Source organism: Lepidochelys kempii, chromosome 23 (assembly GCF_965140265.1).
Source record: "Lepidochelys kempii isolate rLepKem1 chromosome 23, rLepKem1.hap2, whole genome shotgun sequence".
Lineage (NCBI taxonomy): Eukaryota > Metazoa > Chordata > Testudines > Cheloniidae > Lepidochelys > Lepidochelys kempii.
The window spans coordinates 3,507,467-4,071,879 of record NC_133278.1 but is presented as its reverse complement, the minus strand read 5'-3'; the positions used below and the strand labels follow the sequence as shown (position 1 = coordinate 4,071,879).

Here is a 564,413-nt window from a genome sequence, read left to right as displayed (position 1 = left end):
CCTGGGCTATAGCTCGCCGCCCATCTCCAGACAGGTGGGGAGATGTGCAGCCAGGCGGGTGCCTGACTCACCCGGCTGCCGTGAGGGCAGGGTGGAGGAGGGAGCGGGACCTGTTAATGATTGATCAGCATTGGAGATGCAAATGGACCTCGGTTCTGGGGTTGAACTGCGGATCCAGTGGGCCACGGAGGATTAGAATTAAGCCTTCCGCGTATCAGGTACGGTGAGGGCAGCCGCTGGGCAAGGCAGCTGGCTGGAGCGCCCGGCATTACTGGCCCCTTCAATTGCTGGTCTTTCTGAGGCTGCTGCAAAGGGGAGGCAATTGGTGCTGATCTCACCTGGTCTCTGGGCTGCAAATCTCCATCTGTCAAAGCTGGGGCGGGGTGAGGAGGGAAGGGGGGAATAATGGGGACTCAACAGTCAGGTTATTGGAACAGGGAGTCTGTGTCTATGTAGCTCCCAGCACATGGGGTCCATGCAGCACCTAACACAATGGGGACTCCCCCCACCCCCACAGTCTTGGTTGGGGGGGGCAGGGTTGTGCTGTGATAGGTGCGGTGGGGCCCCGGTTATGATTAGGGTCTGCTGCACCTGGCACAATGGGGCCCTCTGATATCCGCTGGGGGAGGGGTCTGTGCTGCACTGATAGTGGGGGTCCCGTGATCTTGGTTGGGGAGGGGTTGTGCTATGCCTGGCACAATGGGGGCCCCTGATGTGGGGTGGGGGGGAAGGTCTGTGCTGTACCTGGCCCAATGGGGCACCAGGCTCAGTCGGGGATCTGTCTGGCGTATCGGGGTCCCTTTCTCAGCTGGGGTGGCAAGGTGGTACCATCATAAACAGCAGCAATGGAAACACGAGGCTCCATTCTTCCCTGGCAAAGCTGCCCCGACTCCCCTGGATTTAGGGAGTGCTGGGATGGGAGATTCCTGGCTGGGGAAGCTTCACCAGGAGCTGGATCTGAGGGGCCGGTGTGCACTCCACAGTCAATATTTATTCTGTCATTTTAACCCTGGCTGCCAGGTTGGAGACGTGGCCTGGTCAATGACAAAGTACAAAGTTTGTGGCTTCCCTGGGATTTACAGTATATCCCTGCCCGGGGTCAGGGGGCAGCATTACGGCACGAACTCCTGGAGCACAGGCTTAAAGGGGCGTGCTGCCAAATAGATCTGGCAGGATCAACGCCGGATCATGCCCGACAGTCCTTCTTCTTTGTATTCTCCTAGCATCTATAGGCTCCGGTTTGCAAGGAGCTGTATGTGATGGATGCGGCTCCTTGCCCGAAGAGCTCACTGCCTAACCAATGTAGCGTTAGCCCCACTTCCCAAATGAGGAAAGTGACTCACCTTTGGCAGAGCTGGGACTGGAAGGCAGGTCTCGAGGGCCCAATAACCACCTGGCTAGTTTCGTTTCCTGGTGGCTTTGCTGGCAGTCCCAGGTGCCCAGTGCTGGCAGGAGCAGGCCCTGCCTGCTAGAAAGGGTTTCACTCTGCTTTTTAGCTTCAAAGCAAATGTTGGGTTTAAACTTTTGTCTCTGGGACCCCAACCTAGCAGCCAGGGGCTGAGTGCCCTCCCCTGGATAAGTTGACTGATGTAATGTCACTCGCCCTGTGACGCTTATTCAACACTTGCTTCTGGTAGCAATGGAAATGCACTAGGTACAGTGCAAACGCAAGCCCTGAACCTGCAAACAGGGCCCTAGGAACAGACCCCGGGCCCTTCTGCTGAGCCCCGTTAACTGCATGGTCCACAGGGGGCAGGGCGACGCTAGGAAATTAGGTCTGCATAAGTGTTGCTCAGGGGTGTGAAAAATCCACACCCCTGTGCGATGCACTTAAACCAAACTAAGTCCCAGTGCGGACAGCGCTAGGTTGCCTGGAGAAGTCTCCAGTCGATATAGCCCGGGGAGGTAGGTTATCTATGTTGAGGGGAGAAGCCCTCCTGTCTTCATTGAGGTGCTACTTCAGTGCAGCTGCAGCATTTGAAGTGTAGACCTGTATCAAAGCTCATCCTCTTTGGGGCCCCGACCCCGGTCACTGCGTGTCTGGGCAGCGCCCGGCCCCGACGGGGCCCCGATTTCGGTTGCTCTAAGCTCCACTGTAATACAAAAACTAACATTAGAAAGATCATGATGTCTCCCTGTGAATTCAGCCGCCACCCATAGTGCGGGGGACCAAGTTGCCTTTCAGATTTGGAGAACTGGCGTTTGGCCGCTAGAACAAAAATAATCCGGTGTTTCTCTGGTCGCTGCCTTCCAGGGCTCGGCATCAGGATGGAAGCGTCTTCCTGAAAAACTCTTCATCTTGCCCCACTGAAAGGAATTTGTGGCAGCTCAGCAACCATCCTCCTGTCTTCCCACCGTGGAATCTAACCGTGACTGACAAAGGCTTCTGGTAAGATGGGGCTGGGGAGCAAGAAATATCCTGCTCTTATTTCTTATTCTTCAACAGATAAACTGCAAATTTAGTTTCTGGGACACAGAAGGAGGGGGAGGGAAGGTAATTACAATCCCTAGCTCTTATCAGTGGTAGACCTCAGAGTGTTTTACAAGGCAGGTCCGTATCAATACCCCCATGTTTACAGATGCGGAAACTGAGGCATGGAAAAGCAAAGTGCCTGCCGTCATCATTCGCAGCTGTGTAATCGCTGCCCAGTCAGAATGGTCGATAACAATTCTGATGGCCTCCAGCCTGTCTGCCCAATTCTCAGGAGCTCTCAGACCTTGTCTTCCCTCCACCCCCCATCCCCTTCCCACATTCTCTCTAAAATAGGGGCAGCCACAGAATTGGGGTCAAAGTCCAGGGTCAGAAGGATCTGGGATTTCCTGGTGGAGCCTACAAAGAGCAGGAATTTCCATAGACATGGGGGCCAGGGTGGATCAGAAAATCCCAAGTGGTTACACTTTATTTTATATCACCGTGGTGGCTAGGGGCTCTGTCGTGCCAAGACAGTCCAGCCCCAGAGAGCTTTCAATCTAACTAGACAAAGGGTGGGAGGAGAAACTGAGGCACAGTGAAAGGAAACCAGTGGCCTACAGTCCTTGGCGGAGCCAGGACTAGAACTGAGGTCTGTGGAGTTCCAATCTAGGGCCCATCCCACAGGATCACGCTGGATCTTTTGTCCGCATCCCTGTTTGTTTGCATATCTCCACCTGGTGCCCCCTAAACCCCAGTCCAGGGAAGGTGCTCGGCCAATGGAGACCCTGTGCTTGGAGCTGGGGAATTGCCACACCTGGTTTTCAATAGCCAACAGAGAGGACGCTTTGGACTCGGTAGCAACAGTGTGAGATTGGGGGGTGTAGGGCGCTTCAGGAGTGTAAAGGTCTGGGGGTCCTGGCAGCTTTATGTGCTGGGGAAGCTGCCTGCAGTGCTGGCTGTGTACACAGGGGACTGGGAAGGGCTCGGGGTTACTCTGATTCTCAGCTGCCCCGACCCTGCGTTCAGGGCATAGCTGAGGAGAGGTGGCTGTAAGTGTCCTCTTTGCATCCTGCCCAGCCTTAGCTCCGATCTGCCCCTGTGGGGCAGAGACTAGCCAAAAGCGCAGGGCTCCCCAGCCATGCCCCTGATCCTCCCTCTATGGGCCAGCCACGCCCCTGATCCGCACCCTATAGGCCCTGTGGGGCAGAAAACAGCCACAGAAAATAACCCAGTGCACCCTGGCCACACCCACAGATCCAGCCCCTACACCAGAGGCTTGGCACAAAACCTTTACGCTAACTCCATGCCAGCTGCAGGGGGCAGATTCTCAGGGGGGTTGTTTCCACCCCTGTGTAGCACAGGAGAGCCTCACCGTGATTGAGAACCGGGGCCCACTTAGGCCATCATTAGCTCCTTTGCAGGCTCACAGCCCCCCATGGGGGGCGGGATTCAGAATCGTCCCTGGGCAGGACGGGGGGGGGGGCGGCGGGGGTGGACTCTGGATCCTGAATGTGTTTGCAGGATTCTTGGTCTGTTTGCTCAGGACTTAAGGACTCCTCCAGCACGTTCATTTTCCAGAGGGTGGTGGTACAATGGAGTGGGAAAGGCCCATCCAGACAGGACATGCAGGGTGGTACTGAAAGCAATCCCATGTCATGCTTTTTATTAGGGGGCAGCACAGGAGGGTAGTGGGTGGGCCAGTACGTGCTGGGCATCAGGACTCCTTTCCCAGGTTCTCTTCCCAGTTATCAGAGGACAGTGGTGTCCAGTGGTTAGAGCAGGGAGGCCTGGGAGTTGGTCAGGATTCCTGGGTTCGATCCCTAACTCTGGCAGGGGAGTGGGGTCTGCTGGGTTAGTCAGGGACCGGGTGCTGGGGCTATGAACTGCTAAGCTTAGAGGGGCCAGGGCACAGTTCTGTTAAAAATTAAGCACTGTGGAGGGGCCATTCTAAAGCGTTCAGCGTAAGGGGCTGCGAGGCGGGAGTGCTGGGTTCTAATCCTGGCTTTGCCCCTGAGTTTTTTGCGCCTTCGACATGTGGCTGAAGCTCCCAAGATGACGGGAAACCCCCCCGCCCCCCCCCCAATTAAGATGCTGGGGTGTCGTCCATCCCCGCAATCTATCGATGCCCCGCCACTGTTCGCTTAGCCGGCCGTGCAATGCTGGGCCAGGGGGAAATCTTTTCCTGCGCCTCTTAGCGCTCGCCTGCCCCCCGAGGTTGGGCTGCAGCTCGCTAACGAAGCAGGTGGCCTGGAAACCGCTGAGCAACAATCGGGTGGGGCGAGTTATGGCCTCCTGAGCACAACAAACAAATCACGTGTTGGTTGGCACAAAAGCAGCCAAGGAACAAACCAGGAAACCTGAGGATTGGGAGGAGGGCGGTTGGCTCAGCCCGGGCTGGAGCCGACGACCTGCCGGGTTTGGCTTTTGGTTCTGCTGGCTGGCAGAGAAGGAGGCAGAGGAAAGGCGGTTCCCTGCTGGCAGCGGCAGATCCCTGGGTGGTCTGTTTTGTTCGGGGAAGGCAGGCAGAGCTGTAGGACCAGGATCTTTGAGCCAATGGGGAGGCAGGTGCCGCAGGCTGGAGTTTAGGGCTGGCACCGGTTGGGGGCTGGTAAGACCACTGCCTGTCCCACTGCCCAGCACTGTGTCCATGTGTCCCCCCCGCCCCAGTCTGTCTGTCTCCACCTGGTCTTGTATTTGGATCGGCAACTCTCTAAGGAGGGGACTGTTTGTACAGTGCCTAGCACAATGGGGTCATGGGCTGTTGCTGGGATGCCCTCTGGCCTACCGCAATACACCCAATTGCCATCAAAATGTACAGTGCCTGGCACAATGGGACTCCAGGCCAGGACTAGTACGCCTAGAAGCTACTGTAATGCACCCAATAGGAATGCAAATGTACACAATGGGCTCCTGGTCCATGACTGGGGTGCCTAGGCACTACCGTAATACACCTAGTAATACTAATGTTGCCCCTTTGGCCTGAGCCCCTTAGCCAATATTTTGGGGCCTTGCAGGGTTGTTTCCATTAGGAGGAAAAAAATATCCGTGATCACCAGGTGTTTGTTTACACAGAATGTGCAGAAAGTCCTGTTTTCCCTGAACACAATAGGGAGAAATAGCAGCAGGCAGCTTCCTCACTCAGAAATCTCCATGTCTGCCCCTTCAGTGGGCTCTGTGCCCAAAAAGTCCTGTCCCTCTGCTTCTTCTAAGGGTCACGCTCATAATACTTGCTTCAAGGTGCCAGTCAGTTGCTTGCAGGGTCAGGAAGGTGCCCCTGCGCCCCCCGCTCCTATGCACAGTTGTAATCTGGGGGCGGGGAGGGCAAATTTCACCTTCCTCTGAGGCATTGGGGATTGGCCACAGCAGGAGACGAGACACTGGATGGGTTGGACCAGCGCTCTGGGGTGGTCTTAGATGCCTGACTGGGGGGTCTTGCTCACATGCTCAGGGTCCAACTGATGCCCAGATTCAGGGCTAGGAAGGGATTTCCCCCAGCTCAGATTGGCAAGGACTTTGGGGTGTGGTTTTTTTGCCTTCCTCTGCAGCATGGGCCATGGGTCGTCTGCTGGGATCATCCGGGCATCTCTCACCTAATCAATTCTCTGCCATGGCATGGGCCTCGGGCCCTGCTGGCCCCTGGGTCTCTGCCTACGATTCACAGTTTGATCTCAGTTGAGCTCCGTGTCGGGGTATTTGGGTGGAATGGAATGTCCTGCTGGGCGCTCTGCAGGAGGCCAGGCTAGATGATTTAATGATCCCTTCCGGCCTGAAACTGTTCCCCTGGTGCTCTGCCTCCGCCAGCCATGCCCTACGACCCGTCTCCTCGCCCTTGTGTTGGCAACCATCCGTCCACGCTCTGACCTGCGAGTCTGGGGGCACCCCTGATAGTCGGCAGCTGCCTTCGCTACCTGAGGGGGCTTGGATGACTCCTTCGGGTGCTCCTGAAGGAGCGTGTGGGCCAGGGTGCTGGGGCTTTAATGAAATCTCAGACTGTCATGGGATGCAAGGCTCAGCTGGTGTTTGACAGGGACCCCTTTCTGCAGAGCAGCCATAATAGCAACAGGAGCCGTTCCATGACATGATCCCACAGCCGTTGAAACTAGACACATTCAGACTGGAAATAAGGTGTAGATTTTTACGGTGAGACCATTGGAACAATTTACCAAGGGTCATGGTGGATTCTCCATTACTGAACATAGGAATGGCCATAGTGGGTCAGACAAACGGGCCATCTAGCTCATTATCGCATCTTCCGACAGATGCTTCAGAGGGAGTGAACAGAACAGGTCATCATCAAGTGATCCAGCCCTTGTCATTCACTCCCAGCTTCTAACAGGCAGGGCATGGGGTTGCGTCCCTGACCACATTAGCTAATAGCCATTGTTGGACCTGTCCTTCCAGGAACTTACCTAATTCTGTTTGAATCCTGTTACAGTCTTGGCTGTCAAAACATCCCCTGGCAATGAATTCCACAGGTTAACTGTGCATTGTGTAAAGAAGTACTTCCTCATGTTTGTTTTAAACCTGCTGCATATTACTTCCATTGGGTGACCCCTGGTTCTTGTGTGATGTGGAGGGGTAAATAATACGTCCTGAGTCACTTTCTCTACACCAGTCATGATTTTTAGACCTCCCTCAGATCCCCCCTTAGTCGTCTCTTTTCCAAGCTGAAAAGTCCTGATCCTTTTTTCAAATTGAATTGACTATTTTTAAACTAGGGCTGGGTATTTTCCAAAGAGATTTGGGCTAGGGATTGTTTTGGGGCAGGACTTTGATGTTGTGAAGGCCAAGACTATAACAGGGTTAAAAAAAAAACTAGATTTGTTCGTGGGGGATAGGTCCATCAATGGTTATTAGCCGGGATGGGCAGGGAGGGTGTCCTTAGCCTCTGTTTGCCAGAACCTGGGAATAGGAGACAGGGGATGGCTCACTTGATGATGACCCGTTCTGTTCATTCCCTCTGGGGCACCTGGCATTGGCCACTGTCGGAAGACAGGACACCGGGCTAGATGGACCTTTAGTCTGACCCAGTCTGGCCGTTCTTATGTTCTCTGGCGCGTGCTACGTGGCGGGTCACGCTACTTGGTTACACTGGGCCCTGCTGGCCTTGGGTTTTACGAAGCAGGATCTCCAACAGGATCTATGGGGAACGAACGGAAGCCAAATTAAAGGGGCCTACACCCTATTTTGTTTTCCTTTGCTGGTAGGGCTACCCCCATGCGTCTGGGTTTGCCCGGACGTCGCCTCTTTTTCTGAGGCTCCGTCCTCCGACTGGGCGGATTTTTCAGATAACAGGCAACGTCCGGGATTTTTGTAGCGCAGCCCTCGCGTTTCAGAAAGAGCCCTGATTAGTGCCCTCCCCTGCATCTGCAGCTGATTGGTCCATTCCCCTGCAGCCATAGCTGCTGGATCCTGCCCACTGGGGTCCCAGCTCCCAGCTCTGGGGAGCGGGGGTCCCACAGGGAGGTGCTGACCGACGGCTGTTGCTGTGTCCCAGGCTTGCGCCCCCCGCTCACCCCCTCCAGTGAGTACCCCTGCGACAGGTACCCCCTCCAGGACCCCAACTGTACCCTCCTGTCAGTGTCTTTCTTTCTGGAAACTGAAAATATGGTAACCTTATTTGCAGGACGTCTTTAAAAAGTCTTCCCCTCTTCTCCAGCCACCTTCACCACGCCCCTAATACTACCTCCTCCCATCCTATGTTCAACACAGTCTCCCCAGCCACCATTCTGAGATTCCTGGGTCCAGGTCTGCTGCTAGTCTGATGTGCCTCAGCCATCCCATCTGCAAACGGAAGGGCTCCCGGACCTTGCTGGCAGGCCAGAGGCAGTGCAAAGTGGCGGCAAAGCCCAGCCACCTCCCCCACGGAATACAGGCCCTGATTGTCACTTGCCCCATCTGTCCATATGGGGCCACGGCTGGGTGCTTTAAACTTCCTTTGCACTCTCCGTATTCTTGGCCCTTTTGTGTCAGTTAGAGCAGCCTCGCGGCTGCTCTAAGTGAGTGGGGGGCAGAGAATAGACTCGGCGCACTGCGCTCTGGTCACACTCCTGATCCGCCCCCTATGGGCCCGGGGTGGGGGGGGCGGGGGAGACAGAGAATATCCACCGTGCAGTGTCCTCTGGCTACAGACCCAATCTGCCCCCTATGGGCCCTGGGGGGCAGAGAATAGTCACAGCGCAGTGAGCCCCAGCCACACCCCTGATCTGCTCCTAATGCCATCTCCATACTGCCTGGGGAGCATGGTGGGGGGAGGGGGGACAGATTTCAGACGAGTTTCCACCTATTTCGAAGCTCCTCCGTGCAGTGACACCCTTCCCTGCTCCCTTCGGGAATACCTCTGCCCCAGGGGCCTCCCAGCGTGGCTGGAATTTACGAGAGCGGAGCGTTCTCCCCCGGGGGTGGTGGTGGCTGGATTTTCTCTGCACCTGTTGCCCTTAGGAGTTCCTGTCTCCCCAGCAGGCCCCCCACCCCGACCCTGGGTTCTGGGTGGCCCTGCTGTGCGGCTCTCCCAGCACTAGCCGCGAGTGGCAGCCCTGTTATTCAGGTGAGATCCATTTGTGCCCAGACAGGATTGGCCGGACCCGCTCCCAGGAGGGGCAGTCCTGCGCCCCCTGCCGATGCCCAGGCTTTGTCCAGATGCCCAGGCATCCCCGAGACGCCCGCGGGGATTGTGAAGCGAGGGGGAGCCGGAGATGCAGGGGGACAGCGTGGCCCAGAGCTTCGGTTCGGCTCTTCTGAAGCCTCGGATGCTCTCCGTGCGCCGGGGGGAGGCGGTGGCCGGCTGCAGCCTCCGCACAGCCTCCGTGGAGAAACGGATCAGGTGAGGCCGAGATCCAGGCTCTGGTATTTGGGGAGGGGGGAGACCCCGCCCAGTATCAGGGCATCGGGGTGGGGGGGTCGGCCTTTCTGGGTCCCACCACCTGCAAGATGCCCAGTGACCTTCCCAGAAGCCTTCGAGGAAGCAAAAGGTTGTGGGGATTTGGGTGCTGGTGTTACTTGGGTTTTTTTTGGGGGGGGGGAAGGAGGTCATTTTGTGGGCAGCGGGAAAAAGAGAGGATGAAGGGAGCTGGGATGTGGGGGGAGGAGTGAGGGGGGGCTGGTGGGATGCAGTGGGGAGATAGGAGGGGGGACTGGGCTCTGGTGGGGTGGAGGGGGTGGGGGCTGGTGGGGGCGAGTCTATATTTTCTAGAGATGTCCCCCGCGGCTGTGCCAAGCTGCCAGGCCCTTGGCTTTCCCCGTCCCTGTCTCTGGTCCGTTCCAGTCGCTCTGTTGGCGCGGCAGGGGAGCAGGTGTCGCTGGTGTTCGTAACACGGGGGGGTGGCGACCGGGGGGGCGGCATGCCAGCGTGGGCGCTGTGAGGCTCCTCTCTGTCTCGCTGCAGGGCCGAGCAGGCCCGCCGGCTGCACGAGCGGGTCCTGGACTCCCTGTCCCGCTTCCAGGACTGGCTGCGGGGGGCAGAGCTGTGGGCCGCCTCCCCCGCTTCCTCCCAGGTGCCCTTCGCTGTGGCCAAGGAGGAGCTCAAAAAGTTCGAGGTGAGGATGGGGGTGGGGAGAGGGGCAGCGTGGCCCAGTGGATGGAGCATTAGCCTGGGACTCAGGGACACCAGGGTTCTATGCATAGCTCTGCCACCCTCCTGCTGAGTGGCTTTGGGCCAGTCCTGGCCCCACTCTGTGCCTCAGTTTCCCCTCCCACCTTTTGACTATTTAGACTTGGGGCAGGGACCGGCTCTCGCTGCGTGTCTGTGTGGCACCCAGCACAATGGATGGGGATGTGGGTGCTACCGGAATACACATAATAAGGCCCAACACAATGGGGGCCCCCCCATATCTGGAGGCAGATAGAGGTGCTACCGTAATATACGTAATAAGGCCCAGCTCAGTGGGGTCCCGATCCTGCATGGGGATGTCAGGGCTACCATAATATACATAATAAGGCCCAGCTGATGGGGCCCCAATTCTGGATGGGGATGTCGGTGCTACCGTAATATACATAGTAAAACAAGGCGTGATGGGGACGGTAGATGCTACTGTATTACACCTAATAAGGCTCCCCTTAATGGGACCCCAAACTCCAACCGGGGTTATAGGCACTACTGTAATACACCTAATAAGGCTCACCATGATGGGGCCCCAAACCCCGATGGGGACTGTAGATGCTATCATAATACACCTAATAAGGCTCACCATGATGGGGCCCCAAACCCCGATGGGGACTGTAGATGCTATCATAATACACCTAATAAGGCTCGGCACAATGGGGCCTAGATCCTGGATGGCGACCGGTAATGAACTACCGTAATGAACCTAATAGGGCTCAGCATGGGGACAGTAGATGGTAGTGTAGTACACCTATTAAATAATACCGGAAGAAACTGAACGATTTCTTCTGCGCACTGATGTTGGCACAGCCAGGGTAGGGCAGGGTTGGCAGGAAGTCTCTTGAAAGAGACCTCAGGGGAGACCCTCGGTAGCAGAGGAGTCTTTGAGTTGTGTTTATTGAAGTCCTTTTATTTCAAAGGTGGCAGCAAGAGCTGAATACACAGAAGATCAAACAAGGGGAACATTTATAACCCCCCAGTCCTTCCCCTTGGCAAGAGGCTAACGGGGTCGCCAGTTTCCATAGTCCTTCAAGGATCTCGGCTGCCTGTTGCAAACGTTTCATTTCATCTCATGTTTCTGCCCCCCTGAGCCGGGCCTTGGTTATTTCCATTTGACAGATAGGGAAACAGAGATAAAGTGACTTACAGCAGAGTTACATAGTGGGAGAACTGGGAACAGAACCCAGGAGTCCTGCCGCCAAGCCCTTTGCTCTAACCACTAGCCCCTACTCCCCTGCCAGAGCTGGGGACGGAACTCTGGGATGAGCTCTGCAGATCAGCACCGTGGGGGGCCTGTAACACATACTCACCAGAGAGTAACGACTGCAGTCCCTGAACACAGCACAGCTGCTCATGAATTGATCCTCACAGCCCCGTCCTGCCCCAAGAGAGGGGAGAATTATTCAAATTTAACAGATGGGGAAACTGAGGCACAGAGCGACACTGCGACGTCTATAGCAGGGGCCCAGCATCCAAGCTAGTCCTAGTCCAGGGCTACAACAACAAGGCTGCTCTTCCTCACCAGTGCTGGTGTCCCTTTCTCCCTCCAGGTGCTGGAAAGGCAGATCCAGGAGAAGTTGCACCATCTGGAGTCCTTAAACAGGCAGTACCGGCAGCTGGTTCAGGCCAACAGCATCAGTTTGCAGGGCCGGCTTAAGGCCGCGGTCCAGGAGAGCAATCAGCGCTGGGACAACCTCCAGAAACGAGCTGCTGCCATTCTCAAGAGACTGAAGGTACCAGCTGGTGGGTCCCTGGGAGGGAGGGAGGGGCACTGGCATGGTGGGGAGGCAGCTCAAGGCTCCATCTTTGTGCCCAGGAATTTGGGGTCGTTAACAGGCAAAGAAATGTGCCCATGGTGTCTCTCCCACTAATAATATTTGGGTGGGGAGGGAGACAGGATGGGCGTATAAACCTGCCCCTTGTTACACTGGATATCCCTTACTCGGCAGGGAGACACGGACAGTGAAACGGTTCAGATCCTCAGTTGGTGTGAATTAGAGCAACACTGATTTACACAAGAGGGGGATCTGGCCCAGAAAGTGAAATTGATCAGGCCCAGATTCACGCCACTCGGCTGAGCAAAATGCAAAAGAAGTAATTCTTCCACTCTACTCCACGCTGATTAGGCCTCATCTGGAGGATTGTGTCCAGTTCTGGGCACCACATTTCAGGAAAGATGTGAACAAATTGGAGAAAGTCCAGAGAAGAGCAACAAAAATGATTAAAGGTCTAGAAAACATGAGCTATGAGGGAAGATTGAAAAAATTGAGTTTGTTTAGTCTGGAAAAGAGAAGACTGAAAGGGGACATGGTAAGAATTTTCAAGTACATAAAAGGTTGTTACAAGGAAGAGGGAGAAAAATTGCTCTTAACCTCTGAGGACAGGACAAGAAGCAATGGGCTTAAATTGCAGCCAGGGAGGTTTAGGTTGGACATTAGAGAAAACTTCCTAACTGTCAGGGTGGTTAAGCACTGGATTGCCTAGGGAGGTTGTGGAATCTCCATCATTGGAGATTTTTAAGAGCACGTTGGACAAACACCCATCGGGGATGGTCTAAATAATACTTAGTCCCCCCATGAGTGCAGGGGACGGAACTAGATGACCTCTCAAGGTCCCTTCCAGTCCTATGATTCTATGAAAAAGAGCAAAGTTTCAGAAACTCAGGGGTACCACCCTAGCATCGGATTAATTAGTGTTGTTATTGATTCACCATTTGTATCGTGATAGCACCTAGAAGCCACAGGCATGGACCAGTACCCTGTTGTGCCAGGCGGCGTACGAACACTGGACAAAAAATCATTCTGCCCCCAAGAGATTCCTGTGCTTAGGACAAAAACAAAGAGGGGCGCCTAAAAATTACCAGCCACTTCTGCAAGCGTGTCTGTCAAGAATTCAAAATCCTGGCCCTTTATTATAATCATTAATAACCCCTAGCGTCATTAGTGCTAAGCAGAAGGACACTGAAGTGTGAATTTTCTGATGTCCAACTTCCTGCTAAACCTGCTGGCTCTATTTGATTTTTGTTTGTTTGTTTGCTTCTCCCCCCTCAGTATTTTGTTGGCCAGCGGGAGGAGTTTGAGTGGGAGCGGGAGACCGTGCAGGTGTGGCTGACGGAGCTGGATCTGCGGCTCACCGATGTGGAACATTTCTCTGGGGGCAGCTCGCTCGAGAAAATGATGGAGCTGCAGGTAAAATGAGAGCGTCCTCTTGGGAAGGATTAGGGATCGCAGGGCATGTATACATCGTATTGGCCTCTTGCAACTCCCAGATGCATCCGTGCAATGCACACGTCTGTGCAGCCTCATCTCAGCATGACCTTGCACAATGTGCGAGGGGCACTGGTCTGCAGGGAGCAGGCTGAGGGCTGAATAGCGGCTGCGCTCCTCTTGGAGTTGGTGTTGCACTAGGGGGCGCTGTGCTGCGGGGCTCAGTAGGGGGTGCACTCCCTTTGGAGTTGGTGCTGACCCCTATGCCCCAGTGGGGCTCTGGGGGGCGCCTGTTGCAAGGAGCCAGGTGAGGGCTCAGTAGCAGGGTGCTCTCCTCTCTGAATCAGTGCTCACCCCAGTGTCCCAGTGCGGTGGATAAGCAGCTGCCACATCCCACCCCAGAGGTGGCTGCATTTCTGCACAGGGTGAAGTGATCCTTGCATATTCTTCCCCCCCATCCCCTCTGATGGGAAGCAGGGAGGGCTCAGAACTCATGAGCTATCAATTAATGTCTGTGATCTTTGAATGGGAAGAGCAGCGAGTGAGCAAAGTCCATCGTTCTGTGGCCAGCAGGCGGGTAGCACCGGCGAAGAGCACGAGCAGAGACGCCTGTGTACACAGGCACACGCCTGATCATCTGTTGACATAGAAAACAGTAATGATTTCACCGAAGGGGAAATTTTATTTTTAGATAATGACGTACGGCCGAGCTGGTTTCGGGTGACACGTTTCACTTAACCTGTCAGGTGCTGAGATGTCACTACATCCAGAGAAACGGCGGCTAGCTCAGGGTTAAAACAATACACAGGCTCAGGAGGATAGCGTGGGGTTTTTTTGCCGGGGAATCAGACCAGGCTAGTTCCAGCGTGGGAATATCTTCTCCCGGTGATGCTCTAGCATCTGCCTTCCAAGGATCTCCAAGCACCTTCATAAATTCAGCCCCCGAGGGATACGAGTCGATATCTTCCTCTGAGTTTTATAGATGGGGAAACTGAGGCACAGAGAAGAGAAGTGACTCTGCCAAAGTCTTACAGGGAGGCTAGCTAGGAATAGAACCCAGGAGTCCTGACTCCATGTTGCTTCCTTCAAACACAAGCTCAGACCTCCCCAAAGCTTGGCGTCGTGTAGATCAGGGTAGGTTGGGTTGGTCTCACGTCAACTGGGAAGTGAATTCTTCTATCCCGTGTCATTTTTGTGCCTCCTCTCACTTTCTGCGCACGCACAGAGCAGGGCTCGTCCCCACCAGCAGGGGGCAGCAGACAGATGCCCCACCCCTGTGATCATAAACGTTACAAGTCCGTAAGGGACAAGGCGGGTGGGTTTTCAGAGAGGAAACTGAAATATTTGCTGCGATCACCTGGATCAAAGCGCTGTGCAGGGATGGATAGCTGCAGGCTCCCTGTATAAAACACTAAGCTGGGGCCTGGGGCCTTCCACCTTGAGGTCATCCGTTCCCATCGGGCCGTGGTCAATAGGGATTGAAACTTGATGAGTGTTTCCCCTGGATGGGCTGTTTGCTGGCCTGTGTGAGATGAGTTTGCCAGGCCTCAGGCCAGTGGAAAACTAGCTCTTCTTTTCTTCCAAGAATCCCTAGCTTTTTCCTCAGCAGATCTCAAAGCGCTTCCCAAAGGAGGCAGTATTGTTCTCCCCCTTTGACAGATGGGGAAACTGAGGCACAGTGTGGGGGAGGTGGCTTGCCCCAAGTCACCTAGCGGGCTACATCTCCCGAGTCCCACCCGAGGGATCTCAGTCAGCAGGCCGTATTCCACCCACCCCTTTATCCGTGTCTGTGTGGACTTTGTCCTTTGGTTGAAGGCACTGAGCAGTATTAAAATATCCCAGGGCTGATTAGTCTCCCAAATCCCGCCCCTCGCCTCCCGCTCTGTGCACTGGGGTCAGGAGGGAACAGGTGTTGATATGTATTACTAGAACTCTGCTTGCTCAAACCAGCCAGCCTCTGCCCGGAAGCCTGTGGGGACGCCAGATTGATACCGAGATTAGCTTATTGCTTCCAGTTCGCGATCGCACCTGTCCCTGGGCACGTAATAAACCCAGTGGCTGAGCAGCTGCAGCCCTGTGACCTTGGGCGCCGAGCCGCTCTGTTCTGGCAAGCTCAGCAGGGTCAGGAACTGGAGGGGCGACCATGCCCCGTAGGTGTTGGGATCGGCCATTTATTTGGCCTTGCCCTCCTCTCTGGGGCAGCATTGAGACGGTGGCACGAGGGGGCGCTGTGCTGCAGGGAGCACGGTGGGGCTCTATCGGGGGTGCTCTCCAGTGCAAACCCCAGTGCCCCAGCATGGCCGTAGGGGGCCCTGTGCTGATGGATAAGTTATAAATCGGAGACCATGCCTGCTAAGATTCCCGGGGTGGTTTGCAGGGAGCAAGGAGGGTCTAGCCCCATTGTCTTGGCTAATGTCTCCCCTCTGTCCCAGGAGTTCCAGGAGGCCGTGCAGTCCAACGCAGAGCGGCTCGACTGGCTGCTGGTGTCCGGTGAGCGGCTGATCCAGAGGAGCGAGCCGCAGGACGCCGAGATCCTGGAAGAGGAGCTGCAGGAGTTGAGCTGCTACTGCCAGGAGGTCTTCTGGCGGGTGTCCCGTTTCCGCCGCCGGCTGGTCAGCATGAGGCTGGTACGCGTGGGGCAGAGCCCGCGCCACGGGGCACTGCAGCTCAACCGTCACCGGGCCCCTGGGTGACCTTGTGCTGCAGTCCCAGCAAATCTCTCCGGCTGCGCAGGGCCAGCCCTGCCCAGACTATGGATGTGAGATTTACCAGAAAAATCCTCGGGGCCACAGGACCCCCAGGGTGGGGGATTCATTGTGGGGCAGTGCTCCCCTCTGTCAGTGCTGACTGTAATGCCCCCCGGTGGCACTAGGGGGCGCTCTTCTGCAAAGAGGGGTGGGGGCACAGAATGAGGCATGCTCCTCTTGCAGTCCGTGCTGGCACCAGGGGGCGCTGTGAGCAGGGAGTGGGGTGGGGGATCAGTAGGGGGCGCTGTCCCCATGCATTCAGTGCTGACCCCAGTGCCCCAGGGTGGCACTGGGGGGGATCTGTGATGCGGGCTGGGGGGGCACAAAGGGGAGTATGCGCCAGTCTAAGTCAGCTGATTCCAGCTGGCATGCTGCAAGAAGCAGAGCGGGGGCTCAGTGAGGGGGGCGCTCGCCAGACCCCAAGGCCCAGGTTTGGTGGCAGGGGCTGCATTGGTTGTGCTGGTGAGGGGAGAGGTCCAGGCACCGGGTGCTCATTGTGGTGTTTTTCTGGCAAGAGCTGGGCTACGAAACGCCTGGCTCGTGGCCACATTTCCTTGTGAACTGCCGCATTTTTACCTTCTTAGTCCGTCCCCTCCCCCCCACGTTTTCAGCTGGTTCAAGTATTCTTCTCTTCTGCTCCTCAGCTGTTGTGAAACATTGCTCTGCAGCTGTTGTTTGGCTGCCGCGCCCCACCCCAGAGGTGGCTGCATCTCAGCACCCGGTGAGGCAGCTCTGTGTAAACAGCTGCCACATCGTCTCAGCCCTGGGGGAGGGCTCTCTGGATAAACAACTGCAGCTGTAGCCACAGAGCTAGATGAGGTGATCTCTGGGAATCAGTTTCCAAAGTGTTTGGGGGTTGTCAGGCGAGATATTATAATTTACAAGCTTGTGTGTGCTTCACTCCCCTCTGCAGTTAGAATAAAAATGGCTTGAATGTGTGTCACAGCCCCTCTACTGCCAACAATGACTGGGGATTCTCCTTTAGCTCAGGTGTATTGGAATTGCCCCCTGCAGGATCCATTGCAGGAGGGTTAGTTAAAGGCTACTGAAGGCCTAGGGAGCCGCTGTCTCTTTCCTGCTGACCCTCCCTGCTCACCCACCAGGTCTTTGAGGACGAGTGGCTGTCGGACCGAGAGACCGACGTGGAGTCTGACTGCTTCACAGATGCATCACTGAAGCCTGAGGTCGAGGGAGAAGCCAGGGGGCCCCATCCCGCTGCTTGGATCTACCAGTCCACCCCGCACAAGGCTCTCTGCTGCCGGCGCTGCCATCCGTTCGGGGCTGCCTGGAGGGGCAGCCTGGACCTGGAGTGGGACCCCTCGGTGGACGTGGGTGGGTCCACGTCTCATGACGAAGAGGGTTCATCTTACTGCAGCGCCATCACGGGTACGGGCTGCGGTAGGTCGCAGGCTCTGGCTGCCCTGAATTGCAGTGGTGGGGAGAGGAGTCCTTAAAGGGGCAGAGCCCCCCCAAACTGCCCCCGATGATGGGTAGGAGGTGGCTTCTTGCCCCCCTCCCAGAGATGGGGATGGAACCCAGGAGTCCTGACTCTCAGCTCCCCCACCCTCTAACCACTAGACTTCCCTCCCCTCCAAGAGCTGGGGATAGAACCCAGGAGTCCTGACTGCCCCCACACTCCCCAGCTCTAACCCACTAGACAACACCTCTCTCCATAAAGATTCCTCCCGCCCCCGCCACATATGGCAGGGGTGGGCCACCCTGAAAGGGACTGACCCCCCACCCCCAACAATGACCCAGCTGCCACCTCCCTGCTGGGGCTTCGCTGTAAGGGCCTCAGCTCCTGGCCCTGGAGATGGGTTGGGGGTGCACAGACCTGCCCACCCCCCTTGCCTTAAAGGGGTAATCCCTTAAAGGGGGCAGCCGAGCTGGGCCAGCCCAACATTGCTGCAGCAGTTCCTAGGGGGCATGGAGGACATGGCGGATCTTTTAAAGGGGCCGATACCACCCTCCGCCGTTCCCTCTCTCCAGGTGTGGGCCAGTGGGAGGAGTTGGGTTGGAGGTGCAGCTGCCAGCCGGATGCGCCCGCCAGCTGGCCGGCCGGATGCGGGAGAGGCGCCGGCCACGAGGACCTGAATGTAGGTAGCTGTCTTAGTCCATCCCAGAGGGCTGAGCTTGATACAGGGGTCACTGGGTGACACGTACCAGAGGTCTGCTGGCCCCTGCTGGCCTTAAACCTAAAAGTACCAGCGGGGGCTTCCTGGGACTCCTCTGTAAACGGCGGGGGGTGGTGGTGGTTTCGGGTGTGTTGAAACTGACTCCTTCGGGGAGCATCGAAGCGAAGTCCTGGAAGGGGTTTTACGCAGCAGTGGCCCAGGGTGAGGGGTGGACAGCAGAAGTTGGGGGGCCCAGTCCCAGGTCACAGGGCCACCCCACCCAGTCACCCCACCCAGCTCCAGTCAGGGGCCAGCTGCGGAGGAGGGAGGGAATGCTTCCCCCACAGCTCCCCTGCTGAGTTCAGGTTCAAAAAGGGGGTGGGGAGAGGCATGGACCCCCATGTTTAAAAAGTGTATGTGGGGGACAGTCCCCTTTGGTCCCCCCAGACACTGGTACCTCTGTGGTGGCCCGGGGGTCTGATTGATTTCCGGGACCAATTCTCAGCCCTTAGGCTTGTGTTTCCTCCCTCCCCACGTAGGATCCGTCCGTGTCACGTAAGCCCCTCTCCGCATTTCATTATCTGCTTTACAGCAGCAGCTCCCGGAGTGAAATTCTGGGCCCCGTCATGCCAGTAACTGAGATCAGGGCCCCGTGGCTCCAGGTGCTGCCCAGACACCGTAACTAAGATCAGAGCACCAGACCAGCCGTGCCTCAGAGAACTCACAGGCAGAGTGGGACTCTCTCTGTTTGAGGGGTGGGGAAACTGAGGCCCGGTGAGATGAAGTGGCTGGCACAGGGTCTCACACAGCTGGGACTTGAACGCCGGTTTCCTGAGTCCCAGCCTAGCACCTTAACCGCAAGGCCGCTGCAGCCTTGGTCTAGCCCTAAACCAGCCGTAGCCTGATCAGTAGCAAGGTGAGCTTCCCTTGCCTAACACGATCCCCTGCTGCTTATGGGCTTCACTGGGAATCAGAGACAAGGTGATTCCCTCTTGTATTTGTAAGAGGGAGCGGGGTCCAGTGGTTAGAGCAGGGGGCTGGGAGCCAGGATACCTGGGTTCTATCCCAAGCTCTGGGAGGGAAGTGGGGTCTAGTGGTTAGAGTAGGAGGCTGTGGGGCTCAGGACTCCTGGGTTCTGTTCCAAGCTCTGGGCGGGGAAGGTGTTTACAGACACGTGCAGGGGGCGGGGAGGTACTGGGACTCCTGGGTCCTGTTCCCTGTTCTAACCCTGATTCACTGCGTGATCTGTGGTTGTGTCCCTCCGTTCCCTGTAACCCAAGAATGAGACTAACCCTGTCTCCTGGGGAGGAGCTGTGGCTATTATTAACAGGCCATTCCCTTTGGGGAGCTGGACGCAGGCGCAGCTGGGCTCCCAGGACAGGCCTTGTCTCTCCCTGGCGACCAGAAGGAAGGTGGAAATTGCCTGGGGCAGTTCTGGTAAGTAACTCGGTTCCTGGCCCGTCACAGTCCAGTCCAGCTGACCACTGCCTACCCGCTACCAAGAGAGCCCCTCGGTAGCTCACACTCACAAGTCGCCCCTCATTAGCGGGGTCATAAGAAAAGATGCTGGGACTGGTTCCCTCGATAATTGCCCTGTTCTGTTCATTCCCTCTGGGGCACCTGGCACTGGCTGCTGTCTAGATGGGCTAGAGTTGTGTGTTTGCCACCGGGGTCCTGTTGTGGTTTTGGTTTTTGCAACATGAACGAGTTGGCAAAACTGTCCCCGGTTTGCAAAACGTGCCGAATCTGCGTTTGTCACCGAAAACTGAAACACTTCTCCCAGCTCTAGTCCCAACCCCTCTGAATAGACTTCCTCCAGTCTGGCTGGAAACCGACCGGAGGGAGCCGGGTGATTCATAGAGCCTAAGGCCAGAAGGGGCCATTCGGATCAGCCAGGCTGCAGCCAGCCCAGATCTGGTGATTGAGCTAGAGGATCTGATCTCCGTGGAGAGCGATGCAGAATCCACCGTGTCTCCTATGGGGCTGCTCCAATGGTTAATTCTTAAATTATCCAGCTTCCCGTCCCAGCAGCTTGATCTCACTCTGCCTTTCTGTGCTCCTATAAAAGTGTCTTCTACGATCAGATCTCTCCTTCCCGCGTAGGTACTTACGGTGGAAGGTACTTTATGCACCAGGGCAGGGCTTTGGCCCTTTATGGGCTTGAATGTGGCCTTTGGTTGTCTGTAGCCCCGGCGCTATGGCTGTGCCGTGGAGCGAGTTGTGAGGTCTTAGTGCCTTTCAGTGCAGGACGGGTTTCTGCAGCATAAAACACCCAGGCTCAGGACTGGCGGAAGGTCCCGTGTGACCAGCCCCCGAGATCTATTTCTCAGCCGCTGCTCTGGAAAGACTCCCCTTTCGGGGATGAGCTCGGTCTCCAGGGCCCCTTGAGTTCTGGGCCCCTCTGCTGGGTGGGGGTGGGACACACTGGACTCCCCAGGAACTTGACTGAGACCTGACAAACTCATTTCACAGCAGGGAGACCACCCACCAGCCATGAGCTGGCAGCATGTACTGAGGTGGGATGGTATCAAACCAGCACCCTGAAGACAAAGGGCTGCATAGACCACGCCACTGGCTCTGCAGCCCCCCATTATTAACTCCTTTGAGCTACCTGCTGATGCCCCCCCCCCCGCATTACTAAGCCAAGTGCCTCACAACCCTCCTGTAAGGCTGGTATCCCCATTGCACAGAAGGGGAAACTGAGGCACTGAGGGGCTAAGTGATTTGTCCAAGGAGCTTGTAGCAAAGCAAGGATTTGAGCCCAGCCCTGCTCTCTCCCAGGTTGGTATCCAAATAACCAGGTCATCCTTCCTCCCCTGGGCTGGTGTCTCTCTGTTGTAGTCCTGCCCCTGGCAGTCACGCCTGCGCCATCCTCTCCTCTTAGGGAATGGCCCTCGGCAGGGCAGCTGGCATCCCCAGGGCCTGGCACTGGGGGGCGAGGCCTGCCGCCAGACAGAGATGGTGGGCTTTGACCCCAAGTGGATTGAAAGCTGGCTGGGCCAGACCGGCGTGGAGCAGGGCAAGCCGGAAGTGATGCAGGTGAGCACGGTTGCACCCTGAAGGGGGCAGGGAGGTACCCCAGCCTACCGACACCCCCACATCCCCCAGTGCCTACAGGGCTTAGATCTCTCCTGGCCCCAAGCTCCATGCAGCTTTCCCTTCCGTGCTGGGGATGGCAGTGCTGATCTGGGGGTCAGCCCCGTGACCTCTGCAGGGATGGGGCACCCTAGTGGGAGCTGATGCAAGTGGGATTTGGGCTGGGGCGGAGGTCCTCCCCTCTGGTCTCGCCCCTGCCCCTTTCTATCCACCCCCACCCGCAGGCCTCAGAGCGATGGGGCTGCCCACCAGTTTCCCCTCCCCAAGCAGCAAGGCCAACCGTGGGTGAGCTCAGCTGGGGTGCCTTGTGCTGGGATGGTGTCAGATTCCCCAAGCTAAGCAGGGACGTGCCTGGCCACTCCGAGGAGGGGAGGCCCCCTTGTACTGCGGATCGTTAGAAAGAGCGATGCCCGCCCAGTGCATGAACCAAGCATGGGGCTAGACATAACTCCCCTCCCTGGTGCTGGGGTAGGACCCAGGAGTCCTGACTCCCAACCCCCCGCTGCTCTAGCCCACTAGATCCTCTCCCTCCCAGAGCTGGGGATAGAGCCCCCGAGTCCTGGCTCCCAGCCCCCTGCTCTAACCACTAGACAGCACCTCTCCCGCTGTAAAGTTTCCTTCTCCCCGCACGAGTTAAGGAAGAAGGCCCCACGTGTGGTGGGCTTGGGGCTGGTACCTCGGATGCCCTGGCCATGCAGAGCCCATAGCTCAAGGGGGTGTTGGGCCCCATCCAGCCCTAGCTAACGGCCCCCCCTCTCCATCCTTCCTTCTGCAGCCCTGGGAGAGGAATCAGGCTGGTCCCGGCTCTGAGGACGTGGCAGTCGTCATTGAGAAGGGGTAGGAGGCTGCAGCTTTGAGCCACGGTGGGAGCGGGGCACGAATGACACACAGATGTCCTTTGCCCCGACCTCCCCCAACTGACCCCCAGGCCTGGCATCTCCCCACCTCCCAGCCCTGCCTTGCCACAGCTGCTTTCCTGGGAGTGGGGTGGGTTAGCATGTTGCACCAGTGCCCCCAGCCGTCTGTCCCAGGTCACCACCCCATGGGTCCTTGCCCACCTGCAAAGGGTTACGGAGAGCAAGAGCAGATGTGCCCAAGGGGTGCCTGGAGCAGTCCGAGCGCAGCCCGGTTGTGGCTGAGTTTTCCGGTCGGCCTGGGCGCATGAGGCCGAGACGTGAGGGGCAGGGGTGGTGCTGGGTGGGGACCTCCCAGTGGGCTAGCCATAAAGCCAGCCCAGCCTTTCTAGCGCCCCCTCTCCTTGTCTCTAACTAGCCGCCCGTCCTTTCCAGCCCCAGCCAGACCTGCCCCTTTCCCATGCCCTGGAGCAAAGGTCTCCATACTCACTTCTGTCTGAAACAGCCACCAGGCTCCCTCCCCACTCCACTGGCTTTGGTGGTCACCCCTCGGGAGGGGGCTTTGGTCCCCCAGCCAGGGGACAGAGCAGAGAAAGGGATGCAGGGAGAGGCGAGTCCCATGGGAGCAGCTCGCAGGGAGGGGGGTTGAGCTGCAGCGGGCCTCTTCCCTGGCTGTTCTCTTTCCCCCCACACCTGTGCCAACTCCAACCCTGGCATCTCTCCTGCCTCCAGGCCTATGTCGCAGCCCTCGGCTTTCCCAGATCAACCTCGCCTGGGCCCCAGGATCCTGGCCAGAATGAAGAGGCTGCTGCTCTCTGCGGCTGGGCTGCTCCTGCTCCTCCTGGCCAGCACCTCCTTTCTCTCCCTTGCTGAAACCCCCTGTTACACCCGGTCCTTCCATTTCATGCTGAAGTACGTCAACGGGCCACCTCCTACGTAGGCGTGGTGGGAAAATGCCACTGAGAGCCCACGGTTTCCCCAGTGGTCGGGGCAGCTCCAAGTGGGGAGGGGTCACTTCCCACCATTCAGTGCTACCCTCGGGTGGATTTTCCTTGGGCATCCGCTGTGCAACTCGCTTCGGAGGAAGGTCCCAACCTCCTGACGTGCCCAGGTACGCAAGGAGCCTGCCCGTGAAGGAAACACCTTTTGGATCCTTCCGGGGCCTTTGGAAGAAGCTCAGCGGTACCGCCGGAGCTGACCTGCACAAACCCAGAAGCTTATGGCTGGAAGGAACCTCAAGAAATCAGCTGGTCCCACCACTGCACCGATCAAGGACTGAGGGTGACCAGACAGCAAATGTGAAAAATTGGGATGGGAGGGGGGGTGGTAGGAGCCTCTATAAGAAAGAGACCTAAAAATTATGATTGTCCCTATAAAATTGGGACATCTGGTCATCTTACAAGGACCCCTTGTGTTCATTGTCCTTGGCAGGTCCACTGCTCCCCAGGGAATGGGGCTGGTTGGAAAATTCTCCTGTTCTCTGACAGCAAATCAGGACTCAACCCCCCACAACATGTCCCCGGGCCCACCCAGATCCGAGTCTCTGTAAATGCCAAGTTTAAGTAAATGTGTTGAAGTGAATTTATTCCTGTGCCATAGAAATGGTTTGCTGGGATCTCAGACCTTTGGTCGCTGCCCGTCCACCATAAATGGGGGCCCACCTAAATTTTCATGCCTGGCTATGCCACTGGGGAAGGCGTTGTAACTGGCACCGTTGGATCCATGTGGGAGGACGAGTGGATGTGTTAATTGGTGCCATGCTAGTCACCCACCATTGGGCCATGGGTACCATTGGAGCTCTGCAGCCAGGGACCAGGGCACCCTGGTGCCAGGTGCTGTACAGACACAGAACAAAAAGCCACCCCCTGCCACAAAGAGTTGGTAGTCAAACCATGCCCATGTCCCACGCCTTTACGGGGCCCTGATCCTTCCACCGTGGGGCAGATGCTGGTAGAAAGGATGGCCCAGGGGTGAGGATGCTGTTCTTGGACTTTGCAGACAGGGGCATGTGAGTGAGTCATTTAGCCTCACTGTGCCTCAGTTTCCTCTCTATGCAGTTGTGAGGCTAACTGCATTAGCGGGTGGGAGGTGGTCAGATATTGCAGTGAGGGGGGCTGTGCGAGTCCTTTGGTAGACAGACAGCACTTGTTTTAGCGAGGTGGGGGGCGTGCTATGAAGACAGGCCTTGTGCCTTCAAGAAATACTCACGCTTCCCTGGGTTGGTGCAGCTTCTCCCTTGCCTCGTCGTGGGTCCCTTTCTGGGTGCTCCCTTTCTGGGTGCTCCCTGCCTGCTGGACGCAGCCACCCCCTTGTGCCTAGCTCATGCCATGCTCCCGATCTGCCCCCCATGGGCCCTGAGCACAGTGTGGCCCCTGCTGCACCACCGATGGGTGGGGTCTGGGAGCACAGCCTGGGTAGGCGCCCTAGATGGCAGGGAGTCTCTGGGGGTCCTTTCCACCCTGTTTAAGGCCCCTGTGCCCTGCCAGGGGGGCACAGAGAGAGGGATCTGTGTCTGAAAAGGGAATCAGCCTCTGTCTTTATGGGCCTATCCTCTGGGAGCTGGGCTATAGCCCACATTTACATGGCTAACAAGAGCCTCCACAGTAGAAATACGCACCTGGGAAACAAATCCTCCTGTGTCAGGGTGTGACTCAACCTCTACCTGACCCGGGTCAGGAACAGACCTGTCCAGGGGGCTGGTTATTCCACCCCTGCCCCCCTGGGGGAGTCCTTCTGCCTTCCTGTGATGCAGCAGGTGCCCTCTGCCACTGGAGATGGGAAGCCGGGTACCAGGGGAAAATCCTGGTTTCTGGGGGTTTTCTCAGCTCTTGCCAGGGGAAGGTGGTTTCCGGGGAGCTGAGAGCCAGGGCTGGGTGCCTGTTGCTGCCTTTATGGGCTGAGTGCAGGGCTGGCCTAACGCATCCCTGGGCCTGAGGTGACCGTTGGGGGGGGGGGGTTTGCAGTGCCACTCAAAGTGCCGGCAGCTCTTTCTCATCATGACCCCAGTGAGGAGAGGAGGCAAGGGGGAATCAGGATGCCTGGGCGCCTTTCCTGGCTAGCTCAGCCACTGATTTGCCAGGTGGGCAAATGGTGCCTCAGTTTCCCCATGTGTAAGATTGTGGGGAGGTGATAAGAGTGACCTAAGGGAGGCCAAGGCCTTTAATTCATTGAGTTGGGAGCTCCACTTCCACCCTGGAGTGGGGGCTAGAACCCAGGAGTCCTGACTCTTAGCCCCCACCCCCCCCATTCTAACCACTAGCTCCCCCCATTCCCCTCCCAGAGCCAGGGAGTGGACCCAGGCATCCTGCTCTGACTCCTCTGCTCTATTAGACCATAGCACCGAGGGGTCCTGAGCCCCAGTCATTTCCCCCTCCCCCCAAGCTGTAACCATTACTTCAGCCTGCCCCAAGCACCTGGTCTGGGTCCTCAACGCTCCGGGGCTGGGAGCATCCCCCAGCCCCTGCCACATAGCGAGGCCTCAGCTGCCCCCCCACTCAGACAGGTTGCCATGGGAACACTGGGGGGGGTGCGCTTGGCAAAGTGTGTGTGTGTGTGTGTGGGGGACCAGAATGAAGCACAGTGTGGGGGTGGCTGGCTGGGGGTGGCCAGCTTGGGGGGGGGCAGGGGCGGGCGGGTGAGGGGGGAGCAGCTGGCTGGTTCCCAGGGCACCAGGCTGGCACAGTCCAGGTTGGATTAGAGGGACGAGCTGGTGCTGACTTGGCTGGGGAAATGGAGGCAGCCCCGGGTCATTCCCCCCCCGCCCCCCCCACGGGCGAATCCAGGCTGGTCCTGATCCCCATTCCCCCCACCCCTGTTTTGCAGTCGTAGGCAGGCTACGGGGGACTTTGCACCCAGTTGGCAGCTCAGTGATTTAGGGGGATGGGCTGTGGGGGGGGCCGGGAAAGACTGGCTAGGTCAGGACTCCTGGGTTCTCTATCCAACTCCATGTCGCTTTTTCACAGCTTGGCAGGGACGGGGGATCGTGCCTGGGGTTAAAGGGGAGATGTGAGTAAATCAAGACTGAGCTAGGAATTAGTCTGGTTCCTTCTGGCCTTGGCATCTACAAATCGATCCAGGGCTAAGTGCCACTGGTCCAACTCACTCGGTTTCTGGTTTCCCCAGCTGCTGTAGGAGTCACCCCCTCCCGGGCAGCTCTGCCCCCCAACCCGCCACAGCCCTGCTGCTTGCCCAGCCGAGGACGCCAGCCCCAGTGGCCTTCAACTGCCCCGGTGGGGGGGCCAGCCCTTCACCTCCGCTGGATTTGAAGCCCCTCTCACTGGGACCTGGGCCAGAATGTGCATACAAACGCTGTCGTGCCCTCTGGATCCCAAGGGGGGAGGGGGCTGAAATGGATGTTGGGAGCCAGGGGGTGGGGGGACGACGTCCCAGCCCAGCCCACGACGGCATCACCCCCATGCCCCTGGCTCATGGATCGGGGCTCCCGGCAGAGCCCGGGGGCAAACACCCTTCAGAACAGGCCTTCCTGAGCCGGAAGATCCGGATGCTGCAGAAGGGGAAGACGGGCTGGGAGCCTGGCACCGCCAGGAGTTGTCTGCCTGGAAGCTAACCACGAGAGCCCCAGCCAGGCCATGAGGCACCCGGCAGGACTCAGTGCCGGGGAGCACGGGCTCCTCCCTGCTCAGAAAACTGCTCTGGTTCAAGGCATTGCCTCCAGGGAAGAAGGGCGCCGGCCCCAGGCCCCTCGCTACCCTCAGCGGAAGCATGGAGCCCTTTGCCGAGTCTCCCCTGAGATGGTGGCAGAGGCCTGACTCCCCCAGCCCAGGCGAGACAGGCTCCAACCCCGGGGGCTCCTGGGCTCTCCGAGGTCTGATCGCCGCCAGGGCAAAGAGGAGAGCAGGGCCAGATGCCAGCGCCCGAGGCAACACCAGGGGCAGAGAGGGAAGGAGGAGATGCTGAGAAGCAAAGGGACCCCGGGGAGCTTGTGGTCCCCCCATGCAACACCCCCGTCCCAGAGGCAGGAGGCTGCAGCGTGGCCTCATTGGGCGCAGAGATGGAGAGAAACGCCGGAGCCCGGGGGCAGCCCAGAGGCTGTGGGGTGCTGCATGGAGGGCTGGGGGCCCAGGGAGGGGAAGGGCCAGGCCCCCTGCCTGCTCCCAGGCAGGGAAAAGAGGGGCAGATGGAGTCGGCTGCAGGGAATCCAGGTTGGGGGAGCAGGGGCTCCAGCCCAGGCAGTCAGGGCGGCTGTGGGGGGGGCAGCTGCTTGTGTGGAGGGCAACGCCCCCAAGCAGCAGCTGGAGAAAGGGGCCACGACCCTCACCCTGGGCACATTGGCCAGCTTGGCTGCTGCCGGGCCACCCCTGACCCCGCCTCACAGGGAGCTCAGTGGACACAGGGCCCAGCCCCCTGCTCCGGCCTGGGGAGATTCCCGCTCCAGCAGAGATGGGAGCTCTGCCCCACACCAGCCCCCAGCTGGACACCCCGGCACCACTGGGTGCCAGGAATCGCGACACCCCCTGTGCTCTGCAGGCCTAGCCTCTGGAGCCGCCCGCAGGAGGACACGCCAGCCCGGCGCCACGGAGCGCAGGAGGGGCCTGCCCCACCCACCTCCTTGGCACTGACTCCCACCCAGGCAGGCACCCTGGACTGGGCAGAGGCTGCAGGAGGAAGCGGCGTGGCCCACGCAGCTGGTAAGGGTGGCGTGTGCCAGCCAAGTGCGGGGGCTTGGCTGTGCTCCCCTGGTGCCAGGTGGCAGCAAGCCGGCCTGGGGGTCAGCGCCAGGGACCCCGAGGGGCAGGAGAAGCGACTGTTGTATGGGGCAGCGGCCGAGATCGTGGCAGCCGCCATAGACGCCGCAGGCAGGCAGGCGGCGAGGGACCGGCTGGGCAGGCAGCGAAGGGAGCCCGGAGGACATGGAAGGGCTCCATTGCTCATGAAGGAGGGGGGCTTGACCAGGCCCCTGGGGCACCCCTCCCCCCTCCTCTGGTGTCTGGTTGTTGAGCTTCTGCACTAATTACTGCTAATAAAACACCTTCCTGCTGCAGGAGCTCTGGTGTGTCCTTGCAGCAGGGGCAGCTCTAGGGGCCGACCACCCAGGCGCAGCCCAGTCGACATCCTTTGGAGACAGAACTGGACCTTGGTCATGGGATGGAGTCAGTATTATTACAGATGGGGAAACTGAGGCACAGGGCGGGACTGCGACTTGCCCCAGGTCATGCAGCAAGGCAGTGGCAGAGCAGGGATTGAACCCCAATCTCCTGCATCCCAGTCCAGTACACTAGATACTAGCTAGGAACAGAACCCAGGAGTCCTGACTCTCAGCCTAATCCTGCTCTAACCACTAGACACTACTCCCCTCCCAGAGCTGGGGATAGAACCCAGGAGTCCTGGCTCCTGGCCTTACTTTGCCTTCCCGAGCCGGGAACAGAACCCCGTGCCCAGCTGCGTTTCCTATTGCTAAGCTCCCCTGGTCTATTAGCGATCAGCACAGAAACCAGTGTTGAGGGGGTGCGGGGAGAAGGGAAAATCACAGGATATGGCCTGCATCCCTGCAGCGCCTGGCCCAATGGGGCCCCTACCTCGGCTGGGCCAAGGCCGGTATCTATGCAGTAGCTGGCCCCACGGGCCCCGCTCTCTGTCAGCACTATGCGGGCAGCGTCTTTCAGCCAGGGCACCAACGGGAAGCGGTGGGGCTGAAATTTCACTGCTGAAATTAAAAGCACACAAGGACGGTTTCAAATCGTGACTTCTTTTTACCATTAGTGGATGTAACACAGACAGAGTCCCCTCCCGGCAAAACAAAGCAATACACCGTGCTCCCCCCCAAAAAACGGCCCGTGATGGGGGCAGAATTTGCCCCGCCCGACAGCCTGGAAAGCATTTCACAGTTTAAAATTAAAGTAAGCGGGTGAGAGACCCTCCTGGCGCAGCCAGAGCTGGCAGGAATCGGGGAGACGGGAAAAGGAAGATTTCCCGGAGAGACATGAGATCGGGGAGGGATCTGCCTCCGGGCAGGTGAAATCAACGTAAACACAAAGCGGAGGACAGGGCACTGCTGTGGAAAATGTCAAGCGCGTGGGACTGGATGCAGGTCGGTGTGGAACGGGCAGGGGCGGTGGAGTGGGACTGGCAGCCCTTAAAGCAGGTCAAGCTGGGGTCCGGGGTCGGGGGGCGCAGGCTGGCATGTGGGAGGCAGAGGCTTACTGAATTTCAGTAGGGGGGTTATAGGACGAGGAGATGGTGGAGCTATAGGGAGAGAACATGCCAGGCTAATGGGGGGGAGGGGGGAGAGAAGAGAGAGAGTGTGTGTTTATAGGGAGAGGATGCCCAAGGCCATCAGTGTCAATTTCTGACGGCTCACAGAGGAGTCACCCCATCCCGACAGACTGGGGAGGGACGTGGCTCCACCACTCCCCGCATTTGCTGGAGGAAGTCGCAGCCCCCCTCGGAGAAGGGGCAGCGCCTGCAGGGGAGGGATTGGGGAATCGCACCTGCAAGAGGGAGCTGGGGGAGGGTTGCTCAGCGGTGCCCAGAAGTCCGGCAGGCACCCACTCACGTGGATCCACGGGCCACCCTCAGTCCCGCGGGGGCCCTCTAGCGGCCCAGGGACGGGGCAGGTTTGGTCGGGCTCCAGGGCTGAGTTTAGTGGCCCCTGGCACCCGCTGTTGCCATGTTAATGTCCTGTTGGCTCAGGAGTGAGGAGAGGGAGATGCGGGGGGGGTAAGATCAGACACAGCCAATCACAGCCCCCCTCCTGCCGGCAGAGGGCAAAGCAGCAGGCGAATGATTTTCCAGCTCGCTGGCTTGTCAGCACAACAGACAGCCGCCAAACAGCTGCTTAGCCGGGCGAGAGAGGCAGGCGACCGGGTGACTTGCAGGGCTGGGTGGGGGCTCCGGGTCCCTGGTTGTTACTGGTGGTGGTTACTTTCTCCTCCTCCTCCCAGTCCGAGCCAGGTCCAGTTTGGAGCCGGGCTCAGCCTGAAGCAAGCACCAGGCACCTGTTCGCCCTGGCAACGGGCACCGACCCGTGACCCATGTCAGTTCCAGAACTGGGGGCCCCGGCACAGATCAGGTGTCTCTCCTCTCGGGGCGTCAGCGGATCTTGGATGGGTCTCTCGGTGCGACCGCTGTGCCGGCTGGGAGCCACGTCGGAGAAGAGGGCACCGGCTCCGGGGCGGGCAAGCCCTGGCACTCCATCCGCCTCGGCGAGTGCCCAGCTGGGGGAAAAAACCCTGAGCGGCCCCCGCTGGAGTCAAAGAGGCTCAGGGAGGATGCGCTATGCCAGGCAGGTCCAGAGTTGCCGCCGAGCGGGATCCCAGCATCCACCGCAGCGTGGTGGTGTCCCCTCCCCAGCGCCCGGTGGCGGATGCACACGGCACGTGGGTTCTCTCCGGGCTGGAAAGAGGAAGCGTCCCGGTCTTGGCAGCAGAATGCGAGGGGTCCGGCGGTCCCAACTGATGCCAGCTCTGCCCGTGCAGGACCAGCGCGGCAGGGAGTGTCCCAGGACGCAACGGGGTACGGGGCGAGCCTTGCCTGCAGCCCCAGAAGAGCCAGTCTATCTCCCTACCCCATCACTGCCAGCCACCCCTCACTGCCATCTGCACCCAGCATGCCTCCCACCTTCCTTTACACACCCAGCCCCCACACAAAGCTCCCGGCCTGCCTTCCCATATAAAAGCAGCCCATCCCACTTACATCGACCCCCCTCGCCTCCTCCAGACACCCCCTAGCAGATCCGGGGCGGTGTCTAAAGGCCGGGTGTAAGATGGGCACCCCTGCAAGAACCCCATGACAGGCGCACCCAATACGCGTCCGCCTGTCACTCCCCACTCCGCCCAAGCCCACACCGCCACTCCCCCCGACCCATTAGAAAACCACTTGCACGTGTCCAGGCAATGCCGCTCCCCAGCGGGACAGAGGCCCGGAGCAGCCTAAAACCCTTTCCTTCCTAATCCAGTCCGAGAAAGAAGCCGATCCCGGTCGAGGTGCATCCTGGTCTTCCTCCGCAGGTGGGGGTGCTCTCCGGGGGCTGCTAGCAGGGGAGAGCTCCCCAGTCCGTCAAAGCCCGAGTATTAGAAACTTAAAGGTAATAAAATAATCTTTTAACCATATACAAATATATATATTAAAAGAAAAACCACCAACAACTCTCCTTCCCCAACGGGCCACGGAGGGAAGCCGGGCGCATCCTGCAGCGCAGCTGGGCGGATTCCTCCCTCACTCCATCTTGGACATTTCAAACTTCGTGGTCACTATTTCCTGGAGCCGGAGAGAAAAAAGGGCCCTTGTGAGGTCCCACGGGGAGGAGAAGAGTCACCCCCATGCCTAGGACGACTCCTTGCTGCTTCCAAGCTAAACGCTGACACCGAAAAGAGATCACTGTGTGTCGGCCACCTCTGGGGTGGGGCGCGGCAGCTGATGAAGGGGGACCGAGCTACCCAACAGCAGAGAGCGAAGGAAAACCCTGCGCCCGACTAAAGCGGGAAGGGGAGACAGAGGCAGAACGGAGTCACCCGGAGAACGCGGAGCTGGGTAAACTCCTGGCTCTTGTGAAGGGGTGGATGGGACCTTGGGTGACCATGAGTGGTCAGTGCCTCCGTTTCCTAGCAGGTCGGAGAGACAAGAGAACGGCGCCCCCTAGTGCTGCACTGCAAGGGGAGAGCGCCCCCTACCCTGCTCTCTGCAGCACAGCGCCCCCTAGCGCTACACTGGCTCCGAGGGGAAGAGACCCACTGCCTTGCCCTCTGTATACATAGGTGCTCTTTGGAGCGGGCAAGCTAAGAGCCCAGGATGGAGCCGCGATGCCACCTGCGGGTTCAGGGAGGAGAATCTCTGGGGCTCTAAATAGGAAAAGCAGGGTTACCTCATCGGAGTCCAGCAAAGGGGGTAGCACCCTGCAAGAGGGAAGAGAGGCAGGAAATTAAGGTGCTGAGAGCCGCAGGCCCTCTGAGGGACAGACGGATCTGCCCACAGCTGTTTAATAAAGCTCACACTCAAGGCATATGGGGTCCCAAGCGAGGGGGGGATCTTACCCCTTGGGGACGGGGAGAATCTGGACATTGTCGGAGAGGAATTCAGCCAGGATGCTGAAGCCATATATCCCAAATCCCACAGCATGGACCAGGGGATATTCCCGGAGAGGGTTTGGGGGTCATTTCTCATCCAGGTATTTGCACCTCCTGGTCCATGCCTCCCGGTACCGTACTGGGTCATTACGGACTCCAAGCAGAGAGCGCCCCCTACTGAGCCACCCATCCTGCTCCACAGTGCCCCCTGGTGCCAGGCTAGGGCAATGGGGTCATTACTGACTCCCAGGGGAGAGCGCCCCCTACAGAGCCACCCGCCTCACCCCCTGCAGCACAGCGCCCCCTTGTGCCACACTGGGGTCAGTACAGCCTCAGAGGTGAGCAGCCCCTGCTAATACCATTTCTCCAGCACTGGGCATTCCCCTCGGTGGTCTCCCACTCAGGGTCCAGCTCAAAACCCGGTTAGCATGACAGCTAACAGGCCAGGAGCCCAGCGCGGCACGCAAAGGCCCTGCATACGAACAGACCGTCCTCCTCACAGCATCACCCCACGGGGAAGCTCGAGGGACGCACGATAAGATCTTAGATTGCCCCGGCCAACGGAGGGAAGGGCCCGGCGAGCTCAGGGATCGCGCTCAAACCTACACGTCAGCCATAGACGACGGGATGTTTTCCTCCACCCATTTCAAATCTTCATCCTGCAAAGAAAGGTCAGGGGGGAACGACAGCTAGTCAGTGCTGGAGTCCAGGGGAGCAGCCCCCAGACTGGGCGCATCAGCCCGAAGTTTGCACCACCACACAGAATCCACTGAATGGGAGGGGACTGCGCCCCCTAGAGCCACTGGGTGGTGAGGGGCACCACAGCGCCCCCTAGCACTACCATGCAGGTGAACACTGAGTGTAAGGGGACAGCAGCTCCTCAACCCCGCTCCCTGGGACACAGCGCTCCCTAGTGCCACACGGGCGGACTGGGGTTAGCACCGAGACAGAGGGGAGAGCTCACCCCTTGCCACGGAGTCACCAAGGACAATGCCTGCAGTCTCTTGGGTCTCCCGCCCACGTATTAAGCGGGTCCGACCCTGCTTAGCTTTGCAGCTCCAAGAGGAGCACAGCCCAAGCTGCAAACCTTGCCTGGCTGCGCACTGGTGGAAGCGGTTCACCCTGACTCACCCCGCTGCAGCCACGCGCTCCTTCGGCTGGGCTGACAGGGGCCGAAAGGGCTCCGATGTAGGGCCAGGGCGGCACCCGATTCAGAGCCTGACCCTGGAGAGGTGGAGGCCCCTTTGGGGAGCCACGAGCCAGATCAGCAGCCCCTGCCCCCGACCCCATTCCTTACCACTCTGCTGCCTTTGAGGATCCCATTGGCTTCAGTTTTTGCACCCCGCATCTTCATCCCTTCTGCAAAACAGATAGTCCCCCCCCCGCCCCAAACCAGAGGGTCAATGGAGGAGCAACTAGGAGCAGGCCCTCACCCACCTCCTGCTGCAGCTGCCCAGAGTTCTCGCATTTCATGCACGATCTAGTGGGCCAGAGTCATTTCGGGGCCACAGCTGCTGCTCTGTTTGATCCCTCCCCTACCTGGCTGGCAGGGTACACAGGAGCCACTAGGAACAGAGGTTTTGGTTGGAAGCCACCACTGCCCATCGAACGGGGCCGAGCCAACCCCACCCCTGCACCGCACTCTTGTGTCTTTGATCGCAGGGATCTTGACACGCCACTTACCCTCACAACACCCCCCCCCAAGTGTTATCTCTACCTCTCACAGCAGGGGACATGACACAGCAGATCAGCAGCAGAGCCAGCCTCCCTTGTTCCAACCACTAGACCTCACTCTCCAACCAGCTCCAGGAAGAGAACCCGGGAGTCCTGACTCCCAGGCCTGTCACCACTCCTCTGACCCTTATACAGCACTGCCTACCTCATACTTACATACTTGGATTACTGTCCGACATCTTTATCTTTGTGTACAGGGCAAAAATAACCTTGCCCCCTATATATTCCCCTATGCACATACACACACAGTGCAGAAGCTATGCAGGTAGCCGTGCCAGAAGTCCAACCCTGCGGCTGGATCATTTCATGGTTCTGATCATTTAGAGCCCTGCTAAGTTAAGGGGAAATCAAGCTCATGCTTCAGGGAGCAGGGGTCAGGAAGGGCTTCGCTCACCCTTTCCTGCACACCCCACGTGAAGCAGGGCTCAATGGCCCAGGTGGGTTACAGGGTGGATCTGATTATTGGCTACCGCTGCAGAGCATGGTGGGTGCAATAACTGATTGGGGGATGCACTTGGTCAGTTGCTAGCGCTGGGATTATGTTTAGACCCCTAACTTGCTCTGACTTTCCCAGCCCTAGAAAATTTAAAGGGACAGGTACACCAGAGAACAGCCACCTGCCTAGCATCACTCAGGTACGGAACAGATCGGGGGGTGGGAGAAGGGGGTGTATGAGTACAAGCTAGCCACATGCCAGGGCACCGAGACAGCAGGGCGAAAGGTAAGGAGCAAAGGGAGTCACTTGAGCTCAGACCAGTTTCTTCCTACCCCGGCCCAAGCAACAGACACGGGAGTCCAGGGTCTGGGGGAGCATCCTGTTAGATCAGACTTACCGAAGGCCTCGTTCACCATACGTTCCTCTTCCTCGTCCTCTTCCTCACTCCCTTCATCCACCAGCGGCACAAACGCATATCTGCTGAGACAGCACAATGGTTCACAAATGCATAGATCCCATAGCCAGGAGGACAACTGTGATCATCCTCCTGGATAACTAGCCACGGCAGAATTTGATTCTTCTTTTCAATAATTTCAAAGAGTATCGATGTATGTTTAAGCATCCCCCCCCCCCCGCATTATTAGCTACAGTAGAACCTCAGACTTATGAACACCAGAGTTACAGACTGACCGGTCAACCGCGCACCCCATTTGGAACCGAGGTGCACGATCTGTCGGCAGAGACAGACAGAATATACAGCCCAGGGCTGTGTGAAACAAACTACTGCGAAAATAAAGGGGAAGCTGCATTTTCTTTTGGCACAGTAAAGTTTCAAAGCTGTGTTAAAGGCAATGTTGCGTTGTAAACTTCTGAAAGAGCCACCAGAGTGTTTGGTTCACAGCTACAAACATTTCAGAGTTACGAACCACCTCCGTTCCCGTGGTGGCTGCAACTCTGAGGTTCCACTGTATTTTCATTTTCACAGGTGTGCAAAATTCTGGGTTTTAAGCTTTTTTTTTTTTAATTTAAATTTTCACTGTTGTGGGAAATTATGGGGGAGTGGGGACAGCCAATTATTTAACGACAGATGCTAAGATTCACAAAGTGACATTTTTTGTAACCGTTAAAACAGAAACGGTCAGTATCACACGTCAGAACATATGAGATAAATAGCTTGAAATCAAAGGCTAAGAAGTTCTGAAGCAGCATTCGTTTTACTTTGCCCTGCTGTATATTTCAGTTCTCACAGATGGAAACATTTCTCTCGCTGGTTTGCCTATTTGTGGTGAAATCAATGTTTACTGACATTTACCAATCAAAATCGAATCCTTACTGGACCGTGTGTAATGCAGGCCTCAGGACTTCCCCAAAATAACTCCTAAAAGATCTGCCCAAGTTCAAACAGAAGGCCATGCCAATTGCAGGGATATTTTTAAGGGGGCATCACCTGGGGGTTTAATACCCCATGGGGCAGGGCGGGGGAAGCAGCCAGTGCCTGGGTGGAGATGTGGCTCCATCTTAGCCACCAGATCTGGGTTGGATGCAGGAACGGCTGGGCGGGTTATGCAGGAGGTTAGACCCGATGCTCACAATGGTCCTACAGCATAGTATGTGATGTATCTCCCCACTCCCCCATCGCAGTTCCCCATCTTGAAACACCCTTCCCCCAACAACTGACCCCTCCCATCCCAGCGGCCCTTCCCTGGCAACAAGCACCCCCCAAAGAGCTCCTTCCCTGCTGCCAGATACCATCCTTTCTAATGGAGGCTCATCCCTGGAAAATGAGCCAAGCGCAGCTCTCAGCCAAGCCCCAGTCTAGATGCTTTCACTGCCTGCTCTGCCCGGGTGATCTGCACTGGCGTTACAGATGACACCTAGGTTGGATCCTTCCATGCACCCCAGTCTCGAGCGCCAAGCGCGTGGCAGAGTATAGCCCGGAGGGGGCGGGGGGTCCAGGCACCTTTGGTTGTTGGCCGAGGGCCTCCACAGGAACATGATCACCAGCAGGATGATGGAGAAGAGGAACCTCCAGAAGGCGTCGTCAATCCACAGCTCCCGCCAGTCCTGGGAAGGGCAAGGGCAAGCGGGAAAGGGAGTGAACCAGGGGAGGCAGGACCATCATGGAAGCCCCATCATCCCCAGGTCGTCCTACAGCACCCCTGACATTTGGCCGCACAGCCTCCCATCGGAGGCAGGAGAGGTATGGAGCAACGGGGAAACTGAGGCACGGGGCGGAAGTGCCTTGCCCAAGGGCACCCAGTGAATCAGTGGCAGAGCAGAGAATAGAACCCAGGAGTCCTGACTCAGCATCCCAACAGTAGCTCCTGCAGACTCCGGCTGGTAGCACCCCAGGGGGTCGCAGCCAGCCAGGTGGGTGGGTTAGACGCTGCAGCATGGATCTGCAGCCCCATGCAGCCTCCACAGCCAACCTAGGCCCAGTTCCTCCCCAGGGGACCTGACCTCCCCCAGGCTACGCTCTTGTTCACTGGGTTACTGTGCCGGCCCGACTGCCCGGGGCACTCCTGGATCAGAGCCTGCCGGCAGCGCCTGGCTACTCACCGACTGGCACTTGGCAAGCCGGAAGGTCTTGGTGGTCCAGATGATGAAAATGACGGATGCTGGGGAGGAGACAGGCTGTTACCAGGGCGACGGCTGCCAGGCGGGTCCCCCCCAACCCCTCATTCAGCTTTACCATCACAACTGGGGCTGGGGGCATTCAGAGCCGCCTTGGGTACACTCCCCACGGAATAGGGGGTGGGCCAGAGCCCTCCAGGTGCATCCCCCGCAGTCCCCACCAGCACAGGGGGCAGAAGGCCCTCCCTGGGGCACCCCCAATTCCCCGTGGGCACTGGGGATCAGCCAGAGCCCCCCCAATGGGCACTGGCATCAGCTACCTGAACCCTTGGATTCAGCGGGTCATGGCCCCCACCCTCTGGGGAGGGCACAAGAGCCAATCATCCCTGTCCGGTCACAGACTGATCCGGGGGCACGGCCGCCCAAGAGCCGGGGAAGGGATCCCAGTGGCCTCAGAGACCTGCCCTGCAGGATCCTGCTCGCTGGAAGAGGGGGCCCAGCTCTCAGTGCACTCCCCCTCCCCCCCGCGTCCCCAACTCACCGATCACGGCAAAGATGAGGGTGTTGGTGAAGTGGCGGTACAGGGATAGCTTCACCATGTTGCGCCGTAGCTTCAAGAGCTTCATGGTCTGCACCAGGCTGATGAGGATGTGCGGCCCGTTAAGGGAAAAAAAACGGGGTACGCCAAGAGGATTGGTGGGGAGGGCTTCACCTCCTCAAAGACGCTACAGCCCTCCCCCACCCATTCCATGATGTCTGACTTGGGCTCCTCCCCCAGGTATGCCCCATAAAGCAATGGGGACTACTGCAAAGCATTCTGGGACACCTCAGATGGGGGTTGGGGGGGGTCAGGTGGGTGGAGACATCAGAATTACCTGTCTCAAGTACTTGATAGCACACAATGCACACACCCCCCCCCCCGACTCCCCAAGGGCCAGGAAATGGTTAATAAGCATCCTCTGCCACCTCCAGCCCCTTCCACCCCAAGAGGCCTGGGGGGGAGGGGGAGAGGGTCATGATCTCCATGTTAGAGACAGGGAAACTGAGGCACAGACAGGCTGCCCTCAATACTACACAGCAAACTCGACGAATACAACTCAGAAGTTGTGATCACTTCCCCCCAGCCGCACAGCTGGGGATAGAACCCAGGAGTCCTGCCTTGAAGCCCCCGCCTGCTCCAATCACTATATCAAAGTCCCTCCCAGAGACGGGAGTCCTGACCCCACGTCCCCTTGCTCTAACCACTGGACCCCCTTCCCCTCCCAAAATGGAGAATGGAACCCAGGAGTCCTGACACCCATCCTCACCCCGCCGCTCTAACCACTACATCCCCCTCCCTGAATGGGGAATGGAACCCAGGAGTCCTGACGCCCAGCCCCCACTGCCCAATCAGCCCATAACCTCACACTGGACAGAGCAGTCAGACCCGGACCCAGGCAGCGCTGGGGACCCGGAAAAAGGAGGATCTTAGCAGGTTAGAGAGCGCGAGGGGAGGGGAGGGGAGGCCGCGCGGACGAGCTCGGACAGACCCACGGTGGCACAGGATATCCACCAGCAGAGGGCAGAGTCAAGCATAGCCAAAGGGATGGCAGCCAGCAGCACCAAGTCATCCTGAGCCTGGAGAGGGGGAGAAGAGAAGCAGAGAAAGGTGAGCTGCGGGGGGGGGGGGGGGGGGAGAGGAGGAGGAGGAGACACGGCTAAGGGGGGTGGTGCGGGAGGACAGCACAGACAGCGACAGTCCAACCCGTGTGCATAGAGCGGGGGGTGGCTTTTTTGCGAGGGGGGGAGCTGGCCGTGGTTAGTTCGGGAGCAAGGAGGGATGCCCCCCCCAAACCACCCCCATATAGAACAGCTGGTTAGAGAAGAGGAGGCCCCCACCTACAAGGAGGACCAAAACACTAGCCCCACCTAGCCCCGACTCGCCCCTCCCTCCCACAGGGAACCTCAGGGCAAACCTCCCCACAGCTAGGCCCCGCCCCAAGGGAAATCCTGCCACAGCTAGCCCCGCCCACTGGCAGCAATCCCCAACTGGCCCCGCCCTCCCTCTCACAGGGAGCCCCAGGGCGACCCCCACAGGCTGTCCCTGGCAAGCCCAGCCCCACTCTGCGCACCCGGTGGCTGGGACCATTAGCCCAGGCTGAGGTCACTCCTGTCCCCACCTGATGAGTGTCAGGCCTGCCCCCCGGCTGCCCCTCCTCCCCCAGCGAGCCTGCGGTGGGGTGGGGGCCAGGGCAGGAGGATGGCGGCCCCGGGGGCGTAGGGTAAAGGATATCCACCAGACGATGCAGGAATCGACAAAGGCCAGCACAATGTCGCACACCAGGGTGGCCGTGCTACCCTGGTCCTGGGTGTGGGGAGGGAAGAGCCAGATGCTGAGGGATCAGGGAGCAGGGCCAGCCAACCCACCCGCACCGGCCCAGGCCATCCCCCAGCTCAACCCCCCTCCCCTCCCGCCCACACCAGGAGCCCCGCTCACAGTTCCCGCCCTCTGCCCAGTTTAGCCCCACCCCCACCATCCACCCCTCCCTGCAGGTTATGATGGTCACCCCCCAGCTGCCGTCCCACCAGCCAGCCCCTCCCTGCTCGACACCCACAGGGCCAGGGGCAAACCCCTCTGGGAGCTGGACCCCAAGGAAGTTCCTCTCCTGCGCATAAGGCTGCCAGGAGAGAGAGCCCTGCTCAGCAGAGACAGCTGTCCCCGAAGATGCCCCCTGCCCCTCCGCTGCACCCCCCCCCCTCCTGGCGCCCCCAGAAACAGCTGCCACCACAGCTGTTCAGAGGCACAGTCTCCCACCTGCCGCGGGGCAGCCGGTGGCTCCAATCAGGCTGTCACTGGGGCCGTGACTCCAGGCTGCCCATGGCTGGTGGTGCCCCCCTCCTCCCCCAAGGTCCCCACTTACCGATTTCACTCGCAGGATGCCCTCAATGATGGAGAAAAGCAGGTACATCAGCCCCACGCCCACCACCCGGTTCAGCAGGGCGCCCAGCCGTGGCCTGCAGAGAAGCACAGAGAGCAGGACCAGGGTCACCCACGGGGCGGGCGGGCCAGGGAAGAAAGGAGGGGGCTCGTCCACGAGCTGAGCCGCCCTCCTCCAGCTTCCCCCACCCCCTTCAGCTTCATGCAACCCCCCAACGCCTGGCATGGTCACCCCGTCCTCCCCACACATGGTCTGACCCATCTCCGACCAGGCCCCCGCCCCCCAATCGGAGTCTGCGCCGACCGCAGCCAAGGCATGGAGCCGCTCCCCACGACCCATATGTGAACGCGCTACCCTTCCTGCAGGGAGGGGAAGGTGAGCTCTCAGGCTTCAGGGCGTAACCGGTCATTGGCGGGGGCAGGAAGGAATTTAACTCCTTGTTCCTATAAGCAGCATTACCCAGGGATCATCCACCAGGGTTCATGGGCTAATCTGCCAGGCATCACTCTCAAGTCTCTTCCATTGGTATTGTCCCCTCCACTTCCCGATCTCCCCCACTCTCTCCGGGGCCCCAGCCCCAGGTACTCACTTGACAATGCCGTATCCCAGGCTGGCGATGATGACCAGCACTCGGGCCAGCATGCGCTTCACGGCGCATAGCACTTCGGCGAAGATCACGGCCCCTTGGACTGGAACGGGAGAGAAAAGCAACGTCACCCCAGGGCGGGAACAGGAAGGGTGGGGCGCAGCACTCCAGGCACAAACCATCACCCCCACCTCTCCCTGCCGTGCACAGATGCCCCCTGGCGAGCCCCGCCAGGCACAGCCACCTCCCAACCCCTCCTGCCTGCCTGCCTGCCAACTTAGCTGCTGAGAACTGGGAAGAAAGGGAATTGCCCCCCAAAAAAGGATCAGAAACCAGAGCCGGGTGCCATTTCGGACCCGTTACATCGGTCCCATGCCACCATGTAGTGGGAGCCGGACTGACGACGCAGAGACGGAAACAGACCTGGGGCAATCTGGGCTCGTTCCTGGCGAGAAACTGGGGTAGGGCTGGGGTCTGGCCTGGATCCAGCCCACAGGCGGTTCGCACGTGGCTGGCACGACCCTCAAGGAAGCTTCCAAATGGGAACCGAGCACAACTGATCCCGGGGCGTCTGGTGACCGCGTCGGAGGGGAAAAGCGACCCTGGCTCGCTTGCTGGAGGAGCAGTGCTAAGGCCAGATGACGCAAGGAAATGCAGAGGGGAGAAGAGAGGAGACAAGGAGGAGGCTGGTGAAGGGGGAGCAGATTTTCCCAGCATTTGATGCCCAGCGGGACAAAGTGTTCTCCTGTCGCTCTCTACACAACCCAGGGGGAGAGCTGCTGGGCCTGAGGGCAGCCAAAAAGGTCTGGGGTCGGCGCTGACAGGGGAGAGCGCCCCCTACTGAACCCCCCCCTAAAACCAGGTGGTGCATTGTAACCACGGACTGCGAGGGGAAAGCGCCCCCTCCTGAGATCCCCACCTGGCCCTGGCGCCTCCTCGTGCCTCGCTGGGGTCAGTGCCAAGCGGGGAGGGCGCCCCCTACTGAGTCACCCCCCGCCAGGGCTTCCACCCAGGTCCCAGCGAGGGCGAGCCCTGCTGGGTGGGAGCTGCGCCGGGGGCCCGCGCACTTACCAGACACCCCCTGGCCCTGGATGCTCTGGAACTCGGCGTAGAAGACGGCCTTCTCCAGCATGCCCAGCAGGATGACACCCCCGATCCAGAACTGGATGCGCAGGATGTCCCGCCAGTAGCAGGCCAGCAGCCCCAGCCACAGCACCCCGTAGAACACGTAAACGATGCACATGGCCATGTAGAACTGCGGGGGGCGGGAGAGCGGCGCAGCTGACAGGCCTGATCGCAGAGCCCCGGCCATGGGATTGGAGGGGGCTCCTGGCTGTCCAGCAACTCCCCCCCACCCCAATCACCAACGCTGCCCTGCGGCCTTGAGATCAGCCCTGATCTGAGGGGCTGGTGCCCCCCTAGCGCTGCACTGGGGCCTGCGATGGCTGTGAGGGGAGAGCGCCCCCTATTGAAGCGGCCACTTGCAGCACAGTGCCCCCTAGCACCATGCCGGGGAAGGGATGATTGCAAAAGGAAAGCGCCCCCTACCGGGCCTCCCAGCCCCTGCAGGTTGGCATCCCCTAGTGCCATAATGGGGCATGGGGGTTGGATGGGAGAGCGCCCCCTACGGAGCCCCACATTTTGCGGCACAAAACCCTCTCCAGTGCCATGATGCAGCACTGATGGGAGAGCGCCCCCTTCTGAGCACCCCACCCCGCTCTGCAGAGCTTCCTAGCACCATGCTGGACTCAGAACTGGCCCAAAGAGGCTACCCCCTATGTCCCTTCCTACAGCAGTGGGATATGCCCCAGCAGTCTCCCATCCAAGTACCAACCTGACCAAACCCTGCTTAGCTTGCAAGACCAGCCAGCATCCCAGCTCATGGTGCTGAAGGAGAATGCGCTCAGTGGAAGGCAGTGGGGTCAGGCAGAGCTGGGCCGTTACCCACAACGCTCAGCAGAGCTGGCAGGGGCTTGGCAGACATGCTCACCGGGAGGCCATGAAACGGCCAGCAGCGAGACGTGGCAGCAGCCCCAGGCCTGGGGTGAAGAGACGGGGGCCTAGCCAAAGCAGCTGCTGGTCTCCACTTAAAACTCCCGGCGTTCATGGGGAGGGGATGTTAGCACGGCCATGGAGACCGCCGGGCTGCGCTCCCCAAACCGTGCCAGCCCCGGGGGTCGGGTCCCTCCCCTGAGCCTTGACCCCAGGGCTGCTTCTGCTCACTCACCACCATGAGCGGCCACTCGGAGGCGGAGACATACTGGTAAAGAGGGTGCTTCATCCGGACGTCAACTGGGGAAGGAGACACACAGCTGGGTGCCGGGAAGCAGCCAGAGGCAAGGAGCCCGCCCGTCACAACAGCTGCTCTCCAACCGCGTTCGCCGCCCCTCTCCCCCCGGGAGCCACCTCCCTCCACCAGCTGCCCCCCCCCCCCATTCTCTGCCTCCTTCCTTCTGCAGGGATCTGTCCCGTTCTCCCCAACCCCGCCCCCCACCCTCCCTGGGACAGCCTCCCACTGAACCCCCCACTCACCCTGGGACAGCTGCCCCTCCCCCACATCACTCCCCTGGGACAGCTGCTACCCCCTCCCCCCGCCCCTCTCAGTGGGACAACCTCCCACCAAACCCCCAAATCCCACCCTGCCCCACACTCCTTCTCCCCCAACTCATGCTGAGACAGCTGGTCCTCCCCCAGCCCCAACTCCATGGGACAACTGCCACCCACCAACTTCACTGGGATGGCTACACCCTCTCCCTCTGGGACAGCTCCCCCCCCCACACCCTCACCCCCCCAGGACATCCACCCCCGCTCCATGCCCCCTTCCCCTGGCCTCTCTACCACCACCCTCACTCCCCCCTCCTACCCACACGCACCCCTACTTGCCCTCGGCAGCTACCTGTCTCCAGCCCAAACCCTGTTCACCTGGGACAGCCGGCCTCCCCCACCCCTTCCCCAAGGAAAGTCACTCCTCCCCTCTTCCAGACAGTCACCGCTCCCTCCCCACATCCCCTTCCCCTATGGCAGCTCCCCCACCCTAGCCTGTTCCCCAGGACAGCTCCCTCTTTCTCTCAGCTCCCTCAGGGAGAGAGTCACCCCTTCCCTCACACAGCTGTCCTGTTCAAGGGGCACCAAGACACCTGCTTCCCCAGTGATTCAAACCCGGGATGTGGGAGCGGAGAGGGGAGGCTGCAGCTACCTAGCTCAGGCTGTGCTTACTTGTGAGCTCCCAGTTTGAGGCAGCTTTTGGGTCCCTGTTCTGCCCCTCAATCTTCAGGATGAACATGTAGGGCCCGTCCTCCCAGGTCTCGGCTAAGGCATACAGCTGCAAAGAGACAAGCCCGAGTGACCCACAGGAGGCACTCTGCCCCCACAGGAGCAAACCTTCCACCCTCACCTGACCCCCAAACTGCAGAGCAGCAAACACAATCAGGGGTTCTCACTCCCTGGGATGGGCCACTCGTTAACCCACCCAGCAACAGCAAGAGTGGGGAAGAGGACCTAGGGTGTGGGCTGAGCAGCGTGGAGGGAGGAGCCCTATTGCAGCCTGGGGAGAAAATCCAAGCTGCAGACTACTCTCTCTTGATTTCTATGCTGGAGAAAAAAACCTGGGGCATGTGGTGGGTGGACAAACCTGGGATTATACATACAACTTTGGCTCAGCCAATGACATACTCGAGCGGTGCTGATTCTACCCAGTAGGGGGCAGCAGAGTGTACTGAGGAAGCCAAGCTAGGGCAGTATTTGCCAAGCTGCACCAGGATCGGAGGGCTACCTGAGCCTGGCTCCATCCAGTCCTACAGACACAAGCAGCTCCTTGAAAGCAACCCTAACCATGACGACAAGCACTCCAACTGGCTCCCATGGGATCTGCCAGCTGTCGCGGTCACCAACCTCCGACTTGTCCTGCCTCTCTGCTTTTGATTTCTTGGTTCCGTCAGTCTTTCCCGGGCCCAGTTTCTCCCCCTTGGTCTCGCTCGGCTTCCCTGCCGCCTCTGGATTTTTGCCAGGCGCACCGGCCAATTCAACAGTAGACGACTTCTGCTTCCCTGCGGCATCCTTGGCGTCATCCTTGGACTGCGTACCCACGGTCCTGCGCCGCTGGACCCTGGTCGGCTGCTGCAGAACGCAGAAATTGAGGGGCAAGAGTGTATGTTGGGGGGTGGTGGGGGGGGGGTTAGAAGATTCCATGGGGGGGAAAAATGGTGGTGTAGGGTGGCGGGGGGTATATGCTCTTTTCAGGGCATCTTTCTGATGGATAAAGGCCACCAAAAGTGCTTTTATTCTACTGCAGAAATTTCTTCTACATTAGAAATCCAGGTCTTCTCTAACTCAATTTTTTTCTCTTGGGAGACTAAGGACAACTGGAGATCGGTAGGGTTAGGACACTTGACTGAGAAAGCAAGCAGGTTTATTCAGACTGTTTCAAGTGTTGTTTCACATTTAAACTCAAACAGATCGAACAACTGGGAGAGCGACTCTTTGTTAAATACACCATTAATTGCCAGGAGAGCTCCCAGTCCAGATCTCCGGGACTTCCAAGGAGACATCTAGGGTAATTAAGACATAACTGCTATTTTTAGGGTACACATATACACTATTATTATTTAAATTGAAGACCCACTCCAAGCCCTTTTATCCCTCATAAAGAAGCAAGAAAAGGCATAAAGTGTGCTGACCTGGAAACAGATGGTCCGTCCCGTGAAAAATAAACACAGCAGGAAATAATTCATCCCAAATCGGGGCAAAATGCCCAATTTTCTAATTTTTTTGCCAAACAAAATTCTGGAAATAAAACGTTTTGAGTCAATCAAAATGTTTTGCTTCAATAAACTCAAAACATTTCGATGAAAACCCTTTTATACATAAAATAAAGGACATTTATAAACCGAAAAGTTTTGAGCTTTCGTTTTGAAACAGAACGTTTTAGAAAAATGTCAAAATCCCAAGTCTTTCTTCCTGAGGGGAAACATCGTAGAAACCTGTAAGATTTTGCCAAAAATTCCAATTTAATCAAAATGGCATTTTCCAACAGAAAACTCTTTCGATGGAAATTTTCCGACTGGTTCTAGGTACAAATCCCAGCTGGCTGGACTGGACACCATGAGGAGAGTAAAATCAGAGCTACCTACATGGTTTGTTTCAAAGCAGCTTCTTGCAACTAAAAAATACGGACAGAATGGATGGTGCAGATATTATTCAGTTATAGGTAGCGGGCAAAGGAATTTTTCTCCCTGCATCACGTCCCGCTTACAAGAAGCGAAAATATTATTCCGTTGCAAACAAGAAATACATATCAGCTCACACATTTAGAAAAGCAAGTGAGGAAGAATCGCTGCCCAGTTGAATTTGCAAGGGGGCAAGGTTCGGGAGGCAGAAGGAAACTGCCAACACTAGAATTCAGCTGGGGTGCCACGGCTAGCACACTGACTCTTGGGGAAAATGCCACTGGATCTACAATCAGCACGAGCGATCAAGACCTCTTACCTGAAAGATTGTCCCTCTAGGGACACGGTGCTGTGCTGGGGTCAGCAGGGATTCAGAGGGGAGAGGGCCCTTTACCAAGCCCCGCCCACCAGCAGCACTGCACCCCTTATCGCCAGGGCTGATGGAGGGGAAAGCACCTCTACCCAGTCACCCATCCTTCTTCCTGCAGCACAACGGCCCCTAGTGCTGCTCTGGAGTCACCACCCAATAAGGAATCAAACCCTGGTTCCCGAAGCGCGCTGGGTTCCCCATCCAAGCCTCAACCAGGGCCGATCCTGTTTAGCTTGCAAGACCTGCCAGGATTCCAGCAGCGTAGCTGCAGGACAGAACCAATTACAGAACCAATGACTACTCAAACCCAGAGCCACAGGACCTCATCAAGCCCCTAGATTAGAGCAAAGTGTCAAGCCATGAAAGGGTAGGTGATCAGAGCTCTTACCCCCGGGCCAGGGAAGGAGGGGCTGTCCCCTACATACCCCGCATCAGAGGGCCAGGCAACGCCAAGCAGAAAGCCCAGAGAGTGCCTGTGGTCCCCCCCGCAACCAGGAGTACCTCTCTCTCAGCCAGCTGGCCTCGATGACCGGCCTGAAGCCAGGGCTGTGGGGGAGAAGCGGGGCAGCCCAACAGTTGGGGTGACCCACCTGCAAGTCCTGGAGGCGATCCAGCCGGGTGGGAAGCTCGAAACTCTCCACATTCAGCTAAGGGAGGAGGGAGAAGAGAGTCACCAAGAGCAGCGGGCACAAAGCAGGATGGCGCCCCAGGGAACCCCACAAACATGGACCCCAGCCCCCCTCCAATGGCCAAAGAGCCCCCAGTTATCGCAATCCCCTCCTGTTTCAAGCAGCTGAATTAGAAAGCCCGCCCTCCGCCCCCCACCCTTGCATCGGCTCCCCACCAGGACACCCCCAAAGACTCCAAGACCCCCCTGCCTGCCCCCCACCCCGTCATCAGACCCACCCCCCTTCCTAAGAGCTCTGTTTGAATACATCGATCTGAGCTCCATTCTCTTCCTGGGCTTCCCAGCCCTCGGCCCCAGAGGGAACTCACCTCGAGGGGGACCGTGTGACTGCAGTTGAAGGGTTTATACGAGCGTAGGATGTACTGGCCAGAGCTCTTCGGTTCCAGCTCGGTCTTGTAATTTGTCAGGTAAGTCTCTGCTCTCTTCTCCTGCAGGGGTGGGAAGAGACTAGGTCTGAGGCTCAAAGATCTCCCCACCCAGGGGACACCGATCACATGGTTGATCCCAATAGCCCATCACCTGCTCCATACGCTCTAGCCAACAACCTAGATGGGGGGGGGGGGGGACTCCTCCCTGATTCCTCCCCACCCCAGGGACAGCCATGACATTGTGAATCAATGAGAGTCCAGGAGGGAGGGGCCATATTCCCAGCAGATGAGGAGGAGGAGGAGGAAAGAGATCACCCCCACCATTAGTTCCCCCCAAGGCTTAGTCTACACGTGGACACTAGGGAAAATTACTGTGAATTAACCCAGATTAGTTAAACCAGATTTATATAAGAACAGCCATATTGGGTCGGATCAAGGGTTCATCTAGCCCAGTATCCCGTCTTCCGACAGTGGCCAATGCCAGGTGCCCCAGACGGAATGAACAGACCAGGTGATCACCAAATGATCCATCCCCTGTCACCTATTCCCAGCTTCTGGCAAACAGAGGCTAGGGACACCATCCCTGCCCATCCTGGCTAATAGCCATAGATGGACCTATCCTCCATGAACTTATCTAGTTCTTTTTTAAACCCTGTTATAGTCTTGGCCTTCACAACATCCTCTGGCAAGGAGTTCCACAGGTTGACTGTGCGTTGTGTGAAGAAATACTTCCTTTTGTTTGTTTTAAACCTGCTGCTTATTTATTTCATTTGGTGACCCCTAATTCTTGTGTTATGATGAGGAGTAAATAACACTTCCTTATTTACTTTCTCCACACCAGTCATGATTTTATAGACCTCAATCATACCCTCGTTAGTCTCTTTTAGTTTGTACCGGGGCATCTTCGATCCAATGGCCCCCAAGCGATTTACACACAGTTAATGATGCCTCACAATCCCAGCTCCCACCGTCCTCTTGCAAGGTCAGCACCATCCTCGTTTCACAGAGGGAGAAACTGAGGTACGGACAGGGGAAAAGAACTTGCCCGGGCTTATAGGGAGTCAGTGGTACAGCTGGAAATAGAAGCCAGCAATCCTGACCCCACCCCACGCCCCCAGTCTCATGCACTAACACACTGGACTCCCAGAGCCAGGAACAGAACCCAGGAGTCCTGGCTCCCAGCCCCCTGCTCTAACCACTGGACCGTGCTCCCTTTGGGAGAGTGGGTGTCCAAAGCCTCTATGCTCAGAGCTCTCACTCCAACCAGCCTGCTTTGAATGCCTCCTCCATCCAGTTGTCCCCACTTCCTCTGCCTTTTCCAGGCCTCTTCTTCTTCCCCCACTGCCCAGGCCTTCCCCGCAATCAGAGCCCAGGCCGCAAGGACACGGAGGTGCTTACGTCTATGTAGACTTCGTTGTGACAATGGGAGCTCCGCAGGTACCAGGTCACGTTCAGGGTCACCCCCGGGGAGCACTCCTTTGCCAGCACTGCAAAGCAGAGGCACCATCAGCGCCCAGCCAACAGGCCCCCGAGACCCCAGCAGCGGAGCTGGAGTCACGACCGACAAGGGGCAATGCAGGCTGTTTGCATCCTCAGCAGGAAAAGCTGGGATGACATCAGCACTGGCAGGAGAAGTATGGAGACAGAACACGGACCCCTTCCCCCACCGCCAGGGCATGTGATGGTCTGATGGGGGTGGGAGAGGGAGACTAGACAGGAGTAGATAGACGAGGCAGTATCATTACCACCATTTTATGGATCGGGAAACTGAGGCAGGGACGGGACTTGACCTCTTCACTCAGCAGCTGAGCCAGGAACAGAAGCCAGCTCTCCCACGTCTCAGTCCAGAGCTCTAGCCACATGGCGTCTCTTTCGGAGAGAGAGTGATTTGCTTGGGTCCCATCAGCAGAGGCTGAATCTTTTGGATTCCGTAGGCCCAGGGACCTTGCTCAGTTTGAACGGCCAACCCAGGACTGGTCAGTTTTCCTTTGGGTTTCTCTCGGTTTCTCTCGCTTCCTCTCCAACATATAGGCACTAAGCAAAACCAAGCTGCATTCGGCTGCCCAAGAACATAAACCTTCAACATGATGCTGTCACAGTCCCACGTCAGCGAAGCCCCTGAGCACATGCCTAACTTGAAAGCACGTAAGCAGGCACTGCTGATATCTGATGCCTAAAGCCCCAGCTACTGGATTCACGTGATCAGGTGAGAATCAAGACAAGCCGGAAAATGGGACACCCCCTCCCCCTGAGAGTCTAATACTAGAAATCAAAACGCGAGTTGTGTTTTCACTCATTATTTTTTGAAATCTCGTGATCTGCCAGCCAATTGTATAATGCTGGGGGACCCAACTTGCACTTCTGAACCCCTGAGCTCAGCAACGCAGCACGGGGGTCTCACGAGCTTCAGCAGAACGGATTCCATGCTCAAAGCTTAGGTACCCTGCTAACTCAGGGCCGATGTTTCGTATTCTTTTGCAATCAAAATTGCTTTAAAAAAAAAAAAAAAAAGGGACACATTCTGTGATGCTTTGGAACATTTTCCCTGGGTCCTCGGAACAAGATGATAGATATATTTTGTGCACGGCACTAAGAAACATGTAACTGTCAATGTGTGACCTTCACTAGACACTGGGCTTGTTTTAAATGTAATCTCTCTCTCTCCCCCGGGAGGACTGCGTGTCGAGCTCAGTAGCTGCTTACATGACTAATAAAAAAGTTGTGTTTTGATATGATCCAAAGGGCTTTTTAAAATAACACGGTATTTTTAGATGCCCCAGCTCAGTGGGTTACAGAGAACATAAGAATGGCCCTACTGGGTCAGACCAAAGGTGCATCTAACCCAGTATGCTGTCTTCCGACAGTGGCCCGTGCCCCATAGGGAATGAACAGAACAGGTCATCATCAAGTGATCCATCCCGTCACCCATTCCCAGCTTCTGGCAAACAGAGGCTAAGGACACCGTCCCTGCCCATCCTGGCTAACAGCCATTGATGGACCTATCCTCCATGAATTTATCTAGTTCTTTTTTGAACCCTGTTATGGTCTTGGCCTTCACAACATCCTCTGGCAAGGAGTTCCACAGGTTGACTGTGCATTGTGTGAAGAAATACTTCCTCTTGTTTGTTTTAAACCTGCTGCCTATCAATGTCATTTGGTGACCCCTAGCTCCTCTGTTATGAGAGGCAGTAAACAACACTTCCTTATCTTCTTTCTCTACACCAGTCATGATTTTATAGACCTCAATCATATCTCCCCTTAGCCGTCTCTTTTCCAAGCTGAAAAGTCCCAGTTTTATTAATCTCTCCTCATACAGAAGCCATTCCATCCCCCTAATAATTTTTGTTGCCCTTTTCTGAAGCTTTTCCAATTCCAATAGATCTTTTTTGAGATGGGGCGACCACATCTGCACGCAGTATTCAAGCTGTGGGCGTACCATGGATTTATATAGTGGAAACATGATATTTTCTGTCCTATTATCCATCCCCTTCTTAATTATTCCCAGCATTCTGTTTGCTTTTTTGTCTGCTGCTGCATATTGAGTGGATGTTTTCAGAGAACTATCCACAATGACTCCAAGATCTCTTTCTTGAGTGGTAACAGCTAATTTAGAGCCCATCATTTTATACGTATAGTTGGGACTACGCTTTCCAGTGTGCATTACTTTGCATTTATCAACATTAAATTTCATCTGCCATTTTGTTGCCCAGTCACCCAGTTTTGAGAGATCCTTTTGTAGCTCTTCGCACTCCGCCTGGGTCTTAACTATCTTGAGTAATTTTGTATCATCTGCAAATTTTGCCACCTCACTGTTCACCCCTTTTTCCAGATCATTTATGAATATGTTGAATAGGACAGGTCCCAGTACAGACCCCTGGGGGACACCACTATTTACCTCTCTCCATTCTGAAAACTCACCATTTATACCTACCCTTTGTTTCCTATCTTTTAACCAGTTACCAGTCCATGAGAGCACCTTCCCTCTTATCCCATGGCAGCTTACTTTGCTTCAGAGCCTTTGGTGAGGACCCTGTCAAAGGCTTTCTGAAAATCTAAGTACTCTATATCCACTGGATCCCCTTGGTCCACATGCTTGTTGACCCGCTCAAAGAATTCTAGTAGATTGGTGAGGCATGATTTCCCTTTACTAAAACCACGTTGACTCTTCCTCAACAAACTATGTTCATCTATATGTCTGACAATATTGTTCTTTATTATAGTTTTAACCTGTTTGCCCGATATTGAAGTCAGGCTTACAGGACTGTAACTGCCGGGATCACCTCTGGAGCCCTTTTTAAAAATTGGTGTCACGTTAGCTATCTTCCAGTCATCTGGTACAGAAGCAGATTTAAATGATCGGTTACAGACGACAGTTAGTAGTTCTGCAATTTCACACTTGAGTGCCTTCAGAACTCTTGGGTGAATGTCATCTGGTCCTGATGACTTACTGGTGTTTAATTTATCAATTTGTTCCAAAACCTCCTCTAATGACACCTCAGTCTGGGACAGCTCCTCAGATCTGTCAGCTAAAAAGAACGGATCAGGTTTGGGAATCTCTCTCACATCCTCAGCCGGGAAGACAATCCTTTCCATTTATTGGATAGCTCTATTTCTCTAGATTTACTACTTCCCTCTCAGGAGAGCTGTGATCAAAGCTTTCAAATCTGGGTGCCTAAAACTAGGCTCCTTAAACTCCATATTTAGGCTCCTAATTAAGGACCGATCATGCAAAGACTGAGGCATGTACTTATCACAGTTTGTTGGAAGATCTTCTTTGAAACAGTTTCCCGTTGGAAAATACAAATGTTTTTCAAGGAACTAGATCAACCGAGACAAAGCTTTGCGCAAAACATTGGGAAAATGTTTTGAAAACGGCCAAACATCCCCCAAACGCTGTTTGGACTCTGACAAGCCCATCCCCATATAATTTAAGGAGCCCAGCTTTAGATATCCGGGTCTCCCTGTTTTGACCCAAACATATTGCACGGTTTAGCTGGAGGATTTTGTTGGGCTTGTCTTGAATATGCCCAATACCCGCTCCCCAGCCTTTCAACACATCTGAAGCTACTCACCCTGAAGAGAGATCGAGGAACCATTGAACATCGTCTTGGAGAACACAAACAGGTTCTTGGTGCTGTTCTGAAAAGGCAAGGGGGGTGGGAGAAGATCTGTTTCAGTCACAAGGTAAGAAAACACACAGGGAAGGGTTTTTTGATCCCCTAAACAAACCGATGCCAGGAAATGTGTACTAGTGAATCGTCATAAATGAGCAACTTGAGGCAAACAGCTTTGCATATAGCCTGGAGTGCAGAAAATTTTGCATGGCTGCTTCTGGGGAAGGGCAGAAGGGTTAAGAAACAGCAGAGGTTTATCCCCCTGGCTTGTCCTCAGAAGAGCCAACGAGAAAGGGCTGTATTAGGGGGCAGCATGATCCAGGGGTTAGAGCACTGATTGGGTACTAAGGAGACCTGTGTCCCATTCCCAGCTCTTCCACTTCTGTTTCCCTTCCCACCCTGTCATGTCTATTTGGATAAACTCTCTTGCTACGGGGGTGGGGGTGGGGTGGGGGTGGTAGAAAGTCCCTTGGGAGATGGCACACGGGGACTAGGGGTGATTAGTGAATGCAATGAGCTCAGCCAACAAAACATGTTATTGGCCGGGGATCAAGTGACCCAAGCAGGCCAAATTCCTGGCTCACTCCCACAGGAGGCCCCTCCAGGGCAGGGCTGGTGGAAGGGTCTCTGGTAGGAAGTTGATCACCTGGGCTGACAACTCAGCACATGAACATGGTTCCGACAGGGGGAAGTAGGCTGGGAAAAACCAGTCAAATCTGAGCACGCCCGGCCACTCTCAGTGGAGGATCTCAAAGGACTTTATGAACTAAAATTGAGTCTCAACAGCCTCCAGCAGCAGGTGCGCCCAAATCCACAGACCGGGAAGCAAGGTGATGTGTTACGCCCAGACACAGCGGAGGAGCCACAATGAGAACTGAGGAGTCCTGACTCCCAGTTCCTCTGCTTGAACAACAATGACCTCACTCCGGCCCAGAACTAGGCAGAGGACCCAGGAGTCCTGACTCCCATTGCTCAACGCCCCCATCCTACTTTGTGAATAGAACCCAGGTGTCCCAACGGCTAGATCCCAGCCCCATCCCACTGGAGGCCTAGAATCCATATGCTCCAACTCCCAGCCCCACTAGGCTAAGTAGGCTCTACTCCCACCTAAGGATAGATCCCCAGGAGTCCGGACTGCCCGCCCCCAAACCACACTCCCATCCAGGGCTGAGAATAGGATACAGGCACCCAGCCCTAAACACTGCACGCACTTTGTCTCAGCTAGGTCCTTATTTCTGACGTTCCGATGACGCTGTTATGGGTAGAGAGACGTCCCCACTATGCTAAGATCATCCCATTGTCCCTGGTACCTAGAGACTGTACCAGACATTGAGGATTTTCAGCTGTGCACTGATCCAATCAAGAGATCTTATTAATAAACTGACTGATCATAGGGCAACGAGCAAGTACTGTCTTCGTGCCCAGATGACTGTTAAGTTTTCGAGGTAAATATTGACCGAGGTACATTCTATTCGGTCAATATTCAGTTCTTCAATTATTCAGAACATCACTGATGTTGGCTCGTCAACACAAATCCATTGCCCTCTTTGTAAGGTATGTTCAGTAGCTCTCCAGAGGAAATAACCGGTGAATTTGCCATTACAGCCAGATCGCACCAGTGGGACAGAAGCAAGGAATATTTTGAATGGGGGATATTAATACACTTTTATTTCCTACCCTTTTCCATCCAAGGAATTCAAAGCCACTTACAGGTGTCAGAAAATTAAACCTCACAATCAACAGTGGAAGGAAAGTCTTTTCCCATTCCCTTTCCCCCATTTTACAGATAGGGAAACGGAGGCAGAGAGTGACTCATCAATGGCAGGGCCAGGCATACAACCCAGATTTCCCAGCTCCCTGGCCTTAATAGTGACACAAAGGAAAAAAACCCTGAGATTCTTTATGTTATATAAAGAAGGAAAGATTATTTCCTGTGTGTATTTTATACTAGGAATCCAGATGGTCGTGGGATTGAGGCACTGGACTGGGATCCAGGGGCTCTGTGTTCAACTCCCAATTCTGAAGTGGGTTTACTTTACAGAAGTCATTCTCTGGGCATCAGATCCCAAATGGCAATTTAGGGACCAAAATCCACCCTGTCTCCCTCTCTTTTCTATTTAAATTGGATGTTTTTCAGGACAGAAACTCTTTCACAGTCTGCACTAGGCCTGGCACAATGGGGCCTGGATCTTGGCAGAAGATTCCAGCCACTCCCACCCATCGTACAGTTATTTGTTAAATAACAATCAGGTCTTGTCTGACGCGGGAGACTTCACAGCGACTGGACTACCAGTGGCATTACGACATCGCAAGGCACTGAACGCTGCAGCAAGTCAAAGAGGGAGTGGATTTGTAAAGCAGACTGCTTAAAACTTTAGGGCATTTGAACACCCCTTGAAAACTAACGCACATGCCGGAGAAAGAACATCTCTGTTAAACGATTCGCATGCACTCCGTTAAAAGGCCAGATCTCACAGTACACCCGCCCCGATCCCAGGAGCGAGCCCATGCTAAGGACATTTCCCACCCCTGCCAACGCTGGAAGCCCAAGCACAACCAAGGCTCGCACACCAAGCTGCAGCAGGCACAGGGCTCCTGTCTACACTAGGGCTCCCAAAGTTGCAACAATGGGATATTTTGATCCCCCTTTCCCCAGCGGAGGCTGCAGGTGAAGCGAGGAAGCCCACAGCCCTTCCTGATGTTCCTCAGGAACAGGAGAGACCTAAAGGCTCATTTAAGGGCTCATTGGTTATGAAGAACAAGGCCAACAAGAAACAGGTGGGACAGCCCAGGTCCTGCACAGGAGGCCAGCCCTGCCCCTAGTCTGGAAGAACACAGCGGTCCAGAGCAGGGCACCCCCGCCCCCCACTCTATAGGGGCCGGGTCTCACCTCTATAGGGGCCCGGCTCGCCCCCTCCCACTCTATAGGGGCCCCAAACAGGGCACCTCCTCCTTCATTGACCCTGACAGACCAATCTCTATGTCTCCCACTCTATAGGGGCCGGGTCTCACCTCTATAGGGGCCCGGCTCGCCCCCTCCCACTCTATAGGGGCCCGGCTCGCCCCCTCCCACTCTATAGGGGCCCCAAACAGGGCACCTCCTCCTTCATTGACCCTGACAGACCAATCTCTAGGTCTCCCACTCTATAGGGGCCGGGTCTCACCTCTATAGGGGCCCGGCTCGCCCCCTCCCACTCTATAGGGGCCCGGCTCGCCCCCTCCCACTCTATAGGGGCCCCAAACAGGGCACCTCCTCCTTCATTGACCCTGACAGACCAATCTCTATGTCTCCCACTCTATAGGGGCCAGGCGCCCCCGCCCCCTCCCCCACTCTATAGGGGGCCAGAGCAGGGCGCCCCCTCCTTCGTGCTCCCCTGTACATAGGGATCGGTCTCCCCCCTCCCTAGGGGGCCAGAAGACTCTGACCCCCGACCTGGGGGGGGGGGCGCTACTGCGCCGAGGCGGAGCCGCTAGTGGGGGGGAGGGGGAGCGAGCCCCCCCGCAGGGGGCGGAGCCTCTGTCGCGACAGGCCCCGCCCCTGTCGCGCCGCCGCCGACTCACGCTGCGGGCGCTCACGGTCCAGCGCCCCGGCTCGGACCCCGCCCCGCCGGCCGCCGCGGGCCCGAGCGCCAGGAGCAGCAGGAGCGAGAGAGGCCGCGTCCCCCCACCGCCCCGCCGCGCGGCCGCCGCCATCCTCTTCCGGGCCCGGCACCACGTGACGCGCGGGCAGGGGCCGGGGGGAAAGGGCCAACCCCGGGGAGGGGCGAAACCCCCGCCCCGCCCATCCGGGAACCAGGGGCCGGGGGGAAAGGGCCAACCCCGGGGAGGGGCGAAGCCCCCGCCCCGCCCATCCGGGAACCAGGGGCCGGGGGGAAAGGGCCAACCCCGGGGAGGGGCGAAACACCCTCCCCCACCGCCAATCCGGGAACCAGGGGCCGGGGGGAAAGGGCCAACTCCGGGGAGGGGCGAAACACCAGCCCCAGCCAATGCGGGAAGCAGGGGTCGGGGGGAAAGGGCCAACCCCGGGGAGGGGCGAAACACCCTCCCCGCTGCCAATCTGGGAACCAGGGGCCGCGGGGAAAGGGCCAACCCCGGGGAGGGGCGAAACCCCCGCTCCCGCCCATCCGGGAACCAGGGGCCGGGGGGAAAGGGCCAACTCCGGGGAGGAGCGAAACACCCTCCCCCCCCGCCAATCCGGGAACCAGGGGCCGGGGGGAAAGGGCCAACCCCGGGGAGGGGCGAAACCCCCGCCACCGCCCATCCGGGAACCAGGGGCCGGGGGGAAAGGGCCAACTCCGGGGAGGGGCGAAACACCAGCCCCAGCCAATGCGGGAAGCAGGGGTCGGGGGGAAAGGGCCAACCCCGTGGAGGGGCGAAACACCCTCCCCGCTGCCAATCTGGGAACCAGGGGCCGGGGGGAAAGGGCCAACTCCGGGGAGAGGCGAAACACCAGCCCCAGCCAATGCGGGAAGCAGGGGCCGGGGGAAAGGGCCAACCCCGGGGAGGGGCGAAACACCAGCCCCAGCCAATGCGGGAAGCAGGGGCCGGGGGGGAAAGGGCCAACCCCGGGGAGGGGCGAAACACCCTCCCCGCTGCCAATCTGGGAACCAGGGGCCGGGGGGAAAGTGCCAACTCCAGAGAGGAGCGAAACACCCTCCCCTCTGCCAATCCGGGAAGCAGGGGCCGGGGGGAAAGTGCCAACTCCGGGGAGGGGCAAAAAAAATTTTCCTCCCCTTTCTGCTCATAGGGGCTGGGAGGGTGAGGACCCGCCCCAAAGAAGGGTGAAAAATTAGCTCCTCCCAACCCAGGGAATAGAGTCCCACCTTGAAGCTTTGGAGCCAGGGGAGAGCGCCCCCTACTGAGCCACGTCACCATATTGCGAATAAACTGGTCCCTCAGCCACTGCCCCCAGGCCGGAGCTGGGCACCCGGGGGGGTGGGGGGGAAGCCTGTGCCCTGCTCTGCCGTGAAAACTACAAATGAAGCTGCCTGCACTAAATGGAAACACTCCAGGTCTCTCCCCTCTCCCCCCTGCAGGCTGCATGATGCTGTATTAACCACCCCAAAGCAGCATCTGCTGGTGGATGTACCTAAGCCTTTGCTAATTCTGCCTCTTGGGCCGTAGGCAACGGGGCCTAGCGGACAGAGCATGGCATTGAGACTCAGCCAACCTGGGCTGGGTTCCAAGTGGCGGTGGGCAAATCGCTTCCCCGGCCCCTGCCTCAGTTTCCCCAGCTGTACAATGGGGATAATGATACTGCCCTCCTTTGCAAAGTGCTTTGAGATCTGGTGTCTAAGAGCATAATAAATCATCATTAGACAATCCTCAGTAGGGCCTGGTTCTCCAATACCTTGCACCTAACACCACTCTGGTCTGGGTAGCGTTTCCCACTCACTCTGCATGGTGTCAGTGATTGTGCAGGGCCAGAAGTGATGGAAACTCAGCCTCACCGCATATCTAGGAGGAACGTGATGCAGGATTGCAGAAAGCCCCATCCGGGAGCAAATGGGTCACTTGTGCGGCTGGAAAAGGCTCTGAAGCCAGATTTCCAGCCAGTGTCTATTGGCCTCGCTGAGCCAAATTCCCAGAGGTGGAGATTAACCTAACTGTATTAGAGTCAATGGGGCCAGATTCTCCTGCGGGTGTAAACCAGTGAGAGCAATTTACACCATTTGGCACCCAGCCCATTGTAACCAACTTTCCTCCTTGCCCATCCTTGCATGTTTTCAGAGGCTGAACTAACCCTTCCTAGAAGGGGTGTGCTGGCACCCTGCAGCCTCACATTCCAGGCAGCTGATTCAGAGCAAGGAGCTTCCCTCCCCACGCCCCTTTCCTGGGGAAAACCACAATAAATATTTGTACACTCTGCCTCACAGTTTAGCTGCAGGCCGGCAACTAAAGAGAGATAGCGGGGAAGGAGTAAGGGGCGGAGATCCAACTTCCTTAAAGAAACAGGATGTAGCTAAATCCACCCATGCCCCCACAACCTGTTGAGTCTGGGTGCTGGATTCTGATTTGCGTTTACACCTGGGGCAATCCAGAGTCACTCCAGGATCAGAATCTGTCCCTGGCGCTGAGCAGCCAGGCACATAAGCGCTGAGCATGGGTGATAATGTCCATGTGTCATGGGTCTGACCCCCCCCCCCCACAAGCCCAAGGGCCTCGATCCTGTGCAGGTCTATGCCCATGCAGAACCTCATTGGCTTACATGTGGCTCAGCTTGCAGGGAACTCAGCCCTCAAAGTCCTGATCCCCTGGGCACTGCTGTAGAGCGCCTCACGGGGGGGGGGGGGTTTCCTTGTCCACGACTGGGGCTCATAGGTGCTACCCTAATACCAGTAATAATCTAACCATTAGACTTCACTCCTCTCCCTGAGCTGAGAATTGGGCCCCGGTAATCTTGCTTCCCAGTTCCAACCAGGAGAGCCCACTCCTCTTCCCAAGCGGGGAGGAGAACCCAGGCGTCCTGACCCCTGGGAACTCCATCCCACTGTCCATGGGAACAGGACCCAGAAGTCCCTGAGTCCCACTCCCCCAACACTAACCACTAAGGCCATCATCTAAGAAGGAGTCCCTGGTGTTGGCTGTCTCTAAGATCCTACTCAGGCTCACGGGGAGAGCTGCCTGGAGGGAGTTTCCCAAGCCAGAGTGGCTAATTCAGCCGTGGAGGCAGGTGGGTCTTTCTCTGGAGTTGTGGGTTGGAGGCCCACATGGGGTACTTTTAGTTTTGGGCATCGATCCACCCTAACAATGGTTACACTGAATTAAGCCTGTGGGAGGGGCAGGGGGGGTGTCTATTGGTTGGGCTGGGGGAGTCAGGGATAGCCCTCCGGACTCCTGGGTTCTTTCTCCAGCTCTGGGAGGGGAGCGGGATCTAGTGGTTAGACCGGGGGGGCTGGGAGCCAGGACTCCTGGGTTCTCTCTGAGCCCTGCGGGCGGCACTAGGGCCCCGGTGGATCCGGGAGGCGCCTCTGGCCGCGGCTGTGGGGCCCGCCCCGCCGCAGTGACTCGCTCGGGCGTGGCGGGTCCCGCAGTCCCGTCCCGGCCGCTGGCAGAGGCCCGCTGCAGGCAGAGCCCGGAGTCCCGCATCGCCTCCCGCAGGTAGGTCCTGGGGGGGCCTCCCCGACTGGCCACCCCGTCGCCCGCTGGGTCCCCGGCTCCTGCCCCCAGCGGATCCCTCCGTGGCCGGCCCCCGTCCTGGCTTCCGCTGCCCCAGATCCCTGGGGCTGGGGGCCGCTCGTGCACCGGATGGATCCCCCGCTGCCCACTGGGTCCCCTCCCTTTCTGATCCCCATCCACTGAATCCCCTCCCCTTTCTCCGGGATCCCCTCCCGCCCCCTGGATTCCCTCCCTTCCCCCGGGAATCGCCTTCTGATCCCCATCCACTGACTCCCCTCTCCTTTCTCTGGGGATTCCCTCCTGCCCCCTGGATTTCCTCCTGGCCCCTGGATTCCCTCCCTTTCCCCTGGGAATCGCCTTCTGATCCCCTCCCTTCCCCCCGGGATTCCCCCCTGAGTACTGGATCGCTTCCCCTCTGGGGATCCCATTTTGATCCCCATCCACTAGATCCCCTCCATTCCCCCAAGATCCCCTCCTACCCCCTGCACAGTGAATTCCCTCCCTTCCCCCTGGGGATCCCCTTTCTGATCCTCATGCACTGGATCCCTCCCTTCCCCCCGGGATCCCTTTCTACCCTCTGAGCACTGGATCCCCTCTTTTTTCCCCCTGGGGATTCCCCCTCTGATTCCCTTCCTTCCCTGGGATCCCCTCCTGCCCCCTGCACACTTGATCCCCTCTCCTTCCCCCGTGATCCCCTCCTGCCCCCTGCACACTTGATCCTCTCTCCTTCCCCTGTGATCCCCTGCACACTGGATCCCCTCCCCTTCCCCCTAGGATCCCCTTCTGTTTCCCCCATGTGCATTGGATTCCTTCCTCTTTATCCCCTGGTGATTACCCATCTGCACTGAATGCCCTCCCCTTTCTCCACTGGGGATCCCCTTTGAATCCCCCAGGCACATGGGATCCCCTTCCTTCTGCCGGGGGATCCCCTCCTGCCCCCATGCATGCTGGATCCCTCCCCTTTCTTCCTCAGGATTCCCTTTTGAATCCCCCCACACTGGATCCCTGCCCTTCCCCCTGGGGGTCTCTGATCCCCTCCCTCTGGATCTCCTCTTTTCTTCCCTGGAGATTTCAGATCTTCACACACTGGATCCCCATGGGGCTCAAATTCCTTCCTTACTCCATTCTCTCTATCCTTTCCCCTTCCCTGGAGATGTGTCCCTCTGGGTTCCTCCCTCTATAGCATGATCCCTAAATCCCTACCTGGTAATCCCTTTGCCCCATTCGATCCCTTGAAATCTATCCTCCACTCCTACACTGGGGCCTTTTCTCCCCTCTGCTGTGGTTGTCTAACCCCCTTCCCACTCCATCCTTTTACACCTCCAACTTTCTGCTCTCTTTGGATTCCTCCCCTAGGATCTCTAGGGCAGTGGCTGTCCAGACGACTGTACCCCTTTTGCGAGTCTGATTTCTCTCATGCACCCCTAAATTGCTCCTTGCTCAAGAAGGATTTGCTGGCCAAACCAGACCTCAAAAGACCAAAGTGTCCCAGTGCGCTAATGCTGACGAATGGCCGACTTTCTCATTTTGACCAGAGCCTTATAAAAGAAATCCGCTGGAATAGCAATATTGTACTTCCATTTCAGTGCCTCGTCTATAGCGCAGTCTAAACGAGTCATTGGCTGTATGAAATTTGAGTTTGTACTGACCTCCCTAGTGCTTTTTATGCAGCCTGTTGTAAAACGAGGCGGAGTTGATGGAAGACCTCTGCGTAACCCCAGCGGTACGCGGTACCCGTACTGCTGGTTGGGAACCCCTGCTCTAGGGGATCCTCTTAGGACTAGAAGACCTCTGCGTAACCCCAGCGGTACGCGGTACCCGTACTGCTGGTTGGGAACCCCTGCTCTAGGGGATCCTCTTAGGACTAGATTCTCTCTTCCCCTTCCCCCCCCACCCCACTGGATTCCTCCCCCCTGGGGACAACTTGCTCTTCTTTACGCTGGATCGCCCCACCACCATCCCTCCTACTGGGATCCTTCTCCAGGGAGATCTCTTGCCACCCTGAACACTGGATTTCTTCCCCTCCACCTGGATTTCAGGGAATCTCCTGCTTCCTCTTTACACTGGATTCCTTTCCCCACAGGGATCTCTTGACCCCCTTTATGCTGGATTCCTCCCCCTCCACGGGGTTTTCAGGGAGTTTCTTCCTTCTCCTTTTTGCTGGATTCCTCTCACCCATGGGGAACACGGATACCTCTTCCCCACAGGGACTGTGTGTGTGCGTGCGTCTGTCCGTGCTCTGACCCAGCAAGGAGGGGATCTCTTCTCTTTGGCTCATGTCCCCCCATTAGCCCCCCACCCCCACCCCAGCAGACGGGGTGCCAACTGGCTTGCTCAGCCCTGGGCCTAACTAGGCTTCTTGCACACCGGTCCTGGGTCACTGACCTCCACCCCTTCGCCTGCCCCCCGGCTGGCTGGAGCCTATGAACCTGGTTTGGCCTCCCACCCTGGCTGCTCTCCCATGGAACTAACGCCCCATTGTCTCTCTCTTCGCCCACGCCCCCAGGCATCTGGCCTGGTGCCCAGAGGCCTCCCGCTGCTCTAGCATTGGTCTTTCCCCAGCTGACACCGCACCCAGCTCTCCTGCCCCCGGGCTGCTGCAGTTCCAGCTCTGGGGCGCTCTTCTCGCTTTTGTGTGGCCTGGAGTCGAGGCCTCATAGCTCCTGGGTTCTGCTCAGGGGTCTCAGGCGCAGAGGGAAGGCAGTGGGGGCTGGTGGTTAGAGCAGGGGGGCTGGGAGCCAGGACTCCTGGGTTCTCTTTACAGGTGGAAGAGGAGTGGGGTTTAGTGGTTCGAACAGCAAGGCAGGGAGCCGGGACTCCTAGGTTCTGGTCCCAACTCGGGGAGAGGAGTGGGGTCTGGTGGTTAGAGCAGGGAAGCGCTGGGAGGCAGGACTTCTGTTTCATTCCCCCGCCCCACTCGATTAAATGGAGAGAAAGGTGGGTGGCTGAGTCCATACGACTTTTACTGTCATACCCCGCTTGTCCTGTGAGCTAGCCTGGCCTCAGGGTGTCGCGTGCTAAAGCTGTCTTGGCAGAGCCCCTATTAAGGCCCAATTAAATCTGTTTGGCCTGCTAATCAAGCCAGCGGTCGACCTGGGAATCAGCTGGGCCCTCGCGATTCTACAGCCCCGGATGCTCATCTGGGATCCTGCATCTTGCGCATAAAGCGTGTTAGAATCCTGCTTGCTCTCCCCGTCTGCCCCGGGGCCAGTCAGTGGATGCGTTTTGCGGGGAGCTGAGATGGGGCCCGTTTAGCCCAGTCGGCTTCCCCTCCCCCCGCTTACAAATGGGCCGTAGGTGTAGACAATGCCCCAGTGTTCTCTGATTTGCATCGTCTGGGCTCCGCTGTTCCTGCAGCGCCGGCATTAAATCTTCCAAAGCTCGACCCGGTCTGCTGAAACTGGCTGGTGATTTCGCCCGCTGAAAACAGAAGAGGGGAAAATAGTCGCTAACGAAACAAAAGTTCTTTTGTGTCCCTCAGCAGCACCGGCCAGATTTTAAATGAACCCCGGCGGGTGTTCATTTAGTACCTGCTAGGTGGTTATGGCGGGTGTTTTCCCTGTTTCACAGCAGGGGAAACTGAGGCACGGAGCGAGGGCGTGAGTGGCTCGAGATCACATGGGACGTTAGTGGCAAAGCTGGGAGGCCTGACTTCTGGTCTCTCCCAATCCAACTTGGAATCATAGAAGATCAGGGTTGGAAGGGACCTCAGGAGGTATCTAGTCCAACCCCCTGCTCCACTCCAAGCAGGACCAATCCCCAATTTTTGCCCCAGATCCCTAAATGGCCCCCTCAAGGATTGAACTCACAACCCTGGGTTTAGCAGGCCAATGCTCAAACCACTGAGCTATCCATCCCCCTGTTGAGCTATCCCTGCTTGGGCTTAATTTTTAGGTCCGCCCCAAACCCAAATCTGAGCCGATCGAGTCATTTTCCGACCCAACCCTTCTCCCGAAACCTGCGGCATTGCCACCGGCATCTCCTGCCCGTGGGGTTGGCACAGCGGCGGCTGCGTGCCCTGCCCCGGCCATCTACCCGCTGCTGCGTCGTGTGGCGTGCGGGGGGGCCACAGGTTTCCCACCTGACGCAGACCCAACCCTTGTAGTCGGTCCTGTCGGTTCGGGTCAGGTTGCAGGGCTCTGTGTTAGACTGCATCCCACTGCCAGAACTGGGGATAGAACCCAGGAGTCCTGACCCCTCCCCGCAACCCGCACATCAGTCCCCTCCGAGCTGACTGCGTTCCTCTCCCAGAGCTCAGAACAGATGTACAGAGAGAGAGATTCCAGAGTTGTTGCTGCCCATCGCCCTTGTATCAGGGCTTTTTTCCACTAGCAGAATCCCCTGTGGATTTCATAGTCTCTCTGCCATGTCTCCCTCTTTGGGGAAAAAAAAATCCTGCCTGGGGTAGGGATTTGGGGTTTTGTTTTGCTATTTTTTATTCATTTCTCCTCTTTCTTGTTTGTTCTGTTTCTGTATAGTGGGTTGGCTGGGGTTCATTGGGTCGCAGGTGCCGTCTGTGTCAGCCTGATGGTGGAAAGGTTTTTGTCAAAGCTGGGGACTTTGAAGCGCGTTCAGAGCTGGGGCTAGAACCCAGGAGTCCTGGCTCCCAGCCCTGCTGCTCTAACCACTAGACACCACTGCCCTCCCAGACCTGGGAATGGAACGTCAGAGTCCTGGCTCCTAGCCCCTGTGCTCCCCTTCCAGAGCTGGGATTAGAACCCAGGAGTCCTGGCTTCTAGCCCCCCCCGGCCTCCCCACTCTAACCACTAGTCCCTGCTCCCCTGCCACAACTTGGAATAGAATGTGAGAAGCCTGGCCTCCAGCCCCCCCCCTGGCTCCCCTTCCAGAGTTGAGATTAGAACCCAGGAGTCCCGGCTCCCAACCCCAACCCCTGCTCTAACTACTAGACCCTGCTCCCCTCCCATGCAAAAGCATGGCACCAGATGCCCGTGGTTACTCTCCAGTTTGATTCCCTGTTTTGGCAACACCCCATCCAGATCCTGCTAGGTGCTGGGGCCCTACCCCCTCCGGGAGTTAGAGGGCGCTCGGTCCCCTGCAGGTGTGGGCCTTGAAATTGTCCAGGAGCTAACTAACCAGGTGCTTGTGCCAGACGCTTCCCAGAGCATCCTGCTTGCCCCCCTATGGGCCGCTTCTGCTGTGAGGCTACTGAGCAAACACTGCGGGTGGGGCGGAGGGGGCAGTTCCTCCTGGGCGAAGACCCCTGTCGTCTGTGCTGAAAACCCTCCTGGGAGAGACGTCGTCGTCTCCCCAAGGGGAAAAGGGTGGCCGCGCTTTGTAGCAGAACCACCGGTGGGTTGAGGGGGAGTGGAACTGACCAGCCCTTTGTCTGTTTTCTTTCCAGCCCATCTTTTTCGCAGATCTTCCTCCAGCTAGGAAACCGCCCCCATGTTCCTGGTCAAGAACTTCCTGGGAGGGGGAGGGGGAGGGGGAGGGGGCGGAAGCGGGGGCTTCGGCGGGAACATCGGGAACGTGATCGGAGGATTCCTGAGTGGCGGCGGTGGAGGAGGACGGGCTGGAGGTGAGGGATGCGGTGGCGGAGCCATGGGCATCATCGGGGGAGTGATCAGTGCTATCAGGTTCGTACGTAGCCTTGTTGTTGTTGGTTTTGCGCTAATGCCTGGGCTCCGTGACCGAGGCCGGGGCCTCGTCAGGGTGGGCGCCGCCCAGACGCACGGCGAGGGAGATCGGGGTCCCGCCGGGCCGGGCGCTGCCCAGACGCACGGTGACCGAGATCGGGGTCCAATTGTGCCGGGCGCCGCCCAGACGCACGGTGACGGAGATCAGGGTCCTTATCGGGCCGGGCGCCGCCCAGACGCACGGTGACGGAGATCAGGGTCCTTATCGGGCCGGGCGCTGCCCAGACGCACGGTGACCGAGATCGGGGTCCAATTGTGCCGGGCGCCGCCCAGACACACGGTGACGGAGATCAGGGTCCTTATCGGGCCGGGCGCCGCCCAGACGCACGGTGACGGAGATCAGGGTCCTTATCGGGCCGGGCGCCGCCCAGACGCACGGTGACGGAGATCAGGGTCCTTATCGGGCCGGGCGCTGCCCAGACGCACGGTGACGGAGATCGGGGTCCAATTGTGCCGGGCACCGCCCAGACGCACGGTGACGGAGATCAGGGTCCTTATCGGGCCGGGCGCCGCCCAGACGCACGGTGACGGAGATCAGGGTCCTTATCGGGCCGGGCGCCGCCCAGACGCACGGTGACGGAGATCAGGGTCCTTATCGGGCCGGGCGCTGCCCAGACGCACGGTGACGGAGATCGGGGTCCAATTGTGCCGGGCGCCGCCCAGACGCACGGTGACGGAGATCGGGGTCCCATCGGGCCGGGCGCTGCCCAGACACACGGTGACGGAGATCAGGGTCCTTATCGGGCCGGGCGCCGCCCAGACGCACGGTGACGGAGATCAGGGTCCTTATCGGGCCGGGCGCCGCCCAGACGCACGGTGACGGAGATCAGGGTCCTTATCGGGCCGGGCGCCGCCCAGACGCACGGTGACGGAGATCAGGGTCCTTATCGGGCCGGGCGCTGCCCAGACGCACGGTGACGGAGATCAGGGTCCTTATCGGGCCGGGCGCCGCCCAGACGCACGGTGACGGAGATCGGGGTCCCATCGGGCCGGGCGCTGCCCAGACGCACGGTGACGGAGATCAGGGTCCTTATCGGGCCGGGCGCTGCCCAGACGCACGGTGACGGAGATCAGGGTCCTTATCGGGCCGGGCGCTGCCCAGACGCACGGTGACGGAGATCAGGGTCCTTATCGGGCCGGGCGCCGCCCAGACGCACGGTGACGGAGATCAGGGTCCTTATCGGGCCGGGCGCCGCCCAGACGCACGGTGACGGAGATCAGGGTCCTTATCGGGCCGGGCGCCGCCCAGACGCACGGTGACGGAGATCAGGGTCCTTATCGGGCCGGGCGCCGCCCAGACGCACGGTGACGGAGATCAGGGTCCTTATCGGGCCGGGCGCCGCCCAGACGCACGGTGACGGAGATCAGGGTCCTTATCGGGCCGGGCGCCGCCCAGACGCACGGTGACGGAGATCAGGGTCCTTATCGGGCCGGGCGCCGCCCAGACGCACGGTGACGGAGATCAGGGTCCTTATCGGGCCGGGCGCCGCCCAGACGCACGGTGACGGAGATCAGGGTCCTTATCGGGCCGGGCGCCGCCCAGACGCACGGTGACGGAGATCAGGGTCCTTATCGGGCCGGGCGCTGCCCAGACGCACGGTGACGGAGATCAGGGTCCTTATCGGGCCGGGCGCCGCCCAGACACACAGTGATGGAAATCGGGGTCCCGTCGGGCCGGGCGCTGCCCAGACACACGGTGACCGAGATCGGGGTCCCATCGGGCCGGGCGCCGCCCAAACGCATGGCGAGGGAGATCGGGGTCCTGTCAGGCCGGGTGCTACCCAGACACACGGTGACGGAGATCGGGGTCCCATCGGGCCGGGTGCCGCCCAAACGCATGGCGAGGGAGAGTCAGGGTGCCGTCAGGCCGGGTGCTACCCAGACACACGGTGACGGAGATCGGGGTCCTTATCGGGCCGGGCGCCGCCCAGACGTGCGGTGACGGAGATCGGGGTCCTTATCGGGCCGGGTGCTGCCCAGACGCGCGGTGATGGAGATCGGGGTCCCATCGGGCCTGGCACTGCCCAGACAGACTTTAAGAGACAGCCTTTGCCATTTCAATAGATAAGGAAGGCTCATTACCCCATTTTCTAGTCGGAGGAACTGAGGCCCAGAGAGATCAATGTGCATCTTTTCCTCCTTGGAGACTTTGGACAGTTCGAGAGCGGGGGTCCGGGCACTAGGACTCCTGGGTTCTTTTCTCGGATTGGATTGGGGTTGGGGGGAGTGCCTTTGGATCAAGGACAGTGGGATGAGTTTGTCTGTGCCAGTCTCCAATAGTGGGAGGAGAAACCCCAGACAGGCTCCTTAATTGTTGTCTTTCTGTTTGCTGGCCAAAAGGGCTGGTTTGAATGGCTGGATCTGCAGGGTGGGCGCAGCATGGGGAGCTGCATGGTAATAATACTTCACTCTCATCTAGCATTTTTCATCTGTAGCTCTCAAAGTGCTGTGTTAACGAGGGCAGAATCACAGAGATGTCGGACTGGAAGGAACCTCGAGAGATCACCTAGTCCACACCTCCTCCTCCTCCCCCCTCCCTCCAGTTTACTGGGCCAAGTAAACCTAGACCATGCCTGAGAGGGGTTTTTCCAGCCTGTTCTTAAAAACCTCCAACCATGGGTATTCCACAACCTCCCTTGATCACCTGTTCCAGAGCCTAACTCCCCTGAGAGTTACAAAGTTTTTCCTAATACCTCACCTCAATCTCCCTTCCTGCCAGTTAAGCTAATTCCTTCTTGTCCTCTCCTCAAATGGATATGAAGAATCACCGTCCTCTTTATATCAACCTTTTACACGTCATTATCCCCATTTTACAGATGGGGAAACTGAGGCTCGGTAAGTGACGTGCCCAAAGTTGGCCAGCGGCTGGGTCAGTCTCTCATCCCCAGCTGCTGTGCCCTGCCCCGACCTGGAGGGACCTGCTTTAGAGGGTGAGAGGAGAGGTCAGCCCTGGTGGCTGCTGAGTGGCCGGGAAGGGTAGTGGATTATGTGTCGGGGGCATAGATCTTGCTAGGAACTGGACTGAATTTATTACAGGCAGGGGCCACCATACAGCCATCCAGGGTGGGGAGTGTAACAATTTTCAGCCAGGCCAGATTCGAACTGGTGAACTTGTGGGTGAAAGGCTCCCTAGCCTAAAGGCTCCTAAAGAGTCTGGCTGTGTCCCTGACGATACTGTTGTTGGCTGTAGGGGCCTGTTTATTGGTGTTCACGCTCTCCTCTGGACTTGCTTCAATGTGTCCACATCTTTCCCGAAATGTGGCGCCCAGAACTGGACACAATCCTCCAGCTGAGGCCTAATCAGCGCGGAGTAGAGCGGAAGAATCTCTTCTCGTGTCTTGCTTACAACACTCCTGCTGATACAGCCCAGAATGATGTTTGCTTTGTTTTTTTTTGGTTGGGCAAGAGTGTGACGCTGTTCACCCCTATTTAGCTAGTGGTCCACTCTGACCCCCAGACCCCTTTTTGCAGTACTCCTTCCTAGGCCGTCACTTCCCACTGTGTATGTGTGAACCTGATTGTTCCTTCCTAAGTGGAGCACTTGGCATTTGTCCTTGTTGAATTTCATCCTATTGACTTCAGAGCATCTCTCCAGTTTGTCCAGGTCATTCTGGATTTTCATCCTCTCCTCCGAAGCACTTGCAACCCCTCCCGGCTTGCTATCGTCTGCAAACTTTATAAGGGTCCTCTCTATGCCATTATCTAAATCACTGATGAAGATATTGAACAGAACCGGACCCAGGACTGATCCCAGCGGGACCCCACTCGTTAGGCCCTTCCAGCATGACTGTGAATCACTGATAACTACTCTCTGGGAACGTATCCCAGATCCTTCCGGGATCTGTTGTCGCTGGGGCACCAGAGGAGCGTGTGGTGTTTTGGGGTTCACCCAGGCTGGGCGAGGTGCTGGCAGGCTGAGACAAAGGAACTGAGCAATCTGATCTCTGTCTGGCCTGGAAATGCTGGACAGGAGACCGAGTCTCTGAGACGCTCGTTTTCAGTTTAATTCCCGTCTTGGCCTTTCTCCCCGTTACTTGGCATCACTTGACCCATGGGCCTTTGTGAATCAACTCACTTGGCTTTCATCTCGTAAATCACCAGCCGCTGATTGAGCTCCATCGAGGGTCTGCCTGATGGGCTGGAGGATCTGTAGTGGGGGCCCAGTGGGAGGGGCTGGTCCCTCCAGGGCGATTTTAGGGCTGGAGAGGTCTTGATTTCAGCTTGCAGGCTGGGTAAAGGCTGGTCGTTGAAGGCACCCAGAGTTTCAGGGCAGGCGGTGACCCATCCCCTTACTGGTCTGGCTTGAACCCCAGAATCCCATGGCCTCTTGGGGGAAGTGGATTCTCCCTTGCTAGGAGGTGTTGCTTTGAATGTGGTGCCCTGCCCTATTGATGGGGTGGCGGGGGGGGGGAAGGCTGGGGATTAGGGCTGGCTGGGCGGCTCTGCCTTGTTTTGCTTTTTAGTCAGACTGGTTTGTCCACATAGTGGGAACTAGCTAGAGGCCCAGGCCCCAGGAAAACCCTGACGAGCGCAGGGGAGAGTTCCCGTTTTCTCTGTCCCCGCCTCAGTTCTTCCCCTGATGCTGGGCTCTTCTGTCATCACTGATAGTCCCCCCAGTGCTTTCCATGCATAAGATCCCCAAGCACCTGGCAAACCATATACGCAGGGATCCCTCACCCAGCACTGAAATGCAGCCACCTCTGGGGGTGGGGTGTGGCAGCTGTTTATACAGGGATCTACCTCTAAATTGGAAAGTGGTTCTGCAGTTTATCATGCCATGTATTGTGTGTAGGGGAGGCAGCGTGGTCTAGTGGCTGGGACACTGAACTGGGAGATAGGAGCCCTAAGTTCTGTTCCCAGCTCTGCTGTTTTCTCTGTGTGAGCCTGGATGTGACTCTGTGCCTCAAGTTTCCCCCTCTGTATAGCAGGGAGGTGCTCTTCCATGTATTATGGTGGCACGCTAGGAACCCCAGGTGCCAGGTGCTGTACAGACACACAACTAAGGGGTGGCTCCTGTTTCAGGTGCATCATTTCACTTGACAACAGCCGGATCTTCACTTCTGGGATGCTTTTGTCTCAGCCACCTCTCTTCTATAGCACTTGAAATATTAAATACATTAAATATTAAGGAACTGGACTGGGACTTGGGGAATCTTGGTTCAATGCCTGGCTCCATCACTTGGCTCCCTGTGTGATCTTGGGCAAATCGCTGCATCTCACTGGGCCTCAGTTTCCCCAACTGTAAAACTGGAATAGTAACTATTCCCTTGTCTATGCAGATTGGAAGCTCGTGGGATCAGGTACTGTCTCAGTCAGGTTCTGTGCAGCGCCTGGCACAGTGGGGCCCTGATCTCGGTCAGGGTCTGTGCAGCGCCTGGCAAAGAGGGGCCCTGATCTCGGTCGGGGTCCGTGCGGCGCCCGGCGCGAAGGGGGCCCTGATCTCGGTCGGAGTCCGTGCAGCGCCTGGCACAGGGGGGCCCTGATCTCGGTCGGGGTCCGTGCGGCGCCCGGCGCGACGGGGGCCCTGACCTCGGTCGGGGTCCGTGCGGCGCCCGGCGCGACGGGGGCCCTGACCTCGGTCGGGGTCCGTGCGGCGCCCGGCGCGACGGGGGCCCTGATCTCGGTCGGGGTCCGTGCGGCGCCCGGCACGACGGGGGCCCTGATCTTGACTGGTGCTGCCATAATGCAAATATATAATAACTTTACCAGATGGACGTGTGTGTATAAAAGACCCTTCATAATTGTTTCCTCTTTCTTTCCCCCTCTGTTTCACAGTGAAGCAGCAGCTCAGTATAATCCGGAGCCACCGGTAAGTCCTGATTACCGTTCTCCTGTTCTAGCCCTGCCTGTCCTGCGTCTAACGACTCCTGTCAGATATTAACACCGGCCCTGGACAGGCTGAGTCTGTAGCAAAGCACGTGGGGGAGGGTTTTCTGGCACGGAGCCCCACTGCTTTTGTCGGGGTAAGCTGCGGGAATGCAGGCGTCCGCCCAGGAGTAAGTGTTCTGGGGTTTGTTTTGTTTTTTAAAGTGACTTGCAAAGACGAGTAAATGGGGCTCATGTCCTTGGCTGCTTGTTCACGGAGCACAAAGGCAGCCCAAGGTGTTGTGTCGTACGTGAGAAATTCAGGTCTCCTGATCCCTGTTTGTCCTGGAGGACGCTGTGGACGACTGGAGAACTGGATCGTGCCCTGCAAAGAAAATCTTATTGACCGGAAAGGGAGGGGAAAGTGGCTTTTATTCATTCAGGTTGTCTCTCTTTGGGCCAGATCCTCCTCTGGCGGTGTAAACTGGTTCTCTTGAAATCAGTGCCCTGGCGGGGGATCTGGCCCCATTGACTCCAGTGGCTTGAGACTCATTTAGACAGGCTGGGGATCTGACACCGGTGGAGTGACGCCCATTTACCCCACCGGCAAGCCTGTCTCATTCCTGATTTACACCATCTGAGTATCTGTCCCTTTGTGGGTTGTCAATGTCCAGCCCTATTTAACTCAGGGCACTCTTGGGGGAAAACGCTTTCTGCTAACGATCCACCCCAAACCTGCTTATAAAATATCCAAACCTGCCTTGCAATGAGCTGAAAGTCTCCTGCTTTCCTTGTCTATCCAAACAAGAGCTGGGTTCCCTGCGTCCGGGCTGTCCAGATATCCACTCCTCTTGGACTATGTCTCAGTTTCAGATACTTAAACGTTTTTTGCTAAGGAATCTGCACCTGCCAGTGGAGGACTGAAAATCGCTCTAGGGTCCTGGTGCTTCCTCTTTGGGTCATTGGAGAGACGTATATATGTTTAAACCACCCTGGCTATTTATATTTTGTAACTTTCTGTTTATTTCTGCCCCCAGCCCCCTCGCAGCCACTTCTCCAACGTGGAAGCGAACGAGAGTGAGGAAGTACGCCAGTTTCGGCGCCTCTTCACGCAGCTGGCTGGAGATGTATGTATTTTCCCGTCCTCTCTCTTTGCATCCATCAGAAAGGGTCCCCGGCCCAGCCCTGAGGGCATCTCGCTGGGCCAAAATTTTCACTGAGGGCCTCTGATATTTATGTTAGGGGGGGCTCCGAATCGAGACTCCTCGGGCCTGACTCCCAGCCAATTCACAACCCCTTTGCAAATCAGGCCTCTGGTTACCCTGTGACCTTTCCTCTCCTATGACTTTCTCTCCGTAGATAGCCCTGCCCAGAATCCTCTGCAGCATGGGACTCTAGTGGGTTATGGGTAGGGCCCTACCAAATTCACGGCCATGAAAAATGCATCACAGACTGCAAAATCTGGTCTCCCACCGTGAAATCTGGTCTTTTGTGGGCTTTTACCCTATACTATACAGATGTCACGGGGGAGACCAGCGTTCTCAAATTGAGGGTCCTGACCCAAAAGGGAGTTGTGGGGGGTGGTGGTCACAAGGTTATTTTAGGAGTGTGTGGTATTGTCACCCTTCCTTCTGCGCTGCCTTCGGAGCTGGGCGGCTGGAGATCAGCGGTTGGCGAGGTGCCCAGCTCTGAAGGCAGGACCCCCCCAGCAGGAGCACAGAAGTAAGGGTAGCAGTATCGCAACCCCCCAACATTAACCTCGCCCCCCCCCCAACTCCTTTTTGGGTCAGGACCCCTACAATTACAACACCGTGTAATTTCAGATTGAGATAGCTGAAATCATTAAATGGATGATTTAAAAAATCCTATGACCGTGAAATTGACCAAAATGGACCGTGAATTTGGTAGGGCCCTCGTTAAGGGGTGAAGAATGGGTGCAAGGAGGCAGCCGCCTCCATCCTGGAGCAGCTGGGAGGTGGCTCCCTGCAGGGTGATCTGCTCCAGAGAGACCAGGCAGGGCGAGAGTCACTCCAGCCCCGTGTGACGTCCCCCTTGTCTCTGTGCTTTGCGGCAGGATATGGAAGTGAGCGCCTCTGAGCTGATGAACATTCTCAACAAGGTGGTGACCAGACGTAAGTGGGGCCCGCAGTCCGTTTAAATCAAACCCTGCCTCGGTCGATTCATTTACGAAATGGTTAAAAGGTCCGGGCCGGCTGGACCCTGCCTCCCAGAGCATGGCTGTCCTGTGGTGCTTGGTAACCGTTCGTCCTGATGCTACAGGAAACCTAGGGAATGCCAGGACTCCTGGGTTCCATTTCCGGCTGGCTCGGGGTTTGACCTCAGGCAATGTGCTTTGGTTTCCCAGATTCATTGGTTTTAAGGCCAGAAGGGACAGTTGTCACGGAGTGTGGGGGAGTCGGGGCTCTGCACCCCACACTTCCTACGATTCACAGTGATTCTCAGCCAGCCAGTAAAACAGAAGATTTATTAGGTGACAGGAACACAGTCCAAAACAGAGCTCGTAGGTACAGGAAACAGGATCCCTCAGTTAGGTCCATCTTGGGGGGTAGGGAGCTCCAAACTGATACTCCCTCCAGCCTCTCCTCCGGCCATTGTCTCTTTCCCGGGCAAGGAGGCCACCTGATCTCTTTGTTTGCCAACACCTTCAGCTGGCACCTTGCAGGGGAGGGGCCCAGGCCATCAGTTGCCAGGAGACAGGGTGTTGTCTGCGTTCTCTGTGCAGACAGCATCACACTGTCCCTCTGCTCTGCAACAATCACACATCCTTATCCCACCACCTTGATACTTAAGAAATGCACAGGGGACTTTTGTGATCATCTCGCCTGACCTGTATAACGCAGGCCAGGGATTCCTGCATCCAGCCCATATCTGGTGGCTGAGCTAGCCGGCTGCCCTCTCTGAACAATGGGGGACGATGCTGAACTTCTGGTATCTCCATGGCACTGAGATGCCTGGCGCTGGACCCTGCGCCCCAGATGCAGTAGGTGCCATGCAGAGCTCCGTGGCCTGGTGCCCTGTCGTATTTACTCCTCCCGCATCATCTGAAATTGCCCAAGCCTGCTCTCTTGCCTTCCAGATCCTGACCTGAAGACAGACGGGTTCGGGATTGACACCTGTCGCAGCATGGTGGCCGTCATGGATGTATCCTCCTCCAGACTGATGTCTGCGCCCAGGAGCCTTTAAAGATACCAGGGCCCGATTCACAGCTCCCGTGTCTTTGTTCTCCCTATATTCTAGGCCCTGCCCAGCCCCTGCTATCGGTCTCCGGGCTGCCCTAACTCAAACTTCACCCCCTATGGGCCCTGGGGGGCAGAGAATAGCCACAGCTCAGTGCGCTCTGGCCATGTCCCTGATCTGCCCCCTATGCTGGGGCCCGTATGCCCAGCTCCACGCTGGCTGGGGAGATCCCCTGCATGGGTGAGAGTCTCAGGGGGCTGTTTCCACCCATGTTGAAGGCCCCTGTGCTGCTGGATCCTCTCCCCGCGGCTTGGCAGGGCCCCGGGTGGCTTTGGCCGACGTCTTTGTTCCTTGACCTCGAGCGCTTCAGAGCGACACGACCGGGAAGCTGGGCTTCGAGGAGTTCAAGTATTTGTGGGGGAACATCAAGAAGTGGCAGGTAGAGAGATCGGGGGGAGGGGGGCGGTTATCACGTGTGGCTGAGACCCGACTGTACCCCCCCTCTGGTGTGGGAACAGGAGTGGGAACGAGAGACCTTGGGGCTCCCAGTCTGGGGGGGGCCTTTTCAAGAGCGCTGGACTCCAAGCAGCCTTCCCGGCTGGAATTGACATGCGTTACTTTCAGCCCTGCGTGTGTGTGTGTGTGGGGGGGTGTCACGGAGTCCCTGGGCGATGCTCTGGAACTGCTCCCCATGAAGCCAGTCAGGACTCTGGGGTAGTCGCCTTTCTGTGAGCAGCCTGTCTTCAGGACACACAGCTCACACAGCTTCCACCTTCCTGGGTCTGGCCTCGGAGCATTCAGCATCCTCTGCCCCTCCGTGTGCTTCCCCCCAGCGAGTCCGCTCAGGCGGGGCTCCTGGGGAAGCCAGAGGGTCCTGCCCCCCAACTTCGCAGTCAGACGTGACTCTCAGCCAGCCAGTAAAACAGAAGGTTTATTAGACGACAGGAACATGGTCTAAAACAGAGCTTGCAGGTGCAGAGAACGGGACCCCTCAGCTGGGTCCATTTTGGGGGGCCGTGAGCCAGACAACCACGTCTGCACTTCACTCCATGTCCCAGCCAGCCCCAAACTGAAACTCCCTCCAGCCCCTCCTCCTCTGGGCTTTGTTCCTTTCCCGGGCCAGGTGGTCACCTGATTCCTTTGTTCTCCAACCCTTTAGCTCTCACCTCGCAGGGGGGAAGGGCCCAGGCCATCAGTGGCCAGGAAACAGGGTGTTGGCCATTCTCTGTGTCCAGACCCCTGCACACACCTGCCCTCTAGGGCTCTGCAATGATCATACACCCTTACCCCACCACCTAGATACTTAAGAACTGCATAGGGGAAACTGAGGCACCCCCACACTATTCGGAGGAAACATTAAGAACAGGCCCACTTCGTCACATCTCTCCCCCCTTCGAGATCAAACTGAGCGGGGTCACTTTACCCGGTGACCTGGGGAAGTTCGAAGCCACCAATGTTCCCATGGATGCCCCAGCATCTCTCCCATTCCTTGGTAGGAGTTACACCAGGCCCTTCCAGTTTCACGCCCTCCCTTAGGTCGGGGGTGGTCGATAGCACTAGCAGGCTGCATGTGGGAAGGTTTCTGCAGCCCATGCCCTTTGGCCACCCCAAAACCCCAGGGGGTCAAACTGGGATTGGGTTTTCTCCGAGTGCTCCAGTCTGGAGGGCTGCAATTCGGGCTCTCTTGGTTAAGAGCCCCCATCTTGACCTGGGCCACATACTGTTCACTTACAGAACTAGCATGGAGACATCCCTTTCTCCACAACCTTGTCTCCCAACAAGCTGGCCAAACACAGCCACTTGCTTATAGGACGGTATACCTTTCTTAACAGCTTTCACTTCATCTGAGACCTTCTCAAAGCTATCCACACTGGATCTTTCAACAGGAAAGTCAGTGGATCCATTCACAACAGAAAATTTCTGGCTGTTAGGAACTGAAACTTTCTTGATTAAATCATTTTCACACCCTTCAGTTGCAGTAAACTGCTTGCAAAGACTCCATGAGGATTCCTTTCCCAAGGGCTTTTCTATGCAACAATTCACCCCTCCCAGAAATTCTGCCCTTACCCTCTTTACCTAGGGCTTGCTCTAGGGGAACACTTTCCTGAGCAACAACAGACTCTTTCTGGGTCTCCCTTACATCCAGAATCATTTCTGGCCCATCAGGAGGATTCCTACATAATCCCCTTTGAGGCAAACTTACAGACTTCCTAGATAAAAGGTTAGAAGCCTTCTCCTTCCCTTTGCCACACACAAGTTCAGGAATCTTTTCCTTCTTGCTACAGGTTTCCACACCCTCAGTAGGTAACACAATCACACACCTTCATGCTCTCCTTGTGCCCTGGCTAGGATCTCACCCTGATTAGACAGAGTTGCTCCACCCTTTCCAACAACACACTAGCAACCGGCAAAATACAAGCACCAGAATTGTCTGGTCTCTGGGATTTTACATAGACCCTAACTGGATGCGACCTAGTTACAGGGCCATTCTCCCGAGCAGACAGAAACTTAGGACCCTTCCCTTCCTGGGCTTTAGCTGAATCCAGAACCAGCTCTGAGACAACTGCACGACCCTCAACCATCACAGGCTGAAAGGCCCGTTCTGTTAGCTCCACAGACCAAGAAGAGCCGGACACACTTTCTCCTTTACCAGACACCCAGGTTGGGATCTCTTTCCCTTTGTCCCAGCACACAAGGCTGGTCACAGACAACTGCTTGGAGATCAGGGTAGCTCCCTCCATAGGCAAGTCAATACCCCTGACAGACAGAGACCCATTTCCTTCACTGTCCCAATTCTCCACCCAGCTAACAGGTAAGGTCCAGGGACTCTCATCTTCCACTCTCCTCGCCTTCCCACCCTGCTGACTGGACACAGCCATCAGATCACAAGGCTGCCTAGGCTCATCCAAACTTTCCTTACCAAGCACCTTGCCACTCCCCACAGATCCCCTGCCCTGCCTGTGTCTCCCCCCACTCTGCTGGGGTCTCAGCTCCCACTGTGCTCAGCGCTGCCCTGGCTGTCCCAGTGGGGCAGGCCACTGCTTTCCTCAATGCATCAGAGCCAGGGAGAGTCCCCACTCTTGTGTGCAAGGGGGCAGGGAGCATCTCTCTGTCCCACCCAGCCCCAGGGGTCTGGTTACAGGCAGGCAGGTATCCTGAGCCTAGCGGCTCCTCCCTGCTGCCAGCCAGGTCATCTGCATTTTCACTGACCATTTCCCTCTCCGCCGATTGGTTCCCTGGATTCAAATTCAAACCCTTGGCAGTTACAGGAACAGGGCCTGGATCCTGTCCCAAAGAGACACAGTCACCCCATAACAGGGTCTCGCAGCTGGTGTCCTGGGGCACCCCAACGACCAGCCAGCCCCACTCCTCCTGGGTCTGCACAGGGATCTGGACCATAGGGAAGGCGAGGGGCTTCGTCCCTGGGACCCTCACACAGCTCACACAGCCCCTCAGCATCTGAGGCTGCACCACCCAGGGTCTGACACCAGTTCTCTCTGTCCCAGGATCTCGCCACCCCAGGAATGTCTCCCCATTCACCATCACCTTCTGCTCCCACTGGGGGTCTGAGGGGCCTGGCCCAAGGAAACTCCACACAGACATATAGGTTGGGGTCAGGAGTGGGAACCTGTCCACCTCCCCACCCATCTGGCTGACGGAGTCTATGGCCTTGGGACCCAGCAAGGGAGCTAGACACCGGGGCTTTTCCGTAGGGTCCCCTTGGTTCAAATCGCCAGCCTGCTCAAAGGCAGTGAGGTGGGCATCCACACCCCCCCCCTTAACTAGGGGCAGCAATTTAGTCTCGAGGTTCCCTGCGGAACTGGCCCCCCGGGGTCTATCCCCACTCACCCCGGGGAGGTCCCCTAGGCCTCTCCACCCCACCACCGCCAGTTCATGCTGCTGCTGCTTCTGCAGCTCTTTCTCGGGCTCTCGCTGTCTCTCACAGTCCTCTTGCTCCCTCGGACTCAGCTCCAATCCCGTCCGTCTCGATCCCCCGATGGGGAACCCGATCGTGAAGACCCCCATCTGGTCGGGGACAGGAGTCTTGGCGATGCCTGGCTCCCACTCCAGCTGCTCCCAGATCCTGCTATAGCCCCAGTTGGGGTCAGGAATCTGTTCCTTAGAGCGGTCATCCTCCTCCAGCTGCACGATTAACTGTGCTTTGGTGAACTTTCCAACGCTCAACCCTCTCTTTTTGCACAGGGTTACAATGTCCTTCTTAAGGAGACGGGGACAGACCATCACTCCGCTCCTCCCAAGTTGTTGTGGACTCACAGGCCCGTGTGTTCTCAGCTCCCCACGGTTTCCAGGGAGAACCCCTAGTGTGCCAGCCCTTCTCGAGGTCACCACCTCTTTGCCAGGGTCGAGCTGCAGACTCCTCCGCCCCTTGGACTGCTCGCTGCAATCCCCAGGGGAACCCTGTTACTGCAAAAGTCCTTCTCTCTCCCCGGGCCAAGCTGCAGGCTCCTCCGCCCCTGAGACTGCTCACTGCAGTCCCCAGGGGGACCCCATTACTGCACAGTCCTTCTCGCTGGTCACACACTCCCAGGGGTTAACCGCCCCCCGAAACCGCTCCTCTCTGAGCCTTCAGCAGGCCTGGTCCTCGGCAATCCCCCTTCGTGTTACTGCTCCCCAGTCACTTACTGCAGGAAGCGCCATCCACGGGGTGCAGTACATCCCACCGCTGCCACCAGTTGTCACGGAGTCCCTGGGCGATGCTCTGGAACTGCTCCCCATGAAGCCAGTCAGGACTCTGGGGTAGTCGCCTTTCTGTGAGCAGCCTGTCTTCAGGACACACAGCTCACACAGCTTCCACCTTCCTGGGTCTGGCCTCGGAGCATTCAGCATCCTCTGCCCCTCCGTGTGCTTCCCCCCAGCGAGTCCGCTCAGGCGGGGCTCCTGGGGAAGCCAGAGGGTCCTGCCCCCCAACTTCGCAGTCAGACGTGACTCTCAGCCAGCCAGTAAAACAGAAGGTTTATTAGACGACAGGAACATGGTCTAAAACAGAGCTTGCAGGTGCAGAGAACGGGACCCCTCAGCTGGGTCCATTTTGGGGGGCCGTGAGCCAGACAACCACGTCTGCACTTCACTCCATGTCCCAGCCAGCCCCAAACTGAAACTCCCTCCAGCCCCTCCTCCTCTGGGCTTTGTTCCTTTCCCGGGCCAGGTGGTCACCTGATTCCTTTGTTCTCCAACCCTTTAGCTCTCACCTCGCAGGGGGGAAGGGCCCAGGCCATCAGTGGCCAGGAAACAGGGTGTTGGCCATTCTCTGTGTCCAGACCCCTGCACACACCTGCCCTCTAGGGCTCTGCAATGATCATACACCCTTACCCCACCACCTAGATACTTAAGAACTGCATAGGGGAAACTGAGGCACCCCCACACTATTCGGAGGAAACATTAAGAACAGGCCCACTTCGTCACAGGGGGACCTTGCTGCTGCATTGCCTTCTGGGTACCCAGAATTCCCAGCGCCGCACCCCTGCCTACCTGCCAGAGGTACTGGGGGTGCCCGGCAGGGGGGCAGCTGGGATCCGAGCAGTCCCCTCCTTGGGGGCAGAGTTAAGGGGCTGCGTTGCCTCTGATGTCCCCCTCCCTGCTCCCTCCGTCACCCAGCGCTCTAGGGAGGGGCTGCCGTTTTAGTCGGGGGGGGCGGCATCTCGTGTCCCTCATGCCCCCCATGTGCCACTTGAGCGGTGGGGTGGTGGTTTCTTATTTCCCTCCCCTGCTCTGCCATTCTCCGGGGGGTGGATCTCGGCTTCTGTCCCTTCCCCCGTCACCCATATCTGCTATCTCTCTGCCTGTGGTCCCCCTCCCTGCCCAGCCCCAGTCTGCAGCTGGGTGTTCGTGCTGGGGGGGGGACTCTCTTAGCCCATAACCAACTTGTCTCCCCCCCCACCCACCCCCAGTGTGTCTACAAACAGTACGACACGGACCGATCCGGCACCATCGGGAGCAGCGAGCTGCCAGGCGCCTTCGAGGCAGCGGGTAAGGAGCCGCCGAGGGGTGGGATTGGTGGGCGGGGGAGTGACTGTCTCAGATCGATGGGGAGTGACTGTCTCTGCCCCCCACCCCCAGGCTTCCGGCTGAACGAGCAGCTGTACCAGATGATCGTGCGCAGGTACTCGGAGGAGAACGGCCACATGGACTTCGACAACTTCATCAGCTGCCTGGTTCGCCTGGACGCCATGTTCCGTAAGTGGCCTGTGGGTCGGTCCTGGGGATGGGGGGAGGGTTCTGGGGTCCCGCCTCTAGTGTGGGCTGGGCCCCTCCCATCTGGGTTTAGCTCTGTGTTTGTACAGCGCCTGGCACAATGGGGCCTGGTCCATGACAGGGGCTCCTAGGTGCTCCCGTAATCCACCTACTAGCAATAAAAATGTACAGCGCCTGGCGCATTATGCTAATGCAAGACATAATACAAAAAACCAACAGCAATGGTTGGTCTGGCACCTGAGCTGGTTTCTCTCTCATCCCGACCCCTCTGCCCTGGCCTCTGGCGAAATGGATTTCTGTCAGTGACTCGGCGCTCCAGCCAGAAACCGAGGGGTTAATCCTAACCAGTTCATGGGAACCCCCTGGTTCTGGACCTGTGAGGTCAAGGGGGTGGGCCACCGGCGTTTGCCTTGGAGAGAGGATGGCTCGTTAGCGATTGGAGCACAGGGATGGAGGTCAGGACTCCTGGGTTCTATCCCCAGCTCTAGGAGGGGAGTGGGGGCTGGTGGTTAGAGCAGGGGGTGGGGGGGCTGGGAGCCAGGACTCCTGGGTTCTATCTCCATGATCAGGGGATAGAGATCGGGGCGGCTCCTGCTGTGCCAGGCGCTGCACAGACACGTGCTGAGAGACAGTCCCAGCCCCCGATTTAGACAGTGGGGGAGGGAGAGAGAGGCAGGATTATCACCCCCCACCCTGGCTCACAGGTCGCTCACAGATAACTGAGATCTCCGGAGTCCCAGCCCACTGTGTTAACCATGAGGCCGCCCTTCCCCCTCTCCTCTCTACTCCTACAGGTGCCTTCAAGTCTCTGGATAAGGATGGGGACGGGCAGATCCGGGTGAACATCCAGGAGGTGAGTGAGGTGGGAGGCTGGCTGCCCCCTGGCCTTTACCTTCCTGCTCTCTAGCAAGGGACCCCGATGTGGTTCCTGCCTCCCTCGCAGGGCTGGCCAGGAACTCCTGGGTTAGCGGGTCCAGCCCGGCTTCCGCAGGCCACTCCTGGTGGAGCGGGGGCCGGGGCCAGGGACCTTCCCAGCTGCGTGAGGAGCGGCCGCAGCCCCAGCAAAGCCGCAGCATCCTATTGGGGTCCATGGGGAATGGCCCCTCTGCCAGCCCCGCACCCCCACCCCATTGGGGTCCACGGGAAATGGCCCCTCCCCTGGCCCTGCACCCCCACCCCATTGGGGTCCACGGGGAATGCCCCCTCCCCACTCCACCTTAAAAACAGGGGCCAATCCTCTCCCGCCCCTGGGTTCTGCGAGCCCGTCTGACGCCTGGGCGGTCTGTATTTCGTATTGCCCGGCCCAGCTCTCTCCTGACCACTCTTCCACTCTGCCCTGCAGTGGCTGCAGCTCACCATGTACTCCTAAGAGCCTGTGCGCCAGCCTGGACCGACGGCCCGGAGCGCGCCCCCGGCCTCCCCGGGCTCCATGCTGCGACCTGGGCCCCTCCACGGCAGCTGCGATCCGCCCTTCTCTTCGCTTTCTGATTTCCAACCCTCCCCCCGCTCCCTGGAAGACCAGGTGTGCCCTCCTCTCCATCCCCCACCTTAGCCGGCTCTGCTCCGGGACGCCCGGCCGCTCAGTCTGGTGCTGTGTACGGTCTGGGGGGTGGGGGGGGGCGGCTTCCGATTTGGAGGTATGTTTGCTGCCATGTGATCCACGCTTCAGTGATCCCTCTTTGGGCCCCAAGGATCTCCCAGCTCCGGCGGGAGGGGGGGGCAGAAACGAAGCCAAATGCAGCCATCCGTGGAGCTCTTTACCCCTCCCCACACACACCGGCAGATTTTAACTTCCCGATCGTCTGGGATTCCGGCTCCCTCCCTGGCTGGAATTTCGTCGGTGGAATGGGAGCCCACCAGGCCAGTTCCTTTCCCTGCATGCAGTTTCTCCGCCCAGGCCCTCGCGAGGCTGGGCATGGGGCGGGGGCAGGTGGCAAAGCTTTTGACTGTAGCAGACATGGCAGCCCACCTGGCTCTCCGTCTTCCTCTAGTGGCTAGGTCATGTATAGCGATTTTATCCGGCTGCTGCAGGTAGAGGGTTGTGCTTTTTAGGTCCGGAGGTGCTGGGTTCGATCCCCCGCAGACCACCCAAGCCAGGGAAGGCATCTGATGGGCATCAAGTGCCCCCCGTCCCCAAGGGCATCGGGTGAGGCCGCTGCCGAGCTGGGGCATATGCCAGTCTGGGGCTGCCCTGCTCGGTGGTGGCATTTTGGAAGGCAGGAGGGATGCCCGGGCTGTTGGGGGTTTGCCCTGGAACGTACCAGCTGTATCTCTCACTGACGCCCCCCGTGTTTTCTAAAGCTCAATAGAAACGATAATAAAGTTCTATAATAACATGTCACCAGAGCTCGGAGGCGTCTCTTTTCCGCCCCTGCCCTGCGTTCCAGCTAAACGTATGCTCCCTGCCAACCCCCTGTCTAGGAGCTGTCACTGTTTTCATACTTCATGCCTTCCCCCCTCTCCCCTGAAGCACTGACAGTTTAGGTCACTGCAATGCAGCTGCCTCTGGGGTGGAATGCAGCGGCTGTTTTTAACACCACACAACAGCTTAACTGGCCTTACTGTGGTGCTTGTGTGGGCCCCCTTGTCTGAGCACCTCACATTCTTTAATGTGTTTAGCCTCACAAGGTAGTCCAGTGCTACTCTCCCCGTGCACAGATGGGAAAATTGAGGCATGGAGCTGCAGTGACTTGCCCAAGCTTACTCAGAAGGAGCAGGGAATTGAACCCAGGTTTTGCTGAGTCCCAGGGTGGTGGCCAAAGGGGAAAATTTTAGGGATGCAGAATTATCCAAACTGGGATTTAACCAGTTGGATGTTCAGTTGCAAAAGGGTCAATGGAAAAATAAATGGGCCCAAATTTAAACACCTCCCATCTGTAAATCCACATCTTGACATCAAAGGACTTGCACCGGATTTCAGCTGGTGTTAACTGAGAACAGACTCTGACCCCAACGCCCTGAGCTCTTACTCTGGTTCCAGACTCAGTCGTTACATGCTACCGTGTCAACTGCCTGTCTCTGCCCTTTTTGGCATCCCTGCCTGAACTGGGGACGCACTATTCAGTGTGGGATACCTGGTGCAGATCAGCCGTCATGTTCCACCCCAGAGGTGGCAGCATTTCACTGGTGGTTGAGTGAGTCCCTCGGGAGGGAGGTCTGGAAAACACATTCCTCATCGGAGTTGGGGGGAAGGTACTAGGTAACAAGCAGGTATAGTGCTACTGGTAAGGGTTAGGGATGGGGAGATGGTCCCGTCTCTCCCCAGATGCAGCATGGCCTAGTGGCTAGGTTGGCAGACTGGGACCCAGGAGATCAGGGGGTCTGTTCCTGGCTCTGCTGTTTCCCTGCTGGGGGACTTGCTTCAAATCACTTCTCTCTGCATCTGTTTCCTCTCCTGCTGTCTGTCAATTGAGGCTGGAAGCCCTTCGGGACAGGAGCCATCTCTCGCTAGGGGTTTGTGCTGGCCTAGCACAATGGAGCCTGGGCTTGCAACGCACAGTGAGTGCTTGCCTGCCTCAGTTTCCCCCTCTGTAAAATGGGGATCATATTTATTACTCAGTCAGTCAGCTCTTTGGGGCAGTGTCATAGAATCATAGAAGATCAGGGTTGGAAGAGACCTCAGGAGGTACCTAGTCCAATCCCCTGCTCAAAGCAGGACCAACCCCAACTAAATCATCCCCGCCAGGGCTTTGTCAAGCCGGGCCTTAAAAACCTCTAAGGATGGAGATTCCACCACCTCCCTAGATAACCTGTTCCAGGGCTTCACCACCCTCCTAGTGAAATAGTGTTTCCTAATATCCAACCTAGACCTCCCCCACTGCAACTTGAGACCATTGCTCCTTGTTCTGTCATCTGCCACCACTGAGAACAGCTGGGCTCCATCCCCTTTGGAGCCCCCCTTCAGTTAGTTGAAGGCTGCTATCAAATCCCCCCGCACTCTTCTCTTCTGCAGACTAAATAACCCCAGTTCCCTCAGGCTCTCCTCATAAGTCATGTGACCCAGCCCCCTAATAATTTTTGTTGCCCTCCACTGGACTCTCCAATTTGCCCATATCCCTTCTGTAGTGGGGGGTGGGGGGACCAAAACTGGACGCAATACTCCAGGTGTGGCCTCACCAGTGCCGAACAGAGGGGAATAATCACTTCCCTCGAGCTGCTGGCAATGCTCCTACTAATATAGCCCAATATGCCGTTAGCCTTCTTGGCAATGAGGGCACACTGCTGACTCGTATCCAGCTTCTCCTCCACTGTAATCCCCAGGTCCTTTTCTGCAGAACTGCTGCTTAGCTAGTCTGTCCCCAGCCTGTAGCGGTGGCTGGGATTCTTCCTTCCTAAGTGCAGGACTCTGCATGTATCCTTGTTGAACCCCATCAGATTTCTTTTGGCCCAATCCTCCAATTTGTCTCGGTCACTCTGGACCCTATCCCTACCCTCCAGCATATCTATCTCTTCCCCCCAGCTTAGTGTCATCTGCAAACTTGCTGCGGGTGCAATCCATCCCATCCTCCAGATCATTAATGAAGATGTTGCACAAAACCAGCCCCAGGACTGACCCCTGGGGCACTCCGCTTGATACCGGCTGCCAACTAGACACTGAGCTGTTGATCGCTACTCGTTGAGCCTGACGATCTAGCCAACTTTCTATCCACCGTATAGTCCATTCATCCAATCCATACTTCTTTAACTTGCTGGCAAGAATACTGTGGGAGACCGTGTCAAAAGCTTTGCTATAGTTAAGATCTATCATGTCCACTGCTATCCCCATATCCACAGAGCCAGTTATCTCATCATAGAAGGCAATCAGATTGGTCAGGCATGACTTGCCCTTGGTGAATCCATGTTGACTGTTCCTGATCACTTTCCTCTCCTCCAAGTGCTTCAAAATGGATTCCATCATTTGTGTCCATCTTTTGTGTTCGGCGTTTGCACAGCACCTGGCACAAGCGGGGCCTGGCTCTGGGCTGGGGCACCTAGATGCTACTGCAGTACATGTAATAGCAGTACAAAAAGTCCAGTGCCTGGCCCCACGGGGCGCTGGTCCACGCCTCAGCCTGCCAGCTACCATGGTGCACCGAATAGCATTCCTCTCCCAGGGGAGGGGTAAGAATGAATTAGTGTAAGCGGTGAATTGCACATTGCATGACAATAAATGTGAAGTGACAACCCATTTCAAACTGTTATTCAATAGCAGCTGAACCGAGGATCTCTTGAGCAGTTGCCAGCACCCCCGCCCCTCCTCTTGTCCCATTCTCTGGGGCAGAGGCAGGGTCAGGGCTTAAGGCATAAAGCAACTCTACAGTGATCTGTGAACTGAATAACCTCGGCACACCCAGCATGTAGAGGAGCCAGTTCGGTCGGGGCCTCGAGCAGCCCGGTCACAGTTCAGCTGGCAGGCTGGGACATGTGGGGCTGCCTGGATCACACCTGCTGCACAGGGAGTTGTTCGCAGTTCAGCAGGCGTCCCCATGAGACTGTTACGCCTTGGGCGAAGAAAGCGCTAGGCTTGTTATATCCACAGCCTGTTACCTTCTCTCCTGTGGGCTCACTACAGCCCCTCATCCCACCTAATGCTGGCCAAGAGCCTCTGACTGTTAGCCCCATGGAGTCCTGGCTCCCAGCCTCCCTGCTCTAACCACTAGCCCCCACTCCCCAGCTCGGAGCAGAACCCAGAAGTCCTGGCTCCCAGTTCCCCTGCTCTAATCACTAGGCCCACACGCCCTTCCCAAAGTTGGGCATGGAACCCAGGAGTCCTGACTCCTCGCACTCTGCTCTAACCACTAAACCCCACTTTTCTCCCGGTGCTGGGAGCAGAACCCAGGAGTCCTGACTCCTAGCCCCAGGGGTGCTGGAACACTTTTTATAGTGGGGGTGCTGAAAGCCAGCGAAACCACAAAGCCCTATTTTTACCTCACCCCCACCCCTGGAACTGGGACCAGGAGCAAAGCAGTGGCTCTGGGAGGCGGGGAACACAGACAGGGGGAAGGGGGCCAAGACGGGACATCGCTGGAGGTGGGCATGGAGCCCCAGGCGTGGGGCCGGCAGCCTGAGCCCCGTGTAAAACCTGGGGGTGCTGCAGCACCCCCTGCTTCCTATGCCCAGCCCCTGCCCCTGTCCTAGCCACAAGACCCCACTGCCCTCTCAAAGCTGGGAGACGAACCCAGGAGTCCTGATTCACTGCCTGCTTAAGACAGTCACACTGTGTGCACAGCCCGGCCTGAGGCCCTATTACAAAGGGCCCTGTCATGTTGTGGCAGGTGCAGAGTCATGGATGAGAGTGAAAAGCTACAGGGCTCTGCCAGCCATGGGCCTGTCAACTAAGCCCCGCCCTGGCAGCAGCTGCGATAGGCCCCCCCTCTCCCCCCCCGGTGGAATCCATCGCCCCCTGCTGGATTATCCTCAGCCAGGCAGCTCCCCGCCAAGCACCAGTTCAAGCCACGGCCCTTTTCCTCCTCAGGGGCGCGGGATTGAAAGGGCCCAAGCGAGTCTGGATGCCACGTCGCTGCCAGGCTGCCCAGTCGGCTCCCAGGAGCGCGGCCCAGGTTGCCTGGGTTACAAAGAGGCCCATGTTACCAGGCTAGGTGCCCAGGTTGCCTGGCGCTATGGCCGGTGGTTCAGGTTACCACGCCAAATTGCCCAGGTTGCAGTACCAAGCTGCCTAGGCGAGTTGGCCAGGTTGCCATGCAAGTTGCCGGGCATGTTGCCCGGGTTACCATGCCAAGTCGCCATCTCCGGCCTCACTGCTCCCCAGCTAACGTCATAGGCTGGAGGTTGCCCCTGGTAACAGCATCCTCAGGTGGGTGGGTGGGTACCAGCCTCAGGCTCTTAACCCACCCGGTCCTGACCCCCCTTTTGCTGGCAGCCAATGGGAAAGCATCCTGAGCTGCCAGCTAGGCCAACTGTCCAATGGGAGCCCCCTAGAGGTGGGGCCAACCGTCCCCCCCCCCACCTCTCAGAGGAGCAGACAGAGACTCTGAGCTGCTGTGACTGGAAACAGAACAGGGATCCTGGAACTGAGCTAGCAACAGGTAAAAGGGGAGGGAGCCGCTCCTCTGGGGCGAGGGCTGCAGGGGGGGTGAGGATCCTCCGGCCCTGGGATTGGGGGCAGGTCTGTAAAGGGGAGGGTGGATGGGGCAGTGGGAGGGGATCTGGGCAGGGAGTGGGAGGGTCTCTGGAGGAAGGTCTGGGTAGGAGGATGGAGAAAGGAGGGTCTGGTCTGGAGAGAATTGGAGGCTGCAGGGAGGTCTGGGGGAGGCTTTGGGGGGGGTCTGAGCAGATGGGGTCCATGAAGATTCCAGACAGAGGGGGTGGGGGTCTGTGGGGTGGGGCAGTCTGTGGCTGGCAGGAGGGAGGGGGGCTGGTCAACCTATCTCTCCACCCCCTCCCAGCCTCACGCTCCCATCTGGATCATTCCTGGGACTTTCCCTGCCTCTGGGCTGGTCCTTTTCAAACCCCACCCCCGCCTCCCCCCCTACTGCCAGACCTTCGTCTCCATCTGGGGTGCCAAGGGCAGCAGGTGTTGGATCTGGGAGTGGAAGACCGATGGCTTCTGGCAAAGAGGGGCCAACCTGGCACGGCTCTTACCAGACCCCCATTGTGTTAGGCGCTGTACATTTGTATTGCTATTAGGTGTATTACGGTAGCACTTTGTCATCCCAGTACTGGACCAGTCCCCCATTGTGCCAGGCGCTGTACAGACACAGAACAAAAAGATGACCCCATTATATTATACTATCATTTAGAGCTTTTCTGTTTACTATTCCCATTTGCGCTGTCATGTTTGGACGGGATCAAATCTGTCCCAGAGGGTCACTTTGAAGTTTCCAAATGGACGTGTTTGGAATTGTTATTCCGTGAACAGTTTCAAATGTTCGGCTTTGGGGACACAGCCCAGTGCCTGGATTTCCCGTGGTCAGGGCAGTCCCATGTTCTGAGGGGCTCTGGCCACATGAGATGGTAACTCCAGCTTCCCCAGCTCCTGATCCTGCCGTGGGCCCAGCATCCCCCACTCTGCCCAAGGCTCGTTGATTTCAGCAGGAGTGGAGGGCCTCTCAGCACCACCCAGGAGGTACTTGGCACCAGTTAGAGCAGGGGGGACTTGGCACCCAACAGGATCAAACCCTAAATGTGGCCATCTACAAAGGAGTCCATCTGGTTAAGCATGAAATGGACCCATGCTACCGGCTGGGAGCCAGTCCGTGGGGCTGGGAGATGGACCCCAGAGAGAGGGAGTAACTTGCCCAAGGTTACGCGGTGAATCAGTGGCAGAACCGGAACCAGGCCCTTAGCCCTGGTCCTTCCTGGGTCCTAATGTTGTAAGCGGATCATAGGTGCCTCACAAAGTCTGGTCTGGCCAAAGCACAGGGGGGCCTAGCTACATTTCAGTTCTGGGGTTTATAAAGGTAGTTTCCTTAGTTTGCAGACCTGAGTAAGAATGGTCTAGCCTAGTGGTTAGAGCCGGTTGGGGGATTGGGAGTCAGGACTCCTAGGATCTACCCTCAGCTCTGGGAGGGGAGTGGTGTCTACTGGTTAGTACAGGAGACTGGGAGCCAGGGACTCCTGGGTTCTTTCCTCAGCTCTGGGAGGGGAGTGGTGTCTACTGGTTAGTACAGGAGACTGGGAGCCAGGGACTCCTGGGTTCTTTCCTCAGCTCTGGGAGGGGAGGAGTGATCTATGAGTTAGAGCAAGGGGCACTTGGCCTCCTGACTCCCCGGTTCTATTCCTTGGCACTGCCACTGGCTGGCTGTGACCTTCCTCGCTACTCTGTGCCTCAGTTTCCCTCCCTGTAAAATGGGGACAACGATCCTTCACAGGCGATTCTGAAGTGTTCTGAGATCCCTGGATGATGGTCGCTGCGGCACGACACGACGGATAATGTGTTCGGCAGAAGTTACAGTGCAGGGAGATGGACCCCAGACCCCTGGCGCTGCTCATCCAAGCAGCGCTGAGTGCCCTGACGGCAGGAACGATTGCATCCTCCCAGCTCCGCCCAGTGCTATACCCCCCATATTATGAGGCAGCTGACTGGGAGGGGAGGGCGCCCCCTGCCCCACAGCGCCCCCTAGCACCGCACTGGGACTGGCACTGACTGCCCGGGGAGAGCGCCCCCTGCTGAGCCCCCACCCCGCTCCCTGCAGCACAGTGCCCCCTGGTGCCCCATTGGGCTCAGTACTGGGAAGGAAGAGCGCCCCCCTCTTGATACACCCCCATCACTGTTTGCAGTGTGGGGCTTCCTGGGCAGATCTGAGGATGCCTTTCTCCAGGCGCTGCCTCCAGGCCGTACGCCCCGGCCTCAGAGCCTGGTTAGTAATCCCGCCGGGGAGGCACAGTCCCGGGGCTGACACCCCCTGTCATCCTGCCCCACCTCCTCTCCCGGCACCGGCCACAGAGCCCTTATTATGAGGCAGCTGATTGCTGCTGCTCGCTTGCAGCTCCCCCGCCAGACTCCCAGCGAGGCATGTTAAAAATAAGCTGTCACTGGTTCCCCCGTGCCCCCCAGGAAAGGGGGGTGTTGTGAGTGTGGGTGGGGAGGATACTTGGCAAATCTCTCTCCATACGTTAGTAGAGGTGAAGTAACAGCTGAGCATCTTGGGATAACACGAGGCCGTAGGGGCGCTGATTTAGATCTCGCAGCGAGGGGGCAGGGGCCTGGGGTTCTGGCCTGGTTCTGACCCGTGTCAATGTTGTGGGTTTGGCCCTAGCAGTATTGGGGTCTGCTTTAGACAGGGGGTGGGGGGTGAAACTAAATGAAAAAGACAAGGTCGAAAATCAGATCAGGGACAACGAAAGACAAATACGGAGGGAGCATGAAAGGTGCTCTGAGGAACGATGGGACGCGGGAGATCTGGAGGCCATTCCTGGCTCTGCCGCAGACTCCGTCGGTGACCATGGACTAGTCACTGCGTTGCTCTGTGCCTCAGTTTACCATTTGTCCGTTTAGACTGTTTAGCTCTTTGGGGCAGGGACTGTTTCTCGCTCTGTCTGTGCAGCGCCTGGCACAATGGGACCCTGATCTCAGTGAGACCTGTGCAGCGCCCGGCACAATGGGGCCCTGATCTCGGTCGGGGACTGTGCAGTGCCTGGCACAGGGGGGCCCTGATCTCGGTCGGGGACTATGCCGTGCATGGCACAAAGGGTCTTGATCCCTGATCAGGGCATCTAGATGCTAGCTGAACATAGGAACTGCAAGACTGGATCAGACTCAAAGCCTGGTCTCCCGTCTCTGACAACTCCCAGCACTGGCTGCAACAGAGGAAAGTATCAGAACCCTGCAGTAGCAGACGTGGGACAGTTTGCCCCTCACCCCGACCTCTCACAGAGATCACAGGAGGGAGGGGTAGCTCAATGCTTTGAGCATTGGCCTGCTAAACCATGGGTTGTGAGTTCAATCCTTGAGGGGGCCATTTAGGCATCTGGGGCCAAAATTGGGGACTGGTCCTGCTTTGAGCAGTCAGTCGGACTAGATGACCTCCTGAGGTCCCTTCCAACCCTGATATTCTATGATCAGCATAAATCCTGAAGCAGGAGATTTCTCTCCCTGTCTGGATTTACAGCTTCCCAATGAATCCTTTCCTTCTAAGGAATAGAACCAAACTCAACTCTTTATGGTGGGAGCCATTTCAAATCAGTGAATTCCAGGGAGGGCTGTGAAGGACACCATGAGAGAGAGAATTACAGAGTTTATTTAATATAAAAATCAAGAGGGAAAGCACACAGCCACTACAAAAGAACCAGCCCCTGTGTGGATACTCACTGGTCCCGGGCCGAGAAGAATGGACAAAAAATCCATTTGGTAACAGCACCCCGATGCAGATGCATGCTCTGCTCTAAAACTGGGGTACTGCCCTTTCCCTAGCCAATTATAACAAGACCCCTTAATTAATGAAACCTGCCTTTGACCTGATCTGTATTTTGGCGGCTGCTGTATTTAAGCTGGGCCCCCAAACCCAAATGTTGTCTACTTCTTTATTGGCTGTTGTCCAACATGGCTTGAAAGGTCGTTTGTGTCGATGCAAATTCTGCAGTTGCTACTCTTCTGAGACACCTCCAAATTCCCCTACAACACCGGCCGGAAACCCCCCGCAGATTTACTACCTGACCCAAGGTCACGCCTTGCCTCATTTCTATTAATCCCTCTTGTTCACACTTAGCTTTAATAATATGGAGCCTAAAGCCCTGCTCTGTACTTGCATTTCAGCACATTTCCAATTAGCAGATGCCTATGTGACCCCATAGGTTACACTGTCTTCTTAGCCTGCCCTGGCAGATTCTTGTTCTCCATATCAAAGTCCGACCCCCTTTTTGACTCTTGCCTCTGTGACTTTCGGTTGTCGGCAGCGAGGCTGGGACCTGCGACTTCTGGATCTCAATGCGTGAGCCTCTCCGTTTCCTGTCTGAGCTAAAAGTCCCTGCTCACTTAATCGAGGCTGTAGCAGGCTCAATCCCCCTGTATGTGACCATCACTAGAGGGAGAGAGAGCGCCACCCAGGGGCGGTGTTGGTTGCATTAAATTCCCATCCTCAGCGGCATCCGGTGGCCGTCGGTTCCGCAGGCTGACGCCTCGTGTGGAAAAGCATTTCCTGGTGTTGAGTTCGAATCCACACGTTCAGTTCCATTGCCTGTCGCTGAGTGATGAGATGGGGTCCCTGCCCAATCTCCCTTCTCTCTCCTGGGCACAGTGTTTCTCACGTCCCCTCCTATTCACGCCTCTCTAATGTAACACTCCCAGTCGTTTCAGTCTCTCTTCATATGTTTTTTTTTGCCCCGGATCTTTCTCCATCTGTCTGTGACCCCCGCTCCATCCCTCCCACCCCAGCACTCCCCTCCGTCCCTCCGGGCACCCCTTCTCCCCCCCAGCACATCCAATCACTCTCCATCCATTCATCCATCCATCCAGGGCACCCCCCATCCATAAATAAACGCCAGTCCCTTCTAGCCCTAGGCACTGTGCTGAGCTCTCCAACCAATAGGGTTTGTATAGGTTTGTAGGCTCCACAGCCTAGGGGATTTAGACACCCCATCATGAGTGATGTATCTAAGCCCCCTAGGCTGGAAATCTCAGCCTTCGTCTGCCGCTTGCAGGGCTCTGGACACTAGCGCAGTTGCTTTACGTCACCCCCTGCAGGTGATCCGGGAGAGGCTGTAAGCAGAGCCCATCCCCCGTGTGTTCCCGAAGGCACTCGCCCTCCGCTGGGGAGCCTGCAGGATGGCAGCCAACGGCACTGTGGGGCCCGAGTCGCAGGAGGTGCAGCGCCGCGTGGATCAGATCACAGATGAGGTGAGCAGGGAGGAGGGTGCTGGGGCCATCTCTAGCATCCCAGGGCGCCTGGCGCTGGGGCAGGCTTGTGAATACCCCCACTGCGGAAACTGAGGCACCGAGAGAGGAAGTGACTTGGGCAAGGCCACACTGCAAGTCAGTGGCAGAGTCCTGACTCCAGCCTGCCTGCTCCAACTCACTAGCCCCCGCTCCCCTCCCAGAGCGGGGGAGAGAACCCAGGAGTCCTGACTCCAGCCTGCCTGCTCCAACTCACTAGCCCCCGCTCCCCTCCCAGAGCTGGGGAGAGAACCCAGGAGTCCTGACTCCAGCCTGCCTGCTCTAACTACTGGCCCCCGCTCCCCTCCCAGAGCTGGGGAGAGAACCCAGGAGTCCCGACTCCAGCCTGCCTGCTCCAACTCACTAGCCCCCGCTCCCCTCCCAGAGCTGGGGAGAGAACCCAGGAGTCCTGACTCCAGCCTGCCTGCTCTAACTACTGGCCCCCGCTCCCCTCCCAGAGCTGGGGAGAGAACCCAGGAGTCCCAACTCCAGCCTGCCTGCTCTAACTACCAGCCCCCCTCCCCTCCCAGAGCTGGGGAGAGAACCCAGGAGTCCTGACACCCAGCCCCCTCCCCCCACCCACGGGAAAATGCTTCCACCTAGGGGAACAGGGGAAAGATGGGGCCAGAGAGAACAAAGGGATCCGAACCGCCTTGCGGGGACGAGAGTGAGGCCCAGGCGGAGGGGAAGGAAATCCCAGCCCTTGCCCCCGGTGGCGACGGGTGGGGTGAAAATGGCAGCTGGGGAAGTGGCAGCTCCTGAACCGGGCGCTCAGTCACTGGGAACCATCCCCTCCCAGGGCACACACAGTGCAGCGGATGGTCGGGGGGAAGCCAAGGGATTTGGGTGCTGTCCCACGGCAGGACAACCGCTGGTCGAGAGCTCATTACAGGGGGCCCGGAAGGGGACAGATTCAGTGAGCACAAGGCAGGTGCCTCCCTGGGTCTCTCAATGCAAAGCCCACACGGATAGATTATTACAGTAACAGCCACACGATGGGGATCAGGGCCCTGCCGGGCCGGGTGCTGCCCAGACACACAGTGACCGAGATCAGGGCCCCATTGCGCAGGGCGCCGCCCAGACACATCGCAAGGGCCTAGAGAGCTTTCAGTCTAAATAGACAAGGGAAGGATTATCATCCATCTTTTACAGGTGGGGAAACTGAGGCACACTCACTCACCCAAGGTCTCATGGGGAATTGGTGGCCGAGACTGAAATCAAACCCAGATCCCCTAAGTCCCAGCGTAACATCGTAACCACGAGGCTTGCGGGCCAGCCTGCCTCCCCCGCATAACATCTCTCCCCCCGACACCACACTGCACCCCATCCCACCCCACTTGCTCTCCCCCAGCTATGCAGGCACTTTCTGCAAGAAGCCTTGCTGTGGTTTTGTTGCGCTGTTGAAGGGCCGTGCCCCAGAGGTAGCTGCACTGTACTGAGCTCCTCAGCGGCGGCACGTACGCTCTGCCGATGGGAGTGCCGGGCGGCGTTTCTTGTACCAACACCCTGTTCTCTGTTCTCCCCTGCAGTCTCTGGAGAGCACCCGTCGAATGCTGCATATGGTGGAAGAGGTAAGAGCTGAGCAAGGACCCCGGGGGTGATGGGGGGGTGGTCCCTTGGCACCCCCTTTAATACAGAGCTGTGCAGCAGCTGATGGCAATGGCAGCTGTCCCTTGGGGCTGGAAAACTGGAGTCCCAGCTGGAACTGATCAGGGCACTGCTGTGGGGAAGTTCACAGCATCAGAGGTCCCAGCCAGGTACGGGAAGGGCTCTGTTGTGGGGAAGTTCACTGCACCAGAGTCTTCAGCCTGGTACTGGCAGGGCACTGCTGTAGGGAAGCTCACAGCTGTGGAATCCCTGGCTGGGCACTCTTGTGGGGAAGCTCACAACACTGCCATTCTGTATGGACACTGCTGTGGGGAAGCTCATGGCACCGGAATTCCTGGCAGAGCACTGCTGTGCGGAAGCTTGCAGCATCGGTGTTCTTGGCAGGGCACTGCTGTGTGGAAGCTCACAGCATTGGGGTTCCTGGCAGAGCACTGCTGTGGGGAAGCTCACAGCCTCTGGCATCAGAGAGCTGTTCTGAGGTTGGTGTCACCGGGCAGCGGCTGGGCCGGGGTTTGCTAACACTGCCCCCCCTCTCCCCACTTGCCTCCTCTCCCACCGCAGAGCAAAGACGCTGGGATCCAGATCTTGGTGATGCTGGATGAACAGGGAGGTGAGAAAGAGGCTGGGGGGTGGGATGGGGGGGGGAGGCGGGAGGAGCAGGACACAGCCAGTGTGTGCCTGGGGGGGACACTCCCAGACCCCCCCCCCAACCACGTCGCTCCTGTCACAGACCCACCCGGCTGGATCAGCACCAGCTCCAGTTTAAGGCTGGACCCCCCTGAGTTCTGCTGGATCCAGGCCAGGTCCCGGATGGACCCGGTTCCTGAGACGCCAGTGCCCCCACCCCCAGCCCTTGGCTGTGCGGCTCCCAACTCCCATGGGCGTGGGGGGGCATCAGCGCTGAGGAAGGGGCTGAGCACATGAGAGAGCAGGGGTGGGAGCTAGCTCCAATATCCCCCCCCCCACACACACACACAGTAACTCACAGCCATGGTGGCTGGAGTCCAAGCTGGAACTGGCCAGGGCACTGCTGTGGGGAAGCTCACAGCACTGAATTCTCAGTGCCGGGGGTGGGTGGTGCTCCCCATTGGCTCCCCCCCCCCTTCCTCTCAACTGGGAGGAGCAAACCCCAACCCCGTAGGTTATTTGTACCCTGGGATGAACCTCAAGACCTGAACCCCCCTGGTACCCGCAACTCCCCATTACCCTACCCTGGGTTCATGCCTCCTGAGACAGCCCCGGGCTCCTCCTGACTGGGGGCAGGTCCAAGTGAAGACTCAGTCCACTGCCAACCTAGAGCCTGCCCCCACCAGGGGCTCCCCCCAACCCCCCATAGGCTCCCCCAGCCCTACGGCCTCATCTGCCCCCCAACACCCTGCCCCATGGACTCCCCCAGCCCTACGGCCTCATCTGCCCCCCTGGCCCCGGCACTCACCTGCCCCTCCTCCCCTCCAGAACAGCTGGACCGGATTGACGAGGGGCTGGATCAGATCAACCAGGACATGAAGGAGGCGGAGAAGAACCTGACAGACATGGCCAAGTGCTGCGGCCTCTGTGTCTGCCCCTGTGCCAAGTAAGCCCCCCCGCCCCCTGCCTGGAAGGGGAGACACCCCTGTAATCTGCCCCCCTGTCACCTCCATCCTGCCGGTCCCATCCCCATGTGACAACGCAGCTGCCCCACACCCCTGCATCTCAGGGTACCTGGGGATGCCTGGGGCAGCCCTGTGGGATCAGACATCAGTCGGGTTTTGGGGGGCAGCTCTGTGGGATCAGACCCCAGTCATGTGTGGGGGCAGCTCTGTGGGATCAGAACCCAGCCGGGTTTTGGGGGGGCAGCCCTGTGGGACCAGACCCCAGCCGGGTGTGGGGGCAGCCCTGTGGGATCAGACCCCAGCCGAGTTTCGGGGGGCTGCCCTGTGGGATCTGACCCCAGCCAGGGAAAGGGGGGAACCTGGCTGCCCTGGTGGGCGTCAGACCCCCCCAGGCCTGTGTCTCACCGGCTCCACCCCCTCCTGTTTTACTGAGGCTGAAGAACATCAAGGCCAGTGAGGCGTACAAGGCGGTCTGGGGCAACACCCAGGACGGGGTGGTCTCCACACAGCCCTCGCGGGTGGCAGACGAAAGGGAGCAGATGACCATGAGCGGGGACTACATCCACAGGTAGGGTCAGCAGGACCCACCCCCAGGCGCCTCCAGGGGGCTGAGTCCAGCTAGGCCCCCTTGGTCTGGGAGCCCATCTGCTGATGTCCCACTGGAAGCAAAGGGAGTGGGGTGGGTGGTTCAGGAAGGGGTGCTCTCGCCTGGGTTATTATCCCTTAGGTTATTTGCATCTGGGGAGGGGACCTCAAGACCTGACCCCCCTACCCCAGGTTCTTGAGACAGTCCTGCGGGGTTCTGGACCATCAGGGACTTGATGCTCCAGCGCGGTGCTAGGGGGCAGGATCGGGGGCTCAGTAAGGGGTGCTTTCCCCTCAAAGTTGGTGCTGGCCTCCATGCCCCACCGGGGGGCGTTGTGCTGCAGGGAGAGGGGCTCAGAAAAGAGGGCCTGACTGGGGAACCGCCATGAATGGGGAAGCAGCGGGAATCCAAGGTCTAATAAAGTGGCTGCAGCGGCTGCAGCCTGCATAGAGGATAATAGCCTGCTACTGCCCCGTCGCAGAGGGAGCTACTCCCTTAGCCTAGGCAGCAGGGAGGCTGGTGCTGTTAGTGTTTAGGGTCGGAGCAGGACGCTCCCCACCTTACGGGAGGGGCGGGGGGAGGGGCGGATCTTCCAGAATAACCAATGACGCACGGGAGGACGAGATGGAGGAGAACCTGGTGCAGGTGGGGAGCATCCTGGGCAACTTGAAGAGCATGGCTCTGGACGTGGGCAACGAGATCGACATCCAGAACAAGCAGGTGGACAAGATCATGGAGAAGGTGAGCGCTGCGCGGCCGCACGCCCGTCTCCCCACCTGGAGACTGAGCCTTTGGGCAGGAGCCTGGTTGCCTGCAGGGGGTGCCAAAGGAGTGGGATGCTGTAGGGGGCTGGAGATGGGGCAGTGTCTTGCCCCATTAAGGATCCGGGCTGAGAACCCCCCTCCAGCTCGGTTCACTGCTCGGCCGTCAGCTGCTCCCCTGCCTAAGGAGGGTGTCCTACCAGCTGAACACGCTCACCCGGTGCCACGCACTTGTGAATCGTGCGCTGCATCCCGCTCCAGCTGGTGGATAACAGCCCAGCTACTGCAGCTGGCCGAAGGAGCGAGTCCCTCCTTGAATTCAAGGTGCGGAGAAAGGCGGCGAGGAGCGTGAGGGGAAGGGAGGAGTTGAGCAGGCTGAGCGGGGAGCTGAGGGCTGTCTAGAAATACCCCAGGAAGACGAGCTGTGAAAGCTAAAGGCATCGGAAGAAGTGGGATTAAATTGGGCTGTGATCGGCTGAGGTTGGCGGGGTTGGCAGGGGATGGGATTCGAGGACCCAGCGACCCCTTTCCGGTGCCATGTTCAAGTGGGAGAGGGCTGGGCTTCCGAGCGGTGGAGTCCTGGGTTCGAAACCCTCTAGCAGCAGCTAGCGAGGGGATAGACCTGCACCAGCAGGTCCGGCGCTCCCGGGTAGCCCCCCGCCCGCCTGCTCGGGAACTAGGTGCTTAGGTTGCTGCGGGAGGGTTTGCAGCCCCTACCAGGGAGCCGTGGCCCCCCGCAGAGTTGTCTGCGTGAGCGTGGTCCACCGCCGGCTCCTCTCCCCGCAGGTCACCGTGAACGAAGATCGCATCCAAGAGGCCAACACCCGGGCCAAGAAGATTCTCAAAAATGCATGAGCCCCGGCCCCACGTGCTCTCCCGCTTCGCTGCCCCCCCACCCCGGCTCCCGGTCGTCCATCTGTCCGTCCCTGCTGTCCAACCTGCCCTGGAGTCTCCAGCGCTGTGTGTTAGGTGGAGCCCCGGATGCTTGGGGGCGGGCGTAGGGTGTGCGCACTGCCATGGCACTTAGCGGATAACAGCCCTACTATTGCAGCCAGCTAGGGGAGCTCCTTCTGTAGCTCCAGTGGGAGAGGGCTGTCCCTGGGAGCTGAAGGTTGCAGGCTCAGTCGCAGCTGGGAGGGTGGAGTATGCTACAGACATAGTGGCTCCATGTGTTGTGGGCGGGGGGAGGAATCTTTATTTCCTCTTGGGGGGGTACACACGTGACCCCCCCCCCCGCTATAGGGAAGGCAGACCCTAGTGCATCCTGCCCCAGTGCAGTGACTCAGAAGGAGGAATCTGCATGGAACTTTCTCCCAGTCTGGGGGAATTTTTGGAGCGTGACGTGTGGATATTTGGCTCTATTTTCAAACTGCCACAGCCCTGCCTCCTATGGGACCCGAATCTCCCTCACCCCTCCTGTTGTGATTGGGTCCTCATGCCCCCCCGCCCCCCATGACCCTACCCTTGAGGCTCCTTCCCCTGGCTGAGATGGGTTTTCCCAGGGGCAGATAATGAGTGCCGGGGGAGGGCCAGTCAGATGTGGGATTGGGCAGTTCTCTGCCCTCTGGAGAGAAATGGGGGTAGGGGAGGGGGTGAGAGGGAGACAGGAATTTTCTTGTGCATTATCCCAGCCAACTTTGATTGAGAGAGGTTCCGAGCAGCCTCTGATTTTATGAAGCACGTTAACCTGTGGAACTCCCCACCACAAGATATTAATAATCCCGAGATTTTATCATCCATAAATCTCAAAGCACTTTACAAAGGGGAGTGATGGTGTCAGCATCTCTATCCCCATTCTACAGATAGGGAAACTGAGGCACAGAGAAGGGAAGTGACTTGCCCAAGCTCACCCGTGGCAGAGTTGGGAATAGAACCCAGGTCTCCTGAGTCCCGCTCCAGTGCTCTATCCACTAGGCCACACTGTTCTGAAGAAAGCCCCTATATCAACTGACACAAATGCTTCAGTAGCTAAATGAAGCCAAACTGGATTGACAGGACAGCTGAATCAGAGAGGGTCAGGCCAGAGACTTGCCTGGTTCAATTCTCCACTCCATCCTTCCCTGTTAACCTGTGGAACCCCCCACAACAGGATATTCCTGAAGCAAACATTTCATTAACTAACTGAAGAGAAACAGGAATGATGGAAGAGATGAATCAGAGAATGGGGACATTGGAGATTTCCCTGGTTGAGTTCCACCTCCATCCTTTCCTGGTAACCTGTGGAACTCCCCACCACAGGATATTCCTGAAGCAAACATTTCATTAACCAATTGAAGAGAAACAGCAGTGATGGGAGAGATGAATCAGAGAAGGGGGACATCAGAGATTTCCCTGGTTCAGTTCCCCCTCCATCCTTTCCTGGTAATCTGTGGAACTCCCCACCACAGGATATTCCTGAAGCAACTATTTCATGAACTAAATGAAGGGAAATAAGACTGATGGGATGGCTGAATTGGGAGGTGGGGCGCATGCCGATGACTCCCTGGGTTGTATCCCTCTGTGTGTGTGTTTGGTTTTCAAACGTAATCTGTCACTGTGACACCGAAGCCCCTGTCTGTGTGAGGGGCCCTCTTCATTTTTATCCGTGATGTAAGCGAGGTGATTTTTTTCTTCCAAAGCATAATACAAAAAAAAGCAAAAGCAAAAGTGCCTTTTTCTTTACGATAAACTCAAATCCGTGTCCATTTCGCCAGCTGGTAAAAGGCTCCAGAGGAGGGGTGTGTGCCCGTCCCACAGCATCCTAGGAACGTTGGGCTGAAAGGGACCTCCCCGGGTCAGCTAATCCACCCCCTCTGAGTTGAGACAGGACCAAGTAGCCCTGACTCCCCCTGGAGTTTCTACTATCTCCCTTGCTGCGGGTTAGGACAATTCCTGCTTGGCCTACCCACAATGGAGAACAGTGGCTCACCCTCCGCTTTATGTAGCTCTTAACGTAATTGACGACTGTTCTCAGGTCTCCCCTCAACCTTCTCTTCTCTAGACTAAACCTGCCTCCTTCTTTCAGCCTTTCCTCCTGGGTCAGGTTTTCTAAACCTGTCCTCGTTTGGGTCAATTGCCTCCAGTTTGCCCTGAGGCTGCTCAGCCTGACTCTGAGGACCAGGCAACTGATAGAACCCAGGAGTCCTGGTGGCTCCCAACCCCCTCTGTTCCAATCACTAGACCACTCATAGCTGTGAGACCCACTGAACTGGCCCCTGGGCAGCATGTTTATTCCACTGCCATCCGGCCCTGAAGTAACAACAATCCATAGCTCCAATAAAGGGCTTACAAAGGGCATCAGTAGCATTATGCTTATTTTGCAGATGGGGAAACTGAGGCACAGAGCGGTGATGTGCCTCACTCACTAAGCAGGCCAGTGGCAGAGCCAGGAATCAAACCCAGGTCCCTGTCCAGTGCTTTGCTCACTAGCCCACGCTTTCTCCACCAAAGCAAAGGCTTCAGTAAATAAATGAAGGAAACATGATAGACGAATTGGGGAAAGGGGGCATCAATTGCGGCGTCAGTGCCTCCTGCTGTCCATCCCTGTTAACCTGTGGAACCCTCTGCCACAGGATATTCCTGAAGCAAAGGCAGTGCGGGGTCAGCGGAGCTGGGAATCAGAATTTCTGAGTCTTACATCAAGCCCTGCAACTGCTGAGAGTCATTCCAGTATTTGGAAAGAAACAAAGCTGGTGCTGGATCCCCTCATTGTGCTCACTTTAGACCTGCCCCACTCACCCCCTGCCCCCCAAAGGGGGGGGTGTCTTACCCTGACACAGTTTTTAAAGGTGCTTTTTATTGATTTCTGACGGTAGGGGTTTTCTTAAAGTACATGGCTGTCTGCTCTCTGCTTCCAGCCCCAAACAGGCCCCTGTGGAGCAGGGGGAGAGGGGAACCAGCTAGTCCAGGCTGCCATCTCATTTATTCTTCTGGGGGAAAGCAGCTCTGACCAGCGAGAAGACGGAGTAACAGGAGCCTGGAACAGCAAGAGAATGACTGGTAGGATTCTCAGAATAGAAAGAGAGGCCCAAGTCCTCAACCATACCCCCTAATGCACACAGAACCCAGGAGTCCTGGCTCCCAGCCCCCCTGCTCTAAGCACTGGGAAATGCTACAACACCCCGCCTCATTCACAGCAGCAAAGCACATCTTTCCCCCTCAATACCTCTGCGAGTCCCCAAAGGGGCTGATCTCAAATCAAAAGGGAAATGGACTAGAAAAGGATCATTACAACAAGGAGCAAAATAGGCTTCGATCAGTTTCATTTCTCTGTCTGGCCTGAAACACACAGTCTGGCCTGGGCTTTTATTTTAAGAGCTACCAGGGTTACATTGATGGCGGTCTCTCCCAACCCTAATATTCAAGGATTCAGATTGTGCTCATGACCCGGGGTGGGATTTGCTGCAGCTCCATTAAACAGCTAATAACTGAACCCAGAAGTGCTGATTCCTAGCTCCCTGCTCTAACCACTAGTCCCTGCATTAGAGCTAGAACCCAGGAGATCTAACTCCCAAACCCGCCCCCCCAACCACTAGACCCTAGTCCTCTGAAAGAGCTGTGAATAGAACCCAGGAGTCCTGACTCCCAGCCCCCAACCTGCTCTAACCACTACACCCCACTCCCCTCCAGGAGCCAGGGCTAGAACCCAGCCATTCTGAGCCGGGAGCAGCACCTACCAAAGACAGTAATGGCCATTGTGAGTCGATACAGCAAGCCATCCATGATGCCCCCTTTCAGATGCACGGGCAGGCCATTATCCGCCTAGGCACAGAAAGAAAACCGGGGGGGGGGTCAGGAAACCAGCCCCCACCCCCCAGTAACTGCAAGGGTCCCTGCACTTCCGAGCAATGGGGCATCCTTTATGCAGAGAATGGGACAAATTCAGAGAGTCTTCCCAGCCAGGAAAGGGCCGGTTGGGGGTGTGTGTAAAGGGGTGGACTGCGACTTTAAGGGCTAGAGGCCCAGAGCCAGCCAGCCAGCCCCATCCCCTTAGCCCTGCCCCCACTCCTGGGCTGGGGTGGGGTTAATTGGCAGAACCAGCTGGGTGCAGGGGAGCTGCTGTCCCTATAAAGAGCAGCAGGATGCCCCAGAGGGGGCTGACCAGGAAGGCAGCCCTTAGCTGGGATGGTTGCAGGCCTGGGTGAGCCCTGGGGGAGAGATGAGTGGCATGGACTGGCTGGAGGTTTAAGCATTGGATTTGGGGTAACAAATCCAGCCCCAAGGAGGGTGTTGCTGACCCAGATAAGAGTTTGCTCTCAGTGTGATTGAGGGAGCCCTGAGAAGTGGAGAAACTGAGGCAGGGATGCTATAGAGTGACCTCAGGCTCTGAGGGGGTGCACAGGAGGTAGCTGCCCCATTCTAGTGGGGGTCAATGTTCCATTTTTCTCTCCCCATTCCCCTCATTCATGCTGGGATCCCCACACCCTAACCCTACCAACACCCCCATGTGGCTACCATCCCTGTTTAATGGGTGGGGAAACTGAGGCACAGATAGCTGAAGGGACTTGAATCCCTACCCCCAAGATCCATGGCAGAGCTGGCAATAGTGCCCAGGAGTCCTGACCCCCCCTGCTCTAACCACTAGACCCCACTCCCCACCCAGAACTGGGGACAGAACCCAGGAGTCCTGGCTCCCACCCCCAACCCCCCCCCCGCGCTCTAACCACTAGACCCCACTCCCCACCCAGAACTGGGGACAGAACCCAGGAGTCCTGACTGCCAACCCCCAACTCTACTCCATCCCCTGGCTCCTCCCTCTCCCTTCACCTTTCTTAACCCCCAAGAGCCAAGCTGGGGTCTGTCTCACCTGAAAGAGCTTCTGATGTTCGGGGACTTTGTTTTTCATCTGGTGGCGGGTGGAGGTGGCGAAGGAGCGGAGGGATCTCACGTGGGAGGTCTGTGACACGGCCAGGGGAGGGAGGATGGGGTTGGGGAGGACAAAGGGGATGAGGAACCTACAGAATAGAGTGAAATCAACCCCTCATCCCCCTAGGTCCCAGCCCCTGGTAGGAGATGGCCCAGTCCGGCTTGGTCCAGTTGTCTTGGCATTGATACCAGGGTAGTCACTCCTGGTTTACACCGGGCTGGGCGAGAGGGGAATGAGCCCCAGGGGAGTCACTCCTGATTTACACCGGGCTGAGTGAGACTAGAATCATCTTGCTGGGTTCTGGTTTCCACCCTGCTTTGCATCTAATGCAGGCAAATGCCAATACAAGGCCCAGGCCAGCAGAGAATCGGTCCCCGGTGTCACAAACCCCGGCTGAGGATCAGGACTCCTGGGTTCTGTTCCCGGGCTGGGAGGGGAGTGGGGTCTAGTGGGATAGAGATGGTGGGGAGGGCTGGGGGTCAGGACTCCTGGGTTCTGGGAGGGGAGTGGGGTCTAGTGGGTTGGAGCAGGGGGCCTGGCTGTCAAGATTCCCACATGCCAATCTAGAAGGGTTGGGCTGGATCAAGGGAGGGTGCAGGGCTGGGTGGTATAACAGACGGCTGGGTGCAGACCCGGGTTGTATAGTGGAGCCTGGTTCAGGAGCTCCCCGTCCTTCCACCGTGTGACACCCCAGGGCAGCTTCTGTTTCCTGAACAGGCAGAGTGAAAGCAGCAGCTGCTTGGAGCTTTCCCCTGGGGACGTGAAAGCACATGTGAAAGTGGGGCTGGCTATTGAGGCTGGGACAGCGAGACAGCCAGTGGGGACGAACAGCACCCAGGGTCTGCCTCATGGATTTATACTGCTGAGTAACGGGGTTCAGGATCTGACTCACGCTGCAGGATCTGGGCTGCCAGGAGCACGTGTGCATCTGATGGGGCCATAGTGAGGACCCGTCAGTTTGCTACAAGATTTCATGGTGCTGCAGAGGCTGCGAAGAAACTCTCAGAGTGGCAGAGGGGTCCAGATTTCCCAGGGCAGCCTCCCTAAGGCCACTGCTGGGAGAAGGACTGGGGATCCCACTGCTCACACCAATAGATCTAAAGTCACCTTGGGAAAGTGAAACTGCAGCTGCAGAGGCCTTTGTGCCCTTTCCTCTCCCTCCACCCCACCTCTGAGGTCTACCCCTCTTTACTCCCCCTTATCTATACCCTTCTTCTGCTTAGCCCCTGAAGCAGCTGATCTAATCCACCTAGAAAACATCCCTGCAGCCCACCAGGGACTTCGGAGGATTAACATCCACCATGGCATTTCAACACCCAAGCCTACTGCCCCACTCACTCCTCCCCCTTCCAAACTCTCTGCTCCCTGGCTCCAAAGCGTCATTTCCTACTGGGCAGGGAACATTTATTTCTACTGAGCTAGCCACCCCATGCAGTATTCTTCTTCTTTGTACACATAGCGACCCAGACGCCTTGATGAATCATAGAATCATAGAATATCAGGGTTGGAAGGGACCCCAGGTGGTCATCTAGTCCAACCCCCTGCTCAAAGCAGGACCAATTCCCAGTTAAATCATCCCAGCCAGGGCTTTGTCAAGCCTGACCTTAAAAACCTCTAAGGAAGGAGATTCTACCACCTCCCTAGGTAACGCATTCCAGTGTTTCACCACCCTCTTAGTGAAAAAGGTTTTCCTGATATCCAATCTAAACCTCCCCCACTGCAACTTGAGACCATTACTCCTCGTTCTGTCATCTGCTACCATTGAGAACAGTCTAGAGCCATCCTCTTTGGAACCCCCTTTCAGGTAGTTGAAAGCAGCTATCAAATCCCCCCTCATTCTTCTCTTCTGCAGGCTAAACAATCCCAGCTCCCTCAGCCTCTCCTCATAACTCATGTGTTCCAGTCCCCTAATCATTTTTGTTGCCCTTCGCTGGACTCTCTCCAATTTATCCACATCCTTCTTGTAGTGTGGGGCCCAAAACTGGACACAGTACTCCAGATGAGGCCTCACCAATGTCGAATAGAGGGGAACGATCACGTCCCTCGATCTGCTCGCTATGCCCCTACTTCTACATCCCAAAATGCCATTGGCCTTCTTGGCAACAAGGGCACACTGCTGACTCATATCCAGCTTCTCGTCCACTGTCACCCCTAGGTCCTTTTCTGCAGAACTGCTGCCGAGCCATTCAGTCCCTAGTCTGTAGCGGGGCATGGGATTCTTCCGTCCTAAGTGCAGGACCCTGCACTTATCCTTATTGAACCTCATCAGATTCATGAGATCAGGGCACCGAGTCAGAGTCAGCTCCTGCCTTGAAGGGCTCCCAGTCTAACCAGCCGAAGGAAGGCTGATTATCCCATTTTACAGAGGGGGAACCAGAGGCCCAGGGAGATGCAGTGACTCGCCCCAGGTCACACAGCGAGTCACAGCCCAGGCCACCCTTCCTCTGCCAGGCAGCCCTCTATCTAGCTGCTTACATGCCAGTCACTCTACCTAGCACCCATCCCTCCCTCTACTCACCATACCAACCCACCTGTCTACCGAATCTACATGCCAAAGCACACTGAGCGAGGTGCCAGGCAGATCCATTCCTGGGCGTGTTTCTCACCCCCTTTTTTTTACATTGCTTTGCAGTTTCGGGGGCTTTTTGTGCCTGCCCCTTCCCAGACACGTGACAACGCAGCCCAGTGGTACTTGAATTGTTTCCAGTTTGTGGGAATCTGTGTCTGTGTGTATATGCATGGGGCGGGGGTGGGGAGAAGAAGAGCTCTGGTTTGGGGGGTTTCCCAGAGTCATTATGGGATGGATCAGAAAACCAGAACCGGTAGGATCTGGTGAAAACGCTAAATGGACCAAAGCTGGAGTCTGGGCCTTTAATTGGGAATGTTCCCTGGCGCTTCCCCTGTCCGCCTGCACCTGTTGTCTTTGTCTTATACGCAGATGGGGAGGGCCTTGGGCCAGGCGCTGTGTGAGTTCGCAGTGGGGGCCTGGTCTGTGAGGGGGGCTCTCGGCACTACCGTAATACACCGAAGAGCCATAAAAATATACAGTGCCTAACACAATGGGCTCGTGGCCCATGTCTGAGGCGCTACCGTAATACACAATAAGTCTCGCAGTGCCTGGTCAAGCTCTTGCTTACCCAAGGTGTAAATCAGGAGTTGCTCCCAGTGTTTACACTGGGCTGAAACTGCAGCACAGCAGAGGAGGGTCAGGGCCTCACTATTTAAAGATACCAGACTGATGGGTTTAAAAAACCAGACTACAAAGGCGAAAAGCCAGTGCCCATCAGGGAGCAAAGGTTAGAGGCAGAGGCAAAGCGTAGGGGAGCAATTCACACACATGGGCTGCACCTGAAGGGGGCGGGGGGGGGTTTGAATCTTGGAAATGTTTAGATCTGGGGGGTTGGACCTGCTTGGAGCTGGGGGTGTCTGGGTTGTGAGGGGGTGTGTGGATCCAGGGAGAGGTTAGAGCTGAGGGGGTGCTTGGATTTGGATCTGGGGGGGGGGGGGTTTGGATCTGAGCGGGGGTTGGAATGGGGGCTTAGATCTTGGTGGGGGCTGGATCCATGGGGGTGTTTAGATTGGGGGGTGGATCCACAGGTGTGTTTAGATTGGGGGGTGGACTTGGAGGGGGGCTGAATCCACAGGGGTGTTTAGATTGGGGGTGGATCCACAGGTGTGTTTAGATTGGGGGGTGGATTTGGAGGGGGGCTGAATCCACAGGGGTGTTTAGATTGGGAGGTGGATTTGGAGGGGGGCTGGATTCACAGGGGTGTTTAGATTGGGGGTGGATTCATGGATGTGTTTAGATTGGGGGATGAATCCAGAGCGGAGCTGGATCCATGGGAATGTTTAGATTGGGGGTGGATCCACGGGTGTGTTTAGATTGCGGGGGTGTCTGGAGGGGGGCTGGATCCACAGGGGTGTTTAGATGGGGGTGTCTGGAGGGGGGGGCTGGATCCACAGGGGTGTTTAGATGGGGGTGGATCTGGAGGGGGGCTGGATCCACGAGGGTGTTTAGATGGGTGGTGTGTGGAGGGGGGCTGGATCCACGGGGGTGTTTAGATGGGGGGTGGATCTGGAGGGGTCCGACTGGGGACTTGCACCCTGATGAGGGGGCTGGGGCTGGCGGGGTGCTTGGGCCGTGGGGGGGGGGTGGCTTTGCGCTGCGGAGGTTGGGGGCGGGCTGGAACTTGTGCCTGTTCCCAGTTAGTAAGGGCCGGGGGGCAGGGTCTGAGAAGCCAGGTCGGTTGGACCCCGCGGGCCCCGCGAGGGCTCGGCGGTCGTTACCAGAAGGGCCTGCATCGTCCTGGGCCGGGGCCGCGCTCTCCTCTCCTCTCTTCTCGTCGCCTGTCTCCGTCTCTCCTGGCCCCTCTGCCCCTCGCCCTCTGTCCCAGCCTTACAAGGACGCTGCCTGGCGGGGGGCTGGCTCGCTGCCCGTCCCGCTGCCAGACTAAGGGCAGCAGCTGAGCTCAAATTGCACGCTGAAGCCGAGAGACCTTGGCACCTTTCCGGGGCCATGGACTCCCCCCACGGCCTCCTCGGGGGGTGGGGAGAGAGGACAGGGAAGGTCCCAAGAGGAGGGAGAATAGAGGCCTGAGGCTTAGGCCCTTGAGGAACAGGAAAGAGCCCCCCCGAGAACCCACCCCCCCAGGGCCCATAGAGGGCGGATCGGGGGCATGGCCGGAGAGCCCTGCGCTGTGACTGTTCTCTGCCCCCCAGGGCCCATAGAGGGCGGATCGGGGGCATGGCCGGAGAGCCCTGCACTGTGACTATTCTCTGCCCCCCAGGGCCCATAGGGGGTGGATCGGGGGCATGGCCGGAGAGCCCTGCGCTGTGACTATTCTCTGCCCCCCAGGGCCCATAGGGGGTGGATCGGGGGCATGACCGGAGAGCCCTGCACTGTGGCTGTTCTCTGCCCCCCAGGGCCCAGAGAGGGTGGACTGGGGACATGGCTGGAGCGCCCTGCTCTGTGACTGTTCTCTGCCCCCCAGGGCCCATAGGGGGCGGATCGGGGGCATGGTCGGAGAGCCCTGCGCTGTGACTGTTCTCTGCCCCCAGGGCCCATAGGGGGCGGATCGGGGGCATGACCGGAGCACCCTGCGCTGATTATTCTCTGCGCCCTGGGGCTGCTCCTCTGTAATCCCTGGTAGGCACCTCCTCACCTGAGATGATCTCCCCCCATCCTCTCCCTTTACTGAGTATGGAGTAAGAGGAACATCCATCATGGATCCACTTTGGGCAGCTCCCCAGATCCCCCCTCCCAGCACCCACCCAGCCACCGAACTTCCTGATGGTGGCAGCTGAAGGCCCCCACGGTCCCCAGACATCTGTGCTCGAGGGGCGTGTTCTGCTGCATGAAGAAGTGAAACCAGCTTGAGGGGTTTCCATTTTTGGCTCCCCGGCTGCTCCACCCTTCGGCCTGGCAGCTTCTCTCTCTGGCGCCAGCCGGATCGGACCGAGCAGGGTAAGCTGGAAGTTTGTGAACTGAGCTTTCCAAGCCCAGATCCCTCCAGATTCCCGACTCCCAGCCCCCAGCATCCTCCTCCTAGTGCGCCCCATTAACTCCCCCGGGGAGGTAACCGAGAGGTGCCGGATCCAACCCAGGGCTCCCACCCTGGGGTGCTGGCTGTGTGTGGCAGTTGCCCAGCGCACAGACCCAGAGATGTCTGGCCGAATCCGCCCCTGGGCAGTGACTTCCACCAAGGACGGGTGCCACCCCGGGGGGTTTGGCAGGACATGGCCCGTGCAGTACGGGGACAACTGTGGCCGCCGTTGCTCCCCCGTGTCAGTGGTTTGGCGCTTGCCTTGCAGGGACGATGGTGCGAGGGGCTCTGCTGGTGTTCCTGTGGCTGGCCGGAGCGGAGATGCTCCGGGAGGAACGGGTGGAGCGAATCGGGTAGGTGCCACCGGCAGTGAGTGCTCCTTTGCATTGGTGCCCACTGGCTCCAGCCCTGGGGGGGGGCAGAGAGGGGTCCAGGGCCCCCGTTCCTATTCTTAGGGACCAGCTGAGAGCTCGCTGGACCTGTAGGCACACTGATCCCCATCCCCAGCCGGCTTCAGACGGGGATTCTGGGGGGACTGACCCTAGATTACAGCTTCGAGTCCCCACCTGCCCTGCAAGCAAGTTGCAGAGCATTCCCTAGCTAGGGACTCTCCCCACTCATCCAGGGGGCAGGGAGGAGGGTTTAGCATTGGTGACCGTGTGGAGTGCAACGTCTGGTTAAGAAACACAGAGGTAGGAGCAGGGGAAAGCCCCTTGGGAATCTCTCTTCCCACCTTGCAGGGGGTCTCCCAGCGTAGGAGGTGGGTTGGGGACATGGCCGGAGCGCACTGGGCTGTGGCTATTCTCTGGCCCCCAGAGGCAGACCGGGAGCGTGGCTGGAGGGCCTTGTGCTGTTCCTATTCTCCACTCCTAAGGGGACAGAGTGTGAGTTAGGGCTGCCCTGGCAGGGCCAAGAATGGGGATGGCGGGGGAAAGGACAAAGGGGGCTTAAAGCCACCTTCCATCCTGTCCCTGTCCCAAGTGCAGAAAGGGGGTGACTCCAAATCAGCTCCATATTTTCCACTTCCTGTCTCTCTTAGCTACTTGTGCAGCCCCCCATTGCCGCAGCATCTCGGTACCTCAGTCTTTGGTACTTTTAGCCTCACAACCCCGCCCCTGCCAGGCAGGGCAGGGCTAGGCTATCACCCCCATTGTACATATGGGGAAACTGAGGCACAGACTAAGTGACTCACCCAAGGCCAAGGAATCTGTAGGGAGCTGGGATTTGAAGCCACCTACCCCTAGGCCACCCTTCCTTTCCGCTTCCCCATCTCCTTCCCCGCACCCGCCCCAGCCCCTGTGTGGTCTCTGCAAAGCTCTGCTCTGCCTCTCTAGGTTTTGCAGCTGGAAGTGCATGAAGTTTGTCCAGATGTGGCCGGGATCATTCTGCGTGGTGAGTGCCCGCTGTCCCACCCCCAAACCTTCCCCCCTATATCTGATCCCTGCCCCACAGCACCTCTGCTCCTCCAGCCCCCATACCTGGCCGCTGCTGCCACCTACAGGTAGCAAGTGGAACATCCACAAGCACAGTATGAATTACACATTCGGGACTTAAAGCAGGGGTGGCTGCTTGCCAATGCTGGGCCCGTGGTCTGCCCTAGGGCAGGGAATGTGGGGCCAGCTGGGCCCGTGGTCTGACCTAGGGCAGGGAATGTGGGGCCAGCTGGGCCCGTGGTCTGACCTAGGGCAGGGAATGTGGGGCCAGCTGGGCCCGTGGTCTGACCTAGGGCAGGGAATGTGGGGCCGGCTGGGCCCGTGGTCTGACCTAGGGCAGGGAATGTGGGGCCAGCTGGGCCCGTGGTCTGACCTAGGGCAGGGAATGTGGGGCCGGCTGGGCCCGTGGTCTGACCTAGGGCAGGGAATGTGGGGCCGGCTGGGCCCGTGGTCTGACCTAGGGCAGGGAACATGGGGCCGGCTTGGTCTGTGGTCTGCCCTAGAGCAGGGGATGTGGGGCCGGCTGGGCCCATGGTCTGACCTAGGTCTGAGGACGTGGGGCCAGCTGGGCCTGTGGTCTGACCTAGGGCAGGGAATGTGGGGCCGGCTGGGCCCATGGTCTGACCTAGGTCTGAGGACGTGGGGCCAGCTGGGCCTGTGGTCTGACCTAGGGCAGGGAATGTGGGGCCAGCTGGGCCCGTGGTCTGACCTAGGGCAGGGAACATGGGGCCGGCTGGGTCTGTGGTCTGCCCTAGAGCAGGGAACATGGGGCCAGCTGGGTCTGTGGTCTGCCCTAGAGCAGGGGATGTGGGGCCGGCTGGGCCCATGGTCTGACCTAGGTCTGAGGACGTGGGGCCAGCTGGGCCTGTGGTCTGACCTAGGGCAGGGAATGTGGGGCCGGCTGGGCCCATGGTCTGACCTAGGTCTGAGGACGTGGGGCCAGCTGGGCCCGTGGTCTGACCTAGGGCAGGGAATGTGGGGCCAGCTGGGCCCGTGGTCTGACCTAGGGCAGGGAATGTGGGGCCAGCTGGGCCCGTGGTCTGACCTAGGGCAGGGAATGTGGGGCCAGCTGGGCCCGTGGTCTGACCTAGGGCAGGGAATGTGGGGCTAGCTGGGCCCGTGGTCTGACCTAGGGCAGGGAACGTGGGGCCGGCTGGGTCTGTGGTCTGCCCTAGAGCAGGGGATGTGGGGCCGGCTGGGCCCATGGTCTGACCTAGGTCTGAGGACGTGGGGCCAGCTGGGCCCGTGGTCTGACCTAGGGCAGGGAATGTGGGGCCAGCTGGGCCCGTGGTCTGACCTAGGGCAGGGAACATGGGGCCGGCTGGGTCTGTGTCTGCCCTAGAGCAGGGGATGTGGGGCCGGCTGGGCCCATGGTCTGACCTAGGTCTGAGGACGTGGGGCCAGCTGGGCCTGTGGTCTGACCTAGGGCAGGGAATGTGGGGCCAGCTGGGCCCGTGGTCTGACCTAGGTCAGGGAATGTGGGGCCAGCTGGGCCCGTGGTCTGACCTAGGGCAGGGAACATGGGGCCGGCTGGGTCTGTGGTCTGCCCTAGAGCAGGGGATGTGGGGCCGGCTGGGCCCATGGTCTGACCTAGGTCTGAGGACGTGGGGCCAGCTGGGCCCGTGGTCTGACCTAGGGCAGGGAATGTGGGGCCAGCTGGGCCCGTGGTCTGACCTAGGTCAGGGAATGTGGGGCCAGCTGGGCCCGTGGTCTGCCCTAGAGCAGGGAACGTGGGGCCAGCTGGGCCCGTGGTCTGACCTAGGGCAGGGAACGTGGGGCCGGCTGGGTCTGTGGTCTGCCCAAGAGCAGGGAAAGTGGGGCCGGCTTGGCCCATGGTCTGACCTAGGTCTGAGGACATGGGGCCAGCTGGGCCCGTGGTCTGACCTAGGGCAGGGAATGTGTGGCCAGCTGGGCCCGTGGCCTGACCTAGGGCAGGGAACATGGGGCCGGCTGGGTCTGTGGTCTGCCCTAGAGCAGGGGATGTGGGGCCGGCTGGGCCCATGGTCTGACCTGGGTCTGAGGACGTGGGGCCAGCTGGGCCTGTGGTCTGACCTAGGGCAGGGAATGTGGGGCCAGCTGGGCCCGTGGTCTGACCTAGGGCAGGGAATGTGGGGCCAGCTGGGCCCGTGGTCTGACCTAGGGCAGGGAACATGGGGCCGGCTGGGTCTGTGGTCTGCCCTAGAGCAGGGGATGTGAGGCCGGCTGGGCCCATGGTCTGACCTAGGTCTGAGGACGTGGGGCCAGCTGGGCCTGTGGTCTGACCTAGGGCAGGGAATGTGGGGCCAGCTGGGCCCGTGGTCTGACCTAGGGCAGGGAATGTGGGGCCAGCTGGGCCCGTGGTCTGACCTAGGGCAGGGAATGTGGGGCCAGCTGGGCCCGTGGTCTGACCTAGGGCAGGGAACATGGAGCCGGCTGGGTCTGTGGTCTGCCCTAGAGCAGGGGATGTGGGGCCGGCTGGGCCCGTGGTCTGACCTAGGTCTGAGGACGTGGGGCCAGCTGGGCCTGTGGTCTGACCTAGGGCAGGGAATGTGGGGCCAGCTGGGCCCGTGGTCTGACGTAGGGCAGGGAATGTGGGGCCAGCTGGGCCCGTGGTCTGACCTAGGGCTGGGAACATGGGGCCGGCTGGGTCTGTGGTCTGCCCTAGAGCAGGGAATGTGGGGCCGGCTGGGCCCATGGTCTGACCTAGGTCTGAGGACGTGGGGCCAGCTGGGCCCGTGGTCTGACCTAGGGCAGGGAATGTGGGGCCAGCTGGGCCCGTGGTCTGACCTAGGGCAGGGAACATGGGGCCGGCTGGGTCTGTGGTCTGCCCTAGAGCAGGGGATGTGGGGCCGGCTGGGCCCGTGGTCTGACGTAGGTCTGAGGACGTGGGGCCAGCTGGTCCTGTGGTCTGACCTAGGGCAGGGAATGTGGGGCCAGCTGGTCCCGTGGTCTGACCTAGGGCAGGGAATGTGGGGCCAGCTGGGCCCGTGGTCTGACCTTGGGCAGGGAATGTGGGGCCAGCTGGGCCCGTGGTCTGACCTAGGGCAGGGAACATGGGGCCGGCTTGGTCTGTGGTCTGCCCTAGAGCAGGGGATGTGGGGCTGGCTGGGCCCGTGGTCTGACCTAGGTCTGAGGACGTGGGGCCAGCTGGGCCTGTGGTCTGACCTAGGGCAGGGAATGTGGGGCCAGCTGGGCCCGTGGTCTGACCTAGGGCAGGGAACATGGGGCCGGCTGGGTCTGTGGTCTGCCCTAGAGCAGGGGATGTGGGGCCGGCTGGGCCCATGGTCTGACCTGGGTCTGAGGACGTGGGGCCAGCTGGGCCTGTGGTCTGACCTAGGGTAGGGAATGTGGGGCCAGCTGGTCCCGTGGTCTGACCTAGGGCAGGGAATGTGGGGCCAGCTGGGCCCGTGGTCTGACCTAGGGCAGGGAATGTGGGGCCAACTGGGCCCGCGGTCTGACCTAGGGCAGGGAATGTGGGGCCAGCTGGGCCCGTGGTCTGACCTAGGGCAGGGAATGTGGGGCCAGCTGGGCCCGTGGTCTGACCTAGGGCAGGGAATGTGGGGCCAGCTGGGCCCGTGGTCTGACCTAGGTCTGAGGACGTGGGGCCAGCTGGGCCTGTGGTCTGACCTAGGGCAGGGAATGTGGGGCCAGCTGGGCCCGTGGTCTGACCTAGGGCAGGGAATGTGGGGCCAGCTGGGCCCGTGGTCTGACCTAGGGCAGGGAACATGGGGCCGGCTGGGTCTGTGGTCTGCCCTAGAGCAGGGAATGTGGGGCCGGCTGGGCCCATGGTCTGACCTAGGTCTGAGGACGTGGGGCCAGCTGGTCCTGTGGTCTGACCTAGGGCAGGGAATGTGGGGCCAGCTGGGCCCGTGGTCTGACCTAGGGCAGGGAACATGGGGCCGGCTGGGTCTGTGGTCTGCCCTAGAGCAGGGGATGTGGGGCCGGCTGGGCCCGTGGTCTGACGTAGGTCTGAGGACGTGGGGCCAGCTGGGCCTGTGGTCTGACCTAGGGCAGGGAATGTGGGGCCAGCTGGTCCCGTGGTCTGACCTAGGGCAGGGAATGTGGGGCCAGCTGGGCCCGTGGTCTGACCTAGGGCAGGGAATGTGGGGCCAGCTGGGCCCGTGGTCTGACCTAGGGCAGGGAACATGGGGCCGGCTTGGTCTGTGGTCTGCCCTAGAGCAGGGGATGTGGGGCTGGCTGGGCCCGTGGTCTGACCTAGGTCTGAGGACGTGGGGCCAGCTGGGCCTGTGGTCTGACCTAGGGCAGGGAATGTGGGGCCAGCTGGGCCCGTGGTCTGACCTAGGGCAGGGAACATGGGGCCGGCTGGGTCTGTGGTCTGCCCTAGAGCAGGGGATGTGGGGCCGGCTGGGCCCATGGTCTGACCTGGGTCTGAGGACGTGGGGCCAGCTGGGCCTGTGGTCTGACCTAGGGTAGGGAATGTGGGGCCAGCTGGTCCCGTGGTCTGACCTAGGGCAGGGAATGTGGGGCCAGCTGGGCCCGTGGTCTGACCTAGGGCAGGGAATGTGGGGCCAGCTGGGCCCGTGGTCTGACCTAGGGCAGGGAACATGGGGCCGGCTGGGTCTGTGGTCTGCCCTAGAGCAGGGAATGTGGGGCCAGCTGGGCCCGTGGTCTGACCTAGGGCAGGGAATGTGGGGCCAGCTGGGCCCGTGGTCTGACCTAGGGCAGGGAATGTGGGGCCAGCTGGGCCCGTGGTCTGACCTAGGGCAGGGTACATGGGGCCGGCTGGGTCTGTGGTCTGCCCTAGAGCAGGGGATGTGGGGCCGGCTGGGCCCATGGTCTGACCTAGGTCTGAGGACGTGGGGCCAGCTGGGCCCATGGTCTGACCTAGGGCAGGGAATGTGGGGCCAGCTGGGCCCGTGGTTTGACCTAGGTCTGGGGACGTGGGGCCAGCTGGGCCCGTGGTCTGACCTAGGGCAAGGAATGTGGGGCCAGCCAGGTAAGTGGTCTGCCCTAGAGCAGGGGACGTGGGGCCGGCTGGGTCTGTGGTCTGCCCTAGAGCAGGGGACGTGGGGCCGGCTGGGTCTGTGGTCTGACCTGAGGTGGGGGAGAATACCAGGTTAGACTGGTCTGGACCTGGTGGGGCTGGGGGTGGGGGATCCCAGGTTAGATGGGCCTGTAGCTCCGACGCAGGGGTGCAATGCCAAACTAGATGGACCCATTGCTCTGATCCTCTGGCTGGCGTTATGGAGCGTCCGACCCCTGGGTAGGAGCAAGGTGACAACCTAGCCCTCCCCGGCACCGTGAGACACTCGCTGCCTGACTGGATATTGTCATTTCAGTCGGACGGGTCTAAACAACCCCTGTGGGTAGACGGGCGACCATCTGAGCGGACTCCCCGGGGTGCGTCAGGGCAGGGTAGCCTGAGCTGGAACATGTGCTCCCATGGCTCCCCCCCCCCCCACCTCCCCGTTCTGGGAAGGGGTCCCCAGGTGGTATTTTTTTGGTTTATAACAGCATCAGGTTAAGCTCACACCCTGCCGCCCCCGGCTGGGTAGGTGGTGGTATCACCGTGCTACTGATGGGGAAAATGAGGCACGGGGAGGGGGTGTGATTGGCTCAAGGGCAGGCAGGGAGAGCCAAGACTGGAACCCTGTCCCCTTGCTCTAACCACTAGACCCCACTCCCTTCCCCGAGCTGGGGATAGGACCCAGGAGTCCTGATTCCAGTGGGAATAGCTCAGTGAGGGGTGGTGGGCTAAACTGGGACGTGACCATTTCCCCGTTCCTTTGCCTGGAGGCTCTAGGGCCGAGGTTCGACTGTGTCATCCCGGAGTCTGCCGACAGCTGGACCATCCACGGGCTCTGGTGAGAGACGCCCCTCGAGGCAGGTGGGAGGCGTGGGGTCAAAGTGGCCTTTCCCCTGACTCTGTGCCCCTTGATCCCAGGCCCAGCAATGTCATGAACTGCTGCAGCTGCTGGCAGCTCTTCCCCTCTGACCTGATGGTAAGTGATGCCCTGCTGACCCCACATCCAGACGTCCTGATCCAACCACAGCAGGGCTGGGAGCCAGGACTCCTGGGTTCCCTGCCCAGCTCTGGGAGGGGAGGGGAGGGGAGGGGAGTCTAGTGGTTAGAGTGGGGTGGGTGTTGAGAGCCAGGACTCCTGGGTTCTGTTCCTGGCTCTTCCACATACTCCCTGTCTGACCTTGGGCGGGCCAAGTCTCCCCCCCGGGTGCCTCAGTTTCCCCATGTGTGAGAGAGGTACTGGTGTGAATGGATGCAAAGCCGTGGGGAATCTAGTCCCTTCTCCTGGAGTCTCCTTGGTAGCCGTGGGTAAGGGGCCAACTGCTCCAGACCCTGAATCATATACGGGCAGAGCAGGGCTGAGGGTTAGATCTGCGGAATGGAAAGAATAAATCCCCCCTTATGTGACTCCACCCTAGGGGTACGTGGCTGAGAGACTGGGGGGGGGGCTGCTGCCTCCTCTTGGAGTCCTGGCAGGGGGGATGGGGAGGAAGGGGTGATTCCCCGGCTTGGGGGGCACTGATGGATTGTGGTCTCATCTCAGAGGGGATGGAGCTGGAGTGCAGCCTGCTGGGATCTGATGTCTCCTCTGTACAGGGGAGGGTGACCCTGGGCCAAATTGTGGGACCCCTCTCCCCCCCCGGCCCAGGACAAGGGAGGGGCCTCTCAGCCTTACCTGCTTTTCTCTCCTACGCCAGGATCTGCCCCAGCAGCTGGCCCAGCACTGGCCCAGCTTCCTCAACGCCAGCAGCTTCAAATTCTGGTGAGTGGGGTGGCCGGGGAGTGTTGGGGGGGGAATCTCAGGCCCATCAGGGGGAGGAGTGGCTGGGTTGGTGGTGGAGGGGAGGGGATCCAGGGGGGAATCCGCTGTGGACATGTGGGGGGAGGTTAGAGCTCAGACTCGGGGTGCGAAATGGGGCAAGCTGCAGGGAGAAAACGTGGGGGGGGCACTGCAGGGGAGGGAGCTGTGGGGGGGGGGAAGCTGCAGAGGAGAAAGTTGGGCGGGAGGGTAGTGGGGAGGCCGCAGAGAGGATACTCAAGAGGCCATAGGCACAGGTGGGTGTGTGGAGGCTGCCCTATAGGGTCGGGTGTCATGGCTGGCAGATCCCACTGCCCCCCCCCCCCCCAGTCTGGATTTCCAGCATGGGGCCTGGAGGGGGGGATGTGACTGACTCATGGGCATTTATTTCCCCCCCACCACCATAGGAGGGAAGAGTGGCAGAAGCACGGGACCTGCGCTGGGTGCATGGAGGCCTTGAGCTCCCCCAGCAAGTACTTCGGGGCGGCCCTCGGCTTGCGCACCACGTACAACGTCGACGGGTGAGCCAGGCACGGGGTGAGCCGGGCAGCCAGGCCGGATAGCAAGGGAGAATAGCCCCCTGCGGGGGGGGGGGCACACTTCCAACGCCCACCCCACCCCACCCCTTGGTGACAGCAAAGCTCCCACCGGGGCAGGGGCTTGGTCGTTCACTGGCTTTGGGTTATGGGCTGCGCGACTGGGATTCCTCATGGGGGAGATGGGGATCTGCCACAAGGTGATCTCTCATGAAGGGATCTAGGGGGTGGAGCTCTGTATGGAGGGGATCGCTCAGTGTTGGGGGATCTATAGTGAGGGGATCTCTCAGTGCTGGGGGATCTCTCAGTATCGGCGGATTCATAGAATCATAGAATATCAGGGTTGGAAGGGACCTCAGGAGGTCATCTAGTCCAACCCCCTGCTCAAAAGCAGGACCAATCTCCAATTAAATCATCCCAGCCAGGGCTTTGTCAAGCCTGACCTTAAAAACTATTATAGTGAGGGGAGCTCAGTGTTGGGGATCTATAGAGGGGGGATCTCTCAGTGTTGGGGGATCTGTTGTCAGTAATCTCTCAGTGTTGGGGAATCTGTAGTCGGGGGGATCTCTCAGTGTTGGGAAATCTGTAGTTGGGGATCTCTCAGTGTTGGGGGATCCCTCAGTGTTGCGGGGATTCTCTCAGTGTTGGGGGATTATAGTGAGGGGAGCTCAGTGTTGGGGATCTCTCTTTTAGGGGGCTGTACAGTTTGGGGTTGGGACAATCTGTAACAGGGGTCTGGCTTTCTCTCGGGGATCGATGTACAGTACTGGGGTCTCTCGGGGGAGCTACAGCAGGGCGATCTACAGTTCAGCACTCTCTCTCTCAGGGGGATGTTTATGGGGTGAATAGGGTCTCTGTCGGGGGGGTGGTTCTGTCTATGGGGAAGGTGGGGCTCCCTCTCTTCGGGCAGTGCTCTATGGGGTGGGGTCGGGGCTCATGGAGGAGGCTGGTGTTCTGGTGGCACTGCAATGCTGGGGGTCGTGGGGTGATTTTACCTCCCCCTGCCCCTCCGTCTGACCCCAATTCCTTTCCCTTTCGCACAGAGCATTCCAGAGAGCCGGGATCCTCCCGTCCTGCAATCACAGCTACCAGGTACCCTGAGCGCGCCTGCCCCACAGACTCCCTAGGGCTCAGTTCATCCCGCCCCTTGGGATCCCTGGCCTTTTCCAGCTGGGTTTGCCCTCGGCGGAGGATGGTTTGTGGAGGGGGGAATTCCCTCCCCCATCACCCCTGCAGCGTCCTGCTTGCTGACCTGTCCCATCCTGCCTCCACAGCTCCACACCCTCCAGGAGGCTTTGGTGCCCATCCTGGGGAAGGAGCATGAGCTGCAGTGTGTGACCGACCACCAGGTGGGTGCCTTTCTCGCGCTCTCCAGGGGCCTGTGGGCAACAGCTGTGGGGTAGGGTAGGAACCACCAGGGATTCTGGGTAATAAACAGTGGGGCGCTGGGTGAGAGCAGAGCCTATGGGGCACTCTGGAAAACAGAGGCTGAGGTGCTGGGGTTGGGCAGAGCCCCAGGGGATACTGGGTAACAGAGAATGGGACATGGGGGTTGGGCAGGGAGATTGTGGGTGCTGGGGCCGAGCAGGGGCTTGGGGTCACAGAAAATGGGGCCGTGGGGCTGGGTAGGGCTGTGTGTTTTTGTTGAGCCTCTGGGGCCTTCTGCTGAAGCTATGAGAGGATCTGGCCCTCCTGCAGCAGGGAGTTTCGCAGGTCACTGCGTGGCAAAGCTTTTACTTCTGCTCCTCAGTTCTATGCCTCACCACCCTTCTTCCCTCTCACTGTGCCACAGGCCCGCCAGGTCCTGGTGCAGCTCAAGGTCTCGCTCTTCAGCAACTTCTCTGCTGGGTGCCTGGAGGAGGGAGCCTGGGATTTCTCCCCCTACCGGCCCTGCGAAAACCAGAGACGCGTCTTCTACTTCCCTCCGAACCAGAAGAACCCACGGGACCCCTGCCCCTGACTGGTGGTGGGGGTGTGGTTGGAGGGTCTTGTGGCTCAGCAGCAGAGAGCCCCAGGGAAAGCTGGAAATCAGGGGCCCTGTCACCAGAATAAAGTCCTTGGGAAGGAGCTACTGAATCTCGTGCATGCGATTATTTTGTTAGCATGGCCCCTGCTACAGAACCATGGCTGCTGGCTACACGGGACCCAGGCATCCAGGACCCAATGTTGTTAAAAGGGGAACAAATTCCATGGCGGAGGGGGTAAAGGGAGAGTGCCCCCTAGAAGGCATCTGCCTCGCTCGTCTGTACCTGGCACAGACAAGCGGGGCAGTGAGGAGGTGGGGGTGACAACGGGAATGCCTGGCCCTCAAGGCTGAGCTTACCAACCCAGCCCCCCTGCTCTAACCACTGGACTCCACTCCTCTCCCAGGGCCAGGAATGGAACCCAGGAGTCCTGACTCCCAGCCCCCCCTGCTCTAACCACTGGACTCCACTCCTCTCCCAGAGCCAGGAATGGAACCCAGGAGTCCTGACTCCCAGCCCCCCCTGCTCTAACCACTAGACTCCACTCCCCCCCAGAGCCAGGAATGGAACCCAGGAGTCCTGACTCCCAGCCCCCCCTGCTCTAACCACTGGACTCCACTCCTCTCCCAGAGCCAGGAATGGAACCCAGGAGTCCTGACTCCCAGCCCCCCCTGCTCTAACCACTGGACTCCACTCCCCCCCCCCAGAGCCAGGAATGGAACCCAGGAGTCCTGACTCCCAGCCCCCCCTGCTCTAACCACTGGACTCCACTCCCCCCCCCAGAGCCAGGAATGGAACCCAGGAGTCCTGACTCCCAGCCCCCCCCTGCTCTAACCACTGGACTCCACTCCTCTCCCAGAGCCAGGATTGGAACCCAGGAGTCCTGACTCCCAGCCCCCCCTGCTCTAACCACTAGACTCCACTCCCCCCCCCAGAGCCAGGAATGGAACCCAGGAGTCCTGACTTGTGCAGGGGGAGCTCTGGGTGCTCCCTAAAGCGACTGCTCCTCCTGCCCGCCCGGTGGGATTGCCAGCACTTTCTCTCTTGTGTTGTGTAGACTCAGAGCAGCTGCCAGAGGCCTATTTCCTGAGCTCTCTAGCCACAGGTAAGAGCCAGGCTGGGATGGGGCAGACCTGTCTGGCCCCACTGGACCTAGTCCTGGGGGGGGGTCCCCCTAACCCATCTCCCCCAGCCATGTCTAGGACTGGGCATCCCTGTCCGAGCCCATCACACGGCTCCCCATGCCACATGCCCCATCTAATTCTATTACATCGCTCAGAACCCTGCCCTCTCCCAGGCCTCCTCCTCTGGGCCTGTCATGCCACATGCTTCCAGGCCCTGTTCCTGCTCCCATCCCCTTCCCAGATTTCCATGGTGCCTCCCCCCCAGTCAGACCCCGGAGGACAACTTCACCAGCTAGGAAGTGAACTAGCCCAGGAGGGTCTGGCCACCGATCCTGCCAGGAATACTCAAGATAACTGGCCCAGGAGAGGCCTGGAAGGAGTAAAATCTAGACACGCTTGCAAATTTAGAGAGTTGGGGTAGGGCTCTTAAGAACATGAGAACGGCCATGCTGGGTCAGACCAAAGGTCCATCTAGCCCAGCGTCCTGTCTTTCGACAGTGGCCAGTGCCAGGTGCGCCAGAGGGAATGAACAGAACAGGGAATCACCAAGTGATCCATCCCCTATCGCCCATTCCCAGCTTCCGGCAAACAGAGGCTAGGGACACCGTCTGTGCCCGTCCTGGCTAACAGCCACTGATGGACCTATCCTCCATGAAATTATCTAGTTCTTTTTTGAACTCTGTTATGCTTTTGGCCTTCACAACATCCTCTGGCAAGGAGTTCCACAGGTTGACTGTACGTTGTGTGAAAAACTTTGCCATGCTGCATGGGAGAGGGGCCAGGGCTGGGCCAGTAACAGGCTGGTCTGTAACCAATGGCCACTTTTCATTGGAGTGGGCTTTGCATTGCCAGGGCTGTAGCGTTCCCAGTGTGGGCTGGCTGGTTCAACCCTGTCAGCACACCGCAGCTGCCAACCTCCCTGTACTGATTGCTTCGGGCACCAGATTGGTGTTGTGCCTTGCCCTCCTGCCCGCCGCCACCTCCAGGCACCCGCGTGGTGTGTGTGAGGCTGTCCATGACTGAAACACTTGCCCTTGCCCCGTTGGCTTCCTGTCCATGGCCTGCTCCGGCAACTAGATTCAGCCATAAGAGACTGAAGCCGGAGACGCTGGCCCGGCAAGTCCTGGTTCGAGCTAGAGGAGAGCGATTGGAGATGTACAGCTGGGGCGGGAAGCGTCCGAGTGAGAGACACGCCCCCCACAAGTGCAGGGAAGCGCGTCCAACGGTTATGACACTCATCCAGTAGCTAGATTGAGCTGTTGTCTCTCAGACAGATTTTACACACCTGGGGTCGTTCTCATGGCTTGTTGGAAAGGTCACCGCGTGTCCACAGCCCTGCTGAAGGGCGACCATCAGAACAGGGCTTCAGATGGATTGCCCCCACGGCTGCATTGAGAGGTACCACCCCCCGTCCTTGCTCCTCCAGGCTCACCCCCTTCTCCGTTCACCTACTGTGCCCCGCCCATGCTCTGCACCAGCCTGTGCGATCGTCTGCCACCCGGCACAGCGAGATCGCCGGTGGCTGCGGCATGCCTTCGCCTTTCTGGGGCCTTCGCCGGCCCATTGAGCTGCTGGTAATGGTTGCAAGCCAAAGTATGAGCCATCGCATTGAATATGGGGGCACCGCTGCCCGTGCTCAGAGGGCTTGGCCTGGCTCCTGGAAGGGATTTAGGTGCCTCATTCCCATTGAAATTAATAGTGTGTGTGTGTGGGATGCTAGGGGGGTGCATGGCTCTAGGTTGGGGTGACACCAAGGAGCGGTGTAGATGCCTGTAGACCTTTAATGCGGAGGGCCGGGGGCCTTACACAATCAGCTGCTTTGGACCAAGGTTAAACTAAACAGTACCGTACAGCCTGAGCGTCGTCTCTCTGTTCCCTAGAGACATTAAAGGCTCACAGCTGGCCACGCAGTGAGAGCCAAACTATTTTAGGTCACCTGGTCCCCCAGGCCTGTGTCTCTGTGAGATTTTTTGGCTCCCCGTGGTTGTCCTACGTCCCGTTCCTCAGCTGTGAGCGACTCACGTGACTGGCTCTTCCAATGGCTCACCACCCATGGTGTTAAAAACCTGCACCCCGATTTCCAGCTGACTCCGCCCAGCCACGGGATCTCACTCTGGATTAAACACCCATGGTGTTAAAAACCTGCACCCTGATTTCCAACTGACTCCGCCCAGCCACAGGATCTCACTCTGGATTAAACACCCATGGTGTTAAAAACCTGCACCCCGATTTCCAGCTGACTCCGCCCAGCCACGGGATCGCACTCTGGCTTAACAAGGCCCCTGCTGTCAGAAATCGCCTTAGAGACCCGGCTCGAGTCGCCTTTCCACCCAAGCTTTGAATTTTCAAGCCACTCTTCAGTCTGGAGCTGACGGGGGAGAAATTCAAGCATTCACGTTTGGGCATGGAAAAGACGCTAATTTGGCACCAGACTCCCATGAGGCTGCGTTAAGAGGGGAAGCAAACTACGGCGCTTTCCGCTTTTGTCCTGGGCCTCACAGCACAGTTCCTTGCTGCTCGGTCTGTGGCTGGGTCCTCTTAACGAGAGGCCACTTCCTTCTCCACGCAGGAAGGCGTCGCACGTCCTCCAGCATTCGGGGGACTCCTTCCCGGGCCCGGCTCCGTTCGGAGCAGCTTGTGCCCTTCCAGAGGCCTGAAGGGTGCAGAGCAGGGCGGGCTGTATGGCCATGCAGCGGGGAGTCGGGAATGACGGGGGGAGGGGAAGATGGATCTTGGAGTAGCGGAGCCAGCCGGCCAGTAGCCGGCCCCGAGTGTCTCTGGGCTAGCGAAGGGGGAGGGTGCACCCACGGGGTTGGAGAGGGATAAGGGGAGCTGGACCGCAGCCTGTAAAAATCTATTGCAGATAAATAGGGTGCTGCAAAGGGCCCCCCCCCGCCCAGCAGTCCTGGCCCCCAGCCGTAGTCCCAGACACGGAGAAGCTCCCCACCACGGGGTAGGTGGTGGTGGTGGGGGGTAAACCCCCTCCCTAACAGCAGCCCGCACCTCCGTCGCCGCCCTCCCCCGCGCCGGCCCGGCCCTGCCGCAGGGGGGCGCTCTGGATGCGGGGGATGGGCTGGCGGCTGTCGCTGTGGGGGAGGCCGCTGCCCACCCGGTTCTTGATCTCGGCCGCCATGGTGACGAAGGCCTGCTCCACGTTGGTGGAGGTCTTGGCGCTGGTCTCCAGGAACGGCACGTCCAGTGCGTCCGCGTACTCCTGCCCCGGGGAACACGAAAGGCCACGGTTAGTGCCGGGCAGATCCTGCCCTCTCCCATGCCTCAGTCCAGGATCTCTGGGTTTTTCACCGGAGCCCTCCCCCCCGGTGCTTGTGGGCTGGTGTTTAAGTGTGCATGAGTGTGCGACACGTGCACTATTCTGCCCCTCCTCCCCCGGTACTGACCTTGGCCGTGGTGTAATCCACCACCTTCTTGCAGGTCAGGTCGTTCTTGTTGCCCACGATCAGCTTGTTGACGTTCTCGCTGGCGTAGCGGCCGATCTCCTCCAGCCACAGGTGCATGTTGCTGAACGAGTCCTGCGGGGAGCGGAGATGGGAGAGGCTCCGAGAGCGGCGTCTCCAGGGGCCCAGCGCTTCCCTGATTCCCTCTGGGAAGACCTGCTCCCAGGGGATCAAGGCAAGAGCCTCGCCTGCAGTCTAAACCCCACCTACAGCTGGGGGCAGGCCCATCAGCCTTCACCTAGTCCATCCCCAGTCAGGGTGGGGATACAAGTCAGGGGAACATGGCAACTCAAATAAAGGGCACCTTGCCATCCAAACTGGACTGAGACCCACCAGCTTCTGTCACACCCAAAGCGGCCATTAATTGGGAGCGACTCTCAGGCATTACTCCCCTGAGTGGGGCTTGAACCCACAGCCTGGAGGGAAAGGCTCCATAGCCCCGCCCCCAAGCAACAGAGCTAGCCAGTCTTGGAGCAGCTACCCTCTTAAAGAGATACAAATACTCCTGGCCAGGTCTGTATCTACTACACACAAGCCAAAAAAAGGGCAATTAATGTAAACACCAAATCCCCATGCAGATACCATTCAACTTTCCTCTGCCCTTCCATTGGGATACTGGATTCTCCTTCCCTTCCCGCCTTAAAATGCTGCATAGTTTCTATACTGCTGTTGAAACAGCTGCCACATCCAAACGCAAGGGTAGCTTTATCCCTCCACTAGGTGACATGATCCCTGTATATAGAGCCACTGTGCCCCACCCCAGAGGTGGCTGCATCTCAGTGCGGAGTGACATGATCCTGGCACAAACAGCTGCCACGTCCCACCCCAAACCTACAGATCTAGGTTGTGAAATATTTCAGGATGAAGAACACGGATAAGTGCCAGTCATTTATAGCCAAGGGCTATAGCAAGTCCATACCTAGCAAAACGCCCTCCCTTAGGAAGGGCTCCGTGGTCAGACTCACCTGGTCCGTTACATCATACACAATGATGATACCGTGGGCACCTCTGTAGTAACTGGACGTGATCGTCCGGAAGCGCTCCTGGCCGGCTGTGTCCCACTGCAGGGCAGGGAAAGAAAGACACATAGACCATGCTCCTTCCCACAACTAGAAAGGGAACCCAGGAGTCCTGGCACCCAGCCCCGTGCACCATACGGCCTCCAAGAGCCCGGGATAGAACCCCAGAGTCCTGGCTCTGAATCCTCTGCCCGGTTAGCCCATAGAACCCAGGAGTCCGGACTCCCAACCCCGCAGCTCTAGCCTCTGGCCAACATTCCTCCCCAGAGTCAGAAATAGACTCTGCTTTCAGCCTCCCGTGACTGGGAGCAGGCCCCTTTTGCCAGCCAGCCGGGGAGGACCCCTGCGCAGGGCGGGAGGGGAGTTTCAAGGGGCCATTCTTGGCACAGAGGGGCTGGCAGGTGAGAAAGATTGGAGTCCTGTGCAGGGGGGACTGGCAGACGGTGGATCAGCAAGGAGCCTTGGGGGGCGGGGGGCCCCCACTGGGGAACGGGGCTGGGATTGGAGGGTGGGATCAGCTGTTGGACGGATCCTGCCGCCCACACAGTCACAGCTGGTAAATGGCTGCTCCCGGTCAGCTTCACTTCAGCTGGGCTCTGCTGTGGGGCGTCTGAACGGAGCAGAACAGGACCCATAAGGGTTGAGGGTGGAACGGAGGCTTCCTTCCCACCCCGGGATGAGCCCCACGGGGCAAAAGGGGAAAATCGGCCTCAGCAGGCTGGTTTGTAGTTTATTAAATGCAGCTTCTAAAAGGCAATCACACACACCCTGTGCCCCACACTGATCCTAGATCTCCTATACCCCACAGCCCCCCACTCTGTACCCCCCAACCCCCAGCCCTTCCAGCTTGCATTCCAGCTCCTAGGCCCCACAGAACCCAGGTCCCCTATCCTGGACCCACACAGCCCCCCACTCTGTACCCCACAGCCCTGCCAGCTCACATGCCAGCTCCCAGGCCCTACAGAACCCAGATCCCCTATCCTAGGCCCACACAGCCTCCAGACCCCCAGTTGACGCTAGTGCTGCTTGCACTCCAAAAGGGACCCCAGATGTCCTTCCCTGTGCCCCCATCCCCACAGGTCCTCGATGCCCTGCCATGCACCCCACAGACCCCACCCTCTCTTGTACCCCCAAAACAGACCCCAGCTCCCCCTCATGCACCCCCGTTGAAGAGATCATAGAACCACAGGGTCAGAAGGGACCGCAAGGGACATCTAGTCTAACCCCCTGCCAAGGTGCAGGATTTGCTGGGTCTAAACCACCCAAGACAGATGGCTCCAGCCTCCTTTCAAAAACCGCCAGCGAAGGAGCTTCCACGACCCCCCGAGGCCTCCGTTCCATTGTCCTGCTGCTCGTACAGCGAGGGAGTTTTTCCTGAGATTTAATCTACATCTGCTGGGCTGTCGTTTGAACCCACTGCCCCTTGTCCTGCCCTCTGTGGCAGGGGAGAACGACTTTTCTCCAGCTTTCTTACGGCAGCTTTCCAAGTATCTGAAGACCACTACCGCGTCCCCCTTTCCTCTCCTCTTTTCCCAGCTAACCATAGCCAGCTCCTTCAGCCTTTGCTCATACGGCTTGTGTTCCACCCTCTGATCATCTCTGTTGCGCGCCTCTGGACCCTTTCCAGTTTCTCTACGTCCTTCCTATACAACGGACACAGGTCTCCAGGTGAGGCCCAGCCGGCGCCGAGCAGAGCGGTACTGTCACCTCCCAGGACTTGCAGGAGGTATTAATGCAACCCAAAATTGCATTTGCTTTTTTGGCCACAGCATCGCATTGCTGACTCACGTTGGGGCTGGGATCCACCACAACTCCCAGCTCCTTCTCAGCCGTGCTGCTGCCAAGCTGGTTACCCCCCATTCCGCATTTGTGCGTCTGGTTTTTCTTCCCTAACTGAAGCACCTTCCATTTGTCTGTGTTGAATTTCAAGCCCAGTTCTCCAATTTATCAAGATCCCTCTGAATCTTCGCTCTGTCCTCCAAAGCGTTGGCAACCCCACCCCCCGCCAGCTTTGTGTCACCTGCAAATATGATCAGTCTCCTCTCTCTTCCTACATCCAGGCCATTAATAAAGATGTTAAACAACACCGGACCCAGAACAGATCCCTGGGGAGCCCCACTCGAGACCTCTCTCCAATCCGACATCGTTCCATTAATAGTTACTCTTTGTTTGCAGCTGTTTAACCAGTTACGTATCCACTTAATGGTAGTTCTGCCGAGCCGCATCTCTCCAGCTTAGTTATCAGAATGTCACGTGGGACTGTGTCAAAAGCCTTGCTGAAGTCCAGGTGTAGGATGTCCACCGCATTCCCCCATCCACCAGACCAGTTACGCTGTCAAAGAAGGGAATCACGCTGGTTTGGCAGGATTTGTTCTTGGCAAACCCATGCTGGCTGCTAGTGATCACCCCTTCAGCCTCCCGGCATTCGCCAGTGGAATGGTTTATACCTGGCTCCAGTAGCTTCCAGGTATCGAAGCCAGGCTGACTGGTCTACAGCTCCCCGGCTCCCCCTTTGTAAAGATGGGCTCCACGCTGGCCCTTCTCCGGTCTTCCGGGACCTGTCACCCAGGTGTTTGTAAGTATTATCGCCAGTGGCTCCGAGATTTCTTCAGCTAATTCCTGCAGTAGCCTGGGTGAAGAGCATCCGGCCCTGCTGATTTGACTTCATTCAGATTGGTCAGAAGATCTGTGATGTGTTCTTTACTTATCCCGACCTGCCTCCCGTCCCCTTCATTGTCTGCGGTAATTTTGCTAGTCGTCCGGTCACATGTTACAGACTGAGGCGAGGTAGGCATTGAGCAGCTCTGCGTTCCTACCATCTTCCGTTCCCAGCTCACCTTCTCCAGCGAGCCCACACTGTCCGTGATCTTTCTTTTTCATCTGACTTATTTGAAGAACCCCGTCCTGTCGTCTCTAACCTTCCTTGCCAGCCGTAACTCATTCCTTGCCTGGGCTCTCCTGATTTTGCCCCGACACGCTCGCGCTATTTCCATGTATACTTAGAATCATAGAATATCAGGGTTGGAAGGGACCCCAGTAGGTCATCTAGTCCAACCCCCTGCTCAAAGCAGGACCAATTCCCAGTTAAATCATCCCAGCCAGGGCTTTGTCAAGCCTGACCTTAAAAACCTCTCAGGAAGGAGATTCTACCACCTCCCTAGGTAACGCATTCCAGTGTTTCACCACCCTCTTAGTGAAAAAGTTTTTCCTAATATCCAATCTAAACCTCCCCCACTGCAACTTGAGACCATTACTCCTCGTTCTGTCATCTGCTACCATTGAGAACAGTCTAGAGCCATCCTCTTTGGAACCCCCTTTCAGGTAGTTGAAAGCAGCTATCAAATCCCCCCTCATTCTTCTCTTCTGCAGGCTAAACAATCCCAGCTCCCTCAGCCTCTCCTCATAACTCATGTGTTCCAGTCCCCTAATCATTTTTGTTGCCCTTTGCTGGACTCTCTCCAATTTATCCACATCCTTCTTGAAGTGTGGGGCCCAAAACTGGACACAGTACTCCAGATGAGGCCTCACCACTTCCTTGGTGCTGGGTCCTTCCTTCCATTCCCTGCGTGTATCAGATGCAGCAACACCCTGAACAATTTTAAGGTCTCCCCCACCGTCCTCATTGGAGTGTTGAGATGGGTCAGAAAGCAACTTCAGATCCACCCCAACTTCACTTTGGGTTGGGGCCCGATCTGAACCCAGCTCCGGCTCAGACTCTGCACTGGGGCAGAGTCTGTATCCCTTGGTCTGGGGCAGCTGAAATCTCCTGAGAACGCAGGGGAAATGCCAGGAGATTTTAGCCAGTCAGGAAGGCGGGAGCGTCATCATATCTGAGTCATGGCCTCAGCTGAGTCTGGATGCAACCTCCCAACCTCATGGGTGGGGGCGAGAGGTGGGGTCAGGAGCTGGGGGAGGCTTCTCACTTTTGCAGCCGGGTCTGTATTTCGTTCAGTGTGTTGAACCTCTGACCCTGGCTCCTAAATCTATCCACAAGACCTCACACTCCCCTCCCAGAGCCCACAGAACCCAGGAGACCAATTCCCAGCCCCGCCCCCCCGCTCTAACCAGTAGACCACACTGTCCTCCCAGAGCTGGGAATGGAACGCAGGGGTCCTGATAACCCCGAGTGCCATGAACTCACTATCTGGAGTTTGATAGTTTTCCCCTCCAGCTCAATGGTCCGGATCTTGAAGTCCACCCCAATGGTACTGATGTAGCTGTCAGTGTAATTGTCATCCTGGGGAAGAGAGGAGGGACAGCGAGTGATGGGGCAGGGGGGAGCCCAGCAGTGCCCCCCAGCCTTCCGCAGACTGAGTGCTTCCCTCCTGCCCCCACAGCCATCATGGTGCCCCTGTGCTGCCCGCCCCAAGGCCCCTAGGAACTTCACAGCAACAAAAGGCTTAGAACCTGCTTCCCCCTGCTCCAAAAGCCTAGCCACCGGAGCTAAAGGAGAATCCCCATCAGCTCGTAGCAGCATAGAGGCTAGGACACACAGATGAACAGTTCCAATTCCATCCTGGAGAGGGCAGTAGCTTTACCCCAGTAAGATGTACAAGCCCTCAACCCTCTGGTTCAGGCCTTATGGTATTTTTATCACATCACAGACAGGGAAACTGAGGCAGGGAACGAGGCACCAACTTGCTCAAGGTCGCACAGAGAGTGGCTGACTGAGCTGTAAAGAGAAGCCAGGAGTCCTGATTCCCAGTCCCTCTCTCCCCCTCCACTGCTCCCACCCCTCCCCTGGCTCTGTCCCACTAGACTGTGTTCCCACCCATCATTCTTGCTCCCCCCACCTGATGGGAGAAATTCCTTCAGCAGGACCCTTGGCTTTCTCTCCCTCCTTGGGCCTGGAGCGGGGAAGAGCTGTTAGGGTCAGGCCTGTTCATGGGCCCAATGGGGTGGGTGACCTGGCTTCTAGGCACTACCGTAATACACCTAATAGCAATACAAATGTACAGCACCTGGCACAATGGGGGGCTGGTCTGTGAGCAGGTTGCCTGGACACTACCGTAATACACCTAAGAATTAACCATCTCGGATACTCACCGCGAAGCGCAGCAGGAGACAAGATTTGCCAACCCCGGAGTCCCCGATCAGGAGGAGTTTGAACAAGTAGTCGCTGTTGGGGAGAGGGGAGGGTGACGCCCTGAAATGCCTGGGGGGGCAATTCTAGCCGCTGAGTAACCCCCCGCTTCCACTGCAGCCAAACGGCTGCCAGCAGGGATCCAACGACGGACCCAGCGTGGGAGCCGCCAGCCCCCAATAGTGGCTCTCTGGTCAGGGCGGGTGGTCGCAGTGGCTGCGGGTGGCCAACAGGGAGCGACATCATCCTGCTCATAAGCCCCAGGACCTCAGCAACCACCCGCATCCCTTCTAATGTCTGCCAGGAGAACACAGGGCTCCCCCCCACACCCGATATGCATACAGACACCTCCCCCCCAACTGGTCCTGTTCCCTTCTCTGAGAGATCTGTGCTGAGACCCACCCAACTCATTGCACACAAAAGCCACCTTTTGCTCAGCATCCCTCCCACCTCCTGCCAGCCATGCGATGCAACCCTTGGTTTTGGCAGCCCAGACTCACTACTCTGGATTGATGGTCGACATGACGGTGCAGGGGCGTCAGGGTTTCCGCTCAGAGATGGTGCTGTTTCAAGGGAGGGGGGCAGGGGATCCCCAGGTTCTTGCTGGATCCTGCAAGGCCTGTGACGGGAAGAATGGGGGTGCAGGAGAGAGACAGGAGGGATTAATTGGTGCAGTCTAAATCCCCCACCCAAAATGGGATGGAGGGGGTTATTTCCATTTTACACATGGGGAAACAGGCACGGAGAAAGGAAGTGATGTGCCCAAGGTCAGGGAAACTGGTGGCAGAGCTGGGAATGGAACCCAGAAGTCCTGCCTCTCAAGTTGCCACCGCTGCTCTAACCACTAGACCCCACTCCCCTCCCAGAACTGGGGCTAGAACCCAGGAGTCCTGGCTCCCAACCCCCCTGCTCTACTCCATAATAATGCATTGTGCTTCCCTGGCTCCTCTCATCCCAGAATCTTCACACACCAGTGAATTACCCCCAGCAACCCATTCTGGAAATCAGGTTTTCACCCCCACGTCACTGATGGGGACACGGAACTGTGGAGAAGGGAAAGGACATCCCAAGGTCACACAGGGACTGAGGGGGCCCCAGAGCTGGAACAGAAAATGCACACCCCAGCCCACAAAGTCCTGGCTCCCAGCCTTCCCTGCTCCAACCACTAGACCCCCCCGCCCTCCCAGTGCCAGGAATAGAACCCAGGGGTCCTGCCTCCCCACCCCCAATCCTATTCCCCTCTCAGAGCCGGGAATACAACTCCGGGGTCCTGCCTCCCCACCTCCAATCCTATTCCCTTCTCAGAGCCGGGAACAGAACCCAGGAGTCCTGCCTCCCACCCCCAATCCTATTCTCCTCTCGGAGCCGGGAATAGAACCCAGGAGTCCTGCCTCCCACCCCCAATCCTATTCCCCTCTCAGAGCCGGGAACAGAACCCAGGGGTCCTGCCTCCCACCCCCAATCCTATTCCCCTCTCAGAGCCGGGAACAGAACCCGGGGTCCTGCCTCCCACCCCCAATCCTATTCCCCTCTCAGAGCCGGGAACAGAACCCAGGAGTCCTGCCTCCCACCCCCAATCCTATTCCCCTCTCAGAGCCGGGAACAGAACCCAGGGGTCCTGCCTCCCACCCCCAATCCTATTCCCCTCTCAGAGCCGGGAACAGAACCCAGGAGTCCTGCCTCCCACCCCCAATCCTATTCCCCTCTCAGAGCCGGGAACAGAACCCAGGGGTCCTGCCTCCCACCCCCAATCCTATTCCCCTCTCAGAGCCGGGAACAGAACCCAGGGGTCCTGCCTCCCACCCCCAATCCTATTCCCCTCTCAGAGCCGGGAACAGAACCCAGGGGTCCTGCCTCCCACCCCCAATCCTATTCCCCTCTCGGAGCCGGGAATAGAACCCAGGAGTCCTGTCTCCCAGCAACTCCTCCACCCCACTCCCATCCCTTAGTTGCCTCCCAAGCAGCAGCCCAGACAAGATTTAGGGGGAGGCTCATGGCAGGAGCTGGCCAGTTTAATCAGGATGAGGGCGGCAGGCGGGCAGGTGGGGGGGGGGGGAGTTTACCCCCTTCCCACATGGGCCAGCTCCCCGGGGTGCGGGAGGAATTGGATACTTGGCAGCTAGGCTGGGCCTGGAGGCATCTCTGGGTGGGGGGCACAAGGGGCTCCATTCTAGGGGACACGAGAGGCTAGACCCAGGAACCCCCCCCCATTCCACCTCCCCAGCCTCCCAGCAGGCTCAGCGAGGCTGCCCCATATCTGCACAACTGTTACCCCAGCCCTAGGGGTGTAACCCCTGCCCCCCCCCACCGTTCCCTCCCTCAGGCAGCTGCAGGTAATGCAGCCTGCCCCCCCCAAAAAAACTGCTCCCTCTCCCCGAGACCTTCTCCCCCCTATTTCCCCCAGTTCCTATACCCCAGCGCCCCCATTCCCCCCTGAAGCCTGTCCCCCGTGCCCATACCCCAGCCCCTCCCCAGCAGCCCCCCTGCCTGTACCCCGATCTACTCCCTCTGTCCCCCCCCTCCACAGCCGCAAGGGAAGCAGCCCCCCCAGCTCAGGCACCTTGAGCCGGACAGGAAGATGCAGTAAGATGTCTCCCAGGCCCGGACTGCAGCATCCTCCCCGCTCATCCGCCCCCCCAGGGCTGTAGCACCCCCAACCCCCGAGCCCAGCCTGGGGCGGGGGGGGGAGCGGTCCTCAGTATCTCCCCCAGGTCGCTAGAGAGAGCAAAAGAGCTGGTACCTGGGTGCGGGGGGGGTCCCCCTTCCAGCCCGATCGCTCCCCCCTGCCCCTAAGCAGGTGCAGCGCCGATCCCTTTCCAAAAGGGGAGGGGCGATCCCGGCGATGCACCCCAATCCCGTCCGGGGACGTGTCAGCAAAGACACCTCCCCCCCCGCTGCAAAACCCCAGCGCACAGGCACAAGCCCCGCGCGATTGGCTGGCTGCTGGGCTAGCCACCGCCAGAGACGGAGGCGATAGGCTGAGCCCCTGACCCAAATCTGGGTGGGTTTTTATCTTTTAACCCTACAGAGGCTGGAGGGAGCCGGTAGAGCTGGGAGCTGGGAGCTGCCCCCCCCCCGCGCCCCCCCCCGGGTGTGCGTGTGTAGGTAGACCTGGGAGCTGCCCCCCCGCCCCCCCCGGGTGTGGGTGTGTAGGTAGACCTGGGAGCTGCCCCCCGGTGTGGGTGTGTAGGTAGACCTGGGAGCTGCCCCCCCCGCCCCCCCCGGTGTGGGTGTGTAGGTAGACCTGGGAGCTGCCCCCACACCCCCGGGTGTGGGTGTGATGCGGGGAGGGACACGAGCCAACCAGGATTAGGAGTCAGAAGGGCCCAGTGTGATCACCTGGTCTCCGCCCCCGCCCGCCATAACTCGGCAACCCCCGGAATTGAAGGAGGGAAGATTTTCCCAGGCACCGCATTCAATAAACTTAAAGAAATTCAAAGAAACTTAAACGTTTCTTCTCTGGCCCCGACACCTCCCCAGCGGCCAGGATCCCGGAGAGCTCCCACGCTGGATCCCGCTGGGTCTGTCACTGTGTGTTATTTATTCGGTGTATTAGGGTGAAACGTTTTTCTTGCTATTAGGTGCATTAAATAGCACCCAGGCGCCCCAGCCACGGGCCAAGACCCTATTGCACCAGGCGCTGAACATTTTGAATGTTATTAGGTGTATTACGGTAGCACCTAGGCGCCCCAGCTATGGCGCAGGACCCCATCGTGCCAGGTGCTGTACGTTTGTATTGCTATTAGGTGTATTACGGTAGCACCTAGGCGCCCCAGCTATGGCGCAGGACCCCATCGTGCCAGGTGCTGTATGTTTGTATTGCTATTAGGTGTATTACGGTAGCACCTAGGCGCCCCAGCTATGGGGCAGGACCCCATTGTGCCAGGCGCTGTATGTTTGTATTGCTATTAGGTGTATTACGGTAGCACCTAGGCGCCCCAGCTATGGCGCAGGACCCCATTGTGCCAGGCGCTGTATGTTTGTATTGCTATTAGGTGTATTACGGTAGCACCTAGGCGCCCCAGCTATGGCGCAGGACCCCATCGTGCCAGGCGCTGTACAAACACGGAACCAAAAGGCAGTTCCTGCCCCAAAGAGCGTCCAATCGAAGGCTAAGACAAGAGACGCCAGCTGGGGTGGCACATGTGGCCAGCGTGATGGGCAGTGCACTCAGCTCACCAGGCAAGCTTTTCGCAGGCATCACATGGACGTTCCAAACTGGGCCAATCCTGCCACCTGCTTGGTGGGGCTGGGGTCCCCCCTGCCCCACCAGCAATCAGGGGCTGATGCAATTCCCTTCCCCCCGCCTCCCTGAAAGACACTTTGCAATGAACACAGGTGGGAGGCTGGGCTGGGAGAACCGGGGCTGTGTCGCAGGGAGGCGGGTGGGCAAAGAAAGGGAAATGTGTGTGTGTGTGGGGACGCCTGGAGTTAGGGGTGTGGATACAGCAAAGAGGCCAAGGCCTACCGAATAGGGCACTGGCCCAGGACCTGGAAGAGGTGGGTTCTAATCTCAGCTCAATCACTGGCAAGTCATGCTCTCTTTGTGCCTCAGTTTCCCCACCCATAGAACTGGGCTAATGATACCAACCTCTTTGGAAAGCCCCTTGAGATATACTAGGGCTGATTATGATTAAGGCCTGAGCTTGCTGGAGGAGATGAGTGCGTGGTGGGACATTTTATAGGGTGCAGTGGGGAGAAACAGAGAGAGATCAACTGCACCTAAGACGGACGGACGCTGTCCAGCAGGCCTCTGGAGCTGGGCACGAGCAGTCACAGAGAAATCCGCACCCACCGGGGAACCACTGGGCAAGAATCCACCCCGTGAAAATTTCCCCCCACTCTGATCTGACTTTAATGTCATCGGTGCGGGACGAGCCATTTTCCCAGGCCCCCTAGAACTGCTTTGTGGCCTCATGGGTGTGACAAACAGGGCAGGTCTCAGCTCAGTAAGATGGATGTTCACAGCCTACAAGAGACACCGGTATAAATGCCCTCTCCCGACCCTGCTGGTAGCCTCAGTGGAGCGTCAGCGTTCCCCCGAGCCATCGGTTTCATAGCCCATGCTTGACAGGGCATCACAGGAGCCAGCTTTGGGTCAGACCGCCTTTGGATCAAGGACCCACGTGCTTCTGGGTGCATGGGAGGGGGCCTTCCCGTGTGAGATTGAGGGAGACTCTAACCCACCAGATTATAGTCAAATGCCGCAACCACTTAGCCACCCCACCGTGAAAAGGCCAAGGAGTAAATGGGACCCTGGGGCCTGAGCCCCCTACTTTCCCTTGGAGGTGGGGTGATCCCTCCAGAGCTGGGATAGATTGGCTAAGGGGAGCTGTGTGGCTGGCCACACTGCCCCAGGGACTCGAGTTGGTGGCGGTGGGGGGTGGCATTTTCTCCCCGGCATTAAATGCAGATGGAAATTCGACGATTATTTTAAATCCGAGGACGAGATTTTTCATGGTTATTTTATTTTTTTACAAACAGACAGAGTTGAATCCGAGCGAATCCAGCCCCGATGGCAGGAGATTCTAGGCCCAAGTCTCAGGCACACTGAGCCCACTGGGACGGCAGCGTCGCCCTGAGAAGCTTCCCGCGCCTTGACCAGTGAGAGCGTCCCCGGCTGCTGTGCATAAGGGCCCTGCTTCCAGCTCCCGGCACAGGGGGTCGATTGGGGACATAGCTGGAGCGTACGGCGCTGTGGGTATTCTCTGCTCCCCAGGGCCGCTAGGGGGTGATGTGCAAGTCAGAGCAGCCTCAGGGCTGCTCTAATTGACACTGGGAGCTGGGCAGGGCCCAGAATAGAGGGACTGCAAAGAGGGCTTAAAGCACAAGAACGGGAAGTGCTGTTTGTAGGTTGTAAGTCTCTGATCTGCAGTAAACTGACCAGAGGCTCTACTATCCCCTGCCATTGGGGGGCATCAGAGTCCCCCAGTTATCAGGGGCAGCGCTGGGGAGGGGAGTTAGCTTGGATCCCATTCCCTTGGGTGCAGGCACTTGTTATTTGGAAGGAGTGACAGCCATCATAGGCCAGCTTCACAGCAGGATCCGCTCTTTGTCAGCAATGCAATCTGACTGGATGCAGCCCCTCTTCAACTGGATCCATCACAAGACAAGGGGCAGAGGTGAAATCTGATTGGACGTAGCCCCTGTCAGACTGGATCCTTCCTGAGGTGAGGGGGCAGAGATGAAATCTGATTGGGTGCAGCTCTTCTCTGTCTGGAACTATGCGGAGCGGAGGTAGGAAGGCGGAGCTGAAGTGTGATTGGATGCAGCCCCTCCTTGGAGGGATCCATTGAATGATGAGAGGGCGGAGCTGAAATCTGATTGGCGGCAGCCCCTCTGAGAGTGGATCTTCCCCGTGCTGGGTCGGGGGGAGGAGCTCTCTCCAATCCTGATGGGTCACTTCAGCAGCCGGAGGCTCATTTTCTGCTCTATGTTCAGCTTCTCCACTGACTGCGGGGAGGCGAGGACGTCGGAAACATGGCCAGCCCCGGGCTGTAACCACTTCCCACCCAGACAGCCACAAGAGGTCCCTGCGGGCGGGTGGGCTGACCATGTGACTAAAGCCCTGGGCTGGGACTCAATTCCCAGCACTGCTCCAGACACCCTGGGTGACCTTGTGTCCAACCAGTTAGCCTCCCCGTGCCTCAGTTTCCCTTCCTGTTCAGTGGGGATAATGGTCCTTCCTTGATCCCGCCAGACTGTCTCTCGCTCAGCTGTGGCCCCAGGTGCTATCGTAATACACTTAATAATCCATCCTCCACCCCCTCCACCGGGCCTCACCGCTCCCCTCTAGACAATCAACCCCACCCCTTGCCCCCCAGCTCTACACCCTGCCCCCCTGGACCCTGCCAGACCATGGCAAACTCCTCGAAGGAGATGGCGCCGTCACCGTCCTGATCGGCCTCCTGGATGGTGCGCTCGGCGATGCACGCCAGCTGCTCGTCCGTCACCTGGATGCCGACCATCAGCCGCAGCACCTGGAGGGGAGGAGACAGTGACGGCCCCGCCCCTTGCCCCACCCACCCCGGGGGGCTGCCACTGCAGGAGGGGAGGAGGGATTCCACCTCTGGGGGCCCTCGGGAGGAGGCCGGCCTCGCACAGCCACCTTGCACACTCGCTCCCCAGCCTCGTGCGCATGCTCACCCCAAGCCCCTTCCCCTCACTCTTTGCACACTCCCCAGGCCTTTGCACGTTCGTGCACGCTCATTACCTGCAGCATCTCGTCCCGGGAGATCTTCCCGTCGCTGTCCTGGTCGTAGAGCTGAAAAGCAACTATGCAACCCAGATTGGTGTCAGCAATGGGATCGGGGCAGGGAAATGATCCCCCCGCCACCAGCCCCAACCTCCCCCTGTCCCCCTTAAGCCTCTACATGTCCCCCTAGCCCAACACCCCTCCATATGCCTGTGGCCCCACTCTGCCTCCTCCCCATGCATGCTCCCACCCCAGCACCCCTCCCCATAGCTCTGCATGACCCGCCCCTCAGTTCTGTCAGTTCCACTCCACCTCAGCACCCCTCCACATGCCCTTGGGTGCCCCCACCCCACTACCCCTCCCAGTTCTCCACACCTAGCACTCCTCCCACGTGCCCTCCTCACCCCCCACTCCCAATGCCCTCTGGCCAGAGGCCAGTGGTACCTTCCCCTCCCATGCAGGCCCCATAATGCCACAGCCCCTCATCTGGGTCCTCCTCCCCTTGTCACCAAGGGGCCCCAGTGACTTGCCTTAGCAGTGGGGCATGGGGGGCAGTCCACTAGGCCTCCCCCCCAATGAGTCCTGCCACCAGCCCCACTACTCACACTGCAGCTTGCTTTGTCGGCTGTTCATGGGCTCCGGGCGACCAGTCTCCTTGGACTTTCCTTCCTCCATGGGCCGGAAACGGGCCAGGACCCGGATGAAGGATCGGAAATCGGTGAGCTCTTCCCTGCGGTGGAAGACGGGAGACTTGACTAATAATCAGTGCAGCAGTGCAGGCTGCCAGACAAGCCACAGCTGTTTATACAGGGAGCCCTCGCCCAGCACTGAGATGCGGCCACCTCTGGGGCGGGGCGCAGGGGCTGTGTCCACGGGGATCCATGCAGCAGGGAGCGAAGAAGGACCACGCATGTCTCTGCCACAGAGGCCGCACTGCTCAGCACCCTGCACCATCCAGTCCCCGTCGGGCTCTGCTGGGGTCCCCTGCAATGCTCCGTGGCCGGTGAGCTCTGGCGCCCCCCAGCGGCGAGTGAGATAGCCTGCACCCGCCACGCTGCAGAGCCAGGCCGCTGGAAGTTCCCTGCCCCCACCGTCGATTGGGGCTGGGGGTGACGCTCGTGGAGCAGACTCACCCCTCCTTGAAGAAGGCGTTGATGATCCGGTCCCCCAGGGGGTTCACCGCCAGCTCCCCGATCCCCTGCAGGTCGTATTTGCTTTAGGGAGTGAGACAGGGCAGAGGTCATGGCATGGCCTGGCTGGTTCAGCTCTGAACTCTTGGGGGCCTCAACCCCTGTGTTCTAGGCGCAAGACTGGTGGCTGTCGCCTCTGGGGTGGGGCATAGGCAGCTGTTGATATGGGGATCTCTCCTCCAGTGGTGAGATGCAGTCACTTCTGGAGTGAGGCCCAGCAGCTGTTTATACAGAGATCCCTCTCTCAACGCTGAGATGCAGCTGTCTCTGGCGTGGGGCATGGCAGCCGTTCCAGAGGAAGGATCTTGGATACCCGCAGCTCACTCCCCTGGGGTTACTCCAGATTGATGCCAGACTCTGGGCCGCCATGGGCAGCTCCCATTAGCTGCCCAGTGCATCCCTGTTGTGGGTCCCTCTTAGTAGAGAGTTGGCCCCCTCGGAGAGCCACTGGGCCCGATTCCCCTCGCTGGGGGAGGGGGTGTGGACAGCATTCAGGACACCTGGGTTCTATTCCGGGCTCTGACCTTGGGCCCCACTCCGTGCCTCAGTTTCCCCTCCCAGCCTTTCGTCTGTCTCCTTGGGGCAGGGGCCTTTCCTGCCAATGTCTGCGGCACCTGAGGCAACGGGGCCCGGATCTTGGGGGCACTCTCCTTGCCCCAGCTAGGTGCTACCGTAATACCCATGATAATCGCTCCACCTGGAACCCCAGAGCTGACCCTGTATCCAGGCATCGCCTGATCTGTTCCACCCTATATGGCAGGGATGGGCAAACTACGGGCTGGGGGCCGCATCTGGCCCTCCAGACATTTTAATCTGACCCTCGAGCTTCCGCCAGGGAGTGGGGTCAGGGGCTTGCCCTGCTCTGGCGCTCCAGGTGGGGAGCGGGGTCGGGGGCTTGGCCTGCTCTGTGCGGCTCCTGGAAGCAGCAGTGTGTCCCCCCTCCGGCTCCTACATATAGGGGCAGCCAGGGGGCTCTGCACACTGCCCCTGCCCCAAGAGCTGCCCCCGAAGCTCCTACTGGCTGGGAACCGCAGCCAATGGGAGCTGCAGGGGTGGCGCCTGCGGACGGGGCAGCGTGCAGACCCGCCTGGCTGCGCCTCCGCGTAAGAGCTGGAGAGGGGACATGCTGCTGCTTCCGGGAGCCGCTTGAGGTAAGTGCCGCCTGGAGCCTGCACCCCTGAGCCTCTTCCCACGCCCCAACCCCCTGCCCCAGCCCTGATCCCTCTCCCGCCCTCTGAACCCCTTGATTCCAGCCCGGAGCATCCTCCTGCACCCCAGACCCACCCCAGAGTCCACATCCCCAGCCAGAGCCCTTCCCCACTCCCGCACCCTAACCCCCAGTTTTTTGAGCATTCACGGCCCGCCATTCAATTTCCATGCCCAGATGTGGCCCTTGGGCCAAAATGTTCGCCCATCCCTGCTATACGGTTTCCTTTGCCATGCCCATCACCGAAGTGTCCGAGCTCTTTGCACCCAAGCGTTAAACCACCTTAATGCACCAGAGACTGTAAGTGCTGTCATAATGATCCAATGATAAAGCAGCCAGAAGGGCCCAGGGAGAGACACCCGCTTTCCCCCTACCTCAGGTAGCCCTTCTGCTCCTTGTCCAGGGCCTGAAACCGGTCATAGAGGCGGACAACGCTGGCCTGCGAAACTGGACACGAGAGAGCGAGACAGTTTTAGCCGTTGACAAAGATTCGCCCTTATTGCAGGGGCCAAGGCAGGTGAGGGTTTAACAACCCTGCGATGGAATTTTTAGGATACTGGTGATTAAATCTGTTCCCCTTCCCCTCATCTGATTAACATTTAATAGCAGATTTAATTTCATGCCAGGGGCCTGGGCTGCTCAGGGGGATTGGCTCTTTCCCTGGGTTTTTTGTCTGGAGACCTCAAAGTGTTTTACAAAGGAAGGTCGGTATCATTTTACAGATGGGGAAACTGAGGCACGAGGCAGGGAAGTGATTCACCCAAGGTCACACACAGCCAATCAGTGGCATTGCTAGTAAGAGAACTCATGAGTCCTGACTCCCACATTCCCCTTTGCTCTGACCACTAGACCCCAGTCTCCACCAGCGTTAGGAAGAGAGCTCAGGACTCCTAGCTTCCCTTGCTCTAACCACTAGAACTTACTCTCTTCCCGGAGCTGAAAACAGAACCCAGGCGTCCTGATTCTGAGTCCAGCACTCTAGCCATGGGGCTATTTTATCTCAGCGCCCCCTTGCCAATACACCCTGCAGGGGTCCCCCATTTCCTGTGCCCCATTCAATCCTGGGCCTGTTAGCCAAGGTTGCCAATTAGGACCAACCACAGGGAGGCTGTTCTGTGCCACGGGCGCCCATCCTGCTAAGCCCTGAGCTCATATCACAAGTGGGGCCACCAGCAGTAGCCAACTCAAGTAGGCTTTCAGTCCCTACCCGCCAGGGCTGGATTCGAACCAACGAACTCGAGGTGATTCCCAGCTGGGTTCAGAAAGACCCAAAGTGCCAGGGCTGGGAGAGCCACACTCCAGGATTCCCCTTGCTGGGACACCCGTTCAAAGCTTCACGCCCAGTAAGTCATAGGGCCTCAGTCAGTGGCTCTGAAATGCACCCAGAGGCGGATCCTCTCTCACACTCCGAGCCCCCTGGGGTGGGAAACGGCACCCGAGAGTCCTTCTCCACACACTGTGCTGTGGCCATTCTCTGCCCCGCACCCCCAGGGTAGATGGGGGACAAGATGGAGCTGTTTGGGGGGTGAGCTTGCCTCCTTTGCCAGCCCCTCCCATCCACCCACTGTCAGGGCACCTTGCAAATTAACCAGGTAGGCCACTTTCCCAAGGATCCAGGTCAAATGGGGGAAACCGAGGCACAGGGGGGAGGGGGGCGTTGGTGACTTGCCATGGGACTGTACAGCTAGTCAGTGCCAGAGCCAAGCAGGGAACCCAGGAGTCCTGCCTGTAGGGTGACCAGATATCCCAATTTTATAGGGACAGTCCCAATTTTTGGGTCTCTCTCTTATATAGGCTTATATATTACCCTCCACCCCATCCCGATTTTTCACATTTGCTGTTTGATCACCCTACCTGCCTGACTCAACAACCTCTGCTGTGATCACAAAACAACACCCTTCCCCAAGCTGGGGCTAGAACCCACGCCCTGCTTCCCAGCCCCACCCTGCTCCAACCCACCAAGCCCCCCTCCCCAAGCTCGGAATAGAACCCAGGAGTCCTGACCCCCCCCCAGGCCTTTGGCAGAACCACACACACACGTTTCTCCCTCCCCTTCAACCAGAGGCCTCGGAAGGCAGGTATTTAGGTGCAGCGCGGTCCGACTGCCCAGCCCTGTACAGCGCAGGGTCCCTGCCCCACATGGCCTGCAGCCCCAGGACACCAGCCAGTGCGACCACCCCTCCCCGCCGTCCCCTTTTGCTCAGATTTAACTTGCCAACTTGAGGGTTACACAATCCCCCCCCACACACACACTCTGCTGAGCCCTTACAGCCGGTTTCCTCCATGATCTCCTCCAGCTCGGGGATAGCGGACGGGTGGGAGCTCTGGCAGCCCATCTCTCATGCCGTCAGGCCTCGCCGGGAATCTCTCCCCCTGCAGCAGGGCGCCCAGGGCAACCGGGAGTCTGGAGCCAACTTTTCCAAGAAGCCCATATGGGATCTCGAGTGACTGGCCGGATGGCCAATCAACCCCGGGAAAGGAAGGCTGGGCTGAGTTCCTTTAAGGTGGATCTTTCCTTCTCCCCGCCCAGGCAGTAAAGGCTGGGACTGGGAAACAGGGAAGTGGCTTGTTTGTTTGGTTTTCCAAACTGTCAAGGTTTTCTGTGGGGAGGGGTGGTTGGGGGTTGAGCTGCTCTGAGCACGTCCCATGACAAAGCCTTTCTACACAGATTGATGGTTCTGCACAGAGCAGCCACCAGTGGGGCAGGGCATGGCAGCTGTTTGTGTGGGGACCTTTCATCTAGCACTGAGATGCAGCCACCTCTGGGGTAGGGCGTGGCAGCTGTTTATACAGGGACCTTTGATCTATAACAAGGCTCCTTGGCCCAGCCCGGAAATGTAGACCCCTCTAGGGTGGGGCTTGGCAGTTGTTTATACAAATATCCCTCACCCAGAGCAGAGATGCAGCTGTCTCTGGGGTGTGGCACAGCTGCTGTTTAACAGCCAGACTCCAATTCTGCATCCCAGTTTGAGGCATGAAAAGGAGGCCACCGAAACGGAATCCAAGCGAAAGCGCAGGAATTTAAGGAAGGCCGAATCAACCCTGACTCCAAGGGCAGTGGGTCCCTTTCTGAATCACGCCCCGCCCAGCTCCCTGCAGCAGAGCGCCCCCTGGGGCGAGCAATGGGGTCAGCACTGTCTGCGAGGCACCCCTTAGCGAGCCCCTGCCCCACTGCCCGCGCCCCCTCAGACAGGAGGGCGCCCCCTATTGAAGCACCCGCACCTCCGACCCCCGAGCTTCCTTTAGCGGGCTCGTAGCCAGGCCGGTTATTTCCCCAGGCTGCTGGGAGATAAGGTGTGACACTGCGCAGAGGCCTCGGGGTCACGTTAACCCTTGAGTTGCCTGGCAGAAGTACAGCACCAGATTGTAGTAACCCCACCCGTCAGCACTCAAGACCCCCAGCAGTTGGGCTCAGCACCTTAAAAACCCTTCCCCTCCTCTGGGTAAGAGCAGGACTGTAACAACACACACACGTTCACCTCAAGGGGGCATCCATGCGCAGGCATCAGGGCATGCAGGTAGGGTCAGGAAGGTTAGCCCCGGGTAGCACCACACACTTGCTATTGCAAGGGTCGGCCCAGCTTCTTACGGACCAAAGGGCTGGCTGGGACCTGCAGAAGGCTGGGCCCAGAGCCCTGGTGGTCAGATCTGCTGGGACCCAGCCTGGCTGGAACAACAGGCTGGTCATTCCATGGTCTGCGGCCTGAGTTACACAGGAGGTCAGACTCGATGACCCCAAGGGGTTCCCTCGGGCCGCGGACTCTGTGCATCTGCTACCACAACAACCCGCTGCCTTTATCCAGCGCTTTTCAGCTGCAGAGCTCAATGGGCTTTACCAAGGAGGGAGCCCCTGACCCCACTCCCTGGCGGAAGCTCGAGGGTCAGATTAAAATGTCTGGAGGGCCAGATGCGGCCCCCAGCCCGTAGTTTGCCCATCCCTGCTGTATAGGGTGGAACAGATCAGGCGATGCCCGGACACAGGGTCAGCTCTGGGGTTCCAGGTGGAGCAATTATCATGGGTAATACGGTATGATGCGGAAACTGAGGCACAGGGCAGGGCAGTGACTTAGAATCATAGAATCTCAGGGTTGGAAGGGACCTCAGGAGGGCATCTTGTCCGACCCCCTGCTCAAAGCAGGATCAATCCCCAATTTTTGCCCCAGATCCCTAAATGGGCCCCTCAAGGATTGAACTCACAACCCTCGCTTTAGCAGGCCAATAGCTCAAACCACTGAGCTATCCCTTACCCCTCTGTTGGTTCCGAGCCAGGAATAGAACCCACGCCTCCCGCGGGCTGGGGGAGTGCTCCACCCACTAGGCAACGCTGCTTCAGGATAAAGTCCGATGCATCAGGCGTGGCCCATGGCTGGAGACAAGACGCCAAACTAGCTGGCCACAGGCTCAGCTGAGCCGTTGATAGCTGGGAGCTGTGGAGCCTCAGTTTCCCTTTCCTTTCTATTGCAGCTGCCCCCCCACTTCTGTGTCTCTCCTCACACCATCCTCTGCTCCCCAGCACTAGGGGCAAAGCTAGTGGCATTTGTCCCTGCTCGGGGTCACCCCCAAAGTCACCTGGAGAGGAGCTCAGAGCAGCCTTACCAGCAACCTGCCGCCAGAGGGCGCTGCCGGACTGCAGGAGTCGACTAGATTTAGGGGAGGCCTGACCCCCAGCAGGCCCTGGCCTGAACCAGACAGCCCCGTCTCAGGATCTAGGGTGCAGCTCTGGCCCCTTGGGGGTCACAGAGGGGAAAGGCCCCATATCCCTCCCTCACACAGCTAGTCTCCCTGCCTTGGGCTGGCTCAGAGCTAGCACCCCCCAGGGGGAAGCCCCAAATCCCATTCTCTGCCCCCTTGAGCCAGCCACTCGCCTGCTGTGGGGCCAGATCATAGCCTGCGGCCCCTAGAGGGGAAAGGCCCCCGTGTCCCACTCCCTGAGAAAATCCGCCCTTCCTCTCCCCGTCCCGACTCCTGTTTGCGGGAGTTGCTCATGCCAAGGCTCGGGAAGGGTCTCTGGGAGCAGGGGGGGGGCAAGGCTACACCCAAGGGCATCAGCAGGATGCAGGCCGGAGAGGCAGAGCCGCTTCTGCACAGCTGCCCCCAGTCCTGGCCAGCTGTGTCAGGACAGGCGAGCCGGATGAGTCTCCTTGGGCGGGGGAGGAATTCCCTGCGCCCCCCCAGCTCCAAGGGGGTGCAGAGAGCCAGGCAGATGGGGCATCCAGCTCCTTAGGGGTGTGTGTGTGTGTTGGGGGATGCTCAAAAGGAGCAAGCATCTTGCAGCCCAAGATACCTGTAGGGGCCTGGAAACCCCCTCCTCCAGTCCCCTCCCATCACCAGTGCCCCCCCCTTTAAACCAACACAGAGGGGGGGCTGGTCGGCCAGCCACCTCCCTTTAAACCATCTCTAAGACTCTCCCCTTCTATGCAGCCAACACCCCTTTGCACCTGCCTTTAATTAGCCTGAACAGCTGATTGCCTTTGCTGGGAGGGGGGAAGGGGGGGTTGTCTTAAAGGGACAGCAGCTCATTTTCGCACCAAGGCTGGATGAGTGACTAGGGTCTGGATGACGCTGGTTATCTGCCCCTTCATGCAGAGCTGAGCCAGGCCAAGCTAAGGGGGTCCCCGGTAGCTGGGGGGCCCCGAAGGCGGAAGTGAGGGAGGGAGGCCGCCTTCCTGGAAAGGACTTTCGAGGCTCGCTCGCAAAGGAGCCTGGGAAGTGGCCGGTTTGTTAATGGGAGGTGGGCCCTGTTGCCAACGGGGGCCCCTGACTGGCCATGCATGCAACGAGTTGGGCAGGTCTCAGCCCAGCCCCATATGCTCCCAGCGCACAGCCATCCATCACCGCTGGCCCGGACTGGCAGTGGCCACCCCATCGCTGGCAGAGAACTGAATGGGCCACGGAGACCCCCCCCATGCTGCTTCCTAGAGCCTCGATGGGGCTGTGGGATTGGGGGCGCTGTATTTAAGGGTTGAGCTTCTCAACCTAGGAGTCCTGACACCCAGGTGCCCCCCCCTCTAACCACTAGATCCCACTCTCCCCCCTGTGCCAGGAATAGAACCCAGGAGTCCTGACTTCCAGCCCCCACCCCGCGCTAACCACTAGATACCCCGCTCCTCCCAGAGCTGGGGAGAGGACCCAGGAATCCTGGGCTGGCAACACGTCAGCACTGTTTCATGCCCGTATCTGTGTCCCGCTCCAGGGGGGATGCCCAGAGTCTGGGTAGGTTGCTGCGCAGGGCGAGGGGGAACCGGACACCAAGCCGAGCAGAGCCCCTGAAGCCCTGAGCGACTGCTGACCAGCAGGGGGCAGGGATGAGTCGCTTGGGAGGTGGATGGATTTGGGTGGCGGGTAACCCCCCCTGGCCGTGCCCACTCTGGGGACGCCCGATGGAGCCCAGTCCCCCGGCAGGGCACATCGGTCACTTTCCCCGGCATGAAATTGATGGGTATTGAAAAGGGAGGATCTATGTCCCCTCCTGCTACCCCCAACTCCCCAGCTCTGCTGCCTGCGGCTGGGGAGGGCCCCACGGTGATGGGCAGGGAATCCGCAGCAGAGCCCTACAACCCGACCCCACGTGTCAGGTCTGGGCTGGGGGGCTGAGAACAACCCGACCCCCTTGGGGGGTCTGACCACCTCCTCCTACCCGCATGGGGGCGGCCCGGCGGAGGCTGCTGTATGCACACAGCGCAGCTGTGGGCCACGCCAACCCCATGGGCGGGAGGTGGCCAGCGATGGATTGCGGGCATGGGGACCCCCCCCAGGCCGAGCCTTGAGAACAAGGTGGCACTGGCAGGGTTGGCCCAAGGGTGGGGGGAATGTTGTCACGACCAGGACGTGGGCAGCGTGGCCTAGCAGGCAGGAACAGGCATCAGGCCTGAGGTGTGAGCTGAAGCCGGAAACCAGGAGTCTAACCAGGGACAGGGATCAGGAGCCAAGAGCCAGGGGGTCAAGCCAGGAATCCGAGCCGGAGAACAGAGCCCGACCCCAAAGCAGGGGTCGCAACAGGCCGGGGTTGCGCCGTCAGCTTCCTGCAACTCCAATCTGCGGCCACGGAGCCGGGGTGCTGCCAGCCGGGTCTTGGCACGCCGGGGCCGCCCGGTGCCCCCGGGGTTTATAGGGGCTGGCTCACAGTTCTGCCACGGCGGGTGGTGTGGACGTTCTCCGGAGCCTTCCACTTTGGGTCTGAAATCGACAAGCTGCTCTTGCGCTTGGGTCAGGCTTTCGAAGGGGGCCCAAGCAGGCCCGTGATCCACAGCGGCCTGGCGGTGAGGCCGGAAGCTCTCTGGGGCCTGGGGAGATCGACGGCAGAGAAGCGCCGTGCTAAGAGCACCTGGCCCCAGCTCACCAGCACGGTGCTTCCAAGCCGCCCCCGCAGTCCTCCGCCAGGCAGCCCAGCTCCACCTAAGAGCGCAGGCGGTGGGAGTTCAGGTCGCGGAGTCCCGGCGGCGACTGCCGGCTCCAGGGGGGCAGAGTTAAGGTCGGGGAGGGGGCGTTTCCCGTGGCTCTGAGCTTTGCAGAATGCGCCACGCTGGAAGGGCCCGAACAATTGCCGGGCCCCCTTAACTCTATGTTAACGACAGATTTTGCTGTCAGCTCAGCCCCCGCCCCCAGCTGTGTCCGGGGGCAGACCCCCCAGGCGAAGGCAGCGCTAGAGGGTGCCCCATCTCTCCCCCCCACGCCCCCCTGGTTGTTATCGCTCCCTCCTGCATCCTGTTTTGCTGGGCAGGCTGAAGGCCAGGAAGTTTACACGTCTCGATGCACGAGCGGTTTGGTTCGGTCACTTGCACCTGGATCGGTGCCCTGGGAGGAAACCCATCCCCCGCCCGTAACCCCGACTCACGGCGACAGCCAGGGGAGCAGAATTCAGCCTCTTTCTCCTCCCAAACCTGCCACTGCCTGATCTCAAGTAGTGCAGTGTGGGGGTCTATGACACACAGTGGAACAGTTCTGAGGCCATGCAGCAGACAGGCGTGTTGAACACACACACTCTCTCCCCCTCCAGACCTGGCAATAGAACCCAGGAGTCCTGACACTCAATTTATCTAACCACTAGACCCCACGCCCCTCCCAGAGCTGGGATCGAACCCAGGAGTCCTGCATTCCAGAACCCTGCTGCTCAAACCACGAGGAATAGAACCCAGGCATCCTAGCTCAGCCCCCACCTCTAAGCAGCAGAGCACAGCCATCCCCAAGTGAGGCCCGGTTCTCATCCCTGCCCGCCACCCCCTGTGGCCCTACGCTGGACTGACCCTAGATCTGCTGTGGGGTAGCATCTTAGCCATGTGTTGACAGCTGCTGGCTGTAAAGCGCTGCCCTGGGGGCCAGAATCAGCTGCAGCTTCCCCATGGTTTCCTCATTAACACTGGGCTGTATGGGGTCAGGGAGGTGAGGAGAGCTGGCTCCATGGGGAGGAGCCGGGGGAGGTAGGAAACCTAAACAAGAGGATCAAGGGGGTCAGGGGCAATTATGCTGCATGGAAATTGAAGGAAGGGACCAGGAAAGTCTGGGCATCACCAGTGCCAGCCCCAGAGCTGGGCAGAGTACATCAGCCTCACCGTCACTACTCCTGCTCTAACCACCAGACCCCACTCCCTTCCCAGAGCTGGGGTAGAACCCAGGAGTCCTGACTCCCAGCCCTCCCTGTTTTAACCACTAGACACCACACCCTTCCCTGAGCTGGGTGTCCTGGCAGGTCTTCTGCATTGTTTCATAGTAGTATGTCTGCCCCCCCCGCCCCACCCCAGCCAGAAGGGATTCCCATTTGCCTCTGCCCCAGCTCCATAGCTTCAAAGGCCAGCAGGAGCTCAGTGACTTTCCCACAGCGGGGAGGCGGGGGGAGAAGAAAGACCCCAGCCCTGCAATCATCTGATGAACAAGCACCTTCCCTCCCACCCTCACCTGGCGGACTCATTACCCTTCCACCGGCCAAGATCAAAGGAATATTCCCACCAGCTGCCTGGTTCCCACCGGGCCTCGGTTTCCCTGCATTATGGAGCCCAGCAAGTCATGGGCAGGGTTGTGTCTTAAGCAGCACCAGGCTAAGCAGGTCAAATGCCACCCCCCCCCCCCTTTCCATTTCCCCCTGGCCCGTGAGATCACTACACTCTAAGCCGGGGTTAGAGTGGGGCTCAGAACAGAGGGGCAGGCTTGATGCGTTAATTAATTAATTAATAAGCACCCTAATTCCTACCCCACCTCTGCTCTAACCACTGGATTCACTCCCATCCCAGAGCTAGGGACAGACCCCAGGAGTCCTGGCTCCTAGCCCCCCCCCGCACGCTCACCACTTGGCAGGTGCTCTGAAGATCACGCAGGCAGGAGGAAGCAGCTTCTCTTCCTTGTCCCCGCGGCCTGGCTTCCCGAGCCTGCTCCAGGACGGCCGTGGGTGTTTGCGAAGGGTCACGTAGCCGCTTCCGCCACCTCCCCTCCGGCCCCCCCCGCGCCACCAGAGGAGGTCAGTGCGAGGTCCCCCCCGGCGGGGGGTGCTGAGAGAGACGTTGGGGGCCAGGCAGCAGTCCCAGGACTCCTGGGGTCTGAGCCAAAGAGGCCTCAGCCAGAGCTGGGCCGCAGGATCGGGGCCAGGCCAGGATTGCCCTGCCTGAGGTTCCAAAGGGAGCCCAGACCCGCTGGGGCTGTTCCCTGCCTTCCCGAGGGATGGGCCTAAGAGCCGCCAGCCCTTGGCACTGGGCCTGGCATTTGTCAGCACCGACGGCCCGGGTTCTTGTCCCCGGGCACCGAGGCCTCGAGCGACGGCAGCTGGGCCTCTCCCCATGGCCCTGGAGGGTCCCAGCCCCTGACCTCTGGGCCTCTCCCCGTAGCACTGGGGGTGGGGGTCTCAGCCCGACCTTTGGGCCTCTCCCCGTGGCCCTGGCGGGTCCCAGCCCCTGACCTCTGGGCTGCTTCCTCGTGGCACTGGGGGATCCCAGCACCCACCGTGGGCCGTGCCCCAAGGCACTGGGGAATACTGGCTCCATAGCCCTAGCCATGCCCCCACCACACTGGGGTGGGGGGGGTTTCCCAGCACTTTCCCCTTGGGGTCTGGACCCCCATGGCACTGGGGGGATGCTGGCCCCCTGGGGACACCAGGCTGATCCTGAGCGCATGAATCTGGCTGGCCGACCGTGTGCACAGAGCACCCTGCCAGACTCCCGGGACACCTGCCCTGAGAAAGGGCCACTCCTGGCAGAACCGGGTGGCTCCCCCTGGCCCTGGGGGCCTGTTTTTTCCTGACCGCGCCCCAAGGTCTCTGCCCTGACTTTTGTTCTGCGGCCCCCGGCGGCTTTCCTGTTTTCGGGGCCTGACTGTGGGAAAGTGGAGCTGGGAATGCGGGGTCGTGTGTGTGTGTGTGACCGTCACCTTCACACAAATAAACACAGGCGGATGTGTGGGGGGGTGGGGGGGGAGACACAAGGGCACAGCTGGAGAAACCCACTGAAGCCGCGATGCTCACACTGGGGTAGTTGCTTTTCCATCAAATGCCTTTTTGCACGGATGTTAGACCTGGGCAGAGGGGCCAGGCTGAGCCCCCCGGCCCCTCCCGCATGCACCCCTGCCCTGAGATTGAAGTTCCAGTTTAGGCAAGTTCCCACAAATACACGAGCTGCCCCCCACCCGGCTGGTGGCCGGTGGAGGGGCTGGGTGTCTCTGTTTTGCCAAAGGGGGAAGCTGGCCCCGGGAACCACACTGAGACCCCCTGCAACTCATTACAGGGATGGGCTAGAGAGTAGCATGAATTTTTCACCATCTGGGTGTTGGCAGGGGTCAGCTCTCACTGCAAGGGGCCAGCCCCTCCCGCACTGAGCCCCCACCCTGCCCCCTGCAGCACAGCGCCCCCTAGCACTGCACTGGGGTCAGCTCTGCCTGCAAGGGGAGAGCACCCCCTATTGAGCCCCCATTGGCTCCCTGCAACATAGCGCCCCCTAGTGCCACACTGGGACATGGGGGTCAGCCCTGACTGCCAGGGGATAGCGTCCCATATTAAGCGCCCACTTCCTGCAGCACAGCGCCCCCTAGTGCCACAGCAGGTCTAGGGACTCAGCACTGACTGTGCAGGGAGAGCGCCCCCTACCGCGCTGGGGCCAGAACTGACTCCAAGCGCAGACCACCCAGAGCTAACCCCACGCCCAACAGCGCCTTGCTGGGCTCGCGTCGCAGCACTGAGCCGTGCAGACCCCAACAGACTCCCAGCTTTGCCTGCCCCCCCCCCCAAGGCGGCCGTTGAAGAGAGCCGGGAGCGGGATGGGGGGTGGGAAGCAGCTTTGAAGTGGGGCTGGTGCAGCTTTGCCCTGGGCGCCTCTTGCAATGTACCTGCTGCAGGGTGGCTCCGCGCCAGGCTGAAACTGATGTGGACAATGGGCGGAAATCCATGAACCGGCTGCAAAAAACCAAAAAACCAAAACGAGCCTCATTTTGTGCGCCTTGTTTGTCTGCGGCTTCCCCAGGGCGCCGGGATCCTGCGGGCGAGCCCTGCCCCACCCCTTGCGTGGGATCAACCCCCCAAACAAAGCCACGCGTGCCCCTCTGCCCCCAAAACACCTCCATCCTCTAGCAAAAGGCAGCTGCAGCAGCCATGGCGCCCGGTCGGTGACGAGACCAGTGACTGAGCTGCCCCCCTCCAGAGTGGGGGAATTGGCGGGGAAGATGGTATGTGGGTATGATGCAGGGAAGACTGCCCTGCCGCCGCCCCAGGTAGTACCCGCTCTGGGGCTGCCCTTTCCCCGGCGCTAAACCCACAGCGTGTGGTGGGGAGGCAGCAGGCCTGGTTGTTTGACTCAGACCCCCATCCCAGCTGGGCGGAAGGGCAGTGCCATTGGAATGGAAGGCACTGTGTCATGGGCACGGGGGCTGGCCTGGCAAGGACTGGGCCTAAAGGTGGTGCCAATCCCTTAACAAGGCACCGATGTGGGGGGACCAAGATTGGAGGGCAAGGCCCCATCTCAGGGCTGTGCCCAGATGCACCTAGCGGGGCTGTCAACGCCTCTGGGAGCCCCATCTGCCCTAGGTGGCCGATGGCAGTAATCGTCCTGTCCCTCGCACAGCAGCCTCTCCCCAGAGCGGATGCTGGAATCCCACCACGTGGCCCCCTCCAGCGCATCCCCGGATGCTTTGGAGGTTGCCAAGAGCCCCAGGGTATATTGCTGAGAGGTGCTGCGCGTTTCCCTGCTTTCAGTTACAGTGAGGCAAACACAGACTAACTCCACAGAGAGTTATAGTTCTGAGACCAGGGGCCCATCAACCCTGGTATCCGGTCTCCAGAGTGGCCAGTCCCCGCTGCTTCAGAAGAAGGTGCAAGACACACCCCAGTGGACAACAAAGAGACAATCTGCCCAGAGAGGATTGCTCCCAACCAATTACTGGGTTGTATTTTGCCCTGAAGCATGAGCACATAGGTCTGTGTTTTAATCCTTCCTAACATAACTGGCTATTCCCATTATTCACATAAACCTCAGATCCTGGTTTGAACCCTGCTAAACTCTTGGGATCATTAATATCATGTGGCAGTGAGTTCCACAGGCCAAATCCTTTTGTCGGTTTTAAATCGGTTGCCTCTCCATTTCACTGAACAGCCCCTTGTTCCTGAGTCATGGAAAAGGGTGAACGAAAACACTGTGTCTACCTTCCTAATCCAGTCACGGTGTTCTGTGGCTTTAACATCATAATCCGTCACTCTTCCTCAGTAAATCTCAAAGCGCTTTAGAAAGGAGGGCAGTATCATTATCCCTATTTACAGATGGGGAAACTGAGGCACAGAGGGGCAAAGTCACTTGTCCAAGGTCACCTGGCAGCTGAGCCAGGAATAGAACCCAGTGCCCCAAGTTCCAGTGCTGTATCCACTAGGACACGCTGCCTCCCATGTCCCTCTGTTATAGATCTCCTCTCTAAACAGTCCCCATCTTTTCAATTTCTCTTGATAGGGAAGTTCCAACAACCTCCAATAGATTCCACAGATAGATTCATAGATTCTCTTAAGGCCAAAAGGGATCACTGTGATTATCTAGTCTAGCTTCCTGCATAACACAGGCTGGATATTCCCCAGCCCGTGATTCCTGCTTCCAGCCCATATCTTGTGGTCGAGCTAGAACAGATCTTTTCTAAACAGACACTGAATGCTGATGGGAAGACTCCAGCTGATGAAGAATCCACCCCCTCCCTGGATCAGTTGATTAAAGGCTTAATCTCCTCCTCCTCCTATCTCAAAATTTGTGCCGTGTTTCCAGTTTCCATTTGTCTAGCCTCAACTCCCAGCCACTGGATCTTACACTGCCTCTTGTTTGCAAGATTAAAGGACCTTCTAGTATCAAATCTCTTCTCCCCTTGTAAGTGTTCGCAGCCTGTGATCAAGCCAACTTACTGTGGTGTAAATAACAGCAGAATTGGCCACTCAACCTACTAGCAGCGGTAAAGTAAACCAAAGCAGATCCGTCAGAAAAACAAAGCATCAAACTGTTTTTTTTTCACTGAGCAAAATAGATATTTTATATATTTCTTTTGAGAGAAAATGGGGACATACAAAAAATGTAAAAGGAAAAAAAAATCCGGGAAACAGACAGGGATATATGTACAGGACACTTCTTATAAATATACAATATATACAATTTAAATATGTATATAGAGTATCTCCAAAAAGCTTTTTGTACACGGCACTTCTTTTGTTTTAAATTAAAACAAATGCAGTTTTCAAATAATAATAATAATAATAAAAAAAATCATTAAAGATTTTTCTCCCCCCCCACCCCCCACCTTTGTAACACTTTAAAGAGTCGTTCCTATCCCCTCGCGCCATTGGTTCCTGAAAGCAAAAGAATCCATTAGTGGAGCGTCCCGTCTAACCGCCTCCCTTCCAACCCATCTCTGGCACATAAAGGGCGTCGAGAGCTTGCAGCCATGTGGTCTCAGCGCGTGGCCCCGCCCCTTGCATGGGGGAGGGGCTTATCCCCATCCACCGCTCTGATTGGCCAAGTGGCAAGGGGCGGGGCTTCCTTCCTTCAGCTCGACAGGGAAGCAGTCTGAGACAAAACCACAGCATTAAAATAATAATAATAATAATTAATAATCATAATTAAAAAGCCAGGGCAAAAGGAACAAGAATCCATTCCTGGCAGCCCCCTGCTGGAAAAGGACCGGCCTTTTCTGACTACTGCTCTACCGTCTTCCTGATGCATCTCCAGTGCAACATCCCCCCTCCCTCTACTCTCCAGCTTCCCCCCCAAAACAACCTCCCCCCTGCCAAAAGAGACATCCGCACCCCCCCACAGCCAACTTTCCACCTTCCCAACCTTCCTCCGTTCCTTTGGTCCCCTCCCACCCCCCAACTCACATAGCAGCAAGAATAAATATTAAATATTTTTCTCTTTAGAAAACAAACAGGAGTCGATATTTATCATCTATAGATTAAAAAATAACAGTACGTCGTCCGCTGCTGATCCAGGCGTCCGAGGAGGCATCTCTGTAAACATTCTTTAGCGGGGCGGGCCGGGGGGGGGGACGACGGAGCCACAGGTCCGAGGTCAGGGGGCCACTCTTAAACCTAGAAATGAACAAGAGCGGGGGGACAAACAATTAGGGCAGACGGTAACCGGCTGGCAGTCAACAGGCCCTTGCCCCGCCCCCTCCCACACCACCCTGGCCAAGGAATCCAGCCCAAGCGTGGGGTGAGGGGGTCTTTGTTTGGCGGAGACCCCGGCCCTGCGCACCTTGGTTCGTAAACGTGCCGGTTTACGGGGGCTGGTTGCACCCCGTCCAGATGTTGGGTCTTAGGCACAACCAAAGAAGTGACTCTCTGATTCAGAGAATCATAGAAGATCAGGGTTGGAAGGGACCTCAGGAGGTATCTAGTCCAACCCCCTGCTCAAAGCAGGACCAACCCCAACTAAATCATCCCAGCCAGGGCTTTGTCAAGCCAGCCTTAAAAACCTCTAAGGATGGAGATTCCACCACCTCCCTAGGTAACCCATTCCAGTGCTTCCCCACCCTCCTAGAGAAATAGTGTTTCCTAATATCCAACCTAGCCCTCCCCCACTGCAACTTGAGACCACTGCTCCTTGTTCTGTCATTCCTGCCTTCCCATGTGAATCCTGTCCCAGGATTTACACTGAGCCCAATTCAGGACTTCAATGGAGCACTGCAGATCTACACCAGCTGGGGATGGGACTTTACGTGTGTGCTACGGGAGTGGAGCAGAGCTGATGGGTTCAGCAGAGGGCCATTGACCTCCCTACAGAGTCCCAAAGCGAGATGCTCCCATGTGTCGGCGTTTACACCCACACAAGGTGAGAGTCAAATGCTCCCGCTGGGTAAGTTGGGGTGCCAGGAAGGGCGTGGGGCAGGGGAGATGGCGTGGAATGGAGGCTGGAAGTCACCCGAGGACAAGCCACAGCCTGGGTGACTGGGCACACGAAACGCACACAGAGCTGTGAGTGGCGGAGAGGGTCAACAGCTCGTACTGAGAAACAAGGAGGCACTTAGAGGTATTATAGTACAGTCCAGCCAACAGCTGGGCCCTGCTGGGCCCGGTGCTGCTCACTCATGCCCCTGCCCCAAAGAGCTCCCAGGCTAAGCAGACCCAGGGATGAGTCTCCCCCTTTTACAGCAAGAGAGAGGAAGTGATTTGCCAAGGATCATTAATGGAGTCCATGGAAGAGCTGGGGAGAGCAACTAGATCTTCCTCCACGTTTGCAGCATGTGATCAGACCCCTTGGAAGCCCTAGGGGGCACCCCTTCCACCTACTCTGGCTCTGTATAGCACATCGCGCATGGTGAACTTGCTTAGCACACGCCCAGGGACATTGTCTCTGTAGGTGTCTGTACAGTGCCGAGCGCGGTGGGTGCCCTAATGGATTGGGACAGTCGGGCGCTACCATTGTGTCAATAATAACAATAGCACCTTTTGTCAGGAGGCCTGAAAGCCCTTTACATATGGGAAAACTGAGGCACAGAAGGGGCAGGGGAGTCACTTGCCCAAGTTCACTGTGACCCCAGGAGTCGCTCAAAGCCAACTATACGTCGTATCAGGCATGACACATTCATCACCCCAACCCACTGTTGTCACAATATATCTCTAAAAGGTGTCAGGCGAGGTACCATATGTAAACTGGTGACACGCTGGGCCCCCAAATCATGGGGCAATGTATGTGCCAAGGCTTATAGCTGTGTGCTGGTGGCATGAAAGTACATTTACATGTAAGGTAAACAAAACCATCAAGCTAACAAGCGGTGGAGAAGAACATGCCGGGGGACAGAATCTGCACCCCAAGAAGCCTCCCTGCCTCTTGACGCAGAGACAATGCCCTTCGGGTAATATAAGGGGAGCAAAAAGACATTTCCTTTATCTGTTGCTTAGGGGACTGAGGGGCTGCAGCCCGTGAGCCTGTGAAAGTTGGATCCTCTTGACCTGAAGGGCAGGAGATGCTGCTAACGTGCTGTGAGACATTCATTTAGGCAAAGAAATCACTTGCTGGAATTCACGTCTACTCACTAGAAATCATATGCTGTTTGTACCCAGATCTGTCTCTTTTTCTCTCACTTAATATCACCTAAATCCTGTTTGTTCCTAATAATGTTGTACTCTAAACCAGAAGTTCTCAACTGGGGGTGCGCGGGCCCCGAGCAGGTTTCAGGGGACCCGCCAAAATGTATTAGAGAGCAGGGCCAAAGTTAGACAGGGCAGAAAGCCGAAGCCCGAGCCCTGCCACCCGGGGCTGAAGATACCCCCGCGGCTTGAGCGAATCATTGAACAGCAGCAGCAACAAGCTTGACACTATGTACATTTTTTCATTGCAGGACCTCCAGTCTCCTTTTCTTTTTTATATTCTAGATGTGTGTGTGTTTCACTGTATAACGATCCATTTCACAAAGCTTTTAATCTACTGGACACATAGGCGCCGACTTTTTGGTTCCTGGGGGGTGCTCGACTCCCGCTCCGTCCCAGGCCCTGCCCCCTCTCCACCCCTTCCCCTAAGCCCCCGCCCCACCTCTTCCTGCCCCCATTCCACCCCCCGTCCCTCTCAGTGCCTCCTGCATGCCACGGAACAGCGGATCGTGGCGGGTGGGAGACGTTGGGAGGAGGGGAAGGTGCGATCCGCAGGGCTGCCACTGTTTTTTTCCCATGGGTGCTCTGGCCCTGGAGCACCCACAGAGTTGGCGCCTATGACTGGATGTGCCAAAAAATGGTTCTTGGGGCACAGGTGAGCACTGGAGTTTTTATAGCATGTTATGGGGGGGCTCAGAAAGGAAAAGGCCGAGAACCCTGCTCTAACCCATCTCAGGGCCGTAATATTCAAATAGGCGTGAATCCAACAGGCACTGTCTCTTTGGAGGCAGCGATCTGAATTTCCCTGAGTGCCACCGTGAGAGGGACTGGCCCGGCTTGCTAACCCCTAATGCTGGCCCTGGCTTTTATATGCAGAAAACCTGTTATTGTGGCACAGGTGGGCCGTGGAGTTTTTATAGCACGCTGGCGGGGGCCTCAGAAAGGAAAAGGTTGAGAACCCCTGCCCTAGAGATCTGCCTACCTTCATGGTCCTGGCTTTAATGCCCTTGGAATCGGCATGGGCGACATCTAAACAAGGTGGGGCATCTACTGGAGCTGTCTTAGGGCACTGCCAGCAGCCCAAGACTCAGGATGCTTGTCTACTGACCTGCCCCATTTGGGAACAGTGTCACCAGAGCTTCCAGCCTCGGCGCTCATCTATGACTCTGCTTCTTTCCTTCTCCCCAGATCCAGCATTGGCTTCCCTTACAATCCACCCCTGTCTCTAGCCCTTGGTCACCTCTCACCTTGACTTCTGTGACCGCCTCTTTTCTGACCTCATTGCCTCTTGATCCCTCTCCCTTCCAATCCATGCTAACTGGAGATAGCCTTTCCTCATCTTTGAATCACTTCCACTCTTTTCATCAAATGTAAGGCCAGAAGGGACCATTAGATCACTGATTCTGACCTCCTGTATATCACACACCTGAGAATTTCACCCTGTTTCCCCTGTATCGAGCCCATGAACTTGTGTTGGACTAAAGCATCTTTTCCTATAAAACATCCAGTTTGGATATGAAGACATCAAAGAGATGGAGAGTCCATCAGTTCCTTCGGCAGTTTTACCTGCACTGGTAAAACAAATTGTGCCTTATTTCTAATTGGAATTTGTCTGGCTTTGACCTCCATCCATTGGTTCTTGTTCTCCGCTAGATTAAAGACCCCCCCTTAGTACCTGGTATTTTCTCCCCATGAAGATATTTAAATATTATATTCAAGTCACCTCTCAGTCTTCTTTCTGATAAGCTACACAGACTGAGCTCTCTAAGGCCTGGTCTACACTACAGAGTTAGGTCGACGCAAGGCAGCTTCCATCAAGCTAACGCTGTAAGCGTCTACACTAAAATATAGCTCCCACTGATGTAACTCGCCCGCTGTGCCAACTTAACAACTCCACCTCTGCAAGAGGCCTAGCACACGGGTCAGCGCAATCACAGAATCATAGAATATCAGGGTTGGAAGGGACCTCAGGAGGTCATCTAGTCCAACCCCCTGCTCAAAGCAGGACCAATCCCCAACTAAATCAACCCAGCCAGGGCTTTGTCAAGCCTGACCTTAAAAATATCTAAGGAAGGAGATTCCACCACCTCCCTAGGTAACCCATTCTAGTGTTTCACCACCCTCCTAGTGAAAAAGTTTTTCTTACGTTGACCGTTACTGGCTTTCAGGAGCCGTCCCACAGTGCCCCACTCTGACAGTTCAATCAGTGCAAGCGCGCCTGGTGAGGATGCACACCGCCGACACAAGGAGTGTCGTGTGAACACGCAAAAGTGATTTAATCACCGTGGTGGCTGTAGGTCGACTTAATTTTGTAGTGGAGACTTGGCTGAAGTCTCTGACTGCAAGACCTTTTCTCTAGCTTGGAAGTCATTTTTGTAGCTCTTCTCTGGCCCCTTGACAATTTTTCAATGTCCTTTTTAAACTGGCGACGGCAGACCTGGAGGCAGTATTCCATTATCAGTCTCCCCAATGCTGTGTGGAGGAGGCGCCTGTCCCTCGAGCTGTACTCGCTGCTCCCCTCATTATGTGTCCAAGGATCCCATTAGCCTTGTTTGTCACAACATTGCACTGGGAACTCTCGACTTCAGGCTGGAATGACTCGCTCCAATCAGCTGATGTTTACCAAACACCCTGCTTCTCGAACACAGAAATTCATGAACTTCCCAGAGATAATGACCACAGGCCGCTGTGTGTCTGGGTCTGGACTGCAGCCACTTGCAACTTAGCTCAATGGGGAAGGGACTGTGAGGAAGGACGTGTATGCTCTGTCCAGTCACTGTGCCAGACCCGACACACCCAATGCATTGAGTAGCAACACTGGCATGGTCAGTACATCAAATAGCAATCCTGTCACGCTCAACGCAATCAGTGCAAAGCTGCCATGCCAAACTCATCGAGTAGCGAAGCCATCACTCTCAACTCATCGAGTGGCAATGCCAGGGCGCCCAACTCATTGAACAGCAATGCCATGGCGCCCAGCTCACTGGGTCACAATGCCATGGCGCCCAACTCATTGAATAGCAATGCCATGGCGCCCAGCTCACCGAGCAGCAATGCCATGGTGCCCAACTCACTGGGTCACAACGCCATGGCGCCTAACTCATCGAGTAGCAATAGCGTCATGGCCAACTCATCGAGGCGCAAAGCGGCCACTCTCAACACATGGAATAGCAATGCCAGTATGCCATCATGACCAATTCATCAAGTAGACAAGCTGTCCCACTCAATGCGTGGAGTAGCCATGCCGTCATGACCAACTCATGGAGTAGCCACGCTCACCATGGGATTCCAGATCAGCTAGTCACAAATAAATGGCCACAATTCACAAATGGCTCACTTAGAACATTCTCTTTGATACGTCAGTTCAAGTGCACCCAGCCCAACCTTCACGACCCACAGTCACACGGGTCAGCAGAAGAATCAATGCAACGAGCAGAGACCTTGATTTTGAAATATGGAGGGGTCCCTATTGAGCACCGATAGAATATCGCCATGCCTGCTGCAATGCTTTGGTGGATCACCAGATCAGAAACTCAGGAGCGGAGCAAACACTCCAGGATCTGCGTATGGATCATTTGAACCCAAACCTTTGCCTCTTCTCGCATTACTCCACACACGCCCCATTAAGGAATTCCTCTCCCTCCCTGCCCCTAAGGCCCTTCAAACCTTTGAAAACTGCTTCAGGGCACAAGGCAAGCTCCAACTATCGGATGAAACTTTCCCCCTGGGCAGGTTATTCCAACATTGCTCATCAAGGGGTGTTCTAGCGTCTTCCCCTGAAGCAGCTGGGATTAGCTAGACGGGTGTCTGGCCTGATCTGGCAAAGCAACTCCTACGTTCCTACATTTTGCCTGACCCTCAGTTGTTGCTTAGTCAGGTTGTCCATATTTAGCTCTTTTAATTTCTCTCTCATCGATCCCTTGAGCCCTCCGAACTTCTCTGGATTCCCCTCCAGTTCAGCAAAAATCTTTCTTGCTTCGTAGCATCCACAGCAGGACCCGATATTCCAGGCATGGGCAGATCTGGGTGGCTTCTCTGTCTCTCTCACACAAATTTTCTATTGACAGTATGGAACTAGGGCCTTAGCATTTGCATTCTTCCAAAGGAGTGGCAGGGTCTGGGATTTTCCAGCTTTAAAGGACTCGTTCAATGGAAACATGAACTGGGGAAAGAAAAATTAGCTCCTGGACTCTTCTGCACAACATTTATCTTTGGTTCCAGTTTCCTAGTTTTGTTTATATACAGCTTTAACGCCGGTGCAGGCGGGGGGCGGGGGGAATGGTTGATTTTCCCACCAGAGAAAAAGGGAAATTTGCATAGAGGAATGCTTTCTACTGCAATAGCGGAAAGTTATGATTTTGTTTTTCCAACTGCAGAAATCTTGGAACATGAAAACCTGAGCGGCTGTGTAGCCTAACAGAATGGACAATGCTTTCCTGAGACACAAGGATTTGGTTCCAGTTTGCAACAAACTAATCTGCTCTTTACTCTGAACCCCGATGTGTCTGGGGTCTCTTCCAGGCCCAGCCTCCTCTACATACCCAGCCCAACTACACTATGCAGAAACCAAACTCACTCTCCCCTCCCTAGAGTTTGGCTTTATTAAAACAACAATCAGGTACCAAAGTCGAACTCAAACGTTCTCCCTAGGCCAAGCTGCCTCCTAGGGCTCCTCCCCAGGACTGCTCAGCCCACACCCTAGGTCCTCTGTCCCCAGGAAATCCCTTCCTCCTCCCTTGCCTCCAGGGAGGGTAAAAGAGCCACCAGCAGCAGAGAGTCAGCAGAACCCATCTGACCCTTTCCCAGCAGGATCCAAGGTTTGTGTGACTGCTACTGCTGAAAGGAGTACTTGTGGCACCTTAGAGACTAAATTTGTTAGTCTCTAAGATGCCACAAGTACTCCTTTATCTTTTTGCGGATACAGACTAACACGGCTGCTACTCTGAAACCTGCTACTGCTGAGTTAATCTCAAACGGTAGAGACTAGCTCCTAAATCCAGAGGTCCCAGGTTCAGCCCCTCCAGATGGCCCATCCTGGGGTGTTGTCCCATGTATACATAACCTACCCCAATGGGGCCCTGCTCTTCGGGAGTTACCGTAATAACAGTGCAAACCTCTGCCCGTCTGCTAGTGAGCAAGCTCAGTCCCTCAGCCACCAAGTCCCATATGCTCATCCCTGAGAGAGGACACAGCGCTGCTCTCCAGGGAGTGAACATTTCAGCCCAGGTCTCTGCAAGGCCAGGGTCTGCAGGGGGTAAAAATGGAGGTGGTGGGGGCGTGATCAAGGAGGGTCTAACCTCCCATTGCGCAAGCCACTCCATATCTGGTGCCCTCCAGGCTCCGAAGAGAGCCCTGGGCTGACAGGTTTGCCAATACGGACCAATGAGTTTACCCAGCTCCCCAGTGTGTGCCCCGGGCAGAGATCAGAGAGTAAACTCTTCCCCATGCAGGGTGTGTGTGTGTAGGGGTGGGGGGGGAGGTGTGTGGGGGGGGGCGGGGGGTGAGGAAAGGAATCATCCCCTGGATACAGGTCCTGGCAGCTGAGCATTGCAGGACCTGGCCGTGATCTCTCTCCTAGCCTTTGACAGAGGCCAAGCTCACCTTCAGCACTTCTAAATTTGTCCCCTTCCCACCCTGCTGCTGCTAAACCCTGCTGGGTCATCTCCATAATCTCCCTGCTCCTGCTTGTTCTTTGGGCTAAAGGCCTTTGGCCAGACCCAGACTGATTCCTGCCACGTTCTCCTCTAGGCCACCAGTAATGCATCATCTCCGGCTGGTTGGATCCCACCCGGCTGGTCCTCAACTCCATCCTTCCCTGGCATCCTCCCAGATCCCTGCCCACTCCCTCTCTCTCTGCTCTTCTTGGCCCTTGCTCTGTCCAAGCTGCAGGCTAACCACCCTCCCCCTTCCCTGTCTAGAAGCCCCGAGCCTCTGCTCTGGCTTTTGGTTGCTTCCTGCATCTCTCCGCTAGCTAGTTGGCCTGAGAGCTGCTCAGGGGGGGGGGGGGGGGGAGGATTAATCTCCATATTTGGCTGGGGTGGGAGGGCTGAATCCTCAAACTTTGCCATAGGATGGTGGACTCCAACACATGGTGCCTGGTCTTATCTGTCTCCTATGCTGGGCTGCTTGGTCCCTGCACCTGGTTTCCCTGTCCAATCTCCAGGACAACTCCCTCGCCAGTAGCCGGCTGCTCCAGTCCCAGCAGGCAGTTTCTCTCCTGTTATGCAGTAGCCCCGAGGATTGGCTTTCTCCTCTTTGTCTCCAGTCGCTGCTCCAGGCCTCCAGGCTCTTCTTTGCCAAGAGCAACCCGGGCACCTGTAGCATGAGCTGGAAGCAGAGAGCAGGAGCCAGTACTTTGGGGAACAGCCAGTCCCCTGCAAGTGCCCTGCCATGGGCAGCCCACACCTCTGGAGAGTCCTGGGCTTCATCAGGCACTCCTGCCTTGACCCCCAAAACCTCCTGTACCAGTTTAAGGGTAGTTTGCCCCAGGCCCCTGTTTGAAGGGCCCCGAAATCAGATAGCGTTGAGATCTGGTACATGGGGATGCAGGGCCATTCGGGTTTGGCCAGGCTCTGCCTCCGCCTCCAGAGGGACAAATTTGAGTGGTGTTGAGACCCCGAGTGCTAGGTTGCAATGCCAATCAAATTTGGCCCATCTGCTCCTCAGACTCAATCTATGGTGGGGCAGACGCGTCAGACCTGAGTGGGTTGCACCCTGCTTTAGCCCCTTCAAATGTCGGGAAGAATGGTGCAGCCCAGGCAAGGACCATGATTGTGCCAAGGACTTCCCTCATTCAAAATGGCTGCCACCGCTTCCTACTGTTCCCAATGGGAGCGAGGCTAGGGGCTGACCTTGTTCAAAATGGCCACCACCCTCAGAAGTGAGAACACGGGTGGACCTTGTTCAAAATGGTTGCCATCATCGCATATTTCTCCCAATGGGTGTGACGTCACAAGATGACCTTGTTCAAAATGGCCGCCATCGCCGCCTACTGTTCCCAGTGGTCCATCCAGCCCAGCACAATTGTCCATCTAGTCCAGTATCCTGCCTTCTGACAGTGGCCAATGCCAGGTGCTTCAGAGGGAATGAACAGAACAGGGCAATTATCTAGTGATCCATCCTCAGTCATCCACTCCCAGCTTCTGGCAGTCAGAGGTTTAGGGACACCCGGAGCATGGGGTTGCATCCCTGAGCATCTTGGCTAATGTCACGGACCTGCCGTCCGGGAACTTATCTCATTCTTTTTTGAACCCAGTTATACTTTTGGCCTTCATAGTATCCACTGGCAAGGAGTTCCACAAGTTGACTGCATGCAGGGTGACAAAGTACTTCCTGTTGTTTGTTTTCAACCTGATGCCTGTCCATTTCACTGGGTGACTCCTGATTCTTGTGTGACATGAAGGAATAAATAACACTTTCCCTAGTCACCTTCTCCACCCCAGTCATAATGTTATAGCCCTCCGTCATAACCCCCCACAGGCGTCTCTTTTCCAAACTGAACCGTCCCAGGTTTGAAAATCTCCCCTCATGTGGAAGATGCTCCATCCCCCTCATCATTTTTGTTGCCCTTCCCCCATTTCTAATAGATCTTTTTTGAGATGGGAGCCACCAGATCTGCACATAGTATTCAGGGCGTGGGCATACCATGGCTTTATATATAGGCAACATGGTATTTTCTGTCATATTATCTCTCCTTTTCCTGATGGTTCCTAACAGTCGGTTTGTTTTTTTGACAGCCCTGCACATTGAGTGGATGTTTTCAGAGAACTATCCACGCCGCCGTCGAGATCTCTTTCTTGAGTAGTAACAGCTAATTTAGACCCCCTCATTCTCTCTCCCGCAATGGAAGCAAGGCTATGGGTCGACCTCATTCAAAATGGCCACTACTGCCTCCTATTGTCCCCAATGGAAGCAAAACTATGGGCTGACCTTGTTCAAAATGGCCGCCATCGCCTCCTACCACTGTCAGTGGGAGCGTGGCTATGGGCTGCTCTTTCAAAATGGCTGCCGCCTCCCCCCTCTCTCTCTGCCTAGGCGCTTATCATCCGGACTCAGCCCCCTGGTATCTGAGCCCCACCCGGCCACGGGCTGGATTTGTGACAGGAAGTGGCACCAGGGTGATGCTGCTGCGACCACTGACATTTTGGCTGGGGCGGGGGATTGGAAAGGAGACGAGAGCTTGCCCCAGGCAACTCCTCTCCTCTTCCTCCCACATTCCTTCTCCCTTCCATCCTCCCCAGCCCCTCTTCTCTCCACCCGATTTCTGGGCTAGTCACCCCCCTGAGCACTGCTTGTCTCTTGCACTGTACTGGAGGGTGTTCCTTCCCGCCAGGCCAGGCCTGAGGCAGGGGTGAGGGACAGGAAGGCAGGAGAGAGATTTGAGGTGAGGGATTGCTCAGGGCAAAGGGGTGGGGCTATTCCTGCCGAGCCAATTGGCCCAGCCTTAATTAAAAGCCTCCATGCCTAATCAGCACCCCCTCTCGGTGACCCCCTTCCCCTGCAGTAAGGAGGGGGAACCAGGGTGGTTGTGGGAGGACGGGAGGGCTAGGCACAGAGTTATCTGGGGCGTGGCGCCATCAGGATAGGGTTGCCACCTCGGCGGTACAAATAACGGGGACAACTGCCTGCCCCACCACACCCACCACATACACCCCGGAGTACCACCGACCCCTCACCCAGGGCACTGTCTCCTCAGCCCCTGTGGGCTCCTGCTCCCTGGCCTGCTGCGGGCACCAACCTCGCCACGCAGGACGGAGCCTGCCAGATCCACCCTGCTCCTGCCCAGCAGTGGCCCCCACAGCCGGTACCTGGGCACTGCTCGTTCCGAGCCGCCCCATCCCCGTGGCTCCCAGACGCTCCGGAGCTGGGAGCTGCTGCCCCATGTCTCCCCCTACTAGAGCCATGATAGGCTGGGGGAGCCAGCGGTGCTGTGACTGACAAAACTCAAGACTTTTAATGTCCTGGGAAGATATAGATTTACCAGGATAGCCACCTAAATATAAAAAAGGGACAATCCTGGGAAAACCTGGCCAGGGAGAGGAGTGAAAAGCCAGCGGACTGGCTCAGTTTGCCATCCAAGATGGCAGCAAGGTTGGCACAGCTGTCCTCGCTGGGGAGAGGTCTCTATCCATCCCAGAGGCAGTGGGACACAGCCAGGGTATGACTACACTGCATTGTAAACCTAGGTCTGCGGGTCCTGCATCAGGTTTACAATTGCCGGGCCTGGGTCTCATAGCCAGGGTTAATGCATCCACACTGCACTGCACCGACCTGCTGACTCGGGTCCACGGCTTGCGCTGCGTCCACATTGCAAAATGACAGGGCTTGGACCGGAGTCTGAGCTGGACTTGGGTTCTGACCAACACCCTTGGGTGGGTCCTAGCTCCAGAGTATTTATTGACCTGGGCTAGACAGATTTGTGTGGGGATGGAAATGAGGTTTGGGCTCAAACCTGAGTCTGAGTCCAGGTTTACACTGCAGTGTAGACACACCCCTAGAGGTCTTACAAGGCCTCCCATCAGCATCCATACCAGACCCTCTTCCCTTTACTAGAAGGTACAATTAAACCCCTTTCCACGAAGGGTGGAGGGAGAGTCATGGGCTTCCCAAGGGACCTGGAACTCCCCCCCAAAACAGCCCCCCCCAGATTCCTTCTTCAACTCCCAGCTCCTCTGCTCTAACCACTAGACACCAGAGCTGGGGATAGAACCCAGGAGTCCTGACACCCAGCTCCAACCTCTAGACCCTACTCCCCTCCCAGACCTGGGGATAGAACCCAAGAGTCCCATCGGAGGCTCTCACAGCTCTTTACTCTGAGTTACTCAACCTCACGTCATCAGCCCCAATGAATCAGGTGAACATTATTTTCCCTTTACAGCAGGGTAAACTGAACCCCAGAGAGAGGAAGTGACTTGCCCACAGTTCAGTGGCAGAGCTGGGAAGAGACCCCAGGAGTCCTGACAGCCAAACCCTTGTTTTCATTAGTAGACCTCACCTGTTTGCAGAGCTAAGAGCAGATTGAAGGAGCCCCGGGTCAGTCCCTTTGCTCTAATCTGTAGAATAAGAGCTAGGGATTAACATCAAGCACTTTTTTATTAGTAGATCCTAAAACACTTCACGAAGGAGGCGCAGTATCATTATCCCCACTTTACAGGTAGGGAAACTGAGGTACAGAGCAGTGAAGAGACTTGTCCGAGGGCTCCCAGCAGCAGAGCTGGGAAGAGAACCCAGGTTGCCTGAGACCCAGGCCAGTGCTTGATCCACTAGGTCACACTGCTGTGAAGCGAAACCCCTTCTTTCCATGTGCTGTGACTAGAACCCAGGAGTCCTGACTCCCAGCCCCCTGCTGTGCACTTCCTCCCATTGGGACTGGCCCGCCTCTAGAGAGGGCACCTGGATGAAGGGAGGATGTCCATGTACCAGCAGCGATCCTCCTGCCTCCTCCACCTGTCAGGATAGGGTCCAGTCGCTTTCTCCAGCATCACCTTGATTTTGTTGCATCTCTCTCAAACACACGTTCTGCATCAGCACCTACCAGGCTCCCCAGGTATCTTCTAGGGCCATCGGAATGTCACGGCCATGTGACATTTGCCGCCAGCCATGTTGCTATAGATATATTGACAGATGCTAAATGAGATCTAGGTATGGATTAAGGGAGTCAATGCAAAAGCCTACAGGCTGCGAGCCTGTAACGAACCTAGCTCAGCCGAACTAATGAAGGTCTATGGCCTAAAGACTTGACACATGTAACTAAACCTATCTCACAAGATGTCACGAGACAGAGTGACGTGAGAAGACTGCTGACAGGTAGCCGCAAGATGCCAATTTGTATTGGCTTTAGATCGTTGAAGCTGGGAACGTCGATAGCTGTCCGAATCCAAAAACGCCATGGTAGCTAATTGACGTATATGCTAATAAGCTTGAAGTAAAAGGGCGAGTAACTTAGGGCAGAAGAGCCCCCCACCAAGAGTAGGGTGAGGAAATACAGATAAGGAAAAGGGGCTGGAACCCCTACCGAATATGCATTAGGCATAGTGGGGGTCGGCGTGACACATTATAAAAGCCGTATCCCGGCCTGTGTGCCATGGGAAAGGCCAGGATGACGATCACTGGTGATGACTAACATTTTGGGTTTCTCTGCAAGGCACGGTGTGAACTATGCAAATGTTAGACCTCACGTCTTGTTCTCTCTCTCCTTGATCAGCTGGCAGTGTGCGTACTGTGGGTAGGTTGGCTAATTAAAGTAATTATCACAGACAGAGCACTGGATAGTCTCTATTCTGCACCCTTCCACTGATAACTTCTCCACTGTAGTCTAAGTAGGTATAAACCCTCAACGTGGGGTGGTTAAGTAGTCAATGGGACCCATGACGGTAGCTCAGGCTACATGTTTGAGTCACAGAGGACAGACGTTGTTGTCACGCCAGGATGACACAATATCACAACAGGAGACCGTGGATGTAGCGACACTCAACTTTGCCCAGGAGGCCAAGCGGTTAAGGTGTCATCCTAAATGGGGAGGAGACGTGGAAATGTGTGTGGTAGGACATCACTTCTTGGGGAGAAATAGTCAATGGAGTAGCAAGAGCATATGTAACAAACACACAGCGGCGAGGAGTTAGGATATTTTGAGGCTCAAGGTCCCGGGAACCCCAGGACAGACAGACGGACACAGACACACACAGACACACGGCCATCAGGATGTTACAGGACAGAATGTCTGTGTTCTAGGCTCCACCAGGTTTGTAAGTGACAAGCCCAACACACCTCCTCTTGGGGTGAAGTTTCCTGAGCTCAGTGGCTCTCAACTTTTCCAGATGACTGTACCCGCACCCCTTTCAGGAATCTGATTCGTCTTGCGCACCCCCAAGTTACGCCTCACTTAAAAACGACTTGCATGCAAAAGCAAGACAGAAAAATACAAAAGTGTCCCAGCCACACTGTTACTGACAAATGGCTGACTTTCATCATTGTTACCGTCTAATTATAAAATAAATCAATTGGAATATAAATATTGTACTTACATTTCAGCGTATCGTATGTAGAGCAGTATAAACAAGTCATTGTATGAAATTTTAGTTTCTACTGACTTCGCTAGTGCTTTTTATGTAGACTGTTGTAAAACTAGGCAAATATCAAGATAAGTTGATATACCCCTGGAAGACCTCTGCGTACCCCCAGGAGTACACGTACCCCTGGTTGAGAAACACTGTCTGAGCTAACCTCGGTTATAGCGAATTAAAAATAACGTGGCCTTTCTCAAGCTCTCTCCATGAGAGGATCTCAAAGCACTGTAAAAGCATTAATTAGAGGGGCCTCATAACCCTGGTGGGAAGTCCTCGCCCTCTTTACCAATGCAGAGAAGGGTGAAGTTCCTCAAATGCTATGACAGCATGGGGATGACTTTGATGTAACACCCTCGATAGACAGTCACCCATGGTCACACAGAGAATGTGGTGTAACTGCCCCTCCGCCACCAGACCCCTCATTTGCAGAATCCTACAAGAGTCCATTCTCTCTGGTCCTATCCACCAACTACATGAAAGTGGTAGGAGAACTGGTCACAGGGGCCACAGATATAAGTTGTGTGCAGATGACACACAGCTCTATGTATCCTTCACCACACAGGACCACACTACTACCACCAAAATGGCCCAGTGCTTGGGTGCGATCAACTCATGGATGAAGACAAAGCCCTGGTTGGGATGATTGAGTCGGGGTTGGTCCTGCTTTGAGCAGAAGGTTGGACGAGATGACCTCCTGAGGTCTGTTCCAACCCTAATCTTCTCTGAATCTATGATTCTAAGATCAGCTGAACTGTATGACCCAAGAACCTCTTAATGCCAACTGACGGGGAACAGAGGAGCACAGGCACCTCTTGATTCTGGTATGTACATTCTGGTTCACCAAAGACTGCCATGTAAGGTCTCAAATGAAAGCAGGAGTCACGCTGGTTATCAATATAGCTGTGAACTGTCTGTACAGGTACGATGTAAGAAGTTATTTATGTGTACTGGAAATACATTCTTAGCATCTGTATCAAGATATTAGTCACCAGCAGAGGTGAAAAACAGGCCCTGTTGGGATGTAAATTAAGCACTGAAAGCTATTGCCTATTTACATAGGAAATCAGATGTTAACGAAGAGCTGTGACAGCAACAGGGAAGCAGCACACAGGGAGAAACAAGCCCCGGGGGTGGTGAACTTTGGGGGTACCCCTAGGAGACAAAGACGACAGCCCTTGGTCCTACACTTAGGAAGCAAATGGACAGCACCTTTCTGTTCATGAAAGCAGGGCCTTAGCCAACCCCAGCTGGAAACGCTGCAGGACTTGGGGTGAGAAACTTCTTTAGCCCGTGAAGTTTAGTCTCTAAAAAGAAAAGGAGTACTTGTGGCACCTTAGAGACTAACCAATTTATTTGAGCATGAGCTTTCTAACACGGCTGTTACTCTGAAACCAGTCTCTAAAAAGCGTATGATGATTCCACTTGCGATGTCACCTTTTGTTACTCACTATCCCTTGAATCTTTGACAACAAATGTCTTGAGCTGAAGCTCCCAGGCTGGTGTGTGCTGTTCCTGTGGTAAAGCAGACACAGCCCCCGGGTCAGGGGCTGGATATAACACAGGAAATGCTTCCAGGGACCTCAGGAGCTGGGGTGCGCCTGTTGTTCACCTGCAAGGCAAAGCAAAGGCTGGCCGAGCCCAGAGGAGAGGGCTTGTGCGACTGATGTCCCGCTAAGCACAAGCAAGACTGCCTCACGCTGGAGGCAAGAGGGGTGACTCACAGCCCTGGGCACCCCGAGAACCATCACAAACCCAAGCAAGACAGAGGGGCTGCTGGCGGGCAGAGGTGAGTGTCTCAAGGTGTTTGCAGCCAGGGCGCACACCCACAAAGGGTCAGGGCAGTCCGTCACTTGGGAGTGCTCTTGGATTCCTGGTTGCAGCATCCACACATCGCATCTCTGGCTGGCCAGGGGGCTCTGTCCCATCCTGGCGGACAACGACCAAGCCTCGGTTGTTCATGCCTTCACCAGCCCTTGATCGGACTACAACCAGGAGACAGACCTGGGCATGAAGCCTTCAGCACTCAACAAACTCCAAAGAGTACCGAACACTGCTAGAGCGAGCCAATCTCACTCATCCTCCACTCCTTACGCTGGCTTCCCACAGAACCGAGGCAAGTGCAAGGGCTCGGTCCTTATCTTGCGCCCGCGGTATGCCTACGCTGCCCGTGGCACCATACCTCCCAGCCCGGATTGACAATCCCAGGCTAGCACGGCTTGGGCTAGCCCTCGAAAAATAGTTGGGTGGATGTTGCAGCTTGGGCTCTGAAGCCTAAGGAGGGGGGTCTCTCTTGTGCTGGGCAGCGTAGACATACCCATAGAGGCTAACGCTCTGGGTTGGGGACCCTGGTCGATAATTCCGCTCCTCTAGCATCAGGGGACTTTCTGCCAGGAAACAGCAGGGCAGGCACGTCCCCAGTCTGGGGAACAAACTCCACGGGGGCACTAAGGCCCGTCCCCACTTTCTGCTCCCAGTGCAAGGTGCCCCCCTTTGCCCAGCCGTCGCTAACACAGAGCTGCATGGACATTTTAAAACAATAACAAAACCCTTCCTAAACAAACCACCCTACTGCACACACAATTCTCCCCCTGGGGAGAGGATGTGAGAACAAAAGCACACATGACAAATGTTAGCCATGTTGCTCAATGCACAACTGGAAGGCGCCCAGATGCTGCGGGATAAGAACCTATGTAGAACGTCAGTGGCAGATTTGGGACCAGATCCCAGGAGACTGGGCTCCAAGTCTCTCCAGACGAATACAATGGGCTAGCCCAAGCTCAGGGAGTCAGTGGCAGAACCCAGGAGTCCTAGTTCCCAGGTCTCTCTGCTCTAACTGGTAGAACGCACTGCAGAATGCAAGCCACTGGCCACGTGATCCCAAGGAGCTTTGAGGAGGTATCCAGTTAGTTCATTCAAAACTTGATTAGCCCCTGGGGTTGCTCTAAATCAGTTCAAAGCCAGACCTAGAGATGACCTCAGCTAGAGGAATGCAAAAAACATCTTTGGATGAAACAAGGTCCATCCTGGACACGATCCTTTTTGTAGGGGTTGAAAATGGGTTGACCTCCCCCCGCCCCCCGTCCCACGTTACTCACTGTCACTGCCTCTGAGGCTGGCGGGGTTACATATGCCACTAGCAAACTCGAGGGAGGCCCACTGCAGCTGAATGAGGACTGCAGGTGTTGAGTTAACCAGGGGAACGTGGGGCTTTAACAACTCTCTCACCTAGAGGGAACGCAGGGCTGTTAACAAAGCAGAAGGGGTTTGCTGTGGTCAAAAAAGCGAATGCGATTTTAAGATGTATCAACAGGGGAAATGTGAGTCGCAGCAGAGAGGTTATTGGTCCTCTGTATTTGGCACTGGTGTGACCAGCTGGAATCCTGCATCCATTTCTGACTGTCCACAGTTCAAGAAGGATGTTGATAAATTGGCGAGGGGTCAGAGAAGAGCCACAAGAACAATTAAAGGATTAGAATTCACAGGTCACAGTGATCGACTCAAAGAGCTCAATCTATTTAGTTTAACAAAGAGAAGGTTAAGGGGTGATTGACAATAGCGTATCAGTACCTCCATGCGGAACAGGTATTTAATAACGGGCTCTTCAGTCTAGTAGAGATCCAGTGGTTGAAAATTAGACAAATTCAGACTGGAAATAAGGCTTACATTTTTAACAGTGAGGGTAATTGACCACTGGAACAGTTGACCAAGGGTGGTGACCCAGGGTGGATTCTCCACCATTGACAATTTTAAAATCAAGATGGGATGTTTTTCTAACAAATCGGCTTGAGGAATTGTTTCGGGGTCGTTCTCTGGCCTGGGTTGTACAGGGGGTGATCGCAATGGGCCCTTCTGACTTTGAAATCTAGGAGTCTATGAACTCAACAAGGACTCCAACGTGGTGGAGGGAGACTGGGCTCCTTTTTGAGGATCTTGGGCCAATCAGAAGGTGAGACCTCAGCGTTAATAAAGGTCCTCCGCTTGTGCAGTGCCACGGACTCCAATGGAGTGTTGGCGAATTCATCCCAGCTGGGGATCTGTCCCTGTCGACTCCAACGGCGTGACAGGCGATTTACCCCAGCTAGAAATCTGGCCCTCTTGTCTCTAACAAGGAAAATACAACAGGAGAGGCGTGGGCAACTTAGTGCTAGAAGATGCATCCTTTATACGTGTGAATTGACGTCGATAACCCTAGTAACGTGAGTTTGTTATAGCCGGTGTCGGCAAGGCTTGCATACTTTTAGCCCTTAGGAAGGAATAAAGATCTTTATCCAAGCAACTGGCGATAAAGAGCAGGCAGAGGGGACCTGGAAAAGCTCAGTGTGTAAGAATTAGCCAGTCTGGATCAGATACATCTTAAGGAATTAGGCCCAGATCCTCAGAAGCATTTAGATTCCTAACTCCCATGGGAGCTAGGTGCCTAAATCCTTTTGAGGATCTGGGCCTTAGCTGCTATACTCCAGCCTGGTCTACACACAGATTATAGGCTGGTTAGGTGGGCTGAATTTTTTTGTGGGTACGGTTGTATCAGTATGATCCCTCATGTGGATGCAGTTATACCAGGATAAAGGTGATTTATGGCTTATTCCCCTTCCCATATTGGAATAAGTTATTGTGGTATAAGCATTTTTATCCCAGTATCACTGTATCCACACTAGGTGGGGTTGTGCCATTTTCCCCAATCTGGTATAGAGACAATGGCACGACTTTCTCCTAGAGACAAAGCCTTGGGAAACTTGGGCCTTTGTTTCTGAAAAAACAGAAGACAATTCTAATTGTCTTCCGCTTCACATATGACCCAGGAAGCGGAAGACAATTAGAGAAAAGCAAATGTGGCACCAATCTTCAAAAAAGGAATGACAAGTGATCCTGGCAATTACACTCCTGTGTGCCCAGCCTCTACTCCTTGTAAAATTTCCCCCATGTTCAAAAACACCTTGAACTCAGAGTTAGGGTCACTGGTAAAATTCATACAACCTCCATGCATGGTACAAAACTGGTATTTCAACAGTGTAACACTGTTGCAAAAAAAGCGAGCCTCATTCTGTGATGGATCAGCAAGAAAGAAGGTAGTAAGCGCGACACGAAACGCGACTCTACTCCGCACTGACACAGCCTCAACTGGAGTGTTGCGTCCAGTTCTGGGCACCACGCTTTGGGAACGATGTGGTCAAATTGGAGAACGTCAAGAGGAGATCAAGAAAAATGATTAAAGGTCTAGAAAACATGACCCAGAAGGAAAGACTGAAAAAACAGGGTTTGTTTAGTCTGGAGAAGAGAAGGTTGAGGGGTGACGTAATAAGTCTTCAAGTGTATAAAAGGTTATGATAAAGAGGAGGGTGATAAATCGTTCTCCTTATCCACTGAGGACAGGACAAGAAGCGATGGGTTTAAATTGCTAAAAGGGAGGTTTAGGTGGGACATTAGGAAAAACCTCCTGTCAGGGTGGTTAAGCTCTGGAATAAATTGCCTAGGGAGGTTGTGGAATCTCTGTCATTGGAGGTTAAGAACAGGTTAGCCAAACACCTGTCAGGGATGGTCTAGTTCATATTTATCCCTGCTTCAGTGCAGGGGACTGGACTAGATGACCTCTCGAGGTCACTTCCAGTCCTACATTTCTATGGTTCTACGATCTCCATTCAAAAATCCTTAAGCATCAAAGCGTCAGGAAATGTTCATCTAGATACAACACTCATCTGTATGAAATCAGTTTACACATTCTAAGATCAGCTTTAATTCTTACCCGCAAGGTGTACTTATGAACTTTAATAGTCTGTATATACATTGCTATTTCCAAGCAGATATGATTTATTTTATCCGCACCCAGCCGTGCCTATTTTGAAAGAATTCAAAAGCATTTCTTGGGGATCAGACTTAAGGTTGCCCATTTTATGCAAGGCTTTTTCCCTTGTCAGCTGTCATTCACCTGATGTATGCGCTGCAAGGGTAATAAACTGTGTATGCACAATCACCTTTATTCTACTATTCATTCAGCTAATGATGATACTGAGAAGAGAAAATTCATCTTGTATATTTCAGCAACCGCCTTAACTACAACCCACTGATGACCTCTTTCAGCTTATACATCATTGGCAGGGTTGATCAAATATTTAATGTATGTAAACGTAACATTAATGATCGATACAGGTTAGTATAAGATTACTGTCATTCAGAACTCTAACCGGTATGTTCTGTGGGTCAGAGTTAAGGGGATTATTGTGTTAGGCGAATGCCCACTTGTCAATCTTAATATTGGCCAGCTGTATGAGCTGTAAGAAGATGTATACAAAATTCCCTTCCACTAACCCTTCTCTTTTAAAATGGCAGCTGGGTTCTGTATTCTGTATAAAGGTCATGCAACTTACTACTGTAACCTTAACTCTGTTTCAGGTACTTATCTATCCGCACAACCACCAGTGCGGTAGGGCAGCCCTGTTATCCCCGTCTCACAGCTGGGAAATGGAGGCAGAGATAGGCTAAGGGTAGGTCTACCCAGGAAAAAAAGGACTCATGGCAGCTAGTACCAGAGTGTGGGCCAACTGATTTGGGCTGCGGTGCCAAAAAGTGCAGAGTGGACGTTCAGGCTCCGGCTGGAGTCCGGACTCCGAGATCTCCCTTCGCCGGGTTTCAGAACCTGCCTGAGCCCGAACTGCGATACTGCTACTTTTACCTCTGCAGCGTGGGTCTCACAAGCCAGATTCAGTTGAGCTGGGGTCTAAGACTCACTGCCACGGGGTTTTTCCCACTGGGTGGACGTACCCTAAATGACTCGCCCAAGGTCACACACGAAGTCTGTGGCAGAGCCCAGAGGAGGGACTTGAACCCAGGTCTTTCAGATGAACCACTAGCCCATTGTTGTACTCCAGTGTGTGCATGATATTCCAGCTAGGAACGTTAACGTAATGGAGGTTCTTTTCACGGGGGAGTTTCCTTTAAAAGAATCGCAAGGGAGGATTTAAATCCGGCTGGCAAAGGAAACTGGAGCCAAAACTGACCCTCTAAGCACCCAGGTCTAACCAATTTCACCCTGCCCAGGGTCCCCCGTTCTGCACCCCCTGCCTGCCCCAGGGTGCACAGGCCGCACAGAAGCAGGGCTCTCCAGCTCACCTTTCTGCAGGAAGGAGTTTCCTTCTAGGACATTTTTTGGAGGGGAGCCAAGTGGGAAAGGTTCCCAGTACCGCAGAACTCAGAGCCCCCCTTTCTGAAGAAGGTGCCTGCCCCATTGTGCTCTTCAGTGGGCACATGCGGGAATGCAGCTTCTACTGGGCATAGCCCTCGCCAGACTGGGTCAGAGCCGAGATCCGTCTCGCCCAGTATCCCATCTCCACTAGTGCTCAACACCAGATGCAATGGAGGGAGGTGGAAGACATGTGACAGGAGCAGATGTGGGATAATCTGCCCTCTGCGTTAGGGCGTATCTGAGAATCTAATAGACAGAGATTGGCACAAGTTCTGGAGCAGGAATTCTGTCAACAAGGGCTCTTCCTTTCACTCACCAAGGGCTCAATCCTGAAAGGTACTGAGTATCCCAGCCCCAGGTGCTTCATTGGATCAAAGTCCTCAGCCCCCAGAAAGAACTGATGGCCAAATTGTAGAGTCCTTACACATAAAGACAGACCCTTAGCTATAGTGGGGCCATATGGCCTAGTGGATAGAAGATTTTGGCCCTCAGGAGACCTGGGTTCTATTTCCACCTCTGCTGCTGGGTGACCCTGGACAAGTCAGGTCTGCGCTTTGTGCCTCAGTTTCCCCATCTGTTCAATGGGGAAACTAACAACACGGACCTCCTTTGTAAAATGCTCTGAGATCGACAGAGGGGACGCACGAGAGACTATTGCAATTGGAACCAATGGATTATGGGGCCCCGATTCTGGAAAGCACTTAAGAACATTTCCATTTAAGCACATGCTTCCGCCCTCTACTGACCTGGATGCTTTTCTGAATTGGAACCTGAGTGAGCGAATGACTGCAGCGTGGTCCGTACCATTTCCTTACTCCCGAGAGTTGCAGCATAACACTTTACATTTCTGCATTGGCCAATAGTGTTTTTTTTTTTATAGGCCTATGGTGTAAAGGCAGGTGACTGATGCTGATAGATGTCTTTTCTAGCTAGGCTACACAGGCGACTTTGGATAGATTTAAAATGTTTTTGAAACAAAGCAAAACCAGCTTTTGATGAGCCAAAGCGAGGGTGGGAAAATGACAGACAGCAGGCTGCCAACGCCTTTTTGTTTACAGCTCCTTAATAAGCGCACCGATGTACGGGTAACTCTGCAGAAAAAACAATGATTCGAACTTTCCCTCCAGGAGAGAGCAGTGGAATTTTCCTTATGATCAACAGCTGTTTCCATGGATCCGTTGTGATCAGCTAGCTTGGCCTCCTGTATAACACAGACCACAGGACTTCCCTGCATTCATTCCAGTTTGAACTAGGACTGATCTTCTTAAAAAGCATCCAATCCTGCTTTTAAAATGCCCAGGGATGGAAAATCCACCACGACGCTTGGTATGTGGATCCGGTGATTAATTACTCTCACTGTTTAAAAAACCAATGTCTGATTTTCCTTTCTTCCAGCTTCAGCATCCAGCCATTGGATCTTGTTAGACTTTTGTCGGCTAGATGGCAGAGCAGAGAGCTGGTGGATAATCAGCTGAACACGAGCTCCCTGGGTGATGCTGGGGCCAAAAAGAACCAATGTGATCCTGGGATGTATAAACAGGGGAATCTCGCGTAGGAGCAGAGAGGTTCTTTCCCCTCTGTGTTTGGCACCGTGCGACCGCTGCTGGAATTCTGTGCCCAGTTCTGGTGCCCACAGTCCAAGATGGATGTTGATAAATTGAACCGGAGGAGGGTGTGTGTGTGTGTCAGAGAAGAGTCGCAAGAATGATTAAAGGAGTAGAAAACCCGCCTGGTAGTGACTGACTCAAAGAGCTCGATCCAGTCTGCTTAACAAAGAGCAGGTTAAAGATCACTTGATTACAGTCTGTAAGTACCTACACGGGGAACAAATGTTTAATCATGGGCTCTTCAGAGTAGCTGAGAAAGGTCCAACATGATCCAAAGAAGCTAGACAAATTCCGACTGGAAATAAAGCATGAATTTTTAACAGTGAGAATAATTAACCATTGGAACAATTTACCAAGAGTCATGGTAGATTCTCCATCGTGGACAATTTTTAAATCGCAATTGGATGTTTTTCTAGAAGATCTGCTGTAAGAATTATTTTGGGGCAGTTCTCTGGTCTGTGTTCTACAGGGATCAGACTAGATGATCACAGTGCGTCCTTCTGGCCTTGGAATCTATGACTCTATGGAAAAAAGAACAGTAATTCAATCACATCAGTGAGCAATTACAAGGACAGACCCACTGAAGGAATGGAAATACTCTCTCACCAGTACAGCTGGTCGGAAAATGGATTTTCCATCCTGTTAAACATTTCGAGAGAATGGAATCCCCCCCACTCCTGTCAAACTGCGATGAAAACCAAACTTTCCAAACTTGTTTGCAGAAAGAAAATTTTGTTTTGGGTCAAACAAAACATTTCGTTTTGATCTCGACCATTTTTAGGGTTTTTTTTTTAAATATATAAAAATAAAGGAAATTTCAAAACAAACAAAAACCAAATCAAAACTTGGTTCCAAAAATCTTGAAACAGGGGGTTGACATTTTCAAAACCCTTTTCTCTCCCCAATTTTCTTCCAAAACGAAATGTTGTCCAAAATAATGATAAATAATAATAATTTTCACAAAAACATTGGGTTGAATTGAAATTACATTTTCCGTTGGGAAACTGCTTTGATGAAAGTTTTCCGAGCTGCTCTGCTCACAGATCCCTAGCCACTGTGGTTATGTAGCATTGCACCGGCCTGGTTCCTGCAGCCAGCCCCTAGCTTGTGGTTGAGCTAGTTCTCCATCGAAAGCTCATGGATCAGGGCTAGAGGCACAAAGGATTTAATCCTCATCGCAGCCTAAGCATCGTCTTAACTCTGGAGTCTCTGCTGACGCTGAAGGAAAATGGCCAAAATAACAATAATCAGATCTCTCATTCTTGCTCATGTTGGCGAGGTGCAGTAGCCTTGTCTACACTAGGAATGCTATGACCAGATCACTGACCAACAGAGCTATGCTATAGTGTAGACATGGTTTACTCGGCAAGTAGACCCGCTGAACTCAGTGTGACTGCTCACCGAGTAAGGTACGACTCAGCGTGGGTAAGAAGTGGGGAAAGGCTGGAGCTAAGATTATCAACGCTTGGTATCTGGGTCATGATTTTCAGAAGCCACTCCCAATTTTGGCGCCCAGCCAGGGGCACTTCAAAGAGGTCTGATTTGCAGAAAACGATGAGCACCCAGCCCTAGAAAAAACAGAAGATCTCAGGGCAGACAGTCCCCAAAATGGAGGCACCCGAAAATCACTAGTCACTTTTGAATAGCCTAATGCTGCGGGATGTGGGTAGCAAGGAGCACTGGGTTAATCCACAGATTATTAGTACTGCCTGCCTGCCCCCATGTGCCAGGCCCTGTACGTTTCAATTGCTATTAGGTGTATTATGGTAGCGCCTAGGAGTCCCAGTCATGGGCCAGACCCTACTGTGTGAGGTGCTGTACAAACACAGAATAAAAAGACACCACCTTCCCCAAAGAGCCGACCGTCTCAATTTTACAGCCCAGCTGCCATTGCATCAATTATGCAGTTAGTTAGGACTAGACTGTGAAGTAGTTGGGTGCCAGCTGCCATGTTACAACACCCATAATAATCCCTAGCTCTTCTATCTGGCTTCCTAGCCAGAGTGCTCAAAGCACTTTACACATGAGGAAACTGAGGCATGGAGAGGGGACATGTTTTGCCAAGGTCACCCAGCAGACACAGCTGGGAATAGAACCCGGATCTTCTCAATCCCATGCTCTATCCACTAGGCCACACCGCCTCTCCTTATCTAATACCAGAACTTAAAGCACGAGGGCTTGTCTACACTACAAAGGCTTTACCGTTATAGCTACACCAGCAGAGCTATCTCGCCAAAGCCCCCTAGTGGATACGCAGATTATCCTGACACAAGGAGCGATTTTGCTGGTATAATTAAACCAGCTCCTCAAATGACATAAACTTGGGCCCTTTTGCCGGTATAGCTGCGACTATGCTGGGGGCTGAAACCCCCCCCAATGGAACGTAGGCTCCTGAAAGTCGGATTTGTAAAGCTTTTTAGGTGCTTAAAGAAGCAGACAGACGTGCAGGGGGGTCGTTCAAGATCCTACTAGACGCTTACATGCTTTGGAAAATCTGGTCCTTTTTGAAAATGGGACTTGGGCACATTGGGCCGCGTGTTTCAGGAATCGGGCACTGCCCCAGAGCCAGCCTGGCATCGGGGCATGCTGCGGAGCCAGTGTCCGGGCCACCTAACAAGTGCAGCTGGCCTGCCGCAGGCTGCCTAATTGGCTACACTGCCTGATTGGTAGGAAGAGTCAGAAGCCTGGCTCTGAGCCCCGCAGCAGCTCCGCGGCTGCTTGATTCACCCATGACCGCATTCGCGTCTTGTTCCAGCCCTGCTTGTGCCTGGACCCAGCTGTGCCCCGACTTGCTTTGCTCCAAATATCCTGGCTCCAACTCTCCTCCAATTCCTGACTTCGGCTCTGACCCTTGGCACTGGCATCCATCCGGTCTGTGACTCTGGTTCTGATGCCAGGTTCCTATTCCTGGCTACTGAGTTGACTTCTGCTCTAACCACTAGGCCCAACTGCCCACACCCCGGTCTTGGACCACATGACCTTTACTCTTAGAGGTAGTCAGACTGGAATGGATTCCAGCATTGGCAAATGGAAAACAGGCTGCCAACGGCTGTTCTCAGGAGAATCCAACAACACTACTTACTCTTGCCCCCTATAAGAACATAAGAATGGCCCTACTGGGTCAGACCAAGGGTCCACCTAGCCCAGTCTCCTGTCTTCCGACAGTGGCCAACGCCAGGTGCCCCAGAGGGAATGAACAGAACAGGTCATCATCAAGTGATCCATCCCCTGTCACTCATTCCCAGCCGCTGGCAAACAGAGGCTAGGGACACCATCCCTGCCCATCCTGTCTAATAGCCATTGATGGACCTATCCCCCATGAACTTATCTAGTTCTTTTTTGAACCCTGTTATGGTCTTGGCCTTCACAACATCCTCTGGCAAGGAGTTCCACAGTTTGACTGTGCGTTGTGTGAAGAAATACTTCCTTTTATTTGTTTTAAACTTGCTGCCTATCCAGGATTCTCTTCTTCTGAAGCCCCATCTCCTGCAGTCATGGGACCGCAGGACAGTTGCAGCTTTCATTCACAATACAAAACAAGTTAGCATCTAGCAGTTGTGGCTGCGGGCAAACGCTAGAAAATGTGAGCGGAAGGCGAATAAAAAGGAACTGGTATTTTTAAAAAGATCTCATGATTTTTGGCCTCTTGGGGTCAGCAATACAGCTCAAGGGCATAGCAGAAGCGTGTCTTCAATGCATCAAATGCATTGACGGACACTGAGCATATGAAGGCATCTGTGGGGTTCTGCCGGGATTGGGATCAGGTCTACCCTTATAGCTACTTTAATTGAAGATCTGGGCAGATGAGAAGGGGGAAAGCGTCATATTAATAAGAACCACATGGGTGATCATAGAATCATAGAATCACAGAATATCAGGGAAGGAAGGGACCTCAGAAGGTCATCTAGTCCAACCCCCTGCTCAAAGCAGGGTGATGCTGAATCAGGGGGAGCTGCCAATGAGAACAGGAAATCCTCCAAACAGATCTAGAGAGAATACAAAAGCAAGCCAGAAATAACCCAGTGAGAGTCATTTTGGGAAATGCACCGACTACATCTCGGGGAAAAGTAACTGGAGAGGCAGGAGACCGAGCAGGCAGCAAAAAGGACATGGGTTAGTGATGAGACATGGGGTCAAAAGACCACTGGGACACTAGGTTGTCCGCCTAGAAGACACAGATCTCAGGGCAGGGAGCAAATCTCTCTGCCTGTCTCTGGCTCCAGAGGCAGCATCAGGAGAAAGATATTGAGAGGAGCAACAGGAATGATGAGGAGGCAGGGAGGGTTTAAAGGACAGGACAGAAGGGTTAAATCGGGCCCAGTGGGGATGGGAATAACGATCTGAAGGTACCACCAAAGGAAGAGGTGAAAGGTCAGATTTCCCAGTTGGTGAAAGTCAGCGTCGGTCCAGTGGCGCCAAGGGAGCCAGATCCCCAGCTGGTGCAGATCAGCCCAGCACCGTTAAAGTTGACGGAATGACCTGATTTGCACCAGCTAATGGGAAGCATTCAGGGTGGAATCTGAGGAGCCAGGCTGGGAATTCCTAAAAGGAAAAGGTTGCGTTGAACATCGGGAGAAGCTCTGGACCGGGGCGGGGGTCTGTGCCAGAGGGACCAATTGCGCCCTAGCTCCCAGGGATACAGATTGGACGGGACCACGTCCATCCCGAGCCTCCACAGCTCCAAAAGGAAGTGGCTGATGCTCAGAATTCCACGCCTGGGTCTGTTCAGGGGAGCGTCCCAGCCATGTTCTGCAGACCCAAGAGCTAAGGACGATCCACCAGCCATGCGGTTCCAGCCCAAACCTCGGGGGATTTGCCCAGCCTGCTTAGCGTGACCAACCTTGAGGGAAGGGCTCTGGCTACTGTTTCAAAAGCTCCAGATCACGTGAATCCTTAGTGGCGTTACACCCGCAAGGAATTTGGCCCCAAATCTAATCCCACCATGCACCACTCCTCTCCCCAACAGCTACAAACCCTGGAGCCGGAATCTGGCCTGAGAAAGCTTTACAGATCCAGCTCCGAAAGCTTCTGCCAATCCCACCCCTGCTGCATCCCTGACTGCCAAGTTATTCCAAAGCGTAGGAGAGGAGCATCATTCCCATCTTCCAGAGGGGAAAAACCAAGGTGACTTGCCCCAGAGGCCGTACGCCAAGTCAATGGCAAAGCTGGGACAGAACCCAGGAGTCCTGACTCTCCGCTTTAAACGCAACAACCCTCCTTCCACGCCCATAAGGTGGATCTGGCTAGGAGAGGGGTTTCTAGGTGGGAGCCACCCAGACATCGACCAGTGATTTCACCACGTGCCATCGGAACGGACGACCCCCCCCGCCCCGAGGCATGCAGTGGATCAGCACCTGGAGCCTTTTGGACCCCTCTTTCCCAGAGCAACGCTCTGCCTCAACCTCAATTCAAATGGGCTCCGTGCGGGAATCCCTGGGTGAAGTTCTAGAGCAGGGGGTCGGCCTCGGAGGTCGTAATGGTCCCTCTAGCCATAATCCGCGACTTCTAGTGCAACCGTATCAGGATAAAGGAAGAGGCAAAAATGGTAACTTGGATTCCCGCAGTGACTCTCTCTGTCTCAAATGTTCCCAGTCCATCTCGCTGAGCTCACAAAGGAAACGAGGACTTTTCTAACAGCTGGTCCCCTCTCCGGCTTCCGACATCGCCGCTGGCAGTAAAGACTTAGCTGAATGTTTGCTGACGACATGCAACCGACTCCAGCCCCTGCAGCTGAGTGGGCTCTGCAGAGTGGACAGGACTATGAACCTCGGGTCCGCCCCCCGGCGGGAATCGCTTGGCGCAGCCCCACTGACATTCATGTGGATTGATACCCGCCAAGGCTCTAGCCCCTGGCCAGCAGCAGGCGTGACTTGCGGGAACCCAGCGGCCTTCTCCCCAGGCTTGCACTTTGTGGTGTAAAGCGCCACCGTGGGCCAGTCTGCTTGAGTCTGACACCCACCTCGCAATGATGACGCATGATCCAAAGCCGCAGACAGTGTCAGACCCACGGACAACAGAGATCAGGGATGACAGTGACCCCGCTCAGATCAACACAGTTACTCTGGTTTTAGATGGCTGGACCCAGGCTGCATGGCTAGCTTCAAGGTGCTTCTTACCAGCTGCCAAACACAGAGCCTTGCCCTTAGAGTTGGTCTAGACCCATGCTTGCTCCAGTTTAATGAAACTGGTGCAAAACCCAGTATACAGACACTTACACCAGATTCAGACTCATCACAGCGGTTTAGTTTGCTCCCATAAACCCGAGGGAAGGGCATAAACTGACGCAAGATTGTCCACACACCACGTTAACCAAATCAGTTTCAGATCACACCATGCTGGGTTCAGTTCTTCTGCAACCTGAATACCCTCCCACCTGGGACTTGCGTCAGGAGCGCCTCCCCGTTTGCAACTGGGGTTGTGGCTAGCGAGACTCCAGAAGATCATAACCTGCAAAGAACGATCCCAGGGTGTTTCACAGTGCAAAGGGGAACAGACCAAAGAAAGAGAGGAAAACTGACCTCGTGGTGAATGAAGGCACTGGATTGAAACACAGGTGAGCTAGATTCTGTCGCTGGCTCTCCCGCAGAATAACCTGGGGCCCGATACTTTCTCTTTCTGTGCCTGAGGGCACAGGGGCGCCAAATGAATTAACGGTGCTCAGACACTACCAGCATGGGGCCTGTAGCAGGGTGGCAGAGAGCCTGGGGCTAAGCCAGCCATGATTACAGGCTGAGCCACACCAAGGTTGCATCAAATTATCCCACGATAACAAAAAAGAGCAGCAAGTTGCAAGCTTGGGAAACTGTAGCGAGGTCTGTGGGTACTGCAGAGTGCAAGAAAAAAGATCCCTGCAGGGTCCCTGAGTCAATGGGGGGAAGGGGGAAACCAGTTAAAAAAGAAGGAGGGAGTGGGGGTGGGGGGAAGCTGTGTAGGTAGGGAAGCCTGGGAGAGACCCTGGAGAAGACTGAGTCTGTGTTATTTGGGGTTAATCATGACAGAGACACTGAACTGCTTGGGGCCTAGAGGACCAGTACGTACCAGTGGACTAAATAAATGAGACCCCTTGTGAGAATTATTTAACCACCTTTGAACTATGAGTTCTTAAAGGGCCCTGAAGAGAGGAAAAAGAGAGGCAGGGGGCTGTAGAATGGCCTCTGGCCACAAGGGGGTGCTCGGTCAGCGACAAACAGCAGGGGCCCTAGATAGAAGAGTGGTTTATCTAGTCCTGTAACTGATGCAGGATTCTGCCTAAACCCTCCATGCAACACTGCGTCATAAGAGGAAATCCCTTTGTAGCAGGCTCATCAATCCCGAGGTAGCCCAGCCGCCACCAGAGGGGGACAGAGCGCCACACCGCGTGGGTGTGGTTTACACCTTCCTGACCTCCAAGCCAGGAAGCTGCTGAAGCATGATGGTTAGTAATTTATTAAAGCTGGCTTGTAGTTTCCGCCTGCCTGCCACTTTCCCTGTTTTCAGCCGCTGTTGGAAATAATTTCCCTAACAAGTTTAGTCGGGTTTACCATGACTCAGCTTTGCACACAAGCATTAGTTCAAAGGCCGGTTGGTGTTGGTGACATCCAGATTACAAAGATGAGCAGAGACGCACTTATGCTCTATAGCCTAATTATAACACGGTTACAAGCATTGGCTAAAATACTTGCCAATAAATACCAGGCCCCAGCTAAAATACTTGAAAATAAATACCAGGCCCCAGCGGTCCCACCCTATCATGGCATGACTCCGAGGAGTAAGGAAAAGCTCTGACAAAGAACCCATAGAAAACTTTGCTTTTTATACACTATAACAAACAAGTGATGGCATTACCGGTTATCGGAACTTCGCGAATGCCCGATGAGGCTTTACTTGTTAAACACACCGATACAGCCACTTACTGCCTGCACCTGGCATCCAGTTAATCATATTTTCTTGATTTCTGTTCCCTCAAATAAGATAAATGCTGGTACTTCCTGGATGACCATAAGTTTAACACAAACAACTCTTCTTTCTCGTGAGCTTTTCGGTCAAACGCTCTGGGCCGATCACACTAATGTTCAAACTCAACGTAGAACCATGGTTCACCCAGATCAAACGGGGGCCTGTAACCCTACGGTGACGTATAACTTTGCCAAACAAGCCGTTCGGGCCGACATGTCCCAGGCTGGGTGTCGACCTCGGGTTGAATTTTTGGGGCCAGTTTCAGGCAAGCCCCGGTTCAGCCGTTTGCAAGAATCAGAGGAGGGGACAATACGGTGGTTTGCCCAGGTTGAAAAAAACGCAGAACTGTTTTGCCAACCAACTCTAGCACCCCCCGTGGTGGAGCAGGGACTTCAGTTTGCATAGACCTGGGCACTAGAAGGGGGTGTTCTGTTTAGCGCCCCATGATCAATGGTGCCAATGCTCACTCCTAATTCCGGTGGAAATGTCTGCTAGCAAACCCCCGTTGCAGAGCTATCATAAGGTATCTAAGCCCAGACTTCCCCTGCAGGGAGTGTAGCTAAGGGGAGGAGCGTGGCCAGAAGGTTGATGCCTTATTGGCTAGTCTCTTAAGCTACTTTCACCTTCTGGGTCATTATTAGCCAGAATGTAAATAAGAGCAACTCTGAGGCTCTTTCAGTCCAGATGATACTGTCGGCTGGGCTGGGAATACAAAGGGGGCAGAGAGCCCATCCCCACCGTATCTAGGCTGGAGCTGAGAATCACACCGTTTATTGTGTGCACTGCAGTAGCACCCAGAGGCTGCAAATGAGCTAGGCACTGTACATCCCCATAGAAACACGCCGTGCCCCACAGAGCTAACAAGACAAAGGGCGGGAGGGGAAACCGAGGCACCGAGTGGGACGCCCAGCAGAGCAGTGGTAGAACGGGGAAGAGAACTCCTGTGTACCAGTCCAGCACCCCAACCTCACCTTGTTATTTTTTGGCCCATGCCTAAACTCACACACAGCTGGGTCTCTCCTCATCAGCGCTCTCCCGCTGTGAGGAGACCCAAGTGTTTGCCAAAGACAAGATGCTATTCCGAGCCGCGCATGTTTCTGGGCAGCAGCACGTGGACCTCACAGGAATTCCCATGTACACCCACCCCGTTACAAATTGGCCCTCCTTTAGTTTCCCTTTATAGCGATCCTGCAAGCCGGGTCTCTGCGTTTTATCCACATTACATCCAATCAAACAGCAAGCCTGTCCGCTGGCATGGCCACCAATCCAACCTCCCAAGTCAGTGGGAAATCAACCCCTATGCCCAGCCCAGAGGATACGTGCCACCCGGGCCCATGAAAACTGGGCTTTAAATGGCCACGCTCTTTGCCCAGGTGTCACTTTCACCCTCATTTCTCCCACCCGGTAGGAAAAACAGCGGGGGAAACAGACAACTCTAGTGGTGCAGCAAATCCAGGGGAAAAAGGCCAGACCTAATGCCCTGGTGATGGCCAGACACAGCTGCCTTAGGTCATATAGGGCTAGTATCTAAGGTCCTCCACATATTTATCCCTACAAACCTTCGGGAGATAGGGAAGGGTTGTCAGCCCCATTTCAGAGAGTGACTAAAAGCCAATTTTTTTAGGTGTTTAAACACGTAACCCCCATTGACATCAAGCCCCTAAATACCTTTACGAACCAGACCCCGGCTCTCACAGGGATGCCTGTGGCAGACCTGGGAACAGAACCTGGCTGTCCCAGCTCCTAGGTTAATACCAGGGAGAGAGGAGAGCATCCCAGGATTCAAACCATCATGGGTGTTAGGTCAAAGCCCAGCAGCCCCCCAAATCAAACATGTTATTGGGCTCGATGCATAGAGGCCAAGGCCAGAAGGGACTGCTGTGATCACCCGGTCTGACCCCCTGGATAACACAGGCCTGAGAACTGCTCCCAAATAATTCCTAGGGCAGACCTTTTAAGAAAAAAAACCATCCAATCTTGATTTAAACGTTGTCAGCAATGGAGAATCCACCACGACAGTTGGTAAATTGTTCCAATGGTTCATTAATCTCCCGGTTAAAAACCGGCATCTTATTTCCAGTCTGAATTTGTCCAGCTGCCACCTCCAGCCATTGGGTTATGTTAGACGTTCCTCTGCTAGAATGAAGAGTCCATAGTTAAATATTTCTTGCCCCATGGAGGTACTGAGAGACTGGAATTAAGTCACCTCTGAACCTTCTCTTTGTTAAGCTAAATAGATTGAGCTCTTTTAGTCTCACTATAAAGCAGGTTTTCTAATGTTTTAATCATTCCCGTGACTCTTCTCTGACCCCTCTCCAATTTACCAACGTCCTTCTCGAATTCTGGGCACCAGAACTGGACCCAGGATCCCAGCAGCGGTCGCACCAGGGCCAAACACAGAGGGGAAAGAACCTCTCTGCTCCTCCTCGAGATTCCCCCCTTTATACAGCCCAGGATCGCATTGGCCTTTGTCTTTCCCATAGGCTATTTTTGAATAAAACTGGCCTAAATATAAAAATGACCAGGAATAATTACTCCAGGTTTGTACAGTGGAGTGACACCCGAGTCACTAAGGCCACGTCTACACTACATGTACCTATGCCTTGGTAAGGCCATAGTGTAGACGCAGACTACAGCGAGTGAAGGGTTTTTCCAGTGCTGTAGAGATTCCACCCTCCCGAGCAACGGCACCGAGACAGACAGAAGCATTCTCCCATCAACCTCACTGCCTCCACACTGGGCATCACGTCAGCAAAGCCGAGCGCTCAAGGGCGTGGATCTTTCACTAGGCGGTTTTAAGCCACACTGTCCTGTTTTTTCCTAAGGTTTGTCCCCCTCTGGCAGAGTCATAAAACGGGCCGTGGCTTTGTCCGGTACCATCATGGACGCGTGGAGGACGCTGTTTTGTACAGCGCGCCACCCTGCGAGGGTTGCCAATTTTGGTTGGCCGTGTTCCCGGAGGTTTCATCCCATGACATCATCTTCATTAAAGATTCATCTCTAATGCCTGAAGACTCCCAGGCAATCCTGGAAGGTCGGCAAGCCGCCCCGCCGCCCCCGCTGGCGTGACCTCTGTATTCTATGTCGCCCGAAATTCGGAGGCTAGATCAGGCCTTACTAGTGAATCACACCCACCCAGGCTGGTGCGACCCCGCCCCTGCCGGCGTGATCACGGCGGACACCAATTTTGCAGAGTACGTCGCCCCGCCCTGCCGGCACGAGCGTGCGAGGTCCCGCTGGCGGGGGCGGGGCAGCATGTGCAGCAAAGTGGCGTCCTCCGTGTGCCCACTGGGACACCGGCTAAAACTGGATGTGGGTTTGGAGCTGTACGGGATGGGGACAAACCTGACAAAAACGGGACTGGCCGGCTTCAAAGCAGACAAATGGCCTGCCTGTGCCAACAGCCCCATTGGTTTCCATGCAGCTAGCTGTGCTGGGGGGGTGGGGGGTAAAGCCCCTCACACGCCTGCGTCTTTGCAGGATCAGGGCCTACCTGGGCACCAAGTGGCTGGCCTAACGTCTATTGAAGTCAAGGAGAGTCCAAGTACTGGGTCAAGCCTTGCAAAGTAAAAGGCCCAGGAGCCACCGAAAGTCAGCGAGTCTCTGAAGAGCGGAGGGACGGGCGGGCAATGTTCATCGGCAAAGCTGCAGCAAGCTGGTGGCAAAGCAGCCTGCGTGCCCGTGGCACGCCATAAAGCCAGCGATTCACCGATTGGGGAGGCCAGAAGGGACCATGTGCCGCTGATCTGGTCTGACTTCCCGCTTCACCCAGGCCTGGGAACCTCCCCCAGGGACCAGCCCAGGACCTGTGGTCGAGCGGGAGTGGAAGCACTAGAAAGAGACACCCAGTCTCGGCTTTCAGAGGGCACGTGACCGGATCCACCCCGTCCCGAGGTCAACTGTTCCAGCAGTTAATTCTGTTCCCTGTTAAAGACGGCCCCGTATCTCTCGCGTCAGCCGCTGCATTTCCGCCTGCCAGATTAAATAGCCATCTGCTGTCTCACAGGCCTGCTGAGGGTCACAGCTCAGCTGCTGTCTCGGGGAGACCTTCGCCCCACTAGTGTTCAACACTCCGATCCTAGAATCATAGAGTGTCAGGGTTGGAAGGGACCTCAGGAGGTATCAAAGCAGGACCAGCCGTAACTAAATCATCCCAGCCAGGGCTTTGTCAAGCCGGGCCTTAAAAACCTCTAAGGAAGGAGATTCCACCACCTCCCTAGGGAACCCATTCCAGGGCTTCACCACCCTCCTAGTGAAAAAGTTTTTCCTACTATCCAACCTAGACCTCCCCCACTGCAACGTGAGATAATTACCGATGCAGTGTCCCACCTTATTATTTTCATCTGCACAGCCCAAAGTGCTTTCCAGGGGAGGTGAGTATCACGTCCTGCATTTTATAGAGCAAAGGGGGCCCAGAGAGAGAGGTGAAGTAACTAGCCCAAGTACACAGGGTCTCCTCAAGGCCAATCTAACACCCGCCCCTTATCCACACCGCCACCTAGGGAGAAACTCCGCTCCTTCGATCACTAGGCTGAGATTTGCAAAGTCCTATGCGCAAGCTGCACTTCCGGAAATCTACGGGAACGGCGCGCCTCCTTTGCGAGTTCTGCCTTCGGGCCAGAGAACAGCAGAGCCACGGGGGAATGTCTTGTGATTTTGAAAGAGGCTTTCACAGCCACATGCTTCAAGGAAATGTAAGACTGAGCAAGACTTTAACACGTGGGCATGTCAGATTGCCCCGAGACTAGCTGGAGATTATAATGAGAGCTTGTTAGGAAATCCAAAATGGCAGGTTTTTCCCCTCCCCTCCAACTGCCCCAAAAGTAAAAACCCCAAATAAACAAACTATGGGTTTTTAGTTGCTGAACGTTTTCGGTTGGCAAAAGCTGATTGGTAGATTTGGGTTTTTTAGCACTAGAACCCCTGAATTTCTTGCATTATGTTTTTAACCAGAAATCTGGAAATTGTCACTAAAAATGGAAATTCTCCACGAAACTGTCCCGTTGGTTGGGAAAAAGCCATTTCTTCTTGGGAAACCATCTGGAGGGAAAATGTTTCAGACAGCTCGAACAATCGTCACCCACACTGAGGCCTTGTCCAGGCAGGGGGCCTGATTTGCTATTCCCCCCCCCCCTTTGAGAGATGCGTTGAGGCCTGGACTGATCTTATTCTGCAGGAGGTAGTGTGGGGCAGTGGCTAGGGGTGGATCTACACTGCAGAGACTAGACTGGCATAGCCCCATAACGCAGCCATAGCCTGCACTGACAGGAGGAGTTTTCCTGTCTGCGTAGGAACAACCCCTTCCTGAATGCTATTTGCTATGGGTTTGTCCACACCACAGCTTCTACAGCAGGGGTTAGGCTGGCTGCTCTGATGCTCAGGGTACAACGTTTTGCACAGCCCGGAGGGACGTAGCTTGGTGGATCTGATTTTGAAATGCAGAGCAGGTGTATGTCGACAAAGGGATCCTTCCGCCAACACGGTTGCGTTTGCACCCAACCGGCTCATGGAACTACCAAGTGTGGGCGGAGCCTAGAAAGCTCAGAAATACAGGATCTGGTCTCACACTCTTGTGCAGCCGTTGGCGCCCGTGCAAAGTGAGTGTGAAACACCAACCGTGCTAATCCGGTAGTGACCAACAGCTGCTGGTGCAAATGACTCCACAAGGTGCAATGGCAGTTGAGAATCAGACCCTGGGATCTAACTGCTGGTGCAAAGCCCTCCGAGAGACACAGAGGTCACTAGTGTAGGGGGAGTGGCACTGGTGTAAACTGTGTCTGCACAAGGGGTTCGCTCCTGTGCAATGGCTAAAATCCCAGGGTCGCTAAAGATCTAAGGTTACTCCTGGGGCTTTTGTTCCGTGATCAGAGCTGCACCTTTGTAAACCACTGCTGTGCTAGAACTAAGAAACTCAGACGCTAGCCGTCAAATCATGCTTTAAAAGCATGAACGAACTAGGCCACGCAACCCTGCCTTGGTATTCTACAGATGGGGAAACAGAGGCACCGATTCTTGCCTGAGGTCACAGAGTCAAATTCTGAGCTGGGAATAAAACCCAGGAGTCCTGACTCCCAGCACCCCATGAAAATCATCAGACTAAAGTCTTTCTGTACCGTTGTTAAGTTACTTGATGAGGCCACTTTACTCCAGGCAGGTTTCCCTCTTCCTGTCCACAGCAATCTTATTAACCTTCCCCTGATGGGGACCCCGGCAGGAGTCCTTGAGGTCAGAGGGAGCCCTCTCTTCCTCTCCCCTGGGTTTAGATTTGCCCCGATTTGAGGCTTCCCAGTGGTCTCACTACCCCATGCCAGGGACCCCCAAGAACTCCCAGGGAAGTCAAGCTTTTAAAGCAAGCAGTGCCTGGTGGGAGGAGGTTCTCCATAGCTGCAGGATGCAACAGTGTGGAGAGGAATGAAGCCAAGAAACCCAGCCTCTGTAAAGACCTTGTTTGGCTGGTTCTTGCTCCAGCCAAGAGATAGCATAGGGCAGTGGCTGGAGGGATGGATTTGGGATCCTATTCTCGGACAGCTGTGTGTCCCCTTAGGCAAAGTCACTGCCTTGCTCTGTACCTCGGTTTCCCCATCTGCAAAAACAGGTCAGATGACACTGATCTTACTCAGTAAAGAGCTTGGAGATCTCTGTGTGAAGACCCCCATATGGGTGGGGTGTGCTGCTGAAAACAGTCACACAGGGAGGGGGTGAAGCCCCCCATGTGAGCGGAGCATGCTGCTACTCACTGATAACATAGTCACAGAGAGAGGAATCGGGACCCGGGATTGGAAGGGCACTCTGGGGTCACTGAGTCCAACACCTGCTCTCATAGGTACCCCTGTCAGATCACCCCCTCCTCAAACTCCATCTTCAAACTAGTTTGGTTATTTGCTCCCCCATGGCACCTATGGAGGCTGCTCCAGACTTTCCCTCCCCTGACAGTTAGAAACCCTCATCTCATTTCTAGTTTACATTTAATTCCTGGCCAGTTTTTCCCCCATTTGTTCTTGGGTCAACACGGTCCTTCAGCTTAGTGGATGGGCTGAACAGTTCCTGGCATTCTGAGGTTAGATGCCTCTTGGGTTCCACTCCCTGCCTCCAGGAACACAGGGTTTCTCAACCCGGGGGCTGTGACCCAAAACTGGGTTGCCAGAATGTGTCTAAGGGTTGTGTGGGAGGCCCCCCACTTACCCGCAGCGGTGTCTCCTCTGGGACTGGCTGGACGTGGCTCCCCGCGACCTGGCCAATGCCAGCTCAGCACCCCTCAGGTTTGGCCCGGCCACCTCTCCACTGTCATGACAAGGGGCCGGCCAGGCCAAATTTGCGTGAGTGGTGCTGTGACCCCATGCACCAGGTTGAGATGCCACTTGCAGAAACTTTACCCAGCCATTCCCCCCAAAACATGAGCAGCCCTGTGACCCCGGAGGTCACAACGACCAGCGCAGGGACCCGAGCCCAGTCAGACCTGCAGGACAGAAGCCGCTGCTATGATATACATGGCATACTTACTATGTTACTGTGTATATTTCTTACCCATGATATACAATATTTAGTAAGCCACAGCATTTTCACACTAGTAAGCTATTTACTGGGTCGCACCAGGCCATCACGGTTTACAGTGGGTCCTGATCCCCAAAATTAGAAGCACCGATCTAGAAATTAAAGCAGAGAACAGCAGAAGCCAGAACTCCTGGGTTCTTTTCCCAGCACATGCACCGACTCCGGTAGCCTGGGCCTTTAACAATATACATATATATTGGCCGCGAGAAGCCAAAGGTGCTCAGAGAAGTGCAACCATCCAGCGTCCCAGATGGGGCCGGCTTCAGAGGAAAGATTGCCAAAGCTAAGGCCAAGGGCGTCAAACCCAGCTGCCTAAAGTTGAGTGGCCCAGCCCCGCTTTACTATGCAAGCAGTCTGATTTTCCACCACGCACATTGAGCTCAGAGGAATGCGTGGGTGACGGGCGCTTGTGTGTAGATGCGTAAAGACAACTTCAGACTAGAAGGAAGGCACATTTGTGATGGTGAGGGTGATTAACCATTGGAAAACCTGAACCAGGGCGGGGCTGGATTCTCCAGCAGGTGAGGTCTTGAAGTCAAGACGCTCCGCTCTGTTCCCACAGGAGGCATTGGCCAGATGCATGAACTGGTGGGGGAGGTCTCTGGCCCGGGTTGGGTAGGAGGCTCGAGAAGACGATCACAGTGAGTCTCTTCTCATCTTCAGAGTCTGAATCTAAACTGGAATTCAGGTCTGCGAGCAGGTGCCTTTCCCATCACACCCTGGGCCTAGTTCTCCTCTCCCTCACCCCGGTGTGAATCCAGATCTCAAGGGAATTCCCACAGGGCGAAACCAAGTTAAACGAGCACACCAATGACCCTCGCAGCATAGAAAGAGTCATAGATTCCAAGGCCAGTCTGACCCCTTGTATAACACAGGCCAGAGAACAGCCCCCGAATAATTCCTAGGGCAGATCTGTGAGAAAAAATATCCAATCTTGATATAAAAATTGTCAGTGATGGAGAATCCACCACGATCCTTGGCAAATTGTTCCAATGGTTAATTGCGCTGACTGTTAAAAACATATGCCTTATTTCCAGTCTGAATTTGTCTAGCTGCAGCTTTGAGCCACTGGATCATGTTAGACCTTTCTCTGCTAGATTGAAGAGCTGATTATTAAATATTTGTTCCCCATGTAGGTACTGACAAACTGGGATCAAGTCATCCCTTAACTTTCTCTTTGTTAAAAGTTCTAACTCACGCTCATCGTGGGGTTTAACTAATATTGTGGGAAACCAACACTTAGATAATAAATTTCAGCTCAGACCTTTCTCCCAGGCTTGGCTGAATCTAGGGGTCCTCCTCAGGGCTACTCAGCCCACACCCTAGATCCTCTCTCCGCAGACTCTTATAGCTGGGTAAAGTTAATGAGCCGCCTGCACCAGTGAGTCAGCAGAACCCACTTAACTCTTCCATGGCATGATCAACAAGGTGGATTCCTCTCTCCCCTCCACCTCCACACAGCAGACATTGCTTGCCTCTTCTGTGGGGCTGAGCTTTGGCCCCCAAACTCTGAAAACACTGGCATTATTATAAACACAAATGCACCCACTCTCATTGCCTGGCTAAGTGATGACTAACAGGGCAGGGATATCATCATAACTTACACCCACTGGGGAAAAGAGAGGAATTTGATGCCATTCACTGGGGGATAGGGGATGAGATCTAGAGAGGGAACATTCCAGCTCTGCCATTGATTCCATGCGTGACCTCAGGTGTGGGATGTTATCGCTCTGTGCCTCAGTTTCCCCGTCTGTGAAATGGGGATACCAATCCTGCCTGTGTCAATTTAGACTGTGGACTCTTCACAGGGACTGTCTCTCACTATGTATCTGTGCAGCCCCTGGTACAACAGGGGCTGCTGGGAGCTACTGCAGCATAAATATTAGGAAGGAAGGAACAGGCTTCCTGACAGCGAGATCTATCAGCCTGTGGACCCACCTCCCCCAGGGAAGCCCCACTGTTTGGGGGATTTAAACCTACAGCATGAAGCACGGTCCAATGGGGAAGGGTTCCGCACTGGCCCGGGGGGAGATGGGAAGAGACGAGGTCAGAGGACTGCTCCCACCTCCACTGCTAGGAATTCCCACAGAGTGTGGGTCAGAGCCTGGCGTTGAGGAGCTGCCCAGGGGCATACATGGCAGAACTGGGAGGATGGGCATAGCAGAGCTGTGACTGATCTCTACCTCCAACTTTCCAGCCCCCTTTCTCCAGGCTCTGGTCGGGCATCCCCAGCTTGGTCCCTGATCCAGCACAAGCCTAGCTTCGGAGCAGTCCCATTGGAGACCAGGCCAAGGGCCGTGGCACTGATCAGGGAGGTGGTACAACAGGACCTCTCAAGATTTTCACTCTCTCCTTTCCTCACCCCCATGCTCATCTGCTTAGGAGCAGCTCCGAACGCCCGATCCCCTTTGGAACCCAACCAGACAATTTCCCAGGGCAGCACATCCCACTGAATCGCAGCATGTGGACTTGGGACACAATGGCCAAGATCGGTTTTGGGGCTGCCCAACGCCGGGCACCTGAATGCATTCGTAGGCCTGGGCTTCAAAGAGGGTGAGTACCCTGCCACAGCACCGTCTGGCTCCCATGCAGCGGGTCAGCATTCAGACCCCTCTGGAACAGCTTGGGCGACTTGGAATCAAAAGCCAAAATAACGGGATGCGGGTGCACAAGGGGTCAGGAAATATTGGTCAATATTCCATTTGATCTCTTTTGAATCCTCTACCCGTAAATCACATGGATCCTTTTATCATGTATTTTCCACTGAATGCATCCAATGAAGTGAGCTGTAGCTCATGAAAGCTTATGCTTTCAATAAATTGGTTAGTCTCTAAGGTTCCCCAAGTCCCCCTTTTCTTTTTGCGAATACAGACTAACACGGCTGCTGCTCTGAAACCTTTTATCATGGTTATCCTTGGGTTTTGGAAGGAAGCATAATGTAGTAGCTAGAGATACTGGGTATCTAGTAGACTTGGGTTCTAGTCCCAGCTCTGGGAGAGGTGTGTGATCCTGTGTTTAGGGCAAACTGGGAGTCAGGATTGTAGGACCTATTCCCAGTTCTGGGAGGGGAGTGGTGCTGAGTAGTTGGGGGGGGGGCGCTGGGAGCCAGGACACCTGCGTTCTATTCCCAGGTCTGCCAACAATTCTCTTTGTGACGCGTGGCAAGTCGTAGTTAGCTAAAATAGATGGTTCAGTCTCAAGACAACTGAGGGGGGACCTGATATAAAGAGGATGGTGTTCAGTTGTTCTCCATGTCCACTGGAGGTAGGGCAAGAAATAACGGGCTTACTGCGCAACAGGGGAGGTCGAGGTGAGATATCAGGACAAACTTTCTAACTCTCCGGGGAGTGAAGCTCTGGAACAGGCGTCCAAGAAAGGTTGTGGGATCCCCGTCACTGGAGGTTTTTAAGAACAGCTGGACAAACACCTGGTCCTGACTCACCACAGGGGGGGATGGATTAGATGACCTCTGGAGGATCCTTTCCAGCCTGACATTTATGATTACCATAATATCTGAGCCCCTCACACCCATTAATGTCGTGATCCTCAAAAGTCCCCAGGGAGGCAGGGCTGGGCTCTTCTCCCTATAGTACAGACGGGTAAACTGAGTCACGGAATGACTCAATGACTTGCCCACGTCTGGGGCGGAATTGGGAACTGAACCCAAGTCTCCAGCCTGCCTCGCCGTGCCTCAGTTTTCTCCAATCATAAAATGGCAAGCCCTTCTTGAGAAAAGTGCTTTGACAGCTCTGATCAAAGGGCTGCTTCTTAGTGACTTTGTGGCTCCTGATGAGCACGGGGGATGTTTTGTTCAGAAAGGAGGAGAGGAAGGGGAGATGCCCAGTGAGAAAGACAGACAGACGGACCCTGAGATCTGGCTCAGCCCCCAGGTCCCCCAGCAAGAGGCGAGAGCTGATGCCCTAAGACAGCCTGGCTTTCCCACTCCTCAAAGCTGCTAATCATTTCCCCTAGAGGCAGGTGAACTGTGCTCCTTGCAGTAAGAGATGTGATGCACTGTATACAAGAAGGAGAAAGGGCGCAGACTTTGGGGCTGGGCTTTTCAAAGCTTCAGAGCACCCACAACTGCCTTTAAATCAAAGGGAAACAGACATCTCTGAAAATCAGGCCCTGCGGGGTGCTACCCCAGTGGGTAGGAGATTTGAGGCCAATTTAGCCCAGCCCACCAGTCGCTCCTGATCGGTTTTCTGCAACTGCTCCTTTAAGGCTCCATCAGTTGCTTGAGGTGATCAGTCAACTTAGGACACGTGGCCTTGCTGCTGATTGGATGGCAAACTTTTATAAGCCAAGGGGATGGCTCGGATGAGAAAGGTCACTTCCGTCTAGAACCCCTAGGGTGACCAGATAGCAACTGTGAAAAAACGGGACGGGGGTGAGGGGAAATAGGAACTATATAAGAAAAAGTCCCCCCAAAAGGGACGGTCCCTTTAAAAACAGGACATCTGGTCACCTTAAGAACCCCCATCTGCAGCTTTGCACTGAGATGGAATTTGGGAGACTTCCATTTTCCATGGAAACACACCACACCAGTTCCTCGCGTACCCCCCTGGGTGGAAAAGGAAGAGAGAATGGCCAGCGGTGCTGGGGGCTTTGGTCAGTTGAATACTTCCAATAATCTCTTGCCCTACTGGGCCAGCCGTGATTTTTATTCCTCTTCCTTGGATCCAATGGGAAAGTTTTGCAAGAGTAACTCCCAGTTTTAAGGGCCTCGGTTATTGGGTGTTGCATTTGAGGCCCCTGCAGCCAGATTCCCTTTGGTGCTGAGAGCACTCAGCGACTCTGAAACATCTGATCTCCACGTGGGCGTCCAACAACCGGCACCCCCAAAGCCAACAGCCGCGTATGAAACTTTGGCCCTGTACATTTCTGAGATCTACCCACCTACGGCACGTAGACAGCTCTGACCACCAGAACGTCCAGGTGCAGAAAAGACTTTGCGGGGCGGTGGAGCCCATAACATAACACTAGTTGCCATGTCCCACACCAGCCGCAACGGCCTTTCTGAGACGAGAAGACAAGGACATCCCGTGGACTTCTGTGACAGCACAGTACTCTGGGGCCACTGTTGGGTTCCACCTCCTTGCCAGCGCAGGGCTGTTCCCTACTCCGCATTAGCCAGGGCTTTGGCCAGTTCGACTCGTCTGAAGAGCCTGAAATGGTCTCCGACGTCTGATTGCGTCCCGACTTCACTGAGACTCTGCAGGAATCAGAGAGACCTTCGGCCTGTTTTCCAGAGGGGCCTGCAGCTCTCATTTGATCTCGTGGCTGGGGGCTCAGCACCCCCTAAGATCAGGCTCTCCATCTTTCAATGAGCTGTCCATAAGGGGAAGTAGGGTCTTTTCCAGCAGAGCTTGACAACAAGGGATAATACAGGAGACGTCCTTCTCTATCAGCGTTCTCTACCCACCAGCACTGCTGATGGGCTCACCAGCCGATTGGACCGTATCCCTCTCTTCGTGCTCCAGTACCTCCTAGGGTTCCTTCTCCGCTATGCCATCTTTCGGGGAAACAGGAAGACAATTTCCCCTCCGGGCCAGTTATGCCACCGTTGCTCACAAGGGGCCGACTTGCGCCTTCCTTCAAAGCAGACGACACTAACTCGCCATCGGCGCTGGGATACCAGGCTAGATGGGCCCCTGCTCTGATCCGGTCTGGCATGTCTCAGCACTGTGGACCCGGACCGGGTGAAGCAGACTGGGGAACGAGGTGGTAGCCCCGGACTGAGGAAGGCACGGAGCTTTACAATCCCTAAGGGTTTGGCAGAGGGGGAGAAAGGTATGCCTCTCCCCACACTGAGGCATCCCTAAAAGCCTGACCAATTGGGGGCGTATCTGAGCTGACTTCATCTAAAAACTGGCCACCTCCCCACCCGGGGGGAACCCAACAAAGTCAATGGAATGAGGCCAATTGACACCAGCTGGGGATCTGGCTCAGCCCCCCTTAATTTCTGCTTCCGTGAGTCCTCTCTGGGTTGAATCCTGCCACCCTGCACCTTGGGGAGCCATTTACACCTGTGTAAAGGCACCAGTCAGCTCCAGTTGCATCTGACACCCCCTGTGCACATCGCAAGGTGCCAGGAGGAATCAGGCCCGCTTTCATCTCCGGATCGGCTTCAGCTGATGGAACCATGCTGTAGGTATCCTGGGCTGAACCCGGGAGCGCTAGTTCTGAAGACATAAACCTTCACAGCTTGAGCGGATGGACGCAGCTCTTTGCCAGGGCTGCAGCAGGCTCAGCTGTTGCGTGGGGCCCAGCCATCGCTAGAGGGGGAAAGAGTTCCACACGGGCCAGGGTTGGGTTATCCTACCCCTTGTGATCAGTGGATGCTGACGGTGGGACACTCAGTTGAAACTAACCCCTGTCTAGCATGGAGGGAAGGGACCCATCCCCTCCCCGTTCTCTTGCCTCCAGCAACCCTGCGCGTCACCCTCTGCCCCTGTTCCCGCTGGGCAAGGGGATTTAAAAGAAGCATGCTCCAGAGCCATCTGGATTCTGCCAGCCTCTCTCACCCCTTTCATCCTGGGTATGGAGCCCGTCCTGCATTCCCTGCCCAGTGACCACCTTGCGGCTGTGTCCATCCTTGCTGAGTCGCTGGCATCCAGTCCCAGCAGGGCTGGGCTGGCGGAGAGCTGGGGCACCGGAAGAGGTGCAAGGCAGATGCACCCTCGTGTGGGGTGCTGCCGGCTTCTCTGCCACCTGGCTGCTAGGGGAGAAGGTGTGGGGGAGTCTCTGGATCCGCAACATGGCTGAGAGCACGCTGGGTGAATGACGTCATTCAGAGATGGTCGATCGCAAGGCCAGAAGGGCCCACTCTGATCATCTGTATTGCATAGGCCAGACAACGGCTCCAAATCATTCCTAGGGCAGAGCTTTTAGCAAAACATCCCAGCTTGATTTCAAAGCCGTCAGTGATGGAGAATCCACCCTGATCCTGGGGGAACTGGACAAGAGACGCACGTGATGCTGGCAGCTTTGTCGGGGGAAGAGCCCTGGGCGGAGGCGACAGCAGCTACGTGTCCCCTCCACAAAGCACAATTTACACCTGTGATCCGGGGACGCTCCCACATTCCCAGGCAATGGCCATTTTTCTACCTGTCTCCCTGGGACGCAGCTTCATCCTCACCCGTCCCCAGGACCCTGAGATCAGAGCGAAACGTGGCCCCGCCGGGACTGCTTCCTGGACTGCCGGCGTTCTGCAAAGCGCGCCTGTAGGAAAGGGGGCTCATGCTTCCCCGCAGGTTGGGAGGACAAATACGCCACAGGTTGTGAAGTGCTTTGAGATCTGCTGAGGAAAAGCGCGAGACGGGAGGCAGGCGGTGTGAATTCTTCTTGCAGTACAGGGCCGGCAAGGCAATCCGCCTCGGAAGCTTTGGGGCAGCCGCGCCCCGGGTGCAGAGAGCCTGTCACCCCCAGGCAGTGTTGAGCGCTGGGGATCCGTCCTTCGTGCTGGGTAGGGGTTAGTGTCAACCGAGACTCCCACCAGCACCCACTTCACCAGGGATCCACCGGCCAGGGATCACCAGGGGTCGGGGAACTCGTTGCCGGTCACTGCCGAGGGCAATCCAAGGCATGCCTGGCTGATGCACGGGTGGTTTCCTCCTCATCGTACCCCAGCGCCACAGACGCTCCTCCGCCCAGCTCCTCCGCCCAGCTGTTCCGTCGCCATGTGCAGCCAGAGCCTCCACCAGTGCCTGGCTCCAGTGGTTTCAGGAGCACGCCACCGATTTACCACATCTGTGGGCACTGGGCCGCAGCTCAAATCTGGTGCCCTTCCTAGCCCTGTCCAGGCGCCTAGGCCCTGCTCTTAAACAGCTCACAATCAGACCGGTTTACCATCATCTAGCCAGGGAGGCTAGACCTGCTCCGACCTGGACCAGGAAACTGAGTCACACTGGCATAGGGGTGCCCGGCCAGTTGCAGACCCAATGGAGATGGGGCCTCAGGACACACCTCACCCCAGCTTAGCAGGGATGTTTGGGGGCAGGGCCCTGCCCCCGAGGGGGAGCTAACCTAGCAATGAGTGCTGGGGATGGGGGTGGGGGGTGGGAGGAGTTTGCAATGCAGCATGAGTTTGTTTTTCCTACACTTGCCACCCTCACCCCGGTGCGGGGGTGAAGGGCTGTTGGATTTGCCAGGCTGGATCAGTCCGTTCACTCTGGTAGTGTCTGCTCCAGAGGAATCACCAGTCTGGATCAGAGCCAAGGCCCATCTAGCCCAGTATCCCGTCTGACAGTGCCCAGCTGCGGGGCAATTTGCTCCCCACCCCATCCTGGGGTCGAATAGTTAGAGACTGGCTTGAGCCCTGAAACAGGAGGTTTAGGAGAGAAGGCGGCGGGGGCCAGGGGGAATTCCCCTTCCTGACCCTCTGTGACCTTCAGCCCTGAAGCATCAGATTTACTCAGCGGCTCCTGACTTAACAAGCATCATCATTCTCAGAGCCAACCAGCCGCAAGCTCTGATTCCACGAAGGGGAATCGCTCTGGCTGGCTGGCTGATCCCTTGGGGTTGTGGACCCGCTGAGCCCTGGTAGGTTTCTAACAACGATTCCATGCACCTTCCCTCTCAAAGCACTTTGCAAAAGATGGGCAAGCTCCATTTCACGGAGGGGGGAAACTGAGGCACAGAGCTGGGCAGTGACCTGTGGAACATCACACCGGGGGCCTGTTGCAAAGCCAAGCTTTGAATCCAAGATTCCTGACTGCTATTTCCCCTGCTCTAACCACTAGACTCCACTCCCCTGCCAGAGCTGGGGATGGAACCCTGGAGTCCTGACTCCCAGCTCTCACCACGAAACCCCACTGCCTTCCCAGAGCTGGGGAGAGAACCCAGGACTCCTGACTCCCAGCCCCTGCCCTTCTCTAATCACTAGATTTCTCCTCCCTTTCCAGCAGCGTGGGATAGAACCCAGGTGTCCTGACTCCCAGCCCCCCCCCGCTCTAACCACTAGACCCCACTCCCCTCCCTGAGCCAGGGCTAGAACCCAGGAGTCCTGACTCCCAGCCCCCCTGCTCTAACCACTAGACCCCGTGCCCCTGTTAAATCCAGTTGTAGAACCATAGCTGCTGCCTCTTGCTCTAGACGTCAAACCACACTTTCTCCTTGTGCTCTCAGGTCGAGCGACAAACATTTTGGGCCATCCTAGATAAGAGCCCTGGAGTCCCCGATTCCCTCACTCCTGTTCCTTAACCTCTAGCCAATGCTGCCGCTTTGGCCCTTGTGGTCTGATACCTAAACCCCAGGCATAAGATTTTGTTAAGCGTCCAGAACTTTTTTTTTTAACTGCCTTTTGGATTTTCCTGCAACATTTTCCTGCCCTTAGTTTTAAATGATTAAAAATAAACAAGCAAGCAAAAAAACCAACAAACTTTCCTTGCACCTTCTAGCCACACACCACGGAAACAGAACAACCCCCCTCCCCAGGGGCTTTCCAATCAAACCAAACCCTGCACTAGGCAGACAAGAAAGAGAGTCTTTTTGGGGACGGGCGCTAGTCCAGCTCCTGGACTACTAACCAACGTTTTAAGTAGCCACCTCTCACCCCACACCACGCAAATCTAGAGCTTGGTATTTATTTACAGGGGTGGTGGGTGGCAGGGGGAAGGGGATGCCTTGCCCAGTGCTGAGTTGCAGCCATTTCCGGCCTGGGGCGGCGGGTGGGTGGGGTGCAGCAGCTGTTTATACAGGGAGCCTTCACCCCGGGATGAGATGCAGCCACCTCTGGGGTGAACAAGTCCGCTGTTTAACAGCACACAGCAATGCTCCGCCGCAGCTTAGGGGAGAGAGCGAACTCAAATACTCCTGTATCCAGCTGAAACGGCAGAGGGTGGGGGGAAGCAGAATGGAATGACCGGTGCGGGATCTAGACACAAGCAGACATGTGGAGGCATGTGCAGACCCATGGACGACTCCCCTCCACCTCGGCCTCATGGGTCAGTTATGCCAGCCAAAGGCTGGGCTCACTTTCTCACCTGCACCGTCCTCCTTTACTGTGCCCTGGTAGGGTCATGCTTGAGCCAGGCACGCAAAACGGATACGGAGCTCACATCAATCCCGTAGGACCATCGCAGGGACTTGGAAAGCGACTGCCACATTGTCACCATGCTGCCCTCGCGGGAATTTCATGCCCTTCGGTGAAGCAAGAGAGACCAAACCAGGGGCATGTCCAAGACCCCGACTGCAGGGACGCATTGCACCACCCAGCAGGCAGAAATCCAGAAGGAGCTCTGCCGCTGAAAATCCCTTACGGCAGGGAATGCCGAGCGCACGGCTCCTCCAGAACAATTCCTCCCTGGCACGGAGCTCGCATGAAAATACCGGCAGAGCAAGAGCTGGGCTGGCAGAGATTGGTGTCGGTCACAGAAATGGCTGGAAAGGATCTGGTGAGGTCATCAAGCCCAGCTCCCTGCGCTGAGGCTGCACCAAGTAACCCTAGACTAGGGTGAGCAGATGTCCCGTTTTTAAAGGGACAGTCCTGGGTTTTGGGACTTTTTCTTATCTAGGCACCTATTGCCTCCCACCCCCTGTCCTGTTTTTTCACAGTTGCTATCTGGTCACCTTACCCTAGACCAGCCCTGACCGGGGTTTGTCCAGCCTAGGGTGACCAGATGTCCCGATTTTAAAGGGACAGTCATGATTTTTGGGTCTTTTTTTTATATAGGCTCCTTAACCCCCATACCCTGTCCTAATTTTTCACATTTGCTGTCTGGTCGCCCTAGTCCAGCCTGTTCTGAAAAATCTCCAGTGACGGGGATCCCACAACCCCTCTGGGGAGCCTGTTCCAGAGCTTCACTCCCCGGAGAGTTGGAAAGTTTGTCCAAAAATATCTCACCTCCATCTCCCTCGCTGCAGATTACGCCCCTTACGACTTGTCCTGCCTCCAGTGGACATGGAGCACAATGGGTCCCCGTCCCCTTTGTAAGAGCCCTTAATGTATTTGAAGACTGTTCTCACGTCCCCCTCAGTCTGCTTTGCTCCAGCAGACTAAATGTGCCCAGTTTTGTTAACCTCTCTCCTAGGCCAGATTTGCTAAACCTTGGATCCTTTTTGTTGCTCTCCTCTGGGCTCTCTCCAATTTGCCCACGTCTCTTCTAAAGCCCAGGATGGACCAAGCGGAAGCTGAGGGACACCCCCGGATGTGAACGTGGAGAGCCCAGGTGGACACTTGAGCGAGGCTTGATGCCGTGCTCCGGGTCAATGCCCCGTCCCCTGCGAGGAACAATTCGCGTAAGCGACGCCCCCCAGGGTTGGGGCTGCGTTTTTGGGGCAACAGGTTCTGACGACGACCTCCTTTACGCTATAGTCACGGGAGAACCTCCCCCACCGATATGCTTCAGACATGACTGCTTGGGCCCAGCATGCCCACTTTAGGGATCCATTATTAGCCCCCCCCAAAGCCAGTGGGGTGCAGATCCTGCCTAGGGTGGAATTGGGGGAGGGGGACCCCCATGTTGCAGACCCCTTCTCCAAGCGAGAGACAGAGGCCGCCGCTGTGCTGCTTCCCCTGAGCCCCAGCCGGGGTGGCGGTTTGTGGGAGGGTTTGCCAGGGCTGTGCCTGGCATGTGATGCCAGACTGGGTGCAGACCGGGCAGCGTGGTGCTCAGCCAGAGCTGGCAGCTGCAGAGGGCACCGCCTCTGCCCCACACCGTGCACCCTGGCACGATGCCGACGGAGAGAAAGGAGCAGCTCAGCAAAGAAAAGGGAAGCGCTTTGCCTCTGCCCATCTGCCGAGCATCCCTCCCGAATCCAACATGGTCCTCACCCACAACTACGACTGCATCTCTCCCTGTGCCCACCCCCACACACGCCCCTGCGCCCTTGCCAATGCCCATATGGCCCCCAGCCAACGCTCAGGCCTGCCCCAGCACTCCACATTCATCACACACGTGCATGGACGTTTTGGCAGATATTTCTACAAGCCGCACACGTGCCTCGGTTTACCTGCGCACTACGTAATTGCTGCTATCCACCAAGTCTACGGCTGCGCTGGAGCTGCAGGTGTCATTTGCCTGCTTGAGGAGATGTACCTCAACGGGTAGTGATCAATGGCTCCATATCTAGTTGGCAGCCGGTGTCAAGTGGAGTGCCCCAAGGGTCGGTCCTGGGGCCGGTTTTGTTCAATATCTTCATAAATGATCTGGAGGATGGTGTGGATTGCACTCTCAGCAAATTTGCGGATGATACTAAACTGGGAGGAGTGGTAGATACGCTGGAGGGGAGGGATAGGATACAGAAAGACCTAGACAAATTGGAGGATTGGGCCAAAAGAAATCTGATGAGGTTCAATAAGGATAAGTGCAGAGTCCTGCACTTAGGACGGAAGAACCCAATGCACAGCTACAGACTAGGGACCGAATGGCTAGGCAGCAGTTCTGCGGAAAAGGACCTAGGGGTGACAGTGGACGAGAAGCTGGATATGAGTCAGCAGTGTGCCCTTGTTGCCAAGAAGGCCAATGGCATTTTGGGATGTATAAGTAGGGGCATAGCGAGCAGATCGAAGGATGTGATCGTTCCCCTCTATTCGACATTGGTGAGGCCTCATCTGGAGTACTGTGTCCAGTTTTGGGCCCCACACTACAAGAAGGATGTGGATAAATTGGAGAGAGTCCAGCGAAGGGCAACAAAAATGATTAGGGGTCTGGAACACATGAGTTATGAGGAGAGGCTGAGGGAGCTGGGATTGTTTAGCCTGCAGAAGAGAAGAATGAGGGGGGATCTGATAGCTGCTTTCAACTACCTGAAAGGGGGTTCCAAAGAGGATGGCTCTAGACTGTTCTCAATGGTAGCAGATGACAGAACGAGGAGTAATGGTCTCAAGTTGCAGTGGGGGAGGTTTAGATTGGATATTAGGAAAAACTTTTTCACTAAGAGGGTGGTGAAACACTGGAATGCGTTACCTAGGGAGGTGGTAGAATCTCCTTCCTTAGAGGTTTTTAAGGTCAGGCTTGACAAAGCCCTGGCTGGGATGATTTAACTGGGAATTGGTCCTGCTTTGAGCAGGGGGTTGGACTAGATGACCTTCTGGGGTCCCTTCCAACCCTGATATTCTATGATTCTATGATTCTATGATACCTGTGCTAAAAAATAAAGCTGCAGTGGGGAGAGGGTGCAGCCCTGAGTACGTACCCATCCAAGACGCTAGCTACGTACCCGGAGCGGCCAGCCCTTCCTGTCGGCACGGCTACACTGTATTGTTAGCACGGGTATGTCTCAAGCTGAAAGATACACCTCCCACACCAAGTATCGATATACCCGATGGATCAATGAACTGAAGGCACTGCCCTGATGGCCAGGGCACGGCCCAGACCCTGTGAATCTGTGACGACTGGTGGCAGCGGTGGGATGCTGAACCGCACAGGAGTATTTCGTGACAAGTGACGCGCAGCAGTAAAAACAAGGTGGGTCAAAGGAAACGCCAGGAACGATGGTGTCTAAGCCTAGGAGAGCGTTCTTGGGCTGTGCAGAGAGATGGGGTCAGACACTGGAAAGTTAAACAAGGCGCTGCTGGTAGAATGGCTACAGAAAGACGATTGGGCCAGGAACCAGGATCCAGACCCAGGATGACAGCAGGGGATCTTCATGGGCCGACTCCCTGCCTTAAGAGTTGGGGGAGCACAGGATGCAAAGGGCTATGAATGGAGGAACAGGGGCTGCAGTTCGAAAGCCAGAAACTAGCAAAAGCCACGAGGAAAGACGATGGACATATGGCCTGGGCACGGAGGAGAAGCAGGGAGTGACCACAGCTTGTTCTCCCTGCCAGGGCATCAATGTTAAATTATTGCTCCCCTGCACAGAGGGAGATGATGCAAAAGGTTGGTGAGCTGAACCCAATTCCCCCTGGCTGCTCAGTCTCACTCGCTCACAGGGCCCCAGAGACATTGGGCCTGTCTACACTGTGATTAAAAACCCGTGGCTGGCCCAGAACAGCTGACTCGGGCTATGGGGCTGTTTCACTGCAGGGTAGATATTCGGATTCAGGCCGGAGCCTGGGCTGTAGGACCCTGCAAGGCGGGAGGGTCCCAGAGCTCGGGGAAAAGGAGTTCAGGGGAGCTGGCGGGTTTTTGAAGAGACATTCTTAAGGACGCAAGAGCAAACTATTCCAATGCGTGGGAAAGATAGACACCACCTGGCTTAACCAGGAGATCTTCGACGACCAGAATCTCTGAAAAGAGTACTACCAAAACACCAAAACAAAACTAGGTGAAATGACAAAGGATGACTAGGAAAAATCAACACGAGCATTCGGGGAGAAAATTACAAAGCCCAAGCCTCAATTCTGTGAGGTGTGTCCACCTGACCTCAGAATATGGGGAGTGGATCAGGGGCTGTTTGGCAGACGAGTCTGTGGATAATACGTCCTGTTCTGAAGACAGCCCCAAAGTGGACTGGCCTTCACATGGGTCCTGGGATGGGGAACCAGGGGAGGCACCCCAGAACTGGCATTCATGTAGATCCCAACCAGGGGGGACAGCTGATGCAGGCAGACCCCCACCAAGGGATCCCAAGACCTGAGAGGCACTATCTGTAGAAGGATGGGGCATAAGGCCCAAGATTGGGTTCCTGGGGGTTTGGCTAAGAGGTCACAGGTCCGACTAACCCATCCTGTGCTCAGCCCGGAAGCCAGCCTCTACGTCGACCTCAGAGCGAAAGGTGCGACTGAACCTTTTGGAAGAGAGGAGTCACCCAGCCATCTCCTCTGGGGCATGGCATGGACTGGCAGAGGAGTGCCCACCCCCAGGCACCGGCGCCCACATCCTGTTGTAGTCCTAGGGTATGTCTACACCACATGGCAGCGAGTCGCCAAGCAGGATCAGCTGACTTGGACCCATACTATGGGGCTGAAAATAGCAGCTTGAGCTGGATCCTGGGTTCTGAGACCCTCCCCACCTCCAGGGTTCAGAGCCCAAGAGGAGTGTCTACACTGCTATTTTTAGCCCCAGCTCTGAGGGTTTTTTTCTTGCAGTGTAGACATACCCTCACGGCCTTAGGTCTCGGTGGCAGCTGGAGGGGAGACATTCCTGGGGCGGAGGGGTTCAGGGACAGAGAGGACTTTTGGAAAAACCCATGTAACAAAGTTGTCCAGTGTCAAAGCTATTTGCCCTGCCTACGGCTCAGACCCCTGGGCAGGCCCAGGAAGGACGGGGTGGGTGGTAGGGGTGCTATCTAGGTCTGATATACTGCTGGGAGATGTTGAGGCTCACCCGCGTCCTTCCCCCTGTAAATGCCAAGGGCCTGGGTCAAGTGCTGACAGGGAGCTCCTGGGGCTGAAAGCATGAATCCAAATGGAGTGGCTGGCGGGGAGAGAGGGGTGCAGGGGGATCCCCTTCCCCCACACTGGGCCTCCGTCCCTCTCCACCCAGGAGGTGAGAGTCACACCGGCTCAGGTGTAAACTCCCTGAAGCCTGAGGCCAAGAGCAAGGCAGTTACCTCCCTGCCTGCCTTTCTTGGGGAAACTGAGGCAGAGCCTTGCTGCGACTGAGACCCCAGCTGCGCCTGGGCAGGGGACGAGCACTGCCAGACCTGTGAGCCCTGTCTCGGGGTGAGAAAAACCCCAGAGAAGGGTAAAGCAGCTTGACCAGACCCTGGGAAACCACAGCCCCAGAGTTACAGCTGGGTTAAGTCCAGCTCTGCAGAGTTTTACCCTGATTCCCCCAAATACTCAAAGGGTCACCTCCCACCCCACCCTAGGGCAGGGACACCTCAGGCTTCAGGCAAGATGGCTGACACCTGGAGGAAGGGGGGTTTGCCTCCCTCCCCATCCCCTAGGAGACAAAAGGGAGGAGGTGGCGGCAGGACCCCATCCCCATTTCAAAGCTGAAGGTTTCGGGATGGCAGACTCCCGCGGTGCCCCCTGCTAGTGGGATTTAAAGGAGAAGACACGTGAGGCAGAACGGAAACTGCCCTATGCCGCTGCATGAAAACGGTGTGTTTGGAAGCTGTATGGTATACGTTTTGAAAACGCCTGGCAGAACAGCTCGCCCGGGGACTGGAGACGTTTGCCCTGCCACATGCCGATAACAGTTGTCGTATTAGCTGAGGTCGGGAGCGCGGTGTATTGAAAACTGGGTTAAAGTGACAGGCTATCCCTTTAAATTCTCAGGGGGGTTCCTGGTCCTGCTGGCAGGCTAGGGGGCTCTGTAGGGAAGTGTGCAATCTGGGTCTAGCACCAGGCAAAGAGCCAGCCTTGAGCATGGTGGGGTGAGTTAAGCCCCTCTGCCTTAGTGAGCAGCCTGCTTTGTCTCTCTCTGTTTTGGGGTTCCTGTGTGTTAAGGTTCTGGCATGTGCCAAATAAAGCTGTGTCACGTTGCTGCCTTCCAGGAAGAGCCTTCTCTGTTTGTCCGGTGTGGAACATAACCGGGGGGGACACAAGTCCCAGCTTAGCAGGGAGGCAGATCATGGGGCAGCGACCCCTCTCAGTTCACCCTTAAAAGGAGAAGAAATGTGATAAACGTGGGAACTGTGGGTAGCATTTTTTAGGCAGGACTGAGCGTCGCCCCCTACTTCCTATTGCTACCCTCTGGGGGAAAGGACCACAGCTGGAACCAAAGGACCCAGGCGTTCTGGGCCTAGTTGTAAGGCTGCTGCTGCGAACAGACAGGACCTACAAACCAAGAGAGCCAAGGTGGCAGATATGAGGGGAACGGGGCATTGCCGCTACCGGCCCGGACTCCGATGTGAGCTGGGCCGTATTTCAGGAGCCAGCTGATCTTGAACAGGCTGCCAGACTCCCAGCAGAGTCCCAGTTTTCATCGCTCCCTAAGAAGGGAACGTCTCTCTCAGGGGCCTGACTTCAGCTGGACTCACTGCAGAGAGCCATGGCGAGACGCAGGGGCAGCTGGAGTGCAGCGGCTCCGGGTCAGCGGCATGGGGCTGCATGACCCGCCTTGGGTAAAGCGTGGCCCCTTGGGGTCTGGCACGCTGACGGGGTTTAAAGGCAGGAGCGTAACCCAGACCCTGTACATGCGTGAAAATATACCCACGCTAGTGCGTGTACACACCAGTGTGAATGTATGTAAACACACACACACACGTGCACGTATCCACAGACACACAAAACCAGTGCTCCAGCCACTGCTCCATGCTTTCACCAGTACTCCAGCCAACGCCCGCTGTCCCAGACGCTGCCATCTCCGGGCACCTTCTGCTGGCCAAGCAGGCCCAGATAGGCCACAGCCTTGCCGTCTCCAGGAGGGGCTCAGCAATGATGCCCCCGACACCTATTTCCCATCGAAAGCACCCCCGTGGCAGGTTGATTTCTTGCTATTCCGGCTAACTCTTCCCCCAGCCGTAAAGCAAACCCGGTTCCCGGGTAAGCCTGGTCCTCTCATAGCCCCTGGGCCTGCCTTCAGCGCACGGGGCTCTCAGCACCTTCCCCTGCCCTTCTCCTTCCGTTATCGTTAACGGGAGCTCCCGCCCTTCTCTCTCCAGGCCTTGCCCAGGGCTTCTCTCCCGGCCCCTTCTGCGGCCCTCAAACACGCGGTCGCCCCAAGCTGGCTGCACCCGCCTAGTCATGAACGGAGCTGGCCCCACGGCACGTAAAAGGGCCAGCCACGCCGTGACACGCATGCCAACGGCCTCGCCCACGCCCGCCCCAGGCCCACCTCCGTGCTCACGCCCCCACCGGTGTCCGTGCTCATGCACACGCCTGTACTGGGTGCACACGCCCGCCCCGGGGCCCATGCTTACACACACGCCTGCATCGCTTCCCGTGTCAATGCCCACGCCCGCCCCAGTGCCCACACCCACGCCCGCCCCAGTGCCATGCTTACACACACGCCTGCATCGCTTCCCGTGTCAATGCCCACGCCTACCCCAGTGCCCACACCCACGCCCGCCCCAGTGCCATGCTTACACACACGCCTGCATCACTTCCCGTGTCAATGCCCATGCCCGCCCCAGTGCCCATGCTTACACACACGCCTGCATCGCTTCCCATGTCAGTGCCCACACCCACCCCAGTGCCCACACCCATGCCCGCCCCAGTGCCATGCTTACACACACGCCTGCATCGCTTCCCATGTCAATGCCCACGCCCGCCCCAGTGCCCACACCCACGCCCGCCCCAGTGCCATGCTTACACACACGCCTGCATCGCTTCCCATGTCAATGCCCACGCCCGCCCCAGTGCCCACACCCATGCCCGCCCCAGTGCCATGCTTACACACACGCCTGCATCGCTTCCCATGTCAGTGCCCACGCCCGCCCCAGTGCCCACACCCACGCCCGCCCCAGTGCCATGCTTACACACACGCCTGCATCGCTTCCCATGTCAGTGCCCACGCCCGCCCCAGTGCCCACACCCACGCCCGCCCCAGTGCCATGCTTACACACACGCCTGCATCGCTTCCTGTGTCAATGCCCATGCCCGCCCCAGTGCCCATGCTTACACACACGCCTGCATCGCTTCCCATGTCAGTGCCCACGCCCACCCCAGTGCCCACACCCACGCCCGCCCCAGTGCCATGCTTACACACACGCCTGCATCGCTTCCCGTGTCAATGCCCACGCCCGCCCCAGTGCCCACACCCACGCCCGCCCCAGTGCCCACACCCACGCCCGCCCCAGTGCCCATGCCCACGCATGTCCCTAGCGATGCCCATACTGGCATCTTCGCCCAGACCCCAGCGACTGCATATGTCTCTATCTGTGCCCTCCACTTGCCTCTGTCAGTCACTGCCCCCACCCACATCTGTTGCCCTGGCAGCAGCCCTGTCTGTGCCCACCGAGTGCCAGCTGGGATGCAGCGGGCCCCGCGTGGCGACACTGGGCAGGGTGGGCAGGGGAGCTGCCGTGCCCGAGAGAACCCCAGCTGCGTCGGGGGCCGGCAGGGACCCTGGTTCTTCTCCTCCACCACAGGCACCACCCGCGCCCGAGCCCAGTGGCAAAGTGATCCCGGTGCTGCTGGGCACAGCTGCTGCCCTCCGGCCCCAGCCCAGTCTCCAAGGAACCTGGGTAAGCTGGTTCCAGCCGCTCCTTCCCCTCTCCGTGCCGCATGCAGGGCGGGCACCGTGCCCACCCCAAAGCCCCTTTCACTCCTTGTGCCGGGTCCATCCCCCCTCCCTCTGGGGCTCTCTTCCCTGCCGAATTGTGCCTCCAGCCTCCATTTGTGCCCCTCCCCCACACCATAGAGTCGGGCCCTCCCCCAGCGCCTCCTGGCACTGCGGCCCCCCACAGTGCACCATGGCACCGCACCCCTCCCCCCAGCACCCCCGTGGCACGGCACCCCTTGCCCTCAGGGCCCCAAGGTACTGCACCCCTCCCCCCAGTGCCCCAAGACACCATACCCCTTCCCCTTAGTGCCCCATGGCAGCACAGCCCCTCCCCCCAGCACCCCAAAACACTGCACCTCTCCCCCTCAGTGCCCAATGGCAGCATAGCCCCTCCCCCCAGTGCCCCATGGCACAGCGCCCCTCTCCCCAACACCCCATGGCAGCACAGCCCCTCCCCCCAGTGCCCCATGGCACAGCGCCCCTCTCCCTAACACCCCATGGCAGCACAGCCCCTCCCCCCAGTGCCCCATGGCACAGCGCCCCTCTCCCCAACACCCCATGGTAATGCACCTCTCCGCCCTCAGAGCCCAAAGCATCGCACCCCTCCCAGCTCCCCATGGCACCACACCCCCTGTCCCCCACAGCAATGTATGGGGGAGGGGAGGAAATTTGGTGGTTTGGCTTGAGAGGGGGACTCTGCCCACCCCTGCCCCAACATGGGGGGGGCGAAGGGGGAGCTGTCAGCAGGCAAGGATTGAAAGGCACGTTTCCCTGTGGACAGCCGGGGGCGATCTCACTGGGTGCCTCCCCGCAACGGGCCCCTCTGGGGACCATGCAGAAGGAACAAGGGTCCCTTCTCCCTTCTGCTTCTACCCCATTCCCCTCTGTGCCCTCCTCCCCACCCAGCCCACCAGCAAACAGCCTTGTCCCAGATGGCAGACTTCAGCCCCTGCCACGTCCCATAACGACTACCCACCGGGCCCTACCGTTTCCCTTCAGGGGAGCGCAGAATGCTTCCCAGGCCCTGAGCCCCACAAGTAGCTGTCGTCGCATGTTACAGAGGGGGGAAACTGAGGCACACGGAGGGAGAAGGACGTGCCCAGGCTGTGAGTCAGTGTCAGAGACCGGCATAGAACCCAGGAGTCCAGACTGCAGATCCCCACTGGCATTACCCGTGTTCCCTAATCCCAGAGCCACCCGCAGAACCTGGAAGGTCCAAATTTGCCCCCCATTCTGCTCTGACCACTAGACCCCACGCCCCTCTCAGAGCTGGGATAGAACCCAGGAGTCCCGGCTCCCAGCCCCCCTGCTCTGACCACTGGACCCCACTTCCCTCCCAGACCTTTGCCCCACGACAAGGCCCCAACCTCTGTAACAAGTTACTGACTCGGTGACCCAGACCCTGGCAGCTCTCACTGGGGTGGCTGCTCTGTGGCTCCCGCTGGCCCTGGGCTCGGAGTCTGAGACCAGGTTTAAGCTCATGCCATGGAGCCAGGCTGGCAGAGGGAAGCTCCAGGCACAAGGGGGGTTGATTGCTTGACCAGGACTCCCGGCCTGACCCCTTGTCCTGACTGGCTGTGCCCTTGGAGCTGCTGAAACGGCGCCCACCAGAGTCCGAGCGAGGAGCCCGCTGGGCCAATCACCAGGTGCACGAGCCAGGATCTCTCCGCCTCCTGACGGCTCGGGCCGTACGGGTAGAGGGCCTGGAGTATCATAGAATCATAGACTATCAGGGTTGGAAGGGACCCCAGAAGGTCATCTAGTCCAACCCCCTGCTCAAAGCAGGACCAATCCCCAGTTAAATCATCCCATTGTGTCATTCCCCAGACTGTATTGAGCACTGATCCTTTTGTGCTCTGTATTGGGCAGGTAACTGCCAGATCCCTCTGGGGCTCTCTCCCCCGGTCCGTACAGCCCAGCTGGTTATACCATCTCCCCTGATCTTTCCCTCCTGGGCCAAATAGACCATCCGGTTGCCGTGCATCATCTGTGTCCTACACCATCCCCACAGATCCTTCCCTTCTGGTCCATATAGCCCAGCTAGTCACAATACATCAGCTACACTGCCCTTCCAGTCCATACAGCTGAGTGGGTTGCAAGGCACCATCTCTAATATCCTGCCCTTTACTGCCCGCCTGGCCCAGATGTTTCACAATCACCCACTCCACGGCTCGTCAGCAGAGTTCAAACCTGAGACCTTCCCCACCAGAGACTGCTTGGGGTCCATCTACCCTGCATTGCAAACCGGGGTCTGTGGCACCCGGGCTTGTGGACTCGGTGGTTGCAAACCTGTTCTTGAGCGTCCAGACTGCTTTGTGGACCCGGGCTTACCGTTGCTGGAGCGGGGTCTTACAGCCGGGTCTACGCTGCACGATGCAGCCCTTCTGACTCCGGGGCTTGGCCCCGAGTCACAGCAGGATTCAGGCTCTGACCCACCCCCTAGCAGGGGCGTAGCGCTTGGTGCCCTGAGTCAGGCTGGTTTGTGTGTGGACGGAAAAGGGGCTTAGGCTCAAACCGGAGTCGGCACCTGCAGTGTAGACATACCTGGGCAGACCAGCCACTTGAGGGCTGTGTGTGTGTGTCTTACATCCGGGCCTCTTTCTCCCAGGCCATATGCTGCCGATGGCCGAGCCTCATGCATGAGAAACAGGGTTTCTGATTTTCAGTGTGAACCATTAAACACCCATAAAACATGCCCAGTAGGGAAAAAAAACCCCTTGGTATTTACCCAGTAAACCCTGGAAATGGTAACTTGTATCTAAGAGCACGTCAACACGGAGCCACGACTTGGACCACAGTGATGCGCTGGGCGTGGATCGGTCTGTGGAGAGCCCTCGGTGCGCACTGACGGGTCCCAGGCGCACCCAGTGTGGTGCTGTTTGACAGAACACGCGAGGGAACATCGCAAAGAGATTACACACCACCGCAGATACGTCACTCGCCGCACACAAAGAGACCCCCCCCCAGGAGTTCTGACTCCCAGCTCCCTGCTCTAACCCCTAGCTCCCACTTCCCCTCCCAGAACTGGGTCTCATACCAGGCGTCCCAACACCCAGCTCATGTGACAAGCCCATTCTACCCCATCGGCTGCTCTCTCCTGGGTCATTCTAACTTTACAGGGTTGTTCTCTTTGCTTTTTAGCCTCGTCCCTCTCGCTTTCCCCGCAGCAGCCCCTCCGCCTCCCGAGAGCCTGGCCTAGACAGGATGTGATGGGGACTCTAACCCTTCAGCTGTGAAAAGCCTCCACAGGACACAGCCAGATGTGTCTCCCAATTCCAAGGGGCACCCTCCCAGCCACCCTATGTCTGCACCTCCGGGCAATGCCAAGGAACCGGGGCTGGGGGTTGTAGGGTGGTTTGCAGGTGAAGATCTTGATCCTCAAGGGTCTACGATTCTAGCAATCTAGAAGACCTGGGTTTGATTCGTACCTCTGCCATAGACTCCCTGTGTGACCTTCGCTGAGTCACTCCCCTGCTCCGTGCCTCAGTTTCCCCCAAATGGGGCAACTCATCCTTCTGGCTTGTCGGTTCAGACTGGAAGCTCCCTTTGGCGCAGGGACCATCTCTCACTTTGTGTCTATGCAGCACCCGGCACAAGGGGCCCCCGCAGCGCCCGGCACAACGGTGACATCTGGCCCAGTTGGGTTCTGTGTGGCACCCAGCCGTTGGGGCTCCCAATCTCAGCAGGAGCATCTGGGGGCTACCGTCAAGCAGGGCATTGTGGTTCTGTGTGATCACAGGAGACGCCAGCACTTGGTAAGTTGCCAGGTTCTTTGTCGGCACCATTTCCAGGTATGCTGCTATAAACAGATGGCCTGGTCACCGCAAGGGCATAGGGGCTGAGGGGAATGACACTAAAAGCCAGATCCAGCATGGTCGACACCGGTGGGAGTTGGATCCAGCCCCAGGAGGGGTGGGATTGTCTCATGAATGGCAAGTACCAGGTATGTGGATAGTTCTCTGGGGCTTTGCATCTCGACAGGTCGCAAAGTACTTTACAAGCCAACAAGTGACTTGCAACCTCCGCCTCACTCATCACTGAAATCCAGCCACCTCTGGGGTGGGACTTGGCAGCCGGGGTGAAGTTCACCGCTGTGGAGAATGCTCTCACTAGTCCTGGGATTTGAACAGCATATAGGGATGAATTGCAGCCAAACACACAACGGTAACAGTACTGTCCCGCTATTTTAGGTACTTCTATAGCCCCTACTACTGCGGGATATGAGCATCTTACACCCCTAATGCACTTATCCCTCGGCATTAGGGCAGTGCTGTTATCTTCGTATTACAGCTGAGGAACCAGGCATAAAGGTTGTGTCTACACTACACACAAGACTGGGCTCTGATTCAGGTTTGAGCCCACTCCCCGCCTTCTGTCCACACACAAATCTGTCGCACTCGGGGTGGGTCAGAGCCCGGGTCCCGCTGTGACTCAGGGCCAAGCCCCGTCATTGTGCAGCAATTCAAGCTGCAGCCCCACAGCAGAAGGGCTGTGCCATGCAGTGCGGACACGCGAGCCCGGCTGCCAGACCTGGGTCCAGCAATTGTAACGCCAGGTTTCTACTGCAGCGTAACATTGAGACCACAAGCCTGGGTTCACAGTGCAGTGTAGACAGACCCAAAGAGATTGACACCCATGCCTAATTCCCAGAGAAACCAATGGGAGTTAGGTGCCTAAACACCTTTGAGGATCTGGGTCTAAGTGACTGGCCCAAGGTCGCACATGGGGAGTCAGTGGCAGAGCAGGGTCACCCGGGTTATAGACTTGTGCCTCAATTACTGCACAATCTTGCCTCTTTATGTCATAGCTCAGCGTGGGGAAGGGAAAACACTGACCCCAGGGGCCGGGGTTTAGAGAGCAGGATGCAGACCCTCCAGCAGACACGGGAGGGTCTGACCGAACGCACAGCAGGATCCACAGCGGCTCTCCGGCCCCACGCTCAGATCAGCACCGACCCTGTCAGAGGGGGCGGCTGAGGTGAGCTTCACAGAGTGATTCTTCAGCTCTGGGGGGAGGTCCCCTGACCCGACGAAGAGCTCTGTTCAACTTGCACCTTCCTCCAAGAAAAGACAAAACCTCCCTCACCTGGTCTCTCTCGTAACCTGGGACCAACCCGTCTACCGACCTGCACAAAAAGGGATTTAAGTGGGTTTTTTGTTGTTTTGCCTGAGCAAGTAGTCCAACCTGAGCCCCGGCCGTTGCACGGGCACATTTAAAGGTTCAATTGCGTGCACTGTTTTGCACGCTGCCAATTTCAACAGCTCGGGCTCAGCCATTCCTCCTAGGGCCAGATTGTTCCCTACAGCGCATTTGCTAAGGCCTCCCCCAGTCTAACTTCCAAATCACAAGCGCTGGACCACCCCCGTTCTTGCAGCCAGGAAACTTCTCCTCCTACCTAGCCTCAACTCCACAGCATCCCATTCCTCCTAGTTCTACCCCATGTGCTGGTCAGAGAGTCCTCTGGGCCTGCAAACAGGTAAATAGACTCCTCGCGATTATGACCAGAAGGGGCCACCAGATCTTCTAGTCCGGCGAACAACCCCATGCAGCACACGTACACTGAACCCAACAACAAAAATTAGATCAAAGCAGCATAGCTCTCCGCAGACAAGCCTATTATGTGCCAGAGGGCACCGTGGGGCACCAGTGCCCGAGGCCCCCGCAATGGCAGGGAAATGGTTAAGTAAGATAGACCCAGATCATCCTGGCGAGTGACCCGCACCCACGCTGCAGAGGAAGGCAAAACTCAAATTCCTTCCAGACGCCACACATGGTGATCAGATCACATGAGCAAGAACCAGCCAGCCAGGTGTGATGAAGTGGGACTGTTCTTAATGTTTCCTCTGAATACTGTAGGGGTGCCTCAGTTTCCCCTATGCATTTCTTAAAGTCTCTAGGTGGTGGGATAAGGGAGGGTAATTGTTGCAGAGCAAAGGGCCAGGGCACATAAATGGCCGACACTCTGTCTCCTGGCAACTGATGGCCTGGGCCCTTCCCCCCTGCAAGGGGAGAGCTAAAGGGTTGGAGAACAAAGGAATCTGGTGACCTCCGGGCCTGGGAAAGGGACAAAGCCCAGAGGAGGAGGGGCTGGAGGGTGAGTCAGTTTGGGGCTGGCTGGGGATGAGGAGTGAAGTGCAGACATGGTTGTCTGGCTCACTGCCCCCCAAAATGGACCCGGCTGAGGGGTCCTGTTCTCTGCACCTGCAAGCTCTGTTTTAGACCATGTTCCTGTCGTCTAATAAACCTTCTGTTTTACTGGCTGGCTGACAGTCACGTCTGACTGCGAAGCTGGGGGGCAGGACCCTCTGGCTTCCCCAGGACCCCGCCTGGGCGGACTCGCTGTGGGAAGTGCATGGAGGGGCAGAAGATGCTGAATGCTCCGCGGTCAGACCCAGGAAGGTGGAAACCGGGTGAGCTGTGTGTCCTGCAGACAGGCTGCTCCCAGAGATGAGACTTCCCCAGAGTCCTGCCTGGCTTCATAGAATCATAGAATATCAGGGTTGGAAGGGACCCCAGAAGGTCATCTAGTCCAACCCCCTGCTCGAAGCAGGACCAATTCCCAGTTAAATCATAGGGAACTGCTTCGTAGGGAGCAGTTCCATAGCATCGCCTGGGGACTCCGTGACACCAGGCACCTGAGAGAGATTGCTCAGCGCTACCCCAGAGCCCTGGCCCTACCCACCCAATGTCCCATTTCCAGCCACGGCCGTCCCTGAGGCTTCAGAGGAAGGAGACAAAAATAACCCCAGAATACACGGGGGGAGGAATCCCTTCCTGACCACTGCAGGTGACTGCCTCAAGCCTTGAAGCGTGAGATTAGTTAATAAAGTACAAGCAGAGAGCGCTCCAAAATACATAGCACAGTTCCAGGACTGCCAACCCCCAGCTTTCAAATAATCTCAAATCAGGCCTCAAAATAATCGCACGATTGGTTTAAAAATTAAATTAAAAAGTAATAATAAATATTGGGTTTGTTTTATCCATCTTCTGGTTCCTGAGCCTCAAGGGGGCATTTGGGGCATGTTTTAAGCTTTTCCCACTATCGTGGAGGCTGGAAACTGACTATTAAAAAACAGAAGCAGAGGTTGTCCCTGAATCACATGACCCCAGAAGCTGGGGCTCAAAGAAAGACCCTCCTGTCACGAGCTGTGCCATAAAATCATGAGACTAGGCAACACTGCACAGTCCCTGGGGTTTGTGGGACCAAACAAAATGTATTGTGTCTTACCAATAACTTCCATCGGCTCCGCCTTAAATAATCCCCTTTTCCCCCCCACACGCCACACCTGTCGATAGCCCTTCTCCTCCACCCAGATACTCCTCATAGCATATTCCCAGAGCCTTGGATCATTTTGATGGCTCTTCTCTGAATTGCCTCAGTCTTTCTGCGCAAAGGTATTTCGATGCCTAACTCCCCTGGGATGTAGGACGTAGAGCCCAGAACTGACCGCAGTGCGGGCCCAGTTCCATGCCCTGTAGCTTTACACCCATGACGGTCTCTCTGTTGAATCCTGATTGAGTTATTCCCATTGGGTCTACAAGGGAGCAGGGGTGGATTGGAGCCAGTGTTTAAATCCCCAGATTTCTTCCCTTTTCAGCTCATAGATCCAGCCCTCAAAAGCACTATCTCCTCCTGAGGGCAGGTCATGCTCCCAACTCATAGCTTGCTGCCCTGCTACCACACCGAGGTCTGCTACAGGCATAACCGCTTCCACCACCTTGTTACTGAGCACGTCCGGTTTATATTGCCCCATCCCACAGAGAATCTCATTTGGCTATTTCCTGCCTGTGTTTCTCAGGCCTCATCCACACAGGAGGATTAATTCAGATTAATTAAAAGTGTGACTTTAAACCAGATTAGTTAAACTGGATTAAACCCCTGTGTGGACACTCTTCTTCGGAATGTGAGTGGCCTTCATTCAGTTTACCTTAGTTTGCTTCCAAAGCAGAGTCATTATTCTGGACTAAAATCTCTTTTATTCCAGAATCAAGCCTTCCCACATCAGGAATAGTGTATTCTGCAATTGCTGTGCCGGTCTATTTCCCTCTGATCCTGTTGGAGCCGATTTCTCTGTCCGCTCGGAGAGTTTGCAACACCTCCACATCAGCAGCAAATTTTCATTAATAGCCTAGTTCTGGGGTGGCCAACCTGAGCCTGAGAAGGAGCCAGAATTTACCCGTGTACGTTGCCAAAGAGCCCCAGTAACACGTCAGCAGCCCCCCGTCAGCTTCTGCCACTCCCAGCGCCTCCCGCCCACCCTGCCGATCAGAGCCTCCCCCGCTCCCCCCGATCAGCTGTTTTGTAGCTTGCAGGAGGCTCTGGGGGGCGGCGGGGGGAGGAGCGAGGGCACGGCTGGCTCAGGGGAGGGGGCGGGAAGGGGTGGAGTGGGGGCAGGGCCTGTGGCAGAGCTGGGGGTTGAGCAGTGAGCCCCCCCTGGCACATTGGAAATTTGGTGACAGTAGCTCCAGCCCCAGACTTGGGGCCGGTACAAGGAGCTGCATCTTAACGTCTGAAGAGCCGCATGGGGATCCGGACCCACAGGTTGGCCACCCCTGGCCTACTTGCTTTCTCCTAGTACCCGATCCAAAGCGAACTGCAGTCACTGGGAATCTTTCCATAGGCTGCCAACAGGCATCGGCTCTGGGTCCTACCGCTCTCGGGAAGATATTAAAATAAGACCACAGCTAACACTGATCTTTGTCTCATCCTGCTCAACACCTGGTTCACGGGCACAGGCCAGGCAGGAGCGCTGATTTGGATCAAGAGGAAGGATAGAAAGCTGGCTAGATTGTCGGGCTCAACGGGTAGTGATCAATGGCTCCATGTCTAGTTGGCAGCTGGTATCAAGTGGAGTGCCCCAAGGGTCGGTTCTGGCGCCGGTTTTATTCAATATCTTCATAAATGATCTGGAGGATGGTGTGGATTGCACCCTCTGCAAGTTTGCAGATGACACTAAACTGGGAGGAGTGGTAGATACACTGGAGGGGAGGGATAGGATACAGAGGGACCTAGACAAATTGGAGGATTGGGCCAAAAGAAATCTGATGAGGTTCAACAAGGACAAGTGCAGAGTCCTGCACTTAGGACAGAAGAATCCCATGCACCGCTACAGACTAGGGACCGAATGGCTCGGCAGCAGTTCTGCAGAAAAGGACCTAGGGGTGAAAGTGGACAAGAAGCTGGATATGAGTCAACAGTGTGCCCTTGTTGCCAAGAAGGCCAATGGCATTTTGGGATGTATAAGTAGGGGCATTGCCAGCAGATCGAGGGACGTGATCGTTCCCCTCTATTTGACACTGGTGAGGCCTCATCTGGAGTACTGTGTCCAGTTTTGGGCCCCACACTACAAGAAGGATGTGGAAAAATGGAAAGAGTCCAGCGGAGGGTAACAAAAATGATTAGGGGACTGGAACACATGACTTATGAGGAGAGGCTGAGGGAACTGGGATTGTTTAGTCTACGGAAGAGAAGAATGAAGGGGGATTTGATAGCTGCTTTCAACTACCTGAAGAGGGGTTCCAAAGAAGATGGATCTAGACTGTTCTCAGTGGTGGCAGATGACAGAACGAGGAGTAATGGTCTCAAGTTGCAGTGGGGGAGATTTAGGTTGGATATTAGGAAAAACTTTTTCACTAGGAGGGTGGTGAAACACTGGAATGCGTTACCTAGGGAGGTGGTGGAATCTCCTTCCTTAGAAGTTTTTCAGGTCAGGCTTGACAAAGCCCTGGCTGGGATGATTTAATTGGGGATCGGTCCTGCTTTGAGCAGGGGGTTAGACTAGATACCTCCTGAGGTCCCTTCCAAACCCTGATATTCTATGATTCTATGATGGCCTAATGGTTAGGTTAGATTTGAGACACCTGGGTTCAATTCCCAGCCCTGCCTCTCTGAGAGACCCTAGGCAAGTAGATTAGTGGCTGTGTGCCTCAGTTTCCTCATTTGTATAATAATAATCCTGCCCTACCTTACAGGGATAAATACATTCAAGACTGTGAGATGCTCAAGTTATTTGGTTCCAGGACCATTCTAGTACTTAAAACAGGCAATTACCCCAGAATGGATCTTCAACAGAACCTTCAGCACCGAAACACAGACCGCTACCACTTGAGCCAAAAGGAGAGATTCCATTAGCTAGCAGCAGTAGTGGGCTCTTATCCTGCATGTGGCCAAGCCCCTGGGGGTGGGGGTGGGGTACAACACATCTTGTCAGTGCAGACTCCTTTTAAACCTGGAGTTGTGCTGATTGTTTGTAAAGCGGAGTGGGAAATCCCATGAAACTGTTGACCCAAGCGACAACCCTTTGTGCTTTGCCCCAGCGTCTCCTAGAACGAAAGTTCAGGGGGTCCCCGCACTCGCCTCTACCAACACGTGGACTCGGTTAACTTAGCTCGCCACTAGCCCAGCCAAACCTCTGAGTTACACCTGCAGAGCAGTTACCAACCCACCTGCCAGAGCTGCCACATGGAAACCAAGACAATTTCATTTTGCAAGCAAGATGTTTTTGGCGGAAAAAAAACACCCCTTGCTACCATCCAGCTGTAATCACACCATTAGTATTCTGTGCATTGTGGTAACACCTCAGAGTTCCAGTCATGGACCACTATTCCACCACTGTGTTAGGTGCTGTACATTTTTATTACTATAAGGTAGGTTTGGCAGAATTAAATTGTTTTTAAAATAATGTCAATGGATAATCTTGATGTTGATTTTGAAAATGTTTTAATTGATTTAAATGTTCAGTGATGCAAAATTATTGAGGGATCAGCCAATGGGGTGTGTGTGTGTGTTGGGGGGGGGCGGGGAGTCAGCCAATAATTATTTAATGACAGTCGACGTTGAGGTTCAAGGAGTTAAAGTTTTATAACGGTGTAAACACTTGTCATGATCTCATGTCAAAATATACAAAGGACATAGGCGTAAATCAAACTCCAGTGAGTTCTAAAGCTGCATTTTTCTTACTTTGCCTGTCTGTAAATGTTGATTATTATTGATAGAGACAATTTTTTTTTGTCGGTTTGTGTGCGCGCGCTGAAATCGATGTTTACCGACATTTACTGATAAAAATTGAATCCTTCCTAGTCTCCTGTTAGGTGTATTACAGCAGTGCCTAAGAGCCCGTCATCCATTGTGACAGATGCCGTACATTTTTATTGCTAGTAGTATTTTATGGTCTTGCCCAGGAGCCCCAGTCACCAGCCAGGACCCCATTATGCCAGGTACTGTACATTTTCATTGCTATTAGGTGTATAACAGTAGCACCTCTGAGTCCGTCACAGACCGGATCTCCATTGTGCCAGGTGCTGTACAAATCTCTTCAGTCCACGAGTTACCACGGCTTTGCTCCCTCCTTCCCCCTTAACTTTGGTTCTGTTTACTGCTGGAATGAATTTACCTAGGATGATTCATCCAGGTTCTTTATCCTGGTCTGTTCTTTGCTGTCCCCTCCCCCAACAGTGCTCCATTATCTGTTAGTTGTTTGCGATTCGGGACCTAGTGGATAGTGCACTGGACTGGGCTTCTGAAGACCTCCTGTTCTAATCCTGGCTTTGCCATGGCCCAGTCCCTGCCCCTCTCTGTGCCTCGGTTTCCCCACCTGTACAATGGGGATAAGGAGACTGGCCTCCTTCGTAACTGCTTTGCTGATGAAAAGTGGTAGGCGATTTTATTATTATAAGCGAGTGAAATTAGTTTCTCCCCGACATTGGCTCCCAGGGTCGCTCTTCTTGCCCTTCTGGGGAGACCGGGCCCACCCTGGCTGTCCCCCACCCATGAAACAACCCCGCTCTCACTCCAGTTCCCCAGCGCTGCGTGTAGCTGTCGGCCACGCAGCCCATCTCGTCGGTCATCGGCTCTCGGGCCACGCCGACACTCGGGGTGCTGCAGCGGCGCAGCTAGGATGCTGCCAACGTGCCGAGGTTGCGCCGTAGGGTAGGCGCTGGCTCCATCACCGGAAGGGGTGTTTCCGTTGCTGTAGGTAACCCCCCTTCCCAAACACCGGGAGCCAGGTCTACACCAGGGCTTGGGCTGGCCAAGAGTCCTGGGATGTGAATTCTTCATACCCCTGAGCGGCGCGGCTAGATGGAGCTACATTTTAGGTGAAGACCAGGCCTCAGATCTGCCCCATTGCCACCAGCCCAGAGCAGATGTGAAATCAGAGTGGAAACATTTAACACCCAGAAAGGTACGTCCCCTGTCCTCCAGTCCCAGCTTCTGGCAGTCAGAGGTTCAGGGACCCCAGGAGTATGGGGTTGCATCCCTGACCATCTTGGCTAATAGCCATAGATGGACCTCTCCTCTATGAACTTCTCTCATTCTTTTTTGAACCCGGTTGTACTTTTGGCCTTCACAACATCCCCTGGCAAGGAGTTCCACAGGTTGACAGTGCACAGGGTGAAGAAATACGTCCTTTTGTTTGTTTTCAACCTGCTGCCTATTGATTTCATTGGCTGACCCTTGGTTCTTGTGTGATGTGAAGGGGTGAATAACATGGTCGCCAATCACTTTCTCACACCAGGCATGACTTTATAGACCGCTCTCCTATCTCCCCATAGTCATCTCTTTTCCAAGCCAAACAGCCCCAGGCTTTTCAATCTCTTCTTGTATGGAAGCTGGTCCAAGCCTGGGTCTGGAGGTGCTTAGCCGAGGCCACCTGTGAGCGTCCACACACTCTTACGCCACACCCCAGGCACACCTATGGTGGTTTCGCTCTAATCCAGGGGAGATGCTAGGACTGCTGGAGACAAAGCCCAGGGTTCTTTGCACCGTACAATGCCGCTCCGCTTCAGAAACAGTTTTGCAGCCGAGTGTGGGAGAGCTTATCTTGCCTCTATGCAGAAGCGTTCTTAGCCTACCAAGCAAAGCACTTCTGGTTTGCCGGGCTCTGAGTTCCTGGCCGGATGGGGCTATGATGACAACAGTCCAACCTGAGCCCCCACGTAACCCAGAGAATTGCAGGCAGGGTGCCTTGTCACTCGAGATAACACCTCGTCTGCACCAGCCTATTTGCATATATCCAAAATTCTTTCCTCCCACCTGCCTGTTAATGACTACTTTGTCCACATCATCACCAAGTTTAAGGCCAGGAGGAGAGAGAGCTCTATAGCCCAGTGTTTCCCAAACTGTGGGTCTCAACACCTGTGGGTGCGTGTGTGTCATGAGACCCTCCTGCTTTGAGACTCCTCTCCCATCCAGGGTGAAGCAGCTCCTGTCCCATGTGGCTGGCTGGGCTTGGCTCCCTGATCCAGATGTTGCATCCTGGCCCCTGGGGCAGGGGGATGGGGAGGGGTCGGGCCAAATTTGAGGGAGGCTGCCATGTCTGCTAGGGGCCAGGTTGCAATATCTGGAGCCAGGAGCAGAACCCAGATAAGCAACCTCGTGGGACAGGAGCTGCTGCTTATGGGGAGAGCTCACTCTGCAATCCCTGCCCCCCTGTGCCTCCCAACACTTGGGGGCCGCACCCCACGCTAGGGACAAAGGGGGTCACAGCATGAGAAAGTTGGGGAACTGTCAGTGGAAAGCCACATACAGGAGGTGGGCTCCTGGTACTCCAGTGATGGGAGAAATCAGAGCTGCGGGGTGGGATTCTCCGGCCTGCGTTCTGCCAGGGTCAGAGCGGGATGGCCCTAGAAATCGAGGAGGAGATGCCACCGGGGTCTAGCTGCTGATGGCTCCCCCTGGACACAGCCCCGCCCAATATGTAAAGCATACATCTTTGTAAGCCCCTGGGGGGCGGGGAGCGGGGGTGGGAGGGAAGCATCGTCCCCATTTTTACAAAGGGGGAAACGGAGACACGGAACAAATAAGTGACTTGACCAAGTCACACAATAAGTCAGTAGCAGGACTTGAACTCAGCTCCCCTAAGGCCAAGCTGTGCCCACTAACCACTGGGCCATCCTGCTTCCATCTGAGTCCCCCACCCTGCCCTTCAGCTTCCTGACCCTTAATTATTAAAGGGTCTACATTAATCAGTAATAACAGCAGTTCACAAATTCCCCCACCAAAAGCGGAGAGGGCATATTGTGGGGGATCCTCTGTCATCCTATCCCATCTGCCTCCTGCCTGCTCATCCTCCCTCTCTGAGATCGACTGCCGCGGGGGCCCCCTATGTGGGGGACATGTGGGGGTGGGGGAGAGGCTTGGTAGGGGGCTGGGATCTCACATTTTCCCCTCCCTGCCGTGAGACTTTTATGCTTTCTGCGGGGAAATGGTCAATTTCAAGGCCTCCTGGGGCCCATGCTTTGCAAGGAGAGGAGGGATAGGGGGCAGAGCCTGCAGCCCAAGGAGGGGGTGGGGCTTGCACACCTGTGGACCCGCTGGCAAAATCCCTGCCCACGATAAGTGGAGTGCAAAGCCTTAGAACTGCATTAATAGCCCACGGGGCCCTTTGGGGGTGGGTAGAGAATCTATCCAGGCCCCTCCCCTTCTTGCCTCCAACCCCGAGGTTTTGCACCAGGATCGGGGGTATCTGGCCTGAAAACAACGGTATTGACAAAGCTGAGCCCAGAAGGACAAAATCAATAACCAAGACACAGTTTAGAAGCCCCGCTAGGGGCGCACACCCTGAATACTCCTATCAGACCCAAACCTCAAAGCATGCCAGAAAGGGGATCAGTATCATGATCCCCAATTTGCAGATGGGGAAACTGAGGCACGGGGAGGCGATGCAACTTGCCCAAGGTCCCCCTGCAGTACGTAACTGCAGGCCCCCAGGTCTCCTGAGTCCTAATCCACTGCCCTATCCCAGCGGTTCTCAAACTGTGGGTTGAGACCCCAAAGTAGGTCGTGGCTCCGTTTTAATGGGGCTGGCGTTAGACTTGCTGGGGCCTGGGTCCAAAGCTGAAGCTTGAGCTCCACCGCCCAGGGCCAAAGCCAAAGCCCGAGGGTTACAGGCCCCCTGCCTGGGTTGACACCCTTGGGCTTCAATTTTGGCCCCCCACCCCCACCCAGGGCAGCAGGACTCGGACGGGCTCAGGCTTCGGTCCCCGCTCCTGGGGTCGTGCAGTAATTTTTGTTGTCAGAAGGGGGTCGCGGTGCAGTGAAGTTTGAGAACCCCTGCTCTAGCCAAGGGGCCATGCTGGCCCCACACTGGCTGCTCCCTGGCAAACCAGGGGTTCACACCAGGTGATCTGGGGCTGGGCTATGCATTGGGTGCTTGGGGAGAGGGGAGCAGAGGGACGAAGGGGGATGTTTGGGGGAAGGGAGGGTCCTTTCTGCTCATGCCATATGATTTCACCCCCTGGCTGTAAATGCTAACAGATAGACGGAGACTCCCCCCTGGTACCCCTTCACTGCCCTATTGGAAATAAAGAAATAGTGGAAGGGAGTGACTCTAGGCCCGCCCAAAGCTAAAGACCCTCCCTCAACAGAGTGGGAGGAACCACTAAATCCAGGCTACAGTTAATTGCGGGCGGGGGCGGGGGGGGAGGACAACAAAGGAGAAAAGGCATCTGGGGGTATGGACTGTCTGCAGTAGCTACTCAGGAGGAGCGTCTTACATGGATGGTCTCCCCTGGAACAGAAGTGACTCCAGAACAACGACTCCACTTTGGAAGTGAACTGAACCAAACCCAAGGAAAGCCACTCTTATCCCAAAGGATGTCTTAATCCGGTTTACATTCACACCTTTGGTTAATGTGGATTGATGCCCCCCCTCTCCCACGCAGACAAGCCCTAATTCTTGCCGAGCTGTTCCAGCTGTTCCCCAACCCAATCAAATTCAACCCGGGCGATCTGTACAAAAGGAGGGGAAAACACGCCCAGGGCTCGTCCCCACTTGAAACTGCAGCGGTTCAGCTGCAGAGCTTCAGTGTAGACACGACCTACGCTGGCAGGAGGGGTTCTCCCATTGGCGCGGGTAATCCACTTCCATCCATCTAGTGCTGTCTACACGGGAGTTGGGCCGGCTTAACTGTGCTGCTCAGGGGTCTGATTTTTCACACCCCTGAGCAATGGAGTCGGGTCGACCTAACTTTTCAGTGTATACTGGGCCCCAGGAGAATGCCCAAGGAGGGCCCAGTAATTAGAGCATCAGCCCAATGCTTAGCAGATGTGGGTTAATTCCCCGCTCTGCCACAGACTTCCTGGGTGACAATGCCCAAGTCACTGCGCCTCTCTGTGACTCAGTTTCCCCATCTGTACAAAGGGGAAAGTAGCCCTGCCCCACAGGGGGTTTGGGAGCATCACCGGGTGTGAGGGGCTCACAGGCTACCGTGATGGGGGGTCAGATACGGACTGCAGGTTTTCCCACGGCTGTCACTTTACACTAGTGCGCCGTGTGTATCGTCAGCAGATCACAGTGCTGGTGCACGTTCTGCAGCGGTGCAAAGGCCAGCTCCACACATGGGTTTTGCACCTGTAGGATTATGTGGGTTACGGAGGTGACTTTTTACTGCTCTAGGTACAGACTCCTGGACATGTCAGGCTGGAAGGGACCTCAGGAAGTTAGCCAGTGCAGCCCGCTGCGCTGAGGCCGAGCCAAATAAACCTAGCCCAACCCTAACAGGGGTTTGTTCAGCTGTTCTGAAAAACCTCCAGTGATGGGGATCCCACAGCCTCCCTTGGATGCCTGTTCCAGAGCCTCACTCCCCGGAGAGTTAGCAAGTTTGTCCTGATATCTCACCGAAATCTCCTTTGCTGCAGATTAAGCCCATTGCGTCTCGTTTCATCTACAGCGGACCTGGAGAACAGCTGATCCACATCCTCCTCATAACAGCCATTAACATATCTGAAAACTGGTCTCAGGACCCCCCCTCGGTCTTCTTTTCTCAAGACTAAACCTGCCCAGTTCTTTAGACCGTCCCTTATAGGGAGAGCCCTGCAAATCTGCGGCTATCTGCTTTCTAGCAACGGACCGTGTTTGCGGATCGGGGATCGGATTTTGTATCCACGCCGAGCTTTAAACCTCCGGTCATTTTTGTTGCTCTCCAGTTTACCACTACCACCCCTAGTAGGGACCCAGTTATCCCGGGATAAAGGGGACATAACTAGTATCGCTTATTCCCCGCCCCGTATGGAAGAGCTATACTGCCATAAGCCCTTTTATCGCAGTATGAGTGTGTCCAGGCTGCAGCATGTGTGTGTGTGTGGGGGGGGGAGATTAACTATCTTGGTCTAGTTAAAGAGATACAAAGTGGGACAACTTGTGTCTCTAGACAAGGCCAAAATAACTAAGGGAGTTGCAGAACCATGGAGAATTGGGCCCTTGGGGTTTTTATAAACTGAGGAGAGATGGATTGTGGGAGAGCAAGTGGGGATGCGAGTTCCACATCCTACAGAGCCAGGAACAGAAGCCAGGAGTCCTGGCTCCCAGCCCCCGTCCCCCCAGCTCTAACCACTAGACCCCACTCCCTTCTGGGAGCTGGGAGTGGAACCCAGGAGTCCTGAGGCCCAAACTACTGCCCCCGCTATGACCACTAGACACCACTCCCCTCCTGGAGCCAGGAATAGAACCCAGGCATCCTGATGCCCAGCCCCCTAGCTCTAACCACTAGACACCTCTCCCCTCCCCAAGCAGGCAGCCCAACCTTCTTCCATACCACAGGAAAGCTGCAATCAGACTGCTAGCTCAGGATGCTGTCCCTTGAAGGTGAATGGGGTAAGAACATAGGTACTGGACGGGATGGGTGACGAGTGTTTCTTTCCTAAATGCATCGGAGGGATACGCCTTCCTCAGCCCCGAGACAGCACTAGGTGCTTTCCCTTGGCCTGTATTTCTTCCCCAGGGGAATGATCAAAGCAGACAAATGCCGACAGGGGCTAGCTCAGTGGGTCAAATTGAAGCCGCTATTGGGCCCCCACCGTCAGCATGGTAATTAAGGATGTGTCTAACTTTAACAGGTCTGCAGTGGGACTGCCCACATACTAACATACTGTAGTCTACCAGGGCTTTAACTCCAAACCTCTTCTCTAGAACTGACCTGCACGGGTCAAATCCTACCGTCCTTACTCAGGCAAAACACTCACAGAAAGTCAGCGGCAGAACCAGGAACAAAATGCAGGAGTCCTGACCTCCGCCGCGCTAACTACTAGTTCCCACTCTCCTCCCAAAGCTGGGATAGAACCCAGGAGACCTGACTCCCAGTTCACCTTGCTCTAACCACTAGACACCACTCCCTTCCCACAGCTGGGATAGAAACCTCCCCCATTCACAGTTTTTAATGTATTTATGTTTACAGCACTGGCAGGGAGGGCAGGGCAGGGCTATTCTTCTCATGGGGAAACTGAGGCACAGAAAGGTTAAGTGAGTTGCCCAACATCCCACGGGAAGTCTGGCACAGCAGAATGTTGCCCCAGGTCGACCACATTCTAGGCTAGTGTCCCTAACCATGGGGCCCATGTGAGGCCTGGATCTGGTACTATTATTTGTATTCATGGCGTGAGTAATGGAGGGGAGAGTACGCTTATAATGTTTGTGGACGACCGCAAGCTAGGAGGGGTTGCAAGCACTTTGGGGGACAGGGACTGGAACTCAAAACGACCGTTGCACACTGGAGAATTGGTCTGAAATCAAGAAGACGACATTCAGCCAAGGCAAGTGCAAAGTGCTACCCTTAGGAAAATCACAGGCAGAACTGCAAAGTGGGGAACAACTGGCTAGGGGGTCAGACTGCTGAAAAGGATCTGGGCTTTAAGAGTGGATCACAAACTGAATATGAGTCAAGCATCTGAAGCAGTTGAAAAAAAAGGCGAGAATCGTTCTGGGCGTATTGAAAGGAATTTTGCATATAAGACAGGGGAGGTAATTGTTCCGCCCTTCTTGGCTTAAGCTGGAGTATGGTCTCCAGTTCTGGGCACCACACAGAGAAACGTCGGCGGCTAAAGTGAGACACAAGAAAGCTTTTGGAAAGGTCACTCAAAGCATATAGAGCTTTGAATAACAACTACCCCAAGCTCTCATCATCAGCCGATCTCAAAGCACTTTACAAAGCAGGGCAGAAACATTCTCTCTGCTGTACACATGGGGAAACTGAGGCAAAGAGCGAGGCAGTGACTTGCCCCAGTTCACCCAGCAGCAGCGTCGGCAACAAAACCCGCATCTCTCGAGTCGCAGTCTGCTGCTCTAGTCTCTGGGTCACGCTGCCTTTAATGTCTAACTCCTCTCTGCAACGAGTGCGGGGAGCCAACAGCCAAATTGATCACCACTGGCTACCTTTTCTGATGTGCTTTGTGGTAGTCAGGGACCCGGCTGCCATTGTGTTAGATGCCGTAAACACACAGAACAAAAAGACAGTTCCTGCCCCCAAAGAACTGGCAATCTAAGTTATAAGAATCGAATTGTAAAACCTGCTGCACTCCCAGATTTTGTCCTTGTGTAACAATGTGCATAAGGGGGCTGATTTTTTACCGATCTCGTGCTAGCAGGGCAACCCCTACTGTGGATGCAGTTATACCCAGATAAAGGTGCCTTATCCCAGTGTATCTTATTCCCCTTCCTATATAGGACTACTCTATATAGCAGAGCCCTTGGTGTGAGCTGCTCCGCTCGGGGGGGAGGGATAGCTCAGTGGTTTGAGCACTGGCCTGCTAAACCTAGGGTTGTGAGTTCAATCCTTGAGGGGGCCATTTAGGGATCTGGGGCAAAAATTGGGGATTGGTCCTGCTTCAAGCAGGGGGTTGGACTAGATGACCTCCTGAGGTCCCTTTCAACCCTAACCTTCTATGATTTCCAGCATCCCTAAAGTTAGGCTCTTAAATCCATATTTAGGCTTCTCAATCAATGTGATTCCCAATACTGGTCTAGATTTTACCACGAAAACTTGACTGCAAAAGTATTAAAGACCATTGGGGTGACAGCGCCCAGCAAACTGCACAGAAGTTATGGGGAAGTGGAAGCAAGAGAGAGAACAAATCAAGGCTGAAATCTGCGGACTTGGGCAGGTTTAACAGTTTGGAAGGGATCTAAACCCTTATGCTTCAGGGCATAAACCAGCCTCTGATTGACATGGGTCAGGAAGGAACTTCCCCTCAGTGCAGGTTATCCCATCATTGCCCACTAGGGTTGACTTGCACCTTCCTCTGAAATAGCGGGCCCTGTACACTGGTGGAAATGGGACACTGGAGTAATTGATCCCATCGTCTGATCTGCTCTGGGAATTTCTGCCTAAACTTATCTTGGCACCAAATCAAAGTGTACTGAGCATCTGCACCTTCTAGTGAGGTTAATTCTTTGCCCCTCGGGCAGGCATTTAAATAGTGCAAAGTGGAGTAAAGTGCTGCCCAGTTAAACGGGCCCATTTTACAACTGCTTTGCACTGGGGTAATGATTATAGAGAATCAGGCCCCAATGACTTCAGCTGGATTTGTGGGCACGCAGCAATCCTGGACTTTGGGGCAGCTTGTATTCAGGTGATTATTATTAAATGTGTTATGGCAGCATCTAGGAGCCCCAGGCATGGAGCAGGGCCCCATTGTGCCAGGCGCTGTGCATTTTTATTGCTATTAGGGGTATTACGGTAGTGCCTAGGCACCCCGGGCATGGATTACACCCCCACTGTGCCAGGAGCTGTACAGATGCAGAAGATCAGGATAGCCCCTGCCCCAAAGAGCTGACACGCATGGACTTAAGGGGCTTGCTTTAGGCTCCCCCACCCCAAGTCTGAAAAAAGCATTGCCCCTGGATGTTAGCAAAGAACTTGATCAGGTAGCTCACAAAATTAATATGGACGGGACCAGGGTTTTCATCTGGCTACAGGAACAAAAAACACTGGGGGCGGGGGGGAGGGGAGCCTCCTGACTGGTGAATGACTTGGGGGAGGGAGGTGCTAGGCAGGGGGTAGGGCATGAGAGTGGGATGGGAGGTTCCACAGGGGGCGCTCTCCCCTTGCTATCGGTGCTGACCCCCCCATGTCCGAGCTAGGGGGCGCTGTGCTGCAGGGAGTGGAGTGGGAGGCTCCGTAGGGGGCGCTGACCCCCATGTCCGAGCTAGGGGGCGCTGTGCCGCAGGGAGTGGGGTGGGAGGCTCCGTAGGGGGCACTCTCCCCTCGCAGTCAGTGCTGACCCCCATGTCCGAGCTAGGGAGCGCTGTGCTGCAGGAAGTGGGGTGGGGAGGCTCAGTAGGGGGCGCTGTCCCCTCACAGTCGGTGCTGACCCCCATGTCTGCGCTAGGGGGCGCTGTGCTGCAGGGAGTGGAGTGGGAAGGCTCAGTCGGGGGCACTGTCCCCTCGCAGTCGGTGCTGACCCCCATGGCCGAGCTAGGGGGCGCTGTGCTGCAGGGAGTGGGGATTCAACCTGGGAAAATTGCAGCTGATACACATGGGGCAGGAACTCACCTGAAACATGGAGACTCGACGGGAAAGAGACCAGTGGGGTGACAGTAGACAGCAAATGGCGCAGGGGTTTGCCACATGGCACCAAAAGGGGACACAGAGGGAAATTCCTCCCACTGTGCACAACCCAAACCCCACAGAAATCCCACTCAAGCCTAGTGGGGCACCGGGGCACCTACGCCATGTGTTGGTTCCTCTGCACCACAGGCAGCTGGGAGAGCACTGGACCCCAGTTCCCAGCTCTGCCACTAGGTGTCCTCAGGCAAATCAGTCTGCCTGTGACTCAGTTTCCCCACCTGTAAAATGAAGATAAGGATACTGTCCTTAAAGCACTTTGAGATCTGTGGGTAAGAGCGAGGGATTTTTGTTACTATCACCCACTGTGATTTGGGGGTGCGTGCTCAGAGGCACCAGCGGGGTGAATCAGAGAGTTATTAGGACTCCGCGGGAACACAGTGGTTCAGGACCAGAAAGAGGGGTCTGCGTCCTCCAGAGATGAAGGAAAGAGACCTGGAGATTATCAGGGGGCTGGTGGAGGGCTTGCTTTGCCAGGGGTGAGCTAAACGTCAACCAGCTCTGCTGGCCTGGTGACAAAGGGACAGCAAACAGTATCATCGAAATGTCGGGACCTCGAGAGGTCATCACGTCCAGCCCCCTACACTGAGGCAGGGCCGTGTAAACCTAGACCAGCGCTGACAGGGGTTTGTCCAGCCTGTTCCTAAAATCCTCCCATGACGGGGATCCCACGACCTCCCTGGGGAGCCTGTTCTGGAGCTTCATTCCCCGGAGAGTTGGAAAGTTTGTCCTGATATCTCACCTCAATCTGCCTCGCTGTGGATTAAGCCCATTGCTCCTTGTCCTACCTTCAGCGGACATGGAGAAGAACGGATCCCCGTCCCCTTTACAACAGCCCTTAACATGTCTGACGACCGTTCTCAGGGCCCCCCCTCAGTCTTTGCTGAAGCCGAAACATGCCCCGTTTCTTTTAACCTCTCCTCCTAGGAAGATTTTCGAAACCTTGAATCATTTTTGTTGCTCTCCTCCAGGCTGGCTCCAATCTGCCCATGTCTTTCCCAAAGCGCGGTGCCCAGAACTGGCAGAAGCCTGCCAGCCTAGGCCTCGCCAGCGCTGAGCAGAGCGGGCAAGGACCTCCCGTGTCATATACCCCTCGCTCCTGTTAATACACCCCAGAACGATATCTCAATTGCATCACGGTCTCGATTCACATTCAGTTTGTGGGCCACTCCAACGCCCAGATCCTTTTCGGCAGTACGACCCCTTAGCTGGCTGTTCCCCACTTTGTAGCTGTGCGTGTGATTTTTCTTCCTGAAGGGAAGGATGGCGGAAGGCTGTAAGACTCAGAATTACTGGGTGGGGGGAGGAGATTTACAGGTGTTGTAACTGGGAGCAGAGGGTTGGAATTAAGATCACGGGAGCTGAATCGCAAGACAGACGTCCTGCTAACGAGACAGACTAACACAAGCCCGAGGGGAAGGGGAGGGATGGTTAAGAGAAGGCGGCTCTGTGCCGGAACGGCGGCTGCGATGCAATGGGCTAGCTGGCCCCTAGCCGGGCTTTTCTAGCTCCGGTGTCTTGGATTCCAGGATGCTCCGGGATAATCACGAGCGGGAAACCAAGGGTGGTGGCCACGTGGTTCCCCAGCCGTTATTTTGGAGCAGGGACTCAGCAGTGTGAGGGGCAGCATGGCCCTGAAGCGGGCGGTGCTGGGCGGGAAGTGGGCATGGCTAGGTGGGGGGGAGATTCGGCACATTCTCTCGCAGCAGCCCCAGCCCCAGCATGTCAGAGTCCTGATGGCAGGGGGAGAAACAGGGGCAGTGATACCCCATCTTGTGGGTGTCCCCCCGGCCCTGCTAGGCAGACCCGGACAATCCCGGACAATCAAGGCCCGGATTGGTGCAGACAGAAGGGGCTCTCATTTCCAGAGCTCGAGAAGAATAAGAGGGCTTTCCCCAGCTCTGATTTCAGCAGGTCTGAAATGAGTTTGCCAGGTCTCAGCCAAACTCTGGGCAGGAACCGCAACCGGGCCCCTTCATGGGGAAAGGATTGGATGAGCCTGTGGAGGAGCTGGGGAGAGAGGGGGCAGCGAGGTGTGTGTGCTTGGATTGGGCTCTGCCAGTTCTGGGGGTATCCAAAGGGCTCGGTCTTGTCAACCCCAGCCCTTTTCCCCAGCAGGGAGAGTCAGACAGTGACAATAACCCAGGCAGAACAGACCCCAGGCCGGCGTCCTAGGAGCAACCGCACTGGACTGGGTAGGTTCTTGTCCTACCTGGGGTGAGATACGGCCCCAGCTGTAAAGCAGGGCTAATGCTGTCCTGTCTCACATGGGTGGGGTCAGGCTGCGGTCAGGTAACTGAGGGATGTGACTGTAGGACGGGTAGGCTTTAATCTCGCTAGCACAGTTGCCTGCCCAGTGTAGGCGCGGTGGCACTGGCCCCCATCCCCAGGGCTCTCTTGCGGCTGGCATGCTCTCACGTCTTCGCTGCGATCGTCACGATCTCTGCTAGCTAGATTGATGCTCGCGTGAGTATCTCGCCCTGTGCTACCATCACACCGTGATGGTAGCTGTGTGTAGACGCAGCGTGTGTAGACGCACCCTCTCTCTCTGTCTTATGCCTCTCTATTCCATGGGGAACACAGGGCCTTCACTACGGCCGTCCATCTTTGCCCGTCTCCTGCCGCAGATTTAGCTTCTTCGCTTCTCATTTTGATAGCTTTCAGTTCTGCTGCTCTTGGGAATTTCTGTGTTATCTTTGGTCTGTCTCGTCGCCTCTTGCTCTGGGAGTTCTTGTTATGCTCCCCGGACCTTCCCTCCGTCTATGTCCCAGCCATCTGTTTTCATTCCACAGTTCCCGGTCAGATTCGGTTTTGCCACAGTCCAGAGTTCTTCGTTTGTGATTTTTTCCAGAAGAGGGAAAGCCGGGCATGCTTTTTGTACCTCTAGTGAGGAACTGGAGAACAGAAATCTTGCCCTCCAGACTAAACCTCAAATATTTAACATCACCCCACTGTAACATCAGTGTTACTGCATGGCCCCGAATCATGGAGACTGACGAAAGCCTTGCTAGCTAAACCCTGCGTATTCAGAAACGGCTGCCTTAGGCCAAGCCTCAGTATCAGATGGCCAGAAAAAAATCTCCAATGCGGGGTAGCTAATCTACTTTACATTCAAACCTCCCGTTAATTCGGAGGAATTTTCCCGAGTGTTCCCATGTAGACATGCCCAGAGAGTTAATTGCGCTGATTCAGAATTAAAGTGGCCTTAATTCGATTTAGCTTCACTTTGCAAATAAACCCTTCATTCACCTTGGAAGTGAATTATGTTAAGTTGAATTCAGGCCACTTTAATTCTGAAAAGGAGCGTCCACACAGAGGTGTAATGCAATTTAACCAATCCACTTTAAAAGTTAATTCAGAGGAAACTTTCCTGAGTGTCCTCATGTACACAAACCCTAAGGGTAAGTCTACACTGAACATGAAGCCCGGGCTCTGACTCAGGTTTGAGCCCCCCCCCTTTCTGTCCACACACAAATCAGTCTGACTCAGGTCAGCAAGCACTCAGGACCCAGGGCCGAGGACTCACTGTAACGCAGGTCCAAGCCCTGTCATTTTGCAGTGTGGATGCCGCTCAAGCCGCAGAACTGAGTCGGAAGGGCTGCACGGCACAGTATGGATGCGTTGGACCAGCGTTGAGACCCGGCGCCAGCAATTGTAAACCCAGGTTAACAATGCAGTGCGGATGCTCAGGCGTCGGCTTGGAAACACCGAGTTCACAAGCCCGGGAGCCACAGGCCTGGGTTTACAACCTAGCATGGACATCTCCGAAGGAGCATGCGGGTACGGTTGGCAAACCGCCATCCGGCCTCTGGTGTGCTAGGGGATACCCAGTGCCAATAGATGGCTACAAGGGGCTCAGTTGCTATAGTCAAGAGGGGCTACGACAAGAACCTACATAGAATAAAATCCTCCCTGTTTTACAGCTGGGGCCCAGAGCAATTCAGGTCCCATGGGGAACCCATGGCAGAGCCAGACAATGAGCCCCGGCCTCTTCCATCCCAATCCATGTGGTATAGCAAGGACTGTGTTGGAATTGCAAGCTATCGCTTTAAGAGTAAAGGGTTTCCTGCTCCTGTTTGCAGGCTAGGGGGCTCTGTAGTGGAAGCCTGTGATCTGGGTTGAGCAGCAGTCAATCTGCAGGGAGCCGGCTTAGAATTAGAGGGAGGAGTTGGGCCTTTCTGCCTCTGGGAGCAGCCTGCTTTGTCTCTCTCTGCTTTTGGTTCTTGTGTGTTAGGATTCTGGATTCTGAGAATACAATCGTGTTACATGGTGACCTTCCAGCCCGAGTATTTAAATTTTTATCTAATTTCTGTGTGTCTCTGCTGTGAACACAACCTTTCCTACCTCAGTATGCATGGCTAGAAAAAGGGGTTTCAGAGTAACAGCCGTGTTAGTCTGTATTCGCAAAAAGAAAAGGAGTACTTGTGGCACCTTAGAGACTAACTAATTTATTTGAGCGTAAGCTTTCATGAGCTACAGCTCACTTCATCGGATGCATACTGTGGAAAGTGTAGAAGATCTTTTATACACACAAAGCATGAAAAAATACCTCCCCCCACCCCACTTTCCTGCTGGCAATAGCTTATCTAAAGTGATCACTCTCCTTACAATGTGTATGCTAATCAAGGTGGGCCATTTCCAGCACAAATCCAGGGTTTAATAAGAACGGCGGGGGGGGGGGGGGGGAGGAAAAAACAAGGGGAAATAGGTTACCTTGCATAACGACTTAGCCGTGGCTGGAAATTCCAGGATTTGTGCTGGAAATGGCCCACCTTGATTAGCATACACATTGTAAGGAGAGTGGTCACTTTAGATAAGCTATTACCAGCAGGAGAGTGGGTTTGTGTGGGGAGAGGGGGGGTGAGAAAACCTGGATTTGTGCTGGAAATGGCCCAACTTGATTATCATACACATTGTAAGGAGAGTGATCACTTTAGATAAGCTATTACCAGCAGGAGAGTGGGGTGGGAGGAGGTATCTTTTTATGCTTTGTGTGTATAAAAGATCTTCTACACTTTCCACAGTATGCATCCGATGAAGTGAGCTGTAGCTCACGAAAGCTTATGCTCAAATAAATTGGTTAGACTCTAAGGTGCCACAAGTCCTCCTTTTCTTTTTTTTAGAAAAAGGGGACGATCTTTCAGCAGCCCCGTCTGGTTATTTTCAATACTCATCCCCCTCCAAAATATGACTAAGATTAAATATAAAACCCTCCACCCCCTCGTGCTGAGCAAACGTTGAAAGAAGAAGGAAGCTGTTGTCCCATGCGGGACACTGGTTGGGTTGCTCCTGGCCAAGAACAATGAAAGAGTTCGGGCTTGTGCCCACAGAGTTAACTTGAGTTATAAACCAAGCCCCGTCCACATACACATACAAACCCTTCACTCAGCGCAGCATGGCTTTTAACTCAAGATGGCTGGCCAGCTGGCCAGGGGGAACCTGCTCCAGGGAGCATCGCTCACCAGCTGCTAATGCAGCCGCTCCATGCAGTTCCCGGGGTATTCGGAGCACGGCTGCTTTCGCTCCAGCTAGGCCAACCCAAGAGGCGTTAACTCAAGTAGAAACAGCACCAGCTAACTCTGCAGTGAAGACAAACCCTTAGAGTTGGAAAAAAATGATCGGGGAGCCTAAAGGATTTATGAACAAGGGTCCAGGTGAAAGTCAATGGGGCTGGGTCATTCTTTATAGGTACACACACACACACATGGGCTCATTCCCTCCAGCAGGGGCTGGTAGGGAGATGCACACCCACACACACCTGGATACCAACTGTGATCCTTCCCCTACCTCCCGTCTATTTATTTCACTCGCTTTACATTGTGATCTTCTCAAACTAGAGTTCACACCTTCTTTGCTGTTCAGAGAGCGTCTATTATTATTTATTATTATTATTATTATCTATATTAGCATCACACCTCAGAGCGCCTAGTTATAGATCAGGACCCCACTGTGCAAGACGCTGTACATGATTATTGCTATTAGGTATATTACAGTAACACATGGGTGCTCCGGTCATAGAGCCCATCGTGCTAAGCACTGTATATTTCTATTGCTATTAGGTGTATAACAGTAGCACCTAGCCACCCCAGGCATGGACCAGGATCCAGTTATGCAAGGCACTGTACATTTTTATTGCTATTAGGTGTATTGCGGTAGCCCCTAGGCTCCCCAGTCACAGACCAGGACCTCACTGTGCCAGGTGCTGGGCAAACAGAGAATGATCAAAGAGGGTCACTGCAGCTTTGGGTTAGTGCATGAGGCTCCCCGAGTGAAACGGGCTAGAAACCCGGGTGGAAGTGACTCTTCCCTCAAGCGGAGCAAAGCAGCCAATGGCATGGAAGGCCCCCAGATCCAGCAAGAGGAACCTTTACATACATGAGTGGCTCTGCTCAGCTCAGTCGCAGCTGGTCATGGTATATGAAATGACTTGCGTGAGTAAGTTGGTACTGGTTATGTACCTTGCGGGCACCTGGTATGTTCTAGGTGCTTTCTGAATGTGGAGGAAGACACAGATCCCTGCCCCAAGAGACGGAGAAACAGACATCGAAGAAATTATTTTGTAAATTCCTTCCGTTTTAATAACCGACAGACTCATTTGGAGCAAGGCCATTTTTACCCCGACACTGTCCCTTTAAGGAACTGTTAACCCTTACAGCGCTGAAGACAGAATGGACCAAACAACTGAGGCTTCCTGTCTCTACAGTAGGACTTGTCCTCAGTCCCAACTCAAATCCTTCTTCCCCCTTTTCCAGCGGGCCGCCTCACCGAGACTTGGCAGCTACGCCCTCGCACCTCCTTGTACTAGTGCCAATTTGAAGGATTTGTAGACTTAAAGGCCAGCGGGTCACCTAGTTTGTTCTCCCGTCTATCCGGGCTTGGAAAGGCAAGATCTTTATCGATAAAGGTCGATAGACATCGATTTCATCGAACACACACAAACCAACGAAAAATATTTCCATCGGTAATAACAGAAATTTACAGCTAGGCCCAGAAAGAAAAACACTGCTTGCGACTTGACTTTTGACGTAAGGCTACTGACAAATGTGATTTACGTTCCGATGGTTATAAAGCTTTAACTTTTTGCACCTCAATATCCGCTGTCATTAAATAAATATTGTTTGACCCCCATCCCTCGTCTCTGATTCCCCCCCCCCCAATTTCCTGCAACTGTGAAAATGTAAGTGGACAAAAATTATTTTTAAAAAATGCTTCAAGCCCGACATTTTGCACAACGGTGACAATGTCACTGGATACAACATGCTTAAAAATCAACACTGATATTGTCCATCGAAATTAGAAAAAAAATAAAATCGAATCCTGCCAAGCCTATGGCACGGGCCATTCATTTTCACCCCATTCCCTACCCCTGTATTCTGTCCAAAGACAGACTAACGCATTTCAGTCATCGGGAGACTGTCTGCCACAGGGAGAGACCAAGGGGCCACAGACGCTGGAGAGGAAGGCAGAAAACCCCCAAAGGTCACTGCCAATTTGAGTGCAAAGGTTGGGGAAAACAATCACACAGCTTCCCCCTCCTCTTCTCCCTCCAAAGCCATCTTCTTGGTGCTAAGCCACCAGCCGGCTTGCTCAGGGTTCACCTGCCAACGAGCTAAAGGAAGCCAAAGGACGAGAATGTCATTTTTCTACCTGCAGCTGCTGTCAATGGCCGTGATATTCCAGAGACACTGGGAAGGGTGGCCATTCCGGTTTGCCTCTCCTGCAGCCCCTCAGATTGAGCCTAATAAAACAGGGTGCTGCTGAACAGTGGGATGCCCCTGCCGTCACGACAAAATGTCCGTGTTAGCAGGTCAGCACTCACCTGCAACCCTACAATAACAATCTGGGGGGTGCGGCAGAGTGTTTCCAAGAGACCCTACAACAGGGGTTCTCAAACTAGGGGTTGGGACCCCTCAGGGGGTCACGAGGTTATTACATGGGGGGTTGCGAGCTGTCAGCCTCCACCCCAAACCCTGCTTTTCCTCCAGCATTTCTAATGGTGTTAAATCTATAAAAATATGTTTTTTAATTGATAAGGGAGGGTCGCACTCGGAGGCTGGCTATGTGAAAGGGGTCACCAGTACAAAAGTTTGAGAACCACTGCCCTACAATAACAAGCCAGTGCATGCAGCCCTCACGCTCCCAGGGAACCTAGAAGAAATAGCAAAGAATCATACAAACATCAGGCTGGAAGGGACCTCAAGGTTCATCGTGTCCAGTCCCCTGTGGTGAGGCCGGATCACGTAAACCTAGACCAGCCCCGATAGGGGTTTGTCCAGCCTGTTCTGAAAAACCTCCAGTGACGGGGATCCCACGACCTCCCTTGGACGCCTGTTCCAGAGCTTCACTCCCTGGAGAGTTGGAAAGTTTGTCCTGATATCTCACCGAAATCTCCCTCGTTGTGGATTACACCTATTACGCCTTGTCCTGCCTCCAGTGAACATGGAGAAAAATGGATCCCCGTCCTCGTTATAACAGCCCTTAACGCGTCTGAAAACTGTTCTCAGGTCCCCCCTCAGCCTTCTTTCCCCCAGACTAAACATGCCCACTTCTTTTAACTTTTCCTCCTAGGGCAGGGTTTCTAAACCTTTGCTCATTTCTGTTGCTCTCCTCTGGGCTCTCTCCAATTCATTCACATCTTTGCTAAAGTGTGGGGCTGGCAATTAGAGACAGGACTCCAGGTGAGGCCACGCAGTGCAGGACAATGACCTCCCATGTCTTACTCACGACCCTCCTGTGAATGCACCCCAGAATGATATTAGCCTTTTTTCACAACTGCATCCCATTGTCGACACACATTCCATTCGTGATCCAACAGAACTTCTGGATCCTTTTCAGTAGTACGCCCCCGCTAGCCAGTTATTTCCCATTTTATAACCGTACATTTGGTTTTTTTCTGCCTAAGCGATGTGCTTTGCATTTGTCTTCCTTGAATTTCATCTAGTTGATTTCAGTCCAATTCTCCGATTTGACCAGGTCGTTTTGAATTGCAACCCTCCCCGCCCCCCAGCTTGGTGTCATTCACAAATGTTCTAAGCGCACTCTCCTCTCCATTATCCAAGACGTTAATGAAAAATATTGACTAGTAGCAGGCCCAGGATTGACCCCTGAGGGACCCCACTAGAGACGCCCTCCCAGAGTGACAGAGACCCGCTGGTAACTATTCTTCAAGTACAGTCTTTCAACCAGTTGAGCGTTCACCTTCTAGTAATTCCATCTAGACCACATTTCTCTAGTTTGCTTACGAGTGTGTCATGTGGGAGTCTCAAAAGCCTTAATCGAACCGAGATACACCACATCGACAGCTTCCTATCCACCAGCCAGTAACCCTGGTGAAGAAGGAATTGATTTGGTGATTTGTTCTTGACAAATCCATGCTAGCCATTCTTTTTAACTCGAGGTTATAATATCCTCTAGCTGCTTACAATCTGATTGTTTAATCATTTGTTCCAGCATTCACATACAGGCCCATTGTGATCATCTAGTTTGACCACCTGTATAGCACAGGCCAGAGAACTGCCCCCAAAATAATTCCTAGAGCAGATCTTTCAGCAAAACATCCAGTCTTGATCTGAAAATGGTCAGGGATGGAGAATCTACCATGACCCCTGGTCAATTGTTCCAAAGATTAATTACTCTCGGTGTTAAAAATTCACACCTTATTTCCAGTCTGAATTTGTCCAGCTTCAACTCCAGCGGTTGAGGCATGTTCGACCTTTCTCTGTTAGAAAGAAGTGCCCATTATGAAATATTTGCTCCCCATGTCGGTACTGAGAGACTAGGATCAAGTCACCCCTGAGCCTTCTCTTTGTTAAGCTAAATAGGTTGAGCTCTTTCAATGTATCACTACCAGGCAGGTTTTCTAACCCTCTGATCATTCTCGTGGCTCTTCTCTGACCCCTCTCCAATTTATCCACATAGTCCTTGAATTGTAGGTACCAGAACTGGACGCAGGATCCCAGCAGTGGTCACACCAGGGCCAAACACAGAGGGGAAAGAGCCTCTCTGCTCCTACGCGAGATTTCCCTGTTTATACAGCCCAGGATCACATTGGCTCTTTCGGTCCCAGCATCGCACTGGGGGCTCCTGTGCCGCTCATTATCCACCATGACCCCCAAATCTTTTTCAGAGTCACTGTTTCTCGGGGTAGTGTCCCCCAGCCTGTAAGTACAGCTGATATTCTTTGTTCTGAGATGCATCCATTTACCTTTAGCCATATTAAAATGCATAGTGTTCCCTTGCACTCAGTTTACCAAATGATCCAGATCGCTCCATATCAGTGACCTGTCCTCTGTCCTCTTCATTATTTGCCACTCTCCCAATTTTCATGGTGGTGATTTTAAGTTTTCTTCCAGGTCATTGATAAAAATGTGAAACAGTGCAGGGCCAAGAACCAATCATAGAATCATAGAAGATCAGGGTTGGAAGGGACCTCAGGAGGTATCTAGTCCAACCCCCTGCTCAAAGCAGGACCAATCCCCAACTAAAATTATCCCAGCCAGGGCTTTGTCAAGCCAGGCCTTGAAAACCTTTAAGGAAGGAGATTCCACCACCTTCCTAGGGAACCCATTCCAGTGTTTCACCACCCTCCTAGTGAAATAGTGTTTCCTAATATCCAACCTAAACCTTCCCCGCTGCAACTTGAGACCATTACTCCTCGTTCTGTCATCTGCCACCACTGAGAACAATCTAGATCCATCTTCTTTGGAACCCCCCTTCAGGTAGTTGAAAGCAGCTATCAAATCTCCCTCACTCTTCTCTTCTGCAGACTAAACAATCCCAGTTCCCTCAGCCTCTCCTCGTAAGTCACGCGCCGCAGCCCCCTAATCATTTTTGTTGCCCTCCACTGGACTCTTTCCAATTTTTTCACATCCTTCTTGTAGTGTGGAGTCTAAAACTGAACACAGTTCTCCAGATGAGGCCGAACTAATCCCTGCGGGACCCCACTGGAAACAGACTCACTCAATGATGATTCCCTGTTTATAGTTATATTTTGAGACCAATTAGTTAGCCAGCTTTTAATCCATTTAATGTGGGACATGTTACTTTTATATTGTTGTTTTTTTTATCAAAATGTCGTGAGGTACCAAGTCAAACGCCTTAAAGAAGTCTGAGTATATCACATGACGCTATTACCTTTATCAACTAAACTTGTAATCTCATTAAAAAAAAGAGATCAAGTTAGTTTGACAGGATCTGATTTCCATAAACCCATGTCGATTTACATTAATTACATTACCCTCCTTGAGTTCTTTATTATTTGAGTTCTGTACCAGATATTTCAATATCATGGCTGGGATTGGTGTCAGGCTAAAAGGACTATCATTACCCAGGTCATCCCATTTATCCTTTTTAAAAATTGGCACAATGCTAGCTTTTTTCCAGTCTTCTGGAACTTCCCCAGTGGGCCAAGATGTATGGAAAAAAAAATCAACATTCACGGTTTGGCGAGCTTCTCAGTCAGCTCTTTTAAAACTCTTGGATGCAAGTTCTATGGACCTGCTGATTTTAAAATGCCTAACATCCTCCAGAGACACCAGTGGAATGGAAAGAGGGTGATCACCATATGATGAGACTCTATCATCTGTTCCCCCCACCCCCATAAATACAGAACAGCTTTACAAATACAGGCAACCCTGCAATAACAAACAAGTCCAGTGTGGCAGACCATTGCTGACCCTGCAACAACAAGCTAGCTAGTTAGCTATTACTCGCACGCAACCCGCCAAGTCCGGTGCGTGAAGCCCAGCTTCCGCAGCAACCCTGAAATAACCAATCAGTATCCAAAACCCAAGGTGAAGGAGCAGCCCTACTGTAACAGAGTAGCACAACAGATCCTGCAGGAAACAAACAAGGGTGCTCATAAGGAGAGCTATGTTCCCATAGCGTGTTCTGGGAATACTTGGAAAAGATTACTGTTTAGACAGCGGGTCAAAAAAAAAAAGAACGGGAAACACTGAATATCTTCCAATCAGCGAGAGCATTCAGTAATTAATAACTCAACTTACCGCACCCCTGACTGTTAGTTAGGAAAGTTATAAGACCCCTGTGGACTGGAATAAAACAAATATGGTGCCGACTTTCAAAGAAGGAAATGAGAATGATCTCGACCATCACAGCCTTGTTAATGTCACGTCTGTTAATTAGCAAAGTAAAGGTTGTGTATATTAAAGGGAAGAAAACAAACAAAGAAACAAACAAAAAAACCCCACACACCCTGCTGCACAGCTGGAACCATGAGGATGAATTAAGAATAATTCAGAATAGCTTCCACCAGACAACGAGGGCTTGATTTGAAAAACAGGACGTGGAGTTCTGTGTCTGGACAGCACCTGGCACAATGGGATCCTGGACTGTGAGTGGGGTTCCTAGGTGCTACCATGATACATCTAATAGCAATTAAAACGTACAGCGCCTGGCGCAATGGGGATGTAGGCCATGACATGGGGTCCTAGGCGCTACCGTAATACACCTAATAGTGATAAAAATGTACAGTGCCTGGCGCAATGGGGGCCTGGTCCATGACTGGGGCTTCTAGGCGCTACCATAATATAAAAAATACATAATAATACAGGATAGGCGGATGGCAAATTAAGTGGCAGGTTTTCGACAAAGCATTTGATGCAGCAGCCAGTGAAATCTGTCTCTCAACTTTAATTCGGATCGGTTCCAAAGGCTGGACTGAGAACTGAACACCAGCTGGAGGAATGAAAACACAGGAGGGAGGTACTGAATTGGGTGTGGGATGTTCAGTGGGGGATCAATATCTGGTCTGGTCTCAGGGCTGAAATTGACCAGCATGGCTATGCCAAAATAACTCATAGTTTCCTAGAGTTTATGGTCGGAAGGGACCATTAGATCATGTAGTCTGGCCTCCTGCATACCTCAGGCTATTGCTTTTCAACCAGATCCCCCTGCGTTGAGCCCAATGATGTTAGTTAAACCAAAAACACCTGAGTCCTCAGGAGACGACCAAGGCTGAGAACAGGTGCCACCAGTGGAAGCGGAGTAATTAATCCAGATTAAAATCACTTTTATTTCAGACTAGAATGATGGAGGAGTTATAGATCTAAATACAACGGGGTAGCTGGGCCAGTCAATTTCCCCATGGAAACAAGACCCTACTAAAGATCTTCATTCTGTCATCTGAAAATAAGATTCTAGGTGTGAGAGTGTGTGTGTGTGTGTGTGTGAACACTGCAAATCCCCCCACACACACACACTTTCAATCAGACCCTGGTTCCTAAGTCCCTTAGGTGTTGCTAAAAATATATATATATAATAAAAAATCCTCCCCCCGTTCCTCCCGATCCCCGGGCCCCATCCAGAACGTGCTGAAATCCAACAGGAGTCTTTCCAGTGCTACAAATGGGCCCCGGATCAGGCCCTGCAGTGGACAGGCAGGAGGACTGAATTAGGATCCTGGGCAATAAAAGAGCTGGGGCTAGCAAGGTTGGCAGGGGGTGGGGAATAACCCGTAATCCTGCTACTCAATGGGGGAGGCGAGCGGCCCCAACCGACGGGTGAAAGCCACGGGACACAGCATCCAGCCACCCGGGCAGGAGACAAAGGCCAGTGGAAACCTCCAGCCGGGATCTGTGGGCTGTGTGTCAGACCTCATGTCTTGGGATCAGCGACCTCCTTCCCTGAGGTTTTGGGGAGCTCATTCCCTGCCCCCGCCCCCACCAGCTTCCTTTCTGGGCACTGCAGGCAGCGAGAAGGGGAGGTGGAAGAAGCTGGGAAGGGCTGGTTTGGGTCCGCAGCAGGACATGATTACGCCCTGCCTCATATCAGGGGGTTCATCACTGAGAAGGGGAAGGAGCAAAAGGAAGGAAGGGGAAAATGTCACCTGAATAGCAGGAGAGTGAAAGCTATGGGGCTGGGGAAATCGCCCCCGCGGGGGAAGGCCTGGGAGCCCCATTGCTCCCCAACAGGGAGATGGATACAGCTGGGGAACCGTTCCCCTATGGGGAAGGGCATAAGGTAGGGAAGAATCCTGCACTGGAAGAGAGATGGAAAGGAGAAGACCTACAATAACAACATCTCGCGCGTGCTGTGGACTCTGCCCTAATCTGGTGTCTGCTGCCCGCGCTCCCGGATGACCTATATAACCCCACGAGTTCCTGCAACTGCATGCCCCCCCAGTCCCAAACCAGCTAGCAAAGCAACAAGCCTGGCCGCAGCCTTGATTTTTCAAGACTTTTTATATGCAGTTTTGGGCCCAGAAGAACCAAACTCATGCACTGAGGAATAAAAACACCCCTGGTCTTTGGGCCTCTGGGTCAGACCTCGCTGCCTGCTGGCGTTTGCATCAGCCATTCACTGTGGATTCAGGCCCGACGGCCCCAGGTGCAAAATTTCACCCGCAAACAAGTGGGACGCTGGTCGGTGGCCCGGTTGAAGATGACTCACTCCTACGTGCAGCCCTACAATAACAAACCAGCAGGCCCCAGCCAGCGCTGACAGTAACCAGAATAAGGCGGTCAAGTTGTCAGAGAGACCTAGACAAAAAATGCTAATGAAGCGCAGACTTTAGTGCATTAAATGTTCGCTGAGCTCACGGGAATTTGTGATGTTACCCTGGGGAAACTGAGGCACGGCGCTTTGTGGCTTAGCTAAGGTCACATAGTGGCACAGCTGGGAATAGAATCTGGGAGTCTTGACTCTCAGCATCCCCCATTCTCTGGTCACTACACCAATGCTCTCCCCCTTTGGTAACAAAACAGTGTTCACTAGCCCCCAGTGCACACTCAGCCCCTTTGTTTACAAGTGACCCTACAATATCAACCATAAGCCACAGCCGCAGGGAAGGGGTGGGAGAATTCTGCCAGCTCCCAGGTGATCACTTTGAACCACAAGAGAAGGGATTAAACCCTTCCGCTGCTCCCTGCAGTGAAAACACTTCCACCAGCCAAGGAGGTGTGCACATGGCAGGTGCTACTCATCCAGAAGGGGGCGCTGAAGACTCAGGCAGAGGCTTGCCATCTCTAGCACGCCTGTTTCCCCAGAGGGGGCTGGGACCAGAACTTCTGGTCCTCTACCTTCTGCCAGTTGGTTTCCCCAACAGGAGCGGCAAAGACTCATAATCTCCATTTTTTATCATCTGTAGCTCTACAAAGCAAGGGCCAGTACCCTTATCCCCATCTTACAGATGGGGAAACTGAGGCCCAGAGCAGGGCTGTGACTTGCCCAAGGTCGCCCAGCAGGCCCAGAGCTGGGAATAGAACCCAGGTCTCCCAGTCCAGACAAGGCCACGTTGCCCCCCATGAAAGCAAGGGGATTCTAACAGCTGCTGAAAAAGAACCCAAGAGTCCTGAGTCCCTCAAAGGGGCGATAGTCAGATGTCTCCTAATCGTGAAGTGAGCCAATAGTTTAGGCGGGGAGGGGGGACAAGGGTTGGAAAGAGTCCCATGCCCCAGGAAACTTCCCCCAGCAAGAGCGGGGTTCTCTGCCCACTATTTTGGCAGGATTCAAGCTTTTATTTGGGGAGGGGGGGAAGTGTTTCTAGCCCATCCCTGCAACTGGCGTGCGATCCACCATCTGCCTGAGTCTGCAGACAGGCAGCCCCCGCGCCACCCCGGCTGCTCAGAGCTTTACACAGCCCACGGCTGACGCAAGGAACTAGAGCACAGCTGCTAGCGATGGGCGGCGGAGATCCTGTGGAGGCAGGTTTACTCCTGGGGGAGGCCCACCTCCCCAAAGAAGGAGAAACCCCCTCCCGAAGGACAGAGTGGGTACAGCCGCAGAGATGCCACCCCTACCCCCTCAGTCCGGAGGCTCTGGGAGAGGGGACCTTCCCGCACGTAGATCCCCATCTATTGGACACCTGCTCAGCAGAGGCTCAGATGCAAGGTCCAAGCTGTATCTAGGGCAGCCTCCCACCAGCTAGGGGGCATGGTGGGGGCAGGGATGGGACAGCCAGGCTCCCCAGAAGGATCCACCCTGCCCTTGTCTTCTGCACCCACCCTGGGCTAATAGGTTTAGTGCCGCGGCTAGTAGGGGTGGGTGGATGTTTTACAGCCCATGCATGGCCCCTCTCTCACCTCCATACGAGCTGCAGCTTTCGTAGGTTCGCTCCAGCTCTCCCGGCACCCACGGGTGCCCCCTTCTGGTGCTGCACCTGCCCTGCACCTGGTTAGACGGTTCGGGCTGGGCCCTCCGCATCCCCCTAAACTTGGCACCATAGCTCCCTTTGCAAATCCCAGCAGGAAGCTCCAGGGCTAAAACCATCACTCTCCACCACAGAGGTCACAGGTCACCCCACAGCAAGCAGAGGGGCCGTTTAGGGGCCCCGTATGGAGGCCATAGGGTCCCACTAGGGTTAGGGACAGAGTCGGTTGCTATTGCAGTGAGGCCTTGTTTTCACAGCTCGCCGTGGGGCTGGACCTTCAGCCCCTCCACCCTCAGGGCTGCAGCCCGGTGCTGGGGTTCCCGGTCTCTCCTTCATTGGGCGTCCTGGCCGGTGGGGCCCTGGGGAAGCCAGGCGTGGCTTGCCAGGAAGGAGACGCGGGCAGGGGCACGAGCCGCTTTGCAGACCGGGGGTTGGATCCGGAGCAGATCACCCTGTTTTCTCCTCTGACCCCATCCTGCCCCGGGGCAAGGGGTGAGTGCTGGCTGCCTGGGGCTGGAAGACATCCCCGAAGGACAGGGTCAGGTCCATGGGGGCTTTGTGCACCTTCCTCTGACACTGCTGCTGGTGGCTGCGGTCAGAGATGGGCCCAGGGGCTGATCCGGGGCAGCGGGGAGGTGCGGGGACAGGGGTCCAACTAATTCCCGTCCCTGTTGAGGGGGGGTAAACGGCATCTCTCTGCTCCAGCTGGTTCCCTTGTTGAGGGTTCTGGATGTCCCTATGACCTGTGGGAGGGATCCGTGACCCCCTCGGGGCTGCAGGAACCCACCAGAGAGGGGTCCCGGCTCCAGATCATCATCCTTTCCCTCCCAGGGGGCCTGGAGTTGCAGAGACAGGTGCTGGCTAAGCTGGCCCACAGCACGAGATGCAATGACTGTGCAGGGCCTGGAGACCCGTCTGCAGCCAGGGCTGGCCCAGCCCTTGCCCAGCTCCTCAGGGGTGTGTGTGCAAGGAGCCTCTCTCCTCTTGCTCAAGGAGACCGGGCAACAGCGCACAAGGATGACCCCACCCACCCCAGATCTCAGTCCCTGGGGGCACAGGCCACCCCTAAAACCAAAGGGAAGGGTGCCAACCCTGCCAAGGCTGGGGAAGATGCAGGGGGCATGTGAGTCCACCCTAACCAACCCCTGGCACCATCCAGGGCCCATGGACTGGCTTCCTGGGGTCTTTCCTGGCGGGGCACTGGCTTCCCAGCCCCACAGGGCAGGCAAGACAGCAGGACGGTCCCCCAGCCACATCCCCCCTGAACTGGATCAGCCCATGGGACATGCCATTGGGATGCCATTGGGATGCCTGAGGTTCAGGGTGGCCCAACTGGCTCACACCCACTACCCAAGCCGGGAACTCTGACTGCGCATCTCAGCTTTGGCCCTAGCCTTGATTCCGGCTCTCCCGACAGACCTGGGTTCAATTCTTGCTCCACCACAGGCACCGAGAGCTTGGGCAAGTCATTTAGCTGCTCTGTGCCTCAGTTTCCCCATCTGTACAATGGGGATAATAGCTCTGTCCTACCCCACAAGACGTTAGATTCGAAGGGGCTCAGATACTCCAGTGATGCAACCAGAGTTAGGCTCAGGGGGTTGTGGGAGAGGCACTGAAAGATTCTAGTGTTAGCAGCAGATTTGGGATGGCGTTTGCCAGCCTGGGCGGTACTGTGTGCCTGTCCCCTTTGCTGTATGGGGGGGGAGAGGAACCATAATAAAATAATGAAATCCTCATGGATGGAGTCAGGACTCCTGGGTTCTATCCCCAGCTCAGGTCCTGACTCACTGCAAAACCCCGTGCCTCAGTTTCTCCATCTGTAACATGGTGACTGTGTTACTGACCCTCCTTCCCAGCTCCAAGGGGCACAGGGCTCAGAGATGCCCCTCTAACTGCACTGAGCGAGGAAGCTGGCAGCCCCTGGCCATGCAAGAGCAGATCAAATGAGACCACCACCCCACTAGTAAAGAGGGGCAAAGCAGGGTAAAGACACTTTGCACAGGTCAGAAGGGACCGCTGTGATCATGCGCCCAGATCTAATGCGAGCACCGTTAGAGAGTCATACAGATCATAGAATCATAGAATCATAGAATATCAGGGTTGGAAGGGACCCCAGAAGGTCATCTAGTCCAACCCCCTGCTCAAAGCAGGACCAATTCCCAGTTAAGGGCCCTTGGGAGGTCAACAAGCCCAGCCCCCTGTGCTGTGGCAGGACCAAGTAACCCTAGACCAGCCTTGACATTCTGGGCGCTTGAATCCCAGAAGCCTCAGATTAAAAGCCGGAAGCGTCAGCTCCTGCCGAGACAGACGGAGAGACCCAGCCGCTCTACTTAATGCCATCGCACAGACCACCTGCATCCCCCTCCCGGTTCCATTGCCAACTCGACCGCTGTGTGCCCCCGTCCCCGTTTCTTTGCAAACTCTCCTCCCCAACCAGCTGGTACCATTGCAAAGAGCACCTGCGCCCCTCCCTTCCCATTGCAAACGCCACCTGCATCCCACCCTGCTTTCCTCTGGCCCGGGGGGCGTCCAAATCTCTGGTAAAAGTCAGAACCTGCCGCGATTGCTCTCGTAGTAGTTTTTGATTGGGATTCCATTTCCATAGAGGGTCCAGTCCCGCGGCTTAGCGTAAAGGTCTGAACCCCTCAATAGCTGAGGGAAGCGCACTGCACAAGGCCGGGGGGCAGCAGGCAGCTCTGGCCCAGGGATGCAGCCTGCAGGTGCATGAGCAAGCTCTTGTAACTGGCCACAGGGCAAAGGGGAAAGGTACGGGGGAGGGTCCCTTTTGTAGCCACTTGCAGCACATCTGACCGCTCCATAGAGTCCAAGCCAGAAGGGACCACGGTGATCATCTAGTCCGACCTCCTGCGTAACACAGGCCAGAAGTTGCCCCACAACAATTCAGATCTTTTAGGAAAACAACCCATCTTGATTTAAAACTTGCCAGTGATGGAGAATCCACCACAACCCCTGGTCAACCGCTCCAGGGGTTAATTACTCTCACCACTAAAAATTTAGGCCTTATTTCCAGTCTCAATTTGTCCAGCTTCAACTCCAGCCACTGGCTCGTGTTAGAACCTTCCTCTGCTAGACTGAAGAGCCCATTATGAAATATTTGTTCCCCACGGAGGTACTGATAGCCTGGGATCAAGTCACTCCGTCACCTTCTTTTTGTTAAGTGAAATAGATCGAGCTCCTTGAGTCTCTCACCACCAGGCAGCTTTTCTAACCCTCTGATCATTCTCGTGGCTCTTCTCTGACCCCTCTCCAATTTACTGACCTCCTCCTTGACTTGTGGACACCAGAACTGGACACAATATACCAGCAGCAGTCGCACCAGTGCCTAACACAGAGGGGAAAGAACCTCTCTGCTCCTACGCGAGATTCCCCTATTCATACCTCCCAGGGTCGCATTAGCTCTTTTGACCCTGGCGTCGCACTGGGTGCTCCTGTCCCGCTGATTATCCTCCATGACCCCCAGATCTTCTGTAGAGTCACGGCTTCCCAGGAGAGAGTCCCCCAGCCTGTATGTCCTACCTTCTTTGTTCCTAGATGTCTCCATTGCCATTTGGCTGTATTAAAAGTGCCCACCTTACCAAGCGATCCAGATCGCTCTGTATCAGTGACATGTCCGCCTCATTATTTACCATCCCCCCAAACGTTATCAGGGAGGATTTGATGTTCTCTTCTAGGTCATTAATAAAAATTTTAAATAGCGCAGGGCTAAGAACTGATTCCAGCAGGACCCCACTGGGAACACCCCCACTCCGTGACAATCCCTCATTTAGTTACATTCTGAGACCTTGGCAGAGTTATAGCTGCGTTGGTCCCAAAGAAAAATGATAAAAAAAAGACAAAACCAGCATATCGCCCACGGGTGAACACTTTTCACAAAGGGATTTCTCCATATGTGATCTTTCAATACTTGTCCTCAAGGGAAACCTGCCCAACACCTTCCAGAGGCGAGCCTGGGAACTTAAATTCATAACTCTGCCAGACACCAAAAGCCATGGGCTTAAAACAAGGACACTGGTTTTATGGCTCATTACCACAATCTGTTTCGCACCCCACTGCCTGCTACCTTTAATTGCCCACTTCAAACTCTTTACGCGGAGCAATCTAGCCTCCAATGACCGACTTCATTTCAACGGAACACCTCCAACATGGGTCACCCCTTCTGCTCAATTTGTACTGAGCTCACACACTGGGCTTCCTCCCCCAAAGCTGAAGGGGAGCTCTGTGTAGCTCGGAAGCTTGTGCCTTCCACCAACAAAAGCTGGAGATGATACTCGCAAATGATACAACCTTGCCCACCTTGTCGCTTTCACTCTGAGACTTATCCGTGAGCCAGTTTTGAATCCATGTAACATCTGCACCCTCTGAGGCCACTGAGCTCTGCCCACAGACGCTGTGTGGAAGGGCAAAATCAGGGGGCTAGACGGTTGGATCTGTCACGACAGAGGCATTGGCGGTGTTTGTAACGTGTTCGACCCCAAGTATACTGCCTGGAAGGGATATCGGGGCGCCTTAGGGAAATTGTTCAGAGGGGAGAAAGAAAAGGAGTACTTGTGGCACCTTAGAGACTAACCAATTTATTTGAGCATGAGCTTTCGTGAGCTACAGCTCAGCTCATGCTCAAATAAATTGGTTAGTCTCTAAGGTGCCACAAGTACTCCTTTTCTTTTTGCGAATACAGACTAACACGGCTGTTCCTCTGAAACCTGTTCAGAGGGGGTACCTAGAGATAAGACGGTAGATGGGTGGAACAGACACATCTTTGAACAGGGACAGACGTAGCCCGTCTTGCACCTTCAGTAGCAGATTCTGCAAGGTAACTCATTGCTTGAAGCAGGGTAGAAGAGGACCATCATCCATGTCACACTGTTATTATGTGCAGAGTTTCATTCAGCTGAGTGCCAAAGAGTTTAAGGCCACCGGATTGCCTGGTCTGACCCATCTGTCACAGGCCACTGACCCCACCCAGCACCCGCACGCAGCCCCCAACAACCGCCATGAGACCAAGGCAGACTAGACTCAGAGAATAGAATGGCAGAGACTGAGGGGCCCGCAGTGAAAGGATTAAGTGAGATACGCCCAGATCATCCTGGCAAGTGACCCGCTCCCCCACGCTGCACAGGAAGGTGAAAATCCCCCAAGGTCCCTGCCAATCTGACCCGGGTGGCGCGGGGGCATTCCTTCCTGAGCCTACATATGATGATCAGTTCGACCGCGAGCAAGAGCCAGCCAGCTAAACCCCTGAGAGAGAGAACGCTCGATGCCACCTCAAGCCCTGACCCTCCCACTCCGTGTCCCATCTTGGAGCACAGCCAGACAACTGAGGTTTCAGAAGGAGGAGGGGAAAAGACTCTCTCAGAACACATTGCGCCGGGTGGGGGAGGGGGATCCCTTCCTGACCCCTGCTGGTGGCCAGCTGAGGCCCTGAAGCCTGAGCGTTAGGAACATAAGACATAAACCGTACGCGAGCCCCAGGGCTCTAAGCCCTGCCCCACATCATCCCAAGCAGCCCCTTCCATACAATCCCACTCGTGAATTTGTCTGGCTCACTCTTAAAACTAAGTTGTTTGCCCCCCGCCCCCCCCCCATCCCCAACTCCTATTGGGAGGCTAATCCCTAAACTCACCCCTCTGATGGTTAGAAACCGTTTTCTAATCTCCAGCCAGAGTTGGTGCCAGGCCAGTTTGTAGCCCTTTGTTCTTGTGCCAACATTGTCCTTTAGCTTAGCTAGCTCTTCACCCTCCGTGATATTCCCCTAGCAGATTTATAGCCAGCAGTCAGAGCCCCTCTCACCTCCTTTTTGCTAGCTCAAGCACAAGCCACTAGTGCTGTGTGATAGGAGCTGGATCCACCAGAGATTGCCACGACTCAAAGGGGCAGAGGGGGATTAAGGCGCCTGGAGCAGGATCTAATGTGGGACTGGTTTCGACATTAATCTCCATGTATTTGAACTCGCCGTCCCCTTTCCAATGCACCATGCTCTTGTTCATCATAACTGCTTTGTCAGAGTTGCTGGGTAAGGGGGGGAGGGTGTCACTTTTGCCACCAGAGAGCATATGGGAGTCTGTCTGGGCACGCAAGAAGAAGATGATCCTTGTTCCCCATGCCAGCTCCCCCCCACAAGCCCAAGGTATCCCCAAGAACACTTGGTATGACGTTGGCACTGAAACAATCAACAGCTACAGAATTCATAGCACCGCTCACCTCTGATCATCAGTAGGGTTCAGAGTTAACACCCCGCCCCATTAAGTCAAACAGGGAAGGGCAGTTAGTGCTTGTTAGGGAAGCTCGCTGCAGACTCAGGCAGTCATTGCTGAACGTGGGTCACTGCGGGAAGGATTCTCCCTGCAGGGGTGAAAGCTTAGACCCTGCCGCACAGTTCTGCGGCAAGGCGGGATGGATCCACAAAAGGGACCAATCCTTAGCTGCAGCCAAGCAAGGTGGGACATGACTACAAATTGCATCAAGAGGGTGACCTTAGCAGAGATCATTGCGGGGCTGGGAATGAGCAGAGAAAGCAGAGCTGGGCATGCTGATCATGCAGGAGACGGTTTCAGAGCATTCTGTGATCACAGGACACGCACTGAAAGTTAAGGGGCAGATGGCAGGAGCTGTCATTTGTTCAATAATCTGTAAACAGCTGGACCTGTTCTCTCCCCCACCCCCCTCCAACTCCTCAGTTGGGGTAAGCCTCAGCTGAATTCAGTGCTGATTTACAGCAACTGAGGGTCTAGCCCAGGGTTAGAATCATAGAATAACAGAGTTGGAAGGTTTCAGAGTAACAGCCGTGTTAGTCTGTATTCGCAAAAAGAAAAGGAGGACTTGTGGCACCTTAGAGACTAACCAATTTATTTGAGCATGAGCTTTCGTGAGCTACAGCTCACTTCATCAGATGCATACCGTGGAGAGTTGGAAGGGACCTCTGGAGGCCATCTGGTCCAACCCCCTGCCCAGAGCAGGACCAATCCCAACTAAATCATCCCAGCCAGGGCTTTGTCAAGCCTGACCTTAAAAACTTCTAAGGAAGGGGATTCCACCACCTCCCTAGGTAACGCATTCCAGTGTTTCACCACCCTCCTAGTGAAAAAGTTTTTCCTAATAGCCAACCTAAACCTCCCCCACTGCAACTTGAGACCATTACTCCTTGTCCTGTCATCTGCTATCACTGAGAATAGTCTAGATCCATCCTCTTTGGATCCACCTTTCAGGTAGTTAAAAGCAGCTATCAAATCCCCCCTCATTCTTTTCTTCCGCAGACTAAACAATCCCAGTTCCCTCAGCCTCTCCTCATAACTCATGTGTTCCAGTCCCCTAATCATTTTTGTTGCCCTTCGCTGGACTCTCTCCAATTTCTTCACATCCTTCTTGTAGTGTGGGGCCCAAAACTGGACACAGTACTGCAGATGAGGCCTCACCAATGTCGAATAGAGGGGAACGATCACGTCCCTCAATCTGCTGGCAATGCCCCTACTTATACATCCCAAAATGCCATTGGCCTTCTTGGCAACAAGGGCACACTGCTGACTCATATCCAGCTTCTCGTCCACTGTCACCCCTAGGTCCTTTTCCGCAGAACTGCTGCCTAGCCATTCGGTCCCTAGTCTGTAGAGGTGCATGGGATTCTTCCGTCCTAAGTGCAGGACTCTGCACTTGTCCTTGTTGAACCTCATCAGATTTCTTTTGGCCCAATCCTCCAATTTGTCTAGGTCTCTCTGTATCCTATCCCTACCCTCCAGCGTATTTACCACTCCTCCCAGTTTAGTGTCATCCACAAACTTGCTGAGGGTGCAATCCACACCATCCTCCAGATCATTAATGAAGATATTGAACAAAACCGGTGCCAGGACCGACCCTTGGGGCACTCCACTTGACACCGGCTGCCAACTAGACATGGAGCCATTGATCACTACCCGTTGAGCCCGACAATCTAGCCAACTTTCTACCCACCTTATAGTGCATTCATCGAGCCCGTACTTCCTTAACTTGCTGACAAGAATACTGTGGGAGACCGTGTCAAAAGCTTTGCTAAAGTCGAGGAATAACACGTCCACTGCTTTCCCTTCATCCACAGAACCAGTTATCTCATCGTAGAAGGCAATTAGATTAGTCAGGCATGACTTTCCCTTGGTGAATCCATGCTGACTGTTCCTGATCACTTTCCTCTCGTCTAAGTGCTTCAGAATTGATTCCTTGAGGACATGCTGCATGATTTTTCCGGGGACTGAGGTGAGGCTGACTGGCCTGTAGTTCCCAGGATCATCCTTCTTCCCTTTTTTAAAGATGGGCACTACATTAGCCTTTTTCCAATCTTCCAGGACTTCCCCCAATCGCCATGAGTTTTCAAAGATAATGGCCAATGGCTTTGCAATCACATCCGCCAATTCCTTTAGCACTCTCGGATGCAATGCATCCGGCCCCATGGACTTGTGCACGTCCAGTTTTTCTAAATAGTCCCGAACCACTTCTTCCTTCACAGAAGGCTGGTCACCTCCTCCCCATGCTGTGCTGCCCAGTGCAGTAGTCTGGGAGCTGACCTTGTTCGTGAAGACAGAGGTAAAAAAAGCATTGAGTACGTTAGCTTTTTCCACATCCTCTGTCACTAGGTTGCCTCCCTCATTTAGTAAGGGGCCCACACTTTCCTTGGCTTTCTTCTTATTGCCAACATACCTGAAGAAACCCTTCTTTTTACTCTTAACATCCCTCGCTAGCTGCAACTCCAGGTGTGATTTAGCCTTCCTGATTCCATTCCTACATGCCCGAGCAATATTTATATACTCATCTCTGGTCATTTGTCCAATCTTCCACTTCTTGTAAGCCTCTTTTTTGTGTTTAAGATCAGCAAGGATTTCACTGTTAAGCCAAGCTGGTTGCCTGCCATATTTACTATTCTTTCTACACATCGGGATGGTTTGTCCCTATAACCTCAATAAGGATTCTTTAAAATACAGCCAGCTCTCCTGGACTCCTTTCCCCCTCATGTTATTCTCCCAGGGGATCTTGCCCATCAGTTCCCTGAGGGAGTCAAAGTCTGCTTTTCTGAAGTCCAGGGTCCGTATTCTGCTGCTCTCCTTTCTTCCTTGTGTCAGGATCCTGAACTCGACCATCTCATGATCACTGCCTCCCAGGCTCCCATCCACTTTTGCTTCCCCTACTAATTCCTCCCGGTTTGTGAGCAGCAGGTCAAGATGACCAACACCTAGTTGGTTCCTCCAGCACTTGCACCAGGAAATTGTCCCCTACAGTTTCCAAAAACTTCCTGGGTTGTCTGTGCACCGCTGTATTGCTCTCTCAGCAGATATCAGGGTGATTGAAGTCGCCCATGAGAACCAGGCCGTGCGATCTAGTAGCTTCTGTGACTTGCTGGAAGAAAGCCTCGTCCACCTCGTCCACCTCACCCACCTTCAAAGGATTTTATTACTAACTCAAACAGCAACAAACAAATGTTCTGTTCAGCCTAAATCTACCTTCCTAGCTTGGCTGGCCTTCACATTTCCCTGCACGACCGCCCCTGCGCTGGACCCCCGCACCCTCTGAGCTGTGACTTCATCCCAGAGATAACCAGTCCAGCAGGAAATCAGTCAGTAGGATTCCAGCCATGGCTAGCCAGCTGGGTCCAGGGTTAGAGCATCTGGCAGGCAAAAGGAGGCAGAAGATGGAGCTGAGGCAAGAGACGGGGGCATTTGGGCCATGGATGCCAATCGAGGTTCGGAGCAGAGGCTGTGACAAGTCCCCCTAGCCCTGCTCAGGGCATGAACCTCCCAGGGCCACACCCCATACAGGGGTCTGCAAAGAACGTGCCCCCCCCAATACTCCAAGGACCCCGGTCCCTCCCCTGGCTGGGCAGTTCCATGGTATAGGCGTTGCGTGCTGGATGGTGCTCTCTGGGCCCTGGCTCTGCGGCCCAGCATGGAGCTGCGAGCAAAGTCGGGCTTCTGAACGTCCCCCATGACCATGCCTGCCACACAGAGCTGCTGGGCCCCCTCCTTGGGAAAATTCAGGTTGCGCCCTGAACTGTCGGGGAGGAGGACTGGAGGACTCACTCCTCATGGCTAGCGTGGCCACCTCGTCTTCTGCTGAAGGAACACAGCAAAATGTACAAGTTAATAGAAAAGTCTGAAACCCACTGGAGCGCTTCTGGGGCTGCAGAGGGCCCCTGCTAGACCTCCCGGCAATGGGGGGCTTGTTCACAGCAGGGTCGATGCTTTGGAGGTCTCTGCCTTCGCACCCAATCCTGGAGCCTCCATTTGGGCATCAGGGCGCAGCATCTTTCCCGGATCCGGCTGACGGCTGTCCGCTGTCTTCAGCGGAGCAAGAACCTGGCGGTTCGACAGCGGGACCATCTCCGAGGGGTGCGTCGTCAACGGCAAAGCCTGCCCAGGTGACTTCTGGATGGATGTCGGACGGCCGGAGAGCTGCTCCAGCCACCCAGAACGCTCGGCGAGGAGGGTGAACAAGGCAGTCAAGGAGTGGGAGCTTTCGGTTTGCAAGAGTTTTCTCGTCTCCCGCCAGACAGCTGGAGGAGGGACGTCTGTGACGCCTGGAAGCCAAGACAGTGGAACAGGACTTCACAGTACCAGTTACAAGCCACATAGCTGCCTTTAGCTGGATAAGGACGAGGTCCATATGTGCGCTTCTACCCCCAAGCAGACACGCAGTCGAACAAGGCAAGCCCAGCTAGACCCTGCTAGCTCTTGGAGGGTATTGATGCATCTCTTCGTTTTACGGCTCCCCTCTGTCAAGTGGCGTTGATCGGTAAGGCTGCGATTGAGGGTGACTCCTAGGCAGTGGAGTTCGGATCGTGGGCGGTTGCCTCACCTCAAAAGTTTACCGCGGAGCAGCCCCTGACGCATCCTCAGAATACAGGATATCCGCTGGGTTACATGAACTTCTGGAATGGGGCGGACCCAATCCCGCCACCATGACGCCACCCCGCCAGCATGACCTCACGTGCAAGGTCACCCCAGCAGGGACAGAGCAGCACACTTGGCAAAATGGCCTTCCCCCTGTGCGATACCGGACAGAACCACGTCCAGCGCTGGACATGGGCAAACCTTACAGAAGTAGGACTGTCCGGTTTAAAGGCTCTGCCTTGCGGAGACACTTCCACCAGGGCGCCACAAGCGAATCGGCGAGTCCTTCGCACTGCGCGAGGCGCAGGACAACCCAGAGGCGTGGGCCACAGCATTCGTGCTCTCAAGGCAGGGGCGGGCAAGTGGACAGAGCATGAGCCAGGGGAAACAGGCTGCAATCCGGAGCTAGGCCCCTAGCTGGTTTGAAGCGGTGTGGCTCTGGGGATGTGGAGGGAGCTACGCTGATTTACACCTGCTGGGAATCTGGCCCTGCAATCCCAGCCGGCAGGTTGAGTCTAAGAAGAGGGATGTTAATGCCTAACGGGACCTTCTGGCTATTGATTGCCGGGCATGCCACAGAGGCGGGTCGGGATGGAGGAGGCCATGGTAGAGCTGGGAACAGGGGAGCAAAATACAGAGTGAGGAGATCTAGAGAGTGAAGAAGAGATCAGGCTGTTTTTTTAAATTGCACCTAAAAAGACACAGAGCAAGCACCTGCCCCAAAAAACTCACAATGTAAATAAATTAGGGGAAACTGGGGCCCAGAACGGTGTTGTGATTAGACCAAAGTCAGAAGAAGGAACAGAACCTGCATCTCTGAAGCCCCAGCCCAGTGCTCTAACCACTGGGCAAGGCTGCTTCTAGCCCAGGCAGGCTTTCACGGCTAGTTTATTGATGAGGCCAGTGGGTTGCACTCTGGCGGTAAAGGGCAGGGACGGGGGATCTCTGGGGGGAAGGACAAAGGGGATGTAAAGCAAAAGATGAAGCCCCCCCGCAGGCCTCTGGGTCTGGAGCCCAGGGTTAGGTGGACTTTTGTCCTACTCCAAACCCAGAGGATCTCACGCCTGTGGGGAACTCAAGCTCTGCAGAGAGCAAATCCAGCCAGGAACCCGACGAGCTCCCCTGTTTTTCAGAGGGCAGCTTTACGATCCAGGGAGCGGAGCTGCTGGCTCCAACAGGCAGCATGGCCTAGGGGACTGGGAGGGTCCTGGGACTCAGGGCCCCTGCCCCTCTCGTGGGGGTCCCACGTCTACACTGCAACATTACAGCCCCGCAGCTCGGGGCCTGGGGCTGGGGAAAGGACCTTGTGTGGAACAAGGAAATCTAGCAGGTGCAGAGTGGTGCGGGGGTGAAACCGCCTCTGCGCTGCACGGCGAGACATTGCATCCTCGGCACTGATTTACACCCACCGGGGATCTGCCCCCACTGACACCAACAGAATGATGCCCGTTTACACCAGCGGGGGACCCGCCCCCTCCCCCCACACCTGGTGTTGTGACTGTCTACAAGGCCTTTGGCCGATATAAGCAAAAGAAGAATCCGTGCGGGGTGGCTCAGGGAGCCGGAGCCGGAACCCGTCCCGGGAAGAGAGAAGCGGAGAAGTAGCTATACGGGAGAGAGCCCCGGGGGTGAGGGGAGCCCAACCGGCAACAAGACGGGATTTTCCAAATAAAACGGGGAGGCGCCGAGAGCAAGTTGGCCAATCAGGGAGCTAATCTGCGCCCTGCCTCTGCACAGCGCCCCCTGGCGGCAGGGGCAGAATTTGGGGCTACACAGCCCTGTGCAGCACAGAGCCTGGGGGTGAGGGGCGGAGTTAGTGCATAGGTGGGGGTGGAGGAGCCTTGCTAGGGAGGTCACTTGGTCCAAGCCCAAGGGATGTCGACGTAGCCTTGTGGCTGCAGCTTTAGGGTGGGCTTCAGAAGATCTGGGTTCGAGTCCCAGCTCTGCCCTTGCCTCTCTTAATTGCTCTGTGCCTCAGTTTCCCTGCCGGTATAAACAGTGATGATCCCCCTCCCTGCCAGTGGGGTGCTGGGAGGATCAAGTATGAGGCTTCCAGATACCATGGTGTTGGAGGCAGTATGAACACCTCTGTAGACAGGAAGGATCCACAGGGGCACCTTCTGTATTATAGTCCTGGGTGGCAGAATTCCTCCTTCATCCGCTTGAGCCTGGATCGAGGATTTGCCCCGTGGAGGGTGGAGATATGGCATCAGTAATGTCTGAGATGCTGAGCTCCTCTTGGATGGCGGAAGAGAAGTTTGGGCAACTAGGAAATAAGACGAGAGCCTGGGGAAAAGAGGTATCACTGAATAGCAGGGAAGGGGGTAGCTGGTTCTGCACCGGCCAGCCTCGATGGCAGGCAAAGGTAAAAACAGTCCGATCTGAAGCCTGGTGAAACTCCAGAGGCTTTGGATCAGACTCAGAGAGAACTAAAGGTCTGTAGCATGTGAGCGGTCTTAGTTTGTACAGCACCTCGCACGAGGTGGCCTGGCTGGGGTCCTTAGACGCTACCGCGGTAGACACAAGAGGATGGGAGGCAAATAAATGTGGTATTTGCTTTCCAGAAAGGAAGGAAGAGCGATCCTGACAATTACAGATCTGTCAATCTAACATCTGACTAGAGAGTGCCACCCCCTTCCGTGGGATCAGCCGTAGGATGGGATGAGGAGAGAGGTGCTGGCAAGGGGATATGGCAGCAAAGAGGGATGTATAGGGAGGGGTTTGACAGAGCAGGGGCTCTTCTGCAAGTGCCCCGGACTAAGGCCCTCAGTTACATGCTCCGGAAAGATATTGACCGACTAAGCAACAGGCAGGATCACAGGGCTGGAGGGACGGAGCTGTGGGGAGCGATGGAGGGTGGAATCTGGCTCCCATGGTTGGGGTGGGGAACAGCCTGCCTGCCGAAGCCGCTCGCAGGGAGAGGAATTATTTAAAGGGGAGTAACTAACACACAAAAGGATCTGCGAATCAGGGGAAGCGCCACCCCAGGGAAGGGCTGGGAGTCCCAGCGTTGGGACATTAGACTGGACTGGATAATAAGCAACCAGCATCCCTGGCTCTTTGCATTGGTAGATCTCAAAGCCCTTTACAAAAGGGGTCACAGCATCACCATCCCTGATTACATCACCATTCTCCATTACTGATGGGGAAACTGAGGCACAGAGCAGGGACGTGACTTGATCAAGGTCACCCAGCAGGCCAGCGGCAGACCCAGGTCTCCTGAGTCCCACGCCACTGCTCTGCCCACTAGACCAGGGCAAAGGCCTGGGGGCGGGGATCAACTGGAGGGAGAAACTGGATGAATTCCTAGAATGCCAGCATGCCCCACCCCATTGGCTGCACCAAGAGCAGCCACCCCCAAAACACACCCAATGAAGCAGGCTCGGGAGGGGCACGCGCCCCCCCCCCCCTCCCGCCAGTCTACCAGGCTTAAGGGATGGGGAGCCCCCACTGCCAACCCCGGCAGGCTCTAGGGGGTGCTTGTCAGCCTGGCCCCACTAATGCATCCTGCCCCCATACATAGGGGCAGCCAGCATTTCTCTCTCTCATACACACACAATCCAGGCTCAGGGAGCCATCACCTCCCCCATCACCCCCACTTCCTAGGGTGGGGCATCTGCTCTGCAAACTAGCCCTGAATAGCAGGGCAGTCAGCAGCCCCTTCTTACTTGAGTCAGGGGGTGTGAGGAGGGTGGGGATCTTAGCCCCCTCCCCAATCTAGCCCGGCTCAGGGGCACATCTAACCCACAACTCGGAACTTGCTCTGTCTACAAAGCCGGCTCCTGCTGCTCTCAGCCCTGGGCCAGCGGCGGGGACATGGGGAATTATTAATAATATCGCAGGGGATACTGCCTGAGGCTAACAGCACCATCAGTTCCTTTATTCAGTGCAAAGGGGGGTTGACACAAGTGCTCTGCACACGCCGAACAGCCTAAGCTCCACCCAGCACGACCAAGAATTCATAGCCATGGGATCAGGATACTTCCCTATGGGCCAGACCTGGGGAAACCGTCTCCCCTGGCGTGTTCACCCACGGTCAGGGCGGGTGGCACCAAGAGCCCTCCCCTCCGTATCTCTTCTCAGACCCTTTCCGGAACAAGCGAGGGCGGACTCCTGCTGAAAACCAGTTTGACGCAGTTCCCCCTCACTTCCAGCCTTTAGAGACTCGCAGACTTTGAGGTCAGAAGGGACCGGCTGTGAACATCTAGCCAAACTTTCCTTCCCCTCTTCCTTGCTCACCGGCCACACTTAAGCTAATTCTAATTCGAATTCGTTACGTTCATATTTATCCTTCACCATGGGAGCTCCCCCCCATAAGAGCCCCCACCTGTGTGTCCTCCCGGCCAACAGGAGATCGGGGGGAAACCTTGATTTCATACAGCAGGGTATACCTGATATAACAGTTCCTGAGCCAGGTGAGGGATGCTAAACGTTGGGACCCAATAAACCCCCTCACTTCAGCTTGCATCTGCAGCTTGTCCTAGGAAATGGCTGGGATGGAATCCCACCTTCCTGCCAGGCCAGACCTCAGGATCTCTCTCCTTCCCTGTCTCCCGACCTCCCTTCTCGCAGCGACTTCCCTCTCAGCAGGTCTCCCCGCAGGGCTCCCCTCCACGCCCTGTCCCCTGGGTGGATCCAGCTATTGTGGCCCGAACAAGGCCTCCCAGATCCGGCCCTTTTAACGGCAGCAGTCGCGCCCCCGCCCCCCATCCAGGCAGGATGCCTGGCACCTCCATGCCCCACACATGGTGCCCGCATGGATGGCAAGTCTGGTGCATTGCATGATCCCAATCAAGAGATGCTGCCTTACTCACCAAACCAATCCTGGGGGACTGGAGAGCTGCCCACGGCACCAGGGAAATCTCTGCAGGGGTAAAGTGGTCAGCAAGCCCAGTGGCCCTGGGACGAGGTGCCTGGCCTAGTGACTATGCCACCTGAATGGCAGCTCAGGCTGAACTGTGGGAAAGTGCCCAGGACCCGAAGAGGTAACAGCCAACCCCTCGCCTTGCACCCTGACACGCCATGCTCCAGAATCCTTGCAAATGTGCCACCCAGTCTGCATGAGCAAGCTCCTCCAATCAGTCCCAGCAAGGCACTGCAGGGATGCACCTTCCAGGGGGTGCTGCCTGCCCCCAATCGGGACAGGACACAGCCCACTAGCCACCCAACCCTGGGTCGTCAGCGGGGATTGAATCCAAGATGTTTGGTGTCAAAGCACAGATCTCTGCCAATGAGCCAGATCCTGAGGGGTCGCCAGCAGCAGATAGGTCCAGGATTGGCATTGCAGTCCCATCAAGCCCCCGTCAGACCCCAGATCCCTGCCCTGACCGGTCCGTCATCCCCACAACACCCCCGCCCCTCGCTTTCAAAGCTCCTGCTCGCCTTTCGTCCTGCTAACCATGCTTGGCTTACTACAGTTCTCCTCCAGCTGGTAGCTGCTGGGGGAAACTGAGGCACGGAGCGGCAAAGCAACTGGCACCTGCTCAGTGGCTGAGCCAAGAATGGAACGCAGGAGTCCGGAGGCCCAGCCGACCCCACTCCCTCTCCAGCCATGCTCGGTCCATGGTAGGCTGGTGACGCTGCAGCATGAAGTGCACCTTAAATATGGGACGGCCGCTGCCACCTAAAGCCGGCGAGGTCTGTAATAAACCTTGTAGCTGGCGCAAGCTGCCACCTGGGAATCGCGGCAGCTCCGGGATGAATGTCCCACTGCCTCTTCCAGTCTCCTCTCCCCCCAGCCCCCCCCACCCCCCCCCGTGTCTCGAACCACCTTCTGTGCTTCCTACTTCTCTCCACCCCGCCTCTGCCACCAGCTCCCCGCCCCACCCACCTGGCCTTTCACTTTCCACGCTCCAGGCCACCCCGGCTCCCGCCCCCTCATCCTCCTGCGGCCCCCAGTTCCATGCTTCGGCGGCCGACGGGGATCGCTGCTGGACCGGGAGCTGGGCCCCGGGGGCGCTGCATTGGACAGGTGCATGGGGTTAGCTGGTTAGTGGGGCGCTAAGCGGGAGCGGGTCTGCTCAGTTTGAAGAGGGGAGACTTCAAAAGAACAGGAAAGGTGCTGCAGGGGGCGTTCTCCTCTTGCAGTCAGTGCTGACTCCAGCACCCTAGGGGTGGCACTAGGGGGCGCTGTGCTGCAGGGAGCAGGGCCGGGGGCTCAGTCGGGGTCAGCACGAACACCAAGGGGAGAGCGCCTCCGACTGAGCCCCCACCCCACAGCACAGTGCCCCTCCCTCACCGGCAGCACTGGGGTTGACGCCCAGGGGCAAAGCGCACCCAATACTCTCATGCGGCACTAGGGGGCGCTGCGCTGCAGGGAGCAGGGCCGGGGGCTCAGTCGGGGTCAGCACGAACACCAAGGGGAGAGCGCCTCCGACTGAGCCCCCACCCCACAGCACAGTGCCCCTCCCTCACCGGCAGCACTGGGGTTGACGCCCAGGGGCAAAGCGCCCCCAATACTCTCATGCGGCACTAGGGGGCGCTGCGCTGCAGGGGTGGGGACCCCATGAGGAGCACTCTCCTCACGCAGTGTGTGCTGACCCCAGTGTAATGATCGGGGGGGGCTGTGCTGCGGGGCGGGGGGGTATCAGCAGGGGGCGCTCTCCCCTCGCAGTGGCTGCTCACCCCAAAGCTCCCAATTTCAATGTGGGTAATTCCAGCCTGTGTCTCTTAACATTTTCCCCGCAGTTGCAACTGGACTCCGCTTCCTGTCCTAAACCACTGCTTGGCTGCTGCATCCCACCCAAGAGGGGGGCTGCATTTCAGTGCGGCGTGAGCAATCCTTGTATAAACAGCTGCTGCGCCCCACCCCAGAGGTGGCTGCAGCTCAGTAGCGGTTGAGGGACAGTTCATACAAACAACCCCACAGCTGAGGAAACGTGGCGTCATTATGATCAACGGTTTAGCTACTGACGAAGTTGCTTTGTCTGTCTCTCAGCTGCTGAGAATTGCTCCCTCCTGCCCAGGTCACTAGATGCCAGCCGAGCGACACAACAACACAATACACACCGCAGCCCGATTTACAAGCACACACGGGAGAGCTGAAGTGCCAAGAGCGGAACACGAATCAGGAGCACCCAGTAGATGCAACAAAATTCTTCCAGTCAGAGATTTAGCCCCGGGTGGGTTCCCAGATGCAAAGTTTTGCATCTGGATTTCAGCAGGGCACCAACCCCAGGCTGTGACAAAGCAAGTTCTCCTTGCCCCCGGCAGGGAACGTTCATCCCAAAACTCAGCATTCGGCAACAGTTCGAATCCCCAGGCAGGCCACCCTTTGTAACGACCGGCCACCCCAAGACAAGTCATGGGCAGAGACTGAAGCTATGACCTTTGAACCTCTGATCTGTGAACCCAAGACCCTGGATCGCAAAGAATGAGCCAGGAATAAACCTGGATCCCAGTCCCATCCTGTGGGCCAGGCTCTGGGCAGGTTATGAATTAGGCTTGCGCAGTGTGAAGACTGTCTTCAATACTACAGGACGGCAGCTGCCACCTCAAGCCCACGAGGTCTGTAAAGGGCTAAGAACATCAGAGCTGCCAGATCGGGTCAGCGCAATGGCCCATCTAGCCCGGTATCCCGTCTCCGACAGTGGCGTGTGCCAGAGCTTCGGGGGCAGTGCACAGAACAGGGCAATTATTGGGTGATTCCCCCCGTCTTCCACTCCCGGCTCCTGGCAATCAGACGTTTAGGGTCACCACAACCATGGGGTTGCATCTCTGCCCATCTGGGCTAATAGCCATCGATGGACCTGTCCTCCAGGAACTCATCTAGTTCTTTTTTGAACCCAGTTATAGTTTTGGCCTTCACAACACCCCCTGGCAAGGAGTTCCACAGGTTAATGATGCATTGGGCAAAGAAATACTTCTTCTTGTTGATGTTAAACCCGCTGCCTATTCATTTCATTGGGTGACCCCCTCGCTTATGTATCGTTGGAAAGAGCAAACAACACTCCTCTAGGCACTTTCTCCACATATTCACGAGTTTATAGACCTCTATCATAGCCCCTCCTTTAGTCGATTCTTTCCTAAGCTGAACAGCCCTCTCTCCTCATATGGAATCTGTTCCGTGCCCTTGATCATCTTTGCTGCCCTTCTCTGAACCTTTTCCAGTTCCACTCTCCGCGGGATTCAAGGTGTGAGCGCACCATGGATTGATACAGTGGCATTATGATATTTTCTGCCTTATTTTCGATCCCTTTCTTGCGCTGCTGTTGAGGACGTGGACCGTTTAAGATAAAGAGTCAGCAGCAGGAGCAGGCTTGGAAGTCTCTCCAGCGTGGGGGCAGTCCTATGGAATTTTGATTTGAGCCCAACTCTAGGGGAAGACATGCCCGGTTTTAGGCTCTGATACCCGCCCCCGGTGATCGGGTCACTTGGGGACGGGAAGGGCTGTGAGGTCACGGGTGGGGGGGTATCACCTGGCAAGGAGTAACTCAGCCGCTGGAAGTCAGGGTGAGGCCTTTATGCTTGTGGTCAGAGCTCGGAGCCATCACAGCCCCAAGGCCCCCCCAAGTTACAGGGCCAGCCTGTGATTGAACCTCTTACTGCTCCGGGCAATCCTCGAAACGTCACAGCCACGGGCTGGAGACTGAAGTTCTGGCCCTTTCAATTGAGCGTCAACCTGCTGCTGACCCCACCGGAGACCGAATCCCGTAGCTGGCCCCAGGACAGGCACTCCCTCGGACCCCACCTACACGCCCCAGCCCTGCCCCAGCCTCTGCTCCTCTCCTTCAGGCTCTCGGCTGAGGTCTGTTGGGAAACTGAGCTGGGACCCAACAAACTCGCTTCACGCCAAGGGGCCCCCATATAGGGCTGGCACAGTCAATGGTCTAAAGGGGACGGAGAGGTTTTTGAGTGGAGGAGCTATGCCTCAGCCAATCAGGATGCAGGGGGATTTGCATACGCTCTCTGATTGGCTGCAGCCCACTGTGAGCACCTTGGCATCACTTCTGACCTGCCAGTCACCTGCCTGCTCTTGTGTAACTCTTGATCAGCAAATTGCCAAACCCGATTTAGTTGGGGTTCTGTTCTTGGGGGGCTGGGGAAGACCATGGCCTGCAAGAACCAGGCCCCGGAGCTGTCACTGCAATTGACTGCAGGGCCACGGCACTCAGAAGCTCCGGAGAATCAAAGCATTCACTCACTGCAGTTTTGCACCCCCGGTTTAGTTCACGCACATGTCCCTGAGTTCACCCCACCTTACAGAGCCCCTGACTTCTGAGGGACAATCCGGGCCCTAGACATGTAAGGGACTTGGAACAGGGGTGTACTTTTGTACCCCTGATATTTGCACCTTGGGGGAAAAAATATAGGGAAGGCTGGAGCTGAAAATTTGCCCCAACATGTATTTTTTTAAAAATAGGAGGGCTGGGGGCTGGGAATGAAATTTGTGAGCAACGCACTGACCTAGTTTTGCACGTAGCCTTCAGCAAATAGCCTCAGAGGTCAAACAACAAACAGGGGACCTTCCCCTCCAAAGCCTTTATAGACACTCATCATTCATATCCTCCCAGCCAGAAGACAGAGTTGGCATCTTGGGGACAGCCTGGAGCTCGGGGCCCCAGTACAATCGTCCCTCCTTCCCCATCCCACCTCTGTCATCGCCCCTGCTTTTACAGAGAGGGGAAACCGAGGCACAGATCAGTGACTTGCCCGAGTTCACCCAGTAATAGAACCCATGTCTTCCGCTCTGTCCACAAAGTCTCGCTCCCTTCCTTCCCACCCCTCCTGTTCGCCAACGACCTGCATGACACAACCGGCTGTGACCACCCATTTATATTGTGGGAGGATTGGTGCAAACATACAGTTCGAACTGACACAAAACTCTGGCGTGGGCTCTACAAACAGATTTTGGCCTTGTATATCTAGGTCAGGTCAGGGTGCGATTTTTTTTACCGATATTGCTGTACTAGTACAATCCATAGTGTGGACACAGTTATACCAGCACAAAGGGGCATTATAGCAGTGTGGTTTATTCTCCTCCCCCTGCAGAAATACTTATGACAATAGAAGCAGACTTGGCAAAACGCGATTTTTATTTTTTTGATAAGGTTGATTAATAATATGGATGTTTATTCTGAAGCGTTTTACAAAATTGTTTTGATCAGTTTAAATGTTTACAGCTGCGCAAAACGTACGAGGGTTGCAGACAATGGGAGGGTCAGATGATAATTACTTAAGGACAGCAGACGCTGAGATCCAAAAAGTTAAAGCTTTCTGACCGTTCCACAGTGGTTCTTAACCAAGTGTACGCAGAGTCTTCCAGGGGGTACATCCGCTCATCTAGGTGTTTGCCTAGTTTTACAGCAGGCTACATAAAAAGCACTGGTGAAATCAGTACAAACTAAAATTTCATACAGCCGATGACTTGTTTATACTGCTCTACGTACTGTACACTGACATGTAAGTACAATATTATGATTCCAATGGATGTATTTTATAATTAGATGGTAAAAATGAGAAAGTCGGCCATTTGTCAGTAACAGTGTGGCTGGGACACTTTTGTCTTTTTAGGGCTGATTCTGTCAGCAAGTCGTTTTTAAGGGAGGTGAAACTGGGGGTGCACCAGACAAATCAGACTCCTGAAAGGGGGACAGTCATCTGGAAAGGTTGAGAACCCCTGTGTTCTAACACACATTGCCAACGTCACGTCAAAAAATAAAATAAATATCCTTAAATCAAACCCTACTCATTTCTCAAGCAGCGTTTTTCTTACTTTGCCTAGCTATAAGTATTGATTGTTATCAATGGAGAGATTTTTTCATGGGGGGGGAGGGGCGCGTGTGTGTATGGTGAAACTGACGTTGATTGAAATTTACCGGTAAAAGTCAAATCCTTCCATGCCTAGGTACAAGGCGCCTTTACACCAGTATACGTGTGTCTAAGCTACAGAAGCCGAACTGCTTTGACCAGACGGGGATAGTTAAAGTGGGACAACCTGGGTGCAGAGACAAGGTTTAAAATCCACGCAGTCCAAAGCTATTTGACTTGGCTGCTGGACATAGGCGTCGTTTGGCTTCTATATTTTGGGGGGCAGTGCCAGTCAGGCCAATGGGCCTGCCTGTGTGTGGGGGGCAAATTCCTTGCCTGCCCGAGGCTTGCAGCTGCCCTCCCAAACTACAGCCATGCGTCTGGTGAGGGTTCGAGGGTCTGCTTCCCTGAAGGATAGAAAGAGGATTTTTTTCCTCACTACCTGGCTCTGTTCCTTTTTGGGAATGATTAAAATGCTACTGGGGCTTTTTCGTTTTGCTGCAATACCCATCATTCATCCAGCATCTAGAGCGATTTTAAAAAAAGTAAGAATCAAATTGAAATTAATCAATTAGAAGCAGCCAGGCCTAATGGACAGAGCGCAGGTCTGAACGCCGGCCACTCTGCCCCTTGCTTTGCCCATTGCTTCATCTCATTGCCCCTAGTAGAAATTCCCCTAGGTTTTGCATCCATGTCACGAGTCTGTTAGTCCACTGGTCCCTAGAGCTCCCATCTCTTCAGCAGAAACCCAGAGACCCGAAGAAACAAAGTGGCATTCTCACTCCAATGTAACACAGGGGAGAGCGATGTTTACCTGCCTCAGAACAGGGTTTGAGGGGGGTTAAGAACACATCAAGCGTCTTCCCTGAGGATCTGCAATCCAAAGAGCTCCAAGCTCTTGCCGAAGTGGGGCAAGTCCATGTTACAGAAAGGGGGAGGGGGCTCCTTCTAGCTGCCCGCGCACGGACCTGCCCCTGCCACCCCAGAGCCGAGTCAGGGTTTACCTCCTTGGACCCCCTCAGTACATCTGTAGATGGAATGGCGGCCCCGACGCGGCATTGGTAGAAATGACCTTGCGCCCGTGCGAAATGCCCCACCCCAGGGTACACAACCCCTTCTTAACTCGCTGTATTTCTGGAGCGCCTAGATCGGGCCCTCATCATGCTGGGCACTGTGCACACATGGAGACCCCAAAGAGCTTCCAATCTCAAAAGACAAAGGGTGGGGGAAGGGAAACTGAGGCACAGAACTGAGAAAATGACTTGACTACCCAGCACTCATATAAGGGGGAGTTTTTACAAGGCCAAATTCTGAAGTCCTTATGCAGGCAGAGCTGATGTTAACTTCACTCAGAGGATTGTCCCGGCTCTGAATCCTGCTGACGTCCGTGGCAAGACTCCAACTGGCTTAAATGGGAGCAGAACCAGGTATGTATGGGGCTCAGGATCAGGCCCTAGAGCTACACCCTATTGGACAGCATGGGTAAGAATAGAGTTGCTGGGTTGGGTCAGTATTGGGTGGGGGTGTTCAGGCTTGCTAGAGCCAGGGAGATGCCCAGCCTGCGGGTTGTGACTCCCCTCCCCCCACCATGAAATCCTGTTTCAGGGGAAATCAAGCCCCGCCCCCAGAAAGAAGCTTCCAACAAAAGTCTGCCAGTAATCTTGCCTGGTTTCGTCGCCACCATCAAATCCCCAGACAAGGCAAATCTCCCCCAGATCTGGGGTGCGGGAGAGGTTTGCTCAGCTACTAGACAGCGACCCACATCTGAATGCCCTGGCAGCTGGGGGTTCAAATGCAACAACCTCCCCCACATAATGCAACAAGGTGGGTAGGATGGAGAGAAAAGGTGGCACTATGGGCAAGGTGCCAACCTAGGCTTCTAGTCCCACCTCTGCCACAGAGTGACATTGAGAAAGTCACTTCCCTGCTCTGCGCCTCAGTTTACCCATCTGTGAAATGGGGATAATGACACTCCTAGACCTTGGCCCAATCACTTTTAAGCAGGTACGAGCAGCCTCACCCGTCACAGCCGGGAGCAAGCCACGGCCAGCACCTGGGTGCCGCTCTGCATGCCAGGTCCACAACTGCTGGCTGCTACCAAAACCACAGCAGATCCTCCCCATATTGGGGACTTGCCAGCAGGGAGAGGTAAGGTCAGGAGCGGGGTAGGAGAGGTAGGGGGTCCTGGGAGGGGGTGGAAAGAGGGCTTCCTTAAGGGCTGAGGCCCCTGGGAGTGGGTGGGTGTAGGGGCTCATGGGCTGAGGGGGGGTGTGATAGGGGGAAAGGATGGCACAATGTGACCGCGATCCCGGCTGTGGTCTTGAAGTGTTACTGTAATACACACAGTGATCCAGCTTTGACTCTGAACTCTTTCAGTTACAGGTAACCTGCCAAGGGGGAAAAACTGCATCTGGGGCTTTTTACTCCTGGACAAAAAACCCCCCAAAAAACCGGGAAAAGAACTTTTTCCCCCCTTACAAAAAAGATTTGTTCCTGCCTATATTTCACATCAGAAACTAGACTCTTGTCTAGCTCTGCTTTCCCCTGGAAGATTCTCTGGAGGACTGGAGAACCTAGGGTTTTGTCTACCTGTGGGAAATTCACACCACAGCCACGTGATTGGATTACATCCTCACCGGTCCCAAAGAGGTGAAACCCCATTGACTGAGAGAAGGAAGTGGCTCTGAGCCAGCGTACTTGAATCTGGCATTTGCTTTCGATCACACACTTTTCACTCATAATGAACAGATGGGAGAAAAGCCCTCTCTGTTAAACAGCCAACAGCCTCTACTCCTTTCAGTGAAGGGTGGAAGGAATCGACATCACTGGGTCATCCAAGGAGATCTCCAAGGAAAACAAGATTTGATGGCTCTAAGGTGCAAAACAAGCAGAATTAAAAAAAAAAAAGTCCAAACCAAGCCATTCAGGCCTTGTTTTAACCAGAATAAAGGGCACGCACCACACTGCCACCAGCAAAACCTCATCTCGAGGGCAGCCAGCACTCTGGTACAGATGCAGGTCAGCCGTGACACATCACGCCTATTGAAACACGTTCCAGCAAGGGAGATCACACCACACTTGAACCTGGGACCGTCAGCCCCAAAGCACAGTCCTTGGCCACTCCAGCTGAAGGGGTGGGGGAACTCTGTGCCCCAACAACAGTAGCAGGCTGTTCTCTGGCGGACCAGCCGCGAAGGGCAGCGTGGCGTGCTTAGGAATTGCCGATGGGGGGAAATTGACCAGCAGAGCCACGTTACAAGCAAACCAGTGGTTTGGCCTAATGAGCAAGGGCTGTTTCTGCTGAATTCCGGCTGGGATTTTCAGAGCCAAGGGAGTTAGGAGCCTGATTCCAGATGCCACAGGCCCCTTTGGAAGGGCTAGCCCTAAAGCCCAATTCTCTGAAAAGCAGCCGTACAACCGTGGCCCCCTTGTCACCCCATTCAGCTGCTCTCGGTGCCTCACGTCAGATCTACCGCTGGCAATAAGAGTTCGTGCCGCTGGGCCCACAGAGCCAGCCCGGCTCTGGTGGAGAGAGTTGAATTCTGTGCTCTCACGCTCCAGGCAGCAAACACAGGAGATCTGGGTTCCAGCCCTGGGCCAGCTGGGTGACCTCAGGCCAGTCCCTTCCCCGTTCTGTGCCTCAGTTTCCCCTCCCACCCTTTGTCTATTTAGAGTTTGAGCTGTTGAGGGCAGTGTCTGTGCAGCGCCTGGCCCAACAGGATCCTGAGCTCGGTTGCGGGGGGGGGGGGGGTCTGTGCTGGGGGTGGGGGAGTTGCATTCGTGTAGATACCCTACTGCAGTCAGGGCATTTCTTCCAGCCACAGAGTCTTCATCAGTGACGCACAAGGCAAACCCCCCGAGATCGCAGGGGGAGTTTCAGGCACCAGCTGCTAGAGAGGACCCGGCTGATACTACACCCGTCACCCTCAGCAGCCATTCACACCTGGGAAAAGCCACTTTGTCTGTGCTGGGGCCCAGGTCATGGAGAATCAGGCCCCCTGGGCAGCAGGGAATTGGGCTCAACCTCCTTTTACTGGTAGACCAAATATATTTGATCTGGGGCCCCTGAGATACAAAAAACCGGGGATTCCCACCCTGCCAACTCCCCCTTTTTTACAGTTACTTTCCAGAGTAGAAACACACTTTTCATTTATTAGGTGTATTACGGTATCAGAGATGTGCCGGGCACTGTACGGACAAACAGCAAACCCCAGGGAGACAAGAGAAGGGCCCTGTATTCAGAGGGAAGGCACTGGGCTCTCTGTCAGGGCAGAATCATGCCGCGATCCGCATTCAAGGCCCTGGGAGCAAGGCGCCCAATGCCCTTTGGAGTGGAGCCTCTAATTCCCCTAGTGCCCAGGTGGGATCCCAAGGCACCCAGGGTTTGCAGCTCAGGAAGGCGTCCATGATGCAGGCCAGCCTGGCCCTGAGTAGAGGGGAGACGCAGGCCGCGGGGAACGCTCCCGTCCCAGACTGGCAGTGGGGCTGGCGTTCAGGGATTAGGGGCTGGGCCAGGGAGAGGGGCCGCCCAAACTCACCTCGGCCAGGGGGCTGACAAGAACCTGGGCAGAGCTGCTAGATTGGGGGAGAGCTGAGACTAGCCTGCTCCTCAGCTCCCTCTTCCCTTGGGCTCCCCCATCTGTCTGTCTCTTGTCTTTCAGTCAGATGGTCAGCTCTTGGGGCAGGCACGGTCTTTGTACAGCGCCTGGCACAAGGAGGGTGGGGCTTACCGTGATACACCTAATAGCAGTAAAGCCATATAGTTCCTAGCACCGTGGGGTCCTGATCCGTGACCGGCTCCTAGGTGCTACCGTAATACACCCAATAGCAACAAAAATGTACAGCACCCGGCACAACGGAGTCCTGGGCCATGACTGCCACAATCCACATCATTAATCCACAACATGTAGGAAGGCACCAGCCCCTCACGCTACAGCAGCTGCCTCTCAAAGTGGAACGATTTGGGTCAGACCCCACACAACCGACAGGGATGGATCCGGGTTGGGGGGAGACATGTCTGAATCTGACAGCACAGCACAAAGACTGGGGAGCGAGGGGCTGGTTTGGGGTCAAGCCCCGAGTACGTTGAATGTGGCCAGGAATGGCATGTATTATGTGTATTACGGAAGAGGGGGGTCCCACCAAGCCGGGCACTATGCAGACTCGGAGAGGGCCCCTGCCCTGCTCCCAGGCTCACTCGCCCCTGGGCTGGCTCTCTGCCCCCCTGTACCAGGGCAAAGAGCCTCTGCTCCGAGTCACACGCCCGCTCTGCCCAGTGTTGGTGGTACCACAAGGCGGGTGGACGGGGATTCAAGCCCCCGGTGGTGGGAATCGCGCCGACCCGAGGGGCTGGTGCAGGGCAAGCACCGGGGGGGCTAAATCTCCAGGATAGATGCAGCCTGAAGGGTGATGGTGCTGCCCAAAGGGTCGATTTCAAAGGCCAAATTTAAAGCAGCAAAAAGGGGGAGCAGAGCAGAGGCTGGATGGTGTTACCTCCCCGCCCTCTGCAACCTTTCATCCCGTCCCATCTTACCCTCACCCCTCCTGCGCCCAGCTCCCTACTGCACAAACAGAGCCACACGGTCCTGATTCATCACCCTAGGAGACGGCAAAACGACCACAGGGCCAGGGAGATCGCAGAAGGGTTGACGCAATCTATGCTCTGAGAAGGTGCTGCGGGTCGGGATGGAGGGACGAGCCGTCACTGGGGCAGGGCGTTATCCCTGCCTCTCGTCAGAGGTCTCACTTATTCAGGACCAAGCAAGCTCTGCTACAGCCCAATTTCAACCCCCTCAGCGCTATGGGCCTGGCCCCCCCGGCCTCATTGAGTGGGGCACAACTGCCCGCTCAGAGCGCTGGCATTTCACCCTCGGCCAAGGCTCCGGCTGCTGTACCCTCCGGCCACCCCTGGGCGACACGGCCCTGGAGCGGGCCCTGAACCCAAAGAGCCGAATATGCCCCGGTGACGTCTGCTCCAGCTCCCCCTGACTGGGCCTGGATCGCATTTACCCGAAGAGACTGGCACCAAAATGCTGGATCGACTCGGAGGATGGGCAGCCCCCAGGTCTGCTCAAACCGTAGGAATTGCTTGAGAGAGAGACACCCCCCCTTTGCCTTCCCCTTCCCCCCGCCCAAGCTCCACCCCACAGCAGCCGCAACGCCCCTCCCCGACCCTTGGGCATCTTCCCCTATTCAGGCCCTTCTGTGGGTGCAGACCCGACCTCCCCTCCTCCCGCGAGCTGCCCCATCCATGATGCTAATGAGACATTGGTGGGGGGAAAGGCCCTGATCTCACCTCCCTGTAGCTGACACCAGTCCCGGGCAGTCCATCCCCCACGCCCCAGACAGGACCAGCTGACGCAGAGACTGGCTGGCAACTTAGAGGAGATGCTCTGCAGACAGTAGGGTTTACCCCCCACCCGCTCCGCCGGGGTCCATGCCCAGACATGCCCAGCACCACCCCCCTGCACACAGACTCATGCTGCAAAGAGACAAAAGACCTGTTTCTCAGCTTCCCCTTACCCCCCCCCCACCACACTCCTCTTGTATTCGGTGCAGGGATGTGGGGGCTTTAAGCCCCCTTTGCTCTCCCCATCTTTTGGGGCGGGCCCTGATGTCAGAGCTACGTCCCTGATCCCACCCACTTGCACCCCAGAGGGTCCTAAGCATGACTGGCAGTCAGGCCCTGGGTTACTATAACGACAATTCTGAGACTTAGGGACCTTTTCTGCTCTCATTATACCAGGGACATGTCACTGACTCCCACGGGGTGACTGCTGATTTACACCGGGGTGAGTGAGAGGGGAATCAGGCCCCGACTCTCAGACACAGGTCAGCACCAAGTAAGTTCCACCCTGACCTTTGTGCAGGGGGCTAGGGGCAGAGTTAAGGGCATCTGGAGCCTGAACTGCATTTCCCGAGTTCCCCTCAAAATCGCGGCTTGCTTGGTAATGTCACCATGATGCTAGGGATGGGGCACTGGTGGACCCAGGGCCAGCTCATGCCAAGGCCCCCGGGTCCCTGCTGAACACTGAAAATACATGGCTGGGACCAGCCTGGCTCACCTGTATGTTAGTATAATTAAAACAGGTGTTGGGATGATAAGAATGTGTTTAGACTTTAGGGAATGCTGCTGGTATTCATCTGACTTATAACATCTGTATCCCCTATCATAAGGTAATATCTGAGTGTTTGCATTATAAGCCTCTGTAAATCACCAGAGAGGAGAGGGACATTAACCAGTCTGAAATGCTGGTCTCCAGCTCAAGGCGTTATGTCCCGCCCAACAAGGAAGGCCCAGCCACACCAGATGGACTATTGGGGAACGTTAAGGAGGACAAAATACTGTTTACTCTCCTCCCCGCCTAGTGAAGATGAGACTTGCAAATGGATTCCTCCCATCAGTGGAGTCTGCAGCTCAGAGCAGAAGCAGGGAAGGGAATAAAAAACCCCTAATCAGAAGGAATTGGATCTTTATGTGGCTTGGACTCTGGCGGGGCAAGGATTACTAGGCATAAGCAAGAGATCCCCAGTGCTTAGCCTAAGGACACACAGAGCTTGCTTATTATAGGAACTGTTATTACTTTTTGAAATTTAAGATTGGAACTCGCTTGCGTGTGTGTATGTTCACCTGCTTTAACCTTGTAAAGAACTCACTCATTTCCTTTGCTTATGTAATAAATCTCTAGATAGTTTATTACAGGACTGGCTATGAGCATCATCTCTGGTGTGAAAGCTAAAGTGCAATTGACCTGGGGTAAGTGACTGCTTCTTGGGGAGTGGAAGTAACCTGAATATTTCTGGGATTCTCGGTGAAAGGGACCATCTATTACTCAGGTAGGCCCACCTGGGTGGCGAGAAAGATCGGAGGACTCAGAGGGACTGCCTGTGAGTCCATATCAAGGCAGCGATGGGGCCTGAGGAGTTTACACTTGATAGTTGCTTGGTGAGATCTAGGTATAGCCAATTTGGAGGGGGTGCCCTGGTTAGGTAGACAGGTGGATAGCCCCAGCACCGGTACCATTTAAACTTGACAGTGTGAGTTTTAAACTCGACACAATGAGGGAACCCCAGTCAGAGGAGGGTGGTCTGAGAGCAGACCTTGAACAGTGATGTCTGGAGCGGGGAAATCCCCGAAAGAGAAAACCCCCATTCAGGAGCCGAGAACTTTGCTTGTAAGTTTTGATCAGGCGCCGGGGAAGGAGAGTTTATGGAGCCCAAGGACCCGCCGGCCCCCGGCTCGAGACCATCGCAGTCGAAGGAGCCCGACTGCAGCACCACTGGCGGACTTGCCGAACAGGGAAACTGAGGCAGCAGTGGAGCGATGCAGTCAAAGCCAGCGAAGAAGCTGAGATGACGACCCAGGAGGCAGAGGGAAATTCAGACCATGCCACTCAAGTTACATGAGCCGTAAAAAGGAACTTTCCCAACCGGTGAGTGCATCCCCTACAACACCCGGGAGTGGGAGCGTCTGCCCGCTTTATACAGAGACTGACTGCACAGATTAGCGAGGAAAGCCTGCCAACTTTTTTATGCTGTGGAGGAGCAGAGACGACTGGTACCACCTCGGGGGGTGGGGGTGGGGGACGACAATTTAAAGATGTCTGCCCCGAACTCTTGAGTCACTCCAGCCCCCAGGCATGCCCCCCTCCCTCTTGCCCTTAGCGGCCTCTCCTTGCAGCTCCCAGCTGTTTGCGGTTGCCTCTCTCCAGTGGCCGCAGCTTGAAGCTTGCCAGCTCCAGGGGCTGCCGGAAAGGGAGGGGGCCTGGCCAGCAAACCCTGGCAGAAATCTGGGGAAGGCACGTGACCCCATGTGTGTCTCCCCCCCGCCACCCGCATGCATTGCCTCTGTGGAGAAAGAGGATGCTAAGATGTATAAGAAAAGTAAAGGCAATGGACTGAAAAGGTTTCGGATTCCCCCGAAACCTACCGCTCGCAGCGTAGACACCTCTGAATGTTGGACAAGGTCACTTGTGTTGCATATGTAAAAATGTGTAAGTTTGATGAGAAAATGGATACGGGTCTGGGCGCCGAAGGTGACTGTGGAACGGTTTGATCTGACGGTCCAGGAGCAATTGTTAGGGGTAGTTACACATGAGAGGAAGGCAGTTGTCTGTGACAACAAACCATCCACAGTTTTAGAGGCTGTAGAAATTGCTGATGAGTATGTTGAATCAAGGGCCCACGAGGGATGGGGGGCAAATCCCAGGGGAAGGGAAATACCCCTGTGCCCCAGGTTAAGAGAAGCGGCTGGAAATAAACTGATCCCCAACTCTGACGATAAAAAACCCCAAGAGAGCCCAGAGTTTAAAGCCCCTACCAAAAGGACAGGCAGGTATTCCGTCATCACCCTGGGGCTCCCGGCCATATAAAACCAAATTGCCCCAATCTTAACCCCACCCGCCCCAGTGAACGCCACTACAATCACCCCAGAGGCAGCAGTCGGGCAGGAGGAAATTGAATCAGGATCGAACCTTGGGAGAGGAGTGAAGGATTTATTAAGAATGCTAAAGGTAAATGACGCAGGTTGTCAAGGACCGGAGGGACACAGCGGCTCCAGCCACTTTGGTCAAGGAAAGTTTGGTAAGTGAGGAAGACCGGTTTCCTGGTGAGAGTTTAACTATCTTAGCTTTGGCTGAAGGCCCCGGGACTCCCCCTTTCGCCAAGATTTACTTCCAGGTTGAGGACTTTGAAGGTGATATCGGTGTGGGTGTTAGGAATCTACTTCCCGCTGCTGTTTTAATAGGTAACGATACTGTAGCCCTGCTAGCAGGTTCATATCATAACTCGCCTCTGGAAAGAGTCTGGCTCTGCCATGGCTATGGACAGCAGGGGGCGCTGCAAGGGGCGGGGGGCGGGAAAACGCCCTCGGTCCTCTTATCAGCTGAAAGGCAGAGTTTGTCCCCAGAGGATGGGTTGGGAGATTGCCAGAGAATCTGCTTTTGAGTTCATGGAGGCTCACCAGGACAAGGAGAGGAAGGCGGCTCAGAAAAACACCCTGGCTGGGGGAGAAAAGGGGAGATGGTTTCTAGGAGGTGGTTGGTTGCACAGGGAGACCTCCACAGGGAAGAAAAAGAGCATCCTGGTGAGGTTTACAAGCAGGTGCTTGTGCCGGATGAGCGGAGGACGGAGTTGCTCAGGATTGCTCCTTTGCTGGACAGCTCGGCAGGGAGAGAAGCCGCGCGACACTCAAACAGAATTGCGAGTGGCCTCACAAGTTGGCGAGAGTAACAAGTTACCGGCAGAGTTGCACCTTACGTCAGAGGTGTAGGAGGTTCCAAAGGACCCAACAAGGGACTTCTGCAGGCATTGCCCATCACTAGGATGGCATGATGTTCATGAATGATATAAATGGCAGTGACTTACTTGACTCGTGATTGCTGCCCAGAGGGTGCCAAAGGGTTCCCATGCTGCTGGGGCAGAGCAGGAGGTGAGGGGTGTCACGTAACCATCTGGGGTTGTTAAAGGGACTGGCTAGAACCGACACAGATCAACGGAGAATCCAGAAAGACAACGGGCACCCTCATGGCGGGATGTTCACATCTAGCAACCCCCAGCCAAGAGGCAGGATATTTCCTTCCACCTCTCTGCAGGGACGCAGAGCACAGCCCCAACCGGAGAACGAAGAGGTAAAGTGTCAGATGGCAGGGTTAAAAGCCGGGCCGCTGCGGAGAGACAGAGCGCTCACTCGGGACGGACAGACAGACAGCGAGAGGGAGATGGAGCCAAAACACGCAAAGGAGGGTGTTTGCCAGAGGGTCTGGTCTGTAGATATTGTGGGATCCCTACCCGGACCTTCCTGGAACGGAAAGAAATATATGGACCGGTTGCGGAGGGTCCTGCCAGCAGCTCTAATATAAATGCTGAAACCGGCTAGGATCCTAAGCACCGTTTTAGCAGAGTACATTTTCCCCAGGAAATCTTGTCAGGCTCTGGTACAAATTTCATGCCTGTGGTTTCCAAGAGTTTTGTGGAGCGAGCGATATGGAGGCTGCTCCCATCAGCCAGACGTTAACGGTCTGGTAGAAAAAGATTCAACAGGGGATGTGTGTTACGTGGTGGGAGAACGACTGGGGTGTGTTGCTCCCGTATTTGTGTACCGGAGTATACCCCACGAATCTATGGGGTTCACCCCCTTTGAGCTCCTTTATGGGAGACAAGCAAGGGAAGCCCAAGATTCAGTGCAAAGCTCTCGGGTGGGTGGGACAGAGGAGACAGGACAGCCTGTAGGGGGGTGAGCATGTCACTTTGCTTTAAAGAGAATTTTAAGGCTGTGACGGATTGGAAGGATTTGGATGTCTCAGATGCTCGGTGTGACAGGCAGGCTGCAGAAAGGCCTTTCGCCCTCGGTGACTTGCTGCTAGTGTTGATTCCAGTGAGGAAGAACAAGATGCAAGATCACTGGGAGGGACCTTTCTGGGTGACGGCGCGTGAACGGCTGATGATGTAAGGAAGCTGCAGGGGACCTGTGCAAACAGTGTCTGTCAACAGGTTGAAAGCTTCCCACAAAAGTGTGGAGGGGGGTACTTGATTTTCTGTGCTGATGAGGGAACATTTCCTGCCCCTTTAATTGATCTGGTCAGGGAGAGTAAAGAAGAGACCCAGCTGGAGAGCAGCGAGATTTGGGAGGGTGTTAGACCCAATATTGGAAACACCACAGCCGGGTACTTTCCAACCAGCCAGGTTTAACTAACAAAGCAGGGCCTTCCACTGAAATGACAGGGCCCATTGTGCCAAAGGAACAGATCCGGGAGGAAGTGGACCGCAGGCCAGACACAGGAGGGATGGGGGCGTCTCCCATTGTGACGGTACCTAAAAGGGATAAAACCAGGAGATGGTGTGTGGATTTTAGAAGGGTGGACCCCATTCACCCAACCTGACCTTGACGCCACACTCTGGAGAGGGGACCTAGTGGAGGAGGGTGCAAAATTCATAAGCACTCTGGCTTTGACTCATGGCTATTGGCAAATTCCCGTAGATGCTGTGGCCTAGGAGAAGTCAGCTCTCATAGTGGGCTCTGGCCTAAAGGTGTTTATGGTTCTGCCTTTCGGGTTAATCAGTGCAGCGGTTCCCTTTCAGAGGCTCATCAAGGAGATGTTGCAGAGTTTGCCGACCTTTGCCAGGGCCGATGTAGACGACTTGGCTATTTTTAGTGGTTCCTGGCAAGACCACCTGAGCCACGGGGGAACTGTACTGCAGAGGCTTAGAGAAGCCAGCCTCACTGGCAAAGGGTCCAAATGCAAGATGAGAGGCCACAGGGGTATGTCACAGAGGACACAGGGCAAGCAGCAGCTTTGCTTGCCCTGACCTTTTAAAAGTAGAAGCATTCGGAATTGGCCTGCCCCGCAGACCAAGGAGCAGATCATCATTACCAGAGGACTGGAAAGGGCTCTAGTGACACTGTGGCCCCAGAACAGACCTTACAAAAAAAGGGGGAAGGCAGATCGGGTGATAGGGACCGAGGCCTGTAAAAAACCGATCCCCCACTGAACAGAACTATGCTGTCCTGGAGAGGGAACGTTAAGCAACTTGGGCGATTAAGCAACTTAAACCTTAACTGTAGAATAGAAAATGTAAGGTTTTAATCGATCACTCCCTGTTAATATGGTTGGACTAGATGACCTTCTGGGGTCCCTTCCAACCCTGATATTCTATGATATTCAAAGGGACCAATCCCAGACTGAGCTCTGCCGGGGTATGACGTGGAAAAAAATCTGTATCAAGGAAAAGAAAATGTAGTGGCCGATGCCTTGTCAAGAACAGAGGGACGCTGAAGAGTATGCAGGAGAGTCAGTGACACCCCTTCCTACGAAGTGTTTGCATTGGGGGAGTCATGCTGCCATGGTTCCCATTGAACACTGACAAATACATGGCTGGGACCACCCCTGCTCACCTGTGTGTTAGAATCGATAAAACAGGCATTAGGAGGATCAGAATGGGTTTAGTGTTTACTTTCGGGAATGCTTGTGAGCTGCTGCCACCATTCATCTCACTTATAACATCAGTATCCCCTACTGTAAGGGAATATCTTGAGCCTTCGCATTATAAGCCTCTATGACTCTGTAAATCACCAGAGAGGAGAGGGACCTTAACCACTGGGAAACGCTGGTCTCCAGCTCAAGGCGTTATGTCCTGCTCAACAAGGAAGGCCCAGCCACATCAGATGGACTATTGGGGAACGTTAAAGAGGACAAAATACTGTTTACTCTCCTCCCTGCCTAGTGAAGATGAGACTTGCAAATGGATTCCTCCCATCAGTGGAGTCTGCAGCTCAGAGCAGAAGCAGGGAAAGGAATAAAAAACCCCTAATCAGAAGGAATTGGATCTTTATGTGGCTTGGACTCTGGCGGGGCAAGGATTACTAGGCATAAGCAAGAGATCCCCAGTGCTTAGCCTAAGGACACACAGAGCTTGCTTATTATAGGAACTGCTATTACTTTTTAAAATTTAAGATTGGAACTCGCTTGCGTGTGTGTATGTTCACCTGCTTCAACCTTGTAAAGAACTCGCTCGTTTCCTTTTCCCATGTAATAAATCTATAGCTAGCCAGTCCTGTAATAAACTATAAGCATTGTCTTTGGTGCGAGATCTAAAGTGCAATTGATCTGGGGTAAGCGACTAGTCCTTCGGGACTGGGAGTAACCTGAATTTTGCTGGGATTTTTGGTGTCAGGGGCCATCTATCACACAGGTAGGCGCACCTGCAGGGCGAGAGAGACCAGAGAACCCAAGAGGACTGTCTGTGACTCCATATCAAGGCCGTTACAGCACCTGAGGAGTTTACACTTGATGCTTGGTTGGTGAGACCGAAGGATGGAATCACAACCAGTACAGGGCCTATGCCCTGGTTCCTAACAGTCTGCACTGAGGTTGGTATCATGCTCTTGAGCCACTGCAGGACAGCTTGACAAAGGGATTGGGGGGTAGCCCGAAAACGATTCTGACCTCAGTGTGGGCCCGATCCTGACATCAGCTGCATCTGGAGCTAGATACACTCCCTTACACCTGGGGTAAATCAGATGTAGCCTTGTCAGAACCAGGCCCCTTCCCTCCATGCTTCCTGGGCTTCCCCAGGCTCCTGGGAGCTCGTTGGTTGAACTCTCCTGGCAGCAAGCAGCCTGGGCCGGCCTTAACAAAGAAATTAGGGCCCCGATCTAGCCTCACTGCCCTGCTGGACTCTTTGGCTCGAGTGCCCTGGGCTCCTTGATGATTCCCCTCCAGTGCAACCCAGATCCCAGCTGGATTTGAGTGGAGGAGATGCTAAGAGAAGCCCAAGTTAGGCTCACACCCACCAGGGAGCATTGCTGCTGGAAGTCAGGGAGGTGCTTCCCACACTAGGCCCCTAGCAGGGCCAGCCCAGATGTTATCAGCAGAACCCCTGTCCCTGCTGGGCCCAAACTGTGTCTTCAAATTGAGGGGAGGAACCCCAGAGCCCTTTCCGTGCAGCCTGGGGCTGAGCACCCCAGCAAGGACACCTCCGGCTATGGCCTTGCCCCACCCCAGCAGGCCTGGCGGGGCCCCCCCCAATAACTAATGATTGGTGCAGGTTACTCCCCCACAGCCTCCCCTCCCAGGAGGCAGTACAGGTGTATTATGCCCACAGCTCTGCAGCTGCACCTACTGCAAACCCGCCCAGCCCGGCTCTGGATCCATAATCCCCGGTGCCCCACCGAGCCTGTCTACAGAATGAACCAAGAGAGCCCTTGGGACCCAGGGACCCCTTGAGGCCAGCTGGCAGTCTGAAGTCAACGGGAGAGGTGGCAAAGGAAGGTCTCTACTGAGAGCAGTAACACATTGGTCGCCCTAACCGGCGCGAGAGGTGCGTAAGGATGATATTTAAGCAGCTTCATGTGCATCTGGTGCCATTACAAAGGGATCACGGCCAGTCCAGCCTGGAGTTTAGCTCACTCAGAGCCAGACAGATAACGCTGTGCCTTGTTAGTTCAGTCTGGCAGGCAGGTTACGGTTTTATTTTACCCGTAACCAGTGGCTTCCAAGACTTCTGCTCTACTTGCACCTGCTACGTAAATTGATCCTTGATTTCACTCCAAACATACCTAAGGGCTGGTCTCTTTCTCCAACAGGTGTTGGTCCAATAAAGACGTCTCTCTAATAGCCTGAGACCAACACGTTACAGCCACCCTGCAAATCTCCCAGGGTTGGAAGTGAAGCAGCGATTGGAGGTGAAGCTGGTACGCCAGGGGTGCTGTCTCTTTGGGACCAGCAGATCTGTGAATTCTGCGAGGGGCCAGTGGATCAGGGGATGGGCCGGCCACGGGAAAGCCTGGGGGCAGGCGTTGGCTGGCGCCAACCTGAGCGGGCTAAACAGGGAGCGCTCACGTTGCCGGTGACCCCCCAGCAAGTACAGACGAAGCTGTCTGACGCTAAGTGGGGGTGGTAGTGAGGTGCTGCACAGCTCGGGGGACCTCGGGAAGCATCACAGGCTGCCCTGTGGGATCTTTAAGAACTTGGGTCTCCCCGAACTGACTCCAGCAGCTGATCGGCACAGCTGCCTCCCTGCAGAGGGGAGGGGAGGAGAGACCCTCATTCTCACTGGGTTTCTCCCTCTCTCTCTGCAGCCAGCTGCTGGACGAGAGCTCAGCACCACCAAACCCATGCTGGAGTGGACGGCAGCGCCGGGCAGCGTGGTGCCAGGGGGAGTTTTTACGTGTTAAGGATGGAGCCAGAGCTCAGCGAATCAGGTGTGACTCCCACCCACCCCAGCACAGACCCTGTTTTTTTATCAGCAGCTCCCACATGTACGCACACTGCATCCGCCACCCAATGCTGCAAAACCAGGGGCCACTCCACAATGGGGGAACACCCGGAGCCCCAGAGCCCGCATCGACACCCCCTCCCCCCATTTGCTTGGCGTGGCAGCCCCCATTGTAACTCTGGCATCAGTCAGAGTGGTTCCATCTCTCTTCCTGCAGGTGCACCCATGGGGGTGTTTTAAGGGTGTATGCAGGCCGTCTGGGTTGAGCGAGCCTAGCATTCAGGGTGGGAGAAGGGTAGCAAAGCAGCCCAGACGCCAAGCGATGGGGGGAAGAGGTGGGGGAGAGGCTGGCTCACACACTGGAAGCTCTTAGCGTGATATGGACAGAGACCTGACCCTGTGGGGTGGGGAATACAGACTTGGGGTGAAGGCAGAGTTCCTACACACGCTGGCCCCTCCCCAGGGCCCAACACCCCAAAGGGGAGGTTACCAACACTAAACATGGGCTCGACTGGTGCTGGCGAGTGCTCACTCCCCACAGGGCCCCTGGGGGCAATATGAGGATATAATGCCCCCAGCTACAATAGCTCCACCCTTGCACCTGCTCCAGGCGAGTGCTCGCTCCCCACAGCGCCCCCTTGGGGCATGAGGGGACATAACACCCCAGGTACCATAACTCCAGTTCTGCACCTGCTCCAGGCGAGTGCTCACTCCCCACAGCGCCCCCCAGGGGCATTAAGGGGGTATAATGCCCCAGGTACCACAGCTCTGCTGCTGCAGCTGCTCCAAGCCATCCCAACCCGACCCATGGGATTCAGCAAAAGCAGCCGGCTTTGCGTTCTGCCCGAAAAACACCTGGAAAGGAAAGTGATGAGCTTATACTTGGCCGCCCGCAGGGGGCGCTGCTGCCAGCATGCAATGCAGCCGCTCTAAAGCTGCCTCAACAGCCCCCCGCCTCCCCCATGGGTAGACACTGCTGGCAGTTCCTACCCATTGCAATCACCCACCCCACACACATACACCCACCCACTGGTCTTAGCTTCATGCACTTTGGGGTCATGCATGTTACCCCCACCGCCCCAGAGGAGCGGGCATGCGGCTCAGGGTGGGGCTGGGGCGGCAGGAAGCGCGCGCTATGGGTTTGCAGGGCTGGCTGGGTTAGGGAGTGGCAGGGGTGGCGAGGAACAAGCGGGAGAGGGGAGGTCGCAAGCGCACCGCGTATCTTCATTACCTCGGTGGCAAAGATGCACGGCTCTGTCTGGTCCGGGATAATATAAATAGGGCGATAGGGGCCGTCTTTGGGGTACCCAGCAGGGGCACGGGAGAAGATCGGCTCCGATTTCTTACTGCAAGAGAGACAGAGAGAGAAAAAAAAACCAGCATGAGTGATGGGGGGGAGTGGGGGTAAATCCTGACCATCAGGAGGCGATATGTGGGCAGCATCGTGAGGTCACGGCCCGTGGCCCCCGTTTGCCTGGTTAAAAGGGGAAATCAGAACCGAGCAGGGAGCCTGGAACCAGCGGCAGGATCCAGTGGTTGGAGCCCGGAACAGGGAGCCAGGACCTGCTGGGTTCTCCTCCCAGCTCGCTGCGTGACCTTGGCTGAATCAAGCGGACTCGGGGAATTATGTACCCAGCTTCCATTAAAATGATCATATGGACGGTGGTAGTACCTAGGTGCCCCAGGGATGGAGCAGGGTTCTAGGCGCTGTACATTTGTATTGCTATTAGGTGTATTACAGTAGTGCTTGAACCATGGGATCCTGGTCCATCCTTGGATGCCTAGGTGCTACCATAATTCACCTAATAGCAGCTCAAATGTCTTATGGTAGCACCTAGGAACCCCAGTCACAAACCCGGCTGCCACTGTGCCAGGCGCTGTACAAACAGAGAACAAAAAGGATGATCCCTGCCCCAGAGAGCTTCCAATCGAAGTATAAGACAGGAGACGACAGCTGGGGAGACGCAGATGATAGCACATGAGGAAACAATCAGGGAAAGATGGTCAGTAAGATGGGCTGGGCATGCTGGCAGGGGGACGGCAAAGGAGAACAATACAGACGTTTAAAGAGAGCTCCTTCCAACTGGGCTGCTGTCCCCGGCCTGACTGCTAACCCAGCCCCGAATCCCTGTGCGGATCTCCAGTGCGCATCTGCTCAGCATCCAGCCGGCCTGCGTCCCAGTCTCTCAAACCAGACAGGAGCTGCTATAACTCATCAGCTTAGAAAAATCAAGCTGCCAACATCTCCAATAGGGCAGACAACTCCCCCGCCCAAAATCCCAGGTCACCTGCTCCACAAAAACACACCTGGCTGATCTCTGCCAGGGGAATAAGAGGACATATACTCAGAGCTGTCCGGACAAGGGTACTTCCATCCCGCGGGAAACTCCGATTCTTTCGTTTTGGGGGAAGGGAATCAAATTTCCGCACAATGAAAAAGTTCAACCCTGAAATGGTGGGGTGAGGAGGGGTAGGGAAGGGAAGAGTCAACATTTCTGAAAATAGTTACTTTGAATTGTCCTGTGGGAAAAGTCACTAAAATTTTACAATTTTACAAACCAACCAACTAAACCAAACCAAAGCACACCAATTTCACCCACTCCCCTACATTTTGTCAGGAAAACATTTCATTCAACCAGATCTGTGGATGGGGGAAGAGGAATTACATTCTACAGAAGGAGCTACCTTCGACTCAAAGTTTGCTAGCCCCCGCTTCTCCGCCAGGAAAACATTCCCAAAACTTAATGGCAACACAGACAACTGGCTAGAGCATCAAAGGTATTGTTAGCCATATATATATTAGGCATAGTATACACCATGTTAATGGGCATTATGCACATGGTATTAACATACATTATACATGCATGTAAGTATTGGGAAGTTATCCATTACGCTCTCCCCACAATTCGGTTCACCCATGTAAAGAATCCCACCATATGCTGCAAAGCGGAGGCAGGATTTGGCTTTAAAAATAGGAACCCTGTCAAAGCCAAGACACGTGAACCGTGTGTCCCAGCACGGGGTAGGATTTACCTCCACGCCCAGCTCTTCTGCCAGATAGGATCCAAACCAGACATAAGCCAAGTGCAGAACACCACCAAGGTACGGAACTGTTCCAAACCAGTGGGTGGATTTTAGCGATGGATACAGAGTTTTGTAACTTGTAAAATCAGACTGTAAATACTACAGGCTGAAATGCAAATCTTTGAAGCACACCTTCTGCGTGAGGTGAATACACTTCTTTTCGTATTGTACTACTTTGTCCTTAGACAATAAATCGAACCAAGTTTGGTTATTTGGGCTCTTGACCAAATAATAACAAACCTTGAGTGCAGGGTGGATTGAAAAAAATGATTTGGGGGGGGGAATAAAAATAATCTGATTTTTATTCATTGCAATTACAAGGTTTTCTTTTTTTTAAGAAACAAAATCTGAATTGAATGCAAAATATATGTTAACGCCTAAATTTATAATCTCTTAAAACATTTAAATACAAAAATTAAATATGCTGAATCCACAAGCTTCTATTAAAATTACTGAGTTAGGGGCTGCTTTTCCATATAAAGAAAGAATCAAGGGAAAAAACGTTTAACTTTTGAGGTCAAGCTTTATAAATATGGCATGATAGGTCACGTACTGTATTAAGGACTTGTTTAATTTGATACAAATAAATTGTATCTGCCATTGCGCGTGTTTAATTTCATTCCAGTTACCACCCTAATGCAGTTTGACAAATCATGAGCAAAAATAAAATTATCTAGCAAATAAGCAAGATCACTCACCACTTTCCAACATACTAAAACTGCACAACTAAGAAGAACCTGAAAATACGAAGCTACATAATTGCTTAAATAACTACATATGGGTACAGTGTACCCTCCTAGATAGATGTACCAAATCTAGTATAAAGGCTCTTTCATAGATATTTAGGTCAGAAGGGACCATTACGATCATCTAGTCTGACCTCCTGCACAACGCAGGCCACAGAATTTCACCCACCACTCCTGCGAAAGACCTATCTCCTATGTCTGAGCTATTGAAGTCCTCAAATCGTGGTTGAAAGACTTCAAGGAGCAGGAGAATCCTCCGGCAACTGACCCGTGCCCCATGCTACAGAGGAAGGCGAAAAACCTCCAGGATCTCTTCCAATCTGCCCTGGAGGAAAATTCCTTCCCGAACCCAAATATGGCGATCAGCTAAACCCTGAGAATATGGGCAAGATTCACCAGCCAGATACTACAGAAAATTCTTTCCTGGGTAACTCAGATCCCACCCCATCTAATATCCCATCACAAGCCATTGGGCCTATTTACCATGAATATTTAATTACCAAAACCATGTTATCCCATCATACCATCTCCTCCATAAACTTATCGAGTTTAATCTTAAAGCAGATAGATCTTTTGCCCCCATCTTTTGCTCTAGTTCACTGTAAATCAATGTTTTTAAATGGTTCTATCAAGCAATGAGAAAGTCCCTTTGTTTAGAAAATAAAGGCACTGCGAATGGCTGAGATGGTTAAATCGAGGATTTAAATGCAGCGTTCCGCTTGATGATTTCAAATCAATCCACCCTACACGAGTGGAGGCAGATGACTGGCTGCACCTTTTAATCAATATTACTTAGGCATCTAATGATGCCGGCAGGCCCCAGCAAAACTGTCAGAAGCACCTAAGTACCTAACTCTCATGGGCACTTCTGAAAATCCCACCTGGTGTTTACCTGCGTCTTTAGGTGTCTAAAGGCCTTTAGACAATCTGCCCCCCTGTTCATAAGAACAGCGTTTTCCCCTTTAACGTTACAGTAGAAACAGGAAAATTTCCCTTTTCCGCAATGGCAGGCCCCGCGGTGCAGCTGCGAGAACCCGAGCGCCGAACGAAACTCAGAACCACACCGTGTAACTAACTAGTCTAAGGCTTGGCCGACACTCTAGAGTTAGGTCAACCCGAGGCAGCTTACATCAACCGAACTCTGCAAGTGTCTATACTGAAATGTCGCTCCCACCGATTTAACTTGCCCACGACACGGGCTTAACACCTCCTCTGCGAGAGGCGTAGCGCGTAGGCCGATGTGAGCAACGCAGAGTCTGCGCTGAAATTACATCGATTCTTGCTGCCTTTCAGAAGCCGGCCCGCAGTGCCCCACGCTGGCAGTTCAGTCGGTGCAAGCACGCCTGGTGAGACAAGAAGCGTCGTGTGGGCGTGCGGAAGCGATTTGGTAACTGCAGGTGGCTGTATGTCGCCGTAACCGAGGTCTCATAGACTCATAGACTATCGGAGTTGGAAGGGACCTCAGGAGATCATCTAGTCCAACCCCCTGCTCAAAGCAGGCATAATCCCCAATTTATTTTTTTTTTTTTAATTTTTTTTGCCCAGATCCCTAAATGACCCCCTCAAGGATTGAACTCGACTTAGTTTTGAAGTGTTGACTTGCTCTGATAAAACTGCCCCAGCTGAGGCAAACTGTGGAGGAAGGATTTAAAACACACACAGCATCACCAGCCCAAGCAAGTAAGCAATACCAAATCACGAGTTGGGCCCTAAAATCAGGAGATCGCGCATGCTTTGTCTAAAGACAAAAGCTGACCCAATTTAACTACCCCGGCTTAGTCAGAGAGGTACAACTGGCGTGTGGTCATAGAAATAGGGTATAACAATATTCGCTAGCTCTTCTACAGCATTTTTCCATCAGCAGGTCTCAAAGCTCTTTGCAAAGAAGGGCGGAATTATTATCCCCATTTTACAGATGAAGAAACTGAGGGGCACTAACTTGCCCAAGGTCACCCAGCAGGCTAGGAGCCAAGCCGGGATTAGAACCCAGGTCTCTGGAGTACTCTATCCCCCCCAGGCCACACTGCCTCCATCCAGGGAGGGGAATTATCTACCGTGATAAAAGGCAAGTCTATCCTGGTACAACTGAGTCCACACGAGGACTTGCACCAGTAGAACTGTATTAGGGTTACCATACATCCAGGATTTCCTCCAACATGGCCTCTTTTTTGATCCTCCGCCCTCTGTCCAGGCAAGATTTTTCAAATAAGAGGAAATATGCAGGATTTTTGCAGTGCAGACGCTGCAGCTCAGAAAGAGCAGTCTCCGCACCCGGATTGGTCCCTCCCCTGCATCCACTAGATCCTGCCCACCCTGGCCCGGCCCTCCAGGTAAGAGGAGCCACCAAGCGCCTCTCGGCCGGGCCACCTGCCTCGCTGTGGGGCCTCAGAGTCCAGCTGGGGTGGGTGACAGGGCCACCCTGGCTCCCTGCCCTGGGGAAGGGGAGAGGCCTGCAGGGAAGCCCTGACTGATGGGCTGGAACTGCGTCTTGGGCCTGCACCAGCCTCCCTGCCACTGCCCCCCACCGCGAGAGTGAAGCCGCAGGTATCCCCTCCAGCACCCCCAAATATCCCCTCCAGCACCCCCCCCAAAAATGGAAGCGGAAATTCTCGCCGAATCTTGGGACACCTGGAGCTGGGTTTCTGAGGATTAAAACCACCAAATATTGCAAGACTTGCAATCGAATTGCAAACGTTGCTAACAGAAATGGACTTAAAAATAACGAGACGTGACAGGATAATTTTTTTTTTAAAACGTTCCCGTTTTAGTTGATTGCAGCCAACACGTTCTAGAAAGGTTTGATGTGTGTCCATTGCTGGATGCCGGACCTGTGAAACCTTGAGCTAGTCTTTCCAAGCAGCTCAGGGTGTTGGGTCCTGAGCGTTGTTGAAAATCCGGTTGCGAGTGTCACAGTGGGAGCTGCTGCGAGGTTTTGCAAATCGGCCTTTTCTGTAGGTAGATCTGCGGGAGCAGAAGTCTGGAAAACAAACTGCATGCCCAACTGCGTGTGTTAAAAGCTACACGGTGGGGTCTGTACCAGCATCTCCAAAAATCATAGATTTGTAGATTTCAAGGAGAGAATGGACCACGGTGCTCATCTAGTCTGAACTCCTGAGTAACACCGGCCGGAAAACGGCTCTCAATTAATCCTGTCTGGTCTAGAGCAGATCCTTTAGAAAACTGTCCAATCTTGGTTAAAAAAAGAAAACTGCCAATGCTGGAGAATCCACCAGGACCCTTGGCAAGTTGTTCCAAAGCTTAATTACTCTCACTATTAAAATTCACACCTTCTTCATAAGGCATAAAATCTGGTCAGTGGCACCTTGGAAACCGAGACATGGAAAGCCCTGAATTCTGCAATGGTTAGACATACGCTCTGCCTTAAGCTTGCAAATTGTCCCTCTGCTGTCAAGGAGGGACCACAGTGTCAGGCTGGAAGGGGCTCTTGAGAGATAATCTAGCCCAGGCCCCCTGCAGCCCTGACAGGGGTTTGTCCAACCTGTCCTTAAAACTCTCCAGTGACGGGGATCCCACAACCTCCTTTGGATGCCTGTTCCAGAGTTTCACTCCCCAGAGAGTTAGCAAGTTTGTCCTGATATCTCACCTCAATCTCCCTTGGTGCGGATTACACCCATTACGTCTTGTCCTGCCTCCAGTGGTCATGGAGAACAGCAGATCCCCGTCCTCTTTACACCAGCCCATAACGTATTTGAAAAAACATATCAGGTCCCCCCTCTGTCTTCTTTTGTCAAGACAAAACCTGCAACGTTTTTTAGCCTCTCCTCCTAGGGCAGGTTTCCTAAACCTTGGATCCTTTTTGCGGCTCTGCTCTGGCCTCTCTCCAATTTGCTCACATCTTTCCCACAGTACGGCGCCCAGAACTGGACACAATACTCCAGCTGAGGCCACACCAGCGCCGAGAAGAGCGGGACCGTTACCTCCCACGCCTTACATACCACAACCCCGGAGCAATATTAGCGTTTCTCACAACAGCAATACGTTGACTCATTCAGTTTGTGACCCACTGGAACGCCCAGATCCTTTTCAGCCGTACGACCCCCGAGCCAGTTATTCTCCATTTTGTGGTGCTGCATTTGATTCTCCCACTCCCCCCACACACACAACCCCACCTTCCTAAGTGCAGCACTTTGCACTTGTCTTTATTGAATTTCCTCTTGTTGATTTCAGACCAAATTCTCTAATTCTCACGTGCCTGACATTAAGCATGTGTCTGACGTTCCAGCAGTACCAGGGCCAAAATCAGCACCCACTTTTAAGAATGTTGGCCTGTGCCATCTAAGGCACCAGATGCCATGGTGATGGGTGCAGCATGTGGATATGACTTTCACAGCAGCAGCACGGGTCACGAATCATAGACAATCAGGGTTGGAAGGGACCTCAGGCGGTATCTAGTCCAACCCCCGGCTCAAAGCAGGACCCATCCCCAATTTTTGCCCCCGATCCCTAAATGGCCCCCTCAAGGATTGAACTCGCAACCCTGGGTTTAGCAGGCCAATGCTCCAACCTACTGAGCTACCCCTCCCGAGTAAGAACCCAGGACGTTAAATCCTTTGTTCGAGAAGTGTTTTCTGATTCTCAGAGGGGTGCGATAGAAGGATGAACTCTAGAAAAACTGGGATGCTTTTAGGCCAGATGGAGCCATTTGATCATCTCGTCGGGTGGGGAACAATTGGTCCTTAAAATTAAGACACACCTCAAAATGCGGCACAAGGGAAAGCTTTCTGTAAGGGTTTTCAAACATACGGTCGGACTCTAAGTGAATGAGCCCCTCAAAGTCCATGTTCAAAGTTGACCAAAGAAAAGAAATGCTGACAAAAAGGGTCATCATGTTTTCCATAGCCCCCTCTCACCACTCGAATGAAAACTGGGTCTGATCATTCAATGTGCGTGTCTCAGAAAAGTGAAGAATTGCTAAATGGTACGATCGAGAGCTTTGTTCGTTACATTTGAATAATTTATCATTACGGACAGTGAGTTTTGATCACGTCCCTCGTGCCAGAAAGGCCTTGCCTGGGGTTTTGCCACCTCTCCTTTTATACGGAAGTGGATAAAACAATGTTATTGCTAACAGGACAGAAGTACCATATTGTGCCGAACGATTTTAGTAAGCAATACCCAAGCCGTAATGACCCGAAGCCCTTTTTACTGGGAAAACCCCAGCGGCAGAATGCCATGCCGCAGAACGACACTGAAATGGTCTAGATACCAAAAATCGTGCAAAGAGAAACTCTCGCCCACGTACTGCCTGGGTTACTTTACATGCTTGAAGCTGATTGGAGGAAGGTTGAGAAATACACAGTGAGGACAATGTATGAAAAGACTCAAGTGAACAAGGCCCAAATCAATGAACCACAAGGCCAGAAACTGAAGGAAGGGGACTGAAGGACCAGACCAGGGATCAGAGCTGGCTATGTCCTTCATGAACTCCCTGTGCCCCAAAATGCTGTACTCTTCTTAGTCTGTCTCATCTGTTTATTGTCTGGCATAAAATGTGCATTTGGACACCCAAAGTGACAATAATTCTGTCTGAAACTGTATTAAATAAAGACAAAAATCGATGAAGCCTAAATTGGGTGGACTGATGCCTCAGTTTCCCCACCTTACTCTCCCAACAAGCCCAGCCTCCGGCATAGCCCAGGCCAGTGACTATCTCCCGGTTGCACAGTGGTCTTCGGATTTGTCTGAAATAGCAGCCAAAGAAAAAACAGCTGATCCCCGCAGGGATCGAGGATATGAATCTGAAGGCATCGAAGAAATTTGGATCCTCTTTCGAAACACATTTGGATAAAACACTGACCCCCACCCCAAGAGGTCTCAGAGAATGGCCAGACCTGCATTCCACCTAAACGGGAAAGGGGGGGAGGGTTTATGTACATTTTTTCTTAATTCCCATAACTCCCTCCCTAAGGGGTTGAGTCCTGGCAGCATTGTTCGGTCTTGCAGCTTTGATAAGTTGTAAAACTGCATAATTCTACCGGAGCCCCATGAAGGGGGCGGTATTCAGGAACACATATGCTGTAAGTCGTTTAACTTTCATGTTATTGATTTTTACATTTTAAAAAAAAGAGACAAGTGAATCCCAGGTTTGCCCCCAGTTAGCTCTGTACTGAGCCCAGTGACTCAAGATTATTATTTGATATCCTACTCCTTTCTCTCACCCCGCTGCCCATCTGTTTTCAGATCCCCTCTGATGCGTCTCTTCTCCATTTGCTTATACCTTTCTTATATGCCCCCCAGAATATTTTAGGGTTCAGTTGGTAGGGAACAGACTTTGTACATACCTCATGGTCTGCACTAATGGGCCAACGCACAATAGTCAGCCTTGTAAGGATTGATACAGCATTCAGATCAGTTACTGTACAATGAAGTCACAGCATAATTTAATTAACACGTGGTCTTTCTTAGCAGAGTCCCACCTAACAGACAGTTCTAATGACAATGCTTCCTTGAGCACAGTTTAGTGGTTATAGCAAGGGATTAAGGAGTCGGACGCCTCGGTTCTTTTTCCTGGATTTGGGTGGGGAGTATGTCTAGTGGTTAGAGCAGGGAGGGCTGGGAGTCAGGACTCCTGGGTTCTGTCCCCAGCTCTACCACTAACTCAGTGTGTGACCTGAGACGATTTATGTCAATCGCTTCCTCAACCATAAAACGAAGACAAAGCTGGCTGAGAGGGGTCGCTCTCAGATGGCTGGTTCTGAGGAAGGGCAAATGATTCCTACATTTAAAAACTCTTCACGTGATCTGGATCTGGTCCTGCCCCCACGTGACCCCTGCTATACACACATGACCCCCTTACTGAAGTCACCACAGAATCTGGCACCACGTGTGTCTTTTGCAGCATCAGATACATTAGAGCCGGATGAAACATTTTTCCCCCCGCTGAAAAATAGTGCGACTAAGAAAGTTTTCAGAAACCAAACAAAAGAATAAATTTAGCTTCCCACTTCCCATCTCTCCTCTTCAGCCGTACTATTTCAAGGAGGAAGGGAGCAAGGGATGGAAAAAGAAAAAAAGTTTTGCTTTGTCTTTCTTTCTTAAGAAAAAAGAAGATCCCACAAAAAAAAGTCAAAAATGTCTCACGTCGTTTGAAATTTTTCCACAGAGACTCTAGAGCACTTTTTCCCCAGCTCTAAGACAAACTGAGATGTTTAAAGCAGAGACCTCTCTTCTCTCACTCAACTCTGTTCGTACCCGTGACAAAGCATAAACAGGAAGCTGATCTTCGTCTATTATGCCTTCCTACAGGATGCAGATCAGAGTCTGTACAACACAAGTCGCAGCTCGCCGTGTCAATATCACTGTCTGACATGTGATGTCATCATGTCCGAGCAAGCATCCATCCCAGTATGCTCCACAAACACAGCCTACATCTGAGAGTTCCTCTTTCCAGACTGCTCAGCCCACCCCCTTGGTCCTCTCTTCCCAAAGGGCTTTTATATACAACCACCTGCCTCCATGAGTCAATAGAAACCACTTAGTTCTTTCCCAGAAGGCTCCAAACCTATTAAAAGATGTTCCAGGCACACAGGCAGACAGACATTGTTGTTATTATTATTAAGTTGCTCTGGGGCTATTGTTATGATCCTCTCATTCAGAATTTCAGCTCTTTCCTAAGTGGCTGAAAAACAGTCTCCCCTAAAAGAAAGTTTGAGAGTTTATCAAGCCCCGGGGAACAGACTGTAGGAGAAAACACTCTGTCGGATCTAGCCAGTGTACCTGTAGTTAATTATGGCTTTGCCTAGCAGTTCCAACTGAGATCGGGACTCCCATCATGGCGGAGGCTAAGTGAGAGACAGTCCCTGGCCCAAACAGCTTACAAACTAGCTTGATGAGCAAAGGAAGGGTTATTCCCTCAGATGGGGAAACTGAGGCACAGAGAGACCTGCCCCAACGCAGGGTAGCCTGTGGCAGAATTGGGAACCAAACCCTGGCTTCCCACATCCCAGCCCCGTGCTTTAACCACAAGGTAAGACTGCCTCTCAGCTGTAACTTCTATAGCCGGACCCCGAACGATCCTTTCCTAGGCCAAGCAACTCCACACCCTTCCCCGCAAGCCTCGCTCCTAATGGCACGGCTCCCCTGCTCTGGCGCTGGCTCTGCGCCCCGACCGCTGGAGACAGGAACGCAGCGGGATAATGGACCAGGCAGACACAAAATTCACTAGCAACTCTGGCCGCCCCCATTCCTAGCAGGCAGTGCATCCTTCCCCAGAACCGGAGCCAGTCTCCCCTCCCCTCCACTCCCTTCCCTCTGCCTGGGGAGGGGGGAAACGCATGAAGTTCAGTGAAGACTCGGTCCTGGCTCAATCAACCCCCCAAGGGCGAGTTTCACAGCTGCCCTATGGCCCCCTTGAGCCAGCTAGGCCGGTGGATAGCATGGGAGGGGCAGGCTCACATAAGCGCCGCCCTCTCTCTCAGGTGCAGATCTGGCGCAGAATCCCCTCCTCCCACGTTGGCATGGAGGGGCACATCGAGGTGGCAGACTGGGTCAGATGGGTGGGTAGGGACGACTGCAACATGGATGCAGGCTAGGGCAGCCCCATAGCAGTACCACCAGGCAGGGAGGACCTGAAATGGCCCAAGCTACCTCCCCCGTGCCCCTGCCTCAGCCCTTGTGCCCCGATCTCCCCATCCCCCCCCCCCCCCCCCCACTCCTGGAAGAGAATAGGGTGGAATTCCCTCTAGCTCAAATGGGAGCCAGGGATCAAGGCCGTCAGCACAGATGGGGCCGGGGGTGGTGGTGGGGAATATCTAATACAAAGCATTCGGGTTCAGGGAGCTGGGCGGAGGGGGACTGGACGGAGCTGCCCAGAGCTGGATGGGAGTCCATTTGCAAAGCAGCACCTCCTGCTGGGCACAGGGGATTCTGGATCCTGCCCCCCTCCGCGGGCCCGGTAGAGAGGAGAAGCCAAAGGAAAAGGGGGAAGTTGAGGTGCTGTCAGACAACTCAGGGAAGCTCTGGCAGGTGTTTAAAGGAGCTGCCGTCTGGCAGAAGCAGCCTTCGAAAGAGGTGCTGTGTTTTCCAAACAGGGGAGTCCTCAGGGGGGTTAAATTCACTCACCAGTCCTCCCCGCTGCTCAGCAGGGTCTGGAAAGCCAGGTGCATCCCCGCCACGCCCCAACCCAGGCTGACAAATCTTGGGAGACCCTAGGCCTGTTGGCACGGAACTGGGCCACAGGGAGAGCTTCGAGGCCTGTTTCACCATTGCCCTAGTGCCCTGGTTCCTTGCACGATGATCACCAGGTGCTACCGTAATACACCTAATAGCAATACAAACATACAGCACCTAGCACATGACTCAGGTGCCCAGGTGCTACCGTAATACACCTAATAAATAAAAACAGTAACTTCAGCTGCTGCAGCCCAGGTGGGGCAGCCCTGAATGGGATGGAGACGCGTGGGGGTGAACTCCCAATCAGTGACAGCAGCACCAGGCCCCTGGGACTGGGGATGGGTTTAACACGCCCATATCCTCGCCCGCGTGCCCCACCCACTGTGCACGTAAGATCAGCTTTCCCTCCAGCGGCAGTGTAAACACACTAGCTGCCCCGCTGGTGGCCAGTCTGGGGGGAGGATAACAGCTCACTACTGCTGCCGGAGGCTGGGAGGGGAATGCCATGCATCAAGCGAGTGTTATATCCCCTAGGGGTGGACAGTGTTTCAACATCCCCTCCCCACTCCACCCCCACCGTTGTCCTTTGGGCCCAGTGGGCACGGAGGCTTCACATCACACAGGAACACCTCTTCCGCCCTATTAAAATCCCACAGGAGAGGGGCTGGGTCTCAGGTCTGGGAGTTGCAAGCCCAGGGACCCCACCGTCCTCCAGACTCCCAGTCAGCCTCTTCTTCCCTGGGGAAGACTCTTCCCCCCAAATACAGATCCCACCCACATTTAGATTTCCCCTAGGGGCCAGGCTGAGCTGGTCTCAGGACTGCCTCCTGCTGGGCTGGGCTGGGCGTGCCAAGGCCGAGCCAGTCCCAGCCAGAGCTCGCTCACTCTCCAGCCGTCACACAAAGCACCGACTAGCCGGGCAGTCGTGGGCTCTGCGCTGGAGCCAGTGGGAGCTTTTAGCTGCCACTGAGCTGGTGGAGATGCCTCTCCCACCCATTCCCCGCCTCCCTACCTGCAGCTGTGGCCCCCCTTCCGTTCCCTTCCCACCCCCGCTACACTCCCCCAATCCTAGCACACGCCCCCCCAGCTGTTCTCCCTTTGACCTCATAGCAGGCAGCTCCCCTGCCAGGCGAGATGGGTTTCTAGGAAGAGGATTGTATGGGAAACACATGCCCATGGGGAGGGGAGGATGTCCCCAGGAACCAGGGGGATGCAACTCCTGATGGGATAACGGCACCCACAGCCACTTTCCAGCACTTCCGGGGTTAAACGGTTCGTGCAGCACTTGGCTGTGTGTAGGGAGAGCACAGGGCGGGTGAGACCTCAGGGTCCCCTTGGCTCTCTGGGAGGAGAGTGGGGTCTAGTGGTTAGAGCAGGGGGCTGGGAGGCAGGACTGCTGGTTTCTATTCCTGGCCCTGCCCCTGATTCTCACTCTGGTCCTGGGCACGTCCCCTCCCCTCTCGGTGCCTCAGTTTCTCCATGGTGCAATGGGGAAGTAAAGCAAAGAGGAGGCTCTCTTGAATTGGTGAGCTTCTCACAGGACTTATCTTCCCCTTCCAGCTCAGGCCTGTTTTGTACAACACCCCCCCTCCCCGCTCTCTGCCCTGCACAGACCCAACGGGGCCCCTTTCAGCCCAGTGAGCTGGAGTCGTTAGCTCCTGAAGCCTCCAAGAGTCAGTATCATACTGCTGGTGGGTAAACTGAGGCATAGAATGGTTGTCATGAGATCACCTAGTGAATCACAGAAAGAGCTGGCAGTAGAACCCAGGAGTCCTGCCTCCCTGCTCTGACCCCTAGATCTCACTCCCCTCCCGGAGCTGGGAATAGAAGCCAAGAGTCCTGTCTCCTAGCCCCCACCCTGCTCTAACCCCTAGACCCCACTCCCCTCCCAGAGCAGGGGAGAGAAGCCAGGATCTCTGACTCCTGCTCCCCTTGCTCTACTCAGTGGATGACACTGCCTCATGTGCAATACCAGAAATGCTACATTATTAAAAAGTCCTCACCTAGGCAAGACCCCCCACTTACTTCATCAAGCACCCTTCCTCTCACGGTGCCTTGCAGGTCTAAGCTCCAGCAGGGAAGCTGTGCTCCCAGGTCGCCCGGCTGCGGTGAAAGCAGCTCTCGTCTGCTGCGGGGACTGAACCAGCAGCCTCTGGATCCAAACACGCACACCCCGCCTTGCCTGAGCTGAAGGGGCAGCTCCAGGAGGCGGTAGCCAGTGACAGGCCCACAAACCACTCTCCCTGGTTCAGCGATTAGCGGGGGACACAGGCCCGCGTTGGGTTGATAGGGGGTTTGCCCCGAGCCGTCTGTCACCCCTTTTTGCCAGAGGACAATGGGGAATCCCCTGAGACCAGCTAGTTTGAGCTGCCACGGCCCCCTCTCTTTCCCCTCCCCTGCCAGAGCCAGGCGACCTAAGGCTGGGCCCGACTCGCTCAGGCCAGTGCATTGGGGTCTGCCTAAAGGGGAACCTCAGATTGGGGTTAGAGACGGGCTCGCAGATCCACCCACCCCATGGAGCAACAGACCTGCAGAGAAGCGAGGCAGGATGGGATTGGCTCCAAAGGGGACGAAAGTCTCCAGGCTGCTCTGGACCCAGACAGACCCTGGCTTTATCTCAGTTTCTCCCACTCCCCAGTCTGTGCGGCCCACTGTCACCACATGGGGCATCCCTCAGGCCTGCCACTCACAGCTCCATCTAGATTCCCATTGCCAAGAGGTCCTGGTGGATCTGGCTCTGGGGTATCATTTGGGGGCTCTTACGCCTTGCTTGAACTTGCCTTGGCTCTTATCATTTGGGGGCTCCATACGCCCCAATACAGGAGCTTGCGTATCCCCTCTTAGCCCTTCTGGGCCTTACAGCAGCAGGGGGAATAGCCGAGTGCAGGAATACCCCAGTCACGCCGCCCCCTTGTACAATTCTCCAGGGACCCTGCCAGGGGGCTGTATCTAGGGGTGGGTAATGAGCCAGCTCTGTGCCTGGGGGAAAAGCCCCCCACACCACTGGGGTTCCCAAGGATGAGGGTGGGGGAGGGGGGGTTGCAGCTGCTGTATGGGCTCTTTGCACCAGCTATTCCTTAGGATAATGGAGTTTCCAGCCCCAGGACGGGACGGGGGATGGATCAAACTGACCTCTTTCCCAAAACCAGCCTCTCAAAGCATTTCAGGCACTGGTGGGAGGCACTAATCCGCAGGCCCCCCTTTTCCCCAAAACGGCTCGGGGAAAGGGGTCTGGGAGAAGGGCGGAGCTATTAGACTAATCCCCGCCCCCACAAGCCGCCCCGGCATTCCTGCAGCACTGAGACGGTTCGAAATCCTTCACTGCTCTACCTCCTGGGCTGGCTCAAAAAGGGGCCGAGCACGAGACTGTGGCCCGGGTTCTAGGCCCAGGTCTGCCACTGGCCTGCTGGGTGAGCTTGGGACAGTTGCTGCCCTGCCCGGTGCCTCAGTTTCCCCTCATATTCTACCTAGATTTGAGGGTAGGGGGCTGTCTGCACAGCGCCTAGCACAATGAGTGGCCTGATCTCAGCCAGGGTCTGTGCCACACCTGGCACAACAGGGGCACTGAGCTCAGTTGGTGCTCCTGTCGTAGGTCTCTCTCAGTTGTGACAATATCCTGTTGCTGGCGATAAATCTGGTTCTGAAGGCACTCCAGATTTACCCCAGCCAGCAGGATTCAGGGGCTGGGGCCTGAAGGGAAGCTCAGTATCCCTCTAGCACCGCTGGGGCTAATGCAAAGAAAGCCGACCTCCAATTCAAATGCCAATTCAGCTCCGGCTATGCTGACAGCATGGGGAGCCCGGGTGCAGAGCAGCAGGATGTGGTGTGAGCACTGGGTCTTCTGGCTACACTAGCTGCCCTTAAGTGGCTGCATCCCTACCCCTTTTGTCATCAGTGGCACCTGCCTTGAAACGCTGCTGGAGCGGAGCGGGGTGGGGACATTCTTAACTCTTCCCCCCCCTCCCCGACCCTGCATAGCCACACTTTGGAAATACACCGGAGGGAGGAGGGGGTGTTAACCAGCAGGGGAAAGCGATGCAAAAATGCCAATCAGACTGGGCATTTTGCACCCGGTGTAAACAGCTGCGTGTGGCACCAGGGAACCTGACCCAATGGGGCATGAGAGAATATTCTGGCTCTGAGATGCAACAGAAGCAGGGTGGCGGGCCCTGCTGATCCCTCCACCCCCATCGGGAGTCAGACCATGTCAGGCCCCTGCCTTGTGAATTTTTATCACCTGCTTGTCTCTTGGCTTGGACCTAACTTGAGCCCAGGGGCAGGAAGATGGCGGCAGAAGCAGAAGAGAGCAGGATCCCGCGCTCACGCCCCAGTGCCGAAGAGGCCTGGATCTAGGCACCCTCCAAGCCCTGCCCCAGTGCGTGTGACATGGGCGTGAGATGAACCCAGGCGGGAACGGCCTTGTGGTCTCCAGTCGCTTTGCCCTAGTGCGAAGGGGGCCCCGAGGCGCCGGGTGACGGAGCAGCCCAGCTGGGACTTGCACGTCGTGGTCAGCAAGAGGCACCGGGAGAGGAGCGTTCAAAAGGGACAGAAGATGCTGCGCTTGCCGGACATCTGCAAACAGGGCAGCTGGCTAGAATGGCAGGTGAGCCATTAAAAGAGACATTAGCCACCCATGTGGAGGGAGGATGGCCAAGTGGTTAGGATGCTAGCCTGGGACTCAGGGGACCTGCATTCAATGCCTCTGCTCTGCCCTAGATGTCCTGGCGAGTCTCTCAGGGCTGGGTTCTTTAAAAGGTAAAGGAATTGAGCCCAGGCCGCCTGCTGGTGCTCTAACCCATAGGCCATCCTTCCTCTGGATAGGCCAAGGGAAGACAGCACCAACAAATGCAAATGGGGTAACTGGGAAGGGTTTGGAAATAGCCATTCCTGAAGGGAGCAGAGTCAATCACTTTCACATGTGAATTTCGGAGGGTAACAACCTTCAGACACCTCCAGGCCAACAATCAGATTTGAACAGGCATCTTGAGCCTTGTCTATATGACCTCAAAAAACAGATTTCCCACTGGGTCCACTCCCACAGAGGGGAAAATGACCAGCGGCAAAATAGTTAACAAGCCTGGACATTTAAATCCATCATCACTAAGGTTCAGAGTTAATATGCCCTAATGAGAAACCCACACATCTCTCATAACTATAGCAACAAGGGGAATACAAGCTTAGAAAAAAATATTATCACCTTCCATGGTTATAATGAGAAGTTCAAATCCCTTCCAGGTCTCAACTGCAGCTGTTAACTCTGAACCTTAATGATAACAATTTTGACTGTTCATTTTGTTCCCTCTGTAGCAACTGATCATTTAACCCTCACGGGGGAGCTGAACCAGTGGGGAAAATTTGAGTGCTGTAGATACAGCCAAATGCTAGGCTCTGTATCTTCCAACCTTAGACTGTTTTGTTCATAGATTCCAAGGCCAGAAGGGACCATTGTGATCATCCAGTCTACCCCCTGTATAATACAGGCCAGAGAACTTCCCCCAAATAATTCCGAGAACAGAGCTATTAGAAAAACAGCTACTGTTGATTTAAAAATTGCCAGGGATGGAGAATCCACCATGACCTTTGGTCAATTGTTCCAATGGTTACTTACTCTCATGTAAGAATGTACACCTCATTTCCGGTCTGAACTTGCCTAGTTTCAACTTCCAGACATTGGAGCATTTTATTTCTTTCTCTGCTAGATTAAAGAGCCCATTAATAAATATTTGTTCCCCCATGGAGGTACTGATAGACTGGGATCAAATCACCCCTGAATCTTCTCTTTGTTAAGCGAAATATTTTTTGCTCCTTGCATCTCCCGCTACCAGGCAGGTTTTCTAACCCTTCGATCATTCTCATGGCTCTTCTCTAACCCCTCTCCAATTTACCAACATCCTCTTTGAATGGTGGGCACCAGAACCGAACACAGGATCCCAGCAGCAGTCGCACCAGGGCCAAACACAGAGGGGAAAGAACCTTTCTGCTCCTACGCGAGATTCCCCTCTTTATGCATCCCAGGGTCGCATTAGCTCTTTCGGCCCCAGCGTCACACTGGGGGCTCATGCTCAGCTGATTATCTGCCATGACCCCCAAATCTTTTCACAGTCAAAATCCCGCCCCCATCCAGTAAGTACAGCCTGCATTCTTTGTTCCTAGAAGTACGCATTTGCATTTAGCTGTATTCAGGAGTGACGGAAGGTCCCTAAAAGTGGGGGGGTCAGTGGCGTCACCCCTTCTCCCTGAGGCCCTGCCCCCTGCTTGCTCCTCTCCACTCCCCGCCTATCGCTCGCCCTTATGGCCAGTAGGAATTGGGAGGGCATAGTCCCCTGCCCCCCGCCCCCCCCAATCCAGTGCCCTCAGTCATAACAAAACACACATTGTTTGCTTGTGCCCAGTTTACCAAGCCACCCAGATTGCCCTGAATTCATGCCCTGTCATTTTTGTAACTTACCGCTCCCCCAAAGGCTGGGTTACCTGCAAACTGACAAGTGATGTAGTCGTGGGAGAGAAAATATTTTAGGCTATTACAGAGCCTGCTCTACACCAGCTTTTACACCGCTAAACTCGACGTCCATTAGGGGGGTGATTTTTTTACCCTTCTGCTTTTACCAGGACAAGCCCAGGTGTGGAGGAAATTACACCATCCAGGATAAAGGTGCCTTATACCGCTATAGCTTATTCCCCTTCCCGTACGGGACTGGGGAAAACACACACCTTGTGTGTTTGGACAAGTCCTTAGAGGTGGAGCAGCTAGCGAAGAGAGGCAGATCGAGACTCACTGGCTGGAAGTTGACGCCAGATAAACTCAGGCACAAATGTGTGTTTAATCACCATGCAGCTGACTCGCCCTTGGAATCAACCTCTTTGGATGTCGTCAGTTCTTGACTGGCTGCCTTTCAGGAAGAGACACTTCAGCCAAACTCGAGTCACTGGGAGATCTGGGTGAACCTGAACAGCCCGGGCTCTGCAGGATGGCAGATGAGATGATTTAATGGCTTTTCAGGCCAGGAAGGATCATTAAATCAGCCAGTCTGACCCCTGGATAGCTCAGGCCATTACACTTCGCCCAGAGCGCCCAATATTGAGCCTCATGACTTGAGTGAGACAAGACTGCTTGATAACCTGGGAGCAAGCAAACAATATAGGGGTTTGATGCCGCTAAATTGAAGACGTATACAGCTGGGAACACAGAAGGCAGGCCCTACTTACAGGATGGGGGACTCTCTCCTGGGAAGCAGTGACTGAAAGATATCCACTCCCAAATGGCCAGCTGATCGTGAGATCCCAGTGCGTCGCTGGGGCCAAAAGAACTGATGCGACCCTGGGATATATGAACAAGAATCTCGTGTAGGAGCAGAGAGGTTCTTTCCCCTCTGTGTTTGGCCCTGGTGTGACCGCTGCTGGGATCCTGTGTCTGGTTCTGGTGCCCACAATTCAAGGAGGATGTTGATAAATTGGAGAGGGGTCAGAGAAGAGCCATGAGAATGATCAAAGGGTTAGAAAACCTGCCTGGTAGTGAGAGACTCAAGGAGCTCGATCTAGTTCACTTAAAAAAGAGAAGGTGATGCGGTGACTTGATTCCAGGCTATGAGTACCTGCACAGGGAACAAATATTTGATCATGGGCTCTTCAGCCTAGCAGAGGCAGGTCTAACACGACCCAATGGCTGGAAGCTGAAGCTAGGCACATTCAGACTGGATGTAAGGCGTACATTGTTAACAGTGAGGGGCGTCAGACTAGATGATCACAGTGGGCTCTTCTTGCTTGGGAATCCATGAAAAAAAGCACCTCAGATCTCAGGAGACTAAACTGATGCACACCCAAGGTGGAGACAGGGAGGTCCCACCAATTCCCAAGCAAGCCAATGCTCTCTTGTGGTCCTACTTTCTATCAATTTATGCTGTGCGGATCAGGAAAGAGATGCCATGCCAGCCTGATCACAGCCAGCGTGGATTCAAAGAGAATCTAGCCCAGGGGTTCTCAAACCGGGGGTTGGGACCCCTCAGGGGGTCGCGAGGTTATTACCTGAGGGGTCGTGAGCTGCCGGCCTCCACCCCAAACCCTGCTTCGCCTCCAGCATTTATAATAGTGTTAAATATATAGAAAAGTGTTTTTAATTTATAGGGGCGGTCGCACTCAGAGGTTTGCTATGTGAAAGGGGTCACCAGTACAAAAGTTTGAGAACTACTGATCTAGCCCAAAGGGCTGGTTGGAAAAGGGGGAACATTTTCCAAAGAAAGACTTGGAATGAGACAAAAGATATATCTCAATAGATTTAAGATGAGGATGGTCCCTTCTGGCCAACTAGCCTGATCTCCTGCATGTCCCAAGCCACAGAACCTCTTCCACCCACTCCTGTACCCTCTGGCTGAGCTACTGATGTCCTCAAACCTTGATTTAAAGGCTTCAAGTTACAGTGAATCCACCCTTTACTCTAGTTCAAACCAGCAAGTGGCCCATGCCCCATGCTGCAGAGAAAGGCAAAAAAAAAAAAAAAAAAAAAGCCCAGGGTCTCTGCAGATCAGACCTGGGAGAAGATTTGTTTAGTTTTGTTTAGTTTTCCAAGGACGTTTGTTTGGACAGGGCTGTTGGGTTTTTTCTTTTGGTTTTGTTGTGGTGGGGGGTTTTTTTTTGTGAATGAAATTAAACCACATTTAGTTGATGTTTTCCTTTTGGGGTTCCCTGAAAATGAGGGAAAAGAGGGTGAAAAATGGGACTAGGGGAACCACCCCTGAAAAAAACCCACCCTGAAAATGTGTTGGCCATTGGAGACCTGGACAACAACGGTCATTTTGGCTGAAAAGTCTTTTTGGGGGTAGGCCAAAAAAAGCTGTTTGGATGGAAATGTTTCCACCAGTTGTAACTAGCACCAACCAGAAAGATCTTGAGCAGGGAGTCCCATATGTTTCCATGCCATGACCGTACCAGGGAACTCCTGGCCCCCCCTTTATCTACCCAGGACTCACCCTGCCCCACATCAAGTTGAGTTTTAGGGGCTCCAAAAAAGATCTAGAGAGGTCCATGAATGGCTATTAGCCAAGACGGTCAGAGACATAACCCCATCCTCTGGGTGTCACTAAACCTCTGACTGCCAGAAACTGGGACTGGATGACAGGGGATGGATCACGTAATAATTGCCCTGTTCTGTTCATTCCCTCTGGGGCACCTGGCACTGGCCACTGTGGGAAGACAGGACACTGGGCTAGATGGACCATCAGTCTGACCCACCGTGGCTTTTCTTATGACCCTCTCCCCTCCTCATTCAGCAATATGTGCAGAGCAGGGGAGTGGGTTGCAGTCCCTGGTCTGACTGATGCTTGATAAGTCAACAAAAACCACCTAATGCCTTAAGGCCACGTTTTTCTCAGGGCAGCCTCTCAATTTTGGGGTATCTTCAGTTGTGGGACCCTAAACGGGGGACATCTGAGCAGAGGAAGCAGGAGTCTGGCTGTCACAAGTGCCAGGCACCTCCAGCTGGTAAACGGGAACCACCAGCATCCTCCGAAAACCAGGCCCCGAGTGGTCTCAGGTTGGGGTCCCCCTGCCAAAATCACAGCACCCCCCCCGCCGCCAAAATCAGTGGCTGCTTTTGGAACAGATCAGCCCTGCAGCATATGGTCGGACCATCCGCCAAGCCCCCCCCCTCATACACAAACCCCACCCCTCATCTGCATGTAGGCCCCTCCCCTTATCTTGGGGGCTGAATTCAGCCAACCGTCATATAAAGGGCTGATCCTTGGTGAAGCTTGACATGCGGAAGCCAAATTCCCATTCGGCTGGATGGGAATTGGATCAAAATCTAGGCAGCTTCGGTAGGAAAAAAAAAAATCCAGTTGTCCATTCCTCTTCCCCTAACCTCTTTCTATTTGTCTGTCCTTGGTCGATGACCATGCCAGAGCTCCTGCAGCCTTTGAGAAGCCCCTATGACAGAGCAGGTGCTACCATAGCAAAAATATCTACCCATCCATAGGGGTCTGTGCTGAGGAACCAGATCGGCGTTCAAGCCCCTTTCCGAAGAGACACCATCTAAATGGCACTGGGGGTTATTGGGTGTCACCTGGTGCAGGTCAACAGGTGCCCAACTGACAAGCAAGGTAATGTGGGGGTGGATCAGTCCCCCCTGCCTGGCTTTTTTATCCCTAGGATCTGAGAGTCAAGCTGGGTTCTTTCCTTCCTCTGTAAAGAAGGCCCAGCAGAACCAGCCACTGACCTGGATTGAGAGTGGCGCATGCAGTAGCCTCATGTGACTGTGTAAATGGGGGCAGATTCTGCTCTGGGATCTCAGCTCTTCGGCCTGATTCTCCTTTACCATCACTACTGCTTTTAAGGCCCATTGATGCTGCTAGAGTGGCACAAAGAGCCCTGCGAACAAGACTCGGCCCCTCACCTCTCTAGCCCTGATGGCTGTGGAAGTGACCCTTCAGGCCGGGAGCCAGGTAGCAGCCCATGCCTGAGTCTGCACAGAGCCTGGCACCATTGCTCTGAGAGGCACAAATTCCTTCCGCCCTTCTAAATAAGGCATTAACTCTGAAGTCTAACAACTGCCATGTAAATTAACCGTTTCACTGCTGATCCTTTTAGGAGAAACAGCTAACTAATGGGGTTGGATGCACTGGCAGATCCTGAGCAGGGACGGCAGCCGGTAGCGATTAAGGGATGCTGGAGGTATCAGGTAATTTGAACGGTCATTCCTCATGGAAAGGTGTGGGGAGAGGAAAAACAAACAGCCCCTCCCTGTCTGTCAAAACCCCCATCAGTCATCTGCCCCCGCCCTGGGTGCCCAAACCCTCAGTTCCTTCCCCTCCCATTGATACCCCCAAAGTGCCTTGGAAACTGGTGTGTCGAGTAAAACAGACTAAATAGAATCAAGACACATCAGTAATGACAAGGGACTCTGCACTGGTTGGCGTGGCTAGGAGAGGCAGGGGGCTGTAGCGCTGCATGAATTCTAGGGTCCACATCAGCGCCGATCTGATGGGACATGGGGCCATTGCAACGGTGCAACCCCTCTCTGCTCCCCACCCCGCTCCAACAGGCAGAGCAGGGCCACGCAGCCTCCATTGCGTCACAGCCCAGCCCTTCCAAGCGCCGGCCTCAGGTGGGTGAGGCATCCTCTTCATTGGACCAACTTCTGCTGGTGAGCCCCACCGAGCGCTGCTCTGGGCCCCGCTGTGGGGAGGAGCTCTGTGCAGCTCTAAGGCTGGTCTCCTTCACCAACAGAAGTGGGTCCACTAAGAGAGATTCCCTTACCCACCTTGTGTCTCTAATATCCTGGGACCAACATGGCTATGACAACCTTGCGAACTCTAAGCCGTGCCCATCCATTGCCACACACACACACCCCTATCTGGACTAATTTTCCCACACTGCACCCCTCAGATTAGCTCCTGCCTCCGCCCCCTCTTGGCCCCTTCCAATGACCTGTAAGTGGGAGAGGGGATCCTTTGGTCTGTGGCACCTGGCGCCAGTTCCCCAGTTTGTAGGCCCAAGCTGGACTGTCAGAGCCCAGGGAGCATTTGGAAAAGGAGCAACTTGTTTTTAACTCCCCTCCCAGAGTCATGCAGTCCTGCCCTTCCCTGCCCCCTCTGACACAGAGAGACTTCCATGCCAGGGCTGCTTGAATGCAGAGGCACTCAGGGCCCATGCCTGGGGCCCTGGCTCCCAGAGTCACAGAAGAACCAGCTTTCATTCCAGACAGCAAGCTTCTAGCCCTCGTGATCGTGAAGAAAAAGCTCGAAAAGCTGACCTGAGTGTAACTGATGGCACAAAGCCTGCCTGAATCTGCAGAGACCCCAAGCCCAGCGCTCCGAGACGGAGCTGGCTCAGAATCCCAATGGGGTGTTAACACCAAGCCCCACCTCTATGGGGCCCTTTGCCATTTCCACCCCAGCCAGAGTTGCTGGTGGGGGGGCCTTTGCTGCCAACCCACAATCATGGCTGTGCTGGGGATGGGTGTCAGCAAAGCCCCCTCCCCTCCTGAGCCCTCCACCCAGGTGTGGCAGAGTCCTTCCCCCCTCCGGGACACACCCCAGCCCACATGAAGGCAGGGAGCGACATTCGGGGGAGACGTGGGTGTGTGTGGGGGGGCTGGGGGGGTGGGACCTGCCACTACACTCCCTTGATTTCTTTGAGCTGGAGCAGCCCCACCTCCCAAGTCCAATATTATCAGTATTAAAGCAGAACCTGGGCCGGGGGCAGTTAGGGGTTAGGGCCCACACTGTGCTAGGAGCTGGACAGACAATCCCAGGGCAGCCCCATTAGCAAAGGTGTGTCTGTCTGTCCATCTTCTGCCCCCTGCTGGAGGGGATGAGCCCTGCTATCGGCGGGTGGGGGGGGCGGTGTCTATCCCTGCTGCCTCCTGGTGGAGGGATTGAGCCCTGCTGTGGGTACGTCCCTGTGAGTCCACCCTCCAATTCCACACCTCTGCCTCCTCTCCATCTACCCCCTTCTGATTTCACAGCGTCTATGTCTTCTGCTAAGGCCAGAAGGGGCCGTTAGATCCGCTCGCCCGACCTCCCGCAGAGCGGGGGCCATTCAGTTTCACCCAGAGCCCCCATGCTGAGCCCAGGGATTCGAGTCAGACCAAAACGTTTGAATGCCTGGGAAATGTGGGGAGACAAAGACCAGGCGAGAGCACGGCGGCACAAACGCCCCAGGCCCCTGCTGCGGCAGGGAACTGATCGGAGGAGATCTGCCCGTGGGATGACCACAGGCGCCCCACGCCGCAGAGGTACCCAAGCAGCCTCTTCCTCCTGATCTAACCTGGGGGAGAATTCTTCCCTGACCCCACATGTGAGACCAGCCAGACCCTGAGGATGCCAGCAAGACCCTTCAAGCTCAGGGGAAGAATTTGCTAGTATTTCGGGGTCTGGGAGCACTAGGCCCTTCAGGGACCGTCCAGGCATTTGCCCCTGTTTCACCCCCTGGTTACAGCACTATCCGTGCTAAACCCCAGTGCATGGGCCATCAGGGAGCCATGGGCAGCCATGCTCTGCACCGCTGCAATTCTCCCCACCTGCACCCCCAGACATGCTGGGCCCCTGGGAACGCAACCAACTCCTGCCCATCACAGCATCCTCCTCCCCCGGCTTGGGACCCAGCTCCACCCATCCACCCACCCCAATGTGAGGTCTCCTTTCTCTGCAGAGCACCTGGGAACGTCCCCTCCCTGCTCCGGGGCAACCATGTCATGCTGGCCCCGGCCTGGACTCATAGACTTTAAGGCCAGTAGGGACCATCATGACCATCTCAGCTGACCTTGTGCACCTCACAGGCCACAGACCCTCACCCACCCACTCCTGTAATAGGCCCATAACTTCTGGCTGAGTTACTGACGTCCTCAAGTCTTGATTTAAAGTCTTCAAATTACAGAGAATCCAGCATTTACTCTAGTTCAGACCAGCAAGTGACCTGTGTCCCACACTGCAGAGGAAGGTGAAAAACCCCAGGGTCTCTGCCAATTTGAACTGGGGGGAAGATTCCTTCCTGACCCCAAATACAGCGATCAGTTAGACCCTGAGCATGGGGGGATTTGATAGCAGGGGGGATTTGATAGCAGCCTTCAACTACCCAAAGTGGGGTTCCAAAGAGGATGGAGCTCAGCTGTTCTCAGTGGTGGCAGATGACAGAACGAGGAGTAATGGTCTCAAGTTGCAGTGGGGGAGGTCTAGGTTGGATATTAGGAAACACTATTTCACTAGGAGGGTGGTGAAGCACTGGAATGGGCTACCTAGGGAGGTGGTGGAATCTCCATCCTTAGTGGTTTTTAAGGCCCAGCTTGACAAAGCCCTGGCTGGGACGATTTAATTGGGGATTGGTCCTGCTTTGAGCAGGAGGTTGGACAAGATACCTCCTGAGGTCCCTTCCAACCCTGATCTTCTATGATTCTATGTTAGCTAGTCCCACCAGCCAGATACCTGGGAAAGAATTCACCGTAGTGACTGAGAGCCCTCCCCTTCTAGTGTCCCATCTCCGGCCGCTGGAGGTATTTGCTAATGGGCCACATGCCATTGTGGGCCACCTCAGCAGACCATCCCCTCCATGAACTTGTCAAGCTCAGTCTTAAAACAAGGGTAGGTTTTTTGCCTCCACTGCTCCCTTTGGGAGGCTGCTCCAGAACGTCTCTCCTCTGGTGGTTAGAAACCTTCATCGAATTGCAGCCTAAATGTGTTGATGGCCCGTTGATATCCATTCATTCTTGTGCTGACATTGCCCCTTAAACAACTTCTGTCTCTCCCTCGTATTTATCCCTCTGATGCATTTAGAGAGAGCAATCTGATCTCCCCGCAGCCTTCAGTTTGGTTAGGTTAAACCAGCCAAGCTCCTTACGTCCTCTTGTAAGGGAGGGTCTCCATGCCTCAGCTCACGCCAATAGCCCTTCTCTGCACCTGTTCCAGTGTGAATTCCTCTTTCAGCACCGGAGACCAGGACTGCACATGGTATCCCAGAGGAGGTCTCACCAGTGCCTTGTATCATGTTACTGGCACATCCCCCTCTCTACTGGAAATACCTCGCCAGACGCCTCCTAGGACTTCATTGGCCTTTTTCACAGCTGCCTGACATCGGCGGCTCATCACGATCCTCTGATCGGCCAGTATAGCCAGGTCTTTGCCCTCCTCGGGCATTTTCAACAGACACGTTCCCAGCTTATAGCAACGAGTCTTGTTAGTCCCCAAGTGCATGACTTTGGGCTGTTACGTTTCATCCCTTTTCTCTTACTCCCATTCTCATGGTTGTGCAAATCCCAACAGCCTCTCCCCTCTCCTCACCCACCCCAGGGCCTCAGCCGCTGTGGGCCACCCCAGCCACCTGACCTTCGCCCAGGATCCTTTGCTGGAGTCGCCAAGGCTCTTCTCGGCACGGTTTTGCTTGTACCCAGCTGTCTCTGACAGGGAGGCAGTGCGGCCTAGTGGATAGGGCACCAGGCTAGGCTAAATCGTCCCAGCCAGGGCTTTGTCAAGCTGGGCCTTAAAAACCACTAAGGATGGAGATTCCACCACCTCCCTAGGTAGCCCATTCCAGTGCTTCACCACCCTCCTAGTGAAATAGTGTTTCCTAATATCCAACCTAGACCTCCCCCACTGCAACTTGAGACCATTACTCCTCGTTCTGTCATGCAGGAGGGTTGGGTTCTAGTCCCAGCTCTGCCCTGCTGGGCGACCTTGGGCAAGCCATGTCCCCTCTCTGTGCCTCAGTTTCCCCTCTTAGCTGTCCAGAATGATCTCTTTGGGGCAGGGACCATCCCTCACTCTACGTACAGCACCTTGCACACTGGGGCACTGATCTCATCTCTGTATGCTGCCTTTAAGCCTGCTGAAGTCTCACCACGCATCCTCCGCTGTATGGGGGCCTGCAGGCCTCAGTTCTCCTTTCTTGTCACGCTGGGCCAAAGATCCTTGGTTTGTAAAACTGCTATGTCAGGGATCAATTCGGCCTCCCCCCTCCATGCATCCTTTTCTGCTGACCCCTCCTCACCCACCCTGTAATATGAGAGCAATTCTACTGCCGAATCCCATCTACCGCTAGTCACGTGACGTCCCATTGCCGCAGCCGGAGCTCCGCCTCTGCCTTTGGTGACTCCGCCTCCCCCTCTGCTTGTACCCGCCCCCCAGTACTCCATTCCTTCCACCAGCCACCGCAAGAGTCTCCTCCTCTGCATTGTCGTAGTTCTAGACCCACTGGCCCATAGCTGCCAGGCACCAGCTGAGGGCACAGGCCCCAGTTGAACTCAGGAGAGATCCACCAGCAGGGGGCGCCGTTGCCAAGTCCTCAAAGTCCGTGGGCGCCTTTTCGCTAACAGAGAGGGGAACCGGGCCTCGCGCTGGGAGTGGGCTGAAACGGATGGCTTCTAGACCACTCACTGAGCCACAAGCTTTATATCATGGTTTATTTGTATTGCACTCGTGCCTAGAGGGGGCAGGCTCGAACCAGGCCCCCATGGTGCCGCTAGCTGCATAGAGTCACCTAAATGTCATGCTTGACGGGACCTCGAGAGGTCGTCCAATCCAGAGCCCTGCACCGAGGCAGGACCAAGTAAACCTAGACCAGCCCTGACAGGTGTTTGTCCAACCTGCTCTTAAAAACCTCCAATGACGGGGATCCCACAACCTCCCTTGGGAGCCTGTTCCAGAGCTTCACTCCCCTGAGAGTTAGAAAGTTTGTCCTAATATCTCACCGAAGTCTCCCTGGCTGCGGATTACGCCCCTTACTTGGGGCATCTCTCTTGAAGTCTTTAAACCATGATGTGAGGACGTCAGTAACTCAGCCAGAGGTTAGGTGTCTATCACAAGAGTGGGTGGGGGAGATTCTGTGGCCTGCAATGGGCAGGAGGTCAGACCAGATGATCATGATGGTTCCTTCTGGCCTTGAAGGCGATGAGTTTCAAGTCGGGCATTGAGAAATGGAAGCACGTCAAACCTCTCCTGAAAACGTTGGCTGCAATTGACTAAAACGGGAACATTTAAAAAAAAAAATCGAGTCACTTCTCGCTACTTCTAAAGCCATTTGCACTGGCGATGCCTGTGAGTCTTGCAATATTTGGTGTTATCCTTGAAGGCCCAGTTCCAGGACTCACGTGATTAGGAAGATTAGCTTTCATTTAAATAAAGAAATTAATTTTTTTTTAATCTTTAAAAAGATAAGTACCAAAAGTAGTTTTTTAAAAAGTGAAGTAAATGTTTTTTACAGGTAAAACACTTCTTAAAGAGTTAAAGACAAAAAATAAAAGGGAATTTAAAGGTCACTTTCCAGTCCTTGAGGTTCTAGTGAATAGGTTGAAATCATGATCCAAGAGCATCCCAAAAGCTCAGGAACTGGAAGGCAGATAAAAATAACCCAACAAACTTTGTTTTTAAAAACCTCCTGACTACGAAGCTAATCTCATTGTTGTTATTAATATGAATTATGTAGGTGTATTAGGTAGTACCGAGGAGCCCCAATCACAGAGCAGGCCCCCCACGCTGCCAAGATGGCCATACCCCCAAAGAATCTAACCTGCTCTACCCAGAGATTTTGCCCCGGGATAGCTAGTCCGATTAGAGCTGTTAGTTATTTTTAACTGATACAGTTCTAGTGGTGTGGACGCAGTTATATCAAGATAGCAGCTTTTGAAAAGCTGTTATCAGGCCCCACCCCCGGTCTTCTTTTCTCAAGACAAGACATCCCCAGATTTTTTTAAAACCTCTCCTCCTGCTCAAAGGTTTAGAAAACCTCACCTACTTTTGTTGCTCTCCTCTGGACTCTCTGTAATTTATCCACGTCTTTCCTGAAGTGTGGCACCCTGAATTGGACACAGGACTCCAGCTGAGGCCTCCCCAGTGCAGAACAGAGCAGGGTAATTACCTCCTCTGTCTTACATACAGACATTAGCCTTTTTCACAACTGCACCACATTGGTGATTCATATTCAGTTTGTGATCCACTCCAACGCCAAGCTCCTTTTCGGCAGTACGACCCCCTAACCAGTTATTCCCCAATTTTGTAGTTGTGCGTTAGAGTTTTCCGTCCTGAATGCAATAGTCTGCACTGTCTTGACTGAATTTCCCTTTGTTGATTTCAGACCTATTCTCCAATTTCTCAAGGTCATCTTGAAATCCAGTCCTGTCCTTCAAAGTGCTAGCAACCCCTCCCAGCCTGGTGTCATCTGCAAATTTTATAATCACATTCTCCACTCTATTACCTGAGCCATTAGTGAAAATATTGACTAGAACCAGAACTGTCCCTTGTGGGGCCGCACTAGACACACACTCCCAGTTTGACAGCAAACCATTGATAACTACTCCTTGAGTAGTCTTTCACCCACCTTATAATGATTTCATCAAATCCATATTTCCCTAGTTTGCTTATGAGAAGGTCATAAGAACGGCTGTACTGGGTCAGACCAAAGGTCCATCTAACCCAGGATCCTGTCTCTGACGGAAGCCGGTGCCAGATGCTTACAAGAGAATGAACAGAACAGGTCAATTACCACGTGATCCATCCCCTGTCATCCAGGCCCAGCTTCTGGAAGTCAGAGATTTAGGGACACCCCAAAGCATGGGGTTGCATCCCTGACCATCCTGGCTAATAGCCATTGATGGACCTGTCCTCCAGGAACTTCTCTCATTCTTTTTTGAGCCCAGTTATACTTTTGGCCTTCACAACATCCCCTGGCAAGGAGTTCCACAGGTTGACTGTGTGTTGGGTGAAGAAGTACCTCCTTATGTTTTAAACCTGTTGCTTGTTAATTTCATCGGGTGACTCCTGATTTCTGTGTGATGTGAAGGGGTAAATAACACTTCCCTGGTCACTTTCTCCACCCCAGTCATGACTTTACAGACCTCTCATATCCCCCGTTAGTCATATCTTTTCTAATCAGAACAGTGCCATCCCTCTTTAATCTCTTCTCCGATGGAAGCTGTTCCATCCTCTTAATACTTTGCGCTGCCCTTCTCTGCACCTTTTCCAATTCTAATATCTCTTTTTTGAGATGGGGCAACCAGAACTGCCCACAGTATTCAAGGAGTAGGCATACCATGGATTTGGGGGCCCGAGCTGACTGCCACCTATATCCACAGCTGGAATCAATCACGTTTCCAGCCTAAGGGATCATTCAGCCGCCAGGCTGAACCTCCAGTATAGCACAGGCCAGAGAAACCCAGCAAGGGATTTCTTCATTCAGCCCCTATCTGGTGTTTGAGCTAGAGTGGGTTTTTTAGAAAGAGCTGGCCAATCACAATTCTGTCCCTGGGAAGCTGCTCAAATGGTTAATCCCCCTGCCTGTCACAACCTTGTAGTTCGTGTTTGTATGGTGCCTAGCACAAATGGGTCCTGGTCCCAGACAAATAATAATTTCCACTCTGAATCTATCTAGTGTCCAACCCTCAGATGCTGGATCTCCTCTGCCTAGGTCTAGCTCGGTCACAAGATATGGGCTGGAAACAGGAATTCCTGGGCCATATTCTCCAGCCCGGGTTATGCAGTAGGTCAGACTGAGCAGATCAGAAGGTCCCTCGTGGCTGCACATCCTCCATCACCCCAGAACTCGTGCAGTGAATCAAGTGCAAAGGGCTACCCGGGTCAGAACGGCGGCCTGGCACACCCACTTCACCCTGGCATACGTGATGGTATGGGGGAATGGGCCTGATTGATCAATGGGCGTCTCTGTCCATCAGACCAGACACCCGGAGTGGGGGCAGGGTAACAGAGGGCTTTTGAGAAGGAGCTAGAAGGACAGACAGGAGGGTGGCCCAGGTGGCAGTGAGCTGAGCAGAAGCTTCTCACACCCAGCAGCTGTAGGAAGGGGCAGGGAGAAGCAGGCTGGGGGCAAGCAGCCATTCCAGCTGAGCCCTGGGGCAGGAAGGAGTCCTCTTTGAGCCTGCCTGGCCCCCCCAGACATAAGTCAGAGCAGCCTCAGGGCTACCTTAACTTACACTTTGCACGACTATAGCCCTGCAGGGACATTTAGGCAAGTGAGAATAGCCAGTGTGCAGCCCTTCCCCCCAGTGCAATGGCCCCATGGAGCTACTTTGCAGGCCTGTGCTCTGCCACCAGTGACCCAGGGAATCGTACCTATATATGAAGGTTTCAACCCCTTCTCTTTATTAGATCTTCCACACCCCACCACTACTGGGGAGCCCCACTTTTCATAGGCTTATTTGTTAGTTCTTCTGAGACAAGTTAACATTGATGTCATTGTGCTGGGCATCACAACATGGGGAATAGATGGCCAGCCCTCTGTGGAGAAAGAGGTGGTTAGGGACTATTTAGAAAAGCTGGACGTGCACAAGTCCATGGGGCTGGACGAGTTGCATCCGAGAGTGCTAAAGGAATTGGCGGCTGTGATTGCAGAGCCATTGGCCATTATCTTTGAAAACTCGTGGCGAACGGGGGAAGTCCCGGATGACTGGAAAAAGGCTAATGTAGTGCCCATCTTTAAAAAAGGGAAGAAGGAGGATCCTGGGAACTACAGGCCAGTCAGCCTCACCTCAGTCCCCGGAAAAATCATGGAGCAGGTCCTCAAAGAATCAATCCTGAAGCACTTACATGAGAGGAAAGTGATCAGGAACAGTCAGCATGGATTCACCAAGGGCAAGTCATGCCTGACTAATCTAATTGCCTTCTGTGATGAGATTACTGGTTCTGTGGATGAAGGGAAAGCAGTGGATGTATTGTTTCTTGACTTTAGCAAAGCTTTTGACATAGTCTCCCACAGCATTCTTGTCAGCAAGTTAAAGAAGTACGGGCTGGATGAATGCACTATAAGGTGGGTAGAAAGTTGGCTAGATTGGGGAAGGGCTGGAAAGGAGAGCGGAGGCCAGCTGGAGCGTGGGGAACAGGGACGGCCAGAGGAGGGAGCTGTCGGAGCAAAGGCAGGAGGACGAGGCAGAGGTCACTGCGGGCAGAGCACAAGCCAGAAGAACCCAGCCAGGGATTTCTGTATCCAGCCCCTATCTGGTGGCTGAGCTAGTGTGGGTCTTTTAGAAAGAGCCAGCCAATCAACCCTGAGTGATGGAGAATCCACCCCGTCCCCTGGTCTGGGTCTGGATCTGGGGGCTTGTGCGACATGATTCCTTCCTGTTTGGGGAGTTGAGTTTATCTTTGTGGCTTCCAGTTTCTTGCTGTCTCCTGTTAAGGGGCAGGGGTAAGGCGCGGGTAGGAAAGGGATGTTAACCCTTTGTCTCCCACTAAGGAAGCCCACCCTGAGGCCAGCCTAGCTAGTGGCTTCCACCACGAGTCCCTCGCAATCCTTGCCCCTACCTGGCCCCTCTGGGAGCCCTGCTGCCAGCGAAAGGGGGCGGCGCTGACCCCAGAGTTAGAGTGGGCAGGACTCCCCCTACAGGGGGCACTGGCCCCAGATTTTCCCCCTCCCCACGAGCTAGGGTCTAGCTCGTGCTTCGGGAGGCTCAGCAGGGCCCCAGCAGTCACTGGGCCAGTCCCACTTGGATCCCTTTGGGATCCAGCACCCCAAGGGGGTGGCTGGACAGGGGCCGGAGTCACTGATGGCAGAGGACAGCAGGGTCACTTCAGGAGGGGCACTGAGAACCCAGAAAGGGCAGCTAATGGATAGGGGTACAGCACAGCAGCCCCTCAACACACCCAATCTCCTCCCCAATCCCAGCCCCCTTCTTCTCCCACTCCACACCCCAACCTCTCCCAGCCCAACTTCCCCATAACATCTTCTCCCCACCGATACCCCTTCCCCGCTCCCGCCACCTCCTCTCCAGGTCCTGTTTCTCCCCATCTCCTCCCCACAACCTGTCCCCTCCTCGCTTCCCTTCCCCCCCCCCCAATTTGTTGTGTCCCCTCTGTGGTCTGTGGGCTCCCCGTCGTGAAGCGTCCGGGACGCTCCATTAGAGCAGTAACCAAACAGCCGGAGCAGGACTGGCAAATTTGCATGCACACCCCCATCCCAAGTCACCTGAGTGCAAAGGGAGAACCCCCATCATCTAGGAGCAATGGAGGGTCTATGACACACGGTCAAGCAGTTTCAATGCCATCCCGCAGAGGGTAGCAGTAGGCACGCATGCCCATTCCCGGCAGCGTCTGGGAGCGTTTAACCTAGTGGTTCTAAAACTTTTGTACTGGTGACCCCTTTCACATAGCAAGCCTCTGAGTGCGACCCCCCCCTAATAAATTAAAAACACTTTTTAATATATTTAACACCATTATAAATGATGGAGGCAAAGCAGGGTTTTGGGATGGAGATTGACAGCTCACGATCCCCCCTTGTAATAACCTCGTGACCCCTTGAGGGGTCCCGACCCCCAGTTTGAGAATCCCTGGTTTAACCCTTGCTGCTACAAAATGGCTTTGCTAGAATCTATCGCTCCCCAGGGCCTCTTCCAGTCCCAATGCCCCAGCTAAACAAACTTCCCCTGCAAAGATAGGGACTTCCCCCACAAAGCACAAGCTTCCAGCCCAGGCACAAAACCCCCACTCCCCTTCTCCAATAGGCCACCCCCTCCCCAATACACTGGGGAGGAGTGGAGCCCACCGAGGTTGGGGTACAGCAGCTGGCTGAGCACAGGATTGGTGGGGGGAAGGGGATGACAGATCAAGTCTCGCATCCCCACACAGTCCTGAACAAACATCCCCCCGTGGCCGTGGCCCCCTGGGAAGCTAGCCGGCTAGCAGGCTGTATGCACTGGAGGACTAGTCCTTGGGCTAAGGGCTAGCGTACTGGTCTGGGATCTAGGCCAGCGCTGGGAAGAACACATTAAAACCAGCTGAACAGTCCCAGAGTAATGGGGCTGGCGGAGACCTTGCCTGGGTGAGTTGGGCTAAAACTACAGGGGGCTCTGACCAGAGCCAGAGGCTGGACCAGAGAGGTGGGAACGGAACAAAGGAGAGCTGGATGCAGGGAGATGTTCAAGGCCTGGGGAAAGATTCCCTGGATGAGACGTCTCCATGAGGAAAGACGGGGCACAAGCCCAGCTCAGGACCAGACAAGGAATGACAGACACAGGGGATCGTCCCACAAACACAACACATGACCCCCAGGCCCGATGGGCCCCCGACACAGCCCAGAGGGAGCCAGGTTTTTCACTACCCACCGGCAACATGTAGCAGCATCACCTCCCCAGTCTGGCTTCAGACTGCTGTAAGGTTGCCAGTTTTAGGGGTGTAGGACACATGGTGGAGCAGCTCAGAGTCTATCCAGCAGAGGGCAGTGATCTCTCTCACACACACATACATAAGTCATTTGCAAAATGAACAGAAGGACGTGTGGCACCTTAGAGACTAACAAATTTATTTGAGCGTGAGCTACACTACACTAAATTGGTTAGTCTCTAAGGTGCCACAAGTCTTCCTTTTCTTTTTGCGGATACAGACTAACATGGCTGCTACTCTGAAATAAGTCATTTAGGATACCAGTTTAATATTGAAGGGGAAAAAAGATCTGAGTCCAGCCCTTTGTGCCATCTGCTGCCAGACCTGGCACTCAGGGTACCAATGCCAATTCCTCAGCTCACGGTTACCTTGCCCTTGTCTCTGGTGTATCCATCTCCGGGCTTGGGCTGGAAGTTCTTTGGGGCAGGTCCTGTGTCCGACTCCATGTCTGTGCCCCAATCTCGGTTACTGTGTGTCCAGGCACTGTCCTGATCTCAGTTACTGTGTCTCTGTGCAGTGCCTGGCCTGGTTACCGCCTGTCTGTACAGCCCTGATCTCAGTCAGTGAGTGTCTGCAGCACCTGGTGCGACGGGGCCCCGATCTCGGTCACTGTGTGTCTGGGCAGCGCCCGGCCCAACGGGGTCCTGATCTCGGTCACTGTGTGTCTGGGCAGCGCCCGGCCCGACGGGGCCCTGATCTCGCTCACTGTGTGTCTGGGCAGCGCCAGGCCCGACGGGGCCCCGATCTCGGTCACTGTGTGTCTGGGCAGCGCCCGGCCCGACGGGGTCCTGATCTCGGTCACTGTGTGTCTGGGCAGCGCCCGGCCCGACGGGGCCCTGAGCTTGGTCACTGCGTGTCTGGGCAGCGCCCGGTGTGATGGGGTCCTGATCTCGGTCACTGTGTGTCTGGGCAGCGCCCGGCCCGACGGGGCTACGGTTGCCAACTTTCTAATCGCACAAAACCGAACACCCTAGCCCTGCCCCTTCCCCAAGGTCCCGCCCCCTGCTCACTACATTCCCTCTCCCTCAGTGGCTTGCTCTCCCCCACCCTCACTCACTTTCACCAGGCTGGGACAGGGGTGCGGGAGGGGCTGAGGGCTCTAACTGGGGGTGCGGGCTGTGGGGTGCAGGAGGGGGCTCCAGGCTGGGGATGAGGCTGAGGGATTCGGAGTGCGGGAGGGGGCTGCGGGTTGAGGCAAGGGGGTGGGGTGTGGGAGGGGGTGAGGGCTCTAGGGTGGGGCCGGTGATGAGGGGTTTAGGGTGTGGGAGGAGGGTCTGGGTGCAGGATGGAGTATAGGTGCGACGGGGCCCTGATCTTGCTCGCTGTGTCTCGGGGAAGCACCCAGCAGAATGGGGCCTTGATTCTGGTGTGACAGAAACGGTGATTTCCTGCAACACTCTGGACAGTCCTTCCTGAATTAAGTTTAAGTATCTTAGGAATTCATTGTATTAAAAATGCAATTGTTTATGTACCATTGTGGGATTGTGGATGACTTTTCCAGGCGGAGGCATGACTAATGGAAACTCTGGCAAATGTTATGAGCATCAAAGAGCTGTTTGAAACAATGGTCAAGACAAGAATGAACTTTTAAAGCATAAGACAATTTCCCAGAAAAGCCCTAGGCTGAGAAGTATGGAAATACACCTACTTCAGTTATGCCTGAATTTAGCCTTGTGATGCTTTGCCCTGGGAAGGTGGGAACTAGATCCCCTCTTATTGGAGGGCAAATTAGAGCCGCAAAAGCCATACAAAGAAGTAGCTCAGAGATTCATGGTAGTGCGCTGAGCCAAAGCTATGATAAATTTGTGACCACAGAAAAGCCCCTGGGCAGAACCCTTGTTGGTGGATCTCTGGTAAGCTTGTCAGCAGGCGGGTAGGTTCTTTGATTGTTTCAGTACGTTTTCTCTCTAATGCTTTCACATTACAAATACATGCGCTTGCTTAGAAAGGGCAGGTTGGTAACTAAACTATGCGCAGTTACACCGTTGATAGGCTCAGAGGGGGAAGCAGTCTGTCTTGCTAGGGAATATACAGTGTAGACAGGGAACAGTGCAGCATGGGAAAAAAAACCCTCAGAAGGGAGAGGCACACAGGTCTGTGCCCAAGAGAGGTGATGGCTGGGGAAGCAGAAAGCTAAGAAGCTAGGCAGCAGTTCTGCGGAAAAGGACCTAGGGGTGACAGTGGACGAGAAGCTGGATATGAGTCAGCAGTGTGCCCTTGTTGCCAAGAAGGCCAATGGCATTTTGGGATGTATAAGTAGGGGCATAGCGAGCAGATCGAGGGACGTGATCGTTCCCCTCTATTCGACATTGGTGAGGCCTCATCTGGAGTACTATGTCCAGTTTTGGGCCCCACACTACAAGAAGGATGTGGATAAATTGGAGAGAGTCCAGCGAAGGGCAACAAAAATGATTAGGGGACTGGAACACATGAGTTATGAGGAGAGGCTGAGGGAGCTGGGATTGTTTAGCCTGCAGAAGAGAAGAATGAGGGGGGATTTGATAGCTGCTTTCAACTACCTGAAAGGGGGTTCCAAAGAGGATGGCTCTAGACTGTTCTCAACGGTAGCAGATGACAGAACGAGGAGTAATGGTCTCGAGTTGCAGTGGGGGAGGTTTAGATTGGATATTAGGAAAAACTTTTTCACTAAGAGGGTGGTGAAACACTGGAATGCGTTACCTAGGGAGGTGGTAGAATCTCCTTCCTTAGAGGTTTTTAAGGTCAGGCTTGACAAAGCCCTGGCTGGGATGATTTAACTGGGAATTGGTCCTACTTCGAGCAGGGGGTTGGACTAGATGACCTTCTGGGGTCCCTTCCAACCCTGATATTCTATGATTCTATGATTCTAAGAGTGGTTGCCCTTGGGGACCGGAGAGGAGGAATACAGACGCAGGCAACCTGAAATATGGCACTCAGTGACCTTGTGTCTGAGCAGCACCCGGCACGACGGGGCCCTGACCTCGGTCACTGTGTGTCTGGGCAGCACCTGCCACGACGGGGCCCTGATCTTGGTTACTCTATGTCTGTGCAGTGCCCAGCTCAATGGGGCGCAGATCTCGGTCACTGTGTGTCTGGGCAGCACCCGCTGTGCTGGGCACTGCAAAAACACAGAGCAAAGGTCAGTGCCTGCCACACAGAGCTCACAGAGTAAATAGACAGAGGGTGGCAGGGGAAACTGAGGCACAGAGCAGGATCAGGGATTTGCTCAAGTTCACACAGCAGGTCTGTGGTGGAGCTAGACATGGGACTGAGACCTTCTGGCTCCTAGACCAGTGCTCTTCCCACACTGCGTCCCCCCACCACATGGGATCTCTTCCAGAGAAAGGGGTACAATTAACTTCAGCTTTGTCTAGGGTCCGGGTTTGAGTCTACGGTGCCCAACGTGGTAATACACATAAATATCCCCCCTGGGCCTGGTGCCAATGGCCCTAGCCACTGACATCTGCCTTTGACCCCGAGCCCCACTTCGGAAACCCACCTATCTCCCCACCCCCGCCACACGCTCTATCGCTTCCCTCGGACTGCACCTGTCTCCTGTAGGGGGAAGAGGAGCAGAAGCAGCAAGAGGAAGGGGGAAAAGAAGACCCCCCACACCCTCCCACCTGCCCATTACAGCCCACAACCCCAGCCCACCGTACACCCCCTCCAGCTCCCGATCGCAGCCCACCACACACCCAGGACCGGCTCCGGGCACCAGCAAAGCAAGCACACACTGGGGGTGGTACATTGCCGGGGGCGACATTCCGGCCACCCCTTTTTTATTTTCGGGGCTCTGGCGCTCTCGGAGCTGCGCCGCTGAGAGGGCGCCACGCCCCTGGCCGCAGCGGGAAGGGGAAAGCCCCAGCCCCCGGGATGCTGAGCCGCCAGGGCCCCGCCGCTACCTGGGGAGGAGAGGGCGAGTCCTGCCGGGGAGCCGGGGCTGCGCCGCCTTGTGCCACCCCTGATCTCGGGGCTTCTCTGCGTGGCCGGGCAAGGGTGGGGGGGAAGCCCCTGCAGGCGCTGGGAGAAGGTGACATTGCTCGTCCACTTCCAGCACCGCCTGCGAGCCCCAGCCCCGCCCTGCACGCACCCCTCCACCCCCTCCTCCCAGCCCACAACACAACGCACACACCCGCTCCAGCCCCAGTTAACGGTTGCCGACTCTAATTGCACAAACCGGAACACCCTTGCCCCGCCCCTTCCCAGAGGCTCCCCCTGCCCCACCCCTTTCTTCGAGGCCCCGCCCCCGGTCACTCTGTGTGTCCCCCCCTCCCTCTGTCACTTGCTCTCCGCCACCCTCACGCACTTTCACTGGGCTGGGGCAGGGAACTGGGGTGCGGGAGGGACTGAGGGCTTTGGCTGGGGGGGTACAGGTTCTGGGGTGGGGCCAGGGATGAGGAGTTTGGTAGGAGGCGGCTCCAGGCTGGGGCCAAGGGGTTCGGAGTGTGAGATGGGGTGCAGGCTCTGTGAGCGACTTGGGGGGCGGGAGAGGGCTCAGGGCTGGGGCAAGGCATTGGGGTGAGGGAAAGGGTGACAGGGGTAGGCTCCAGCTGGGCAGTGCTTACCTAGGACGGCTCCCGGAAGCAGCCAGCATGTCCGGCTCCTAGGCTCAGGGGCAGCCAGGCAGCTCTGCGCACTGCCTCGCCTGTGGGCGCCACCCCTGCAGCTCCCTGCGCCTAGGAGCCGGACGTGCCAGCTGCTTCCGGGAGCTGCGTGGAGCCAGGGCAAGCCCTTAAAATCTCCCAAACAGCCTTTAATAGTCAGCGGGAGATTGAGGCCAATTCCAGCGAACAGCCGGCCAATCTGGGAGGGTTAGCAACCCTAGCCTGGACCCCAGCCCACGACACAACACACACACACACCCCTCCAGTCCCTGATCCCAGCCCACGACAACACACATACCCTCCAGCCCCCAACAAAACACACATCCCTCCAGCCCCCAATCCAAGCCCATGACACAACATACAGTCCCTCCCGCACCCAATCCCAGCTCTCGACAACACCCCTGCCCCTCCAACCCTTGATCCCACCCACGACACAATGCACACACCCCTCTAGCCCTGATCCCAGCTCACTACACAACGCACACACCCCTATGGCCCCCAATCCCAGCCCATGACACAATGCACACACCCCTCCAGCCCCCGATCACAGGCCACGATAATGAACACAACCCGCCAGCCCCCAACAGAAAACACACACCCTCCAGCCCCTAATCCCAGCCCGCAACACAACGCGCACCCCTTCCAGCCCCAAGCCCAGCCCTCAACAGAACACCCCATGCCTTTGGCCACAATCCCAGCCCACGACACAATGCACACACCCTCCTGCCCCAGATCTGAGCCCACAACTCAACACACACATCCTTCAGCCCTAGGGTTGCCAACCCTCCCAGTTTGGCTAGGAGTCTCCCAGAATCAGGCTCAATCTCCTGGAGGCTATTGAACCCAATCCAGGAGAATTTAGGCCGGTAAGAGTCTGGCGTCGCAGTGGGGCTAAGGCAGGCTCCCTGACAGCCCTGGCTCCGTGCCAGTCAGCCATCATATTCATCCGCAGCTCCTAGCCGGAGGCATGGCCGGGGGGGTCTCCATGCACTGCCCCTGCCTTGACCACTGCAGGGGCGGTTCCTGAAAGCAGGGGCAGTGCGCCCAGCCACCTGGCCGCCTCTGAGCTGAGGAGCTGCTGCCAGACATGCCATCGCTTCTGGGAGCCACCCGAGATAAGAGCCACCCGGCCGGAGCCAGCACCCCTCACCCCCTCCTGCACCCCAACCCCCTGTCCCAGCCCTGAGCCCCCTCCTGCACCCAAACTCCCTCCCAGAGCCCACACTGCTCACCCCCTCCCACCCCCCAACCCCCTGCCACAGGCTCCGCAAGGAGCACCTTCCCACACCCCGAACCCCTTGGCCCCATCCCCCAGCCCAGAGCCCACACCCCAGCCCCTTGCCCCAGCTCGGTGAAAGGGAGTGAGACTGGGGGAGAGTGAGCAACGGAGGGGGAGGGGTGGAGTGAGCGGGGGGCAGAGCCTCGGAGAAGGGGCAGGGCAGGGGATGGGGTAAGGGTGTTTGGGTTTGTGCGATTAGACAGTTGGCAACTCTATCCAGCCCCAATCCCGACCCACAAGACAACACACACACACCCGTGAGCCCCTGATTCCAGCCCAGAAAACAACACAGACCCCCCTTCAGTCCCGATCCCAGCCCACAACACAACGCTCACCCCCTTCAGCCCTAGAGTTGCCAACCCCCTCGGTTTGGCTGGGAGTCTCCCAGAATTGGGCTGGTTCTCCCAGAGGCTACTGAAGCCAAACCGGGAAATTTTAGGCTGGTAAAAGTCTGGCAGCGCAGCGGGGCTAAGGCAGGCTCCCTGCCTGCCCTGGCTCTGCACTGCTCCCGGAAGTGGCCAGCATGCCCAGCAGCAGCTCCAAGGTAGAGGCACGGCCAGGGGGTCTCCGCATGCTGCCACCGCCCCAAGCGCCGCCTCCGCAGCTCCCATTGGCCGGGAACAGGGATGGGGCGCCATTTAGGGGGTGGAAGCCCCCCCAAATTTCACACAGGAGGTGTGCAAGCTCCCAGGTGGAGGTCTTAAACGACAGCCCAGCCCAGAGTTCGTGTGAAATGTAAGTTCTGCAGAGGAGAGGTGCCCTTGGGGCGGGGAGTCAGTATTTTGTTTACAGAGGCAGGGTGATTAAGATAAGAAAGAAAAGGAGTACTTGTGGCACCTTAGAGACTAACCAATTTATTTGAGCATGAGCTTTCGTGAGCTCACAAAAGCTCATGCTCAAATAAATTGGTTAGTCTCTAAGGTGCCAAGTACTCCTTTTCTTTTTGCAAAAACAGACTAACACGGCTGTTACTCTGAAACCTGTCATTAAGATAAGAAAGGGCTGGTGATTAAATAAAAGATCTGGAAGTTTAGCCTGTAAAACAGGAATCCCTCTGTGGAGAGGGGGGAGGGATTGTTTTAGAGGGAACGCAGGGGGACTCAGAAAAAATACAGCCAAGCCCTCTGAGCCAAGGTTACATTCAGAAAAGGGGGGAGATTTGGGGGCACAGGTGAAAAGAAGGGAAGGGCGAGCAGTGCATAGAGAAGTGCCCACTCTCCCCGTGGTACTTCTGTGGCCCCATCACCATAGTATCTGAGCGCCTCACACGGTCTAACCGATTTCTCCTCCCAGCCCCTCAGCGAGGCCGAGCCGTGCTGTTATCCCCATTGTACAGATGGGGCACTGAGGCACACACAGACTAAAGGCCAGATTTTCAAAGGCATTTAGGCAGCTCGTGGGATTTTCAGAAGCGCCGAGGGTAGGTGCTTGGTAAACCCCACTAGATGCCTAGCTGCATCTTTGGGCGCACAGGCACCGACTTTACAAAGTGGCAGGGGGTGCTCGAACCCCCCCCCCCGGCTCTGCCTCCACTCCATCCCTTCCCCCCCAGACCCCACCCCCCACTCCGCTTCTTCCTGCCCAGTCCCGCCCCCTCCCCCCCCCCCAGCATCCTCCCCTCCCAGCCTCCCGCACGCCACAAAACAGCTGTTTGCGGTGGGCGGGAGGCACGGATCTGCGGGGCCTGCCGTTGGGCAGGAAGAGGTGCCAAGAGGGAGGCTTGCCAGTGGGTGCTAAGCACCCATCAGGTTTCCCCCAGGGGTGCTCCAGCCCCGGGGCAGTAGAATCATAGAATCATAGAATCTCAGGGTTGGAAGGGACCCCAGAAGGTCATCTAGTCCAACCCCCTGCTCAAAGCAGGACCAATTCCCAGTTAAATCATCCCAGCCAGGGCTTTGTCAGCTTTCTACCCACCTTATGGTGCATTCATCCAGCCCATACTTCCTTAACTTGCTGACAAGAATACTATGGGAGACCGTGTCAAAAGCTTTGCTAAAGTCAAGAAACAATACATCCACTGCTTTCCCTTCATCCACAGAACCAGTAATCTCATCATAAAAGGCGATTAGATTAGTCAGGCATGACCTTCCCTTGGTGAATCCATGCTGGCTGTTCCTGATCACTTTCCTCTCATGCAAGTGCTTCAGGATTGATTCTTTGAGGACCTGCTCCATGATTTTTCCAGGGACTGAGGTGAGGCTGACTGGCCTGTAGTTCCCAGGATCTTCCTTCTTCCCTTTTTTAAAGATTGGCACTACATTAGCCTTTTTCCAGTCATCCGGGACTTCCCCGGTTCGCCACGAGTTTTCAAAGATAATGGCCAGTGGCTCTGCAATCACAGCCGCCAATTCCTTCAGCACTCTCGGATGCAACTTGTCCGGCCCCATGGACTTGTGCACGTCCAGCTTTTCTAAATAGTCCCTAACCGCCTCTATCTCCACAGAGGGCTGGCCATCTCTTCCGCATTTTGTGATGCCCAGCGCAGCAGTCTGGGAGCTGACCTTGTTAGTGAAAACAGAGGCAAAAAAAGCATTGAGTACATTAGCTTTTTCCACATCCTCTGTCACTAGGTTGCCTCCCTCATTCAGTAAAGGGCCCACACATTCCTTGGCTTTCTTCTTGTTGCCAACATACCTGAAGAAACCCTTCTTGTTACTCTTGACATCTCTGGCTAGCTGCAGCTCCAGGTGCGATTTGGCCCTCCTGATAACATTCCTACATGCCCGAGCAATATTTTTATACTCTTCCCTGGTCATATGTCCAACCTTCCACTTCTTGTAAGCTTCTTTTTTATGTTTAAGATCCGCTAGGATTTCACCATTAAGCCAAGCTGGTCGCCTGCCATATTTACTATTCTTTCGACTCATCGGGATGGTTTGTCCCTGTAACCTCAACAGGGATTCCTTGAAATACAGCCAGCTCTCCTGGACTCCTTTCCCCTTCAAGTTAGTCCCCCAGGGGATCCTGGCCATCCGTTCCCTGAGGGAGTCGAAGTCTGCTTTCCTGAAGTCCAGGGTCCGTATCCTGCTGCTTACCTTTGTTCCCTGCGTCAGGATCCTGAACTCAACCAACTCATGGTCACTGCCTCCCAGATTCCCATCCACTTTTGCTTCCCCCACTAATTCTACCCGGTTTGTGAGCAGCAGGTCAAGAAAAGCGCCCCCCCTAGTTGGCTCCTCTAGCACTTGCGCCAGGAAATTGTCCCCTACGCTTTCCAAAAACTTCCAAAAACTTCCTGGATTGTCTATGCAATCCAGAGGTAGAGGTAGAACCCAGGTCTTCCAGAGCTAGCTCCCCATCCACTAGCCCAGCCTAGCTCTGCTGCAGGAAAGGAGGACTCGGCTTGATGGGAGCAAAACCAAGGGGCCCAGTTCTCAGACGCCAGCGAACGGTCCCGGGAGGTCGGGATGGATCGTCGCGCTCGACAGCCTGAAAAGCAGCCCAGAGGTCAGGAAGGCTGGAGAAGGCGCGTCTGGTGGAAAGAGATTGCTCAGCTCCCAAGAGGCGGCCGGTTCTGACCCAGGCTGGGATGCAGAGCAATCGGCTGCCGTGCAATTGTGCAGTTTAGTTTGTTTGGTCATTTTCTGTTCGGTGTTGGAGAAAAGGAAGGAATCGGAAAGTGTCATATCAGGATCGGAGGGGTTTATGCCTCAAATTCTTAGGGTTTCAGCCAGGGTTCCCTCGAACTTTTCCCCACCCATGTGCAGGGTGAATTTTGTTAGGTGCACCAATATGGAGGTAAGGTGCGACACGGCCCTGTGTGCCACATCACCTCCATATTGGTGCACCTAACAAAATTCATGGGGCAGGGGTGGGGCCGAGGGGTTCGGAGTGTGGGAGGGGACCCAGGGCTGGGGCACAGGGTTGGGGTGCAGGGGTGTGAGGGCTCCACCTGGCAGTGCGGGCTCTGGGGTGGGGGCGGGAATGAGGGGCTCAGGGGTGGGGCAGAGGGTTGGGGGACAGGGTGAGGGCTCCGGCTGGGGGTGCAGGCTCTGGGGTGGGGCTGGGGATGAGGGGCTCAGGGCTGAGACAGAGGGTTTGGGGTGGGGGCTCCGACTGGGGGTGCAGGCTCTGGGGTGGGGCCGGGGATGAGGAACTCAGGGCTGGGGCAGAGGGTTGGGATGTGGGGGGCTGAGGGCTTCAGCTAGGGGTGAGGGCTCTGGAGTGGGGATGAGGGGCTCAGGGCTGGGGCACAGGGTTGGGGTGCAGGGGTGTGAGGGCTCCACCTGGGAGTGCAGGCTCTGGGGTGGGGCCAGGGATGAGGAACTCAGGGCTGGGGCAGAGGGTTGGGATGTGGGGGGCTGAGGGCTTCAGCTAGGGTTGAGGGCTCTGGAGTGGGGATGAGGGGCTCAGGGCTGGGGCAGAGGGTTGAAATGTGGGGGGCTGAGGGCTCCAGCTGGGGGTGCGGGCTCTGGGGTGGGGGTGGGGATGAGGGGCTCAGGGCTGGGGCACAGGGTTGGGATGTGGGGGAGTGAGGGCTCCAGCTGGGGGTGCGGGCTCTGGGGTGGGGATGAGGGGCTCAGGCAAAGGGGTGGGGTAGAGGGGTCAGGACTCCGGCTGGGGGTGCAGGCTCTGGGGTAGGGCCAGGGATGAGCAGTTTGGGGTGCAGCAGGGTGCTCTGGGGCTACAGCAGGGAGAGAGGACTCCCCCCCCAGTTCTTTCTCCCCGCAGCAGCACCTGGGCTGGGCTGGGGGGGAGTCACCTCTCCCCGTCACCGCAGCTCCGGGGCTGGGTTTGGGCCGGGATGGGGTAGCCACGGCAGGTCCGGGGCTGAGTTGGGGCCAGGGCACCCCAGCCATGGCAGGTCTCCGGGGGCAGGGGGTGGGGCGGAGTTGAGTTCGGGCTGCCCCTCCCCTGACCCGGCGGGTTTCCTGAGCACCTGTGCGGCTCTAAATAGGCTGCTTCACGGCCGCCTGGCTTACAGGAAACTTCGGTTTCACCTGTATCCAGGCCAATTCCAGCACAAAGAACAACTACATCCACCGAGTCCATAAAGTCGACAATTATGGTCATGCTTTGTATTATTCACTGGGCACCACCTGTGTGCTCAGCCCTGTTCAGAATATGCCAGAAAATGTCATCCCTGAGCCAATGCGTGTAAAATATGTAGCCCTGGAGGAGAGATGGCTCCGATATTTAACTGTAAAATGGATAGTTCTTGAGCTCACGTTAATCTCTGTGGGTGGAGGTGCCCATGGCCCTAGAAGTTTTACTGGCATAAGGACTAGAAGATTTGACCCTCCAACTTTCTTTCAAGTGGAAGAGCTGCCCAGAGCTCCTGTGCTTGTTTATTTTCCTTTCCTGCCTACAGTGGCCCTGACGTACCTCAGAAGTCTCCCTTTTTTTCCCTCAACTTCAAAATGTGGGATTTTCTTGGTGTTTGGTTTTAAATATTCTCCTGGGAGAACGGCAGTTCGGTCACTGGAGTGCTGTGGTTAAGAGCCTTCTGGAAAGCAACGAGCCTTAAAACAAAAGTGAAAGGAATGGTGCCAACTCTCGTGATTTTGTCATGGAGTCTCCTTAAAGCCCCAGCTCCTGGAGTCCAGGGGAGACATGATGATTGCAGCCTTCATTCTTAAAGAAAAATGAAGTTTCTAGCCCTCGTGGCTGCAGAGAAAGCTTCAAAATGCAACCCCAGGGCACCCTACAGGGTCGAACAGCAGGAGGCCAATAAAAAGAACCCCAAAGCCCTTATTTTTACATCATCATCTCATGATTTTAAAGCCAATCTCGTGATTTTTGGTGCACCTGATTCATAAGTTTTGCACATTTGGGATGGGCAACACTGTGAAAGTGACTTGAAAGCGTCCCTACGTAAAAGGATAAATGGACACAAGTCAGACATTAGGAATGGCAATATACAAAAACCTGTAGGACACCACTTCAACCTCCCTGCACACACACTAGCAGATGTAAAGGTCGCCATCGTGCAGCAAAAAAACTTCAGGGCCAGACTTCAAAGAGAAACTGCCGAGCTTCAGTTCATCTGCAAATTTGACACCATCAGCTGAGGATTAAACAAAGACAGTGACTGGCTTGCCAACTACACAAGCAGTTTCTCCTCCCTTAGTGTTCGCACCTCAACTGCTAGAAAAGGACCTCATCTTCCCTGATTGAATTAACCTCGTTAGCCTGAGCCTGATTCTTGCTTGCATATTTGTACCTGCCTCTGGAAATTTCCACTACATGCATCTGACGAAGTGGGTATTCACCCACGAAAGCTTATGCTTCAATACGTGTATTAGTCTATAAGGTGCCACAGGACTCTCTGCCGCTTTTACAGATCCAGACTAACACGGCCACCCCTCTGATAGTTGAAAGTGTCATTTTCACTCCTGTTTAAGGTCAGTTGCAAGTCTTATTATTTGTAGTGAGGTAACAGCCCTAGAGCCCCAAGCAGGTGCCGTATAAACCCCACGGGGCCTTGCCCGAGGAGGATGTTTCAAAAGTTAAACTATCTGTTCCAAGCTTGGTGAACTGCAAAAAAGCGACAGAAAGTCATCAAGATTTTTCTGCAATTGTTTCAATGGTTGTATTCAAGAGTTCGTAGCAAAGTAAGAATATAGACTCAAATTTTAAACCTAACCAGTGTCCCTTAAGTGACTTGACACAAGACGTGAGAACATGTTAGTATTAGAGCTGAGTGGGTCTAATATTTGTTGAATTCTCTTTTTTTATATATAAGAATTAGATACAGTACTCCTATCAGCTAATTTCTAAATTATTATCTGAAAAAAAAACCCTAGAGTTTTCAGGTGCCTAAGTAGCCCCTGGTATCGCAGTTAAAGTTGCCGCCCTTCCCCCCCCAAAAATCTGCAATGGCGCCCCTGAACAGGGAACCACAGCCAATGGGAGCTGCGGGGGTGGTGCCTGCAGGCAGGGTCAGCGTGCACAGCCACCTGGCCGCCCCTGAGCCAAGGAGCTGCTGCCAGACCAGTCACCGCTTCCAGGAGCTAACCAACATAAGCACTGCCCGGCCGGAGCCTGCACCCCTCATCACCTCCTGCACCCAAACCCCCTGCCCCATCCCTGAGCCCCTCCACACACCCAAACTCCCTCCCAGAGCCTGTCTCCCATGCCCCTTCCCACACCCCAAACCCCCTGCACCAGCCCTGAGCACCCTCCTGCACCCAAACTCTCTCACATGCCTCTCACCCACTCCCGCACCCCTCACTCCCTCCCACAACCTAACTCCATGCCCTAGGCTCAGCTAGGAACGCCCAGCACTTTCTGAACCTCTCAACCCTACCCTCCAGCACAGATCCCGCACCCCCTCCGGCACCCAAACCCCTTCCCCAGCCTGGAGAAAGTGAGGGTGGGGGAGAGTGAGCGACGGAGGGAGGGGGCTGGAGTGAGCGGGGGTGGGGCCTTGGGGAAGGGCTGGGGCAGGGGGCGGGACAAGTGTATTTGGGTTGGTGCAATTAGGCAGTTGGCAACCCTATCCTGCCCTGATCCTGGCCCGCAACACAACACAAACCCTCCAGCTCCCAATCCCAGCCCACTACACAACACAGACCTCCTCCAGCCCCTTATCCCAGCCCACAACACAATGTCCACCCACTCCAACCCCAATCCCGGTCCATAACACGACAGCCCCCACCCCCACCCCTTCAGCCCCCAATCCCAGCCCGCAATGCAAGACACACACCCTCCAGCCCCGATCCTGGCCACAGCTAAGGTGGCCAACCCTCCAGGATTGCCCTGGAGTCTCCAGCAATTAGAAATGAATCTTTTAATTAAAGATGATGTCATGTGATGAAACCTCCAGGAATATGTCCAACCAAAATTGACAACCCTAATCCTCTGGGGTGGATACATGCCTAATAATTCACCAGAGGGTGGCGTGTGAGTCTCTGCCAATAGCCAGTAACCTATTGGGCATCGAAGTCATTGCCAGATATACGCAAGGATAATATTTATGGCATTATGTAGCTATACTGGAAATTACGCTCTTAATGTCTTGGAGTGAAGGGAGGGCGCCAGGGGGGTGATGTACCTCGGAGATGTTCCTTTCAGGGAGGAGGTAACCGGTTCCTATGTCCCTGTCCGGCCATGTGTCTTGTGCGTCGTACACAGGCTGGACACAAGGCTTACACTTTTGGCGGTGAGAGTAATTAACCCAAGGGGCAGGGTGGATTCGCCGCCACCGGCGATGTTTAAATCAAGCCGGGATGTTTTTCTAAACGATCTGCTCTCGGAATTATTGTGGGGCATTTCTCTGGCCCGTCCGATACAGGAGGCCAGCCCAGATGACCACGGTGGCCTTGGAATCTAGGCCTCACTATGGGGGCCAGTTTGCGTACTAAGGCTAATCAAGAGATTGCGAAATCGACAAGAGAGGAAATCTACAGCAAGGAACGATTAGCACGGGGTATGGGGGGGGGGGCTCTGTTCCCAAATAAGGACGAAGGATGGGTCTGTATATCTAGGGGTGGCAGGGGGACCCCCTGGATCCTTCACCAAGGAGGCCAACTGGCCACACAGTTCTCTCACAAGCACTAGTGAGCCCAATGTTATTAGCCAGGAGAGTAGCTTGGTAATTACGTCTAGGCTACAGACTACACCTTGTGATTTTATTTGAAGCGTAGCGGTTTTGTTTCCGATTCTTCCACTTGCTGCTCCTTGAGCCTCTAGGTTTGCTAAATAAACGTATACTCGGTTTCACAGAACATCGGCCCAGGGGACGGGTGGGGTAGAGTTGCCAACTTTCCCAAACCGGACGCCCCTGCTCTGCCCCCAAGGCCCTTCCCCCTCCTCCGCCCCCTCCCCTGAGGACCCGCCCCCGCTCACTTCTCTCCCCTCCAATCAATCAAACCACCACCACCTAAGCCCCAAAGCAGGTATTACTGAGGAAAATGACACGTTCCCTCCTACCCCTCTTTCAATCTTAACCATTATCACAACACGGTCTGAGGAAAGGAGGGAGGTGAAGATTTGCTGCAATAGTGGGGCGACCAGACAGCAAGTGTGAAAAATCAGAACAGGAGAGGGAGGTTTAATAAGTGCCTATAGAAGACAAAGCCCCAAATCTCAGGGCTATCCCTATAAAATCAGGGCAGCTGGTCACCCTATGCAATATTTGTCTGGGAAGTGTCAAGAAGTTGCTCACAACTGTTGCAATAAGTACCATTACCTACATCCCTAACACTGCACCGAACCAGAGATGCTAGAGCAAAGAAGAGGGAAGAGACTGCTCTCACAACAACCCTTCAACAGAGAACTGCTGGGATACTGATAGTTACTACACAGGGTACTGGCCCCATACTTCGTACTGGACACAAATCAGACATCAAGAATTGTAACATTCAAAAACCAGTAGGAGAGCACTTCACTCTCCCTGGACACTCAATAACAGACTTAAAAGTGGCAATTCTTCAACCAAAAAAACTTCAAAAACAGACTTCAACGAGAAACTGCGGAACTGGAATTAATTTGCAAACTGGACACCATCAAATTAGGCCTGAATAAAGACTGAGAGTGGATGGGTCACTACAAAAAGTAATTTTCCCTCTGCTGATACTCACACCTTCTTGTCAACTGTTGGAAACGGGCGACGTCCACCTTGATTGCGTTGGCCTTGTTAGCACTACAAAAGTAATTTTCCCTCTCTTGATATTCACCCTTCTTGTCAACTGTTGGGAATGGGCCACATCCACCCTAACTGAATTGGCCTCGTTAGCACTGACCCTCCACTTGGTAAGGCAACTCCCATCTTTTTATATATATATACATACATATACATATACATATACATACACACACACACACACACACACACACACACACACTGCTTACTGTATTTTTCACTCCATGCATCTGATGAAGTGGGTTTTAGCCCACGAAAGCTTATGCCCAAATAAATGTGTTTGTCTCTAAGGTACCCCAAGGACTCCTCGTTTTTGCTGATACAGACTAACACGCCACCCCTCTGAAACCTACACAAGGCACTGTGCAGCATGAAATATCCAAGCAGAAAATGCATTTCAGCCACAGAAGCCTGCTCTGATTCCCCCTCTCCCCTCCGTACAACGAAAGCAAAACATGAACTTTGGCAGGCTGCATTTTCATTTTGGCTGAAAAGTCCAGTCTTGCCCCCTCCTCTATTCAAAGAGCCAGTGCCTGAGTCTCACCTTCACCAAAACCGCACTTCGATCCAGTGAACCGTTCCTCTCGACCGAGATCTCAGTGCTGGACAGAGAAAAGGTCCATGGCTCAAGGAGGCAAGTCCCGTAAATAACCCCAATCAGGCAGCGGGTATTTAGGACCCTCTTTAAGATGCATCAGGGAGGGAGGAGGGACGAATGCAGGGAGAAGGAGAGATACTGACTCTACTGAGCTAAATCTCCAGTGTCCCCCCCCCCAAAAAAAAAGGGTCCTCAAAAAGTTAGAGCTTTAAATAAGATCCAATACTGACGCCCACAGACACATATACACACCAGAGGCCAAGATGCAGCACATAGTAATTCCAGGCTGTTGGGATTTTGGGGGGCGGGGGGGGAGATTGTGGTCTTCGTGTTTCTCCTGGGGAAATGAGAGGGAGGGGAGCTGGCTCTAGATCCTACGGCGGGAGGGGGAGGGTTGCTCGGGCAGGGTGCATGCCTGGCAAGGAGGGGTGAGGCTTAGAGCCAAGCTGGCCCCATTGAGTGTGTGGGGTTTTGCAGCCGCAGGGGATGGCTGGGGACACAGCGGCTCCAGGCTGTGCGCGCAGGGTCAAAAGCGAGGTGAAACACTGCTTGCAGCCTGCTCTCCCTGCCAGGGGGCCAGTGGAGCCCCTGCACCTGGGGGAGCAGGGATCCTCCTGCCAGGGCTGAGTGGGAACCCCCTTCCCTGCAAGCTGGCCCGGGCACTGGGCACAGCAGGTGCGCAGGGAGGGCATGCCCTGACCCAGCTACTCACCCATGCAAGGTGGGAGCTGGCAGTGGGAACCCCCTTCCCCGCGGGCTGGCCCGGGCTCCAGGCAGGGGGCACAGCAGGTGTGCGGGGAGGGCGCGCCCTGACCCAGCTACTCACCCAGGCATGGTGGGAGCTGGCAGTGGGAGGGTGGGGGTGCTGCTCCTGGGCGCACTCTCGCTGTCCATCCCTGGGGTTGCTGCCACCGCCGAGGTGGCTGCCGCTGGAAGAGCCGGAGAGGGTGGCTCCGGCGGCGGGCGCACACTGGGGGGAGGATTGTGGTGGCTTGGCCACTTGCTGCCCCCCACTGTTGGCTCTGTGCCATGATCCTCTCGCAGCACCTCCCTGCCTGTCATCCGCTTCCTCGACCCCAGCTGTTCCGGCGCCCCGGCAGGCAGTAACCGGACTTTGGGTGTCCGGTCGGTTGTTTCTGACTGGACACGGTCAGGTGCCCTTTTCGACTGGACTTTCCAGTCAAAAACCGGACACCTGGCAGCCCTAGTGTGTGGAGCGGCGCAGAGAACCGAGGCGGAACCAGCAAGCTGGGACGACCTGTTTCTTTGGGAGCAGAGGAGCTGTAAATACTGCAAGTGTCCAGCGGACTGGGGGCTGGACTCTCCAGGGGGGTGCGCGGAGGGCTCAGGGCTGAGCACAGGGACCTGCAGAGGGACGGCAAGCGCTTGAGTTGCCACTGGCCGGCGGAGTCGGGGACTTGAGCCCCGGCAGGCCCTGACAATGCTCCCTCGCACTAAGCATGAGTAGTAGCGAGGTGCCGCACAGCCCTGGGTACCCCAGGGAAGCCTGGTGGGGGGGCTCCTTAGGGGACGCTTCAACGGAAATAAAGCACCCCCGCTAAAACTCACTGTGTGCCCCGAACGCTCGGTCTTTGCAGCATGGCTGGAGGAGGAACGGAGCCAGCTCCGGGGGGAGATGAATTCTAGGCCTGCAGAGAATGCCGATCCCAGGCCGTCCCAACGAGCAAGCCCCAGCCCGGCTGCCTGCGTAGCCCCAGAGAGCCACGTAGCTCACACGCTGCTTAGAGACGCACAGGAACAAACCACGGGCATCAGCTCAGCCCCCGGAGCCAGGTGCTGATGGAGAGAGGCTGGCCTCCGTGGAGGGCTGGTCCAAAGCTGACAGGGAACCACCGGGGGTGGCGGGGCTGGTGTCCCATCAGGCCCCTAGCAAGACGCTGCTTTGGGGGCTGGCTCGAGGCCAGCTCCAGGCGCCTCACCCATGCTCTCTAGGCACCCGGTCACAAACGCCCTTTGAGCACCCCCTGGCCCCACTGTACAGACAGGAAACTGGGACATGCGAAGAACGTGACTTGAACACCATCAACCGGGGACTCAGAGGCAGAAGAGAACCCAGGAGCTCTGATTCCCAGCCCCCCTGCTCTAACCACTAGACCCCACTCCCCACCCCAGGGGATAGATAGATAGATAGAACCCCAGGGTCCCACTGCACAATGCTCCCTTTCTTAAACATCCCTGCTCCGTGCTTCGGCAGACAAAGCTGCTCAAACATCTGATGGTGTTGCGCCTTCTGGGGCTCAGCCGTCCAGCATCCATCATCTCCACCCTGCATCCCGGGGGACCCCCTGCCTTATACTTTCTGCTAGCAGAGGGCAGAATCCCGTCATGGAGGCTGGGCACACAAACTGCCCCTGGCCACCCATCTGGTGCCTGCTGCCAATATGGGGGAGCAGCCGGGTAACCCCCACTGGCACAGCCAAGCTGCCCCACTCCTCCTGCGGCTCCCGGCCCCAGCAATTCCCTCTGTCGCTGCATCGCACGTGGCTACGACCGCCAGTGGCACAGGCCACAGGCTACTGCCGAGGAGATACAAGGAGATGCAGCCCAGCGGCAGTCTCTCCCCCCCTCCCCCAGGGCTACAAGGTGGCAGAGAAACCTTGGCTGGGACAAACCCAAAGCGTTTGGCTTTGAACATACCTTTCCCAGAGGAGCAAAGCCCCAACGAGCTCAGCACACAAGCCCTCCTGCTGCTCAGGGCCCACAGAGAGGGGTTCAGGGATATGGGGGAGACACTCCAATGCTGCCACTTATTTTAGATCCAGTGCCCCTAAGCATCAGGATCAAGGATTCACATCTCTCTCAGTCCGATACAGCGGCCAACCTGCCAGCGTTGATGGATGGAGGGTCGCAGCGCCCCCAGGAGGCAGGGGAGCATTGCTATCCCGCAGGTAAACCGAGGCCCATGGCGACTGCCACTGATTTGTCTGGAGCAACTCAGAGGCAGGAAATGAACCCAGGTCTCCTGTGTTCCAGGCCAGCCTGCCTTCCCCTTGCGGGTTGAATCGGGACTCTTAGACTAGCAGGAGCTGGGGTCGTTTGGCCACAGTGGCTGGGAAAGGACCTGCTTCCTTGTCATTCCCAGGCAATACACAAGAACCCGTGCCGCTGTTCTTCTCGGCCATGTAATTCCAGCAAGTCTGCCAAGTAAACCCCTGTCTGGTTACAGCCTCGTGGGAGCATCAAAGCTTCACGCTTGGACCTTCACAGGCACGCAGCTCGGACCCTCCTGCTCCACAAGCCCAGCTCTGCCCCTGCCCCTCTGCGCTGCTCGGCCTAAAGGAGACGCTCTGCATGCACTAGAGGGTTTATGACCCACGGCTGGGCAGCTCCGATTGCATCCAGCAGGGGGCAGGGCTGAAACACACTCAAGGATGCAGATTGCGCAGATGCTGCCGCTTTCGACTGGCTGGAATCAGAACAGCTCTGCTGTGTGTCATAGACCCCTATACCACTACTAGGGATTCTCCTTGCGCTCAAGGAGTGATGGGGGGTGCTCTCAGAGCAGCAATTGACTTGATGGGCTTCTAACATCTCTTAACTACTATGCCTGATATTTAAGCCCCATTCAATCCACATCCCTTAGCAAGTGCAGGGTCCCTCTATACCACGCATTCTCCAAGCCTGTGTCCAGCGGGATTTTAATCCGCACTCGCACCCCATCCATTATGAAGCCCAGTCCCGGCCCAGCGGATCTCAGATTCAAGCAGCTCGTCCTGAGCGCCAGCTTATCATTTTGCTTTCCCCCGTCTCATCCCGTCAATACTGCTGCCCAGGACAGAGCTGCGGTGAGGCCATTCAGATGCACTCCTTCACCAGACAGAAAACCCCCACGCCTTGCTCTAAATGTCAGTTATAATTTGTATACATAGACCAACTCTTTTTACATGGCCTGAGACCTTCCACGGCTGCTAGAACCGATAGGCAAAATTCCCCCATGTTCATTACAAACGTCTCATCTGCCCGGAGAGCCCTCAGCCCCAGTTGCAAACTCTGCAGGTGATTCCCCATGCACCAGACGGCCCCGCAATGTGCAGAGTTGCAACAGGGGGAGGACTTCGCTGCTGCGTGCCGATTTCAGCCCCCACGGGGCAGAGATCCGAATGGCAAGGGACTGAATTCACGGGCCAGTCAATCAATAGGGCACTGCAGTCAGTATGCCAGTGCAGATCTCAAATGCAGTGGAGTGATTCCACTGAGTGCAGTGCCATGCTGATTGCACAAGGCAGTGAAATCAGCGCACTGCAATCAAGATCTGCACTGGCCTGCAGTGCAAATACTGAATCACCACCCTACACTGCAGAGAACACCCCACGGAGATCTGCAGTGCCCGATTCCCTGCCCCGATTCCAGCTGAGCACGCCAGAGGGACATAGTGCAAGATTCTGTCCTGGTGCAACTCTCATTGACATCAGCGGAAGCTGAGCCCTCTTACACCAGGGCTGGATTTGACTCAGGCCGCTAGATCCTGATTAACAGAAGTGCTGACCACCTGGACCGCCCCTTTATTTCAGCTCGAGTTGGGAGCACCCAGCCATTCTGAGCGCCAGGCTTTGGAGCATGGTGAATGACTGATGTCTGTGAAGATATCTGGAAATCCACCCCAAATGGCCAGCAACTGCAGCATGGCCACTGAATTGCACTGAGTTGCCAAAAGAAAAGGAGGACTTGTGGCACCTTAGAGACTAACCAATTTATTTGAGCATGAGCTTTCGTGAGCTTCAGCTCACTTCATCGGATGCATTCAGTGGAAAATACAGTGGGGAGATTTTATAGACACAGAGAACATGAAACAATGTTTCATACACACCATACACATACATGTTTCATACACACCATAACGAGAGTGATCAGGTAAGGTGAGCTATTACCAGCAGGAGTGCGGGGTGGGGGGGAGGGGGAAACCTTTCGTAGTGATAATCAAGGTGGGCCATTTCCAGCAGTTGACAAGAACGCCTGAGGAACAGCAGGGGAGGGGGAAATAAACATGGGGAAATAGTTTTACTTTGTGTAATGACCCATCCACTCCCAGGCTTTATTCAAGCCTAAGTTAACTGTATCCAGTTTGCAAATTAATTCCAATTCAAATCTCCCCACTGTATTTTCCACTACATGCATCCGATGAAGTGGGCGGTAGCTCACGAAAGCTTATGCTCAAATAAATGGGTTCGTCTCTAAGGTGCCCCAAGTCCTCCTGCTCTTTTTGCGGATACAGACGACCACGGTGGCTGCTCTGAAACCAGCCATTGGGTGGCCAGCGATGGCAATGCAGGTGCTGAAGCACGCCGGCTTCTGAAACCACGCACTGCATCGCCTCCGCGGCTTTCAGAAATTCATGCGCCGAATGGCTGGCTGATTTCAGAAATCACGCAGATTGCCGCCGCCCGCCCCACTGGTTTCAGACATCACGCCTTGACTTGCCAACAACCGCACCGCACCCCCTGATTTGCACCGATTCGCCGACGCCTGCCCCGCACCAAGCCGGAGTCGCCGCGCTGATTCCAGCGAACGCAGAACCCGCAAGCACCAACCGGGGGAAGGGGAGCTGGGCCCAGACCCGCCGGGAGATGCAAGGGAAAGGAGCTCCCAGGTCACTTACTTCTCCGGCTTCTTCTTGCAGGCGGCGTCCCCGCTGAGATCCAGCAGCTTCCGCTTGCAGTTGAACTTGTCCCGGAGGCCGTCACTGCCAAACTTGGGCTCCTTGTTGGGCACCTTGAACCGCCCGGGTGCAACGAGGAACCCTTCCCTCTCCTTCAGGTTGTTGATGGTGTCCAGGTCATTCCGCACGGTGCCCTTCACCACCTTGCGGCCCTGCCTCATCTGCCGCAGCACCGCCAGGGCTGCGCACACCCCCAGGGCCAGGGTCACCAGCCCCAGGGCGAAGGAGACGGCCAGGGCCATCGGGAAGGGGTCGTCGACCGCCAGCCGCCGGCTGCTGGCCGGGGTGGGGCTCTGCACCTTGAACTCGCAGCTGGGGCCCATGTAGCCGGCGGAGCACTCGCAGACGTGGCCGGAGAAGTGGGCGTAGCAGGTGCCGCTGTTGAGGCATGGGCTGGAGCCGCAGGCGTCCACACGCACGCTGCAGTCCTTGCCGCCGTAGCCCAGGGTGCAGGAGCAGCTGTAGCTGTTGGCCCCGTCCAGGCAGGTGCCGCCGTTGACGCAGGGGTTGCAGGCGCAGTCGTCAACGTTGCGCTCGCAGCGGGTGCCGGCGAAGCCCGGCCGGCACTTGCAGAGCACCCGGCGGCCCACGTCCAGGCAGAGGCCACCTAGGAGGAAGCGACGGAGCGAGTCAGGGGGGTGGCCCGGCCCCGGCCGAGCCTGGGATAGATTTGGCAGGCACGGGCACGGGCATGGGGCCAAAGGCAGGGGGCAGGACCATGGATGCCCCAGGGTCAGACTCTTCTAGCTCCAATCCGGGATCAGGGCCCCGTTGCGCTTGGAACATGGAGTGCCGCCACCCACCCCGGGCACCTCCCACCCAGACCATTCCCCCCCCCGGCAGGGACCCGGGCACTGTGGGCACCTCGGACTCTCCTGGGCTCTGCCTTCGGCCTCCCGAGGCCTGAAATGAATCAGTCTCACGAGAGCTATCGGGGTCAACTCCAGGGGTCCAAAGGGCCCGTGCTCCACGGGAGGCCAGACTAGGTGAACTCGCTCTCCCGTCTAGGGTCTGGGCCTGGTACACAGACATTAGACCCAGATCTCAGGCGAGCTGCTTTCCCCGATCAGAGGGAGGGAACAGGAAGAACGGTTAGCGACTCACCCAAGTCCCGCAGGCGCCGGGGCTGGGAACAGAACCCAGGAGTCCTGAGTTCCAGTCCACTGCCTGAGCCGAAATTTCCCCCACAAAATGTATGAGCTTCCCCCCCCTTCCCCTGCCCCCCCACAGCCTGCCCCATCTGCCCTCTCTGGCGGGAAGCTCTGGCTCAGGAGTCGTGTTGCCCACAAGGGAGCCCAGTTCATGCCAAGTGGATTCCCGTGTCCTGCGCACTGAGCACACTGCCAAACGGCCGCCCCATCTGAGCCAGCTGGAGGGGAAGGATCCCACTTCACCCACCAACACCCCTCCAGCCAACCAGCCCGCCGCTTCCCTGGCTTTGAGGGGAGGGTTTGCTCCTTCCCAAAGGAGTGGGAAGCTGCAGTGTAAGGACCCAGGAAGTGCTGTCCCGCCCCGTTCCTTCCTGTAACCGAGGGCAGATGGGGTCTAACCCCTGCCCCGATTCACCCCATTGCCACCTAATTAGGCCGTAACATCCCACTGGGAGAAGAGGAATCTTCGCCTCTCCCTTGGCAGCCCACCCCTGGGAAAGTGACCTGATTGCACCCTAAAGCACAAAAACCTTCAGAGTCATCCGCCACCAAACATGCCCCTGCCTCTTGCTGAACTGTCCAGGCCGGAGCCTCGGCTGATGTAAACCGGCACAGCTCCACTGAGCAATGCCGATTTACACCAAGAGGGGATCTGGCCCCATTGTCTCCAATGGAGCGACACTGTTTCGTACCACCTGCGGATCTGGCCCCAGCATCCTGCAGCAATGAGTATCACTGGTTAACGAGGCACCACGGATGTAATACAAGCACTTCTATTTTTAAAGGACTGGCGTGGAGTGCTGCCTTGGGTAGAATACAGCCAGACAAACCCCCACCAGGGACTTGCAGGCAACACCCAGACAGTGCCAGGATCCGCAAGCCACAGCCAGACAACCCCCTGGGATCCGCAGGTCACAGCCGGACGGCACCCCCAGGAGCAACGAGAAAAATCTCTCCTGGCATTGGCTCCCCCAGCCACACAAGTGACAGGGAGCTGGAGACACAAAGGTAATTGTTACTGTGATCCCAGCTCACCGCAGAGCAGGATGTGATTAAGGGCAGAGACTGTGTTTTGTTCCATGTCTGTAAAGCGCCTGGCACAATGGGGTCCTGGGACACCTAGCCATTACCGTAATACACCCAACAGCAGCAAAAATATACAGCACCTGGCACAATGGAGCCCTGGGCTATGACCGGGAGGGGGTGGCCCTAGGCATTCCAGTAATATACCTAATAGCAATCAAAATGTACAGTGCTTAGCACAATAGGGGCCAGGGTCATGACTGGGGCTCCTCGGTGCTACTGCAAGGCTAATTATAATGTTAAATGGTCGTGTGGCCTAGGGACTCTAGAGTCTTGTGTTCTGGTTCCAGCTCTGCTTGCTGGGTGACAGGCAAATCAGTTCCTTTTGCAATTGCTCTGTGCCTCAGTTTCCCCATCTGTAAAATGAGGATAATGATACCAACCTTCTTTATAAAGTGCTTTGAGATCAGATGACGGAAAGAGCTAAGGGGAATGATTATTAGTAGAGCCTGATACGGTGCCTGATCCTGCTTTGGGCTATAAATCCAGGGCATTTCACACTGGGTCCTTATTGGCACTGGTGTAACTGCTTGGGTCCCAGATCAGTCCCTTCTGAGCCCCCAGAGCAACCTCTCTGGTTTTGCTACTTCTCATTCCTGGTTGCTGGATTAGCCGGATTCTAGTCCAGCTCCTGAATCGGCATCTCATCACCACCATCAAAGGAAGGGTTAGCTCTGTTCCCAGCACTGGAGCAAATGCTGCTCCTGGTTACCCCTGTGCAATGCCTGGGTGTACATGAGAGCAGAATTTGAGGGCACTGAGCCCTAACACAGGGCTGAATCTGAGCACAGTGCAGGAGGAAAAAGAGAAGAATGGCTGGATGCTGCTCTATTTACAACCCCCACTCCCAGCTCCAGATCTTGGGGCTGGCTGATCCCCAGCAGAAGTTAGAGCAGCTCCAAGGCTGCGGTAACTTACAGTCATTGGCCAAGCCCCCGCCAAGGGAGAATCCCCAGCCAGCTGTGCTTCTCCCCAGCCATGCCCCTTATGCCAGGGGATAGAATTCTGTCGCAGTGCTTCTCATTCATAGGGCCTCAGATGCCAAGGCCAAAAGGGCCCATTGCGATCATCTTGCTCCCCTGTGTAGCACAGGCCATAGGACGTCACTGAATTAATTCCTGTTTGAACTCGAGCCCGTCTTTTAAAACAAAAATCCAGCCTTGATTCAAAAATTGCCAGCAAGGAAGACCCCACTGTCTCCCTCAGCAAGTTGTTCCCATGGTTAATCACTCTCACAGTTAAAAATTGACACTTCATTTCCAGCCTGAATTGGTCTAGCTTCAGCTTCCAACCACTGGATCATGTTTGACCTTCCTCTGCCAGACTGAAGAGCCCAGGATCAAATTCTTATTCGCCATGTGGTTACGGCTAGGCTGGGGTCATGTCACCTTCTCTTTGTTAAGCTAAAGAGATTGAGTTCTTTAAGTCTCTCACTAGAAGGCTTCCCAATCCCTTGATCATTCTTGGCAAAGAGTCCTGTGGCACCTGACACATGTCATGCATCTGACGAAGTGGGTGTTTACCCACGAAAGCTTCTGCTCCAATACGTCTGTTAATCTATAAGGTGCCACAGGACTCTTTACCGCTTTTACAGATCCAGACTAACATGGCTACCCCTCTGATACCTGATGATTCTCATGGCTTTTCTCTGACCCATTTGCCATTTACCACCATCCTTCTGTGCCACACCTCCAGAGAGATCCTGGACTGAGTAAACAAGCAAGGGCACAATTTGGCTTGCTGGATCCTTACTTTCCCAGTCACGCCAGAGTCAGGAAGAGCCCAGAGTGGCTCTCAGCTCCCGGGGAGGGGGGGTCTCTTTCACGTATAGCTTGTTTGCCCCTTGGGACTCTCCTCCGTATGTATAAGCAGCTTCCCGTCTAAGCATTTGCCACATTAGACTTCAGGGCCTTTTTGACGAGCTTCCTCGCCCTCTTTGAGATCCCCCTTTCGGAAGGTTAGTGCTAACTTTTGGAACGATTCTTGCCGACTGGGGCTGTTCAACTTCAACCTACCAGCAGAATTCCAGCACCAGCTACAGGCTGCATTGTGCCGGGCGCTGCCCAGACAGAGAGACAGCCCCTGCCCCAAAGAGCTGACGATCAAATACACCAATCAAGACTGGATTTTTCTTTTCCCCTAGAAGATCTGCTCTAGTTCAAACCAGAAATCTGATGAGGTTCAACAAGAACAAGCGCAGAGTCCTGCACTTAGGACGGAAGAATCCCATGCACCGCTACAGACTAGGGACCGAATGGCTCGGCAGCAGTTCTGCAGAAAAGGACCTAGGCATTACAGTGGACAAGAAGCTGGATATGAGTCAGCAGTGTGCCCTTGTAGCCAAGAAGGCTAACGGCATTTTGAGCTGCATTAGTAGGAGCATTGCCAGCCGATCGAGGGAAGTGATTATTCCCCTCTGTTTGGCACCGCTGAAGCCACATCTGGAGTATTGCATTCAGTTTGGGCCCCCCCGCTACAGAAAGGATGTGGACAAACTGGAGAGAGTCCAGCGGAGGGCAACGTAAAGCATCAGGGGCCTGGAACACATGACTTATGAGGAGAGGCTGAGGGAAATGGGCTTGTTTAGTCTGCAGAAGAGAAGAGTGAGGGGGGATTTGATAGCAGCCTTCAACTACCTGAAGGGGGGTCCAAAGAGGATGGAGCTCGACTGTTCTCAGCGGTGGCAGAGGACAGAACAAGGAGCCATGGTCTCAAGTTGCAGTGGGGGAGGTCTAGGTTGGATATTAGGGAAAACTATTTCACTGGGGGACGGGGGTGAAGCACTGGAATGGGTTCCCTAGGGAGGCGGTGGAATCTCCATCCTTAGAGGTTTTTAAGCCCTGGCTTGACAAAGCCCTGGCGGGGATGATTTAGTTGGGGTTGGTCCTGCTTTGAGCAGGGGGATGGACGAGGTAACCTCCTGAGGTCTCTTCCAATCCTGATCTTCTATGATTCTAAGAACTAATTCAGGGCAGTCCTAGGGCCTAGGTTATACAGGAGGTCAGTGAAAGATGATCACAATGGTGCCTTCCGGCCTTGGAGTCTCTGAAGTGTGGGAGGGGAAACTGAGGCACAGAGTGAGGACAGGCACTTGCCCAAGGACACGCAGCAAGGCAACAGCAGAAGTGGGACTAGAACCTAGGTCTCCAGAGGCCCAGTCCAGTGCTCTGTCCACTAGACCACATTACCTACTAAGCGACTCCTCTCCAACGTGCGGCATAGGACTGCTGCTTCTATGATGGGAGCACTTAGGAGCCCCAGCCAAGGAGGGTCCCTATTGGGCCAAGGGCTGTAAATTTTTATGGCTATTAGGCGTATTACGGTAGCACCTAGGAGCCTGTCATGGCCCATTGTGTTGGGTGCTGTATGTTTCTATTGTAATTACACGTATTACAGTAGCAGCTGGGAGCTTCAGTCATGGACCAGGACTCAATGCTGCCAGGTATAGAACATTTTTATTGCTATTAGGTGTATTATGGTAGCTCCTAGGCATCCCAGTCATTGACCAGGACCCAATTGTGCCAGGTGCTGTACATTTTTATTGTGATTTAAGTGTATTACGGGAGCAGCTAGGAGACTCAGTCCTTAGACACGGTGCATTTTTTGTTGCTATTAGGTGTATTCGAGTACTGTTGAGGCAGGCCCACCCCCCAGCCCTGGACCAGGCCCCAGTTGTGTCAGGTGCTGTACAGACACGCAAAATACAGTCCTCTCTCCAGAGAGCTCTTAATGTAGGTGTCAGGAAAGACATCAGGTGGGCGGCAAGGAGGGGGTGGACCAGGAGAAACTGGTTGTAATTTTTCATCAAACAGATCTTTCAATTTATCAAGGTGTGAGATATTCTGGGGGGGTGGGGCTTCAGAGCTCCCTCCAAAGAAAAAGGGGAGATAACAAATGAAACACCCCCCAAAACGGTCCTTTTTGGGGGCTTCTTTTCTGAATTTTTGGCAGAAAGTATTTCCCTCCCTTTTCCAGGGGCACTCTCAGGAAAACCCCAGCCACCTTGGTGCACCGCACTCCACCTTTCCAGACTACTGCACCCCTTTTAGGAGTCTGCCTGGTTTTGCGCACCCCCAAATTACACCTCACTTAAAAACGACTTGCTTGCAAAAATCAGACATCAAATTACCAAAGTGTCCCAGCCCACGGCTTCTAGGCAACTGCTGGCTCTCTCATGTGGTCGGAATGAAATTGCCGTTTGTACTGACTTCACCAACGCTTTTTACGTGGCCTGTTGTAAAACTGGGCCAATCTCTAGATGAGTTGACGTACCCCGGAAGACCACTGCAGACCCCCAGGTGTACCCTGGGGGAGATCCACTGAACTCTGCCCACTGAGGGAGGATGGCCCTTGCTCTGGGTGTGCCTGAGAGATGGCTAACCCCCACCCCCATCCCAATCCTTTGGGGTGCCAAGAAACTGCTGCCCTAAACCTTGCCCCAGTCTCCTTAATTGCGAGCAGCCACATGGGAAGCTATTTCAGAACAGTGCTAACATTTCAAATCCAAAGCCTGGCTTGTCCCAGAATAGTTCTCTACGTAGAGAAGGCCATGCCCTAAGAGTTTACAATCTAAATAGACAATGGAAGGATTATTACCCCGTTTTGCAGATGGGGAAACTGAGGCACAGTCTAAGTGACATTCTCAGCGTCACACAGGAGATCAACGGCAAAGCAGGGAATTGAACCCCGATCCCCACCATGCCTCTGCTTTGGGCAGAGGCATATTCTAGTGTCTTGGGGATCTGCATACAGGGGATCTATTCCGCTCCATTCAGGGATTTTCTGGGCTCGCCCTGGGAAACATCAGGGGATGGCGTAGAGATTCCAGCCCACTTCCCATTCAGAGCAGGGCTGCCGGGGAAGCCATCCTGCAGCGAAGCCCTGGGCCCTGGCTAAGTGGGGTGAGACCCACCCAATGGCTTTCTGTCACTGCCAGCCCAGAAGCTCAGGAGAAGAGAGCAGGACGGCGCAGCAAACACAGGTTCCCCCCCAGTCATGCCCAGGCCTGCGTGCGGCCTTCACCCGCGCCCCCCCCGAGAGAAGAAAGCAGCGTGGCCCTTACTGTTCAGACAGGGGTTATTGGTGCACCGGTCGATCTTCTTCTCACAGTTGGAGCCGTGGTAGCCCAGAGGGCAGTGGCAGGTGTAGCCGCCTGTGGGCTTCTCGGCGCAGGTGCCTCCGTTGAAGCAGGGCCCGTCGGCACAGGTCATGGCGCTGATCTCGCAGTTCTTCCCGTAGAAGCCCTGGGGGCAGGTGCACTTGTAGTCATTCTCCAGATCCTGGGGGCAGGGGGAGGGAGAGAGAAAGAAGCGACAGGTTACAGATTTAAATCTGTAACCAGCGGGGGAGGCCGGGGGGGGGGGGGGGGGGGACGAGGACCAAATGGATCCAGAGAGCTCATGCGGACAGGTGCTATGAACATTACACCGCTGAAGATCCCGGCTCCTCGGCAGGAGAAGGAAGCTGGCCTTCTGGGGGAGACGCAGTGCCGAGGCTCGGGGCTTGTCGACGCTACGGGGGCTGTCCTGGAAGAGCTTCGGAGCAGCCGCAGCTGAAAGCGACGGGAAGGGGATAGGAAAACCACCTCCCCGAGCGGCCGTCGCTAGCCTGACGGAAGCATTCTTCCAGCGCAGGGGGGTGAGGTGGGCAGAGCGGTGGATTTCACACGCCCCTGAGCACCGTCATGACATCAACCTAATTTCTACGTCTTCGGGTGGTCACCGCGCTATTCCCAGCTCGGCTGCAGACCCCCTGGACAACTCCTTGAGGCCCACGTCCTCAGAGGTACGCAGACTCCTAACCCTCATAGGAATTAGGCACCTCAGTACCTTTGAGGACCTGAGTCTTAAAGCTCTGTGAATGCACAAAAAATTGTCCTGCTCCAAGTACTTCGCTTGGCAGCAATTTGGGGCAGTGGCTGGCTTCTTGCTCTGCCTTTATACAGCCCCCGGCACAGTGAGGGCTCAGTACATGACTGGGGCTCCTAGGGGCTACCGTAATACACCTAATAGCAATACATAAGTACAGCACCTGACAGAGTGGGGTCCTGCTCCATGCCTGGGGTACCTAGGCGCTACCATAATACACCTAATAGCAATAAAATGTACAGTGCCTGGCATAATGGGGTGAGGCTTTTGGTCCATGACTGAGGATCTTAGGTGCTATCATAATACACCTAATAGATAACTTAGTCTTGTTAAAGCTGTACAACCCCCAGAGCGGATGCAGTTATAGTGGGATAAAGATGCTTGTACCCAAACAGGAAGGGAATAAGCTACACTGGTATAAGGCACATTTATCCCACTATAAATACTCCACACTATGGGTTGATGCAGAATAACTACATCAGGTTAAAAAAACAAAACCATACCCCTAACTGGCATTGTCCACACCGGGACAAAATCCGTGTGTAGATCTAGCCTCAGTCCTCAGTGGCTAGCGTTGATGCAGGAGGCTAAACCAGACGACCAAAGAGGTCCCTTACCAATCAATAACCCCTCTGTGCCTCAGTTTCCCTTCTGTAAAATCAGGAGAATAATTCTAACTCTCTCTGTCCTGTCTATTTCAACTGTGCTCTTCAGGACAGGGATTGGCTCTCACTCTGTCTGGGCAGCACCTGGCGCGACGGGGCCCCGATCTCGGTCACTCCGTGCCTGGGCAGTGCCCAGCGCAACAGGGCCCTCATCTTGATTGCGGCTTCTAATTCCCCCATAATACACCTAATAGTAAATGTGCAGCAGTGGCCAGAAAAAGCAAAAGGTTAAAGTGATGAAAGGAATGAGACGGGAAACAGCAGAAAATATTTGAGTGTGTATTATATAAGGACATTCTGGCTTGGGCTAACTGTGTTCCATTCAGGTCACACCATGGAACACAGCAATGACACACAGGGTTTTCAGAGATAGGCAGGGAGACCATTAGAGGTCTATATCATTACTTAATATTTATTAGGTGTGTTACGGTAATCCTCATTCCACGCTCCTGGCCACAGTCTTTTTGGAAGGGTGTTTCCTAGTTGCAGCGACACCCCCGGACCCAGTCCTGGCCCAGAGCCCATTGTGCCACGTGCTGTACAATAGTATTGCTATTAGGTGTCCTATGGGAGCACCTGTCGTTGCTCAGGACCCCATTGTGATGGGCACTGCACGGACCCAAGAACAAGAGAGATTGAGAAGGCTGACGGGGCCGGGGGGGGGGGGTGTAGTTTAGAATGGAGACTTACTCAGAGAGAGGATGGAGATGGTAGATCGGGGGCTGCTCTTCACCCTGGCTCCTAACACAAGAGCTGCAAGGCAGCACGTTTAAAGCTGATGACTAGATCATTACACAAAGCACCACTGGCCTGCGGAACTCGCTGCCTCATGATTATTGTCACCACTGAAGTCAAGAGCTGGGCAGGATTCAGACTCAAGGGTTGGATATTGGTGCAGAAAATGGGCCTATCCAGAATGATGTGACAGAAGTGTTTTGGAAAGGAGCTAAACCCGCACGCTCCAGTCTCTACCTAACCCAGATCATGGAAGCAACTTCCCCTCTGGGCAGGTTATCCCATCATTGCCCAGTAGGGGGTGTGTCTTGCACCTTCGTCTGATACAGCTGGGACTGGCTGCTGTTCAAGATGGGATATTGGGGTAGATGGGGATCCGGTCTGATCCGGTCCGGCAGTTCCTATGGGCCTAATAATCGAGCCTCCAGCCTCTGTTTGGTGAGGCTGCCTCAGAGGCTCAGAGAGGCAGCCATGATCTCAAACAACACGTGGGGTTGGAGAAACTGGGCACAGCAGGAAGCTGGGCTGGTAGTTCAATAGGGGGAACGCTCCCCTCGTGGTCAGTGCTGACCCCAATGCCCCAGCGCAGTGCTAGGGGACGCTGTGATGCAGGGAACATGGGTCAGTAGGGGGCAATCTCCAAGACAGGGCCTCAGAATTGAGGCCCTAATGATAGGTGCTTGCTAGGAGACTTCCCTGGCACACACCCCTCCACCCTTGGGTCTGCACTACCAGGCGTACCACCTGCCAGTGGGCAGAGGGCCCAGGGGTGCACATAGGTTCTAGGGGTGCCCTAGGCCTGGTATTTACAGACTAGATTACCAAAGAGAGTCCTGTGAGGTCTCTAACTGAAGCCCGCATCCGTCACACAGCCCGTGATCAGCTTTGTGAAATGTACGTGGGGATACTATGTAAGGAGATCCGTATATCGATTGGAAATCCTGGTCTCAAAGCCTTGTCATTACAGGTAGGAGACCCAGAAACTGGCTCCACCAGACAGGAGATAGAGACCTCTCTCTTGGGCTGAACTTGGGGTATCTTACAACGAGGGTGTATTTGCTCATGAAGAGCTTGCAGGGACTTCAGGAGAAAATTAACAGGAAGAGATGAACAGCGCGGGGGGAGAGGGGGCTGTTTTACAGGTGAAACAACATCGGGGGAGACAAGCTGCCCCCAGGCTTGATCTCACAAAAGGAGGAGCTCAGCCATCCTGGTTGAAAAACATGGGGAGAAGGACTTAGAATCATAGAATATCAGGGTTGGAAGGGACCCCAGAAGGTCATCTAGTCCAACCCCCTTTTGGGGGGACTTTGACGGGAGCAGGACTTATTAGACAAGAGGGCATCTTGTATCAAGGGCAGGCTCTAGTATACGAGTTCGGACTTGATTTTATAGGTAACCCTGGGATCCACGCGTAGATTCCCTTGGTTTCCTCTGTTTCGGCTCACAGCCATTCGAATCTCTGTTTGATGGACGGATCCTGGCTTTCTCTACCGACAAAGCGAAGTGCTGGGCGTTAAGCGGTGCTGTGGGAGTGTGGACCCAGTAAGCCGGCGTGTTCTTCTGGGAGCAGCGGCTTTGGGAATTCTGCGAGCACAGCGGGGCGCAGAACAAGGAGCAATGGTCTCAAGTTGCAGTGGGGGAGGTCTAGGTTGGATATTCGGAAACACTATTTCACTAGGAGGGTGGGGAAGCCCTGGAATGGGTTACCTAGGGAGGTGGGGGAATCTCCTTCTTTAGAGGTTTTTACGGCCCGGCTTGACAAAGCCCTGGCTGAGATCATTTAGTTGGGGTTGGTCCTGCTTTGAGCAGGGGGTTGGACTCGATGACCTCCTGAGGTCCCTTCCAACCCTGATATGCTATGCTAGGACGCTCGGGGGGCACAGGGGGTTGGTGCGTGTCTGGCTCTAGTTTGCACGAGGGACAGCGGACCCCATGCAGGTGTAGGAGTTGGGGGACTGCCTCCCCGGCAGGCACTGACTCGTTATTTTTAGTTCCCCGCCGTGGATCAGCACCGGGAGAGGGGAAGGAAAGGGAATCCCTGCCTCTGCCTCTGCCCAGCACCTGCCTTCACTCTGCAGGCGTGAGAGCCTTCTGCTGTGCAGCTGGGCCAGCTGCCACCTTGACCCCCCCCCCCCGCTTCAGATCTCAGGCTGTGATGGCCAGGGTCCAGACTGGAACTCGCCTTTGTCCCCCCCTCCCCCAGGCCAGCGCTCTGATCACTGGGCCACCCTGCCTCTGTGTTAACTCTGCACCCACTGGAGACAGCTGCATTGCGGGGGGGGGGGGGGCAGTTACGGGAAGGCCCTGCTCCTCTGGGGGCACAGAGGGCCTACAGGACAGCTGAGGCATTTTGCAGGGCACGAAGGGGGCATTTTCACAGCCGCCAACCCCTCCCCAGCCCCGGATCTTTCCGGAGGGGTGTTTCCTAGATGCAGTGATACCCCCTCACCCAGCTCCCTGCACATGGAAAGGAGACATCGATGGCTTCGCCCACCACCATAGCATCCAGGCTGCACGGACCCCGGGGCTGGGGGAAGGAGCACTGACCCACACCGGGGGGGGATCTAGCCCCCTAGACGGATGTGGCCGCTGCCTCCCATATTGCAGGGGCAGGGGGGTTAAGGCTCATCATCCCCACCACCCCTCCCAGCAGCCAGCGCCCAGGTCCTCTGCTGTGCACGGCCATGGACACCCCCTCCCCCCCGCCGCTGCTGGTGATGGGTGGGGGAGATAAGGGGGAGGCTGATGTTGCAGCTGCTGCCGATCTAGTGGTGGAGGGGCAAGTTGGGGGTACATTGGGGTGGGGGAGGTGATAATGGGGGGGGTGATACGGACATTGTGGCTGCCTCCATTCTAGCGGGGGGAGGGTTAATGGAGGGTGCAGTGGGGGGGGGTGCAGTGGGGGGATGCCGTGGGGCAAGGGAGGGGAGATACAGATGTCACAGCCGCCTCATTCTTGAAGGGGTTGGGGGCCCTGTGGAATCTGGGGGGGTTACAGTGGTGTGGGGTAGGGTAGGGGTCCCGGGGGGTTACGGTGGGGTGCAGAGGCTACAGAGCGATGAGGGTGGGGTGCCATGGAGCGGGGCGGGGGGATACGGACGTCACAGCTTCCTCTGCTCTTGCAGGGCTTGGGGGAAGGGGGTTGCTATGGGGGTGGGGTTGCTGTGGGGTGGGGCTGCAGTGGGGTGTGGGGGTGGGGGGATAGTGATGTTGGGGCTGCCGCTGCTCTTGCAGGGGTTGGGGGGGTCACGATGGGGTTGGGGGTGCTGTGGGGCAAGGGGCATCGCAGGGGGGTGCAAGGGTGGGGGGACACTGACGTCACAGCTGCCACCGCTCTTGCAGGGGTTGGGGGGGTCGCGATGAGGTGGGGGGTGCTGCAGGGCGGGGTTGGGGGTCACCGTGGGGTGCAAGCGCGGGGGGATACTGACGTCACAGCTGCTGCCGCTCTTGCAGGGGTCGCGATGGGGTGGGGGTGCTGCGGGGCGGGGGTGGGGGGTTGCGATGGGGTGCAAGGGTGGGGGGATACTGACATCACAGCTGCCGCCGCTCTTGCAGGGGTCGGGGGGGTCGCGATGGGGTGGGGGGTGCTGCAGGGCGGGGCTGGGGGGTCGCGATGGGGTGGGGGGTGCTGCGGAGCGGGGCTGGGGGTTGCAGTGGGGTGCAAGGGTGGGGGGATACTGACGTCACAGCTGCCGCCGCTCTTGCAGGGGTTGGGGGGGGTCGTGATGGGGTGGGGGGTGCTGCGGGGCGGGGCTGGGGGGGGCCGCAGTGGGGGGGGCGGGGGGATACTGACGTCACAGCTGCCCCCGCTCTTGCAGGGGTTGGGGGGGGGGTCGCCATGGGGTGGGGGGTGCTGCGGGGCGGGGCTGGGGGGGGCCGCAGTGGGGGGGCGGGGGGATACTGACGTCACAGCTGCCGCCGCTCTTGCAGGGGTTGCTGTCGCACTCGTTGGTCTCGATCTCGCAGCCGGCGCCCGTGAAGCCGGCCCGGCAGCTGCAGGTGTAGCTGCCCTGGCCCGTGTTGGTGCAGGTGGCCCCGTTCCGGCAGGGCCGGTGGTTGGTGCAGTAGTTGAGGTCCTGGTTGCAGAAGAGGCCGCCCCAGCCCTCCCGGCAGTTGCACTGCCAGGGCTGGCTGCAGGTGCCGTGCAGGCAGCCCGGGTAGCGGACGCACTCGTCGCACAGGCCCCCCTGCCAGCCGATCCGGCATTTGCACTCCCCGGGCCGCTCGCAGTAGCCGTGCCCCTCGCTGCAGCCCGCCAGGCAGACGGCTGGAGAGTTGAACAGAGGGGAGAGAGAGGGGGTGGGGGGGCGGAAGGGAGGGATGGGGGGGGGAAGAGGGGAACAAGGTTTGCTGTACAGATTTAATGTCTTTAACCACAGGTGGCACCTGCCCCCAATCCCACCTGCCCCAAAATGCCCCACGGTGCTGGATATTTTTGTGCGGGGGGCGGGTTCCTGTCTCCATCCCCCTCCCCTGACCCTGGGGCAAAAGGAGGGGGCTGGGAAGAGGAGGCAGCCCTGACCCACTCCCTGATTCAGCCTCCCCCCTTTCCCCGTAGAGCTGGGTGTGGGGGCAGCTAAGTGGGGAGGGGGCTCGGGGGTAGGGCAGCTTAGCGGGGGGGGGGGTTGGCCATTTCCTTGGGGCAGGTGGGGGGGGGTGCCTTTCGAGGATGACCCCCATGCTCGACAGGGCTGATCGGGGCAGGGCGGGGGCAGCTAAGCCAGGGGGCAGGCCCTCGTGGCGAGCGACCTCAGTTCCCAGTGGGGCACAGCGGAGGCGGGGGTTTTGGTCACTTATGGTGGGTGATCTCCATGCCTGAAAGGGCCGGCGAGGGGTGGGGGTAGCGAGGTGTATTTGGGGGGGCGTGAGGAGAACAAGGTGCGCTGGGGGCCTTGAGGCTAGCGCAGCGTGTCGGGGGATGAGGCGCATGAGGGGGGCGAGGCGCATGAGGGGGACGTGAGGGGCACATGGCACGTGGGGGGGTGCGAGGGGGCGAGGCACGTCAGGGGGCGTGAGGGGGGCAGCGAGGTGTGTGAAGGGGGCATGAGGGAGGCGAGGCGCGAATGGCACGTGAGGGGGGGCATAAGGGAGACGAGGTGGGTGAGGGGGACGCGAGGGGCGCATGGCACGTGGGGGGTGCAAGGGGGTGAGATGTCGGCGGCGTGAGGGGGGCAGCGAGGTGTGTGAGGGGGGCGTGAGGGAGGCGAGGCACAAGGGGCGCATGGCACGTGAGGGGGGCGTAAGGGAGACGAGATGTGTGAGGGGGGCACGAGGGGGATGTGATGGGAGCAAGGCGTGAGGGAGGCAAGGCGCACGGGGGGGGCACAAAGGGGACGTGATGGGAGCAAGGCGTGAGGAGGGGCGTGAGGGAGGCAAGGTGCACGGGGGGGCACAAAGGGGACGTGATGGGAGTGAGGCCCATTGGGGGGGCGTGAAGGGCGCGCGGAGCGAGGTGTGTGAGGGGGACGCGAGGGGGCGAGGGGCGCATGGCATGTGGGGGGGGCGTGGGGGTAGCGAGGTATGTCGGGGGGCGTGAGGGAGGCAAGGCACGTGAGGGGGGCACGAGGGGGTAGCGAGGTATGTCGGGGGGCATGAGGGAGGCAAGGCACGTGAGGGGGGCATGAGGGGGACATGATGGGAGCGAGGCGCATGGGGGGCGTGAGGGGCGCACGGCCCGGGGAGCGAGGTGTGTGAGGGGGACGCGAGGGGGCGAGGGGCGCATGGCATGTGGGGGGGCACGAGGGGGTAGCGAGGTATGTCGGGGGGCGTGAGGGAGGCAAGGCACGTGAGGGGGGGCACGGCGTGAGGAGGGGCATGAGGGAGGCAAGGCGCGTGGGGGGGCGCGAGGGGGACGTGATGGGAGCGAGGCGCATGGGGGGGCGTGAGGGGCGCACGGCACGGTGAGCGAGGTGTGTGAGGGGGGCGTCAGGGAAACGAGGCCCATTGGAGGGCATGGAGGGAGCCAGGGACAGCGGAAGGAGTGAGGAGCACATGTGGCGGGGAGGGGCACAAAGTGCGTGAGGGGGCCATGAAGGGGCATGAAGGGAGTGCGGCGTGTGGGGGCGCGTGGTGGGGGCACGAGGGGAGTGCAATGCGTGAGGGGGGGGCGCAGCGCAACGGGGGTACTGCCAGGAGTAAGGCCCTTAGCTGCACCTGCTCGGTACTTCCGACGCCCCAGCAAGGCTGCTGGACAGACCCCCTGCTGGACTGGGCTCCTTGGCTCTCCAAGCCCTGCCTCTGTTCTGCTCCTCCACTGTTCCAGGCCAGATCCTGCCCTGCCCCAGCCTTGGTCCCATCCTGTCCCAGACCCAGAACCAGCCCTGGTCCCGCCTTTCCTGACAATCCGGGTCCGACCCTCGGCTCAGCCCTCGACTCTGGCATTGAAACTGCAACCACTAGGCCTGATGGCCTACCACCCACTCCGCTGACGGTTTGAGCGGCCCAAAGTAAACAGAGGGGAACTGGGCTGACTAAAGGTCCAGACCAGTGGCTCATATGGATCCTTTCCCAGCCAATATTCCCTTGCTGGAGACATGGGGTGCCTTGCTGACCCCATACTGCCAGTCCAGGTCGCTGTCCTATGGACACAAGCAGGCAGCACTGCCCCCAACTCTGCCCCTTGGTCCATGTGAGCCAAAGATTTCCCTGCCTCATAAGTTTAATGGTGTTCAGGGAACATTTCGGGGGTTGGGAGGGGGGGAAAATCAATACTGGCTCCTACTTCTTCTGTGCCCATAGTTGTTCCCCACTGACCAATGCAGGGTGGGGCTGAGTATCAACCCGCTGACTGAGGAGGCTCTGACCTGGGCATCCCCACTGCTGCAGAAAGCAAGCCCACTCCTGGCTGTGATCTTCAATGACCCTAGTCACGAGCGTACACGTGAGGCCGCCCTTTGGCGGTCGCGGCAGGGACGCCGGCCTGTTGCTAAATATGCCGTGGTGTCCCGCCGCTTGGTAGTGGCTACTGCATGGAACGAGGCCACACTGCATTATCATCATTTCCACTTCGGCCAAAAGGGTGACATCAAAGACAAGCTGGTGTGAGTGGACTCCCCACCCACTCCGGACACCTTGATTGACCTCAGTATCCAGGTTGATAACTGCCTGATGGACCACCACCAAGAGAAAAATGTCAGCTTGCCAATGCCTGCCTGTCCTGGCATCTCCAGCCCAACCTTGGGCACCTTCCCATGCAGCCGGACCAAGTCCAGCCCCATCTCACCAACACAGAGAAAAGGCGACATCGGGCACCGGGGCTATGCCTATACTGTGGAAGAGCAGGAACTTTGTGTCAGGCTGCCCTCCTAAGCTCCAATCTGCACCCTGGTCAGGAAAGGCCAAACCCCAGTACCTGATGTGTGGATCCAGGCTGGGGTGGCACTCCCTGCCTCTCATCAAACACCAGCACCAGTACCTGTCTGATGGTGATTCGGGTGCCTCAGGCAACTTCATGGATCAGGACCGTTGCATGAATATATCACATCCCCCCCTCAACCCAAGGATGCTTCAGACTTGTTGAAGTCTATCAACGACTCACTCCTCTCATCAGGCCTGGTTCCCCACCAGACCGAACCCCTTGAAAGTTGTGACTCACCGAGAGACCCTTCAGTTTGAACTTATCCAAGCACCACACTTTCCAGCAGTTTTTGGCATGCCCTGGCTCACTACCCATGGCCCAGGTGTTTGTTGGAGGACAGGCAGGATACAATGCTGCTGCCCACCTTGACAACAATTCTGTCTCCTGCAACGTGACCATAGACTGGGAACCCTTCAGGGTTCAGCCTGCCTTTCTCGAGATTCCAAGTCTGAACAGGAAGTCTCGTTAACCTCTGCGGTCCAGTCCACTGCCCCCGCGTTACCACTTAAATACAAGGACACTCTGCCACCTGAGTGCAGCTAAGGACTATCCCATCTATCTCCCACCTGGAGCAGAAGTCCCTTTTGGCTGCATCTACGCCCTTTCAGAGCTAGAATTTCAGGCTCTCCATAACTGCCTCCAGAAAAAGAAAAAAATAAGAAAAAAAAAAATCTACAAAAGGGGTTAATCCATCCTACCACATCTCCAGCTGGGGCTCCAATTTTCTTTGTAAAGAAAAAAAAGACAGATCACTAAGGCTCTGTATTGACTATTGGGCATTAAACAGAGTCACGATTCAAAAATCAATACCCTGACCCTATCATTAATGAGCTTTTCAAAAGACTCCACTCCACAAAGGTTTTCACTTAGCTGGAGCTTCACACGGCCCATAGCTTGGTGATTAGCAAGGGAGTTGAGTGGAAGACTGCCTTCCATACATAGTGTGGACACTTTAAGTACCGGGTCATGCCGTTTAGTCTGTGCAATGCCCCAGCAGCATTCCAGCACTTCATAAATGACATCTTCAGAGAGGTGTTAAACCGCTATGTAGTCGTCGTCTTCTTCTTCACCTCGTGTGCTTGCCACACACTAGATCTTTTTCTAGAACTGTGCACAAGTGATGGGTCTTTCCATCACTACAGGGAGGTCCTCCTTCTTACAGGTCTCCCCAAAGAATTGGCAAACAAGCAGGTGCTCCATTGTCTGCTCCTCACTGCACTCACATATATTTGTGTCATTAGAGTAGCCCCATTTGATCATATTAGTCTTTGATCTGCCAGTTTGCATACACAGGTGGTTCAGGCATCACGACGTTGACTGGTCTATATCGGCCCCTCTGAGAAGGTCCTCCTGGGGTTCCAGATCTATTTCAGTGCATCCAACTGCACGTATTCCATAACCTCAGTCATGCCTTGCCAGCTGTCATATCCAAAAGGTACAACGTTGGTTATAAAACGCTTTTGCGATTTAAGGCATTTGATTACTCCTGTGTGACCATATAATGGATGCCTTGGATCTTCCATGATCTTTTCCTCTGGCTTGCTGCCTTCCTCCTGAGATCAGGTGGTACAAAGCCAGCCAGTAAGTACAGGTTGTCCTTTGGTGTTGGCTTTCTCCTGTTATTCCAGGACAATTGTTTAGAACAGAGTCTAATTCCTTAGCATGGACAGATCGTTCCCACACTGTACATGCATACTCTGCTATGAAGTAGCACAAGGGGATAGCATTAGTTCGCAAAGTAACTGTATTGGCTCCCCACTTGGAGGCGACCAACTTTTGGAGGAAGTTGTTACAGGTGCTAACTTTCCCTTTCAACTCCTTGGAAGGAAAAAGTGTCCGGTCCAATGTCACCCCAAGGCAGACAAGGTGTGGATGATTAACCTGTGGGATTCCACCCCAGGTGATGTTTAGTTGCCACTTGCCTTCTTGGTGGCGTAGGTGAAAGGCCATCACCTGTGTCTTGGTCAGGTTGGCACGAAGCTGGTTCTTACTGTAATAAATTGTGAGGTTGCTCAGTCCAAATGTTAGTTCATTCTTGACAGCGGAAAAGTCCTCCTGTGATGTGATACATAGATCATTGGAGTATATAAAGCTCCTCCTATTGCTGTGTATGGGCTGGTCACTGGTATATACGTTGAAGAAGGTTGGGGCTAGATACACTGTCTTGTGGGAGGCCATTTCATTGTTGTCTCTAGCGGCTCCGTTTCTTGCACAGTTCTACATAAAAACATCTGCTCTCCAGAAGAGACTGTGTTTGGTTGCAGTCGTGTTATTTTGTAGACTTTGGAAAGCAAGTTTTGGTGGTTGACTGTGCTGTGTAATCATATGTAGTATCTGGACAACATCCTCATCTTTTCTACCGATCAGGCTTCTCATGATCAGCAAGTCTGCAGCATCCTACCACTTTGCCAGCACCATCTATACGCGAAGCCCAAAAAATGCAAGTTTGATCAGGATCCGATATCTCCCCCAAGAGATTAACCATGCACCCATGCAAGGAGGCGGCCATTGCCAACGGGGTCACACCGAAGGATACCTGTGGGGTCCAACAGTTCCCAAGCTTCGGTAACTTCTACCAGTGGTTCACGGAGGGATTTTCCGGCCTAGTTGCTCCTCTGACTGCCCTTCAGCCAAAAGGAGTCCAGTTCACCAGGGTCTTTGGAAGCCCAAACTGCCTTTGATCAGCTAAAAGAGTAGCTCACTACAGCACTCATCTTGGTTCACCCAGATCCTGCTAAACCATTCGGGGTGAAGGCTGATGCAGCCAGTTTCGCCCTGGGTGCAGTACTGCCCCAACTGGTGGGTCCTGTCAGATGACTTCACCATGTGCCAATTACTCTCGCAGGATAGCCCCACAAGAGAAGAATTATGATAACTGGCATAAGGAACTCTTAGCTATCAAGGCAGCACTTGAGGAATGGCAGCACCTTTTAGAGGGGGCCAGGGTCCCTGTCCAAGTGCTCACAGATCACAAGAACCTGGAATATCTTCCAACAGCCAGACAGCTCAACCAACAACAGATCCACTAGTCCCTCTTCTTCACCTGGTTTGACTTCATAGTCACCTACCACCCAGGAGCAAGAAATGGGAAGGCTGGCGCCCTGTCTCATAAGGCCAAGTGCCTGCAAAGAGCACTTTACGATTCTAAAGGCATCCAACTTCAGCAGCCCAAAGGAGTCCATTCGTACCTTGTTACCCAACGACCCCGTCACTGCTCAGATCCTCCAAACTCTGGAGAATGGTGACACCCCATTCTGACAGCCCCCGGGTTCAGGTTCCAAGACACGGAAGAGGACCCCAAGGACCATAGCTATGTCTGGAAATGGCATGTCATGACGCACCACTTGCGGTGCGCTTCTGCCACCTCAAAACCTGGAGCCTAATCACAAGGAGTTTCTCGTGCCCAGGCTTACGCAGCTTAAACAAGAGCTACCTAAGATCAAGTGCCCATGCTAAAAACACTTGGCCTTTTCCAGTCCATGCCTATTCCACCTCAACCATAGGCTGCCATTTCCACTGGCTTTATTGTGGAGCTGCCGCCTTCCCAGGGACATACAACGATCTTAGCCATGGTTGACCTCTTAACCAAAAGGGCACATTTTGCCCCCGGTCGCGCCATCCCCCTACCTCTGCCTAGAATACATTTTTCAGCTCCGTGGATGACCATCAAGTATCGTGTCAGACTGTGGTTCTCAGTTAATTTCCCAGTTCTGGCGGGCGTTTCTAAAACTTCTGGAGATTGAGCCTCTCCTCTCAACTGCCCACCCACCCACCGATGGACAAACGGAGCAGGTCAACCAGATTTTTTTACCAATACCTGCTCTGCATCTTCAACTATGATCATGACAACTCCCATTTGCCGAGTTTGCTTACAATAATGCCACACATGCCTCTACCCAGCAAAGCCCGTTTTTTGCCAACCATGGTGTTCACCCTCTGCTGTCTTCCGGACGTCCCCATGAACTCTCCAGTACCAGCTGTCACAGATCTAGCTACCCATCTCCACCAGGTACACCAGGAACTTAAATAGCACTTACAAGGAAGCCTATAAACATCATTTTGATTGGGACCGCCCAGCTGTCCCTGACCTTTCCATGGGAGACAAAGTCTGGCTGTCCACCCACAATCTTAAATCTGCTCACACTGCAGCCAAACTGGACCACCAGTATCTGGGCCCTTTCAAGATTGAGGCACGAATCATCCCAGTAACATTCAGATGGCAATTACCCAAGTCCCCGAAGATCTGCCCTGTATTTCATGTCTCCCCTCTGAAGCCATACAGGGAGAACCCCTCCCCACATCACTCCAGCCCTCGGTCTCCCCCTGCCCTCATAACAGTCCAAGGGCATGACGAGTATATAGTTCGACAAATTCTTGACTCCTGACTAGTCAGAGGGAAGCTCCAGTAGTTGGTGGGCCAGGCGGATAACAGCCCAGATGAGCAGTCCTGGGAACTGGCAAATCACATCCATGCCCCAGATCTATTGTGGGCATTTCACAGAGACCACCCTGAGAAACCAGTCCTGCTGGTACCTAGAGGGCACCCTCGATGGGGGTGGTACTGCCAGGAGTAAGGCCCTCCTCTGCTCCTGCTCAGTACTTCCGATGCCCTAACGAGTCAACTAGGCTGCCGGACAGACCATCCTGCCTGATTGGCTAAGGAATTCAGCAGTCCGCTTCTTAAACGTAGCAGCAGCCGCTCCTCACTGGCTACTCAACACACGTGCCCATGGTCTCTCTGCCTCCCTGTGCTCCTCTCTCCAAACCCTGCTCATGCTCTGCTCCTCCACCGCTCCAGCCCAGACCCTGCCCTGCATCCAGCCTTGTTCCCATCCTGTCCCAGCCCTGCTCCTGCCTTCCCTGACTCCTGGTAATCCCGTTCCGACCCTCGGCTCAGACTCCAACTCTGCCTTGACCCTTGGCTCTGGCATTCAGACTCCAACCATTAGGCCTGACCGCCTAAGACCTGGATCACTGACAGCATGTGGGGAACGAGGTGTGTTTGGAGGGGTGGGGGGGCACGTGAAGGGAGTGCGGGGTCTCAGGGGAACAAGGTGCATTGTGGGGCATAAGGGGAGCGAGTTTTGTTTCGGAGGTGGGGATGGAGGGAGATGGAGGCATTGGGTGGGAGCGAGGTGCATTGGGAGGCGAGGGGAGTGAGGTGTGGAGCGAGGTGTGTTTGTGGGGTCCTGAGGGGAGGAAGGTGTGTCAGGGGGCCTGAGGAGGAAGAGGTGTGACAGGGTGGTCTGGGGGGAGCGAGGTGCGGCAGGAGGCCTTGGGGTGGGGTCAGGTGAGGGCCTGCGGGGAGCGAGGTGCGTTAGGGAACATGAGGGGAGCGAGGTATGATTGCAGGGGAGTGAGGTTGGGGCCCGAGGGGAGTAAGATACATTAGGAAGCATTTGTGGGGCACGAGGGGGAAGTGAGGTGTGTTTGCGGGGAGGTGTGGAGTGAGGGGAGCGAAGTGTATTCGGGGTGTGGTGACGTTTATTGGGGGTAGACAGTTGAATGGGATGTATTGGGGGACTGGGGCAAGGCACATTCCGGTTGGGGGAAGTGAGCTATAATTGGGCTAGGGTATGGGTTAAGGTGTATTGGGGAGTGGGGTGAGGTGGGTTCGGGGGAACAAGGTGTGTGTGACACACACATGCAGGTAGACACATTACACACCTATGTCCGACCCTCCTCTCAATACTGCACCAACAGGGGGCAGGGGTCACAGGGGGTCTCTGCCAAAAGCCAAGAACTAGCTGATCATCGTGGTTCTTGCAGGATGTTTATAAACTATTTCCTGTAAAAGGTGGAAAATGTCGAGTAGCATGTTCCAAAATCGCTGGAAATGGGGCACCGCACCTGCGGCAGGGTGGGTCGCAGCCACCTCAAATCATGAGTGCAAACAATCAGCATCTTTCAACCCAGCCCAGCCCTGTGTTTCCAGTCCGGACCAGACGTAGGCCTGAGCCTCGACAAAGACAAAAGAACCCTGAGGAAAGACTCTGAACAGGGGGCCCTCGGGGCTGAGCTGAAGTTAACTTAACACCTTGGTTATGAGAAAAGACCAAAAGTCTGGGACTGTATAGGAGAAAAAGACAGGGCACAAGATGGCATCCATTACAGAAGAAGCAACACTCGGCCAGCACGAGTGTCTCTTACAAAGTGGACCCCAGCTCTCTGGATCGACTGACCATTGGGTGAGAGACTGGAGGGAACTTGGTAATAAATATAGACTCTAGATTGGGTTTTATATTTTTCCTTTATCTGTAACCGGAGGTTCTTGGAGACGCGTGGTCCCCAATCTGTATTCTGTATCTGGGTGCCTGTGGGCTCCACGCTCCTGAAACTGGAGATTTGTTCCCAGCAGAGTCCACACCTGTGCAGTTGCTTGTCTTGCTCCGATCCGAGGGTATAAAGGGCAGTGCTGACCGATGTCCCCCCAGTTCGTTCCTCACTGCAAAAATCAGATGAGGTCCACAGCAGAGGGCAAGTGGAATACAGACAAGGACCACATTCTTGGACAACCTCTAGTTACAGGTAAGTAACATCCATTTCTTCTTCGAGTGCTGGTCCCAATGTGTATTCCACACTTGTGTAACGAGGGTGCAAAGATGAGTTGGTCCTGATGTCTGTAACACCCCTGTCCCACCAGCTGCATCTGCAGAAGAGGCTGCCTTTCAGAAGCATAGATAGGTACATCTCAAAGTGATGATGCTGAATTTGCCCCATCTGGGGAAGGGCGATGTGCCAACTGGTAGTGAAGGAGGAAGTAGCCAGCAATTCACTTTGAGAGTTTCTGAGCAGATGTTTGTCCCCGGGTTCGTTCTGCTTTACCAACAAACACCCAAAGCGGTTTTCTAATTGCTGTTGTTGTTCCCTGCAGGTGGAATGCCAAAGCTCGTCTGATGTCAAGAGTGGAGTCTCCCATCTTCCTCGGAAGCATAAGGTTTAGGAAAGAAAACTGGTGAACGAACAGGTTGATTCACCAGGTGGAACTCATGTTAGGGATGAATTTCAGATGGAGGCGAAGGGAAACCCTCTTCTTATGAAATTTGGAGAATGGCGGGTCTGCCGTAAGAGCTCCTAGTTTGCTCACCCTTCTGGGACAGAGACTCAGAAGGTGACCTTCATGGAGAGGTAGGACATGGAACAAGTGGCCAGTGGTTCAAAGGGAAGTCTGGTAAGCCTGGAAAGCACAGGACTGTGGTCCCAATGCGGTGTGGGTTTCATAACCAGCGGGAAGGCTCTAATGAGTCCTCTTGGAAATCTGACTGTTCCATTTTTATACACCAAATAGCAGGAGAATGGAAGGCACTAATTGCTGCAGGTGGACTCACAGCGAGCTGAAGGATAGGCCTGACATCTTGAGATGAAGGATGTAGTCAAGAATAGCAGGAAAACCCACCAACCCGGAGGTCAAATGGTTCCATTGAAGAAATGTCTCCATTTAGCCAGGCAGCATTTTCTAGTGGACTCTTTTCTGCTTCAATTAAGAGGAGATTGGATGTTTTCCGAACATGAACATTCTAGGTCTGAGGCCCATCCAAATACCAGGCCGTAAGGTGGAAGGGGTCTGGGTTGCGGGACATCTTGCTGTGCCGTTCCACTGGGTCAACAGGTTGGGGAAGGGGTGGATGCTGATGGGACGACGGGCTGCCATTTGCAGAAGGAAGCTGTCTGGGGTCCACTGGGTGCAATGAGAATGATTTGAGCTTTGTCATAACATATCTCTCTCAGTGCCTGTGGTAATAGCGGGAGGGGAGGAAAGGAAAGGTGCATCTCAGGTGGGAGAAGGGTGTTGCTCTTGCAGCCCTTGCCCAGAGCGGCCCTGGAGCGATATAGGATGAATTCCTTGTTCGTCTGGGATGCCCACAGGTCCCAGGATGGTATTATCCACTGGGTGACTCTCTCGTTCAGGCTGGAATCGTGTAAGTCCCATTCACAGTCTGTGGAGACGTGTCTGCTGAGATTGTCCTCCAAAGAATTCTGTGCCCCGGTAGGTATGTCACCAAGACCATTGTGCAGCTCCTGACACACCAGTTCCATTAGTTGATGGCCTCTACACACAGAAGAAGGGATCTTTCTCCACCTTGTTTGTTTACGTAGGAGACAGTCATCATGTTGTCTGATGTTATTTGGACATGGCTGGATTGAATCAGTGGGAGGAATGGATGGCAGGCTAGGCAGACTGCTCTCAGCTATAGGCAACTGATATGCACTCTGGCTTCTCAAGGGGTCCATGTGCCCTGTGTGGTGTGATTGCCCATGTGCGCTCCCCATCGGGTGTGAATGCAACAAAAGGGACTCCCTCACGCACTGGCTCTGGGCTTGTCCACCAGGCCAGAGAAGCCTTGAGCTTGGCTGGAACTTAGGCCAATAAGTTTAGGCTTGAAATTAAAGGCAGGCTTCTAGGCATCAGAGCAGTGAAGTTTTGGAACAGCATCCCAAAGGGCAAAAACCTTAACTTGTTACAAGACTGAGCTTGATAAGTTCACGGAGGGGGTGGTATGAAGAGATTGCCTACAATGGCATATGGCCCTGCTCTAAGTGCTATTAGCAAATATCCCCAATGGCTAGAGATGGGACACCAGATGGGGAGGGCTCTGAGTTACTACAGAGAATTCTTTCCCAGGTGTCTGGCTTGTGGGTCTTGCCCACACATTCAGGGTCTAACTGATCGCCATATCTGGGTTTGGGAAGGAATTTCCCCCCAGGTCAGATTGGCAGAGATCCTGCAGGTTTTTCCACCTTCCTCTTTAGCATGGGGCATGGGTCACTTCCTGGTTTGACCTAGAGTCAATGGTGGGCTCTGTAACTTGAAGTCTTTACATCAAGATTTGAGGACTTACAGTAATTCAGCCAGAGATTATGGATCTGTTACAGGAGTGGGTGGGTGAGGTTCTGTGGCCTGTGAGGTGCACGAGGTCAGCCTAGATGACCATAATGGTTCCTTCCGGCCTTAAAGTTTATGAATCTGTGAGAACTGTTACCCTGACGTTCATGTTGTCAGATCAGAGACAGGACTGCAGACAACAAGTAGAGCCTGGCAAAATGGCATGACTCAAGTACATGAAGCCTTGTGGCCTAATAGAGAAAGACAGCCTTTGACTGCAGTTCATGGTTTAAACATGACTTTTCTTATCAAGTTGAGTTTCTCTCCACTGGCAGGCAGGCCCTTGGTGAGCTCCAAACTAGGGTAGCCCCCATCAAGTCTATTGTTCTTGTGGGAGGCGAAATGGACTTTTCTTTGTTTACATACTCTCCTGGCATCCTCCTGGGAGTCTAAGAATATGATTGGGGACTGACCTCCTGACTGGATTTGCCTGTTAGTAGCCACTCATCCCGGTATGGGAAGGCTGTGTAACTGTTTTGTCTCATCTGGGCCGCCATCACTGAGAAGACCTTCGTGAAGACACGCGGTGCTCTGGTTAGTCCTGAAGTACTCTGAACTGGCAGCGTTCTTGCCCTACCAGAAACCCGAGTGACCTTATGTCGTGCTGATACGTGTCCACAGGAAAGTAAGCATCTTTCATGCTGAGAGCAACAAACCACGCATCCTCTTCTAAGGGAAGGATTATTGATGCCAGCGTAACCATTCGGAGTCTTGACTTGCTGTTGAAGATTGAGAATGGGCCTTCAACATCCATTTTTCTTGGGAGCAACGAAGACTGGGGAGTAGAACCCCTTTGCCTCAAGGCTCCATGAGCAGCACCTGGTGAAGAGAACTCAGCTGCTGGTGGAGAATCTCCTTGTGACAGGGAAGTGGGGCAAGAAACTCAATACCGTAGCCCAAGTGGATTATCTCTAGCACCCACTCATCTCTGTTGTTCCTGCCCTCCAGTGGTGTGCAAAGAGGGCGAGACGACCACCAAAAGTTTGAGGGAGGGGAGGGACTCGATAGAGCTACCCAACGATAGAGTTATCTCAAGCCTTCCATCAAAAGAAGCCCTGGTTGGTGGGTGGGCTTCAGCAGTGGCAGCTGAGGTGGAAGAAGCCGGCGAGCTCTGTCTGTGAACCCTCTGTTGTTTACATGGCAGTTCGTAAAGGTGCTGGGGCGGGGGGGAGATATGGCTTGGTCTGGAGCTGTGTTTGGGGTGTTCCCTCTTTGGGGCTAAGGTCCAGGGAGCAGAGGATTATCCTAGAGTCCTGAAGGGAGTGAAGTGACTCATTCATCTTCTCATTGACAAGATGGTTTATCTTTGAACCCCACCAATGTAGCGCAGTTTGTGAAATCGTGTTTTGCCAACAGGGGCTGGTAGTTAGCGCTTCAAACTTGGAGGCTGGTTGATGAAAATAGCTTCCGCCCTAAGAGGCTAAGGCATTTATCACCCTGGTCAGATGGAGCTGGCCTGGGGAACGGCCATCCGGACGGCTCTCTGGCTGTCTGTACCACCAAGGAGTTCGGCACTGGGTGGGTGAACAGGAACTCGGCCTCTTTCAGTGGAACCAAGTTCTGCTTTTCTGCCCTGTTCAGGGGATGGACGCAGGAGGGCCTCGCGGGCTCCAAAATGGCTTCCTTCCAGGAGCCTACACTGTGCGTCATGGACCTCCTCGAGAGGGATCTGGAGCTCGGTCACGGGCCTCTGTAAAAGCTCCTGGTACTGCCTGTAGTCATCAGTCAGGAAAGGGGATGATGGCGCATTTGCCTCATTGTGGGAGGAGGAGGACACACCCGTTAGAACCGTCGCAGCCAGTTTGATTTCCTCCTCCGCACGCCCCGACGGAGCCTGTGGTACCATATAGGGGGAGGTGATAAGTGCAATTCCTGCACGGATCCAGAACAATTCCTGCATGGATCTCAAGAGCCCCAGTGAGGTCAATATGACAGGTCAACTGGCTGGGGGAAGGGGAGTCTCCCAAGGCATTGGACACCATCGGTCCCTTTGGTAGTGTTGTCTGAGAGGAGGATGGCTCCTAGAGGCTCTGCCTGGGCTGATCTCTCTCTCCGAGGGGTTGAAGTCTTGTCCAGAAGGTCAGAGTCCTCTGATGAAAAAGTCATCTCATGTTTTACCAGCGGTACCGGAGGAGGAATGCTCCGGCCTGTAGCTGTAGTAGGGTTTTCAAAGTGATTTCTTCTGGTGTAGAGATGTCTCTGAGGAGAACTGGACTGATAACAGAGGAGACCGCAGGTATATAAAGGCAAAAATACTTTCCGGAGTAGTAAAGGTCTCAGTTTAAACTGGAGTACGGGGAGTACTGGAGGTTGGTGCTGAAAGATCTGGTATGCCCGAGGATGGATCCATCCTAGACTGAGGCAGTCCTGTGGAAGGGAAGTCCAGGGTGGAACTCCCAGATGAAGCCGTGGGATGCCGGTCCGTCAGTCCAGGAGTTGGAGCTGGTACCGATGGATCCTTCCCCTTTCACGCCGTCCCTTCTTGCATGGAAGATTTAGGCAGCTCTAAGTACTTAGGACCCGCACGCAAGGACTCTCCCGACATGGACCGAGTAAGGGAGGGATCTTTTCTTTTAGAGGCTTTTCTGGAAGGGAATCCGCCGTTGTGTCTACTGCAGTCCTGAGTTTCTGAAGTACTGCTACCCTGCCCTGCCAGCGTGACCTCTCAGCGAGGTCGCACTGTGTGGAGGACACTCAGTGTACTTTACAAAATGGCTTCCTCCATGTGACCACATGGAGGAAACCATTTTGTTTTTGTACAAGTGGCTCCATGACACCACTGATGGCCAAGCCCCTTACCCTCATGAGAGGGTTTCTTGGGCTTCACAGACCCTGCCTCAATCACGGAGCTCAGGTGGCCTCTCACACATTCCTGGAATACCAGGCATGCCGGTACTTCTGGGAACGGCATGGGCCCGCCACCACCGGTGTGACCTTGCACGCAGTGGTTCCACATGGTGGGGTGCCATTTTGAGGTGTGCACAGCCCCACTCCTGCTGGTGTGACCTCACACACACAGTGTGTACACAAGATCAGGCTGCGTGAGGGGTGCCATTTTGAGGAGCTCATTGCCCCGTCCCCGCAGGTGTGAGCTCCCATGCACCGTGCTCCTTAAAATGGCATCCGCCATCCAATACTGACTTTTCTCAGTGTCGGATGGGGGGCAAACCCCAAAAAGAGGTTCAAAACCAGGTGGCCGGCCTCCCTACTAGGAGCTTGTACTCAGAGGGGCGTTTCCCAGAGTCTGAGGCTGCTGCATGTGGGCCTGGGTCCGATTGCAGTCTCCTGGCCTTCAAACATTGTCGCTCCTTCCCTCCCCAAAGAAGGGAGCTAACGCTGCACTTGCTGAGTGTCTCCAAAGCCACGAAGGCAGCCCTGGTGTTCATCGCTGCTGGAGAAGGAACGGGGGCAGGCAACCCGGTTCTTAAATCCCAAGACTCTGGGCATAGTCCCGCTCTGCGGGGAGAACTAGACTATGAACCAGTTAACTAGTACGGCTACGAAACGATGGACGCAATCTATACCTGCAGGTTCTGAAAGAACAAGGATCGCTACGGATACGGAGACCACCACATGGCCTGAGTCGGAGTCAAGGAGAAAGTGGAGGGGCACCGGTCCACGCCGCCCTTTGTGCCCTGGGGTCCGAGCGCAAGGAGGACAACGGCGTGGGTGTCAACCAACGGACACCGCTTGCTGCCAGCCTCCGATGTCAGCCACATGTGGAATACACATCGGGGACGTCAACACAGCGATGCAAGATCATAGAATCATAGAATATCAGGGTTGGAAGGGACCCCAGAAGGTCATCTAGTCCAACCCCCTGCTTGAAGCAGGACCAATTCCCAGTTAAATCATCCCAGCCAGGGCTTTATCAAGCCTGACCTTAAAAACCTCTAAGGAAGGAGATTCTACCACCTCCCTAGGTAACGCATCCGTGACACGGCCGTGGCTGGGTTTGGGCTGCAGGGCTATAAAACTGCAGTGGAGACAGTTAGGCTCGGGATGGAGCCCGGGCTCTGAAATCCCACGATGAGGCGTCTACACAGCAATGTTAGCCCGAGCCCCGCAAGTCTGAGTCAGCTGACCGGGCTCTGCCACGGGTTTGTTATTGCAGTGTAGCCGTACCCATAGGGACCAACCTGGCATTGCCAGTCTTGTTCCTTGCACCTATTCCGGATCTTTATCGTAAGCGGCGTTCAACAAGTTTATATGTGGTTTAGTTTTAGTCTGGACACAGCCAGGCGCTTTGCACTCAGGACACTGTAGAGCTGAGGGGAGGCTGGCAACCTGGGTCGCCCTCCGTTTCCACACAGACAGCAGGTTGGTGCACTGGGCTAAAACAAGGGGCGGGTTGGTGGGGGTGCAAATTGCTAGCCTGCATTGGGGGAGTGCGGGGCTCGCGGAGCCCAGAGCGGCTTGCCATGCTGCCAGCGGGCGGCAGAGATGGAAGGGTTCGCCCTGGTGGGCGCGGATAGGCTGTCATGCTGTGAGCAGGTGGTTGAGCGGGGGTGGGCAAACTACGGCCCACGAGTCGCACCACGTGGCTTGGCCCTGCTCTGGTGCTCTGGCTGGGGCGCTGGGTTGGGGGCCACATCATGCGGCTCCTGGAAGCCGCAGCGTGGCCCCGCTCCACCTCCTACGCTCTCCAATGGGAGCTGCAGGGGGTGGTGCCTGTAGATGGGGCAGCATGCAGAGCCGCCGGGCCGCGCCTCTGCCTAGGAGCTGGAAAAGGGACATGCCACTGCTTCCGGGAGCCGCTTGAGGTAAGCGCCGCTTGGAGCCTGCACCCCGAACCTCTCCCCATGCCCCAACCCCCGCCTCAGCCTGGAGCACCCTCCTGCACCCCAAACCTCTCATCCCCAGCCCCACCCCAGAGCCTGCACCCCCCAGCTGGAAACTGCACCCCTGCCTCAGCCCTGATCTCCTTCCTGCCCTCTGAACCCCTCAATCTCAGCCCAGAGCACCCTCCTACACCCCAAATTCCTCATCCCCAGCCCCACCCCAGAGCCCACACCCCAAACCCAATTCTGTGAGTGTTCATGGCCCGCCATACAATTTCTATTCCCTGATGTGGCCCTCGGGCCAAAACGTTTGCCCACCCCTCTAGTAGAAAGTCACCTGGGCAGCTCGGGTAGCCCTGAAAAGTGTCCCAGTGAGGTACATGGGGGCGGGGGGAGAAGAGGTCATGGCTGGATTGAGGTGTGTTGGGGGAGCGAGGTGTGTTGGGAGACAGGAAGAGCAAGGTGTCTTTGGGGGAAAGAAGTGTATTTGGGGAAGGTTTGGAGGCGTGGGGGACAGAGGCGTGTTTGTGGGGACGACGACAGGGGAGCGAGGTGTGTTGGGGAGGTCAAGGTATATTGGGTGAGCAAGGTGTATTCAGTGGGAGCGAGGTTTATTCAGGAGGGTTTGTGGGGAGAGAGAGAGGTGCATTTTGGGGGGGGGACCTAGGGCAACATGTATTCTAGGGGGGTTGGGGCAGAGCAAGATGCATTCTGGGGGGCTAGCGAGGTGTATTTAGAGGGGTCCGGGGCGGGGGGAAGTGTGGTATATTCAGAGGTCGGGGGAGGGGGGAAGAGCATAGTATAGTCAGGAGTCGGGGGGGTTTGAACAAGATGTAATTGGAGAGGTCGGGGGGTGATATATTCCAAGGTCTGGGGGGGGGGGGGTCGTGGTATATCCTGGGCGTGTGGTGTATTCAGAGGTCCCGGTGGGGGGGCATGGTATATTCAGAGGTCTGAGGGGGGCGTAGTGTATCTGGGGGGTGTGGTGTATTCAGAGGTCTGTGGGAGGGGCGTGGTGTATTCAGAGGTCCATGTGGGGGGAGGGGGAAGTGGTATAGTCAGAGGTCCACCGGGGGAGGGCAGCGTGGTATATCCAGGTGTGTGGTATATAGTCAGAGGTCTGCCAAGGGGCATGGCATATCTGGGGGGCATGGTGTATTCAGAGGTCCGCTGGGGGCGGCGGGTGTGGTATAGTCAGAGGTTTGCTGGGGGGGGGGGCAGCATGGTATATCCGGGGGCGTGGTATATTCAGAGGTCCGCAAGGGGGGTGGTGGTATATCCGGCGGGCGTGGTGTAGTCAGAGGTCCACCGCTGGATGGGGCATAGTATATCTGGGGGGCATAGTGTATTCAGAGGTCCGCTGGGGGCAGCGTGGTATATCCGGGGGTGAGGTATAGTCAGAGGTCCGCTGGGGGGGGGGGGGTGAGGTATAGTCAGAGGTCCGCTGGGGGGGGGAGGTGGTATATCGGGGGGGCATGAGGTATAGTCAGAGGTCTGCTGGTGGGGGGGTGGTATATCCGGGGGGCGTGGTGTATTCAGAGGTCCGCCGCTGGATGGGGCATGGTATATCTGGGGGGCGTGGTGTATTCAGAGGTCTGCTGGGGGCAGCGTGGTATATTCAGAGGTCCGCGGGGGGGGCGAGGTATAGTCAGAGGTCCGCTGCGGGGGGGTGGTATATTGGGGGGGCGTGGTGTATTCAGAGGTCCGCCGCTGGATGGGGCATGGTATATCCAGGGGCATGGTGTAGTCAGAGGTCCACCGGGGGCGGGGTGTATCCCGGGGGCCGTCACTCACTCACCCTCGGAGCAGTACTCCCCCCTCCAGCCGGGCAGGCAGATGCGGGCGCCCAGCTCGTCGCAGGCGTAGTGCCCGAAGGCGTCGTCGCGGGGGCGGCAGTAGTCGGAGCAGCCCTCGCCATAGTAGTGCTCGTCGCACAGCACATGGTAGGAATAGCGCAGCTCGCTCTGCTCGCCCAGCTGCACGTCCTGGGACCAGTCCTCACCCACCGCCAGCCGGCGCCGCGTGGCCAGGCGGCTGATCAGGTTCTGGGCGTCCTCTGATGGGGGGTCAGGGAGGAGAAGAGGAGAAACGGGCTGTCAATGAAGAGCCTGGGAAAAGCACAATCCTTCCCCCCCCCCCATGGGCAGGGCCAAAAACCGGGACCTTCAGCACAAAGGGCCCGAGCCAGACACCACTGAAGTCAAAGGGCCTCGGGACGAGGCATAGACATTGCTCACTTCAGCTGAAGGAGGAGCTCTGTTAGAGGATAAAGGCCTTACTACTGCTGCTGGCTATGTGGACCAGCCACTGGAGGGAAACACATAATACTGACTCAACAGGTGACATCCCCGCCCTGTCATGCAACAGGAATGCATTGAATGCCTCTCTCCTCCTGCCCAGCCCTGCCCTGGGTAATGCCCTTTGCTCCCTACCCAGAGGAGGGGTCACTCTTAAAGGGGTGTGGGCCAGGTCCAAGGACAGGAGGGACCTCTGTGATCATCCAGGGTGACCCCCCCGGTGTAACACAGGCCAGAGAACGTCCCATCAGAGCTAGAGCAGATTGTTTAGTAAGACATCCGCAGTCTTAAGTTTAAAATCATCAGGGATGGAGCCTGTGGGGAGCTGTCCCAAGGGGCAATGCCCCTCACTGTTGAAATTGTGCATCTGATATCCCCATCCGAATATTTCCAGCTGCAACTTCCAGCCACTGGATCGCGTTTTAACCTTTTTCCACTAGACTGATGAGCCCTTGATTAAATATTTGTTCCCCCTGTAGGTGCTGATAGATGGGGATCAAGCCACCCCTGAACCTTCTCTTTGTTAAGCTAAACAGATCGAGCTCCGTGAGTCTCTCACTACCAGGCAGGTTTTCTAACCCTTTGATCATTCTCTTGACTCTTCTCCGACCCCTCTCCAATTTACCAACTTCCTTCATGAAGAACCAGACCCAGGATCCCAGCAGCGGTCGCACCAGAGCCAAACACAGAGGGGAAAGAACCTCTCTGCTCCTACGTGAGATTTCCCTGTTTATACAGCCCAGGATGGTCAGGACTCTTTTGGCCCCAGGGTCGTACTGGGAGCTCATAGTCAGCCAGTTATTCAGTTCCCCCACCCCCAAAAAGTCTTTCAGTCACTGCTTCCCAGGGGAGAGTCCCCTAACCTGCAGTCTTTCCTTTCTAATCTCCATAATGAACTTGTTGCACCAGCTCCCCCTCACTCCCCTGGTTTAAATCCCAGCCCCCAGCCCACCCAGGATCCCTTCTCCATCCGCCACCCCACTCAGTGCCCCCCGCCTGCCATGAATCTGCCCAGTTAGCAGCTGCTTGCCCTCTGCCCAGGCAGACAGAATCATCACAATGTGGGGCCAGAAGGAACCTCAAGAGACCATCTAGTCCAGCCCCCCTGTACTGAGTCTGGACCAAGTAACCGTAGACCAGCCCGGCCAGGTGATTGTCCAGTGACGGGATTCCCTAACCTCCCTTGCAAGTCTACCCCAAAGCTTCCCTTCCCTGAGAGCTCCGAATATCTACCTTCAGTCTCCCTCGCTGCAGATTACGCCCATTACGTCTTGTCCTGCCTTCAGCAGACATGGAGAACAGCTGACCCCCGTCCTCTCTCGAGCAGCCCTTAACATCTTTGACGACTGTTCTCAGGTCCCCCTCCCAGTCTGCTTTGCTCCAGCCTAAACCTACCCTCTTCTTTTAACCTCTCCTAGGGCAGGTTTGCTAAACCTTGGATCCTTTTTGTGGCTCTCCTCTGGTCTCTCTCCAATTTGCCACGTCTCTCCTAAAGCACGGCGCCCAGAACTGGACACCGCGCTCCAGCTGAAGCCTCCCCAGTGCTGCACAGAGCAGGGCAATTACCTCCCGTTCCAGACATACGGCACTCCTGTTAATACACCCCAGATATTAGATTAAACCTGCGTCACATTGCTGACTCCTATTTGGTTTCATATCCGCTAGATCCCCTAGTTTATTTTTCAACAATATTATCCCCTGGCCAGTTATTCCCCGGGCATTTGATTTTTCCTTCCCAAGTGAAGTATTTCACACTGCTCTCCACTGATTTTCCTCTTGTTGATGTCAGACCAATTCTCCAATTTGTCCAGGTCGTTTTCAATTCCCCTCCAAAGTGTTGGCGACCCCTCCCAGCTCGGTGTCATCTGCAGATTTTATAAGCATCCTCTCCACTCCGTGGTCCAAGTCGTTCGTGAAAATATTGAATGGGAACCAGCCCCAGGACTGACCCCTGCGGGACCCCACCAGTTACGCCCTCCCAACTGACAGCAAACCATTGGTAACTCCTCTTCGAGCGCACCCACCTGGTCGTCATTCCATCTAGACCCCCGCTTCCCTAAGCTGCTTAGGAGAATAAAGTGGGAAGGTGTCAAAAGCCTTCCTAAAAATCAAGATACATCATGTCTAGTTTTCCCACACACACGCCCCCCGACCCCAACTGAGTAGGCCAGCGACCTTGCACACGCCCCACAGATGGGGCCAAGTAGGTGTGCCCACAGCACATGCCCCACACCCAATTACACCTTCTCCCCCCAAAGCACCCCCCCCTCCATCCACCTGGGACCCCACCTTGTCCCCGCTCGGTGACACTAGTGCCAACCTGTAAGGGAAAAGAACAATACCCCCTTCTTGCCCCACATGTGTCAGGGAGGGTCCAACCCAGTCAAGGCAGGAAGGGGGTCAGGCGCTGCCTTTGGGGGAGGGCCTGTGTCCATTTGCTGTTCCCCCCCCCCGTGCCCGAGTTCCCACTGCACCCCCTTCTCCAGCACTTGCGCTCCTGCCTCCAGCGCCCCCACAACCCACACCCCTCCTCCCCACCCCACCCCTAACCCCTACCCTGTCCTCCCCACCCCACCCAATTCCCACACCCCTCTCTGCTCCTGCACCTCCACCCCCACCCCCAGCACCCTGGGGAGAATGTGGAAATGTCTTGTAACATTTTAAGGAACAGTGAGAGACTCGGTTTACCCACTGCCTGGGAAGGGGTCTGTGCCTCCTCTGGGGATAGGGAGTGAGGCACATGTGTATAACAGCTCTTCCTGAGGCCAGATCTACCCTGCAGAACCTAAACCGGCATAGCTCCCTAGTGTAGACACAGCATATGCGACAGAAAGAGCGCTGACCTGTATGGTAACACCAGCTCCCCGACCGACAGTAGCCAAACCCCCAGAAGCACTCTGTCTCCCCGCTGACGGCTGTGTTGGCATAACTAAGTTGGCTAGGGGGGCAGTGGCTTTTGCACTCCCCCAACTGACAGAGCTATGCCAGGCTACGTTTTACGACTCTAATGGGGCCCAAATGTGCCGTCAAGAACTGAAGGGAACCCACGCAGATGAATAGCAGATCCAAGGACTGGCACAGGAACCCTTCACCCCCAGCCGCCCAAGAAAGAGAAGAGCAAGGTTGCAAGGGTGCAGACAGAGACGTAGGAGATACCAGGCCTAGGTACAGAGACACAAGATAAGACGCCAGGAGAGCATGGGATATCAGGGCAGCTGCTTCTGCCCCGATAGACTCGGTCTTAAGCTTGGCTTTTCCATGCAGACCTCAGCACTCTCCGAGGCTAGATTCCTGATGACTAATCAATGCTCCATTGTCCTGAAAAGGTTGCCTCGTCTCACCAGGCGTACGCCTGGGTGCCCGGCTCCCTGGAGGGGTACAAGGGTCTATAGGAGTCTGAACTCGGCTGGTCTTCAGTAGAGCATCAGGACAGAAACAAGGTACCAGAGTTTTGGGAAAGGCTATGCTCAGGGCAAGGCAAGACCTAGTGGTCCTTTTAAGACAGTGGTTTTCAACCGGGGGTATGTATACTCCTAAGGGTACACAGACATCTTCCAGGGGGGACATCAACTCATTTAGATACAGTATTTGCCTAATTTTACAACAGGCTCCATAAAAAAGCACTAGCGAAGTCAGTACAAACTAAAATCTAATACAAGGACTTGTTTATACTGCGCTATATGCTATACACTGAAAAGTATGTTTATATTCCAATGGGTTTATTTTATAATTATATGGTAAAAATGAGAGAATCAGCCATTTTTCAGTAATACTGAGCTGAGACACTTTTGGGTTTTTTAGGTCTGATTTTGTAAGCAAGTCGTTTTTAAGTGAGGTGAAACTTGGGGGTATGCAAGACAAATCAGACTCCTGAAAGGGTTACAGTAGTCTGGAAAGATTGAGAGCCACTGTTCTAAGGGACTGGATGAAGGCTGGAGCAGTGAACCCATGTTGATCCATGACAGCTGGTGGCAGCAGTGGGATTTTGGATGCACCAGTAGTATTTTGCATCCAGTGACCACAGCAGAGGAAAAAAACCAACCAACCAAGGTTAGTGAAAGGAAACGTTAAAGCAAATGGCATGGAAGACTGTAGAGCTGTACAGAGCGGGAAGGCTAAATGCTGAACAGTTAAACGAGGCACAGATGGCTGCATGGCTAGAGAAGGACAATTGGGCAAGAACCATGGTCCAGACCCAGAAGGGGTTCCAGGTGATCGACTCAGCTTGAGAGCAGAGAAGAGGGGAGAATTGGAGAATGCCCCAAGGGAGCCACAGAGACTGGGGCTGAAAGCAAAGGAGCGCCAAATGGAGGCACCAAAGCTGGAGACAGCCAGGTCCAGCACACTGAGCAACAAGATGCGCAAGCATGTTGCAGCCAAAACGTGAGTCACGGCAGAGGGACGCAGGAACTAGAAATCAAGGTACCAAGGAGCAAGAGGCCACATGGAGCCCCAGCTGGGGAGATCTACTCCACAGATACCACCTTACTGCCCCACTTGGAGGACGGTGGGGACAGAGAGGCCTTCCTCCCTGCCTTGGAGTAGGCTAGTAATTTGAATCCAATCCCCCCTGCAGATGGGCTCCGATGTCTCACTCCCATACCGGGGCCTAAAGCCATCAGGCGTCTAGTCAAACTGATGGGGCTGATACTGGGGACTAGGTGCAGTGCAAAGGGGCCCTACTGCTTATGTCTGAATTGACCCCTGTGGCTTCTAGGACAAGGTTTCGGGGTGTAGGGGTGCAGAAGACCATGGGAGGGACATATACGGAAGTTGCCACCCTGGTGGGAGAATAGCTCCACCAACAGGGTACTGAAGGAGGAGTCACTTCTCTGGATGCTTTGTTGGGTTAGAACAATTCCACCCAATGTGGAATTTAAAAGATTGGATGGTTTACAAGAAGGTGGGAGGCTTTTTTGGAAAGACCCTGCTCCAGGGAGTCTTTTGGGGCCATCTTCTGACCTGCGTTGTACAGGAGATCAGACCAGATGATCACAACGGTCCCTTCTGGTCTTGAGATCCGTGAAAATATGATTAGTGGATCAGAAGTCTAAGGATGTCAGTCACAGGCTGATCGACAGGTGAGTTTGTGGACAATATGTCCAGTTATTAAACAAGACCCAAAGGGGATTGGCCTAGGCATGGGGGGAGGAAGTGCCCCAGATGGGGGATTTGGGTAAACCTAAACTGGGAGGGGGCAGCTGACCTGGGTAGCCCCCGGATCCCAAAGATCTAAGCTGCAATATCTGCAGAAGGATGGGGCATAATGGAGTGTTCTGCCTGAATCTCCATTTCCTGGGGCCTGCTCAGAACCGAAGGGTTAATCCATCATCTGCCCAGCCAAGAAGGCAGCCGGTACATTAGCTGTGTGAGTGACCATGTGGGAGAAAATGTTACCCAGCCAGCGCCTCTCGTGGATACGATCTCCTGGTAGAGAAGTCCCCACTCCGCACACTGGTGTGCATGCCCTGTTGGACTCACCTGGCCCCAGATCCAGCTGATCCCCAAAGGGAGCAAAAGGTGGGAGCTTACAGGAAGATTTTCAGGGGACAGCGGGACACTGGAGCCAATCCCCACGTAGTAAAGCCGTGTCGAACACTGCAATCTGGGGCAGGTTCCGAGTACGAAACCCATGGTACACCCAGCAGCACAGAGTTCTGGGCAGACTCCGGCAGCGCTGTAGGTGGGGATCCTGGCTGAGACCCCTTTTGCATTACTTCTTGGAAGGGACCCTGTAGCGGTGAACGGTTGCAGCATTCTTGGAGCCGTGTCAGTCCCAGGATACAAGACCAGCTAGGTGAGGTAAATGGAGCTTTAAGGCACAGTCCAGCCCTTCTCTCAGTACAAGCCAAAGGCCTGGGGCAAGCACTGAGGGGAGCCACACGGACAGGCCTGGAGGTGTCAAGCAGGTCACCCAAGGGAAACGCTGGTAAGCTCACAACACCTCCCCGTCTGTAGACGGATACCTGACCTGGAGTGGGGCAGAGGAAGGACCCCCACCCAGCAGGCAAGAGTCTAGGGTGAACTCCCTGAAGCCTGCATCTGTGACCAAGGCAGTTACTTCCCTGCCTGCCTGCACTGGGTAAACTGAGGCACAGCTGAGCCTTGTCGCGGCTGAGTTCCTGGCTGAGCGTGCACGGGGAGAGGGACTGCCAGAAGCGTGAACCCTGTCAGGGGGTGGGAAAAGCCCCAGAGAAGGGTAAAGCAGCCGAGAGGCCACAGATGATGGCAGAGACATCTTTTCACAGGGTGGCCACGGCCATGGTACACTCTTTTAACCAAGAGGCCCTGAATAACATCGGGGAGCGGGAAAAGAGACAATGACTTCTCTGCAAGAGAGGAAATGGGGTCCTGGCATACGCACAGCCCCGGGGTGGAGACAACTCCAGAGGGAGCCTGCCAACGCTGCACCCGGGACACCCAGAGCCCCAGAGTTACAGCTGGGTTATGTCCCCCTGTTGAGCTGGGCTAACCTGCCCTGCTCCCACCCACAAACTATTCAAAGAGGCACTTCCTAGCCCACCCTAGTGGGAAGGACACCCCAGGCTGCAGCCCAGACAGCTGACACCCGGAGGAATGGGAGGAGGTAGAGGCAGGGCCTGATTACAGCCTCAAACCCGAAGGCTTTAGGATGACAAAGGGGTGTAGAGGGGAGGGCATGAAAGCTCCCCATGTGGCCCTTGATAGCGTGACCCTAAAGGAGAAAACCTGTGGGATGGATTTGAAACGGCTCTATCCTGCTATATGACAACTGCATGTTGTTTAATGAGTAGCAGCTCTTCTGTAAGACCCTAGAGATTATCTGGAAGAAAAGTTCTCCAGGGAATTGGGGACGTTTGCCCCGGCAGGTTCTGATCACTGTTGGGGTTTCACTGAAGTAGGAGAACGCTAAGCTGGGGGGAGAGGTAGATACGCTGGAGGGTAGGGATAGGGTCCAGAGTGACCTAGACAAAATTGGAGGATTGGGCCAAAAGAAATCTGATGGGGTTCAACAAGTGCAGAGTCCTGCACTTAGGACGGAAGAATCCCAGCCACCGCTACAGACTAGGGACCGAATGGCTGAGCCGCAGTTCTGCGGAAAAGGACTTGGAGATTACAGTGGATGAGAAGCTGGATATGAGTAAGCAGTGAGCCCTTGCTGCCAAGAAGGCCAACGACATATTGGGCTGCATAAGTAGGAGCATTGCCAGCAGATCAAGGGAAGTGATTATTCCCCTCTATTCGGCACTGGTGGGGCCTCATCTGGAGTCTTGCATCCAGTTTTGGGCCCCCCGCTACAGAAACAATGTGGACAAATTGGAGAGAGAGTCCAGCGGAGGGCAACGAAAATTATTAGGGGGCTAGGGCACATGACTTAAGAGGAGAGGCTGAGGGAACTGGGGTTATTTAGTCTGCAGAAGAGAAAAGAGTGAGGGGGGATTTGATAGCAGCCTTCAACTACCTGAAGGGGGGGTCCAAAGAGGATGGAGCTTGGCTGTTCTCAGTGTTGGCAGATGACCGAACAAGGAGCAATGGTCTCAAGTTGCAGTGCGGGAGGTTTAGGTTGGATATTAGGAAACACTATTTCACTAGGAGGGTGGTGAAGCACTGGAATGCGTTACCTAGGGAGGTGGTGGAATCTCCTTCCTTAGAGGTTTTTAAGGTCAGGCTTGACAAAGCCCTGGCTGGGATGATTTAGTTGGGGTTGGTCCTGCTTTAAGCAGGGGGTTGGACTAGGTGACCTCCTGAGGTTTCTTCCAACCCTGATCTTCTATAATTCTATGAACGTGGAGTCCCAACTTCAGAGGGGGTTCAAACGTCCTTAGATCTCTGCCGGGGGGGAGGGGGGAGGGCAGCGATCTCACTCTGTTCTGGAAGCGAGGTGAAGAACGGGGGAATTGCTTGTGATCTTTTTATGAACGATGCGTGACTCAGTTTACCAACTGAGTGGAAAGGGGCCAGTTCCTACTCTGGGGAGTGTGGCAGGGCTGGATGTCACGCAGACAATGGCGGTCTCTGGGATGGACCTAAAAGAACCAAACGGATCTTCCATTCATCTGTGTGGATTCCATTCATAAGCACTTCGCCCCAGCCGCTCAGGAAATAGAAGAGCTGGGACTCAGAGGAGTTGCAGGGGTGAGGACAGAGACCCCGGTGCCTCCTACCTCTATGTTAAGAACTAGGACAAAGACACAAGGTGGACCCAAGGAGAGCATGGGATATCAGAGCATCTGCTTCTGCCCATATAGACTGTCTTAAACTTGGCTAAAGACTCTCCAGTGCTGGATTTCTAGTACTGATCAATGCTCTGTTGTTCTGAAAAGGCTCCTGGTCTCACCCCACGCATGCCCCAGGTGCATGGCTCCTTGAATGGGTACAAGTCTCTACAAGAATCTTATCTCAGCTGCACTCTCAGTAGAGCACCAGGACAAAAACAGGGGGTGCCAGAGATAAAGGTCCAGTCTGGGAGTCGGAGAGCTGCAGAATTCATCCTCGGGAAAGGCTATGTGCAGGCTTGGCAAGAAATAGGGGACTTCTTAAGAGACCGTATGAAGGCTGGAGCAATGATAGCTGTAGATCCATGACAGCTGGTGTCAGCGGTAGGACACAGAATGCACCAGCCACCCAACCCCCACGCCTCCCAGCAAACAGCTCTCATAGGAATCGCCAGAGGACTCTGGATCACAGCCGAGGCCCACCCAGCTTGGTATCCTAGTTCTGACAGCACCCAGTACTGGATGCAACACAGAAAGGTGTAAAGACTCTGCAGTAGCTGAGGGGAATAATCTGCTCCCCACACAGATCTCACCCTGGTCTTTACCAACTACAGATCTTAAGCCTTGGAGCGGGAGGTTTAGCTCCCTCCTGTACACACTCTAACCCTGCATATTCTTGTTCTCTACATGAATGTCCAAGACCTTTTTCTCTTCTGCTACCAATGTGGTACCCATGGGTGGGTCAGCAGCAGTAGGGATAGAACTGGGGACCTCTGGATTTAAAGGCAGGAGCTTTTCCTGCCCAAGCTATGAGACCCAGCTCCCCGATCAAGGCTACAGCAGGCTCTTCCACCACTAGGGGTATGTCTACACTGCAAAAAAGGTGTGTTTTTAACTCACGTTCTTAATTCGCGTTAGCTAACCTGGGTTAAAACAGCAATGAAGACCCAACCAATCGGCTGTAAACTCCAGGCTTCTCTTAACTCCAGCTGCGAACCCGAGTTAAGAGGAGAATGAGAAATCGCTAACCTTGTACAGTGACTGGAGTTCAAGCTGCGTGGTCCAGGTGCACATTCGAGTGGGTGGGGTGCACACACAGCGGTGGAGTTCGGAGTCTTGTGGCCAGGAGCGTCCACACGGCACGTCCGCATCCTGGTAGCTCTTCGCCTTTAGACACCCTTGCGGAAAACCATGGAGCGCGTCAGCACGCTCCGTTCCTCTTCACCACAGAATCAGAGTTAAAGGGCTCCTGGCATGTGCTTATGGACGACATCTCAGCGGCTCAAAGGAGAAGTTACAGCGGTTCATTGTCTATACGCACATTATATTGATGCTGACTCCAGTGCATCGAGTCTAAGAGAATAAAGAGACTCAAGTATGGGCCTGCTGAACACAGCTTCCAAGCTGGAGACTTCAGTGAGTACCTAGTGCTTAGTGAATGAATGGATAGCGCCCCAAGTGGCTGCCCTGCATGTGTGCACATTCTTTAAGGAGGCTGCGATGGAACGAGTCTCAAAAAGGATGGGGGAGTCCTTTGCCACCTCATAGCAAGTCCTCATATCGTCAGAAATCCACATGGACAAAGGCTTTGCCTCTCATCCTTCCTACGACGGCCACAAAGGGGCTAAGTGAAGATCTGCATGGCTTCTTTCTTTGTAGATAGGAAGCCGGGATTTGTTTGACGTCTCAGGTGCGAAGAGCTGGAAGCACGAGGCTTAAGATAGAACACAAGTAGGTGGATTTGCTGGTTCAGATGGAATTCTGTGACTACCTTTCGGCAAGAACTTTGGATGGGTTCTTAAAGACACTGGATAGCCAACTACAGAATGAAGGAGTAATGGTCTCAAGTTGCAGTGGGGAAGGTTTAGGTTGGATATTAGGAAAAACTTTTTCACTCGGAGGGTGGTGAAACACTGGACTACGTTACCTAGGGAGGTGGTGGAATCTCCTTCCTTAGAAGTTTTTAAGGTCAGGCTTGACAAAGCCCTGGTTGGGATGATTTAGTTGGGGATTGGTCCTGCTTTGAGCAGGGGGTTGGACTAGATGATCTCCTGAAGTCCCCTCCAACCCTGATATTCTATGATTCTATGAAGGAGGGCCAGCCAGCCATGCTTGACTCTCTCCTACTCTCCTCACCAAGGTGATAGATACCCTGAATGACATTTTCAGAGACAATTGCAAGAGAGCACAAATCGCCATTAGCTTGAACGGAGGGTCCATCAGCACTGAAACAATCAGGTTGAGGTCCAATGGGGAAACCAGAATAGGCGGAAACTCACTGATCAGGCCTTTTAAAAATGTCAAGACCACTGGGTGTGAGAAGGTAGATTGGCCCTCTATAGGGGGAGGAGGTTTAGAGATCACAGCCAAGCATAACATCAGTGAGAGCTCAGAGACAAGTTAAGCCATTTGAGTTCCAGTCGATAATCCAGGACCACGGGCATGGATGCCTTCTAAGCGTTCAGAGATTTTTTTGACACCACCAGTGAGAAAAATCTCAGCCATTTTGCAAGGTAAGTCTGTCTTGTAGAGTCTGTCCAGCTGCCAACCGGGATATCCCAAACGGCCGAGAAGCAGGACTCTCAACAACCATCCAGCAGCCCAGCTGTGAGATGAGGAGACTTCAGATCCAGATGAAGGATTTTCCCCTTGTCCTGTGACATTAGGTCTGCTACCAGAGGTAAGGTCTTGAGCCAAGTCTCGGAAAATGTCAGGATGTCAGAAACCAAGACTATCTCAGCCATGCCGGGTGCTCTCAGGCCGAGACTGTGGCCAAGACCATCTTGATTTCTGGACATCCTGAAGGCGTTTCATCTTGCAAATGGCTGCATCCCTGGGTAGCGCCAGTCTGAGAAGATGGCTTGGAAAATGGAGTCCTTGAGTTCCCACTTGTGGTTCAAGGAGATGTACCTGCTCCAACAGTCTGCTATGGTGATCTTCAGACTGGGTAGATGGACAGCCGAGAGGGCGATCCAACATCTGATGCCTCAGTTCCATAGCCAAATGGTTTCTTGGCCAAGCGGGTTGGATCTGCCACCTCCCTGGCTTGTTGAGGTAGAACATGGAGGTGGTATTGTCCGTCATTTATCTGGCTGTGCTGTCGTGCAATATGACTCAAAGAGGACTCTCTGGGCTTGAGCAGCACCCTGAGCTCTCAGAGGTCGATGTGCATCTCTGTCCCTCAGGGCACCCACAGGCCCTGTGTCTGCAGGTTGTCCATATATGTTGCCCATCCCGAGAGCAATGTGTCCATCACCCTCATCCTGGATAGTTGGGGAGGTGCAATGGGGCATTCACTGGGTCTTTCCACCAAGTCAGAGATGATCGACCCAACGGGGGCATGAAGAGGGCCATATCCAGATGCTATTTGCCTGGGGTGCAGATAGGCCTCGGCCAGCCCTCCATGCAAGGGAGGTGGTCCTCCTAGCCTCATGTCAGACTACAAGAGCAGCAAGGAAAGTTCTCTCAACTAGAGAGTCTCACTCCTCCACCACCACCACGAGATCAGGAACGAGAGATTCTTGAACCTGTCCCAAGGTAGGAAGTCCATGGGTTTGAGCAGTGCACCCATGAACTCCAGGTTCGGCACCAGGCTGCGGGTATATTGAGCAGCCTTTGAGACCCAGCAAGGAGACTTTCCCTGAACCAGCCAACCGTCCCGATGAGGGAATACTAACATGCCTTTCTTGCTTCGGTGTTTTGCTGCAATCTCCGGAGCTTTAGTGAATACCCTCATGGTCTGGATCTCCTGGCCAACCCATCAACACAGGTGTTTCTAAGGAGGAGGGTGGGACAGCTGGGTCAATGAGGCAGGCTGCCTTTCTCCTGCAGAAGCGCTGTTTCTTCCTGGAGGGGTTCTATGAACCTGTGGTGAAAGAAGGGTGCTCAGGATTGTTCTTTGAGGAGCAATGGTGAAGTTCACCACTCCGGGGTGACATCACAATCCTTCGGTGTTTACACACCAGCTCCTAGAAGGAAGCATTTCAGAAAGCAACGACCAGAGCACGCCCACCACCATGGCCATGGAGCGAGAGGCAGCATCGTCTGCTGCAGCCAGCGCAGCTTGCAGATCGCTTTTCATTACCGACTGCCCCTCAGCGATCCCAGGATTGATCCATCCCGCCACCGCGGCTACACTGCTCTTTTTAGCACCCTGGCTCGATCAGGGCAACACAGGTATGTCTACCTCAGCCGGAAACTACACCTCCAGCTTAGACACATTGTTCCATTGTCCTACTGCTCGTACAGCGAGGGAGTTTTTCCTGAGATTTAATCTACATCTGCTGGGCTGTCGTTTGAACCCACTGCCCCTTATCCTGCCCTCTGTGGGAAGGGAGAACAACTTTTCTTCAGGCAGCTTTCCAAGTATCTGAAGACCGCTATCGTGTCCCCCTTTCATCTCCTCTTTTCCCAACTAACCATACCCAGCTCCTTCAGCCTTTGCTCATATGGCTTGCATTCCCATCCCTCTGAACATCTTTGTCGCTTGCCTCTGGATCCTTTCCAGTTTCTCTACTTCCTTCCTATATAGCGGTGACCAAAACTGGACACCGTACTCCAGCTGAGGCCCATCCAGCACTGAGTAGAGCGGTACTGTCACCTCCCTTGACTTCCTCCATGGGTAGGAGCACCACCATTGCTCTTCTCGTCAAGAGGTCTTGGAACCCGTTAGCCTCCAAGAGGTCCCCGCGCAGCTGATGAGAGAACTTCGGGAGCAGTGTCCGTTGTGCCACGCCACGAGGCGAACCCCATCCGATTGTGGGGCTGGGGCGAGGGGCACCGCTGCTTCATCTGGAGAGGATGAGGATGACAACGATGGCAAAGCACCTGGTCCTGCTGGATCTACAAAACCATACTCTGAAGAGTCGCTGGCCTCTGTTTGCCAGAAGCTGGGAATGGGCAACAGGGGGTGGGTCACTTGATGATGACCCGTTCTGTTCATTCCCTCTGGGGCACCTGGCATTGGCCACTGTCGGAAGACAGGACACCGGGCTAGATGGACCGTCGGTCTGACCCAGGATGGCCGTTCTTATGTCTATTAGAGGAAGGAAAGTTGTCCTTGCTCCTCCACTCAGCTAGAAGAAGGCTGAGCTGGTGCCAATGGAGTTGCTGCAGACGTGGTTGAAGGAGCCCTTGGCGTACAACTCCTGTCCAGGTAGTCCCGTCTTCCCATGAGATGGACACGCCCCCCCCATGCCCCCAAGAGGGCCACATGGGCACAGAGGGGAGCAGACCATGGAGTGATGGGGTCCCAGTATCCATCCCTGGAGTGGTCCATAGAGCTCTGGTGGGAGGTAGAGGATGGTGGTGGCCCTTGGAGAGTAGCTGTGCGGTTATCACCCAGGGTCACCAAGGAGAACGAATGCACCTGGTTCACCGTGACTCCGAGCATCACGGGCAGCTTGGTGCCATCTCGGGACTGTCTGGGTGAAGTCAGGAGAAGCAGCACATCAGGTTCCTGTAGGACTGAGAGGTCGCTCCACGCCATGAATCTACCCAGTGCTGGTAGATGTTGCGGGCGGCCCAAGTTTCTCCCCCGGGAGGAGGCTGCTCCCGGTGCTGCTGACACAGTCTGCAGCAGTCGAAGTCTGTAACCCAAGCCAAGGGTCAGGGCTGGAATGAGTCAGAGACCAGGGGCAGGGATTAGGAACAAGGAAGGAACCAGGAGCACCGCAGGGCAGGGAAGCAGGAACCAGGAACCGGGGGGAGACGACCATCGGTAACGAGCCTGAGCTCTAAGAAGCAGAGTGACACAGAGTGGGGCGTGGGCGCTCAGGCCTAGTGGTGGGAGCCAGAGTCAAAGCCAGAGTCGGGAACTGAGCAGAACTGGAGACATAAGAGCACGTCTCTTGGTTCCTCCAGCCAACCTGGCAGGCCTGGAACAGATGCTGGCCCAACGGATTTGTGTTGCAGAAGGATCTGCCGTCTGGCCTCGCCATCCTTTACGGGTCTGGGACATCAAGGAGTTGCATATTTTCTAATCACACAATAATGAGCCGAGCCGTCATGCTGCTATACGGGCACCAACCATTCTGTCGCGATGCTGGGAGGTGGTGGAGAGGAAGCGATGGTGGTTGGCTTTTCCCTTGGCTGAGGAGGCCCAGTGGGCAGGCCCACCACATGAACATTGCTTGGTAAAAGACCCTGAGCTGGAGGATGGGGGTGAGCGGCCCCATTAATGAAACGTGCGTGTGGACAAACACTCAAAGAAGACACATTTTGCAGTGTAGGCATACCCAGACACTACTAGAGGAGGACAGAGTGCCGCACTGAGCTGGTGTCGGTGACTCTAGGTTCCCTTGTGGCAGTGGGTTCCACTGGTTAATGACACAGCAGGGAGAAAGCATTTCCGGGTATTGGGTTTGAATTTCCCACAATTCAGTCTCATTGACTGTCCCCTTGTCCTTGTGTGAGGAGACAGGGGGAGCAGGCCCTCCTGATCTCCCTTCTGTCCCGGGGACCAGGGTGTTAGAGACATTTATCACATTCCCTCACTCACCAACAATTGAGATATTCCAGGTCCCTGATCATTCTCCACCCAACCAAGACCCAGTCCCCCCATTCCCTCTCCATCCCCTTTGACCCACCACCCATACCCTCCATCCCTCCTGCACCCTCTGCTGCCCCTCTCCAACCCCCCAGCCTCCCCCCTCCAGCACCCCCCTCAACTCCCCTGTACTCCCTCTCCATCCCCACCCACTCCATCCCTCAGAGACCCCCCTCACTTCCCCTGCCCACCGCTCTCCAGCCTTCCAAGACCCCACGCTCCCTCCCTTCTCCATCCCTTTGAGACCCCTGCTCCTCCCCTGCACTCCCCCCTCTGTCCCTATGGGAGCCCTGAGCCCACTCCGCACTCACTACCTCAGAACTGACGTTACCTGTTACCAAGTCACTGAGAACATGGAGGAAAAGGATCTTGAACGCTTGTGGGTCCACGTGCAACCAGCTAAATCACAAGTTGGGCTAGTCGGAGGTATGTGCTACAGACCCTCAAATCACACGTGGGAACAGGCTGAGGGGCTCCTTACACAACTCTCTACAACGTGGAGGTGAGCGGGGGAAAGAGGGGGCCATTTCAGCCCGAGCGCCATATGCGGGAGGTCTCAGGTTACCGGTCCCAAACCATCCTCGGAATGGCTACAGACCGCAGAGAACAAAATTTCCTACCTCAAAAAATGGTTGCATCCGAACCAGGGGGAATTCGATGTTAGACCTCGTCTCAACCGATAAGGAGGAACTGCTCACAGAAGAAGTGACTCACCCTGGGCTCTTGGAGATGCGTGTCCCTAGGGATGCTCCGTCGGAGGTGGTCCCCGCACGGCTGATGAGAGGACTTCGGGAGCCATGTCCGTTGTGCCACGCCACGAGGCTAACCCCCACCCCAGTTCCTTCTCTACCGCAGAGGCATAGCCAGACGCCGAAGTAGAGGGGAGGAGGGCGGGTCATGGAGCACCCCACAGGGACACGCATCTCGAAGAGCCACACAGGGCGAGCCGCTTCTTCTTCGAGTCACGTCCCCATGGGGGCTCCATTGTAGGCGAGTCCCAGGCAGTATCCCCCGGGGAGGGCTGGGACTTCCGACTCAGATGGGCCACGGATGAAAGTACTGGGGAGCCAAATAGGGCAGCAGAGACAGCGTCCTTGGTGATCCCGTAACGTTCTGCCCAGGTATGGCTCGTCGGCACAGCTCCGAGACGGGGCCAGGCTTTAAGAAGGCAAGAGCGGAGGAGACCAAGATGGTCTGGAGGGGCCATGTCGTGAATCTGGCTGCACTTCGAAAGTCATTGGGCTGACCGCACTGAGCCATTAGACCTTCCTGCCATAGAGAGACACAATCCAGGGGACCTCCTGGAGGCCTTTGTCCTAGCGAGGTAGAACGCGAGGGCTCTCCTACCACCTAGGGTGTGGAATATGGCCTCCCTATTGTCCCGGTGAGGCGGGAAGGTGGATAGACTGGTTCCTGTGGCACGAGGCGGCCACTTTAGGGATAAGCCCCAGACGCTGCCTTAGCGTGACCTTGTCGGGGAAGAATACCGTGTACGGGGGGGGGGGGGGGGGGATATCTCTCCTATCCTTAAAGACAGTTTGCGTCGACAGAGGAGATAGTGAACAGGTGGCCAGGGGCTCAAAGTGGGGCCGAGGCCACCCTTTTAATACTAAATTACAGTCCCAAAAGGTGGAGGGGGGACGGGGACAGGGACAGAAGACGTTCGTTATTCCTTTGAGGAACCTTTCTGTGGCGGGGTGCGACAGTATGGAGGACCCCGTATATAGAGTGGTGAAAAGCTGTAATAGCTGCAAGGTAGACTCTGAGACAGCTCAAGGATAACCCCGATTTCTTAAGGGTCAGAGCAGACTCCAGAATCTGGAAAAAAGAGGTGGGGGCTCCAGACAGATTTGCTGGGACGTGCACCAACTCTGGAACCTGGACCATCTCTGTCGGTAAGTGCGCCGGGTGGAGGACATCATGCGTGTAGTAGGAACTCCTGTATGTCCTTTGAGCATGAGCTCTCAAGAGGCTCAATCCACGTCGGAGACATGCTTTGAGTCGGAGGATCCCCAAGTTGGGATGTATGGGGTGCGTCCCTTGTCTTGTGTGAGGAGAGGCGGGGCGGTTGGGAGGGAGATCAGCAGGTACACTGCAGGCTGCATCAGGTAAGGGTACCAGGTCTGTCTCGGCCAGATAGGGGTGATCATAATTACATGATCCCCGTCCCTCTTTATCTTTAGCAGGATCTTCAGCAGAATAGGAAAAGGAAGGTGTAAAGAAGGTCCTTGTCCCACAGGAGGAGGAGGAGCAACAGTATTGCCCAGATTGCGCCGTCCAATCCCTGCCCTGGAACAGAACCATGGACACTTCTTGGTTTGGTAAGTGGCAAATAAATCCGTGGATGATGTTCCCCATGGTGCGAACAAGTCCTGAAGTATTGACGGGTGCATCTCCCATTCTTGGTCTAGCGGGAAGGTGCGACTGGATTTGTCCGCTACCACGTTCTGCATGCCCGGAAGGTAGGCTGCGGATAAGGTGGTGTTTCGAGAGATGCAGCAGTTCTGGCCCCTCCTTGGCGACAGACATAATACATTCCGGCTATGTTGTCCGGCAGGACTTTGGAGCCTGCTATCAGCGGGAGGAAAGTGGCTCACGCGTTCCTGACTGCCCTCATTTCGAGAGGACGGATAGGAAGGGAGATCTCCGCCAGAAACCATCTGCCTTGCGTTGTGACCCCATTTCAATGCGTGCCCCATCCTAGGAGGGATGCATCCGTGGTGAGAAGTAATGAAGGTGGTCCCTAGAGGAAAGGGGATCTCTTTGCATGCATTGACCAGGTCTTTCCACTGGTCTAGGGAGTTTTTGACCCTGGTTGGTAGTGACAGGGGTTTGGCCAAACTGTCCCTGTTCGATCTGTACCACCGCTGTAGGCATCACATGTGAAGTTTGGCATGCGGAGTCACCGCCGTGCCGGCTGCCATATGCCCCAGGAGCTGGAGACAGGTTCAGGCTGGCACTTGAGGGAGGGAGGATTGGATGGTTTTGCTTCATAGCGCATCTAGGTCGGCCCCTATGAATTCCAGGCATTGCACAGGTGCAAGGGTTGACTTCTGGGAGCTGATCTGTAGCCCCAACTCCGTGAACAAGAGCATCGTAACTTTGGGGGCTCGACAAGCTTCTTGGAGGAGACCATCGTCTAGGTCAGGGTAGATCCTGATCCCTGGAGATTTTAAATGGGTGGCCACCATGGAAAGAATGATGGAAAATCCTCTCTGGGCTGAGGAGAGACCGAAGGGAAGGACCCCGGATTGGTAATGATCGTATCGCAGAGTGAACCCGAGGAAATGTCTGTCAGCCGGTAGTATGGAGATGTGAAATATAGGCATCATGTAGGTCGAGGGCCGAAAACCAGTCTCCCAGTTCCAGTGACAGAAGGACCGTCGATAGCATGACCAACTTGAACTTCTGAGCTTTGATGAAATTGAGAGCTTGGAGGTCCAGGATGGGCCTCCAACCTCCCTTCCTTTGGGGTATCAGGAAGTAGAGAGTAGAACCCCTTGCTTCACAGATGTTGAGGTACTAGGTCTATGGCTCCTAACTACAGGTGTGGATCTATCTCCGGCTGTAGAAGACACATGTGAGAAGGGTCCCTGAAGAGGGACGGGGAAGGGTGTGGTGGAGGCGGGGGTAGTGATGCGAAGTGGATGGAATATCCAGATTGGACGATCTCTAGGACCCATCTGTCCGACGTTACGTGCTCCCGAGCACTGAGAAACGCTGGCCAAATAGGTGCAAGGTTACAGGTGGTAGCATGGAGTGGTCTTGGCCTGTCAAAAGCGGGGTTTCGGGGCAGGTAGTTGGGTTGAGGCCTGGGAGCCCAAGGGCTTCTGCTTTGAGAACCTCCCCCTCTTTCTTTGGGACTGATAGAGCCGCTGCGCCAGGAATTCCGCCGAATACGGTCTGTGCTGGTACCGTGGGCTGACTTGTCTCCTTTGCCCTGGTATATTGATTCCCAAGGACCCAAGAGAGGCCCTGGAGTCCTTCAAGGAGTGGAAGGAGGCGTCGGTCTTCTCCCCACACAGCTTCACCCCTTCAAAGGGGAGGTCCTCCACCATCGTCTGCACCTCCTTCGGGAAACCCATGAGGCACAGCTACGACACGCGTCTCATCCCCACCGCAGCGGAGTTGTGTCGAGAGCCGACTGCAGGGTTGTTTTTGCCACCAGTTGGCATTCCTGGAATCCCGGGAGCTGTCTGGCACCTTGTCAATAAAATCCTGTAATTGGGGGAGTCATACTTTTCCAGAAGCGCCTGGTAGTTTCGTCTGCTCCCTTGCAAGGCGGAGCCACCGGGGCCGGGTTTTCCCACACCCCCTTAGCAGGATCTAGGTTGGCCTCACTGAGCAGGAGGGGGATTTTAGAGGTAGAAGAGGTGTGGAGGATATCAACAAAGTTGGTGACGCATATCCTTCTCCTCCTCCAATGGTGCATAGAGGAGGTCGGCCACCATCTTCGCCAGCTCCTGGAATAGGCAGAAACCATCCGCAATGGAGGGCGGTGATGGCATGACCCCCTCGTTTGGAGAAGAGGGGGATGTGGCCTTGGGTGCGATCCTCTCCTCTGACTCCATCTCCTGCTCTGCCACTTCTAAGGGTTCTGAGGCTCACGGTGAGGCCTCTGGTGACACGTGGTGCCCTGGAAGGAAGGCTGGCAGTGCACTGCCCGGGGGTCCCAATACAGCCACTGCGGTGGCATGAGCCCTGGTGGTATACCCATGGGTGAGCCCATGGGTGAGCCCATGGGTGAGCATACCAGGATGGCGGCAGTACCATCTGGTGGTATATTCCTGGACCCTGCGCTCGGAGAGCTGCCTCCCTAAAGATGATCTTCTGGTGAAGCTCTCAGTCTGTGCGGGATCTCTGTCGAAGTTGCTGGCAGAGGGAACACTTTCATTGGATGTGGCCCTCACCGAGGCAGTAAACACATTGAGTGTGCTTGTCCGCAACGGGGATTGCCTCGCTGCAAGTGCGACATTTCTTGAAGCCCAGAGAACCGGGCATAGCCTTGTCCGGGGGCCGATTTGAACAATGAACTCTTTTCTTTCTTGTTTTTTCTTCTTCTTCTTCAGTCAAAATAAAGATAAAAGAAGGCTAAAGAGCTCTTGGAAGCTAAATATTAACAACTGAAAGAAGAGTTAAGGATCTGCAAATGGACAGGCAGTAGAGAAAGAATGGAGGACGGGTAGACTCATGGCGCAGCACGAAGAGAGACAGCACAAGTGTGAACCCAGCGGACACGGCTGCCGAAGTTCTCTGACCAGCGGCGCAGGGACGCAGACACACCTCAAGCGGAGCACCCATAGGGACACGACTCAAAGAAGAACTAAAAATGAATAGTAACTTTGGAACAAGTGCTCATGACTTGACCACATTTGAGCTGGGCAAACAGAATAAAGTGCAAACCAGTAATACAGGGCTTTAAAAGGACCAACTTCACAAAAAACTTTAAAACAATTATAAGCCAAATCAGCTGGGAGGAAGAATTTAATCAGACACATGTGAATGTTAATTGGGAATTATTCAAGAAAACTTTACTACATGCCTTAAAAGCCACAACTTGAGAAAGAAGACTGCATTGGTGGAAAAAACAATCTGGCATAGAGGGGAAGTGAAAGCAGCTACTATATATAAACAGACAGAATACAGGGGAAGTTCATAGTAATGAATATAAATCTGAAGCTAGGAATTGTAGAAAACAGATAAGGGAAGCAAAAGGAGAACTTTATGGCCAGCCAAGTTAAAGACAATAAGAAGGATATTTTAAAAGTATATTAGGAAGAAAAAGAATCCTAGCAATAGTGTTGATCCATTACTACATGGAAATGGTAGAATTGTCAATATTAATTCAGAAAAGGCAAAAAATGTTCAGTAAATATTTATGTTCTGTATTTGTGAGGGTGGGAACAAATTATATAGTCAGATCATAGGATGATAACACTTTCCATTCCACTAGTATCTCTGGAGGATGTTTAAAACAGCAGCTACTAAAGTATCAGCAAGTCCAGATAACTTGCACCCAAGAGTTTTAAAAGAGCTGGCCAAAGAGCTTGCTGATCCATTAATGTTGCTTTTCAATAAATTGTGTAAGTCAAGAAGTTCCAGAAGACTGGAAGAAAGCTACTCTTGTGCCAATATTCAGAAAGGATAAACAGGGTGACCCAGGTAATTATAGGCAGTCAGACTCACATCAATCCCAGGCAAGATAATGGAGGGGCTGATATGGGACTTGATTAATAAAGAATCAAAGGAGGGTAATATAATTAATTTCAAGTAAAATGGGTTTATGGTTTATAGTTTGGTTGATAAAGATAATGGTGCTGATGAGATATACTTAGATTTCTGTAAGGCATTTGACTGGATAGTACACAACATCTTTATTAAAAATTAGAAAGATACAAAATTAACACGGCCCACATTATATGGATTAATTACTGGCTAAGTGACAGGTCTCAAAAGGTAACTGTAAATAGGGAATAGTCATCAAGCGGGTCTGTTTCTAGTGGGGTCCCGCAGGGATGAGTTCTTGGCCCTTCACTATTGGATATTTTTAACAATGACCTGGAAGGAAACATAAAATTATCACTGATGAAGTTGCAGATGACGAAGATCGAGGGAGTGGTAAATAAAGTAGAGGACAGGTCACCAATACAGAGCAATCTGGAGCACCTGGTAAACTGGGCGCAAGCAAACAAAATGTGTTTTAATACAGCTAAACGTAAGGTGATTTATTTTGGAACAAAGAATGCAGGGCATACTTACATGATGGGGAACTCCATCCTGGGAAGCTGTGACTCTGAGAAAGACCTGGGAGTTGTGCTGGATACAAAACACGAGTTCCCAGCATGACGCTGTGGCCACAAGGGCTAGTGTGACCCTGGGATGCATCAACAGGGGAATCTCAAGCAGGAGCAAAGAGTTTATTTCCCCTCTGTAGTTGGCCTTGGTGCGACCGCTGCTGGAATCTTGCGTCCAGTTCTGGAGCCCACAATTCAAGGAGGATGTTGGTAAATTGGAGAGGGGTCGGAGAAGAGTCACGAGAATGATCAGAGGGTTAGAACACCTGCCTTGTGTGCGAGATTCAAAGAGCTCAAGCTATTTAACTGAACAAAGAGAAGGTTCAGGGGTGACTGGATCCTAGGTGATCAGTACCTACCTGGGAACACGTTGATAAGGGGCACCTCAGTCCAGCGCAGGGAGGTCTAACAGGACCCAGTGGTTGGACATGGAAGCCGGGCAGATCCAGATGGGCGATAAGGCGTGCATTTTTAACAGCGAAGGCAGCCAACCTTTGGAACAACTCACCCAGAGTCACGGTGGATTCTCCGTTCCGGACAATTTTTAAACCCAGATGGGATGTTTCTTTTTTCCCCCTATAGCGCCACCAGGAATTAACGCAGGGCAGTCCTGTGGCCGGCTTTCATCAGGAAAGCCGATGAAATTATCCAAGTGGCCCCTTGTGTCTTTAGACTCTATGAATCCCCTTGCGGCCCAGGGACCTCCTGATGGCCATTGGCAAAGGGCCCAAGGGAGGCAGAGGGGTTTACAGGGACCACAAGGTCTGAGGTCTACATAATAGCGCAGCAAAGGTGGGGCATGAGAGGTCTCTAACGACATCGTCCTACCCAGCCCGTGACGTATGTACGGACGATATTTAAGGAGTTATGTATCTATACGTTCTAAGGTGTGTAGGTTAGACCAGGTCACCAGGTGATACACAGGTTCCGGGCAGGCAGGCAGGGTAGGAGACGCTTCTCTTGCCCCGACTGACCATTGTGTATTGCGTGTCTTACAACGGGAGTCTCTCTGCACACGGCGCGTCCAGCTAATCGAGACCACAAAGTCGCCAAGAGAGAACAAGATCTACAGGCATGCACGGCCTCGCGGTGGGGGGCGGGTCCTGCTTATGACTAAGATCAAAGAAGAAGCCTGGAGAATGCGGAGAGACACCCAGGAACCAAGCTGCCAACAGGTTTGTCTTAGGAATGGAGGGTGCCAGCCGGCCTGGCTGTTAGAGGCTGGGGGGAAGGACATGGGGGGAGCTGGTCTCTGGAGAGAGGTGAGTGTCTGGTAACTGCAGTCTGGGCTCTAGTTCTGGTGTGGACGTAACTCATTGTGTCCAATCATTCTACCTCCCTGCTGTTACTTGAAGCTCTGGTCTCTGCGAGATACACCTGAATTCCCTCTGAACGTGGCTAAGGCCTGGGGGTTCAGGGAGCTGAGGTGGATCCGGGAAGCCGGGCTGGGCTGTTCCTTTGGGAGCAGCAGGGCTGTGAATGTGGCGAGTGCCAGGTGGAGCAGGGGCCGGGTGCTCCAGGGGGATGCTCATGGTGCGGGGGGCTGCTGGTAACGTGCAGAGGGCCAGCAGGGCCTGCCTAGGCTGGGAGGGGAGCGCTTGTGTTCCCCAAGCCAAGGAAGCTGGGGAGCAGAGCCCCGCCAGGCCCAGACAGGGGTTCCTCATGCTAAGGGCAGGTGGTGGCGAGGTGCCTCACAGCCCTGGGTACCCCAGGAGCGTCAGACCCTTCCTCCATGTTGTCCTCCCCATTCAACCCACCCTAGAGTGCCCCTTCCTTCCCCCTGCACTCCCATGGCCTCCTGCACCCCATATTCCCTGCCTCATCCCCACCAGAACCCTCATTCCCTCCCCCCTTTATTCCCCCTACCCATCCCCTGGGACCCCCATTCCCTTCTCCTCCCCCCCCCATATTCCACCCTGGGACCCCATTCCCTTCCCCCCCCCATATTCCCCTCTCCATCCCTCTGGGACCCCCCCCACTCCCAGCATTCTGCCACTCCCCACCCCCTCCCCTCAGCAGTTCTCCCCCCAAGTCAGAGCCCCCCTCTTCCCCCCCCACACACACCCTGTCCTGGAGCCTGCAGCTTTGGCCCCTCATCCCCCCATCCCCTCCCCCTCAGAGTCCTGCATCGGGGGAGGGGATGGGGGGAATTAAGGGGGTTGCTCCTCCCCCCAAAGCGTCCAACCAGCCAGCACTTGCCCCGCCTGCGCCTTGGCTCCTCACACCCAGCCTGCTCCAGCCACACAGCATGACCACTGGGCCCCTGCCCCCCCGCAGCTGGGGGCCCCACCCCTCCCCCAGCCAGCCACCCCCACCCAGTGCCAACCCACCCCCACCTTCTTCCCCCCTTCCAGACGGACTCCCCCATATGCACCATCCTAGCCCCACCCCGCTTCCAGCCAGACTCCCCCGCACACACACACACCATCCCTTCCCACCTGTCACCCAGCCAACTACCCACCCCCAGACCTCACCACCACCCATTCCTCCCCCAACCAGCCTTCTCCCCCCCCCCCACTACCCATCCCCACCCTGCCCCTGCCCAGTCGACCCCCCACCCATCCTCCCCTTGCTACAGGATCCGGTACAAAGAGGATCGAATGCTCCAGCCCCAGCAACAGGGTTTGTGTGGAAGGGCAGGGGATGGTTCCTCTCCCCAGCACCCAGCGGTGTGACCCCCTCACTGGGATCACCACCCCCCCCGGCACCAGGATCCTCTGCCCCCACCCCCCGCTAGCATCCCCCACCCACCCCCGGCACCTGGCTCCTCTGCCCCCCACCCTGCACTGGGATCCGCCCCCCTCCAGTACCCAGCTCCTCTGCCCCCCATCCTGCACTGGGATCCCCCCCACCCCCAGCACCCAGCTCCTCTGCCCCCCACCTCTGGAATTCTCCCCATGCCCCCAGGGGCTGACATGGTCCATCCCCCCCCTCAACCCTCCCCTGATCACTAGCACCCAGTGTCTCCATCAGCTGCTTTCCCTCACCCCTGCTGGCTCTAGTACCCATCATGGATATCGGTGTCCCCACTTCCGCCTCCTGGAGCCAGGGACCCGGAGCTGAAGGCTGTAAGGGAATTGGGGTGGGGGATGTCCCAGGAATTTCCTCCCCATCCCTGCATCCTGGCTACAGCTGCTCAATCCCACCCAGGGAAGTGCCTGCTCCCTCCCCAGGTTTGCTATTTCCCCCCCGCAAAAGAAATCCCACAATTCCCTAGGGCTGAGCCTTGCTCCGCTACTGTGTACTTCAGCTGGGAGTGGGTGGAGATGGGGGGTGACTGGGAATGGCATGGCCTGGTGCCCGAATCCCAAACCCTGCTGCCGGGCACCCTCAGGCTGAGGGGAAGTTTGGATCCAGGCCCCAGCCCTCTACGCCGGCGTCACAGGGATGCAGAAGAGGGTGGGGGCCACCCTGGGGGAAGTGGACGGTACAGGGTCGACATGTGGGTGGATGCCCGTCGACACGGGGGCAAAGGGCTAGTGGGTGCCCATCCCGGGGGAGGCCAGGGGCATGGAGCTGACATGCTGGTAGATATGGGCAGCATGGGAGAGATGGGCTGGTGGGTGCCCGTCCTGGGGGGCATGGGCGGTAAGGGGGCCAAGTGCCAGTGTAGGGCTGTTCCAGGGGTGCATGTGGGGACAAGGCAGGGGCATGGCCCGAGCACACTGCACCCTGCCCGTTCGGCCTGCCCACATGGGGTTGGGGCTGCCGCGTGTGAGCTCGAGCCGCCCAGGAGTGGGCGTGTCGGGCTGGGCTGCCCCGGGACAGTCCCAGAAGGCTTCAAGCTCCACATCTTTGGAGGAGGGAGGAGCACAGGAGCTGGCTGGAGTGGAGGAGTTGGGGTGGGTTGCGGGGCCGGTTTAAGGCATGTGCACACAACAGGCCTGGTGGGTCCCAGTTCCAGCAGTCACATGATCCCAGCAAGATCCCCGGCTCCATGCTTCAAAGAAGAAATTCTCTAGCCCTCGTGATTGGGAAGAACGGGGTCTGGGGTAACCAAAGCAGTGACACTGTCTGGGTCTGCAGAGAGCCTGAACCTGTTGCTCTGTGAGGGGACAGCTGCCTCAAGCAATCTGAGTGGGCTTTTTATTGCCAGCCCCATTACTTCACCCTGCGAGCCTCACCCCAGCAGGGAGCTCTGCCTGGGGCAGGAGGGGCACAGTGCATCAGGTCCAGCACCTCCCCCTACCCCACCAAGCAGATACATCCTGGTTGCAGAGGTAAGTACTGGGACCCCCCACTGCCACCCTGCTTCTCTGGCGGAGGGGGTCCCTGCTGTCCCTTAGGGAGTCAGACTCACAATGTGGGGGGGAGCCATAGGGGCTTATGATGTGATGTGCCAAGGGGCCAGCGTTGGCATCATCTGGCCCTAGTGAATTGGGGGTGGGGAGGGCAGACCCGGGAGACCAGGTGCAGGACCGGGGAGAGGGGGTGTCCCATCAGTCAGGGTTCTGTGTGAGCCTGGGGTGGCCCCCCAAAACAAAGTTCTCCAAAAAGATGGGGCTGCCCACACACCCCACCCCCACAGCACCCCCTGGTGGCGGCTGGGGTATCTCTCACCTGTGGACGGCTCGCCCGCTTCGGCTCTCCACGTCTCGATGATGAGGGAAAAGGTGCCCTGGAGCGGAGAGAGAGCAGAGCGCGTGAGGGGGTGGGGTGGAGAGGGGAGGCCCGGGACAGAGATGGGATGGTGTGATGGATGGGGGGGGGGGGGGGAGAAGGTGCACAATAGGAGGAGAACTGGGGTGGGAGAAACAGAAGGCTGCCCTGGGGGCGCCTAACTGGGGGCGTTGGGAGGAGAGGGACGCTGCGCATGTCTTACCTGGGGGAGGGGAACTTGAGGGGTGGGGCAGCGTAGGAATAAAGTTATAAACTCAGAAGGGCCCATTGTGATCATCTAATCTGACCCCCCTGGACAGCACGGGCCAGAGACTTGCCCCGGAATAATTCCCTGTTAGCAAAACATCCTGTTGGCACTTTAAAACGGCCAGTGCTGGAGAATCCACCGCGCCCCTCGGTCAGTTGCTCCAGTGGTTAATTACCCTCCCTGTTAAAAACGAACGCCTTCTTTCAGTCTGAATGCGTCCTGCGTCAACTCCCAGCCGTTGGCTTATGTTGGGCCTTTCTCTGATAGATTGAAGGGACCTTGATTAAATATTTGTTCCCTGGGCAGGTGTCGATAGCCTGGGATCCAGTCACCAGCTCATCTTCTTTAGTTAAGCTAAAGAGATCGAGCTCCGCAAGTCTCTCACTACCAAGCAGGTTTTCTAACCCCCTGATCATTCTTGTGACTCTTCTCTGACCCCCCTCCAATTCATCAACATCCTCCTTGAATGGTGGGCACCAGAACCGGACACAGGATCCCAGCAGCGGTCGCACCAGGGCCAAACACAGAGGGGGAAGAACCTCTCTGCTCCTATGCGAGATTTCCCTGTTTATACAGCCCAGGATAGCATGAGCCCTTTCGGCCCAGGCGTCGCACGGGGAGCTCCTGTTCTGCTGATTATCCACCACGACCTCCGGATCTTTTTCAGAATCCCAGAGCAAGAGCCCCCCAGCCTGTCAGTACGGCCAACAGGCTTAGTGCCAAGGTGTCTCCATTGACATTTAGGCATGTTTAAAAAAACAAACAAAAAAACAAAACAAAACACACCCCCACGCACTGTTGGCTTGTGCCCAGTTTACCAAGCAACCCAGAATGGCTCCGAGTCACTGTAGAATTGCAGGGGGTGGGCTGTATTATGGGGGAAGAGTCCCGAGGGGAGACATTATAGGGGTGATGCTGGGGGAGAGGGATCCAAGGGATATATAATGGGACTGCAATACAGTAATGGGGGGGGGATAATGGGGATGTATTATTAGGGAGGGGGCTGGGGAAGGCCGTGTGTTATTGGGGGAGGGGCTGGAGGAAGGGGGTGTATGAATAAAAGAGTATTATGGGGTCTGTTGGGTGGGGCGGATTGTGCTGACCCAAGCAGCTGGCTAGGCTAGGCTGAGGGCTCCGTCACGAGGCTCGGGCCCACCATCTCTTGAGCCCTGATCCCGCTGGGGACCCTCGACGGCGGGGGCGGGGCGAACTCAGGCAGCCACCAACCCAGCTCCCCAGAGGAGCTGCGACCAGGGGAATTTGGTGAGAGAGCATGAGAGGCAGACACACCTAACAAACAGGCTCCAGCTTGGCCAAGAACACTCCCCCTCCCCAAAATCTCTGCTAGAGTAAAAATACCGCAGGCAGGCATCAGAGCAGAGTGGGGGGCTCCCCAGTTCATAGCACTGAACACAGCTTGTGCCGTGACCTGCCGCGTGGGCCGGGGGCCTTACGTGGGCATTCGGTGCCAGCAGCTCTTGGCTCTCAGAGACCGAGTGCGGGCTCTGGAGACCGGAGGAGCTGAGGGAGACAGAGGGGTACAGAGAGAAGACTTTTGGGGACACAGGAGAGCGGGTTCCACCCCATCTGACAGCCCCTGTGCTGCTGAGGAGGGGAGAAGTCTCCGGGAAGGAGATAATCAGGCTGAGGCGGAGGGAAACAATCCCATCATAGAAGATCAGGGTTGGAAGAGACCTCAGGAGGTCACCTAGTTCAATCCCTTGCCCAAAGCAGGACCAACCCCCAACTAAATCATGCCAGCCAAGGCTTCATCATCGTTGGGACCCTCCTTCCGGGGGGGGAGGGATAGCTCAGTGGTTTGAGCATTGGCCTGCTAAACCCAGGGTTGTGAGTTCAATCCTTGAGGGGGCCATTTAGGGATCTAGGGCAAAAATTGGGGATTGGTCCTGCTTTGAGCAGGGGGTTGGACTAGATGACCTCCTGAGGTCCCTTTCAACCCTGATAGTCTATGATATCATGGTCTCCTCTCACACTGAGGCCCTCCCCTCTGTAGGGGGGCCTCAGTTATTAGGAAGAGACAGGTCATAGCGATGGGGGAGTCGATCAGTAGAAATATGGATACAGTAACATAAGAACGGCCATACTGTGTCAGACCAAAGGTCCATCTAGCCCAGTATCCAGTCTTGCGATAATGGCCAAGATCAACTGCCCCAGAGGGAATGAACAGAACAGGTCATCATCAGTTACCCTGTTGCTCGTTCCCAGCTTCTGGCAAACAGAAGCTAGGGACACCTTTCCTGCCCATCCTGGCTCATAGCCCTTGACGGACCTATCCCCCATGAACTTATCTAGTTCTTTTCTGAACCCTGCTATGGTCTTGGCCTTCACAACATCCCCTGGCAAGGAGTTCCACAGGTTGTACATTGTATGAAAAAATGACTTCCCTTTGTTTGTTTTAATAGTTGGGTTTGTGATGACTGGGAGAACCGCACGGTGAATTGCCTGCCAGGTGTGAAGGTTATGGAGCTCTCAAGGTATCTACACAGACTTGTGTGTAGTGCTGGGGAGGAGCCAGTGGTCATGATACATGTAGGTACCAGTGACATAGGGAAGGACAGGAGAGAGGTCCTGGAGGCCAAATTTAGGCTGCTAGGTAAGAGATTGAAGTCCAGGACCTCCATGGTAGCATTCCCTGAAATGCTCCCAGTTCCACACGCAGGACTAGACAGACAGGCAGGACTGCAGGGTCTCAAGGCATGGATGAGACTATGGTGTAGGGAGGAGGGACTTAGGTTTATTAGGAACTGGCAGTGCTTAACTTGTGCCAGGGCTTGCCAGGGCTGAGCCCCGGCACCTGTGGGCTTGGCAGTTCACAGCCCCAGCATCTCTGGGCTTGGCACATCCGGTATGAATGTAAAAAAATTCCTTGAGTCCTGATGCCTCTTTCATTGCAAATGAAGCACTGGGAACTGGGGAACCTTTCGAGAAAGGAGACGCCTAGAGAGGAAGGATGGGCTCCACCCAAACCAAAACCGAACCCGATTGCTGGCATGTACAATGTAAAAGGTCGTAGGGAAGTTTTTACACTCAGGGCTGGGGGAAAGCCGACAGGTGCGGAGGATCACCCGGTTTGGGCAGAAACATCTCATAGGGGAGGATCTATTAAAAGGGAGCTAAGTCCTAGTAAAGAAGTTACATCTGGTAACGTACAGATAGGAGCTAGGGAAGTGCAGTCAGCGGTAAAAGAGTCCGGTTTAAATATAGCACATGAAGGCGAGTTTCGGATATTGACAAAATGGACAAGTGCTTATCTACAAATGCTAGAAGTGTAAATGCGAAGAGGGGTGAACCAGAGTGCCTGGTATTAAGTGAGGATATTAATATAATAGACATCATGGAAACGGGGTGGAATGAGGATAGTCAATGGGACAATAATACCAGGGTACAAAATATATCAGAAGGATCGAGCAGCTGGTGCTGGTGGGGGATCAGCCCTAGAAAGCCCAAAGTCAAAGAAAGTAAAAATCTTAAATGAATCAAACTGTACCTCAGAAACTCTGTGGATAGAAATTCCAGGCTTGACTAATAAGTGTCTAGCAGTAGGAACATCCTCCCAATCACCTGGCCAGGATGGTGGCAAAGATTAGAGAGGCTACAAAGGCAGAAAACTCAATGATAATGGGGGACTTCAGCTATCCCATATTGACTGGGTACATGTCAGCTCAGAGCGGGATGCAGAGATAAGATTTCTAGACACCATTAATATTGGCTTCTTGGAGCAGCTAGCCCTGGAACTCACAAGGGAGGAGGCAATTCTTGATTTAGTTCCAGGGGGCACACAGGATCTGGTCCAAAGGGTGAATATGGCTGAACCGCTCGGTAAGAGTGACCACAATGTAATTAAATTTAGCAGCCTGGTAGAGGGGAAAATACCAACAAGATCTGCCACGGTAGCATTTAACTTCAAAAAAAAGGAGAACGACACAAAATTGAGGAAATGAGTTAAACAGGAATTAAAAGGAACAGTCACAAGAGTGAAACGCCTGCAAGCTGCATGGAAACTATTTAAAAACACCACAATAGAGGCTCAAAACCTAATGTATACCTCCAAATAAAATAAAAAAGCAAGAGGACCAAAAAAATGCCCCCGTAGCTAAACAGCAGAGTAAAAGAGGCGGTTGGAGGCAAAAAGTCATCCTTTAAAAATTGGTAGTCAAATTCTAGTGAGGAAATTAGAAAGGGACAAACTGTGGCAAGTCAAGTGTAAAAGTATAAGGCAGGCAGGCAGGCCGGCCAAGAAAGAACTTGAAGAGCAACTAGCTAAGGACACAAAAACAAACAGCAAACATTTTTAAGTAGATCAGAAGCAGGAAGCCTGATAAACAGTCATTGGGGCCACCGGACGATCGAGGTGATCAAGGAGCACTTAAAGGCGACGAGGCCGTTGCAGAGAAACTAAATTAATTCTGTGCATCGGTCTTCACTGCAGAGGATGCGAGGGAGATCCCCACACCTGAGCCATTATTGTTAGGTGACAAATCTGAGGAACGGTCCCAGATGGAGGTGGTGACAGAGGAGGTTTTGGAACAAATAGATAAATTAAATGGTAATAAGTCACCAGGACCAGGTGGTATTCAGCCAAGAGTTCTGCCGTTTCACATTTGAGTTCCTTCAGAACTCCTAACCATGGTAGAAAACCTATCACTTAAATCAGTCTGTACCAGACAACCAGAGGGAAGCTAATGTGACACAGATTTAAAAAAACAAAAAATGGCTCCAGAGGCGATCCTGGCAATTACAGGCCTGTAAGCCTGACTTCAGTACCAGGTAGATTGGTTGAAACTAGAGTAAAGAACAGATTTATCAGACACACAGAAGAAAACGCTACATTGGGGAAGAGTTAACACAGCTTTTGTAACGGGAAATCATGCCTCACCAATCTATTCGAATTCTTTGAGGGGGTCAGTAAGTATGTGAACACAGGTGATCCAGTGGATCTAATGCACTTGGACTTTCACAAAGCCTTTGACAAGGTCCCTCACCAAAGGCTCTTAAGCACAAGATAAGAGGGAAGGTCCTCTCCCGGGTCTGTAACTGGTTAAAAGACTGGAAACAAAGAGAAGGAATAAATTGTTTTCAGAATGGAGACATGTAAATAGAAGTGTCCTCCAGGGGTCGGTGCCGGGACCAGGGCTGTTCAACATATTCATAAATGACGTGGAAAAAGGGATGAACAGTGAGGTGGCAAAATTTAAAGAGGATACAAAACTACTCAAGACAGTTAAGTCGAGAGCAGACTGCGAAGAGTTACAAAGGGACCACACAAAACTGGGTGACAAAATGGCAGATGAAATTCAATGTTGATAAATGCAAAGTAATGCACGTTGGAAAGCATGATCCCCAATATGCATATTCAATGAGGGGGGTCTAAATTAGCTGTCACCACTCAAGAGAGAGACCTTGGAGTCACTGCAGATAGTTCTCCAAAATCATCCCCTCAATGTGCAGTGGCAGTGAGAAAAGTGAACACAGACTGTTAGGAACCATTAGGAAAGGGATAGAGAAGACAACAGAAAATATCACTTTGCCTCTATATAAAGCCACGGTATGCCCACACCCTGAATACTGTGTGCAGATCTGGTCGCTCCCATCTCAAAAACGATGTATTAGAAATGGGGACAGGTCAGCAAAGGGCAACAAAAAGGATGAGGGGGATGGAGCAGCTTCCATACGAGGGGAGATTTTCAAACCTGGGATGGTTCAGCTTGGAAAAGAGACGCCTGCGGGGGGATATGACGGAGGGCTATACCATTATGACTGGGGTGGAGAAAGTGACGAGGGAAAGTGTTATTCACCCCTTCATGTCACACAAGAAACAGGGGTCACCCAGTGAAACTAACAGGCAGCAGGTTTAAAACAAACAACAGGAAGTACTTCGTCACCCAGCACACAGTCAACCTGTGGAACTCCCTGCCAGGGGATGTTGTGAAGTCTGAGAGTTTAAAAAAAAAAAAATTAGGTAAGTTGCTGGAGGACAGGTCCATCAATGGCTATTGGCCAAAAGGACCAGGGATGCAACCCCATGCTCCAGGTCCCTGAACTTCCAACTGCCAGAAGGTGGGACTGGACGATGGGGATGGATCACTCGATGATTGCCCTGGTTGTGTTCACTCCCTTTAAACATCTGGCACTTGCTGCTGTCAGAAGACAGGATACTGAGCCTGATGGACCATTGGGCTGACCCAGTCTGGCCGTTCTCATGTTCTTGTTGGCCGCGGGTGAGGAGGGGGTGGAAGAGGTGGGAGTTGAATGGGGATGAATAACTGGGGAGAGGGGATGTTTAATGGACTGAATTATGAGGGGGAGGGGATTATAACAGGGTGTACTATGGGGAAGGGCCCTGGATGAGAGGTATACAATGGAGGTGTATTCCTGGGGTAGGGGGTGTATAATGGGGGTGTATTACGGGGGGGAGGGCACTGCGGGGCAGCTCTCACCGGCCACTTGAAGTGGAAGGGCACGCGGATGGGTGCGCTGGTGGCCACAGCGTTGCGGTCGGCAGGGACCATGTCGCTCAGGGCGGCCCCGAAGGTGCAGGGGGGCTCGGGGGACACGACAGCCTGGGCGTGCTTGAGGCAGACGCGGAAGAAAAGGCAGCAGGGCCTGGTGCCGGGGCACAGGCTGGGGGCGCTGATGCGGAACCAGTGCACCCGAAGCTCAAACACCCCAGCCGGCTGGGCCTGCGGGACAGAGGGGGGGGGTTAGCATGGGACCCCGCCCGTCTCCTCCTGCAGATCCCCCCCACCCCACAGCTGGATCCTCCCCGCACACTGCTCCCCACCCCAGAGATCCCCCCACCCCACAGCCTGCGTTCCCAGCACGGATCCCCACCCCGCAGCCCAACCCTCCGGCATGCAGCCTCCACCCCACAGCTCCCCCAAAGATCCCCCAGCCCGTGCCCCCTGAGCACACTGCCCCTCCCCCAAAGATCCCCCAGCCTGTGCCCCCTGAGCACACTGCCCCCTCCCCCAAAGATCCCCCAGCCCGTGCCCCCTGAGCACACTGCCCCCTCCCCCAAAGATCCCCCAGCCCACAGTCCCCCACAGCCCACTGTCCCATCCACCCAGAGATCCTCCCAGCTCAGAGACTGTGCCCCCAAGACCCTTGTCCCTCCATGGGGCGAAATCCCCCCATGGCATCTCCAAGCCCCCTGGCCTCCCCTCCATAGTTTGCAGCTCCCCCTCCCCAACTCACAGCCTTTGCCTCCCAGGGCAGAGACCTTGCCCCCCCCTTCCCCCCCCCCCCCCCCCACAAGTTGCCTCTCACAGCCCAGGGCTCATCTCCCCTCTCCAGAGAAATTTCCACCTTTTCCCCAGGGCCAAACTCCCCCCACTCCAACCCTGCCACTGCCCCCCCCCAGGGCAAAAGTGTCCTGGGAACCATGTAACCCCCCCCCTCCCCCAGGAGCACCGCCGCCGCCTGGACTATGCAACCCCCGCGGGACACCCAGCCCTCTGGGTCCTGTACCCCCACTGCCCCCAAGGCATGGTTTATCTCCCCCCCCGCAGCCTGGAACCGCCCCCTCCCCCCCGATGTTCCCTTCATGAACTCCCCACCCCGCGACAAGGGTCCCCCCTCCCCGCCAGAGAGGGGTGGCCCCTGGGCAACCCCCCCCCGCCGCCGCCCCCTCACACGTCCCAGGATACAGCCCCCGCCCCGGGCCTCCCCGAAAGAGGGACCCCCCTTTTCCCCAGACCCTCCACAGTGCCTGAACCCTTCTGGGGTCCTGCCAGCCCTCCCTGCGAGCGGGGACCCCTGGGGTGAGCCCGAGTCACCTGACCCCTCCCCGATCCCCCCAGGTCAGAGCGCGGGGCTGGTGGCGAGGTCCCGAGCCCCCAGCTCTGCCAGGGGTGCGGGGCACTGCAAAGCGCTCACCCCCCACTGAGAAGTCCCCCCCATAAGCGCGCCCCCCCGGAGAGATCCCGGGTCCCCGCCCCAGCGCGCAGCCGCCCCCCCCCTCCTTGGAGAGGTCCCGGGTCCCCGCCCCAGCGCGCAGCCGCCCCCCCCCCCCTCCTTGGAGAGGTCCCGGGTCCCCGCCCCAGCGCGCAGCCGCCCCCCCCTCCCTCCTTGGAGAGGTCCCGGGTCCCCGCCCCAGCGCGCAGCCGCCCCCCCCTCCCTCCTTGGAGAGGTCCCGGGTCCCCGCCCCAGCGCGCAGCGCCCCCCCCCCCTTGGAGAGGTCCCTGTGTCCGCGCCCGGCAGGGCAGGGAGCTCTCGGAGAAAGGTCCCGATTCCTCCCCCGCCCGCGACGTGTTCCCCTTGGAGCCGACTCCCCCAGCCACACACTCAACTCCCCACCTCCTGCCCAGCGCGCAGCCCCCCTTGGAGCGGTCACCGCCCCCGCCCCCCGGTGCAAACCCCTTGGAGAGATCACGGTCGTCACCCCCACCCCATGGCGTGCACAGCCCCCTCCCCCCCTTCGAACTGTTCAGGTCCCCACTCCTTGTGCCCCTGCGCGGCTGCCCCCTTGGGGAGATCCCGCGCCCCCCCATACTGCCCCTGCCCTGCGCGGCTGCCCCCTTGGGGAGATCCCGCGCCCCCCCCATACTGCCCCTGCCCTGCGCGGCTGCCCCCTTGGGGAGATCCCACGCTCCCCCCCATACTGCCCCTGCCCTGCGCGGCTGCCCCCTTGGGGAGATCCCACGCTCCCCCCCCCATACTGCCCCTGCCCTGCGCGGCTGCCCCCTTGGGGAGATCCCGCGCCCCCCCCCCCCATACTGCCCCTGCCCTGCGCGGCTGCCCCCTTGGGGAGATCCCGCGCCCCCCCCCATACTGCCCCTGCCCTGCGCGGCTGCCCCCTTGGAGAGATCCCGCGCTCCCCCCCCATACTGCCCCTGCCCTGCGCGGCTGCCCCCTTGGGGAGATCGCGCGGCTGCCCCCTTGGGGAGATCGCGCGGCTGCCCCCTTGGGGAGATCGCGCGGCTGCCCCCTTGGGGAGATCGCGCGGCTGCCCCCTTGGGGAGATCGCGCCCGCCCCTGCCCTGCGCGGCTGCCCCCTTGGGGAGATCGCGCCCCCCCATACTGCCCCTGCCCTGCGTGGCTGCCCCCTTGGGGAGATCCCGCCCGCCCCTGCCCTGCGCGCTGCCCCCCGGGGAGGTCCCCCTGCGCCCGGAGTCACTCACCAGCTGTGCGCAGAGCAGGGCCAGGAAGCCGGCGAGGAGCAGGGTCGCCATGGGGCGAGGAGGCGGGTGGCCCTGGGGGGCGAATCCCTGAAGCAGCAGCTTAGTCCAAGGGGGAGCGCGCCGGGAGCCGGTGCGCCCTGGGCAGGGCTCGGTGCGCGCCGGAGCAGGCCGCGGGAGGTGGGGGTCGCGGGTGCCCGCCCGGCGGAGCCCAGAGCCGGCGGAGGGACGCTGGAGGAGCCCGCCGAGGCTGCGGGGAAGGCAGAGCGGAGCGCACGGAGAACGAAGCGGCCGCCTGCCGCCTCCGGCTCTTTTAAACCCCGGCCCTGCCTGGTGTCGGGTTGCCTGGCCCGGCTGCACCCGCCCCCTTCGCTCCCCCTCCCCTTCCCACCGGCAGGGGCAACCCCCCCCCAGCGGAGCGAGCGAGCGACTGGGGCGGAGCCCACCCCCAGCAGCCGGGCTGGCCCGGGGCCCCTGCCGCCTCTCCGGCTCCTGGGTTCTGGGACTTTCCCTCCAGCCCCACGCCTGACCCTCCCCCGGGTTGGTACCTACTGGGCAGGGCGGCAGAGCACCTCACTGGCAGGAGATGCCTCTGCCCCAGGGCCCACGGGTCTGTGCCACTGGCCTGGCCCTTTGGCAGGCCTGCTTGGGCCGCGGAGCAACCTCCTGGGGCCCCCGGGCCAGGTGGGAAGAGAGGCAGAGGCTGAAAGCTGGGTGCTTGGGTTATGGGGCACCCAACTGGTGACACCCTGAGCTGGAATGGCCAGGCTGGATCAGAGAAGAGGCCCATCTGGCAGGGTATCAGGCCTCCCCAGCGAGCAACAGGTGTAAGAAAGGCGTAAGCCCCCCGCCATGGCAGCTGTGGGATAATCAAGCTGACCGAGTTAGAAAGGGGCTGAAATCCTGGGGCAGGAGGCTGGATCTCTCTGCAAAGACTGGTGCTAGCATCTCAGAGAGCCTAAGGCCGGGGGACCCTTAGCTCACCCTTAGCTCCTGCTGAGCTCTCGTCCATTTCACCTGCATCCCCCTTTATCGAGCCCAATGACTTTAGGTAGAGACCAGGAGAGAGCCAGGTGCTATCAATGGCAGGGAATTAATTAGATGAGGCCAGCCTGGGAAATCTGCAGCCCATGCTGCAGGGAAAGGAGGAACCTCCCCTGTCAGAAGACAGGATACTGAGCCCGACGGACCATTGGGCTGACCCAGTCTGGCCGTTCTCATGTTCTTGTTGGCTGCGGGGGGCCCCAGCATCAACTATTAGGACCCTGACTATTCTTGTTATCCACAGAAACGATTCATCCCTTTTTTGACTCTTACATTCTTGGCCTCTGCACCTTCCAGTGGCCGGGATTTCCACAGGCTAATGCACCTTGTGTGAAAAAGCCATTTCCCGTTCCTGGTTTTGAATCCCCCCACTTTTTCAATTTCAGCACCTGTCTCCTTGTCCTTGTGGGATGAGATGAGGGTGCAGAGGTTCCGGATTTCCGTTCTCTCTCTCCCAGGCCCCGCGGGATAGAGATTTATCATGTCTCCTCTTCGCAGCTCCTTTCTACAGGAACAATCCTGGGTCTTTTTCAATCTCCCTTTGTAGGAGCTTTTCCAGGCCCCTGATCATTCCCAGTGGCCCTCTCTGAACCCACATGAGTTCTGTGCTCTCCTTTGGGAGTGGTACAGGATCCAGACAAGGCTGCAGGGTTGCTTCATATAATGGTATTAGAACATTGTCCATCCTATTCTCCCCTTCCCCAATTCCTTATGAATCCAAAGACCTATCAGAGGTGCCAAGTACCCACAGCCCCAGTGGACATCAGCAGGAACTGGGAGTGTGGCCAGCGTGTCTGAAAGATCAGGCAATAAAAATGTACACAGGTCCCTGACTGGGGCACCTGGGAGTTACTGTAATACACCTGATAGCAATAAAAATGGACAGCGCCTGGCACAATGGGAGCCTGGTTGCAGACTGGGGCTCCTAGGCACTATAATAAAATAATAATAATAATTTGGGCACCCAAAACCACCAGCCACTTTGGAAAATGTTCTGCCCCTGGGAACGAGGAAGCCTCGGCTCTGTTCTCAGTCCTCCCAGCGATATTTTTTAAGCCTCATTTTATCACTTTCCAGCCCATATCTGGTAAAAAATAATCTCCCCAGGTCCTCCCCCTGCAAAAATCCTGTCCTCACCTGTATTTTGTAATGCCTCCCTTAGATCTTAGGAGGGTCCTGGGGGTGGATCAGGGAAATAGCCAGTTGAATTCCTGCCAGGGTCTCCTCATGCAGCACAGTGCCACCAGTGAGTTCCTAAATGGCATCAGAATGAGTACAACACACGCCTGTCATTATCTCTGTTATTGCATCCAAAATAATCTGTGTTAAAAGAATGCCAAGGTCCTCCAAAATTAGGACATGCTGGAGTTAAGGATGCCCGAACAACCTTAATTCATACCCTTGGAGATCTGCATTATGATAAAGGCTTTACTTAAATGATCTCATGCAGTTCCCTCCCCGCCCACACCCATTCAGTGCACTGGATGGACAGGGCTCACTGAACGGGCAGCTAGAAAGTAGTTCTTTTGATCCTTACCATTCAGCATATGGCCCCCATATTTATGGTGCTTGATCCTAAACCTGCCCTGAATACAGAATTATTCATTTCCTCCTGGGCTTTTTTTCTGGGTCTTTCCAAACACTAATTAATTTACCTTAACATCACCCCTGTGTGCATTATTAGCCCTGGTTTACGCACAGGGAACAGAAGCACAGGGTGTTGGGAACAGCTGGGCGACTGGGAGGCAGGAATCCTGGGTTCTATTTCTGGCTCTAGGATCAGAGTGGGGCCTAGTGCTTAGAGCAGGGCACGCTAAGAGTCAGGACTCCTGGATTCTATTCCCAGCTCTGCAACTGGCTTCCCTTGTTGACGCAAGTGAGTCACGTGTCAGCTCCATGCCTCAGTTTCCCCATCTAAACAGCTGGGGTAAGGACACCGCCCCACCCGGCGAGCGTTCGCCCAGCACCATGCAATCTCATCCTTATTAGAAATGGACGGCCGCAAAGCACCTGGAAAAGAAACAGCTCCCCTCCCGGTTATGTGAGCCAGGTGTGAACCGCAACTAGTTTACACTGGAACCGGTTTGCAGCATGCAGGGAGGGAGCCCAGGATCTGCCCGCTCCCCAACCCTCAACCCTCCTGTTTAATCAGCCCCACTCCTGCCATGACACAAGCCACAAGCCATCTATGAACTGCAGCCCAACTTAGTCTTTGTGGCGTCTGACGTGCTGGCCTTTATAGGACCCTGGGAGGCGTGGGGAATGGGGGGAGCCAGCTTAACCCCTTAGCCCTCCCCTCCCTTCTTCTTTAGCCCCTCCAGCATTTCCTTGGTCTCAGGCCCTCCAGCCCAGCTTTGTGGAGCTCTGCAGAAGGGGTGGCCTGTACCAGCAGTGGGGATGCGTCAGCTGTATGCTAATCCGCAGCACCTGCCTTATTGCTTAAGCACAAGCCCTCCCCGGGCCACTTTCCCTTTAAAGTCCCAGGGAAAAGCTGCCCTTCCAGGCGGGTTTGGGGTTGTTTTAATGCAGCAACAGCTGTTAAAAAAAAAAAATCGCAACATTGCTTCCCCCTCCCGGGGCCGGAGCAGCAGAGAAAGCCAGAGGGGCCCTGCCCTAGCGGCCTAGGCTGCAAACTCCACCAGGCTGGAAGTTTTTGGCGGGGGGCGTTTATTTCACAGGTGCCGGCCCCGCACCCCGGCAACGTTAGAGGGCTGCAGGACCCGTAGTCCCCTGCGCTCCAGGAGCCCCTGGGCGTGGAAATCAGAGCCCAGCTCCCGAGCGGTTGCAGCTCGGTTTAGTCCAGCTCCCGGTTGCAAGGAGATGTTTTTATTTGGGGAGAGCCTGGGGGGAGGGGTGAGTTCCTAAGCTCGCTTGGTTGTCACCTCCCTGGCCCCAGCCAGCTTTATGCTGGGCAATGCGCTCCATTGTCCCGCAGCTGGCCGAAGAATTAGCCTCCGGGCTGCGGCGGTGGCTTCTGCTAGGCACCTACCATCTGCCTGCCCATCCCCAGCCACAGCAAGCCTAATTCAGGCAGCCCCTGGGCCGGCCATACCACCATCCCCTTCTCATGCTCCCCTGGCCCCCCTCGGGCATCTCCACTCTGTGTCCCCTTTTAACTAGCAAGCACTGGGGCGGCTAAGATCAAACTGGGCCCTGCTATCTCCTTTCTCCTCCCCACACTCCAAGGGCCGGCTGGGTAAAGGTATTTAGGTGCCCGAAGGCCGCGTTGCCTGGTGGATACAGCACTAGACTAGCCTCGGCCACCTCTGCCCTTGGCCTGCACGGGGTGACCTCGGGCCAGTCAGTCCGTGCCTCAGTTTCCCCAGCTGTAAAACAGTGTTAATCAAAGCCATGTCCTGCCAGAAGGGATCTTGGGAGGTCATCGCATGTAGCCCTCTGTACTGAGACCAAGTAGCCCTAGCCCAGCATTGACAGGAGTTTGTCCAGCTGTTCTTAGAAACCCTCAGTGACGGGGATCCCACAACCTCCCTTGGACGCCTGTTCCAGAGCTTCACTCCCCGGAGAGTTAGAAAGTTTGTCCTAATACGTCACCTCAATCTCCCTCGCTGCAGATTAAACCCTCCTGCCTTCAGCGGACATGGAGAACAGCTGATCCCCATCCTCTCCCTAACAAGCCTTAATGTAGCTGATGGCTGCTCTCAGATCCCTGCTCAGTCAGCGTTTCCCCAGACTAAACATCCCCAGTTTTTTTAACCTCTCCCCCTAGGGCAGGTTCTCTAGACCTTTGATCCCTGGACTCTCTCCAATTTAGCCTAACCTGCAGTGCCCACACCTGGACCCCAGACACCAGCTGAGGCCTCCCAGCTGATACTGATCACCTTTGGGAGCTGCTGCAAAGAGTTTGGGGTTACTGTTATTAAACACCTTTAAAATCCACCCTCAGATGCCTCCTCCCCTGGTGCCGCTTTGTCCCGGATATAGATAAAGCCAACCCTGGGGCCGTCTCCTCCTTGTCCGGGTTTGGGCTCCTTCCCTAGAGGGAATCTGTCCCCTCGGTGCCATCAATCCGGGGTGGGCTGGGAGGGCAGAAGTTTGGGCAAGGAGGGAGTTTGCATTTTTGTGGCTATGCAGCTGTGTGTCCTTTCTCCCCTCACCACCCTCAAGGCCTGATGGGTGGGGCCAGCCACCTGGCCACCGGTGGCTTTAGGGCAGACCTTGCAGCAGGTTGTCAAGGTTGATTCTAATGGGGAGGGGGCAGGAGGCCTCGGCTGTGCCCCCCGCCGCCCTGGTGTGATCAGCCCACTAGGGCGGCGTCCTCTCGGGGTCAAGGCCCCTGACTTCGGTAAGAAACCAAACCAATGGAGCAGGAGGGGCTGGGATCTGTCCCAAGAGCTTGGAGCGTCCCAAGGGGCCAAGTAGCCCAGTGATTCCTGGCTCACCAAACCCCTCCATTCCGTGGCTGGGCTTCCTCGCGGAGATCTATGTCTCCTCCTGCTCCCCAGCCACCCAGGAGCCCCTGGACAGTGACAGGAATGAAACTCAGCTTCCTCGCAGTGTTAAAAAGCCTTGGATTTCTTTCAGCAGCAGGGAGAGGCAGGCAGCGTGGGCACGGCCAGCGTGCTGGGCCATTTCCTTTTGGAATCTAAATGGTGTTAATTACAACATCAGATACAGCTCCCCACCCCCACCCTGTGCCCCCCAAACCCCGATCAGATCCCCGCTCTGCAGCCCCCCGTGCCCCCCAAACCCCAATCGCATCCCCACTATGCAGCCCCCCAGTGCACCCCCTAACCTCCTGCACCAACACTTGGAAATTCTCCCGGCTGCAAAGGCCAAGGATGGAGCAGGGTGTTTTAAGTTCTGGATGGACTTTGAGTCCCACTTCTAGGGAAATCGTGGGTGGCAGCGGGGTTGAGGGGGAGCAGATTTACGACAGAGAACGCTGGGGTGTGTGTGTGTGTGTTAATATTCAGATCTTTTGCAAACCAGCTGGACCTGAGGGCACAGACCATGTCGTGATCAGAAGGGAGGCTGGCTTTGGCCTCCTTTGGCCCCGCTCCTGGGAGCTGTTACACACATGCCATCCTTTCCTGCTGGGAATTGGGCCCCATTGTCTTCAATAGAGAGACGCCCACTGACACCAGCTGGGATCTGTCCCATTGACGCCAGTGGGGTGACCGACGCCCATTGACATGCTGGGGATCTGACCCCATTGACACCAGCCGGGGGCCCGGCCCCATGGACTCTAGTGGAACTAAATTGATTTCCATCGCCAGTAAAAATGCTCCAATTATTTTTGGAGGCTTGGGCCCATCCGTCCCTAGCGCTGCGTTTGAAACGGACCCTCCCCGCGGCCGTGGGGCCTCCCGAGGCTAATGGGTTTCCCAGGAGCCTCCGTTTGGCGGGGCCGAGGTGTCGGAGCGTCCCGCAGGCAGCAGGGAAGGTGCGAGAACCAGCAGGGGCTGTACCGTCCTGCCTGTGCCCGCTGGGTGTGAACGGCAGCCCTCCGAGCCCAGCCCCCAGCCCCCTGGGAAGCACAGCTGAATGGGAGACACACTTTTTCACACCTGGACACATGGACCTGTTGTCTCGGGAAACCCTCGCTGGGGTCCACCCCCCCCCCCCGCCCCATCCCATTCGCCTGCCACAGCCGGGTAACACCCCGCAGCATGTCACGCTGGGGTTCGAAAAGTCACACCTGGCTGGGCCTGCAGGGAGGCTGGGGGCCAAAGGCCAATCTCATGCTTCAGGCCTTGGAGTTAATTACACCCCACGGGAGCCGGGGAGGGCAGGAATGGCTCCGGGAGTTTCCCTGCTTTAACCGGGACCCAAACTGGGACTGGAAGGGGCTGATTCAGAGAAGGGAGGAGAACGTGTGAACCCATGTGGGATCTGGCCCCATTGACTCCCATGGAGCGATGCCCATCGACACCCGCCCCAGATCTGGCCCCGAGAGCATATAAATATCCACAGAGCAGCTTGTGGCTTGGAGCCCCTGGCTAGGGGGTGATGGACGACTGCCCGGCTGGCGGAAACCTGACCAACTTGCCTCGAACTCCCCCTGGCATTTCAGCGTGGGTTTAGACACTGCAGGGGGGCCCGTAGCCCCACCAGCCTACCAGGGGGCACAGGCCCAGCTGGGACATGCAGGTGCGGGGGCCACAATGGCGGGGGGCTGCACCGTGCGCCCTCACTGTGGCCAGCCTACTCCCAGGGGTCCCTGGCACCTTTCCCCCTCCCTGTGCCCCCACCAACCGGCTCCACGGACGATCGTTCCATTCATCCGGGCCCTGGGAAAGCAGCCAGCACTGGCCTCACGAAAGACCCCGACGCCGGGGATTGTGTACAAACATTCCAGCGGCAGCAGGAGACCCCTTCAGAGAAGTCAAAACGTTGCCAGGGCGAGGGGGCTAATCAGCGGGTATTTGAGAGGCAGGCCAGGGAGAGCGCGAGCTGCCATCTACAGCGACGACGTCACCCACCAACGCATGCCAAGCGCCGTCCCAGCTAGTCTCACCGCTGGGCACAGTGGAGACCAGGCGCTGAGCTGCTGGTGTCTGTACGGGGGCTTTGAACCACAGCAGAGAAAGGCAGGATGCGGGGGAAGCAGCTCCTCGGGGTTGTTACCGCACGGGCTGGATTGAACCGGAACTTGTGCCAGGGAACAAAACCCATCCACAGTATCCGGCTTTCCGGGCAAATTCTCACCCGGGGGGTCAGCACGGTCCCGTCAGCACCAGCGCAGTGACGCCGATGGGCGCCAGCCGGGCTCTGGCCCTAAACGAGAAGTCAGGGGAACTTCTAAACTGAATCTTCTTAGCAAAAAATGACTGAGCTCGCTGCAGCCCCTCCCGGCTCTGCCCTGGGAGCTGTGGATTCGCCAGGCCAAGCTGGCGGAGAACTTTTCCCTCCCCTCCCTGCCAACGCCGGTGGGCTGGGCTGACCCAGTGGGGAACCGGCCCCGTGAACTGTCCAGCCCTCCCTGCCAACAGACTAAGCCCAGAGGGGGCCACTGAATGGCCAGATTGGATCAGGGCCGATGCACCAGAGGCAGGTGCAAGAAATCTGCATTGCACGGCTATGGCAGAGCAGACTGGCCTCCCGGCTTGGATGATCCCTGGCAATTGGCCTCCCTTCAGCAAGAGACGGCACGGGAGGATTCAAACGTCTGTAATCCCTCCAGCTCGCACCTTCCCCCCTCGTTCATGGGTGCGACTCCCTTCCACCTCAGCGCTGCAAAGAGCCTCAAAGGTATTTAGGGGATCCCGGGATGCATCCACAGGGGAATCTCACACAGGAGGCAGTGAGGTTATTTCCCTTCTGTGTTTGGCCCTGGTGTGACAGCTGCTGGGATCCCATGTCCGGTTCTGGTGCCCACCATTCCAGGAGGAAATTGATAAATAGGAGCAGAGTCAGAGAAGAGCCCCGAGAATGATCAATGGGTTAGAAAACCTGCCGGATAGTTAGAGATACAAGGAGCTTGATGGATTTAGCTGATCGAAGAGAAGGTGAAGGCGTGACTTGATCCCAGGCTATAAGAACCTACGTGGAAAACCAATATTTAATAATGGGCTCTCCCATCTATAAACCTCGCTCCCATTGAAAATCGGATCCTCAATACCCGTATGGATCTGAGGCCACACTGAGGACGCGCTCTCATGGGTGTGGTACCGTGCCTAGCACAGAGCCAGGCGGTAGGGGTGCAGCCTGGCTCTCAGAGGCCCTTTTCCAGCAAGACACCGGGCTACAACTCATAAAGCCCAGGGCCAGTCCACGCCCGGGACAGCAGGCCAGGGGCGAAGTAATGTCAAAGGTTCAGGAAGCCAGTTCATATATCCGCAGCAAACAGGAAACAATGAGGCAAGACCTTGGCTGGCCCGGGACGGGGGCCCTGGAAACGGAAAAGAATATAATATAAACCAGCTGCCCCATGAGAGCTGGGCTATGCTAGCGGCAGGTTAACACGCTGATCCACCAGAGCCCCTGGCTCTCAAAGCAACGGACCAACCCGAAACCAAGGAGTCACGCTCCCTGGCCCCTGGGACGGAGATGGGGGAGAGGAAGGAAAGCGTAGAGGTTAAAGCAGGAGGCAGACTCAGGGTCAGGACTCCTGGGTTCTATTCCCTGCCCTGGAAGGGGAGTGGGGTCTTGTGATTCGAGCAGGGGAGGGTGGGAGTCAGGACTCCTGAGTTCTATTCCCAGCTCTGGGAGAGGAGTGGGGGGCGGGGTCTAGTGATCAGAGCAAAAGGGCAGTGGACTCTGGCTTCTAGTCTACACGATCTATGCCCAGTGACCCCCATACCACAGTGTCTGGGCACCTAATGCTCTTGGGTGTATCTGTCCCCGCCCTGGAGGTTTGGAAGTATCACCATCCCCGAGCACACAGGTGGGGAACGGAGACCCACAGAGGCTAAGAGACTTGCCCCAGGGAGGCTACAGGAGAGCCCAAAAGTTGAACTCAGGGCTCCCCCGGCCCATCATTCTCTCAGTGGCACTACTTGGGTGACCCTGGGCCAGGCCCAGCCCTGTGCCTCAGTTTCCCCTCTAGATAGAGTCCCTACCCCAAAGAGCTCACAGGGTCTCTCACTGTGCAGCACCAGGCTCAACGAGGCCCTTATCTCGCCTGGGAGAAGGGGGGGAAGGGACGACCCCCACTCCCTAGTGCAGAGAGTCTCCCATTGCAGCCAGCTGGGGAAGCAGGGGGTGGGCGCCTCTGTTCAGCCTGGATGGGAGGGGGGGGGAACCACCTCACGGGCTCTACTGACATCAGCACCAATTGAGAGGTTTCCTGCCTCCCTCCCCCTTTGCAAGCTGGCCTGACGGCAGACGCGAAACAATCCCACTCAGATTACAGCTTGCGTGCCCCCTTCAAACACGCAGCCCAGCCTGGGGCCCTGATCCCTGGAGCGCTGCAGGGAAGCGGGGAGAAATTAAGAGGCTGATTCCTATGCCCCTGTTGTCCCCACTGGGGGAATGTTTCCCACTAACACGTGCAAGGGGCACGAAGAACAAGCTGGAGGGGCAGGGAAAGGCCTTGTAATTGCTCAGCGGAGTCTCAGCTTTCACTCAATAAAAGCAGCCGGTCTCAGACTCTCAGGGCTGCCGACGTGACCCAGTCTCTGCAGACTAGACAGCCTGGGACAAATGCTCTGGGGGGGGGGAGGGGTGTGTGCCCCAAATGTAATGGGTGCAGCGCTGCTGCCTAAGTTTGCAGAGAGCCTGAGCCAGTTGCTGGGAGGGGAGCTCCACCCCCTTGTGCCAACTCCAGAGGCCCAGGAAAAGACTTTAAATACCAATGTTGTTAACTCTTTCACTGCTGCTCAAAGCCTGTACGATAGGAGAGGGAGGAGTTTGTTACAAAGCCCCGCAGTCCCTCGGAGTAAGTGCTCGTTTCAGGGAGGGGTGTAGCAACACGTGGGGCTAAAACGGGGGCGGGAGTGGGACAGTTGGTTCAGTTTCCCCACCCGTGGTGGATTTCAGCTTTCAAATGTGCTCAACCCCGCTGCAGTTTGGTACCTTCCCCTCCCTACACCTGTCATCGGTCCAAAGTGCCCCAATACCCCACAGGGCGCCCCGCTCTACCCAGGGCACGGCCCCGGCCCAGTCCGAGGAAGCTACTGCATGGGAAAGCCGTGCTCTCCGCAGCTCATTCTCTGGGACAAGGAGCATCTGACTGCCCGTCTCGCCCCGACCGAGGGGCTCTCCCCCACAGCAGGCCAGGACGGGCAGAAACACCCTGGCCGGCACAGCTGTTCCCACTGCTGAGAAGCCAGGGCTGGGCCGGTCTGTCTTCGGGCCTCAATGGAAGGGGGGAGCTGGCCCTTTGCCACCTCCTTTGCTACTGGGTAGCGTCTACAGAGATGGGAAGCTTGGATGATGCTTTTGCTGCACCTAGAGCCACGCACAAGCCTCTTAGTTCAACTTTCACAAGCTGCTGAGGCTCTTACCTGACCCCCCAATGGCCACAGTCGTGGAGCAGCTGAACTCTTCCCTTTATTATTTGTATTGCTGTTGCGCCCAGAAGCCCGCGGCATGGACCCAGCCTCCAGCGTGTCAGGCGCTGTACATTTGTAATGCTATTCGATTTATGACGGTAGCATCTAGGCACCCCAGTGTGAAAGGCACTGTACATTTTTAATGCTATTAGGTATATCATAGCAGCACCTAGGAGCTCCAGTCATGCACCCGGAGCCCAGGGTCCCAGGCACTGTACAAACACAGACCAGAAAGGTAGTCCCTGCCCCAAAGAGCCGACGAGCTAAATATAAGACAAGAGGTGGAGACAGAGACAGACAGGAGAGCACAAGGGAATGCCACCCGCCTTCCTTAGCTCTGTGCATCTGCAGATTTTCAAAGCATTTTCCAAAGGATGAAATGTCTCATTTTGCGGGTGGAGAAACCAAGGATGGAGGCAAGGGGGGACCTGGTGAAGGTAACACAGCAACAAAGCTGCAAACAGAACAGGGCAGTCCTGACCGCCAGTCCCCCAGCCCATACTACCTCCTTGGGGAGCCTCAGACAGCTCCGTCAGACTATTGCTAACAGCACCGAGAGCAGAGGTCAGGGATTGATGGTGGCGAAAGCCCTCTAGACACGCTGGAAGTAGCCAAGACAGAGAGAATCATAAAAAAAAGCAACAAGAAATTCCAAATGAAATTAACAAGCAATCCCCAAACATCTAACAGGCTAAATATTTGCAACTAAGATACCCCAACGGCCTTCACTCTGCCCCCGTAGAGCTGCTGGCCTCCAACCTCCCTTCCTAAAGCAGGGAAAATGGAGGATGGGCATGTAAATACATGGCAAGGGAGTCAAGTGTGAGGCTCATTCCCATGAAACCTGGCTGCAGGGAAACCCAGGCTGCTGTCAGCATCCAGCCATTTACGTCTCACCTTTCCAAGACAGCTGCCGGGGGACAGCTTAGGGCTGGCATCCAGAGGTGCTGGCCCCGCACTTCTCCAATGGATGCTCATAGGAGCCGCAGGCTGAAAAAGAAGGCCCCCTAAATGAGCGAACATGAAGGCATCAAAAGGAGTAGCGGGGCAGCCCAGTGCTGTGGGCAGCAGGAGACGTGGGTTCTATCCCCAGCTCTGAGCTGCTGCAAGTCCTGTTTCCACTCTGTGCCTCGGTTTCCCCTCACACCTCATCTACTTAGACTAAGCTCTTTGGGACAGGGATTTTCTCTCTCTAGATGTCCGTGAAGGAGATGTGGCCCCTATCCTGGTGGGGTGTGTGTGAAGCATCTGGCACAATGCGGGCCGTGATCTCAGTCAGGGGTGGTGCAGTGCCTGGTACGATGGGGCCCCCACTCTGGGGTGAGCCTTGTAGGTGCTAGCGGGAGGGCTGCTGGTCACACGGGGCACTGGTGGGTGCCACTCTTTTCTGGCCTAGCCAGAGGTGGTCGCGTTCCCCCCGCTGCTCGGTGCTCCTACCTCCACCCCGCCAGCCGATTCACACCCTCCTGCCCCGCTCATGTGGCCGCCTGGCCCGGGGCCCGTCCCACTGCATGAATGGCCAAGCGCTGAGATCATGTGAACCTGGGGGCTGGCGCTTTTCCCTTGCTCTGAGCCCCGGTGCCCGGAACCCGCTTCCTTCCTGCCCTCCTGCTGGGAGGGATGAAGCGGCTCCTTGCACTAATCGTGGGCACGATCCCAAACCCTTTCGGCACTGCGGCCTTACGGGGCAGCAGGACCCACGTGCTGGGGGCTCCCTGTCGGCCAGAGCTCAGTTGAAGCACCCCAGGTAATCCAGGCCCCCAGACAGCAGCACCTCAACTGCTGAGAAGCGGCTGCTCCAGGGGGAGGGTAACATGGAGCTGGCAGGGCTTAGCGGCCCTGGCGAACATCACTCCCGGGCTCTACACCCAGCAACATCCCAAGCCCCCGTGAGAGGCAGGAAAGGAAGAGGAATGGGGGAGCCACAGGGGCAAGCAAGTTGCTTGACTGTACCCCAGCCGCGGCGAAGTGTGGCCCAGTGGGCGGGGCACTTAAGTGGAGCCCAGGACGCCTGGGTCCTATTTGTGGCATGCTGGCCGAAAATGGGCAAGTCACGCACCTGCTCCATGCCTCGGTCTCCCCTCCTGCCCTTTGTCTGGTTACGCTGGAAGCGCTTTCGGGAAGGGATCACCTGGGCAGCGCCTGCCACGGATAGCATGCGGCCTGGCAGCGGCACCCGTCCCACTGGGCAAACGCCCGGAGCTCAGCGGCCCAGCTCGATTTCTAATTAGTCAATTGATTTTTTTGGGGGGGGGGTGTCCAGGTCCATGACCCCCCTTTTCACCCCACACGAGTGGGGGAGGGGGGGTATTGGTCCGTGCTGCCTAGGCGCTACTGTAAACATCTACACTAAGTCCCAACCAGCTCTCCGGCCAGGAGATCTGAGAAGCGGGTTCTCGCCTGCGGAACGGCCTTAGAGCAGCCAGGCACGAGCTGAAGTGTGCGGAGTGAACCGGCTCCCGGCTGGTTCCCCCCCCCCCCCGCAGCTAGGGGTGGCTGGGCTGCAGGAAGCAGTGTGAGAGGCGCAGTAGGGGGTGCTCTCCCCTCGCCCTGAGAGCTCACCCCAGTACACCAACACAGGGCTGGGGGGTGTGGGGCTGCAGGGGAGATTTCAGCAGAACGGCTCGCACTGGTGAAGATTCAATACATCTCCTCCTCCCTCCGTTAAAGAGGGAGAAAGCTCATAGTCCCTCTCTCAAGCATCCAAGGAAACTCCAGCAAAACCAGAGTTGATCTTCTGGCTACTTCCAATCCCATCCTCCTTCCCCTGACACAACCGGAACAGGGATCTCCCCAAGAGCCCTAAAGGAGTTGGATTGTCGTGGGATCTGGGCACCTCCCTGTCTGCTGGCCATCCCCAGCCCCCATTTCTACCTGGGAAGCTGAGGCTGCCAGGGATTTGAATGCAGGGATCCATTCCTGGGATGCGGAAGAGATCAGCTGATGGTAGGAGCCGAAGGGCAGGCTGGAGTAACCAAAACTTTACTCCCTCTATCTCTTACAGATGCATCTGCTTCCTCCTTCCATCCTGGAGAAGGGGGAGAAAAAAGCCCCAAACAAACAGCCGAAACTTGTTCAGCATCCCCCCCCCCCTCCCCCAGGGGCGGCTTTTCTAAATACAGCACCTCCGAGAGAACCAGGCGGCATTACAGGCCCGTGTCCTGTTTATGTTCAAAACAACTCAGTTGCTTATCTACACCCACCCCCATCCCCAATCCCTCCCCAGCAGCCCCTGCCAAGGCAGGATGACTGGTTACGCCTGCCTTACTGTTTGTTTTGTTGGCTGGAGGCAAGTGTGGGAAAAGATCTAGGCTCAGTTCCTGACGGGAAGTGCCTTTTATTTCTTCTTATTCTTTCTATGAAGAATGAGGAAACAACAAAAAAAAACGGTAAGGGGAGATCACTGGCTGAATTAACGAACCCTTGCTGAGGGAAACGGACAGCTGAGTCATGGGGGAGAGCAAGGGGGCTGTGTTAATAGGGCGGGGGGGGGGGGGCGAAGGCATGCAGGGAGAGATGGCTCGTCACAGCTCACCCATTCCCTTGGGCTAAGCAGTGGAAACAAGAGGTGAATGTTACATTCAACCCCTAAATTATGTTAATCCCGTTAACAAACAGGATGGGACAAAGTGGAGAGGCGAGGAAATCATTCTGATGGGTGAATAAAATATCAATCGACTTCCCAGCTGCACCAGCAGATTGAGTCGGTGGGCTGGTAAACTTCACTCTGGTGCAGTACCGAAATCTAACCCTGGGCTGCTGAAAGCCAGTTATCTTCCAGGCGTCCGTGTGATGCCAGCAGGTACCATGCAGTAATCTCAGTTCTAGCCGGCAGAGCGCGCCTGAACTGGAATCAGAGTGAACCAATCCCACCAGATTAAGGAAACGCTGTGTCTGGTCATTCCATTCTGTTTACTTTCCTGTTTACATCCATCCTTGGTCTTGGGATAGGAACTAGGACCCGTTTTCCTGAATCAAAACAGGAACCCTCCTCTTCCAGCCGCTTCCACAACTGCAATTTTAACCTGCATCAGGCAACTCTAGTACACAGGGATTCACCACACTTGGAACTGTCCTTTCCCATCTGTTTCCTTTAAAAAAATACACAAGTCCCCATCCCAAGCAATGACGGACTCTAAACACAGGAGGCTGTCAGTCGCTTCCAGTCATTTCCTTCCAACTTCAGGAAGGGATCATAAAAAAACCAAGGATCTCACTTAAAAATTCAAACACATGCTTTTTTGGCTCCAAATCTACGGTGGGTTTATTATTGTTGTTAGAAGCCCCTTGGCGTTTATACTTTACAATGACGCTTAGGACAAACACAAGGCTGTTCCAGCCTCTCACAATCATAGACCTTGCTGGAGGGGTTGCTGGCCTGTCTGCCCGAGTCCTCACCCCCCCCCCCCCAAATGTACCAAAACACAGATTGAAGCCAATCTGTTTAACAGGGAGCAGGTAATCCCGGCTCTGGAGTGGAAAAGCTCAGTGCAGTTGGCGAACGGATGAGTCGTGGGGAAATGGATGTCAGACGAGGTGGGAGGGTGCTACCTCAACCTTCCCCTAGCAAGACAGGGGGCTGGGTGCGGGGAAGGAACATTGAAAGGAAATGGAAGAGGATCTCAGAATTCTCTGCTCACTGGGGTATGTAGATGACCGCTCCAACAGAGGGCAGAAGGCCTCAGTGACTGTCTGTAGTCTGACCCCTGGACAGGCAGGGGTCACACTTAGCCCCAAAATGGGAGGGCCAGACGGCCTCGAGTTGGAGGTGCATTTTATAGGTTCACTGCCATTCGCCCCTCTTGTTTCTATATTGTCCCAGTGTGTGTGGCCAGACACCCCTGCCCATCCTGTCTGGCAAGGAACAGATCTTGGGGACGGCTTGCTCCCCTCGCGCTGAGGGACTGGACAATCTGTGCATTACCGCCCTCCAGCAGACCTTCCAAAACAGGGTTTGTGGCCCCAGCTACACTGGTCCCTGACAAACCCTGACGGGCCTAAGGTGGATGCCCTCTTGTAGTGACCGAATGAATCAACTGCCCCTCCCACACAGGGCAGCAGTGGCTTTAGACACCACCTCCTACCCCCACCCACGACTAAGCGGGAAGTGCAAAGCAGGGACGCGTCGCAGGAGCCGCCTGTAGAATGATGACCCTTTATTTGAAGCGTGCGTACCACCGTTTCCATTCACGCCAACAGGAGCAGTACGGTCCTCTCTCTCGTCTGAAGGAAACATGACGCGGGGGGGAGGGGGGAGATCTAGAAGCTAATTAGGGACTGACCCCTCCCCCTGCACCCTTACTTGTACTGAGAGAAGTCCATTTCTCCACAGAGACACAGGCCACCCTAGCGCCGGTGCGGGAATCTCTGCCTGCCGGCTCTCCACCCCGCAGGGGGGGTCTGGAAAGGGCTAAGTCTGAAGGCAGTTCTGGAGGCCTTGTAAAGCGGATGCCATTGCTGGAACCCCGCCCCCAGACCACGCTGCTCTGACGGTCCACAAGCGGGCGGGGGCCGCACAGGAGAGAGTCACTGTTGCTTGGACCGAGGCCACAGCCGGCTTGCCAGGGAGCCCAGGAAGAGCTGCTGCTTCTTGTTCTTGGACAGGTCGGCGAGCCGCTGCTGTTCCTCCTGCATGCACAGGGAAGGACACAAACCCTGCGTTACTGGGGCGCGCCACACGGCCCGACGGCACCGAGCTGAGGGCTTCCTCGAACCTTCCACTATTAGCCCCTGAGCCCTGTCTATGCCACACTACCAGGGGGGCGACTCAGGAGTCATTTCAGCCAGGAAGGTGAAGCGATCGTCCAAGTTCCCACAAGGCGTTGGTGTCAGCGGTGGGAACAAGCTCAGGATCGGATTGCCACCCCTGTGCTTTCGCCCCCAGCCCATCCTTCCACGGGCGACGCACAAGCGACAAATCATTGCACCAAAATTCAACGGGAAGCGATGGCTCTTACCAGCACACATCCAGCCAGGCTGAGACGCGATCGAGCACACGCGAGCTACACACAGGTGAGCCTGGCACTGATATGCTCAGCATCATGGTGAGCCTGACAGGTGAAATACAGCTGAGGGGCTTGTGGGAATGCTGGCTTCTACTCCCAGCTCTGCTGCTGGCAGGCCTTGGGCAAGTCACTTCCCTGCTCCGTACCTCAGTTTCCCCATGTGTACAATACTGATCTCCTTTGTAAAGCTCTCTGAGATCTACTGATGAAAAGCTAGGGCTTTATCATGACGAATGCAATGACTACATTGGTTCCGACACAGCTATCGTTAAAGCGGGACAACCCTTAGTGTGGATGCAGTTAGCCTAGTAGCAAGGTACTTATTTCGGGAGGGCTGATTCTGGTAAGTTGCCAAGCCAATATGATATCTGCATACAGAGCAGCCCCCAAAGCCAGTGCTCCCACCTGCACCACCCCCTCGCGTTGCTGGTCCCTCCCCACCACCGACACATCTGTCTAGGGTCTCCATAGAGCTCACGGCTGTGGTATAGCTCACCACAAGCAAGCGGGAGGGGGATCTTGCTATGTTTTAACAGAGAAAGACCAAGACACTCACATTTCTATTCCACGTGACTGGTGAGTAGCAACCTGCCTTGCTCTCAAGGCCCCCCTCTTACCCTTGCTGTGTCTTGTCTATTTAGACTAAGCTCTGTGGGGCCGGGGCTCTTCTATCTGTGCAGCATCGGCACAAAGGGGCCCCGACCTTGTTACTGGAAGACACTGTTGTAGTACAAACAACATCCCTCCCTCCAAGACTCTGAGGACAGACTCCACGCTGCCCCCTGCCTTCTGGTGCTGCAGCCTGAGCCGGGGCGGCAGGAGCCGTGAGACCAGTGCCCTTACCTGTTCCAGCTGAGACTGCCTACGTTTAAATGCTTCCAGCGGGTCGTCCTCCATCGAGTAGTTCTCCAGCACCGTCCTGACATCCTCGACCCCACTCAAGGCAATAGCTGTCAGGCAATGAGAGGCAGGGAAGGAGAGGCTGAGCATGGGTGGGTGAACATGTCAAACAAAGCCAGTCCGGGAGGCAGGGATTCTGCACTGCGTGTGCATAAGCAGCATTGAGTTCCTGCTGGGGGTCAGAGGGTCTAGACCCAGGAGCGACGGATTCTTCCTAAATGCAGGAGGGCCACGAGGCCCCATCCCCTCTGTGACCCTGGCCTTGCCCCACCTCTTCCCCCGAGCCCCCGCCCCCAGCCAAGCCAGAAGCTGGAGCCAGGCCAGGAAGCCCAGGTCCCTCCACCTGCCCAGGTTGGGGGGGCCCCAAGAGCAGCCACCAGCCTGTGACCCCATGCCCCAGGGCGCCCACCCAGGGCAGGTGGAGGGTCCACAGCTCCCCATGTGGCTGTTACCCTGATCTGGCTTCCGGCCTGGCGGCAGGGCTGCGGGGGCCAAAGAGCCGCAGCCGGGCCACGGTAAGAGCTGCCCAGGCAGCTGTGGGGAGCCACGGACCCAACTTCCGCCCTGGGCTGGGGGCTGCTCTTAGGCCCCCCCCACCCTGGGCAGGTGGAGGGTCTGCAGCTCCCCACAGCTACCCGCATTCCAGTTTCCAGCTTAGCTGGGGGGCAGGGCCTCAGGGGAGGGACAGGGGGCCAGGCCTGTGGCAAAAAGTGGCCTTGACCCCCTTGTTCTGGCGCCTCTGTCTAGGCCCCTCTCTGAAATGCTGCCCATTCCCAGGAGAGAGGCCCAGAGAGACCTGCTCTCTGCAGGAACGTAGGGAGCAGCTGCGACACTAGCGGGCCCCTCGGTCCCGGGGAGGGGAGGGGAGCGAATTCCTGGACTTTCCAGATATAAACCCAGTGTTCCCTCCCATACAGGAACGGGTCAGTCCCTGAGCCAGGTGGCAGGAGCTGCTCCTGTAACCATCCCATGGCCTTACCGAGCAATAATGCGGTCAGATTTCATCGCCAAGCGCCCCCTGCCCCAGCAGCAGCCCCCGGCAGAGGGACACCCCCCCACCCCCTTACTCTTCAGGAAGGCGGCGAGGTCGAAGAGCGCCCTGTCGTCGGAGCTGCCGTCCCATTTCTTCAGTGCCATGCCGTTGAAAGGCTGCAGGCGGAATGCTTCCTTCTTGCAGTCCACCACCACCACTTTGGCGGGGTCTCTGTTCAGACAGGAAATATCCTGGACACAGGGACACGGGACAGAGGCTGAAACCTGCGCTCTCCAGCACCCCGGAACCTGATGCAGCTGCCACCACAGGGCATGGCAGGGACCGCCTGGGAGACAGATCTCCCCCTGCCCAGCCTAGGCTGTGCTTCCCTCCCCTCTCCCCCAGAAACCCCTCCACTGCAGCCTTTCTCCTGAACAGGAGGATTCAGGTGTTTTGGCTACCATGCGGGTCCAGACCTAAAGAGCGGTGTGGAAATCAGCGACCCGTCCTGGGTCCAGTGAAGACCGGACAGAATTCCGTACTGCCTAGCACAGCTCGGAGTGCACACGGGTCTGCACAGAGTGGGATCCGAAAGCTTGAAGGGCAAAACGGAAGCTAGTCAGACCCTTCTTCTCCATCCCATAATGAGAATGACTGAGGGGTCGTGTAAAGGCTGGTGAAGCCGGAACGAAAGAGCAACCTGTGGCACTGTGTGTTGCAGAAGGCCAGGAATCCAACAGCAACCACTAGTTCTTCTCTAGCACTTTCCACCCATAGATCTGAAAGTGCTTCACCAAGGATACTGGTATCATTAGCCCCCACTTTACAGATGGGGAAACTGAGGCAGAGAGGAGAAGCAACTTACCCAGGGGGCTGGTGGCAGAGCCAGGGACTGAACCCAGGCCTCAAGTCCCAAACCAGTGCACTATCCACTTCGGCTGCACTGCCTCCCCCATACACAGTGTCTGGATCATTGCATGACCTTGCTAAATACACTGGAAGGTGGCCGGGGGGGCGGGGGGGAGGCAGGGGGCATGTGATTGCTGCAGGGATCTGCATTCCCTGCTAGGACTGGTAGCGGGGAGGGATGTATATTCACCATGTGCTTCGCAGCATCAGATCGCTGCACATGGGGCTGGTAACTGCACAGAAGTGACAACAGGTCAACAGATTTAAGAGCCGAGTTAACCCAGATTTTTTTTGATTTTTTTTTTTTTGGGTAGTACCAGCGGTGAACAGGGCAGTGCCACTACGCAGCCTCCAGATCTGATGTACACACTTTTCGCCCTGTCCCCTCCCCTGCGATACTCCAGTCGGAAACAAAAACGTCCCGCTGGGAAACGAATCCTGGTTACGGTACCAGCAAGCTCTTTCTAAAGCAGCAACATCTTGGATGGAACAGCAGGGCCGCTCCTTGCAAAGCCGCCCCGCCCCCTCCAAAATCCACAAACAATCAAAACACAGAGAGAGCTGCCCTGAGAGAAAAGGACGCCCTGCCCACCCCGGGACAGCAGATGGGAGGTGAGAGGGAGGGAGGGGGTGTGTGTGGGGGGAAAGAGAGGCAGAAGGTCCATAGCAAAGTGCTCTATTGTGGAGTGTGGACAGAGGTGCTCGAATTACAGTGCACGAGGCCAGGGCTGGGGAAAGAGAGGGCAGCTTTTCGCGGGCAGAGCGCTGCCTAGATGCAAAGGCGACATGGGACCATTTCACGGATGAGCGGGCATGGCATCACATGGAGACCCAAGGCTAACACTACCGTGCTCAGAGAGGGAGAAAGTACAGAGCAGCTCTGAATTTCGAGCTGCCTACATCCCAAAAGGGGTCTACCCTGCCTGGGAGAGTTTTAATGTCCACCCAGGCAGCTGGGCACGTGTGTCTAGAAGTCACAGAGAACCAAGCCTTTTGCTCAGACACCCCGAGTTGCAGACGCACAGGTCAGGGCAGGCAAGGCCGTCACGGATCGTCTCCCTATTCGCATTCTGCTACTGCGGCAACGAGGCAGCAGGCAGATGCTGTACGTACCATCACTCACTGGAGGACAGAGCAAAGTGCAGGAGGGCCCCCCCTCCGCCCCCGCACACCAGCCGCGGAGACAAACTGAAATTAACATACAGCATGTTTCTGGATGGCTGACAGCTGAGAGGGGCCTCTTGTTAAACACAACCAATGCATCAAGTCAGTCAAGGGAAAGCGCTCGGAGGTTTGGTAATAATCTAGCACCATCAGGCACGGAGCTTCATCATGCTGAAGCAGCAATGCTCAGAGCAGCTGCCTTTCTTTTAAAGGTGACCTGCACAAGGGAACGAATTGCGTTTCCCCCCCACTTTTCTCCTTTACCTGCCCTCCTCCCCTCCTCGCAATTTTGCTCATTTTTAAAGCCGGAAATATTAAGCCTGATCTTCCCTTGATTGTGCTGGATGACGAAGAAGGATGGATGAGGAGCCTTTCCAGCTGGAAAGACAGGGGGTCTCTCGAGTGTTTGAGTTTATTGGCCACTGTCTCAAACTAAGTTTTAAACATCTGAAACAAAAGTCACTTTCGCCTCTGAATCTGGCGACATTTCTTTGGCATCTGCAACGTCATCAGTTTGCCAGTTCTCCGGCGGGTCTTGGAGAGCAGACAGAACCGGAGTTTGTCTACATGAGGCCATCCAGGAAAATTAATCCCAATTAGCTTTTAGGTGGATTAGCTAAATTGCATCACACCCATTTGTACAGCCCTGGAAATCCACTCTTTATCCATGGATCTCTGCCTCTGCGGATGCGGTTGTATTGTTTGCCCTCTTCGCAGATCTGATGCAGGTCCGCATTTTTGTATCTGCCCAGGGCTCCACCCACGTGGATGCTTTCATTCAGACGTAATGGGACCTTGAATTCGTTTCATCTTAATTCGCTTCCAAACTAAAATTAAGGTCAACCAATTTAAGGCCACTAATTCTGAGTGAGTTTGCCCACACGGGGATGTAATGCAGTTTATCGAAAGGTGTGAATTTAAAGTGGATTCGTTCATTTGATTTATTTTCCCGAGGTTATGGTCCTGTCTACACTTCAGGCCATGCGGGGAGTGTGAACTGCAGAGCGCACTGAAGTATTACACTCTAGCTACCCCCAGCACGAACTAAAAGGTACCTAGTTTGCATTAACGTAGAGGACTACATTAGTGCAAACCAGGTACCTTTTAGTTCCCACCCGCAATATCAGTGTGTTCTGTAATTCACATCCCCCCAGTTTGCCCTGCGGCGAAGTGTAGACATACCCCAGAGTCCCCACGTCAAGAAGCCCCAGTGTACGAAAACAATTAGAAAACACAGTCCCCTAGAGGCCTTCCTTGTGTATCAAAGGGCACAAACCCAGCATGCACCCCCTGCCACAGGTCACCTTTCAAAGCCAGAACGGTCACATTCTCTGACAGAGACACACTAGAATTTGCATTGGTGAAGTCAGCAGGCGTGACTCAGAGCTAGACGGGGTCACGTCTGCGTGAAGCTGGGGTTACTCACTGAAGGAGACGCCATTTCCCTTTCAACCACTTCCCCCAGCAAGCTCCGGGGCAACGGAAGACTTTGCTGCTACTTCTGCCTCCATCATACCCTTGGATGGGGACTCCTCCTTATCCAGCTCAGCAGGTTACAGCTTTCTCAAGTAAAGGCCGTAAAGAGCTTTTTTGGTGTATGCTTCCACAGGGATGAATGGGCTGGCACAGAGGCTCAGATGCACACGCTTTTTAGCTGTTGAGGCTCACAACACAAACCGCGGCACCTTGAGCCTCTGATGGGGAAAGACCACAGGCTGAAGTTGACTGGCAGAGCTGTGTCCAAGATTAGTCCAAGACTGGAACAGCCCGGGGAGGTGGCAGGACGGGACTGAGGGAGCATCGGCAGAGCTAGAGGGCGAGGGGATATCAGGATACACAGGCGAAAGTCTGAAAGCAGCACGTTAACCACAAAAACGCATGAAGCTTTCAGACCCGGTAAGTTTCCTGCTCACTCCAGGACAGATGTGTTCTGAGATTATTTTCGGCTCTCCCCCACTAGGAAGCGGCAAAACTATTCAAGCCGGAACCCCCAGTGAAGATACCTTAACGTGGTGTCCATCCATGTAACGGGTGGCATCTCGGAAAAGCCGATAGGAGATGAATCCGTGAGGGTCCACGCTGTCAATGAGGGGGAATGCCGTCTGGAGGAGAAAGAAAAGGGGTGATACAAGGCTTGCACCAGACAACTCTGCAGGCTTAAATGCATCCACAGCTCTTCCCTCACAGAGACACCTTGAAAACCATTAGGGGTCAGCAACAGAGCTTCTGAGCAGTAACATGTAGGTAGGTGAAGCTAAAGAAAACCACGCACAGGTTTCAGAAGCCAGGGACAACCTGATGCATACAGCCGGCTGGAAAACGGAAATATCTTCCTGTGAAAAATGTAACAGTTTTGGGGGAAAAAAACTCATCCTGAATGGGGTCAAAAAGGTGCCATTTTTCCTGGGAAGGGATTTCCAGAAAAAGTGCATTTTAGAAAACCAAAGCTAAACCATTTCAGCTTTTGGAGGCAGCACGTGAAAGGGACACAGCAGGAGCAGTTGGAGAGCCAGGGTTCGGATTTTCCCAGCAGAAAGCAATCACATTTTGGGGGGTAAAATAGAAATTTACCCATGGAAAATTTCCATTGTGCGAAAAGGGCATTTTCTGTCAGAAAATCAGTCAGATGGAAAGTTCCTGACCAACTTTACTAACGGACCCCAAGCATTTCTTCCAGGATGTACGCAAAGCAAACGGACACACTTTTTGGTCGCCCTGATACACCCCCAAATCCATCATGCACCTTGATGTCACAGAAGACCAAGTTTGGCAGTAGCAACACAAGAAACACGTGCACCGGGGAGAAAGCTAGAAACGGCATTGGTCAGGAACGCTGAGAGGAACAAGGCACGGTTACTCAAAGGTTAGTAATTACCAAGGTCTCCAGCACACCCCACAAAATTTGGCATCTCCCTAGCCCACAATTCACACAAATATCATGGGCAATGATGAATGGGGCGTTTAATCATTCTGGAGACAGAGAGGCACCCCATGGCTGTGCAAACCCGAGTCCGGGAGTGCCCAGTGTGGACTTGGGTTCAGACATTTCTCGTGAAGCTGGTGCATTTTGCTGGAGCAGCCTGCAGGAATCCACCCCCCAGTGCACCAAAGGGGAAGCTATGCTGGATCTCAGCATGGGCCAGCCATTCCCTTGACGTGCTTTGAGGGCAGCACGGCTGGCCAGATGCATGCTGTTCCCTCAGTAGGTTCCAACAAGGGCAGGGTTTTTGCCCTATGGACGCAAACACACCCCCTTCTCGCAGACGGTTCCACCAAATTAACACGGCAATAGCCCCAATTCAACAGATGGAATGGAGAAGATGTGGTTTATATACATTCAAATGAGTGGTGGCACATTCCAAACTCTGCTATTCGTGCCCCAGCTATTTACTGAAGGAAGGTCAAGAGTATGAGGAGACTCACTGGAAAGACTTTGCCTAGCACAGCAAGGGGGACACTTGCTCTTGGGGGTCTGGGTATAAACAATCAACACCCCTACACTGGGCTAAACCAACCCCCCCCTCCAGGTTTAAGGGCCACAAAGCATGGTGCCCGCCCAATTGCCGGAGTCACTAACATGAAGAGCGCAGCACGCCCCCATTTGTACGCTGCTCAGCCTCTTCCTGGTTTGTCAGAGACTGCTGGAGAAGCTCTCAGTCTCCCTCACCCACTCTTTTATCCAGGGCATGCCAGCTGCACCTGTCTGAGAAGACAGCACCGATCACACCCCGTGGGGCGCAGGACCTGCCCTCCCCCCGGCACCACAGCACTCACCATGCCCGTCTCAGATGTAAAGATGACTATTTCATAGTGCGGAGCCAGCTGCTGAAACAGACTGTCAATGCCCGGTCTCTTCTTAAAGCGCCAGCCAGTTACTAGCTGAGGACAAAGGGAGGGACAGAAAGAAAAGCCATGAGATGACAACTCGCTAGGGAAGGACAGGAGCTGATTTTCAACAGAGAGGCTGGTATCGGAGGCCTGGCTGGCATCGCACTGTCCAGCAGGGAGAGCAGCCAAGCACTCTAGGGCTGCCACAGCATGGAGAGAACGACAGGGAGAATAAGGCACATGGAAGTCTTGGAAAGAGGCCAGCAGTTCTTCAAGAGATGCCTCCTTCCCCCTGACTCACATATTATCAGAGCGCCTAGGAGTCCCCTCCTGCCTTATCCCGTATTATTGTAGGGCCTAGGAGCAGAACTCCATTGTGCCAGGCACTGGACAAACACCGAACAAAAAGACGATCCCTGTCCCGAAGGGCCGACAATCTGAGTGCAAGACAAGAGACAGACAGACCAGTGGAGGGGTGGGGGGGAAGGAAGGCGTACAAGGAAACAAGACAACAACACAGCTCAGCATAGCAACCAGTGGTCTCTTCACTCCAGCGGCCCAACAACAGTCGATTTGTCTGTCGGCCTCTCGGGAAAGCAGTTTGAAGGAGGGATTGGAGGGACATTAATCGGACGGATGTTTACAGAGAACTCCTCCCAAGCACAGGGGGAAGCATGGACGAGAGCACAAAGGTGTATGTTTGAGAATTTCACAAATGGGCAGCTGGTGCCAGGGGCCGAAAGGAGGCAGGAGTTAACTTCTCAATACCGAACTATAGAAGACAGTCAGGGGATAGACACAGGATGGAGCTTGGCTGTTCTCAGTGGTAGCAGATGACAGAACAAGGAGTAATGGTCTCAAGTTGCAGTGGGGGAGGTCTAGGTTGGATATTAGGAAACACTATTTCACTAGGAGGGGGGTGAAGCACTGGAATGGGTTCCCTAGGGAGGTGGCGGAATCTCCATCCTTAGAGGTTTTTAAGGTCAGGCTTGACAAAGCCTTGGCTGGGACGATTTAGTTGGGGTTGGTCCTGCTTTGAGCAGGGGTTTGGATTAGGTGAGGTCTCTTCCAACCCTAATGTTCTATGATAGGCCACGAAGGGCTTTGAGAATGAACACGAGCATCTTATGTTTGATGCAATGGAGAAGGGGGAGCCAGTGGAAGGATGCAACTCTCCCAAACCCTTCATTACCAACCTGTTTGGGCATCTTCGTTGGCCCAAGCACTGGGCAGGCCTGTTCTGTGGACCACAACCCCACAGACTGTGTGTTAAACCAATGCTCAGATCCCAAAGACGCCCTGCTCCGTGGCTGGTGAGTTAGCAACTCAAATCACGCGAGTGGTGTCAGGGCTACTGGAAGTTAGCAGCACTGCTCTGTCCACAAGTTCCCCTCTGTGTAAGAGCGAGGACTGGCCTGGCCTGGCCTGGCCAGCCTGCTGAAATAGAGTGATCAGCTGTCCTTCAAATCCACAGACAACTCCGGATTTCCCACCATACCCTGGAATGCTAGCATTTCTCTCCAGTTCTACGGCCTCCCTTCCCTTGGTTACTTACAAAACAGCAATTTGTGATCAAGTTAAACGTGTCCAATTCACAGTAGTTAAGTGGGACGTGATGCAATGCCCATTACCTTTGGGAGACATCTGGGCCATCCATGGGCCAAACTGGAGTGCCGTCGCGACCCCATGTGCTAGGTCACAATGCCAATAAAATCTGACCTGTTCACCCCGCTGTCTCCATCTTCAGAGGGACAACGGATGGGCCAAACCCAAGCGGCACTGAGGCTATGTGCACCAGGCCACAAAACCCGGGCGAGGATGCCGGGCTCAACCCGGCAAGACACGGGAGCCGCTGCTGTCCAGGGTGAGTGCAGGGCTGGCCCCCTTCTCCCCCCCACAGCCAGGAGGTTGCATTACAAGGAGGGGAGCTCAAATGGAGTCAGGGTCTGGAAAAGTTTGGGAACCACTGTAGTTCAGGACATCCACAACCAGACTAAGCAGCAGCTCCCAAGACGTGGATCGAAGACATGTTCTACCCCGAGATGTGTACTGTGATCTAATGACTGCGGAGGGGAAACTGGATTGGGATGAAGATGCTGAGGGGAAGGGGTTGGATTCAACAGCTTGATCTGCAAGGTGAGTTCTCCATTTGTCAGTGCTCTGTTCCATCTTTAGGCTAGAACCACAGGGCCGGACCCACTGGGTCAGACAGCAGGCCTACGTGCTTAGGGATCACTGTCTGCAGTCATTCGATCCTGCCTCAAGATGCTGTGACTACTGGAGAGGAACCCAAAGTTTGAAAGACGGAGCAAACGCGATCTCTCCTCCTTGTCTCTGCTGGCACCACCCTCTCCTCTTTGGCCCAACGCATCTGCTGAAGCACCACACCCATTTACACAGCAGAAGGCCTGCATGCGTAAGGCACGCAGCTGGCTCCCCCACAACCAGATGTTCCCTCCTCTCAGAAGCAGCCTGCTGAGAAGAGGTTTAGTTACTGCCAGCTTTTAGGATCATGCAGACCGGGGTCCAGAGCACAACGCACAGCTTCTGTTTGCTACAGCTGTCTGATCTGCGGGAATGGCCTGGAGTCCACCTAGCACTCCCAGAATAAAAGCAAGGGTCGGTTCAGCTGAAGTCAGTGAACTATCCATAAGGAACAGAGCTTTACCAATGCTCTTTGATCCCGACCAAGTGTACCCCTGCAACCCCAATTCCAGGCTCTCCACACATAGCTTTACTGATGCCAGTCAGTCCTAACCTGCAGCCCACCTGGGCTCTCTGTGCACAGAACTGTACCCCCATTCCTGACTAGCAGTACCATGGTCTTTTCCTAGCAAGCCACTTGTGGTCTGACCGTTGCGTCAACCTATAGAGTGGCCCTGTGTAGGGAAGAAACAGGCGCCACGCTGGGACCACTAATCTAGATTTCACTTACGATCTAGCAGGATCTCAACTAACTCAGTAACCCACTGCCTCTCGTCACGTGTCTGTCGCGAAAGCACTTGAAACACCATTCAAAGAATTTGAGGGAAGGAGCCCTCCTCCCCCGAAACACTCTCTCCAGAAAGGGGAACACAAAGGGGAGAGAGCCTGACTTACCGACCACTCGGGATGGAGCAACACATCTGTAAGCTCAATGACCAGGGTGTAGGGAGGCTGGTAGTATGGTTCTTTCAGGGGGTCTGGAAGCAGCTTCGGGCTGGTGGGCTCTATAATCATCTGCAGGGAAGAGACCCAGGAAGACAGAGTAAAGGAGTTACAGGTGTGTGAGGAAGCCAGATACGGAGGAGCTTGGAGCAGCAAGGCAGAAGAACACGACTATACATGGCTATCCGGCACACTGCATTAACATGCATGAGCGAGATACAGAATTCCTGCATCACGGATATCATTCATTTCACCTCTACGTCGAGCCCCGTGAGCTGTACAAAAATCTCCCCTCCACTGGCACTTCCTCCTTCCTTGGAAGCCTTTAGTTCCCAAGATGCTATTCTCATGACACTGAATACCTGAGTGTTTCTGACAGCTGACCTCGTAACCTATCTGCTTTGGAAAAAACGCATGCGACTCCCAGTTGTTGTACCAGGCTTCTGTTTAATCACAGGAAACAGGAGAACACCGTTAACACCTTGCTACAGCTTGCCTCAAAAACTAACATGTGGGAGATTTCAGAGAACACAGGTCCCTCCCAACCTGGAACAGTCTGCACTCGCTGTGTCCCCCTGAAACCAAGGCTTTGTCTACACTGGAAACTGAGCGACAAAATTTTTGTGGCTCAGGGGTGTGAAAAAAAACCACCCTCCCCAAACGACAAAAGTTTTGCCAACGAAAAAAGCCAGTGTGAACAGTGCTTTGTCAGCGTGAGTGCTCTAAAATGAGGTCTAAAATGGTCCTCCGCTATCCATTTGTGCTTGGCAGCAGCCTTTCCGCCTTCCCTGCGAAGACAGCTCAAAAAGCTGGGAGCATTAACAAAAACGTGGGCTCCTAATGAGAACCAAGCTCCTTGTGTGAAGAGATTTTTAGCTGCCAAGGTGTAAGGGACAGGCCACGGTTCAGGTTGGAGAGTTTCTACCCTGGAATAGCTGATGACATTCACAACACAGAGAGCTCGACACCTACACATTCGGGGCAGCGTCAACTGTTGTAGGGGGAAGAACACAGAAGCTTGGATGCTGATCTCAGCAAGACAAAGAAAAAACCTTTTTTTGAAGCTAGATCCATTTACACTGGAAATAAGGCGTGCATTTTTAACCAGGAGGGTAACGAACTGCTGGATCAACTTACCAAGGGTTGCAGCGAATTCTCCATCACTGGGAATTTTTAAATCAAGATTTTTTTTTTTTTTAAAGCTTTAGCTCAAAAGGAACAATCTGAGGGCAGTTCTCTGGCCTGTGCTATTCAGGAGGGCAGGATACATGATCGCAGTGGGCCCTTGTGGCCTTGGAATCTACGAATTTTCAATATGAGAACCGTCAGCTGAAATGTATTTCATTAAGGGCTTGAGGTCTTTCTTAGGGGATGTCTACACAGTGACAGCTGGGCATGGGTTAGCCCGCCGGAGCTGGCTTGAATCAGCTAGCGGGGTAAGAACAGCTAGGAAGACAGGACAGCATGGGTGATACAAGCCAGGCATGGACCCGGGGTACGAACTCTGCTCGCTTATCTGGTCTGCTACACTGTCACCTGCTGGATTCCAACTAGTTCAGGCTTCCCCTGTGGTAGGGAAGTATCAGGCCCCGCCCCCTTTGACAGGTGGGAAACTGAGGCACAAAGGTGCTGAGTGACATGCCCAAGGCAGGGAAATGACCAGATGCCCGAAGACCTAGGCTAGTGCCCTATCCCCTGGGCCATCCTTCCTCTCAAGCCAAACTTCGAATGCCGGGGCCAGATTAAATCCATGACAAGGGACGCGGTTTTACAAATCGGAGACAGCATTAGGTCACAGAGCTCTTTGGAGCTGGGACAGTCTTTCATCACACGTTTGTATAGGGCCTATCACAAGAGGGCCCCAATCGCAATGGGGGCCTCTATGTGTTATCAGAAGACAAATGATAAAGAACTGCAGTGGGTCTACCCAAACCATCTGGAGAGGGGCTCTGTTTCTTAATCATAAGAGTTACATTTGGCTCAAGCCTGTGAAATTTACGCTGGCGTTTCTACCTGACTGCAGAGCCCAGGATCAGCCCTTTGGTGAGCTATTCAAGACCAGCCGGAGGGTTTGTGCAGCAACTCACCTGCCTATAGTCTTTGAAATATTTATACGTCCTTCGGAGCTGCTGAACCACCACTGGATCTGCAAAAGAAGAGGAAGAGTCACATGTAGCAGCAGCACCTAGAGCGGGAAAAGTCTTCACGCCACCTATCACAGCTAGCAGGAAAATGAATCCCTGCCTTGCTAGGGATTCTGAAAGGACCAGATGCAAATGGGCTGGGTGGGAGGGAGGATGCTTGGGGCATTAGAGTGGAGGTTCAATGTCTAGCTCCCTACAGATTTCCTGGGAGATCTTGCTCAAGTCACGTGCCTCAGTTTCTCACCTGCAAAATAGGGTTAATGCTCCTTTCCCTCACAAACATGCTTTGCTTATTCGTGACCGAAAGGCACTGGTGATGGCAACATAAAATACCCAGAAAGCCAAGTACAAGATAGAATTTATCATTTCATTAGCCAGGGATCCTTTCAGGGACACAAACTCTTCTAATTATACTTCCACCAAAGAGACTCCGCACAAGAAAACCAACCCCAGAACTGGTGATGCTATAAGAATTTGCTTCAGTAAAGGGTCTGATTAGTTAAGTAACAACATCCTCACGTAGGATCCTATTCATATCAGCCAGTCTTGCAAGAGTCTATTCATCCTCTTCCCCAGGCCAACCAGCATGGGAGGCAGCAGGTTCTGGACAGGGCTGCAGATTTGGAGTTCAGGACACCTGGGTTCTATTCCCAGCTCTAACACCAACCTGCTCTCTGACCATAGACAAGTCCCTTCTCCTCTTTACGCTGCTATTTTCCAGCCCACCCCTTGTCTAGACTTAGGCTGTGCTTCTGTAAGGTCTCTCATGTAGCTGGCTCTATCCCACTGGCACAATTAAACCACCCCCAAGGAGTGGCGGTAACTACTCCGTGCCTGAGCAGCGCCCAGCACAATGGGGGCCCTGACCTCAGTTGGTGAGTGCAGCGCCCGGCACAAGAGTGCCCCGAGCAGCAATTTGTTTTGAGGCATAAGATTGTTTTCCATCATCACCAAAAAGGGGGGTGGAAGGTAATTCAGTGGGCGGGGGAGGCAGGTAACAGCAAGCAGACCATGAAACTAAACTGGCAAAAATTTTGTGGCAATTTATGTGTTGAAATATACTGGTTATTTTATGCTTCATTTCCGTTATTTACAAGCATCATACAGGTCTTCTGTTGTATCAGTGGGAGGTGGGGGCAAGTTATCCCAAACTATTTCATTCTCTAACTGGCAAACAGAATTTAGGGATGAATGGAGAGTGAAAGGAGGGGAGGGGGAAGGAAGGCATATGCACATCAGTATAAGAACATGGTTTTTAGCTGCCAATCACGGCCAAACTACACAAGGGTCTAGAGATTTGGGGCGGTGGGGTGGGGCGCCCAAACTTGAGGCACTAAAGGTGATTCTCAGAAAACATGGAGCACCATCCTTCTGAAAATCAGGTCCCCTTTTTTTAAGGGGTCTAAGCTGAATACTCAAAAAAAAAAATGGAGATACCCAAAATCACTAGCCACGGTTGAAAATCTCGGCCCGTACCTTTAAAAGGGAAGGAGGCTGCCCTAAGAGAGACGCCAAGGATAGCATTTCTTTTGGGGACACTGAGGCTGTGTCTAGAAAGTAGAAGTCTAGGGAAAACACACGGTACTGTAGGAACAAATATATACAACTGTATCTTCTGATCATCCGCCATGCTAGCAGATGAAGCGTGGGCTGCTGTCTGGCAATCCAGACCATCTGATGTAGCTCTCACATATGCAGAAGCATCCCTCTGCCCCTCCCAACACACACAAGGAATGGATTTTTCAATTACTGGCCTCCTGTCTCTTCAGATGTTCCCATAAGCAGGGGTCAGGCTGTAGAGAGCGTGTGACTGAGTCCGCAGTCCCCACACCATCGCTGTTAACTATCCCTCTGAGATTACAGCTTTACCATCTTAGCGGCCAGGGTTATTCAAACAGAAACTGTAAGTTAATCAATCAAAGGCAGGCGCACTGAATGGGACATAATTTGGGGGCAATTGTTATGATAATGCGGACCGAGCAGCTGGGGCGGATGACGATGGGGCTGTTGAGAGCGGGATTCAGGTGTCAATCGCAGGCCCATACAGGGGACTCTGACCATGGCCAAGGCTGCATTGGACTCTGTCTGTCAGATGCAACACTTGAAAAGAAAAAAAAAAAAAAACACCCTGGAAAAGTTAAATCAGGAAGGAAAAAAAAAAAAAGGGATATGGTTTTAAACCCAAGTCTCATCTGTGACTGAGTTTACCGTTTACTGGCCTGCGTTCATGTTTTAAACTTGGACTCTGTGTCCAATTGTCCCCTTCTCTCCCATGGAGAATACTACAGATCTGCAACACCAATTAATATTTTTGAAGCAAACACCACCCTTCTGAAAATTCTAGCATGCAGGGGAGGCAGCTGGGAGACAGGACACCTGGATTCTATTTCCAGGTTTGAAACTGATCAGAGCTCTGAAACTGACACACAACAAACACACTGCTCCCTGCCTCGCTTTCCCCTCTGTAATACAGGGAGGACAATAGCTTTGCAGCCTACAGATGAAAAGCATTACATAAGAGCTAAGTCTTTAGTATGACCTCAGGAAAACCGAGAACACATAATAGCTTTGGGGAGAGGGCACTCAGCTCTACAGTGGAAAGTTATCTGCCGCATGTCTACAGGGGAGTAGGTACCCACTGTTTTAAACAAACAGGGGAGGTGAAGAAAAGGTCTGCAGTGTCTTGACAGATTATTCTAGGTCACATGATGGCTGGCGCATGGTGGTTAAACAATTATGTTAACCCCAACCCGTACATCTTTAAATCTAAAAGGAAGAGCTCGGAGAATTAGCCAGAGATTTGGAGAGAGGAAAAGCGGGGAGGGGGAGTTTTCTATTATGTCAGACAATGGGCCACTGACTGAAAAATGGCTTTTAATCTGGACGGAGCATATGCCAGGCCTGCTGAACAGAGCAGGTGAAAAGCGCTTCCTATCCCAGCTCACGCGCTCTCAGGGGTCCATGGGCAGACAAAGCCCAGGCCCTGCCTCCACTGTGTGTTTCTGTACGTGTTTGATCTGAACGCGTTCCGCTCGCCGGACCTTCTGCCTTTGAAAGTGTTCAGCAAAGTTCCCATCTGCCTCTCTGTTTTCCAGGCTCCTTTAGGGAGGGGGCAGAAGTAACATAACAAAGGGTCTGATTTGCTGAGCCCCCACCAGTTCAACTCAGTGGGAGCGCAGTATCTCAGAAAGTCAAGCCCCTCCTCCCACCACGGGCTTTGCTATTTTCCCTTACAAACTGTAGGACGAAGCAAGACCTATGCTTGAAACTTTCTCACTAAGATTCTGCATTATTGGGATTGGAATAAGGGCTGTAACCCCCCCCCTTCATACAGCCCCACCTCACAATCTGGCAGATCTTTGCCGTCTGGTAGGACTATGCTCCTAAATGCTGTGAAAAGGACAGACAAGGTGGGTGAGGTAACATCTTTTAATGCAGTGGTTTTCAATCTTTCTTCATTTGAGGACCCCTAAAAAATTTCAAATGGAGGCGCAGACCCCTTTGGAAATCTTAGTCTGCGGACCGCAGGTTGAAAAACCATGGTTTGATTGGACCAACTTCTGCTGGTGAGAGAGACAAGCTTTCGAGCTTACACAGAGCTCTCATTCACCAACAGAAGTTGGTTCAATATAAGGTACTACCTCGCCCACCTTGTCTCGCTAATATCCTGGGACCGACACACTGCAAATGTCAAATCAACAGTCAGCCTGTATGATTGAGAGGTGTGCTCCAACAGAAACCACCAAAATAGGTCTACCAAATGGCATTATGTTGATGTAGGTATCCAGAATATTCAACACGCTGTAGGAAGAAAATCCAGAAATAACACGTGGGCTTTATCAGAGAGCTATGGAAAGCTTTCCCTAGTAGGAAGCATGGGCTGTAGAGAGCTGGGGCCTGGGTGAATTTGGGGGGCCAGAGCCTGGCGGAGGGGAAGTCTATGGCTCCTTCAGCAACGCCGATCCATGAAACAGATGAGTGAGCAGCGACAGAATGATCTTAAGCAAGCGAAGGCACGTCAGACAGCACGAAGGTATGAGAAACCGCGCTGCGACAGGATGCCGTCAGAGCCTGACCTTTCCCCATCGCTCCGCTCTGACCCCCTTGGGGCTCTCTCTCCTGAAATCTGCCCCTGCTCTTCGCTCATCAAGTGGAACAGGCTAAGAAGGGCATCTGGAAAGCCTATGGCTCCAGTCCCTTGGGGGGCAGACATACTACAGCGCCACATCCCCCCCTCCCCTTCATTCAGTGTCACAGCAGTTTCCCACTCTGCTCCCCCCTGCAGCTATGCCCAGGGATGGGTAGGGAAGAGAGAATTGTTAACCCTCCCATCCCAGCACAAGTCCTGCCTGACCTTCTGCCCTCGACAAGAGACTCACACATGCTGTTTATGCACCAGTACATCTGCTCTGGAGAAGCAGCTCAAACACTGGCCCTTTCACTCAGCTGATTAGAATTGTAAAGTTACTTTATTTCTTGATTTTTTTTCCCTAGGGGGAGCTGAGCATGTTACACTTATTACTGCTCACTCACTATCCAGCTTAAACACATTAAAGAATTAACATTTATAATCCGGCTTTCCATATTCTGAGCTGCTCTCCCCCTAGATTTCTCTGCCACCTAAATCCAAAAGGTGGTAAAGACATTTGTGCTTCCAGCCAGCCAAAGTAAAGAGTTTAAATCCTCGGTCGGGCTGGGATTTTTACCAGATGGGTCTCCAACAATATCATAGTGAAATAATTCCATAGCTTGTATAACCAAGCGGGGTATGAAAATTGCCCTGAATGTAGCTTTGGAAGGAGTAGCAAAACACAGACCCTATGTGGAGGGGGAGATGGGGTGGAGAAGATATCTGTAAACCTGATCAGAGAGGCAACTTTCCCATCAACTGGCTGAGGTTTGAACAGAGTTCTGTGATTGTGCTGCCAAAGTGATCAAAACTGCCCCTCCACTCACCAGGAGTCCTCTTCTGTGGTTCCAAAATTTACGCCCGCTTTCAACAATTTGATAAGGGGAGGGAGGGGAGGAGATGGGGCGAGATACACGGGACTGATTTTGGGGCCCATATAGTTTCATCGAGTTTAAGACCAGAAGAGACCAATGGATCATCTAGTCAGACCTCACATATAGCATTGATTTTCAGCCAGATGTCCCTATAGTAAGTCAGTGACTTACCTTGCACCAAAAGAATTTCTGTCCTCAGAAAACTAAACTGAGTCTCAAGGAGAGAACAGGAGAGGCTGAGGCTTCTGCAGTGGCAGGGAATTGATTAGGCGAGACAGGCCCAGATGATCCCAGCCGGAGTTCCACGCTCCAGAGGAATCAATAACCCCAAAGTCCCTCCCAATCTGACCAGGGGGGTAAGGGGGGAGAAATGCCTTCCTGACCCCAAACCTTGCAAACAGTTTGACCCTGAGCATGAGAGTGAGATGCACCTGCCAGGCAGCTAACAGAGGATTCTCTGCAAGGCCTCAGAGCACGGTCCACCGCATCCCAGCAACGGTCAGCCTGATACTCCAGAGGAAGGTGAAAAATACCCTCCACATCCAACAAAACAAAACAAACTGCACTGGTGAACAAATTCCTTCCTGACTCCGCTGCAGGTAAGCAGCTGAAGCCCCAAAGCATGAGATTTCATTATAGTCACTAACTTGACGCAGAGCGGCAGGTGCTATCAGCATTTCACGGGCACGGCAGGCAGTTCTGTTCTCCCCATACCCACGAAGGAAAGCGATGAACCAGAGGAAGCAGATTCCCAAATTCCAAAGCCAGAATTTCTGGCACTGCTACAATCTCCCAGCCCATCCCTTTTCCATCATTTCAAAACATACACCCATTCCACAATCGGAAGGGTGGCAGGAAAGATGGGGGGAGATTACAAGTGACTGATTTTGGAGCCCATATGATCATTTGGTTTATGGATCCCTCTGAACAGCAGGGAGCGCGCCTCCCCTTTAGGTTCCGAAAACTCCTGGCACATTCTTGGGCACCACCGGGAACAAATATTAGAACTAACCCCTTGATTGGTGGATTCTGGAGTGGTTCTATTAAATGAGTATGTTATTGAGTTCAAATATACATCTAAAAGAAAAAGATGAATGCTGATCACGTCTCTGTTGAGGAATTTTGTTCTCATGACCATGTACCTCTTAACCTTCCTCAAAACCACTGGCTGGCCTTTTTGAGCGTTTAATTTGTGGGGGGGTTCAAGGGGTCATTCTTTGGCGGGTGGGAAATGGTACTAGGGTTATAGATCACCATGTACCTTGGAGATCAGCAGCGTTCAGGTGGGAGTTTTACATAATCTTTGCTAGTGAATTTCAGATTTAAAAAAATGCCAAGAGCTTCACTGATGGACAATCGTCATTAGCATCCTGGCCTTTCAGGCTCCGCTGCCTCCTCGGATGATCACACCGTGTGGATTTGATTGCAGCTGGGCACTGAGCGGGCCCCTGTGCAATGGAGACCTGAGTGAATATCAAGCTAATCTTCTGCAGTCAGGAGGGCTCCTGGCTCATTCTCAGCTGCTGCTTTTAGTGCTGGTTCATTACCAATTCATCTTGTTTTAATTACAGTATTAACCCTGGGCTGATTAATATGGAAATGGACAAGATTTCAGCTACAAATGGAACAGCAATTAAACACCAGGCTAGGTCCTGCAACCTAGATAGTTCACTTGGTCAAGGCTGCAGCCTTTCCTTTCCCAGAACCCCGATGCCATATAGCATGCTGGTGATCGCAGCAATGCCAGGCAATCCCGGAAGGTGGGAACAAACCCCATTATCTTCCAGGGTGGAAAAACAAGTATAGATATCCAGGGGGGAAATGGTTTTACTGAACAGTCACTATGAGATGAGAAAAATCAAGTTCAAAACACTCCGTCTTTCTTAGGGACCCAATGCCAGGAGTCTTCCTTGACAGGAGTTTGCTTATGTTCTGTCCTAAGACCCAAGTAACAGAGCAGCTAGCTGCGCCTTGTCTTGGAGAGACTGTTCCACAGCTGGAGATCTCACTCTCAGGAAACTTTTCCCAACATTCAGCCTCAGGGCAGGGTTTTTAAACACACCGTAGAAGTGCAAGTCAATGGGACACGTGCTCTTAAGTCACTTAGCTACTTTTGAAAGTGCCGCCCTAAACTGTCCTCTCTCAGTTTCACCCCAGTACTCTTACTCATCTGCCATGATACTATCTGGCCGCCAACACCACAGTATCAGAGCTCATCACATGCTAATGAATTTCTCCTCACAGCCTCTCTGCAAGGCAGGGAAATGCTACTATCCCCATTTTATAGTACCGAGGCACAGAGAGGCTTGGCGATTGGCCCAAGGTCACACAAGGCAGAGTAGGGAATTACACCTTGGTTTCCTGAGGCCAAGGCTGGCACCCTAACCACTGAGCCCATCCTCTCATAAATCACACTCCGTCCCTCTTCTTCCTTGGCTCTAACGCTTTTCAAACATGTACAGGCTCCCGCAATTTAGACAAGTCAAGATTTAGCTCTCAGGCTTTCCCTGGTGCTCAGCTGCTGCGGTTTCCTTATTAGTTTTGTTGCTCTTCTCCAAAAATGTGATGACCAGAAAAACACGGACGGCACCGTTTGCAGCAAAAGTCAGAAGAGGAAACAGCAGCTGATGGTTTCTTTCAGGAGTCAAAGGGGTTCCAGCCCCATTTCTGACCTACGAGGACCAGCTGGAAGCTCTGCTGCAGTGATAGGCAGGTGACAAGGTTTAGAGCTGCTGTTTCACCCAAATGAGAGTTTGGGAGGCTCGGAAGAGGACGGGAGCATGTCAACCAGAAGCAGACTCCGCATCTGTAAAACTCAATTGAGCACGTTAACAGAGTTGACTATAGGCTGCCAAACCTTCCCTCTGCCATGTGCACATACTCATTTGTGGTCATAAACCTTGTTGGACCAGACCCTTCCATTGGAAAAAACATCCCTACATCCCTCACAAGGAAACGTTTTCCATAAGAAATCCATGTGCAGATGACAAAAGTAGCCCACAGGAAATAGTTTTGCCTCCCAGTTGACCAAAGCCCTCACCATGGACTGTTTTCACCCTTTGCTCTCCATCCCCTCGCTTCGAATGCTCCAGCGGGAGTTCTTGGTTTCCTTCTCCACTTCCGGAAGTGTGGGCTACTGGCTAGAGCAGGGGATTAGGAAAACTACTGCTACAGCAAATCAGTGTCAGGCTTGGGTCAGTCATGCAACCTCTCTGTGGTTTGGTTTATCCATCCATACAATGGGAACAACTGCATGTCTTCCAGGGGATTAAAGGGGAATCATCATATGCTCTCCAGAACACAGACCACAACAGAAGATGGCACCATGTTCGCAGGGAGGGGCAGAAACTGGGAAACTGAAGCTCAGAAGCACTCTCGGTTTGATCCGGTATTTTAAGCCAACTTCCCAGTGGATTCACTGAGTCCAGAGACATTTCACAGCCAGTTCCACTCCCCAGACAGGTAACTGTAGAGTCCCTCACTTTCATCATTCATGAACAACAGCACTAAGAAGCATCGAGCCCAGATGTGCTTCTCTGTCTAGGAGAAGAGTTTCAACGAGGTGTCTACTGCCAAATCCAAGAGCACCCAGCCGGGGCAAACATCCATCTCTTAGCACAGTGACAGGCATGGAGTAAAAGCCCCAATTCACGCAGTGCAGAATTCAGAAGCCCAAACACAAACGTGTTTATCCAAAGTGAGTCGCTTTCCTGCTTGGGGAGAGTGGGAGGCTTTGGGAAGGCAGGCAGAGTCGCCAAGTCTGATACGTCTCCTGGAGGGCAGCTACTTTGTCCTGCCACAGAGGGATACCGCTGGATGAATAAAGAAAAGGAAGGGCAAATGTTTCTCTCCCTGCACCTGCCAGCGCTCTCCTTGCTCAGCATTTCTGGCTTTTAAAACTGGCCATCTTTCCAACCTGGAGCAAAAGGGCCTTTCTGTTCCACCTCACACAGACTTTCCAATGACCAGTGAGTTGCCCTTTTTATCAAGAGAGCCATCTGCGCTACCGAGCTCACATCTGCAGGAGCGACAAGTCTATTCCCCCACCCCCCACATACACACCCCTGCACCAGCCTCTCTTCCATGTCTGTCTGCCAAGGGCTCATGGGGAGGAAGCGGCCCAAAGCACTGAGCCAACTCAGAAGCAGGTTTGGGGCTTTACTCACCATTATCAAATTCGTCTGGGATCTGTAGGGAAAGAAAAGAGATATGGCTGGTTATTCTTCTTTTTCTGACTCCACTACATTACACAGCATGGCTAGAGACACCCTCACAGCCATTTGCCTAATTAAGAGAAAGATTAATCTCTAAACATATGAATATTCAGATACATCTGTTGGCTGGGGTGCAGCTGCCAGCCCTCCCTTACCCAAACGCTACCATTGCCAGCATGTTCAACTCTGAGGTCTGGTACCCACGGCAGGCACAGCACTCCAGCAAGGCCAACTGGGCCTGCTCCCCAGGGGAGGGGAGAGGGGATGAAAACTCCTGACATCAGTTAATTACATCAGCTCTTTGTCTAAGACAAGAGGACCAGGCTGAGAAGGACAAGAGGACCAGGAAGGCCTTAACTGTTGGCACGTTTCATATATAAGCAGCATGTTTATTGCAACATATCACAATGGTTATAAGGAGTATTTCAGATCCCATGACCCTTTGCTAAGAACAGTTGGACAGAAAACTGAATATCTGAGGACAGAGAAAAATACAGGAACAAATTCCATTCCTGAGCAACTCCACCGAAACGGATGTGGCTGGATTGCGTCGAACAGATGCCCCAGTCACTCAGGGGAACTTTGACTTTGAACTCCACTGGGATATAGGAAGAAGCTGTCTTCATGTGAGCATGAGAGAGATGCAGGACACCTGGGTTCAAATCCTGGCTCTGCCACGACTTTGGATATGTCACAACCGCTCTGCATCTCAGTTCCCACATCTGTTAAGTCAGGAATATAATCCACTCCCGCCCTTCGCCTATTTCGACTGGAAGCTCCTTGGGTACAAGTGACTGTAACTGTGTGTCTACAGAGTGCCCAGCACAACAGGGCCCTGATCTCAATTGCAGCCTGTAGGCACTACCAGAATACAAGTAATAAATGTCCCTTTGCTAAAGGAAAACCCCACGGTAATGTCAAAGCTGTCTGAATCACCACATTTATTTTACAAAGAAGGGCTTATCTTTATGGAGAAACGTTAGCTAAAATACAGTTATGTACAAAATCCTTATCGGGTGATGTCCCCAAGACACAGGAAAAGCAGCTCATCACTAGAATTCATTAGGAAGGCAGGAGGACTTTCGAAGTTGCTCTAAGCTGCTCTGTTGCAGAATACAAACAGAAAGCTGGAGAGGGAATTCCATGGGGGAGAGGTATTTCCTGAGGTGCCTTCATTTACTGCCCAGCAGGAAGGCCAGAGTGAGGACTGAGCAATGTTCATGAGGATGAAGAGATTTGAGACGTTGATCACACTTCTGTTTGATCAATGTGCGTTTGAACTCGTCATTGTAACCATTCTGTTTTCACGTTCTACGATTTGGTCTAATGTCTGGGTTGGTCAGGCTAGGTTTGAGGAGATGCAAAAGAATTCAGACATCACCACCTCTGAACCCTGGCTCACAGCAGAGCAGGGGTGGGCAAACTTTTGGCCTGAGAGCCACTTCTGGGTATGGAAATTGTACGGCGGGCCATGAACACTCACAAAATTGGGGGCTGGGGTGCGGGAAGGGGTGAGAGTTCTGGCTGGGGGAGCAGGCTCTGGGGTGGGGGCCAGAAACGAGGAGTTCAGGGTGCGGGAAGGGGCAGGGTGTTGGGGCGCGATGGGGGGGGGTGTGAGGGCTCCATCCGGAGGTGTGGGCTCTGGGGTGGGGCTTGGGATGAGGGGTTCGAGGTGCAAGAGGGTGCTCCAGGCTGGGATTGAGGGGTTCGGAGGGCAGGAGGGGGATCAGAGGTGGGGTAGGGGGTTGGGACACGGGAGGGGCCCAGGGGTGCAGGCTCCGGGCGGCACTTACCTCAAGCGGCTCCCAGAAGCAGCGGCACGTCCCCACTCTGGCTCCTACGCAGAGGCGCGGACAGGCAGCCCTGCACACTGCCCCGTCCACAGGCCCTGCCCCTGCAGCTCCCATTGACCGTTTCAAGACAACGGAAGCTGCGGGGGCGGCGCTTGGGGCAGGGGCAGCGTGCGGAGTCCCATTTCTGCCCCTATGCATAGGAGTCAGAGAGGGGACATGCTACTGCTTCCGGGAGCTGCACAGAGCTGTGGCCAGCGACCCTGCTCCCCGGCTGGAGAGCGGGAGTGGGGCAAGCCCCAGACCCTGCTCCCCAGCGGGAGCTCAGGGGCCAGATTAAATTGGCTGGCGGCCTGGATGTGGCCCACGGGCTGTAGTTTGCCCACCCATTCTGTGGGGGATACACAGGTTTGTGAATCAAATAAATCAATGTATTTAGATTGTACAGTCTTTCGGGAGGCAGGGACAATCGTGTTGTTATATCTGTACAGCGCCTGGCACAAGGCGGTCTTGATCATTGATGGGGGGGAGGGCGCCTCTAGACACTACTGCAATACAAAGAATGGTAATAATAATGCACTTGGATGAATAAGAGATGCTTGGTATTACAAGAAAAAGGCAATCTCTACCCAACCTCTTACCCGGAGACGATCCTTAGATAAAGTTCTAAGGACCTTAGGCCTGTCTTTAACTGTCTGTTTCCCACTGAGGCTAATGTGACATCCATCAGGCTAGCTGCTTATGCCTGCATTGAGCAACTGGACCCCCCCACATAGGTAAGCTTGCCCCCACCAGGCAGTAGTTCCTGTACCTTCCGGGAGTTAGAGGTGAAATATCCCCGCTGCATATTAGACTGCACAGCTCTGTAGTTGTGTTTACAGGATGCAAACCCATCCCCCTCCTGCCAGTCAGGCATGGATTTGCTGATCAAATGACTAGTCAGTGTCCAGGGTCCAATTAAATAAGTTGCGTGCTAGGGTCCAGACCAAGATGGGGAAGAGGCATGCAAGTGCCTCCAAAGATGCTCCAGCCTTAAGGTTGAAGGGAATCACCCCTTACCACTTAATCTGTTGCCCGACTGGGATGATGAGCTTTTAGGTGTCGGGACTGTGTCATGTTCTGTATTTTGCAGAACGCGGAGTACATTTTACAGCGCTGTGCAAAGAGCTCTGCACTTGAGAAAGTCACAAGAAGCTCTCATCATTCTCAAGCTGTTTCCCTGCCGCCTTCTGTGGGCCAGAAACACCAATGGGTTTCTTTTGTAGCTGACAGTATATTTACTTTTCTGAGCAGCAGCAAGTAGTCACTGGCCAGAACAGAACCCAGACGGCCTAGACAGACTTTGTAGGCAGAAGGAAGCTGTAGTACACTCTCCCTCTCTCAACAGCACACACCCAGAGGCAGTTTTCCAAAAGGAGCTGCTGCTCAAAAATAAAGTCTGCTACCTCCTGTTCTGTGGCTGGGCTCTGTGTTTTTAGTTGTATCTCTCCCCATAATCTCCCAGAGCCTCTCTCACTCACACACACACACTAATGAATGGAAGGTCCGTTCCCTTGCGTGCCCTTCCTCCTGAGAAAGTAACTAGGCATCTACATGTCTACCCTGTGCTCTTTCCGAACCAGTACCATCTCTCCAACAGCACACACCTACCCAGCCAACCGTTGGTAGGACCAGTTTTAGGGTTTGCAGGTCACCCAGTTGCCAGGATGAAAGGGATGGTGGCTACTGGGTTGTGAATTCCATCTCCCCACCTGCACTGCCCTCTGGTCCAGCTACACAGATACGGTGTCAAGCTTCCTCCTGCTGCCGGAGAGGAAGTTCAGCTGGGGCACTGGCCCAGATATGCCTGTGGACGGTGCCCGTAACAGGGAGATGAGGGAAACCTGTACAGCAAGCAAAAGGTACAATTCCCCACTGGGCAGGTAATCCCGTGGCAGGATGTTAAATGCAGGACAGCGAGAGATTTCAGTTCTTTTTTCTTTTTTTAAACTACTCCTACTGAGTCCCACTAACGCATCTCTAGGCTAGTCTGGAATCAATCAGCAGCGTGGTCCCCCTAAGCATTTCTGCTTATAAATGGCATCTCAGCCTAGGATAAGAGCAACCCTAGGCCATGTGGCACCGTAACCCCCCCCAAATAACTGCACTGCTCTTTAAACATAGAGCACGTGTGCGCATGAAGTGAGTTTGCTGCTCCTGAAAGAGGAGGAGCCTGAGGTCCAGTGGCCAGGCTTTTAGGAGGAGGCTGTGTGAATATATCTCAGTTCAGAAAACATATCTCAAGCAAGAGTATCTGGAAAACCATTTCAAGATATCGGTAGCCTATACAAAGGCCTAACTGAGCCTGTTTAATCCCCGTTTGAAACTGTCCAAGACGGCAAGGGAATGGAGAGAGTACCTCCTACCTCAGCCTCAACTACTAGGAGGGTTCATTCCCGCAGAAAGCTCGGCAAATCATGTTAAGGGCAGACTGGTTGGTGCAAGCCTGCTGCTAACTCCACAGTGCCACCTAATGAGGAAACGAACCCGAGAAAGCAGCAAGCTCTGAAAGTAACCCAACAAGTGAGAACTGGGTGGCAGAAGAAAGCAAACTTGGCACACTTCTTAAACTGGGTGTTCTTCCTTCCAGACTGCACTTCCATCAGCAGCACTGTTACAGATCACTAGAACTTGCTAACCAACCCGCTCCATGTCATGGAGGATATCAATCAAGTGCTCTCTCTGAACGCCATAACGCCATCATTTTATAAACACGTGGCTCACAAAACAGCCATTTCTAAGGGCTTCTGCTGTGGACAGCGCAGAGCTGATGACACTGAATGAAAGAGGTTAGGGGAAGAAGGGAAGGAAGTAGGAACAAAACAAAAACAGGTTATTGTTTGACTGCATGAGGAAGCCAAATGCTCAGATGCATCAGGAGTCAGAGCCTGTTTTAACAAATTCAGGCTATTATGGAGAGCAAGTTAGCAAAGCTGACATGATGCCCATGAGTCAGACCCCCCTGAGGGATGAGGACATGAATGTTTGTGGGGGGCGTCCCCTGGAGTTCCAACACCCCACTGCCGGGAGAACCAGGGGGATAAGATAATTTTGGCCAGCTGTCTTTGGCTGGCCTCCCACCAGTCAGGAAAGAGCAAAATCCAATCAGACGTTTTTATTTAGACTCACATGGAAGAGGTCAAACAGTAACAGGATTTATACAACTGCTTAAGTGAAGACAACATCCTTTCAGGATGCAATTCCCCTGGTATGACTGTGAGCACTACATCGGCCATTCCACTGAAAGGAAACAAAGTCCCTCTCATCCTAATCCCTCTTCCCTGTTTAATGCACATCCAGATCAGGAGGATGAAAAGAACGCACAGCTGACCCTCTCAGGGGCCATGAAAGAAGTGGCCCCCACAACAGCTGTCAGGAGGAAAAAAACCCAGTGTTCATTTCCCAGAGAGCTTTGCAGCACCGTCACCTGAGCCATAAATATAACGAGGTTTAAATTACTGTACCAATTACTAAAGTGAGGTGGCAACAACAGGAAGTCACCTGGAATCACAAAACACTCTTGAGCATTAAGAAAAGGAGTACTTGTGGCACCTTAGAGACTAACCAATTTATTTGAGCACGAGCTTTCGTGAGCTACAGCTCAGTAGCTCACGAAAGCTCGTGCTCAAATAAATTGGTTAGTTTCTAAGGTGCCACAAGTACTCCTTTTCTTTTTGCGAATACAGACTAACACGGCTGTTACTCTGAAACCTGTCTTGAGCATTAGTAGATAAAGCCCAAGTTTGGCAGGATTATGGTCTACTGGGGCACGGAGGTGGTTTAAACTTGACTAAAAGGAAAATCTAACAGACTACAACTCAAATTGCGTGCCGTATCTGAGGTCAGAACTGCCCCCCCTCCCCCCCCCCCCCCCCCCCGGCAAGGAAATTCCACCCAACTTAATGCACGCCTGCAGGGCCCCCTAAGGGAGGAGTGAACCAGGCAGCCAGGTGAGCTCTCTACTAGTGGTCGAACACAAAAGCCTCCTGCTTTGTAGCTCTGACATTTTGGCTTTCCACCTCTCGGTGCCACTCTGCCAAGATAAAGATTTGCCAAAATCACCCTCATCGATTGACCAGCTGTTGCAGATAAAGAATTCAGAAGCCTAGAGAATATGCCAGGGTGGCGAGGCCTTGACATCTGGAAATCAGGAGTGACAATGAGGCAGGTGCTTCCCTCCAGCACATTCTCTGCTGTGACTTCATTTGCAACATGGAAACCTGTTCACTAGAAACATGACTAGGATCCACCAGCTCATTTCACAAGAGGAGGACCAATGAAAGGTCAAATGGAGCAGGCAGGACGTGAGCCAACAACCCCTACGTGAAAGGCACGGCATCCAGCCATTACTGCTACTGAAGGCCTCCTCCTATCAGATCCTTGGTAAGTTTACAGGTGTATCCGGCCAAGATTTCAATAATGAACAGGCTGCCCATTCAAACCACATAAAGCGTCCCCAGCCTTATATAAAATAACTGTCTGAATTTGCTCATACTATTCCTTCTCACCTATTGTCTGGAGGACAACTTTATGCCTTCGCTGAGCAGAACTATATGTAGCGATGACTGAAGACTGTAGTGTAAGTTCAATAAAAGGAAAAGAAACTGGAAACACATGGTGGAAGGACAAGTGCTAAGGAATTTATTCTGCACTATCAGGAAATACTTTTAAAATGCACCAGTCAACCAGGAATCCTGCAGATCCCTTATTTAGCAACATATGAGACTCCCTTCAGCCATACACAGCTTGTCTTCTTTTAAAATAATTATTTTTGCTATTAAATTTTTCAGAATATTAACTCCTAAACTTAAGCCTGGAACTGCATTTGCTTCAACATATGTTTTTAGCCCACATTCATCACTGTAGCATCTGAGTGCCTTCCAGGCATACAGTAAACAACTTTGATTAGAGCTGGATAGACTATGGATTTTTTGGTTTGCTGGCAATCCAAAAAAATTGGGGGGGGGGGGGGGGAATCATTTCACATCAAACTGAAAGACAACATTTTCAAAGTTTTTGGTGAATCAAAAAGGGAAAAAAAATAGTTTTGGGTTGAATGAAATTTTAGTTGGTTTGATTGAGCAATTTTTAGTGTTTAATTAACAAAATAATATTAAAGTAAATTTCCAAACAAAAAGTTGTTTTGAACTGGGGGGGGGGAGGAAACGACACTTTGCTTTGAAATTTTCAAACTGAAATGCTTTTTTCTTGGATTTTTTTTTTTTTTTTTTGGTTAAACCAAAACAATTTGGCGAAATCCCCACAAATTCACACAATGTTCTGTAGTCACCGTGTCTGCATTTTTTTACTGAGAAAAGATTCAGTCAAACAAATTCACCCAGCTCTAGAGGACTCATCTGTACAAGCTTAACACAGTGCATGGCCCATCTGCACTAAAAAAACCACATCCCAAAATTTTACAGTTAGAGCCATATAGCCACCACCTAGGCTAACACCTTTAGAGTGGTGGAGGACAACAAATTGTGGTCAAGGCAGCCAGGCTATAGAGTTGAGGTACCCTATACAGCCCTCATCACTGCAGTATCTAAGCACCTCATCATATTGATTGTATTTATCCTCATAACCCCCATGGTTAGGTCAGTGCTGTTATCCTCATTTTGCAGACAGGGAACCAAGGCACTGAGAGACTAAGTGACTTGCCCAGGGTCACGCAGGAAATCTGCGGAACAGGGACCTGAAACCAGGTCTCTCAGTCCCAGGCTAGCACCCTAACACTGGGCCATCCCTCCTCTCATTGAGCTCCACAATACTCCAGTGAGGAATTAACAGGCTCTTGGGAAGGTAGATTCCCTTATAGATTTCTCTTAAGTTCACTCTAATTATAATTACAATACAGCTCACCATTGACCCCACTCCATGATACACAATTCTTCTTGTGGCCAACTTCACTGGCAAAGAAAATTGTACCCGTACTGATGGCTAGAACCCAAATCAAAGTCAGCTTCCAACCCAAGCTCCACTAACCACATGCAAGCAGAAAAAGGTGACTAGAAAAAGAACGCCCTTTCAATGCCAAGAACAATTGCCTACTTAAAAAAAGAAAGAAAAAAAGACATCTGTAATAATGGACCAGCTGTTTAAGCCCTATAGAATCCACACCACCAAACAAAAAGGAACTTAACTCGTCAAAGAACAAGCCCCAGCCCCAGCCCCACACACAAGAAGGCAATGGAGAAGGGTAAGTTTCATTGTGTCCTGACACAGGTGCAGGACCAGAATGGCTGTTCAGCAGAACAAGTGACATTCTTCAGTGAAAAGTTCACTTGAATTCAAGGGCTGCTGGATCAGCTTGCTGCAAAAAGAAATCTGACCCCCCTCACCCCCATTCCCCCGCATGTGAAAATCTCCCTATGGATTTAGGCTTGGGTAACGAGGAGAGAGTCCCAAATCTGTGGCGGCTTTGTGGAAACTGCTACAGAACTCGAGTCAGCAGAGAGCGGATGCAGGATTGAGGCAGAGATGCTTGTTGATCAAGAGTTTATTTTTAACAGCCCCTGGGAGAAACGAGCAACATATCGTAACTGACTGATCATTTAAAAGCAAGGAAGTTTATGAATCACAGCTGTGTTTCGCAGAGTTTGGGATTATGTTTAAAAAAAAAAGACTGGAGTGAAACAAGGATGAGGGACCCTGGACACAGAGAATTAATCCCCAACACCACGCGTTTCAGAGACCAAGACATCAATTTAGCATGGTGTGAACTTCTTTGTTTGAATTAAAGACATGAGAAACCACTGTACCCTGGCAGCCTTCATTTTAACTGCAATATCATATAATTTTAACTTAAATTAAAAATAAAAATGATCAAATTAGACCAACAAAACATGTAACTATTTGAGAGCCTTCAGGTGGTTCCATTACTGGTTAATTAAAGAAACTCTGTTTGGATTTACAACTCCCCAGGAAGCAATATTATGTCACTGGCGGAGTTTCATATTAATATATGTAAGAAATAAGCAATAGTGCCCAGGTTTGGGATAAAAGGACATACACAGAGGACCCAAATGCCATATAATCCTGGCACTTTGTGAGCTTTCATGCAGTTTTTCCAGCACTAAGCATTCCTAAATGCATTGTGTTTAGTCAGCCAGCGGACAGGAAGGCTACTTTATTGCAGTCAGATCTCTCCTGGTTGTCAGTCAATGTGAGCAGACTTCACTGTAACGCTTCCCCACTTGGACAAATCCACAAAGGAAGGAGAAGAGAGCAAAAGCCAGGGACAGTCTAATCACTTGCCCACTCTGCTCTTGTGAGAGACGCTCAACAGCAACGCCAAACCTGTCAGACATGCGTGCAGCATGGTACTTCTTCATGGCACTGGCATCCTCCTTGACACCCCCCACTCTTCAAATGGGGGCCACAGGTGGCTTGAATGAAGTCAGTCTCTTACCAAGTTGAGTGCATATCTGACACACAACTGTACAGCAATTTCAGTCTCAGCACTAATTTACTTCTCCAGCTTGCTAACTATGCCAGATTTTAGAATGAAGGCATCGCCTGATGGCCACAGACTCAGGAGAGGAATCCTGCATTGCAGCTTCTTCTATGTGCATACCAGGTTTACCAGGATTGTTTCTAAACACGCACAGGAGGGGTACGAATCAACAGACTGACCCCCTCCTGTTAGCGGGGAGAGGGGGAAGGTCATTCATTCATTCAGAATTCATTTCACCTTCTAAGTCCAGAGCTGTATGGCAAGCAGGCCAACATTTATTCTGAACACGTTAGGGACGGAGAAGCACAATTGCCACACTTCTCCTATCATGTGTCTCAGGGCTTTGCACCAGCAGCTGCAAATGACAGAGCAGCCTGGGCATTTGTAAACAAAAACAAGCTTCAAGGGAGCAGTTTAACTTGGGGCGGGCAGAGACTGGCCCCACACTCAACCAGTTCACATTGGCTCAATGAGGTTTTAAAGCTCAACAGTGCTATCTAGACAGAGAAACTGGCAAGACAACTGAAAATCCATGCTCCCAACCTTAGCTTGGAGAGACTGAGCGTACAAAGCGCATTCAGAGGCTGGCAGGAAAGGGGGTTAAACTCTCTCCCTGAGCTACAGGGTGGGACCCCTGAATGCATGGTGCTGTCCTGGCTCACCAGGTTAGGCCAGTTGCAGGGAATTAATTCTCCTCTCCCGCAATACGCTGTGGGGAGTTGGGGGCTCAGTCCAGCAACAAGACTCAAGAGTGCTGTGCCAAAAGGAGAACCAACAGGTGCAACGGGATTACATCACCTTTCCTCGGACTTGGCTGAAGTGAGCCAAGACCTTTGCTATGGACTTCGGTTAAGGAGAGCCTATATGCTTGCTTCTTAAAGGGGCAGCACATTGTTTATATGTCCTTTTGCTGATGAAGGACTCCACAAAGGTAGTTTGTGAAAGAACGCCCTTTCAGTACCAAGTAGGTGTTCCCAGTCGCCGTACAGAATACTTTCCGGCTCCAGCAGACTTGTTGACTCCCGGTAGTAAAAGCCGCATTCAGCACTTTATTTTATTTTTCCCACTGGCTTCCTGGAATTTGGTGCACACCTTAAAAGGATATTGGCTACATAGGGAAGAAAAAAGATCTCACCAGGTCAAGGACAAGAGACCACCCGAGACTGAAAAAGTTTCTGCCATCCTGGACCCTGATTGTCCACCTATTCCCTAAGGAGGAAGAACAGGTCTTCTGAACATAATGTAGTAGTAGGAGCAGCTTTGTACATTAAAGGGTGACAACACACAGATCTCTAACGGCTGGAAAGCACTATGTAACTTCTCAGTGTAATTACTCATACTCGTCCATTCTCCAATTCTCTTACTGAATCGAGTCCTTCGCATATGTCACCCCCAGTCAACGTCCATGTTCACCTACAAGAAAGGAGTTCTCAAAGTGCGAGCTACTGCCTTTTGCCGGCCTGCATTCACTCTCTTGATGGCTGAACCCCAAAGAAAATCGGGAACAGGGAAAATGTGAAGCTTCCAAAAGAATTTGGCCAGGTTTTATTAGTTGTATTACCATAGCCCCTAGGAGCCCTTGGCATGAAGCAGGACCCCATTGTGTTAGGTGCTGTACATTTTTAATGCTATTCGGTGTATTACAGTAGCACCTAGGAGCCCTAGTTATGAAGCAGCACCCCATGGTGCTAGCCGTGTACAAACACAGAACAAAAAGATTGCCCTTGTTCCAATTTAAGTAACCTACTTTCCACAAACAAGGACCATCCTTTGCCACAGTGATTGTGTGTAAGACTTTATGGGGGAGCAGCTCTGGAACAGCTGGTTTAACAGCCTCAAGGAGAATAACTTTTTGTAACGATCTTCAACAACAGCTTCAGGACAGTCCTGTGTTTGCATAATGCCTAGCACAACAGCGCCTGATCTTGGCGGGCCCATAAGCACTATGGTAATAAAACAGGGTTAATACTACCATTTAGCATACACTAGCTGCCTGCGTATTTATGCTCACGTAAGAGTCAGAACACCCTGGGAACAGGACCAGGCCATTGAATTCTTTGGATGCCTTTTCCCTGTTTTCCTCATTTGCACCTTCAAGTCACATCTCATCTACCCAACGCGTCACATCCCTTTATTCCACAAGCACATCTCACGACATCTGCTGAAAAGATCTGGTCCCAACTCCCTTCCTTTGCTCCAGACTTTTACATCCCATCTGCAGGTTTGTTCTTTGCTGGCATGATCCAGCTTTTCCAAGGAAGCCACCAGCAGCTGGGGTGTTTTCAACACCCATATTTCACATTTTAAAGTTCCCGGGAAAGAGGAAGCTCTTCTCTGGACTGTAACAAACAGATCGAGTCCCAGTCTAGAAGCCAAAAAAAGGGAGCATGAGCAGAGCTGTGTGGGAAAAGAGACAGATCAAAAGCTCTCCCATTTTACAGCCAGCCAAGAGAGAGGTGACCAGACAAGTCAGATACAATTATGTGATGCCATGTGACTCTCGAGGAGATGGGAAGTGTGCCAAGCCTTTCCAATCAGGCACATTTGCTCTGCTGCTACCAGCCAGACACCTCATTATGGCAAGTCACATGAATATGACATTTAAGCAGACAGGATCATTAAGAAAGCCAAAGGGGTTTTTACTGCCACAGAGGAAAGCAACGAAGTAACTGCATCGCAAAGCGCTTATGAGAAACACGGGTCTGCAGTTACATCAAAGAACAGCTAAGCTGGGTGAAGGCCTCTGTGGCATCTCTGCTACATAACAATCTAGACAGAGCTAGCACCTGCGGGCAAAGGGAGAACACAGACTCTCTCTTCCCTCCCAAGAGCAAGTGTCTACAGGACACGCACAGATTCCTGAAGCTGACAAGTAGGTCAGCACAGGAATAATCCCAGCAGCACCTCTAGCCCATCTGAAATTCTCTAGGAACAGAAGGCAGCCCAGTGCAGCCCCTCCCGTAGCCTGAGAGGCATCGCGGTTACGCAGCATCAGTCTCCCATGGGACCAGCAGAGCGCTTACTGTGATGTACAGACAGCACCTGTGTCCTGTACTGTGTAAATGCAGGAGCCGATCCCCCCCATTCCCCAGTTGAAGGAGGGGGTAGGAATGGAACAATCTTGTCACAATTACCCTCAGATCACAAACTCCTTGTATTTCAGGGATGATTTTCAACAGCCCATGGGCTCTACAAAGAGTCCAGTTATACCAGAAAAGACTTGTTAGCATGGCTGATTCTCACACTGGCAGAGGGCATGCGCCGACAGCAACGAGACCTGCTGCCTAACCAAGGTGAGAAGGGATATTTGCGGGGATGTGAGAGAAGTGTGTTGTCAGCACACAGGCTCCAACTTCCCATCCAGGGCAGTGAAGTCATTCACCTGAGGATACCGGGGAAGTGTGCCGTCCTCAGCTGCACCAGAGGGGGATATTATGGGTCGCTTCCCCCCATGACAATTAGCCCCTATTCACAACAAGGTGAGGAATTGGGAGCTTTGCCTGAACATCAAACAAGCCTTGCATTTAAAGGGTAGCCAGGAAGCCAAGAGGCACTTCAAAAAAGAAAGCCATTCTCCCCCATACAGAAAGCCATGAGGATATGCAATGCATAACCACTGCAGCAATTCACACCTTAATGCCCCAGCTGGGCTCATGGCTCGTGCTGCATATCAAAAAACAATCTGAATAAGCCCTCCCGTAACATAGGACGGATCTAAAAAAGGAGAGATTTTTACATAGGCAATGGGGAAAGTGCCCCTCCAGGAGCCAGACACACGAAAGCCCAGCAATCTACTCCCTTCTGCAAGGTGAGCTTCAAAAGGATCCGTGGCACATGTATAAATTTCCCAAGGGGACAGTAAAGGAGAAACAAATTCCTACCAAATCCTTAGAGCAGGGACCCACTTTCCATTGAAAAAAGCCAGCCAAGGGCTCTCATCTTCCTACAAATGCTGTATGTATTTGAACAAAGATTTACTTTCCATTTAGTGAGAGTGAGCAGCAAGAGCTAGAGCTAACTGCAGCCTCACTAATGGGCTGCTTTGAAAGGTTTCAGAGTAGCAGCCGTGTTAGTCTGTATTCTATTCGTAAAAAGAAAAGGAGTACTTATGGCACCTTAGAGACTAACAAATTTATTAGAGAATAAGCTTTCATGAGCTACAGCTCACTTCATCGGATACAGACTAACAGGGCTGCTCTGAGACACCGTTTCCAGTCACTGTATGATGGAAGGCAGGACAAGGGTAAAACAGTACACAGGGCATGCCAGGGAAAGTGCACAGAGAACCAGTTTAAAGAAAGCTTGGTCTGGATACCCGGTCCAGCAAACATGGGTGCAAGCAGAGCTAATACACAGGAAGACATGAAAACAACATTTTCTTTCAATGGTTAAAAACCACCAGGAGCAGGGGAGAATCCCGGAGAGCCACCAATTCACCCAGTGCTCCCCTCTTACAGCTGACCCCAACATCATCAAAGGGAGGAAATGAGAGGTGCAGATAGATACACGTTACAAGAACTGCCCACTCGAAGACTTGGCCATTCCCAGCCCTTCAAAGAACAATGGGGTGTTGAAGGTAACAGGTAGGCTGTGGAAGAGGCCACAGTCAGGCGAGTTCCCACAAGCCCATCAGCAAGGCCCATTCACATGTCCATGGCAGCATGTGCGGGTTGTAATACAGATCGTAATGCATCTGTGGGAACTTTCACTCAGACGTTCTCCCAGCTTCTGTCTACAGTCTCAGGACACAGGAAAACACGGGCAGCAAACAGGAACATGCTCAAGCCTAAGAGGTGGCAAGCACTGGCCAGAGAGACAAAAGAAGGGGTTTCAAGGTAGCAACAGTTCTAACACCACGCACTATCCTGGCCTAGCCAGGAACTCCCTTAGCTTCCTCCCCACATAAAATAGAAAATGCAGCACTCTATCCTCAGAAAGGGCAGGACACTCCTGCCAATTTGCTCCAGCTGCTCCCAATTTCAGAGAGGAATGGGGCAGACATTCCACCCATTGCTCCCTTTGAGGTAAGGGCCACTTAGCCATACTCCTTTGGAAAGGCCACCCTCTGATAGACAGCAACGTAAGCCTTTCAACATTCACGCCATCCAACATTCTTACCCACTTTTGCAAAGCCCTCTGCTCAAGGTCAGGGTTTCCCTGTTGCACTGGAAGAGAAGAGTCCATTGTAAGTTTCCGTAGAGCATGAGAAAGAGAGGAAAGTGACCTCTCTGGAAGAAATTTCATCTGTCTCAGAATGCAGCCCCCTTTTTCCAGAACACCTCCAGACCCATTTGCTCCTATGACATGAGTTTCAGCCCAACAGGAAGAGAGTCAGCAAGGTGGGGAGGCAGGGACTGGACACCCTCTAACAGGTCTTTTCCCCTGTTAATTACTCGACCCTTGGCCTGGTTTTCAGAGGGCTGAGCACCCAGGCATCCCAGTTAAATCAGCGGGAGCTGTATGTGATCAGCAGCGTAAGGGAAAAAATCAGTCCAAAAGCCTATGACCCTAATATGCTGTTACCCCGGACACAATACACTCGACGGCAGTGTTCTACGGGAAAACAAACACCCTCCGAACAGAGCCACATAAACCATTCCACAGCTTTCCCTGGAACATAAGAATGGCTCTACTGGGTCAGACCAAGGGTCCATCTAGCCTTGAATCCTGTTTTCCGACAGTGGCCAGTGCCAAGTGCCCCAGAGGGAATGAACAGAACAGGTCATCATCAAGCGATCCATCTCCTGTCGCTCATTCCCAGCTTCTGGCAAACAGAGACTAGGGATGCCACTGATGGACCTGTCCTCCATGAATTTATCTAGTTCTTTTTTGAACCTTGTTATGGTCTTGGCCTTCACAACATCCTCTGGCAAGGAGTTCCACAGGTTGACTGTGCATTGTGTGAAGAAATACTTCCTTTTATTTGTTTTAAGCCTACAGCCTATTAATTTCATTTGGTGACCCCTAGTTCTTAGTGTTATGAGCAGTAGTAAACAACACTTCCTTATCTACTTTCTCTACACCAGTCATGATTTTATAGACCTCAATCATATCTCCCCTTAGCCGTCTCTTTTCCAAGCTGAAAAGTCCCAGTCTTCTCAATCTCTCCTCATACGGAAGCTGTTCCATACCCCTAATCATTTTCGTTGCCCTTTTCTGAACCTTTTCCAATTCCAACAGCTGCTATCCGTGTTCCTAAATCTATATGGCTCCATCTGGTTTGTTAATGGGTGTCCAGAGAAGCCAATGTGACTTGAGCAGATCTGCTAGGGACCCAATGGATTGATTCCAATGGAAGATAACGGACAACTTTTTCAGCCTCCCTACTCAATCTGGACACCCATTAACAAACCAGATGGAGCCATATAGGTTTAGGAACACTGACAGCAGCTATTCTGTACCACACCGCCCCCTTCTCCCATGACACTTTGAGACTCATTTGCTCCTGTTACATGAGTTGAGGAAAGTTCCCCAAAATGACCAGATGGCTCACAGGAGCAAGAATGGGTTGCAAGAGCTTTTCACTTCCAGGTCACTGGTTCAAATTCAGCCTAGCCTGGTAGTGAAAGGAGACTGCCACCACCTGTTTGATGATCCCTTTGCGAAATAAGTCAGGGGAGCTCACCACCGTTTTTTAGGAGACTGGTGACCACATCATCAAGGCAACAGGCATTTAATGGCATTCGGATTGACAGTATCAGCTGTGTGCTGAAAAGATCATGGAGATGCAACACCTAGGTATCTCTCCTATGAAAATAAAGAGAGGACTTATTTATTCAGGACTGCCCATCACCAGCACAAAAGGGTTTCCCCATGGCACCTCAGCAAAGGTAAGGGACTCCGGAAAGGAGGCACAAAGCATCATTGGAAAGTGCTTCACAGAAACATCCAAGGCACTGCTAAACTATTCATCACCTGGATTGTTATGAGGGTATAACACACTTCTAAGGGCTGATTTACGAAGAGACCCAAAAAGTGCGGAAGGCTTCCCTGGAAAACATGATGCACAAGGCCATTGACCCATGAACACGCCAAGAGGAAGACGGTGACAGCTGCAGACACAGTCTATGCTCTGAAACACCAATGCCGCACTTCATGCTAATTTGGTGGCTGAACCCTCAGATTAAGACTAAAATATTACCATAAAAAAAGCCACCAAACCAACCCTCTTTGGATTAAGAGAAGGTCTGAGCGGCAGAGAAGGCGTAACAGCAAGCTCTATCTCAACAGGGAGTAGGATGAGAACTGCAACAGGCTGTTCAACTGAAGACTCCTGCACCCTGAGTCAACGACAGAGTCCCAGAAACGCCATTTGTAACGAGGAGATGGACCGTTTGGCAGAAGAGTTCGACTACACACAGAGCAAGTCACTTTCATGCACAGGACGGACGTCTGCAGTCAAACCACTAGTTGTTAGCACAGAGAGCGTGAGGAACCTGAAATTCCCTGCAGCTATGCTTGTAAGATCCACTCAAGTCTGAGCAACAGTTGAAGTCTGCAAAGAACTGACACAGCCATTGACAGCTGCAAAAGAGGAGGGGCAAGTCTTATGAAAAACTGAGCAAGACCTATCGGAACTGGGCAACTCTCTCTCCCTTCTCGTGTTCAACAACTGAGCAGAATTAGCGCTAATGGGAGAATCTAGAATGCAGTGCGGGAAAGTTTGCTGAGCTATTTGATCCATGACCACCTTCCCCGTTGGGACAGCGCATGCCGAGCAAAAACGTAGATCCCTGAACTAGCCCAATACCCCCAAATCAACATCGTGGAGTTTCAAGGGAAAACCCAATACCCAGGATATTTCAAAGTGTTTGCCCCCAACACCAAGAAACCCTGACTTTACCTAGCTCATAATTCCTTCCCGTTGTACACACCCCCAGGAACCCACACATCAATTTTGTTCTGATTCTTTCCCAGTGGAAATTGAAGCCAATGTCACTGATGGATACCTCAAAGCTCCCTCAATACCATCACGCCCCCTGCTGGGAAGAAGACACTTGTCAGGACTCAGCCCTGAAAGAATGGGATTTAAAGGGTGTACCGGGTGCTACTATGGAATGCTCTGAAGGTTCTTTACAAAACCCCAGAAGACAACACGGCAGAGCACGCGCACGCCCACACACCCCATGCTGTAACTAGGCTTGCTGTGCTGAAGAGGTCCACGCAGCCAAATGTGAGCGACCTCTATAGAACTACAGGGATCTCCTATGGCTAAGCCAGCACCTGGGCAATCACTAGCTGTGCACAGAAACAATTCTTATTTCACTCCTCTTGGCTGGTCCCTGGGCCTGACTATCTTAAAACTGGACTCTCTGGCTTAGGCTGAGAACTGTTCCTCTCTCCTCCTCCTCACTTTGTAGGAGGAAGTAATCCAAATCACAACCAGCGAGCAATGTTCAACTGGCCAGTTACTAAGAGAACAGCGATAACTGTCTGAGTACCTGGCTAATTTAATTGACACTCCCCCGTCCCCAACCATAAACCTAACCTTGTACCATTCGCTCATGCAGGAAAGATTATTATTGATTCCTGGTGCACACATAACCAGCCTTGCAGAACGTGGTCAAACAGAAACAGCGCCCTCTTGTGGCATTCACCAAGCAAACAGCACTGTAGCTCACTGCAGTTCTACGGACAATTCCCTTGTATAACGAGGAGCAAAACCCAAAGAACACAGAAAGCACCTTACCTTAGCCCCTTGCTCGTCCACTGAATTACTACCTGCCAGCAAAACAGAAGATGAAGAAGTAGTCAGTCACTTTCTCAGCCAACACTGCAACATGAACACTGTTACAAACAGGTACCAGACCCATGTGTACACCTGGCCACATTACATGTTTGAAGGCCTCAACATAACAAACAGATCTCTGCAGACAGCAGAGAAACTCCCTCTCACTTCCCCGGCTGGAGAAGTTGTGGAACAAGATGTCCCTGCCTTCCCACTTTGTTCAGATCAAAAAACCACCCAATGCAAATCAGCGATGCGGTCATTCCATTAATTTGTGAGAGACTTTGTGCAATAAGTAGAGCATTAAGTGATGGTAGTGCTCAGGAAGGGTTCCATCTTGACAGCTCTGGAAACGGAAGACTACATTCTAAACAGACTGTAATAGTACAGACTGTCTCACTAATGGGCCTCAGTTCTATGCCAGAGATATCAATGCTAAGTTTCCAGAAAAACATTTTTTAAATTGCCATTAAAATACAAGAACCCCTTAAAAAAACCCCCAGCAGTCTTGGTACTGTTTTGGGATATCAACTAACTCCCTTCCTGGCTAATCTGACTGGCCAGACACCTTTTGCATGAAGGTCGGATACTACAGTGATGTGTGTCATGTAAGTATCTAGACAGACCAAGGAAGGGAGGTTTAGTGGATTAGACTGCAGGCTTTCGGGGCTAAGGACCATACCTATGTGTATTTGTACAGCATCTAGCACAATAATGCCTAGCTTTATTTAGTGCTCTGAGATCTCAAAGTAATTTATGTAGCACTCATAAAAGGAATGTCAGGGTTAGATTTCCCATGCTGTGTTCCTTTAAGAACTGAATATCTGATGAGTCTGGGGGTATACCATTTACAAAGGAGGTCAGTACCATTAGCTCCCCTTCTACAGACGGGGTCCTGATTCTGACTGGGATCTCTGAACACCATGGTAATATAAATAACAAAAATGGAAAGAACAGAACTCCTGGGTTCTATTCCTGACCCTGCTACCGACTTGTTGTGTAGCAAGCCATTGGCATGCACCGTAAGCATCTATACAATAGGAATAATTATCCTTCACAACCTTGCAAAGGTGTTGTGAGCTTAGTTTTTGTAAAAGACTTGAGATCCTTGGAAGAAAGGTAATAAAAATATAGCCAGTTATTGGGCAGGGGGAATCAGCTGCTAGAGAATAATCAGAAAGGCACTGAGAATAACACATTTGCTGGCATTTTTATAGAATTGTTAATACATTTCTATCCCAAATGGATTGGAACAGCTTACCAAAAATATAGATAACTGCTATCCCGCTACCAGCTCCCATTAGCCCTGCTATCCGGAGCACCATTTTCTTGGCATAGGCTGTATTTTCCTTCTGTTTCTTCTCCTGCTGCTCATCAGAACTGGACCCTTTCCCATCTCCTCCCTCTGTTGACTACCCATGGAGGATGGGAAAGAGAAAAGATTTAAGTTATCAGGTGTGAAAGTTACAGAAGTTAGGGTTCATAGCTACAGAGAAGAGAGCCACACACAGGTAAATAACTAACTCACTGGACTCAAAACCTCTAGGGAAAAATTCCACTGGCCTTTCTGTTTAGTACCAGAACGTGATTATAGAACCTTTTACAGAACTCCCCGTGAAAGGAATAAAGAAAGCAATTAACATAATCAGAGAAACTAAAGATGGAAAGGATCCATTACATCATCTAGCCAGAGATCGGATTAGCAAATTCTTCAGCCTTTACTGCATAGACAGTATCCTTCAAAATGTGAAATGACTAAGTCAATATAGTGGAGTCTGCCTGAATATGCAGACTGCCTGAAACAACAGCTATAAAAGGAGCATTAACTGCTTCATTTATCCAAAGGGAACTCTGAATCCTAATGAGGCAATTAAATGTCAACAACGTTACCTATTTTTATTTGGATCAAGCATGCAAGAGGAAGATTTGTGCAATCCACCCAGCATGGCTCCTCCTGATGGCCACCCAGCATGGCTCCTTGTGATGGGGTTGCTAGAGTAAGTACCACCATTTCCCCCTCCCCATTCTGACCCTACGTCTAGTCCAGCCATCGCAGCCTGGGAAAGACTGGTCTCCCCTAAGGTTTCCCTGCACTATTAATGAGGCACAAACACAAACTGTCAAATGCTGTGCCAACCGAAGAAAAGACCCTGACCTCGAGAAAATAGCATCAGACTTGCAAACTTTTCCCTCATCCACTTGTTTGGGGAGAGTAAAATACAAGGTTTTTTCATTAGTGATCAGATGTCCTGGCAAAGGGCAGGGGAGTGGGGTTTTGTGCTTAGCGTGGTAAGTTTTCTTAACAATTTTACAAGACTGCTTAAAGTCCCGTTACCAGGGTACTTTCCCCTTACGTTTTGGAGGGTTAAAATGAACCACTGGGGAAACGTTTGCCCCCGAGCCTGAAATCTGAATGCCAAGTCCTAACCAGAATACAATTTTGTTTAGCAACCATTTGAGAGCGCCGATATTTTAAACCTGGAACAACTATAAAACCAGCAATAGGTCTGTTTTTTACTCCCGTGGTTAAAGGCTGAATGGCACTGTAAAGGCTGATACCCCACTGAAACGCAGGACGGAAGAATATGACTACCCAAGCAGAAATATGGTCACAAGACCAAGATTAAACACCCAGCTGCCTTTGTGAAAACTACCATAAGAACTGTAATGCTTCCAGGTGGTCAAGACTTCTGGGCTAGATCTCATTTGAAAAAGAGCAACTTCCCTGTACCAGCCAGAACTCCCTAGTACCATGTCAGGGAACTGAGGTTGGCACAGGCAGATGAGCACATCCCCCATTGAGATACCCACACAGCTCCCTACAGCGCCCCGAGTTTTTCCTGGTTGCTTCTCCTCCAAACACTGACCAGACCAAACCATGCGAGATGCAACAGGCAAACCTTCCGGGATGTGCCAGTGCCAAGGGGGACAATACAGTGACAGTGAGTAAGAATTCTCTCCCATCCCAGATTTCCGTGGAACATCCTAATTTCCACAACCTGCTTGTGGGATGTTTTGGGGTCTTGGCATTAATTCTGGAGCCTGAGACACACCGGGTTGTGAGAGGACAAAGCTGACTCTGCCAAGGACTCTCAAGTACATTTCAGCAGCGCCACCTTGTGACAGCCAGGTAGAGACCCTGATGACCTTTCTGCTGAGGTCATGCCTGCCTCTCAATGCCAAGTGGTGGCCATTTCTGACAGTATACCAGACAGGGTCTTGTCCCATCCAGTGACAACTCCCCTTGTCCCTAAACCTGCCCCCAAGCTTGCCAACTTCATCATACCCTATCATCAAACCTGCCTTTCAACGCCCCACACGCCATCCTCCCAACCAATTCACAACCTCCCTCTCCGCTTTTCCTTTCCCACCACTTCCCAGCCCCACTTCCCTTTGGATGGCAACCCCCAGCCTTCCCCCTCACACCCCCCACAACCATGCCCTTCCCAGTCCTCAACCCCCTCCCCACTGACAACCCCCCCACACCCTAATCCCCTCCCAGCCATTTCTGATCCTTCCCATTAACAACCCACCTCACCACCCTTCCCCATGCCCCCACTCACTGATAACCCCCATCTCTCCCTCCCTCCACCCCCGAATGCCCCTATCCCAAGCTCCCTCAACCATTTTCTAGTGTCCTCTCCTCTCCTCCCCTCCCCCCACATACACCCCACCCTCGGTTGTAATAACTTGGCCAACAGATTTACCCCAATGGTGAGTTATCTGTAAAAAGTGAGGGTTACGCTTATAAGAGATCACAATAACCTGACACATCAAGTGTTTGACAGGAAAAGGTATGAAAAGGAGACAGAAAGACTGAACGAGTCCGAACAAAAAGGCCGGCTGATGTAACTCAAGGCTTGTGGTAAGATAATGCCTGGTAAACAAGGTGAGTGTAGAACCAGAAATCAATGAACCAAAACTGGTGTGTTGAAAAGTAGGCCCCCCCGGCCCCACCCCCCACCCCCATCCCCCAACCTTCCCCCCTCCACAGCCCCCCTTCCCACACCATCCCCCATCGCCCCAACCTTCCCGCCCACCACAGCCCCTTCCCACAACCCCCCATCCCCAACCTTCCCCCCACCACAGCCCCCCTTCCACCACCCCCCATCCCCCACCACAGCCCCCCTTCCCACACCCCCATGCCCCCACACACCAGCCCCCCCTTCCCACACCCCCCATCCCCCACCACAGCCCCCCCTTCCCACACACCCCCATCCCCCCCACTCACAGCCCCCCTTCCCACACCCCCATCCCCCAACCTTCCCCCCACCACAGCCCCCCTTCCCCCACCCCCATCCCCCACCACAGCACCCCTTCCCACACCCCCATCCCCCAACCTTCCCCCCACCACAGCCCCCCTTCCCACACCCCCATCCCCCACCACAGCCCCCCTTCCCACACCCCCATCCCCCAACCTTCCCCCCACCACAGCCCCCCTTCCCCCACCCCCATCCCCCAACCTTCCCCCCACCACAGCCCCCCCTTCCCCCCACCCCCATCCCCCAACCTTCCCCCCACCACAGCCCCCCCTTCCCACACCCCCCATCCCCCACCACAAGCCCCCCCTTCCCACACCCCCATCCCCCAACCTTCCCCCCACCACAGCCCCCCTTCCCACACCCCCCATCCCCCCAACCTTCCCCCCACCACAGCCCCCCTTCCCCCACCCCCATCCCCACCATCCCCCACACCTTCCCCCCACCACAGCCCCCTTCCCCCACCCCCCATCCCCCAACCTTCCCCCCACCACAGCCCCCCCTTCCCACACCCCCATCCCCAACACCCTCCCCCCCAAAGAGCAGCCCCGCCCCCCTCCCCTCTGGCCCCCGCCCCCTCACCTGCTGGTGCTGCCGTAGCTTGTCCTGCAGCAGCGCCTCGGCCAGCCCCACCCCCGCGCCCTGCGGCGGCGCCCCCCGCGCTCAGGGCCCGGCCCCGGGGCCGCCCGGGGGCCGCCGACAGCAGCCGCCCCCCAGCGCGCGGACCCCCGCACGCCGCCGCCACAACCAGCCCGCGAGCCGCCGCCGCCGCCATCTTCCTCCCCCCCCCCCCCGGAGCGCAGCGCGCAGGCGCCGGGTGCCACCTCCCGCCCAATCGGAGCGCTTCGAGCCCAGCCCGCCAATCCACGCGCGAGGGGAGGTCAGGCCGCTGCCGGGGAGATTGAAAAGTAGCGGGGGAGCTCAGCCAATCAGAGGAAAAGGCAGTGAAGACAACGCCCACACCGCGGCCTTCCACCAATCAGACATCGGGGTGACCCTGACCCCGCCTATCTTGGCTAGGCAGACCAATCGCAAGCGACAGAAGGCCGGCACCGGGCTCTGAGGGAGACAGGCCGGCAGACCAATGACAAACCATAGGAGGCGGAGCTAAGAGGGCAGACCCAACCCATCACAAGGACCACGCCCACCCTGCGCAGGCCGCTGCCGCCCCAGCCAATCAGAGCGGGGGGGAGAGCGAGAAGAACGGAAGGCGGCGAAGGTCCAAATGAGGCACTTGGGCTGCTGGCGCCCTTCGCGCTGTCTGAAGCTGGGAGGAAGGGGCTGCGGCGAGCGAGGGGCGGCTTGGAGGTGGATGGGGGCAGAGGAGGGAGGAGGCAGGTGGGGGGAGGTTGGGGCAGGTGGGGGGAGGTGGATGGGGTTGGGGCAATAGAGGGGGAGGGGGGATTTGAGGAAGGGGGAGAAGGAGGAGGGGGGAAGGGAGGTTGGAGTGGGATGGGGTTGGGGGAAATGGGAGGATGGGGATTTGAGGAAGGGGGAAGAGAGGTTGGAGGTGGATGGGGTTGGGGTTGGGGGAAATGGGAGGAGGGGGATTTGAGGAAGGGAGGTTGGAGGTGGATGGGGTTGGGGGAAATGGGAGGAGGGGGATTTGAGGAAGGGAAGGGGGGTTGGAGGTGGATGGGGTTGGGGGGGAAATGGGAGGATGGGGATTTGAGGAAGGGAAGGGAGGTTGGAGGTGGATGGGGTTGGGGGAAATGGGAGGATGGGGATTTGAGGAAGGGAAGGGGGGTTGGAGGTGGATGGGGTTGGGGGAAATGGGAGGAGGGGGATTTGAGGAAGGGAAGGGGGGTTGGAGGTGGATGGGGTTGGGGGAAATGGGAGGATGGGGATTTGAGGGAAGGGGGAAGGGAGGTTGGAGGTGGATGGGGTTGGGGGGGAAATGGGAGGAGGGGGATTTGAGGAGGGAAGGGAGGTTGGAGGTGGATGGGGGTTGGGGGGAAATGGGAGGAGGGGGATTTGAGGAGGGAAGGGGGTTGGAGGTGGATGGGGTTGGGGGAAATGGGAGGAGGGGGATTTGAGGAAGGGAAGGGGGGTTGGAGGTGGATGGGGTTGGGGGAAATGGGAGGAGGGGGATTTGAGGAAGGGAAGGGGGGTTGGAGGTGGATGGGGTTGGGGGAAATGGAGGAGGGGGATTTGAGGAAGGGAAGGGGGGTTGGAGGTGGATGGGGTTGGGGGGATGGGAGGAGGGGGATTTGAGAAGGGAAGGGGGTTGGAGGTGGATGGGGTTGGGGGGAAATGGGAGGAGGGGGATTTGAGGAAGGGAAGGGGGGTTGGAGGTGGATGGGGTTGGGGGAAATGGGAGGAGGGGGATTTGAGGAAGGGAAGGGGGGTTGGAGGTGGATGGGGTTGGGGGAAATGGGAGGAGGGGGATTTGAGGAAGGGGAAATGGGAGGAGGGGGATTTGGAAGGGTTGGGGGAAATGGGAGGAGGGGGATTTGAGGAAGGGGGAAGGGGGGTTGGAGGTGGATGGGGTTGGGGGAAATGGGAGGAGGGGGATTTGAGGAAGGGGGAAGGGGGGTTGGAGGTGGATGGGGTTGGGGGAAATGGGAGGAGGGGGATTTGAGGAAGGGGGAAGGGGGGTTGGAGGTGGATGGGGTTGGGGGAAATGGGAGGAGGGGGATTTGAGGAAGGGGGAAGGGGGGTTGGAGGTGGATGGGGTTGGGGGAAATGGGAGGAGGGGGATTTGAGGAAGGGAAGGGGGGTTGGAGGTGGATGGGGTTGGGGGAAATGGGAGGAGGGGGATTTGAGGAAGGGAAGGGGGGTTGGAGGTGGATGGGGTTGGGGGGGAAATGGGAGGAGGGGGATTTGAGGAAGGGAGGTTGGAGGTGGATGGGGTTGGGGGGGAAATGGGAGGATGGGGGATTTGAGGAAGGGAAGGGGGGTTGGGGGAAATGGGAGGAGGGGGATTTGAGGAAGGGAAGGGGGGTTGGAGGTGGATGGGGTTGGGGGGAAATGGGAGGAGGGGGATTTGAGGAAGGGAAGGGGGGTTGGAGGTGGATGGGGTTGGGGGAAATGGGAGGAGGGGGATTTAGGGAAGGGAGGTTGGAGGTGGATGGGGTTGGGGGAAATGGGAGGATGGGGATTTGAGGAAGGGGGAAGGGAGGTTGGAGGTGGATGGGGTTGGGGGGGAAATGGGAGGATGGGGATTTGAGGAAGGGAAGGGGGGTTGGAGGTGGATGGGGTTGGGGGAAATGGGAGGATGGGGATTTGAGGAAGGGAAGGGGGGTTGGAGGTGGATGGGGTTGGGGGAAATGGGAGGAGGGGGATTTGAGGAAGGGAAGGGGGGTTGGAGGTGGATGGGGTTGGGGGAAATGGGAGGAGGGGGATTTGGGGAAGGGAGGTTGGAGGTGGATGGGGTTGGGGGAAATGGGAGGAGGGGGATTTGAGGAAGGGAAGGGGGGTTGGAGGTGGATGGGGTTGGGGGAAATGGGAGGAGGGGGATTTGAGGAAGGGAAGGGGGGGTTGGAGGTGGATGGGGTTGGGGGAAATGGGAGGAGGGGGATTTGAGGAAGGGGGAAGGGAGGTTGGAGGTGGATGGGGTTGGGGGAAATGGGAGGAGGGGGATTTGAGGAAGGGGGAAGGGAGGTTGGAGGTGGATGGGGTTGGGGGAAATGGGAGGAGGGGGATTTGAGGAAGGGGGAAGGGAGGTTGGAGGTGGATGGGGTTGGGGGAAATGGGAGGAGGGGGATTTGAGGAAGGGGGAAGGGAGGTTGGAGGTGGATGGGGTTGGGGGAAATGGGAGGAGGGGGATTTGAGGAAGGGAAGGGGGGTTGGAGGTGGATGGGGTTGGGGGAAATGGGAGGAGGGGGATTTGAGGAAGGGGGAAGGGAGGTTGGAGGTGGATGGGGTTGGGGGGGAAATGGGAGGATGGGGATTTGAGGAAGGGAAGGGGGGTTGGAGGTGGATGGGGTTGGGGGAAATGGGAGGAGGGGGATTTGAGGAAGGGAAGGGGGGTTGGAGGTGGATGGGGTTGGGGGAAATGGGAGGATGGGGATTTGAGGAAGGGAGGTTGGAGGTGGATGGGGTTCGGGGAAATGGGAGGATGGGGATTTGGGGAAGGGAGGTTGGAGGTGGATGGGGTTCGGGGAAATGGGAGGATGGGGATTTGAGGAAGGGAAGGGGGGTTGGGGGAAATGGGAGGAGGGGGATTTGAGGAAGGGAAGGGAGGTTGGAGGTGGATGGGGTTGGGGGAAATGGGAGGAGGGGGATTTGAGGAAGGGAAGGGGGGTTGGAGGTGGATGGGGTTGGGGGAAATGGGAGGAGGGGGATTTGAGGAAGGGAGGTTGGAGGTGGATGGGGTTGGGGGAAATGGGAGGATGGGGATTTGAGGAAGGGAAGGGGGGTTGGAGGTGGATGGGGTTGGGGGGGAAATGGGAGGATGGGGATTTGAGGAAGGGAAGGGGGGTTGGAGGTGGATGGGGTTGGGGGAAATGGGAGGATGGGGATTTGAGGAAGGGGGAAGGGAGGTTGGAGGTGGATGGGGTTGGGGGGGAAATGGGAGGAGGGGGATTTGGGGAAGGGAATGGAGGTTGGAGGTGGATGGGGTTGGGGGGAAATGGGAGGAGGGGGATTTGAGGAAGGGAAGGGGGGTTGGAGGTGGATGGGGTTGGGGGGGAAATGGGAGGATGGGGATTTGAGGAAGGGAAGGGGGGTTGGAGGTGGATGGGGTTGGGGGAAATGGGAGGAGGGGGATTTGAGGAAGGGAGGTTGGAGGTGGATGGGGTTCGGGGAAATGGGAGGATGGGGATTTGGGGAAGGGAGGTTGGAGGTGGATGGGGTTGGGGGGAAATGGGAGGAGGGGGATTTGAGGAAGGGAAGGGAGGTTGGAGGTGGATGGGGTTGGGGGGAAATGGGAGGATGGGGATTTGAGGAAGGGAAGGGGGGTTGGAGGTGGATGGGGTTGGGGGAAATGGGAGGAGGGGGATTTGAGGAAGGGAGGTTGGAGGTGGATGGGGTTCGGGGAAATGGGAGGATGGGGATTTAGGGAAGGGAGGTGGATGGGGTTGGGGGAAATGGGAGGAGGGGGATTTGAGGAAGGGAGGTTGGAGGTGGATGGGGTTGGGGGAAATGGGAGGAGGGGGATTTGAGGAAGGGAAGGGGGGTTGGAGGTGGATGGGGTTGGGGGGAAATGGGAGGAGGGGGATTTGAGGAAGGGAAGGGGGGTTGGAGGTGGATGGGGTTGGGGGAAATGGGAGGATGGGGATTTGAGGAAGGGAGGTTGGAGGTGGATGGGGTTGGGGGAAATGGGAGGAGGGGGATTTGAGGAAGGGAAGGGAGGTTGGAGGTGGATGGGGTTGGGGGAAATGGGAGGAGGGGGATTTGAGGAAGGGAAGGGAGGTTGGACGTGGATGGGGTTGGGGGAAATGGGAGGAGGGGGATTTGAGGAAGGGAAGGGAGGTTGGACGTGGATGGGGTTGGGGGAAATGGGAGGAGGGGGATTTGAGGAAGGGAAGGGAGGTTGGAGGTGGATGGGGTTGGGGGAAATGGGAGGAGGGGGATTTGGGGAAGGGAAGGGAGGTTGGAGGTGGATGGGGTTGGGGGAAATGGGAGGAGGGGGATTTGAGGAAGGGAAGGGGGGTTGGAGGTGGATGGGGTTGGGGGGAAATGGGAGGAGGGGGATTTGAGGAAGGGAAGGGGGGTTGGAGGTGGATGGGGTTGGGGGAAATGGGAGGATGGGGATTTGAGGAAGGGAAGGGAGGTTGGAGGTGGATGGGGTTGGGGGAAATGGGAGGAGGGGGATTTGAGGAAGGGAAGGGGGGTTGGAGGTGGATGGGGTTGGGGGGAAATGGGAGGAGGGGGATTTGAGGAAGGGAAGGGGGGTTGGAGGTGGATGGGGTTGGGGGAAATGGGAGGATGGGGATTTGAGGAAGGGAGGTTGGAGGTGGATGGGGTTGGGGGAAATGGGAGGAGGGGGATTTGAGGAAGGGAAGGGAGGTTGGAGGTGGATGGGGTTGGGGGAAATGGGAGGAGGGGGATTTGAGGAAGGGAAGGGAGGTTGGACGTGGATGGGGTTGGGGGAAATGGGAGGAGGGGGATTTGAGGAAGGGAAGGGAGGTTGGACGTGGATGGGGTTGGGGGAAATGGGAGGAGGGGGATTTGAGGAAGGGAAGGGAGGTTGGAGGTGGATGGGGTTGGGGGAAATGGGAGGAGGGGGATTTGGGGAAGGGAAGGGAGGTTGGAGGTGGATGGGGTTGGGGGAAATGGGAGGAGGGGGATTTGGGGAAGGGAAGGGAGGTTGGAGGTGGATGGGGTTTGGGGAAATGGGAGGAGGGGGATTTGAGGAAGGGAAGGGGGGTTGGAGGTGGATGGGGTTGGGGGAAATGGGAGGAGGGGGATTTGAGGAAGGGAAGGGGGGTTGGAGGTGGATGGGGTTGGGGGAAATGGGAGGAGGGGGATTTGAGGAAGGGGGAAGGGAGGTTGGAGGTGGATGGGGTTGGGGGGAAATGGGAGGATGGGGATTTGAGGAAGGGAGGTTGGAGGTGGATGGGGTTTGGGGAAATGGGAGGATGGGGATTTGGGGAAGGGAGGTTGGAGGTGGATGGGGTTGGGGGAAATGGGAGGAGGGGGATTTGAGGAAGGGAAGGGAGGTTGGAGGTGGATGGGGTTGGGGGGAAATGGGAGGATGGGGATTTGAGGGAGGGAAGAAGGGGGAGGGGGAAGAGAGGTTGGGGCAATGGAGGGAGGGGGAAGGGAGGTTGGAGGTGGATGGGGTTGGGGGGAAATGGGAGGATGGGGATTTGAGGGAGGGGGGAAGGGAGGTTGGAGGTGGATGGGGAATAGGTGGGGCAGTGGAGGGAGGAGGCAGTTGGGGGAGGGGAAGGGAGGTTGGGGGCAATGGAGGGAGGGGGATTTGAGGGAGGATGGAGGTGGATGGGGAATTGGTGGGGCAGTGGAGGGAGGTGGATGGGGATTTGAGTGGGGGGAAGGGAGGTTGGAGGTGGATGTGAAATTTGTGGGGCAGTGGAGGGACTTGGAGGGGGAGAAAGGAGGAGGTGGGAGGTGGATAGGGAATTGGTGGGGCAGTGGAGGGAGGATGCAGTTGGGAGGGGGGAAGGGAGGTGGATGGGAGATAGGAGGGGAGGGAGGAGGTGTTGGGGATAAGAGGGAGTGAGGGGGCTGATGGGGAGACTAGAAGGTAACGAAGGCGGAGCAGTGTGGTAGCAACATTCCCCCCGCAGCACAACACTGATCCTTTCCCAGGTCCCACTAGCACTTCAGCTCTGGCCCTTGTGTACTTCCTCCTCCTCCTCCCCACTTTTTCCACAGTTTTTGGCACACTCCTAGCAGCTGGGCACAGGCCCAGGCTACAGGATTTTTGATGCAACAGAATCAGAGCGTTCACTAGAATTAAAACCTTTGACCCACTTCAGTGCAAAGGATGGGGGGCTTCCTCACCTATGACAGTCTGAAGCTTCCATTCTGAGAGATGTGGAACACTCCATTCTTCTCTCTGCGTTGTTCACTCTGAAGTCTAGTGATGGCACTTTAAAGATCATTTTCACAAGCTGTGGCCACATGCACTTACATGCCAAATATGTGCTCCTGCTGTAAACAGCCTGTTGATCGAGGAGATTGTACAGTCCAAACTTTGCAACCACAGCCGGAATGCATTTAAATTATCTTGCTCCACCCCCTGAATTGACAGTGGAGGAAATAATATTCCTCATGCCATGTTAGAAGTGGTTCAGGAGAGTTGACTGGACCTTCTTCCAAAGCTGCCCAGTCCAAGCCCAGGCATGGCTTCCCTGCAGGACTGGGTGAAGTGATCCCTCCCTGCTTTTCTGTATGGGTTTCAGACAGAAGCAAGGGATGACCGAGTACCTGAAATTACTTTACTACATTGTAAATTGATGCCATCGCTTCAAGGAAAATAAAAGCAAGAACAATACAGTGTTCTAGAATATTGTTCAAGCAGCTCTACAAACCTCTGCTGTTTAGGGTTTTAACAAGACTCATCGAAACTCACTGCAGCCTGCAGGCAGAGGGGCAAAGCAACAGCTTAGCACAGCTTTTTCCTTTATTCAAATTTATAAAATAACCCAACAGAGGAAGTCCTTTTCTGATACTCTTTGGTGATCCTTATAGTGAAAGGGGGAAATCCTTTCAAAGGAAGATTCTGCCTTAGGTCTGTAGCCTCCAAATTAGGGTTAATTTATTCATAATGTGAGACCGCCCACAAAATATTTCTATTTGAAAAAATAATTCCTAGTGAAAAACAAAATCTTTCCCCTGTGGTGCATGTAACCCAGCTTCTTCAGAACAAGGAGCAATGGTCTCAAGTTGCAGTGGGGGAGGTCTAGATTGGATATTAGGAAACACTATTTCAAGTGGAGGGTGGGGAAGCCCTGGAATGGGTTCCCTAGGGAGGTGGGGGAATCTCCCTCCTTAGAGGCTTTTACGGCCCTGCTTGACAAAGCGCTGGCTGGGATGATTTAGTTGGGGTCGGTCCTGCTTTGAGCAGCGGGTTGGACTAGATACCTCCTGAGGTCTCTTCCAACCCTGACCTTCTATCATTCTATCACAGCCCAGGGCTGGTGCATATGAACCAGAAAACGAAAGACGAGAAACACATTAAACACAAGAGTGAAAGTGACCCAGTCTGTTATCGCTGGCCAACTTGGGGGGAAATGCAAAAATGGTGCTGAGGTGAACAACTCTGCACCAGGTAAATTTCACCCATGGGTCAACAAGCAGCCGTCAGCTGTTTCAAGGACATTCAGTTACTTGGTCTGGATTTAAAGCAGTGATTTAGACCTGAAAGGAAAAGGGGAATTGAGTCCTGTTTATTGTATTGAGTATTAGTCACTTTATCAGTCTGATTTTTTTGATCGCCAAGATAAAAGAGCCTGCTCCTCCCCTTCAATTGCCACAGCCTTGCTTCAGGGGTGACTGGAAGCTTGTCTGAACAGTGCTGCTCTACTCCCCTACGGAAAACCCCTCACATAGAATGGGAATGGCAGGGTAGAAGGGACCTCAAGAGGTCACCAAGCCAAGCCCCGAGCCGAGGCAGCATCAAGTAAACCTAGACCAGGCCTGACAGATGTTTGTCCAACCTGTTCAGAAAAACCTCCAATGATGGGGATCCCACAACTTCCTTTCCAGAGCTTCACTCCCCTGAGAGTTAGAAAATGTATCCTAATCTCTCACCTCAATCTCCCTTGCTGCAGATTAAACTTATTGCTTCTTGTCCTACCTACAGAGGACATGGAGAAGGACTGATCACCATCCTCTTTGTAACAGCCCTTGGCATATTTGAAGACAGTTATCAGGTCCCCCGCAAGTCTTTTCTCAAGACTTTAAACCTGCCCATTTTTTTAACCTTTCCTCACAGGTCAGGTTAAACTGCTGATCATTTTTGTTGCTCTCTGGATTCTCTCCACTTTATCCCACTCTTTCCTAAAGTGCAGCACCCAGAATTGGACACCGCACTCCCTCTGAGGCCTTGCCAGTGCCATGCAGAGCAGGGTCCATTACCTCCCATGTCTTACATACGACACTTCTGTTCACACACCCCAGAATATCAGCCTTTTTCACAACTGTATCCCATTGATGATTCATTCAATTTGTGATCCACTATAAGCCCCCGATCCTTTTCGGCAGTACGACCCCCTAGCCAGTTATTCCCCATTTTGCATTTGAATTTTCCTTCCTAAGTGATGTACTTTGCACTTGTCTTTATTGAATTTCATCTTGTTGATTTCAGACCAATTCTCCAATTTGTCAAGGTTGTTTTGAATTCTAATCCTGCCCTCCAAAGTGTTTGCAACCCCTCCCAGCTTGGTGTCATCTGTAAATTTGATAAATATACTCTCCCCTCCATTATCCACATTATTAATGAAAATATTGAATAGTGCCAGCCCCAAGCAGGACCCCACTACATACACCCCCTGAATTTGACAAACCATAGATAACTAGTCTGAGTACAGTCTTTGAACCAGTTGTGCACCCACTTTATAATAATCTCATCTGGAACACATTTGCTTACAAGAACGTCATGGGTGACTGTGTCAAAAGCCTTCATCAAATCAAGCATCTACAGCTTCCCCCCGCCCCCATCCACTAGGCCAATCTGCCCCCATCCACTAGGCCAATAACCCTATCAAAGAAGGAAATAAGGTTGGCTTGGCATGATTTACTCTTAAAAGCCATGCTGGCTATTTCTGATCACACCATCATCCTCTAGGTGCTTACAAACAGATTGTTGTTTAATGGGTTCCAATATCTTTCCAGGTATCGAAGACAGGCTGACTGGTCTACAAATTCCCCGTGTCCTATTTGTTCCCCCTTTTAAGATAGGTACCATGTTTGCCCTTCTCCAGTCCCCTGGAACCTCAACTCCTCCAGGAGTTCTTGAAGATCATTGCTAATGGTTCTGAGATTGACCCTAAGGTGTGTAAGGAACTAACTGAAACAATTTCATCAGGCCTTGCCGACTTACATCTATCGAACTTGCCTAAATATTCTTTAGTCAGTTCTTTCCCTATTTTCGCTTGCGTTCCTTCCCCCTGGTCTCTTTGGACGTTTTAGATATCCCTTTATTTCATAGGCTAATAGGAGGCAAAGGGAAAAAAAGAAAAGCTCAGACAAGATCAAGCTGTTCCATTCTTATCCATTCCACCTGGCAGGCTGCATCTGAGTGGTTCCAATGAGCGTGGCCTAGGATCCAGGCAGCCTATTGCATCCGATGATGCAGGGGCCACGGGACAGATGGATTTTATTGAAACGCAGGCACAGCAAGTGGTTTCCCTTTTCAAGAGGAAGGAGAAGCAGCGTGTTTAGTGCTATGGGACCAACCCCAGCCTCTACCCCTGCCCTCCCCACGTGTGAGCACACACTGTTTTTCCTACTCCAGTCCCAATTTACTCATGAGACGTAACTGCAGCATTACAAATAAAAACAAACTCCAAAAACAACCACCAGCTGTTCTGGAAGAAAAAAGAAAGAAAGAAAAAAAAAAAAAAGCAGTTATCCCCCCCCACCCCGGAACTCTGTACAAGGACATGTTGAACCAGTCTCTGGTCAACTGCTAAAAAGGCCCCAGCCCTACGGCTCCAGCAGCTTGCCCAGGAATCGCAAGTTGAGGATCTTGAGCTGCTCCTCCAAGTCCATGCGGACGATGCCATCCTCTCCGTCGATGCTCAAGAGGACGCCTGTCGCCTCCCGGTCCTCCCCCAGGATCACCTTCACCTGGAGAAAGCAAGCACAGGAGCTTGAGGGGCAAGGGGATTATGCTTCTGCTAGATTTGATGCTGGAAGTCAGAATTGATTGTGTCTGCCGTGGGGTAAAAGGGGCAAGGCTTGAGCACAAGACTGCCTGCACAGGGTCAATAAGTTCCTATCTATGATCCTTATCTGGCTGCTCCTAAGTGTGTTTATCTTTCCGGCCCCCTGGGACATAGGACAGCGCTTTAGGATCCAGAGATGGAAAATGCTAAAAGAAAGCTAGGTATTAGTATTATCCCTATTGTACAGATGGGGAAACTGAGGCCCACAGAGTTAAAGTGACTTGCCCAAGCGAAAACTGAACCCAGCTCTCCAGAATCCCAGACTAGCCCCCTAACCACTGGACCATCCTTCCTCTCTAAGCATACGAACAACCCACCCCACCACATGGATTGCTCAGTACAATCCTGATTAGCTAAAGGCTGGTAGAAATATGTGAAGCGGTCGAGTGCGCTCAGGGTTGGAGGACACCCTAAGAACAGACATCAAGGTGGTCTCAGAGAAAGCAAGCAGTCTCCATTTCCATGTCTTGTCTATTTAGACTGGAAGCTCTTCAGGACAAGGCTGGTCTCTTACTCCTGTCTGGGCAGCGCCTGGCACAATGGGCACTCAGTGTGGGCACCAGAACATTAATAATCATGATCTCTGCAGTTTGGAAAGACCAGCTGCATCAGAACGAAGTTTGACCATCACATCTATTAAACCTGGCCGTTCTGAGTGCACATTAGATCTTTAACTCCCTATTAGTCACGATGGGGGTCCCGTACAAGCATAGCTGGCAAAGAAACTATTCTTTCTTTCTGGTGGTGCCCACAGCATGCCATGTGTTCCCAGGCACAGAAGACAGCATGGTCCCAGCTCCATGGAACTCTCAGTCTAAAAACTTCTCCAAGGATGATTATATTGCAGAAGCACCTAGGAGCTGCAGTCATGGACCAGAATCCCATTGTGCCCGGCCCTGTACAGACAGAATAATACCTCCTGGGTGACCTTGGGCAATTCATTCTCCCCCGCACCCTCCTGTGCCTCAGTTTCCCCATCGGGAAAACAGGCATGACGACTCTGACCTCCTTTGTAATGCCCTTTGAGGTCTGCTGATGGAAAGCGTCAGGTAAGAGCGAGGGATGACTGTTGTAACTACTTGAATGGGGACTATTTTCGTGGGACATATTACTACTAACTGAGGGACAATTCCCTCCCCTTGTACTCCTAAAAATCCAGGGCCAGGGCCACTGCCTACTGTTTGCACCGCACCTAGCACAATGGGCCCCATAGAGAGTACCACACCAACCAGGAACAAATTACTCTTAATCAAGACCCAACACAGTCATACAGAATCAGGTTCTACGTAGGACCGTGTAATCCAACCACCGGAGAGGCCAGAGATGCCATTTGATCAGAGCTGCCAGACAGACGGGTTGGCGTTAACGTACCTTATTGTTTTTGGTCGGTATGACGGGCTCTAGGTGCTCGCTCGAAATGCTGACCACCTTCTCGCTGTCCTTCAGGTAGACTGAGCACATTCCACCCTGATGGGAGAAGACAGCCCGGTCAGGCGCCGACATTAAGCCATTCAGAGACCGCATGCTCTTTCAGACCCATTTGTAGAGCACACCTGAGCTCAAACGCAAAGCCGAGAATTCCCACCCCGGGATGCGAACCCTCTGGAATTCCAGGAAGATTCCAGCTGATCCCAAGAAACTCTGTCCCCCCCTCAAAAGCAACTTAGGATACCTCCACGCTGCAAGCAAAGGTCTGATTGTAGCATGGGTGGGCTTTGATCTAGCTCACACAAATAAACAAACAGCTGTGTACACACATCGGCACAGTATTCAGCACGGGGCAGCCACCCAAGTACGTGCCCCGGTGGCCCCCACATCGACACTGCTGTTACCTGCGCACAGGTGTGGCGCAGAAAGGTTGCATACAAGAGCCTTCTCTGCAGTTTGTGGTGTCTGAATGGCCTTATCGTGCACACTTGCTCCTAACCAAGTGTGTTCTTACAACTCCTCATCTTCCTCCCTTAACTTTCCCCTCCTCGCCCTACTGGCCTCGCAACTGGACGCGTTTGGTTATTCACCGCACCACGTGTTGGCACCACTAGTCTTTATGTCCCTCGCTCTGTTCTCTGCCTCCCATGCACTATCCTGCACAATTCAAACCTGTTCATGTCCCTAGCCTCTGTTTGCCAGAAGCTGGGAGGATGGATCACTTGATGATTGCCTGTCCTGTTCATTCCCCCTGGGGCGCCTGGCGTTGGCCACTGTCGGAAGACAGGATACTGGGCTAGATGGACCTTTGGTCTGACCCAGAATGGCCGTTCTTATCTAGCTTATGTATGCGAGGGGGAGGGATAAACATTGGAGGACAGACACCAGACCCAATACAGCCGTGCATGCAGGCAGTAGTTCGGTCTAACTGGGTTTCTCCACATCCCCACTCTTCCCAACACCTGCAGGATCCAGACCTCGAAGTTACAAATACCTTGAATGAGATCAGATGGAGAATTCAGAAGCGACGGCGGCCTGAATACTTGCTTCTAACCCACTGCTCCAGGCAGGGCTGTTCTCTACAGCAATATTCTCCAGGGCTTTTCCTAGTCTTAATTAAAGAGGCCCCAGGGGTTGCCCTCTGCCCATACATAGCACAGTAATTCTCGCGGTCAGGATGCTTTCCTGGGTGCCTAGCCAGAGTGTGATTAATTTCACCCTTAATTATTTCATCCCCTTCCTTAGTAATTACACCCATCAGACCCTCCCTTATGCCCCATCTGGTTGCTCCCCGGCCCATTGACACGAAAACAGCACGCTCTCTGCTACACACCGTCACACTGCGGATGACTCCCGTCTGCCCCACCACCTGGCTGTCCACATAGGTGTCTCGAATTTTGACCTGGATGTCGGTGGTGACCCAGTCGCTGGAGTTCTGCTCAATGCCAGAGCCGGGGGTGTGCGGGTTGTAACCCCCTGGAGAAGGAGCCCCTGGTGTCATGGGGCTGTAGCCCACTGGGCTGGGACTGGGGCTGGCCTGTGGGGAAGAAGCAGCACAGAGTTAGAGGTCTCTGCTCTCTGACATTAGCCTCTCACGGCCACAGCAAGAATTCCCGTTGGAACAGGGCCACGTGTCCCCCCCCCTCCCCCCCCGGATCTGGCTAAGCCACCTGCAATTTGCGGCTTGGCCTGGCATTTTACCCAGCAAGGCGCTTGGACGGTACCTGATACGCCATGGGCGACGGGGTCGGGTGGTAACTGGCTGGCGAGTGGGTGTTCTGGTAGCCCACGGGGCTCGGGGCCACCTGGTGGTAACTCTGAGGGCTGGGGCTTGGCTGATAGGAGCCCTGAGGAGATGGAACAGCGTACGGAGAAAACTGATCAGTGTTGTACCTGCAATGAGAAGAGACAGGCAGTGAGGAGGGGGGTAGGAATAGAAGTCGGAACCCAGCGGGGCTCCAGTCTGTGTCCTCCTGCCCTAAGAGATCAGTCCATGGAGCCACAGACACGGGGATCAGAGATCTGCTCCAGCAGCAGGAGCAGAGAAACGGGATCGGATCCCCGGAAACCAGCAGATCTCCTTTCCAGATGGGCGCGCCTGGAGAGAGAGCAGGGTCACCGCAAGACGCTGGGAGGCAGCTCTGCCTCTTGTTGGGGTCAGGCAGCAGGGCGCACCCCCGGGGAGGGAGGAATGGCCGCCATGTGGCTAGAAAGCAACACAAGGCCCCTGACAGGAACTGCCCCGCTCTGCTCTAATGCTGGGTGCAAAGAGATTCACCCCAACCTAGCAAGAGACTCTTCCCCCGTCCCCCCTCCATGGGCACGCGCACTCACATGGCTGGGGTCCCCGGCGTCTGCGGATTGTACGGCGGATTGACCTGCGGAGACGAAGGGTCGGGGTAGCCGGGAGTCTGGGGGTTGGGGGTCCCCCCGTAGCCTTGCGGAGAGGGCGTGGGCTCATCATCGAAGCCGTATTCAAACTCCTCATCCGCCCTGGGGAGGAGAACGCATCATTCACGCGGCATGTGGGAGACAGACGTCTGCAGCCCACCCATCACCTCCCCTTTGGGGCACACTGAAGTAACCGCCCCCGTCAGTTCTCCACTCTCCAGCAGAGGGCGCCACACTCACATGCAGAGTTCCCTTTGAGCTCCTGACACATGAAGCCCCCCCAGCCCAGCCCCCTCTCCCATAGCCCCCATCATGTCACACACCTCTGCCCCTTAGTGGCTGACCATGTCAAAGCTCCCCCCCCGTCCCCAGACTAGCACGCGAGACACGAACCTGGAGGGCGTATTGGGGTTGTTGGGGTCCCAAGCCCCGCTCTGCGCAGGTGTCCGGCTCCCGTCGTGCAGCGGCGTCTGGGAGCCGTAGTGCGGGGTCCTGCTGCCTGAAAGAGCCCAGCGCGCGCCTGGTTAGCACCGTGCCCGGGCAGCAGAGATGGGGAGGGGCCAGGCCCTACGTCACCCTTCTTCCATCCCACCCCTGGCCAGGATCTGGGGGAGAAGCGCAGGTCCATCGGGCTCCCCCATTACCCAGCTCCATCAGGTGGGGCAGGGAGCACGGGCACAGGACAGAGTGGGTCGACTGCAGGGCTGGACAGTTCACTCCCGCCCTGTTCCCGGGGAGCCCCCTACCATAATCCTCCTACCCAGGGCCCAATTCCCCCAGCCCCCGCAGCAGCAGGCTCAGCTCACTCACCGTCATGCAGCGGAGTCTGCGAGCCGTACATGGGGGTGCGGGAGCCGGAGCCGTACATGGGGGTCTGCGAGCCGTACATGGGGGTGCGGCCATAGGCGGAGGTCATGCCGCCAGGTCTCCTCGAACCCCTGCCGGCGAGAGAGGAGTTGCTGTACACCCGTTTGCTCTGCCTGTCACTAGCGGGGCCTCAGCTTTCCCCTGAACACTGAAGCGGCCAACAAGGGTGGGTGCAAACTGTGCTGAGCCACTGGGCACTGAACTAAGCCCAGTTTCCCACCAGGGGCACCAAGTTGCTGGTCACTACCCAGCTGGGCTGGTTTAGCCAGGGTCCTAGAGGTTAGCAGCTCCATAGCCCAGGAGCCATCCCAGTTCCCCTTCTGCAGAAAGGGAATTTTCCCCTGCTCCCCTTCCAACCGGAGGAAACGTGGGGATCTCCTCTGCCCCCAGCCTGATCGGCACTCGCTTCAACCACGGAGCCGGGCTGGCAGCCTCCATTCTGGGCTTGATCTGCCCCGATCCGGGCCCCACATAAGACAAGCCTGTCACACAGTTCCCAACTGTGGGACTCAGCTGACCGCAGGTGACACATTACAGCAGCGTCCAGGAGTGAGAGTCACGGACCAGGACCCAGACCCAGACTCGTTGCCAGAGGATGTTGTGAAGGCCAAAAGTACAACTGGGTTCAAAAAAGAATGAGAGAAATTCATGGAGGACAGGTCCATGAATGGCTATTAGCCAAGATGCTCCGGATGTCCCTGAGCTGGGCCTGGACAACAAGGGATGGATCCCTCGATAATTGCCCTGGTCTGGTCTTTCCCTCTGAAGCATCTGGCTTTAGCCCAGTATCCTGTCTTCCCAGTGGCCAGAATGACCGTTGGTCTGACCCAGTACAGCCATTCTTATGTTCTTACTACACTTCTAGGCACAGATCAGTGCGCCGGGCGCTGTACAGACACCAGAGGGCAGTCATTGGTGCAGCTACCTGGGCCAGAGCCGACCCCAGCAGCCCAGGATTGCAGCTTGCTGGCGGTGGCCCCCCAGCCCGGGCTCCCCTCAGAACGAGCCCCGTCTCCCCCGCCCGCTGCACTTACACTGTCGTGAGGCGCTGGCGATCCACTGAGATGGTCTGGCAGGTAGAATGGAGTTCCACACGGGCCGTGGACTCCGTGGCATCCTTCACCACGCCGATGTAGCCTGAAAGAGAAGAGGCCTCAGCGCTCTGCACCTGACGCAGCTCCTCGAGATCCCAAGTGTATACAGCAGGGGGCGCCCAGCCTGAGCATCACCAAGGGCCGCCTGGAAAACGGGCCACGAGCCAAGCACACGTGGCCAGAGCACCAGCTGGAATCCAGAGCTCCCCTGCTCTGTGGTAAGACCTGCTAGGAGCTCAGGTCTACTCGGCCCTCACTCGACAGATACAGGGAGGGGACAGCCACAGGCTGGGTTTGAACTTTGGAGCTCACCTTAGGGGCTCCCCTGCATGGCAGGGACAGACGGGCTGTCCACTAACAGCAGAGACTAAGCTCCCTCTCAGGCATGGGAGCAAAACCCGCACGTCCTGACTCCCTGCTCTAACCACTGGACTCCACCACCCTCCCACAGCCAGGAACAGAACCCAGGAGCTTCCCCCCACCCCCTGGCCCCAGCCACTAGACATGCTGCCCCCAGGAATTCCTCACCGCTCGACAGTCCCCCCCACATTCTAATGGAACAGACCTGCCAGATACCTCCCAGCCCCTTCCTGCCCTGCTACGAAAGGCAGAGGACTGGCCCTGTCCGGCAACTGGCCCATCATTACCTTTGTAGGGTCCCTGGGAGATCCGCACCGTCTGCCCTATCAGGTCGTTGTCCCTGCGTCCACGGCCTCGGCTCATCCCACCCCCGCCAAAGCCACCTCGCTGACCTGTGGAGGGGGGCAGAGATCAGAGCGGGACAGTGCCCCCAGGGCTGCAGCCTCACATCACCCCAGTGTTACAGGTTGCCCCCGCCATACAGGACAGTAAGTCACCATAGTGCTGCACCGACCCCCAAACAGGGCCAGCCGGGGGTGCTATAAACACCGGGGTGAGCCAGAGCCTACAGAAATCCCCGAACCAAGGCCCACCCCACAGGACACCCACCTGCTGCGCTGGGGTGCATGGGGCTGCTGATCCGAGGACTCATGGGCGCAAAGCCACCGACGGTGAAGTTGGTGACGTCCCGGGGCTGCAAGAGGGAAAGCGCATGAGAGCAGGAAGGGGAATCCTCCCGCAGAGCTGGGGCTCCCAGAGGAAGGAAGGAATCTCTGGGTTCATCTCCCCCACGCAAAGCTGGGAGTGGGGGAGGGAAAGTCCCTCTGGGGCCCTGAGATGAAACCTGGTGATGCACCAAGGGGGAGCCAGGGTGACACAAGGGGGCACTATGTTCCCCCAGAACCAATGAGGAGGGAGTAGATCCATGCCCTGGGAAGGGAAGTGTGGACACATTCTCCACCCCGCCCACAGGAGGCTCTGGCTCCGCCCCACCCCATCAGCTGCAGGAGGACACAGCCCTAAGGCAAATCGGCCTGCAGCTTTCTTTTCCCTTCTCTAGCCAAAGATCTCAAAGCACTTCCCAAACTCACCCCTACCCACTTCCTTACCTCACCCCCAGTCTACCGGGGGAGAGACTCACAGGGTCACACATGAGCAGGGGAACCCAGGAATCCTGCTTCCCAGGGCCATACTCTAGCCACCAGACAACACTGTCTCCGTAAGTTTCCTGGGGCTGCTGATTCACATTTCAGGGCATGGAACGTTTGCCAGCTGGGGGGTCTGGAAGAAATCCACCCCTCCCAATGCAACCACATTGGGGGTGTCTTCCTTGAACCACCCAGAAGCTGCTGAAAGGGACTAGGCAGCCTAACCCAGCCTCATGGGGATGGGGAGGCAGATCTGGGACAGACGGGCTCAAGGTACAACAGGGAGGCAGGACCCGAGACTGGACAGCCCAGTGGTCTGCTTCAGGCAAGTCATACTAGCTAGGGTGAGGCCCCGGGCGTCTCCCTAGGCTCCTTACCTTCGAGCCCCCAGCCAGCACCAGGTGGCGAGTCTTACACACAAACATGCCCCCGTTCTCTACCAGCTTCTTGCAGTGCAGGAATCCAAAGCCGCGGAAGAGGTGTCTGATCTCCCCCTCGCGACCCTGGGGAAGGAGAAGCAGGGAGGAGAGTTATTCCGGGGAACCCCTCTAACCCAGGCATGCTGGGGCTGCATCCAGAGCCCAGCCGCAAGGCGGGGAGGCCAAATTCACAGCCCCCCAGGGGCAGGGCACATCACAGAGTCAGAAGACAGCTGAAGCTCCCAGACCCTGGAGCCTGCACCTCGGCACTGGTGCAACCTGAGGAGGGAGCACCTCACTCACCACTGCAATGCAGCCACCTCTGGAATCCAATGCAGCAGCTGTTCAAAGCTGCTCAGCAAGAGATTAGGACAGGAAGCGAAGAACAAAACTGTACCCGGTTGCAGGGGGATCCCAGGGGTATGAGGGAAATTAACAGAGTTGAAACATGGCCACAACTCTGGGCATAAACATGCTGACTCTTGTGAAAATTGCCATTGGGTCTTTAAGGGCCCCACATGGTCAGGAAGTCTATTTAGAGAGAGAATGCTTCCAGCTGCATGGCGAGCCCCACACAGAAGTCAGCAGTGATTCCAAGGGAAGACAGCACCCTGAGCGAGTTGCCGGTTCTCTCCCCACAAAGTGATCTCTCCCCTTTAAATTCCAACCCAGCCCAGCTCCAGCTGCAAGAGCGCCATCAGAGATGGCATGATCTCCCAGCGGGGCGCTGGCCTCCACTCACTGGAGCATGGGGAGTGCAGACGAGATCTTAAGCTCTTCACCCCCCTCCACACACAGGCCCATGGCCTGCCTATCAGGAAGCCCCTTCCCCGCCCACCTCCTCCTCACCGAGTGCGGCCCGTCAATGACTTTAACGATGTCCTTGACGTGGATATTGTTCTGCTCCGAGTCCAGGGCCACAGCAAAGCGATTGTCCTTCTTCCGCGTCACAGCCTGATGCCTGACCGTCACCACTTTGCCGTACATGTTCAGGACCTGCACGGGGAATGGGGAGGGAAGAGAGAGGAATCACCAGAGCTGGGGGCAGGAAGGAAATTTTCCCTCAAGTCAGACTGGCAGAGACCAAGGGGGCTTTTCACCTTCCTCTGCGGCATGGTGCCTGGGTCACTTGCTGGTTTGAACTGGAGTAAATGGTGGGTTCTCTGGAGCCTGAAGTGTTTAAATCAAGACTTGAGGCCATCAATAACTCAGCCAGACGTTACAGATGTTCTACAGGTGTGGGCGGGCGAGGTTCTCTGGCCTGCGACGTGCAGCAGGTCAGACCAGATGATCACAATGGTCCCTTCTGGCCTCACAGTCTCTGAATCTATGAGACTGGCTTAGACACACTGCCAGGAGACAGGAGTTCTATGGGGCTGGCTTCTGCCCAAGACCCCAAAACAACCCACCAGCCCAGAGCTCTTGGTAAACAAGACCATATGGGACCACTGATCACGTAGTCTGACCTCCTGTGTAGCACAGAGAAAAGAACCCAGGCAGTTAGGATTGCAAACGATATTGGGAAAAAACTCAGCAGCCCCTCCTCGTCAGGCCTGGAAGCAGAGCAGTCAGACCAAGAAGGGAGAAGCGGGAACCCACCTTCAGGCAGAACGGGGAATTCCGGCCTCGAGCCAGGCAGAGGTTGTGGCCGGATCATTTTGATCCCATTAATCCTTTCACTGAACATCATGCACGGGCGAGAAGCCCAACACTGAAGGGATCAGAAAGCAATTCTCCTTCCCAACGGCTCAGCTGGCGGGGTGCACGCAGCTGGGAGGGATCGGGCATGGGCCCCCAGCAGAGGTAGGATGCCAGACTGCCCAGACCTTTTCCAGGGCAAACGCTAGGTTTCTTCTGCTGCAGAACCTACCTAGAGAGAAGCCAGCAGCTCCCCACGCAAAGGTTCCGAGCTGCCTCGTTAGCACTCCAGTGAGACGCCCAATGCTGGGAGAAAAGCGCACACCCACCTGGAAGGTCTCCCGCTCCAGGCGGACGATAACCCCGACGGTCTGGGGATCCAGTTGGACCAGCTCGCCCCACTCGTGCTGCCCGCCCACGTCCACGCCGGAGGCCGTCTCGGAGCAGAGCTGCAAGTCCCGAGGCAGCACCTTGAGCTGGAAGAGGGGAAGCGAGTGAGCGAGCGGCCCCGAGAAGGGGACAGTCAGAGGGGAGCGCCCGGAGCTCCGCTGCCGCCCCGCTCACCTCGTGCATGGTGAGGTCCGAGAAGAGGATGACGAAGTTCTCCTCCACCCGCACGATCAGTCCCGTGTCGCCCTCGAAGCGCCCAGCGATCACCTTGACGTGGTCTCCCATCTTGAAGTACTTACGCAGCTCTTGAGCTGGGAACTCCAGCATGTCCTGGGCAGAGGAGGAACGGGGTAAGGGCGGGACGCAGGAGACTGACAGGACGGGGTGATAGCAGGATGCAGGTGGGCACTGCCTATTGCAGGGTTCACAACTCTATAGTTTCACGTTCCCGGGTTAATCTCGGAGATGCCAGGGACCACAGGCACAGCATCCAGGAACGCGCAGGTCCAAAAGGCCTGCTGCCCCCTATAGGTACAGCCAGGAGTATCACACCCCCACTGCCAAGCCTGCACTTGGTCTCCTTGGCAGCCAAAGGGCCTGGATTCAAGCCCAGGCCGGTACCGCCCATCCCATACCTTGAGATCCTCATGCTTGGGCATGATGGTGATTTTGTTGCCGTCCACGCTCAGAATCTTGCCCTGCAGGTTGATCAGCTCCCCCTCACACACCTCCACGTTGTCCCCAGGTTGGAAGTTGTGTTCCCGTTCCTTCCCTGCCCAACGGAGAGCACCGTGACTCGCGGGGAGGGCGCCGCTCCCAGGCAGCAGCAGCCCCACACGTGCCGACAGCACGGCCCCCTGCAGATTCAGGGGCAAGACCTAGGGGCAGAGACCAACCCTCCCACCAATCCCCGTGGGCTAGACGGACTCCCCGCTGCGCATGAGTCATCACCACGTACCTGTGCTTTCGGTAACCACCTCCAGATCGATGCCTTCCGGCTGGTCCTCAAACTTCTCCAGCTCAGACAGGGTGGGCTTCACCCCCTCCGTGATCTGGCAGCCGGGGGACAAAGGCAGAGAGATTTCAGGGAGCGGGAGGGGAGAGAGAAACCCAAATGGAGCCTGCAGAGCTTCCCTCCAACCTGAGATTCCCCATTCCTAGGGGTCAGGCTCCCTGCCTTGCCGAGCAACAGGAGACGAGAGCGGGGCTTTGCTCCAGGGGTGGGTTCATCTCAATCCCCATAGTGGAATCTGACATGCAAATGACACGCCCAGATGGGGATCTTGCTGTCCGCCACCCCCATCTCCAAATACACATACAACTCCCCCAACACGCAGATAGGGATTTCAGCAATTTGTCCCCCCACTCAGACGTCCAAATGGAGATCCCACACCCACCCCATCACGTGCGCAGAGGGGGACTCCACAGAGTTCACAATAGGCATGTTGAAAATTTTCCATCAGAAGTGGGTTTGGGGTTTTGGCAGGGTTATAAACAGCAAATTGGGTTTCCGACTAAACAGAGGTTTCTGTGAGATGAGCCTGTGTTCCATGAGAAGTTTCAATTTTTCCATCAAAAATCAAGTGTCCAAAACCAAAATATTTCAATTTGGATGTGCTGCCACAGTGCATCATGGGAGATGTAGTTCAGGTAACTCACCTCATGATTCTCTTCTATGGACCAGGTTCTCCAGCTGGACTACATCTCCCATGATGCACAGAGGCCCTGGACTCCCATTGTGTGCCTCCAAGAAGGGAGGTCATGGTGCCTCATGGGAGATGTAGTCTAACCAAGGAGGCCAGCTCACGGTGGAAAATAGGAGCACAAGGCACCAAACTAGAACTCCCATGAAGCACCACAGCAACATTTCCAGCCCAGAACTTCTTTGATTTTTGCCAAAAAAAATTAAGTTTTCTGAAAGAGGGGGGGACCCCAAAAACCTCATTTTCTGACCCGCTCTAACCTATGCCTTGGCAGATCTGGTTCCTGCTCCGGCTCAGAGCCCCACCTTGACAAGAGCCACTTGGCACAGAGCCACAGATACTCACCACGGCCGACATGGCAAAGCTCTTGAAGAGGAAGCCCTTGCGACTGTAACGATTGCCTTCAAAGATGAGGAAATCACCGTCGGAAGCAACATCTCCCCCCAAGGACCTAGAACGGGGGAGGGGGAGAGCATTAGAGGGTCAGGCACCCAGAGGGGCAGCTTTCTCAGAAGCGGGACAAGCTGTTTCATAATGGGACAGAAGAGCTGCAGGGAATGGTGGCTCTACCTCTGCTGGCCCGGGATTTCAGGACTCCAGGGTTAGGTCTCTCACCAGCAGCTGTCTGGATTGCCAGGCTGGGGCAAATCCACCCAGCTCCCAGGGCAGGGAGAGGGTCTGAATGCCCTTCCTATGGCTCAGAGCCCCTCGCCACTGAAGGAGCCCAAGTCCCAGTGCACCTGTGTATGGAGCTGGAGGAAGACATGATGGAAGGAGGACAAATCATCACCATCTCTATCCACCTGTGACCCGGGGACCCTGCAGTGCCAACTGGCAGAGGACACAGGCGGTGCAGAGGGTTTTACAGAGATCCCTTGAGTCAGGTATCTGCAGAATAGTTCCCCAAAGGGTGGCATGTGAGGTGTCTACCAAGAGCCAGTTGCCCACTGGTCATAATCACTACAAAATATATGTACGGATAATATTTAAGGAGCTATGTATTAATACCGAATGTTGTGCTCTTAAGGTCTTGCAGTTAAGGCAGGTCACCAGAAGGTGACTACCTCGGATATGTTCCTTTCAGAAAGGAGGTAACAAATGCCTATCTCCCTGTCTGGTCATGTGAGTATCGTATGTTGTATGCCTATTTGCAGACCGGGCCAGGTGCAAATTGAGAGACTGCAGAATCTACAGGAAGAAACAAACTATGGGGACTGGGGGTCCTGTTTATGAATAAAGACAAAGGATTGATCTGGGATATCTTGGGAGTCCACTGAATCCTTCAGGTAGGAGATGAACTGACAGCGTGTGTGTCAGGAAAGACGAGTCACAGCTAGCCAGACTGAAAAGCCCAGCAGGGATTTTAGGAGAGCAACATTCTAAAAAACACGAGAGGGTCGTCTTCATTTAGTCTGAGCTCCAGGAGACATGTTATGATTTTATTTTCTTTGTAACCATTGGTTTCCAGTTCTTCTCCTTGCTACTACTTCAAAACTCCATTCTGTATTACATACACTTATATTAGATTTCACTATAAACCTATCCAAGTGCCACAGTGGCCACAGATGTTGCGTCCTCATGCTGAGGGGACACCACCCCGCCCTGGATCATCCCCAGCAAGAAGCCAGTCACTTACCGGATCTTTTCAGCATCAAACAGCCGCTGGGGGGGCCTCTTGAACTTCTTCCGCTTGGCGAACCAGTCCTTCTGCAATTCAAGCAGAGGAGGGGGAAGTCACCACCAGGTCTGGGGGGTCAGGAATCCCCACCAGACTGTATGGGTGGGGTACTGAATGCCATCGACAGACCCTCTGGAAAGGCATTCGCCCGCCTCTCTTGGGGGGATAACAGAAGGGCCCTGCTGATCACGGGCTGCGAGCAGGAGGAACCCACCCCTCCTAGGGCAGTACTGCACAGCGAGGTGCACCGGAGTAAGCGCTTTACAGTGGAGAAATGCGTCCCCCTGTCATCAGCCGGGAAACCACGGGGATACAGACATGCCAACACACCACCACTTGAAGCCCACCGAACTGGAATTGCCAGAGCTGGGGCACGAAGGCATTAGCAGCCTTGAAGCGTAAATGGGGACAAACTCTTCCCTCGCAGCAGAACTGAGCTCAGCGAATCCTGCCAGCCAACATACCAGGCTCATGCGAGCTTTGATCCGGTCAAAATCGATTCGCGGGATCATCTTCAGAGAGATCTGGTTCTGGCTCGGCTCAACGTAATCCACCTGGAAGGGAAGACGACATGAGCTCAGGAGAGGAGGAGGGTAGCGTCATGGAGACGCCAGACACGGCCAGTCTCACTCGCAGCAGCAGGACAGGAAGAGAGTGTGGGCTCCTCTGGTGTCCAATGTCACGCTAGCTGGGGACAGAGCAGAAATTGAACCCACCCCTATTGGGATCTCTAGCGCCCGCTCCCACCCATAGCAAGGGCAAGGATTCCCAACACCCAGCTCCCGCTTCACTGAAGACAACGCTCCCAGACTCCGACGACTGCCTGCCCCAAATCAGAGCCTTAAATTAAAAGGTACACCTGAACGCCAGCTTCCCGAGCCCCAGCCCTCTGTTCTGGGCCAGCCAGCGCCCCTGGCCCGTACCTGAGCAATGTCGTCCTTGTAAATGCCTCTCTTGAGCCGGACCCAGGACTTGGGCTTCAGGTTGGTCACCTCCTTCACCACCTTCAGCACGTCTGTCATCTCCTTGATGGGCACCATCTGCTGGTTCCAGTAGCCCATCCGCAGGTTGCCCACGCCCTCAATGGCCTGCTTCACGTGGGTCTGCTTGTAGGCCTCGACATAGATGTAGCCTTTCACATGCTCGGGGGCCACCACAGACTTGATCTGCAGGGGCTGTGGGTGGGCAGGGAGAGAAGTTCCATGAGATACGGGGGCTGGCTTCAGGCACGCTCCAGCTTAGCCAATCCCCCCTTCAACAGATCAACAGCAGGAAGCCCGGATCAAGTCAGGAACCGCATGACCCACTCCCAACAAGCTCTGTGGTCAACAGCACTAAGCCACCCCACAAAGCTGAACTGAGTTCGGGGCCAAGGGGACTCCTGCCCTCCATCCTTACCGTGTCTGTGAACTGGTAGGCGATGAATTTCCTCATCAGGGCTATGGCTGTGGCACGTTCCTCTCCGATCTGGGGAGAGAGGAGAAGAGAGGCCGCAGTGAGAGAAGTCTCTAGCCAGAGAGACGCCCCAACTCAGAGAGGAGGCGGCGTTCACGGCTAATTAAAACCCAGACGTGGTGCAGCGGGAGCTCATGATTCAGGGTTTAGAGGTGTTTCAATAGCATCCTCCCCTAGCTGGAACGTACCTTACACTTCACGGTCCAGAGGTTGGGATCCCTGAGTGGAAAAAAAGAAAAAAAAAGCTGTTCGCAAAATAACCTTTGTTATATTGGCAGACCAGGTGCCAACTCCTGCCAGAGCCCCAGGCCAATTCACTTGTGTATTAGTATAGATCAAAGTGATTGTTAAAGGTATGAGAGTGTAGCTGGTGTTTAAACTTCATGAAAACTAATGGGATGTTACTTGCATTTTCACTTATCTGTATCCCATTATCATATATCAGCAAATACCTACACTGCGTGTACCCCTCTAACTAAATAGAATGCAAGTGAAGAACTTTAACAGAAAAGGGCTAATTTCAAAGCAAATGTTCATTGTGGGTGATGATCAGAAATCAAAGACTCAAAATGCATTCCTCACTCTCCATCAGCAAAGGAAAAGCCCACATGGGTAGTGACACTGTCAGTTTGTTTTCTGTGAGAAGAAGCTAGGTGTGTGGATTCTAGGAAAGATCCTGGATCTCTGGACTGCTTGGACTCTTACAGGGAAGTGCACCAGATGCAAAGCGGGGATCCCCAGAGACAATCTAGGTACCCTGAAAAGACTTTTGGGAAACTGGCAGTTTACTACATCACTGCCACCATTTGGAATTACAAACTGACTCACCTATGCATGTATTTTAACTGCTTTAACCTCTCAGTAACTCATTTCCTTTTCTTAGCTAATAAGCCTTTACTTAGTTCGCTATAGACTTGGCTTCCAGCCTTCTCTTTGGTGTAAGATCTGGAGAACCAGTTGATCTGGGGTAAGTGACTAGTCTCTTGGGACTGGAAGCAACCTAAATGTGATGTGGTTTTTGGTGTAAGAAACCATTTTATCACAATGCCCAGTTTGTCTGTGTCACAAGATAGCCTGGAGAGTCCAAGGGAACTGTCTGTGACTCCATGATCATACTGGGACAGTGTCCAGTTCACATCTGTCACTGGCTCGGTGAAAGCTAATTACAGAACACACCACCAGTTTGCAGTGTCTGCCCTCAGGTAGGCACTCACGGACGTGAGCCACTCCAGGGTGATATCACCCTATGCCTCCCACTCTGTCAGGTCCCTCTCCTCCGTGTCCTCTCACCCACCACTCCTGGCCTGATGTCACAGCCCATTCCCTGCTCTACTCTTCATGCGCCCTGGTCTTGGATGACCTTCCAACCCCCCTCCACCAGGTGCACCTTCTCCCGGGCAGAAGGGCCTTACTTGACACCGGGCAGTAACTGCTGCTGCGTGATGTCATCCGAAAGCTCATCAGAGCCGCCGTACACCCTGCAAGGGAAACAGAAGGAGAGATGGGGAGAAATGTCAGGCCCAGCAATGACAGCAGGAGCTGCGAGTTGTGACAGCAGCGATTCCGAGAGGCCAGGGCAGCCGGCCACTCCATGCACACACCAGGGAGGAGGGGAATTATCTGCTCCTGTTCAGAACCAAGCTAGGAGAACAGATGCTCTAGAACCAGCCAGTACTTGGCTACGGTCAGGAGACCAGCCCCTTCCCGCAGAGTCAGACCAGCCGAAGCACTAGCTTGGTCTGTTACACACCAGGGGAATCAGGCAGAGACCTTTGCGGGGCTCATCTCTAAACGCCCTAAAGGAAACGGAGAGGGTCCTGCTGTTTCCCAGGGATCCATAAGGCACTGACAGCCTCTGTCTGCTCCTGCTGTTCGGTCCCTTTCCAGGCCGCAAGGACTGGGGTGGGGGAACAACCTGGCTTCCAGGCACAACTTCACTGTGGAGATCAGGGAATTAAAGGCCTACCTTTCCCATGGGGATAGGAAGAAGGAATCAGAGACCCATGGGGAAGGAGCAGGAGCCAGGTGACCCTGAGGGCTGGGGTGACTGGAGGAGTGTGGGCACACCTAGTTTGGAGGATCTTGGGGGAGGGCATAAGGGAGAGATGACCCCCCCACACACACACACTCTTTGCCCTGGGGGCTGCGCACTCACGTTTCTCCCACGGAGGACTTGGCGTATTTCTTCATGTAATATTCGCCCAGCTCCTCCTCGCGCTGGTCCCTGCGGAGAGACAGCGAAGGAGAAGGCATGAGGGATCGGATTGAACCGACGCAGGCCACAGCCCAGCTGGCAGCGCAGAGACAAGGGGAGCGACTTGGGCTCCTTTCCCCAACCAAGCTCGCAGAGCAAGGAGTCGCCAGGGAGCAACGCTGGTGCTCTGGGATCATGGCCACTGGTTGAGCTGAGGCTGCCCTAGGATAGAGCCAGATCTCACGCAGCAGAGTGGGTAAAGCCCCCAGGTTACCAGAGCATATGGCACAGGCACCGCTGCCCTCTGCTGGGCACTCTCAGATCTACTTCGGGTTCTTTAGGGCGCCCCTAGTGGACATTCCTAGAAATCACAGAATCATAGAAATATCAGGGTTGGAAGGGACCTCAGGAGGTATCTAGTCCAACCCCCTGCTCAAAAGCAGGACCAATCCCCAATTAAATCATCCCAGCCAGGGCTTTGTCAAGCCTGAGCTTAAAAACTTCTAAGGAAGGAGATTCTACCACCTCCCTAGGTAACGCATTCCAGTGTTTCACCACCCTCCTAGTGAAAAAGTTTTTCCTAATATCCAACCTAAACCTCCCCCACTGCAACATTCTTTTCCAGCTCCACCAGAGAGACCCATGTGCTGGGATGTGAAAGTCCCAGGTCCTATTCCCCACCATGCATTTACACTGGACACCAACATGTGCACGTCACAGGCCGCAACATCATCCCGCTCTCCGGCTGCCGCGTTTCCCCCCACCCCAAGCACAGGATAACATCACCTCCACAGGTTCTGCAGCCTCCGGGCCCCAGAGCGATCCTCGTCCAGAACCACATTATCAATGTTGGAGGCTGCAAGAGACGCAGAGGTTAAATAGCCCCCACACCTAGCACCTCCGGGGGAGGGGAGAGCCCTGGAAACGGTCCGCAACGTGGCCGACCGCCCAAAGGGCGGTCGATCAGCGAAGCAAAGGTGAGGCCTGGGAAGGGACAGGATGGTGGGAAGCAAAATTCAGCCGCACGCAACAGCCGACTCCGCGACAGTTCCCTCGTGGCTGGAGCACGAGTGAGGCAGCAAATGGGGCACTCGCGTTCGGAAGAGGGATCCCGGGATCCTCACTGCGAACGCGCTGGGCTTGACTCGGTTTCCCCACACTTCACCGACCTAGGCAGCACCTCTTCCTCTGCTGCAGAGTCAAGCCACAGCTCGAGCCAGGCCACTACAGGGCAACAGAGCCTCCATGAGGCAGCTTCTGTGACCACAACAGGAGACAGCAAACCCACTGCCCCTTTCCGATTAGCCCCCCCTCCCCCCCAGCCTGCTCTATTGCTGCACCGGCCAGAACAGCAACTGAGCCAAGGGTCGGATACTTTCTCCAGCATCGTTCCTGGGGCCCACCCGGCTGAAAGGAAGCGGAAAAGACAAGGCAGCACCAGGAAGGAGCGGGGCGCGGGGGCGAGGGGGAGGGCTGTGAAGAGGCAGGGGCTGGAATGAAAAACAGGCTTACCTTCAATTTCTTCTGCTCGGGAGGCAGAGGTGGTGGAGGGCGGACAGTATGAGCCAAATAATAGCATCAAAATCAACCACAGGGTGAGTGGGGAACAGAAAACCGGAAGGAACAAAATTAAGATGTGGCACAAACCAAGCAGGTGCGAATGAAATGCACGTAAATAAAAAAACAACCAAACAAACACGAGGGGAAGACGGTGAGAGCGCTGGCAAGGTGGGCAGGCTGCCACGGCAAAGAATTTCAATGTCTCATGGCCTGGGTTATGCGGGAGGTGCTAACACTCAACAATCCCTAGCTCTCATGTAGTCCTTTTCATTGGATCTCAAAGCTCTTCACAAAGCAGTTTGGTTACCCCCATTTTACTGATGGGAAAACCGAGGCACAGAGCAGGGAAGCAATTCGCCCAAGGACACCCAGCAGGCCAGTGGTGGAGCCAGGAATAGAACCCAGGTCTCCTGAGGCCCGGTCCGGGTTCTCTCTCCATTAGGCATGGTCCCGTTCCAACTCTGACATCTGTGGAATGAATTGTTGGCCCTGACCCCCCTGCAACAAGTCAAACCTCATGGCTGTGACAGCTTCAGAGCGGCCGCCTCAGCATTTCGCCACCAGGATCCCCAGGAGGTACCACTGACCCCGACCTGTGCCCCATGACCCGAGTGCTGCCGGCGACGTGCGGCCCTGCTTGCCGGCCTGACGCTGGCAAATCAATGGGAGCATTCGGCTCACTAGGTAGGCAAACAACCCGTAATCAATACCATCACCAAACAGGGACCAGCTAGAGCTCGGCATGTCTGCCCTGGGTGGGACCCCCACCCTGGGGTGCCTCTTTGAATCCAGACTGGAGCAGCAGAGATAGGGAGTCACTATCGGGCCACCCTTGTTTGGTGAAATGGGACTTAGGGCCTCACGCTAATCCCCAGGGGACGGGCACCCACCTCAATCGTCCCTCTTGTAGCTTTTCTCCTTGTTGGCAGCCTCATCAGACAGGCCAAGCCCTGGACCCTCCTCCCCCGCACTAGAGGGATCCCTGCATGGCCAGGTTGAGACACATTGACAGGAGGTGGGGTCCAGGGGCAAGCCTGTTCTGTAGCTAGAGACCCCAGGGCTGTCGCATCAGGCGTCTTTCACTAGCAGCAGGCACCCTTCAACTGGAATCCCCTCCGCCCCCAAGGAAAAGCCTCGTCCTGGAGACGCCACCTGAACCAGTCCAGCCCCAGAGAGCCGAGGCAGACAAGCAGACCCCACACTGTTCCCACAGGGGGAGGAAACAACTGACTGATCCAGATAGCAGAACCCTTTCACTCCCAAGAGGCTTTTACGACTATTCTGTCTGAAAAACAAGGGCGTCAGATAAGGAGACTGTGGGGAGATGAAGGAAATATAGCCCTAATTGGCATCACATAGATAAGACCTTAAACACCCAGATACACACAGCTCTCCCCATGCTATGGATTCTAGCAGGTAAACTAGTACTGCAGCAAAATACTGTTTCATTCAGCAAAAAAACATATCTAGAAAGGCACTAAACTAGTTCAAAATTTGGCAAGCTTGTTTTTGGTAGACATTTGGCCAGTTTTCGAAAATTCTCCTGAATGTCTTTTATCCACACACCTTCCTGAAGTCTTCTGGGTTTGGAACATTTGGGACAGAAATTTTCAATGCGGTGGGGGGGGAATCAATCTGTTGGTCAGTCTGCTCAGTGGCTTTTCGAGTGATCAGTTCTGACTGGTCAACTTAATCACATCCAGTGGGTTATGTCTCCAGAGATATGGGGCAGGGGATTTTTTTGCTGAGAGTTCATATGCCAAAAACAAACTATTTTACTGAAATTTCCACTGGAAAAAACATTGGATCATCACAAAAGACACTTTGTAATTTGCCAAACTTTCCATAAGAACGGCCAGACTGGGTCAGACCAAAGGTCCATTAAGCCCAGTGTCCTGTCTTCCGACAGTGGCCAGTGCCAGGTGCTCCAGAGGGAATGAACAGGACAGGGAATCATCAAGTGATCCATCCCCTGTTGCCCATTCCCAGCTTCTGGCAAAACTTCCAAATTGAGACCAGAAAAAGTTGTGGAGCAACATTCTACTTTGAAGAGGGACTTTAAAAAAAGGAAGAAAGAAAACCCAACTAAAGCAAACTCAGCATCTGAGAGAATCCCCTGTCACTCCATGCTCACTCCATGGTTACTCATGCTGCCAGGCCCAGACAGTCACACTAAGATCAGCCAAACTTCTTAACTTGTGCACTATTATGAATTGTGTGTATTGCCATAATGCCTCGGAGCCTCAGTCACAGACGAGAAATCCTGGCTGCTATAGGTTTTTATTTCTATTAGGCATATTATGGTAGAGTTTAGGAGCCCTCATCATAGCCCAGGACCCCATTGAGCCAGGTGCTGTACAGAAAACAATAAGATGGTGCCTGACCCGAAGATAAAAATTCTGTCCTCAGTTCCACTTCTGCAACCCCACTGGCTGCTGCGGAATTCGGCTCCATGATCACAGCTCAGTTATCAATCGTTTTGATGATACGTGAGCCAGACTAGAAACCGGCTCCCTCTCTCGGAGCTGTGCTGGTTTCTCCAGAGCGAGCAGGGGCAAGCAGTAGCCAGAATTTATTTTTGTCCCTAAATTTAGCAGAGAGGATTCTCATCGCACAGGGAGCAGATGTAGGGAGCTGCCACTTTTCTGATAAATCTACACCTACAACTGGGCGAGAGCCCGACGGCGTCTCAGGGCTATATTTATGGGACGTCACTAGGGGGAACACTTCTTCTGGGACCTGCTGAGGCTGCTACTGCAGTGGTACCTTCTACGCAAAGCCCCCATTCTTCTGCCTAAACATGAGTACAACTTTGGGAAGTGAATCTAAAAGGCAAATTAGGCAGCATATTGCCGGCTCTCCTCTCCCTCAGCTTAACCTCAGGGGAGTCGTGAGCTGGGCTTGATCATGGAGCTAATTGAGAGAGCCGAAACCCATATAGTGTCACATTTCTATGGATCGAGTATCGTCAGTGCGCAGGACAAAGGAAGATTAGAGTCCCTGCTGTTTTAGGTGAGGGGAAACTGAGGCACAGGGAGGGGAAGTGACTTCCTAACATAGCAACTCAGCAACAGAGCTGAGAATAGAACCCAGAAGTCCTGCTCCCAGCTCCTCTGTGTACACCCCTCCCGGAGCTAGGGCTAGCTGACTCCATAACCTGGGTGTCCTGACTCCATAACCACTAGACCACCCTGCCTTTTGGAAAGGCAGCAGAGAGGGAAGATTTCCCCTCTGATGGGGAGGGGCTTTGTCAGGAGCCAGGCAGCAGAGCAGCCTTTAAGTGACAGATAAAAAGCTGGAGCTTCCCAGCTGCGATGGGATTTGAAGGCTCCTCTCCCGCCGGCTGCAGTGAGTGGTTTACAGGGCTCTGCGTGCCAGCATTCCTCCCTCCGTACGGGCCCCGCAGCTCTTCCTCAGCAAAAGAAAAACCAGAAGGAGTAAAATTATGTTCTCCACCGTTGGCTGATGGGGGGGAGCATGCACAGGAGTGAAACGATAAGGAGCAAAGCAATGTCAGAACTCACCACATGGCACTGGGGTTGGGAGACACGGACAGGATGTTCTGCGACACCCCATCCCCAAAGTTCCCTGCATCAGGGTCTGGTCATTCTCATCCCACAGGGCTTGCAATCCAGCTGGAGGGGGGGCAGGTCCCTGGCTAAACGGTAGCCACTCACCGCTCCCCATGGGAAACATGAGCATTACCCTCAGCTAGTAAATGGAGAGATTCTGGCTGCTAAATCCATGCAGGAGTGGCTGCAAAGAAATGCTCAGCCGGGGAACTGAGGAACATCACACCTAGAATGTCTATACTAGAGAGTCCTGTTAACACCCCATTCTGCCTCACACCAGGGAGGCTAAAGAGCAGACCCCTATTTCGCCCAGGTCAGAGCAATATTGCTCCAGAGCTAGCTGAAAAGGAGGGAAATGCCCCGGGGTTGTGCCGAACCCCCAGCCGATCCTCCCAAGGAGTGGGATACGAGAGGGCAGAGCCATACCTTTCTCCAGAATGTCCTCCGCGCCGTCTTCCCACTGGTCCTCGTCTTCATATTCATCGTCCACATCTGCAGGAAAGGGAGAGCAGGGGAGACTTGCTCAGTTAAGTGGGCTCCAGGAACCAGCTGGCCAGAGATGCTGCCATGGGAAGGGATGGCCCAGAAGCTGCCTGAAGGAAACTGAAGCCGCTCTGTGATCACTGGCCCGACGCATAGGAAGGCAAAGAGAAATCGGACCAAAATTCCTGAAGCCCTCAGCCTCGGGGGAATCCCTGTGGGCTATGCACAGGCAGACAAGAGATCCAGTCAACAGCAGCCATGCCCGGGGGAACAGCATTCAGCTGACAGGTCTGGAACTTCTCTAACTCCCATGGGGCCTCACAGAAGATATGGGGAAGGTATCTATACAGCTGCTCTTAATTAAGACTTGCTTAGTCCTTCGCTAGCCCCACTCACACCAGGGTATCTGAGCACTTTGCACACAGAGAGCCTCCTAACCAATTACCACCTAACACGCTTTCCTAGGGGATAGGAAAGTATTTTATGCCCATTTTAAAGCAGGAGAAACCGAGGCACAGAGAAGGAAACTGATTTGAGCCCAAGGTCACCCCAAAATTGAACAGAAGGGCTAGGAATAAGGGGTCCTGATCCTCCATTCCCTTGCTCTAATGTCGAGACCCAACTCCCCTCCCAGAGCCAGGAATAGACCGCAGAAGTCCTGACTCCCAGCTCCCTCTATTCCTACCAATTACACCGCACACGGGGCAGCTGCCCCACCATCAGCATCCCTGGGGGCCTCAGTGTAACACACACAGAGCCCTTGAAGTTCCTTACCGGCTTCATCCAAGATGAACCCTCCATGCCTGGGCTTCTTTGGTGGCCGATCATCATCGTCCTCCTCTTCCTCCTCATCGTAGTCTTCTTCCTCCTCCTCTTCCTCTTCTTCAGCCTCCTCCTTCTCGCTGCCCGCAACGCTGACATGCTCCTCCTCTGCCTGGGCGTTGCAGAGGGAAGCTGACCAGTTATAGAGCCCATGCCAGCCCTGGACTCGCTGGCTGGATCTCCCAGGAACAGGTCCATCCCCAGAGCTTTCCCCATGAGAATCAGCATGCAGGGCCCGGGAGGAAGTGGAGGGACGGTAAGGGTGAGCCTTGCTTCCCCCCTCCCTTGCAATCTGCCTCCCCCAACCATGGAGTTGGCACCCCCAGAGCAGAGTTTAGTCTCCAGGGTCTATTCAGTCTGTGACCTCTCTGCCAAGAACGGCCATGAGAAGGACAATTGGGCAGGTGATTTGCGACATGGACACCTGTTCTCCTGGACTGACATGCGTCAAACTCACTTCCAACAGGCCACTGGCCAGATGGCAGTTTACTTCTGTTACCAAAAGGGGTTAGATCGGAACTGGTGAGCTGTGGCTCCTGGAGAGCGCTTCACCTGTGGATCTCAAAGTGCTTTAAAAAAAAAGGGTAGAGAAGTATCATTTTCCTCCTTTCACGTAGGGGGAAACTGTGGCACAGAGAGGCAATGACTTGCCTCAAGTCACACAACATAGCTAGGAATAAAACCCAGGTGTCCTGACTCCTGGTGCAGCGTCCTAGCCAAGTTCCAGTCCCCTGAGCCATTCAGTCCCTACCCTGCTTCTTAGGTTTTTAGTGTTTTTTTTTTTTTTTTTAAATGACAGACTAGAGTAACATTTGGGACATGCTACATTTCAAGTGGGTATAAACACCAACCCCTTCCCCCCAAAACACATTCCTTTAGGCAGTGACCACATCTCTCTGTCAGCCTCACCTCGTTTTCTACCTCCTCCACCTCGCTGCTCCGCTCACTCTCATCCTCGGAGAAGTTGCTGTCTTCGCTATCCGACATCTTCGCGGGGCTCCTGGGTTCGAAGGGGATGGAATTTCCTCCTGAGAAATACCTACAAGAACAGGGGATGCTCTCAAAGAAGGGATCTAAATGGACTTCATCCTTCCTTCTGCACCTTCCGTCCAAAAATCTCAGAGCTCTGCAAGGCACCTATTAGTCCTGTTTTATAGATAGGCAAACTAAAGCACATTCAGGTTAAAGTGATTTACTCTAGATCTACCAGCTGATGGAGATTTTACAAACACTCACACTGGAGTATCCAAGCCACTTACAAATATCAATGGACTTGTCCTCCCAACACCCCAAGGAGGTAGGGAAATATCATCATCCCCCTTTTACAGATGGGGGACTGAGGCACAGAGCAACCTTGGGCAGGTAGAGAGAAACACAGGGTCTGTATGTCCAGAAACACCCCTTCTTTATTCATCAGATCTAAGTCCTGTGCCTCATGGTAGCTGAAACACGATCAAAAAGAAGCATCTGCCAAATGCTATAGACACTTATTCTGTCAACTGAGCCATGAGAGTGAATTAAAATTCACTGAGTAACTATTATATGTATTACAGCAACTCCCCGGAGTCCCTAGCAGGACGCCATTGTGCCAGATCAGGGGTAGCCAACCTGTGGCTCCGAAGTCACATGCGGCTCTTCAGAAGTTAAAATGCGACTCCTTGTCTAGGCACCGACTCCGGGGATGCAGCTACAGGCGCCATCTTTCCAAGGTGCCGGGGGGTGCTCACTGCTCAACCCCTGGCTCTGCCACAGGCCCTGCCTCCACTCCACCCCTTCCTGCCCCCTCCCCTGAGCCTGCCATGCCCTCACTCCTCTGCCCCAGAGCCTCCTGCACTCCATGAAACAGCTGATCGGGAGCTGCAGGGAGGGAGGGGGAGGTGCTGATCAGGGGAGCTGCTGGTGGGCGGGAGGCGCTGGGGGCGGGGGAGCTGATGGGGGGCTGCTGACGTATTACTGTGGCTCTTTGGCCATGTAAATTCTGGCTCCTTCTCACGCTCAGGTTGGCCACCCATGCCAGATGCTGTACATATTAATGGCTATTAGGTGTATTATGGTAACATCTAGGCACGCCTTGTCACAGACCAGGACCCCATTACACTAGGCGATGTACAAACCCAGAACAAAAAGACAGTCCCTGCCCCAAAGAGCTGACAATTTAAGTATAAGACAAGAGACAACAGATGGAGCCGGACAGGGGAGCACAAGCAAACCATAATTATTAATATAATATACACAAAAGGACCCACCCATGGTGCAATTTGGCAGAAGCTGCAGTTTGCCTTTTCTTTTTTAAAACAAAACGTTGCATTTTTTCCATCTTAACGTAAAGGCTCTGAAGTGCCGTGGAGTACCAAAGACTCAATCACATAGCGTTTAATTCTCTCACCGTGCTAGACGGTGGACAGTTGATTCTTGGCAACGACGCTAGTTAGATGCTAGCTGGGTTGCAAAGGAGTGACACCAAACGCAAAACTGGCTACTGTGCAAGTCCTTCTATAGTTTGAAATTACCACTCGTAAATCCCCGATTTTTAGACTCTGCAGTTCTTCTGATTGCACATAACATGACTCCCACCATAGCCTCTGCCCCAGCCTACCTGTGTATACTTGTTAATGTTGCTTCAGGTCCTCAGCTGTAAAATGAGATAATGATACTTCCCTGCCTCCCAGGGGGGTGTGAGGTGCCAAAATATAGGGTGATGGGAGCCACATAAGTACCTTAGAGACAGACAGACCCCCCCCATTCCCCCGAAGCCAGTGGGGTTTCATGAGGACACAGGGAATCACCCACTCAGGGCTCACCACAGGATCGGGGCCGAAGTGGTTACGCACACGATTCTGCAAAGACTTACACGCACGTTTCGCTTTTAAGGGCCTCCCACTGAAATCACGTGCTGAAAAGTGAAGCACGGACAAAGTCTTTGCAGGACCTGATCCAAACTCACCGCAGTCAATGGACACAGCGGACTTCACGCAGGCTTTGGAACAAGCCTCTAACGAACTGAGAATTTCATATCGACTCAACATAACACTGCAAGATCAATATGAAGCACTACTGTCATTCAGAAGCTTTCCAAATACAGTATAGCCTGTTCTGTGTGCTTGCTGGAGAGAGATCAAGAAAGCAAGCAACCCAACTCCATTAGAATTAGTAAGTATTAGCAAGGAAATGCATTAATTTACTTTTGTTTTGGCTTGTGACTTTCTCTGTGCTGAGAGGAAGGTAAATTCCTGGTTTTCTTTTTGTAACTTTAAAGTTTTTGCCCAGAGGGAAATCCTCTGTGTTTTAAATCTGATTGCCCTGTGAGATTAGCTTCCCTTCTAATTTTACAGAGGTGCTTCTTTTACCTTTTTTCTTTCTAATAAAGTTCTGTTTCTTTTAAGAGCCTGGCTGATTTCTCTATTGTCCTAAGACCTAGGGGTTTGGGTCTGTGATCACTTTGTAACCAATTGGTTAGGATATTATTCTCAAGCCTCCCCAGGAAAGGGGGTGTAAGGGCTTGGGGGGATATTTTGGGGGAATAGGCACTCCAAGTGGTCCTTTCCCTGTTTCTTGGTTAAATCTCTTGGTGGTGGCAGCATACCCTCCAAAGGCAAAGAGTTTGTGCCTTAGGGGAGTATTACCCTAAGCTAGTAGAAATAATCTTGGGGGGGTCTTTCATGCTGGTCCCCACATCTGTACCCTAGAGTTCAGAGTGGGAAGGGAACCCTAGTACAGCCTAGATTATCCAGCTCTCCCAGGGTGCACGAAATACATTTGGCTAAGCAAGGGAATTTTTCAATATAATTAAATGACACTGGGGTTCATAAGCCTGTTTCAGGTAACAGAAGTTATAACCTTTATTCAGTAATTACGGCACGTGTAGGTGTTTATTGATAAACAAGTCGTGTAACGTTTGTGCGGCTCTGGCAAATATTTGACAAGTTAGTCACAGTGTTTTGTAAGGGAAAAACAATCCGACTTCCTTACAGGAAAGCCAGCAATTTTACTAGCTACTTCATATATTAGTATATTATTTGCAGTACAGTTGCATTCAGCAACCCCAACCTGACCCCATCATGCTGAGTACTCTACTCTGCTCTGAAGGGATTAGAGTCCATGTCGTGATCCTGCAAGTTGCTCCATGCATGTAGGCCCAAGCCCACAAGGCAAAGCTTTCAGATCAGGGCCTACATTAAGGCATCCGCAAGAAGGACCGCAGCAGGGAATGGTGGAGGAAAATTGAGGGTGACAGCGGTGAAAACACGTAGTCGAACATACCGTGTCACATGTTTAAAAGAGCCCAAATACTTTACATACCAATATATGAGCTATATACATGAATCCCTTCACTTGCCAGTGACATACAGCAACGTGAGATACGCAACACAACCGCTGGAGCCACGTAACACTTTAAGGCAGGAAGCGAAGAACAGCACTACAGCCAGTTGAAACCACCAGGTTCGTTGGTTTGTTTTTTAAAGGAGGCAGAAAATGACTACACAAGAAATGGACAACACGCCAGCTATGAGGAGTGTTGGGGTATGGCTGCAGTAGATAAGAAAATGGAAAGGAGAAAAATGATATGAAGATGGATAGAGTCAGATGAACTGGAAGAAAAAAGGGACATACAGGTGGGAGATGGGGCAAGATTGCAGACAACTTTAAACTATGGGAATTTTAATTTATGTTCTTTTATTTGACTGTATTTCCCTGACAGATATTCTACAGGATTTAGGAGGAAAGGGATTAAATGGTTCTGTTAGAATTATTTCACTACGCAACACAGAATACGCAATTAGAGAAAGAGTTAGAACAACCCAAAATATACTTGAACGCACACACAAGACCCTCCTGCAGATTGACCAGAGTAGCGCCAAGAACCCCTTGCTTGACAACATTTTCTAGCGATGGCAGATGGACCCCAGCACAAACAGCAGGGGTTTCACATTTCCTGCCACAGGAAGGAGGTGGCCCAAAGATAGCCAGGAATCATCTTACTTGCCTGCCCTAAAATTCCAAGGCTGGATGTGCACATGGAAGGGGAAAGCACCACTTTAAAATCTCCCAGTCAAGGACTAAAACTATGGATCTCAGGGAATCCTGAACAGGCCATATTCTAAATTACAGCCTCAAATGTCCTGTAACCTGATGGGAGCTAGAGGACCATTGGGTGAGGAAGTGGGTCTTCCCAGCTCCCCCCGGATAGCAGCTTCCCAAGAGCAGGATTACCAGGTGCTGAAGTCCGAATTCTGAAACTCGCCTCCCTCCATGTACTTGGAGAGCAACCATTAGGGATTCCCCAAGCCCAAAATATGAATCCTCTCCCACAACAGTAAGCCCAGCTCCCCCAGATCTGGGATCAGATAGCGCAGGTCAGAGGGACCCACTCATCTGAGTCTTTTCAAGTCAAAGACCAAGGGCGGTGCGTGGGGGAAGGCCGGAGTCAGAGATCAAAGTCAGCGCTTGCTGGAATTAAAATCTGAATTGCCTAGGTCAGAAGCAACAGCCCACAAGTCAGCATGTGTATGTGGGGGTCAGAGGTTTCAGGTCAAGGTGGGAGGGCTAGGGTCAGAGGTCACAGGTCGGTAAGCGCATGCCAGTGTGGGGATGCTGTGGTCGTGGTCACGGTCAGGATGGGAGAACACAGGTCAGAGATCACAAGTCAGAGAGCGCATGTAAGGGTAGGGTGAAGTCAGGGGTCACAGCTCAGCAAGTGCACACAAATCAGGGCGGCCTGGGGTCAGAGGTCACAGGTCGGGGAAGAGCTAGGTCACAGGTCGCATGTCAGTGAGGGCACACAAAGGTGGGGGGCTGGGGTCAGAGGTCAGAAGAGGAGGATCGGGTCAGAGGTCACAGGTCAGTGGGGGCTGGGGTCAGAGGGCAGCACGGGGGGAATCGGGGTCAGAGGTCACCGGTCACGGGGAGGCCGGGGTCAGAGGTCAGTCTGCAGACAGGACCAATCACCCCGACTCTCCCCCTTGCCCGGCCGGGGTCAGGGCCCCTCACGGCCCCCCCCGGGCCTCAGACGCTCTCGGCCGGGCTCGGCGGCCCGCTCAGGCCCCGGGGCTCTAGGCCGCAGCGAGCGGGGGCCCCGCCCACCCCGCGCCGGGCCCCGCCCTCCCTCACCGGCCTGCGGGCTCCTCGGGCTGCTCCCCGCGGCGGCTCCGCTCCCGGCAGGGCCCAGGCCCGGCTCCGGCCTCCGCAGCCCCCGCTCGCCCCGGCGCGGCTCCAGGCGCCGCCGCCGCCGCCAAAACCTCGCGAGGCCGGCCGGGGAGTCACGTAGGAAACGGCATCGCGTCACGTGGCGCGGGGGGAGGGAGGCGGAAGAGCGGCCTAGTCACGTGAGGGGAGGCGGGCGAGCGTCACGTGCTGGGTGACAAACCGAGGCCTTCCTTCCTCCACGGCGTGCGGGCGTCACGTGACGGGGGAGGACGCACAGGCTTGCTGTACGGTGTCCGGGAGGGGTCAAAAAGGGGGGGTCTTAAAGGGGCAGGCCCCAGAGGGGGTGAGGGAGCCCAGAGAGGGGAGCAGGGGTCAGGCCCCGGGTGGGGGAATTGGGGCAGGCCCCAAAGGGCAGAGCAGGGGGTTGGGGAGCTCAGAGGAGGTAACTGGGGGGTATTAAAGGGGCAGGGCCCGGGGGGGGAGCACAGAGGGGGCTTAAGGGGATATCAAAGGGGCAGGCCTGGGGGGGGGGGCGGGGGTGTGAAAAGGGCTTGGGGTGTGAAGGGGATCGGGGCTGGGGGAGGGGCGTCGAAAGGTGCTGTGGTCGCTGCGCTGTTGGGGCCCCTGTGACCCCCCCGCCCCCCCCAGCCCGGGACAAGGGCTGCACGGTTTGTGACCGTGGCTTTCTTTGGGCGACCTGGTTTGTCCTGCTTTAGTCCCTAAGCTGCCCCCACACACACACACACACCCTCCTGCGCCCTCCATGTCCACGCCCCTGTCTCCTGCCGTAACGACACTGCAGCCATTCCCCCTCTTCGTCCCCGCTCCGGGGCTGGTCGCCAGAAGGCGACTTTGGACCATGCTGAATAAAAATAAGGGTTTGGCTGCACTCCCAGCGCTGAACCGGTGCAGCTGCACTGCGGTAGCACTCAGCGAAGACGCTGTCTACACCAGTGGTTTTCAAAGCCGGTCCGCCGCTTGTTCAGGGAAAGCCCCTGGCGGGCCGGGCCGGTTTGTTTTCCTGCCGCGTCCGCAGGTTCAGCCGATCGCAGCGTCCACTGGCCGCAGTTCGCTGCTCCAGGCCAACGGGGGCTGTGGGAAGCGGCGCGGGCCGAGGGATGTGCTGGCCACCCTTCCCGCAGCCCCCATTGGCCTGGAGTGGCGAACTGTGGCCGGTGGGCGGCGCGATCGGCCGAACCTGTGGACGCGGCAGGTAAACAAACTGGCCCGGCCCGTCAGGGGCTTTCTCTGAACAAACAGCGGACCAGTTTTGAGAACCACTGATCTACACCGATGGGGGTGCCCCACTTCCCGGAGAGGCGGTAGCTTCAGTCCGCAGGAGAAGCCCTCCCGTCGACGCAGTATTGTCTACAGCAGGAGTTAGATCAGTATAACAGCGTTGCTTAGGGGTGTGGAAAATCCACCTACCTATACTGACATAAGTTTGTAGTGTAGCCCAAGGCTAACACTCTCTTCTGAAAATGCATTAATTTGATGTGTGGATCCAGGGGCAAATCTCAGCTCTGCAAACTGGACCGTGGGAGCCTTTCTGTCTTTGGAGCCCCAGTATTATCAGTGCTAGCCGATCACGGAGCCTGCTAATTCAGCAGACTTCAATTAAGACAATCGGCACAGTCTGCTGACAAAGGCACTCAGCCAGGTTTATTGCTCTCAAGGCAGAGTCCTAGTACCCTGGCTCCTTGGTTAGAGGTACACTAACACATGAGTGCCCAGTGGCAAGGAATGATTCAGTCAGCAGCAGGAGTCTCTGCTGTCCCCAAGCCATGCAAAGGATCAAGGCGAGGAACCCTGACATTTATAAACTGAGCCAAACAATTGGGATAAACAACTTAGGTGCCACCTTACATGGTTCATGACATCTGTTTGTTACCTCCCCTTGTTCCTGATATGTTGGATAAAACATCCCTGTTCATTATTCTGTCAAATCATCTTATCATGTACAAGATTGGGATGTATCTGTACTAGCCTTCGGAAATGTATTTGTCTAATATGTAATTTATGTAAATATCTAGTGCATTATTATTTTGCCAAGGCAAGGCGTACTCTGTGTTCACGGCCTTTGGTTCAGGCCTCAGATCTCACGCCAGGCCCAGTGCTCCAGGCTCTCTCTCTCTACTACATCTGGTAGAGGTGTTCGTACACTGTAGGATTCAGCATTGTCTCTTACATAGATTTGTACTGGATCTCCTTTCAAAAGTCTAGTATCATTAAATTCTTCATTGAGTTCTTCCACCCTCCTCACTAGGCCCATCCTGGCTGCTACACTACAGCTGAGAAGATTGTTGGGCTTTGATCACATGCACTCTGAATGCATAGCTTTCGTCTTTGTAATTTGTTTCTGTGGTGAACTAGCCCAAGCAGCTCAGAATTCCTCCAGGGCTAATCAGAGCTGTGTCAGGTGGCTTCAGCTGTGGAAGGGGTTCAAGGTGATTCCGAGATGACTGTGACATCAGCTCCTGAGTCAATTTTAAAGTCAATCATCTTGCCATGAATATTCAGTTTCACTCTTCAGACAGGTTCTGTGTCATCACAAGTGATAGATCCCAGAAACAATGGCTCTTGATTGTCTGTAGTATGAGTCAACTCCCTGACTGCTTTGGTGTGGCAAACAATTGCAAAATGTCCATCTTTCTTGCATTTATTACACTGTGCGCCTCTGGCTGGATATGCATCATCTCTTGGGATATGACTTTTTCCACACTTTGTGTAAATCAGCTGGAATTTGTCCCTCTTAGCCTGGGAGTTCTCTCTGCTTGCCTCAGGGCTTTTCTGATAATGACTTTTAACGCTAAAGTGTCTGTTTACAGGTTCTAAGGCCATGTCTTCACTAGCACTGATGTCAGCAAAACTTTTATTGCTCAGGGGTGTGAAAAAAACACACACGCCGGTGTGACATAAGTTTTGCCAACATAAGCGCTCACGTGCACAGTGCTATGTTGGCAGGACACGCTCTCCTGCTGACATAGCTACCGCTGCTCATTGAGCTGGTCTTCTTATGTCGATGGGAGAGCTCTCTCCCGTTGGCATAACGCGGCTCTACAAGTGCTTTTAGAGCAGAACCGCTTTATCAGTGCAGCTGTGCCACTGTAAGCTTGTAAGTGTAGACATGGCCTAAGCTAGTTTCAGGTTTTCCAGTTTGTAAAGTTTCTCTAGGTATGGCCGTTTCACCAGTTCAGATTTTATCCTTTAGTGCTCTGGCAGGTGTGGCTGAGGTTCATTTAAATAAGGAATTTTACACACACTGCCACCTTTTCGCTGAACAGCATAATCTAATTTAGCATCCCATTTCAAAAAAGGCAGGAGCTTGGATCCAAGCGTGTTGTGTAGGTGCAGAGGTCCACCTGGGGGGCACTGGATCAGCATTCATGTCGTGCCCTCTGTCAGTACCTGGCTAACTGCTGAAAAGCTAATGATCCAGCCGAATTCAGTGAACCCTGGTCACTTGTCAGCCATCATCCCTGACGTGGTGCCATCCCCTGGCTTTCTAGTCATCGCCTTGGCAGAGGTCTCCTCTTTGCAGCTCCTCTCATACCCTCTGGGAAAATTGTAAGGATCCACTGTCTTAGCTTCTCCGCCTCTCAGTACCCACTGGGCTACAAGGCAGCAGGCAAACTCTGGTGGCACATTCCTTCGTTCGTGTCATTCAGTCCGCTTGTCATCTGGAAAAACAACCAAAGGCAACTTAGGTCAGGTCCTGGAATAAAGGCCAATTGTCCTTAAAAATCAAAAGCAGCCAAATCGCTGCCACTAGAGAGCTGTGATTCCCCAGCTGCATATTGCACTGCCTCCATGAAATAAAAATCTTAACCGCTTGAGGGCACAGGCACAGAGAGTCATCCATTCAGGGATGGATGGAGGCACAGATGAGGCAGCTGCTCATCAGTGTGGTTGGTCTGAAAGAGAAAAATAGTGTCTCTGGAATGAACTGTTAGAGAATTTCTTCCATGAGGAGTAAATGCCCACTCTCTGCTCCCCCACCCCATATAGGGTTTTATCTACCTCTCCAACAATATAAGGCCCAGAGGAATCTACGTTGTTGGGGATGGGCGGGAGTCCAGGCTGGACATCTCTTATTCCACCAGGGATGGAAGGAAGGAACTGAAGTATAAAATTGCAGAACCAATAACTGTGGTATGTAACCTATCACTGAAATCAGCCTCTGTACCAGATGACTGGAGAATAGCTAAATGTGATGCCAATTTTTTAAAAAGGCTCCAGAGGCGATCCTGGCCATTACGGGCCAGTGAGCCTAACTTCAGTACCAGGCAAATTGGGTGAAACGAGAGTAAAGAACAGAATTATCGGACACATAGATGAACACGCTATATTGGGGAAAAGTCAACATGGCTTTTGAAAAGGGAAATCATGCCTCACCAATCTATTAGAATTCTTTGAGGGGGTCAACAAGCAGGTGGACGAGGTGATCCAGTGGATATAATGTACTTGGACTTTCACAAAGCCTTTGACAAGCTCCCTCACCAAAGGTTTTTGAGCATGGGATAAGAGGGAAGGTCCTCTCGTGGGTCAGTAACTGGTTAAAAGACAGGAAACAAAACGTGGGAATAAACCGTCAGTTTTCACAGTAGCGAGAGGTAAATAGCGGGGTCCCCCAAGGATCTGTCCTGGGCCCAGTGCTGTTCAACATATTCATAAATGATCTGGAAAAGGGGGTAAACTGTGAAGTGGCAAAATGTGCAGATGGTACAAAATTACTCAAGATAGTTAAGCCCAAAGAGAGCTACAAAAGGGTCTCACAAAACTGGGTGACTAGGCAAAAAAATGGCAGGTGCAATTCAGTGTTGATAAATGCAAAGTAATGCACATTGGAAAACAAAATCCCAACCATTCGTACAAAATGATGGGGTCTAAATTAGCTGTTAGCTCTCAAGAAAGTGATCTTGGAGTCATTGTGATATGTTCTCTGAAAACATCCACTCAGTGTGCAGGACAGTCAGAAAAGCTAACAATGTTAGGAACCATTAGGAAAGGGATAGATAATAAGATAGAATATAACATAATGCCACTATATACATCCATGTGTAACCCACACACCTCCTGGATGTGGTTTCTGTCCCATCTTGTGGCACCAAGACCACTTAGAGAGAGACATTAATGAGTCTGCTTAACAGCCATATGGCTTGTAGCTCATGCAGTAGAGGCTCATGCATTAAGCTCCCGAGGTCCCAGGTTCAATCCTGCCTGCCGATGACTAGGGTCTCTTGGCGTTACACATGGTACGCCCACACCTTGAATATTGCATGCAGTTCTGGTCGCCCCATCTCACAAAAGAGATATTGGAACTGGAAAAGGTGCAGAAAAGGGCAATGAAAATGATGAGGGGGATGGAACCGCTTCTCTACTAAGAGAGTTTTAAAAGCCTGGGACTGTCCAGCTTAGAAAAGAGACGCCTGAGGGGGGTATGAGAGAGGTCGATAAAATCATGCCTGGCGCAGAGAAAGTGACTGGGGAACGTGTTATTTACCCCTTCGCATCACACAAGAATTAGGAGCCACCTGATGAAATCAATGGGCAGCATGTTTAAATCAAACAAAAGGAAGTACTTTGTCACCCAGCGCATAGTTAACCTGTGGAACTCATGGGGATGTTGTGAAGGGTAAAAGTATAACTGGGTTCAAAAACAAGTGAGATAAGCTCCTGGAGGACAGGTCCATCAGTGCTATTAGCCAAGATGGCCCGGATGCAACCCCATGGTCTGGGTGTCCCTGAACCTCTGATTGCCAGAAGCTGGGACTGGATGCCAGGGGATGGATCACTCAATAATTGCCCTGTTCTGTTCATTCCCTCTGAAGCGTCTGACACTGGCAGAAGACAGGAAGCTGGGGCTACATGGACAATTGGTCTGACCCAGTATGGCCGTTCTTATGATGGGATAGATGCATGTGGCACCAAGCTGTTAAGAATTATGAGGCAGAGGGAAGATACGGGGGACTCATGGGGGTGAAGATGGGGTGGGGGGAGAGAAGCTAATGGTTGCGAAGACTCCTTCTGAATGTGATCCTGATAGAATCATAGAAATGCCGGGCTGAAAGGGCCCTCGAGAGGTCATCAAGCCCAGCCCTCTGAGCTGAGGCCAGATCAAGAAAACCTAGACCAACTTCTTCTGAAAAACCTCCAGCGACAGGGATTCCTGTTCCAGACCTTCACTCCCCTGAAAGTTTGTCTTAATATCTCACCTAAATTTCCCTTGCTGCAGATTAAGCCCATTGCATCTTGTCCTGCCTTCTGCGGACATGGCAAACAATTGACGCAGTGCTGCCTGGCTGAGTCTGCAGGTGGGATAGCTTGGAGATCTGGCTCAGCGGGGTGCTGACCAGGTTGCCTGATGCTGGCCACTTAAATGGCAGCACTGTCACCTTATGATTGTTTTTAGCAGAAACCTTCAACTCCTCGGGGATATGGGATGGAGCAACAGCCCTGCCCCTCCCTCCCTGTTCAGACTTTCTTCCCTATCTGCTAGGTACCTGTCCCTACAGGCCCCAAGATACCAACTGGCAGCGTTCAACTCCACCACCCAAAGCAAACAAACCCCAAGGAACGCAGGGGAGGGAATGAACCAGGGATAGTTTTCTATTAACCTTTGATCTGTTTCATTCTGCGTCTGACATTCCTTCGGGGTTAGCGAAACGCTCAGAGCCGAGCTTGCCTCAACAACCCAGATGCCAGACTGGTGGCATGCCAGCATGGCAGGGAATGCTTGTGTGCCTCAGCTTCCCCATCTGTAAAATGGGGATAATCCCACCTACCTTCTAGCGGTGTCATGAAGCTTCACATTTATGGGGGTGTTCAGACCCTATAGTTTGGTTAATGCACAATCACCTGACATAGGAACAGCAAGACTGGATCAGGCCTGAGGGCCATTTGGCCCAGTATCCTGGCTCTGACACTTCCCAGCACCAGATGGTTCCGAGGCAGGTGTAAGAACCCTACAGTAGCAGGTATGGGAGAATCAGCACCCCACATTAGAGAGTAGGATGAGACTAAACAGTCAGAAATTGACTTAAACCCCCAGAAGCTGGAGGTTCAATATCCCTGCCAATATTTTTGTTAGCATGAATGCCTCTAACTCTGGATATTCTTGTTATCCACATAAATATTCAGTCTCTTTTTGAATCTTCCTAAGTTCCCAGCCTGAACAAAATCATGTGGCAGGGAGTTCCCCAGACTAATTATGCATTGTGGGTTTTGTCGGGTTTGAATTTCCCACCTTTAACTTCATTCAGTGTCCCCTGCCCTTGTATTATAAGACAGGAGGAAAAGAAGCTCCAAACAACTGTCTTTTTCCCAGTCTCTACATTACAGATTTATCATCTCCCTGCCCTTTTATTCATCTTTCTACGGTAACCAGCCCAATCTCTTCCCTCTCGTTATTGGAGAGTTTTTCCAGGCCCTCGATCATTCTCGTCACCTTTCTCTGCACACCCTGTAATTCTGCGATAACCTTTTCGACATGAGGCAACCAGCGCTGCACACGACCACATGTACCCAGTTATTTCTCCAGCCTCTCTAAAACTTACTGGCTGCCCCATCACCTGGGGCGCTGGATTCTGCAAAGCCTTTGACACTGATTCTGTTAATTACTGAAGCTGCACTGAAACTTGTGCTAACCATTAAAAAAAACCAGCAGCCACCGACTCCGATTTTGCCCCCAGGTACCCTTTGCACTAGAAGTGCGGAATAGCTAAATGCATGAGGAGTTTGAACTCAGATCCTCAAACCACTTTTTAACTTAAGCCGGACAAAAGACTTTTTGTGCAGCCTGGTGTCAGGGATTGTACCTTTAAGAGACCTGGCAGTGAAACACCCCAGGAAGTGAACTGGTTGGAAGCAAGTGAGCTGCAGGCTTGTATAAAGATGTATTTGTTTGCGTTAGCCGCCTCCATGCCTGATACCAAGCAGGGGACGGCAAAGCCAGAGACACAGGGCCTGCTGGTGTGAATCAGCACCGCTCAGACTTTAAACATCTGGTTGATCCCGGTTCATATCCTTTTCTTCCCCTTTACTATCCTAGAACTCAAAATAGCTTGACCATTTTCCTTCGGCTTTTCCAGGGAAATGACCCTCTGGCCTGAGATAAATCCTTGGGATTTTTCAGACAATATATATTTTTTAAAAATAACATTACAAGAGGATGAAAAAATAGGGCCCAGAGTGCAATAGGTGCTGCATCCTTAGTTAACCCAGAATGGTCCCAGAAAAGCCATTTGTAAATTTGTCCCTCCTCATGAATCACTTACAGTGCTCCCTGCAGCACAGCGCCCCCTAGCACTGCACGGGGGCATTGGGGTCAGGCCTGACTGCCAGGGGAGAGTGCCCCCTACTGGCCCCGCTTTTCCCTGCAGCACAGCGCCCCCTAGTGCTGCACTGGGGCATTGGGGTCAGGCCTGACTGCCAGGGGAGAGTGCCCCCTACTGCCCCCCCTTCTCCCTGCAGCACAGCTCCCCCAGCACCACACGGGGGCATTGGGGTCAGGCCTGACTGCCGGGGGACAGCGCCCCCTACTGAGTCCCCGCCCCGCTCCTCGCAGCACCAGTACCGCCCTGACGCACGGGCGAATGCTGCAATCCCTCACCTGCGCCCGAGGCGTTAGGCTGGAAACAGGCAGGGATACCACTCAGGTCCCACTGGGTCCCAGCAGCCAGTGGGCAGCGTGGCTGCTCTCACCCGGGCCAGGATGGACAGGAATGCATGTTGCTCCCCTGAACCCAGCAGTCCCACTGCAGCTGCTCCAGGAGCTTGCTCAGGAATTGAGGCGTGGGCTGCTCCCGGTGACCCTCGCAGGGGTGGCATTGCTGGTCGGTCTTGCAGGTCCTGAGCTTCTCCAGCTGGCTCAGGTGCCTGATCAGCAAGGAGAGGCTCTCCGTGTGCTCCCTGTGCTCCCACTGGATCACCCGCAGCTCGGTGTGGAAGCAGTTCAGGTTCTCCGCCATGCACACCTGCTGGGGCAGCAGCAGAATGTGGGAGGGGATGGGAAAATGGATCGGTTTCAGGGGCCCAGAGGGCCCTTCCCATTGACCCCAGCCGCGGGACAGCGGGGCTCGCCACCCCAGGAACCGGTGACAACGAAGCAGCGCCTGACCCCGTCCCGTCAATTTCCTTAAATGTCCGAACCCTGCTAGGTCCCAGGCTCTAGCCGGAGCCAGGAGCTGTGGGCCTTGCTGGCTCAAACCATCCTCCGGCTGGGTCCCCAAAATCTCATCAGCTGGGCCTTGACCACCACCTCTTCCTGTGAAGCCACGAACCTTCCTTGGCCAGAATTCTGGACTCAGACACCTGGGTTCTAGTCCCAGCTCTGTCCCTGGCCTGCTGGGTGACCTTGGGCCAGTCTGTGCCTCAGTTTCCCCTCCAACCCTTTGTCTATGTAGATCATAAGCTCTTTGGGGACAGGGATTATATCCATCTAGGGTATTTATGTGCCTATAGTGACCGAGCCCCTCAAAAAATGAGTGCGTTTCCCAGGAAATCCCTAGATTTCCTATGCAAGATGTACCCTCTCCAGTTATGTAAGAATTCAGCCTTTTGAAGCTTCCCTGTGAGGAGGGGACCATTGTCTGCTGATCACCTGTTATGCCAGGACAAGCTCAGAGGCCCAACCTATATATAAAGGAGGAACTCACGGATCTACAGAGAGTTTGTTCTGAACCAAGGCGGTTATGAACTGGTAAAACCACTTGGTGGGGTGTGAAGGGCTGAGCCCGGAGCCAGAGCGCTTGCTGGAGCTGCGGGATCTCTGCTAAGCTCGTTAGCGCCCACGTCCGGAACTTTGATCGTTTCAATGTTTTCTCTGGGATGCTTCGGACCGAAGAGTAAATGGGCTTGCTTAGAAAATCTGGGCCGTGCCTGTACCTTTAACTTATAGGCAATTACACTGTTCCCTTGCCTCTGAGGGAAAAGTTGAGTCTCTCTTGCTGGGGACCTCACAGTGTAAGCAGGGACCTGTGCAAAGTGGAAGAACCCGTCAGGAGGGAGAGAGACACAGGTCTCTGGCCAAGAGAGGTGATAGCTGAAGAGCCTTAAGCGGGTGCCCTTGGTGGACTGGGAATACAGGGGCAGTTCGCCTGAACAGTGCCACTATCACCCCCATTTTACAGGTGGGGAAACTGAGGCACGAGGCGGGTAAATGACTTTCGTCAGAGCTGGAAATTGAACCCAGGTTTCCTGAATCCTGGGCAAGGGCTAGAGCCCCTGGGCCGTCCCTCCTCTGAGTCTGGGTGTGCACCTGGCACAGCGGGGCCTCTGGGTGGCCCCCTAATCCAACCCACCCACACTTTATAAAACCATCCAAGAGCCTCAGCTGGTGCAAGGTGGTAGCAGGAGTGACCAATGCTGCCACTGTCAAGCCATCGAGTCCCTGCTGTGAGGGGACAGATCAGAATCAGGGCCTTAGAGCAGAAAGGCCCCATATCCCATTGCGCCGCGACCTGGGGCCTGTGTCCTAACCCATGAACGGCATTCCCCATACCGCCGAGCCACACTTACTGCTGGAAATTCACCCACTTCAACAGCGCTACCCCGGGCTGGGTTGGACCCAGCGCATGGAGGGTTTCAAGGGGACCGCTGGAGCCTGGGTGGCAGAGGGTACGTACTGTGATGTCTTCCGGGGTGTAGAGAATCCCATCGGTGGCGTCCCCCTGGAAGAGAGCAGCACCACGGGTTAGGGGGACAGGCCCCGCGTAAGGCAGCAGGGGGAAGTAGATTCCGGAATAGATCCTCCATGCAGCTGTTCCTATTCCACAAAAGCTGTTCCGGTCAATTTCCCCCTGCAGACAAGCCAGCTCCCCCGGCCTTCTGTTTAAATTTCCTCTGAGCAATCGTGGGCCCATTATACAGATATAGCTAACTGAGACTGCGCCCTGTACGGAGGAATCTGCCCGACACTTTGCACTTCTCGGTCCCCTGACATTTCAGAGGCTCAGGGCCTTTTACAGGGCACAATTAAATGAGCCTGTTAAAACACCGCCCAACCAATGGCAGGGAAGGATCATGATCCCTGTTTTACAGATGGGGAAACTGAGGCACGGAGCAGGGACGTGATGCATCCAAGGTTGAAAGGAGAGCTCACATCAAACCTGGGAAAGCGGGTGTACTAAAACTGGAGAGCAGGGGGGCTGGGAGCCAGGAATCCTGGGGTCTATCCTCAGCTCTGGGAGCAGAGCAGGGTCTAGTGGTTAAAGCAGGGGCTGCGGATCCAGGACTCCTGGGTTCTATTCTCAGCTCTGGAAAGAGGGATACAGGGGCAGAGGAATGCAATGAGGGATTCATGGAGGGTGAGGTGCCATGCTGATGGGATGCCATGGGGGTGGGCCGCAAGGCGGGTACAGCCCCTGGCAGCAATGTGGTACCTTGCCCCCGGCTGCCAATGTGTCTCGGCTGCGTCCACTCCCTTCCCACGCCTGGGCCTCTCTCTCTACTGAGCGAGGAGCCTGGGGCAGGAGATAGCAATACCTGCCTGTTAGGAACGGCTCCGAGACTCCAGCTGCCCATGGGGGGCCCAAGAGGCTACCCAGGCCCTTCACCTATGGCATGGGGGTGGGAGAGCTCCATCCCATCTTGTATCCCCCCCTGCACTGCTCACCAGCAACTTGGTGACGTTCTGCAGGACCCTGATGGCCTCCTTTCCACAGACCCGTCTCCCGCGCACTAAGCCGCTCGTCAGCAAAGAGACCAAGAGGAGCACGTGGAGTCCCGTCATGCCGGGAGGCAGCCTGGCCTGCTAAGGGCCATGTTCACGTCCACCGCTCCAGAGCCTTCAGAGTCCGAGATGCAGATGCAGCTGGAGAGCCCACGAGAGCCGGGCGAGGTCCTGGGGTCCTCTGCAAAGCTAGCGATGGGGGCATGGCCTGGCTGTCTCAGGCACCGTGTGGACCCCGCCCCCCCGGTGTGCTTCCATCAGCACTAGGGACCTTATGGCTGTCAGGGCCCAGGGTGAAACGACAAGGAGACAGACCCTGCTAGAGGGGGTGGGGCGGGGGGTCAGCAGTGGAATTTCCATCAACAAGAGTCGCTGTGGGACAATGTCACAACTCTGCCAGAGACCCCTCTATCCATCCCCATCCCCCACCACCCCTTCATCCATCCCCTCCCCTTCGTCCATCCCTCACTACCCCTTCATCCATCCCCATTCCTCGCCACCCCTGCATCCATCCCCATCCCTTCATCCATTCATCCCCATCCCTCGCTACCCCTTCATCCATCCCCATCCCTCGCCACCCCTGCATCCATCCCCATCCCTTCATCCATTCATCTCCATCCCTCGCCACCCCTTCATTCATCCCCATCTCTCCCCACCCCTGCATCCATCCCCATCCCTCACCATCCCTTCATCCATCCCCATCCCTTCACCCATCCATCCCCATCCCTCGCCACCCCTTCATTTATCCCCATCCATCCCCACCCCTCCCCATCTCTCTATCCACCCCCATCCCTCGCCAACCCTTCATTCATCTCCATCCATCCATCCCCACCCCTGCATCCATCCCCATCTCTCTATCCATCCCCATCTCTTCATTCATCCATCCCCATCTCTTGCCACCCCTGCATCCCTTCCCATCCCTCCCAACCCCTTCATCCATCCATCCCCATCCCCACTTATTTCTATCACCTATCTATACACCTCTCTCTCTCTCCATCCATTGGTCTCTCTTTATCCTTATACACCCCCCCATCTATCCATTTCTATCCCCATACACATCTATCTATCTGTCTGTCTATCCCTATACACCTCCTCTATCTAATCTATCTATCCTCATACACACTCCTCTATCTATCTACCCCCTACACATCTATCTACAGATTTATCCCCATACACACCATCTGTCTCCATGCACCACTTCTGTCTAACCTATATATCCACCCATTCCTCCCCAACTCTCCCCATACACACCCACCCACCCACCCATCCATCTCTCTCTCTCTCTATATATATATATGGCATCCATCCATTCACATACATACCTCTCTCTCCATCCATCCATCCCCACCTCTACGCATCTATCTCTGTACCCTCCTCTCCATCCATCCATCCCCACCTCTACGCATCTATCTCTGTACCCTCCTCTCCATCCATCCATCCCCACCTCTACGCATCTATCTCTGTACCCTCCTCTCTCTCCATCCATCCATCCAAACCTGACCTATGAGGAAAGGTTATAAAAAAATCGGCATGTTTAGTCTTGAGACAAGGAGGCTGAGCAGGGACCTGATAAGTGTCATCAGACACACTAAGGGCTGTTATAACGAGGACGGGAGTCAGCTGTTCTCCATGTCCACTGGAGGTTGGACAAGGAGCAATGGGCTTAATCCGCAGCGAGGGAGATTGAGGTGAGATATTAGGAGAAACTTTCTAACTCTCTGGGGAGTGAAGCTCTGGAACAGGCTCCCAAGGGAGACTGTGGGGACCCGGTCATTGGAGGTGTTAAAGGGCAGGTTGGACAAACACTTATCAAGGGTGGTCTAGGTTTCTTCCGTCCTGCCTCAGCACAGGGGGCTGGGCTTGCTGACCTCTCGAGGTCCCACCCAGCCCGACACCTCCCAGATTCTCTGATTTCTGTCAACCAGCAATCACGCCCCCTGTCCGCGCAGCTGCCCGGGCCTCATGGCAAAGCCAGGCCTGTTGAATGCAAGAGCGACACCTTAACCACTAGACCAGCCTGCCTCAGGATTGGAGCTGAGCTCGCCGACTCCTTCCCCCAGAGCCCTGCGCCAGCGACATCCCCTGCCGGCTGCCAGGCTCCGAGGGACCCGAGCCAGCGCCCCGGTGCGGAAAGGCGCCCGAGGGCGTTGCCAGCGTCTTCAGCCTCCGTCAATGCACCGTCTTAATTCGAGAAGGGGTCAGCCAGGGGGCAGATGGGCTCTCGGGCCTTCAGTCTGAGACCAGAGCCAGGCTGGGGCCCGCGGGGGAGCAGGGTCTGGCAGGGCAGCCTGGAGCCGGCATAACTCTCTGCCGTGGCTCACTGGGAGTCTGCGGCGCTGGCTGACGACATGTAAACATGAGCGGGGGAGGAGGGGGCGACTGGCCAGAGCAGCCATTAGTGGGGACTGCAGAGGCTGGAGGATCCTAACATGATTACGTCCAGACACTGGCTAATTATAAAGCTGCTGGCATCTCTGTCCCCACTCCCCCTCCCTCCATCTCCATACACACCGCTGTATCTATCCATCCATCCCTATACATACCGCTCCATCCACCCCTCCCCATACACACTGCTGTGTCTATCCATCCATCCCTACACACACCACTCCATCCCTCCCCATACATACTGCTCCATCCATCCATCCCCGTACACACCCTCCCTCTATCTCCATACACACTGATCCACCCATCCCTCCATCCCCATACACACCGCTCCGTCCCTCCATCCCCGTACACACCGCTCCGTCCCTCCATCCCCGTACACACCGCTCCGTCCCTCCCTCCCCATACACACCGCTCCGTCCCTCCATCCCCATACACACCGCTCCGTCCCTCCATCCCCATACACACCGCTCCGTCCCTCCCTCCCCATACACACCGCTCCGTCCCTCCATCCCCATACACACCGCTCCGTCCCTCCCTCCATCCCCATACACACCGCTCCGTCCCTCCATCCCCGTACACACCGCTCCGTCCATCCCTCCATCCCCATACACACCGCTCCGTCCCTCCATCCCCATACACACCGCTCCGTCCCTCCATCCCCGTACACACCGCTCCGTCCCTCCCTCCATCCCCATACACACCGCTCCGTCCATCCCTCCATCCCCATACACACCGCTCCGTCCCTCCATCCCCATACACACCGCTCCGTCCATCCCTCCATCCCCATACACACCGCTCCGTCCCTCCATCCCCATACACACCGCTCCGTCCCTCCATCCCCGTACACACCGCTCCGTCCCTCCCTCCATCCCCATACACACCGCTCCGTCCCTCCCTCCATCCCCATACACACCGCTCCGTCCCTCCATCCCCATACACACCGCTCCGTCCATCCCTCCATCCCCATACACACCGCTCCGTCCCTCCATCCCCGTACACACCGCTCCGTCCCTCCATCCCCATACACACCGCTCCGTCCCTCCATCCCCGTACACACCGCTCCGTCCCTCCCTCCATCCCCATACACACCGCTCCATCCATCCCTCCATCCCCATACACACCGCTCCATCCACCCATCCCCGTACACACCGCTCCGTCCCTCCATCCCCGTACACACCGCTCCATCCATCCCTCCATCCCCATACACACCGCTCCGTCCCTCCATCCCCATACACACCGCTCCGTCCCTCCATCCCCATACACACCGCTCCATCCATCCCTCCATCCCCATACACACCGCTCCATCCATCCCTCCATCCCCATACACACCGCTCCGTCCCTCCATCCCCATACACACCGCTCCGTCCATCCCTCCATCCCCATACACACCGCTCCATCCATCCCTCCATCCCCATACACACCGCTCCGTCCCTCCATCCCCGTACACACCGCTCCGTCCATCCCTCCATCCCCATACACACCGCTCCATCCATCCCTCCATCCCCATACACACCGCTCCGTCCCTCCATCCCCATACACACCGCTCCGTCCATCCCTCCATCCCCATACACACCGCTCCATCCATCCCTCCATCCCCATACACACCGCTCCGTCCATCCCTCCATCCCCATACACACCGCTCCGTCCCTCCATCCCCGTACACACCGCTCCGTCCCTCCATCCCCATACACACCGCTCCATCCATCCCTCCATCCCCATACACACCGCTCCGTCCCTCCATCCCCATACACACCGCTCCGTCCCTCCATCCCCATACACACCGCTCCATCCATCCCTCCATCCCCATACACACCGCTCCGTCCCTCCATCCCCATACACACCGCTCCGTCCATCCCTCCATCCCCATACACACCGCTCCATCCATCCCTCCATCCCCATACACACCGCTCCGTCCATCCCTCCATCCCCATACACACCGCTCCGTCCCTCCATCCCCGTACACACCGCTCCGTCCCTCCATCCCCATACACACCGCTCCATCCATCCCTCCATCCCCATACACACCGCTCCATCCCTCCATCCCCGTACACACCGCTCCGTCCCTCCATCCCCATACACACCGCTCCGTCCCTCCATCCCCATACACACCGCTCCGTCCCTCCATCCCCATACACACCGCTCCATCCATCCCTCCATCCCCATACACACCGCTCCGTCCCTCCATCCCCATACACACCGCTCCGTCCCTCCATCCCCATACACACCGCTCCGTCCCTCCATCCCCATACACACCGCTCCATCCATCCCTCCATCCCCATACACACCGCTCCGTCCCTCCATCCCCATACACACCGCTCCATCCATCCCTCCATCCCCATACACACCGCTCCGTCCCTCCATCCCCATACACACCGCTCCATCCCTCCATCCCCATACACACCGCTCCATCCATCCCTCCATCCCCATACACACCGCTCCATCCATCCCTCCATCCCCATACACACCGCTCCGTCCCTCCATCCCCATACACACCGCTCCGTCCCTCCATCCCCATACACACCGCTCCGTCCCTCCATCCCCATACACACCGCTCCATCCATCCCTCCATCCCCATACACACCGCTCCGTCCATCCCTCCATCCCCATACACACCGCTCCGTCCCTCCATCCCCATACACACCGCTCCGTCCCTCCATCCCCATACACACCGCTCCGTCCCTCCATCCCCATACACACCGCTCCATCCATCCCTCCATCCCCATACACACCGCTCCGTCCCTCCATCCCCATACACACCGCTCCATCCCTCCATCCCCATACACACCGCTCCATCCATCCCTCCATCCCCATACACACCGCTCCATCCATCCCTCCATCCCCATACACACCGCTCCGTCCCTCCATCCCCATACACACCGCTCCGTCCCTCCATCCCCATACACACCGCTCTGTCCATCCCTCCATCCCCATACACACCGCTCCATCCCTCCATCCCCATACACACCGCTCCGTCCATCCCTCCATCCCCATACACACCGCTCCGTCCCTCCATCCCCATACACACCGCTCCGTCCCTCCATCCCCATACACACCGCTCCGTCCCTCCATCCCCGTACACACCGCTCCGTCCCTCCCTCCATCCCCATACACACCGCTCCATCCATCCCTCCATCCCCATACACACCGCTCCGTCCCTCCATCCCCATACACACCGCTCCGTCCATCCCTCCATCCCCATACACACCGCTCCGTCCCTCCATCCCCATACACACCGCTCCGTCCATCCCTCCATCCCCATACACACCGCTCCGTCCATCCCTCCATCCCCATACACACCGCTCCGTCCCTCCATCCCCATACACACCGCTCCGTCCATCCCTCCATCCCCATACACACCGCTCCGTCCCTCCATCCCCATACACACCGCTCCGTCCATCCCTCCATCCCCATACACACCGCTCCGTCCATCCCTCCATCCCCATACACACCGCTCCGTCCCTCCATCCCCATACACACCGCTCCATCCATCCCTCCATCCCCATACACACCGCTCCGTCCATCCCTCCATCCCCATACACACCGCTCCGTCCCTCCATCCCCGTACACACCGCTCCGTCCCTCCATCCCCATACACACCGCTCCATCCCTCCCTCCATCCCCATACACACCGCTCCATCCATCCCTCCATCCCCATACACACCGCTCCATCCATCCCTCCCCATACACACCGCTCCATCCATCCCTCCATCCCCATACACACCGCTCCGTCCCTCCATCCCCATACACACCGCTCCATCCATCCCTCCATCCCCATACACACCGCTCCATCCATCCCTCCATCCCCATACACACCGCTCCATCCATCCCTCCATCCCCATACACACCGCTCCATCCGTCCCTCCATCCCCATACACACCGCTCCGTCCATCCCTCCATCCCCATACACACCGCTCCGTCCCTCCATCCCCATACACACCGCTCCGTCCCTCCATCCCCGTACACACCGCTCCGTCCCTCCATCCCCATACACACCGCTCCATCCATCCCTCCATCCCCATACACACCGCTCCGTCCCTCCATCCCCATACACACCGCTCCGTCCCTCCATCCCCGTACACAGCGCTCCGTCCCTCCATCCCCATACACACCGCTCCGTCCATCCCTCCATCCCCATACACACCGCTCCATCCATCCCTCCATCCCCATACACACCGCTCCGTCCATCCCTCCATCCCCATACACACCGCTCCGTCCATCCCTCCATCCCCATACACACCGCTCCGTCCATCCCTCCATCCCCATACACACCGCTCCATCCCTCCCTCCCCATACACACCGCTCCATCCATCCCTCCATCCCCATACACACCGCTCCGTCCCTCCCTCCATCCCCATACACACCGCTCCGTCCATCCCTCCATCCCCATACACACCGCTCCATCCCTCCATCCCCATACACACCGCTCCATCCATCCCTCCATCCCCATACACACCGCTCCGTCCCTCCATCCCCATACACACCGCTCCATCCATCCCTCCATCCCCATACACACCGCTCCATCCATCCCTCCATCCCCATACACACCGCTCCGTCCCTCCATCCCCATACACACCGCTCCATCCATCCCTCCATCCCCATACACACCGCTCCATCCATCCCTCCATCCCCATACACACCGCTCCGTCCCTCCATCCCCATACACACCGCTCCGTCCCTCCCTCCATCCCCATACACACCGCTCCGTCCATCCCTCCATCCCCATACACACCGCTCCGTCCCTCCATCCCCATACACACCGCTCCGTCCCTCCATCCCCATACACACCGCTCCATCCCTCCATCCCCATACACACCGCTCCATCCATCCCTCCATCCCCATACACACCGCTCCGTCCCTCCATCCCCGTACACACCGCTCCGTCCCTCCATCCCCATACACACCGCTCCATCCATCCCTCCCTCCCCATACACACCGCTCCGTCCATCCCTCCATCCCCATACACACCGCTCCATCCATCCCTCCATCCCCATACACACCGCTCCATCCCTCCCTCCCCATACACACCGCTCCATCCATCCCTCCATCCCCATACACACCGCTCCGTCCCTCCCTCCATCCCCATACACACCGCTCCGTCCATCCCTCCATCCCCATACACACCGCTCCGTCCCTCCATCCCCATACACACCGCTCCGTCCCTCCATCCCCATACACACCGCTCCGTCCCTCCATCCCCATACACACTGCTGTGTCTATCCATCCCCATACACACCGCTCCGTCCCTCCCTCCATCCCCATACACACCGCTCCGTCCCTCCATCCCCATACACACCGCTCCATCCATCCCTCCATCCCCATACACACCGCTCCATCCATCCCTCCATCCCCATACACACCGCTCCATCCATCCCTCCATCCCCATACACACCGCTCCATCCCTCCCTCCCCATACACACCGCTCCATCCATCCCTCCATCCCCATACACACCGCTCCGTCCCTCCCTCCATCCCCATACACACCGCTCCGTCCATCCCTCCATCCCCATACACACCGCTCCGTCCCTCCATCCCCATACACACCGCTCCATCCATCCCTCCATCCCCATACACACCGCTCCATCCCTCCATCCCCATACACACCGCTCCGTCCCTCCATCCCCATACACACCGCTCCATCCATCCCTCCATCCCCATACACACCGCTCCATCCATCCCTCCATCCCCATACACACCGCTCCGTCCCTCCATCCCCATACACACCGCTCCGTCCCTCCATCCCCATACACACCGCTCCATCCATCCCTCCATCCCCATACACACCGCTCCGTCCATCCCTCCATCCCCATACACACCGCTCCGTCCCTCCATCCCCATACACACCGCTCCGTCCCTCCATCCCCATACACACCGCTCCATCCATCCCTCCATCCCCATACACACCGCTCCGTCCATCCCTCCATCCCCATACACACCGCTCCGTCCCTCCATCCCCATACACACCGCTCCGTCCATCCCTCCATCCCCATACACACCGCTCCATCCCTCCATCCCCATACACACCGCTCCATCCATCCCTCCATCCCCATACACACCGCTCCGTCCCTCCATCCCCATACACACCGCTCCGTCCATCCCTCCCCATACACACCGCTCCATCCCTCCATCCCCATACACACCGCTCCGTCCATCCCTCCATCCCCATACACACCGCTCCGTCCCTCCATCCCCATACACACCGCTCCGTCCCTCCATCCCCATACACACCGCTCCATCCATCCCTCCATCCCCATACACACCGCTCCGTCCATCCCTCCATCCCCATACACACCGCTCCATCCATCCCTCCATCCCCATACACACCGCTCCGTCCATCCCTCCCCATACACACCGCTCCATCCCTCCATCCCCATACACACCGCTCCGTCCATCCCTCCATCCCCATACACACCGCTCCATCCATCCCTCCATCCCCATACACACCGCTCCGTCCCTCCATCCCCGTACACACCGCTCCGTCCCTCCATCCCCGTACACACCGCTCCGTCCCTCCATCCCCATACACACCGCTCCGTCCCTCCATCCCCATACACACCGCTCCGTCCCTCCATCCCCATACACACCGCTCCATCCCTCCATCCCCATACACACCGCTCCATCCATCCCTCCATCCCCATACACACCGCTCCGTCCCTCCATCCCCGTACACACCGCTCCGTCCCTCCATCCCCATACACACCGCTCCATCCATCCCTCCCTCCCCATACACACCGCTCCGTCCATCCCTCCATCCCCATACACACCGCTCCATCCATCCCTCCATCCCCATACACACCGCTCCATCCCTCCCTCCCCATACACACCGCTCCATCCATCCCTCCATCCCCATACACACCGCTCCATCCATCCCTCCATCCCCATACACACCGCTCCGTCCATCCCTCCATCCCCATACACACCGCTCCGTCCCTCCATCCCCATACACACCGCTCCGTCCCTCCATCCCCATACACACCGCTCCGTCCCTCCATCCCCATACACACTGCTGTGTCTATCCATCCCCATACACACCGCTCCGTCCCTCCCTCCATCCCCATACACACCGCTCCGTCCCTCCATCCCCATACACACCGCTCCATCCATCCCTCCATCCCCATACACACCGCTCCATCCATCCCTCCATCCCCATACACACCGCTCCATCCATCCCTCCATCCCCATACACACCGCTCCATCCCTCCCTCCCCATACACACCGCTCCATCCATCCCTCCATCCCCATACACACCGCTCCGTCCCTCCCTCCATCCCCATACACACCGCTCCGTCCATCCCTCCATCCCCATACACACCGCTCCGTCCCTCCATCCCCATACACACCGCTCCATCCATCCCTCCATCCCCATACACACCGCTCCATCCCTCCATCCCCATACACACCGCTCCGTCCCTCCATCCCCATACACACCGCTCCATCCATCCCTCCATCCCCATACACACCGCTCCATCCATCCCTCCATCCCCATACACACCGCTCCGTCCCTCCATCCCCATACACACCGCTCCATCCATCCCTCCATCCCCATACACACCGCTCCGTCCCTCCATCCCCATACACACCGCTCCATCCATCCCTCCATCCCCATACACACCGCTCCGTCCATCCCTCCATCCCCATACACACCGCTCCGTCCCTCCATCCCCATACACACCGCTCCGTCCCTCCATCCCCATACACACCGCTCCATCCCTCCATCCCCATACACACCGCTCCGTCCCTCCATCCCCATACACACCGCTCCGTCCATCCCTCCATCCCCATACACACCGCTCCGTCCCTCCATCCCCATACACACCGCTCCATCCCTCCATCCCCATACACACCGCTCCGTCCCTCCATCCCCATACACACCGCTCCATCCATCCCTCCATCCCCATACACACCGCTCCGTCCCTCCATCCCCATACACACCGCTCCGTCCATCCCTCCATCCCCATACACACCGCTCCGTCCCTCCATCCCCATACACACCGCTCCATCCCTCCATCCCCATACACACCGCTCCATCCATCCCTCCATCCCCATACACACCGCTCCGTCCCTCCATCCCCATACACACCGCTCCGTCCATCCCTCCCCATACACACCGCTCCATCCCTCCATCCCCATACACACCGCTCCGTCCATCCCTCCATCCCCATACACACCGCTCCGTCCCTCCATCCCCATACACACCGCTCCATCCATCCCTCCATCCCCATACACACCGCTCCATCCATCCCTCCATCCCCATACACACCGCTCCGTCCCTCCATCCCCATACACACCGCTCCATCCATCCCTCCATCCCCATACACACCGCTCCATCCATCCCTCCATCCCCATACACACCGCTCCGTCCCTCCATCCCCGTACACACCGCTCCGTCCCTCCATCCCCGTACACACCGCTCCGTCCCTCCATCCCCGTACACACCGCTCCGTCCCTCCATCCCCGTACACACCGCTCCATCCATCCCTCCATCCCCATACACACTGCTCCGTCCATCCCTCCATCCCCATACACACCGCTCCGTCCATCCCTCCATCCCCATACACACCGCTCCGTCCCTCCATCCCCGTACACACCGCTCCGTCCCTCCATCCCCGTACACACCGCTCCGTCCCTCCATCCCCATACACACCGCTCCGTCCCTCCATCCCCATACACACCGCTCCATCCATCCCTCCATCCCCATACACACCGCTCCGTCCCTCCATCCCCGTACACACCGCTCCGTCCCTCCATCCCCGTACACACCGCTCCGTCCCTCCATCCCCGTACACACCGCTCCGTCCCTCCATCCCCGTACACACCGCTCCGTCCCTCCATCCCCGTACACACCGCTCCGTCCCTCCATCCCCGTACACACCGCTCCATCCATCCCTCCATCCCCATACACACTGCTCCGTCCCTCCATCCCCATACACACCGCTCCGTCCCTCCATCCCCGTACACACCGCTCCGTCCCTCCATCCCCGTACACACCGCTCCGTCCCTCCATCCCCGTACACACCGCTCCGTCCCTCCATCCCCGTACACACCGCTCCGTCCCTCCATCCCCGTACACACCGCTCCATCCATCCCTCCATCCCCATACACACCGCTCCGTCCATCCCTCCATCCCCATACACACCGCTCCGTCCCTCCATCCCCGTACACACCGCTCCGTCCATCCCTCCATCCCCATACACACCGCTCCGTCCCTCCATCCCCATACATACCGCTCCATCCATCCATCCCCGTACACACCCTCCCTCTATCTCCATACACACCGATCCACCCATCCCTATACACACCGCTCCATCCATCCATCCCCATACACGCTGCTGTGTCTATCCAATCCAACCCTATACACAGCACTCCATCCATCCCCATATACACCCCTCTATCTATTCATCCACCCACATACACCGCCTCTGTCCATTCCCACACCCCCATCTATCCCTGTACTCTACACACCGGTCTCTCTATGCATTCCCCTACACACCCCTTATCTATCCATCCACCCCCACACCTCTCTGTCTATCCCTGTACACACCCCTCTAGCTACCCATCTATCCCCAGATGCACCTATCTACTCTTCCATCCCCATACGCACTCCCATTTCTATCTCTCTCCAGCCATCACTATACAGCCCCTCTATGTATTCATGCACTTCACACACTCCTCTATCCCTGTACACACCCCTCTATCCATCTACCCCCCCACCATTTCCTTCCATCTCACCACTCCTCTATCTACCCATCTACCCTCATGCACACCTATCCATCCATCCATCCACCCACCCATCCATCCATATACACCCCCACCCACCCACTCTGGCTTTTTCTATTTCTGTCCACTCCAGCCTCAGACACCCCCCTCTATCTATCTAATCTATCGAGCCCCCCATCCAGAAACTCTTACAACTCACCGAATGGTGTGATCTAATAGTGGGTGGGACACTGGCTGTCAGGACTCCTGGGTTCTGTTCCACCTGTGTCACGGTGCTGGCGGGGTGGGGGGTTGTAGGGCTCGGTCAATAACTGGTCACAGATGGCACCATGGGTGGAAGGAGCCAGAGGAATGTGACACATGAAAGCAAACAATGAACAAAGCCATGTCATCCCTCATGTCTCAGTAGGCCCTGCTAACCTGCCCCCTATGGCCAGGCATACACCGGACAAATATTGTTACCTGTGGCAACGGGGTTTCACTGGAATCCAGATTCACCCCACGCTAGTCCAGCGGTGCTGAGTCACGCGACACAAGGTGCTTTGCCTAATAATAACGGTCCCTTCTCCCAGCGTGTACTTTGGCTAATTTCTCTTCCCCGTATGCTGTCTGTCTGCAGCCCTCTGGCCCAGGGCTAGCTGTGCCTTAGCACTGCGTATGGGATCCCAGTATTAACAGCTCCTGCGCTCCACCCCAGAGATGGCTGCATTTCAGCACTAGGCAGATGAGCCCTTTATAAAAAGCTGCCCCGCCCTGCTGCAGAGGTGGCTGCATTTCAGTGCTGGACAAGTGATTCCTATATAAACAGCTGCTGTGCCCCACTCCAGAGGTGGTTGCATTTCAGTGCTGGGCAAGTGATCACTGTATAAACAACTGTCGTCCCATCTCATAGTGGCTGCATTTCAGGAGAGGGTGTCTCTGAAAATAGCTACCATGCCCCACCCCAGACACGGCTGCATTTCAGCGCTGGGTGAGTGATTCCTATATAAACAGCTGCTGTCCCGCGCTCCAGACATGGCTGCATTTCAGTGCTGGGGGAGCAATCCTTGTATAAACACCTGCTCTGCTCTTCCCCACAGGTGGCTGCATATCAGTGTGGGAAGAGTGACCCCTGGACAAACAGTTACACCTCATCTCAGAGGCAGCTACATTTCATGCATGATCCTTGTACTAGCAGTATCCGTGTGGTGCCCCAAAAGTGGGTGCATCTCAGCACCAGGTGAGGGATCCCTGCTGTGCCCCACCCCAGAGGTGGCTGCATCTCAGTGCTGGATGCAGTGAATCTTCTGTGCCTAGTTTGCAAAGCACAGTGACAAAAAGTGCTACAGAACTGCAAAGAGAGCATTGTTAATTAGCTCCAGCCACGCTGGAGCGAACAGGCACCCACCCAAGACGGGCTCACGCTGATGGACAACCCAGCAACAGAAAGAAGAGGCTCAACTCCCGGCCTTCACAGCCCAGGGGGACAAAATCAGTTCTTCGACAGCTGTTTGGTGACCTGACCATGCCTCCCACCCATGGAGCGGGGAGAAGAACGGCAGATCCAGCAGGCTTTGTTCGGCTCCTTCCCCTACCCCTGCCTGCATGGGAAGGGAAAGGCCCGCAGAGCAGGGCTATCTAGCACGCACAGGTGCCCTTGGCTGGAAGCCCTTAAAATCCCTTTTCCTTGCTATGTTGCTGCAATAGGCAACAGGGACTGAAGCTTGAGCTAAAGGGCTGAGTCCCCCCCCACTCCCATCCCCCGGGTCCCAGGCTATGAAATCCCCTGGTGGATCAGCCCAATGGGCTACATGGCCAGGGAGCTCCCTTGCCCCCAGCTGTTAGGCAGGACAACTCAGCGGGATGGGCCCTGCTGGGCAGGTGGGAAGCATGACAGGACCGGAGCAGGAAGGGCTGGTCTAGTGGCTGGGGCATGGGCATAGCCGAGTGAAAAGCACTTACACCGTCCCCCTGGGACATGCACATGGCTCCCTGCTCCGCCTTGGGTCTGCTTCTTCTTTCTGCTCTCTGGTCCACAGGGCAGAGAAGCGTCTTGGAGCTAAGCTTGGGGCGGGGAGGGGGCACGCCTTCACATGCCCCTCCCACTCAGCGCAAGGGGCAAGGAGAGGCCGAGACTTGCCCGTCTGACCCGTCCTGCTGAGCTTGTACAGGAAGGGCTGCCAGAGCGCGCAGCCCGCCCTACAAAGTCCAAGGAGGCGCGCGGGAGGCCGGATGGAGGAGCGGCTGCATTCCAGGCACTGTGGTTCCGCTTCCCCCGGGGGAGGGGAGAGGGCTTGTAGCTTGGCAAACTGGAGAAATTAGTACGCTTGGCACCGTCGGTTCCCAGACAAGGTGTCATTCTCCCAGTGGGGAAACTGAGGCACGGCAAGAGGGTGGGGGGAGAGACTTGTCCAGAACGGCAATGGCACAGCTGGGAAAGAAACCCAGGAGTCCTGGCTCCCAAATTCCTACCTCCATGAAACACTCTTCCCCCTAGGGCCGAAGACGGAACGGAGGAGTCCTGACACCAAGCCCCCAACTACTCAACCATGCTGCCCTCCCCAGAAGCAGGAGTAGAACCCAGGAGTCCTGATGCCCGGCTCCCCTGCTCCTTCTTCAGGGCTCACCTCCTGCACTTTTCCCCTCTCTCAGGGATACCTCGCTGACTCCCATCAGCCCCTAGACACGCACGGCTCCCTGCTCCGTCTTCCTTCCACATAGTTCCAGGGCTGTCATTCCAGGGAGGGCAGGAGCCATGGTCAAACCCCCGCCCCCATCCCGTCCGGTCCCGTCTGGTAGCAGACTCCTTCCCTGCTTAGAAGCCTTGAGGCTTGATATGGTATTACTGCTACCACCTATTAGGTGTATTACGGTAGCAGCTAGACGTCCCAGCTGAGATCAGATCCCCTTTACGTAGGGTGTGGCACAAACCCCATGTACGTCTACACTGCACTGTACCTCTGGTCTCAGGTTTGAACCCAAGCTCCCCCCCCCCCCCCCGAGGAGGAGTCTGGTGGCACCTTAAAGAGAAACCTATTGATTTGGGCATAAGCTTTCGTGGGTAAAAAACCCACTTCTTCAGATGCATGGAGTGAAAATTACAGACACAGGCATAAATATATATTGGCACATGAAGAGAAGGGCGTTACCTTATAAATCTATAGATTTATATACATATAAATATATATCTATTTATGCTTGTATCTGAAGAAGTGGGGTTTTTTACCCACGAAAGCTTATGCTCAAATAAATCCGTTCGTCTTTAAGGTGCCACCGGACTCCTCGTCGTTTTTGTGGATACAGACTAACACGGCTCCCCCTGAGCAATGTAAGTTACACCGACCTATGTGCAGCTGTGGCCAGGGTCGGCGGGCGAGCTCCTCCAGCTGCCATCTTGCTGCCTCTTCACCAGACAGGCGACAGCCGCACAAGGGGCCAGGCTCAGCAGCCACAGCAGACTTGGCTCCCCGAGGGGGGAGTGCCACGCTCGCAGCTTGGGGCAGGGACCAGCTCGGTTCTGTGTCTGTCCCGTAATACACCTAACAGCAATAAAAATGTACAGCGCCTAGCACAACGGTATCCTGGTCTGTGCCTAGATGCTACCCTAATACACCTAATAGCAGTACAAATGTACAGCACCTGGCACAATGGGGGCCTGGTCTGTGCCTAGATGCTACCCTAATACACCTAATAGCAGTACAAATGTACAGCACCTGGCACAATGGGGCCTGGGCCACGACTCAGGCTCCTAGGCAGGCCACCTCATACCAAATAATGGCAACAGTCCCGAAGCAACAGCCCGACAAACGGCACTAACTGGGGCTGCAGCAGGAGAGCACAAGAGTGTTTTGCTCGGCGGCCGAGGAGGTGCCTGGATGAACAGTGATAGCCCAGCGTGACGGCTGCGGCACCGGGAACCGAACCGGGGACCTCCAGAGCTGACAGCGCCGTAGTTAGGGGACTGTATCAACACACCTCATGGGGGGATTGGCACAGCAGGGGACCTGCCCCATGCACCCCTGGGTGACACAAGCCCATTCAAACAGCTCACCCTCGCAGAGCTGGGCCGGGAACCCAGGAGCAGGTGCCTTTCACCCCCCACGCCCAGCCACCACCCAGAGGGCACTTTCCCCACGCTATACGCTCCGTAGAACAAGCCAAGGGGGAATCACAGTTTTGCCACCTGATGGTCGTTGAGGGTGGTAGTTGGATGTCTGCTCATCCCCATGCAACCCGATGGGCTGGGGGGGGTCGGGGGTGAATTCCCAGCACTGGGGATTGAACCTTTGACCTCCAGGCAGGCAGAGCCAGAGGCAACGCCAGCAACCTGAAGGGTATGGCAGAGTCTGGTCACTAGAGGGGGGCAGAGAGCCACATGGTAGGTAACAGAAGAGCTGCAATATGATCCCCCCTTCTCATGACACCTCCTCCCTCCATCCTGGGGGGACCATGCCGCTTTCAGGGCCACGGGGCAGCCAGTCCCAGGGCAGTGGTGGTTTGCAGAGACGCCTCCTTCGGCAGGAGCCACGCCGCGGGGCGTCGAGCAGCTGCCACGTTCTTGGTCGCTGCCCCACTGGAGCTGGGATCGAGGTGCAAGGCCCCGTGTCCCACTCCCCAAGCCAGCCAGGCCGGAGCCAGTACCCCCTAAAGGGGAAAGGCCCCATGCGCCATTCCTCAACCTCCTGAGCCAGCCAGTCCCCCCTGCCCTTGGGGCCAGGTGGGAACCAGTGCCCCCTAGAGGGGAAAGGCCCCGTGCCCCATTCCCTAACGCCCCCAAGCCAGCCAGCTCCCCGCACCAGGGAGGCCGGGCGGCAGGCAGTGCCCCAGTCCCCTGCTATCAGCCTGGTTTTAAGAGTGTATTGGGTTTGTTTGTTTTTAAAATGACCTTCATGTCAAAGCAAAAAATTATCCGTACACCAAGATCTGCGCTGTGGGTTTATTTAACCGTGTCGTGTCACTTTAGGCAGAGCTACGCAGCTGAGGGGTGTGTATAGGAAGAAGGCCCGGATCATCGGGACAGCAGTCACGGGGCTAACACAGGGGATTAGGCGCCTAGAATCCACCCGACAGTTTAGTAAACCTGGCCACTCATTTTGGGTGCCCAACCTGGGCTAGATTTTCAGACACCCAGTCCCCTGGCTCTAACCACTGCATCATACTCCCTCCCAGAGCTGGGACTAGAACCCAGGAGTCCTGGGCCGTGCCCCCAGTCATTCAGAATCAGCAGCCCCTTTTGGAAGATTTGGGAGCTCAGCACGGAGTGTCCCGACACGCTGAATGCTTCAGCCCTCAACTTTTTTTGCGATCCCTGCGACGGCTGTTGAGAAAGCCGCTGTTTGGGGGCCATGGAGAACCCAGGTCTGCAAGACAGCAGCAGAAAAAAAGAAAGAAAGAAAGAAAGGCCCTGGTGCAGACCAGAGGGAGCGCTGAAAGGCGACCTGCCCAGGAATAGACAAGACTGGATCTGTGCCCTCTTCTGTCTGTCTCAGGCCTGGTCTGTAGAGAAAGGCGGCCTGCTTTAGCGATCCCGAGCCAATTCAAGTGGACCAGCGTGGACCCAGCTACTTCAGTATAAATGCGCTTACGCTGTAGCAAAGCGGTCATGATAGGGTTAACTAGGTTGCCCAGAGTATTATGGGCTGGAGCCATGCTCTACCCTTCCCCCCCCCCTTCCTTCCGGCACCCTCTAGAGGTTAGGTTAAGGCATGACCCTAGGATATGGGAATCCTGCATCCCTTTTCTGGCTCCCCTGCAACCTCCCTGTAAAACCTTGGCGAGAGTCCAAGGGAGCTTCCAGCCACTCGGCCAGCGTGCACGCTCTCTTGTGATGCAGGGAAGTGACGCAGCCCGTTCCCAGCCTTCAGGCCCCTGAGTGGACGTATTTTCCCTCGCAACTTGCAAAACCAGGGATGAGGCAAACTGCAAGGAGCACGCCTGAGGGGGAAATCGAGGCGCTTCCTGCAGAAAACGAGGATTAGCAGCAACCATTCCATCGGCTATTGCCTTGAAAATGAGATTTGGGCAGAGAAGCCGTTTTCCCGGCAATCAAACCTCCAGAAGTTTGTCACCAGCTCAGAAAGCAGGAGGGAAACGCTGGGAAGGCGGGCGCACAAGGCATCAAAACTGCAGAACGTTCCAGGTTTCATCGCAGGACGAGGGGAGACGTGGCCACGTGGCCACGTAGCCGAGGCCGGGCAAAAAGCAGGAGCTGAATATTGCTTGCTTGGCGGTGGCCTAGAGGCCAGGACAGATGTGGGGGGCGGGGGTTGTTAATCAAGGATGATCGCTGGCAGAAGGGAAGAACCTGGCCCAAAGCAGTAGAATTAGCACCAGCCCTGGATGCTGCCGTGAGAAACTGACAGGAGTTGCTCTCAGACGGCAGGGGCAGAAATCAAAACGTCTGCCCGCAAACACGGAAGTTGCTGCTTTATTTAAGGGCATTGCAAGAGAGTTGGAGGGATGACGGCGAAAAAGGGAGGGTAAGCCCATAATACCCCGGGGAACCCAATTAACTGGGGCTCCAAGGCGCGACCGTAATACATGCAATAGCAATAAAGATGTACAGCGCCTGGCACAGTGGGGGCCTGGTCCATGGCTAGGGCTCCTAGGGCCTTCCATAGTACAAATGGAGGGAGGGATAGCTCAGTGGTTTGAGCATTGGTCTGCTAAACCCAGGGTTGTGAGTTCAATCCTTGAGGGGGCCATTTAGGGATTGGGGGCAAAAATTGGGGATTGGTCCTGCTTTGAGCAGGGGGTTGGACTAGATACCTCCTGAGGTCCCTTCCAACCCTGATATTCTATGATTCTATGAAATAATAAATAATCACTGAGGTGGGTTTGCACTCATTTAACTAAGTTGGCTTTGAATTTTGGGGGCGGGGGGTTTAGTTAAATTGGTGCCATTTTTGCGCCTAGACCAGCCCCAGGGCTAGTTCTCCATCGAGTCCTGCAGGGTAGGTTGCCAGGTCAACGTTTCTCCTGTAAAAGCTTGCTTTATTGCCACTGCAAACTGAGATCAGGGCCCCCTGGGAGACTGCCCCTGCTCCAGACAGCTTCCAGTCTAACCGGACAAAGGCACAGTTATTGTACAGACCGAGGGGGACCCAGGCCTAGAAAGATGATGTAACTTGCCAAAGGTCACACAGGGAAGCTGTAGCGGAGGTGGGGAGTGACCCTTGATCTCCTGCATCCCCCACCAATGCTTTAACCACAGGGTAAGGCTACTTCTGTCCTATTGCCCCCGTCTCTGAGGTCCACGTGATTTCACGGCCCTCCTCCAGCATCAGTTTTATACCGGCACCCAGCACAGGGCCATCAACCGGGTTTGAACCTGACCAGATTGTCTCATTCTTTCCTTGTACTCCCCTTGTACAGCTGTCTCTACCTCGTCTCACTGGTCTTATGCCTAGTACGGGCCTCCACCACTCAAGCTAACAGAGTCGCTCCCGGAGCTGGCAGCGGTAGCAGACTGTTACCAGCTCGCAAGAAGGCTGGGGTGGACCAAGTTTAATTTCTCTGGGTGTCTTGATCCATTGGAAAGAAGCAGAACGGGGGGAGGGCCCACACCCCAATTTCATTTCCCTTCGCGAGTCACCTTTAACACCGCCGCGCTGCACACGCGGGGGATGTTTAACTCCTTCCCCGCCGCTGGTAGATGGGCTGGATGGATAACAGTCCATATATTGAAATCAAGGCCCTCACGCCAGTCTCTAAAGCCCACTCCTATTCTCAGCCTCTTTTCCCTTCCAGGAAGCCCACCCAGAACTGCCTATGCCCAAAGTAGAGGGGGTTCAGCGATAGTTTACTGCCTCTACCTGCTGCAGCGACCCCATGGGGACCCCGGCTGCACAGATGGGGCCTCTGACCAGCAGCAAAAATCCAGCTTCTGTGCTCCGGTCAGCTGGAATCACAGCCAGTGAAAGTCACAAGCAAGGGCAGTTCCTTGTGCACAGGGGGGATGGAGAGATCCTATGGGAATATCACAGCAAGCCAAGCCAACCGCGGCACCGCCCGCTCTCGGTCCTATATTCTGTTCAGGATGGATCCAGTCCCGGGTTTCCTCAAGGCCAGGGATTGGATGCTGCCCGATTTCTCCTCTTCCTTGTAGTACCCCCGTTTCATCGCGGCCGTCAGGTACTTGAACAGACTCTGCCAGGGGAGGGGAGAGAGAACGCACAAGGGGTGAAGCAGGCCTGGCAGGGCGGCTGGTTCGGGCATGGTCACCTTGGGGCCAGGGAGGTGCCTTTTGCCCTCCCTGTGACATCCCACTCAAATTTGGCTAAATTAGAAGCCTTTGGGGGAGGTAGGGGGGAATCTCAGTTTGCACATGCTCAGTAGAGACTGGTTAGAGTTTGGCAACTAAATTCTCCAAAGATTCCATCTGCACTTAGCATGCTCCAGCCCAAGGCTGCAGGGGCTGAGCAGAACAGTCTGTCTGCGTGATCTGTATCGTAAAACGTACACGTGAGGGGGCCGAACCTCGCCCCCTTTGCACTCCCTGAATACACCCTGCAGGGGCTAGCCCAGTCCCCAGTTAGAGCAGCTTGAGGGCTGCTCTAAGTCATGCTCAGTCCCCCTGGGTCCTGGGGGGCAGCGAATAGCCACAGCGCAGGGCATTCCGGCCACGCCCCCGATCTGCCCCTTGTGGGCCCTGGGGAGGCCTGTACGGGGTGGACTATTTCAATCCACATCAAGGCCCCTGGATGCAGCCAGAAGAGCCTGAGTGTTGCTGAGAATCGGGCTCCAAACCCATTACTAGGCCAACCAGGAGGGCCAAGCCCTCCCCGTAAGCCCCAAAGAGGCCTCGTCTAGCTCCCATTCCGCTGCAGCTGACGGCGGGAGCCCCACAGAAAGGGATCGGGGAAGGATGAAGGGGTCCAGCCCACCCAGGCATGGACGGGAGCTCTGCCAGCAGCAGCACGGGAGACGGCCGTGGAGCTGCTCCCTACCTGCCAGGCCTCCTCCACTTCCGGCGTCCAGCGCTCCTTTAGGATGGGCTGCACCGTGCTGATGAACTGGATGCCCACGTACTGGAAACAGAGAGCCAAGGCAGGGTCAGAGGGAGGCGCCAGCCCCAGCCCTTCCCTGCCCGGGCTACAGATGGACCTGTGGCAAATACAGACCGGTCCGGACGTGGCTGGGCGCCGCCGAGAACACAGATCTCTCCCGGCCCAGCCAGCTGGTGGACCGATCACGCTGCACAGCTGTGTTTGCAGCCGTGCATGCAGGGGAAAGCATAGTGGCGAATTGGGGGAGAAGGGGGAAGCAGTTCACACTGGGATGTGCTGGGAAAAGCAGTTTGCACCGGCGGATTGTGGGGAAATCAGTTCGCACCAGGGTATCCTGGGATTGGGAAAATTGGTTCGTCCTGGTGAATGGTGGGAAACGCCATTTGCCCTGGAGCATGGTGGCGGGGGAAAAAGCAGTGGGTACCAGTTCCAGGTTCCAACTGGTGAACTGTGGGGGGAAAGTGGTTTGTACTGGAGTATGCTGGGAAAAGCAGTTCGTCCTCGTGAATTGTGGGAAAAGCGGTTCATACTGGAGCATGCTGGGGGGAAAAGAGCCGTTTGCACAAGTGCATGCTGGGAAAAAGGATATTTCTACTCATGCATGCTGGGAAAAAGGCACTGTGTACCAGTGCATGCTGGGATAATTGCTTTGTACGGGAAGGTGCTGGGAAAAATCGCTCCCAGCCTGCCACCGTGGTGCAATGCCCTCTGGGATACCCTCTGGGATACCCTGGTTCCAAACACCATGGGGGTTAGCAGATCCCACAGGAGCTCCCCGACCCCCGCAGAATGGGGAGGTCCACCCCCTCCCCTGCAGCCGGGTCCCTGGGGTGCTCACCTCATAGTACTTGGGAGGGGCATTGTATCTATAGTGACTCCTGCCAAGCTCAAAGGCCAGCTGTTCCAGCTTGTCCTCTTGGTCCAGCCGGGCCACGCTTTTCTCGATGAAGGACATCACCCTGGGGTGGGGGAGAATCAAGCATTGGATCGGGGGGCGTGGCTGCATCGCACTGGACTGTGGCTAGTCCCTGCTTCCCATGGGGCAGAGCGGTAGGCGGGAGATGTGCCATACGCTGCCAACATCCAGCCTTCTAGCCTGCCAAAGCTGGCTGCTTCAGGTGGGAGCCCATCTTGCATCGGGAGAAATTCCTTCCTGACCCCCTCCAGCACCAATGCCCTGGTGCATGAACATGGAGAACCCTCAGGCCCCATGTCCAGAGGCCCCAAGCCTTGGCAGGTCCCACTGGCTGCACAGTGAGTTGTGGGTGCTCAGCACCTCTGTAAAGCAAGCCCCTGGCACAGGTTCAGCTTCCCCAGAGTCGACCCAGCTCAGGAACGTTCTTTGGCAGGCAGTTCCACAGGCTAACAAGGGCTGGTCTGCAGACGCAGGGCCTTGTTCTTCAGACAATAATAATATCGGCCTAGCAAATTAACTGACTAACCAGCTCCCCCTCCCAGCCCCCCAAAGCTCCCCCTGGCTCCTCTCCAACCTTCTTCCCATGCCCACCACCCCATACCATGGTTGGGTACTCCTTATGGGACTGGCTCCAGCCCTGACCCTCCCCGTCTCGGACCACTCCCATTTCCATAGCTTGATTACTTTACCTTTCAAAGCCGGGTCTGGTGGGAGAGCCCACCCTCGTTTTGGGGAGCAGCTCCCCTTCCCACGTTAGCCAGCATGGGGAGATGAGATGCTTCTCCCCCACCCAGATCCAGGAACAAACCCAGGAGTCCTGGTTCCCAGCCTCTCTCCTGCTCTAACCACTAGATCCCACCTTCCTCCCCTCGGCGATCCTGGAATAGAACCCAGGAGTCCTGATTCCTGTCACTCAGCCACTTGCATTAGCCTTGTGACTCAAGGGCCGTGCTGCGCCCTCATGGACCCAGGAGCTCGGGCCTGGCGTGGTAGCGGGTTCCACGGCACCCCGCCCCCCCCAGGGACCCACCTCAGGCCATGGGCTCGCAGCTCCTTGTTCATCTTGAGCTGCTGCAGGTCGTCGATGTCCCGGAAGAGGAAGAAGACATCTTTGCACTCGGGGTGGGTCTCGAATAACCTGAGCGGGGGAGGGGAGGCAGACTTAGGGGGATCGGGCGCTAGCCGTTTAACTGGGTCTTTTTGGACTACAGGGCAGCTGGGCGAAGTGCACGGGCGCGACCCCTAGGGGTCGTGCCAAAACAACACTCTGCCGTGTATACTGCCCCTCCCCGCCTCACAGCACATTGCAATGGTGGGAGCCGTCCACCTGCCTGCGTAGACGGCAACATGGGAAGTGACTTGACCTCAGTAGGGACCAGGAGAGAACCCAGGAATCCTGACTCAGTGCCCCTCTGTAACTGGCAGAGCAGCCCTCCCCTTCCAGGAGTGGAACCCAGGAGTCCTGGCTCCCTGCCCCCCCCCAACCACTGGACCCCACTCCCCCGCCCTCCACAGAGCCAGGAGTGGAACCCAGGAGTCCTGGCTCCCTGCCCCCCCTGCTGTAACCACTAGACCTCACTCCCCTCCCAGAGCCAGGAGTGGAACCCAGGAGTCCTGGCTCCTGGGCCAATTCTCAGGGTTCAGACCACACACCTTTTCACAGGGTTTGGTGAGATTCTGGAATTCCCTTTTATCATTCATCACCCATTACTGTCATGTCTAGAGGTGCCAAGCAAGGCCGGGGCCCCACTGTGCCAGGCAGTGCCCAGACCTCAGTTACTGTGTGTTTGTGTGTGCAGCACCTGGCACGATGGGGCCCTGATCTTGGTCACTGTGTGTCTGGGCGGCGCCCGGCCCGACGGGGCCCCGATCTCGGTCACTGTGTGTCTGGGCGGCGCCCAGCCCAACGGGGCCCCGATCTCGGTCACTGTGTGTCTGGGCAGCGCCCGGCCCGACGGGGCCCCAATCTCAGTCACTGTGTGTCTAGGCGGCGCCCGGCCCGACGGGGGCCCCGATCTCGGTCACTGTGTGTCTAGGCGGCGCCCGGCCCGACGGGGCCCCAATCTCAGTCACTGTGTGTCTGGGCAGCGCCCGGCCCGACGGGGTCCCGATCTCGGTCACTGTGTGTCTGGGCAGCGCCCGGCCCGACGGGGCCCCAATCTCAGTCACTGTGTGTCTGGGCAGCGCCCGGCCCGACGGGGTCCCGATCTCAGTCACTGTGTGTCTAGGCGGCGCCCGGCCCGATGGGGTCCCGATCTCGGTCACTGCGTGTCTAGGCGGCGCCCGGCCCGACGGGACCCCGATCTCGGTCACTGCGTGTCTGGGCGGCGCCCGGCCCGACGGGGGCCCCGATCTCGGTCACTGTGTGTCTGGGCAGCGCCCGGCCCGACGGGGCCCCGATCTCGGTCACTGTGTGTCTGGGCAGCGCCCAGCGCAACGGGGCCCCGATCTCGGTCACTGCGTGTCTGGGCAGCGCCCAGCCCGACGGGGCCCCGATCTCGGTCACTGTGTGTCTGGGCAGCGCCCAGCCCGACGGGGCCCCGATCTCGGTCACTGCGTGTCTGGGCAGCGCCCAGCCCGACGGGGCCCCGATCTCGGTCACTGTGTGTCTAGGCAGCGCCCGGCGCGATGGGGCCCCGATCTCGGTCACTGCGTGTCTGGGCAGCGCCCGGCCCGACGGGGCCCCGATCTCGGTCACTGTGTGTCTGGGCAGCGCCTGGCGCGACGGGGCCCCGATCTCAGTCACTGTGTGTCTGAGCAGCGCCTGGCACGACGGGGTCCCGATCTCGGTTACTGTGTGTCTGGGCAGCGCCCAGCGCAACGGGGCCCCGATCTCGGTCACTGCGTGTCTGGGCAGCGCCCAGCCCGACGGGGCCCCGATCTCGGTCACTGCGTGTCTAGGCAGCGCCCGGCGCGATGGGGCCCCGATCTCAGATGCGGCCTGTGGGTGCGACCATAATCCACTAACCCTAATGTAGACAGACTGGATAAGAAGTCTCCCGTCTTTTGCCGAGCCCAAGAGAAACAAATGTTCAGCTGGGCTAACGCTCTGAACGAACAGCTTGGGTGGACGCTCTGCAAGCATCCGTGCTAAATATAGTGCTCTTGGGAGAGTGATTGTTCTGCACAGGGGAGCTCTGGGGAGAGCCATCTGTCAGCCCCTCGCCCCATGCGGCACGGAGGGGGAGGAGACCAGGTTCAGCGCACTTGTGCCCAGTGGAAGGCAGCAGCAAATTCCAGCCAGTGGTGCCACCGGCTGCAAGGCTTGTTGGCTTTTGCAGGCTAAGCAGGGTCTGGACTGATCAGTATCAGAGAAATGTCCGGCGGGAAGGGACCTCCGGAGGTCGTCAGGTCCAGCCCCCTGTGCTGGGGCCGGACCAAGTAAACCTAGACCAGCCCCGACCGGGGTTTGTCCAGCCTGTTCTGAAAAAGCTCCAGTGACGGGGATCCCACGACCTCCTTTGGGAGCCTGCTCCGGAGCGTCACTCCCCGGAGAGTTAGAGAGTTGCTCCTAATATCTCAACTAAATGTCCCTTGCGGTGGATTACACCCATTGCTTCTTGTCCTGCCTTCAGCAGACATGGAGAACAGCTGATCCTCGTCCTCTTTACAACACGCGTAACGTATCAGACGACTGTTCTCAGGCCCCCCCTCAGTCTGCTTTGCTCCAGACTAAACCTACCCACTTCTTTTAACCTCTCCTCCTAGGGCAGGTTTGCTAAACCTTGGATTCTTTTTGTGGCTCTCCTCTGGGCTCTCTCCAGTTTGCCCACGTCTCTCCTAAAGCGCGGCGCCCAGAACTGGACACTGCGCCCCAGTGCCGAGTAGAGCAGGACAATGACCTCCGTGTTTTACATACGACACTCCTGATAACACACCCAGAATGTTACTTGCCTTTTTTGCAACTGCATCACATTGTTGACTCATATTCAGTTTGTGATCTACTCGAACGACCAGATCCTTTTCGGCAGTACAACCCCCTAACCGGTTGTTCCCCATTTTGCATTTGATTTTTCCTTCCTAAGTGACGTACTTTGCACTTGTCTTTATTGAATTTCATCATGTTCATTTCAGACCAATTCTCCAATTTATCCTGGTAGTTTTGAACTCTAATCCTGTCCTCCATAATGCTAACAACCCCTCCCAGGTCAGTTGCATCCACAGATTTTATAAGCGCACTCTCCACTCCATTATCCAAGTCATTGAGGAAAACATTGACCGGTACCGGGCCCAGGACTGACCCCTGCAGGACCCCACTACATACGTCCTCCCAATCTGACAGTGAACCATTGATAACTCCTCTTTGAGTTTGGCCTTTCAATCAGTTGTGCGACCACCATATAGTGATTTCATCTAGGCCACATTTCCCTAATTTGCTTATGACACCATCATGTGGGACTGTGTCAATAACCTTAGTTAAATCAAGCTATATCCCGTCTACCGCTTCCCCCTCATCCACTTGGCCAGCAACCCGGTCAAAGAAGGAAATTAGGTTGTTTTGGGATGATTTGTTTTTGACAAAGCCAGGCTGGTTATTCCTTATCACCCCATTATCCTCTAGGTGCTTATGAATTGATTTTTTAATAATTTGCTCCAGTATCTTTCTGAGTATCAGAGTTCGGCTGGCTGGTCTGTAATTCCCCTGGTCCTATTTGGACCCCTTTTTTAGTACTCTGTTTGCCCTTCTCCAGTCCTCTGGGACTCCCGTCCACCAGAAGTTCTCAAAGATAATCACTAATAGTTCTGAGATTGCTTCAGATAGTCCCTTAAGTCCCCTCCGGTGAATTTCATCAGAGGCTTGAATACATCCAACTTCTTTAAATAGTCCTTAACCAGTTCTTTCCCTAGTGTGGCTTGCGTTCCTTCCCCGAGTTGGTAATATTAATCATGTAGAGTCTCTGGCCACCATTAGTGAAGACTGAAGCAAAATAGGCATTAAACACCTCGGCCGCCTTCCCTGCTAAGTAAAGCACCTACACTTGCCTTCTTCTTCCTCTTAATGTATTTAAACAACCTCTTCTTGTGGCCTTTCGTGTCCCTTGCAAGGTTTAACTCATTTCTTTGCCCTTCCGATTTGTTCCCTGCATGTTTGTCCCTGTTCTGCTGTTCTCCTGCTTAGCAATGAATTCATCCATGTGTCCACTTTTTCCAGGCTTCCTCTTTGATTTTCAGGACATCAAAGAGCCATATTGGCCTCTCCTTATTCTTATCTTTCCTTCCCATTAGGATGGTTGGCAGTTATGCCTTTAATATTGTTTCCTTCAGAGACCGCCAGCTCACTGGAATTCCTTTGTCCCTTAATGTTCTCCCCGCGGGACATTACCTACTCGCTCTCTGCGTTTGTTAAAGTCTGCTTTTTCAAAAACAACGAGGAGTCCTTGTGGCACCTTAAAGACTAACACATTTATTTGGGCATAAGCTTTTGTGGGCTATAACTCACTTCATCCGATGCATGGAGTGGAAAATACAGTAGGCCATGCATCTGATGAAGTGGGTTGTAGCCCACGAAAGCTTATGCCCAAATCAATGTGTTAGTCTCTAAGGTGCCACAAGGACTCCTTGTTGCTTTTGCTGATACAGAGTAACACGGCTGCCCCTCTGAAACTGCTTTTTCAAAGTCCATTCTGCTTCTTCCACTTCTTCCTTTCCTTTGAATCAGGAAATCTCTCATTTCATGATCACTTTCACCCAAATCGCCTTCCAACTTCAGATTCGCTACCAATTTCTCCTTGCTGGTCAGACTCAAGTCGGAAAGGGGTTCCTTCCAGTGACCGAGATCAGGGCCCCAAGAACAGATTGGAAATGTTGGGTTTGGCCGTGTTTCTTTTCCAACAGATGCCTGGATAATTAAAGTCCCCCATTACGACCAGGTCTTGTCTTTTGGATATTTCTGTTATTTGTCCTAGAAATCCCCCATCCACCATCTCTTCCTGATTTGGTGGTCTGAAGTGGACCCCCACCATGACACCACCCCTAATTTTATATTACCCCTTTTATCTTTCCCTGGGGACTTTCAAGCAGTCTGCCTTCCTCCCACTTCCTTCAGAACCTCAGAAGAAGTGATGCTTGATGTTATGGGGCGCTGTGCTCTGAGAAGCGGGGCTCTGAGGGGGCTCAGTTGGGGGCACTCTCCCCACACAGTTCGTGCTGACTACACTGCCCCGGTGTGGCACCAGGGGGCACTGTCCTGCAGGGAGCAAGGTGGAGGGCTCGGTAAGGGGCATTCTCCCCTGGCAGCCACCATGGCCCATTGCAGTGCATAAATCAATGATCAAACTTTCGTAACCCTCCAAAAATCCAAGAAATAAAAACAGCACTCTGAAAATTTGAGGGAAAGGTTCAGATCGGGTTTCTGATGTTTGGAAGTGGATTTGCTGTGCATGGAACCGTCATCTAGTGTAAAGGACCGGACTCCTGGGTCCCCACCCCAGCTGTGGCCCGGACTCCCTGTAAACATTAGGGCTCCTGGGTCCAGGCCGCAGCTGTGCCCCAGACTCATTCACTGAGCATCAGGACTCCTGGGTCCCATCCCCAGCTGTGGCCTGGACTCCCTGTGAGTGTCAGGACTCCTGGGTCCTCTCCCCATCTGTGCCCTAGGCTCGCTGTGTGACCGTGGGCAAGCTCTTTCACCAATCTGTGCCTCAGTTTCCCCATCAGTAAAAGCAGGCTAGTGGTCACGTCCTGGGGTCTGTGAGATTTCCTTCCACTGTTTGTGAAGTGCCTTGAGGCGCCTGGATTTAAGGCCCCCTATGCCATGCCCAGTCTACTTGTCTGTGATTATGCTCTGAGCAAGTTCAGTGAAAGGAAATCACGGGCAATTCCTCGCCTGGGGCTAACTCCTTGGCCTCTGCGAGATGTGGCAAGTCCCTAAAACGGCAGAGAGGTGCTGGGCTATAGAACTCGGCTCTGCATGCTCCACAAGCCCAGACGTGGAAAATCCTCACTGACTTGGAGCAGTAGAGGGGTTTATGACACATAGTTTGACCGATTCAGTCCAGCGGTGGGAAGTACAGTCCTGACGCACCAGCTGGTGGACCAATGGCCTACACTTTAGTTTATTTGTGAGGGCAGCTGAGCCTGGGGGGGGGGCGCTTGGTGCTGGTTAATTATGAATCTTTATGCAAAGCAGCCCAACGAAGGAGAGGAGGAAAAGCCGCAGGGATTAAATAACCCCGCCACCTCACCCCCCCAGCTTCCACCGGGATCCGCGGGGCTGCCCACTGGGAAGGAAAGTTAATTGGAGCCCCGGCACCTGGGGGTGCCACGGAAGTGGGTGATCGCCTGGGCGGTGCCCTTTCTGCACAGCTGATTGCGCTGTGGTTTATTGCTGGCGATGCAATGGGGCTGGAGGTGTGGGGGGGGCGGGGCTGCTGCGTTGATGCAGAATCCGGTTGCTAAGACGGAGCGGAAGGCGGTTGTCGTGTCAGGGCTCCTGCTTCGTCACACTTCAGAATCCCACCCTGGGGGGGCCTGGCCCTTTAAGCAGGGGAGCCAGCTGCGTCCTGTGCCAACCCCAGCCCACCTCTCCAGGTGGAGGGGAGGAGGGGCGCTTGGGGGAAGGTGAGCATGCAGAGCCAGGTCTGCCTGAGTTCGGGCAGTAGCTAGGACCAAGCACGGTTAGCCTGGGAATGCAGCCCTGTGGGGGAGAAGGCCGGGGAAGGCTAGAGGAGCAAGGAGGGATGGAAGGAGGCTGGCCTGAGATGCCAAGGCCTGGGGAGTGAGACCTGCTGGGAGTAGAACAGAAATCAGTGTGGCCTCATGGATTGAGCATCAGACTGGGGCTAGGGAGACCCTTCCCCTGCCTCGTGACTCAGTGTCCCCACCTGTCCAATGGGGATAATGCCACTGAGCTCCGTTGTAAAGTCCTCTGAGATCCTGCTGGATGGGGCGAGCTAGGGCGCGGAACCAGTGACTTGGAAAGAAGTGCACCTGAGGCCATGAAGAAAAGGGGCTGAAATCCTTCGGCTGCTGAGTTCTTTGAGCCACTGGCCGGCGAGAGCAGAGGACTGGGATGTCAGGGTTCATAAGCCATGCGGTTGTCAGGCAAACACAGGCCTTTTACCCATAACGCTGGCCGCATACATGCTGTGGGAAGGGCTCTCCCCTACAATCCTGCCTGCCAGGTGCATCCTGTCTTACTAGGGATCGCGATAGAGCACTAGCCGGGGGCACAGGACAACTGGCTTCTATTCCTGGCTTTGCCACTGATCTGTTGGGTGACTGGGGGCCAGTCCTTTTCCATCTCCGTGCCTCAGTTTCCCCTCCCAACTTTTGGGTATTTAGATTGTGAGCTCTTTAGGGCAGCACCCGGCATGATGGGGCCCTGATCTCGGCTGGGGTCTGGGCAGCGCCTGGCACGATGAAGCCCAGATCTCGGTTGGGGTCTGGGCAGCACCCGGCGCAACGGGGCCCTGATCTCAGCCGGGGTCTGCGCAGTGCAATGTGGTCTCCCCCAGCCCCAGCCAGAGGGAGGAGGGCCGGGTGCTGCTGGACACCTAGTACATCATCAAGCCAGGCAACACCAAGGAGAAGATCGCCTTCTTCGTGGCCCACCAGTGCAGCAGAAGCAGCCTCCTCCTAATGAATCTATAAGGGGCCAATGAATCTATCTATGAGGCCAAAGTTAAGGGGTGCTGAGATCCAGCCCCAGCTCTAACTGGAGCCTTCATTTCCCAGCAGGCCTTAATGACCCTCATTAGGCAGCTGATGCGATCGGACAGGCTTGCCGTGTTTCCAATCAATTTGCTGTTTCCCCTATTGGATTAGCCAGGAGACCTGCAGCCGGGTAATTGGAGTAATTGATGCCATATGGAACACAGGATGGGCTCCGGTGCCATGGGAGAGGAGCCTTCCCCACACGCGGGGCCGGAGTTCCCAGATAAACAGCCAAGGGGTGGGGGTTACGGATCAGCCTGCCCGGGGAAAGTTAAACCCTGCTGGTGCCTCTTCGCCCTTCCTGGTGGATGAACGTAGCCTGGGAGAGGCGCGTTTCTCTGCCCCAGCTCCTCTTGGCCTGCCTCTCCATCACGCTCAAAAGCCCTTTGTCCCTCTCTGGCAGCCCAAACGGTCCCCTGAGAATCTCCCCATGGCGGGGGTCTTCCCCAGCTGGTGTGGAGCTGGTGTACAGCCTCCTGTGACCAGAGAGCCCTGCGCTGTGACTGTTCTCTGCCCCCAGGGCTCATTGGGGGTGGATCAGGGACATAGCTGGGGTGCTCTGCGCTGTGGCTATTCTCTGCCCTCCAGGGAATTCAGCCAACATCTGCGTCACCAACGCTTGTGATTTCGTCAGGAGTCTCACGATATTTGGGGTCTTTCCCCAAAGTCCCAGCTGCGGGAGGCAGGGGATTTCGGGAGACCCTTGGCTCTCGTTTTAAACAGAAATGACGTGCGTTCCTCACGGAGGCAGCGAAAAGCTAGGGAACGCCGCAATGGAGAACCCAGAGTCTGTTCTCTCCTTTCAAATCTCGGGGCGGGGTGGGGGGGGGCGGTTTAAGCCACTCTGGTGATTTGGGGAGCCTTCACGCTGGCGACGCTGCGGCAACTCGCTGACTCCCGGGGAAGGTGCCTTTAACGGGCTGGCCCTGAGGCACGGGGGCCAGGGTGGGCACATGCCCCCCAGCCGCCCAGGCTGTGTCTGCTCTGCGGATGAGTGGAGGCTGGCAGGCTGCGGGACAGACTGTCCCCTCTGGCCTCCCCCCTCCAATGCTTGATCCAGCCAAACGAATCAGCAGGTCCTGGTCAGTTGCCACCTAGTGACCCCAAAGGGGTCTGATCTCTGGACAGTTTCTCCACCTCAGCAAGAACTCGAGCAAAGCAGTTTGCTCTTCCCCACCCCGCAGCTCCGCGCCCTGCTACCGGCAGGTCAGAGAGACACAAGCGCTAAGCCGGAGCAGGCATCAGCACCCCCCAGCCAAGCCGTCTGGTACGACCAAAGCCCACTGCACTGTGGCTATTCTCTGTCCCCACAAGGCTAATAGGGGCAGATCGGGGCTGGGGCCAGAGCAGGGTGGGGACTAGGAGGCAGGACTCCTGGGTTCTCTCCCCGCTCTGGGAGGGGACTGGGGTCTAGTGGTTAGATCCAAGGGGCCTGGGAGGCAGGACTCCTGGGTTCTTTCTGGGAGAGGAGTGGTTAGAGTAGCAGGGCTAGGCATAAGAATTTTTGGGTTCTCTTTCCATGTCTTATAAGGGTATTTGGTCTTGTGGCTGGAGCAATGGGGGTGGAGCCTGGGAGTCAGGACTCCTGGTTTCTGTTCTGAACCCTGTCACTAACTTTGGGCAGATCCCACCCTGTGCCTCAGTTCCTCCCTTCTGTTAGGAAGGCAATAAGGATACTGACCCTTCCTTCGGGAAGGGCTTTGAGAGCACGAGATGAGAAGCCCCCCAGTAACCGTGAAGGTTATTAATTCAGAGAGAGCCCCACAAGTGTGCTGACCGACAATTATTTGCTTGAGCGTATTACAATCGTAAACTGCTGCTCGCAACTTCTATCCAAGGATCCAAAAGTGCTTTACAGACCTGCATGAGTTCAGCACCACAAGCCACATCCCCTGGGGAAACAGAGGCAGGGAGAGGGGAGAATTGCCCAGGGTCACACGGTAAGTCAGTGTCGGAACTGGGAATGGAATCCAGGTGTCCTGTTCTCCCCTGGGGTAATGCTCAACCCTGCTCCCCTCCCAGAACTAAGTATGGAACCCAGGAGTCCTGGAACCCAGTGCCCCCTCTGCTGTAAGCACTAGACACCGGTCCTTCCCATCCCAAAGCTGGGAATAGGACCCAGGAGTCCTGGCACCCAACCCCCCCTGCTATAACCACTAGACCCCACCCCCTTCCCAGAGCTGGGATAGAACCCAGGAGTCCTGGCTCCCCTCCCAGAGCTGGGATAGAACCCAGGAGTCCTGGCTCCCAGCCCCCAATCATTAGACCCCACTCCCTTCCCAGAGCTGGGATAGAACCCAGGAGTCCTGGCTCCCCTCCCAGAGCTGGGAAAGAACCCAGGAATCAAAACCGACAGTGCCTGTATTCTAACCACCCAAATGTGAAATGTAGGAATAAACACAGGTGCAAAGAAAAAATTTGCCGTTAAGAGCAAGACCCAAAGACATGTGCAGGGGTCGGTTTCCCTGGGCTTCCTCCTCACAGATCAGCGGCTGACCTCGAAGGCTAGCTCCAAACCGGCCCCATGGCCACACAGCAGCGTTCCAGTGGAGTCACTAGACCAGATCCGCAGCGGGCGTAAACAGCTACGGCCCCATTGGGTCAGATCCCACAGCTGGTGTGAATGGGCCAACGCTCCACCGGAGTCAAAGGAGCAGTGCCGGCTGACATCAGTTGCGGGTCTGGGCCCGTGGGTTCCCCTTGAACACCCGCGAGCTAGACCAGACACCAGCTCTGAACACACTTGCATTTTGGGCTCTGCTTTGCTAGAAACATGGAACTTTTTAAAGCCAAGAAACTCCCATCGGCTGCTTACAAACCAAACCAGTTGGGGGATTTTCTTTGGTGGCAAAAACTGTCCACCCCCAGCAATATCCCCGTGCACCCCAGAGCAAGCCAGACTCCAGGACAGGGACCAGGGAGGGGAGTGGGGATGACATGGACCAGGCGTCTGGATCGCAGACAGCCTCTGTGCCCGAACAGCCAGCGAGCCGGCAGCTTCGCTCACCTGATAAAGACGATGATGCCGACCCGGGCGATATTGTCGTGCAGGATCCGCCAGGACTCCTGGATCCGCTCCTTCTGCGCGTCCACCAGCGGAAAGGGAACTGCCCCCGGCCCGTCGCCGCCGTGCTCCGGTCCCGTTTTCGACGCCGCTTGGCTTTCCACCGACGGGCGCCGCTTAGACTCTGGAATGGTTTTCCCCGGGGTGATCCCGGAACCCGACAGAGCGCACCCCATCTCGAGAGGGGAATAAAACCCACCCCCAGCAGAGCTTCAGGGGACCGGGGGGCCGGACTCCTGGGTTCTATTCCTGGATCTTCCAAACCAGCTAGACAGACAGAGATACAACAAATGAGTTAGGGACCTGCAGCTGGACTGAATTTTAACCTTAGTACCTCCCCTGGGACGGAAGCCCCAGAGAGTATACCCCAGCGCAGAGCTCATCGCTCAAAGCACCACGAACTAGCTAACGATCTAAAGGGAAACAGACCTTCAGCCTGAGGGACAGCTGGTGTAAACTAGCTCCTTCCAAGCTGGCTGACTACCGGCGATTTACACCCCCTGAGGATCCGGCCCTGAACCTCCAAACGCTCCCAGCCAACGCCCCGATAACGGGGACCTCCTGATGCAGCCAGCAGCGTCCACCTACCCTGAAAGCCCCCCTCCCACCCCGTCCTGGGCGACCAGGAGGAGGCTGCTGGAGATGGTGAAAGAGGCCAGCGGCGTGTTTGAGGCTCACGCATGCAGGTGGATCGTATTTGTACAGAGCTGAATAGTCCAGGCTCTCCAGGGTCCTAGACTACACAGATTCAGCCCTGGTCGAAACATAATGAATGGGAGCGTCTGGTCTCCTACTCAGTGCACATGCTGGTGTGGGGGGGGGTGGCTTTCCAAAGAGCTCCCCCAGCCAAACGTTTGCTGTCCTGGGCCTGCAGCTGGTAACAAGCTCTCAGGACCCGGCTTCTATGGAGCCGCATAGAAATAGTCCATAGACACACAGGACTGGAAGGGACCTCGAGAGGTCTCTAGTCCAGTCCCCTGCACTCCTGGCAGGACTCAGTATTGTCTGGACCAGGAGCGAGGCGATGTCGGCGAGACCGAGCCTGGGACGCTGCGCCCAGTTCTGGAGTGGGGGCGGGGGGAGGACGCATTCAAACACGCCTGTTGGCAAATTGGGGCGGGCGCAGAGAAGAGCCACAAAAATGATTCAAGAGCGGGAGAAAATCCCCACGCGCGAGAGAGATTTTAAGGGAGCTCCCGCTGGCTTATGACAAAGACGATCAAGAGGTGACCTGATTTAACAGCGTATATGGCCCTGGTTACTTGGTCACAGCGTCGACTGGGCGAGCGTCCCGGGCTTTAAAGGGGCTCTTGCGTTGAGCAGAGACAGGCAGAACAGAAATCACTGGCTGGAAGTTGAAGCTGGACATATTCCAACTGGAAATAAGGCCCTGCTTTTTCACAGCCAGGGGGACTAACCCTGGGAACAAACGGCCAAAGGAAGCGGCTGTCTTCAGACGCCTTGCTGCAAGACAGACTGGATAGTCCAGTGCAAGTGATGATCGGGCTCCATATGTGGGGAGCTGGGCAAAGTTTAACAGCCTGGAGGTCAGACTGATGATGTAATGGTCCCGTCTGGCCTTGGCTTGGGCCAACCAGGGCCAGCTGGGGTGGATAGGGCAGACACTTGTCCAATAGGAACCAGGCCAAGGGCCATCCAACTTAGTTCATGCAGGTCCCAGGGGCTCCCAGCAAATGGATATGGTTTGGGTCTTTGCTGGCGCAAGGAATCCCTGTGCATTGGGGTCAGATCAAGCTGGATGTTTGTCCCGGAGGAGATCACCTGAGCTAGGCTTGCTGTACTGGAGGGAGGCGTCTTGAATTATTATTATGCTGCTAAGCATGTGCTATGCTCAGGGGCCCCGACTCCCAGCTTCCCCAGCCCGGCACTTGGGGGCAGGTGGCTTTTGAGCTCTGCTTTGCACTCCCTATATTCCAGGTCTGGCCTGAGGTGAATATTAGAGCAGCCTCGGGGTTGCTCTAATTTATGCGCTGCCCCCTGGGGGCAGAGAAAAGCCACAGTGCAGAGCACTCCAGCCAGGCGCCCAGTTCCGACTCAAGCAGAGAGCCCTGACACCAGCTCCACACTGGCCAGAGTAGATCCCCGGGACAGGGGGAATTTTGGCCCGGGGCTGCTTGTGCCCTCAGTGGGCCCTGAGCATGTTGCCCACTGACTCCAGCAGGAGGGAGTTAATCAGTCCCACAGCTGCATCTGGTAGGCGTCAGAAGCGCCATGACAACTGCCAAGCCCTGGGATCAGCGATGGATCCATGACATCCCTTTTTGGGGGGGGCGGGAAGTGCCCAAAAAACAATGAGGCCCTGGGCATATTCGTTAATTTCAATTGATGCTTCTTGAACAGTAGGAGTCAGTGTTAAACACATCCAGATTCATTCTGTGCCCGTTTACCCCGTCTGACTTGAAATCAGGATCTGTACCTTGGGTCAGGAGGGGCCCAGTGGACGGCTGGGCAGCTCGCACAGTGTGACGTGGCTGGAGGGGGGCAGAGGGGCTGGGGGGGCCACAGGGGCTGGGGTGCATGAGTCACGGGCACTTTGCATTGGATGGGGGCCTCTCTAGCTGGCCTCACGTGCTCTGAATCTGCCCCATTCTCCTGAGGTAGATCCATGCGGTCTGCACCCCCTGCCATAGTTCTTGACACCCTCCCTGCCCCCCCATGCCCTGGGAGAGGGTTGTCCCCTTGCTGGTATGACTCAGAGGCGGGGGAGGGAGGCTAGCCCATAACCTGCCCCCTCCTCCAGTGCAGAGCTAGGTGCAAATAAGCAGCTCCTTGCAGGTTCCATTTCCTAGAGTCACTCCCTGTGGGCCCTTCTCCGCCCCTACCCTGCTGCATGCTGGGAAAATCTGCAGACACGCACACACCCCTTACTGCTAATGATGCCAGGGAGCAGAGAATTCTGGGTATTTTTTCCAGGTCATAGTAGCTGAGCAGTCCTGGGAAGTATTGTGTCTGTTTTACAGGCGGGGAAACTGAGGCACAGAACAGTTGGGGGGGAACTTATCCCGCAGCAGCAGAGCCAGGAATAGAACCCAGGTATCCTGCCTCCTCCTCCTCCAGTGCCCTAGCCACTGTACTGCACTGCCTCATTGTATGGATGGGGAAACTGAGTCACGGAGCCTGGACAGTGACTTGCCCAAAGTCCAACAGGATGCTGGGACTTGGACCCAGAGCTGCTGAAACCCGGAGTTTAATGCCCCCGGCCCCGTCTAGCAACTGCTAAACCAATCTTCCTACCCGCCCCCCACCCCGCTGCACTGCATTCTGGGATACCTGCCCCAGTGTGGGACCCAGCCAAGGGCCTGCCAAGGCTGTCGCAAACCTGCTAACACGCAGGCTGCCCTCCCCTGGAGAGTCTCCGTCTGCCGGCCGGCCTCCCCCACGCGGGCTCGGGGGAATTCCAGCTCAGCCTGGATTTCTTCAAACTTATCTCCTGCCATCTGCATCCAGTTCCCAAAGGTCGGTATGCTCCCTGGCGCGCGGCCTGCCCGCCTTGCAGCCTTCTTCCCACCCCGCCTCGCGGCACACCAGCAGGCCCCAGCTGGCGACAGATCTTGGGGTGGGTGGGGGGGGTCACCCCGGATCTGGGGTTATTTTTTTTTAAACTCCAGAGCCTGTTTTACAGGGTCTTCCCCCACCCTCCCCCAATGCCGTTAATTAAATACACCTGTTTCTAAAAAGAAAAGTGGGCCTAACGGATTCTGTGCCAGAGACGAGGTGGGTGAGGGGAGACCTCCTTCTGCTGGGGACCACGCCAAACAAATTCTAGGCTATGCAGCCATCCGATCCCCCCTGCAGGCTTTGAATGCTGGGTTCTCAGATCCCCACCCCACCCCTGCCCCAAGCTGCTCCAACTGGAGCTCCAGGAAAAATTGCCAGGGGAGAGGGGGTTAATACATGCTTCACCAGTGGGGTGATGTAGCTATTTGCCAGGCAGCCGCAGGCAGGTGGCAATCAAGCGCCAGGAGATCCCACCCCAGCTCTGGAAGGGAAATGTCACACAATGGTTAGAGAGAGACACATATATGTGACAAATCCAGCCTGAAAGGCAGAGCGGATTCGAGCTGGGTCTGCCGGGCACCTGGGTTCTGTTCCCAGCACTGGGACTTGGGGCGAGTTATTTGTAAAAGGGAAAAGTTTAAGATCCAGACGCTTTGAAAGGTTGGTGGGCTACGGTCGTCCTCTCCAGGCCACGGTCACAACTCCTGCACTGGGCTTTCTGCCTCCCACAGCCGCAGCCTGCAACCACAGGCCCCCTGCTCTTCCCAGAGCTGGGAAAAGGAACCCAGGAGTCCTGAATGCTATTTCACTGCTCCTTTTCCAGAGCCAGGGACAGCAGACAGGAGTCCTGACTCCCAGACCGCCCTGCTCCAATCACTAGACTCCACTCCCTTTCCAGACCCAGGGATAGAACCCAGACCGCCCTGCTCCAACCACTAGACCCCACGCCCTTTCCAGAGCCCGGGATAGAACCCAGGCGTCCTGACTCCCAGACCACCCTGCTCCAACCACTAGACCCCAATCTGCTGTAACCCCAAAGGCTGGGAATAGAACCCAGGAGTCCAGGGTCCCTCGTTCAGCTCATTGGAGCCCAGCTGCACCGTGGCTGGCCCCAGTTTGAACCCAGCTCCAAAAGAAAACATGCCCCCCCGGCCCCAAGCCCCTGTTCCTTCCCAAGCCCAGCCGGTAGCAGCTGTGGGACACAGCGAGCCAGAAAGGGGTGGGGTGGGGGGATCTAGTGCAGGGGTGTGGGGGGGGGGGGAGGGGGGTTCTGTGCATCCATTTCCAGCCCCTTCATGTCTCCAGCCCGTCTGAAGGCAAGAGGGAGAGTGTCAGGCCAGGGTCACCCCGGGAGCCACCGCAAAGGCTGTCCGGCTGCAGCTGCAGCCAGCTCTGGGTTTGATCTGCTTGGTTGTGAGTCAGGGCTATGAGCAGCTGGGGAGGGGGAGCAGGAGAGGGGAGGGGTGGGGGGGAAGGGAGGGGGAGGAGTGTGGGGGCAGGGAAAGGGAAGGATATGTATGGGGAAGGGAGGGGTTGTGTAGGGGACAGAAAAGGGAGGGGGTTGTGAGGGGAGGGGGGGGAGGGAGAGGGGAGGATATGTATGGGGGAGGGGAAAGTTTGTGTAGGGAGGGGCAGAAAAGAGAGTGGCTGTGACAGGAGGGGGAGCAGGAGAGGGGGCGTGGGGGAAGGGAGGGGGAGGATATGTATGGGGGAAGGGAGGGGTTCCGTATGGAGGGGAGGGGGCAGAAAAGGGCATGGGTTGTGAGGAGAGGGGGAGCAGAAGAGGGGAGAGGTGTGGGGACAGAGAGGCTACG

The 564,413-nt window shown here is 55.2% G+C and overlaps 12 protein-coding genes across 24 annotated transcripts in view; 4 read left to right on the top strand and 8 right to left on the bottom strand.

Annotated features, from left to right (window-relative positions):
- SYNE4 (spectrin repeat containing nuclear envelope family member 4) overlaps positions 1–23,615 on the top strand; it is a 24,292-nt gene extending 677 nt beyond the window's left edge. The window contains exons 1-13 of one of the 7 annotated variants that reach the window (XR_012156057.1): positions 1–218; positions 2,255–2,389; positions 8,982–9,236; positions 9,798–9,948; positions 11,564–11,746; positions 13,064–13,201; positions 15,652–15,846; positions 17,070–17,364; positions 17,956–18,062; positions 19,392–19,517; positions 20,965–21,119; positions 21,952–22,013; positions 22,763–22,787. The exon at positions 1–218 is cut by the window's left edge and continues 677 nt beyond it. Coding sequence is in view for 6 of the 7 variants with exons in the window: in XM_073322334.1 (XP_073178435.1) it covers positions 9,109–9,236; positions 9,798–9,948; positions 11,564–11,746; positions 13,064–13,201; positions 15,652–15,846; positions 17,070–17,364; positions 17,956–18,062; positions 19,361–19,517; positions 20,965–21,119; positions 21,952–22,013; positions 22,763–22,970 (1,779 nt within the window). In the remaining variant the exon portion in view is untranslated. Of the gene's footprint in view, positions 219–2,254; positions 2,390–8,981; positions 9,237–9,797; positions 9,949–11,563; positions 11,747–13,063; positions 13,202–15,651; positions 15,847–17,069; positions 17,365–17,955; positions 18,067–19,360; positions 19,518–20,964; positions 21,120–21,951; positions 22,014–22,762 lie in introns of all 7 variants that reach the window. The other 6 variants (XM_073322339.1, XM_073322336.1, XM_073322334.1 and 3 more) reach the window with 6 other exon arrangements.
- Positions 23,616–28,720: 5,105 nt separating this feature from the next.
- On the bottom strand, positions 28,721–55,750 carry LOC140902161 (transmembrane protein 87A-like). 2 transcript variants are annotated; one of them, XM_073321920.1, is made up of 20 exons: positions 55,567–55,750; positions 51,964–52,030; positions 48,290–48,378; positions 46,832–46,951; positions 46,426–46,482; positions 44,192–44,416; positions 43,517–43,622; positions 42,528–42,592; positions 41,372–41,555; positions 40,304–40,403; positions 39,697–39,790; positions 39,069–39,140; positions 37,338–37,446; positions 36,782–36,840; positions 36,183–36,286; positions 34,620–34,699; positions 33,350–33,411; positions 32,659–32,711; positions 31,851–31,881; positions 28,721–31,246 (listed from the first exon to the last, which is right to left on the bottom strand). In XM_073321920.1, exons 1-20 carry the CDS (start codon positions 55,696–55,698, stop codon positions 31,205–31,207), a joined length of 1,851 nt encoding a protein of 616 aa, XP_073178021.1. In that variant the 5' UTR covers positions 55,699–55,750; the 3' UTR covers positions 28,721–31,204. The 2 variants fall into 2 exon arrangements, with proteins under 2 accessions (XP_073178021.1, XP_073178022.1); XM_073321921.1 differs by lacking the exon at positions 39,069–39,140 and adding an exon at positions 38,345–38,413.
- A 3,232-nt stretch (positions 55,751–58,982) lies between these two features.
- CAPNS1 (calpain small subunit 1) lies at positions 58,983–82,338 on the top strand. Its single transcript, XM_073321416.1, has 11 exons — positions 58,983–59,106; positions 64,487–64,721; positions 70,557–70,590; positions 71,624–71,713; positions 72,661–72,718; positions 73,684–73,748; positions 74,155–74,223; positions 79,694–79,772; positions 79,863–79,979; positions 80,792–80,850; positions 81,340–82,338. Exons 2-11 carry the CDS (start codon positions 64,531–64,533, stop codon positions 81,364–81,366), a joined length of 789 nt encoding a protein of 262 aa, XP_073177517.1. The 5' UTR covers positions 58,983–59,106; positions 64,487–64,530; the 3' UTR covers positions 81,367–82,338.
- A 4,584-nt stretch (positions 82,339–86,922) lies between these two features.
- On the top strand, positions 86,923–99,500 carry LOC140902163 (synaptosomal-associated protein 25-like). Of its 2 annotated transcripts, none has more exons than XM_073321924.1 (8): positions 86,923–87,022; positions 92,119–92,271; positions 93,837–93,878; positions 94,477–94,525; positions 95,371–95,488; positions 95,941–96,075; positions 96,690–96,834; positions 97,641–99,500. In XM_073321924.1, exons 2-8 carry the CDS (start codon positions 92,200–92,202, stop codon positions 97,707–97,709), a joined length of 630 nt encoding a protein of 209 aa, XP_073178025.1. In that variant the 5' UTR covers positions 86,923–87,022; positions 92,119–92,199; the 3' UTR covers positions 97,710–99,500. The 2 variants fall into 2 exon arrangements, with proteins under 2 accessions (XP_073178025.1, XP_073178026.1); XM_073321925.1 differs by having other exon boundaries at positions 86,963–87,022; positions 92,076–92,271.
- Positions 99,501–100,612: 1,112 nt separating this feature from the next.
- COX7A1 (cytochrome c oxidase subunit 7A1) lies at positions 100,613–107,190 on the bottom strand. The gene is made up of 4 exons (XM_073321632.1): positions 106,987–107,190; positions 102,640–102,729; positions 101,510–101,594; positions 100,613–100,809 (listed from the first exon to the last, which is right to left on the bottom strand). The coding sequence occupies exons 1-4, from the start codon at positions 106,999–107,001 to the stop codon at positions 100,751–100,753; spliced, it is 249 nt and encodes an 82-aa protein (XP_073177733.1). The 5' UTR covers positions 107,002–107,190; the 3' UTR covers positions 100,613–100,750.
- A 902-nt stretch (positions 107,191–108,092) lies between these two features.
- On the top strand, positions 108,093–119,037 carry LOC140902063 (ribonuclease T2-like). Its single transcript, XM_073321713.1, has 10 exons — positions 108,093–108,163; positions 108,511–108,595; positions 109,577–109,634; positions 115,412–115,479; positions 115,560–115,617; positions 116,336–116,400; positions 116,844–116,957; positions 118,016–118,064; positions 118,247–118,321; positions 118,765–119,037. Exons 2-10 carry the CDS (start codon positions 108,516–108,518, stop codon positions 118,930–118,932), a joined length of 735 nt encoding a protein of 244 aa, XP_073177814.1. The 5' UTR covers positions 108,093–108,163; positions 108,511–108,515; the 3' UTR covers positions 118,933–119,037.
- A 2,786-nt stretch (positions 119,038–121,823) lies between these two features.
- LOC140902074 (ras-related protein Rab-1A-like) lies at positions 121,824–132,499 on the bottom strand. Of its 2 annotated transcripts, none has more exons than XM_073321736.1 (7): positions 132,358–132,499; positions 130,118–130,236; positions 129,581–129,653; positions 128,676–128,771; positions 124,481–124,576; positions 123,459–123,590; positions 121,824–123,274 (listed from the first exon to the last, which is right to left on the bottom strand). In XM_073321736.1, exons 2-7 carry the CDS (start codon positions 130,138–130,140, stop codon positions 123,047–123,049), a joined length of 648 nt encoding a protein of 215 aa, XP_073177837.1. In that variant the 5' UTR covers positions 130,141–130,236; positions 132,358–132,499; the 3' UTR covers positions 121,824–123,046. The 2 variants fall into 2 exon arrangements, with proteins under 2 accessions (XP_073177837.1, XP_073177839.1); XM_073321738.1 differs by lacking the exon at positions 132,358–132,499 and adding an exon at positions 132,178–132,263.
- A 2,569-nt stretch (positions 132,500–135,068) lies between these two features.
- CHP2 (calcineurin like EF-hand protein 2) lies at positions 135,069–141,728 on the bottom strand. 2 transcript variants are annotated; one of them, XM_073321417.1, is made up of 7 exons: positions 141,479–141,727; positions 139,584–139,656; positions 137,946–138,026; positions 137,418–137,542; positions 136,831–136,892; positions 136,475–136,597; positions 135,069–136,070 (listed from the first exon to the last, which is right to left on the bottom strand). In XM_073321417.1, the coding sequence occupies exons 1-7, from the start codon at positions 141,543–141,545 to the stop codon at positions 136,017–136,019; spliced, it is 585 nt and encodes a 194-aa protein (XP_073177518.1). In that variant the 5' UTR covers positions 141,546–141,727; the 3' UTR covers positions 135,069–136,016. The 2 variants fall into 2 exon arrangements, with proteins under 2 accessions (XP_073177518.1, XP_073177519.1); XM_073321418.1 differs by lacking the exon at positions 139,584–139,656 and having other exon boundaries at positions 141,479–141,728.
- Positions 141,729–153,493: 11,765 nt separating this feature from the next.
- Positions 153,494–411,752, bottom strand: DLL3 (delta like canonical Notch ligand 3). 2 transcript variants are annotated; one of them, XM_073321919.1, is made up of 9 exons: positions 411,483–411,752; positions 408,801–409,043; positions 402,036–402,093; positions 375,441–375,698; positions 356,526–356,887; positions 350,413–350,629; positions 343,057–343,723; positions 287,077–287,191; positions 153,494–153,730 (listed from the first exon to the last, which is right to left on the bottom strand). In XM_073321919.1, exons 1-9 carry the CDS (start codon positions 411,531–411,533, stop codon positions 153,725–153,727), a joined length of 1,977 nt encoding a protein of 658 aa, XP_073178020.1. In that variant the 5' UTR covers positions 411,534–411,752; the 3' UTR covers positions 153,494–153,724. The 2 variants fall into 2 exon arrangements, with proteins under 2 accessions (XP_073178020.1, XP_073178019.1); XM_073321918.1 differs by lacking the exon at positions 153,494–153,730 and adding an exon at positions 286,428–286,700.
- A 15,868-nt stretch (positions 411,753–427,620) lies between these two features.
- Positions 427,621–473,723, bottom strand: TIMM50 (translocase of inner mitochondrial membrane 50). Its single transcript, XM_073321923.1, has 11 exons — positions 473,622–473,723; positions 470,042–470,192; positions 468,742–468,773; positions 450,720–450,741; positions 441,493–441,551; positions 439,358–439,477; positions 436,205–436,309; positions 434,434–434,532; positions 430,452–430,608; positions 429,328–429,434; positions 427,621–428,107 (listed from the first exon to the last, which is right to left on the bottom strand). The coding sequence occupies exons 2-11, from the start codon at positions 470,103–470,105 to the stop codon at positions 428,006–428,008; spliced, it is 867 nt and encodes a 288-aa protein (XP_073178024.1). The 5' UTR covers positions 470,106–470,192; positions 473,622–473,723; the 3' UTR covers positions 427,621–428,005.
- An 8,168-nt stretch (positions 473,724–481,891) lies between these two features.
- SUPT5H (SPT5 homolog, DSIF elongation factor subunit) lies at positions 481,892–513,818 on the bottom strand. 2 transcript variants are annotated; one of them, XM_073322225.1, is made up of 29 exons: positions 513,653–513,818; positions 508,454–508,583; positions 507,497–507,656; positions 506,666–506,731; positions 501,894–501,963; positions 501,069–501,137; positions 500,326–500,391; positions 499,102–499,132; positions 498,857–498,925; positions 498,382–498,633; positions 497,923–498,012; positions 497,417–497,487; positions 496,126–496,231; positions 495,036–495,129; positions 494,713–494,849; positions 494,252–494,407; positions 494,017–494,163; positions 492,899–493,045; positions 492,008–492,133; positions 491,092–491,176; positions 490,770–490,874; positions 490,063–490,165; positions 488,972–489,099; positions 488,555–488,660; positions 488,105–488,263; positions 487,495–487,663; positions 487,104–487,307; positions 485,714–485,809; positions 481,892–484,244 (listed from the first exon to the last, which is right to left on the bottom strand). In XM_073322225.1, the coding sequence occupies exons 2-29, from the start codon at positions 508,529–508,531 to the stop codon at positions 484,101–484,103; spliced, it is 3,234 nt and encodes a 1,077-aa protein (XP_073178326.1). In that variant the 5' UTR covers positions 508,532–508,583; positions 513,653–513,818; the 3' UTR covers positions 481,892–484,100. The 2 variants fall into 2 exon arrangements, with proteins under 2 accessions (XP_073178326.1, XP_073178327.1); XM_073322226.1 differs by lacking the exons at positions 506,666–506,731; positions 507,497–507,656; positions 508,454–508,583; positions 513,653–513,818 and adding an exon at positions 502,620–506,646.
- Positions 513,819–542,398: 28,580 nt separating this feature from the next.
- LOC140902034 (neuroglobin-like) lies at positions 542,399–559,735 on the bottom strand. Its single transcript, XM_073321642.1, has 6 exons — positions 559,669–559,735; positions 559,024–559,347; positions 548,392–548,499; positions 547,284–547,404; positions 546,386–546,466; positions 542,399–545,585 (listed from the first exon to the last, which is right to left on the bottom strand). Exons 2-6 carry the CDS (start codon positions 559,254–559,256, stop codon positions 545,460–545,462), a joined length of 669 nt encoding a protein of 222 aa, XP_073177743.1. The 5' UTR covers positions 559,257–559,347; positions 559,669–559,735; the 3' UTR covers positions 542,399–545,459.
- Between the last annotated feature and the right edge of the window lie 4,678 nt (positions 559,736–564,413).

What these genes read in the sequence shown, in the direction of transcription:
- LOC140902161 (XM_073321920.1), bottom strand. Translation starts at nt 55,698, where the DNA reads ATGGCGGCGGCCGCGCGGCGGGGCGGTGGGGGGACGCGGCCTCTCTCG. An exon ending in AGAGGCAGGACAAGTCGGAG is followed by an intron (nt 43,623 to 44,191) that starts GTTGGTGACCGC and finishes GTCTCTTTGCAG; the next exon opens with CTGTATGCCTTAGCCGAGAC. An exon ending in CCAGGGCCAGGGGGTGTCTG is followed by an intron (nt 40,404 to 41,371) that starts GTAAGTGCGCGG and finishes CTCCCGTTCCAG; the next exon opens with TCCAAGGGGCCGTGATCTTC.
- CAPNS1 (XM_073321416.1), top strand. Translation starts at nt 64,531, where the DNA reads ATGTTCCTGGTCAAGAACTTCCTGGGAGGGGGAGGGGGAGGGGGAGGG. An exon ending in AGTATAATCCGGAGCCACCG is followed by an intron (nt 70,591 to 71,623) that starts GTAAGTCCTGAT and finishes TTCTGCCCCCAG; the next exon opens with CCCCCTCGCAGCCACTTCTC. An exon ending in AGGCGCCTTCGAGGCAGCGG is followed by an intron (nt 79,773 to 79,862) that starts GTAAGGAGCCGC and finishes CCCCACCCCCAG; the next exon opens with GCTTCCGGCTGAACGAGCAG.
- LOC140902163 (XM_073321924.1), top strand. Translation starts at nt 92,200, where the DNA reads ATGGCAGCCAACGGCACTGTGGGGCCCGAGTCGCAGGAGGTGCAGCGC. An exon ending in GATGCTGGATGAACAGGGAG is followed by an intron (nt 94,526 to 95,370) that starts GTGAGAAAGAGG and finishes CCTCCCCTCCAG; the next exon opens with AACAGCTGGACCGGATTGAC. An exon ending in AGCGGGGACTACATCCACAG is followed by an intron (nt 96,076 to 96,689) that starts GTAGGGTCAGCA and finishes CGGATCTTCCAG; the next exon opens with AATAACCAATGACGCACGGG.
- COX7A1 (XM_073321632.1), bottom strand. An exon ending in AACATCAGAAGCTCTTTCAG is followed by an intron (nt 101,595 to 102,639) that starts GTGAGACAGACC and finishes TTCTGTGCCTAG; the next exon opens with GCGGATAATGGCCTGCCCGT. An exon ending in AATGGCCATTACTGTCTTTG is followed by an intron (nt 100,810 to 101,509) that starts GTAGGTGCTGCT and finishes TTGCTGTTCCAG; the next exon opens with GCTCCTGTTACTCCGTCTTC.
- LOC140902063 (XM_073321713.1), top strand. Translation starts at nt 108,516, where the DNA reads ATGGTGCGAGGGGCTCTGCTGGTGTTCCTGTGGCTGGCCGGAGCGGAG. An exon ending in GCCAGCAGCTTCAAATTCTG is followed by an intron (nt 116,401 to 116,843) that starts GTGAGTGGGGTG and finishes CCACCACCATAG; the next exon opens with GAGGGAAGAGTGGCAGAAGC. An exon ending in ACCACGTACAACGTCGACGG is followed by an intron (nt 116,958 to 118,015) that starts GTGAGCCAGGCA and finishes CCTTTCGCACAG; the next exon opens with AGCATTCCAGAGAGCCGGGA.
- LOC140902074 (XM_073321736.1), bottom strand. Translation starts at nt 130,140, where the DNA reads ATGTCGACCATCAATCCAGAGTA. An exon ending in GTCTCCTGCTGCGCTTCGCG is followed by an intron (nt 128,772 to 129,580) that starts GTGAGTATCCGA and finishes TCTCTTCCCCAG; the next exon opens with GATGACAATTACACTGACAG. An exon ending in AAACTATCAAACTCCAGATA is followed by an intron (nt 124,577 to 128,675) that starts GTGAGTTCATGG and finishes CCTGCCCTGCAG; the next exon opens with TGGGACACAGCCGGCCAGGA.
- CHP2 (XM_073321417.1), bottom strand. Translation starts at nt 141,545, where the DNA reads ATGGGCTGCCAGAGCTCCCACCCGTCCGCTATCCCCGAGCTGGAGGAG. An exon ending in GATCATGGAGGAAACCGGCT is followed by an intron (nt 139,657 to 141,478) that starts GTAAGGGCTCAG and finishes TCTCGTGTCCAG; the next exon opens with TTTCGCAGGCCAGCGTTGTC. An exon ending in CCGACAAAGCAAGCTGCAGT is followed by an intron (nt 136,893 to 137,417) that starts GTGAGTAGTGGG and finishes TGGGTTGCATAG; the next exon opens with TTGCTTTTCAGCTCTACGAC.
- DLL3 (XM_073321918.1), bottom strand. Translation starts at nt 411,533, where the DNA reads ATGGCGACCCTGCTCCTCGCCGGCTTCCTGGCCCTGCTCTGCGCACAG. An exon ending in AGCGGGCGAGCCGTCCACAG is followed by an intron (nt 375,699 to 402,035) that starts GTGAGAGATACC and finishes ACCCCCCATCAG; the next exon opens with AGGACGCCCAGAACCTGATC. An exon ending in GGGGGAGTACTGCTCCGAGG is followed by an intron (nt 356,888 to 375,440) that starts GTGAGTGAGTGA and finishes TCAACTCTCCAG; the next exon opens with CCGTCTGCCTGGCGGGCTGC.
- TIMM50 (XM_073321923.1), bottom strand. Translation starts at nt 470,105, where the DNA reads ATGGTGCTCCGGATAGCAGGGCTAATGGGAGCTGGTAGCGGGATAGCA. An exon ending in ATTTCAAAGACTATAGGCAG is followed by an intron (nt 439,478 to 441,492) that starts GTGAGTTGCTGC and finishes TCTTCCCTGCAG; the next exon opens with ATGATTATAGAGCCCACCAG. An exon ending in CCTCGCCGCCTTCCTGAAGA is followed by an intron (nt 429,435 to 430,451) that starts GTAAGGGGGTGG and finishes ATTGCCTGACAG; the next exon opens with CTATTGCCTTGAGTGGGGTC.
- SUPT5H (XM_073322225.1), bottom strand. Translation starts at nt 508,531, where the DNA reads ATGTCGGATAGCGAAGACAGCAACTTCTCCGAGGATGAGAGTGAGCGG. An exon ending in GTTCATCTTGGATGAAGCCG is followed by an intron (nt 506,732 to 507,496) that starts GTAAGGAACTTC and finishes CCTTTCCTGCAG; the next exon opens with ATGTGGACGATGAATATGAA. An exon ending in CCTACCAGTTCACAGACACG is followed by an intron (nt 498,634 to 498,856) that starts GTAAGGATGGAG and finishes GCCCACCCACAG; the next exon opens with CCCCTGCAGATCAAGTCTGT.
- LOC140902034 (XM_073321642.1), bottom strand. Translation starts at nt 559,256, where the DNA reads ATGGGGTGCGCTCTGTCGGGTTCCGGGATCACCCCGGGGAAAACCATT. An exon ending in GGCATCATCGTCTTTATCAG is followed by an intron (nt 548,500 to 559,023) that starts GTGAGCGAAGCT and finishes TCCCCCGCTCAG; the next exon opens with GTTATTCGAGACCCACCCCG. An exon ending in AAGTGGAGGAGGCCTGGCAG is followed by an intron (nt 545,586 to 546,385) that starts GTAGGGAGCAGC and finishes CTCCCCTGGCAG; the next exon opens with AGTCTGTTCAAGTACCTGAC.